General features: G+C 40.4%; 6 protein-coding genes and 2 long non-coding RNA genes across 13 annotated transcripts in view; 4 read left to right on the top strand and 4 right to left on the bottom strand.

Moving 5' to 3' along the window:
• The first annotated feature begins 35,183 nt into the window (after positions 1-35,183).
• Positions 35,184-36,285, top strand: LOC120552000. The gene is made up of 3 exons (XR_005637950.1): positions 35,184-35,445; positions 35,933-36,074; positions 36,157-36,285. It is a non-coding gene; the product is annotated as an uncharacterized LOC120552000 (long non-coding RNA).
• A 35,701-nt stretch (positions 36,286-71,986) lies between these two features.
• cntnap2a (contactin associated protein 2a) lies at positions 71,987-476,747 on the top strand. Of its 2 annotated transcripts, XM_039790455.1 has the most exons (27): positions 71,987-72,265; positions 251,163-251,273; positions 263,632-263,825; positions 287,081-287,228; positions 295,702-295,754; positions 296,050-296,200; positions 297,224-297,408; positions 305,333-305,476; positions 306,693-306,954; positions 329,806-329,955; positions 342,018-342,180; positions 347,271-347,377; positions 351,758-351,877; positions 352,841-352,956; positions 360,459-360,543; positions 414,043-414,199; positions 416,759-416,886; positions 429,098-429,268; positions 436,400-436,618; positions 438,815-438,844; positions 441,944-442,180; positions 447,651-447,884; positions 449,427-449,560; positions 459,723-459,816; positions 470,990-471,274; positions 473,277-473,348; positions 473,705-476,747. In XM_039790455.1, exons 1-27 carry the CDS (start codon positions 72,163-72,165, stop codon positions 473,902-473,904), a joined length of 4,053 nt encoding a protein of 1,350 aa, XP_039646389.1. In that variant the 5' UTR covers positions 71,987-72,162; the 3' UTR covers positions 473,905-476,747. The 2 variants fall into 2 exon arrangements, with proteins under 2 accessions (XP_039646389.1, XP_039646390.1); XM_039790456.1 differs by lacking the exon at positions 438,815-438,844.
• Positions 476,748-478,449: 1,702 nt separating this feature from the next.
• LOC120552384 (lipocalin-like) lies at positions 478,450-480,168 on the bottom strand. The gene is made up of 6 exons (XM_039790408.1): positions 480,008-480,168; positions 479,576-479,715; positions 479,389-479,468; positions 479,188-479,301; positions 478,964-479,065; positions 478,450-478,869 (listed from the first exon to the last, which is right to left on the bottom strand). Exons 1-6 carry the CDS (start codon positions 480,101-480,103, stop codon positions 478,850-478,852), a joined length of 552 nt encoding a protein of 183 aa, XP_039646342.1. The 5' UTR covers positions 480,104-480,168; the 3' UTR covers positions 478,450-478,849.
• A 1,239-nt stretch (positions 480,169-481,407) lies between these two features.
• Positions 481,408-486,609, bottom strand: c8g (complement component 8, gamma polypeptide). Its single transcript, XM_039790409.1, has 7 exons — positions 486,281-486,609; positions 484,128-484,273; positions 483,382-483,452; positions 483,183-483,290; positions 482,902-483,006; positions 482,650-482,685; positions 481,408-481,604 (listed from the first exon to the last, which is right to left on the bottom strand). Exons 1-7 carry the CDS (start codon positions 486,461-486,463, stop codon positions 481,585-481,587), a joined length of 669 nt encoding a protein of 222 aa, XP_039646343.1. The 5' UTR covers positions 486,464-486,609; the 3' UTR covers positions 481,408-481,584.
• Positions 486,610-488,789: 2,180 nt separating this feature from the next.
• Positions 488,790-492,200, bottom strand: msrb2 (methionine sulfoxide reductase B2). Of its 2 annotated transcripts, none has more exons than XM_039790410.1 (5): positions 492,006-492,200; positions 491,354-491,451; positions 490,704-490,780; positions 490,140-490,287; positions 488,790-489,285 (listed from the first exon to the last, which is right to left on the bottom strand). In XM_039790410.1, the coding sequence occupies exons 1-5, from the start codon at positions 492,127-492,129 to the stop codon at positions 489,154-489,156; spliced, it is 579 nt and encodes a 192-aa protein (XP_039646344.1). In that variant the 5' UTR covers positions 492,130-492,200; the 3' UTR covers positions 488,790-489,153. The 2 variants fall into 2 exon arrangements, with proteins under 2 accessions (XP_039646344.1, XP_039646345.1); XM_039790411.1 differs by having other exon boundaries at positions 492,015-492,196.
• A 1,085-nt stretch (positions 492,201-493,285) lies between these two features.
• On the bottom strand, positions 493,286-502,581 carry armc3 (armadillo repeat containing 3). The gene is given in 17 exon segments (XM_039789553.1): positions 493,286-493,634; positions 494,915-495,077; positions 495,377-495,544; positions 497,505-497,768; positions 498,040-498,176; positions 498,515-498,764; positions 499,366-499,474; positions 499,581-499,709; positions 499,850-500,033; positions 500,309-500,503; positions 500,613-500,788; positions 500,894-500,932; positions 500,935-500,961; positions 501,226-501,351; positions 501,859-501,982; positions 502,169-502,224; positions 502,457-502,581. Coding segments are annotated over 16 exon segments (2,346 nt in total). The 5' UTR covers positions 502,217-502,224; positions 502,457-502,581; the 3' UTR covers positions 493,286-493,427.
• LOC120551957 lies at positions 495,507-500,619 on the top strand. The gene is made up of 5 exons (XR_005637939.1): positions 495,507-495,627; positions 496,028-496,149; positions 499,588-499,767; positions 499,852-499,900; positions 500,361-500,619. It is a non-coding gene; the product is annotated as an uncharacterized LOC120551957 (long non-coding RNA).
• A 1,961-nt stretch (positions 502,582-504,542) lies between the features above and the next one.
• Positions 504,543-516,738, top strand: part of pip4k2aa (phosphatidylinositol-5-phosphate 4-kinase, type II, alpha a) — a 42,213-nt gene continuing 30,017 nt past the window's right edge. For 2 of the 4 annotated variants that reach the window (XM_039789991.1, XM_039789992.1), the window contains exon 1: positions 504,543-505,604. In XM_039789991.1, coding sequence (XP_039645925.1) covers positions 505,464-505,604 — 141 coding nt within the window. In that variant the 5' untranslated portion in view covers positions 504,543-505,463. Of the gene's footprint in view, positions 505,605-509,692; positions 509,699-514,433; positions 514,437-516,738 lie in introns of those variants that run through there. The other 2 variants (XM_039789994.1, XM_039789993.1) reach the window with 2 other exon arrangements.

The raw sequence follows: 516,738 nt of genomic DNA on the forward strand, positions 1-516,738 counted from the left end.
TGTGTGTGTGTGTGTGTGTGTGTGTGTGTGTGTGTGTGTGTGTGTGTGTGTGTGTGTGTGTGTGTGTGTGTGTGTGTGTGTTTGTGTGTGCGTGTTGTACTCTCTTGGGGCAGCTCTTTTATCCCTCAGCACAACATACCACACACAGTCTTCTCTCCATCCTTTTCCTTTTCTCTCTTGTATGCTTTCTATCTCACAAACACTCACACACTTACACCCACATCCACTCTGCCTCTTAAGTTCTCACGTTGCACTTTCTCACACAAACTATGCTGTTCTCTGTTTCCCTCGCACAGACACATTGCATTTGGCAGAATAAGACCTCAAGGGTCATGTATTATATTCAGATTTTTTATGTGTATTGCAGTCTTTGAATTTGTAGATTGGGAGAATAGTCACAGAGAATCTCATTTAACTTCCATCCAAAAATGTTCTCATAACGCAATTGAAGAAATCCGTGAAACCATTTAGATTAACCAAAAACATGCTTTTGAACTAGTATTGGGTCTTCAGCTATTTGGCTATTTTGCCAATAGACTTTTCAGGGTCATTTCTTCAACAGAGGATAGTGGGGAAGAAGTGCAACATGGCTCAGTATTCTAGTCTTTTAGAATCCAGAAATCTCCTTGCTGTTTATTTTGAAGAGGCCTATTTGATATATAAGTAAACATTTGATGAAAATACAAAAATGCACATGCAAATTAGAATATTAAAATACAATTAGCAGGTTTAGTACACAATACTTCATAGGAAAAGTTGAGATGAGAAGACTGATACCACCCTCATGTCTGTGAATATGAAGCTAGCAGCCGGTTGTCTTACAGTAGCTTAACACAAAGATCAGAAACACGGGGAAACAGCTAGCCTGGCTCTGTCCAGCAGTGACCAAACATGCCTACCATGACTAGGTTTTAGTTAAAGATGGACCCCAAAACAAAGGAATGGAACTGGTTGGTAAGTGTAAAAAGTTTATTAATAAAGAAGCAGTGGTGGCAGGGAGCTGGCTGGCTTGGAGGTGATCCACAGAGGAAGGGTGAAAAACCTGACGTTGAACCACAGGAGAGCAGTGTGGCACACAAGAAGACCTGTGCACACAAAAAACCACAGGTGAGTCTACAAAAAGCTGAAGCTGAAGGTCTGAAGCAGTAATACATACAATGGATTTCAGGAGCACGAGGGAACAGAAACACAGCACACTACCGAACGTGACAGAATTATTTGGTAGAGTAGTGGTGTGAGGACTGGGCTTTTATGGAGCGGGTTGATGAGGTGAGTGGAAGCAGGTGTGCCTTATCTGCAGCCCGGGCTACTTGGCTACTAGCAACTGCGTTTGTACTTTGAGGGACATGAGAAACTTGTTTATGTCTTTGCCTCCATTTTTCCTTCCACCTCCTGTTGCTAAAATCATATTCTGAGCTGTTCTCACCAATAAGACTTAAGTTTAAGTTTACTACATGTACATTACAGCTGTAAACCTAATAATGCCTGACGTATTGGGAAACTGTGATGCCGTGGGAATAATCTGGGTATTTTCAATTGAGAATCAATAAAAACGGAAACACTAAGCCGTACATAATAAGAATTGATGTCATTGTTGTTGACTTTACTTAAAATTTCACTTTCTGATGTTTTTTTAACATTAATATGAGTTCCCCCAGCCTGCCTATGATCCCCCAGTGGCTAGAAATGGTGATAGGTGTAAACCGAGCCCTGGGTATCCTGCTCTGCCTTTGAGAAAATGAAAGCTCAGATGGGCGATCTGGAATCTTCCCTTTATGAGGTCATAAGGAGCAAGGTTACCTCTCCTTTCTCTGCTTTGCCCGCCCAGAGACTTTGGCCCACCCATGAGAAAGAGAGAGACATCATGGCTTGCAAACAAGCGAAGCATGGCAGTTGGTCAAGGCCACACCCCAACCCTCCACCTTGCCCCCCCTCTCTCCTCCTCAATAGCTACAGACACAGAAATGGCACATCCTAAGGAAAGCTCATTGTGGGACTGGCTGGCTGTAATTCTGCACCAAGGCTAAATTTTGGGAAAGAGACTTCAGATACAGTATTAGGGGACCACTAAGGCATATATAAAAGCATCCAAAAAGCCGCATGTCATGGGACCTTTAACTATGTAGCTACCAATTTATTTTTCTCTCCACCCCCTAAAGTATAGTTTTTCATTCCTATCTCTCCACTTGGCTGGCTATCCCTGTGACTGAGGCGACAATGTCAAATCCTCTTTATTGTAGAAATCTAAGAAAACTTTGATTTATATACAAACGTTTAGGAGTTTTTAGCAGGATAGTTAAACCCTGTCAAAAGTGTTTTCCGGCTCTTACTTCCTGCTTGAAAGTGTAATGGAAAATATGTCAGGTCAGTAGTTAAATGTGCAGTATATGCTGAATTACAATTACTTCTTTCCATGTGTTCAATAACAGTTCAATGCTTGTTTCGTGATTCTGCCTTGAAGGTATTTAGAACAACATAATACACACAAACACACATTATAATCACTCAGCGTTTTCTCTCCGGTAGTACACCAGATGTTTTTGTTCATGTCTTTGATATATGATATTAATTAGGAAAACAATGATGCAAGGAAATGCTTGACTGACTGTTTGGTTTTTTAATTCATAATGTACTGTAGCTGACTGACTAGCTTGCAGGGGTGAAGCTTTGTTGGCTGTCTTGATTGACAGACTTGCCTGCATTGCTGACTGTCCAGCTGCTTAACGCACCAGCAGCTGAAGAATTACATAAATTATATAAATATTACATGATTTATTTCCAGGGTTACAAAATGCTAATATCAAAACTAAGGTGATCTGAACAAGTAGTATCTTTAAAAAATGAATGAAGTTGAACCTAAAAGAGTCTGACACAGCAAGGTGTCAGATATTCTGTTTAAGGATTTCCTTATACCAGGAAATCCACTAGCTGCGAGGCTCTTGTTGGTGTGTTTTTATCTGTCAGTGGGCTGCTGGACCGTCAGCTGTGATAAAGCTTTAAGACTATAGCTCATTGTTTAATTGATCTAGTGAATGAATTAATTTAGTTCCCAAATGGTTGGTCATGTAGCATACTCTGGAATGCAGATTCAAACCAATGCAGTGTTTTGGCGAATCAGCTCATTTTTTCAGGTCCATTCTCATCTTTCTGCATTGCCATACATTTGGAAATAAATAGCCAGAGTCTTGGATGAGATGGTATATAGAGGGTCAGATATAAATGCCAGTTTTTATGGAAGGTGAGCAATTATATTGTCTTCCATCACAGCTGCTGTTGCTTTTGGATGTAATGTCATGTTTGCCAGTCACCAATGGAATATTTTGACAGTGACCAGTGGAAAGTACAATGTTCATTGTACTTGTCAGCCTGTCCTGCACTGAACCTTCTCTACCGGCTCCATTTCTGACCTGGAGATGGATCATCAACACAGGTCACTGGACACGGGTCAACTCTTCGAAAAAGACAACTGACCTGATGCAGGTCAAGAGCTTGGTGTAAAAAACTCTAATAGAATGTTCTTATTGGACCTGCCGTTCCAGCTGGATGATTGGCTGGCTGGTTTGCAAGCTGACCAGCTGGCAGTTCAGGTACTTCATCAGTACAGGAAACATACTGTATTGATCAAAAGCAGAAGTCTGAAAATCATTTTCTTTCCCCACACCTGGATGTCAAGAGTCAGAAGCTTTACACAACTTCTCCCTCCCATGGAGGTTTCAATCAACAACAAAAAAATACATTTTTTTAAAATTATATATTTGTAGAAAAGGAGCATATTTGGCGGAATGACCATGCCAAATCATTGCTGTCTTGCTCTCATGTGGAAAGTAAAGATTATTGAATGCTCCTGGGGTGGAACAATTTGGCCTCATCATCCAGAATTCCTCAGCTGGTCCGCCAGTAAGTCTGCCTACCAGCTATTATTGATTCTTTCCAGTTTAGGAGCATGGCAGCAGCACAGGCTAATAATACGAGTAAGTGAATGAGAGTGAATGTTTATCTGTTTGTTTTAGTGTGCACACAAACCAGTGTAAAGAGGGGGGGGGGGAATTATACAAAAAAGAGACTTGGAGAGAGTTAGATTCCTTGGGTTCAATTCAAAAGAGCAATATCTCCGCATGTGAGGCTCCATCAATTTAGTCTCTCTGCAATTGTACAGTTCGCTCATTGCCGACTACTGAGATATTGACTCCCCACAGACTTACACACACAAAATTATCTTTTCTACGGTGCTGTATAATTTACTTAGGGTTTTTGCATCACTGCAAGGCTCTAAACTTGATATGCATCATCATCATTGCCCATACAGGAAAGAAGTGTGAGATCATTAGAATATTGGGAAGATGAAAGATAAAAACACAGAAGGATTGCTCTCTCGTGACTCCTGACATATGGAGAAAAAAGATGCAATATGCAAGTATTGGGGAAAGAAAATGCAATATGCAAGCATAGAGGTAGAATATGCAAGTATTATTTGTTCAAAGCATGAAGCATTGCCACTGCCAGTAAGTGCTATATTTATATCATGCTACAATTGGGTATATGCTGAGAAGAAGAAAATATAAAATAAATATATATCATATTGACATTGATGCCCTTCTCCCCACAGCTTCACAAGTTTGTTTCACACATAGTGAAAGATTTTGCTCACATATCCCAAAAATTGGGCCCATAACACATGCGTGGCATATTGAGAGCGCTCAGGCAATAACAGGTGCCAGATCTGCATTTATCAGATGCAAAAGAGAGAAGTGAAAGCCGGAAAGTAAAAGGTGGAAAGTAAGCAAGTGTAGGGGGAAAAAAATGAGATAAGTCTTGATGTGGTAATATTCAGCAGACCATGTGCATGTGATCCCAGGGATAATGGTATCGGCTCATGTGGGAAGTCTCCCTCAGAGTGCACCGTTCTTTCACCCTGGAAACAAATCATGTCACAGGAAACCTCTAATTCCAATCTTAATGAGATATCCTATCCTGGAGAATACCATGTATATGAACCAGTGCCCCTCACTGCAAAATAAAGAGTCAGAAGGATTTCTGTCTCAGCAGAAGAAATACTATTACTTTCTGCAAGTGTCACGAAAAATAATAGATAGATCGATGGATGGATGGATAGATAGATGCATGGATGGATCAATCGATGAAAGATATATAGACACATAGACAGATTATTTATAGATAGATATATATTACAGGGTGAAGGCTGTTCTAAAGAGATGGGTTTTGAGAAGTGATTTGAATGTGTCCAGGTCAGTACAGTCACGGATGTGTATGGGTAAAGAGTTCCTAAAGGGAGGGGGCGGCGATGGTGAAAGGTCTGTCACCCTAGGTACAGTGTGTTTGGTTCTTAGTGGTGGGGAGACAAGGTTTGTGTCGGAGGAGTGGAGGTTTCGAGGGGGGGGTGGAGCAGGTCTGTGAGGTAGGAAGGAGCCTGGTTATGGAGGGCTTTGAGAGTAAGGAGGAGGACTTTAAACTGGATTCTGGAGGACCGGTGTGATGTGGTCGCAGGAGCGGGTGTGAGTGAGGAGACCGGCAGCTGAGTTTTGGATATACTCAAGTTTATTTAAGGCTTTTGCAGATAAACCATAGAGGATGCTGTTTTACAGTAGTCGATTCTGGAAGTGATGAAAGCGTGAATCAAACAGACATATAGATAATAGATAGATAGATGGATTGATAGATAGATAGATAGATAGATAGATAGATAGATAGATAGATAGATAGATAGATAGATAGATAGATAGATAGATAGAGTCATGTATCTATCTAGAGATATACCTAGAGATTGGCATGGGGTACTTTCCATAAAATCATCTCTCAATGCAAATCAAACTAGCTATTAGGCTAACTGAAATAAAACCATGCCAATCTCTAGGTATGGTGAACGGTGTGTGATGATGTGGGGCTATTTTAATTCCAAAGGCCAAGGGAACTTTATCAGGATGCATAGTATCCTGGATCCATGAAATAACTGGCCTTTAAAAATAAAACTCTGCCTGCCTCTATGGGAATTTAACATAGGGGTGTACTTACTTATGCCCCATGTATTTTAAGGAAGAACATTTATTTATTTACGATACATTATTCATTCACAAAGAAAATTGGTGTCCTTAAAGATTGGATTTTTCCTCAATTTTTTAATTGCATTAAGATCAATTTCCAAAAGATTATTTTTTTATTCCTGTTTTTAGTCAACTTTAGCATGGGTGTTCTAATTTTTTCACATGACTGTAGATAGATAGATAGATAGATAGATAGATAGATAGATAGATAGATAGATAGATAGATAGATAGATAGATAGATAGATAGATAGATAGATAGATAGATAGATAGATAGATAGATAGATTAGATAGATCTTGAACTTTTTGTCCGCTGCCATACCCTATTTGTAGAGCAACATTCTTTTTCAGGTCTTTTAGGGCAATTATTGAGTTGGATGTTCAAGTAACTAACTGTAGACTGTCTGTTACTCATCTCTGTGAGTGTCTACCTCCTTTGAACTCTTCCATTAAGGAGCCATTTCTGACCAGTCCTGCTGTGTGCCACATGTCTTTTGGGAGGCGGACCAATCTAGATACACACAGGACAGTGCTGAGCTTAAAAAGCCCAGCAGTGTTGCAGTTCTTTACACACTCAAAACAAAGCCTGTGAATTTCTATCATACCCTGTTCAAAGGCACATGAATCTTATTTAGTTCATTCTCTCTTATTTTACAAAGTACATATAACTACCTATTTTCTCCCATTGAGTTAATATGCAGAATATTATGACAGAAATATCAACATATATTGCTGTAAATAAAAATGTGAAAAGAAAGGAGCTTTTAATAAATCTTTTTAAAGTGCGTGAATAAATCCAACCGCCCCATGTCAGATTTAAGTTTCACTTTCCATGATCCGTGACCGATAGAGGAGAATCTTGGCTGCAGGGATTTAAACCTTTAACTGAAAATGTCTGGGAAAAGAAAATCTTCAGTGTGTTTGCACTTTCAAATAGTAAAAGATGATCCAAAGCAAGATGCAAGTTGTGTGCCACCGGCCAATACAAGAGCACAGCCGTGATGCAGTGCGCAGCGGAGCCCACGTCATGATCCATCCGCCCCAATGATCACCAAATCCTGAACACAAGACCAGCAAGCTGCGGCAATATATATGCACCGAGGCAACGGTTGAGTTTGTGGCAGAAAAACAATATGACAAGAGGATTGTAAAAGAAGTATAGTATAGAGCTTCAACACTTCAACACTTGACATATTGTTTTATCATACAGCTGACATATACTGTACTTACAATAAAAAACAACATAAACAAAGTGATATGTAGTCAGACCGAAGCACATCACAGCCACAATCTATTGCTCATCTTTCACAAACAGTGACAATAGCAACCTACACACAACCCCATATGCATTATATCATGAAGCTATTGCACAACCCCTGCAGCCTCAAGCAACATTATTGAAAGTTTTAATTGAGGTAGGTCCGAATTAGGCCTATAGCTTAGAAATGTTAAGTTTACATTGGGGTACCCTATAGCTTCTGCCAGAGGACAAGAGCTCATACTTGGCATGGAGAATAAAGATAGCTCAGACCATATTCTCTGTGTTTGCCTGGAGAGACTGGTTTCTATTCCTCTCCACAACCTTCATGACAGTCCCTGACAAGCAAGCTTTAAATGAGATGTTTTTAGATATCGCCATGCTTTCTGACATATGAATATGCTCTGTAATGCAGCCTTGTATAACATAAACCCTCTGATTCACTGTGAGTGTCCGCTCTAAATGATAACACACACTTTCAACACGAGCCTTCCAGCCAAAGGTGTTGTCCATATGAACACCACGGTGCCTATAGGAGCAGAGCCGATTGATTGGTTCATCATTTATGACCTCTGACACCCTCTGACCCATGTCAAGACCCTTTCCTCAGTTTGTGAACTGGTTGAATGAGATTGTTGGCATGGCAACAGTGCACACAGGTCTCTATTTCAGCAGAAATGCAAAATGACTTGTGTCCGTGTGCAGTAGGCTGAGGTAGAAGTGTGCCAAAAATGCCAAAACACATGAGTATGTACACATACCCAAACAAAGCTATATACATCTTAATCTGTGAACAAAAACCTCGGCAACAATCTGCTTATCCTTTAAATTTCCTTAAATTTGGAGGGGCGAAATGTCTTCACGCACGTGTTCCTTTGACCCAAAATACAGCTCATTCCCTGCGCATAGGGGCCGCATAGGTTTAGACCAATAAACAAATCAGCAAATTTGTGCCTCATCTGCTTAAATTTTATTATGTGAAACAATCTAAATAAGGACGTTCATTATCTAATGCGCTTAAAGGCTACTTAATTCCATCCTCTTGTTTTAATTTAATCACAAGAGGATTGCCAGGTATGGTCTGTTTGGGGGGAATAGTTTAGCTCTCCCAGTCTTAAACTGTGTGAGCGTCCCCTAATGCTGCTGCTGCTGGACAGAGCCATATCGCCAAATTGAATTCGTAATTTATTCAATAAAATTTCCTAAAGCATTTTTATCGTCTGTGTTGTTCTTGACTTAATGGACCTGACAGAAATGCAATAAATAGTTTATTTATTATAAGTCAAAACAAATGCAAATTAGTCAAACAAGCCATTAGGCTGTATTTCTAAACACTCAACTGTAGTTTTTTTATATAGTGTGTATATAAGGCAAATCAAAGTGCTTAGCATAAAATTAAATTCTTTGTTTTTAATTATTGGTATTTTTATTGTGTAAATTCTCACGTATAACGTGCAACATTCTTTTCACTTCCGCTGATTTTTTTAAATGTTATTACGGTGCATAACTTACTGGAACAAAGTTGAGCATCGTGTTGTTGCAAAAACCAATCAATGCAGATCATAATACAACCTCTGTGATAGACGTTTGCCTTTAAACAGTTGTTTATTTGGGAAACAGAACAATGACGGCTTGTGACAGCAAATCAGATTAGTCAGCATTACATGTTAGATGATGTCATCAGTTCAGTCACATAACACATAGTCATATAATAGCTCTGACACAGAATCAGTTTCATTAAAGGAATAGATTTCAAATATGAAATATCCTCATTAGAATGCTGTTGAAACAACGGTTATGTATAATCTAAACCCCCTGATAAACTATCACTTTACAACATTTAGCCAGTTTTTGATGGTTTGGACCTTCAAATCACAAAATGAGGGCTTACTGGCAGGCATTCTTAATGAATGTGTTGCACAATTATTGTATTTCTAAACTAAATTGAACGTTCTTCACAACCAAGTAAAATCCTAGATGGAAAAGAAGGCACAGCAAAACTACTGCTACTGAATACATAAATCAATGCAGAGTCATACACTGTATACCAAAAACAATATAGAGTAAAATGAAATAAAAAAAATATAAACGTTACGTAAAAATATGAATTTATAATTTAACTGAATGAGTCTGAAAACTTGGGATCCCCGGACTTCACTTTGAGAATTTCCTGCAATGAAAGAGGGCATGTGGACAGAGACAAGCTACCATGTAGTCCTAAATAATCCCTTCTCTGCAGTCAACAGATGTAAGAAGAGGATGTTTGTGAGCTAGAGGCATGTCATAGACTCGGTTTGTTACAGCCTAATCCATATAGAGACTTCTGAGCTTTAAGCCTTCACTTCTCAGACACTACAAAAGCAAGCAAACCAATATGGCTGCTCTCAATATGGCCCCTGATGTGACCCAGCCAGCAAAAGTATGCTCAAATTGGGAGAGCATGTACACAAATCCAGAAGCGCACACATTTAACCAGAAACACCAAAGCCAGCAGAGTAACTATCAGACTGACAGTAAAAAGACGAGGGCCTACTATGAGAACGGCTTTGTCAAAATAACCCCCAGCTGCGCACACAGTATCCTCATACACACACAAACACAATCACAAAAAAATAAAATAAATCTTAAACATTATAGCACATGTTCTGCAGGTTAAACCAGTAATAACAGTGTTTCGCAGTAATGTTGCTACTTTGAACATTTTAAATCCCTTGTAATAGCAAAAACAATTTCTCTTTTCAACTTAAGCATATAAGTCAGTTAAATTGTTTTGCTTTGGTGCATTCAATGACAGTACAGCAACATGGCATCAATCACAAAGTGCTTCAAATCTTTTTTATGAACAGAACAAATGCATATTTAAGAATTTGCTAATACCTATAGTGATTAATAGATTTTGTTCATATTCGCTACATTTTTCAAATATGTCCTACATGGCTCATGATTCGTATTGATTTCCATTTTGCATTATGGATTAAACTCTCTTGGGAATTGTGGCCTTAAACTGCAACAATAGATTGATTCAAACACTGACGGCGACCACAGGCATTTCACAAACATTAAATTGCCAACAGAACGGGTGGTTTAAGTTGAAGCTCGCATACACCCACATACACATACATTGTGGATGGGCGGGTTAAACAGAATGAAATTAGAAAGAGGCTGGGTACTTTTAAAATCCCATCTGGGATTCAGTCAAGCAGTCATGACACCAAATTAGCATTTATGGCGAGGAGCAATTACCTAGAGAAAAGCTAACTGCGCTCAGCGTTCTGCAACTGTACCTGCCTTTAATACCTGGGACAGCGTCTCTTTCTGTCACACACAAAGACCCTTGCTCTCATTCTCTCTCTCTCTCTCACACACACACACACACACACACACACACACACACACACACACACACACACACTTGTTATATTTCTCTTTGACGCCTTCCTTATCAGATCAACACAATTCCTAATTTATCACCACTTTCGTTATATGCACACATGGACATACCCATGATCCTGCCATGACATCAATTTCATGAGCTCTTCAACCAAAAGCAAAGTGAACAAGAGCAAGATATGGAAGGAGGGCAGAGAGGCGGGGAGGTAGGAATTAGAGTGAATAAGTAGCAAACGAGTAGATATGTGAGAAATTCATTTTATGCATTACGCGCTAAGCCAAGGCTCCTCATCCACGGGTTTTCTTTTTGGTCCCTTATGCATTTGGAACAATATAAGGTCACCCTCCCATAGACACTAAGCCCCTGCTGCTTTTGTATGTCCGCTGCTGAGACAGCATGTAGCCCTCCACTAGGAAATGGCAGAGTATTAAAAAGTATTAAGAAAGAGTCAGAGTGGGAATGGGAAGCGATAAGAAATGAAAGTTTACATTCAGCACAGCTATCTTTGAGGTTTTCCATTGAGAAAGGGTTTAGTGAAAGAGTGGGTGGCACATGTATCAAAACTGAAAAGATAAAACTGACTTATACAGTCATACAGATTTATGATGATCTAAAATTAAGCTAATCATGCTTCATCAGGGTTTAGTTTGTGCAAATGAAATGTATGAAAGCGAGCAAGACTTGAAATTGGGCTCCAAAATGTTTTCCATCGAACTGTCACAGTTGTAAGAGCCTCTTATCATCTCAAAGCAGAAGAGACAGGAAGTGCAGCAGCCGACGAGGTCCATCATAAACTCACCATTACATGGAGTGTAGGATGCAGTCATATCTTATTGCCATATGTTCTTAAACAAACTCATATGCACATAGAGTATTCTCACATACATTTGTAGTCAAAAGGTCATTTTTGCAGCCGTCACAGCAATAATACATTCTAAGTGTTTCTAATCAGGGGCAGATAACATGACCAGAGCTATGATTAGCACATGCTCAGCTGTGAGTCGCCCCCTCCTTGCCTTCCAGCGCTGACCACAGACTCTCTCTATTAGCAATCACCTGTGTTTGCTGTGTTTACAAGGACAAAATCTGATGCATCTGGTCATTTACATGCTTTTCACACCTTTAACTTCTGCATATATATGAGTCCATTTCCTTGCCTCAGCCCTCAATGAGTGCTCTTAGGCAGAGTTATGACTCGCCTGAGTGAATGGCAATTGGCACGCCAAAAATCTAAATCAGGACTTGGCGTGGCGGAAGTGGAGCGCTGAAGAAGTTTTCTGGCAAACTTTAGATGGGAGGGATCAAGCTTGTTTGTCATTGTCAATGTTTCCAATGACAAAAAAAATAAAATGAAAAAATAAATTGCAAATTTCCTTAAGATCTGTTATTTTAGCCTTTATAAAATGAGATTTAAAGTTCATACAATAATAAGCTATTAAAATAATTGTTGACATGTTAATGTTAAACATGTATGTGGCACAGTGAATCCTTAAGCTTAACTGTATCTGTGGATGGCTACCTTGGTGGCTGACTTACCTATAGGCCAGTGCTTGAAGTGGGAAAAAAAAGGTGCCGGTACTCTCTTGCATTGGCAAATCATTATGACATTTGAGGTTTCTACAGTGAAAATGTATTGTTATTTATTAACAACAATGTATTGTTACTTATTAACAACATAAATGTATGTATTTATTTAAATAAGTTGTGTGTGTGTGTGTGTGTGTGTGTGTGTGTGTGTGTGTGTGTGTGTGTGTGTGTGTGTGTGTGTGTGTGTGTGTGTGTGTGTGTGTGTGTGTGTGTGTGTGATTCTCTTGACAGCTGTTGTAAAATAGTGCTGCGGCTCCTTTAAGAGAGCTCAGTGCATGTGCGTGTGTGTGTGTGTGTGTGTGTGTGTGTGTGTGTGTGTGTGTGTGTGTGTGTGTGTGTGTGTGTGTGTGTGTGTGTGGGTGGGGGGGGGTGTGTGTGTGTGTGTGTGGGGGGAAGGGGCAGAGGAGAAATCCAGAGAGGAAGCAGCTGCAAGACGTGTAGATGCGACCGCAGCAGAGTTGGTGGAATAAGTTTAAGTGTTGTACACAGTGTGTGCGATGTCCGAAACAAACGCGACACACTTCTTTTTAGTTTCTAGGTTTTCAACAGTGAAAAATCGGTCAGGCTGCAGGCATCAGACAGCTTTTCCGAACTAACGTCCGTGGCTAAGCGAACTTCTGATAGGGTGGGCAGACTGCTTGCCTTTACGTGATTTGTCAAGATCCAAGGTAAATCACGTAGTGCCATCTGGGTAGTGTAGTTTATGTAACGTTAGGGTCAATCTCTCTGACACTGACGCTTTCTCTGTCAGTGGTAGAGTATCGGCTACATGTGAGAAGTAGCGGTACGCAAGAAAAAGTGCAGGTACGCTTAAGTGTCAAATGTAGAAGTGCCGGTACTGCGTACCGGTGAGTAGGCTACCGGCCCACTTCGAGCACTGCTATAGGCCAGTAAGTCTATCATCAATGTTGAGTAATTTTTTTTATTCCACAAATAGGCTGATTTGTCTTTGTTAATAACATGTTGGATTCATGTCAATGTATATATTTCAGACATTTAAATTTTTGAAAGAAAAAAATACCTTCAGAAAAATTATCAAACAACATTTTTGTGGCCCCCCTGCAGTAACTCTGGGGGTCCCGGACATGGACAGTAAAATAAATGGACCAACAGATCCCGTTGCTCTGGACGGAGACCAGTGATATTAAAAGCACTTTTCCGGTGATAGCTGAGCGTTACTGCGCAGTCTCCAACTGAGCTCGAAGACATTGATGTGACGTGAGCAACCTGTCTGAAAGTTATAAGTCTTCTGGTAGCTGTGCCATCTTGCAGAGACGGAGAGCGTAGGTGTATATGTAAGGAGATAACATGGGCACAGGCTAATTATTGCTAACTAAAATGCTGGTTAACATTAGTACTTCTCCTGTACTATACGGTAATTCCTCTACTATGCGACAGTAGGTCGCGTGGTTATGACACAATCGTTAGCCTATTTTTACAAAAAGGTCTGCTACGGAGCCATAACATGAGGTACAAGGTAATGGAGCCTTTTATACATTGTCATGTTTCTTTAGAAATAAACAATGGACAGAGTCTTTATAAACGCTTCAAATGTAAAGTTATTCACTGTCAAAGTGACATCAAAATGAATGGCAGTCAATGGAATGCTAACGGCGGGTGATGGCTTGTTAGCATCAAAATGGCGCCATAGGAGGTATGTGTTGTGAAGAGAGGCTTACCCCCTTGGTCCCGGACCCCCTCTTGAAGATCTCTGTGTTAAAGCAACCTGCAGGTTAATACATGCCCAGTTTAGTGCCTCACGTGCATAATGCATACCTCAGGGAAGCTCTGATCTTCTTCTACTTCTTCTGTGCTGCTGCTGCTCGTTGCTGGTCGAGGTATGTTGGCTGAGTTGCAGTAGCTACGACGCTGTTTTGTTTGTTTATTCAGGTCACTAAAAGTTTTAAATACATGTCCTAACGACGTTCATCTCTGCTGGGTGAGCCGGCCCCGTGTTAATTGTTAAGTTAAGTATTATGTTTCCTGCAGGTTTAATCACTTTGTAACTTGCATAATGTTCCCTGGACATAGGTCACCAGGCTTACAGATTATTTAGCTTGCTTTACTCGCTCAATTATTACTGCTTTACTTGTATCCATTATACTTTGTTTACCTCGGTGTTTGTCCTTTTTGATTTGCTAGCATTTTAATTCTGTTTAACTTAAGATTACATTTTAGCTTTAAATATTTGTTCTTTTAAACTGCTTTTGTCCTGATAATTTTGTGTTTTTAATATAGGCTATAGGCTTATTTACTTATTTCTGACATCATTTTAGAACTACTATCTTAAAGGTGTTATTTGCTCAAACTGTAATTGTAGTAGTCACAGCTGTATTTTTTTGTGCCCTGATTTATAAATCATTGTGGAGCTGGGCGCACAGGCATGAGCCTCGTTTCCACTCCCGCAGGTAGCTGAATGATGTACATGAATGGATGTACAAACATCTGTTTGCATATCAATAGCCCCATCACTCATTAGATCCATCAATGAGAAGAACAGCAAAGCAAAAGTGCAATTCACCGACTGTGTCAAGGTTCTCCAACAGAGCAGCTGTCATTATGCACGGCTGTGGCTATTTGTAATGCCCATACCACCAATTCATCACGTTATCTCCAAAGCATCTTCACCGTAATGTGTCAAACATCATCATTATTATTAAACGTCGTAAGGATGATTCATTCATCGCGCTATTGTTGAAACAGACCTTGCGAAGTGCTTCACAATTGAGGATAAAATCAAATGCTCATTAAAAGGCAGATAATGACTCAAATGTCAACACAAATGATGATGACATTCATATAATTTAAACTGAAGTTTACAAATGTGCCTTTGATTTGTGGGAAAAGGTGAATGCATTGTTTATACATCTGGCCCCAGAAGTTTCAGTGTTTGTGTCCTCTTTGGTTTGTTGCACACACACCCACACACACACACACACACACACACACACACACACACACACACACACACACACACACACACACACACCAAGCAATGCCTTGATCCTGTAGACTAGAGGATGACAAAAACTCTAAAACATATTGGTCATTTCAAAAAAAGTTCAGTCTCTTTTAAACTTTCAGTCAGACCCAAATCTGGCAGAGACAGATGCATCATCTGCTTTGTTCAACAAACCGACGCTCGTCATTGAAAAAGTTTAAAAACATTTGCTGCATCCTAAATCCAGACATAAATTCACTCTTTCAGGGCTCAATGACTCCATCTCCTTCAAAGGTGCTGCTCTAGACATGTATTCATAGAGAATCCCAAATGGTCTATGTACTGTATAAAGGCAGGCTTTCTACACACCATGACTTTTTTACCCTTTAATGTAATGACACCTTACTCAATCAGCCAGTCTGCTGATTGTAATGTTTCCTTTGTGCTGTTAAGACTCTTTAAGACGAGCTTCTCTGCTCTACAGCTCAAGCACCTTCAAGTGCTTTTTTTTCTTTCTGCTGGAAATCCTAGCCACTGCAAGACCTTTACAACCTCAGTAATAACACTCCCCTGACCCCAGTCCCTCACTGCTGAGGATCCCAGTGTGACGACCAGCAACCTTTTAAACCTCACTTTGCCACGGAGCGATTCAGAAGATTTATAACATCTGTCAAATCCAGCCTTTTCTCCCCAGGGATTCAGGTCAAGTCCTTGCCCAAACCCCAGTCATTTCTTGACTAGACCCCCTGTTGGCTCAGCTCCCTGTGGACTTCTGTCTGTGCCGTGCAATTCACCCATTACACCACAGTCCACCTTTCTACATTCCTCCAAGTCACCTCAATGCTGACAGCAATATAAAGGATCCGGCAGTGTGTGTACCCCCTACCTCCAGGCAATGGTTCAACCTTATATTCCAGCTTTGCACTCTGTAGTTAATAGGTGCTCAGCATTCTCTTCCCTGTGGCGACCCGGCTATCACTGTGCTCTGTCTGGACAATTCACCCTCCTGGGTCCTCAGTGGTGAAATGATCCTGCTGTCAGTAGCAAGACAGCGGAATCACTCCTTATCTATTGTGTAATAAAAACTTACACCTCACCCCAGACTTTGTCCAGCCTTCCCTTTTCCTTTTTTTTCCTTTTCCAGCTAAAACTCAACTAAAATAAATCTTTAGCAATGTTTAACAGTGTTATTTTACCATGTTCCTGAACCACGGTCTTGTCAGTTTTGTTGCTCTTAGCCCTCTTGCCACTGCCAGACTACTTCTGGTCTTTCTAGTCAGTAGGCTACTGCCCATGATGTATTTGTTTTGCTGAGTTGCTGTTAGGGCTGGGCGATATATCGATATATTTTTAAATGTGATATGGAATTAGACCATATCGCATATATCGATATAGTTCAAATTTGCGCTGTGATCCTTGCTCCAAGCAAGCTGCTGACCCGGTGCTCTCTACACTGCTCCCCCGCCCCTCCTCTTTCTTGCACAGAGGGGGGAGGGCCAGGAACAGACACTCAGACACTCTTCAACAAACATGGAGGAAGCAACAACGTCTGCAGAGCGTGCGGAGGAGGAATTGGTTAGTAAAAGAAAAAGCAGTGGCTCAGTAATTTGGAGATGGTTCGGATTCAAAGTATCAGATGAGCAACAAAATCATGTTATATGTAAGCAGTGCCATAAACAAGTTACAGCCAGGGGTGGAAGCACTACAAATCTTTTTCACCACCTAAAACAGTGGCACAAACTGCAATGTCGAAGAAGTGTGTAAAACTGCGGCGCAGAAGCCCCAGTCGCAGCCATCGACAACCCGAAAAAGCTCCAGCCCCGAAACAAAGCTCACTGCAAACTTCATTTTCCCGCAGTGTGCCTTATGAAAAGAAAAGTGACAAGTGGTGTACTATAACTAAAGCGGTGTCCTATCACAAAGCTAAAGATATGGTCCCTGTTGCAACTGTGGAACAAGTCGGATTCAAAAAGCTACTGAAAACTATGGACCCGAGATATGAGCTTCCCAGTCGCAACTTTGCGTAAATATATACGCCACTTTCATAAAGCCAAATGGCGTGTTATTTTACGCCATTTTCAGCTATCCACGTGTATGATACACGCTGGAAACAGCTGATGTAAACAGACCCCCACCACCGCGCGCCTCACCGTAAAGACGTGAACGCAATGGCCGCTAGAGAAAACGTCAACACGCTGGCTAGCAAAAAAAAATGGTTGAGTTTAGGAAAAGAACACAGGGAAAGGCTTTAGTAACAAAACAGTGACAAAAACACGGAAAATAACGACTAAAACACGCTTACGACAACAACAAATGGTTGGGTTTAGGAAAGAAACATTGGGTAAGGCTTATTAAAAACAAAAAATTAAAAACGGCCAAAAAATCACCACACACAAGGCGCGAACCCAGCTCTCCCAGGTGAAAGTCCTGTGTTTTACCCATCCACCAACTCAACCTACCTCCTTGTTCCTTTATATCACTCGTTACGGCGGAAATGGACTCGCAATATAGGCCAATGGCGGCCGATTTGCGTTGATATACACGCTATCGCCAGTTTCTGCGTCTTCATAAAACACGGCGCGAATACAAATTGCGCGTCACGCCAATTCATGAGATTAGTTCGCGCAACTACTTTGCCGCGAAACAAAGTTCCACCGACATGTACAGTCGAAGTCAGGCAGGGCCTTGCTGACCGGTTCGCTACCAGTTATCCGGTTTTTGCGACCAGCGATATGTGGTCGAGCAGGACCTGTGAGCCTTACATGACAGTTCACTTCATTCAAGACTGGGAGATGAAAACAGCATGTCTCCAAACAAGTTATTTCCCCAGGATCACACCGGTGAGCATATAGCGCGGGCCCTGCAGGAGCGCAATTGCAAGCTGGAAACTCCAAGAAAAGCATCTGGTTGCTATAACAACCGGAGCGCAACATCGTCAAAGCGGTTGAGCTGAACGAGTGGCTGAGGATGCAGTGCTTCGGTCACAGACTACACTTGGCTATTGGTGAGTGCAGCGTTGTAAGGAGTATTCAGATATTTTACTTTAAACAAAAACATTAAAATGTTAGTTTTTCCATCTTTTCCTTTGTGTGTCTGTCTGAAATTTTGTGTTTTATGCTGCTGTCTTGACCAGGTCTCCGTTGAAAAATGGATTGTTAAATAGAGGTTAAATAGATTAATAAAACACAAAACGTAAAGTACTAAAAGTAAAATCACTTACAATACAGAATGGTAGATTTTAGAACCATATTTATTAGGTTATTGGATAAGAATTAGTGATGCATTAATGTGTTTACCACTTTAATGTTACAGCTGGTAAAGGTGAGGTAATTATGACTTTAAAATGTTGGTAAGCCTGTTGATATGATCAAGGTAACATATATTTAGCTATTAACTATAGACTATAGTTTTTTCTCTGGATTGAAAGAGCAAACTGCAAAGTAACTAGAAACTAATGTTGACACGTAGGCCTAAACGTTGTGGAGTTTTTAGTGGAGTAGAAATATAAAGTAGCATTAAAAAATAGCATAAATACTAAGAACAACAACAAGAACGAAACATGAGTAAATGGTGTTGATTAAAAAAATAAACTATGAAACGAGAAAATAATATCAATGTAGAATATTTCTAAAGCTTGATTTTGGAAAGCACTTAGTTGTATGAGTGTGTTAAAGTGAAACCAGAGTCAAATTTCTCGCATAAGCACATTTGTTTAATAGTTTTTTTTATGATTCTGACAGGACATGGCATGAATGACAAGCGCGTCACCCGGCCATTTCTCTGTGCAAGAGAATTGTAAGCTGTTTTTCGTACAGCTGGAAGAAAAGGAGACATCTTGCTGAAGTCCAGATTCAGCTGGGTCTGCCAAGTCACCAACTCATAACCGAGTCTGCCACACGCTGGGGATCAAGGCAGCAGATGATAGAGAGAGTCCTGGAGCAGGAAGGAGCACTGGCCAAAGTCCTGTCTAATGACAAAAAGACCAGGCACCTTGTCCCTACCTGGCAGGACTTAGAGGTCCTAGAAGCAGTCCAAAAGGTCCTGAAACCTCTCCAGGACTTTACCGATGCTTTGTCAGGTGAGGAGTGCGTCACTCTATCATATGTGAAACCTGTGCTGCACCTTTTTAACGAAAGTCTCCTGGCATGTGAAGAGGGTGATAGCGAGCTTTGCAAATCGATCAAGACCAGCATTGTTGAGTACCTCAACAGCAAGTATTCTGACCCAGCCGCTACTGACCTATTAGAGATGGCTTCATTTGTGGATCCGACGGTTCAGGGCCACCTACATCCGCGAAAAGTTTAAGGTTGTATTGAAGCACAGAGTTGTCTTGGAGGTGGAGACGCTACTGGCTGATCAGAGCAACTGTCAACCGCCTTACCTACATGTGCCCACTGTGCCTGAGCCTGCAGATGGAGAAGCAACAGTAGCACCAAAAGCTAAGACATTGGCAAGCTTCTTCAAGCAGCACACAGCCACCACCACTGCACCAACCAAGAGAGGGGCTATTGAAAATGAACTGTCAAGTTACTTGCAGTCAGCAAGTGTGGAGAGTGACACTGATCCCCTCAAGTGGTTGAAGGATCATGAAGTTACCTTTCCAGCTCTGAACCACCTGGCAAAAAAGTATCTCTTGGTACCAGCTACCAGTTCACCCTCCGAAAGGGTTTTCAGCTGCAGTGGCAATATCGTGACCTGCCACAGAGCATCTCTGAAGCCGGATTTCTCGCACAAAATCTTTAAACGAAGGAGGACACGCTTGTCTGTCTTCTAATGTCTACCTCAAGACAGCATTACTGTTTATCAAAGTAAAAAAAGAGGGGGAAAATGTTTATTGAGTTGATAGTCTGTTTCTTGTCCAACTGGTTGAGACTGTTCAGATAAGAAATTGAGTTAACAAAAAGGAAAAGGTTAATCTCAAGCTGATGTTTGAAAAACATTTTTTTTTTTAAACTGAGCACTTTATTTTGTTCTGTCTTTATATATAAATGCTACCCTCACTAGGGTTTGTCATATTTTATTCTTTTGTAATGTTCGTTATTTGCATCTGTGGATTTGTTAGAAAAAGAGAAGAAAATCTGTAATTTGATTTTAATAAGCCATTTATAGTTGATATTGTATTTTTGTCATAATTATTTCAGAAAAAGATTGGCCTATTTTATTTTATAGGCTATTTTTATTTAAGATATTTTTTTTTATTTAAATGTGCACCTTATGGAGCTTTGATTTAAAAAAAAGGTACTCCTGTCGTTATACAGTGTTTGTTTACATTTTATTGTTATTTGAACAGCTGAGCATTTAATCATGAACCAGGTGAAGAAACCTGTTTATTATTTATTCATTTGATTTTGCAACTGTTCACTGAAATAGCCGGTTTCAATAAAACTACTTGTGACATGTCATATCTGCCTTTGACTTTGACTGAACATTTGCTCTCACTTTGCGGAAAAAATATCGGGATATATATCGTATATCGATATTCAGCCTAAATATATCGGGATATGACTTTTGGTCCATATCGCCCAGCCCTAGTTGCTGTCAAGAAAGGGGCTGGCAATTAGCAATGTCACAATACCAAAAATCTAGTAGTCGGTACCGATACCACCAAAAGTACACGATACTCAATATCAAAGTCGATACCACTGTGAGTAAAAAAAAAATTAAATAATTGTTTGTTTAAAAGCGCTAAAGTTAGCTAATGTCAGCCGTCGGAGCTAACATTAGGCTGTGACGGACAACGACAGAGAGAAATAGAATTCACTTGCGGTTTGCGAGCTTCAGGTAGAGTGGGGAAAGCCGTTGCTAGATTTAATGTTGTAATGTACCTACGGTACTGCAGAAAAACGAGTACCGTCAAGTTTTCAGAATTTTGCTACCGAAGTACTGGGTCTCGTGACATCCCTACTGGCAATACGTTTTATATGTAATTGTATGTACAGTATGACATCATGTGGCCCCCTCCACTTCCCCACCAAACACACAACACAGACACACACCATGCTCCACCAGCTCTCTTTCTATCTCTGCATGGCGTTTGTGAATATGTAAGTGGCAGACAGACTGGCAGGCAGATTCACTGAAGAGTCACACAATGTGTCAGACAGAAGGGGCTCTCTTATCAGCCTGAGCATTTATTATTATTTTATGAGAGCTCCATATGCATTGAATATCTAGGTCTTTTATTTTATGCACGGTGAATGCGTCGTATCATGTAGTATGCATATATTATGTATATTTATGTACATGGTATCATGTCAGTCAAATCTCTGCATATGCAAGCACCAAGACTTACAGTAAGTGGAAGGTAAATCATGACAGTAATGTTTGAAAATCAAAAATGTAAAGTGTTGGACTGTTAGTTGATAAATATTTCTCTTCTTCACTTCATGCAATTGTTTTACACCGCAGTAAAGACTGCAGGAAAGCTTATTTCCCAAATGTTAGCCAGGATTAGGTTAAGAACTCCCTTGTCATCGTCAAGTCAAAAATATGTATTTGCTTAGTGTTGTGTGTGTGTGTGTGTGTGTGTGTGTGTGTGTGTGTGTGTGTGTGTGTGTGTGTGTGTGTGTGTGGTTACTCATGCCACAGGAGATTTAGGCAGAGTTAAATAAGAGAAGGCATTCACATCCATCCCAGTCCCTTCCCATCGCTGGAGATGACAGGCAAAATGCTGACATCGCCCTCCTCTCAAATTGAATTTGAGCTATAATATATTCCTGTTTTATTATGAGTGGTAAATCATGTGGGAATAACCGCACTCGATCACTTTTGTGCTCTCTCTCTGTTCTTCTGGATCAGTGTGGGGTGGATGGATGGATGAATGGAGAGGTTAAATGTGATTTGATACAAATCTTGCTTTCTTTTTTGTCACATGCAGACCAGCAAACATCAGTACACCGAGAGATACACAGTAAATTCTGTCCAAGCCCATCTCCTGCATACATTACAGCTTGTTTTGGCCCTGCCTGGCTTCATTTGTCTGAGCTCCACTACACTCCATTTAGACATTTAAAAAAAAACATTCTCTTAAAAGGTTGTTCTTCATCACATTGCAAAGACTAGCCAGCTGACTGCTGCACTTTCTTTGCAGAGGGTTGGACTACAGACGACGGAGGGCGCTGTCATGTCTTTAAGCTAAATAAGAAGCAACAGCCCAGGAGCACTTATCTGGCTAAGCGGAGACTACTACTGTTTGGTCCCTATCAAAAATAATCTAGCGCATTACCCCCTTAAAATAGCAGTTTAAACCAATTTGTTTTTGTACAAATTCAACAAACAATGCTCAATTAGTGAGTTTTAAAAGTGCTGGAAGTCAGATTTTGTTACCTTTGAACAATGTTAGGCTAGCTGTTTCCCCCTGTTGCCAGTCTTTGTGCTAAGTTAGCTGGCTGCTGGCAGTAGCTTCATATTAAGCATACAGACACAGGAGTAGTAACGCCTTCTCACCTAATTCTTGGCAAGAAACAAATATTTCCCAAAATGTAAAACCTTTCCTTTTAACTGTGTATGTGTGACAAAGTTAAGATTGGCTATGTAAAGCTTTGCATTTGTGTTGTTCAGTGATTAAGTTGACTGAACAACCAGTCAGACAGCTCCCTCATCAAGTGCCTTCGCCGCTTGTTCAACATGCTCAATTGGCATATAAGGTGCAAAATAAGATCCAACATCTGCTAACAGTGCCACTGCAAAAACATAGGTATTGGTTGGCCAATGACAATGGCCTAACAGCACCCAATGGCCAACTGTCAGCTTGGTGTGTGAGAGCCTGAACAGCTTAAAGGAACACGCCGACTTATTGGGAATTTAGCTTATTCACCGTAACCCCCAGAGTAAGACAAGTCGATACATACCCTTCTCATCTCCGTGCTTGCTGTAACGCTGTCTGACGGTTCCAAAAATGTTGCGTTTTTTTCACACAAGAGCAGCCATTTTCCCCTGTTGCCATGAGAATGTTATGAAGTGACGTAATTACGCGATCACAACATGTAAATAGGAACATGTTGGCGTTATTTTGTCACTTATTCGGAGCAGTAGGATTACTGGAACCATTCACCTGCGTGTTCTGTTATGGGCTGATGCCGCTGGAGCCGTCAGACAGCGTTACAGCACGCACGGAGATGAGAAGGGTATGTATCGCCTTGTCTAACTCTGGGGGTTACGGTGAATAATCTAAATTCCCAATAAGTCGGCGTGTTTCTTTAACAGCAAAACCAGGACAACAGCCCTGAGGTGACAATACCTTCTCTGCTGTGCCATCAGTCAAATTGACACCAAGAGTTTAGAGAGTTTAAAATGGTTTGACTTCCTTATTTGCTCAGAATTGGGCTATTTATCACAATTCACATAGGCCACAAAAAGCCATAAATAATTGAGAGTAAAATATAGAAAAGAAAACACAATAAAATGCATATCACAAATGAGGCATTTCCATTCAGCCTTTATGTACTTTTCATGTTCAACAGGGAAATCGGTGAACCTGAGGAGCTTAATAGCAGCATAATGCTTTAAAATTCTAAAATCAATTCATTTGACAGCACATATTAATATTCTCTACTCCCGAGTCACACTCAGGATGAATGAAAATGACCCCTTTCTGCAATGTGTCGGATTTTAATTCTTACCTCCTGGCAATTGTTTTCCTTTCCTTTTTATATTGGCACTGAATCTAGAGAGCTCAATCATGTACACAAACACTGTATGCGCGCGCACACACACACACACACACACACACACACACACAGAGTGCAGAGATGAATTTGAATAATCACACTTGTTCATACATAAAAGCCCCCCAGCTAATGCCCCATAAACACATTGGTGCTGAATTTCTTATGTGTGTTGTGATAATTACTGAAGGCAGACCGTGTAGTTTAGCAGCGAGGCAGAAATGTGATGTGGCCTGCAGTCTTACCTGCCATTCATTGCTCTCAATAGAGCTTATGGAGACATTAGGCAGAAGTCATTAACTACAGAATAGACAAGGGGAAATGGGGAGGGAATCCAACTCACTTACTGAGCTCAGTGCACAAAATAAAAAGGCACTGGTGCATGAGGTAGTGTCTGTGTTTTCTGTGTGCATGCAAGTGTGTGTTTTAATGTATCTGTGCATGCATATACAGTGGCCACTGTGTGTGCATTTCTGCATTAAAGAGGAACGGAGAATGACTTTACTGTATGCTTGCATCTGAAATTTGTATCCATGATTCAAACTATAAAACGCCATAAGCTATGTTTTTTTTATGCTCCGATGCCCTGCAGGACAGTGATGAGAACCACAGAGTGATGTGAGGTGTATCAATTTGCTCTATTCATCTGTGTGTAAAGCAACATTTATTCTCGCAGCCCCTACTGTAGGATGCATTTAAAGAAAAAAACCCTGCCTGCCCTTGTGCACGCTGACAGCGCTCTACACTTCAACATTCTTTATTCAGTCTCTTAAAATCCAAATAGAGATGGTAGTGTCTCTACACATGTCAACATATGCCAAAAACATTTGCATTTGCTTTCATATTCAAATCGGTCCTCCATGATATGCATTTAAAGGATAAAAACAGCTGCATAAACAACATGGTGCAGAATATAACAGAGATCTACAGTATGTCCCCGTGTTTACTGTAACCTCTGTTTTCATGGATGTATTTCATTACATTCAAATGTATTGTACTTATCAGTGAGTTGTAGTATTGCAACAATTTATAAGGGTAGAATAAAAACACCCAGTGGTGCAATTCAAAACCTTTCAGTTGCCATCGCTATTTTGCACACTTTTCCCATATGTTAAGCCTGACTTGGTTTTATTCTGAAATAGTTAGAGTATTGGTTAGTTAAATGGTTTTATTTTTCTGTGTGAGAGTGTGTGTGTCTGTGTGTGCATGTGTGTGTCTACCGGTCCAAAATGAGCAAGGCTTAAGAAGCATTTATCATGATTAGTCTTTCATCAGTGGACCAAAAGAGGCCTTTAATATCACTGACAGTCGTTCCCTGCTTTTTCCATCTTCATTTTTTACCACACCCGTCCCTGATTAACTCAAGCTCTGCCTTTCAGAGGCTGTTTTCATCAAAGAAGCTCAATAATCACCAACCGAAACCCCACCTTCTCCACCCATCACCTCGAGGCTATAGGAGCACTCATTAGCTTGACCTTGCTCGCTGTTTGGGCGTAGGGGTGAGGGGTTCTTATTCATAATCTCGCATCGCAGACTCATCTGAGCAAGCTTACATGATAGGAAGATCGAGCATTTCTCTCTTTTAAGCATCAAGCTGGGAATGTAAGACTGGAGTGAAGTCTGTGCAGAAGAGAGGATAACTGCCATGTTTTCTATAAATAACAGCAAACAGTATCAAACTAATGCAAGTTATGAAGATTGTACCTGAAATCACCTATGCTTTAAGACATAAAAATAAACAGAAAAATCTCGACACATTTATTTAATTATCATGAGATGCAGTAGACGAGGGCTGCATCTTTATTTCCATTATTGTATAGTGTTTAAACTAATTGTTTGTCAGAAAATAGTAAAAACAAAAAATGCCACAAATTCCCAGAGACCAAGATGATGTGTTGAAATAGATTGTTTTGACTGGCCACCAATCCAAAACCCAAAGAGAAAGATTTTCAGTTGATCAACTCAATTACTTACTTCTTTAGCATCAATAAATAAAGAAATTAAAGAGTTATTATCCTAAGACACAATATTGGGTTAAACAACGAAAAACATAACAAAAATCTATATATGAAATATAAATGGTTAAGATCTATAATTTCATCATTGTGATAATCAGATCAAAACAGTTTCGAGAGCAGACTTTTATTCACCAGATAAGACAAACTGTAAAATCCCACAATGACCTCCTCCAAGGCATTAAAGGAAGCCCACCTTCTATTTATCATCACATCACTAGTTGAGTGAAGTGGCAGGACGGAGCCCTATAAAGCATGGGTCCCTGTTCTCTCTCAATATTGAACAAGAACAGCAGTAGCTACTAGCACTGAGCCCTTTTATGTGTCTTTTAACTACACCGTATCTGTCTAGCTCACTTTTGATCTCCAGCGAGATAAAGGAGAGGCAGAGAAATGCTAGACAGTCATTTCTTACCTTTCTTGGGGGGCTGAGAAAATCAGGTGCGGTGTTAAATCTGATCCTGTCAGTGCAGTTGACGGTTAAAGGGTACTCTGTAAGAGGCTTTATTTCTGCTGTGGATCTGTTGTCTGTGGGATTTTTCTTTAAAAGCTAAGGGGAAGACAGAAAGTCTTTGAGAGCTCACAGTTTAAACAGAATTCATTTTTTTCTGTCTGGCAAAAAAATCTTGTTTGATTTTACTTTGTAGTGTTTTTACTTTGTAGTGTTTGGATTATGACAACAAAAGACACTGCATACACTTGCTGCATACGGTATGGGAACAACCTAAACACATGCATGCATCCAAAAAAACACACACAGATATGGTATGTTTTTTTTCTCCTTTTGGTTTTGTTTACTGTAAATGTGTCCTATCCTTACAAATATTAAGAATCAGAAAGAAAAAAAAAGGTATCAGCTCCACTTTAACATTTGATTAATACAAAACGTTAAGTGAGCATTCCAGCCATCATGCCTACTTATCTTGCTCCACTTTGCTCAGCAGCACGGTGGCTCAGTGGTTAGCACTTCTGCCTCACAGCAAAAAGATTCTGGGTTTGAACCCAGGTCGTCCCAGACCTTTCTGTGTGGAGTTTGCATGTTCTCCCTGTGCTTGTGTGGGTTTTCTCTGGGTGCTTTGGTTTCTTCCCACCATAAAGACATGCATGCAACTAGGACTACAGTTGAAAATTAGCTGACTGGCTAACACTGGTGCATTTACAGAAATGTTGATTAATGTGCATTGTCCTAATATAAATAAATAAATCTTCTTCTTCTAGTCTTAAAATTGCTACTAGTTATATCAGAAAATGTTTTACACCATTCTAGGGTTGTCCTGGGGAAGGAATTTTGATTTTTGGAAACAATTTCATTGTTACTCATGCTCATTGTGAATTTAATTAGCATTCAATACATGGCACTGAAGTGTAAAACAAGAAGGGCCTAGCCTCATGAAGAAAGAAAAAACATAAACAAAGGTTGTGGCGGTTGCTTTCCATCCTCTGTGGTTGGCCTGTCAACAGATCGTTATTGCAATATTGCAGTTCTCGACAGCCCTACACCTTTCTCTAAACTACTACTGCACCTTTTTCAAGCTTTCTTGAATCCTATCTTCAACCAAGAAGAGATAACATACTCGGCAGGATCACCTGGCTTTATATCTGCATTGCATCTGCTTAGGTCTGCCAAGCTGGCATGATGACCAACTTCATCTGGATTCCATGGCCCGCTCAGGTGTCCAACCACCATCATTGTATAACTGGTTCCAGCAGTCTGAACAATAGGCACAAATTTGCAACCCCTCTGGTATGAGAGTGTTCTTTAATCATGGAGGTAGGTGTTATGGCCACAGCAAACAAACACAATTTAAATACGACCGCCAACATCTAATAACACCAAACCCGAGGATAGTTAAAGTAAATTATGGTTTATTCACAAAATAACTGTTATTGATTAAACCAAAACTATGGGAGTCTGGAGGTCTGGCCAAAAAGAAGAAAAGTAGGGAAGAAGCCTGAGCCAACCCATCAAGGGCCGTCGGACTCAGAACTCCCCCCCCCCCCTAAACTAAATAGGAGACTAACTAATAGAAACAAAGCCACGGAAACTAGACTACCAGACCTCCATCCTCAAAGCAATGAAACACAAAAGAAGATAACAAAGAACAACGATGGTCAGTGCTGCTTCAGTCTCAGCCCCCAGATTTCTGTCTCCCAGCCTCTCTTATATCCAGGGGCGGGGCCACCCTCAATCAGATATCAGGAACACCTGAGATGAACAGAGGAAAAAGAGAGCAGGGCAGGAAGCACGTAACAGTAGGCTACCTTGACCTAGGACTCCCCTAAAAACTTGATATTTCGGCCAGGGGTGGTGTCTGGCATCCTGCATCACACATTGTTGAGTGCCAGATTCACAAACTCGCTTAGGGTTGTCTCGTCACTTTTTGGCTAAGCTACCAAAACCGTAACCCAAAAAGTTGTTAATTAAACTAATATTTGTCTTAACCCCAGGAAGACCTCACACCTAATTGTAACTTCTGACAGATATGATTTTTATTTTTTTTGTGATCATTGATTCACAAAGTTACACAGATTTTTGCTCCTTGCTGCTGGTACAGCTGCAACCGCGATAAGACTTCCCTGCAGATTTTCAACTGACTTTTACCTGACTGCTGATAACCTCTCAAATTGACCATCATACCGTTACTCTAGAAAACATGTAGGCTACAACTAAAGTGTGTGTATAGTGATAAAACATTTTGACATTTAGATGGACCAACATCACTAACATGTCCAACAATAATCTAATAAGATTGGGGGTTTTAATAGTCTACTAATATCAATGTAGTATCTTGCATCAATGGATGTCCAGCCCAAAATATGGGCTTTTAAGGCAGACTATCATACAGTAGGTGTGAGACAAATGATAGGAAAACATGAATGTTCTGTATGCCTTCATACTTGACATGCATCAAATAAACGGATCTCATATTTTATGAGGTTGCCCCAGGCCTTCTGTTTGGTGGAGGCTTGGTGGTCACATGTGTGCGTGCATCTCAAGCCTCACTAGGGGGGCCATTACAAGCCGGGTGACAGATTGTCCAGACAATTGCTTTTAACAAGCAGGAGGGAAAGTAGGGCAGAAATACTAATGTCTCGCCTCACCGATCCATTCCACCTCAATATATATTTTCTTTCGCTCTCTATAATTTATAAGTGGAGGCTTCTTCCTCACACATGTACATGCTAATGTAAACATACATAGACACGGCAAGAGCACAGAGGAGAGCGCGGCAGCTGACACAGAAGCAGCAGGTTGTGAGAAGATGGCTAATTTATCTTCTTTCTTTTGTCATTTCAAGATTTTGTTTTGGAAAAGTAAATACCAAGAGCAAAAGGGAGATGCGCCGTTAAACCTTGATTTAGAAAATATGTATTTGTGAATTCATGAGTATGTGTCTCTGACTGTCTGCTGTCTGTCTTTTTATTTGCATAATATTAAACCCCAGGCCATTGTGACCGTCTAAAGTCTTAGCAGAGTGTGGAAAATGCAGGATAAGATTAGCTAGTGTAGGACAACTAATCAATTAGAAACCAAATGGATTTAATGTCAGCTCCCAGCTGCATGAAATATGGTCAGAAAGGTATGTCAGTCAAATAATGTAATGTATGAGAATGGAGAAAACGAAATAGAAGAAGGAAACGGAGAAGGAAGAAATGCAGTTTCCTGTAACAAGTAGAGTGCCAGGAAGGCTGGGAAAGTATTTTCTCTTGTTTGTTCTACCTGGCAAAACAGGAAAATTAGATATTGACTGCAGGATAAGGTCTTTCATTTCAACGAAAACAGAGGCATGCTGGCAGTGAACATGCTGCTGCTGCCTTAAACCTTTACTAAACACACATTTACACACGTCGGGTGAATACAGTACATGTAAGAAAACATCTGCAAGGACATCAGGTTACCCTTTGGACTGAGGCAAATTGTGACATCTAGCCTACTTATTTAAGAATCCATAGTTGTCTCAATTAGTACTTCAAAGGTAAAAGGCATTAGAGCTACATGTATCCTAACGTGCTGCTGCTGCAATAAATGAAAATAAATAGTTTGCATACTTTTCCACTATGAGGCATAAAAAAATGTTTTGTTTGGTTCCGGTTTCCAACCGACCCTGTCAATTTATGTGCGACCCAAATTTATGTTATGAGAGTGGGGAAGAAATAATACAAATTAAATAAATACACAAATAAAAAGTTTGAGGCAAACTATAATTATTCATCAGTCGTGCATGAATACCTGCAGCAGTATTTAAAACTGAAAACACACAGCTCAGTTCAGCGTTTACTTGCAGCTCTGCTGCAGTAGCAGATAACCTTTAACGTTACCTGCCGGTCACATTGTCTCTAAATAGTCCACTCACAGTGAAGTCCTGCACGGATCAACAGAGGTTAGAGTCCGACGGCTGCTCGCTCTGTTTGTTATAAGACGCACACCGAGCAGATTAATGCGCTCACAGAGCCAATCTTTGCAGATGTTACCGCTCGGTGTTTGGCTAGCTAATAAGCCGTTAGCCTGTTAGCTTGAGCTTTGTCTGAAGGCGCCAAGCGGCCAGCCAGGCTCCGACACACACCGACACATTCCGCACATCCTCCGCTCAGTTTAACCACTAACCCCCCGGTACCGGTCAGAGAGGCGTGTTTACTTTGTGTCTTGGTCCTCTAGTGCGTCCCGCAACAGGCTCAGGTCAGTTTTTAATTAGCCTACATTAGTAACAGTTAATTTTGTGTGTGTGTGTGTTGTGTGTGTGTGTGTGTGTGTGTGTGTGTGTGTGTGTGTGTGTGTGTGTGTGTAACATGCTGGGACACACAAGGTGGTAGAGTACATGTAGTACAGGTAGGCTATGTTATGAAAAAATAGAGTATCATCGCTACTGTAAAGAAAAAAATAAAAATAAAAAATACTACCTATCCCTTGCTGCAACTGGGAAAAAATTAAGAATAAAATAAATTCCCTACCGACCCATGACCAACAGCACTTCTTTTTTTTTAGGCCTGATATAGCATTCCATACAATCAATACACTGCTCATTAGGTGCAGAATACACAATGGTGTGCTAAATAGCATTCAATCTAAAATCACATTAAATTGATAAAGTATTCTTCTCATTTCAATCATGTAGTCATTCATATATTTCTGAGCTTTTCATTGTCCAGCAGCCAATTAGTATTGTAAAGGCTGCTAATGAACACAATCACATAATCATAGCAGAACAATGGCTTCAGCAGTGTCATCAATGGAGTGTATTCAGACTAGCGAAAAAAAAAAAATTGAAGTAGCTTTTATTAGGGTGCCAATAAAATCTGAAACCCATGGTGGAGCTCATTTGGAGCATTATTGAAATGCATAATTTGACCTATAATTATGCTTATAATTCGTGCTCTTTGCAGAACTCTTGACAATCTGCTTGCAGAACTTGTTCACTGTGGAGCAATTATCAAGAAGTTATTCTTGGTACGAAGAAAGGGCCAAATTCAATCTGCTGTTGCTAGGAGATTTACGGTAAAAAAAGGTGCCGCAGTATAGCCGAATGCAAAATTCATTAATTTTAATACATGATTTATAGAAGGAGCAAGTGATGTTATCTTTGAACTGTCCAGCATGGGGTCATTTGTCAAAATCTCCAGAGTTTTGTTGTTGACTGTCAAAGTAATTCAAACTACACTTGTTACTTCGGGAAAAATAAACTGTGTAATTGTGGCTACATGCTCTAAGTGATGAATCTGTTTCTAAATGGGAAAAGAGAAGTATGAGTTACTGGTAACATCCAGCAACATGCACAAATGCTGCTGAGCTCTGGGCCAACGACAGCCCTCTCAGGCCAGTTAATGTAAAGAATATTTGTAAAATCTCACTAGTTTTACTATTTAAAAACAAAACAAAAACGTGTGACGAGCTATTATTATTTCACTCACAAATGTTGACTTCTTCCTTGCATTCACCAACTTAATTAACAAACGGTGGTCATACCGGTTATTCCGGTTAATTAACAATAAAGCAATTGCTTTATCTCACAATAAAAAAAAAAAAAGTTAAATGTAATCTAACTTTCTTTGAAAAAAAATTGCATTCCATCCAGTCCAGTCCTGCTCATGCAAAGTCTGTTGTGATACATTTGAATATGTATATATTTATAAATATTAATATTTGCTAACCTCGAAGTCCAGTCCTTATTTGTTGCTGTTATGCATCTGTCTCTGCTACCTTCCTCTTTCTCTCTGCCTCTCTCTCTGTCTCTGGTGTGCTGTTTTAGCTGAGGCAAAGTATCAATCCGTGCATAAATGATTAGAGAGTTTTGTAACAAAAGGATTATCATTTCTATCCCTCCTGCACAAGTGCCTTTGATCATGTCGTATACAACAACACACACACAGACGCATGGGTATACATTCACACTTTTGAGTTGCAGGTTGTGCACATGCAGTGATCTGTGGGACTCTGCTTGCCATTGGTGGTCAAAATGTGTGTGTGTGTGTGTGTGTGTGTGTGTGTGTGTGTGTGTGTGTGTGTGTGTGTGTGTGTGTGTGTGTGTGTGTGTGGGTGTGTGTGTGTGTGTGTGTGTGTGTGTCACAGGATCAAAGGTACTTGTGCAGAGGGGATAGAATAGATAATCCTTCGGTAACAAAACTCTCTAATCATTTATGCATGGATTAAAACTTTTCCTCCTCTAATGTTGCATCCCAGAGAAAGAGACAGAACTCTGACATTATTAATATATGGATTAATTTTAAGCACCACAGCTGCAAACGCTGCTGAGAAGATAACCAACTTCAAAGACTAAGATACTCCCAAATAGGAAGAGTATGGGTCCTTTTCAAAACTCAAACTTTGAGGTTGACAACTATATAGAACTCTAAGATTTGTAATAAAGCACATGCAATTCGGTGGGGGAATTTTAATTCAAAGTAGGGGAGAGCGGGGTAAGTTGTCACATGGGTAAGTTGTCACACTGCTCATAACTCCACCACTAGAGGCTCTATCTCAAAAATCAAATAGCCACTTTGTGTGACTTCTTCTTCTAAAGGCAACTTCCTGTTCACATGTGGTCAAGGTCGCTCTAATCTGAGGTTAGCACATTTTCTTATTTTTCTGCTTAAAAAGTAAAACAATTGCACTTTAAATTTTATGCAATACAACTTTGTTAGGTATGAATGTTAAAAATAATTATTTTGCACAAAATAGAGGAGACAATAACGTGTCTTTTGATACTTTAGCTGAATTGCTATGTTGAGTTTACCTTGAGATTAAGCCAACATTAGCGCACATGTCAGTTTGGGGAAAGTTGTTTCAATGACTTTGGGGCAAGTTGTCACATGTGACCAGCCAGCAAAGGATGAAAACAACGCAAATAAGCAATTCTTACTGACACGCCAGTGAAGCAGCAACTAGAAATAGAAAAGAATAAGGCTCAATCTTGCAAAAAGCTGTTTGAAAAGTAAGGGAAGCAAGGGTGGGGGGGGGGAGTCAAAATCTGGACCTACGAAGAACAAGGCAGCTAAAACAAGAAAAATTATACAAGAGTCATCATCAGATGATGAAGAGTGCTTCTGCCTCATCTGTGTGGAGCCATTTTCAAACAGTCGTCCAAAAGAGACCTGGGTAAAATGTGTAAAATGCAACAAATGGGCCCATAATGCTTTCACCTTAGGCCAGGCAATTTATGTGTGCCAGAATTGTGACTCTAAAGATGAGCCTGATTAGTCAAATACAGGGCATCTGTTTAGTTCAGGTTAAACATGTTAAGTTAAGCAAGTTATCTGCAGCTTTCCATTCAGTTATCATGAATCTGTGTGCAAGCCAGAGAACGTTAGAGTTTGAAGTTCAAAGTAAATGTGTTTTGATTGAAATGTGTATTGTTTTTCCAGATTCTCTAGGCATGATAGTTTATATTTCCAGTTCTGGAAATCAATATTCACAAATTAGTTGTGTTCTTATTTTTAGATAATCTAGTGTGACAATTTACCCGCCGATGGGGCAAATTGTCACAAGTGTACATTCTCTATTTAACAGTCTACAACTCCATAATGAGATAAGATATGAAAATGTTATGAATACAACATATGTTCCCAAGACTTCCTTCTTTCATTTGGTATGACATTTATACTATTGTGATGTATGGTGCTCAGTAAATGTTAGACAGTGTGAAAAGTGTGACAACATACCCCACTCTCCCCTACTTTATTGTAAGAGAATGGAAGTAGGCATGGTCAGTAAAGCAATTTGTTACTTTTTCACTTAAATAGTTAACAAAATGCTCTTATTGCCCTTTTAAACAACATTTGCATCGGCATTTTCAGACTTATTGCAAACAAATCTACTTATTACCACATTATCTCTGCTCAAACTCTTACCCTTACTGTTATTGGGCTTTATTGCAAATCAGCAGGCAACAGTCATTTCCTCAAACCTGATTTAATCTGCTCTATAATGGGAGAAAATATCAGTCCATGTGCACGACTTCCACCCGTGCAGAAGTCAAGGATCATTATTGTGTGTGAGAGTATGCAGTATGTCTATGCATGCTTATTCCACAAAAACGGAAAGATCTGTCTTTTGGCATTGCTTTGAACTGCTATATGTTGACAGTTTGAAATGCATAGTCACATCCCTGCTTGTAACCATCCATAAACATTTGTGTCAAATCTGGAGTACTCTCTAAGTACTAAGTAAGTTTCTTTTTTTTTATTTATCCAAGATGACAGGTTTACTACAATGAAGCCAGCTAATTTCATCCTTTTTCTTATTTTCCATTTGAGAGAAAATATATTTTAATAATTACACCAGGATCAATTTGAAAATAATTGTATTGCATTGTGACTAATAACAATGTACCCTCTTGTCCTCCGCAGCTATTAGCAATGTTTCATCACTATGTGTTAACATTTAGTTTTTTTTAAATACTACACTGCACACTTAACTGCACATTATTTAGAGCACAACAGTGTGCAGACCTCTATGGAGTTATATTACTATCTTTATTCAAGAGCGCATTATTTCAATTTGAGAGCATTTCTCACTGATATTACGTTCACATTTCTTGCTCTCACACTCAAATAGTCACTGCTCGCGCTCAAAACCTTGCTTTCACACTCAAATAGTCACTGCTCGTGCTTGATTTGCTCTGCTTGTGCTCAAACTTTCTGCCTGGACTCAGATATTTTGTTGTTTGGACAGATTTCCTGCTCTCAGCTTTGAACCTTCTCCTCACACTCAGGCTGATTCTGCTCGCTTACAAATCTTGCTCTGCTCTCGGATTTCTCCTGCGCGCTCGGATTTTTTGGTGTTATAACCCTATCAAAATTCAACAACCAATAGAATGCCAGCTGTAGTGTTGACCAATGAAATGATCCCTGCCCCGTTGAAGATGCGTTCAATTTACTGTTGAGGGCGGCTGCTCTGTAACCAAGTTTAGCTATGTAGCTACCCCCGCGCCGTCCATTGCTTTATTATAAGTATATGTCAACAATGTGCACAGAGTGGTCGATGCACTTTCACCTGCACCCATCAGGAAACTGGAGAAAGTCCACAACTACGAGGGTGAGTAACATAACTTAAGCACCTAGCTAGCTAGCTAACATGGCGCTAGCATATAGCCTAGCTTGATGTCCATAAACATAGATTTTCTGTATTGTTTAGCGACATGATTGTTTGAATGACATATGACGGACAGTATATGTGATGACCTCACTTTGTATTTTTCCTTGTTTGGTTAACCATGTTCCTGCTAATTTCATATTAGAGCCAGTAGTAAAAACTAAAGTGTAATATAACTGAAAGAACACAAGAAACTGGAATTTCTGCATCACTGTTGTGTTCATCAGAATTTAGTCTTCATTCCTTCATATAACATTAGTCTGAAAATTATGAATTCCTATCAATCTGTTAAGTACAATTTCACCACTATAATAAAACAGATCTAGAAATGATGTGCTTTATTTGCAACTTATATGTTTTTTTTAATTAATACAAAGCAAACTGAGCAGAAAAGAACAAGTATTTTGTTTGTTTGTTTCTCTTCTTTCAGGTGTGACTGAAGTATCCCTGTTGAGCTGCATCACAGCACACTGGTCTATGCACTATGTGCATGTATGTTTCTTGCTTAAATCCACACACAACCAGGCCTGGGAGAGAAAATTACTGATATCCACAAAACCAAATCAGACAAGGTAAGATAGTAATGATGTTATGTTAAAAGCTATGTATACCTAATATATTATGTGTTGATGTCTATGAATTTGTATTTAATAGGAGCATACTATATAAAGACAACAGTGGAGAGTTGCTGGATCTGTCTGTCCTCAAAGTGCCAGAGATCTACAAGGACTTCACACGTTTCTACACCATCAACTGCGTAATCAAAGTGATAAAAGAGAGAACAAACTATTTTTGTATCTGTTGACATGAATAGGTGCCTATAATGTCTGCCAATATATTCAATCAATTCAATAAATGTTGATAAGTATCACTGATATTTCTTAAATCATTGTAGTATTTCAGAGCAATAAGATTATTAAAACCATGTTCATATTTGCAACAAATTAAAACCCTGATCAAGGCAAATGGTTTTTCTTTTTCCATAACATTTATAAAAAAACAAACAGTACAATTAAATTGACCAGAGCTCACACTTGGTAAATGGCTTTAATTTACATTGTCAAAACAATGAGTAATTCATAACAAATTGCACAATATTTCACACAAAACCTTAAAAGTGTATGATTCATACTACGGTGAAGAAGTACAATTTGCCTGTAGGTTTTACTGTAGCAGGAACATATATTGGCAAACAGATGACCCAGGTACAGGTGAGTTTGTGAGCAGGGTTATGAATAAAGATAAGATAAGAATAATTCAATTAAAAGGAGGTATATACAACTAGTAGAAGATAAATTAACTATACAAGAGCAATTAAGGTAAAGTTATGAGGTAGTGGCAAGCTAAAGTGACGTATAATCAATAGCAGTGAGTTAAGTCAACCGTGTACACCAGAATAATATATACTGTGATTAAGTAATGATACTTACTGTTGTCTGTACTAATATAACAAAACAATAGTGTATGATGCAGTATGGAGAACAACCAAGTCCCATATGAACCCAAGAGACTTTTAGTGCAGCTGTTGATGTTAACTACAAACAAAACTTGCAGATGGTTGTAGTCTGTAGCCAGCCGTACAGTAGGTAGATCTGGAGCAGATGGTTGTAGTCTGTAGCCAGTCGTACAGTAGGTAGATCTGGAGCAGATGATTGTAGTCTGTAACCAGCCATACAGTAGGTAGATCTGGAGCAGATGGTTGTAGTCTGTAACCAGCCATACAGTAGGTAGATCTGGAGCAGATGGTTGTAGTCTGTAACCAGCCATACAGTAGGTAGATCTGGAGCAGATGGTTGTAGTCTGTAGCCAGCCGTACAGTAGGTAGATCTGGAGCAGCAGGGTGACTTCTAGCTTTCATGGGCTGGTGATATGACACACACAGATCAACAGGGGTCGAGGCCCTCAGCCCCACCTGGATGAAAAGAAAGTAAAACAAAATACTTTTTTTCACTTCAGTTTGCTTTGTATTAATTTAAAAAATAACTGATTTTAAGGAGCAAATAAGAAACCATATCATTTCTAGATCTGTTTTTATTATAGTGGTGAAATTGTACTTAATGTTACAACTTTTTAAACAGTGATATGAATTCATAATTTTCAGACTAATGTTAAATGAAGGAATGAAGACTAAATTCTGATGAACACAACAGTGATGCAGAAACAATGCAGTTTCTTGTGTTCTTTCAGTTATATTACACTTTTTACTACTGGCTCTAATATGAAATTAGCCAAATCCCAGGAACATGGTTAACCAAATGAGGAAAAATACAAAGTGGGGTCATCAAATATACACATACTGTCCGTCATATGTTGTTCAATCTAGCTAAACAATACAGAAAATCTATTTGTTTATGGACATCAAGCTAGGCTATATGCTAGCGCCATGTTAGCTAGCTAGCTAGGTGCTTAAGTTATGTTACTCACCCTCGTAGTTGTGGACTTTCTCCAGTTTCCTGATGGGTGCAAGTGAAAGTGCATCGACCACTCTGTGCACATTGTTGACATATACTTATAATAAAGCAATGGACGGCGCGGGGGTAGCTACATAGCTAAACTTGGTTACAGAGCAGCCGCCCTCAACAGTAAATTGAACGCATCTTCAACGGAGCAGGGATCATTTCATTGGTCAACACTACAGCTGGCATTCTATTGGTTGTTGAATTTTGATAGGGTTATAACACCAAAAAATCCGAGCGCGCAGGAGAAATCCGAGAGCAGAGCAAGATTTGTAAGCGAGCAGAATCAGCCTGAGTGTGAGGAGAAGGTTCAAAGCTGAGAGCAGGAAATCTGTCCAAACAACAAAATATCTGAGTCCAGGCAGAAAGTTTGAGCACAAGCAGAGCAAATCAAGCACGAGCAGTGACTATTTGAGTGTGAAAGCAAGGTTTTGAGCGCGAGCAGTGACTATTTGAGTGTGAGAGCAAGAAATGTGAACGTAATATCAGTGAGAAATGCTCTCAAATTGAAATAATGCGCTCTTGAATAAAGATAGTAATATAACTCCATAGACCTCCGTTTGTGCCCTGATCTTACTCTAGCTCCAAAGATCCACACAATATGGAACTGGTTGCTATATTAGCAGCTGGGAGTGTTTTCTGCATTAGATGACCATGTCAGTTTAGGTGACTTATCTAACTCTTATGTGTTTACTGCTTTTCTGCACCCAGAAACTCGAGTGTAGATATTTCTTCTGAAGAGTCCTTCATCTTTTTTAATCCTCCGTTTCCTCCCTGGATACAAGCAACTGAGTGGAGCAGGGGTGGGGCTAGTGCGCGATTACGGAAGGCTTGTGTCATGTGGATGTAACAACAGTGTTTTTGTCATTACTTCGAATTCGTCATGGGGGAGACAGAATCTACGCACTATAGCTTTAACATCCTCGTAGTCTGGCTCAATAGGTGTACAATGTATATTGCCAGGATAAAGCTTGACATCTGTTATGCGCTCCCCCCGTGTTCTCTTTCTCCTCTCTGCCCATGTAAGGTGCTCCTGATTGTCAGGGTGGCCCTACCCCTGTATATAAGGAAGGCTGGGAGATAGGGATCGCGCTCTGAGACCGAAGCAGCTTTGACCACTGTTTCTTCTTCTGTTGTTTTCTTTCTTTTGTGTTTATTGCACTTTGAGGATGGAGGTCTGGCAGTCTAGTTTTCACAGCTTGTTTCTTTGTTAGTTTAGTCACTATTCTATAGTTTAGAGGGGAAGTTCTGGGTCAGATGGGTTGGCCCAGGCTTCTTCCCTTCTTTTGTTCTTTATGGCCTGACCTCCAGACTCCCGGTAGTTGTGGTAACATCACTGATAGTTAAGTTGTGAATGAAATTTAATTTACTTTAACTAATCCTCGGGTCAAGTGTTCTTCAATATGTTGTAGGTCACAGTTAAGTTGCGTTTGTTTGTTGTGGCCGTAACAACATCTGATCCCTTCCCTCTTACTATCTCCACTATTGGGGCTTAGCGCAGCCTTGGGTGGTTGTGATTGGTTTAAAGCAGAGATCTTCAACAGGGGTTTCGGGACCCGTAGGGGGTCCTCAGAGTTACTGCAGTTACCAAATTATTGTTAGTTTTTTGAAAGTAAAAAAAAAAAAAAAAAACTAAAATGTCTTAACACGAATCCAACATATTATTAGCAAATGTAACTCAGCCTATTTGTGAAAAAAAACACCCATTGATGATAGGCTTACTGGCCTATAGGTATAGGTAGTCACTAAGGTAGCCATCCACAGATATATTTAATCCTAAGGATTCACTGTGCAACATGTTTAACATTAAAACATGACTTATAAATTCATGGCAACAATTATTTTAATAGCTTAGTATTCTATGCATTAAAAAGGTATTTGTATAGGCTTTAAACCCTACACGTTATTGTAGGCAAAGTTTAATATGCAACTTAATTTAATTCAATATGTGTAGTAGGGGGTCCCTGCTCCGTCTCTCTTTCATTTAAGGGGTCCTTGGCTTAAAAACGTTGAAAATCTGTGTTATAAAGAAATACAAACAAGCCTGAGTGCTTTTTTCCCCCTATCCCAGAATAGATAAGTGGTGCTAGACCTAACATGCTCACAATGACAATGCTAACATGCTGATGTTTAGCAGATTCATCTTAGTATGTTAGCATTCATGCGGAAATGTCAGGGGATCACCACAGTCACTAGGATCGCTTAGGAGCCATGCATATCTGTACAAAATATTTTGCCAATCCAACAAATATGTTGAGCTGTATTGACTGGCTAAGTGAAAAAGTTGACCTGGTGATCGTGCTAGAGGAAATGTCACGGGATCAACAAAGTTACTAGGATTTATCGTCTGGGAACCATGAATATCTGGACCAAATTTAATCACAATCTATCCAATAGTTGTCGAGATATATTTTCAGCATGGACCATAGTTGAGGACCAACCAGCCAACAATCACAGAGCCATGGCCGCTAGCATGTGTCCATGGCATGTACACTACTTTGTGAGTTCAATAGCCTTTAAGTTTTGAATTCTACTGTATGGTGTCTAGTTTTCTATGTTTCTTTATTAATCATGATGATGAAAGCTCTGTGAACGCTCCTGCACAGCAAGCTTGAATGATCATTAAATCAAGATGTTTCCCTTTTTTTCTTTGAGACACTGAAAACTTGAATCCACTGAGACTATGTCCCTTTGCTGTCAGTATCAGCAGATGAGAGGAAGGGAAGGGGAGCTTTAATATAGTAATACAGAAAACAAGGAGAGCTGCAGACTTGGAACAAGAGATTGAATTTGAATATTAGAGGGAAGAGTTCAGAGTGTAGGATGAGGTGCACAGGAGAACCGAGGTGTGTAAGGATGATAAAAGAGATGCAGGGTATAGAGGGTTGGAGGGAAGAGAGAGGGAAACCCTGAATAGAGGCCCAAAAATACTGAAGTGCTGACTTAGCACTTGACTTAACAGCCAAAAGCTATTCAGTCCCAAACTCAGCACACACAGTTGTTATGCTCCCTGTCCTTGTATGCTCAGATCCACTTACAGTCTGTAAGTGCACTAAAGAAAACTGAAATCTGTGATTTAGTTTTATTGGACCTAATTAATAAAGCAATGAAGATGAAATGCTTTTTCCTCCTTCAGCAGTAATATACTGTACATCTTTGTCGTATACTGTAATACTGTTCATGCAAAGGATTCTTAATATTCTGGCAGAAATTGATATGTTCTAACATGCACTTGAGATTTACACAATTATTTCTATGAGTGTAGAGATGGGATGAAGCCTGATGGGATATAGACACTTAATGTCAGAAGTTGGTTTTGTTATACTGTTTGTCTGGAACATGAGATAAGTGAAAGAATGGAGGTGTGGCAAATTGCAAACATGTTGCACTCCTGTTATAAGTGTTCACCAGCGCTGGCTAAGCCTACAATCCAACTGTGTTATTGAACCTTTATATTCACAGCACACACATACTATTTTTGGTACTCCCTTCCACTCAAGAACTAGCTGTATACTTCAATATGTCAATAAAGCGAAGCAATAAAGGTTCATACCTGTGGTTTATACATTTAAGCCTATGATCTACAAATTGTGTATACATTATGTTATAGCTGAGTATTATCCAAACCGTACCGAAAGTTTTTGGTTTTATTTCTGACCCTCCTCGCAGGTTTTTCCGAGGCTGGCAGCTGTCCTTTTAATAAACACGAGTGAGTCAATACTTTTTACCTGGCTGTCTCTGGTGGCATTTCTCCCATGGTATTGGCTACTCTTAGGGGGGCATTAGAAACTACCCTCTCTGCCTCTATGTGAAGGATATACTGTATAATAGGTTGTGTGCATTTGTATAGATCAGTGAGGAGGGCTTTTTGTATTCTCTGCACACCTCTCTTAACACAGATAACATGCTGTAGACATGGATCTATTCTTAATTTTAATTTGGCCATGTACTGTCCCGGTTGAGCCAATGATTAGTTTATAATGAACTATGAAAAGGCCATAACACCAGCATCAGCAAATTGGAGCAGGAAAGATTTCACTGTGGGCCTTCATGTTGGAATTTTAATCGCACCTTATCATTATTTGGGAAAACACAATTAAATGTGTCCCAGAGCATAAATAAAGTGAAAAGCTACGCCGGAACATAGTTAGTTTTTTCTCGATGGAATGCTTATTTGAGCTTTGACATGAAGCGATTTTTGTACAAGCTCCACATCAAATCTTTTCAGCCGCTGTGTTCGCAAAGTTGGTCTATGAGTCAGTGTTAATGGAGCAATTTCAGGTTTTAGTCCCTTGGCTTATTTGAGTTTACCCTAAAGGTACTGTAAACATGTTTTTTTATCAATCAGTGCTGAACTTACTGGATTGAAAGCATGACATTAAATGTGATTTTGGATCAGATTTAATGGCTTTAACAGTAAGGTTATGATCTTAAATATTGTATAATTCTAAATACCTGTAGGGGCTTATAGGTGTGCAAAAAGACAATTTCACATTTCAAATAACTTGACTACGACTTGATTTGAAGCTTAGATAAAAGTGAATGGTCTATGGACCTTCACAAGTAATTTCCTTGCATGTCAAACAGGTGCTTTTGTAATTTGGAAATTTGCACTGTTCTTCATATTCTAAATGTGACATCTGTGTATTGGTGTCAAAAATATTGGCCTTCTTGTGCGCGTGTATACACTCTGTTTGTGTGTGAGCAGATGTGCATGTGTCTTGAGAAGGGTTCCCTATGGCGGTGAGGTTTAAATGAAAAACAGATGTCTCCAGTTGGAGAGAGAATGAGGAAAGTACAGGCTGTCAAACACAATTAATAATAACAAGACAACACACACACACACACACACGCACACGTGCACACACACACACACACACACACACAATGTGAAAATGTGCTGTCTCTCTCTGTTTCATTGTAAGTAAAGTGTGAACGAGTTCACTTTGTAACATTTCCATGCTGACTTGAATGAGTGTATGTGGTTAAGCTATACAAATTCCCCAGAATCACTCCATCATTACTCTGTATGTAAAAAGCCACTGGAGAAAGTAATTTGCGGAACACCACAGGTAGAGGAAGTAGTTTCAAGGGTAAAGCAAGGAGAAAAGAGAGTCCCTCTCTGCGTCGCTCTCTCTCATGCTTTTCCTGTGTGACTTTTATGGCTGATGAATTTCACTGCCTCCATCTGCCCATCCATCCAATGATTGTGGTGCTGCCTTGCTAACAGCTAATTGTTATTTGAATAAATAATTACATCTATCCAATTATGCATTCAACAAAAAAATAAAAACAACAAAATAAACCAAACTAATACCATTAAAACGATGAGAGCAGTGTCTGCTTTCATGCTTACTAAATGAGCTTTTCATGGATTTGATGTAGTTGACCCACTGCGTTGCTTTGGATGTGTGTTGCACAGTTGAACGTAGATCTGGCTACTCTGTCAGTTTACTTATACTAATGAGTCAAGTGTTTGTTTCTGTTGGCATTGGTTATTCCTTTAAGTTTATCATTGAGCCATCAGCATTGAGTGGCAGCCCTGCTGGCTGCGGGTCATTAGCTAATTAGATCATTGGACTTAGCCACTGGCATCCAGCATTGGTAACCCAACAAACTGAGTTACTATGCTGCAATGAGGTTTCCCCATGGACTGTTAGTTTTTGTCAAATTCTGTTGACAATGCCAGCAGAGATAGTGTTATTGTGTGTAATGGAGGGACTTAATTCTCAAAGAAACAATCACTTCTGTTATAAACACATGGGCAGTTCTTTAAAAAGCCTATAATCAAAATGTTATTAACAATGGATTTAATGGACATGACTACTTATAAACAGTATATAAAACAGGGTTACTTGCAGTGACAAACTCTCAGAGAATTATCACACGACTCTGCAGTCCCCCTCATCTCCTTGGACCGTTTCAACAACCCTGTCAGCACGTACTTAACCTATATCACATGCTTGACTTGATTTACACATATAACTTAACGTAACAAATGCAGGCCTACTTATATTTGCTTTGAGTGAAAGATGGGTTACCGTCACAGGAGGCGAGCATAAACTGTTGGCTTCATTCAGCCCGTCTCAGCTCCATCCACGCTCTCTCTTTGCCCATATTTGGACTAGCCAATGTCAGTCACTACCAAGTTAGCGACTGCCAAATATCTGCGCTAGGTCTATTTTTGACAGAAATGCGTGACGTTGCACAGGCTGGACGTTAAGTGGAACGACTAGAACATCCAGTCACTTTTCAAAATAAACAACCTTTGCAGTCTCCGAATCATACGCAACATCGCTACACTATTTTAACAACCACAACACAGCAACAAATGTTTTTGATCCATGTCGTTCACAACTAGAGTAAATGGAAGAAAAAAAAACATTTAACTATGTAGACTACTTAACCTTTATGGTAAAAGCATAAATATCCAGGAAAAATGACCAAGTCAACTGAATCTGCAAACAAAATGCTCTGATTGTGAAACACTCCCAGTGTGGTGTGAGGATGAAACAAAACCACGGCACAGCCAGAATGTAGTGCATCTGCACCTGGTGGAATCTGCCGATAAAAACAGAGGGCAAGTGAATTTTGGAGTTACGTTTATCAGGTGGCCATAAAAAAGACTTAAAATGAATGCTAATGTTGCCTCGCGTCTGCTGGATGCGTAAATAGGCAAGTGTTTGCTAACAAGTTTGCATATAATTTTTATTAAGCCAATTGTTGTGTATAAAGGTTGTTTCTACTGCTTCCATGAGCAAACAATTCAGTTAATCTCTTAGTTACCTGTTATAGTTACGCTGTTATAGTCCTAGACTGCCGGGGGACTTCCTTCCTTTGACACACTGAGCTGCTCTCTCTTCTCCCTTTCTATTACTGTTTCTATTACTGTTACTATTACTATTACTATTTGTGTGCAGCCCGTCCCAGAAATGCTTGTTACTAATCCTAGCTTCTGGGGAGTTTACTCCCCGGAGTCCTTATGCTTTTTTTCCCCCAGCGTATTTCCTTGGAGAACGTTTGCACCAAGAGCTCAGCGATGCCCTGCAATGTCATGCTGCGTCCTGCTGAACCCTGCAGCTTCCCGCTACATCCAGTCACTGTTCCATTATTAATGTGACTACTATCGCCACTGTTCATCACACCCCCAACCGGCTCGTCAGACACCGCCTACCAAGAGCCTGGGTCTGTCCGAGGTTTCTTCCCAAGAGGGAGTTTTTCCTCGCCACTGTCGCACTGCTTGCTCTTGAGGGAATTACTGGAATTGTTGGAATTGTTGGGGCTTTGTAAAATATAGAGTGTGGTCTAGACCTACTCTATCTGTAAAGTGTCTCGAGATAACTTATGTTATGATTTGATACTATAAATAAAATTGAATTGAATTGAATTGAATTGAATTAATGCAGGTTTAAGTGTTTCTGTACTTTAACACAGTGTTTGTGCTGATCCACTGTTTGCGGCCTGGTTAACAAGCTAATATAGGCATGTTAGTTGTTTCTACTATCTTAACTACTGTTACGAATTAATGCTAAACTAACCTGGCTGGTTAAAACCATAAAGACCACCACCGTTACTAAAGGTTAGCCTAGCCAGTAACAAAAAAATCCCTCGGCCTCCTTTTCCCTACGTGTTGCGTTCAAAGTGAGTGTGAGACTTACCAGCCTGGGTGAGTGCAACACCTTTCCTACTTCTGGAGGGGTTGCGTTGGTGTCACTGACTCACCTCAGACTCTGCATAGTTTGTTAGTTAGACGACGGCTGCCCCGGGGACCGCTCCGGTTGCTTAATTGGCTCCGTTCCGTCGCCGTCATTGCCGGGTCGACCCCGCTCCTCCTTTATTGTAGCAGTTCAGATTTTAAAAGGTGTATATAAAAACGTTTGTAGTGGGGGAAACAAAAAGTATTTTGGTCCTTTGTCTTCCATAGTGTTCTTCATCTAGCGACCTGTGCTCTACAGCCGTTGACTTGAGGCCCAGTCTTTTCGACTCACCTCCAGCTGGAAGCAACCTTCTCCCCATGTCACGTCAGTCTGACCCTGCCCACTTCCTGAAGGACCCCGAGTAATTAAGTAAACACTACACAAAAAGTAGCCATTGTTTTGAGATTTTTTATTACTTAACTTTTCTGACTGAAATCAATAATATATTCAGCTGACATTTAAGATTAAAATAACAGACAATAACGATGGTACAGTAAATGTTTCTTTGCGTCTCTTTAAGCCTCTGCCACACAGCGCCCCAAATCCTGTGCCAGCAACTGAGGCAAATACTTTTCTGCTTAGCCAGAGCTGTTTTTTTTTTTTTTTAGCTAACACAACACATTTCACCCCGACACACTGTTGAGAAACTAGATCCGCCAACAGTACATAATCTCTCCCTCTTTATCTGTCTCTCTTTCTGTCCCTTCCTATTTTCTCTCATGTATTTCTACCTTTTCATTTTTCCCATTTCTTTTTGCGCTCTCCCTTTCCTTATTTAAATTTTCATCCTTAGCCTTTTTCTCTATTGCTCAATAGGCTGCTTTTAAGGTGTGTGTGTGTGTATGTGTGTGTGTGTGTGTGTGTGTGTGTGTGTGTGTGTGTGTGTGTGTGTGTGTACGCGCGCACCTCTGGGTAGTACTGTGTGTATGTGTCTTTGCTTGCTTGCAATGTGTGCTTTCTTCTGATAGGGGTTTCAGTCATCTGTAACGGCTGAAATTGTATTTGCTAATGGAGCCATTTTGGGACAAGCAGGCTCAGACAGAAACAGAGCTATCTGACCCAAGATAATACCTTTTGTTTGTCGCCATTTCTTCCCATTGCTGCACCTCATTCATCAGGCATTTGGACTGTGCTATTTATTCTCTATAAAACTCACATAGCATAGGAATACAGTTCAGTTACACTACATCTTGGTGTGTTTCTAAGATCAGTTGTATCAGTCATAACCTGAGATCCCTTGAGCAAGGCACTTAATGCTCCCATTCCTCCAGCAGTGCTGTTCACTCACTGACAATACAAAACAGATTTTCCCTAGGTTTTAATGTGTGACTGTGTGAATGTAAAACAGGGTGGTGTTGAGCAACAGCATGTTAAAAAAAAGCAAATTGCTACATTTTAGGTGAGTTCATCATATAATTGCAAATTACTAATGTCAATCTCAGTACACAGATAATAATATTTATTATCATGGGGGATAATGATGGATCATCGTTTCATCAGTTCAGTGCATTTGCCATAGAAAAACATTACCACCTGCCATTAAATTGCTTGCATGTGACATCTGCAGGCACATCTGGAAATGAAAAGCAGTTTGTTATCAGCACAGCACTGTATGTACGCTACTTCCAATTGGATAAATAAGAAAATCTGTTCTAAAATGAGAAGACAATGCCTTGCACAGAAATTGATGGTATGAAATTAAAACAAAATGGTGTTTTGTTGAAGAATACACTGCTGGACCCTAAAGTCCTTTTAAGACAGACAGATGTTAGAAATGTATGTGAAAGATACTGAATGATAATCTTTGGCTATTGACTTTTTTGAATGTCTTTACAAATGAAATTGTCAAACTTACAGATAAATAATTTTGGATGGAAAAGATGATATGTTTATTAATACTGAAAGCTTAGCAAAATATTACAAATATAACATAATATTACATTTCCCAATCATACAGGCCTAATATTGTATAGAGTCGAGACTTCTGCTGTAGTTTATCCAATCCCGCTAGTTTTACCCCTTAGGGGCAAAATGCCTGTGGCATTAATACAAATAATAGAACATGACTGTGGAATTATCTTGGTCTCCCAGCATCCTGATTATTATGGTGTTATTGCCAATCATATATATTTTTTATATATATATATATATATATATATATATATATATATATAGTGAAATGGGTCGTCCTCTCACCTCCAAAGTAATTGAAAAGGTCTCTATCTTTCTTCAGCCCTGGTCACTTTTCCATTAGCCCCACACTCTGCACTGAAATGAGTCGTCAGGCTTCCCAACTGGAATTACCTAGGACAAGACATTACCATCATTGGTGGAAATATTACATCGTCATACTTTTAATAATAAAATGGTGTGTGCGTAAGCTGCTGGTGATGAGAGGTGGTGATAATGATATTGAAAGGTATATTGAGGTGAGTTTGAGTTCATGGATGAAATAATGAGGGTGTTAGGTGAATTCATATTTTTGGGTCGGGGATGTGAATACATGAATGTAAAAGGTAGCTCTTATAAAGTCCTATCTACCAAATCTATGCATATTTTAAAACGTGAGATGGCTTGGTTAAATCTCAGAGGAAAATATTGCTGTAATATTGAGAAGACTCGCCCATTACCTTTTTTATGCTATTGAGTAATGTGCCCATTATTAAATTAAATGTTAAAATTGTGAAAGTTACACTCTCTCAAAGGGTTCAAGTTTAAGTTCAAGGGACCGAGTGTTATAATATTTTTGAAAAGGGACGATTATTACACTGCAACAATACACGGGCAGAATCGGATCATTTTGCTGTTTTGATTCAGGATCCTTAAAATGCAGTATTTTCCCATGAAAAAGAGCAGCCAGAAGTATTATTGACTTTTTTCTTATGAGCATATTTTCTTCGTTTTACACTCATTCTCAGTCAAGCAGGACACATCAATGAATAACATAACTCTTTTGTGTTCAAACCTGTATTTGTTGACCTCAAAACGTCAGTTAGAACAAAAAGATTATAAATTATTCAATTTTTCATCCATGTTGTTGTTGTAATTGTCGAGTAGGGTCAATACAATGTGAAAAATCGGAACAATACTGTAAGGAGTGCATGCATAATGTATTTAGTAGAAAGTTGTATTGGCTACACTGGAAAGATTTGGCAGAAGGATGCAAGAGGAGAGACGAGGTGTGTGTTTATGCGTGTGTGTGCTTGGAGGTGGGGGTTGTGGGATCCAGGAAGACCTGGGAGCAAGGCATGGGATTCTAGAATTGAAGACTGTAGCAGCACAAGGGCAAAAGGGCAGCTGTCCATATTTGGAAGTAGCCTGCAGACAGCCAATCATCACGGATTAGGAGGCATTAGGACCTTATAGTTTCCAACGAGAATTAAAATCTGGAAACAAATAGTGCATACACACACACACACACAGACATACACAGACTTCCTCGCTCAGAAACACATTAGTTGAGAGTAAGGACAAACTGGTAAAGAAAGCCTTGGATTTGCTACTATAAATCCATTTTATGGACGAATAGCCACCACAAACTGAGAAAATGCCTTCACAGCAAAATCACAAACGCTGAGGGCTAGAAAGAGCAGGAGAGTCTGTTTTGGACTGCGGGTGAGAGTGATAAAGACTGGAGCTGTGACAAAAGAGGGGAGGCATTTCAAGGAAGAAAATAAAGCATGTGGCACATGAGAGAGATCGGGATTTTCCTTCCTACCTTATTTTGAGTAGCCTAGTTTGAAATCATGCCATGGCCTCTCCACCTTATCCTCAAGTTGAGGGAAAACCATCCAGATATTTAAACAAGACTCTCCAGCCATACTAGTTTTGTAAAGCTGTACTTTAGGTACAACAGTGCTTTTAGCTAAATGCTAATGTTGGCATGCTAACGTACTTACAATAACAATGTTAACATATGTTTTAGCAGGTAAAATCTTTACCATGTTCACCATTGTTCAGCATGCTTACATTTGCTACAGTGCCTTGCGAAAGTATTCGGCCCCCTTGAACTTTTCGACCTTTTGCCACATTTCAGGCCTCAAACATAAAGATATAAAACTGTAATTTTTTGTGAAGAATCAACAACAAGTGGGACACAATCATGAAGTGGAACGAAATTTATTGGATATTTCAAACCTTTTAAACAAATAAAAAACTGAAATATTGGGTGCACATAAAATTATTCACCCCCTAAGTTAATACTTTGTAAGCGCACCTTTTGCTGCGATTACAGCTGTAAGTCGCTTGGGGTATGTCTCTATCAGTTTTGCACATCAAGAGACTGACATTTTGCCCGCCCATTCCTCCTTGCAAAACAGCTCGAGCTCAGTGAGGTTGGATGGAGAGCGTTTGTGAACAGCAGTTTTCAGTTCTTTCCACAGATTCTCAATTGGATTCAGGTCTGGACTTTGACTTGGCCATTCTAACACCATGTTTATTTGTGAACCATTCCATTGTAGATTTTGCTTTTATGTTTTGGATCATTGTCTTGTTGGAAGACAAATCTCCGTCCCAGTCTCAGGTCTTTTCGCAGACTCCATCAGGTTTTCTTCCAGAATGGTCCTGTATTTGGCTCCATCCATCTTCCCATCAATTTTAACCATCTTCCCTGTCCCTGCTGAAGAAAAGCAGGCCCAAACCATGATGCTGCCACCACCATGTTTGACAGTGGGGATGGTGTGTTCAGGGTGATGAGCTGTGTTGCTTTTGCGCCAAACATAACGCGTTTTGCATTGTTGCCAAAAGTTCGATTTTGGTTTCATCTGACCACAGCACCTTCTTCCACATGTTTGGTGTGTTGTCCCCCAGGTGGCTTTTGGCAAACTTTAAACGCAATACTTTTATGGATATCTTTAAGAAATGGCTTTCTTCTTGCCACTCTTCCATAAAGGCCAGATTTGTGCAGTATACGACTGATTGTTGTCCTATGGACAGAGTCTCCCACCTCAGCTTTAGATCTCTGCAGTTCATCCAGAGTGATCATGGGCCTCTTGGCTGCATCTCTGATCAGTCTTCTCATTGTATGAGCTGAAAGTTTAGAGGGACGGCCGGGTCTTCGTAGATTTGTAGTGGTCTGATACTCCTTCCATTTCAATATTATCGCTTGCACAGTGCTCCTTGGGATGTTTAAAGCTTGGGAAATCTTTTTGTATCAAAATCCGGCTTTAAACTTCTCCACAACAGTATCTCGGACCTGCCTGGTGTGTTCCTTGTTCTTCATGATGCTCTCTGCGCTTTACACGGACCTCTGAGACTATCACAGAGCAGGTGCATTTATAAAGGAGACTTGATTACACACAGCTGGATTCTATTTATCATCATTAGTCATTTAGGTCAACATTGGATCATTCAGAGATCCTCACTGAACTTCAGGAGAGTTTGCTGCACTGAAAGTAAAGGGGCTGAATAATTTTGCCGCAGCTCTTTTCAGTTTTTTATTTGTTAAAAAAGTTTGAAATAGCCAATGAATTTCGTTCCACTTCATAATTGGGACCCACTTGTTGTTGATTCTTCACAAAAAATTAGTTTTATATCTTTATGTTTGAGGCCTGAAATGTGGCAAAAGGTCGAAACGTTCAAGGGGGCCGAATACTTTCGCAAGGCACTGTAGTTAGCAATAAACACAAAGTACAGCCGAGGCTGATTGGATTTGCATGTATTTGCAAGTATTGGCAAATTTTGAATTCTGACCTGATAAAGCCACTACCTGGAAAGCTAAGGGATCACCAAAGTTATTACAGTTCATCCTGATGGGGACATGAATGTATATACCAGATTTTATTGTATTCCACCCAATAGTTTTAAGACATTTTTCTCAAAACCACAGATGTCAAAGTCATGGTGGTTCTAGAGGAAAAGTAAGGGATCACGTAAGTACGGTGGCCCTGAAGTGCAAATCACGACAGCAAATAGGAAAATGTCTTTTTAGAGCTTGTATACCTAACGAGTTATTAAAAGTTAGCATCTGAATATAATTCTTCAGTTAGAAGTTTCCTGTGTCCAGGTCATAATTTGATGTAAAAATAGACATTGAAAAACGGTTTATATTATATACACACACCCAAAAACTTAATGACACAGACAAACCAGTTCATTTAATGCATTTATTTTTAGAATGCCAATTTCTAATATAGCAAATAATCTATTCAACATCTCTTTGGCCTCTGTCTCCCTGCTTGTCTTTTGCTTTCCCTCTCCTCCTCATGTCTCCCTTCTGGTGATGCTAGGACAGCCTCCGTTTGTTTCTTAGTCCCCTGTTAAAAGACAGCAAACACAAGAAAAAGATATTTACCGTTATGAATGCTATAATGGAACGTTATACTTGTTACATGGGAAACTACACATACATTTTAGCTTTCATTTAACGTTGCTAGTGAAGTTTAAGGAAAATTCCGGCGCAAAACGAACCTAGGAGTTACTAACAGATGTGTACCCACTCTGTCGTTCTGTGGGACATGTTTTCATGCTAATCAAATGTGTTTGTAGCTTTGAAAGAAGCTAGCGCGGACCACTGATTAGCTTACAACGCTAGTATTCGGGGCACAGGGAAAGTAAAAACAAATCGCTATTTTGTACCATTAAAAATGCTCAAATATCATTAAACTTAAACAGTAGCATAATAAGGGTCCCTACATGTTAACAGAAGCATTTGTAAGTGTACAGACAGTTTATTGAACGAAGAGCTGCGGGAGCTCCATGAAAGGGCTACGAGAGGGAGTGAGCTACCAGTAGTAGCTAGTAGGTAAGTACAGCCCTGTTTATCAGAGGGGAAATCTTCAGACTGTACAAAACACTCTTGGGTGTTGCGACGCAACAGGTCCCACTCCATGCAACACAGAGCCTCTCCGGTGGCCCTAGCTTCACAATGTCCGCAGGTACACCACCAGTTCCCCAAAGTATGCGAGGCTGTGTTGCGGCATTGATACCTCTATCTTAGTCCTTTCACGCGAGCTCCTGCAGCTTTTTGTTCAATAAACTGTCTACACTTACAAAAGTTCTCAATGCTTCTGTTAACATGTAGGGACCCTCATTATGCTACCGTTGCGGTTGTGGTGATATTTTGAGCCTTTTACTGGTACAAAATAACGATTTATTTTTACTTTCCTGTGCCCCAAAACTAGCACCATCCTGCAACTACTACCGATAAACACACCAATTTCTAAATCTCTGCTAACGTTACGCATATACAGTAACGGCTTATAAAAACAGATGAAAATGCCACCGGACATTAAACTTTACGAACACAAATGGCTTAAAGACAGCAACCCAGCTAGCTAACAGCCTAAATGTTAGCTAGTTGATAGGTTCAGTTAGCTTAACGTTAGCTCGGGGTGTATCTACCTAATTATACAACACAGTCTCACTCCCTACTCGTCAAATGTATGACGCATGGTCAAGGACCCTGGCGTCAAGTTTCAACGAAATAGGGAATTTACCCCTGGACGTATTTTTCGACGGGGGTCCGTCAGATAGACATTCATGTTATTCCCTCACCGTCGGATATCGACGAAAGAAAAAAACACGCCCCCCGCCCCTTAACTCAAAATCTGTGACAGTTATTGGTATTTTTAGCCCAATAACCGCTGTTTTAATCAACATTATTCACGAGATATTATCATGGTTTATATGTATTTCTTTAATGTTATTATTTCGGTATATTTCGGCCAGGGAAGCTGGATTGCTTTTTTGTTGATTTATATTTTTTAAACTATAATGCTACATCTATCAACATTTATTTAGATGTTATCATGGTATTCATTTCTTTATTTTAATAATATTATTTCGGTCTTATTACCGGTGAAATATTACAGTATGCTGTAATACAGAACATTACGATATGATACGAGCAGGACGCATTCAAAGCCGATATCCCCCAATGCAATGCGGCCATTCATTTCAAAGAATCGGGCAGCGATCAGCGGGTCTTTAACTCCAGGATTGCTTCAATATACACATATACAGTCAGTGATTGTGTCACCAGCAACAACACGTTGCTCAGTTTTGTTCCAGTAAGTTATGAACCATAATAACGTTCAAAACGAAAAAACTCCGGAAGTGACGTAGCACGTCCTGCTCAGCGGATACGAAGATAAAAATATATAATATTCGTAATATTGAAGTTTTTTTCTAACGTTGTATTTGAGGAGTTAAACAATAAAGATAGTTATAATCATAAAATACAGTTTCATGTATTTGTCTCATGTATTGTGAGCTCGGCCGGCCAGCGGGCGGCCGCAATCTGAAATGGAATCAAGCCATTTCACGGCAGACAGCAGAAAGAGGAGCCGAACGAGTCCCCCCACCCACCCCGGAAGAACTACAAGTGCTCAAGCTTTCTAACAGCTTCTGTGGCGTTTCTTATGGGAGTTGTAGTTTTAAAGTATATTGGTATATTTCTCATAAGTAGAAGTTGGCAGTGTATAATTTTGGATACACCCTGGGGTTTTCTGGGATGGAGAACACACTGGTGTCATCAGATTTTAAAAATAGAATCGTTAAATAGGTGAAAATAGCTTATTACCATATTTGACAGTGCTTACAGTAGGTCATTTGGTGACCATATCTACATGACAGCTGAGGTCCAGAGCTTTCTATAACAGCTGGTTTTATGTGTGTAGAACCTTCTGTTGCTAAATGACAAGCCTTCATACATGTACTGGGTTCAAGGTTCAGAGGTCAATATTTCAAAGCAGGAGTAATGTATCCTCTTCAGACTGACATATGTTCCTCTCCAGGTTGAGACCTTTCCAACGATGTGTTTGCTATAGTCCTACAACAACGTTTTAATTTTTACACATCATGGAGACCACTTAGCAGGAGATAGGCCTACTTTATTGTCCCCAGAGGGATATTTGCCTTGAGTTCAAATGCTTCACAAATAACACTTGACATATTGTTTTATCATACAGCTGACATACTTACAATAAAAAAAAACATGAACAAAGTGATATAGGCTAGACTGAAGCACATCACACAGCAACAATCTATTGCTCATCTTTCACAAACCATGCTTCATATCATGAAGCTATTGCACACCCTCAATCTCAAGCAACATTATTTAAAGTTTTAATTGAGGTAGGTCCAAATTAGGCCTATATCATCATCAACGTTTTTATAGTTTAGAAATGTTAAGTTTACCCATATCTTCTGCCAGAGGATAAGAGCTCATACTTGGCATGGAGAATAAAGATAGAGCAGACCATATTCTGTGTGCTTGCCTGGAGAGACTGGTTTCTATTCCTCTACACAACCTTCACGACAGTCCTAATAAAATGCTCTGTAATGCAGCCTTGTATAACATAAACCATCTGATTCACCGTGGGTGTCTGCTCTAAATGATAACACACACTTTCAACACGGGCCTTCCAGCCAAAGGTGCATGTTGTCCATATGAACACCATTGGGCCTATAGGAGCAGAGCCAATGGATTGGTTCATCATTTATGACCTCTGATACCCTCTGACCCAGCTCTATCTGGAGAGTTACCTCAACTTCAGTTTCAAGGGGAGGGGGGGGGGGTTTTCTTAGACATGAGTAGGGGGGGCACCAAGGAAAAAGGTTGGGAACCACTGCTCTGACCCATGTCATGACCCTTTTCTCAGCTTGTGAAATGGTTGAATGAGATGTGTGAGTTTTGTCTTTGTGGAGTAGGGCTGAGGTAGAAGTGTGCCAAAAATGCCAAAACACATGTTGTATATGTACACATACCCAAACAAATCTATATGCATCTTAATCTGTGAACAAAAACCTCGGTAACAATCTGCTTGTCCCTTCTTAATTTTGAAAAGGTAGTCTCCATAAAGGCTACAAAGGTTATGATGGCTACAAGCTGTAACCACGGTGATTGATATGAGGATCATCTTCTGAATATAATAATTAATATGTTAGGCCTACCATAAATTGATATTTAAAAAAAGTAATTTATTTAAAACCACTAATAATGCAGTGTGATTTTAAATCAAACTAAGTCCCACACATAAATATACTCATGTTTTTCCCCTTTAGTCTTTGCTATTAATATTCATCAACTGCAAAATTAGAAAATTGCGTTTTTAAATAACTATGCATGGAAAATAAAATAAAAAATGCTTCTCTTTGTATATAGGCTAGTTTATTGTTTTTCACAACAGTACAATTCAAAACAAATGCAAATTAGTCAAACAAGCCATTAGGCTGTATTTCTAAACACTCAACTGTAGGTTTTTTATATAGTATATATAAGGCAAATCAAAGTGCTAAATATAAAACACAATTTTTTCATTATTAGTATTTTATTGTGTAAATTCTCACGTACAACGTGGAACATTCTTTCACAGACGACGTCACTTCCGCGGATTCGTTTAAACGTAGACAAATACATGGATCTGTATTTTATTATTATAACTATCTTTATTGTTTAACTCCTCAAATACAACGTTAGAAAAAAACATTGATATTACGAATATTATATATTTTTATCTTCGTATCCGCTGAGCGGGACATACTACGTCACTTCCGGAGTTTTCCGCGGATTCGTTTAAACGTTATTATGGTACATAACTTACTGGAACAAAACTGAGCAACGTGTTGTTGCTGGTGACACAATCACTGACTGTATATGTGTATATTGAAGCAATCCTGGAGTTAAAGACCCGCTGATCGCTGCCCGATTCTTTGAAATGAATGGCCGCATTGCATTGGGGGATATCGGCTTTGAATGCGTCCTGCTCGGATCATATCGTAATGTTCTGTATTACAGCATACTGTAATATTTCACCGGTAATAAGACCGAAATAATATTATTAAAATAAAAAAATGAATACCATGATAACATCTAAATAAATGTTGATAGATGTAGCATTATAGTTTAAAAAATATAAATCAACAAAAAAAGCAACCCAGCTTCCCTGGCCGAAACAGACCGAAATAATAACATTAAAGAAATACATATAAACCATGATAATATCTCGTGAATAATGTTGATTAAAACAGCGGTTATTGGGCTAAAAATACCAATAATAACTGTCACAGATTTTGAGTTAAGGGGCAGGGGGCGTGTTTTTTTCTTTCGTCGATATCCGACGGTGAGGGAATAACATGAATGTCTATCTGACGGACCGCTTCGTCGAAAAATAACGTCAAGGGTACCCCTATTTCGTTGAAACTTGACGCCAGTGTCCTTGACCATGCGTCATACATTTGACGAGTAGGGAGTGAGACTGTGTTGAATTATAACAGCAATTTGTACCAGCATTAAAGCGTTAAGCTTTACATTGATGTAACACATTAACTGTGATAACACATGTACTGCAAACACTAAATATACTTACATTTAAATGATACTTGTGCCATCAGCGATGCCGCTCCAACCATGGATGCCCCGCTTAGGTCCGCCATTGTTGTTTTTTTAACGAGCCGGCAAAGCCGCGCACATAGGATTGTGGGTGATTTGGGAGCGCGAAAGACAGACAGTCCGTCTGTCCAATCAGGAGGGTCCGTCCTCTCCTAGATAGGCCCTACCTTTTCCGGTAGAAGTTAATGTCATTGTGTTTTGGGATTTGTTAAAGTGTTTTCCTATTTGCTGTTGTGCTTTATGATTTGTTGAAGTGTTTTCATATTTGCCGTTTTGTTTTCCTATTTGCCGTTGTGTTTTGTGATTTGTTGAAGTGTTTTCATATTTGCCGTTGTGTTTTGTGATTTGTTGTCGTGTTTTCCTGTTTGCTGTCGTGATTTGCACTTCAGGGCCACTGTACGTAAGTCATTAGGAAACATCGTCTGGGAACAATGGATGTCTGTACAAAGTTTTACACCAATCCACAAAGAAGATGTTGAGATAATTCTCAGTATAAGTGAAAACCTTGACCTGTGGTTATCCTATAGTTGACCTAATGCCATGAATTTCCTTACTCTTCATTTGAATGAGGGACATCCTCATTCAGATCTGATGGTGATCAGCCCGCTAATTCCATTTTAAATAGCCATCTATTAGTGCCTTGGCCACACCTGCTTGGACACGCGCCACCGCTCCGCCCCCTCGTTAGGGGGAGAGCGTTCCATCATTAACGAGACGCCCAATAACCACAGTGACCTGGCAACACATTCCCAAAACATTCCATCAGTCAGTAGAGCATGTGCATAAGATCGTTAACAGAACACTCATTAATTACAAGGCGATGGGATTGGCTGGGTTTGGGGTCGCTGTGGCACTTGAGATGATAAAGGATATGGGTAATGTGATCAGTCATTAGCATTTAACAGTAGGCAACTAAGATGAAACATGTTTTATAATCATCTCATCGCAAGAGAGGGTGAAGTGAGTAGAACAAGGTAATGCAAATATGCAAACTTCTGTTGGTGGAAAGTATTTAAATGAGAAGGATGGGAGGTATGAAAGCAGTGAAGGAATGGAGGAAGGAGAGAAGGAAGGAGGGAAAGTTAATGAGCTCAAAAGCTTTTTATTATTCAAGCTCCATTGCAGACATTTATGTTCTTTACAGGTCTCTGGCTCAAGCAGTTGTCCTTCTTTTTATGACACACTGAAAATGCAATTAGTGTTTTCAATTTTCCTGGCCCTTCTTCTCCACTCAGTCATAAAGCGAGACCAGTTAATGTCCAAAAATGTTGCTTTATAAACATAATTGGATCCCTGCTTTCACATTTAAAAAATGTTACCTTAATTTAAAGCGTAACTCTCGCCAAAATGCAACCTAGGGTCTTTTGTGAATGTACCCAAATCAAACTTTCGTTTAAAAGCATATTTAGGACGGAATTGCCACTTTTAAGATTTACCGTATTTTCGTTTTTCGGTCAAATGGCCTTTTGAATGGCAGGCAAAACGAGTCGATATCCGAATGCGAATGAACAGACTCCATATAAGGCTCCTTTTTCAACAAAAAGGTCAATATTGTTTAATGACAAAACAAGAAATAATCCCTGCAGTTATATGGAATTATGCTTTAGGAGCTTTCCATCGTTACTCTCCTACCTGTTATGTTGCATTGGGAAATCAATTGTTTTTGACTGATAAAATGCCTGCGGCCGGAAACAACAAGAGATACCGGTGAGTTGTTCAAAACCTTTCTTTTTAGTAAACCCTGGGTTCACAAACAATGTTGTCAATGCTTTCGTTAAGGTGTAGAGCCCCTGGTGATACTTCGTGCAAAGTTTAATGTTGTGTCGAGCGATTTTGAGGTTAGCATAAAAGTGCCCCTATCACTCCCATTCAAAAGGCCATTTGACCGAAAAACGAAAATACAGTAAATATTAAAAGTGGCGATTCTGTCCTAAATATGTTTTTAAAAGAAAGTTTGACTCAGGTACATTCACAAAAAGACCCTAGGTTGCATTTTGGTGAGGGTTACGCTTTAACTGTAAGAGATAAAAATCTATTACTTTGAGCTGAGTTGACCTGACAAAATATCACAGTATGCTGGATGGACATAAGAGTGAGAACTTTGCACACACCTCCAGACCCGATAAACGTAGGCATTTAAGGAAGATTTAGTCACCAATACACAACCTACAGTTCAATCAGTGACTCCATTCTGCAATGAACATCTGAACATCCTCCTAAGTAGACGTCTCATTTTCCAAACACAACTATAGCGTTCTCCTGCTGTTATGTCTGCATAAGGTATTTGTTTGGTTGATTCAGTTGATTCAATATTACTGTATGCTCAATACAATCAGTCTGCCATTGTCAGTTCAGCATTTCAAAGGCAAAACGTACTGACATAAGATTGAAAGGGGGGGAATGTGGAAATGTTTTATGACATAGAGGAAATTAAAACATTGCCACATGCACATACAGTATATGGAGCCGGCCGGCTGGTCTAGCAGTGGGACAACCTTTAGGACATTCTTATCTGATGCTATTTCTGTCTTTTGTTGTCTGCTTCTCCCCCAAGGGTCTGTGGTTGGTCTCCTTGTAGCCTTCAGTGCTGACTGCACCTGTAAAGGACAATATCAAGCTCACTTACTAGCTGACTCTCACTCTTCCAGCATACCCATCTCATGGCCTTGTTCCTTCCTAAAAGATTGAGCATCTAGGCCGTTTTTGGCTTTGTTTTGTTCTTTTGCTTGCTGGATACACTCCTCATTGTGCACATGCCTGTCCAACCATGCAACTAACACCTACAAAATGGGAAGTTAAAAGCAGCTGCTGTGGTTAAAGAAAAGTCTGGCTCCTCAGTACATCACCCTGCAACCAGTGTGTAAAGACTGGCAGTGTCTTGCACATCCCCCATCACCCATGTTCTTCATGACAGTACCTGTGAGATTTTTATTGGTGCAAACTCAGTTCACTGCCAAGCAGAAAATGACTGCGAGCACACCACTGACCTGAGGCTATCGTCTTGAAATCACAGCATATCTGTTTCTTTGTAGGTCTTAAAGGAACAGTGTTCCCCTTGCCTACAAATTGCATCAGAAAACGCTGGTTTGGACAATCAATCTTATAGGGAGTAAAAATCTTTGTCTAGAGAGTCTTTGTATAGTTTTCCTTACTTCCAATGTCCTAACTCCCAAATGAGGGGCCAATGCGATCAGAGGTGTGACTCTTGGTTGGGTTTCTGTAAATTATAGAGTGCGGTCTAGACCTGTAAAGTGTCCTATATATAAAATAACTATAAATAAAATTGAATTGAATTGACTCCATCCAAAATATGTCTTTAGACTTGGCCCAAATGCTTGAGTTCAGACCCAAGTACTATATGTTATAACGGAGTTACAACGTTTAGACGTTAAACTGATTCATGATTTTTTTTACATGTATGTAAATACTGTAATGTCACACATTAAACCAATCTCTTTGTTTATAATCTTCAACCTCATAGATATTAAGGCTGCACAATTAATCGCAATTCTATCGAAATGGCAACATGGACTAGTGCAATATAAAAATATACACTCCAGTAGTCACTGACTTGAGCAGATGACCAATGTGACAACCGAGTCGTGATTAGGAAAAACTGTTGAAACCGTAGCGTTCAGAACAGTTGGGAATTTGAACGTTTTAGCTCACTGGGATTTCTCTGAAATACGTTTACCTCATTATTTGAAGTTTTGGCCCCGTTTAACATGAAAATCAGAAATTATAACATTATAGATATGACAAAAAACACCTTTAACAAAAACCCTTTATATACATCAGCACTATTCTATAAATGTACAAAAGCATCAACTAAAAAACATTTTCATTATCTGTGCTGTATAGAGTATAATCATGTAAAAGGATGCAGCCCACACGTCAACATAATCATTCCTGTAATGAGATAAAACATCAACTTGACTGGACCAAAATGCCATTTATTCTGCCAGCTCAGAGCCCAGTTTAATCCTGTTTTTCTTCTTTTCTTTAATGTATTTGCTTTGCACACATAATGTAGAAATACATATATATCCAGTACTAGTACCACCACATCCCACAAAGGGAGAATCAGTCAGTCAGTGAAGAAGAAGCTTAAAAAAAAAGAATCTTCCTTGCAACATTAAAACAGCCAAATTTCCTAGAACTTCCATTCATGTGCAACCGTTTTACTATGGTAATTATTTTCTCCGGGAAAGCCCCCAAATGTTCTCAGCAATCATTTTTGACTTGGTTACTCCTAAAACATTTGTGCATGGGAATTAAAGTATGGTTTAAGTAACCATGTGTTTATAATTCTTTGGTGATAGTTTCTTTAATATTTTTCCAATGTACAGAAGAGGATTAGGGCCAATGTGAACAATATATTTGAGTTCTGAGTTTAAAGTCAGAATTCTGACTTTATTTTCTCAGAAATCAAGTACATTTTTCATATGTGGCCCTAATGTTTGTTCGTGAAAAGAAAAAAGAGACCATCCCTGTGAAAATGGGTGCAGTTTAAGTGTTCCTTTCTATTATGTCTAAAATGTAATTACTAATGCAGAATAGTTTCACATAAACATACACCAACAGACCAGGTTGAATCGAAACTAAGGCAAACCAGCCATTGAGGTAGAAACTCTGGCCATCCATTTGAGACATGAAAAATGCCATAGTCTCCACTTGTTACATTGTAGCACTGAGCATTTACAGTGTTCAGTGCTACCACAAAAATCAGCCCATAGTCGGGTGCTAATTTTTACCCGGCGTGTGCTGGAGACAGCCTGTGAATGTAAAGTAGATTAATTTGAGTTGAGAGAAGGAAACCTTTTGTGTGGGTAAGAGGAGGACCAGGAATGAACAGCAGACTTAACTGAAGAGATAAGCTATCTGATCTCAATCGGTTGTTTTACTCCCTGCTCTGCCTCTCTCTTTTCCCTTCTTCCTCTCTTCCCCTGCCCCTCACTGATTCCTTTAGGCCCATTTAGTTAATTAAGGCCATGAAATGTTTCAGAAACCAATTATGCTGTGACATTATTAAAAGACCACCCTTCCTTGTAAGTGCAGATTGTGTCCGTCTCTTGTCTTCCAAAAGAAAGGAAACTTGGCTGACCTAAGCGGCCATTGAAACAGGGTTTGGATTTATACAGTGAAATGCAACATCAGCAACTTTCAGTTTCCTTTGTGTATTTTCTGTTTCACCTCACTTGTGGATCCACATTTTCTTTTATTACTATATTATTCGAGAAACTCTTACGTGGCAGTGACAGACCTCGACATTCTTTGCAGCTGGATTTTCAATTAGGGATAAGAAGGGCCTGACATCAGATTACAGTGCTTGGGCACTGATAGGATCTCTTGTTAATTTTTGCGGGATATGGCAGGTTGTAACCAGTAGCTGGAGATTTTTAATAAATCCTCTTAAGCACTGCCGAGACTGAAAGGGGAATCCATCTGACTCAAACCATTAAAACTGAGTTGTTTTTCCACACAACCTTTTGTTTTCTCATTTAAATGTTGCCTTTTGAGGGTGGTAATGCTGCCCCTTAACTACTACAGTGGTCAGTGCATCTATTATGGCAGAAGGCACTAAAATACCTATTGTTTAATTTAAGAGAATGACATCATACCTTATCCTACTGATATAATTGAACATGTACTGTGCTGTATGTGGGAAATGTTTGTGAAAAGACATAATCCATTGTTGACTAGGAGCTCCAAATTCCGTGAACACAGAGAAAGACAACAAATGTACCAAGACAGGGATGACTAAGGAATTTTCTCATGCTAATCAACATACTGCATAAGCTACAGTGATTTGTACAACATGCTTAGTGATTTGTATGATTTGTATTGCAGTGATATGATGTGTTTGAAGAGGGAGAAGCAAGGAGAGTTTTACATGAGTGCAGATGTTGATTTTCCTACTTCTAGTGCTATTTTGAGAATATGCAAATAATCCCTGGAATGATTGACACCAAAGGTCGTTAATTAACATAAGTCAGTTTCACTGTGCTTCTTTTGGAAGAGAAATGTAGTAGCATTCTACCTCTCTCCCAGTAGGCTACACGTACAATGCAAATGAAAGGCAGACACGTGCACTAGCTATATAGCAAGCACCAAGTGCAATAAGTTGAGAGCGATGAGTTTGACTTTATTTTCTAATTTTAGATCCCAAATACTATGCTACATAGTAGGCCTACATATGTAAGGTTGATTATAGTCCATCCACCCATTCATTTTCTCAACTGTTCATCATGTTTAGGGTCATGGGGGGCTGGAACCTTTCCCAGTGGTGTGAGAGGCGGAATAACTCTTGGACAGTTCACCTGTCTACCACAAATGTAAGTGTATAGAGACTTTTATGTTTTCTTTCGGGTTCATACTTAAGTGTGATAAATTCAAGCTTTGAGGCAATTGGTCTAAATGGCACATTTATTACAGGGCTTGCGACAATGATACAGATTGATGCAGAACAGAATGTTGCCCATATCATGTCTGGTTCTTTATTTTATTTTTCACGCTTCATCGTTTTAGAATGTGAAACACTTATACTGTTGAAATTATGTATTTAAGTATTATTTATCTAATAATAATAATAATAATAATAATAATAATAATAATACATGTGAGCATTGGGCAAAGTAGATAGTTTACTGTATTATATTATATTATATTTAGGTGAAAGGTGTGCGCTGGAACAGTCATTTTGCAATTCAGGAACTACTGATTCATTACTGTCCAGGCTGTCAGGTGTGCAATGGTGAACACAAAGATGAACTGGAAAATAACGATACGCAGGTACTGTCATAAGTCGACTCTGTTGTTTTTAAGTTAAAGAGAAGGTAATGCCACTCAGCTACCACATCTGCTAAGCTTTTATTAGCTGGAGCCTAGCTGGAGTGCTATCCTCTTCTAAGTTTAGTGCTAAAACATTTTTTTTTTCAGGCTTCATTAATAGCTTTGGACTCTCAGATAACAAGTAAGAGATTTCAGGTCATTTGGGGTTTACCGAGGAGTAGCCTATTTATGTTTTTTTTTTATAGCTTAACATTTTATCAGGGAGTTGAATAGCCCAAGAGCTAACGTAACACAACATTTTCATTAGTTAGCTAGCTTACACATGACATTGGTCAATTTTAGCAGGTCTAATATTACCGTTATTATTTCTCACTGCGGACACTTAGCTAAAGTTGTCAAACACAGGTGTAACAAATAGCCGCATTCAGGTGTGCCAGTTAAGGCTCTAGGAACGTTAGTGAGAATACTAGCTACTGGCATGGCTTATTAGCTTATGTAAATGGAAACAAGACAGCATTTATGGTATTAGCTAGTTACACATGTGCTTTTCCTGATATGGTGAGTCAAAACGTTTTTTTAGAGTTCAGCCAGATGTTAAAGCTGAAAGACGAAAAGTGGCAGGGAAAATCTTGCGTTGGTCGTAATATTATGATCTAGGCCTAACGTCACATAAACTGACGTTAGCTAGACTTGGCCTATATTTTCTGTCAATCCCGTCTGATATAAAAGCTTTTAGTGCTGCACTGTAGGCCTATTGGTAACAGTGAGATATGTCTGGTGCTGAATTTAATAAAGAGCTTTTACTAGCCTCTACCTTGCTCTGCCGAATTTCTGAATAGCAAATGTTCTTGACAGTCAAAACGTTTAATAAAGTTGAATAGACATGTGAGGGGCAAACTGACGAGGCTATGCAGTTTTATGGCAAGATGGAGCTAGCTCTCATATCACTGTAGTGTCAGGACTCAGGAGGTATCACTCCATGTGCAGGCTGTACATCTGGACATAATTACATTAGGTTTATGATTATTGGAGGTTATATTTGCCCTTTTATCATTTAGTAGTTGGTAATGTATCTCACAGTGATACTATGATTATTTATCAGACATTATGGCTTCTAATTGCTTTTACTTTGATATTTTGATCAGAGTGCAGGATGTGAAGTTTATCGAGGCACTTTAATGATCCAGAAATGCAGTGCCTACATTCCAGGGGAACTCCAGAGGATCTCTGTCCAGCCCTTCTCAGGGTGGTTGACATAATGAATTGTTTTTGCTTTCCATTAATTTGAGCCTTCTCCCTCTCCTGTCTTTATCACCATCACTTAGCCTCCTCTATCCTCTTCCGTTCTCCAGTCTATCTTCTCCCCTCTCTTACTCACCTTTCTTCTACACCTCCCCTCTTTTCTCTTCAATCTTCTTTTCTTTCTCCACCTACTGTCCTCTCTCATTCCTATACTTCTTTTTCAATCTCTGTCTTCTTTCCAATGTTTGTTCATGCTCAGCAATTTCACAGGCAACCGTTGTGAGGTGTTGATACTGTAACTGCATGGCTGTTTAGCCAGTTGCATTTACATGTGTGATATTTTACACCGCTACCTGTTTAACTGCAAATAAACTGACATCTGTTAAACTGCAAATGAAATGACGCAAAATTAACATGAACGCAAGTTGTGTTTTATATAGAGATGTCTTTGACGTGTTTGAAAAAAAATTGCATGTTATTTTATGTAAAAATAAAGTTAACATTACTTACTTTATGAGCTCTATGTTAAATGTTTTCAAAGTATGGACCTTGATTTGAGGACTTTTTGTGTAGTGTTAGGGGGAAATGGATGTAGTTTATAGTTTGAATGAACTCAATGACAATAAATGTCCAATCATGTTATAACATTATAGTGTTGTTTTTAATTATCTGTGTGGTGCCTCAGAACTTCTAAGCTCACCCAGAAAAGTGACAGTCTAACTGGGATATACCTGTGAAAATAAATAACTGCTGACTATGTTTGTATGGGCAGGTCAAGGAACAAGCTGGCATATCCACACACTACTACTGATCTAAAGTATGCAGACGTCCAATCAACAGCAACATTGTCTACGTACAACAAGACATCAACTCTGCATCCTGCTGTCTGGCTGACCTCGTTTAATAAGGTAAGGACATGGATAGCTAACAAAATGATGACTGCAATGACAGCATTGCTCCATCTTTTGTTATTGTTAATGCAGAAAATTACATATTGTGCATTTAAGATATCCCCATGTCTGATATAACATACAGTATGACAACTGGCAGTTGTATTGTTTGTGAGATATTGTTTGTGAGATATTGCAAGAAAAATCTGTTAAAACCCTGAACGACGATTTTAAAAATGACACATCTGCTTGCAATGGAGCCTTTGAGAGATTGCTTGACCTATTTAATCTTTTATGTGTCAGTTTATCTGACCCTAAAAGGCTTTTTTTTTTCTAGGAGTGCTATGTTTGCATCATTTGACTTCCCTATGGGCCATTCCCTGTGGTTTAAACCCAGTAGGATTTGGTGGTTGTTCGTGTCTGCCACCAAATGAACCAGAGATGGTCACTTAGACAAAACATTTGACTATCACACTTCCGAAAAGTAGAACCTCATATCATACATAAAGGAACTTCCCTTTTATTGTCAGTAAGATGGGTTCTATCTTTACGTCTAAAACAAATTAAGCTCGTACACCATGTTTAAACTGGAAGTTTTGTCCTACCCTGTGACTGTTTGCCACAATAAGTCAATAATAGGAGTTCCTGATGAAATTGTGGAGGATGGATGCTTGTGTTCCTTTTATTTTACTTTCCCCCACAGCAGTGAATCACTCTATAGACCACTCCTGAGTTCCTCCCTGGGGTAGCAATTTGGTCACATCATTCTCCAACCCTCCAATTGTATTGGGTATTTCAACAATGAATTCCCTTTCCACCTTAGACCACTTACAGTACATTGTTTATCCAATCCTTTCCTCTCCAGTATATTGAATACAGTACAGTGTTTTACCTTCATTGAGATTCTAATTTATTGTGCTGAGTCAGGATCTGTAATAATTTACGTTATCACCACAGTCATTTCTACTCTTAAAACAGACCACAGATTCTTATCTAAGTCTTGTTTTGGTCTCTCTAGAGAAACTCTACTTGGTGAACTGTTTAGCGCAACAGACATTTCCTCATATTGTTTGTACGAGATAAAGGCGGCACCTATTCTAATGATCCCACAAACATTATGTGACATCAGCTCAGAGCCTTATTTTCTCTATCCTATGGTGGGTAGATAATAGCAGCGAGTCAGCCAGGAAAGCCGCCTTCTGTGAAATCGCTCCTTTCCCACAAGCGTTTTACTTAACAAAACAGCCTTCCTCGTGAGATACATCACTGCTGTCATCAGCTTTTTTGTTCAAAATCTATGGGCCATCAGTCATCACTGTTTTTTATGAGATGAATGATGGCTGTAAATTACCATGTATGAAATATTGACAAACCCATTTGCAGTCCTTGTGGGGAAAGAGCAGTGTCATACAGCAAAGTGCATCGTGGAGGGGTGGATGGAGTAACCAACAAGCAGAGGAGGGAGACTTGGGGAAACTGACAGAAACAGACAACAAAAAAGAGAAGAAACTGGAGAAAAAGATGTAAGGAAGCACACTTGATGTTATGGCTCTATGGATGACAATTTTGCATTTTACCTTTGCATGCATTCAGCTTAAATACTATTGTATCACCAAACCACTAGCGTGGCTGTAAACTTTTATGCTGGCTTTATTCTTGACACATGGCATTGATGGGATTCCTGCCGTACGTATGGCGTAGGTTTTGATTTAAAGCTCAGCATTAGGTTTCACCACGACCGCAAGAGATCGATGTATCTTACGAGATCAGGCAGTATTGTGTTTTAACTAAACTTAGCACACAAAGTAAGGAAATTTGTGTTCGGTAGATTATTTCTCTGTGGTAACAATGCTTTTTGGCAATAAATCTTATACCGTTGGAAAGCTTGTTTAGTTCCCTTTCAAATACATTTGTGGGATGAGCAGCAGCGTTGAGTATGTGGGTTGCGCCCATGAAAAATTTGCCACATCTTCTCTGCCAATGCCAAACAGGCTATTCTGCCATTGACTTGGTGGATTGGATGATTGAAGTTTGAAGAAACATATGAAGACATATTGGCAATTTAAGGATTTATTCATTTCACAAACAGGAGCCTCAGTAGTGTGTGGAAGAACCATACACAGCCACAACAGCCTGGCACCTCCTCCTCATGCTGGTCACCAGCCTGGTCACACACTGCTGTGGGATGACATCCCACACAGTCCTGACCTCAATCCCATTGAACACTTGTGGGATCAGCTTGGGCGTGCTGTTCGTGCCAGAGTGACCAACACAACCATGTTGGCTGAGTTGCGACAAATGCTGGTGGCCGCTGCGTCGAGTAGTAAACCTCTATATACACTCACCTAAAGGATTATTAGGAACACCTGTTAAATTTCACGTTAATGAAATTATCTAATCAACCAATCACATGGCAGCTGCTTCGATGCATTTAGGGGTGTGGTCCAGGTCTAGACAATCTCCTGAACTCCAAACTGAATGTCAGAATGGGAAAGAAAGGTGATCTAAGCAACTTTGAGCGTGGCATGGTTGTTGGTGCCAGACGGGCTGGTCTGAGCATTTCACAATCTGCTCAGTTACTGGGATTTTCATGCACAACCATTTCCAGGGTTTACAAAGAATGGTCTGAAAAAGGAAAAACATCCAGTATGCTGCAGTCCTGGGGGGCGAAAATGCCTTGTTGATGCTAGAGGTCAGAGGAGAATGGGCCGACTGATTCCAGCTGATAGATCAACTCTGACTCAAATAACCACTTGTTACAACCGAGGAACGCAGCAAAGCATTTGTGAAGCCACAACACGCAAAACCTTGAGGCGGATGGGCTACACCAGCAGAAGACCCCACCGGGTACCACTCATCTCCACTAAAAATAGGAAAATGAGGCTACAATTTGCACGAGCTCACCAAAATTGTACAGTTGAAGACTGGAAAAATGTTGCCTGATCTGATGAGTCTCGATTTCTGTTGAGACATTCAGATGGTAGAGTCAGAATTTGGCGTAAACAGAATGAGAACATGGATCTGTCATGCCTTGTTACCACTGGGCAGGCTGGTGGTGGTGGTGTAATGGTGTGGGGGATGTTTTCTTGGCACACTTTAGGCCTCTTAGTACCAATTGAGCATCGTTTAAATGTCACAGCCTACCTGAGCATGGTTCTGACCATGTCCATCCCTTTATGACCACCATGTACCCATCCTCTGATGGTTACTTCCAGCAGGATAATGCACCATGTCACAAAGCTCGAATCATTTCAAATTGGTTTCCTGAACATGACAATGAGTTCACTGTACTAAAATGGCCCCCACAGTCACCAGATCTCAACCCAATAGAACATCTTTGGGATGTGCTGGAACGGGAGCTTCATGCCCTGGATGTGCATCCCACAAATCTCCATCAACTGCAAGATTCTAATCTATCAATATGGGCCAACATTGCTAAAGAATGCTTCCAGCACCTTGTTGAATCAATGCCACGAAAAATTAAGGCAGTAGTGAAGGTGAAAGGGGGTCAAATACGGTATTAGTAGGGTGTTCCTAATAATCCTTTAGGTGAGTGTATATGGGCGCCTGCTCTCTCTACCAGGTGAGCTACCCAGGCGCCCACTGTGATCAAGTTGTGGTAAGTAAAAGGTTTGCTTTGCTAGATGTCAGTTACTGAAATAGAGAAGATAATGGATAATTGTTTTTCTCACTTGTAGGAGAAAACACGAGCTGCCAATCACAGTTCTTGCAGTCCCCATGTGGTATCTTCGTAGACGCTTTAGCCCAGATGTTTATTTAAATTCTTTATGCTCACGTCAGCTAAGGCCTAGCCTACGGCATAGTTTTGGAGCCTATGCAAGTAGACTGCTTATATAGAATAACCCTTTTAAACCAAAGGTATAAATCCAGCTTTAGTCATGGTGTTTTACCTATAAAGCCATTGCTGTCTTTTTTAAATACCTTAAACAACAAGCATTTATTTGTACTTATGTAGTATGTAAAACTACATGCTTAAAGGGATCCCCGAACACCTAATCCACAACATTATGTGCCTGCATCTTTTTTCATTTCAGACGAATTGTATAAGAGTAAAATTACCTAGTAGTAAACACTGTTAACTATTAATCCCTGATGAAAGAGGTTACTATTTATGTTTGTACAGACTGATAATCTAATAAAATGTGTTGACCCATTGCCCAGCATCTGTAGTAATAGCATGCTGCTGTCATAATCAATCCTTCATTTGAAGAAACAGTGATACATTACCACTGATGGAGCTGTTTTCCATATTCTTTCACCATTTTGAAAAATGTTCCCTGCAGGAATGATAATCATGCATTATGTTTTGGACAGTCACTCAGGCATGACTGAGACATGATATTGACAAATGCAGAAAGCCTGATAGAGGGGGCAATTTGTTATTGTGTGTACTTTTACTAGCTTCCAAAGGGTATTTCCAAATGTTTTCCTTTTTCATAAAACAAAAACACCACCACCACAAATTAATCACCATCATTACAGTGGAAGGTCATGAACAAATGTGAACAGTACTTATAATAATTTTCAAAGTAACTGTCTCTACAGGTCAGAGGCAGAATTAGGCAGAGGCACTCATGGGACAAATAAAAAACATCATGGGAGCTCAGCTGTCTCAGTCAGTCATGATTGATACTAAACATTTGGACTAAAGTCTACTCAAGTCAGTCATCCATGCACACTGAGCAAAAGGACTAGACGACCAGCAGAGTTGCTATGAACCAATAGTCAGTCTGAGAGAACTTAGTTTGGCTGAAATTAATTGTTGCATGTCTCAATAGCGACCACCAAAGTTTAATGATTGCAGAAATGGAAGGAGTCAAAGTCGGTTCAATACTTAAAGATTTCCTTTCTTGCAAACAGAAGACTTATGTCACATTCAACAGCCATAGAGCTAAATAACAAGTGTAATGTATTTAGATCAGGAATATACAGTAAGTCCATCGACTGGCTGAGCCAAATCCAGCCCTGAACCCTTGAAAGTTTTAAGAATTAATTGAAAATACCTGTTGTACTGTAAGCTTCCCACAGTTAAACTGTGCAATCCGGAAGCTGTAAAACATAGATGTGCCAAGTTATTACAGATATACTCAAGTTTAGTAAAAGTGCATAATCACCAACAGATGTATCTTTACTGAGGATAGGCTTTTTCAATAAATGTGGAATCATTTCTGAAAACACTTTTTTTCTCCTTACAATTATGCATTAGGTGTATTTTTGTGTAGGTATTCCAACAACCCTAAATCATGTTCTCTGCAATTCTGTGACATGCCAGAACAAATTGAGATACATTTCTAAATGAACGGTGTAACACAAGTACTGTAACATTGTATTAACTTATTCATACCTTGTGTTTCATTTAGCACCATATATCTCTGATACATTGACAAACTACTTTGGGGCTAGCAACTGCATACCAGAAAGGTTTAGTTCTATTTGTTAATTATCATACTCACCCAAAAAGCAATCTGCAAACAAAGCAGGTAAATAAAAGAGATCAAGACCTAGAGAGTGACTGTAGGTCGTGTGTACATTTTGTTCGAGCTTTTGGTGTGAGGAAAGGAGACGAATGCATCGAGTCCAAGACTACCACCACCTAGAGAAGGAGGGGGGCACTGTCTGGCTACAAGAAACGGAAAGACATTTAGAGAGGCAGAAAGACTGAGATAAGTTCAGCACCACGGACAGCGCACCAGAGCGCTGGAGAGGAGAAATCAGTTCAGTGGATTTGAGCTGCGCACAGTCATGCCTCCTTGAACTACTGGAGCCTATACTGTACACTACAGTCGCACCCAGTCGTGCTCGTCCTGTGCAGGTGGAGACACGGTTTTTGTTGTTTTCTTTCTTTTCGGGAATCGCTAAATAAGGAGGCGAGATAGCTGCAAAAAGAAGTGCGTTGCGCTTACAAGCACAGGCCAGCCTGTTAGTCGGCGAGATCCTTACATCATCTCTTTATTAGAGAGAGAGAGAGGGAGAGAGAGAGGGAGAGGGAGAGACATAGACATACAGGCAGAGAGAGAGAGAGAGAGAGAGAGAGAGAGAGAGAGAGAGAGAGGAGAGGAGAGGAGGGGTGAGAGTGAGAGTGTGAGATAGAGTCCGTGCAGCCAGGCTCCTCTTCGCCAGTCCTCAACTGCTGAGCGAGTCTGACGGACCGACTGGCGTTACCACCCCGCTGTTTTTCTGAGTGTTTCCTCTCCCTCTCCCGTTCTGCTGCGTCCACACCGGCCGTGAAGATGTACCGGTACCGTCCTGCCCAGGGATTGACGTTGTTATTCCCGGTCGCTTTGTGGATTTTCAGCCATGCCAACTGTGTGCACGGAGCTTTACCAACAACCCGTAAGTTGTTATTCTTAATTTTTTGAATGTGTCTCCCATGCCGCGCTGAACGGGTGAGTCTTGATATGAGCAGACCGAGTCCGTCTCTGGAGCATAACAGTAGAGGCAGGGAGGTGCGCTTACTGGCGGGGCTGCAGGTGTCCCCACGGCGGTGCCGGCTGGGGCTATCGAGAGTTTAAGAGCCAGACTGCACCGGGAAAAGGGTAAGGAAGGAGGGGGGTCCTTCTGAGTTTAGACCTACACGTGTTAACTCCTCGGGATCTCTGGTCCATTGATTTTAGCGCCCGTGTGTCAGTTGAGTTTTGCTGTCTATTTCATTGGGCAGAGTGCATTTGAGAGACCAACAGTTTCACTAATTGCTAATTCTTTGTTTAGCCCTTTTCGGGATTATATGAAAAATAAATTAGGCTATATTAAATCATTCTGTTTGTTCTGAGACCATTGCACTGGATTTGCCAAAAGTAAATTCAATACAGATTTTTCGTTGAATCTCCAAATTTGTAGGAAGGAGTTATGGTATAATGGACTTTGTAGAAGCCGAGTCTAGTGAACCCAGAGGCACGTTAACAGATTTTGAGCCTAGGCTATTGCTTGTGCAGTCTAATTTAGGTTGTTCATTAAGTTCCAATGCCATTGGAATTTTGATTAGTCTCTCCTCTATTACGAGGTCTGGGCCTATTTTAACCAACCTTTATTTTTCAGCAAACGGTCACAGGAAAACTTGGAGACAACTTATACAGTTTAGATGGTAATACAAAGGAATGATCTATTTTGCCTGATTAAAGCACATTTAAGACTTGGAATACCCGAGGATGATCTTATTTAGCTTATCAATTAGTAACAACCTGTAATTTTAGTATCGATATTACCTGAAATAGCATAGCCTTATTTTGATATTCCAACTGAAGTCAAAGGGATTCACGGCATTTGTGTTGTGTACTGTAAGCTTATTTAGAATATTTATTGTATAGTATTTACCGTGGTAGGCCTATAATTTGAAACGTATCATCTCCCTAATATTTGTAAGCTTTAATGTGCTATTGTCGGTCCTGTTCATCTTAAAATGACCAGTTATGTTTGGTTCTGTATTTTCCTGGAATCATCCACACTTGGTTCGGTGTCATTCCGATGTTTCTGACGGTGACTGAGCCAGTGTGACTGTGTGACTGACTCCCCCCGGTGATCGCCAGGGCTTCTCGAGTCCCGGATGAATGTGTTCGGGAACGCGCCTCATTAATCATCCCGTCCGACAGACAACGGTGCGATGTCACCGCGAGCCGTTTGCGCGTGCGTGCACAGATGTGTATGTGTGTGCTGGTCAGCGAGCGTTACAGAGGAGAAAAGAGAGACGGAGAGTAATAGGAGATGGGCAGTGCGTTTTTCTTTCACAAAGCTGTTGCTCATAAGAGCGACCTCACAGCGAATATGTGTCATGGTGACAACACTTTATACAACTTTATTGATCCCTTTATGGAAATCGTCAGTCCTCTTGCTCCCGTCAATTGGCAGGTCTGACTGGGTCAGCATCCGTGTCCCCAGAGCAAGTGGAGATTCAGTGTCTTGTTAAAGAAAACTTCAGCAGCATGGGGGCTTTTACATGGTTGATTTAAAGACTTGTAATGAATAAAATATAAACCATTTAGACCTGTTGAATCTTTCAAAGTAGAACGGCTAGTGACTAATTACTAGTCTATGTAAATGATTTATAATATATAAATGTATGATATTTTAAATTTTAGGCTAGGACACAACATTTGCAAGCCCCATAAGTATTTTAAAGTGATAGTGCAAGAGGCAATAATAAGAAAGATAAAAGTCACTGTAAACTTAGGGTTATGTAATAAATAGTGAGGTAAAATGTATTTTTATATAAACATATACTACATACCATAAATGCATATTTAAAAAATCCAGCAACATGTATCAATCACTCTTGTCGATATATATTGCATTACAAAATATAAGACAACAATACGACACAACAGGAATATCAAAGTGTGGAGAAGGATCAGGGTAGGATTTGCAAGATGGAAGGCAAGGGAATGAGAGAGAGAGAGAGAGAGAGAGAGAGCACACACACACACACACGTACAAACAGCATGTTGAATTGGACCAGCAGTTCCACCCCTAAGCTTAAATCTGAGTGCTGACTTTATCCCTCCTCAGGGACTAGATGTGAAACACTTGGGGGAATAGACAATGTCATTGTGACCAATGGTCTGAGGCATGGACTGAAAAAGATTAACTTCTCCATCCTGCAAACATACTCACAGACCAAAAGGCAATGGGCTGGTTGACCCACTGACTGTGTGGAGTCTCCAAAGTGCACAATGAAAAGGCTTCTATGAAGTATTTATACCAATGAAAGAAAGAGACAGAGAGAGCAATAGAGACACAGTTATTGTGTTTTGCCCATTTGGGTATGGATTTATATGCATGTTAATTTATATGTTCATGCATGTATGGTTCCACAAATGATTGTATGTTAAACATAATCCAGGGATTTTTTTCCTACATAAGCTTGGCCTAAAGCATCGGTCAGTTTTATTTCAGTATCACTTAATTGGCTAGCACAGTGGTATCGGTGCTGATCATCTATTGCAGTCCGGCAAAATTAAATGAACACACACACACACACACACACGCTTACACAACTGAAGAAAAATTAGATTGCATTTGTCCTTGCTCTAATGAGTTGTCACTCTATAGTATGTAAATGTGTTGTTGTTGTAGTGTGTCTGAGGCAAGGTCTCTCACCGCCTACTATGATGTCTTATAATCATCGGGACATTCATTTTTCCATTTGCAATTCAAATCAACACATTTCTATGATGAAGATGATTCACGTGGCAACTATCTGACAGGATTATAACCTTGATGCGTATTTTGTATTAATGTGTGACATAATGTACTTCATACACATAATATATATATGTATATATATTTTCGAGACTCTTCGAGACTCTGATCATTAGTTTTGCTTTCAATAACTTTGGAAACAGTGGCAGTAAGCCAACAGCTACATGCAAAGTGTGTGGCACCAAGATAAATGATGCCGGATCAACAACGTCGGACTTCATCTTCATCAGGCATCTAAAAATGCACCCAGATAGGTCAGTCACTCACACACTAATGTGAAAGAGACTTTACATTTAGCATATATCGTCACAGGTAACAAGCTAACCATTGCAAAGTGTTGTGCTAATGCTGGGAACAGGCAAATTGTATCTTCATAGTTAGTAGTTGCTGAGGCTCAGACATCCATGGCGCACAGGAGGCGGGATGCACGGATCCATCTCCCCAGGAATAAACGCTGTGCCGGGTTGGCAAACTCGTGATGCATAATTGATCCCGTGGATGATTTGTAGGCTATTAAATGAACAAGGTGTACCCGTTCCACCAATTACTGGGCCGTCTTGACTGTCTTAATTCTGCACATATTTCTGTTACTGTAGTCCTATTTACTATTTCATTATTTCATCCATGCGTGGCGCAGCGGATCGGTGCGCACTATCACCTGCTGTGGAGACACTGGCCTCACTAACCTCTCCTCCTCTGAGTCGGGTCTCCCTCGAGCTGGACTCCGTTTCACTGAGCGTACTAACACTTAGAAAATAAATGGCATTACATCAGTGAGTTCAAACTGCTTATTGTGCGTAATTTGGACTGACACTGAGATGCATGTTGTTCTGTAACTGGTATGGCGCTGCCACTATTCTCTTGATTTCCATTTCGACATCTGACATTTTTTTGAGTGAAAGAGACGTTACATTTAGCATATATCATCACAGGTAACAAGCTAACCATCGCAAAGTGTTGTGTTAATGACTTAGGTTAATTTTTCACCATGTCCGAGGGCTAGATGGATGTGTTAAGTAGGCCCCATAAAGTTATCCCACAACTGATTCTGATACTGTACTGTATGGATGGTAGCTACAGGACATGCTTTGAATTCATAAGATTTAACAATACAGTGTTAGGGACAGATCAGATGGCCAGAGACTTGAGACTTGACTTGGACTTGTGGCAAAAGACTTGAGACTTGACTTGGACTCGAGCTCAAAGACTTGGGACTCGACTTGGACTTGCAAAAAATGACTTGTGAACATCTCTGATATGTATATGTATATACTGTGTATATATATGTATATATATATATATATATATATATATATATTCTTTTATTATTATTATATTTTATATGCACAGATATTTGGCCCAGTCGCACAGTATTCATGAATGTTAACAGTTTATTTGAACCTCATTGTTTCTTTCCTTTAATAAGCCTTGAACTCTCCTGCACTGCTCTATTGCTAGTCATTGCTCCCTGTGTAAAGGGCAGGGTTAACATTTTTAACATTCTCAGCACCAGTGTGTGAAAAGTAAAGGATGTGCCTTTAAGTCAGTGTGTTAGTGACACTGTGGGTGGCTAAATGGGATGCCCCTAGAGCCTGTCTGATTTAGAATCAGATTAGCCTTTTCTCATCTCATTAAGCATGCCAGGCCATTTGACATAGGCATCAGTTTGTGTTGCACCTCCAGGGCCACACAGGGCAAGACAGGGTTTCCTGTTCTAAAATATAATTCATTATATTATTATATTATTCACATTTGAAAAAACATGTGGCTGATCCAAAGCAGCCAAGACAATAATCTGCTATGTCCTCACAGTCCCACTTCATTAACATTGGTTAAAGCAGTATTTCTAATTTCTACTGTTAAACAAACGAGTCACTGTTATTATTATCATATCAGTCACTGTTGGGAAAATGTCAATGGAATATTGCTATAATTTTATAAAACCAACACATTAACCAACAAACAGGTACAGTAAACCTGATGCCTGTTGTAGCCCTGTATCTTGTCTGTGTATGTGTGTGATGGCTCCCAGTTGGAGGTGGTTATAATAGGATTAGAGTTGGAGGAAGCAGACTGGTTTGGCTCAGATCAGATCAGCTCAATGCTTGTTGTTTAGCGTTGTCTGCCCCCTGTGTAGTTTATGTGTGCACCTGCCTATGTTTTGGGTGGTTCAAGTGAGTCAGAGTTGGAAGACAAGGTGTAGTTGTAAATTGCCATTTTTCTCGTCTGCCCTGTCCTCCTCTGTCTAAATTGCCCTCTTCTTCCTGCTTTTTTGCACTAGGGATGTCACGAGAACTGGTACTGCGGTACCAAGTCTGTACCAAAATTCCCAAAAACGGGACGGTACTCGTTTTTCTACAGTACTGTAGGTACCGAGGGATGCAATTCTTCCGGACCTGACTGGGGCACTGTACACCTACAAGTGTTCTAGTCTGCTGCTAAATGCTAGTGAAGAAGAAGAAAGCCGACTGACACAGCAAAACAGAGCACCTCATCTCTGTTGCCAATGCACGACTGCTTGACCCGACCACAGTCAGCCTCTGGCTTTACTGTACATCTACAGCAACGGCTTTCCCAACTTCACCTGGAGCTTCCAAACAGAAAGTAAATCTGTTTCTCTCTGCCGTTGTCTGTCACAGCCTAAGGTTAGCTCCTGACATTAGCTAACTTTAGAGCTTGTTTTAGCGGACCTCTGTAATGTAATTTAAGTTCACTTTAACAAGCCTGGTTCTATGTGAAAAACAACAACAGCAGAGAGAAACAGATGTAACTAAACATGCTTGCTGTCTCGGAGGTCCAGGTGAACTCATGGAAGACGTTACCGTACGCTGGCTGTGTGGTGATGCCAGGCTTTAGAGCAGCGGGCTGTGGGTCCAGAAGACTAGCCTTTTCTCCAGATTACATGTAAATCACTTTCTCCTTGGCCCCTCCTCTCAAACCCCTCCACTCCACACTAAAACACCAACAGAAAGTTGACAGAGAAGAAAAACTCACCCTGAAAAAAGAGTGACATGACACTGTCCTCCCCCCCTCCCCAAGTGTTAGCCTTGTTATCCTAAAATATATGTGGGATTGTGTATTTTGGCATGCGATTAATTGTTTTGTTTTTGTTTATTTGTACCATGGTATCAAATTGGATATTGTGTACTTTTGGTGGTATCGGCGCCAACTACTAGATTTTTGGTATTGCGACATCCCTAATCTGCACTCTTTCTATTTCCAATAAACCTCCCCCATCTTTTTTCCAAAATTCTCCTTCCAGATCCCCTTGCATTTCTAGTCTTTATCCCTAACTACCACTGATGATTCTTCTTGCTCCCTCCTACTCCTCCCCCTTAATCTTCTGATTCCCCCGTCTTTCTCATTATTTAATTCAGTTTTATTCCCCTCTCGCCTACTATTTTTCTTCTTTTTACATCCACCCATTCTCTCTCCTCACAATCTGTCCCCTTCTTGTTCCACTCCTGATTACTAATATGTTTGATAAAAAACTCCCCTCTAGCCATTTTGTAAGGGAGTAATGTGATGTGTCTGCTTGTGCATGCAAACTCTAAAAGCAGCACCTACTCTGTGTTTCCAGTGCAACACCCAGACTGGCATGGATCGCAGCCACACAGACACACTGTGTTCTTCTCTTTTAGTCTCATACAGCTCTTAACATTTGCTTGCCCCATCAGGGTATGAACATTTTATCCCTCTAAAACATGGATTCATGACAGTGCTTTTGAGAAAAAAATGCTTGACCTATAATCCACTGCTTTTCACTTTATTTTCATAACACAAGGAATGAGAATTGCTTCACAGCAGCCCATATTAAATACAATGTATTTGACTTGAAAAGGATATCTTAACAACATGCATGGTAACACTTTATGATACGACACACAAGTCAACTGACAAGCTTTCACCCTTGCACGTTTCAAAATATATATTCAAACATGCACAAAGTTAAAAAGAAAACTGCTAAAACATTCACGTTTAATGTGTATTGAGGCATTTTGCTGATTTTCTTATTAATGGCATAGATCAAAGGCAAAAATCTACTGTAATAGTTAGAAACGAATTGTCAGAGCATCAAAACTGTTTTCTTCTTTTCTATTCCCCTGTCTATTTCCAGCTTTATACTTGGAGTGCTGGATAGGTCTCCTTGAAGAATTGAAATTTTTCTCTTGAAAGTGAATGCTACTGCGAGGCTATCTATGTTTCATCATGGGAGCTAGGCCACAGTGATATAAATGTGCCCTGACAAGTCATGCAGCCTAATTCCCTTAACGTAACACACACACACACACACACACACACACACACACACAACACACACACACACACACACGCATATATAGTATGTGCATGCATGCTTCTCTGTATAAGACTGTGTGTGTATGTGTGTGTGTGTGGAGATCTGAAAGTTATTCTAGTGGAATGTGTTCTCATTAGAACCCGTCAGAATCTGTCCACCTCGTTAGACAAGGGTCTCTGAGATCGAGAGAGGTCTCTGAGATCGAGAGAGGGCTGGCAGGATAGGGAGAGGAAGAGAGAAGAACAAGAGAAGAGGCGGCATTTATCAGAAAAGAGAGAAGGATGAGGAGAGACAGCTCGAGGAAAAATGTTCAGGAGGCGAGGATTTTCTCTGACACCTTGTCATTCAATATAACCATTGTTATTTTAATCTGTAGCTACATCAGCCTTGCATTAGTCAGAAAATGGATCGCGCTGTGTAACCTTACACTGCACTTCACTTTGGTGATACCCGTCTTTTTTACAACTTGATTGACCATATAATAGCCTCATAATTGCTTTTTCAGTTAATGTGAATATCCACTTAAAATCCGCTTATTGTACATCTTCGTCATCATCATTGTCGTCATAGTCATCGTCATCATCATCATCATTATTTAAAAATTTGTCTCTACTAGTGCAGTGCCTGTTCAAAACGTGCCTGTTTGGAATGGGCCAATTGCTTAGCGTGTGGTATTGCTGCTTGTAGCTTTTTCCAGAACCAGTGTACCCCAAAATAACTTAATATGCAACTTACCTACTAATTTACTGTATGTGTACTTCTACTTCCAAAGAAAAACGTTGCACTACTACATTTACCTGACAGAGAAATGTTACTGCATGGCGCACTGCCATGAGTCCATGAGGCAAATGTCTGTGATTACTCTACATTTTGATATTTTGTGATATAAAATCTGTATCTGCAACACCACCTATCCTTTCTATTATAAGAGCCAATTAGCAAAAAACTGCATTAATAAACCATCAGAACTGTTTGATATCTAGTGTCGTCAAAAATATTTTTTGTGAAGGGTAGACATGGAAGAGCCAGCGTTTTTTTCCCCTCGACCTTTATTGTGCGGTCGTTTAGTTTTATTCACAGTTTATTAGTATGCAATATCTAATGATGTCCAAACTGCTCCAAATTCTAAACTCCAAGTTCATTGGGTACCCAGGAAGCCAAGTGTGAAGTAGATCGGATGAACGGTTCTTGAGATATTTTAAAGACACACACACACACACACACACACACACACACACACACACACACACACACACACACACACACACACACACACACACACACACACAACATAGCCACACTCTCGATTTTTTTAGTTAGACAGGACCTACAGTATGAACACAAAGTGTCAGGGGAAACGCAATGAAAAAAAGATATTTGATAAAATAAAATTAAAACACATGAAATCTGAATAACCGTAAACAAATGTTAGAAATAAAAGCGCAGATAAGCTGCTAATCTAAAAATCTTGAAATCTCAGGAGCTCAAATTTGCTTCAAGATTTTAGATTAGAAATCCATCCAGAGTCATTTGAGTTGGCAGGTAAACCTGCCCCCTCAGCAGACTGTAAAGAGGTTTACATTATATTGTGACTTTCCAGCCTTTGAAACTTCTGAACCTTATCAACAATTATTGTAAATGTTGCAGGTGTACCATGAAGCACATTCTGCAACTGTGTTTATTTGCTTCAATTTATTTATAAACCAATTTTACTAGACACATTTGATTTGCCCTTTCCAAAGCGGTCACCATGCTTTCCTACAGAAACAGATTAGATTGGGTCATACGTGAAAACATTTATTGAGTTTTGAGTTTAAAGTCAGTATTCTGAGATTAAAGTCAGAATTCTGAGAAAAAGTCAGAATTTTGAGATTAAAGTCAGAATTCTGACTTTTTTTAAAATCTGAATTCTAAGAATGAAGTCAGAATTCTGACTTTATTCTCAGACTTCTGCAAAGTCAGTTCTGACTTAAATCTCAGAACTCAAATACATTTTTCACATGTGGCCCTAATCCTCTTCTGCACTTTGCCATGTTTGTCCATTTTTTAAATAATTTAGATATCAAGTAAGGACACGCAGGACTTCAAAATTGAACCTGTAGGAAACATCTGTATTTAGTTGTGAACTCCTTGTTTTTGTCCAGTTGATTTTGTTGTGAGTCTAAAATAGACTGAGAGGTTTTCCAAAACTGTACAGAACGGAGTTTAAATGTTGTTTGTTTTATCCTCTAATGTACCAGTTAAATCACTAAGAGGGAGCTAATAGATAGGGTAAAACATCCGGCCTCTTTGGGGAATGCCAGAATTGAGCTGCACCAGGGTACTGGAGGTGTTAGAAAGAGCATGTAGTAAGTAAACTAAGTAGTAAACCTGGCCCAAATCATCAGTGTCAAATCAACAGTCAAAAGCAGCACAAAGTAAAACTGGACAGTCACCTCTGTCAGTGGCAGGGAGAAAGTTTAGACATACTGACTAGAGCGTAGTATTGTACATGCTCTTGAAGTACCTCCAATGCTAGGGACCGAATCCGAGACACTGTCATGGTGGGCAAGCATTTCTAGTCAGGTGGCTTTGGTCTTCTGTTTTAAATGTCTCAGCTACACTCACCAATTGTTTACGCAACAGGTGACTGACATTGTATACTAATACTAGAGGCACTCTATTACTTGACAGAATAATAACATCAATGTATTATTGCTTGTTTGGTATTGACAAAAGTATAGCATTTATTGAAAAAACTGCTGCGTGTTCTAATTACAGTGGCATTTTATTGTTTCAGTACATATTGCTGTTTTAAAGCACAACCTCTCATTAGTCATTGATTTATTTTGTATTTGACCTAGTTTTGGTGACCAGCTGCAGTAGTTTGAGTTTCCTTGCCACATGGAGGCAGTAAACTCCTCAGTTTGTCTGTTCTTGGATTGCTCTTCAGACCTTTTTTTTTTTGTTAGCCTATATCTTTTTTGCTTTGTGATTGCTTGAAATCCAAGCTGATTGTTCCCCAGCTAACGTCCGACTGGTTTTTAATTTGTGCACTAGAATGAAGGAAATATAAGAATTGCTATAGTCATTATTTTGACCTTTGAGCTTATCTAGCATGACTGCTGTGTTCCTTGACTTGGAAAGCAAGAGTCGTCCATAGAAACAAGTATATGCACAAAAAGGAAAGTCAGTACCTCCATGGTTCTCTGCAAGAAAACGGTGGATTGCTCCCTCCAGGTTGAGAGTGAGTTACTGCTCCAAGCGATGCAGGTTAAGTATCTCCGGGTCTTGTGAAATGAATGAGGGTAGGTAAAATTAATGAGATGGACAGGCGGTTTTGTGTGGCGTCAGTAGTGATGCAGGCTTTGTGCCGTTGTGGTGAAGAGGGAGCTCTTGATTTACCAGGCCATCTACGAGCTTTGGGTAGTGACTGAAAGAATGAGATCACGGATACAAGCAGCCAGAATAAGTTTCCTCCGTAGGGAGGCTGAGCTCAGTCTTTGTGATGGAGTCAAGAGCTCAGACATCCAAAAGCAGCTTGAAGTAGAGCCGCCACTCCTTTGTGTCGAAAGAGGTGATTCGGGCATCTGATCAGGCTGACTTCTGGGCCTCTTGCGTTTGAGGTTTTCCGGGCAAGTCTAACTGGTAAGAGGCACCTGTGGTTAGACCTAGAACACTCAGAAATGATATATCTCATCTGACCTGGAAACGCCTGGGGCTTCCCCGGGTACAGCTGGAAAACATTATTGGGGAGAGGGACGTCTGGAATACTTTGCTTAGCCTGGACCCAGCCCTGGATAAGAAAGAAGATGAAAAGGGATGGATGGATGTTGATGGCATGGATAACACTGATTAGTCATACATACATTATTTAGTCATATATAGTACATTACATTGTGATTACAGTGATGTAATGAGACTTTGAGCTAAGTACATTATCTAATTAGTTATTGCTCATGTAAAAATAATCTGCATACATTACGAAGTCATTAGCCCAGAGTTTGCCGGTGATCTAGCAATAAAAAGTTGTAATCCTCCAATTATATAGAGTTGCATCGAATGTATTGTCAGTGGATAATTAAACTTTTGCTTTTGCTTGCTTCCCTCTTTGAGTTTAACCTATATTTTAGCAACATTAACCCTTTGATCTGACATGCCTGATGGTTGACATGATGAATCTGGGGATTACACATTAAAAACTGCAGCACATCTGTCCAGCTGTCTGCGCACACACACACACACACACACACACACACACACACACACACACACACACACACACACACACACACACACACACACACACACACACACACACACACCTCAGTGTTATTGAGTCTCACCATTTCTTTTCACTCTCCCATATTTTTGTCACGCCATACATACAGTAGGTAGCATAGTCAAAATGTGTGTATATGTATGTGAGAGAGCGAGTTTGTGTGTTTGTCAGACAGTGCATGTACGTACATGTGCGTATGCAAAAGTCCCTTTCTGTCATAATGGATGTTGGAAATCTAGCCACCAGCTCATGTGGAAGAGTGTGGTGGAAAAGGGCATTGTGCCGCAGCTAAGACAAATGTTGTTATTACTCTCAGCCTTTGCATTCAATTTGTTTTTTAAGCCGCTTGAATACCCCATTTACAGCCAAAGATTAAGTGAATTAATCTTTGGGCTACTTCCATTGAAGAAACAATCCTCCTTTTTCTCTTTAGACTCAGAGGAAAAGCACAGAGGCAGAATGGGAACATACTGTAGCCAGCCAGTCACTTGGAAAACATAACCTGTGTATTTCTGTGTGTGTGTATCTCTATTTCAGTATAGTAAAGCTACAATGTACGAATGTCCTGGCTGTGTGTGTGTGTGTTTGCGCGCATGACTTGGTCTGTGTGTGTGTGTGTGTGTGTGTGTGTGTGTGTGTGTGTGTCTCACTGTGGTGAATGTATGAGTGTTTGTGAAAATGAAGAAGAAAGATATAAAATTAGGAGGAGAAGAAATGTAACTCGAAAAGCAAACTGGAGTTCTCTGCCTTATTTAAAGCGTATGTGCGTGTGTGCCTGCATGCGTGCGTGTTTTTATGTACTTTATATTTTTCCCTGATCCCGATCCGAGTTCTTTAACATTCGTGTCTGCCAATAACAAGTCCAATCTGCTACTTATATTTACCTAAATATTGATTAAAGGGGTGATAGACTGATTATATAGGGTATTTCACACTGTTCCTTATGGTCTCCTAATGGGGTATGTAACATTGGTTGGGCTGAAATTGGCCTGGTTGATATTTTATTGGCCCTTATGCATCCCTGTGTTTTGTCCCTATTTGTAACAAGAGCTTTTCTTCCAAATATGGTATGCTCATGAATATTTAGATGAGCTGCGCGCTGATTGGTTGAGCGAATCACCATACACACACATTAGAGACACGTGCTGATTGGTTGAGCGAATCCCCAATACACACACATTGGAGACGTGACAGAATCTCTTATTCCAGACACTGCAATGTTTCGTTACCAAATTCACTTCTGAGACTTTTTTTATGCAAGAAATCAACTATATAAAGCTCAAATCGTTTTCTCGTTTTGAAAATTGATGGCTAATTGCAAATTTTGTAAGACGTGTCGGACTTCAGGAGCTCCACACAGTATGACGAGAAAGCGGCAGCCTTCTGGGTTCCATACCCAGGGCAAAGTCACCCTTTGTGGATTATTGCACTACGGTGCTCCGTGGCCGGCTGCCGGCATAACTATAATATATTTACGGTTTGAATTTCGTCACGGCACTTTTATCACAGCTACCCCAAGGTCTGACAAAGCTAACTTTGTGTCCAATTTGAATTTAAGGTATTTTTATGAACTCAGGGTCTTGCTAGGAGGAGCAGCTAGCTAGCTATATGTCCCATTCAATACAATGGGGAAATATTGCAGCTAGCTAGCTACACTTTCGGCATAACTATAGTATATTTACAGTTTGAATTTCGTCACGGCATGTATATTACAGGTTCCCCAAGGTCTTACAAAGCTCAGCTAACACTTGTCCGATTTCGGATTTCAATTGAATACATTTTTGTGAATGTCAGAGTTAGGAGGAGGCTACCTAGCTCTCATTGATGGACTCCAGCTCACCGCGGCTCTATCAATGAAACTCGCGGACAAGAGGCGTTTATTTCCCCGATTGTTTGTTTAAATAACTCAACACACATATCCATTATAAGATTAACTGGAACCTGCGGGTTGCGGTAAGAGATTGCGGGCGTAACAAGCTCGCTGACCGCGCTCTCAGTCACTCACCGGCTGGCTGGTAGCAGGAAGAGGGGAGGGAGAACAGCGAGCTGCAGGCGCTGGAGCTCTGTCAGGGCAGTGGCGTGTGGTAGTCCAGTCACCCAAAAAAGGTTAAGTTTGCGCAGGTATTGAGCCGGCCGAGCTCAATCGAGCTCACAGCAGGCTGGGGTCTGTGACGGAGGACAGGCAGGGCGGCGATGTAGCAACCCAGGCAGCACCGGCCGCTGAACTCCGACACGGTGGGACAAAATTTGCAATTTGCCATCCATTTTCGTAAAACGGCCCATATTTGAGCTTTAAATTGTTGATTTCTTGCATAAAAAAGTTTCAGAAGTGAATTTTGTAATGGAATAGCAGAGATCTGCGTGACCTAGATTCAGAAAACTACCTGATCTCAGGTCAGTTGTGTAGCCTATGTAAATGTTGGGGCGTGACCGTTCTCTTAATACACCCATGGGCGTGACAAAGGTACAGGTTTTGAGATGCTTACGTAAGCAACTGGCTTTGTTGAGAATCGCCTGTTTTCAGCGGCAGTTTCAAAATATGAGATTTTCATAGTAAAGGGGTGTCAATGGGATTTTGAGCTTATATGTATGTCCTATTTACCCACCGAACTGTCGTTATTCAACTATGACAGGGTAAAATCGGTTTTGCATTCTATCACCCCTTTAAATATGTATCTGACACATGGCAGATGTAGCCCTCTAAATTTTCCCCCCGCTTTTTTTTTTTACTAGCTAAATTGATCCAAATACTGAAGGTCCTGATTCAAATGTTGCTTAGATTAATAATTGATATTAAGGAAGGTTTCACTGAAAGAATGTGACTCCTGAAGCTAACATCATCTGCTGCACTAGAGAGAAACAAAAACAGTCTCAGTCTGCTCCCGATTTTACAGTGGTGTTAAAGAGTGATGCTTTTTTCAACTTATAAACAATCTTTGGCAGAATATAGACACCAGCTTGCAGAGAGCACACAAACCAACAACAGCCAAATTTAATTTTGGCCTGCCATCAAGTTACTTGCTGAATCAATGTTAATTAGCAACAACTGATATGACCTGCCGCGGCTACTGTCTGCCATTTCAATTGCCTAAAGCGATGGGCTGTACCATCTAATCATTAGGATCGGCTCTGATACCGATCCTTAGGATCGTCTCAGGACATCCCTAGTAATTGTGCATGTGTACCTCTGCTCATATGTACATGTACAGTAAGTTTGGACAATTCTTGATGAAATGAAAGCACAATTTATTTGGTAAAAATTGAGATCACAATTCTCTCATGAGTCTCTGGTAAAGTGTTTGCACTTCTACATTTCTTGTCTTCAAAAGTATCATAAAAAAACAAAGCAATCACATGGAGTTTTTATTAAATAACATTTGTTAAAATACCAACACGGTCAACAATGTTAACAAAACGTTAACAAAACAATTGCTATACCTATCTATCTACGCATCTACATCCCCATCAATCCACAGTAGTACAATTGGTTTCTGGGAGTTGGAGAATATAGTGTCTGTGATGGATCAGGGTCAGCATACCCAGCCAGAATATTATGTTGACTAGGGCTGAACAATTTTTGAAAATAATCTAATTGCGATTTGTTTCCCAAATATTGCGATTGTGATTTAATATGCGATTATTTTTTAAGCACTTTGTCTTCTGTATTATTCAACAAAGACAAACAATAAATCATTGTATAGTATGAACAACACATGATTAGATAGATTAAACAAACTGTTCTTTCCTGGAGGCCAGGCCTGTATGTGATGATGAAATTAGGTTATGCATGTATTTATATGAATGACATCTTTTATTTAACTACTTCAATCACAGTAGTATATTGAGCACTGACCAAGGTTGGTGTAAACATTCATATGAAAATCAGAAACAAATCACACAAACTAAAGTGCAGATTGCAGAAATATAAAAACAAATATGTTGTGATGGCTATGGACATTTCTGTCACCTGTTTGTTCATTTCTGTTGCCTGTATTATTGATTTATGTATGTTTCCTGTGTTTGTATATTCATTCTGTATATTTCTGTTCCCTGTTGTGTTGATGTATCCTGTTTTGTGTATTGTGGTCTGTGTGTATTTAGTGGTGTATTTTTCTGTCGTGCATTTCCCTGTTTATGTTCTGCTTCCTGTTTTATTTTGATAGTCTGTTTTCTGTCTTGTCTTGTCCAATTTACTTCCTGTGTTTTCCCTCCTTTGTTGATTGTCCTGCCCCGCCCTGATGTGTTTCACCTGTTGTCTCACCTGTTCCTGATTTACTCATCACCTCATGTATTTAGCCTCTGTGTTCCCTTTGTCTCTTGTTAGATTGTCTTGTGTTGCTTCCCTGTGCCTTGTGTTTCTTCCTGCGTGTGTCAGTTTGCTCCTGCCTGTGTTTTGCCTGTCGGTTTTTTGATTTTGTGAGTTTTCCAGTCTTGGTACTGCCGCCTTTTGTTATATTCAATCCCTGAGTTCAATCATCTCCTGCCTGCCTGCCTTCCTCTGCATTTGGGTCCTCTTTCTTCCTGCCACTCCACACAACATATGTGGCTTTACCAATACTTATTAGTATTTAGATTATTTATTTACTGTAATAAACATATGTAAACATGTGGATTGCACTTTTTAAACACTGTCTTTGAACTTTACTATACAGTTAAAGAAGTAAAAATAGTGTGTGTGTGTGTGTGTGTGTGTGTGTGTACACAATGGTGTATTTTTTTACAGTGCACAGAGAGGAGCTGCCTCCAGCTCTCCACCTCGTGAAGTTGCGTGCCGTGTGCGTGACATCGTCAACGTTGCACTTGCTCAGAGAGGCTATCGTTACGTTAGTTGCTGGTGTTCTCGCCGTGGGATTAACTGTACTAATAAAACCGTTGAAACACCGCGGCCACGCTGCCATGAAAGCTCCCCGAACGTCATTTATCAGAGTCTGGTTGTTAACCCTCTCGGTGGCAGCTCCTCCACTCCATATCTTTATAACGGAGCTAACCGCTTACCGGAGCTCATTGTTGCCAACCAAGCCTTCAGTTCTGCGTGCCTGTATCCATTACCTGCATGTATGGACTTGAGCCTGAACAAAACCCTTCATTTTATTAAAATGGCTGTAACAGTTTTAAACTACAACTCAGAGTTGTTTGAATGACAGAAATCAGCTCAAGGTATGGCGTAGTGTTACCGTGCTAAGTTGATGCTTTCTCTGCGGAGTGCAGACTGATTTGCTCTCGCGAGTCATGTGACCAAACCGTAGCCTTTGCGATTAGGAAATTGCGTTTTAACACATCGCGATATTATTGCAAATGCAATTAATCGTTCAGCCCTAATGTTAACTAAAATTTCGGTGATGGTCCAGTTTAGCTGTCAACTCTCACTCCATCTCACTTTAATAACGTAATAACATGGTGTAGCCTAGGCTATTTAGCTTACTGAGTGTGTCCCCACAAACATAGCCAGACTGTGTGAGATGAGTCGAGCCATTCTATGTCTAATAGTATCTCTGATAGAGAGAACATATATTTTCCAGTAACCTTAGATTGGACACACTTTGTGGCAACCCAGCTTGACGTCACGGATAGTTTTATGGCTAATTTTATTGGTTGAATGTTAGCCAAGTGGTAGGTACAGGAAGAGTCTGTCTTAAAGTGTATTTGTGTGTGCCACAGCAGTGACAAATTATGAGTACTCATTCTAAATTTGCAACTCTCCAAAGCAAATATGGCAGAATTGTTGTCCTTAAGAAATGAGATTGCGTACATGCCTGAATCGAGATTGCAATCTTATAACGATTATTCATGCAGCCCTAATTTATAGTACATGTGCAGAAAATCTATTTGTACATAGTCTGTACTGCAAACCACCTGCCTTGGCTTTAACACATCTTTGTGTACAGCATATGTGTCAATTTGTATGTTGATGTATAGCAGGGGCTACATGTGTGAGCAAGTGTGGACACTTGTGTGATAAAAAAATAGCTTTGCATGTATAAGATGAAGAAAAAGAGAGAATTGAGGCAAAATGTGGAAGTGGTCTATTAGCTCTGGTTCAAGGTGCTGTTACAGTGTAAGCTAAGATTAGTCAGACAGGGGTCACTGCTTCAGTCAGACCCTCTCTTTCACCTGCCTTCTCTCTGCTTTCCTCTATATTTTTTTTTCACTGCAGCTTTCTTTTTTTTTGTCTATAAATTATTTTTCCTCTCTTGGTGTCAATTTGTTGTTGTCTATGTGCTCTTCTCTCTCCTTCTGTCATTTTTCTCTTTCATACTTTAGACTGTTTTATTCACACAAGTTGCCTCTTACTCCTACCCACTTCATTTAGCTTTCTCTCTATTAAATGCCACGTTGTTCCCGTCTCTTTTTACATTGCTTCCCCATTCATATCTTCAGTAATCTGACTTTCCTTACCATTTTGTCTCTCCTTATCTTGCTGTCTGTACCCATCTCTTTCTGTACATTTCACCTCTCCCTTAAGCTGTCTAGATTATCAGGTCTAAACAACACTGACTTGTGTCAAAAGCAGCTAGCCTTGGTTTGGTGACCATGACACGGATACTGGGCCAACAGCTCCTCTCATGTCAGCTTTGCAGCATTAAGATAAAATAACAGACGCACCAGAAACTAAGGCCAGCTTTGTTCAGAATGGCCTCAGTCCTGCTTGGAGCGCTTTCACAGATATCTTGAGTTGTATTGTATGTAGTGGAATATTTTCTTAAAGGAATGAAATATCTTAGCAAGAAATCAACAACAGGTGATTTAACACATTAGCTAACAAAATGACACAGTTAGACAGCAGTCCTGCTGGGTGTCTACTCAGAGGAACCAGAAATATGTTTATATTAAATGTTAATATTTTCTTCTGTCAATACATGTCACTAATTATAACTGTTTTTCTGTATTTTGGTGTCAGGCCATTGGCCCATTACATAGACACTTTCAGAAACTATGTCCTCGATTCCTCTTGCTTGTTCCTTTTTTTTGCTCTTTATCAATCAACTAATATTTAGAATGAGCAGTCTCTAAAAACAATTATTCTTGTATAGTTTGCATTTGATTAGTTAGTGATTTTCATTACTGTCTCTTCCTCTGCATTTACTGGTTCAATGAAATGTATGTCAGCTGCTTGGACTCTTTTAGGGTACTGGAACTGTGGCCGAAGAATTAATACATGACCCACATTCTGAAAAATAGAGTAACGTTCCTTGGTTCTTGAAAGAGTTTCAGTTTCTGGGAAATTGCTTCTGTATTGGAATGTACATTTCTTTTTCTGCCACCACCCCTCCTCCCACATACCATACAATCTGTTAATATGCTCTTCAGCTATACTTCCAGTTAATCCTGGCCTTTGTGGAAAGAGGTCAAATTACCATGTGTTGATCAAGAATAAGTTCAATTTAGAGCTGCTGAAAGTGTCAAAGACAATGTTAAAGACAGAAGCAAAGCTGTAGATTGAGTTGGGTCGATCCTTTAGCAGCTCAGTTGATTCATTTGGAATTTCATTAATTCCCCATTAAACTGTTGGTTAATGAGTGCAACACATTTAAATTCACAGTGCACTTCACATTTCCAAATTGTGATTCCAAATGGAAATATTTGGGAATTAGTTTTAATGCCATTACTTAATAAATGCTCATCCTGTCTGCTGGCAAATCTATTAGTTGTCTAGAGATGAAATGATGGTGGCCATCATGGAGGGGATTACAGCATGGCTGATCACAGATCAGTTTCAGTTCTTTAATCTGTGTCTGGGACGAGCAGAGATGCTGACTGAGTACATGGCAGAGAGAAACACACACACACACACACACACACACACACACACACACACACACACACACACACACACACACACACACACACACACACACACACACAAATAGGCAGGGGGGTTGACAGGAAACATCAAATCAAATGATTCATAGATTTATCTACTCAGGCAGCAACCTACCATGATCCTGTATTACAGCAGCTTGGGCAATGGATAGAATATGTAAGCATTGTGATTCCTGTGTGCACATCTGAGTATGAATGGGTTAGGGAGTGTGTGCATGTGCTCGCAAGTTTGTCTGTGCAGGTTTCTCTATGTGTTGTTTAGGGAGTTCACAATTGCATGCAGCATCAACACACACACACACACACAGAGTGCAGCAGAAGTCTTCTCTGCTTTTTACTAAGGAGGCAGAAAAGTGTGCTATCGATTGACTGTGAGAGCAGAGAAGAGACAAATGCTCTTTGGCGTTCTTTGAAGGACACGGTGTAAAGTGCTGCCCTAAAAGCTCAGTGTGGGGTCTGATTCTTTGGCTGGATGTGAAGCTAGTGTAGTTTGTGCATCGAGGTGTGCAGTGCACAGTTTATCCCTGGCGGTCAATGGCATAGGCAGTCAGCTTTGCTAACAAATGGTGGTGGCCAGTAGAGCAAAATAATCTTTATTTTGTATTTGTATTGTTATTCATTGTTGTTGTTTTTAGAATAGTTCCCTTGCATTCATGATGCTTATCCTATCAGTTGTTTAATTTAATGATCGCATTATCTTTATCATTTTATTATATATTTACATGTACACAGTTCTACATTCATTCATCAACTCATCAGTTTTTCATTTTCCAACATAATTTAACTTTTTAAATTATTTGTTGCCATTATTTTTTTTTTACATCCAACACGCTAATTCATAATGATATAAAATAGTCTCTATAACTGAGTTTCTCAGTCCAGTTTATTGTGGGTCAGTAGCTTAATTGATCAAAAAGTCCTCTGCCCTGCTCTCCTTTTCTCTCTGTCTTCTGGTTTGCTCAAACACTCAATCAGGCCATCACAATTACACCTGTACTCTATATATGCAGACACACACACACACAGACACACACACACACACACACACACACACACACACACACACACACACACACACACACACACACACACACACACACACACACACACACACACACACACACACACACAGAAACACAAACTCATTGGGCTACTTTCATTTCCAAGATGAAGGGGGGAATGGGAGAGAGGAACAGAGGACAAGGGCACTGGAAGTGTTGTGTTTAGTCAGCAGAGTGTCAGCCAGCTAATGGACAGACTCTCCCTGAATTGGATCCAAAACCATTAGCAACTCGCACACTTCAAAGGGTGGTAATGGGTGATCCTGTGAAATCATCCTAGTGTTGTGCATGTGTGTGTCTTATTTACCTCTCTGCATTATTGTTGTACATCATGGGATGTCTGTGCTTGTGAGGTTCAGAGCGTTAATCCCATGACTCCCCATGAAGACCGGTTGATGTAGACATAAATTACTAAAAATACAACAACAGTGGGGTTTTCACCTGGAATCTTCAATGAGATTGTATCGAATAGCCCACTATGTGCTAAACATAGGATGTTAAACATGTTGTGTTTTTCTGTTTGTAGCTGCTGAGGTTGTATGTAAATTGATTAGAATTAAATGGAGTGTCATCTGTAGATGGATAATTGTAAATACATGAAAAAATGCCAGTGACCTACACTCAGTACGGTGCCTTAATGCATCCTGTCACACAGATGTGCTCACATTACGCCTCCCTTTGAATAAGCATTTTATGTAATGTGAAAAAGTACATTTTTTTAATCTCAGCCTATTGGATGTAGGCCTACAGTACCTATATGCACTATCAGCAAGGTGCTGACTCTTTTTAAATTCTATTGTTATGCTAAAGTTGGGTCCATGCAGCTGAAAAAATAAGTTGAACAGACTGAAACTGTGTTTAACAATACTGGTTCAGTGTTTAACTTGGTCTGTGTTGGCTTTTTGTAGTAATGTGATTTCTTAAATGTCATGTAACAGATGCAGCACAGAAGGTCACTGTCCACTGTGCCCTGTAAACTCCTTAGCTGGTATAAATTGCACTCTGATCTGATACCATGGAAAGTATTTGTTGGTGCATGTGAAAGGAGTAATTATGCTCAAGTGGGATTCCAATAACAAACAAATCTGCCTAGTACATGCCAATGTCTTGCCCTTGTCCTCTGTCTTCGATCTTTATTACCTCTCTTCCAGCCCCCCCTCCCCATCCCCCTTTTCCTTTCCCTGTGCCTCATGTTTCCTTTCCCATATCTTTGTCCTTTCAACTGTTCTGTTTGCTAATTGACACCCATGTGAAAGAGTGAAATCACTCATACTATCTGAAATCAATTTCTCATATATCCAGTTGTATAGTGTACGACTGATAGCAGCTTATCCGCAAGAAGTTCTCTAAGAGCATCAACAGGTACATACAGTACATTCACCATTTTAGACTCTCAGTCTGTTCACCCTAATTACAGAAAGATGATGTGATGACATGACAAGAAAATGCTACAATGGGCACAAGAATAGTTTTGAAGTGCGCTTCCCTTTTCCAGCGACAACTCTCAGTACTCTTGAGCAAGGCACTTAACCTCTAAGTCCTCCAGTAGATCCATTCAGTGGCCACTAGACCAACTGTACTGAGCAGCTGTCAAATGTGTGTGTGTGTGTGTGTGTTATACTCCATGCGCTGCACCTGCTGCTCCAAATTCTTACTGCAATTGTTTTTTTTGTTGTGAAACTTATGTTTGTAATGTAGCTAATGTCATTTAGAGCTAGAAGCCAAGCATATTTCAGATAGAAATGTTTACCAAATGTTAAGTCAACTATATTTATAAGTCACTTGAAATGTTTGGCTCATAAATGGTTGCCGTTACCATATAAAAAATATTGTATCTGCAAAATGTCAAACTTTTAAAAACACTATAACTAGTGTTAGAGAATTGTAGAGGAACCGTCTGACCATTCATCATGATGACTTCCATCATACATACACAAATACAGGCTGTTCTCATGAACCATTTTTACATAGCTGCGAAAGTTAATGCACTGTAATTCGTATGTATTCACGTATTCATTACTTACTGTATGCACCACATTGACTGCTGCTGTATAAGAGCGCAGAGATCTGCATAGGGAGGAGGTCGGGGTGGATGGTTGGGACATACAGGGCTTTTAAGATGAGGGGTGGAGTTTGTGTCCCGGAAGAAGTTAAATAGAAAACACAAGACTTTCACCCAGGAAACGTGTGTCTGTGTCTCAGGAGTACTACAATACTTAAGGAGAACAGTGTTTTAACTTAAACCACAATATTTATAATCTTAACTAGCTGTTTTGGTGCCTAAACTTAACTGTCGTCGCCGCAGGACATTCACCTTTTGTCAGCTAAATTCAACTGCAATGGCTGCTGAAACTGTGGCCTCTACACGGCTCACAGTAAACCTTTCTTGGCTAAATTTAACTCTAAAGACCGCTAAAGTTTTTTTGCAAACTCTTTTTTTATTGGTGTTTTTAGCAGATTGTGCAGAGTTCAAGATTGTGATTGTACAAGTATGTTCAGCATTTCTTTAGTTACAAAGGGTGACATTCAGATTAATTGAGGCACATTATGAAACTGCAGCTTCTCTATGTGATGAAAGAGGGGTTGCCATACTTTGAAAACTGTATTTGTGTATCAACGCAGTGTATGCTTAATCTTTTCGAGTTTACTAAAATGGAGGACATCTCTGACCCAAGCCTCCAAGGATGGGGGGGCAAGCTGACTTCCAATGAAGTAGTATGAGCCGTCTAGCTAATACTGTAGAATTAAGAAAGCCACACGGTCTGCTTTAATTTTAGGCAGGGCCACCATGGGTGGCAGAGTCCCAAAGAGAGCTGTTAATATTGCTGGAGCAAACGGCACCTGAAGAGCAGCAGATAATGTTCGGAATATATTGGACCAATAGTTGTCTATAGACAGGCAGGAACAAAACATGTGAATAAGCGAAGCAGGAGCTATTCTACACCTCTCGCAAACAGGATTAACATCCGGGTAAATCTGAGAGAGTCTGGTCCAGTGAATGCGGTGGAGGATTTTACATTGAATTAGACCATGTTTGGCGCATAGAAGAAGTGTGAACTGATCTCTGGGGATATATTTTACGAATTCTTGGACTCTTTTTTTTTTTTTTCCCAGATGAACCCTAAAATAACCCTGTCAAGTTTTTATAAAAAGTATTTAGGGATAAAGACAAAAACAAATTGAAAAAGGAAGGACAATTTGGGCAGGATATTCATTTTATCCAAATTGATACGACCAGCTAAAGATAGAGGGAGTGTGACCATCTCTCAAAGTCCTGCTGTATTCAGGTGAGGAGAGGGGTAAAGTTACATTTGAAGAGATTCTTAAATTGGTCTGTAACTTGAACCCCCAGATGTGTAAACTTGTCAAGAACAGTTCTAAAAGGTATTGTGTGAAGAGGGTATTTGCGAGCTGCAACGTTATAAGGGAATAATTGAAATTATTGAAATTCAGCCTTTAATTCAGTTTAAGCCAGAGATGAGACCAAATGAATCAAGAACAGAAAGCACAGTGGGTATAGATGTATCTAGCCTAGAGACATAGAGGAGCAAATCATCCGCATAGAGCGAAACCCTCTGCTCAATGCCGTGCCGTCCCTGTTCATACCAGTGATATTAGGATGAGATTGGAGCGCAATGGCGAGAGGCTATATGGCGACTGCAAAGAGCAGGAGGGATAATGGGCATCCCTGTCTCGTACCCCTAAAGAGAGGGAAATAGTCAGAGTGGTTGTTATTAGTTCTGACAGAGGCAAGTGGGTGGGTGTACAATAATTTCACCCAGGCTATGAACTTCTCACTAAAGCCGAAACTTTCTAACGAACAGAAAAGATAGCCCCACTCCACTCTATCGAAAGCCTTCTCGGTATTACGATTTCTGAGTTTTTCGAGCTGGAGGGGTTGTACAGAACATTAAATAAATGTCTAACATTAGAAAAAGCATATCTATTTTTAATAAAGCCTGTCTGGTCAGGGGAGATTACAGAAGGCAGGATCGTTTCCAAACGCATAGCCAGTAGCTTAGCTAAGATTTTATAATCAACATTGAGTAACGAAATGGGGCAGTAAGATCCGCAGGAAAGAGAGTCTCTTTAAGGCCTGAGATAAGGACTTAAAGACTGCTATACTTAAAATGTTGTCACGTGAGCGCCGGCGGCCACCGTAATTACGTAAGATATCATACAAATTGTTGTGCATATACTTTTGTACGTTCATACGAACCCGTTTATGAGAATGCGTTAATACATGAGCACATTTTACTGCCAATGCCTTCGAATTGAGTTTTATTTTTTGTTTTTCCATTGTGATATGTATACTTTTACTCCAAGGAAAGGAATTGAGTACCTCCTCCACCACTGATGCTAGTATACAACAGCAGTACTATAGGAAACAATCATTCTACTGACAAGTTGTTGCTTTGTCTGGGGCCACAGTGGGAATTGCTGCACTTGATTCAGCACCAAAACATGTTTTAAACATAAATTACGCTGCCAGATCACAGGCGCTAAATAATGCAACACAATTGCTTGTGGTTGTGATGTACTTGACAAATATGTATTTAGAGAATACTCGATGGGGGATATCTGAATATTTAATGTACATTAGTGATAAATGCAATACAATGCAGTAGCCAACAGTGTGCCAACACTACAGTGTATACAGTATATGGCGGAGGTGTAGGTGAAGGTACCTCCTTGTTTTCCTTCCTTCTTGTCATCCCGCATACTTTAAAAACAAGAAAGCAATTAATTGAGTGCAAAACTTCTCCAGAATCTGATTATTTAACCAACTTAACTATTACTTTCATAATCATTGGATTTATATAGTATCGTGAGGGTGGAGCTTGATGAAAGGTCATGGGATCAACAAAATATGTTTCTTCTTTCTGACAGTATTAATTAATCCATCCCTTAGTTCTTGAGTTAATGTTGGTTACAAACAAACAGTTGGAAAATCATATTATCTCACTATTGTATGTGGCTGTGGTAAAATACATACATACATACATACATACATACATACATACATACATACATACATACATACAAACAAACATAATTAAATACAATGAAGTAAATTAAAATGTATGCTGATTTAGCTACCACAAAATGCTTTCCTCACCCATTTTAGTTTTCTCCAAACTGGGGTCCTGGGCCTACATTGATTGCATTCTAGATGACACCATGAACATTTGTCTTTTGTTGTTTTTTAGTTTTTGTCATAGTGGGAATACAGCTTGTTTGAAACAACATTAGCATAAAAAGAATCCATACATGCTGCAGTATCTGAGGTCACTGTTGTTCTCAAGACTATTATTTTTTCTTCATCAGTGTATTTAGTTTCTGGGCCCCGTATTAACGAGGCTTAAGATGAACTGTATCTCCTTTTTTTGCCTAGTTGTATGTGCTGTGATCCAGTTGTCTGCCTTTCCTTGATAAATGCATAACATTATGTACCCTATATTGTGTACAGTCTGAAACAAGATATACTATTAGATTTTGGAGGTATATTTATATCCAATATCAATATAAATCTCCACAATTTTAGCAATTGAAAGAGAAAGTAAATCTATTTATGTCAAGACAAGTTTACACTGTGATAGCCCTTACTCCCTCTGTAGGCATGTAAGCAATGCTCTAATAAGAGTCTTAGCTGGCTACAATTCGACTTGCATCAGAGACGGGAAAAGAAGTAATAATTTTGCCACACTTAAGCTTAAACCAGTTACAGACTTGCTGTCAAACTCTGTCAAGCATTTGTAATATTCATCTCTGGAGAATCAGCCAGCATTATTATTGAAAACAGTCAAAACATTTGGCGAGACCGCACTCTGCAAGACTGCAGATTTAGAAGCATTTTGGGATAAAAGTCGGTCCTGGAATATAGAAATCCTACTATATGCACAATGTGGATATCTCTGATTATAGAATTCCAATTCGGATCCTTGCTTATTACATAGAAACTACGATGTGTGTTTCCAGGTAATGACTCTGGCGTTTGGTATTTAGTTTAAAGTAATATAATGTATAACTATGAAGGTAAGAAAAACCAGGTGGCTTTGCTATTGCATGGCTCTTCTCTCCTTAGTTACCACAGCATAAACACATTATTATCTTGTTATCAGAGAGCTGTAATATATATGTGAAGTGCAACCAAACCTGCTAAGAGGCAAATATGAATCATGCCAAATAGCTCCAGCACACGTGCATGCATTGTCTTTGTTCAAGGTGTTTGAATGACTACCCACCATTTTAAGCGCAGCTTAACAGCAGTAGGTCTCCCCCTCGACAAAAGAGGGCCCCTCTTGACAACCCTGAAAAAATGGCCTGCTAGACAAATCCACTAAAATCCAAGTGCCTCTGCAGTGTCAAAAATGACATGTGTGGGTAACAATGTATCAATTTAAAACACCAAAAACACACCCTCAAAATTTTACTCTAGTTTTATTTAAAATAAAAGATGGGCAGTCCACAGTACTGTTATTTCTTTATTTAGAAAGTAGTGCTGATGAGTAGAGGAGACACAGGAGAGGAAAATCAATCATTGGCCAGTGTGGTTCCAGAGGTAGGGCTCTTAACAATTACACAGTCTAATTTCTTTTTCTACTATCCAAAGTTATGTTTTGTCCAGGACCAAGTATGCCCAGGGCCTTCTCCACACCCCTGTGAGAGCTGTGAACGAAATTGTATATGGCTGTAAATATCGATGCCTTGAGAAAGGCACAGGATAGCAAAACAGCTGCAACCTGCTGTACTGTAGGATGATAATGTGAAGGAATGATCAAGGATGTTTGTCCTGCAGAGCTTTCACTGTGTGATGTAAGATGTTCTTTAGATGCAGAATGCAGTGTGTGGTTGTGTGAGAGTGCATCTTTGTGTGATGTGTTTTCAAGGTGTATAAACTAGTAGAAATACGTTCTTCCAGGCTCCCATTTATAGCAAGGTGGCCGCAGGTAGCACCTTTCCACTCAGGTTGTGTTTGTTAAATAATGTACGGAGTCGGCTAATTATAAATAATATATCACTCCACCTCGTTGTTCCCCTTACTTTTCTTCATCTTACAACGATTAAAATGCCCTCCGCCCATCAACTCTCATTTTACATCTTTCATCATCTTTTTTTTTCTAACACTCTGCCTCTTTTGCTGTCTGTCCTGGTTTCACTCTCTTTAGCACTGATTCATAACAGTTCCTTTACAGCTAAATCATCAGCAGTGTGCCCATAAGATACACCTGATACAGTGGCAAAACCTTTACGCTATGAAATAATTGATTCTATCAGTGCAATCATAATTTCATTATCTGGCCTTGTTACTGAGCTAAAACCTTTATATTAAAATCCTCTATATTATCATCTATATTATCATCTATATTAAATCCTCTTCAGACTTTTCTTTTGTGAAAGAAACCCACTCACTGCCGCTCAATGCAGCCTCTCTCCTCTACCCTCACCACATGCAGCTCTCTTCTCTTTTCTTAAATTTTTCCTGGATTCCTCTGCTATGTTCTTCTTCCTTTTACCACTTTTTTTTTCCTTTGTCACCTGACACAGTGAGACGAACAAAACGCATAAAACATTCACTTGTGATCTCTCAAATCCACATGCTCACACACAAACACCCTACGACACACAGACTGAACAGACACACAGACAGAGCAGCTACAGGTTCTACTAGAGTGTGTGGTGTCAAAGGACCACAGAAGAGGAGAGAAAAACTGGAGTGGAGAAAGTTATACACATATACAAACATGGACTTCAAATGGTCTAGTTTTTAATACCAAAACTTCATAACAAATATGACACTGTATAGATAAAGCGAGACAGAATAAGCTAATAACAATGTGGGTAAAGGTGGAAAAAGAGTGACACCGAGGGACAAATTGAGAGCAAAAAAAAGAGACAGTGACAAAAAACGAAAGGAGAAATGGTTGCAGAGACACGGAACAGATCCTTGCAGAAACAGTGAGGAAGATACAAGCCTAGACAGAGAAAGGGATAAACTATTTTAGTGGAGAACGTGACCACCTGGATCCCAAAATGAGTACATTATACAAGTCCCATTGCACTCCCAAACTTCCCTTCAAGGATCATAAATGGTTGAAGATATAGTTCACAAGACACATAGTTTTATTTTTTTTGTTTCACTGAAAAATTTTTTAGGTGGCAACATCAATTTAAAACAAATTTATTTAATGTCCCCTTGCTCCCAAAAGTTGTGCTTTCTGCTGCAAAAAGATGCTGACCACGATAAACATGTCCTCTCAGGTATAGAAAGTGAAGAGAAGATTTTGGAGTAAAAGCAAGAAGTGGTTACAGATATTATTTATTTTCAAATGACCTTTTTTATGTTACTGGTGTCTGATTTTTAAAAATATTTAAAGTAAACACTGATATGGGTTGTGTGCGTGTGACAAATAAATCTTTGAGTGCTTTGAATATAAAGCGTATTCCAGAAAGGACAGAAGATAGTGGGCTTGAAGGATAAGTTAGGGTAACTCACCTTCACATTTTTGTTTTTTATTTATGTTCACATACTTAAACCTACTAAACATAAATACAGTGCCTTGCGAAAGTATTCGGCCCCCTTGAACTTTTCGACCTTTTGCCACATTTCAGGCCTCAAACATAAAGATATAAAACTGTAATTTTTTGTGAAGAATCAACAACAAGTGGGACACAATCATGAAGTGGAACGAAATTTATTGGATATTTCAAACCTTTTAAACAAATAAAAAACTGAAATATTGGGCGTGCAAAATTATTCAGCCCCCTTAAGTTAATACTTTGTAGCGCCACCTTTTGCTGCGATTACAGCTGTAAGATCGCTTGGGGTATGTCTCTATCAGTTTTGCACATCGGAGACTGACATTTTTGCCCATTCCTCCTTGCAAAACAGCTCGAGCTCAGTGAGGTTGGATGGAGAGCGTTTGTGAACAGCAGTTTTCAGTTCTTTCCACAGATTCTCGATTGGATTCAGGTCTGGACTTTGACTTGGCCATTCTAACACCTGGATATGTTTATTTGTGAACCATTCCATTGTAGATTTTGCTTTATGTTTTGGATCATTGTCTTGTTGGAAGACAAATCTCCGTCCCAGTCTCAGGTCTTTTGCAGACTCCATCAGGTTTTCTTCCAGAATGGTCCTGTATTTGGCTCCATCCATCTTCCCATCAATTTTAACCATCTTCCCTGTCCCTGCTGAAGAAAAGCAGGCCCAAACCATGATGCTGCCACCACCATGTTTGACAGTGGGGATGGTGTGTTCAGGGTGATGAGCTGTGTTGCTTTTACGCCAAACATAACGTTTTGCATTGTTGCAAAAAGTTCGATTTTGGTTTCATCTGACCACAGCACCTTCTTCCACATGTTTGGTGTGTCTCCCAGGTGGCTTTTGGCAAACTTTAAACGACACTTTTTATGGATATCTTTAAGAAATGGCTTTCTACGCCACTCTTCCATAAAGGCCAGATTTGTGCAGTATACGACTGATTGTTGTCCTATGGACAGAGTCTCCCACCTCAGCTGTAGATCTCTGCAGTTCATCCAGAGTGATCATGGGCCTCTTGGCTGCATCTCTGATCAGTCTTCTGATTGTATGAGCTGAAAGTTTAGAGGGACGGCCGGGTCTTTGTAGATTTGTAGTGGTCTGATACTCCTTCCATTTCAATATTATCGCTTGCACAGTGCTCCTTGGGATGTTTAAAGCTTGGGAAATCTTTTTGTATCCAAATCCGGCTTTAAACTTCTCCACAACAGTATCTCCCGGACCTGCCTGGTGTGTTCCTTGTTCTTCATGATGCTCTCTCTGCGCTTTAAACGGACCTCTGAGACTATCACAGAGCAGGTGCATTTATACGGAGACTTGATTACACACAGCTGGATTCTATTTATCATCATTAGTCATTTAGGTCAACATTGGATCATTCAGAGATCCTCACTGAACTTCTGGAGAGAGTTTGCTGCCCTGAAAGTAAAGGGGCTGAATAATTTTGCACGCCCACTTTTTCAGTTTTTTATTTGTTAAAAAAGTTTGAAATAGCCAATGAATTTCGTTCCACTTCATAATTGGGACCCACTTGTTGTTGATTCTTCACAAAAAATTACAGTTTTATATCTTTATGTTTGAGGCCTGAAATGTGGCAAAAGATCGAAACGTTCAAGGGGGCCGAATACTTTCGCAAGGCACTGTAGATGGACAGCGACACACACACACACACACACACACGCACGCACGTGCGCGCACACACACACACACACACACACACACATATATGTCATGAATAAAGCATCCATATTTTCAACAATGCAGCATGTGCTGTGTCTTGAAGCCCAAAGCTATTAAACATTCCCTCTCCTTCTTTCTCTGCAGGCTGTCTAATGAGCTTGTGTTTGAATGTGCCTTTTTTCAGTGTGTGTGTGTGTGTGTGTGTGTGTGTGTGTGTGTGTGTGTGTGTTATTGAGCTTTCAGGGATTTCTGTGTTTATCTGCCCACATCTTTCCGCATCAGTGTTTCTCTTCTTTTCTGTCTGTGTGCGTGTGTATATGAGTGGTCTGTGTCATGCGATTGTGCGTTTATTTGCATTTAGGCATCCAGCGTTGGGGTTTGGGGTTGTATTCTTGTCTTATTGCTTGTTAGAACAAATTGAGGGTGTGACGCTTTCATGCGTGGACACAATTTTCAGCGGTGTAATCGAGAGTGGATCGATTTTATTTAAATAAAGCAAGAGGTTGCTGTGAGCCAAATTCACGCCTGAAGGGCTTGGAAATAATGAAGTAGAGAACATGAGAGTAGAGAGTTTGGTGTTTAGGAGACTCTTTGACTCTAGCTTCCTTAGGCCAAAGCATTGACGGGACAAACTATGTAGTGCGCCATACAGTGGAAGCTGTTTAGTTTGTAACCCTCCATAAAAAGGAGCCATTTCGTATGATCTTAGATGCCATACAGTAGATTCACTGCCATTTGATTACCTTTATAAAGGTATTAATGGGCATATGGTTGAATTGTAGTGCATAAAATGAAATCAGTTTTGTTTCAATTACCTAAAATACACTAAAGTTTATTTATTATTTAGTTACTTTGGAAATATATAGTATTTAGTATAATAGTATTTTTGGCTAATAACACATCTCCAGTAGTGCTGACATATTGTTTTGACACAAAGGTTACGAGCAGGTTATATTAGATATTGTGGCATTGTCTATGTCTCTACATGCAGGTTGATTTTAAAATATCCACAGTATTTCACTGAGTGTATTTTCTTTCATATTAAGTCATACGTATATGGTTTGTTCAAGCAAGCTTTAGCTTGTTCCAATTATTTTCCAATTGCATGTAAACCCCTCAAACTGACTCATTTTCTTTCCTGAAAATACCAATTATTAAGGCTGCACTTGTGTTTTATTTTATTTTTTTAATATTTTATTTATAGTTTTAATTTTTTTTTAACAAGACACAAAAACTAAAAGAAAACAACGAAATCAAACAACAACAAAAACCCTCTCTCCACAAGGCAAGATATTACATAATCATAAAAATAAATAATAAACAGTAATAAGCTTAGATTTGCATCTAGTCTGAGGACATGTCAAGTTGGGTCAGGATGTTCAAAAAAGGAGTCCAAATCAGTTCAAAGTCATCTAGTTTTCCTCGGATAGAATGAAGAATTTTTTCTGGTGTACAGTACGACAGGAGTTCGTTGGCCCAGTGTTTTTGGCTCGGGGGGAAGACACTCTTCCAATCCTTCAGGATACACTTCTTGGCAGCCGTAGCTGCTAGTAACACAAAATGCTTCTTATTTGAGTTCACCTTCAGTAAGGTTACGTCCCCCAGTAACCAAATCCTAGGGTCGGTGTCCAGAGCCTGTCCACAAACCCGAGAGGTTACTGCGATGATGTGAGACCAGTATGGCTTCAAACGGGTACAACTCCATAGCATGTGCACAAGAGTTCCAACAGAGATAGTGTATCTTTGACATTGATCAGAGATGTCATTTCCTAATTTACTTAACCTATATGGAGTAAAATATGTTCTATGGTAAATATTGAATTGAATTTGTCTGTGGTTAGAGGACACCAATTTTGTTTGTGCCAATTCCAATAATCTCTTCCAATTCTGCTCTGTGTAAGTACACCCAAGATCTGACTCCCACCTTGTTTTGTCTATATATCTGGCATAAGCCGGTAAGTTGTCAATTACGGTTTTATACACTGTAGATATTAAACCTTTAGTTCCATTACGTTTGGAGTTAAAAATAAATTTTTCAAGTAAAGATTCCTCGGGTCTGTGTGGAAAACTCTCTTTAGTTTGACTCTTGATCCAACTTCTAATTTGTAAGTATTTGAAAAAGTTACGTTTATCTATATCATAAATTTCTGACATTTGACTGAAACTTAAGAAGACATTATTAGTATAGAGGTCACTAACAAGTTGTACTCCTTTTCTCACCCAATTTTGTAAAATTCCATCCACTAAGGCTGCTGGGATGTTGGGATTGTTCGTGAGAGGTGAATTTACCAATAATTTGATGTTTCGTCCAACTGATACGTGTAATTACTGCCAGGCGTTAAATGTAGCAGAAATTATTGGGTTTTGAGTGATAGTTTTTAGCTTATTTTCAGATTCCAAAAATGGTACGATTGTTAAAAGGTTATCCTGTATTTCATGTCGTTCGATTGACATCCATTTTACCTCATCTGCTCTGTAGTGAAACCACATCCACAGAGCGCGAAGTTGTGCAGCCAAATAATACAATTTAAAATTTGGGAGATTCAAGCCACCTTTAGAATAAGGTGCCTGTAATGTGAGGAGTTTGACTCTCGGTGTTTTGTTGTGCCATAGGAAGGAAGTAAGTGTTTTATCTAATTCATTGAAAAAGGATATAGGAACCTTCAATGGTATACACTGGAATAAATAAATACATTTGGGTAATAGATTCATTTTTATCGTATTAATCCTGCCAATCAGTGATAAGGGGAGGTCCATCCATCTCAGTAACTCTTTTTTAGATTTAGCTAGCAAAGAGGTGTAATTTTCTTCATATATTTTGTCGTAAGTGCTACAGATAGTGATTCCCAGGTATTACTGGAAGCAGACTAATGTAATGGTCTGTCATGTTGATTGGAAAAGCTTCACTTTTGGAGTAATTAATTTTGTATCCCGATACAGCACTGTATTTTTTAAGATTAATCAATAGCGAGGGAAATGATGTGATAGGTTGAGATATAAATATTAATAAGTCGTCTGCATGGAGTGCGAGTTTATGCTCTTCTGTTCCAATTTTTATGCCGGTGATGGATATGTCTGATCGCAGGGCAATAGCCAATGGTTCTATTGCAATTGAGAAAAGCGCGGGAGAGGAAGGGCAGCCCTGACGACAGCCACGTGATAAGGAGAAGGCGTCCGACAGAACCCCATTTGTTAGGATCTGCGATCTGGGGGAATCGAATAGGGTCCTAATGAAACACAGAAAGTTTTCACCAAAATTCATGGCCCTCATGGTCTCGAGAAGAAAGCTTGGTTCTATCCTGTCGAACTCCTTCTCGGCATCCATAGAGACAATCATGGCAGGGTGGTCATGTTTTTTTGTGTGCTCTATAATATGAAGTAGTCGCCTAACATTATCTGCACCTTGTCTGTTCTTGATAAAACCCGTTTGGTCTGTATTAATAATTTTTGGAACTACTTTCTCTAAGCGTCTCTAATTTTCGATAAGATTTTATAATCAGAGTTAAAGGTGCAATATGTAATATTGTGTGTAATACTGGCAGCTAGCGGTTAAAATAGTTACTGCACTACCAATTCAAAATACTGGAGAGTCGTCTCCCCCGCCCCCTCCTGCCCAGACTCGAAGTTCACGGGGGTTGCCAGGCTGAGACCGCAGCATTCACAACAACGTTGCTAGACTCTTGTCTCACATAGCCAGACATTACTCCACAGCACAGCGGAGTAGCTAACGTTAGATGCTAGTCTCACATAGCCAGACATTACTCCACAGCACAGCGGAGTAGCTAACGTTAGATGCTGGCTATATTGACATTCATAAAAGCCCGTGCTCACGCGGAGCTCTGTAACCAACTGACAGACACACCTTTTCGGCTTAAAATTACAGTATGAACCGCTAAAAACACAACAACCTCACTGTCCTCTCCACACGCGAGTCAGGCACACTTCCTTGTCTTAGAATAATAACAATACGAACCGCTAAAAATACCACTACCTTGCCGACGGAACACACTTCATTGGCTTAGAATTACGGCAACAATCGCTAAACACACTGCACACTCACAGTCCTCTCTTTCCGATTTACAGCCCCCCTCTCGTGGCTTAAAATAACTCACCGTTGTCGGCTCCAGCCGCTGACGAGGCTACACGCTGTAAACAGCCATGGGCTGCATGCCTGGTCCTCCGGTAACGTTAGCAGGGTTAGCATGGCGGCGTTAGCCTGGACCAGTCGCGATCACTTTACTGGCTATGTTTCAATTGTTTTTGCGAGTAACCAACTCGGGTACTCTAGCTATATAATTCAATGTGAGTACACAAATGTTGAAATGACCAAAAATGCCCCTAGTAGCTGTGATAAATTAGCCTCAAGCTAATGCTTACCTGTTCAGGAGAAAATAAGCCAACTCTGCGTCCTTTTGGGCTCTAAGATGTCTCCATCTTTCAAATACATCTCCAATATTTACCAGGGGGTTGTTACGTCTCTGGTCACGCAACTGTTAGAAACATGCTGTTTTCTTTTTTTATGTCATGTAGAATCTATCTCCGTTGATCTTGTACCTTTGTTTGCTGCTTTCATGGCTGTACTACCGTTACAGCTGTAGCGCGCTGGGTTTACGTTTTTACAGGTATATCTGGCAACCCGGCCTGCCTGTCAAACTGGGCCGTTGATAACAACACACAGATCAAAACATAAACATAAATTCCGTCACGGAATGTAAATTTCAAAAAGAAAAAATACTGAAATTAGCATTGTTGTCAGAAAAGATAGTATTTCAGTTTAACATGTTTCCTTAATATCTGATGAGGCATTGGTGTCATTTTTGGATTTATTACAGTACAAATATTACATATTGGACCTTTAAGGAGGCTGAGGGGTCTATAATTGCCGCACTTTTGTGGATCCTTTCCATGTTTTGGAAGTAGCGTAATAGTTTTGCACTTGTGTTTTGATAACAACCTGTGTCAGCTAAATATGTTTTGTCTGACTGCTCTCTTTGTGTGTTGTATTTGGCAGCTTTTTTTCATTTGTACCTGCAGCTACACACCGTACCTCAACACTATTAAGTACAGTAGTGAGATAATCATGTTTGCGGTTAATATTACTTACTTTATTCCACTTGAAAGACATTCTTCTACAGTTACATGGTCCACTAAGACTGAATTCAGTATTTAATTGGATGGATGGGCAGTAGCAGGGGACACACATAGTGCCTTGAGTTGGCTCTTCAGTAAGTTTGTGGAGCCCCAGAGCCACTCTGTGCTAAACAAGCTGGATCAACCTGAACCTGTCTAATTCACAACATCACCCACTAATTTGCTTCTGGTCTCAATAGGAGAGAATCACACTTCAAACAGCATTATGATGCCAACATTTGCCCCATCCGAAGGGGAAGAGTGTTAGATTCCAAATCTCACTATGCTCACAGTTTATCATTTTCTCTGTAAAACTAAAATGTGTTGTTGTAACGGCTAACGTGTATGTGTTCTTTATTGTTCTTCACTCTTGTGGTTGCGGCCCTAGCTTTGCAGTGGTAAGCTTAATTTCACGCTCAGTTCAGAAGGGAAAGTAATTCACTAATTCTGACTACAAACAGATGGTGTTAATTATGTCAAAGCCAAAGTATGCGGTGTGAAGCTTTCACTGATGACTTTCAAAAATGCCTGCTTTATTCAAATTATAAAATGATGGAACATGTGTGCAGCTCTTTGTAGCCCATGTCTTTTTCTCTTTATCTTCTTTATTCTATAATCCATCTTTGATGTGATCTTGTTTCCTTGATTTCTGGTATCTCATCATGTCTGTGTGCATAACTTTAATCAAATTTCCATCTTTCTCCAGTCACTGTTGTCAGAGTTGTAAGCCCAAAATCTCTTCACAACTTCAAAGGGTGTCTGTGTCTGTGAACCCTTAAAGGCCTGTCTAAACCCAGGCTTTATCACTTTCTCTTCATGTCTGTCTACCCCTCTTACCTCGTTTCTCTCTTCCCTCATTTCTTCAGCACTGCTCATCCTGCGTGCTCTCACTTTCTTTAAACACTCTTTTTTTTTTTTTCTTTCCCCTGTCAGTTTGGCTTTTCAACGTGACCACCTTACCTGTCTGCCAACCAGTTATTTGCATTGCATTTATCTGTGTAATTCTCATAGTCTTTTATCAATTTAGGCATTTATTCACTTCCCATATCCTTATTTCTCTTTTCTCTTCTCTCCGAGTGCTCGATTTAAACCTATGTGAACCGTTGCCATGGCAGTCAGACTGTCAGGCCAAGGTTGATGGGAATAAAGATACTTGTACATGTGTGTCTGTGTGAGTGTTGCCTAGATGATTGGGTGAGAGCAGAGCAGGGTGAGTGCTGATTGAAGCTCAGAATAACATTAAGGCAAACCTTTCTTTTCTCGGTCTCTGTCTCCTTCGCTCTCCTTTTCATTCTGTCACTCATTGGCTGCCTCATCTGTCTCATCACTTAGACCCTGTCTCAGTATCTTTCTCTCTATTTGTCTGACTATCTTTTTTTTAAGCTGTCCTTAGCTGTCATTTTACTGTACTTTTGTCTTTCCTATATCTTAAAATCCATGTTTCTTTTCTAACCGACATTTTCAAAGAAATGTACACATAAGTAAGATAAAATGCACTGTCTATATGTGCACATGCACAGATGCAGATAGACACACAAATACTGTCAACATCCATCGTCAACCACTTTTGCATGTTACAAAGGCTACATTAGCAGCTGGGCAAAGGTTTTGAAGAGCGTCTGTGTGTGTTTATGTCTGAGTCCGCTTGGTTAACTCTATCAATGACTGCATATTTGTTTGGTTGTGTATTTGTGTTTAAGATGGGCCTCAATTATTTTCTTTTGCTTGTAACAAATTGAAAGCAAATGCAGAGTTATTGCCTGTAGCTTTGGTGTTTCTTGCCGCCTCTGAATGCTCACCCTTCTATTAGCAGAGCTGTCTCTGTTAGTCACTCTATTCCTTTTGGATGACTCTATAACTGAGGCAAATATTATTTCTTCATTCTTGTTTTTCATCATAATTATTTCTTTTTAGCTCTTTGCTGGAGATAGGACTACTGAAAACCGTGTATAGATACACACAGAGAAAAAAAAAGGGGAAAAAAAGCCTACAGTTCCACCCTCATAACCATTGGTGTTGACCAATACCTTTGTCATTTAACTGATGCAAAGATATGGTCTCACTATTCCTTGTGCTGTTAGCTACGTTGAGCATTTATGTAGAGGCCAAATTCACAAGTTTAACATGCAGGAAAACATGCATCTATGCAAATAAGTACAAAAAAAGGAAAGCATAATTCATCGATGACCTAGTCTATCTCACAGAGTACTGTGAATGTAGAGAAATGATGTGGGCACATCCCTTCAACAGAATTAGGCCAGCAACACTTCATGAAAGGCTCAATAGTATATTTCAACATCAACCTCAGCGCCAGCCAGTAGTTACTAAGAGATTAGTCTGGATCAACGGAAGTACAGGTGAAACTCGGAAAATTTGAATATCGTGAAAAAGTTAATTCATTTCAGTAATTCAACCTAAAAGGTGAAACTAATATATTATTATAGACTAATTACATGCAAAGCGAGATATTTCAAGCCTTTATTTGTTATAATTTTGATGATTATGGCTTACAGCTTATGAAAAACCCCAAATTTAAAATCTCAGAAAATTAGAATATTACATGAAATCAATAAAAAAAACATTTTTAAATTCAGAAATGTCGGCCATCTGAAAAGTATAATCATGCATGTGTACTCATTACTTGGTTTGGGCCCCTTTTGCATGAATTACTGCCTCAATGTGGCGTGGCGTGGATGCTGTCAGCCTGTGGCACTGCTGAGGTGTTACGGAAGACCAGGATGCTTCAGTAGCGGCCGATTCTCTATGGGGTTCAGGTCAGGCAAGTTTGCTGGCCAATCAAGCACAGTAATCCCATGGTCATTGAACCAGGTTTTGGTACTTTTGGCAGTGTGGGCAGGTGCCAAGTTCTGCTGGAAAATGAAGGCAGCATCTCCATAAAGCGTGTCTGCTGAAGGAAGCATGAAGTGCTCTAAAATGTCCTGGTAGACGGCCGCGTTGACTCTGGACTTAATAAAGCACAGTGGACCAACACCAGCAGATGACATGGCTCCCCAAATCAACAGCACTTTGAGAACATCCAACTTCTTTTGCAGTTACCTTTTTGAGGCTTTCCCTCCTTGTGGAGGCTGTCAATGATGGTTTACTGCATAACTGTCAGGTCAGCAGTCTTCCCGATGATTGTGAATTCTACTGAACCAGACTGAGAGACCATTGAAAGGCTCAGGAACCCTTTGCAGGGCTTTTGGATTAATTAGCTGATTATAGTGGGACACTTTGAGCCAACAATATTGAACCTTTTCACAATATTTTAATTTTCTGAGATTTTGAATTTGGGGTTTTCATAAGCTGTAAGCCATAATCATCACAATTATAACAAATAAAGGCTTGAAATATCTCGCTTTGCATGTAATGAGTCTATAATAATATCTTAGTATGACCTTTAAGTTGAATTACTGAAATAAATGAACCTTTGCACGATATTGTAATTTTCTGAGTTTCACCTGTACATTTGCAGGATAAACCCTGACATCTGGTGCAGTGTCCACTCTCTGTGTGTTGCCATACTCAATCTCCCTTTGGGGACACAAGGCGATTCACTGGTAAGGGCAAATGACGTTTAACCATCTATCCAGCTAATTTAAATGGCTCACATTACTGTATTGTATGATCAGTTAACTTTATTTCATATTTTATGTGGCGCTTTCTAATGTTACACCAAAACAAGTTCCAAGATGCCAAGGCACCGTCGCTGCGTCCAGAACTTAGCCACAGCACTGTGGAGTAAGGTCCGGCAATGCGAGGCGACTGAGAGATGAAAGTGTTAAATTCCAGCTTTGCCCACATGCATTTTATCAGGTATATAATATTTACAAATTTTGTGTACATTTCGAAATACATTTTTACCTTAAGCTTTTTGTACAAAATTGCACAATATCAGGCTCTTCTATTGATTAATGCTAAATCTGTAAAGTATCCCTTTAATCTTCCTTATGTAATGTGCTTATTACCTTACATCATGAAGGTTAGTATTTTAACCCAAACAATACAATCTTGTTGCCTAAACCTGACCAAATAATGTTTATTTTTTTTATTCACAATCGGACTCCCAGAGCGTTTAAAAAGTGACGCCAAGGGCTCCTGACCAAGCTAATGAATAGATTATAACAGCCTTCTGAACCTACTAGAAAGTGTATGAGGCGGATAACCACTGAAAACGCCCTTTCGATTGAGTAAATTACATTCTAAATTGGTGATTTTGTGTGCCTGTGTTTGTATATTTCTCTCTTTGTGTTTGTGTGTGTGTGTGTGCATGTGTCTGTGAGAGAGTGCGTGTGCGTGTTCTTCTCTGTACTGTATAAACATCCTTTTGTGACTAATGGAAAGGCTGGTACAGAGTCCAGTTCTGAACCTGTATGTAGTCACTCCATGCTAAATGGACTCTAGTGTTGTTGGGAGGCTCATGTAACAGGGGTCAGATGCAGAGCACACCACTTACTTTCTCGCTGTCTCCCTCTCTTTACGCTTTCTGTTTGTTTTTTCCAAATCTGCTTTTTCTCTGTTTCTCCCCCTTTTACTCTTTTTTTACTCTGTTCATCCTATGTTCTGTCTGACAAATTGCCAATTCAGAATTACAAAATATATTTTTAGTTTTCATGTGATTGTACATAAGTGAATTAAACCCGCCAGTTAAGGACAACACATAATTTTTTTAAATTGTGGCTGTATAAATGCATGGATAGATGGATATGTGTTCATGCATGTTTCGATGTTGTAGGATTGTGTGTCAGTATGATGTGGTCAGCTTTGAAACAGTAGCTATCCTCAGCATGACCTACTGAACGGCCGGATTAAGCCCATCATCTGCATTCGATTTGGATTTAAGTCCACACACACACACACACACACACACACACACACACACACACACACACACACACACACACACACACACACTCACACACACACTGCCAGCTGTCATCCCCTCCCCCACATATCATTTGTAGCCACAAAATCAAAATGGATAGACGGGTTAAGCTGTGTTAAAATCACCATTCATGAGTGGTCATTTGGTTTGTATTTTAGCATAATGCACATTTATGAATTTATATATTTTTGTGTCAAAAGGTTAATTGTGGCTAAGGCATCATCTCACAGAAATCATATTGATACTGGCTGAGTCTCACAACTTGTGTTAGACCTAGTTGTTATTACAGTTAAATCCGGGCACATTTACTGTAAGTATATTTAGTGCACATGATATACATGACATGCAAAGACAGTATAATGATCGGTATAATGGTAAAATAATAGTTTAAATCATTCATTTATCAAAATGGACTGGCCTGAAATACTTTTATCCTTGTTTTCATTGTACAGTATGAACTTATGAACACAGAGAAAGCGTAATGGCTTTCATATCCTGGGCAAAAGTGTTTGTTGCTCTTGAGAAAATTGTAGTTTGGCATCATGATACATTTTTCATTCACCACAGCACTGGCTTGAATTTGGCCCCAAGCATGAAATCTGTGCGTGAGAACCTTTTTTTAAATGAGGCTGACTGTCATCATTGGGAGCAGTAATTGGGGGTATGACACATGCAAAGTTCAAATTTGTGTGAGACATGTCAATCATAAGAAATCGCTTTAGGGAGCTCATTCTCATTCTCATGATGCATCGTATATCAACATGTACGTTGAGTATTCTGACCGTAATCGTGGAAGTATCCACTTTCACACACTTACTCTGTAGTCACACACGACTGATGTGTATATATGCCTGTGTTTGTGTAGCTTCGCTCATGTGTGTGTCTGGCACGGATGTTTGCATGTGTAACAGTCACATTAAGCAAAGCAGCAGGCATATGACAGTGGCCTTCCTTTGAATGCTGGTCAGACACTAGTGTGTTTGGCGGTGTGGTGAAACCGCTCCTGATGTTCCATATCAAAAAGAAGGCTGGCATGCATGCTGTTTCCTGTCACAAAATACTGCTAGTGTGGGAGTAGTGCCAACAGGAGGAAGGAGCTGGAAAAAAGAAGAAAAAGAAACTGTTTCATTTACTTGGAAAAAAGATTTCATGGCAACAAACAATTAAGTTGAAGGATGAGTCTGTCTTTATGCACACTGTCCGTATGTTAAAAAATGGGTCTGTGCATAGCCATAATAAAGTGTTTTTAATGTTTGCTGCTCCCCACCTCTTTCTCTACAATCAGAAGGAGATGTGGGCTGGAGGGACTTTTACACCCATCTCCACTGTGAGTTACTGTGAACCTGCTGGAGAGTGGGATTAGTGTTGCATGATTGCTTTCTCTGTACACGGACACACTCATGCATACACCTTAAATGAGTACACTTGCTCATTTCCATCCTAATCCTATTTGAAAGTCATGCAGTAATGAGGAAAAATGCCCAATATGCACAGTCCACGTTCTATATCTCAGAATTAGCAAAGTATGAATGGAAGAAAGCTAAGAAAAAAAGGGGATGAAAAGTCCAGTCTGCTGTCCTTGTCAGTAATAACTACACTTACTCTGTTCTATGTCAACGACGTTTCATTTAGGTGATTGTTCCGGTGGTTCTGCCGTGATTTGTGCCGGAGGTTCCACCGGATGTCTCTGATTTTCGGCTGGATGTCCCTCACCTTCTGCTTTCTTTGTGTTGGAATTCTAAACTCAGGTTGATTCGGGACACATCCTCCGAGCTAGAACCGACAATCAAATTATATTTATCTTATTTTTTTTTGTATTCTCATCGCACACTTGACGAGAGCTCGCCTCCCTATGTGCACATGTTCCACCAAAACATGTCTGTCCCGAGGCTATTTTGCAGAGGCACCGAACCTGCGTCCGGCGCTTAGCACCACCCAAGACGATTGTGATTGGTTTAAAGAAATGCCAATAATTGAGAAGTCAGTTTGGATGACGGGATGACCCATTGTTATCGATCACGGCCGCATGTTTTACCTACATCACCGTGACCACCTGAAAGGGGTATTACTCATTCTCACATCCTCTCTCCAGCTGTCCACCCTTCTATGCCCTCCATCTTTTGAGCCACCCACAGTCCCACTCTAATCCCCCAGCAGGCCCACTCTCCCTGGGACAGGATTAGAGACCTCTCGCCTACACTCATTGAAGCTTGGGGCTATTTCTCTGCGTTTGTGTGCACACGCGTGTCCTTGTGTCATTGTGTTTGCAGCAGTATGTGTCTAGAGGCACACAAGAAAGAAATGGACAATGGGCTAGATCTACAAGGAGGTAGAAGTGAATGGGACAGAAAGACACATAGGGGGAGAGAGAGAGAGAGAGGTAGAGGTGCAGAGGTATAAATCACTGGAGCCCAATGTGTCAGACGAAGGACAAAAACGTCTCCTGCAGCCCTCTGGGGTACAGACTGAAGGAGCCCTATGAGAGTGATGCAAGGCTGGGAGATACCATGAGACAGAAGAGCCAGGACGGTGTAGTGTAGTGTGACGTAAAATCAGTCGTAAATTGTCTGTTAAGATTAAAAGAGTTAAAAACCAACATCGGAAGGGTTAAAACTACGATTTAAAACTTGGACAAACTTGATTCATATTTTAGTTTTTAATGTAGTAATTCATTTGTTTGTATCTTTGCCCATTAAGCAGTCAGAATGTGACACACTAAACCTACTGTAGATTGACAAGAGTCAAGGTTTTTCTTTTGTAAATAATCCAAATAAAATGATATATATTTTCTGATATAAAAGTTTAACTGATGACATCTGACTCTGTAATTGTGTCAGCTCAGCCAGAAAGAATCACGACTTGTCAACCGAAATGTAAAGAAGTCTATTATTGGTTTGTGAAAAACAAATTATAGTTGGGTTGGAAAACAGTGAACCAAAAGTAAAGCAACAAAACTCTTATGTAAGCACAAGTTAGAGGTCTAGGGGTGTGTGAACTGAGTTTTGGCTGTCTGTGACTGGTGTTGTAGGCAAGACAGTATGAGAGAAAGGGTGCTGGAAAAACAGTTGATATGCGAGACAGTTTATCAGAATAGATTGACAGTGAAAATACTGGCTGTAATCCTAAATTTCTTAAACAAACTGTGCAAAACTTTTGTCATCTTCTAAGTTCGTAGTATATCTGACATTTGTCTCTCACCTCAGAATGCCCTGACACAACAAAGAGGTAGTTTGAGCAACAGCTTATCACTTTTCAGTCTTTGCAATGAGGTTCAAGGACTTGTTGTGCTGTTGAGGCTGTGAGACATTTATTGGTTGTATATCCAGTCTCTTAGCTAAAGTATCCAATACCATCCTTTGATCTTTGGAGAAGTGTACTTTAACACTACTGTTTCTGAAAAGGCAGGTGATGAACCATCTCTGGTGTTGCAGGCACAATGAAAACACCCAAAACATTGCTAGATGCTTACACCTGGCGGACGCATGGCGGTAGGGATCGACCGATTTTCAAGGCCGATACCGATTATTAGTGGTTAATTAAACTGATAATTGATATTTGGAATCAATATGCATATACAGTGAAAATGAAAACATTTAAGTCAAAATTAAGATATGTAGTTCTCAGTGAGTTTAAAGACTTCTGTGATCCCCTTCAGCCTTTATCTACAGTGCCTTGCGAAAGTATTCGGCCCCCTTGAACTTTTCGACCTTTTGCCACATTTCAGGCCTCAAACATAAAGATATAAAACTGTAATTTTTTGTGAAGAATCAACAACAAGTGGGTCCCAATTATGAAGTGGAACGAAATTCATTGGCTATTTCAAACTTTTTTAACAAATAAAAAACTGAAAAAGTGGGCGTGCAAAATTATTCAGCCCCTTTACTTTCAGTGTAGCAAACTCTCTCCAGAAGTTCAGTGAGGATCTCTGAATGATCCAATGTTGACCTAAATGACTAATGATGATAAATAGAATCCAGCTGTGTGTAATCAAGTCTCCGTATAAATGCACCTGCTCTGTGATAGTCTCAGAGGTCCGTGTAAAGCGAGAGAGCATCATGAAGAACAAGGAACGACACCAGGCAGGTCCGAGATACTGTTGTGGAGAAGTTTAAAGCCGGATTTGGATACAAAAAGATTTCCCAAGCTTTAAACATCCCAAGGAGCACTGTGCACGCGATAATATTGAAATGGAAGGAGTATCAGACCACTACAAATCTACGAAGACCCGGCCGTCCCTCTAAACTTTCAGCTCATACAATGAGAAGACTGATCAGAGATGCAGCCAAGAGGCCCATGATCACTCTGGATGAACTGCAGAGATCTACAGCTGAGCTGGGAGACTCTGTCCATAGGACAACAATCAGTCGTATACTGCACAAATCTGGCCTTTATGGAAGAGTGGCAAGAAGAAAGCCATTTCTTAAAGATATCCATAAAAAGTGTCGTTTAAAGTTTGCCAAAAGCCACCTGGGAGACACACCAAACATGTGGAAGAAGGTGCTGTGGTCAGATGAAACCAAAATCGAACTTTTTGGCAACAATGCAAAACGTTATGTTTGGCGTAAAAGCAACACAGCTCATCACCCTGAACACACCATCCCCACTGTCAAACATGGTGGTGGCAGCATCATGGTTTGGGCCTGCTTTTCTTCAGCAGGGACAGGGAAGATGGTTAAAATTGATGGGAAGATGGATGGAACCAAATACAGGACCATTCTGGAAGAAAACCTGATGGAGTCTGCAAAAGACCTGAGACTGGGACGGAGATTTGTCTTCCAACAAGACAATGATCCAAAACATAAAGCAAAATCTACAATGGAATGGTTCACAAATAAACATATCCAGGTGTTAGAATGGCCAAGTCAAAGTCCAGACCTGAATCCAATCGAGAATCTGTGGAAAGAACTGAAAACTGCTGTTCACAAACGCTCTCCATCCAACCTCACTGAGCTCGAGCTGTTTTGCAAGGAGGAATGGGCAAAAATGTCAGTCTCTCGATGTGCAAAACTGATAGAGACATACCCCAAGCGACTTACAGCTGTAATCGCGCGCCAAAGGTGGCGCTACAAAGTATTAACTTAAGGGGGCTGAATAATTTTGCACGCCCAATATTTCAGTTTTTTATTTGTTTAAAAGGTTTGAAATATCCAATAAATTTCGTTCCACTTCATGATTGTGTCCCACTTGTTGTTGATTCTTCACAAAAAATTACAGTTTTATATCTTTATGTTTGAGGCCTGAAATGTGGCAAAAGGTCGAAAAGTTCAAGGGGGCCGAATACTTTCGCAAGGCACTGTATATCCCGATGATTTCCCTCGAAATCAACGATGGCTTTCATAATGCAGCCAGCCAACAATTTGCAGAGCATGACGTTGCTAGCTATATGCAAACATTTTTACTTGTTTACCAAATACTTGGCTCCTATTGTTAATAAGCAGCTGCTAAATGTTTACACTATGGGAGGGAAAGGCTGGTGTTGTTTTTGTTCCATGGTGACATTGCCCCTGTTTACATTCTACCAACTGTCCCAAGACAGCGTTTTCCTCATGTCATGATGATGGAGGGCCCAGTCCTTTATTATGCCAGCAATGATTAGCATTGATCTTTTCCATTAGCAAATGAAGGGATGCCAGGAAATATCTCCCATCAGAGATGCCCTCACACAGGGATGTTAAAACTAAAATTGTATTAAACATTCTCTGTAGTTTTAAAAGCACTTTACAAACAGATGCACACTATGATGTACAGTACAGTACAGGGGTTCATTGTAGATCAAACAGCCTGTTTTGTTTTAAATATACAGTAACTTGGCACAAAAACATCACTGGAAATACCGGGGCTTTATCTGCATTTCATCTTAAGTGAGCAATGGTTTATCAAAAGACAAACATATTATATATGCAACAGTTAAAGTTGTGCTTAAAACAAGCACAAACAAGTAGTCACAGAGTGGAGGCTGCCTTTTCTTTTGTGTGTGTGCAGTTCATATCAGACTATGCGTACTGTATGTATACTGCACATATGTTTACGTGTTGGTCACTGTTAACGTGTGCTTGTCTAATGTTACGGAGTAAAACATTTTGAAACATGACAGACTTTGGAGTGCAGATTATATACTTCTGCTTGTGGCCAAATGCATACCACTATATATTCTCTGAATCCACTCATCCCTTGGTCTCTCTCCATCCTTTTACATTACTTATTACTGCACTACTTTCCTCCTTTCTCTTTCTTCCACTTTCTGTCTCAATCCCTCTCTTACTGTATGTGCAACCACATGACCTGAGTCAGCAGTCTTTGCTCCCTCTGAGTGGAACTCACTTGCTCTCACGCTGATGCATCTCATGCTGTGGGATCTGTTACAGGAAGTGAATCATGCTCGTTAAGCAGTCCTGAGTTATCATGTTTCAGATGATGTTGTACAGACTAACCCTGTCTCTCTGGTTTTATTTATTATTACGGTGTTCTGTCTGTGTTCTTTTTTTATCTTGCTGACCTGCTGGTAGTCACAAAAGTAGATTTCCTGGAAATAAACATACACTTTTGGATGAACATACACACACACTCATACACACACATATTCCCAGATTTCTGCATGCCCCATTGAGATCACAGGTGCTGCTTTTGCTGCCCAACTGTGTTGTAATTGGTAGCCTCCTGTTCCACTTTACTAGCCAGAATCCTGATCAAGTCATTTTAGACAGTGACACACATAACGGTAACTGTTTTGATCTGGAGCAGATTTATTATAAAGTATTACTCTCGCTGCCTTGAACATGAGTTTACCTAAAATAAAGTGTGCTGCTCAGCCTTCCTGGATACTTGTAGTTTATTTTTTTGTTTTTGTATTTTCACAATTGTACAACAGTATAAAACCAGAACATTTAAAATAAATCAGATGGGACAGGAGAGGTCAAGAAACGTCACAGGCTTACATGATAGGCCTCCCCTTAACTCAATTTAAAAAACAAATAAATGCAACATAATTTACAACATACAATGAAAAATGACAAATGAGCACGAGTTCACTAAATCCGCAGACAAATATAAAAGTAAAGACAAGAAAGAATTAGACATAATTAAAAAATAATTAGACACCATGAAGATTATTGTATTAGCCCAAACTATTTTACATTAAATCAGCCTTCTTATTTTAAAATGTTAGAACTTTATGCTTTATTGTCAAGAAAATAATATAATACCAGCACATAGTTTCATGTTTTTCATGCTTACCTTACTGCTGCTGTGCTGCCATATCATCCCCAAGAGAATCTATTTTGAATTATAGATGGTATTTTATGTGTAATTGGACATAGTGAAACTTTTACTGCAGTAAAAGAGAGAACTGAAATTCCACTGTCCATAGGGATGGAAAAAAGAAAATATACATGGCAAAAGATTTTTTAAATGTTGTAATGTATTGTAGAACCCTTTTTTTGTTTGTTCAGTTGCAGCGTCAAAGGAAGTGCAAGGCCATCCAATCCATTTTTTCTGTCATTGCTGCCTAAGATACCTAAGCCAGTCTCTTCAACAATTGGTAACCGTTTTATTTTTGTCCTGAATGGAGAGAGACATATGATAACAATCAAAACACAGACACAAAGTCCTAATGAAAGAAGGAATAACTGAAAGTACTGTTGCACAAACTTGAGTGTAATTCTGGCCTTTCTTCCTCTCTCTTTATCAGAGATGTCTGCAGAATATAATGATGCCTATCATATATTGTCCTTGCTTTGTACTTTCATCTTTCTGGTTTGCCTTTTGTCTCTCTTTGTGTGGGCAGACCTATACAGCTCAACCAGCCAGTCAGATCGATAGGAGATCTATGTATGTACCTCTAAGTAGGGTTGCAAAGGGGCGGAAATTTTCCGGAAACTTTCGGGAAACTTTCCATGGACAGTTAAGCTGGGGAATTTTGGAAACATTCCAATTTGGAAACTTTCATGGGAATTAATGGAAATTATAGAAATTAATGGGAATTTACGAGAAGTAACTGTTAAATGTTACTTCAGTTTAGCTAGCATATCGGATGTACTGGCTAGGTAGCTTTTTGGTAGCATTTATTATTTAGGTAGCATTTTGAATTAATATAATAATAATATTAATATAAAGTAGTAGCCCAAACCATTGACCTTTAGCTTAACATATGAAGGTAGCTAGCATGCTACCTTTGATTTACTATGGTTATGGTTATATGTGTGCTAAGCTAACAATCAGCGCTGTCTATTCTTTCCAGCCTATCAAGAACAAGTGGGCTATACAATTAATACACATAGGTTAATAGCAATGGGTGATGTAAAAAAGAAAAAAAAAACTCCCGTATTTTAAAAACTAAATGTTGGCAAGTTATGTAGTAGCCTATGCTGATTACTGTGTGCGTGCATGTCATTGACGAATACAGGGAGGACATTCAACTGAAGCTGCATTAAATCAGGTTGTTTTAATTCAATTCAATTTTATTAATAGTATCAAATCGTTATGATTTGATACTATTAATAAAATTGAATTGAATTAAGTTATCTTGAGACACTTTACAGATAGAGTAGGTCTAGACCACACTCTATAATTTACAAAGCCCCAACAATTACAGTAATTTCCTCAAGAGCAAGCAGTGCGACAGTGGCGAGGAAAAACTCCCTCTTGGGAAGAAACCTCGGACAGACCCAGGCTCTTGGTAGGCGGTGTCTGACGGTGCCGGTTGGGGATGTGATGAACAGTGGCAATAATAGTCACATTAATAATTAGACTTCAAATGGTAGTCATAGTAGTTCATGTCATATCATGGCGCTGCAGGGCGTTACAGGATGTAGCGTGGCCCAGCAGAGCATGGATGGACGTAGCAGGAAGCAGCAGGGTTCAGCAGGACGCAGCATGACACTGCAGGGCACCACAGAGCTTAGCAGGGAGTGCAGCAGAACCACGGCGACAGCTGCAACCAGGATCTTGGTGCCAACGTTCTCCAAGGAAATACGCTGGGTGAAAAAACATAAGGACTCCGGGGAGTAAACTCCCCAGAAGCTAGGATTAATAACAAGCATTTCTGGGACGGGATGCACACAAATAGTAATAGAAAGGGAGAGGAGAGCGCAGCTCAGTGTGTCAAAGGAAGGAATTCCCCCGGCAGTCTAGAACTATAACAGTGTAACTAAGAGAGACAGGTCAAAAGGAGAGGTAGCCTGTTCGGGCTTGGAACTCTCCCCTGCCGGATCGGGCTGTGCTGGCCTGCCTCCCTCTACTTTTGTTATATTACATCACCGCTGCAACTCCTCACTCCCTAACTATAAGCTTTATCAAATAGGAGAGTTTTAAGTTCATTCTTAAATGTGGTGACAGTTTCTGCCCCTGAACCCAGATTGGGAGCTGGTTCCATAGGAGAGGAGCCTGGTAACTGAAGGCTCTGGCTCCCATTCTGCTTTTAGAAACTCTAGGTACCACAAGTAACTCTGCATTCTGGGAGCGCAGTGCTCTAGTGGGACAATAAGGTATTAGGAGCTCTTCTAGATATGATGGTGCTAGACCATTTAGAGCTTTAACAAAGATTATGCTGCAAGACGGGTTTTTTTCAACTACATTTAAGTTACCTGTTATAGACTAACAGTATAACAAGCAGTATTAAAAATATCCAGTTTATTCCCATTAATTCTTGTTTATTCCTGTTAATTCCCATATATTCCCATTAATTCCCATGGAAAGTTTCGAACTTTGAAAATTCCCGGGCCTGACAGCATGCTTAAACTACCAGGGTAATGTATGATCGGGCATCTTCCTTTCACACCTGTGCACACACAAAATGCACATGCATGTATATGCACACACAGTCCACACGTGTGCAACACCTGCATGAGAAAAAGTTGTATGGTAAGAATGAGGAATGAGTCACCGTTATAATGAAAACTGGAGCAGACAATCTAATATACACTGTACAGAAAAGAGTGTGTGTGTGTGTGTGTGTGTGTGTGTGTGTGTGTGGTGTCGTGTCGAGCATATATCCCCTTTTGCACATAGCCATTAGTGTGCACTTTTGCATGTGCTATGAATTTTCAATACAAGTCTGCAGATTTTGTGTGTGGACAAAGCCCTATTATCTACCTACCAACAGAATGTTTAATTGGTCAAGGCCATTGTCAAAATGACCCATTTGACCCATCAGAGTTCAGATTTCAACTGTCTGGACTAAGAGCTTTGAACCTCAGAGGCTAGTGTGCACAAGGCCAAAAGGTTTTCCCCTCAGAAGGGCAAATGTGCTGGTTGGAAATGGGCTGAATGTAAAAGAGGGGATTCAAATTTGGAGAAATAAATGAGACAGGGAGGCAGAGAGGTAGCTGGGTTAGAGAAAAGACAAAAGTTACACTCAATAGAAGGTGAATGGACATGAGTGTGATGAGAGAAAGACAGATACAGACAGATCGAAAATACAAAGAAAACAAGGGGGAAATCGAGAACATTATTAACCTTTAATATTGTATATTTGGGTGGATTGGGGACACCATGATGACTGGCGATCACATCAGGAGGGCTTTTATAATACAGATGATAAAGTTCACTAATGTAAAGCATCTGCTGTGGGCAGCAGAAAAACACCTCCCATCATTAACACTAATCACTGAAAATTCATTAGAAACTCATCTGTACTTCTACGCCTACAAACAAACCAGCAAGGTCAAACCGGGAGCACAAGCCCAGTATCTGTATATTTTTTTAGAATAGCACTGTCAGCTCATTAGCTAGCCTTCTGGTTCTTAAGAGCTTGTGGTTCATTACGCATGCGCTCTTCTAATTCACATTTGACTAAAATTATTTTCTTAGTTCAATGGATGAGCACCAATTGAAACTAGCATATTGTAGTTCATACAGAATGCAAATAATTGTATCATCCGTCTTTCTCTTACTTTTTATGAGCAGGCCATTAAAGCAATGAAAGAACTGGATTAGTTAATGGTATCTGCAGGTTAGAGCCTATAGTAGTTACAAAGACAACCCACACACATTGTTATTTTTAGCCCCACCTTTTTAGTCTGTCAGTCCTAGCTGAACCGATTCTGCTGCTGTGAAATCTGTTTAAATGAACTCCGTTCAATTGTTGAATTGATTGTATCTTATATTATGTAATTCAAATTACATTCTATTTTTCATGGTAACATACACACACACGCAGGAATACAATGTAGCAGTCATTACAAAAGGTTGACCGTGTTTGCTCCCAACAGAATTGTTCTGAATATTTAAAATGTCAGTAGTTACACATTTGTTCCTGCATTTATTAATTCACCCACTTTGTTGGCTTGGTGTCTCTACCTCTGCTCTTTTTTGGAGCATACCTGGGAAGTGTTAGTGGGCTTATCATTAATGTAATGGGACCAAGGTTATTATAGTTTTGCATTTTTCATTAGTTTTTATTTTTATTTCGTTTTGACTTTTTGTTTTCAAATTCAGTTTAGTTTTAATTTTTTTTTTTCTCAAATATGTTTATTGAGCACCAACCATTAATTAGTTTTAAAGCGGGTTTGCTAGTTTAGTTTTTATTTTTAGTTTTAGTGTTAGTTTTAGTTTTTTTTTGTAATATGGGTTATTTGTCAGGGGCAAGATTCAAAAAGGTCAGGGGTCTCATTTATAAAACTGTGCGTAGGATCCTTACAATAAGTGTACGTACGGCCAAAAGCCCAAAATGGCGTACGCCGAGAAAAATTCAGATTTATAAAACCGTGTGTACGCACACCTGTAAGCAATGTTCCCTTTATAAATCACAGATTGTGTTCGTACGTGGATCAGCCTCTTATCCCGCCCTGTACACGCCCATTTTTAACCATAAATAGTCAATGCAAAGCACCTCGTGAATGCTGATCAGTATGTTAATGACCCTTGCAGTTGTTCTTTCGTTACACCGAATCATGCCGAGCCATGACGACTGGTGGAGAAAAAGCAAAAAAACTCTCAGACGCTTGGGAATTGCTGCCAATTGACTTATAATTTCGGCCTGTTGTCGCACAGTGTAGGGAACCCTGATCTATAGACTACCTTTTAGGGCTTTGACTTTTGCCCAAAAATCATATTCGAAGTTCGTTTTTATATTAATATTAATATTCGAATATATTCGAATATTAATTAATAATATTAATAATAATAATATTAATAATATTTTGACCATTAAATGTCTTCAGTCTAAAAAAAAAAATTAAGTCAGACCCTGGATTAAACACAAACAGTGTGCTGTCAACTTAGCGACTTTTTTTCACAAAAGCGACTAGCGACAAATCTGGCGACTTTCTGTAGAAAAGACAGCGACTTTCTGTAAAATAAAAAAAGAGTCGCCAGTATTGTCCAGCGAGCACGCCATGTATTTCTCTCCTGTAGCCCCAAAACAGTCCCCTCTCTCTTCTGTTGAGTGACTGAGGAGCAGCCCCCCCCTCCCCTCTGTGCTCTCTCCTCATGTGCAGCAGCACTGAGCAGGCAGGTAGAAAGGGGAGAAGGGACAGGGTGCGGCGCCGGTGTAGGTAGGAGAGACAGCGGAACCGACGGGAGAAAGACGCCGCTGAGCTGGCCTGGCCCTGGGCGAGCCAGCTTTCTTTGAGAATTAGGGGGGGAATGCAACGCTACCGACCCACGGCCGAGAGACGTGCGTCGCCGCGACGTGTAATTACATTTTGAAATGCGTGAAAAAGCCTGGGAATCTGAACTGAAAACGTTTACAAGCAAACGCATTTACAAAAAATAATGCCCATAACAGGTTCGAATATTAAGGGCTAGGTAATATTCGTTCGAATATCATTTTTTTTTTAAATATTCAAATTATATTCGAATAACGAAGTTCGGAGTCAAAGCCCTACTACCTTTATTAATAAAATCTTCCAAAACGGCAGGCCTTACGGCAATCGGGGGCAGCTTCGATATACCAGACGTATATAATAAGATTTAACAGAACTATATATTATATCCAAACAAGCCTTAGTGATAAAGTTGAAGATTATATATCATATTTATTTAAAAAAACACTTAGCTGTCTGCCATTTCCCTCTGGAAACAGCCGGTTTCCCCCAGAGTGGCGAGGACCTGTATTTGGACCGGGATATGCCACGGTTCTGGGGCATTGCCCTCTCTACTGGACCCAATTCAGTACATAGATCCTAGAGCGCAGCTATATTGCTATTACAGCTATATTAGGGAATTTAAATCATCGTCATGGTCCCTGAAGTCTCTTTCTCTCCTGATTCTTCCATTCCAGTCCTCCTGCAGGGCCAGCAGTGCCATCATGCAGCATTACGCACGGGTTCACCGCAGTATTTATATGTTTACAACAATTTGTGATTGTTAAAACCTTGCTAAAATCCCAGCATCAACTAGTGGTATCCCCCACAACGACATACAATTTGAAGATGAAATAAAGTGAAATAGGCAAACACACTTTTCTTCATGCAGGTTTTGTTATGAATGGTATTAAAGTTTGGACCGATAACGAGGACATTAAGTGTAACGATTGCGCGAGAGCCTAACGGCTGTATTTTCAGACTTTGACATTTGATGATATATGCACAGTTTTAAAGAAAGATATTTAGTTATTTACACTGTGTTCTGCAGTTATCTAATGCTAGGGTATTTGATGCTATCCTGTATTCCATGCAGTCGGGCCATCTCCTCCTCCTGCGCTCCGTAGCGGACAATGTGACGGCGAGACAGTGGCGATTAAACATTAAGAACGAGTTTTGATTTAAGATTTGAGTTGGAGGTGTTTATGGAACAATTATCACTCAGTACAAGCGCAAATAACACTGCTGGATTTAATCTTCATGATATGGTGTGAAGAAATGTGTGTGAGGCATTAATACTTAAACATATTAAGAGTAATTGTTATTCCCACATTTACTCTCTGCAGTCTGACTTCAGTTCACCACCTCACCATCTGTGTCGCCAATTCCTATTTTGTCTCCAAAATGTGCGTACGCACGTGTCAGAGTGTGATGAGCACAAATATGTAAACAGTCTCCACAAGATGCCGCAGTAAGTGCGAAATGTGTAAGTAAAGTGTGCCAGGAAAAAACCTAAATAGCCAATAGACTAAAGAAGACATACATCAACAGGTGTTTTGAATTTGGTCGAGTAAAGCGGCGATCTTTTTGAAGTCAGTCGACTCACACTGTTGTGTAGACATCCCAGTATCAATACACATATTAACCCACGCTTCCTCCCGCTTTTGGTGTGCCTGCGTATTTACTAACCAGCAGCTATCGGGTCACCGGTGAAAGCCCTCCTGTAGTGTACTCTGTCCTGCGGTTGTCTCTGTCATGCTGCCTGGTCCTGTACCCATACTGTACATCCACGCCCTGTACCGGGGTTAGCTTCTGTTTCGGGGAAAGGGGGCTTTCCTTTCTCCTTTACCTTGTTAAGGTAAGCTAGGTTAACCTTCTTGTGCGCGCTTCTCAAATGTACTTTCAAATTCGTGGGATTTTTGCCTTTTATAAATTGCCCACATATTTTACCACCTTCCACTGCAAGGCACTTGCTTTTATCTGCACAGTCATAATCGAATAGGTCTCTGCCGCTTTCTTCCGACATTTGGTACCGCCATGATGCCAGGCGAGGGGCATGGACTATGTTGTGTTCAATTTGCCATGGAATGTCGGAATTTCTGGGTTCCCAGTTGGAAACTGTATATGTCTATGGCATAGACTGTATAAAACAGGTCTATGGTCGGAAATGTGAACTCTGAAAGATATAAAGTTATTTGCTCTATGAAAGACATTGTTTTTTTTTATTTCAGTTTACGATGATGTTTTTTCCCACCTAGTTTTTGTTATTTCGTTTGTTTTTGTTAACGATTACATACTTACGAGACAAGAATACACAGAAAATGTGGAAAAAAAGGAAAGGATATGGAAAGGGGTAGTCTGGATCAATGGAGGTACATTTCCAGGATAATTACCTGACATCCGGTCCGTGAACCACGCGCCAGATGTTCCTCCCCTTCTGCTCTCTGTGTGTTGCCGTTCCTTGCCGATCCCCCCTTTAGATCTGCCCCTGTAGCACTGTGGAGAAAGGTCTGGCAATGTGAGACTAGAAAAAGGGGTAAAGAGGAAAAGCCTGAAGGCCATCTTAAAACATACTATACAAGCAACATTTTACAGGACATTTAATTGAACAATGACTTCAGTGCAAATACAGATTTGCAGCATACAACGAAATAGATGTGGAGGCAGAGTATGGAGTATGATGGACAACTACTGCAGTTGATAAATGTTGGAAATAAAATTACCTACTGATGAAAAGCTTGCTATATCTAATGTACTTATGACTAAAATACAGAACATACCAAAGGAAGTGACAATGAAGTAGAGGACATAGGTGAGAGACAGTTGGAGAAAAAGATCTGTGAGAAAAAATACCGCAGGGAGATGTGAAGAATCAACCAGTAGATAAGGCTTAGAAAATGAACTATGCATTCCCTCTGACCTAAGGGTTCAGATGGGAACCATGGACATCATTTTTGCAGCAGGCCTGTTAGCACGTAGCTTAAATCTGAAGCTGTCGACTCTCTGCCTCTGCTCCTTTTGGAACCGGGCTTCGGGAAAGCTGTGTGTCGACGACAAGCAGATCATCTCATTTGATTGCACTCTGCAATGACACTGACACAAAACAGAATGACAGGGATACATAGAAATAGAGGAAAGTAGATAGATGGTGTGTGTGTGTATGTGTGTGTGTGTGTGGAGAGAGACAACAGACAGACAGAAAGTGAGAAGAAAAACACAGCAGCAGAAAGATAACAAAGCAAAGGATTGAGGAGGAAAACTACATATGAAAGAAATACATCTTGAATAAATCCTCCTAACCTGGAGGTGTTTATGTGGGGATGATTTAGATCTTGGCTTAGGAGAATGGAGCTTTGTCAACAAGAACTATACAGTCCTCTCCGCTTGCTCTTCGTTCTGTATTCTCTCTTTCCTGTCTCCTTACACTGCTGTGCGTGTACCTGTATGACAAGGTATTTGTGTATGTATACCGAAAATGTGACTTCATGCAGTATGTTTGTATTGCATAAATGTTTGGTTTTCAAATGTGTATGTTCTTTCCTCTGAGACTGAGCGATTTCTGTGTGAATTAAACATTACATTCAAGCCATTGCCAAATGAGTTGATACTAAGCCTATCAGCTCCACAAAACTCGCTGTATTTCTCAGTATTTCTATGTTACAAAATGGTGAAGTCCGGTGACAGAAAGGACAACAGCAGCGTTCAGCTTTGGAGATAAAGAGAACATAAAAATTACAAGATAATTAACTCTTCTAAGGAGTCCATCTTTTTTTTTTTATTATTCTCCGTGTCCTCCTTACTTTTGACTGGTTAAATGCTACTAGCAACTTTGTGAAGGAGGGGTGGTGCGCCATCACCAAAGGCTTGTGTCATGCGGATGCACCGACAGTGTTGTTGTCTTTACTTAGAATTCCTCATGGGGGCGACAGAAGCTACGCACTATAGCTTTAAAACATCTTTGATTGGAATGAATGGGGCGTCATCATGGCACACAGAAACCAGCTCTCTCCCACGCCAAACACACTCTTTCATCTTTTACAACTGAGATAAGTTAAGCTATGTTATTGTTTCATTCTTTGTAATTGCTAGTTCAAGATAAACTGAACCAACTGTTTTCTTATCCTTTACAATAAATACTTGTTTTCTTTAATTTTCTACTTTATGTCACCGTTTCTACATTCAGCCTCTCTGCAGCAGCTGTTTTTCATCCCCCCACGATTACACAAAGTGGTTAAGTTCAAGATATGACAGTTGCGAGTGAACACTACCCACATTTTCAAAGATTTATTGTATCCACAGCCAAGATGAAACCTCTGAAAAGCTGTCAGACATTTTATCACAGACACTATTTCCTTCACTTTATTTGTCATTTAAGTATGGGGCTGAAAATGTCCTCCTTTACAACTGCTTGCATGCGGCCACAGCTGTTAAGTTCAATATGGTCCTCAATTTGAGGGATTCTCAAAAAATCGTGTTACTATTCTTTTTCTATTCCTCTGTGGGTCGCTCCCTCGCAGGGTTCTTTTGTGCTTGTAAACTCTTAGTATGACTCATAGCTTTATCTCCAACCCCTTACAAACACAAGCCTGTGACTGAGCATGCACAGACACACACACACACACACACACACACACACACTGGATTCTCATGGGGTTGGGGTGTTTCGCTGTAGCAGAAATCAGTAAGCCATTCAAATGGCGGGCCTTGCTGACTCAGTGTATACGTGGCGCACCATGTTTCGGGAAATTGGCAGATAATTGCGTGTGTGTGTGTGTGCGTGTGTGTGTGTGTTCTTTCTTTTTTCCGAAGATTGAAGCACAATGCGATTGTCACTTCAAGCGTCTTGTATTGTCAGTCAGAGCGATAAATATATTCCTGTTGCATTCGACTGCTTGGTATGGCAACCAAAACACTGATGCCTCAACGTTTCCAAAAATAATCCGCTTTTTCCAACACAAGTAGCAGCTGAAAAAGCAGCTGGAATGCCTCTTTGTTGTACTATCCCTCTCTAACCTCTACAAGACTTGCTTTCATATTTCAACATGTTTGTCTTTGTTGGCTACAGTTTCAGTCTCCTACTGTATTCCCCAGGCTCTACCCATTTCATCACCTCCTCCTCCCTTCCATGCACCCTCCAGTTTTTCTTTAGCTTTCTTTTGTTTTTACGGTTTATTTGCTCCTGCAGCCACATGCTAGTTCCATACTTTGTGCGTGTCCACACTTGTGTGAGTTAGCAGGTCTAACTATGTGAGTGTTCTTTGTATACGCCTGTGTGTGTGGTTGCGTGAGTGTTTGTTCAGTATCTGCTAAATGTCAGCCTCTGAAAGGGCAGCTTCTGAGTTAAATGCTAATTTGAGCAAATATTTGACATTGGCTTAATGACATAGGTACTGTATGTGTTGGCGTGCACTGTACTTTCACACATACAGTGTCAGATAGATAGAGCAGTCTAAACCTCTGTTGCCAGAATTGTAGCAGCAAGTTTGATTGTTAGCATTTATTATCCTGGTTGTTTTCACTCGTTTTAACTTGTGACTGAGTCAGTTTTGCCAGCTTTGCGGAGCCCTGAAGCCTGATACTTGAAGATGAGAAAGCAGAAGAGAGAGGAGAAGGAAACGGGAGAGCAAAGGAGAAAGAGATCAGTGAACACTCTTGGGCCCTAAATATGACAGAATCACCAGCTATTCAGGAGCTTAACAGTTTTCTCTTTTTCTACTCTGTGTTCCTCACTGTAAAGGTTGCAACAACTTATCACATTGCTTTCATTGTATAATCATGATTTCTGCCTCTAGTAGCTCCAAACACTGTACTGCTTAGGACTCTGACACTAATATTGTGTCTGTGTGTTTTAACGCCTCAGGTTTCTTTTGCAGTGCAATGAAGAATGATGAGAATCCTTTGGGAGGTGCCACTCCACTCAAATTACAGAGAATGCTTTGCTGTTGGCACGCTGCTGTCAGTCCTGTGCTGCTACAGATACAGTCAGAGCAGTGAAATACACAACTTAAAGCATCCCAGGCTATATTAACCTCATAGCCCAGAAGCATTTGATCTGGGGGCAGCAGCAGCAGCAGTAGTGGTGGTTACAGTACAGTACTAGTAGTTTTCGCATCAACCTTTACTTTGACAGAGAAACTGTGAGAACATGTTGACAGGACTCTTGTATGTATTCTGTGAGCCTGTAATTGACAGAAAGTAATGGGGTCCCATTTACACAATAGAAATACTAAGCATTAAAGAGACTGATCATCTAGCAAAAAAATTCTTTAACAACTTACAATGCAATTTTAATATCGGCTCATTCGCTATATTGAATTGACAGCAAGATGTGTTGCAGAGTCAGCTGCTTACCTATATAACGCCATCCTACTTTGTTGAGCAGGTAAAATGTTCTGTGATGTGTGTGCGGGCGTACACTAAATGTGTGTGTGATAGAGAGAGAGTTTGCTTAATGGTGTTTGGATGTGTTTTTTTCTTACGTGACTTTTCTAAACAAGAAATCTCAGCAGAAGTGTTGAACTGAAACATTGGTATCGATCAACATCCCTATCAGCTGAAAATATGTTAAGCTCATTTTGTGCCGCAGAGTAGTGAAACATTAAAACAGTCCTTTTTTGTATTAAAGATTTTATTGATTTGTAATGGTTGGCACTGGCAAATAGATATTTTTACATCATTTTTTACAGGAGTAAATAAAATAAATAGTAAATGAAAAACTGTATTTGTATTGCACCTTTCATGCGATTAAATGCAGCTCAAAATGCTTTACAGTATGGCATTAAAATAAAACACAATAGAGAAAAGACAACATGACATCATACATATGATAAACTAGACAAAAAACGCATTATGTAATACGTGCATTACGAGGAAGAATCACACACAAATCTTTTGACAATGGCGGTAAATGAAAAGAAAAACAAACACAGAGGAGAGAGTCTGTCACTTTAAAATAAAATGAACTAAATGTGAACAAAAGCCTTAATACTTGATGTTTTTAATTCCTATTTGTATATCTACACTTACGTAATAATGCATTTCAGTATTCTATAGACGATTGTTTGTAGTAGTACTGAAGTAGCAGTAGTAGCAGCAGGAGTCATGTTTAATGACATATTTGTGATTAGAGCAACAGAAGAGCCCTAATAACTTAAAAGGAGTAACATCTGTAAAAGGAGTGCCCCAGCATAAACACTCAGAAGTGCAGCAAAATTTGGTGAATAGCTTCCATCAGCAGTCCAATTTACGCTCTGATGGTGAAGTCAGCAGGGAAGGATCATATCAGTGTGAGCCTTGTGGGAAAGAGAGGGTGTGATATAAACACAGAGGGTTGATGCTTTGTTTACAGTGTACAATGAAAGATCAGTTTAAGGGCCAGACACACTGACCAGACGGCCGACCCTTGGCAAAAAAGGCAGTTGGACTGATCAGTCTCCCCGAGTTGGTCAAAAAAAGTGCCTCGGAACACACCAAAGCGACGAAACGTAATACGTCTCCATAACAGCAGGCGGCGCTAATCTGTATTGTCGTCCAAAAATGAAAACCGGCAGCTGATTGGATGAAAGTGTCACGTGGGTCTGGTTTCTCCGGAAATTCAAAGACTGTCCTGGCGGCTTTTTCAGAATACGAGCTCATACTGTACTAAAATAGTTCACCGGGTTAGAGCTCTACCAATCAGATGGGTCATTTGAGTCTGACTGCCGGCAGTGCCCGCCCCGCCGATTATACATGTCAAATCGGCCAAAATGAAGGCCGACAGCCCCTTGGACGGACGACAGCATGGAACACACCGAACAGACTCGAGTCACTGACCTCGCCAGACCGTCCAACGGCCGATTATTGGCTTGGTGTGTCACAGGCTTAAAGCGAGGGAATGTCAATGCAATGACGAACAGAGAAGAAAGCAAGAGACAGATTTGGAGAAAGAAAGGGCTGTGATGGGAGGCCATGCAGAAGTGGAGTAGGTGTTGGATGGTCAACAGTGAAAAGCAGGTGTGACCTGAACTTACAGGAGGACAATGGAGAGCTACTTTAAAGAGGGAGAGGGAGATGTAATGAGGCTCAATGAAAAGGGGCCATTGAAGTATGCTTTTTGAATTCAAATAGTGATTTTGCCTTTGGTCTACGATTCTCTTATGTGTGTGTATTTGGTGGTAAGGGGTCTTTTCATTGCTGCCACATAAGACTCATTCTTTGTCTCCTGATGCTTTGCTAAAGCCAAAGCGATGTAAACAATGTTTGTTACAAGTCACAATGTATTTTAAACCTCTGTGTTACACCGAGACAACTTCCATTTTCCTATGTTAGTGACTGTTTTAATTAGGAATACCACACCTGCCATGATTTGTTCTACAATGTAAAAAAAAAAATTGAAATTAGTGCAGTGCAATGCATGATTACTGCCACAAAAGGTAAGAAAAACAGTTGAAAAACATAACCTCCTTGGCAGAGGTAAATAATGTAATGTAATGCAATGGGGAAACATATATTGGCCCAAAATCACATTAAGTAAATCAAAAATCAAATGTAAGTTATTATTCAATGGTACAGATGACTAGTTTGTACAAGTAAAATATTCATATGCAGGAATTATCAAAACTCATACTTCTAAAACCTGCTTGGGTCCATAAAGAGGAGAGAGAACACCCATCAGGGAGACTAATGTTGTTTTGGCTGATAGGGGCTGACACACAGTTACATTTCTCCCTCATCCTACTTCCAAATGTTCATTAATTCCTGACTTAATTGAATTTTTGGCAAAACACTGAATTGGCAAGAACATACGCCCTAAAACACACATACAATGTGTCTGGCCTCGCTGAGTGATAATCAGCCTATCCCTAGGAACAATTTACACCATGGTGCTGATTTATGTAGCTGATCGATGTGTGTTTGTGTGTGTGTGTGTGTGTGTGTGTGTGTGTGTGTGTGTGTGTGTGTGTGTGTGTGTGTGAATTTGAATTTACTATGCCATATCCACAGTAGCTGAGATTATAAAACCTGTTGGCCTCAAACAGGTAATCCCAAGATTAAAATAAAATTAAAACACTAGTTTCAGTTACAGGTTATACATTTCTCAATGGTCACAGACTTAGAGTGGTAGTGGTGGAGAACCACAAACAGTAATTAACAATATTCAACTGAGGCAATTACTGAAGCTACAGTATATCTACTTTGCCATTTTGAACCAAAAATACGGTAGCAGTTTATTTTGTCAAAACGGGCTCATTGCCTTATGATTTCTTTATTTTCTCCCTCTGCTACTTTGTATATACTCTATATCTTAGTTTCCCTTTTGCCTCTTTCCTTTTACCATGATTTAACTTCACTCACACCATGGACCTCATGGGATTGGCAGCTTTTATCAGGAAGGCTAAAGGTGATTGGCAGCTTTTATCACTAGACCAAAGGCTATTAGCTGTTTGTGCTTTTCCTAATGTGGCTGTGTTATTTAGAGAAATAAACTCGTTGAACTTTTACACTTTGCCCTTCTTATCCAAGTTGGAATAAATTAAGGTTACAAGGGAGAAAATTTCCTCATTATTGCCAGAGTTTCCTGTTTGAATAACCACAGGTCAAAAAGGTCTTGGCTGCTGTCCCAGTAGTTTGAAAGAAATACAATATTTTATACCCTTTGGCTTTATTATTAGGTGTAATATACTTTATCTAATTCTAGTCATGTATCTTTATTTTCCAAAAGCCGTCCTTGGTTCTATTAAGAGGGCATGACTGTGACCTTTTATCTAATCAGATTTTCTATGTTGTGTCTTCATATGAAACAAAATCTGGAAAACATGTTTTATTACTCTGGATATCAAGCTATCACTTTTTATGAATGAGTTTTAAGATAATTCTGTTCAAGCAGTTTCAGCTCTTAATTAGCCACCAAAAAAAATATATGTTTCCTTTTTGTTAGTTTCAGCTATAAAATTGATAGTTAAATGCACAGCATTTGTTGATCGATTAAAATTAGTCAGTCCACTTATGGTCAATAGCCTGGCTAGATGTTGAGGGTCAGGAGCACAGGAAGAATGTGTGGCCAGACATTCCTTCTTTTTGTTTGTTGTTTATAGTTTACACTGACAAGATCTCATGACATTGTTTTGAATAAGCAGGCACATTGTAATGATTTCTTAAAAGCTGAAAGCAGTCTGTTTCACCATGATATCTCAAAGTGATGATTTGACTGAAGCCCTGCAGTACTCCATCTGCAATACTGTGGGGCTTCAGCAGTGTACAAGGGTATTACCAAAGTGAATTAGAGACAGATCCCTTTTCAAGGCTATCAAGTTTAATGTCTTGAAATTTAAAAATAGCCTTAGCCATATTCATTATGCAAACAAAACATATTTTCCATACTACACAGTGTCTTAAAGCCAAAAAAAAAACAGCTGCAAAAGTAAGACACAGAACTTGGTGGGATTTCTTAATAAGAATTCAAAAACAACCTGCAGAGTAAAAATAAAGCATCCTTTGCCAATTTGGCTCTGTGCAGCACCTTTCCTTTGTGCCACTGCCTACGGTGATCAAATTGCCATCCCAAATAGAGCTGTTGAGGAACGATAGAAAACAACTCCCTCGATTATGTCTCTGGGATTGTTTGTCTGTGTGTGTGTGTGTGTGTGTGTGTGTGTGTGTGTGTCGTGTGCGCGCGCACGCGTTGTTTTAGCTTAAGTACAGTAGATGTGTGTGTGTCAATCCACAGTTCCCCTTGCTGTTTTTCCATTAATTTATTCATTTCTTTAGCTCTCCTCTTTCTGTTTAACCTATTCACACCCACTCTTTTTCCATTCTCATTTATCCGCTCGGTAAAATATATTACTTTTATACCTTGTTTTACGTCTGCTTTGCTTTTTCTCCTTTTTATTTTATTATTCACGATACACAAACACTTTTTTGAATTCTCTGCTCATTCCCATTTTTAAATATACTAAAGCTTAAGGATGAGACTGAGCCAAGTATACAGTACATTCATGGTGTTTACTTGAGTCCACCCTCCCCTCTCGCTTCCTCCCTCCCACTACATCTCATCCATCCAATCACCATCTGAGTTCCTCTTTCCATTCATAAACTTGCCCTTTTCCTCATTCTCTCTGTTGCTCATCTTGTGTGCCAGCACCGGAGCTAGACCTGCCCTAGCGAGGAGTCTTGATGACTCATTGCCCCCCCACTGGGACATACTCAAGACACCCTCCTACAGAGCGCTAGGCGCTCCAGCCTTGGAGTGTGTGCCAAACTTCACTTAATAATGTTTTCTTTTTATCTTATTAATTGGTAGCAAAGTCTCTCCATACTGAGCTCTCTTTGGTCCTTCCTCCTCTACTTCCTCTTTCCGATTTGGCATGCACTCCCTCACATGGCCCTTATCTTTAACTATCTGACACGCAGGCAACACAAATCAATACAATTCCCATCTTGCCTAGATTGATTCATAGTTATGGGACTCTTATATGGCGAGCCTTATCTTGTGATCTGTGAAAGGTAATGATGTCTAGCAATGTGTGCAACGTGTTGCTACAGGCATGGCAAGCTCTCTTAACAATCAGTTATTTTCAAGGTGAGGGAGTGTGTGTGTGTGTGTGTGTGTGTGTGTGTGTGTGTCTAGTCTTGGTCAGAGTACTGCACGATTGCATTGTTAACCTGAATTTAAGTGATGTGTGGATATCAAAGAGACACTGTTGTAGCTCTGTTAACCAGACCAGTAATGCCAATCAAATAACAACAACACTTTGTAGTTGATCATATTAGTATTTCTCCCTATGTTCTTTTCTCTCACCTTCCACATTTTAAAGATGGTTTTCAAGTGTTAGCCTTTTGGAAAAAAAAACATGTCCTGAAGGTTTCAGATTTCAAGTGGATTAGCATTTGCAATTATGGCCTCATTTGATGCTGTAGACTGCTGTGATTATGGGCTTGATTCTATCTGGGGCAACATACAAAAACAAAGATGCCTACATGAGCCACAGAGATCTAGAACAAGATAAGCAGGTATGAAAAATGGTCATAGGGATGGATGGATGGATAGATGGCCTTCTGATAATGTCTCAACATTAGCATGAACCCTTGCTTTCACTCATTTAATCATTCACCCTCACACAGCATATTTACATACAAACACCCTTTTGGCATACAAAATATGATTGTGATCAATCAGTAATAATGAAAGACCTTTTCTTAAATGCCACAAATTAGATTCAGTTTCCACATAAAATGGGACAAATGTTGATGTTCAAAATGTCAGTGAAAACTTGAAATGGATTTGAAATTGCCTTAAGCACCCAAGCTATTTCCATTATTGACATCTACATTGTTAAGAGGCAAAGAGGTGAATGCATTCATATTTAGGAACAGGTTTGATAAGAACAAAAAGAGGAGTTTGCCATCCCCTTATTGACATACATTTTGTAAAATACATTAGTACATAGTTTAGAAGCAGTGAAAACTAAAAACAGACACTGACCTACATTTAGGGCTAATAACTCCAAGGACTGTAGGTGAACATTATTGTTTTTTATAATGACTCAGCCATTAATTGTTTTTCTGATAGTGTGTGTTTGCATTGCAGCCATGGTCCTGTAGATCTGTGCATTTCACCAGGCTGCAACACTATCAATGTCAGGGCATTGATTCTAGACCAATGATGATTATGTATACGCTTGTGCAGCTGTTCTATAAAGTGACAGCTAGCAGTTAGTAGCATCTCCCTAGTGGTGAAATGGCCTTTATCCACTACAACCTCCTTACTGACTCATGTCGGCAAAAGACCAGTAATATTACAGTATTCATGAGCTTGTTTTGATGTACGCCTCTTTGGATATGGTGTCTGTGTGCAATGTGCACCAACTTGACTGACATTAGACTGACTGACTCAGACATTATAACCTTGTTGTATGAATGTCAAAGTGAAGCTACCTCTGCCATGTACATGTGTCCAGGAGAGGGAGAGTGGGAGGCCCCACAGGAACTAACCAGTTCCATCTTAAACTACTGCCTCAGGCAACACACACACTGTAAAACACAGACTGCAGAAAAAAAACACACATGCAAACATATATAATGACCACATGGCCATGTGTGTTCACACATGCATGTGTTTTTAATGTGCATGCGTTTATTGTTTAGTATAAACACAGTATTGTTTGTATTGTAAGAATAGAGACAGCTTTTAAGCAGGATACTACTCTAGCCTAGACTGTAAATGTGAACAGATGGCTGTGAATTGTGTCCATTTTTTGTCATAGATAAAGAACAGTATACTGTGCAGCAAGTTTTAGTTTCTTGATTACTGGAAGAGGCATTGGAACACAGAGTTGGCCATCTGAAGTGTTATTGAGGGGTGTGTGTGTGTGTGTGTGTGTGTGTGTGTGTGTGTGTGTGTGTGTGTGTGTGTGTGTGTGTGTGTGTGTGTGTGTGTGTGTGTGTGTGTGTGTGTGTGTTCCTGTCCTGTCTCCTGCCTGTGAGGCTGTCAGCTTTGGACCACGGTGGCACATGACAGTATTACCCTGAGTGTTTGTCCTGCCTACACTATTAATTTGCTCAGCTTCACACTGGCACCATGTCATGCCAAGATCACAGATCACATCTCCACCCCTGCCCAACCAGCTCATGATTAATGGCTATAGACATGTTTAATTTTGTGAACTTTGCTTTATTATGTAGGGTATAGTATAGAGCTTCGAAAACCAGGTGAGAGAAAGCGTATGACATGTTGCAAAGGTTAGATTTTAAGTGGGAAATAGAGCTCTGTAGGTCATGTTTCAGAATGCCTTAGGCACCCTTGCAAATATATTTAGTTTAACAACTGTAAACCTTTGTCCATGATCGGATAGAACATATTTTCTACTGCTCAAACACAACGCACAGTTTTCAGCATTGCTAGTAATGATGAAAGAGGTTTAGAGGGTGCAATGCGAGTTGCATAATAGTGTTTGCTCGCACAAAGTGGAAAATAAATATAAAAATATACACAAGCAATTAGCAATTGCCTAGGTTTGCAAGTGAAGTAGTGAATGGTCTGCGTATTTGACTCCTGACACTGTGAAACATGTTCAGCTTGAAGCTTCCAGAGCACCACGACACGGAGGAGAATGTGCACCTGACGTGATCAAAATAACTTGTGGCATGTTAAAAAAGAACACATCTGGTCATGGCCATATTTATTTATATGCTTTGTGTGGAATACAGACCGATAACATAATCCAAGTTTTCTAAGTAGGTGATGCAATTTATGTTTAATAAACAATTTAACTAAACTTAACCACAAGTAAATTTAGAGCATTCTTGCTTAGCCCAGTAGTGTAGACTGTGGTCAGTCTCATGTGACTCAACTAACTTGTGTTAACTTTGTCTCACATGGCTCCTCTCCACACTTGGTTTCATCTGATTTAAGTGCTGTGCCAGCACAGGATAAAAGCTTGGCTGAAGCTGTTCCCCCGTATACAGGGACAGTGGCTAGGAAGGGGGAGGGTGTGGGGGTTTGAAAGCAGGTCTGCAGCACAATTATGGGGGAGAAAGTAGAAGAAACACAACAGTGGAGAAACATGGAAAAGGCATGTTAATTAATTGGTCAACCTTACATGAATGAAGATAAAGAAAAAAACAACTAAATCTACTATTTTCATGGTCAAAAATGAACTTTTATGATCACTGATCTCTGTATGCCTGAACTTAGTGCTATTTTATTTAATTCTAATCTTAATCCTAAAACCAAGTCTTAAAAAGTGCCTTTTTGAAATGGGCCAATTGTTAAGCCTCTGGTATTGCTGCTTGCAGCCTTTCCGAGAACTGTTCATCCAAACAACTTCACACTCGACAGTGCGCTTTTCTTGGGCCCTGAGCGTGACATAGTTGCTTCCCCTTGCAATGCCAGAGTATAGTGTTTAGAGTAGGGTGTTCATTCCAAAAGTTACATCGCTTGACATGTTTCAGTTTTGATACATTTAACATTTCTGGTCTCTTTGTCTTCATTGGTTCCTGAATGTACTGTAGCGAGCAACAGAGAACGAGCTGTACCCAGCATGCCGTTTAGTGGTGTAACAGTTAATAAATGGTCCCCTCTCAATACACTTCACAGTGTATATAATGCACCACTACTTGTAAATATGTCCCGTAGATCTCAAGAGCTCACACTCGACACTGCCCTTTCTTGGGTCCTCATCAATACACACGGCAAGTGTGAAGTCAATCGGATGAACGGTTGTCGAGACACAGACAGACACATCTTCCATTTTAGTTAGCCAAGAGCAGAACTAACGCAACCACTACCATAATACACAAATAGATTGGATTCATATAGTGAATTATTATACGCTTGTGTTTCATCTCAGCTCTGGCAATTTTAGACCTAATTCTCACCACAATTGATCAGGCAAAAATTCAGATTTATTATTTCTCCTGATCGTATCATTATAAATCCCATTTTTACAGCATTTCATTTAATGTTATGGGCTTTCGTGACTTTGACTCATTTGGCCATAAATTCAGCCCTCAAATTCTTTTATTTTTCACTACAGCGGTTTCTCTACAGACTTTCCTGTTTATTCCTTCCTTGCTATTCTCTGTGTCATGCACTCTCTCCCTCTCTGTCTCCTCATCAGCAGTGCAAGGTTTGTTTCCGTCTCTGTATGTGAGTGGTGAGTGTTCATCGAAATTGAAGTGTTAATGTGTGTATATCTGCTATGCATATTTGTAAAGAAAAAAAGTAACAAAAGTGTCCGTGAGCTCATAACACTTGCACAGATGCAGTTTTCAACAACTATATCTGAAAAGTGATACATGTAATTAACTGTCTTCGAGAGGGCTGAGGGACTGAGAGAGAAAGATGGTCAGAAAATGCAAGAACGAGAATGATTCTGAGCACGAGAAGGAGGGCGTCAAGTAGTTTCTCACCCAGCAGAAGCTCTCTTCACTCTAAAACAACTAGGTCCAGAGTGCAATACGCAACTGCTGCTGCTAATGCAACAAGTGCAATTACTGTCAAACCGTGTTGCCACATGTATGTTTTTTTATTTTCTACATTTTAGTATTTGTACTTTGTGTTTAGTGTTAATTAGGAAATGTTATCATACTAACACACAATGTTGATGTAAACATTATACTTGCTAAACATCAGCATGTTCGCATTGTTATTGTGAGCATGTTAGCTCACAGTGTAGCTGCGCCTAAACACAGACTCACAGAGCCACAAGCATGGCTGACTCAGTCTTGTTAGATGCACTCAGTTTTGTTGAAACTGTTTTAAAGAGGTATTGATTCAACTTTACCATTTGGGAGGTTGAAGTTTGTGGTGATGTCGAGCTGTATTCCATCATACTAAGAGGTGATTCTAATATTTAGTCTACCCTCATTGATACTTGATGAGGTGCCATATTACCATTTACTCTTATCTCATTGTTTACTGTATCTCTCTTAGCTTTTTACTTCAATCCTATCACTCACTCAACTTCACCTCCCTGTCATCTTTTTTTTTTGGGCCCTCTTTTTCTATATTTTTCATCACACACTTCCTTCTCTTTATACTTCTGTGCTCCTTTCCCTGTTTCCCCCCTCTTTTTCCTTTCACTTTCCTTCTCAGGACATCTGTTAAGCGATGTTTTCCAGGCTTAGTGACCTATATCCCTACTGTCCTAATGCCCTGTCCATTTATCTAGGATACATCTGGGCTAACAGAGCCATGTGCACACATAAAGAAAAATGCTCGGTGAGAGTAGAGCTGGACAGGGAGGAGTGATTCTACGTACTGTATCATACCATGATGTGTCAGTCTCCAGTCATTCCACTTCAAAAGGGCCATGCCAAAAGTTGCCCTAAGACAAACAGTGACTAAATTGAGAAAAAAAAAAGAATTAGGGGGTTTTATGCAAAGCACTCTTTTCTCCTGACAAATTAGAGTAGAAAATCCCTACTCCCATAAATGAATATGTTTAAAAATAAATAAAAAAACTGCTTTGGATGCTGAGTATATATGACTTTTCTTTTCACAGCTGCAGCCACTGTAGCAAAGCAACTCCCTCCCCAAGGTTCAGGGCAAACACATCTGGCTCAGCCAGAAATATTTTCTTTTACCAGAAAGGCAAACATTTAATCTTCCATGTTGGAGAGCAGCCTTCAATCTAATGTCTTTTCCAGACATGGTACATACATCTCCTCTTTCATTTCCATTGACTTAGTCATTTTCTATTTACCTTTTTTCACCAGAAACATATAATACCTCTCATTTTACACTTTCACACTTCTGCTATTTTCTCCATTCCCAAACACATTACCCCTGAAGTCAAATCTAATGATGGGGATTCAAAGCACGAATTATATCTATCATAAGTTGTGGCCTGGATCCTGTTTTGCATATGGTCAGAAAAACTGTCGGAAACCTGTGGAGCTATTATTGATGCAAATGAGATAATAGCATTATGCTAATAACTGTTCATTAGATTATCATGTTGTATGTGTTAAATTAGCTCTCAGATAAACCCCTAACCTGCCCTATTTGAAATCAGAGTCTTATTGGATGACATTCAATATTGGTTAATTGAATCTTGTTTATTTAGAGTGGGAGACCTGTATGAACTTTACCTGGAGGTCAAGAAGCACACACTCGCTTTTCTATCTCATGTCAAAACACATAGTGCAGGCAACATTCATAGCCTGGAGGAAAGTTTAATTAAAGTTCAGTGGTCTCACATGTAGGCAAGATAACTACGCTCACACCTGTATCTAAGTTTGCACATACTGTATACAAATGTGTATAGATCAGTGTGTATGAGCACGAGTCTGCATCACTCTGTGTGTGTGTGTGTGTGTGTGTGTGTGTGTGTGTGTGTGTGTGTGTGTGTGTGTGTGTGTGTGTGTGTGTGTGTGTGTGTGTGTGTGTGTGTGTGTGAATTGCCACTTCTGCTCATTAAAGGTGAACTAAAGCAGGGCCTGGCCGTTTGTTGGGTTGGTAATTGATGCACACAGCTCAGTGGGATACAAGGTTTAATTCCTCAGCATTAACAGACCTCACATACACTCACACACATACACACAAACTGCAAAGGAGGCATAAATCAAAGACTAAGGGCCTGCCACTGCCTGCCTTACTGCAATGACAATATCAAAACACCTCTCCATTTCTCTGTTTTTCTTATTCAATCTTTCTTTCAATCCCTGTTAATCCCTCTCCTTCGACTGCAGTGACACTGTGTCAGTGCACATATCTCCTCTCTCTTCCCCTCCGTTCAATTCTACTTTGACTGCAATTACAATATCACAACACTGCTCGCTCTCCCCCACTCTGTCTGACTCTCTCTCCCCCACTCAATCCCTTTCAAGCTCTCTCTGAACAACAGATGGTCACCTCATCCCACCCACAGATAGAGGGATAGAGAGTTACAGAGAAGGCTGATGGGGGAGGAAGGATAGAAAGTGGAGCAACCAACTAAGTGTGTGTGTGAGAGAAAATGAGAGAGAAAATGAGAGGTAGAGAGGGAGACACAGAGAGGGAAAAAAGAGAGGGGCAGAGAGAAATGCTGGTGTCTTGAGAGACCATGTACATAAACACAGAAAACCCACAACACAAACCATAGCCTTGCAGGGAATTTAAATTAGAACACACACACACACACACACACACACACACACCGGGCACGCAAATAGGCGTTCCAAAATCTGCATGCCCAGATTGCATCCTCATCCTACCTGATGGCACCAGGTCAGATAATTATTTTAAGCATGATTTACATATGAATCACTAATAAGAGAGTTGGGGTGGGGAAAGAGGCTGAGGGGGAGGAAAGAAGGGTGAGAAAGATGTAGAGAGAAAGAGAAGGGTGGAAGATGAGGAAGAGGCGAAGTGGTAGATTGAAGTGCAGCGCCATGTAGGATGAGATAGAGGGGACGCAAGGTGAATTACAGCGGCACTGAAGAGGGGAAACCAGGCCAAGCTTCTGTCGCTCTCGATTTTGCTGGCTAGTAGGAATTCTGACCCCCCCTCTTTCCCCTCTTTCACCCCTCAAATTGGTATTCATGGTCTATTGTGGTCACTACATAATTGAGCCGCTACCGGTGATACAGAATGATAAGAGAGGAGGAAAGAGGGAGAGCATGAGAGGGGGAAGAGTGGTAGCCCATCATTGCACTAAATCATGATATAGGAGAGGTGCTATATAATGGCATATTGTTGCTGAAAGTGCAGATTTGATCCCAGAGACAAAATTTAGTCTAATCAATGTGGTTTTGTTATGGTGGAATTGCTAGCAGAACAGTGCTCGATAATAAGATGATCATTAATTCTAAAAGGTTTGGAGATGTGCAAGAGGAAAGTGCAGCGGTTTTAATCAAGGCTGTCTCATTCAGAGCACCAGTAAAGTTAGGAGTGAAGTGTAACGCCCATGGGAGACAGCATTTGCCACCCTCTGTCAAGCTATCTCTTCCAACCATGTGCCTCATTATAAAAGAGATAACACACTGAATAAAAAGCAAGCACACTTCCGCCTCAGCAACAACTCTTTAACATTGGATTAGTGGTGGGAACCAACGCAAAGATGCAGCAGAACAAAAGAGAGTTATTTGCTTTTAAATGTTAATAAAATTTTATATTTACATTTAATGTACTGTAGCTACAGACGCGTAACTATCGGTAAGCAGGGTAAGCGTTGCTTACGGGCCCGGACAAATCAGGGGCCCGCGTGACTGGAAGATATTGATTGACAGCCGGGGCCCCCTATCGCATTTCAGTCCCACGTGCAGCCACTGAGCAAGCGGGAGTGAGAACAGGTCAAATTAATTTCCTTGTTTCAGAGACCGTTCTCTTAATAGATCCATGGACGATACACGTGTGTCTCCAACATCTCACATTTACCAACAAAACGTAGCTACAGCGAAAGACATTTCAGACCGTCCTGCCAACCTGTATACATTTTAACATCAATGTACGGCGTAACGATTTTTCACTCTAAAGTTGCTGAAAACTGCTGCGGTTTCAATCCTGTCTGCTCTGCAGCGGGCGGGGCTGCTGAGTTCCCCCCGCGACTGACGCGCACACACACACAAACACACACGGTGGATGCAGGAAAAACCAGAACTAAGACGTACATGTTGACCTAAATTGAGGACAGCTATGCTCGTTATTGTAAGTGCAATGATAAGTTAAAGTCCAATAAGAACTTTATTAATTAATGTGAAGGCCAGGCCAGGATAGGAAATTAACAATGTCAATTTTTTGTCTTAAATACACCAGCCATTTTCATATTATACCAAAATTTGTAGCATACTGAGCCTTTTTGGTAAGGAAATCTCAGCCCAGAGTAATTAATAATAGTAATAATTATTATTCTCCCCAAAACAAGTTTCCTTTTTATTTTTAAAGAACTATACAAAAAACTTTTTTTGCAACTTTCACTGTCTTCTGCAACTTCATTGCAACAAATTTTATCACAATTTTTTACAAAGGCATTTTGGGCCGCAACAATCTAAAAAAAAGGCCGTGAAATCCTGGAGGGACTGCCCTTGTGTGTTTTTTCATGTGTTATAGTGCACATTCACCAGTGTTTTTGTTGTTGTTGTGGTGAGCGTAGGCTACTCCATATCTCTTATATGCTGTGTCTCTATGATCCTATCCTGTCCTATTCATGGTAGCCTACTCGTGGACATGGGGGCCCACCTTGATAATACTGCATAAGGGCCTGGTGTTGGCTCGTAACGCCACTGTGTAGCTATAAAATAAAAGATCTAAACTCATCTGGTATGAATAATATCAAAGTGTTTAATTTCCTTTAATCTACACACCAGGGTATGCATGATTTAACATTGTTCTATAAACAGTAATTATGATAATTCTCTATAGCAGTACAATTGTCTCATCGTACTATTTCTTATTGATAACGAAATGGACCATTCGGTATCAGTTGTTACACTCAGTAATGTTCCAAAACAGTGAGACCTTTCTCATGTTCAGATCATCACACTCTTTTAGAATGAGGCAAACATCTCAAGAGAAAATCCTAGTGTATTTTTGGTAGGAGGGTAATTTATTTTTTACTATTATTATGATGAAGACTGCAAGATTAATTTGTACTGCCTGAAGCTAAGACATGATGATCGGTAGAGAAGACTCAGTATTCACAGGAGATCTTTTGCTGTCACCTTCTCATATCTACAGCAAGCCTTATTGACACAGAATGATGATACATACAAGATCCTGCAAAGTGGAAAGAAGAACAACCTAATATATTTCCTAGTACTGAAATGCAGCGCTGAATACAAATGGGGATAACATTATTAAACGAAGGACACTGCGATAAAAACCTAAATGGCAATGAAACAAAACTGCAGGTCCACTCTTAAAGGACAGTCCAATGTAATACAGCATGTAGTAAATGTCGGTCTTGTGTGGCTTGCTATGTTTTCACGGACGGGCATTTGAGAGTACAGAGGAGGCCATTTTAAACTTCACGGTTTTGTCCATTAACTCATTAAGTGTGCTGTTGAGTAAAGTAAAAAGCATAATGAGAGCCTGTGTTGTGACACCAGCTAAGTTAATGTAGACTTGTACTTCTTTAACTAGTGAAAACTCCTGAGTGACCTCTGGTCCCTGAGTATTTGAAGATTGTCTTTCTTTTCTGGTACTATGCCTGTCCCCTTCTTTGAAGCAGCTAAATATATTGTGAAGCCCTTTTGTATAATTTCCATTTGAAATTACAATCTATGAGTACATTATTGGTTTCATTTGCAGTACGGTACCCTCTATCAGCTTTGTTTACATGGTTTAAATACCTGATGTTTGTTAACATTCTTATGATTGTATAATGAATTATAACAGGTTATGGAACATCCAAACACCATCTATAAGTCAAACATGTATGTTAATCTACTCAAAATTGAAATAGTGTTGAAGGCATGGGCCGGTATGAGATTCTGACGGTATGATAACCTTCAGCAAAAATATCACGGTTTCACAGTAACAGCAACTTTTTTTCCATTTAACACAACGTATTTTATTTTATACAACATTTAGCGTAGTTGGTATATTCGTAAACGTGTAACATGTTAAGATAAAATAAATCAAATCATTTTTTGATGTGGATGCCTCTTTACTGCTGCCCTAAAAAGGATAAAAAGTAAAAACAGACATGTTAATTCAACCTGACTCTGTAATGACAGTTAACTCTGGTGCAAAAATGTGTGTGCTTTGGTAATATAGTATTAGATTTAACATTAATTTAAACAAAATATTACATGATCTAATTGCTTTTATGTAAAAACATATATCACCACAATTGCTTCTACTATGAATAATATAAATTATGCTACAATATGATTACATTTTTCTCAATGTTTATGCACACACATATGCAGAAAGGGAGTGTGTGTGTGTCTGTCTGTGTGTGTTTTTGCGTGTCGAGTCCTGTGTTGTTGTGACTTTGTGTACACACACACACACAAACACACATGCTCTCTCTGTACTGTTCAACACAGATAGTCGCAAAACCAGATGTGATACCAGCTCAATTTATTTTAACACTACACTAAAAGTACTCGGAAATGTGTACTCTGCTTTTCTCCACTCTATGAAGTTACGTTAAGGAGGAAACTAGCTGACGTTAGCCATCGGTAGCAGCCTGAAGTTTTTATTTTAATTCACGTTAACTCTCACATCTGGTTGCAAACGTTCATTTAAGGCAGCGTTACGTTACCTTGAAGTTGGCCAGGCCTTCTGTGCTTTTCAGGTATCTGAAAAATTCCCACATAGCCAACTTTGTCTTTTTAGACGGGGGGAAAGTTCGGGGGTTTTCATCATGCACAGACACCGACTGCTCGCACCAACAACCGGAGGGGAAAGGGTTGTGATACTCTATGCTGCACACTGGCAGGCAGAGGGATTCCTGACTGGCACTTTCTGTCCGTGACGACTCATAAAAAACTAGGAGGAACGGTACGACTAATGTTAGTGGTTTTGAAACTGTAACTTTTTCATACCTTGGTATACTTTGAAACCAGTAACCGGCCCATGCCTACAGTGTTTGTTGTTTCTTTAAGATCTGCAATGAACCCATCCAGCATGAAAAAATACTTTCCAAATCTATTGTTTTGCTGAGACACATTCTGGCAGACATTCAGCACTGAGGAAGAATAGTCTCTAAAGACAGCAACAGAAGTACTTCTAGAAACTTACCCTTGCACATTTCCCTCTTACGAATGCAACATTACATTGAATTCGTTTAGGAAATCTGCCAGAATTTCTATAGTGCTTACCCATCTTTAGAAAACTGCCACTGTCTACAGTGTTCACCAGCAGACGTTTGATCAGGAGAAATGACTTTATTGCTGATGTCAGTTTTTGAGTTATTGCTGCCTGATTGTGTTCAATAAAGAATCTATAGGGACTAATTACATGGGGCTGAGATTGGATATTGATGAAGCTCTGTGCCTAATGATGTGTGAGAAATTGTGATTATGTTTGTGTTTGAGAGGTGGGGGAGCAGGTTTTCTGCTTTCTAAAGTGTGTGACATCATGCAGGTGGGTGTGTCTGTTTCACTCCTGTTCTTTAAATAGTTGGGTTTTTCTAAATCCATCCTTCATGATGGACAGTTGGAAGTGAAAAAGGCCAGTTTTAATTTGCTGCATGGATACCCTCCTTGGCTCTCTCAGGGACTCTCTGCTTACCACCTCTCCTGTTAAAGCAACACACTCTCAGCAGCACACACACACACACACACACACACATGAACAAACTTACGGTATATCCCCACAGAAATCAGCTACACACTGACATACAGATGCATGCATACATTTTTTTTAAGATAAAAAACACACCAGCATGCAGATGTGTGTTTGTACACAAACCGAGGCAGAGGGATCTCAGGAGGTGCCCTATTTAGATTAAATGAGTCACAGAGATCTCATTACTACTGTCTAGACTCTTTATCACTTTTTAGTGGATATGCTCTGCTTGAGAGCAAGGATGAACAGAAGAAATGAGGAAGAAAGTAAAATCATGGACAGTCTGACAAAAACGGAGTAGAAAGTAAGAGGAGATGAAGTAGGGAGAGGAAAGACAGGTCAGAAAAACAGACAGAGAATGGAAGAAACATAATGAAACCCAAAGAACAGAGGAGGGGTAGAGAAGAGGAAGGGAAGCTGTGCCACATACAGTAGACAGTCCTGTGTCAACTTATCTGCTTTATAGCCTGTCTGCCTTCATTCATAGTAAATCTCTCTCCACATTTCTTTCATAATCACCTAGCGATAACATCACCATGACATTAATTTCTGGAGTTCTGATCTGAAAGCATTCTTATCATCCAACCAGGCATACTGTAGTGCGTAACATTTAGCAGTAGATGTTTTGTGGTCGTCCTGTTGATGAGTTGAAAACTAAAACCACTACTCAGCTGTGGGGCGGCTGTGGCTTAGTGGTAGAGAGGTTGCCTGCCAATTGGAAGGTTGGTGGTTCGATCCCTGGCGAAGTGTCCTTGGGCAAGACACTGAACCCCAAGTTGCCCCTGATGCTGTGCCATCGGAGTGTAAATGTGTGTGAATGTTTACCTGATGAGCAGGTGGCACCTTGTACGGCAGCCTTGGCCACAGTGTATGAATGTGTGTGAATGGTGAATGGTTCCTGTACTATGTTAAAGATCTCTGAGTAGTCGTTAAGTCTAGAAAAGCGCTATATAAAAACAGTCCATTTACTCACTGTATATAGCTTTAGGGGTGAAACCAAAGATCATTTTCACTATTGGCAGATCTACTGATTATTATCTCAATTAATTAACAATTTTGTCTATAAAATGTCAGGAAAATAGTTGCGGGAAAAAACCCTGTTATAATTTAATGTCCAGGGTGACAACTTCAATTTTAGTGTACATGACAAATAGTACTAAAGCTCAGACTTGAAAATCTGAAATTGAAAATTAACTAAAACAATGAATAGATAAAAAATAATTGCCATTTAACTTTTAATTATCGTTCCAGGGATACAACGTGTATTGGTATTATTACCACTGAAAATTCTTCTGCTACTGTTACCAATGCAGTCCATACTCCTGTTACAATACTACTAACAGTGACTACTTTTGTATCTATCACTGCTGCTACTGACTATACTAGTATTACTGTTTTATTGCTGTTATGTTACTGGTACAACTTCCAACATTTCCCATTCTACCAAAGATGCTACTACCAATCCTTTATTTTTGTTATCTGTGCAGCCACAACTGGTCCTGAGAACATATCAGGACCAAGGACAGTTCCGGTCCTGCTGAATGAGTCGTTTGTAGGTTCAGCACTTTGGAGAGCTCCTTGGTTGTTCACTGAAGGCTAATTCAGCCTCTCTCTTATCCCGCCTATTTCATACTTTGCTCTAATAATTACTTTCTCACACGTCTTCTCCATCTTCATTCATTTTATTTCGCTCTCTCCTTGACTTTTCGCATTTCCCCATTCTTCCCAAAGGGCCTTGGAGTGGTGGGGAAGCATTTCAAAGCAGCGCAACGTTGAAACAGAAGTAGATACATTGTGGCCTAATTAAAATGCAAAGCGCAGAAGCCTGGATGTGTGGCAAAGATCAACATCACAGACAATTTTTGGTATGCTGGTTTGTGCTGTGATATTTCTTGAGACAATCTGAGGTGTGTGATGCAGTACAATGCCAAAATAGCTGGAGTGATTTAAATTATTTAAACACCTGCAACACACCATAGAGAAGGTTACTATACCCTATCTGCACTTTTCTCTCTATAGGACCACTGAGGAAGAAGGTATTTGGAGCATTGTTAGAGCAGGAGCCATGTTCATCATGTATATCCAAAATGAAGTATAAGCTTGTAACATATTTGCTCATACCCCTGCATGTGTCTACCTTTGTGCAGATGGGTTTTTGGAGTGCAAAAACTATTCTGGAAGAAAATAAAATAATTTTACCCAAAGTGACACACACACACACACACACACACACACACACACACACACACACACACACACACACACACCCCTTTATGAGATCAGGAGATGCTAAGTGTAGGGGGTAATTGCAGACAGCATATAATTGGTTTTGGGAAGAGAACAGATGTGAGGATTGACACAAAGAGATGGAGAAAGACGCACCAAAAGATGAAAGGGAGAGACATTAAGATGTAGAAGTGGATAGAGATAAAGAGATAGAAATGGACAGATGGAGAGATTGAATAGGAGACGGAGAGAAATGCCTAGAGATTGAGAGATGATGAAGAGAAAGGTGGAAAGAGGGTTATGAGTTTAGAGGAAAGTCCTTTGATGGTAAACCTAGACAGGCTGTTGAAAGCAGGACTGTCTAACTTTTTTAACTCTCCAGTTTCCCTGCTTACTGTATGCACTTCCTTCTCTCTGTTTGTTTTGGACTCTGTCTTACCCAATCTTGCATTCCCTTCCCCACTGATCCCCGACGCACCCTACAACACACCTTCCCACACACACGTACATGTACACGCAGGCACACACACTGTTCCTCACAGCATTACCCCTTCTTCACTAGAAGCCACTTGGGATTCTTAGTATCCATTTGCAGGGGGCTTGCATCATGCCCTGCTTCCTGTAACCCAAGGTCTTTGCAGCTCCACATTCACAGCAGGGGGAAAGCCTTGATGAGCACCTGCTGGCCTTAAAGGTGCTTCCGCATGGGAAGGGAAGACCATGTCTAATTGGCACTGTTTAAGACTTTGAAACCTTGCTGGTAGATTATTCTGAAAATAGCATTTGCTTAGCTATTCAGTCTAAGTCCACTGCTTTGGATGGTTGTAATTGTGCAAGGTTATACATCCTGAGGGGGAGTTAAGTCCAGAACAATAGGTCACAGGTTAGGATTCTTACACTGGATGTGCAAATACTCTTCTGTCTCCTTCCCCTCAAAAACAAGTTACTAGGCTCGTTCGAGGTGAGCTGCGCCTTGAATGTAAAGTGGACAAGAGCAGGCGGCAGCAGCCGGGGGCGGTGTCAAAAATCCGCTGTCAAGTCGGACAGTTTCTGGCCATTTCCAGCAGCCTTCAGGCTGAACAGGAAGTCACAGATACACTCACACCCTGTTAGGTCCGATTCCGATTTAATAAAATGTTATCAGACCCATATCAGCTTGTACGCTAGTGTCCTGTTGTTTTTATTATGACAGAGTAGCTCTCAAAATGCTCTACATGCGATCTGTTGCTGTTTTAATTAACAACAGACTGTAGATGATCAGTAATCTGAACAGATTTACTCTCTCTGACTTCTAAATGTAACTATCAGCCACAAAACATGGGGTTTGTACAGAATACACCTTTAAATCAGACAAATAGCAGTTAAAATCCCTCCAATTCAAAATCAGTAAAAAGTTTAAAACATCATCATGTTGAGTCAATTCTGAACCAATCAGCTGAGAGGCCGGTGTTTCCCAGCATGCGCTGAGTCCACCTGGGTCTTGCAGTCGGTGAAAAGCAACTAGGCTGCCTGCGTCTCAAACCTGTGGCCGCCTTGATCTCGTGAGGTTATCGTTGCCCTCGTGTGCATGACGTCAGAGCAAGTCGGGATCAAGTCGGACACAAATCTAACCGGAATGCATTGGGCGGCGATCGCCGGTGATCGATTCTGCGCAGACCTGGCTCATCTCGAACGAGCCTAATATCTTGGTGCTAATTGCTCTGCGCTGTGTGTAGTTACATAAACGCCAGTGCTTCTGACAACTCTTAACCTGTCTTAGATGAAATAAAAAAAGAAGAAATACATCAGAAGTAACAGTTTGCAGGGTTTGTGCACTAATGCCACGCTGTTGCTCCACTTGCCAAATAGAACGCCCTACGGTATTTGGATATTTCATGATACTATTCATGATACTGAATGATGATGATACTACTGGTTCTGTTAAAAGTTGTCTTGTCTTTGTAACTTTCTATACAGAGGCCCGAGCACATGGTCAGCCATACAATACATCCCCCAGAATGGCTTGTCCAAGGACACCTCAGGAGAATGTTTCAGTTGCCCTCTACTTGAAAATCTCCTCTTATTATTTTGTCACCTTGCTGTCAAAAATCGCTGCACTTGCACATTTTGACTCTGCCTTCAAAATAAGGCTTAAGGCTTGTCACTGAGGCAGTGCACGATGAAGCTGAATACACTGGGAAGGGAAGAGTTCAAGAGAACATTATTTGATAAAAAGTGGCGTTTATACATTCATAAAACCCTCCAAACCTTTGGTGCCCTTTACAGGATGTTAAGGTCACGTTCTACATCCAGTGTATCAAGCAAATTCTGTCAGTATGTGTAGATTCTCCCAAGAGCAAAGAGGTCAAGATGAGAGAGGGTGGGGTTGGCACAGGGCTGAAATTAGGGTTGGAAAGTATATCTGGGATGTACAGCCTCCATCTAAAGAGAGTTCAGCACATCTAAGCAGAAAGGCCAAGGGAAAATCAGTCTTTTGAAGTGTGAATCGCAGCTGTAATTTTCCTGCAATTTAAAGCATTAGACTTTTTCCCTCTCATATAGGACTTGATAACCCAGCCCCTCTGAATCACAGCGTAATACTTTCATCCAAACTATCCCTGCTTTAACGTTGTTCTCCTACTAATGAAGGGTAACTTCAATCGAGACCTGGGCCATTACTCTGCCAAAGTGGGATTGACTCTAAGCCTGCGGGTGGAGGGCGGTACAAAGACAAAACACTCGCATACACACTTGTGTGTGTTCACGTATACGGTTATACGTTCCAACTCATCAGATGTTGTTCTCCAACAAATCTGGCCTCACACATCCTGTACAGTATGCACACACGCGTATTTAAAATTAGATACACAGTCACTCATATGAGCGGACGCGCATACAGACACCGCAGACTAATGTGAAGCCTGTAGTGTAAGCAAGGCTGATATTTGGATTGAATTATTTTGGAAAATAAGGAGATATTTAAACTCACATATATACTCCTAGTCCGAAGTTGGCTGCAGCTGTCAAACTTTGAAGAATAGTCTTCATAAAGTAGTTGTGCCCTCGTCACCCTGAGTCTGTCAGAGTCTTCCTCGCGACCCAAATACTATCGTGTTATTATCATTTCCACCAGACAGTTGGATTGAGGGCTTTCAACCCCGGCTTTTCATTCTGATTATGTCGGCACTGTTTCACTGCCAGCCTGTTCTTCTGAAGATTCAAAGATTGTGTGTGTGTGTGTGTGTGTGTGTGTGTGTGTGTGTTGGTTTTTATGTTCCATGTGTGTTTTATCTCTCCAGGCCAATGTAGAAAGAGAAACGGCATACCATATATAGTTGTAACCCTGTCTGTATTTCCTTTTATGACTACACTGGCTAGGTTAAGCATTTACATAAAGATTATAATTATTTTTTTGACAAAACAATTTCTGAAAATGAGTTATTCCACTTATTCTGATGAATACTTTTTTTTCAATATTTATTCCGGTTTGTACCTGTAATTTTTATATGAACTTCATTTCCAAAAATATAAAATATGTTGTTGAATCACAGGTTTTCTAGATCTTCTAGATTTTCTAGAACTCTCTGAATCTTGCAGTCAACCTTTGAGTGGAAGCCCACTCAGGGGTTATCAGTTAGTCAACATATTTGAGCGTAGAAAAAGACTGCATGTTGGTCAGAAGCTTGTTTTGTTGAAAGTTTCAGTTTTCTGAATCTTGATTCTTTTTTTAAACTACAACAACTACTGTTAAAAGTTTGCATGTGAGATTTATCAGTCCGTCCCTGCTGTTTCTGACAGTGTGTATGTGCACTTTCAAGTCTTCTTGTGATTTTTGGACACAATGGGATCTTGAGATCATCATTAAATCTAGCAATTGTAGTGTTAAAGGCCTAAAGTGAAAACTGCATTTCCCCAGTGTTTATCCTGTGTCTCTATATCAGTTGTTCATTTATCTCTTATATGCCAAATATTTGTTAAAACAAAAAACACATTTGGACATTTTTACATTATAATTACGGTCTGTTCTCTTCCTGTGAAACGGTTGATGACTCATCCTGCACTCGGGGGCGTTTACTAATTTATGTCCAATGAAGATGTTTTATCAAGTTTTTATGTCCCTCCCTCATGACTATAAATCCTTCCCGCTACAATGGGGACCGACAGCTAGCTAGCTAGCAACAGCAGTGGCACCTGAGTGGCAATGATTGTGACAGTGTTGAAACACACACACACACAGATACAGACAGACATGCTATACCAGCCACACGCTGTTGTGGCTGCTGACAATATAGCTGAGGTCTAATTCAATCAAGGGAAACTTTCCGATTTTACTGGCTTTGTGCCAATACAGCACAGGCATGCTACAAGCTACATGCAGATGAATAGAGCTGCTGCCTGATGACAGCGGCAGGGTGAACAGGCAGAATAGAGGGAGACAGAGACGCAGTTATTTTGCATGTAACTGCCGACGCTGCACTTACAGAGCAGTTTAAAAGTCAGCAAGGTTTCACATCTATCTTTCGTCCTAATCTAACAGAAACAACAGTTGTTGGAAGTTTGTGTCTAGCCCGGTAGAGCCATTGCCAACAGTCCGCCTCAGTACTGAGCTAAACTCTGCCCACTGTTTAGCAGTCCAATCAAATGCAAAGTGTTTGATACACCACTCAAATATTTTGTTTCACTAGGAAATGGGTCTCAGTACAGAAGCTAAAGGCACTCCAACGTCCGTTTGATGAGACCTTTAAGTGGCTGGTTGAGGTGAAATTAGTAAAAAACTGCTACCTCTTTGCCATGCTTCTCCAGCTGTAAACCAGGGACAGGCTCAGTTTCTGTTCACTGATTGGCTGCAGCTTTTAGAAACCGTTTGATGCAAGCAAGTGAGGAGGGGGGGGGGTCCTGAGATTGATCAGTGCTGTCAACCAATTATGGTTTCAGTCATTCAACACTCATATCAATATTAACACCTAATTAAACTAACACAACCACACTAACAGACTGAACATGCCACTGAGGCTAACTGAGAAATATGATTGCATACATTCCCCAAGAGAACACAATCCCTTGGAGAATATTTCATGCATTATTTGAAAAATAATACAATCCAATGTATACTTATGAAACATCAAAGAGTGATTTGAAATTATTACAATCTGACTGAAGTTGGACTACAAATAACTGTTGATTTAATTAATTTCTTTGAACCTATATGAAATTTAGATTTTAGCACACTTTTGTAACATTTCTTTACAGAAAACAACACTGTGATTGAGAAAATATGGGAGAGACAATTGTGTGGCACAGTTCAAAATTCTGACTCAAACTCAAATTGTCTGTCTCGGTCCCATAGATTGCTCCTGAAAGAAACACAATTAAGCTCTTTGATCACCTCACAGTTGTGCAACACAAAGATTGATAGCACTTTCAGCTCTGGGGAAACTACTGCAGATCTGTTTTGTTCTTTTTCTGAGGCGGATCAAAGAGCGTATTCGTCAGCGAGACAGTGTATTAATAAATCTGTCTGAACCACTAAGATACAGTATATCATATGAACTCTTCAATCAGAATGTAGTTGGATTTTCTTCCGGGCAAAAAATTACATCCTCCTGGAGTGGTAGTCCCTCGCGGTTCTAATGGCGCCTTATCTCATTCAAACTGGTTTTGGTCAGGATCTAATTTGCCGCCTCCCATATGAGTAGGCTATACATTTTGCAAGGCAGGTCAATCCAGGGGTACTCATCTTAAAGTGTGAGTGCAATCCCACTGGTGTATTCCCACGGCAGTAGTTATTGTACTTGATAAGAGGAGTTTGTTTCTATGTGTGAGTGGTATAGATTAGGCAGAGGAAAATGCAAAGAAGGTAAAAAGTAACGCAGCAGAAGAGAGAATTTTCCTCTCACGCTTACTAACTTTGGAGGAGCTATATGAGTGAACTGAATCCTGACTTGTCTTTCTCTTGTCTGACTTTTTCCACTCACCCTATCTCTATCCATCTGTTTCTTTTTTTGTCTATGTCTATGGCCTTTTGTCTCAGAGCAACTCTGTGGGTGTGCATACATTATACGTAATCCTGCTGGGCAACGAGAGCAATACAAGGTTCGAGAGAAAAAAAAGTGTTTTTCTTCCTCTTCCTCCGCCGATAAATTGCTATTCATTGTGTCCCTTTCTTCTTCTTTTTTGCTCTATCCTGTACTGTTGTGCTGCTTCACCCATAGCCATGGTGACCTGCATACAGAAAGGAGAGGAGGGGAGGAAAGAAAGTAAGAATATGACCAAATGAGGCTGAGAAAATCAGGTGACAGGCAAATTTGAGGCAGAGGAAAATTTGAGGGACAGTAGAAGAATACAAAGAAGATGATAGAGTGATGATAGAAACAAGAAAGGATGAGGACAGAGGAGTCTAAAGAATAGAGGAGAGCAGGGAGAAAATACAGAGGGAGTGAATGATGGCAGCATACGCTAAGCTTGTCATATCTGCTTTAGCCAGAGAGAATACACAACGTCATGATGGACACTGACAGTTGTTGATGAGTGTTGAATCTGTTGAATGTTGAACAGGCGCCCGATGTTTCCTGTTTTCCTTTGCTAATGTTTTTCTGCTCTGAGGTTACACTCGATTAGCACTCAATTACCTACTTGGATTGCAGAGGGAGGGGGAGTCTTACAGCAGGACAGTGGACCCATTCATCCACGTTATATGGGCAGGAAGCCATGCAAATACTCAGTGGTTTACTCAACCACTGAGCACCACAGACGTGCAGTGTTTATAGTGGTGCAGCGTTTAAATCTTTCAGGATGTAACAGATTTAGTGTTTAAGCCAAAGTTTATCTGCACTTCCAACACTTTACCGCCTGCCAGGTAGAAAGATTAAAGTTAATATTATAAAACACTTGTTACTGGCTTGTAAAATATTCATGAGCTCCTATTAGAAACTTAACATTTTATAGACCACTTATCAATGTTAAAAAGGGTGTTTAATGAGAGTAATCAGACTATTAGTTTTTATTAATGCCTTATAAGGACTAATAAACTCTTTATTATGCACTTATTAACCACTAACAATGCTCCTTTGCAGCTACTGAAGCTAAGGTGGGAAGCTTATTAACATTTCTATTAAATACATTTAGAAAAGTAGCTGCAAAAGAGCATTGCTATTGGTTAATAAGTGCATGATAGAGTTTATTCGCCTTTATAAGGCAATGATAAAAAAACCTCATAGTCTGATTACTGTCATTAAGCATCCTATTAACAATAATAAGTGTTTCATACTATCATTAAACGCCTTGAGTCTAATTAATGTTAATAAACATTTTTATTAAAGGTATATAAACCTTAAACAAGTTTATAATAAGAGCTTATAAGTGTCATAAGCAATAACAAATGCGTTCATTGTGCTTTAATTAACACGTGTATGGACTTATTTATGTTTATAAGCAGTGTATAAGGTCTTATAGGTGTCTTAATAACGTTAATTATTGCTTATTACAAAATAAAATAAAGTGTTGCCGTCATTTTGTGTGTCCTGATAACAGAACTGATGTTACCCTTACATTTGTAGCAGTGATTACATTCATTTTAGTGTAAGTTTTCCCTTTTATCCTCATGCAAATGTTAAAGCTGAGGTGTTTAAAAATAAAGGTTTTTTGCACCCGACCCCACGGGCCCCAGTGCAACTGCACTGCCTGCACTGTGTATATTTATGCCCCTGAACTCTCTGCAAAGCAAATAATAGGGGTGGGGGAAAAAATCGATACAGCAATATTTCGCGATATTTTCCGTGGCAATACTGTATCGATACACAGATGCCAAGTATCGATCTTTTATGATATATGTGTCAATCCAATTTTGCAGCAATAAAATTGAAGTGAGATGAACAAACAGAGAAATGTATCTTTTTAGATAAAACAGATGTTGACAAAATTGTCCTTTGGGGACATAATTTGAAATTGGGAAAAATTTGAAATTGGAAAAAAGGTAGTACATTGCAATATATCGCAGAATATTGCAATATGTTTAAAATCGCAATAATATCGTATCGTGACATAGGTATCGTGATGATATCGTATCGTGAGGCCTCTGGTGATTCCCACCCCTAGCAAATAAGCGCTTTTCCCAAAATACAGCCTTTAACTTTATGTAATTAAGTAATTCTGATATTTCTGAAGTAGTCTACAACACACATTAACTGTATGCAACATCAGGCTCTTATTTACAGAGTCGGATAAATATTGCATGTGGCCTAGGAAGGTTTCAAAGTTTGAAACAGAAATGTATTCCAGGCAGGAACATTTTTTGGAAGTTCAACTTGGAAGCTTTTTTTTATGTCCTGTGCCAGTTTTAAAAAAAATGATTTTTTTGTTGCTAGAGGTGATCATCACAACTACTTCACCCATTGTCCATTGATGAGAACCCTGAAAGCTGCCTCTCAGTTTCAGCATGAAAGCACGTCAATGTCAATTTAACACTTAAACAGTAAGATACACAGTCCTGCTGTGTGTATATAACATCAAAAAGACAAAGGAGGTGTGTAAATTAAATAATGTGGCCCATGTCCCATTGACTGAAACATAATATAAATGATAGAGCGGCCTCTTGACCTGCATTGATAAGAAGTAGATATGCACAGCTCAGGCAGAACAAGTCTCAATTTGTAATCAATACCTCTGTTAAGCATGCAATGGAGGATCAATGAGAGAGGAAATAGCCAGATTACTCTGATGTGCATAATCTGTGTGTGTGCTGACACCATGGTTATTACAGTTTTTCATTTTTCATTAGTTTTTATTTCATTTTTGACTTTTTGTTTTCAAATTCAGTTTAGTTTTAATTAGTTTTTAAAGCGGGTTTGCTAGTTTAGTTATTATTTTTTGAACATGCTTAGTTTTTTATTAGTTTTAGTGTTAGTTTTAGTCTTTTTTTGTAATATGGGTTATTTGTCAGGGCCAATAGACTAAAGAAGACATACATCAACACGTGTTTTGAACTTTGTTCGAGTGGCAAACTTTTTGAAGTCAGTCGACTCACACTGTTGTGTAGACATCCCAGTATCAATACACATATTAACCCACGCTTCCTCCTCCTTCTGGTGTGCCTGCGTATTTACTAACCAGCAGCTATCGGGTCACCGGTGAAAGCCCTCCTGTAGTGTTCTCTGTCCTGCGGTTGTCTCCGTCATGCTGCCTGGTCCTGTACCCATACTGTACATCCACGCCCTGTACCGGGGTTAGCTTCTGTTTCGGGGAAAGGGGGCTTTCCTTTCTCCTTTACCTTGTTAAGGTAAGCTAGGTTAGCCTTCTTGTGCGCACTTCTCATGTTTAGTTTCAAATTCGTGGGATTTTTCGCTTTAATAAATTGTCCACATATTTTACCACCTTCCACTGCGAGGCACATGCTTAATCGAATAGGTCTCTGCCGCTTTCTTCAGACTTTCGGTACCGCCATAATGCCAGGTGAGTGGCATGGATTATGTTGTGTTCAATTTGACATAGACTGTCAGAATTTCTGGGTTTCCAGTCGGAAACTATATATTGTATGTATATGGCATAGATTGTATAAAACAGGTTTAAGGTTGAAAATTTCAACTCTGAAAGATATAACGTTATTTGCTCTATGAAAGACATTTACAAAGACGGAAAAACTAAACATTTACTCCATAATTTTATTTTATTTTACTTAGTTTTGCAAACAGACATTAGAGTTTTAGTTAGTTATCGTTTTTTTGTAATGCCTCTTTTTTATTTTTATTTCAGTTAACGACAATGTTTTTTTCCCACCTAGTTTTCGTTATTTTGTTCGTTTTTGTTATTATAACCTTGGCTGACACTTTCCATTATGTTTTACACAACTTCTTTGTTAAACTAGTCTATATCCTTGACGCTCCACTTCAAGGATTGCTCTGTATCCGCTGGAAAATCCACCAGATTTCACTCATATAGGCCGGATATCCATTGCCTTGGGCTTCCTTTGTGTTGGCATTTTGAACTCTGATTGATTTATGAAGACTATGGTGAACTGCTCCTCAGATCTCTGCAGGGTAAATCCAGACAGCTAGCTAGACTATCTGTCCAATCTGAGTTTTCTGTTGCATGACTAAAACGACTTTTAAAGGAACACGCCGACTTATTGGGAATTTAGCTTATTCACCGTAACCCCCAGAGTAAGACAAGTCGATACATACCCTTCTCATCTCCGTGCGTGCTGTAACGCTGTCTTACGGCTCCAGCATTAGCTTAGCCTAGCACAGATCCTGCAGGTAACTGGTTCCAACTAGCCTACTGCTCCGAATTGTGACAAAAGTGACAAAATAACGCCAACATGTTCCTATTTACATGTTGTGATTTGTAGAGTCACAGTGTGTACAAAAAACAACGTAACATGAGACACAGCCATCTTCTATCCGTAAACAAACCGGGAACTATATTCTCAGACAGGCTTGCTGCGAATATAGTTCCCGGTTTGTTTACGGTTAGAAGATGGCTGTGTCTCATGTGACCTTGTTTTTTGTACACGCTGACGCTGTGACTCTACAAATCACAACATGTAAATAGGAACATGTTGGCATTATTTTGTCACTTATTCGGAGCAGTAGGATTACTGGAACCATTCACCTGCGTGTTCTGTTATGGGTTGATGCCGCTGGAGCTGTCAGACAGCGTTACAGCACGCACTGAGATGAGAAGGGTATGTATGGACTTGTCTAACTCTGGGGGTTACGGTGAATAAGCTAAATTCCCAATAAGTCGGCGTGTTCCATTAAACGTACACGTTCCACCAAAACAAGTTCCTTCCGAGCCTATTTTGCAGCGGCACCGCTGCTTTACTCTGGTGCTTAGCACCGCCCATGAGGATTGTGATTGGTTTAAAGAAATGGCAATAAACCAGAGCACGTTTTCCTCCCATCCCCGAATGCTATGTAGAGTAGCCAGACTCTCCTCCAGGGCGCTTTGGAGGAGGGTCTGGCAAAGCGAGACTATTGTTAAACTAATACAGGCCTCCTGTTTGTCTCTTTATTTCTGCCTCTCTTTACAACCATCTTTTACTCTTTCTGTCTTTGTCTTATGATCTTTTCCTGTCTTTCTGTGCACACTTCATACTTGAAAAATCTTTTTTGCTCCCCTTTTTCCCTCAATCTCTGTGACACTTACAGTATGAGAGCAGATCTTTGTCTGTTCTGTGGTTGGGGGAAGCAGCATAGGGGGGTGGGTTATGTAGCTGCCTGGTTTAACAACCCTTTCAGAATGTATTTTGGCGCTTCTAAATGCATAAATATGAAGAGCACGCAGAGTCAAAAGCCTTTTTTGTGAGTATGATTGTGCATGCGTTTTGCGTGAGGTGGTGAGAGGTGTTTGTGTTAAAGTAACAGGCAGATGGTAGAGAGAGCTTATTTCTGAAGTGTGGGAGACACAGAGTAAAGCCAAAAGAACTCCAAGTCTTCTCAGACTGCTGTTGAATAGAGCCATGTGGACAAATTCCAGTGTACTCACTGCAGCTTTAAATGTGTTAGTTGAATGAAGGAGTCAAGGTAGCTAGACAGCTTTTGTTGTTCCTCTTCCATCAAGTTCAAGGTCAATTTTAAAGGATAAAGGTCTTCCTGTGACGCCTTCACGCACGCACGCACGCACACACACACACACACACACACAGTGTCTGTGTTTATGAGTACTAGTGCAGTGCCCGTTGAAAATGTGCCTGTTTGGAACGGGCGATTACTTGGCCTGTGGTATTGCTGCTTGTAGAATTCATCAAAAGCAAATTGTACCCCAAAATGACTTACAGAAGGACCCCAAATGTATCTGCCCGGTTCAACTCTGAGATTTTCTCGCATGGCACAGCACGCTGAAGGAATAATCTCTGAGATTACGTTATGTTCTGCCAGCTCACAGCAACTTAATACAATAGCTGGAAAAGTGTTCTAAAGCGTTCTGCATGTGGCGTCTGCTGATGTGCAGGTTACCTTCCCCCCAAACACAGACACACATATAGAGATACGTCTCATTTTATAAAATAGATAGCCTGCCTATAAGTGGCATCACGCTGTTGCACTTATTGTCTGTGGTTGTGCTTTGGATATTTGGGATTCTGAAACGTCCTTAAATTCGGGAATTGTCATTTGTTTATTCAAAGTCAAAGACAGTCCAAAGTAGTGCAACTTTGCACATTTTTGTGGGTCTGAGGTGTATGCCACATTTTAGCTGCCAAAGCTCCGCTGCTCTCTGTCTCTGGTCCTCAGGGTGAGAGGCGGAGTGGCCAGCGGCTAGAGCGGCAAAAGCCAATGTGTGCTTCTTTTACCTATATATTTAACGAGATCTTTTGTATTTCTAATCCAAACAACGTCAATCTTGGCACTGCACTTACTCGTGCCCATAGCAAGACACCTGTCAAGTTTGAAATCCATCGGACTAACGGTTCGAGAGATATACGCATAACGCCCACACACACACACACACACACACACACACACACACACACTGACAGACAGACATTCCTGAAATGTATAGATAGATACAGCCTTGAAGAAAGACACTTTCTTCAAATGAATTCTAAGAAATATGTATATGCATATAGACACATGCAGACCTTAGCATACACACACACAAACGCGCGCATATGAAAATACTTACCTTACTGTTACATGCGTGAATTACCAAACTTCAACAAATTGCTTCTTTGGACAAACCATTTAAATTGCTTTGAGTGCTTTTTTCCAAAGCGCATCATAAGTTGATTTTGCAGATAGAGGCAAATACACAGCAGGCAATGAAAATGTCCTTGTTTTGGCACTCCAGGATGCACGTAATCTGAAGGCTTACATGCAGATGTGGGTCAAAGTGAGGAGAGAGCCAAGTACATTCACAGATTGTGTATGTATGCTAGTGTGTCAGTATGTGGTGTTCTTTGGACCAATGTGGTGTCGGTGAATTACACCGACACCACAGCAGGCCAAACCCCCTTTTATCTCCTCATAGAATATTCATCATTGCTGAATGAATGAAGAATGCATGGGTTTATGCATAATATATTAGAATGTGAGTAAATGTGCATGCATTTAGTGTGTATGTGCATTATTGTGTTTGTGCAAACAATGTGGAGAAAAGTGTGTGCACAATGCGTCTGTGTTATTGTTTTTGTTTTTTTTGTGTGTGGGCATATTTGTTTCTCAGTGGATCCCCAGCCTGCCGTGCTTGCACTGCTGCACTCACTTTTCCAGATGAAAGCCGCTGTGCTTGTCCTCTGGTGCAAACTCTTCCACACACCATGTTGAACTACCAGCGCCACACATTCACACTTGCCTCTCACTTTGCTTCCCTGCTATCTGCTGTCAGCTGAATCTGTACTGACTCTGAACACTGACTACAGACATCAGTGTTTGAGGAAAAAGTAGGAAGAGGAGGAAAGAGACATAGCACTTTATTGTAAAAACAAACCTCTAAATTTCTGTGTTTTTGTCAGTTTTCCTCAATCATAGCCCTGTAACCATCTTGAAATTGCTCCTCTTTTTACTGCAAATGCATATCCACATGTATTCAGAAAGAGCCATTTGCAAGCAATTTCCAAATAATTTACATTAAATAGATTAAATTAAATTATAATAATTTATACGTATTTTCCACAACATATCAATTTCTTGTAATCTTGTATTGGCTACAGCATCCATAATAATGATTTTAGTTACAAAGGAACATAGCAAATATTCTATTACCCACCTCCCCCTGAAATATTAATCCTGTATCCTGAATGGGGCTTTAGCAATACAACATGTCAGTGAGGTGTCTGATTAATTGTGATTTTTTCCAGCAACTGACAGATCAGAGCTCATTTTCTCTTTGTAATCAAAGCACTACTGTAACCTGTCATCACTTTCAGAGGTAACAGCAGCTAGTCAATTACAGAAACTGTAATTTTTTTTGTTGCCAAAAAGCGAGAACAGAGAGAAAAAGGCAGTCTCAAAGAAAAGAAATAGAGGAAAGATATTTGTGTAAAACTGCAGCTGTGAGTGGAAAAATAATCAAGTTGATAGTCTACTTTGTGTTTTTAGAGGGCAGGAAGTGAAAGAGGGGAACAGGGAGAGATAAAGCCTGAGATGCATGTGGTGGCAATACAAATGCGGTGGGAGACAAACAGAAATAAAAACAAATTATTGTTGAGAAAAGAGATGTCAAGGTGAACATTTCACCCCTGTGGATACTGCATGTAGACTGAAGATAAACATTGACTACAACTGCAAGGGAAGACAAAGGTGACATAGTAAAATGAATATCTGAAGAAAAAATAATTATTGATACAAACTCAGAATGGAGTACTTGTGAAGTAAATGTCACAGCTTTTCAGACTTAATATTTCAGGGTAGATTTAATCATTTGGCTTATCAAGATGGATACAATATTTTGAAATTGAATACTTGACATGCTACCTACCGGAATCTAAGAGGCAAAAAAAGACAGAAAGAGAAAGGAAGAAAAGAAGCACTGGCCTTGTGCAGAGTGCTACATCACTCCGCCAGTCATTTAACATTTGACTGTGGCAATTTTAGCCTCCATTTGCATTGATTGATTTTCTCCACTCAAGTTGGGAGCTGTCATGGGATTAAATTTAGCTGCCATTACATGGGGCCCCCAGTGTTATTTCTCTTCCATTATCCCATTGCTTTATTGCGCGTGCACAGGTGTGTGTGTGTGTGTGTGTGTGTGTGTGTGTGTGTGTGTGTGTGTGTGTATAGCCATGAAGAAAACCCATATACAGTATTTGGTAGTGGACCAAGTCTCAGACGATCAAAGTGCCTTTGATCAAATAATGCCCTCAGATCACCAACTTCAGCTCTCAAGTGTGCGCTGTAGGCCCAAATCACATACAAACACGCTCACACAGGCACGCAAACACACACTATGTTATGCATATAGTTGTGCATGCTATGCTGGGATTTCTTTCTATTGAACTATCTCTCCATCAGACATGTACACATGCACACACACTCATTTGTGCTCATAGCTATGCATACGTCCCTAGCTTCAAACACCAGTGATTTGACATTTCCTTCAGAGCTTCAATGTTTGTGACACAATCTCTTTCCCCATGTGGGCTTTGCAGCCTCAGAAGTGAGTACCAACTTTGCTTGCTTCACACACTCCAAACTTCTGTCCCTCTGCTCCCTCTCTCATTATCGGCTCCCCCCCTGGACTGCCTGAGGTCTTTTCTACTCTATATTAGTGTCTATGTACAGTATGTGAATGTGCAAGACTGTGAATTGTGTGGATTATGTGGACTGTGGGCAATCATCTTTTCATGCTGTCAGAAGAAAATCTTAATGAGAGCAAATTAAGCTCAGTTTTACTTAGTTACTTGCTAACTTGCTTGATAATGAAGACCTTGTACTGTAGGAATATCACTGGCTGATCTGTGTGCCCAAGTAAATTATTGTGCATCATGACTGTGCTTATGGTATGATGTGTTATGCTTATGATGTGTCCTATCTCTTGGAGTTTGGTTTTTTGTTAAATCTCATGGATTGTAGCTGGACACAGGAGACTTAAACTGCTACTTTGATTCATGGAACAGTACGAGTTTTGAAACTGATACGGTCAAAGTTTTATCGCAAACTGATCAAAGTCTCGAAATCCTTTTTGTTAACAGAACCCATGCAAAGTTTTGATGTTTCAAAGCTTTAGTTAGATACTCTAGACAGTAGACCGTAGTAGACAATTCTCTCAAAAGAATAGAATGACAGCTAACCTGCCAGAACACAGAAACATGTGTGCACTTCTGAAGAATGCCACGTTAAGGCTGATGATGAAAAAAGTAACAATAGCTTAGCATGTCTTGCCCCTGATGTGTTAATTGTCCGTTTGAACATTTTATTATAATGTCAACTCGCCTCTGGGGAGTGACAGAGTGACAAAACAGACGCTGACGATGACCTTTATAATTCCCATTCTTCCTCTCAAAACCTCCTCCACCTGCGTCTAATGAGCTGGCCAAAGAAAGGATGAAGATTGCAAACCACTGGTAAACTCCATCAGTACGCTGCCTCAACCTTTAAACGGATGTGAGCGTACTCCATATAAACTGAAAGCGAGTACACATTCTCTACGTTAGTGCCATGTTTGTGTTCCTTTGTCATCTCCAGATATCGAAATCTATAGTTTTTACATGTCACACCTGCACAGGGAATCCAGGATCAGCTACAGAACAGAGACTTAGGCCTTTAGGTTAAAAGACAGTGACCCCTAACCTGCTGTCATTATGGTGATCTTTCAGGCATGTGAGAATAAAAAAGAAATGTTTTTTATGTCTGTGAGTGCTGCTGGCGCTAGTGTGTCTTGTTAATGCAGGAGAGGTGTCCCTATTAATACTGAGACTCTATTGATCCTACTAGACCTTCTGGCTGGAGATGAATGGGGTTTACATATTATCACAGCTCCGAAATGGGCCCTCACATGTCTGTGACATTTCCACCACAGACGGCTATAATTTCCAGAATGACACACCCCGTCCCCCGCTCTTTTATTTTCAACCACTTATACTCTTTTTTTTTTTTTTTTTTTTTCTCACACTCACTCCGCTTCTGCCTCTTCCTACCCTTGCCCTTTACTGAGTTTCCGCTCTCGGCTACTTCATGTTATCAGTCCGTCCTGCCTCTTGCCGCCTGTCTTTTCATCTTTCCTCCGCCTTCTGCCATTTTGCTCTTTTATTGAGATTCATTCACTTTTTTTCAGCCCATCTTTTCTTACATTTACGTCTCACTTAATAGTTATCTCTCTATTTCTCTCTATTATAACTGTCTCTCTGTTTCTGCCCCCTTATCGACCACCTCAGCTCACTCTTTCTCATCTGTTAAACCTTTCCACCTACCTTTATCTGTGCTTGCTCTCAGCTCTAACCCCTGCCTCTCATTTGGGTCTATGCTATTTATCTCTTTCAGTTTCTCCATCCTCTGTTTTCTCATACTCTCTCTTTGTATTTTACTCAGCAGCTCTGCTTTGTTTGGCACCCAGCAGACAAGGCTGCTGACAAAGGTGAGCAGGAGCATATTTAAAATGTCACTGGCAAAGTGACAAAAGGTCATATGGAAAGTAAGAGACTCCCAGCACAGTTTGGACTGACTGCTAAACAGGCATTCTTGCCTGTTTTGTGTGTGTGTGTTGAGGGTTTACAGACACATATGCATATGCATGTGTATGTCTGCATCTGCCCGTAGGTGTGTGTCTTTTTGTGTTTCTATATGAGAGAGAAAATACAATAAAAGGTATACATGCCCCAGTGTTGTGTGTGTGTGTGTGTGTGTGTGTGTGTGTGTGTGTGTGTGTGTGTGTGTGTGTGTGTGTGTGTGTGTGTGTGTGTGTGTGTGTGTGTGTGTGTGTGTGTATGTTTGTGTGTGGTTACATGTTAAGCATATAGGATGCGTTGCCATATTTATGCTGCTGGCATTCCTAATACCTCAATGTTTCTCCCTGCCTGAGGTGAGGCCTTGAGCAGCTTACATTCTGATGAGTCTGCTTCTAAAAAAAAAAATTGCTCGCCAGATACATCGTTGCACCGAGAGTGACTGCACATTGACCTAAAGGTTGCTGGTTTAAATCCAGAGGTAGTGGTTCCAAATCTGTTAAGCCTGCCAGCAGGATGTCAGCAAGGTATTTGTCATGGATGGTAGGATCCCTGGAAAACTTTGCACACAAGTCAGAATACAGGAGGAGGAAGTTTAGCATTAGACCACAAAACATCTAAATATGGTGGAGCTTAATTGGATAAGCCACATTCATCAGTGTCATTGGAACTACTTTCTGAAGAAGTCACAGTCCCTATGAAACCTGTTGACAGCCTTTTCTGCGGATTACCAGAGTAACCGGGACATTGTGGTGTCCATAGTCTACTTTATGGGTATGTTTTTGGTGTTACCTATGTGATTAATGGCATGGGTTTTGTGCTATTCAAATATTTTATTGTACTCAAGCCACTGAGGAATTATGTTGTTGTATTCAGTGTGTCTGTATGTAAAAATAGTATTGCTAGGCTTAACATTTTGAATGAGCAAAGAGTCTGCAGTAATTTTTGTATCTTCGCTTCTGACTCAGCATGACATGGTTTCGTTAATAAATCAATTACAGCTAATATCATGATTTTATGCCCTGCTTTCATGGAAATGATTCAGGGATATGGACAACATTCAACTTTATATTTACACAGGTGTTACAGTAAATGTCAGCAGTAACCTCCAATTTCGAAATGTCTGTGAAACGTGCCATTTTCTGATATCAAATACAGTTATCGTGTGATAGTAATGAATTCCTTTGAGTGTTAAACAGCAACAAATGTATCTTCACTGTGTGTCTGTAATGTGTGTGAGCGGAAACGTACACCTTTGCACAACATTGTTATTTTCTAATGAATTGCATAATTTGTAATCTTATAGAGCTGTCTTGTTGCACCCGAGGAGCTAATTAAAAGCAACACATAGGTGTTCATTATATTAAGAACTGCTGAAAATCTGTGTGTATGTAAGGGGAGCGTGCTTTCAGATGGGATGAAAAAAAGAGGTCATGTCTGTTCTTTTACATTGATCGTGTTTGGGTAGCTTCCACTTCTGGCTGTGTTGAATTTTAAGTCAGCACTTTTGGTTTTGGAGACCTGGAGAGCAAAATGATGTAGATTTACATATATATAGACAGAGAGGCTTGATGACAGATGGATTGTTGCAAGCACAGGTAGGTATGCAGAAATGAATGGAGTGCTAAATGTGGAAAGAGCAGGTGGTGGGAAACCAACTAGCACAGCGATGTGGAGAAAAGCCGGGAGGCAGGTGTAAAGTTCAGCAGACAGACAGACAGACAGATGTTATAGATGACAAGGAAAAGTGAGATTTCTGTTTAAGTCAGGTCATATAGTTTCCATTTAAAGCAGAGTGCAATTTTTCTCTTCTTCTTTTCTTGCTTGTTTTACCCTGGAAGCAACTTTAATGCTTTCTAGCAGAGAGCTACTTTCTGGAGTGACTCATTTCACAATGCTCTTGTTTTTTTCCAAATCAATTTGATATAGCACTTAAAGTTGTCATTTGGAGTGTGTTTTCCCCCACCAGCACTTAATGTTCTGTATGGGTCTCATTTGCAGTTTGAGGCTCAGACTCTCCTCATTCTCTTGGTGCATATTCAGCCATCTGTCTACCTGCTACTCTGTCTGCCCTCATGCCTGTCTTGAACCTGCAGGCCTACCCACCTCTCTTTTTCTCGAAAGTATTTTTTTCCCATTGAACCTAGCTATGCACTCAATGTCACTGCCAGTTTGTGAAGATTCACCCCCCTTTCTCACTCCTCATTCATATTTTCTAACCTGAAATTCTATCTCATACCTGTTTTCTTTTATAACATGCCATTTTTGATAGATAGATAGATAGATAGATAGATAGATAGATAGATAGATAGATAGATAGATAGAGATTTTTGCTGACAGATAACGTCAGCTAGACAAATAGATGACATGGATGGATGGACATAGGAGACTATAGATACAGTATGTATGGGCAGAGATGGAAAAGAGAGGGATGTCAGCAGTGTGTCAGCGGTTTTGATGAGTTGATGGCAGAGCTGACACAGCATTGGGAATAAGAGGCGAGCCCTCTGCTTATCACTTCTATCCCTCTTTTCTTGCCCTCTTTCCATCCATCCAGCTACACTATCCATCTAACCCCTGTCAAACTGAGGTTCTCTTGCCAAGGGCAGAGAGGGAGGGATGGCATGGAAAAAGAGAGTTGGGAAAGTTTTCAAACTTCCACCATAACCCGAGACTCTGACTTTTTGTCCGTCTCTCTGTCTCCACACACACGCACACACACACACACGCACACATGCACATGCACACGCACACACATACACACTCTCTCCAAATTGCTGTCAAAATCATACAAGAAAAGGCTGCAGCTTTCTCCCTCAGCATGATACCGATTGATTAGTTTTCTGACTTGGGAGGTAACTTCAAACTACTTCTCCAGATGTGTTTTGAATGTAAAATGTAGCCTATGTATACACTTAGCTAATTTCTGTGATTTGAACTCACCAAAACTTCAGAGCTTCTTTATATGCAATACATCTTGTGTGGTGCAGTGACTGACAAGATGACAGGCTATTAGGCTAATATTTGCTTCACATGATAAGATTGTATTAAATGTATTTCACCAAAGACAGATACTGTTAACACATCACTGCTTGCTGAAGGGATTCAGTTTATGTTTGACTTCCACACATGTCTGGTGATTTCTCTACATTTTGCCTTTGCTTCATGGTGCCTTTGATTACTAGGGTATATGCAAACAGGAGCTGGATTCAGTTTAGACACTAACAGGTAGCTAAATTTAAAAGTTAATCACATTTATTCTCAAAGCTCTTAACCCCGGATGACACAACATGTTGGGGGGAAAACAGTGCAGAGGAAAGAAAGAAGGATGCACAGTAGTAGTAGTATTGGTTTGGTATGGAAGTAGGGCTGAAACGATTCCTCGAATAACTCGAAAAATTCGATTACAAAAAATCCTCCATGCAAAATGACTTGCCTCGGAGCTTCGTTAAATCAATGTTATCAACGTTGTATCGCTGACGGACGGTGTTTCCGCACGGAGCATTATTACTGTCGCATACCAGACGCGGCTCAGTCTACTGCTGGCGACGTATGCCAGAGCGTAAATAGCGAGGGGCAAGAGACAGGCTGGAGAAAACGACAGAAAGTGTCCAAAGTTTGTAATCAGTTCAAACGTAACTAAAACTCTGTACAGTGCGTCTACTGCAAAATCAAACTAGCTTACCACGGTAATAGCACGACGTCAGGGCTTTAGCATCTCAACAGAAAACATGGAGTCTAACTCATCCATTCCACGAAGCGGACCCGACAAAAGTAAATAACTGTCGTATGGACGATGAAACTACACCAAACACAACAACTACCAAAATCAAAGACAAGAAAATACGTAGTGGTGACCACGATCTGATCTAAAGAGCTGACACGTTGACTATCCCTTCGGATAAACAGCTGATTGTTGCGCATCTCTCTCTCTCTCTCTCTCTCTCTCTCTCTCTCTCTCTCTCTCTCTCTCTCTCTACGGAGAAACAGCTGATCAACAATCTAATAGCATAAGTGTAACAGAGCTGTGTGACATTATAATCAAATATATAAATGAAAATAGGTTGAGTATAACTAATATTTACATATAGGCCTACTGTATATACAGATCAGTCTCAGGTTGAAACTTGTAGTTCTGAAAGTTAAGTTGCACAACTTAATGTAATGTTTGTGTATGTTTAATGTATGCCTTAGTTTGAGGTTGATATCATTTGAAAAAAAACATTCTTTAAAAACAATGTAATATGGCACTTAAATGCACTTAATATGTTTAGTTTTTTGAGAGATGATATTGTAAGCAATGTAGGCAATACAAATGTTGATTTTTTCCGAAAATGTTGCTTTTTTCCGAAAATGTTGTTTTTTCCGAAAATGATGCTTTTTTCCATAGTTTTTGTTGTTTAAAAACGCAAAAAAAAAATAATCTGATTAATCAATCGATAAAGTGCTAGATTAATCGATTACAAAAAGAATCGATAGCTGCAGCCCTATATGGAAGTGCTCTTCTTTGAAAATGATGATGTCCTTTTATTTTGGTTCATAATTCATCTCTGCATTCAAATAATTTGCCACAGTTAATGCAGCATTTTGTACCCTATTCTCAAGGCAATTAACTTATTTTCTAGGGGTGCACGATTCAGAAAATGTTATGATTTGATATCGATTTTCAGGCTCAAGATTCGATTCAAAATCAATTTTCGATTCAAAAACAATTCTCGATTTAAAAAAAACGATTCACAGTATGTAAATGTAGTTACTTTTCCCAAGTGATTGCAGTAGACATCCATCCATCCATCCATCCATCCATCTTCGTCCGCTTATCCGGTGTCGGGTCGCGGGGGGAGCAGCTCCAGCAGGGGACCCCAAACTTCCCTTTCCCGAAGCAACATTAACCAGCTCCGACTGGGGGATCCCGAGGCGTTCCCAGGCCAGGTTGGAGATATAATCCCTCCACCTAGTCCTGGGTCTTCCCCGGAGGCCTCCTCCCAGCTGGACGTGCCTGGAACACCTCCCTAGGGGAGGCGCCCAGGGGCATCCTTACCAGATGCCGAACCACCCAACTGGCTCCTTTCGACGCCAAAGGAGCAGCGGCTCCCGAGCTCCTCACGGATGACTGAGCTTCTCACCCTATCTTCAAGGGAGACCGCCAGCCACCCTCCTGAGGAAACCCATTTCGGCCGCTTGTACCCTGGATCCCGTTCTTTCGGTCATGACCCAGCCTTCATGACCAGGTAGGTGAGGGTAGGAACGAAACGAAAGACCGGTAGATCGGAGCTTTGCCTTCTGGCTCAGCTCTCTTTTCGTACAACGGTGCGATAGATGGAATGTAATACCGCACCCGCTGCGCCAATTCTCCGACCAATCTCCCGCTCCATTGCCCCTCACTCGCGAACAAAACCCCAAGGTACTTGAACTCCTTCACTTGGGGTAAGGACTCATTCCCTACCTGGAGAAGGCATTCCATCGGTTTCCTGCTGAGAACCATGGCCTCCGATTTAGAGGTGCTGATCCTCATCCCAACCGCTTCACAACGGCTGGCGGGGCCAATCCAGTGAGTGCTGAAGGTCGCAGGCCGATGATGCCATCAGGACCACATCATCTGCAAAAGCAGCGATGAGATCCCCAGCCCACCCGCGCACAACCCTCCCCCACCCGACTACGCACCGATATCCTGTCCATAAACATTACAAACAGGATTGGGGACAAAGCGCAGCCCTGACGAAGGCCCAACCCTCACCTGAAACGAGTCCGACTTACTGCTGAGAACCCGGACACAGCTCTCACTTTGGTCGTACAGAGATTGGATGGCCCTGAGTAGAGACCCCTCACCCCATACTCCCACAGCACCTCCCACAGTATCTCCTGGGGGACCCGGTGTCCGCCTTCTCCAAATCCACAAAACACATGTAGACCGGTTGGGCATACTCCCAGGCCCCCTCCAGGATCCTTGCGAGAGTGAAGAGCTGGTCCGTTGTTCCACCGAACAGGAGGGAATCCGCATTGTTCCTCCTCAACCTGAGGTTCGACTATCGGCCCGACCCCTCCTTTCCAGCACCTTGGAGTAGACTTTACCAGGGAGGCTGAGAAGTGTGATACCCCTGTAATTGGCACACACCTTCTGGTCCCCTTTTTTTTAAAGGGGAACCACCACCCCAGTCTGCCACTCCTTTGGCACTGTTCCAGACTTCCACGCAATGTTGAAGAGACGTGTCAACCAGGACAGCCCCTCCACACCCAGAGCCTTGAGCATTTCTGGACGGATCTCATCAATCCCCCGGGGCTTTGCCACTGTGGAGTTGTTTGACTACATCAGTGACTTCCGCCCGGAAATCGACGACAATCCCCCTCCCTCCTCCAGCTCTGCCTCCTAACATAGAGGGGGTTTTAGTCGGATTCAGGAGTTCCTCAAAATGCTCCTTCCACCGCCCTATTACCTCCTCAGTTGAGGTCAACAGTGTCCCATCCTTACTGTACACAGCTTGGATGGTTTCCCCTTCCCCCTCCTGAGGTGGCGAACAGTTTTCCAGAAGCACTTTGGTGCCGACCGAAAGTCCTTCTCCATGTCTTCTCCAAACTTCTCCCACACCCGCTGCTTTGCCTCTTTCACGGCAGAGGCTGCAGCCCCCCCCGGGGCCGTTCTCCTGCAACTGCCTCCGGAGTCCTCTGGGATAACATATCCCGAAAGACTCCTTCTTCAGTCGGACAGCTTCCCTGACCACGGTGTCCACCACGGTGTTTGTGGGTTACCGCCCTTGAGGCACCTAAGACCCTAAGACCACAGCTCCTCGCGCAGCTTCAGCAATGGAAACTTTGAACATTGTCCACTCTGGTTCAATGCCCCCAGCCTCCACAGGGATGAACGCAAGCTCCGCCGGAGGTGCGAGTTGAAAGTCCGTTGGACAGGGGCCTCCTCCAGACGTTCCCAATTTACCCGCACTAAACGTTTGGGCTTACCAGGTCTGTCCAGAGTCTTCCCCCACCCCCTGACCCAACTCCCCACCAGATGGTGATCGGTTGACAGCTCTGCCCCTCTCTTCACCCAAGTGTCCAAAACATACGGCCTCAGATCAGATGAAACGATTATAAAATCGATCATTGACCTTCGGCCTAGGGTGTTCTGGTACCAGGTACACTTATGAGCATCCCTATGTTCGAACATGGTGTTCGTTATAGACAATCCATGACTAGCACAGAAGTCCAACAACAAACAACCACTCTGGTTTAGATCAGGGAGGCCGTTCCTCCCAATCCGCCTCTCAGGTGTCTCCATCATTGCCCACGTGTGCGTTGAAGTCCCCCAGCAGAACAATGGAGTCCCCACTGCGCCCCATGCAGGACTCCACTCAAGGTCTCCAGGAAGGCCGAACTCTCCGAACTCCTGTTTGGTGCATATGCACAAACAACAGTCAGAGTTTTTCCCCCACAACCCGCGGCGTAGGAAGGCGACCTCTCGTCCACCGGGTAAACTCCAACGTCGCGGCTAGCCGCGCGGGGCTTGTTAGTATCCCCACACCCGCCCGGGCCGCACACCCTGAGCAACTCCGGAGAAGAAAAAGTCCAACCCTATCCAGGAGTACGGTTCTGTACGATTCTGTGAATTATATATATATATATATATATATATATATATATATATATATATATATATATATATATATATAATATATATCAATTCACAGAATTCCAAAATCAATCTATATATATATATATATATATATATCAATCACAGAATTCCAAAAATTTATCTATATATATATATATATATATATATATATAAATATATTAATGATTTTTGAATTCAGTGAAGATCCAATTGAATTTTGCACACCCCTATTATTTTCTTTCTTGTAAATAGAATTTTCAGGAAAAAACTCAACTTTACACTTGTTACCTGTCCCAATATGATGAGGACTGTTTATTTTATTTTCATGAGCTTTTTGCTGGAATTGGTCTGAAAGGAAGAATGTATTAAAAATGCCTAGTGGGAAGGTGTTGTCTCCTTAATTGGTCCCTAAGAAGTGGAAGTTTGTCCTCCAGTTTGATTGGTTGACCCACTGGTTGTGAGTTTCAGTCTGGCAGCTCAGTGGCTGTAACAGGGTGGATTTCTTGCTCTTTTGATACTCTGGTACAGACCACTAGTGCTGTTGCATATGGAGATGCTGGCTTCAGCATTTTTCTGACTGGTAATACCAGGTCAGAGTGAAGATGACTTTGCTGCCCTTCTTACTCCCGGGTATGTTTCCCAGATGACACGGTCTTTGTCAGACTCCACAGAGCCTGAGGACGCATCATCAGTAAAAATAATAGGACTCATCCTGAGAGCAATCACCATCCTCAACCACAGTGGGCGAGCCCTGATTCTCCTTTTTGTTAACCCTGCTATTAACTTAACTTAATATTAACCTTAAAATGAGCACAAAGACAGAGAGATAAATAGAGTCTAATCGATGAGAGGCAGTGATCAGTGTAAGATCAGAGCTGATTGTGCACAAGATGCAATACTGCTAAAAGCTTGGTAAAGTATGTTGTCATGCCAGAATTGAAAGCAACATAAAGATAAACAAAGTGGTCAGTTTAATTAGAGTGGTCCATTCAGGTCTCCAATGTTTCAAATCGCATTGATCAGTTTTTTGACCTTTTTGACTTCAAAACAATGTCTTTATCAGATTTAAGATGGTGTTCATGGGCATGTGTGAAGTCTGTTTTAAAGTGTGCATTAATTTGCAGATATTTGTGTGTGTACTGGCTCTATGCGCTACATGTGTCATCATGTCTATCAGAAAACTCTGATTTGAAAGATAGTCTAGCTAGCTGTCTGGATTTATCCTGCAGAGATCTGAGGAGCAGTTAACCATAGTCCTCATAAATCGAGTTTAAAATGCCAACACAAAGAAAGCAGAAGGGGAGGGACATCTGGCCAAATGAGCGACATCCGGCAGAATTTCCGGCGGCACCTGAACAGGCTTGGATCAACAAAAGTGATATTGAGAAGAGTGTTCTGTAATTATCGATCAGCTGCATGTAATCACAGGTTCTGTGGGAACCAGGTTACTGCAGTGCACATAAACACCTTCTGTGATTTCCTGCCTTAAGCCGACTTTCTTGAGTGTGTGTACTGTGAGTGTGTTTTGTTCTGTGCGCAAGAGAAGGTTGTGTATCTCATTAATGGGTGAAGGTGCTAGATACGGCTGTGTGTTTGGCTAATCATACACTACACTCTAAGAGATTGCTAATGAGTCCATACTGCCCTGCATGCTACACACACACACACACACACACACACACACACACACACACACACACTCTTTTACAACGTGAGATGCGGGCGGAAGGAGACAAGTTGCCATGTGGCATCACAAATCTGTGTGTGTGTGTGTGTGTGTGTGTGTGTGTGTCATACTGTACTTCTGTCCCTGTGTGGGATCTTCGGCTGATGACCAGAAAGTAATTAAGCTTAGCAGCTGTTAATGAGCACATCACTATGGCAACTCACTACCTACATGGCTGTGCAGAAGGAGTCTTGACGAAATCCCAGCAGTCAGGGCAACCACATCAGAATTTGACCCTGACTACTGAAACTTAGGGCTAGATTTATCAAGCCGTTTGCGCCTGTTTCCAGGCGCTAATTGGTCGCAAAGACGGACGTAACCGATGCGGGCTATTTACAAACAGGGCGCACTTGGGTAAAATCGCAGATTGTCTGCCACATGATCGAGAAGAGACAAGTTGCGCTTTCAATATGCGTTCGTGGGAGGGTCGTGGGGAAAGTGGGAGTTCCACCCAAAAGGTGGGAGGATAAGCGCAAAGTGCACCTAATTATATATTCTGTGGTATTTACAAAGACTGTCAGTAAGAGCGCGCCTCTATTCTGCGGGGGAAATTCTCCGCCTCTTTAAAGCAGGTCTAAACCAGCCGCAATCGAGTTTCTTCGTAGACCTTTATGCCGCTGGTGAAATGGCAACAGTAATTTGAGCAAGACGAAGACAAAGGCGAAACTGAAAATATTTTTAACAGAAGAATCACACTTTGTCAGTGAACACAACATCATTTAGCGTTACAGATCAAGCAGCCATGCAATATTAGAGTTACTGGAAGAAATCAAAGATGAAATTGAATCTCCCACTCAGCATTCACATCCCATTCCAGCAGTTGTTAAACTCCTCGCTACATTACAAATATTGGCATCAGGATCATTTCAAACAGTCATAGCATCAGCAGTGGGAATATCGCAGTCTGCACTCAGCCATCATAGCACCAGTACCGCTTTGCTACAGCGCAATTTACGGTCTAGTGGGCGGAGAAAGACGCTGATTGCCTAATGGGTGTCAGGGTTGATAAATACTACGCAAAATGTGGAAGCATAGCGTGCGCTATTACCGAACTCGCATAAACAGACGCAGCGAAAACTGCGCTAGTGTTAGTAAATTAGGCCGTTAGTCTGTATTGTTTTTAAGAATACACCGTATGTGTCGAGCTTAGGGAGAAAAGTCACACCAGTTTTCTCCTAAAGCAGAGAATAGGTAAGACAAAGAAACAAAAACTTGAGAAAGTCAAGACAAGCCGAGATGCAAAACAGATTGGGTGCTAGAGACTGTGTGTAGTGTGAAATGTTTGAACGAATCAGCACATTAACTTTGTCACACTGTGTATCTTGCTTTGGCATACAAATATATTTATAAACTCCCTAATTTAAAGCTAGAATTAAATACATGTGCTCTATGAATGTATTTAATATGTATAAAGAAAAGAAACACTTATAAATGCACACTGCCCACACTGTCATTACTATGCAATTAGATTTACTCCAGTTGACATTATAATTTATTTAGATGTAATAACAGCCTGTACATTTTGTATCATTTGTTTCATCAGTGAGAACGTATCTGCCCAGATTTAAAAATACCTCCCCAGTGACTCGCCTGCTTTGAACAGGATGAACAAAAAAGTTGATTTGACAATAGAGATGCACCGATTACAACTTTCTAGGCCGATTCCGATTTTCATTGAGTTAGGCCAGCCGATACCGATTTTAGCCGATTCCGATTTAATTTTTTCTAACCACTTTACAGCACACACAAATATGTATTTTGTATTTTTTTTATTTTATACTGTTGTGTCCTGCCTTGGTTGCACCGGATTATTGTGGTCTGCAGAAGCGCAGAGAACTCTCCTTTTTACATGTATTTTCTATCTTTTCCTTAATGGAAAATTTTGCACAGAACATAGAACATTTTTGAACAGATAATGGATCACTATAAAATAGAACTATAACAATTACTCCTGGTGTGGGAAATTCACACTCTAAAGTGCAATGTTAGAACCATTTCCTTCTTTTCACATCTAATATCCAACTAAAAAAATGTGATTTTGGATTTTGGTGTTGTCCCTCCACGCCCTACTTTTTCCTTGTAGGTGTTGCATATTGCAAACTTGTTATCGTCTGCACACACGCTGAAGAATTTCCAAACAGCTGACATGTTGCAGGTTAATTCACGAGGTTCCCTAATGTGCGAGAATAGCGCAGACACGCGCTTCACACCGCGACCGTCCTTGAGAACTGTAACTGGTATAACTTATGTTGTCAGTTAATGTAGCATTGACCGGCATGAAATCGGCATATGTCAGACTGACCTGCCGGTCGCCGGTCATGGCCGAGCACGTGAAAACCGGCCAATTCCGGTCACCGTCCGGTCTATCGGTGCATCTCTATTTGACAACACTTAGTCGAGCAAGGGAGTCCGGACTGTGGAGTTTAAATACAATGCTTTGTTTGGAGTGATCATAACTTGGATAGCATACAGTATAGAGCTGAAGATTGCCTTTTAATGACAGGATTTAATGAGTGCTCAGTGTCTCAGGCAAGTGTCATGAGACATGTCTCTGTGCTAACCAACAGCTCTTAGTGAACATTTAATAGATTCTTACAGGGTTAAAAAGAGTTAAATCGGGTTGGTGTTTGAACCAGGACCACAGAATATAAAAGAAACCCTGTGAAACCTTGTGTCTGACACTTGGAAATCTTGTGTAACCCTTCAACCGCATTTAATGGAACATCTTGACATTGAAAATCAAATTGGTTGTTTTCTCCAGAAAACACCTTTCAGACTGAAATTGGAGGTTCAAATTTGCTGTTTTTAAATCATTGTACATTGTTCTAGTCCTTTGTACAATAAATCAAGTGAGGTACAAACTCAAGCACTTTGGGAAGTAACTAATGTGATGATGAACTACATGCCTGCAATTTATGTCAAAGCACTGGGATGTTTAGAAGATAAATGTGGACATAATACTCAAGACGTATGGAATTACAGTAATTAATAGACAGAATAATGAATTATGGTTGAATATCCTGATGTGTAATGTGTTTAGATTAATAGTCATAGTTTGTGTTTGTAATATTTTGCCCTAAAAATAAATCTTTTCTTTTTTTCTGCATGCTCCCTGGTGGCAAACCCTCCACTGACATCTACAGGTAAGTCTCTGTTGATTTGTAGTGTGAATGTTGGTGCATGTGTGTTCCCAGATCTTTTTTTATTTCTGTTTCTTGGTGTGCATTGTATTTTCTTAATGGTATCAAATGTGTTTTTATCAACAGACCAAACCCTAAACTGACTAAACGACTTTTGACACTGACAAACATTGTGTTTTTGCAATAGAGGCTTGATTAACCTTCAAAGAAAATTATAGTCAAAGTATTTTGCCTTTATGGTCTAAATAAACTGATTACATCAGTACGATTGCTTCTGACAAGCAGGAGTTAAATCCACATTGAATATGCTTTTGATGGCTTTAACTTGATTATCCTCTGATTTCGCCTCAAGCTACCACTTTTGTATCTGCTCAGTGGCACCCTGCCAATAATATCAAATCTCCACGAACATACATTCTGCTGCCTACGTTAAAATTGCTTCAGAAAAGAGATGAAATAACTTATTGCTCTTATATTGGAAGGCTAGGTGGCAGATTTTTTGTTCAGTGTTGTGTACTTTTTTTTTTCTGTGTAGACTTGTGGGGGTGTGTGGCAGATGGTTCATTTTGAACAAGCTCTTTCTCCCTCTTCTCTCAATTCTCCCTTTCTTTCATTTCATTTATTTCTCTGTTTTCCCCTCTCTTTGTTTTCTTACCTTCTTTTTATCATTCATTCCGGTTAGTTTGTCACACTGTTGCTGAGGTTGTATGTGTGGAACATTGCTTGTGCTTGATGTGGGCATTAAACAGCATAAAATGAATAGTCTTCTTTAGTAATTACGAGTTGTACATGCACAGTGGACAAATTGGTGTTAAATTGCTATTTCAGAATACAGATTGGCTTTGTGTGTCTGCATATTCCTATTGTCTGAGCTTTATTGTCTGTCTGAGGTGTTTCAAAGTGAATTTCAAGTTTCTTTGAAATTTGGCAGAAAGAGTAAAGCAGATGGCCTTAAATAGATGTTTTTTTGTAATGGCAGATGCGTGTGAGAGTGTTCATGCTTTTGTATGTGCTTGTCACATCTGTTCATGTGGAGATTGCATCATTTTGCACCCATCTCTGCGTACCTGTAAATGTGATTGGGCCAGCGTTGTCTGGCTGCACAGTTTGAGAGCTTTGTGTCAGTTTTATTTCTGCCCACATGCAACCCTTGGCTTTAACTCAACTTCCTTTAGTTATTAATCAGATTCATCGCCTTGTCTCAACTTATGTCCACCATGTACCGTGAAACACCTTGAGCTTGTCGCGATCAAGCACTTCTTAATGCCATTATACATTTATGACCACCTTGTAGGGACGTTCCGGGCATCGGCTTGTCAGCAACTCATTAGTGAAAACGCAGGCAAATGGAGCAGCTTGATGCCGGATCCTGTCACCCTCCCCACCCCTGTCCCACCCTCCACTTTAATGAGCCACATTTGCAAGGTGTGAGACGCAAGGTTCCTAGTCCGTCCACATCAACATGACAGCTATTAGGAGACACCAACAGCTGGTGGAAGGTGGAATTAGGGAAGAGGAGGTGAGGGAATGACAGACTGAAGGAATGAAGGAGGGGGTAGAGAAGTTGCTGGAGAGAATCGTACAGTAGGTGCAAAACAGCCACAGAAGGAGACAGTGAGACAGAGAGAGATGAGGAGTACAGCTGGTGATGGTCACCATGTTCCTTGGGCCATGCTCGTCCTTCATTAGACGCATCACCTTGCTGGAGTATGAAGGACGGAACAAAGGAGCAAGGAAAAGTAAGAGACAGTGAGTGGAACAAGGTGGGAAAAGGCTAAACATGCTCCAGAGGAGAAGACACAAGAGTGATGAGAAAGACCATTGGAGCACAAACATGAATACATAATGCATAATGCAAATACAACTGCACCAACACTGACACTTGCTATCGTTGCAGCAGTCCTCTCATTAGTTCTGTCATTGGGAAGTCTGCTCAAGGCTGTTGCTATCATTATCAAGTTAGAGAGTTTAAAGAGTACGAGAGACCAAGCACAGAGAGAGAGAGAGAGAGAAAGTCAGAGATATAATCAGAGTAGGAGATAAATATATCAGTTGGTAAGGAGAGAGAAATAGAAAATATAAATTAAAAGAGTTGACCCTAACATCATGTATTAGCAGGATATACTGTATTTATATGTACATTTCCAATACAACTCCATAATTGGATTATTTGAGTCTCACACAAGTTTTCACACCTTGAAACATTAACATGTCGCTTTTGATTATATGTTACTCAGGACTGCTTCAACAAGGGAAGCTGATTGCACCTGTCAGTATAGCTATAGTATTGTGTTGCTGTCTAAAATGTAACAGCCTGAATCAAATTAGTCATTTTGGGTAACAGGGAAGGAAAACAATATATTCTTCAGTCACATACATAAATAGATTTTCTTTTTTACAATTGCCTACAAAGCCACACAATTAGCTACAGGGAGAAGCTTGGCATTGGTTGGTTAGGATTTTACTGAGATTTGAAATTGGTGAACATTTTTAAAGGATTAACTTTTTTAACAAAAGGAACTGATCTATCCTCTAAATCACACCACCGAAATGACAAGCCACCAATGAGGAAGACATTATCAAAGTACCTTTACAACATCCGTGTACATAGGATGATGATCGATAATTAAGTATTGTAACTCCAGATTCTATGAGTATAGGTATAGCCCTCTAAGAGCTGTTGCTATTGGGTTTATCCCTCGCGCATGCGCAGTCGTGAAGATTTCTTTCGCGCTCTTGTGAGCTGCACGGGCCTCTCTTACATCTGCAGTTATTGTATATTACAGCTGCGAGACAAGAGATCTGCTCCCAACATCAGCATTTTTCTTCAGCCAATGTTGGTGAAGCAGGTGGCCTGAATTTTAGAGGGCTAAGCCTATACTCATGGAATCTGGAGTTACAATACGTAACTATCGTTCTATTTCGTATAGGCTTCGCCCTCCAAGAGCTGTTGCTATTGGGTTAAGAGCTGATGTAGTCAGTGCCACCTGTGACACCGAAAATCCACAAGCAGATAGCATAGACTAGCTCCTCTTCCATCTCACAGTGTATAGGTTTTTTATGTAACAAAATTATATTGTTTACTTAAAAACCTGATAGGCTATCTCCATGACCGGTCTGCTTAACCTTGTGAGTCCCTGCCGCATGGATTATGAAGGTGCTCCATTATAAGGATTAAAATCCTCATTAATTAATGCAAAAGCACATTCCTCACGGACACTCTGGTGCAGCAGGATGGAGGCATGGCATACCAGATCTAATAGGGCATCACATGCCGTTAAGTGTGGATAAGACCGAGTGAATCATGGAGATACATCGCCTAATGAAAGCGGATGAAAAAGGCACGGCGATGCCCAAGATGTCATTGTGCAGATGTCAGCCACTGTCATACCTTTGAGGAGGGCCGTGGGTGCTGATAACTCTCTCGTGGAGTATGCCTGGATGTCACTCCCTTTACACTAAAAGCATGGGTGATAACCTCACACAGCCGGTGAGACTGCCGCTGTTTTGAAAGAGGCGCGTGAGTGTTATATAGTGAACGAACAGCTGCTCTGCCGTGCGTAAAACGTATTGAGATAACACGCGTATTGGGCAGACTCAGTGAGACATGTACTCTGCTTCTCTGTTATGAGGCGGAAAGAAGAAACTCTCAAGGTAAGAAATTCTCGGCCGAAAATAGTAATAGTAGTAAAATGTGTCACCTTTTTCAGCCCTTCTGAGTTTGCAGGTATGGAGCTGACCTCTTGGTGCCGCTGTTGTGGCCAAGGCGCCACTCTCCAGCAGGTGTGTTTCCGCATCCCCTCCACTACCTACAGCTGGTGGCTGTCCAAGGTGCGGTCCAGACAACACACCAGGGGCAATGGGACCGCCCAAGAGCACACGTCTGCTATTGGCTGGGAGTTGTGATCTGTGCAGGCAGATGTTCCGCTGTGACATGTGTAGCCAGATGTAGATATAACTCCGGGGGACAGCCAAAGGCTTAGCGGTCATGGCGGAGACAGCAGAGCGATGTTGTTCTGCCCCGCGGTCACCTAGGCGGCACACAGGTACCTGCGGTCAGTGAAGCGAGCATGGACCTGGTTCCGGGGAGATGGCGGTGTGGGCTTCTGTTGTCCGAAAAAAGGGTCTTTGGAAGCAGGATGGAGGCCAAGCTCTGACGCAGTGGCAGGACTGGTAGGAACTCCATTTCCGTGTCACCTTGGACCCTGGTGAACGGTGTATATCGAGACATTGGATGTAGCCTGTCCATCAGACGGTACACAGGCGGACACCGCTGTTCTTTGAAGTCTTCAAACTGCTTGTCGCTGAAGAAAAATAGGGAGCAGATCTTTGGTCTTGCAGCTGTAATATACAGTACCTGCGGACGTAAGAGAGGCCCGTACAGGGCACAAGGGCGTGAAATAAATCTTCACGACTGCGCGTGTGTGAGGGATAAACCCAATAGCAACAGCTCTTAGAGGGCGAAGCCTATAGGAAATAGAACTAAGCTTGATGTGTGATGTGTATGGTTAAGATATAGAATAATAACAAAGCAGAAATACTGAGGAGAATCATATGGTGTTGTCAATGTGACTAGAGGGAATATGATTAAATGGGGAGAGGCTGCTGTAAGGTTATTCTTGAAAAAGATGAGATTTCAGCCTCTGTGGCAAAGTAGGGAGTGACTCTGCATTTATAACTGGACTGGGAAGGTCACATTCTTCTTTAGGGAGTCAAGAGGGGAGACGAGACAAGACCAGAGCGATAACCTGCCGGTGCATTGAACACCCAGACAATGTGTCAGCATCCCTACCCTGATGTGCTATCCATTCATATCTTTGTATGCTACAATGCAGAATTTCGTCTTGACATTGAGTAGTTTTATTATGTGTTATTAATATATTTACTTTTTTGTACTTGGGTACAGTATTACATCAGCCTGCTTGTCTGTAAATTAACATTGGCTGGGCAATCTATTGCCACGTCTCTACAGAGAATATTTACACAGAATTTAAACAGAGAATAATGGAGGTGGATCAGTGATGGCAGGCCCATAAAACTTCCAGCTAACTATAACTTCATATCCACCACAACAGCCTCTCGGGTCCAGAAGGCTCAGTAAACCTAAAACTTTTTGTTCATTATTGACTGTAGCTGTAAATAATGTATTCCATATCTTTTGTGGTTGGAAATGAAGACGTGCAACATTAAATTTAAATAGTACACTGTGCTATAGTTAATTTCCCACAAAACATACACTGGACATAGACGTGTGTGTGTGTGTGTGTGTGTGTGTGTGTGTGTGTGTGTGTGTGTGTGTGTGCGCGTGCGCGCGCGCATCAGCATTAAATCCATCAACGTGTATACAGTTAAAGTGCTATATTATTGGTATCAAGGCAGGTCATATGTGTTAGATTGTCTCAAATGGCGGGACATGTTGTAGTGTAATTTGGAAATCCCCATTCATTACATCTTGTGTTGTCTTTAACTGGGATTTACTTAGAATCTGATCAATGAAAGTACATGTGTTATGTTTTTAAGGTAAAGGTTATTCCTGCCTTTTGATTGTAAGCAGGGGTGCACAGCATTGATGTCTTCTTTGCCCTTTTATCAGTAATATACGCTGTATCTATTGAACCTTTCATATAAACATGTCCTCCTACAACATTGTACGTAATGCCATTGTAGCAGCGTGGCAGACAAACTGTTTTACAACAGAGTTCAAGAAGGCCAAGTTAATAGATCCTTTTCCCGGCAGGTATTTTGATTTGTCACAATACGGAAAGCACAGGTGTCACTAATTTCATTAATGGTGGCTCAGTTTCATATGAGTGTGCCACTAATAGCATTGTACGGCTGCATGCACAATAGCAGGGCTGTGGCATTAGAATACCTAAACGCAATGCATCCATCTAATCGAAAAATAATCGAAACCGAAATTCAGAGCCTATAACCGACGTAATTTTACCAAGTCGGTTATTTCGGTCTTTTAATCCTATTAATATTTCCGCGGCCGCCCACTGTGTGTTAATGTACTTTCCCCTTAAAACATATTACGGCCGCGTGTGTAGTCACGTGACTCCGCCCCGTCCAGTCTGCGACAATGAAGCAACATGGAGGAGAACTCAAACACAGAGTCAACTCAGCCACAGGAGCCGGAGCCCCTTGTACCAAAAAAACACACAGTGTCCGTCGTTTGGACACATTTTGGTTTCAATAAGGACGACACCGAACAAACTCAAGTCAAATGCAAACACTGCAGAAAAACTGTTATAGCGACCAAAGGTAATACCAGTCATCTATTTCAACACCTGGAGTGCAATCACATTACCGAATATGAACAGCGCATGGCTCAAAAAAAGAGAGAGGCTGACAATCGCCCAGCAACAAGTGCCTCCACAAGGCAGGTGTCGATAAAACACGCATTTACAAATGCTATACAATATGAAAAGGATTCAAGAAAATGGAGAGAAATAACTGACGCCATTAGTTACTACATCGCGAAGGACATGGCTCCCATAGCTACAGTGGAGCACAGTGGGTTTAAACAACTTGTTAAAACACTCGACAGAAGATACACTGTGCCATCGCAACACTATTTTTCCCAAACTGCGCTGCCCAACATGTATCAAACATGTCGTAAAAAAGTAGCTGCTGAACTTAAGTCTGTTAAGCACTTTGCAGCCACATCTGATCTGTGGTCAAGTAGGACGATGGACCCATATTTGAGCCTTACATTGCACTACATTGACGATGAATGGAAGTTGCGCAACAGGTGCCTTGAGACAGCATATTTTCCAGTCGATCACACATCAGAGATGATTGCACAGGGCCTGAGAGATATGCTTTCTGCGTGGGAACTAACAGAAGAGAACCTCGTGGCCATTACGACTAATTGACTAATGTTGTCAAAGCTGCACAGCTCAATGGATGGACATGGCACCAGTGTTTTGGACACAGGCTGCACCTGGCAATCGGTAAGTGCACCAATGCTATGATATTCAATCTAGTTGGGAATTTGTGGGTGGTGACGGGCTGTTATATGTCTAAATGTTTTTATATGACTTGTGATTTTTCTTTTCTGTGCTGAATCACTTTGTTACATGTGTTTAAAGGGGTGCTATATAAATATTAATTGTCCTTCAGCACACTAAATAAATTCTGACAATAAAACAATGTAAACATCACATTACAATGTAACAAAACGCTACATTAAGTCATCATTAGAGTAGAAATTAAAAAAGCTGTAGATGTGTTATTAAACTGCTTAAATAATATCAGATTAATAAGGCATTTCTCCTCTTGTATAAATTTTGTTAGAGCTACAGTTTGTAAATCTCTGAAACCATCAATAATTTAATATTCTTATATTCTTTTGTGTGTGTGTTTATTTCAGAAAATGCAATGAAAGATCAACGTGTGTTGCGAGCAATGAGGGTGTGCAAAAACATAGTCAGTGCCTTTTCCTATAGCTAGAGCATTAGGGAAGGCGCAACAAGAGCTTAACCTGCCTCAACACAAGCTAAAAACAGCCTGTGTCACCAGATGGGGATCGATGCAAATGATGACTGCAAGGGTCCTTGAGCAAAAGAAATCCATTACACAGGTCCTCGCTGATGATAAGAAATCAAGGCACCTTATTCCATGTTGGGCTGACCTGGATGTCTTGGAGGCTGTCAACAGAGCTCTTTCCCCATTGATGGAGTTCACAGATGCTCTGTCAGGAGAAGACTATGTGACCATTTCATTCGTGAAGCCTGTCCTACACATCCTCAATTCACGAGTGCTGGCTGAGGAGGAAGATGACGGAGACTCCAAAAAAAAAAAAAAAAAAAAAATTAAAAAAAAAAAAAAAATATATTTAAAATATTTACAATAATTTATTTTATTTACAATAATTTATTTTGTTTACAAGAGAGAAATTATATTTTACTTTTAAGATGGCATGGCAATATTTACCATAATTTTGTTTACAAAAAGAACTATTTTTAAAAGTTTTTTATTTTCTACATTTTTAGGAAACTTTTTTTTTTACCTTTAAACTTAAATTACTTTTTTATGAGATGTTTTTCATTGTAAAATCTACTGTTGTAGATTTCAGTTAAGTTGTTTGAAATATTTAATAACTAAGCATTAATTGCTATCTGTGTTATCTGTCTTATTTTAGAATCACAAAGATAGGATTATGCACTCTTTCATTAGAAAAAATAACCGTGAACATATTTACAGTATAAGAAAAGATTTTTTTTTTTAAATAATCGTTCAATAATCGTAATCGAGGTAACTTGTTCGATTAATCGTGATTATGATTTTAGCCAAAATTGCCCTAGTTAATCTTATTAATGCTTAAATCAAGAGCTCTTCCTTCATTTATGTCAACATTTCCGCTGTAAAAAAAGGTCTATTTTAACCCCAGCTTCTAAAAATCTTCAATCCTGAACAGCCTTTTGAGAGGTATGAAGGTTATTGAACATTCAAAGTTCTTTGCCCAGTATTCCATTCTAACAATGTTTTGCACTGCAAAGTAACTTGAAGTTCAACTTTCAGGTTGACATCAGAACAACTGTAGATTGCCATGTAGTTCTAAACCAAGCACAGGGAGGGCTATTTAGGTTTTTAAAAAAATGGTTTGCAGGCTTCTATTTCTTGGCCCCGTTAGCTCCGTTGTACATCTAGCCCATTCGAGTGCTCATCTCGACAGTCTACAGCCAGTATTGGTCGGCATGCAACTAATGGAGCTCTCCTGCTCTAGAGTTTGGTCGGACACCTGAGCCTCATAATTCATTTTGAAAACGAATAACACAGCAATAGTGCAATCAGTGCTGCACCCATTCTGAGCTTTAAGTGCTTACTTTGCCATCCCACCCTCCGTGAAGAAATGTCTGCCTGAGACTGAATCCAAGAAAAAAGAATGAAACACAACATCCCCTGGCGAGAAACAAAAGATGAGCACACCGGGATGTGATGTAAATTGTGCCATACACATCACATTCTAGTTGAAAAAACAGCATTTTTTACAAAGCCACAAACAATTTCAGTCATACTTTTTTAAAAACACAATGGGACATTGCCGTAATATTGTCTGCTGTCAGAAATGGAGTGCTGTAATCTTGAAAGTAATTTTGTGTTGTGATTTTTTTTTTTTGATTAACAAAGACATTCATAATAAAATTGATAACCTTACATCTGCTTCTAATTTAGTTTGAAATGTTGTTTTTGATGTCTGCAGTAGAAGGTATATTAAAGTTGTCCTTATGGACAGGTGGAAAGAGGGGATAAGAAGTAGAGAGGAACAATTTCAGAGACCAGTGATATCAAAACATGAGTGATTCAACAGGTGATAAAGACTTGAGCTGTGAGAGCCGGGGTGGTGACAGGCAACGGTGGAGGTTGCAGGGATGTGAGAGAAAGAAACTGTTGAAAATGAGAAATAAGTAACAGCGAGAGAAGGGCAGAAGATAAAACAAGAGAGCATGGAGACAGGTGATAGACACAGAGAGAGAAGGTGGGAAGTGAGAGATGGTGCATGTGAGAGAATATGAAGGGAGCTCAGACAGACCGGGAAAAAATAAAACGAGTGAGCCAGTGTGTGGTGTGAGAGATGGATAGTGGTTCTGTCTGTTGGTTTTCTAAGCCGGTATGAAGACCTCAGGGACACAACAGATAAAAGCAAGTTTTCTCTGTCAGAGAAAGCTGTTAGATGGAAGTAAATGCATGTGTTGCTTTGATGGACTGCCTTCAATTAGGCAGTCCATTGTGTATGCTGCGAGGTAAACCAAAAAGACGTCCCCATGCTTTACTTTTTGCAAAAATACTTTCATACCCACCGGGTGAGATTGAATTGAGCTCTGTCTTTTACTACCTCTGTGCTGTTCATTTTAAAAGCTGAGGTCAGGCCAAGGCAACATAATGCATTTGTCTATAAAGAAAAAAAAAAAGTCTTTTGTTTGAACAAAAGGAGCTGTCGCTGCCACCATTCTCTCGCAGCAGTATTGTTTTGTGATGCAGGTGTCAAAACATGCTTCTTACACATTAATTATGCTTCCAGTAGTCTCGCATTGTCAGACCTATCTTCACAGCACTGTGGAGTAATGTCTGGCTACACAACAGATGCATTCTAGGATTGGAGGAAAAAACTGGGTCGCTTTGGGTTTCTTTAAACCAATCACAGTCGTTTTGGGCGGGGCTAAGTTTCAGATGCAGCGACGGTGCCTCTGCGAAATAGATTCTGGTAATGTTAATTTTGTCACCTATTTTTAATTTAGTCTTAGTCTTACTGTTGTGCCAAATGTCCTTGTTAGTTTTAGTCATATTTAGTCATTCACATATCTTTTTTTGTTAGTCAAGTTTTAGTCGACTAAAAGTCTCATCATTTTAGTCTAGTTTTAGTCAAAAGAAAACTCAATATATCTTAGTCAAGTTTTAGCCAAAACATTTTAGCCTTTTTTTAAATAAATTATTTCTGAGACTCTTTCTGATAACCATTTCAGTCAAACACGCGGACCCCCCACCTGTCTACGGCCCTGAAACGCAAAGCCAGCATGAAACTGACGCACAATGCGTTCATATGTAAACAAAGCGAGAATGTGTAGCTCGCCTCTGTCACACATGCACCACTCACTATACAGTATCACACAAAGAATATTTGAGAGAGCACATCAACCAACAATGGCCCAATCAAACTCTCTCTGTCGAGCCGATCATTGAGAAACAACAAATCGATCCCGAATTAAAGACCATCAGCAGATCTGTCATCAGCTGGCCAACGATACGCAAATGAGCACAACAGCAGCAGTCAGACGCGCTGGTCATTACACACCATCAGCAGAAATCGGCGAGGCAAGGAAACAGAGACAGCGATCTGAGCTCAGAGATAGATAGAGTTTGGAGAGAAGTGTTTTCTGAGAAAAGACAGAGGCTGACAGCAACAGCACAAACTCATTCAGAATATTTTGAAGGCGTAACAGCTGAATATTCTATCTCATGATGAAAAAGTAGAGACGATTCTAGACGAAAATGAAGAGAGATTTTATCTTAGTTTTTATTTTACGCAAAACATTTTCGCAAACAGTCTCGTCTTTTTTCGTCAACAATAATGCATGTTAATTTAGTCTTAGTCAGCATTTTTGGACAGTGGTGCAGTCTCGTCATCGTCTCATCTTAGTCATGGAAAAAAGGTCAGTGACGAACATATTTAGTCTGGTCTCGTCTGACGAAATTAACACCAGAGTCTGGAAGGAAATTGTTTTGGTGGAACGTTTGCACTTCACAAAAGAAAACACCTGTTATACATAAAATATTTAAAGAAGTTAACTTTTCACACAATACAGTAATGTGAGCTATTTAAGTTAGCTGGAAACATGGTTAAACGTAATTTGCTCTTAACTCTGTATTGCCGTGCCCCACTGATAGTTAATGCCGTAAACATATTCTTTGTAAATCTTTACAGTCATTCACACAAAAAAACGTGCAGGCCTGCCTTATTGCATAATTCATATTTTTCACCAAAACGTGCCAATTTCCGCGTTTAACAAAACATTGTCTAGCCTTGTGTTATGCTTTCATTAGTGAATCAAAATTGCAATGGAAATCAATGCTGTAATACTGTAATAATAAGCCATTATGTTATCAGTTTCAGTGAATGGATACTCTCCGTAGCAAATACACATAATTGCATGATAAAACTACACATTAAAGATCCCAGTCTTTTGTTTTATATTGGTCATTCACGTTCATGGGCTCTATCACATTGCTATCACTGCAGATTTTCTTTTGGAATATGTTTATTTAAACCTTGTGGTCTAATTCCAGGCTTGCTATTTTAATAATATCTTGGCATGGTCAACAAACATAACAGCTTTAGGGTAAACAGACAGTCTGGATTTACTTTAAATTTCAGGAAAGGCTTATCTGTTACAACACACCTTTGTCGCTTGCTCTGTTTTTGTTCACGCACTGTATGTGGATCAGAAGTTTTGATAAATATTGTCATTTTTTTAAAGCAAGAGGTTGCAGTTGGCTTTCTGTTGCAGCAAAAAAGATTGGCACTGTATTTACACCTATCTGATTCTGGCTGAGATACAAATGCATTGTATCACAGAACTGATCACAATGTTTGCTGGCTGTGTTATTGCAGTATAAAATATTTTCTTTTGGCTACATGAGATACACAGATGCAGTTTCCTGAATGGTTTTGATTGATTGATTGATTGATTGATTGATTGATTTTTGAATCAAGACGATAAAACAGTAATCCAAAGGATAACGTGCTAAAGTAAAATACTTATTTCCAGCACGGTCCTTGGTGTTACACACATGAAACAATATACAAGAAGCAAACAAACCAGACTAAAAAGACATACAATATATACAATCTCTCATTCAGCATTTCTTTCATCAATCTTTATGAAAAAATGGGTTTTATTTTCATTATTATTGTTTTCCATATTAAAGTAGTATTGTAGTTTGCATCCACTACAGCAGTTGCTCTAACACATTGAAATCCATAGCCAGTTTAGTCAGTCCTCTCTGTCCTGCTATTGTTAAATGTCTGGACTTGCTTAGGTCTCACCTCTCCTGTGACGTTAAGTCCATATTTCCTGGAACAGTGGGCATTCATAATGCAAAATATCAACTACAGGTGCATGTGTGTGTGCACTTACATTTGTGTCTTTCCCATTGAGTGACTCTCGCATTAAATGTTCCACCTTGTTGAGAAAAAACCCAGGAGACTCAATTTTCTAAATTTCCCAAACTCCCTGATTCCAGGAAATGCATTTATCAGACAGTATATGTAAGCATTAATGACTGTGTTTGTATCCCCTTGAGAAGAAGGAGAGGAAGAGGAAGTCTGTCCCCTTCAGCTTATAGTTTTCTATTGTTATCAACACTGTCTTCTCTCCTGTCCCATGCTGCTGCAGCTTTTGCTCTCACTGGGGTTGGCAGTGCCAAGCAATCGCAGTGATAGATCACTGTTATTACCACATGTTCTCCATTACTGGAGAACAGCGGGAGGCCAGGAACAAACACACACACACACACACACACACCCCACAGAGCCAAGAAAAAGTAATGCATAATAGTACACAAGCACACACACGGAAGTATACATACTGCCTTGCGTATTCAGACTTTGCAGCTGTTGGTACATGTACATGCATATGTATGTGTATATATAGATACTAGATGCAGATACAGTTGTTATTATTATTATTATAAATGCACACATTAGTGCCAAGACAAACTTGTGCTTTGCTTTACTATAGGTAAAACACAAATGCAAACACACACTGACGGGACACAGACACACACTCATGTGAGTGCACATAAACACCACTGTAAAGTATAAACTCACAGGAGGTATGTGTTACACACATACGCAGCACATATCAGCCACCGTGAGAGTCGACTGCAGGCTGTATGAGTACTTTCCATAGAGACAGGATGAATGAGAGGCAACCAAAAAATGAGAGCATTGGCGAGAAAGGCAGAAACCTGTTGTCAATACTGTACCCCAGTGAAGTTTGATTGAGATGTGAGATTTGACTTCAGACTCCCTCTGGATTGATGTCTTATAATGACAAAGGGAGTTACCAGCTGTCCAGACAGAGCCTGTTAGCCTCCTGAGCCGTAGTGTCAGGTTGTTGTTTAAAGCCAAATTTGTCCTGTTCTTGTGTTTATGTGCGTGTGCATTCATTGGCGGGAAGTGATAAAGTAGACAAGTAGAAAAACTTTTCTGGCCCCAGTGCTTCCCTTCTTTTAATTCTGCATAACTCACTTAATAAACATAAAAACTGACGAAAGAAATTTAGCCTTTGCTCTCCTTGCACATGAGTCGAATTAAAAGCCATTTTCCTCGGGGTAATGCTATTAACATAATGCACAGCTAGGCCAAAGGGAAGTGGGGGAAAACACCATAACAATACATTAAGGTGCATATTATGGGGAAGACGTATGCCTGCTAAGGAAAAAATCAAATTGTATGTGCATAAGCACATTTTATCTTGTGCTCTATTGTGTGATCCCAGCTTAATTGTTCAGAGTAGTGTGAATGTGTACATCTACAAGTAGGTCTGAGTGCATCGAGAATGCCTGCAGGGTGAAGGAACGGGTTCATGAAACTGATTGAAGAGCAATACCTTAGAGGGAACCGATACCGCATGTACTGTACAGGAATTTTGAATTAAAGTGAATTTTAATGTTCATGAAGAACTTTAACCTGTAAAAGCAAAGAAAGGAATGTTTATTTTAATTTCAGTATTTATTATGTTCCTGTTTTCTTTTTTTGCCACTTCACTGTGCCTCCTTCTTTAAAAGAAAAAAGAAAAACAGTCTCCAGAGTGTGTGGAGTCACACATACTGTATGACTTCCTTCCTGTTCCTTATTTATCCTCCATAATAGGTCGAGTCTTGAATGCTACCATTTGAGCCATGTGTGTGTGCTACTCTTTGTCAAACATTCTTATGAAACCGTAAATGTGAAGGAAGTTGACACTGCACACCGTAACCATCAATATAAATAGTATATGTACAAAAAAGGTTATTATATTGTAGACATAGATGTACCAGTGTCTACAAGATAAGTGAGATTATACAGGTTACATTTACTTTAGTGGGTAGAGAAACAACGGGGGGTGGGGGCAAGATATCAGTTAAAGACTCAGGTGGAGAGAAGATGAGATGTGTATTGTCACAGGGGAAATAATAAAAGGAAAAAAAAAAACAGGCAGATGGACTACTAGACGGAGAATTTAGGCTCAGCATGAAAATGCACAAAAATAGAACTTAAGTGTGTCTCTTTTCGAAGTTGCTGCAGAACATGCCCGAGGGTTTGGCTTTAGTGAAGAGGATTGTGCTAAACCAGTTATGGCGCCGGGGGTGAGTGGCAGACATTGTTACAAAATAAACACGACTGAATGTACGGTCTACAACCCACATGCTGACACAATAGGTGTCCTTATCTGACTTCATATATTAACAATCAAAAACATCAATGTCCAAATTACAACATGAGTCACCTGTTTTGCTAGTGAGGAGAGATAAAAACACAAAAGGGATGAAGAGAGAGAGCTGAGTTTTGCTGTCAATAAAGAGTGGCAGATGGAAAGGCAGAGGATGTAGCTTGGCATGCAATATAAATAAAAATAAAGAGGCTAAGACCATAGCCATAGCCCGAGGGTAAGGTTTCTCTGAAAAGATACACGTGTTAACTGTTCAGCCAAAGGATAGATGCAGTCAAGAGGAGAAATTGTATAGGCGGTAGTTTAAATAAAGCAACCTGATTGGTTGAGGTCACATTTGAGGTGAGCTGATGATTCCCATTATGCATTGTTTTATAGCAGTGATTTAGATGGAATAACTAGCGATATAAGAAAGTTTTCAAAGAGACATCTGAGCCTGAAACCTGTACATTTTTCCGTTACAAATCTGCGGGGACCAATCACAAACTGGCTTATCCAATTGGCAGGTTTAACGCGATGACGATAGAGAAGCGACGGCAAGCAACTTTTTGTTTACATTCAACATGGCGGCCACCGAAGCGCAGCAACCCGTTGATGCCGCATTTCAAAGTACTTCATCCGGATCGTTGGTCTGATTGGTTGAAGGACTATCCAATTGCGTACAGTCATTTGAACTATGCCTGTTGATCACTTGTGCAGTAGAAAATATAGAGCAGACTCCCCACATTAATGTTCAATCTTAAAAGATTGAGCTTGGTCTGATGATAGCCAGACTAATCTGAGCCAAGACAATCTCAGTGATTTGTTACAATTGCATTCCATTATAACCATCTACATTTGGAGGCAATAGTTGACCCCATTATTAGGTATGACACCCACTTTTATACAGTCATTCGTTAATAAAGAAATAATGTCATGTAAAATGCTATAATAAGTATTGTTTTTTTGTAGGCTATAAAATGCTGATTTACTGATGCTGCCCACAATGAAAATTCCCTCTTATCACAATATTATTAAAACATAATACTAACAGATAGCTTTGAAAACAGCCACATGTATCTAATGATTTGTCCCAATGTTCCCAAGCTTGTGTATAATTAAGAGCTTGTAAAATAGCATCATACCAGTGTTTCCCACACACAGACTAATTTGTGGCGGTGCGCTACACAATCAACACCGGCCGCCACATATTGCTTTTGGTTTTTATTATTATTTTTTTTCTTTTTAAACACTATTTAAAACACGCAGGGTATTCGTCCAGCTGCATTTCTTTTCCCTGCTCTCCTCCGTCTCTATATCACTCATGCGTCTCTCTCACATAGGCTACACACACACACTCACACACACACACACACACATACACACCCAGCCCCTCCCTTGCGTTCACAAAGCGTCTGTCTCCATGAAAACGAGAGAAGACGGCTGGTGAAATTCACAAGTTCACGAAAAGGTTGGTATCTCGTGAACACCTTACCCTACACAATCACACATTAAGAAGTGCTATAAAAATATTTTATAATCTGAATACAATCTTGTCAGTGTGTTAATGTTGGAGTCCTGACCCGAGTCTTAGCAAACAAGCAATTGTGCCTGCTTTAGAAAGTTTAATAGTCGCAAGTTTGCGGTAAAATGCAGTTGGGTTGTCAAGGTCAAAACACTATATATAGCAGCTGTGAATCAAATAAACTCATTATAAATAATTTCTTTTTTTACTCTTACACTGAATGTTTGCTGCTTCAATCCAGATGAGTATTGAAAAGTATTTTCCGTGACTGAAAAAGGCACGTGTTGAGGATGAGGACCAGCCTGGAGGTATATTTGAGTGTGTACCCTAAACCCAACAAATACATGTACATGCAAATAAGTAATGGTACTTTTTGTGCCATGAATAAAATGAGCTGAAATAATATTCAATGCCAAATAACAAAAGAAGGATTTAAAAGTGCATCACAACTTTTAGAGAAGCGGCTGCAAATTTGCTGCAATGATCATAAACCTTATCAAGATCTTTGTGGAACTGAATACACAATTACCTGTGACTATGTACCAGTGTTGTAGTACTTAAGACTGGTCTTTGTCTTAAGACCGGTCTCAAGACCACATTTGCAAGTCTCGGTCTCGTCTCGGAATCAACCGCCTTTTTACTCGGTCTAGTCTCGGTCTCGGATAAAGAGGAATCTGGATTTTATTTCAAGACCGGTCAAGACCACAACTTCAGGGACATCACTAAGTTGCCTGTCTGATTTATGTGTTAACATCATTACTGTGATTGGATGCAAAATGTCCTGCTTCAAATGCAACCAATAACTTGATTCATTTCTAGATTGAAATGTGTTATTGTCAACCACCTCTCTTCTTCACTTCCAAGAAAGTGAATCTCGGATACAGAAGAAGGTCTGGCTGTCTGGCACTGGTCTGGTCTTGGTCTTGACCCGGTCTCGCCCTGCCTTGGTCTTGGCCTTGACTCGGTCGCAACCCCTCAAAGTCTTGGTCGTGTCTTGGTCTTGATAAACTCTGGTCTTGGTGATGACTTGGTCTCCGTTTAGGTGGTCTTGACTACAACACTGCTATGTACTGCATATTCTACAAAGCTGCCATTGGAAGTATAAACATCAAAAGGGACTAATTGTTCTTTGCTAAAGGAGTTACAATTTGATATTCTACAAACGGAGTCCTATAAAACAGATTTACCAAGGTTTCTTCTTAAGCCAGGCCAGTTTGACTAGTTAAAAACAGGTTTGACTAATAACAGACTAATAATAATAGTGGTTTTCCATTTAAGGTCTTCCAGTGTCAGTGCCTTGGTATTGTATGTGCTGGCTCAGTGGCATGGCTTACTGGAACGCTGAAATTGTACAGAGATGGTTACACCTGTGCATTTTAAATAAATGAGGTTTGACTAGTCAGATTTTTCAGTGCACTATAGTTCAGATCTCTTTAGGGGGAACAAAGTTGTGTAAGTCTGTAGATTCAGATATTCATGTTGTAATATCTGTTAAACCTCAGATCCAAAGATCATATGTTCCTTTGGACCACAGAGAACATGTGATTGGCAGTCATGGCCATACTATACAGTGGTTGCCCTTGCTATAAAACTTATCTGAAGAAGTAGGAACTTGTATTCCTCCCCTGTGCCCTTGCTTTACAGAATAGCTTGAGGTTCCATTTTACTCTGCTCCTATTCTACCTCCAAACCCCTTTTGATCTTTCTTCCAATTAATTTTGTCCTTTCAGTCCCAGATACAATCCAAACTTTTTCTTCCAAGCTTCCAAGCTTTTTTTTTTTTTTCTGGCTGTGGAATAGTTTACTCATGCCTTTTATATCCTCCTCTCCCATTTCTCAAATTCCTCTGCTCTTTTTACATTTTTTTTTTCAATCTGTTAAAGGTTATTGAGACTTCATGATAGTTCTTATTCTCTCTTCTCCTCTCTCTATCTTTCTTTGCGTGGCCATGGTATTCTACATGGCACATTGATTAATATTGTTTTAAAATGAAACCTATAAATAACTTGACTTGACTGTACAACTCTGAATTTGGTCTATTAAACTGTGAAACTTACATTGCTAGTATTGGTCTGACATTAATTATCAAATGTGTTATTCATAATATGAGTGTAGTGATTTGGGAGGAACAGGTTCAGTTACTAAAGTTCTGAATATATATATATATATATATATATAGAGAGAGAGAGATAGAGAGAGAGAGAGAGAGAGAGAGAGAGAGACTGGAATTTCAAACAAGAAAGTGGATGAGGTGTTTTCAGGCAGTTGAGAAAAAGTGCTGTCTGTGGGAGAAAAAGCTCCATTTGGAGTGAAATGTGTGTTTTTTTGTACTTTATTCATCTTTTAAATGCTTTAACTCTATACTATAACACACTAAAAGACGGGAAAAATCCAAAAAAGCATAGTAGGGGCTCTTAAAGAATCCACATGCTTAGGTTCCAACAAGAGTCATGTGCCTCTGCCAGTAGAATTGAAAACATGCTACTTTAGTTTATTGAACCTCATCTGCACATCAATGTCATTTAGTTTGTGTAACCTCTTGATGATACAATGACCATTGTACCACTGTTAACTATTACACTAACACGGCTGCAACCACAATCTTATACCTCTCAAATGCTTAATATAGAGCTCTGCCGATACAAGTCATCATGCAATGTAAAACTATGGGCTGTAAATACTCATCTACAGTATGTTAATTCCAACACAGATTGTGTTTACATATATTTATAGGATACAGAAGTATAATTAAAGCATTTCGAAAGTCAGAAGACAAGGCTTTGAATATTGATTGATTATGGTACATACACAGTTACAATAACAACCACTATCTCACTTTTACACTACCTAAAATAGCACAAACCTTTATGTAGTTTTGCATTTTTAAACAGTCAATATTTTGTCAGTTTGTCAGGTTATATATTCACTTTCTGAAATCAAAAACAATGTGGGGCAAAAGCAAATGATGCCAGCAATTGATTACAGGCATTTTTCCCTTTGTTCTTCCACAGTAAACTTGTCATGTGTTTGGTTGCTCCACATTTCATGCAAAGATCAAACAGTGAAAATAAATGAAAAAAAATAAATGTTCTTTTCTAGTAGCCAATCAACATCACCACACTGCTACTGTATATTGCCCAGATGGACTAAGCCTTTGCCAAAATTAGCCTCTGAAATAGATACTAGAGTTAGAATGGATTCTGCCATAGAGTGCATTGTAAAACATTCATTCATCACTTTAGGATTGATTCATGTCTAGGTTTAATGCGAGTACAGTATCTGCAAGTCAGACTGAGGTTAGGTATTTGTTGCCATTTATCTTTGAAGCCATTTTGAAGTATGCCAGAAAACAGCAGAGGAAGTCCTGGAAGCAAGGGCAAAACCTACATCTGTTCTCTTTAAACATTGAAGATGTAGAGCAAAACAAAGCGTTCATCATAACATCTCACGATTCTCAGGAATATTAGTCCATGTGTCAATCCATAGTGGTTTTTGCACCGTCAAAACCAAACAACATTTGAAATGTGACCTGATATTGGGTGTTTTTTTTTGTAGCTGATCATCTCAATTAAAACAATGTAGACTAACAGCCGTCTGAAAAATCATCTTACTCAAAACACAAATTGACTGATAAATATGAAGGCCATAGCTAACTGAGGCATAATAAGAAAAGTTTATATAAAACAAGAAATTTGCTGAGGTAGCAACGAGTTTTATCAGTATAGCGTATTTGGCAAAACCCAGCACCAGTCAACATATTTGCATAGTGGCAGAAAAAAAAAATCTTCCTCAACCATTTTTGGTATTATTCAGACATTTCTCATATCAGCCAATGTGGCCAAACAGCACGAAGAGATTTCACACATGAGTTTATCCTATTTACAGTAATTGTATATTAATATATTTGTGTGCACGTTTGTGTGCATGTCTGTGGAACACTGATATGTTGGAGAGCCTTTCTATACCCTACAGTTTATAAACACATCAAATGTATTTCTTATGTCCCAATGCCCATTTCTCAAATTTTTCTTTGAAGAATCAGTTTTGATCTTGATAATTAAAATTATATATATATATATATATATATATATATAATGTAATTTGGTAAAATACTACTGGTTGAAGACATGCTCAAATGAACACAGGTGAAAACTGGAGATAGAGCAGTGGATAACTAGAGCAGTTAAAAAAGACAGACAATAAAATAAATAAATTATTATATAAATTAAATTACAAGTTAGATCTACTTTTATAGGCCATTAATTAGCGTTAAAGTCATCACAAAGGCTTTACAACACCCACAATATGAACATTACCCCTGACCTTAGACTCTCACAGTGAAGAAAGAAAAGCTCCCACACAAATCTCATTAAGACAGCGCAGCATATTAGGCATAAAGTGTGTATATATATATAAATCAGAAAGTAAATCTTGTGCTTAGCTGGACCTTGTGTGTTATTTACTTGATTTCTCACCTGAAGCGCCAACCCTCCCAGCTATGCGTTGCCAAAGACTTTTTTAAACAATATTTACAATGCCAGGACTGTGGGTTTATAAAGGTTCAGGATTTTTTTTGCCGTCAATGATAAAATTCTCCACGTCTATTGTAACAGCTACTAGGCCACAGAAGAAGATGTGCTTTTACCGCAGGAGAGAATAACTCAAGGAACTGTATACAATATGTGCCAAGTGTGCAGCAAGACTGAAAACAATTTAACTTTTCTGGGAAATCAACTTTTTAAAATAGGACAGTGTCATGACAGTTTAAAAAACGTGTGTCCCCCTTTGCTCAAGTGTGCACCACCACAGTTTACTGTAGGTTTATACAGAAAGACAAGGCCATTAGGACCGTTCGAGATGAGCCAGGTCTGCGCAAAATCGATACACCGGCGATCGCTGCCCAATGCATGCTGTAGATTTGTGTCCGACTTACTCTGGCGTCATGCACACGTGGGCAACGATAACCTCATGAGATCACGGCGGCCGCAGGTTTGAGACGCAGGCAGCCCAGTTGCTTTTCACCGATGGGAAATGCCTGGCTCTCAGCTGATCTTACAGCTGATTGGTTCAGAATGTCAACATGATGACGTTTTATATAAACTTTTTATTGTTTTTGAATTGGAGGTATTTTAATTGCTATTTGTCTGATTTACAGGCTTATTCTGTTTATATTCTGTTTGTGGCTGATAGTGATGTTTAGAAGTCAGAGAGAGTAAATCTGTTCAGATTACGGATCATCTACAGTCTGTTGTTTATTAACATCAGCAACAGATTGCATGTAGAGCATTTTGACAGCTACTCTATTAAAAAAAACTGGAGACTGTGAACAAGCTGATTTTTAAATCGTAATCGAACCTAACAGGATGTGAGTGTTTCTGTGACTTCCTGTTCAGCCTGAAGGCTGCTGGAAACGGCCAGAAACTGTCCGACTTTATCGCAGCTTTTTGTCCCCGCCCCCGGCTGCTGCCGCCTGCTCTCTCCCACTTTACAGGCAAGGCACAGTTCATCTCGAACAAGCCTATTGTCTTGACATGCACAATGTTGCATCAATGTGTTTGGGACTACACAAAATAAACACAGAAAGAACTGTTGGCTAATACATCTGGTGTTTGGCATCAATGGCGGCTGAGTCAGCATTGCTTTATAACGTTGTGACTATACTGTAAGACAGCCAAAACTACCAAGCTACAGTCTGGAACAGATTGGAGACTTCCCTACTGTATACACACTGAGCAACTAATTTGCTCAACTCCCACTTTTGATAACACAGACAGCCCAACATAAATGCGCACAGGCCTGAAAAACAAAAACAAAAAAGCACACAAACAAAATGCCTCCAATCAGTTTCTAAGCCGGCATTGCCACTATACCCACGCTGTGGGGAGATCTTTACTCTTGCTTTTACACCCTGCACAAGCACTCTCTTTCACACACACAAATGCACAGTAATGCACACCTTACACTGGCACACACTCGCACAAGAGAAAGGGTCTTGCTTTCAGCCAGCACTCTCACTGTGCCCGTAAGCGCAAAGTCAACTGTTTTATCCACACTGCCGACGGGAACAGCCTTGCATCTTCTTCTGTCACACTGACACAACAAGAGAAGTGCAGCGAGAAATACAAAGCCAGAGAGATCGAGGGAAAAGAGGAGAGATACACAGACAGAGAGGGAAATGAAACCGAAACAAAAAGAGACACAGGGACAGAGAGAAGGGAACTGTATCTGTAGCTGAAGCTTTCTATTGCAGGGCTGTCTACACCTGACTTCCTTCACTTTCTACCATCGGTTTCTACTCTTTTTCTCTTCTTTTCTCCTGACTGAAAGAGATATTCTCTCAACACCTGACCTGTCATATTTCAGCTCCCCTGATGTGCAGTACAGGCAGATAAAGAGGCAAGGAATGATGGCCACAAGTAGTGTGTTGAGGGGAACAGAGGGGAGAAGGCACCGCAACAAAGTTTATTTATAGAGCGCTTTTCACAGATAAAAATCACAAAGTGCTTTACAAGGTACAACCACATTAAAATACATTGAATAAAATTAAAACATTTCAAAAGTCAAAGATAAATTAAACCCAGTCAACTAAAAGCTTGTTTAAATAACAGTGTCTTGAGTTGCCTTTTAAAAGAATCAACAGAATCAGCTACACGGAGGAGCAAGGGCAAGGCGTTCCAGAGTCTGGGGGCTACAGCCTCGAAAGACAGCTCTCCCCGGGTTTTATAGCGAGTCTTTGGGACCATTAAAAGACTTTGGCCTGCTGATCGAAGGGCACGGCCTGGGGAGTATGAGCGTAACAAGAGATGTACAAAAAAGTGATTGATAGGATGCCAGGTGGCCTTGCTGATGTACATACATACATAAGAAACAGATGAATTATTTGATTTTATCCGGGAGATTTTAATTATTAATAAGTACATCAGCCTAAGACATTTCCAGTGACCCTGTCTACATACCGTAATAAACAACCTATTGTAGGGTCCTGACCCCTAAGGTAGAGACTTGATTATGTAATATACTGTAATAATACCTAGCTTTTCTACAGTAGGAATAAGATGGATCATAGATACAAAAACTATCCTCACATTATAACTGTACGTCTTGTTCCCGTGATAAGCATTTTCTTTGATTTCAAAAGAAAAAAAATTGAGAAACGGCTAATGAGCTAACTTCTGATTGTGCACCAGAATTTCTCTTAAAAGTGCAACATGTAATACTGACAGCTATTGTTTAAAATAGTTACTGCAGTACAAATTCAAAATACTGGAGAGAGTTGTCTCTCATTCCCAGACTCCCCAGAGGTTGCCAGGCTGAGACCGCAGCATCCAAAACAATGTTGCTAGACGCTTGTCTCACATAGCCAGACATTACTTCACAGCACAGCGGAGTAGCTAACGTTATGTGCTGGCTATAAAAGCCTGTGCGGAGCTCTGTACCTAACTGACAGACACACTTCCTCGGGTTAGAATTACGGTAGGAACTGCTAAAAATAACACTACCTTGCCATCCTCTCCACCTGACTGAACACACTTTATTGGCTCAGAATTACGGCAACAATTGCTAAACACGCTGCAAAATCACGGTCCTCTCTTCCCAATTTACAGCCCCTCTCTCTTTGCTTAAAATAACTCACCGTTGTCGGCTACGGCCGAAATGACATAAAATGCCTGTCTCTTGTAACGTTAGCAGTTCAGGAGGAAATTAGCTAACTCAGTGTCCTTTTGGGCTCCAAGCTAGGGTGACCAGACTTCCTCGGTTTCCGGGGACAGTCCCAGCTTTTGGTGACCTTTCCCCGGCTGGAGCTGTCCCCGGAAATGTCCCTGGTTTTCACTGTGACTGACAGACCCGAAATTGGATGAAAGAGAGAAAACATTGACCAAACGTATAGTTGTGCATCCTACACAGGGCTGGCTCAAGACAGCCAGAGCAAGCGCAGCTCAGAGCTCAGAGATGTTTTAGAATGCCCATTTTATGATGCTAAAATTACTGTTTATTTACATGGAGTCTGGTGAGTTTAGCGAATGCAATTTCGCAGACTTTTTTATGTTTAAAAAAAGGATCTTACTCTTTAACAGAAAGATTGACCTCCTTAGAAATCCTTTCCATAATGTTGTCAGACACTTAGAATATTAATCTGAGCATGGCAGCGGCAAAAATGAGCACTTTTTTTATGAACGTGAATACAAGCTGGACAATTGTCCTATTAACTTACATTGTAGCTTGTTTCGCCATTGCCGACTGCATTGATCTTGTTTGATACTGGACCAATGTCAAAGGAAAATATTTCCTGAATAGTTTTAATTGTATCCAATACTCAGTGAGCTGTTGCAGAAACAAGCCCAGTGTGAAGCAATAAAGCAAAAGCTGTCAGATAAATGCAGTGCAGTAAACATTACAACATTTCCCTCTGAGGTGAAGTGGAGTAGGCTACAAGTATGAAGTAGCAGCAGGGGCGATTCTAGAATCAGACCTTTAGGGGCGCTCAGCCCCTAATGAGAATGTAACACGGATATAGCGCATGCAAAAGTGTTAATCCATGCCATGAAATTACCAACTTCTTCACAACCGCACTCCTGACAGATAGAGACTCAGCCAAAGGCGTTAGTCTGGCACAACCACCTCAACCAGAATCTAAGCTTTCCAATGATATTAGTGCCAGTTGCTGTGACAAATGGTTTGCGAGAAGATTTATATTGAACTGAAATGTTATCATATTTGCATTCTGTACAAATCTCTGCTCACCCATTACTCTCTGTGAAATATCTCACAAACTCTTCACTCAACACATGCATCAGTACAACAAGCGGTTCCTGGGTAATCCGGTTTTGAAATTGCAACAACATTTCTACATGGTCTCAAAATTATAATGTATTCTCATGTAAACTATTACTGCATGTTTATAATTCTGAAGTGCCAAAATAGTTCAGGCTACAGCACAAATATTTCCATCCATAGATAAGAATAATCAAGTCTAACCTCTGAATTTCTTTTCAAAGTGCACCAGATTGATGCATTTAAACGTTAATATATAGACAAACAGACATTCCATCAAGTAACGTAAATTTCAAAAGGAGAAAATACTGGCATTATCATTGTTGTCAGAAAAGATAGTATTACAAGTTAGCATGTTTCCTTAATATCTGATGACTCATTGGGGTCATTTTTGATTTATTACAGTAAATATATTACATATTGGACCTTTTTAAGTAATAATTAAATAAATGTCTGCTTTGCCAATGGAACTTTTCAAGCTGGGTGTTCACCCAGTGTTTGTGTTGTTGATAGATTTTGTGTAATCCCACGTAAACCCATTTTGAATTTGAACATTAAACAGTGATAGGTCCTAAAACTAAAATAATGAGTATGTATGAGTATTTATGTACTAATGGTTTATAGCACAGACTATGTGTAAAATTTGTTAAATTTGACATATTCCTGTTATGGTTTTATGTGACATCTGGCACTTTTACATTTTAGCATTTCCAACTCACCAAAACCATTAACCATATACTGTAACACTTGTGGCACATAAACACATGAATCTTTTCGAAGTCCCTCTCATTGCGCAACTCTGTGACAAACCATCACAGATTTCACATCCTTGCTACAAAACCTGGTTTTGATAGCAGTCAAAGAGCAGAATTTTAAAACTGCCCAATCCATTCCTCTCTGGGGCAGAACAGCCAGCGATGTAAAAAGAAGGATGTCCTTGATGGCTACATCAAAAAGAATGTGTGAAAGTGATAAGGTATTTGGGTTCTATCCTACAATATATGAACATATTAACTTGTGTGGGTGAAAATGTGTATGAACATTTGCTTTGATCTCTGAATTTTCTGTTATTATTTTGTATGTGTTGCCGTGTGTGAGTGTGTGCGTGCATGCATGCATGCTCACGCTGATGTGTGCTGCAGTAATAGAAGCTGTCCTGCAGCACACAGTCTGGTGTTTGCAGCCGGAAAGCTGTCATAAACAATCTGCTCTAGCGTCAGTTAAACAGCAAGCGTGGGAGAATTGGGTGCTCTATAGGCTACAACCAGCCCCATGCTCTCTAAATAGACCAACCCATCTGCCTAATGCACTGAAATCAAAATGAGCAATGGATATCCCATATGACATTGCAATAGTTATGCGACAACAGGTTGGCAAGCAGTGACACTAGTCTGTGGCTCTGGGAGGTCTTGAGTTTTGATACTGAGTGAAGTTGAAGTCAATCTTAACTACACTGTGAAAACTGTCAGACTGTGGATATGTTCCTGCAGGAAATGTGGCTTTTTCTGGTTCAAATGATTTCACACATACAAGTGATGAGGTTACTGTAATGTGTTAGAAATAGACTCCAGCCCGTAAGCCAAAATAGCCTTATACTACTCTAACAGGACACATGAAGTACTTTTAATCATTGTGGTAAACCAGAACAAATGGTTTTTGACATTGAACTGTCGGGCACCTGGATAGCTCAGTTGGTGGAGGTTGGAGTGAGAGTTTTACTCCTCGACGCAGCGGGCCGGGGTTCGACTCCGACCTGCGGCCCTTTGCTGCATGTCATTCCCCCTCTCTCTCCCCTTTCATTTAGACAGAAGGCCTATTAAATATAGCCAAAGAAAAAGGTCTGTCTGTCTGTCTGTCCGACACATCCAGACAAATGTTGACCGCAGACCATGTCTTTATAACATTTTAAATGTCAATTCATCTTTCCCACAGGCTAATTCCAAAATATTTTGGTCTCTTGACCCTTTTGTCAAGCATTACCATCAAGGCAAGATGTTCCTTGATCAACCTTTTAATCCATGGAAATGTATCTTACAGTAAAAACTAAGGTTGATTTCTATGAAGATGTAGATGTTCTGGTCCCCATTTGAATATCATATTTTCTGACCAAGTTTTCCCCTTGTACAAAAAAATAGTGAAATCTTATGAGCACTAGGGGTGGGAATCACCAGAGGCCTCACGATACGATATCAGCACGATACTTATGTCACGATACAATATTATTGCGATTTTAAAGATATTGCAATATTCTGCGATATATTGCAATTTATTACCTTTTTTCCAACTTCAAATTTTTCCCAATTTCAAATTATGTCCCCAAAAGGAAACTTTGTCAACATCTGTTTTATTTAAAATGTTTTATTTTGTCTGTTTTATTGTTCATCTCACTTCAGTTTTATTGCTGCAAAATTGGATTGTCAAGCAGACAAACTGACCAACACATATATAATAAAAGATCGATGCTTGGCATCTGTGTATCGATACAGTATTGCCATGGAAAATATTGTGATACTATGCTGTATCGATTTTTTCGCCCACCCCTAATGAGCATAGATCACAAGGTTTCAGATGGTCCAGATAGTAAATGTTGGTTTGCATCCTGTCTCTAAGCTAGACCTGACCGGCTTGAGTTATACAAACGTATTGTTTAGTGAGTTCACACTCTCTTTTTCTTTCTTGGGTCGGTTTCAAAATGAGCTTTAATAATGATAATGAGCTATAATATAACTGCAGATTTCATAGGTTTGTTGATCAATACCAGTGATTCAGAAATTGCTTCACTACCCACAGAGTTCTGGCTTTGAAAAACTCTTTTTCCAGCCTGCACAACATCGTGAATCAGTCATCCTCCCCACTCAGTTTAAGCTTTTCCATGATGGAGCATGCTGCTATGGGCAAGCAACACATTTTACGTTACCTCATGAACTATTTCTTATCACTTTAAAGTTTAAATTAGGCCTATGTAAATTATAGATCTCCAGTTGCTGTGCCAGAGACAATGTTGTAATTACTACCACCTACAACATACCTAAATAAGATTTATGGTCTAAGTTATATTTAGGGATATTATTATTAGTGAAAGAATGGAAAGCCTTGTTTTCTGGTATTATCCTGCTCATGTAATAGTGTAAAGGACCACTTTGGAGTTTTAATGTATGCTGCTGAGTTAATGACTAAAATGGGTCAAATATTTGTATGTGCTTTAATGTAATTTGTATGTGATTGCCCGGAAATTCTGTGCACCAGCAATGTCGAAATGTGTCCCTTTGGTGGCACCGTAGTTTTTGCACAATGGAGGATGAGCTTTAAAAAGGTAGCTGGCAGGTGTGAATGGCACGCAGCTGTGTTTGTGCCTACTGGATTTTATCTGAGATTTTGTGTTTCTTTTATGAACTTTGAGAACTTTCCGCCCGTTTCATGATGGGAGAAAGGACGATTGGATATTGTTTTGCATTCCTTGGTGAGCGCAGCGAGGTACGATGTGTTTTCATTCATAGTAATTTAGAAATTGTTTGCATGTATGTACGGTCTATTTTGCTGTGTAATCAATGTTTGTCATCCGAAATGTTTGTTCACGTAATGAAGTTTATATCCGTGAAAACGCGTGTGAAATGTTTGTTTTATTTATGTTTTCAATACAGTTTTCACGGTGCTAAGGTGACGATGGATTAACGAATGTTGAACGTCATGCTGGACTGGCAAACTAAATAACTAAATAAAAGACACCTTACGCATCAGTCGAGACTCTCTTTTTGGAGCCAATGGCTGCTACAAATAGTATTGATCCTTTTAATAGTTGTAGTTTTGAGACGCAAGCTTGCTCATTGCTTACATAAACACATTTTTGCATAATTCAGTGTGTTAAAAACAGACTTCAATATCAAAACCCTAGATAATCTGATGCCATTAAACATTTATCAATTACATATAGACTACCACCTTCCATCTACTATCCAAATAAGTTTAAATCTTTCAAATGTGTCTGCTATATAATCTTCGTATTAGACCTGAGGATGGACCATCTGCATTCCTCCTGACCTTTTTGGGTTCACACTGAATATTTATGGACTGTAGTGAATCTTTACTCTACCTATGTATTTACCACTATACAGATCTTCAAAGTTACGCTACTCCACACATGCGAAGAAATGTGTTTGCACATGTGCCAATATGCTTATCACTCACACAACAGACACATTCATGCAGAAACACAAACAAAGTTCATTAAGAAGGTGTGATGTATGGCATGTTTTTTTTTGTTGAGCTAAATTACTTGAAGGTCCCATAGCATTAAAATTTCACTTTATGAGGTTTTTTTAACATTAATATGCGTTCCCCCAGCCTGCCTATGGTCCCCCAGTGGCTAGAAATGGCGATAGGTGTAAACCGAGCTCTGGGTATCCTGCTCTGTCTTTGAGAAAATGAAAGCTCAGATGGGCCGATCTGGAATCTTGCTCCTTATGAGGTCATAAGGAGCAAGATTACCTCCCCTTTCTCTGCTTTGCCCGCCCAGAGAATTTGGCCCACCCATGAGAGAGAGACATCATGGCTTTCAAACGAGCAAAGTGGCAGTTGGTCAAGGCCACACCCCACCCTCCACCCTGCCCCCCCCCCCCTCTCCCCTCCTCAATAGCATTTAAATCTACAGACACAGAAATGGCACATCCCAAGGAAAGCTCATTGTGGGACTGGCTCTAGTGGCTGTAATTCTGCACCAAGGCTGAATTTCGGGAAAGAGACTTCAGATTCAGTATTAGGGGACCACTAAGGCCTATATAAAAGCATCCCAAAAGCACCATGTCATGGGACCTTTAATTTGTGTGAGAACAGGTCCAATGAGAAAAACAATGACATAAAAAATGTCAGATTGTTGTTTTTGTATTGTGCATTCCTTTTAGTTTTTTAATTCAACATGTGACTCTTGTCCCTGATGGGGAATATGATTTGAGGGTTCTGTGTAACATTCCCTCTATCAGAGGAGTTGTTTTCCAGCTGTACGACTCTCTCAAAGCTGCAGCTGTTGTCTCCTCTCTAACATCTCCCTGTTTCGGTGGCTCAAAGGGATGAATTCCAGAGCAATCGTTTGCACATTGCTTTAACACTGCCATCTGTCAAGTTGTAAAATTCCTCCCAGTGTCTAAATATTAGCAAGTGATAAAAAGACTTTCTAGATTGTATTGCTATATAATTCTAAAGATAGGGCACAAGCATAGTGAGGGTTGAACTATTCAGAAGTATGTTGCTGGTCCACCACTTTGGTTAAGACTGAAATATTCCAAAAGGTAATGGAATAGAATGCCATGAAATTGTGTACACACATCCACATTCCCCATAAGATGAAGCCTACTGAATTTGGTGATCTCCTGATTTTTCCTCCACCGCCACCAGCTGTTGAAAGTTTCTACTTATCCAGGGAATCAGTCAGGGATATTTTCTAACTGTTTAATCATTTATAGCAAATATTTATACAGTTTTAACTGTTTGAGTGAGCTCTCAATTAATCCAGGCAGTGATGAGGGTTATACATGAACATGAGTCTTAGTTATATCACAAATACCGTATCAAACACCACGTAGGGTTTACTCTTTGCCCTAGGTTGACTGTTAGCCTGGCAGATTATCGATCCATCCTACAGCACTTATTTAAAAAGAAAATATGTCACTTTTACAGCGGGTTCGACTCTTACTCCCATTATTTCCTTACAAGCAACGTAGCATTTAAAGGCTATTTTTTTAAACTGTCTGGCGCAGTGCTCACTCCACAATAAATGCTACTTTACATCACTTCCAGCAAACTTCACAGAGAACAATGAGGGGAAACAAAAACAGCCAGTTAGGCTTCCAACAACGTTTTATACCATGGTCTGGGTGAATACTCGATTCTGATTGGCTGCAGGGTGTCCATTAAAAAGTGATGTAGGACACCTAGTAAAGGAGTCCGATGAAACTGACTGTTTACTGTTCTAAATGAATGCGCTACATTAAATCAATAAGGAAATGTGGATTTATTTTTTCCAACTCGTCCTCTGAACACCACAGGATGGCGCTAAAACACACAGGCTGCAAGAAGTAAGTTCTACTGGCCCTCTGGACTGACTTTGTTTCACAGAGAATAACGCTATCTCACATATCTCAGCTCGCTGCTTCAGGCTGCGCCACTGCAGCCGACAGCAACGTTACACATCGCGGATCAAATTCTTCGTAAAAGTCGTTATATTGTTTTGGGGACAATGGCATGGCTGATAGCTAGCTTGTCTTGTTGTTCAACATACTGTCAAATTATTTTTACTGATTGCCAACTGTACACAATGTTATTGACTTTGGATCTTGCTAGCATAGCGTTAGCTTTCTGGCTCGTAGCTAAACTGAAGGGTTCTATCAGCTGAGCGGACTATATAAATATCTCCGGTTGCTAAGGGAGGCAAGTCGTATCTAAGGTTCTTCCTAATTCCTGGTGGAGAGAACAACATTTGCATTGCATAAGAACCTGATGGATGGGAATGATTGTTCCAGGTATTAGTCAAACCGTCAGGCGTAACCAGGGAAACTGAGTTATTGTTTGGATAAACTTTAGATTTCGATTGTAAAACTAATTAAAATATGAACTAATGTTTTAAAAATGTGTTATTTGGCAAGTGACCATGGTATAAGCGGGTTAATGCCCTTCGAGGTGTCCATTGTCAGGTATTAATGGACTTCGCTGCGCGTCGGACGGTTGACGCCTCGCCGTCGTCCATTAATACCTGACAATGGACACCTCGTCGGGCATTAACCCTTACATATTCACCGGTTCAAATGACTTTGGAAGTTTAGATAACCCACTCGACTGTCCTTCTCTTACAGACGTGAACTAACCACAGACTGTTGCCTTGTTAATGGACTTACAGCAGTGTGCGTCCACCATCTCCTTAGGAAAGATATCGGGGTCTATTTCGCTAGATCTTTGACTTCATTTACTTTGGCTCTCTATCTACCAAAGAAGAAAATGACAGAATACAACCTGTGTCTACAATCTAAATGCTATTTTTGGTTTTCCAGACACTTATCTTTCTTTACGTACTCCCATAGCAAGGTTGAATACAACTTTTTTTTTCTCCCTACAAAATAATCTCTTGTTAGGCTTTAACTTTAAATTACCATTGTATAATTATTTTTGTTTATCTCTGCCTGAGACATATCAGTGCCTCTCTATCTCCACTAATTAGGTCTCTTATTAAACTAACTCCATGAGGAGGAAAACTATTCAGCCAACACTGCCTTGGATCCGTGTTATCATGTTTAGTTGATTAAAAGTGAAAGGAGTTCTGATGTCACCTCTTAGATTGTCATTGATCATTTTTATCTCTTTCAAACAACAAGAGAACAAAATGCTGTTTTTACTTCACTCAGTGGACTATTCTTCTCTTTCATTGCACACCTGCTCTTCACAGCTGGGTGTCTGATAAATTGATTCAGATTCTGTGCTACCTTTTGTTATATCATGATACCGTGTAGGTTGAAAGTTCCTGGGTAACTTGATTAAAGAGCAGCTCAGTGAGTAATGCTTTTTTTTTAAAACCCATAGCTATTGCCATTGTCAATATTCACCAGAGCTGCTTCTGAATTAAAGTTTCAGATAAATGCTATGTCTTGTAGCCATATATTGTGCACCACATGCATGGCATGTAGAGTTTTTGCCTTCAAGCCGATTCCTATGTGAAACCAGTGCACGTTCAGAACGTCATCTATTTCCCTCCTCGGAGAATGACGGTCCTAAAACTCTCACCACCGGCTATATTCCCATGACGGATGTTTATGACAAGGATGTGAGCCACATATTTCTACACACACGTGCACACACACTACATACACTCAAGCAGTAATACAAATTGTACAGACACACCCACAGCGAACAAAGTGAACGACATTGCAAAGGAGATAATTCATTGTTATGGTTTTCCAAACCAGTTGACATGCCCATTTCCAGCATGCAGACCTGTCAGGATTTATAATAGGATGCTTATCATTATGCAGCAATGACAGGAAAGATGGGCAGATTTGGGAAATTAAATGAACACAAAAAGGACAACGAAAATCAACCAGCTGCCAAGTAAGCGTATTCTGGTTTAAATTTATGTAGGCGCAGGGTGCTTTTCTTTCCGATTTTTACGTCAATTGTTTTACACACATTTTGAAGTTTCCTTTTACTAAAATGCTCATGCACTGCCTGTTCAGTACCCAGTGTCCACTTCGATTAGACGATCGAAGGCGATAACATTTGCAACTCAGAAGCATGACACAATTTCAGGACTGCAAATAAAAGAAAAGTCAATGTTAAATCTTTACTCCAGCTGTCTTCCAGGGACTTAGAGTCTGTACATTGTGTCTAAGAACTGTGAGTTCCCAAAGGTTCCCCAGAGTCTACATACTGTACTGTACCTTTGTCGCTTCCCTCTTTTATTGCTTAAACATGCTCTGACTCTCCTTCCTCTTTCACTGTTACCGCTGCATCATGTTGTGAATGGTAAATCTTCAGTGGTTAAAGGAATATTTCACCATTGGAAATATTTGAATATATATTTAAATTGGGTCACTTATGTAGTAGAAATGTGATTATTTTTTTTTTTTTTTTAAATTGGTGGCTTCTTGGGCGAGAAAAGCCAGAAAATGTGTTTTTGGCTCATGTGGATGAAAGACACCAAATCCCAGAATGCACTTGCTTCGCTGCTTTAGGCGTACTACCCAAAGCCAGCCCCCCCTTTACAGACAGACAGTGAGGCGATCAACTCAACAAGTGTGTTTTATTGTCATTTCAACCATATACACGAAAAAACGTTTCACCGTGGCTCAAGTGGTGTTACACATGTAAAACATATACTTTTTTGCCACAGCTGATACATTATCCGGACTTCTTTCAGCGGATTGATTGATAGCTCCAGAGTGAACAGAACTGTATCCAACGCTCTGCTATGCATGGCAACGGTGTGTTATCCTTAGCAGCGGTCTGTTATCAAGAAATAACAGACCGCATTCTACATTAGAATTCAACCAAGCCATGAAAGAAGGCTAACACATAGCTACTAGCATTAGCTCTTGGTGGGCTGTGGTATAAACATTGAGTATAAACACAGCCGTAAATTTGCGTGGGATGTAGCTAGAATTGTCGGCATTTTACAGTCACAAACTCCACCAGCAGTTAGCTAGCAGTTAGTTGGATACAAATCACCCCATTTCTGCAACAGGCAGTCTGTGTTAACACAGCCCACCTCCACTAGTAGTCTTACCCGGTGACAGAGCAGCAGGCTGGATTGTCCACAGCAATATTTCCACAACAACAAAAACACAGCAGTCTCTGAACTCACGTTGGGAGTTTCGTTGAAGTTGGATGTAGTCCAGTTTGTTGTCTAATGAGCGGACACTTGCAAGAAGGATTGGTGGAACAGGTGGCCGGCTAGCGTTAGCTTTCCACCGGCACACTCGTTCAACGCTCCCCGCTGATGAGGTCTCTTTACCGGCCAGAGGCATCAAGCACCACCGCTGGTCTCCGTGCAGGCGAAGCTCGCGTAGTGTGTGGAGTATTGCGTCTGTAATAAAGTGTCCTGCATATTCTCCAATGTGTACCAATGTATCCCGGTGGTACACGTGTGCGGTAGTTTGAATGAACATAATTGTTGTTCTACAATTTCCGTCGGGATGTACAGTTTCTGCTCCTGCTGAGAAGCTAAGCGAGGATTCAAGATGGCTGACACTCGTTTTTTCCTCGGCAATCTCCGGAAAAAGCCGACAGTCCAACCCCCTATGGGCTATGCGGAAGTGGCTCCTAATAATGGCTGTAGTCTTTTGCCCCTGGGCAAAAAAGCCTCAGATGATGCAAAAATCGTTATTTTACGTCATCTGAGGCTTTTTTCCAGACCCACAATACAGAGATCTCCCCTCTCAGGGGGATATGAAGGAGGGAAGCACGGTCATTCAAAAATACTACCGGGTTTCTACTGATACAAAGCTTAATGCTAAATCGGTGAAGTGTCCCTTTAACATGGACCATCTGCATTCCTCCTGACCTTTTTAAAGCCATAGTGCGTAGTTTCTGTCGCCCCCATGAGTAATGACAACAACACTGTTGACGGGTCCACGTGATACAAGCCTTCTGTGATTGCGCACAGCCCCCACCCCTCCTCCACGCAGTTGCTAGTAGCTCAAGGAGGACACAGAGTATTAAAAAAATGATGGACTCTTCAGAAGAGGTAATTATCATCACTCGAGTTTCTGCACGCAAAAGTTGCCAGACGACGCAATCTTCTAAACATAGCCATACTGAGAAATACAGAGAGAGTTGTGTGGAGCTGATAGTCTTAATTAGCTTTGTAGCAACTCATTTGGCAATGGCTTGAATTTAACGGTCATTCGTTAATTTAAAAAAGTTACGCACTGAAGCTTTAAGGTTCACACTGAATATTTATGGACTCTACCTATATATTTGCCAGATATTTGTATAAAGACGGTCTTCAGAGTTTCGCTAAACTCCACACATGCAAGAAATGTGTTTGCACATATAGCAACATGCTTATCACTCACACAACAGGCACCTGCATACAGAAACATGGAGTCTGGGGTGGGGAACAAGAATATCATAAAGATGGATGTGAAAAAAAACTTCTAGGGTAGCAATGTAAATACTTTCCCTGACTTTAACTGCCTTATATTGGGCTAGTACACGCCTCTATGGAGGTGTGAACTGCAGTGATCAGCAAGATCATACATATTTCTTCCAAATAAGTATGTACTATGCACTAACAGCTTTCTGTCACCATATTTTTGGTTTATTCTCACCTTTTCAACCAGTTAAAGTTGATAAGCAAGTGAATCATTTGTTTACAAGGCAGAGTTAGAATAGCAAATAATGACGGGACGCTTGACAAATGCATAGCTGTTCACCCTGTCTTGTTTTCACCACCAAACACTTAAATCTTCTCGTGACTCGATTTGTGACGGGTGAAATTAATCACTTTCTGAGACCGAGTTTAGAAAAGGAGCTTTGGAAGTCTGAAGGGATTTAAAGGGAGCAAAAAGATCACAGGCCATCCTTGAAAGATGATGCGGGTCGAATCACATCAGTTGTATTTGTTTGTTTGCTTCCTGTGAAGCTGAGCTACCATTGCTGTTCTGCTATGTGCCTTATTTGATGCATCACCAAATTACCTGTGTACTTGTTACTTTTTTATGAGCTACAACAGATGTGTTATGGGACCTATCCATCTTGTTTTCAAGAGTTTTCACGTACATGTGGCTTCGCTAACTTCCTCCTAACCTCCTCTTCAGTCCTCTGTACTTCTCTGTCTTACCCTCTGCCTCATGTCCTCAATGCCCACCACTCAGCATTTACTGTTACTGTGATCAGCCTCTTTCTCACTCTCTGTCTCTCTCTGCAGTACCACTGCAGCTCCATAAATCACGCACATGCACACATGCGCGCACACACACTTACATACACACTGAGCAATTCAGAAATTGAGTGGAGACAAACATGGTGCTCTGTGATAGACACTCAATAAGAAGTGTGTATCAGTTACACATGCATGCATGAATATATACACATGCATGCACACACACACATACACACACTCACTCTCTCTCTCTCTACACTGTCAATTCATAAAGCGAAGAAAGATCCAGTAGGGAATTAATTATTTTCAAATGTATTAACATTATTTAAATCGAGAGTTATCTCTATAGATCTCTGAGCCTGCCTGGGATTTTCCAGTGCATGTGTCCATGTATCCAAACTCAGACACACAAGTTGCGTTTTTGTCTCAGTGTGTCTTACAATTCCTTGTGTACTGTAGATTGTGTGCAAGTGTGCGTTTCCATTTAAGGTCTTCTGTACACTTTTCACCCTTTAGTGCATGTCAGTGAGCACTTCTCTGTTGTTAAGACCCAGACAAGCAAGTTGGTGTGCTCATTCTCCAGGGAATATCTATTGATTGGTCTTAACTTTGATTGATGTCTTTTGGTCCAATGTGTTTTGAGAAAAGTGGGGAAATGTACCTCCTCCGCCTTTTTACGGAAGATCATAAGAGTTAACGGTATTCTGTAAAGGCGACCGGTGGTGTTGCGTACAGTGTGCATTCCAGGATTTAAACAGTTTCATCTGTTTAAGAATGGGAATTTTAAATGTTAAAACATTTCTTTGATGAAATTAATGTTAAACTTTAGTGATCCTGTATTAAAATAACACAGCTGTAACATTAATAATTGCATGCAGGATGACATGCAAACAGCGTCTGTGTTCACAGACTTGCTGCTGCACTCTGGCCTTGATGTTAAAAAAGCCCATTTCAAAGCATTTATTCAAAAAAAGGTAATATATTACTACTATATAACTTGTGATAACATGTTTAACCATTTCATACAGACTGCAGTACTGTAAGAAGCATAAATTAAGTTAAAATAATATATTTTTTTTACTGATCTAGTCGGGACTGGAGCTTCCCTCGTCCAGCTCTGGGGGCGCACTCGCACACTTATCACACAGAAACGAATGGCTTTGATGTCTAATGACAGAGGGGAAACTGAAGATGACACACATGTCAATTTTATTCTTGACCCAATAGTATTTGTTTAGTGATCAGCGTGAGGAGATGATGAGGAATAGTTTTTTAATAATAATAACTTTTTTAAGAGACTGAGATGGAACAACTAAGATCTTTTATTTTATGAAAAATCTGAGTAAGGGTCTGCAGACAAAAACGTAACTTTAGTGCGCAGTTACACAATATAATAAACTGTAGAGATTACTAAAACACACCCTCCTCTGGCTTACAGCTCCTGGAAATCATACCCTTTACAAAAACAGTTCTGGGGAAGAGTTAAGAGTGTAAAAAAACACTTGATTATTAGACTCACTGGAAACTTACTAATACTATAGTATTCATAATAATAATAGGTAACAATAGTTAACACAACGATGAGTGCTTACAGACATTCATGGTAAGGCATAGTCCTTACTATATCCTATGTGTTCTACCACATTCATTGGTACGGAACATAGTTAGTGCTCCTTATGTGGGGTAACACAGGGACTTGGGAAGAGGCCTCCTCAGACTCCTGATAAACAAACACACATACTGTATACAGCAAGACTACTGTAACACTCAATTGCATTGAACGTTGGACATTTCAAAATGCCTACACTTAAGAGCTATTGATATGTTTACTTTTTGTCTTTTGTAAATACTATTCTCGAGTCCGCTTGAGCAATGCCATCTCATTACAGGAATTTAAATAATATATGGAAAAACATATACTTAAAAAATTGAAATATTCTTCAGATTCCATACAGCGGGTATTCATATGTTAAAAAGCCATTAAGTAAATCCACAAAGAGACATTCATTACATTTGTGCATCCACAATGAAAATTGGTTCAGAGCATGGTTCGGTTAAAATAAATGACTTTCAGTAAGTGGATGTCGAGACCATTAACTCCAGATCCCTAATAGCATCACAGAGGCTTTCATTTCATGCCTTTTCCATGTGGAAAATGCTAGGGAGAAATTGCTGTTTCTTGCGTAGTGGTACTAATTTCACATGAAAGGCAAAATATCTCATGACAATATTGCCAGCTAATGATATGCCATGCTGCTAATTAAAAAAAAATTTCACCGCGTCTCAGCTAGAGAATGACACAGCAGCAACATGGTAGCAATTACACTAAACCATCAAAAATGTTTTTATTTCTTTACATAAGAAAGGAAAATATAATATTGCCTTTAATCTTTAAAAAAAACTTGGAGACTAACTGTAATTTTCTTCTTTTTAATAATTTAGTGACACTTTTCAATGCCTCAAACTCAAGCTCCTTGTTCCATTTTATGCTGTGTGTTTTGCATATTGCGCGGTTGCACTGCTAATGAGCAGTGCGACAAACTACTCTTCACATTTGTTCCCCCTCAGAGTGGTATTTCAGAATTAATCATCTTTAATTACCAAAAAGTTGGACCATAACAAGGTAATATTTCTCTAACAAAAATGAAAGTCTGCCTAGTTTTTAAAGATGAAAGGGTGACGTTCCTGCGTTGCGATTCTCTTTCATTGTCTTTGATGGACTTTCTTTGTCAGTCTTAGACATCATTTGTTCTCTCTACATTGCTCTGTAATGTCCAAGATACTCTAGTCATGGTCATTCTTTGACATCTAGGTGTGTGTTTCTGCGGGGTGTGACAAGTATGTGTTCATGTGATTGTATGCGTGTTTTCGTTCTTTTTCAGTATTATGTTTATTTGACTGTGCAAGTAGCCCCACATCACTAAGCTCTACATGTTGCCAACTCACCATATGTCCTTTTCCTTAGGGCTGGCATACATTGTAGCGACATCATGGCGTGCCTTGATGTGGTTGTGCATGCATGCATTCCCACTGTGACCTCACAGCAAAGGATAAATGCACCGACACTGACCCGAAATATTATGGTCCTGCCAGGGAACAAGGCCAATCTGTGACCCTGTCCACGCTCAGCAAAGCTGTGTGGTCACTGTAAACTGATTGGCTCAACAAGTATAGTGGGAAAAGGCCACTAAAAGATAGCATAATTTTTCCAAGGCTCATCATTGAGCAGTAAAAAGATTTGCTAGTTCTTGTGTAACATGGGACTTTAATCAAACAAATACCCAGCAAGCTTTCAGTTTCCTTATCCACTCTTTTGTTGCACAATTGGAATCATATTTAAGTAGGGCTGGGCAATATATCAATTTTATATCGACATTGATTATGAGGCTGGATATCGTCTTAAAGTTTGGATATCGTAATATCGTGATAGGACACAAGTGTTTTCTTTTCCTGGTTTTAAAGGCTGCCTTACAGTAAATTGATGTCATTTTCTGAACTTACCAGACTTACTAGCTGTTTTATTGTTTGCCTTTACCCACTTAAGTCATTGTATCTACATTATTGGTGATAATTTATCAAAACTCTCATTGCATTAATATTTTGTGAAAGCACCAATAGTCCACCCAACAATATCGCCACAATATCAACATCGATGTATTTGGTCAGAAATATCGTGATATTTGATTTTCTCCATATCGTCCAGCTCTATATTTAAGTCTACTGATACTACTGAAGCTACTTTTAATGCTATCCAAATAGTTCCAGCTGATGTTTGTCATTACTCTAAAAGCCTTCCACCTGCAACCCATTGGAAGGCTTTATTTTGTGAAGAAGCTACAGGAAAAGTTGATTTAGTTACTGAGATTAGTGACCAACTGTCAACTCGTTTGAAAACTCTGATCTAAATCTGGGACATTTTTTGGCACTTGGCAGATCCATTTTTAATTTTCTAAAAAAGGAATTGCAAAAGAATAAGCAGCCAGACAGTGAGCTGTCAACTGAGGAGGTGCAGGTGACAGGTGCTTACTGCAGTTTGGGCGAACATCAAATCGAACACATCATCAAGGTAAACAACACCTTTTAGTGCGTCCTCCTGTCATGTGGGAAATGACTCATGCAGTGTCTGCATCATGGTATGTAATCACAGTTGCTCTCAGTTTTCCAGCCGTGTGGAAATTCAGCTGTAGTCTCCTCTGTTGAAACTCTTATGATGAGAAAATGGACCTACAATAGACAAGTAGCTGGAGCTTTTTTGTGAAGGTTTGTCTCCGTTTGAGTGCATGAGTTATTCATTGTTAATTGTATCTGGAATCCACGTTGTAATTGGGTCATCCTCATTTTTCTCCCTTTTCATCTCCCTTTCCTATTTCTCTTACTTTCTGATAATACTTTCTTGTTACACTCCTCCTCTCCTTCTAATGCACTATTTCCTTGCTGTCTTACTACACATTTTCTTTTTCATTCATTGCTGTTGCCTTCCATCAATGGCAGTCCTCCTTTTTTCTGACACTCTCCATCCTTCACACTCTCCTTCTCCTTCTGAGCAATTATTCCTTTTCCTTCCTCTTCAGCAGTCTTCAGAACCAATCCATTGCCACCATATCCTGCTTCAGAAAAAAATTACCCTAAGATGGAAGAGAGAGAGAGAGAGAGAGAGAGAGAGAGAGAGAGAGAGAGAGAGAGAGAGAGAGAGAGAGAGACGGAGATAGAGAGCCATTGATGGCAGGCAGGATTACAGGTAAAAGAGGGAAGTATGAGAGAAACACATACATGGAGAAAGGATAGATATTGATAAGAGAACAGAATATACTGTATGGAAATGGAAGAGAAAATGTTCAAGAGAAAAAAGCAAAGAGGAGTGTGAGTGTGAAAACCTGCCGAGCCTTCCCATATCGCCTGAACTGTGCAATGTTTCAGGAACAAATTTAGCCTATTTTTAATCCTCTCCATTAGCAGCAAAGGTAATAATCTCATCTGAGAGCAGTGGATACTGTTAACATCCCTTGCTCCAGAAACATCAGTTAATACTTAAAAAGCAAACATAGTTAGCGCTTGATTGCCACAGCACAAACAAAGCTAACCACCATAAGCCTTGTTTTGTATTGCTTGGCCATGAGCAATGCTAATTCCTGTTAAGGCTGCCAGGTATTACTGACACAGAGAACAATGCTAAATCCACGTTAGCGAACCCCAGCCACTGCGGGGGCTTAGCACAGCCTGGGTTTCCATTAGCCTGGCAGTATAGATGTACACACACATGAACAGATGCATTGTCTCACATGCCTACACACACACACACACACACACACACACACACACTCAGCCACCTGATTCCCATTAACCTGTGGGAGGCCCTGTGTGGCTGGCAGAGAGAACCCTAATTTGTCAGCCTGCCGTGGGTCTTGGAGCTGAAGGTTTTTTAGCAAATTGGGTTCACCTCTAATTACTGCTGGACATCCCCTAGCATGAGTTTGTATATGTGTGCATGCATGCATATTATTTATGTAAGTGCATTAGTGTGAATGTACTATAAACACTAAAATATATGATTACGCTTTCATGTGTGTTTTTGACAGTGTGCTGATGCTGCTCCATTCATGTATATGCTGTTTATCAGCATAGAGGAGTATGCTCCCTGTTTATTGGACTCAGACTGAACTCAGATTATCCACACATTTTAATCAGTCCAAAGATTGAAGGCTTCATGTCCCATACTTTGATATTGCAAATATATTAATTTCTAACCCTGTTTTTTTATACTGTCAACATCTCCCCATCTTTGCCTTTCTGTTTCTCTGACTCTCTCCTCTACTGTGGTGTATTTCTCTCTTTAACTCTCTCTCCCCCCCCTCGCCCTCCCCCCATCTGGTAAAAAAAAAGGAATTATTGATTATAGGATTATACAAGCCATCCGTGAACCATCACCTTATCGTGGTGGAGAGGTTTGTGTGTCTCTGTGAACCTGAGGGCTGTGTTGTCTGGAGCTTTGTGCTCCTGGTAGGGTCTCCCAAGGCAAAGTGGTCTCAGGTGAGGGGCCAGACAAAGAATGGTTCAAAAACCCCAATGGAAAAACAAGGTAGAAATGGAGGGACCCTGCCCGAGGGGAAGCCCGGGGCCCCGTCTGGAGCCAGGCCCAGACGGGCGGGCTCGCCGGTGACGCCTGGTGGCCGGGTTTGCCACGGAGCCCGGCCGGGCGGGCCCGAACAAGCTACGTGGCTCCCATCTCTCCAGGCCATGGGCCCACCACCTGTGGGAGGAACTGCTGGGGTCGGTGCTGCCACATGGGTGGCAGTGAAGGTTAAGGGCCCCGACGGACCAGACCCGGGCAGCAGACGCTGGCTCTGGGGACGTGGAACGTCACCTTTCTGTGGGGAAGGAGCCGGAACTGGTGCGGGAGGTGGAGCGCTACCGGTTAGATCTGGTGGGGCTTTACCTCTACGCACAGTCTCGGTTCTGGAACTGTACTCCTGGATAGGGGTTGGACTCTTTTCTTCTCCGGAGTTGCTCAGGGGTGTGCGCGCGCGCGCGCGGGTGTGGGGATACTACAAGCCCCCGGCTGAGCGCCCGCTGCGTTTGGAGTTTACCCGGGGTGGACGAGGGGTCGCCTCCCTACGCCTCCCGGGTTGTGGGGGAAAACTCTGACTGTTGTTTGTGCATATGCACCAAACAGGAGTTCGAGTATTCGGCCTTCTTGGAGACCTTTGAGTGGAGTCCTGCATGGGGCGCCAGTGGGGAATCCATTGTTCTGCTGGGGGACTTCAACGCACACGTGGGCAATGATGGAGACACCTGGAGAGGCGTGATTGGGAGGAACGGCCTCCCTGATCTAAACCAGAGTGGTTGTTTGTTGTTGGACTTCTGTGCTAGTCATGGATTGTCTATAACGAACACCATGTTCGAACATAGGGATGCTCATAAGTGTACCTGGTACCAGAGCACCCTAGGCCGAAGGTCAATGATCGATTTTATAATCGTTTCATCTGATCTGAGGCCGTATGTTTTGGACACTCGGGTGAAGAGAGGGGCAGAGCTGTCAACCGATCACCATCTGGTGGTGAGTTGGGTCAGGGGGTTGGGGAAGACTCTGGACAGACCTGGTAAGCCCAAACGTTGTAGTGCGGGTAAATTGGGAACGTCTGGAGGAGGCCCCTGTCCAACGGACTCTTCAACTCGCACCTCCGGCGGAGCTTTTCTGCATCCCTGTGGAGGCTGGGGGCATTGAACCAGAGTGGACAATGTTCAAAGTTTCCATTGCTGAAGCTGGCGCGAGGAGCTGTGGTCTTAGGGTCTTAGGTGCCTCGCGGGCGGTAACCAACGAACACCGTGGTGGACACCGGTGGTCAGGGAAGCCGTCCGACTGAAGAAGGAGTCTTTCCGGGATATGTTATCCCAGAGGACTCCGGAGGCAGTTGCAGGGTACCGGGGGGCCCGAAGGGCTGCAGCCTCTGCCGTGAAAGAGGCAAAGCAGCGGGTGTGGGAGAAGTTTGGAGAAGACATGGAGAAGGACTTTCGGTCGGCACCAAAGTGCTTCTGGAAAACTGTTCGCCACCTCAGGAGGGGGAAGCGGGGAACCATCCAAGCTGTGTACAGTAAGGATGGGACACTGTTGACCTCAACTGAGGAGGTAATAGGGCGGTGGAAGGAGCATTTTGAGGAACTCCTGAATCCGACTAATACGCATATGTTAGAGGCAGAGCTGGAGGATGACGGGGATTGTCGTCGATTTCCGGGCGGAAGTCACTGATGTAGTCAAACAACTCCACAGTGGCAAAGCCCGGCGGGATTGATGAGATCCGTCCAGAAATGCTCGCGGCTCTGGGGGTGGAGGGGCTGTCCTGGTTGACACGTCTCTTCAACATTGCGTGGATGTCTGCGAACAGTGCCAAAGGAGTGGCAGACTCGGGTGGTGGTTCCCCCCTTTTTAAAAGGGGGACCAGAGGGTGTGTGCCAATTACAGGGGTATCACACTTCTCAGCCTCCTTGGTAAAGTCTACTCCAAGGTGCTGGAAAGGAGGGTTCGGGCCGATAGTCGAACCTCAGGTTGAGGAGGAACAATGCGGATTCCGTCCTGGTGGCGTGGAACAACGGACCAGCTCTTCACTCGCAAGGATCCTGAGGGGGGCCTGGGAGTATGCCCAACCGGTCTACATGTGTTTTGTGGATTTGGAAAAGGCGTATGACCGGGTCCCCCGGAGATACTGTGGGAGGTGCTGCGGAGTATGGAGTGAGGGGGCTCTACTCAGGGCCATCCAATCTCTGTAACCGACCAAAGTGAGAGCTGTGTCCGGGTTCTCGGCAGTAAGTCGGACTCGTTTCAGGTGAGGGTTGGCCTCCGCCAGGGCTGCGCTTTGTCACCAATCCTGTTTGTAATATTTATGGACAGGATATCGAGGCGTAGTCGGGGTGGGGAGGGTTGCGGTTCAGTGGGCTGGGGATCTCATCGCTGCTTTTTGCAGATGATGTGGTCCTGATGGCATCATCGGCCTGCGACCTTCAGCACTCACTGGATCGGTTCGCAGCCGAGTGTGAAGCGGTTGGGATGAGGATCAGCACCTCTAAATCGGAGGCCATGGTTCTCAGCAGGAAACCGATGGAATGCCTTCTCCAGGTAGGGAATGAGGCCTTACCCCAAGTGAAGGAGTTCAAGTACCTTGGGGTTTTGTTCGCGAAAGTGAGGGGACAATGGAGCCGGGAGATTGGTCGGAGAATCGGCGAGCGGGCGCGGTATTACATTCCATCTATCGCACCGTTGTGACGAAAAGAGAGCTGAGCCAGAAGGCAAAGCTCCCGATCTACCGGTCAGTTTTCGTTCCTTACCTCACCTATGGTCATGAAGGCTGGGTCATGACCGAAAGAACGAGATCCAGGGTGCAAGCGCCGAAATGGGTTTTCCTCAGGAGGGTGGCTGGCGTCTCCCTTAGAGATAAGGTGAGAAGCTCAGTCATCCGTGAGGAGCTCGAGTAGAGCCACTGCTCCTTTGGGCCGAAAGGAGCCAGTTGAGGTGTTTCGGGCATCTGGTGAGGATGCCCCTGGGCTTTCCCTAGGGAGGTGTTCCAGGCACGTCCAGCTGGGAGGAGGCCTCGGGGAAGACCCAGGACTACGTGGAGGGATTATATCTCCAACCTGGCCTGGGAACGCCTCGGGATCCCCCAGTCGGAGCTGGTTAATGTTGCTCGGGAAAGGGAAGTTTGGGGTCCCCTGCTGGAGCTGCTCCCCGCGACCCGACACCGGATAAGCGGACGAAGATGGATGGATGGATGGATGGATGGAGGATTATACAAGCTATCAAACTTGTACAGTCATCCATGCCCTCTTTGTTCTTTCTCCCAGCAGCCCTGAGTCCAAGAGAAAACAAAAACTCAATCCAACAGGGTACTTGTGGGGTCCAGCTGAATCACTAGCAGTGATTCTTAACACCTGTCAGCAATCCATAGTTATTCATTCTTAGAGGTTTAGTCTGATGATGTATGAGAGCGTCAGATATAAGTCAGTGGTCAGGGTCGGATATGGTGCAGCGCTGCCAAAGCCCTTGTGTTCAATATTCTGCTCAAGGAAACTTAAACAGGGCTGATGCTTGATGACGGAGAGACTTCAATTTGGATCCTCTGTTTGAAGGGCAGTGTGTCTCTGTCAGTGGGCCACCATGCTGTCAACTTTAAGAATTTATCTAATGTCCACCAGTTAAAGTGATGGTTCGGAGTAATTCACCCTAGGGTCCTTTGCACCATGACCTCGAGCCAAACACCCCCCCCCCAGAAGCTTTTTTCACCTGGGTCTAACATTGGGCGAGTTAGCGTAGAGTAGCGTTAGCCGCTGAATAGCTTAGCGCGGGGCTAATGGACCCACGTTTGTATCTCTTAAATGACCCCACTAATAATGCCCGAAATTATACCAAAGGTCTACACTAGTATATATAGGTTATGCACTCATAAAACGATGGATTGGAAAGTTTGTAAGTACACCAGACGTTTATGTAAATAAAACTTGCCTGCTGGCTTCTGCTCTTTGCTGTTGTTGTTGCTGCTGTGAGACGAGTGCTTAGGGACATCTACAAATTACAACACCGAAAAGAGATGCAACAAAAATATTTTTTAATTTAACTTATTTTTTAAAGTAAGTGCTGTAATATAACTAGCAGGAGACAAGTAATAATTGAGGTAAGTTTGGAGACATTACCTTATTTAATCATTAAATTAATACATATTTTTGTTGTATCTCTTTTCGGTGTAGTAATTTATAGACGGCCCTAAGCACTCGTCTAACTGCAGGTAGCAGCAGCAACAGCAACAGAGAGCTGAAGAGAGCAGGCAAGTGTTCATAAACTTCTGGTGTACTTACAAACTTTCCAATCCATCGTTTTATGAGAGCGTAACCTATATATACTAGTGTAGACCTTTGGTATCATTTCGGGCATTATTAGTGGGGTCATTTAAGAGATACAAACGTGGGTCCATTAGCCCCGCGCTAAGCTACTCAGCGGCTAACGCTACTCTACGCTACTCTACGCCTACTCTACGCTAACTCTCCCAGTGTTAGACCCAGGTGAAAAAAGCTTCTGGGGGGGTGTTTGGCTCGAGGTCATGGTGCAAAGGACCCTAGGGTAAATTACTCCGAACCATCACTTTAATGTATGGGAATCCACAAGTGGAGATAAATTGTGTACCAGGATTGGGTTTTGATAGCTGATGCTAATTTGTTTTTGTTTTTTTTATTTTGGCAAAATACAGGGATTTGCAAATCTTCAATGCTAACAAACCTTTATTATATATTTGTTCTTTCCTTTTTTTTTTTTTCTTCTTCTTTTTTAGCAAAGAAAAATATACAAAACATTCAACTAGCAGGATTCCCATTTTCACATTTGCTGGTTGAAATGATAAATTGTGCTAGCAGCAGATTATATCAGCTGAAGCTAATTAACAATAATTCCATAAGTAACTCGCCCAAAACAAATGTGCTCTTTTTAAGCTGGGGTCTTTGCTGGGCCAAATATTGTTCATCAGAGAAAGAAACACCACTTTCTAACACCACTCCCTGAGGTAGACTATGTGGTTTGCAGATCAACAGAGTTGTATGTTTTCTGTGGTGAAATGTTGTTGCTGATTGCATCACATCAGTTTCTTTATACTAAATCCCCTCAATTAAACTTTCATGAATATCCTATCAATAATTTAAGCCTATGAACATAGTAGTTCTGATTCAGGACTTCTAGTGCTTGGAACAAGTAATGTGAAAAATGTGGTATTCCAAAGTAAGTAGACTTTATCTGTTTCAGTGCGTCAGATACATAACCATCATTTTATGTTTTGTGCCGTTAATGTCAATTTCAGGTTGTAGCTACATATAGGTTGTAAATACTGTATTAATGAAACTACCTCTCAAAACTCTAGTTTTTCTGACTTCATGGCTAACAAAAAGTTATTACAATTCTAAATTCAATCTTTGCGAGTTTTTTTTATAACTTTTGTTACTTACAAATGTTAAAACCAGGATAGACCTTGATAGATTTCATATTGCAATATTAAAGGATTTAGGCTCAATAAGCAGATCTAATATGTCTTCCTGCCTGAGCCAACCTGTCTATATTTTTCCTGTCTTTGCCCCCCACCATCCTCTCCTCAGCACCCACTTACTGCAAGGCAAACAGGCCATATTGAACACCAGCATGGGACTATTTTGAAGGGAAGTTAATTGGGTAGGTGCATATGTACCTCTATGGAAACAAGTGCATGCATGTGTGATTTTAACACATGCATGCACTTGTTTGTGTGTCTCGCTACTTTATTTCACCCTTTCTCTCTCATCCCCTCTTCCTGTATTCGTCTTTTACAGCCAGTCAGAACATATTGTTTCTCAGCATGGCAGAGTTTAGGGCGGACAAAGGGATGGAGGGCAGTGGAGGGAGTGAGATTATGAGCTTCAGTTGCCAGATTGGCAGCAAATCATCTTTATGAGCACAGGGGGCAAGAGAGAGTCTCACAATTCCTCCCTGACTTCTATAGAGGGAATCCAGACCCCACCAACAGCCAGTGATTCACTGATTGCTCTTATATTGACCCTTGTGCAGGTATTCACAGTGGAGGAAATGGAAGCAAACTGTGCATTATTTATTATTTTTTTAGTATATTTAGTGGATTCTCTGTTTCCTTCCTGTGTTTCTGTTAAACACTGCGGTGTACTTGTGATGCATGGAAATCAGGTGCACATTCACATGCAACAAAATGGACAACCACACAGTTAAATATGGTTGTAGACTGAGAAATGATGAGGACATACTATACAAATATATATTTGGTCATTTATTGAATGTGCACATTCACACACAGACAAACATATTTGTGTTGTGTTAAAGTTGCTGTAGGTAGGATTGTGAAGATCCAGGACTTTGATTTTGAGCATCAACAACTTATCAGTCCCTCCCCCGTTTCAGGTAAAGCCCAAAACGGTCTCCTAAGCCCCTCCCCCCACAAGGGAGAATGAATGTGTGTTAGACACACACCCCTGGCCCTGATTGGTGCATCTGAACAGGGAGCGGTGGATTTTTGCAAATCGCACTACAGGCTGTAGGTGGTGCCAGAGGAGCCGGATTTTTTATTTTTATTACCTGCTTCATGTAGTTCTACTGGAACATAGGGTCAGTTTCAGCAAATATGAGAGAAAGTTAGTTTTATAAGTCTTAACTACTGCACCTTTAAATTTAATCGGTGTAGTTCTTTCTTCCCTATTTATGACGTACCAGAGACAATTTCACACATGGGTCGCATGCTACAATCTCCCATTGCGGTGATATGGGGAAGGATTTTTTTTGTGTGTGTGTGTGTGTGTGTGTGTGTGTGTGTGTGTGTGTGTGTGTGTGTGTGTGTGTGTGTGTGTGTGTGTGTGTGTGTGTGTGTGTGTGTGAGAGAGAGCGTGCGGGCGTGCGTGCGTGCGTACGTACGTGAAAGTTAGCACCTCGCATGGCTTGCATGCATGTGTGTGCAACTTGGTATTGGAGACTGGAAAAAGTTTGATTCATGGATGTAGGAAAATACTCCACTATTAATAAACAGTATACTGGAAAATCCCAGCTAATTAATTTAAATTTTTCAATCAGAACATTTAAATTAACATACGGTCACATTGATTATTAAAGGTATTATTCAAACCCTTTATATCGGTGTGTGGAACTACACATTTAGTAATCATGGTGCGTCTGTGCCCTAAATGAATTCACTTCAAGACCAGTTGTTAATTGGAATCCTGTAGTGTAATTGAGGGTATATGCAGGCATAGATTACCTATCCATTTTACTTTCTGCCCATGATGGACTATGCATATCAAAGTAATTACAATGGGCACAGAGTGGCAGCCAAATAACTCCTCCAACCTGCAGTATTCCTGGATGACTAGCCTTTGCAGCATGTTCATTTTCCAAATACTGTATTGGCATTAATGTAACACATATCTCACTCTCCAAATTATCTAATTACTAGTCTGTCTCTTCTGTAACAACCAGACGAAATTTATATCTACTTTTTTAGACAGAGCAAGGTGCACGTTTTCTAAATATTTGTAGACATTTGGTGTCAGAGTAAATGGATATAAAGTACTGACTGATACTAGTAAACTAAATATAATTCAGTGTCTAGTTTACACCTCTTTTTGTTTGGTCTAGCTCAGTGTTACTGACCTTTCTCATAATAGCACTTTTCTTGAAACAGACCATCCTTGCATTTATGTTTCTGTTTAAGCTCATTTGATACTAATATAGCCACTAACCAATAAGCCAAATCCCCAAATCTTGCTATGGTCTATGCGTGATGGTATTTTAATGGCCTCTGAAATGAGAACCATTCCCACCTGTGGAACTATGGGAAATAATTAATAATCCGCTGCTGTTATGAGCATTGTACAACAACCTTTCTTCACTGGAAGAAAATGCAATATGCCACCATAGTCTTCTTTCTGTTCTGCAATATTAGCATGAAAAAGCAATAATTACTTACCAAGATCTCTGAGGACAAGATTTGCTAAGCCTTCTTTGTAGACATATTGTGCACTTTAAAGTTGTGCATGTGATGTATCAAACAGGTGCAACAGCCTGGAAGCACAGTTTGACCATTATCTGACCAAAATTACGCATCATAAGGAAGTACTGCACAAACTAAGGGAGGAGAACAGTGTGACTGAGTGCATTCTGTTGGATTAACTAACATTTATGTAATATATGTATATATGTAGGCCAGTTTGCGCTGTCATTTCTCCATCTCTGAAAAAAAAAAAGATTGAATAATATTAGTAATAATACAAAATATGGTAAATGATAAGAAACTGAACAAACACATTTTCACAAAGAAATAGAGAACAGTAATGATACAAAACACACACGTGTGTTGTCGTTTTTGCTCACTAAAGATGAACTGCTAATGCACTTTGCCGATTGCAGTCTTTTTTTATAAGACACTTACTGTATAGTGTGCATTTACCTTGGTATTGTGGAATTATTGGCCATATCCACACCATCTACTCCCCAGCTGTTCAAATCTGTGATTTGCTGGATCCTTCTTTACTGCATTGCTCTACTAATGGATGCTCTGGCTTGTATTATTTTTTATAAGAGTGTCATTTACAGTCTCATTTCTTCCCTTTTTCATGTTTAAATTACTCCTACTGTATGTATTGGAATCTTTTGCTTCACTCATAAGTATTTCTATTTAAGAATCACTACATTAAGGAACACGCCGACTTATTGGGACTTTAGCTTATTCACCATATCCCCCAGAGTTAGATACCCTTCTCATCTCCGTGCGTGTCGTAACTCTGTCTGACGCACCCACCGCTAGCCTAGCTTAGCCCAGATCCTGGAGGTAACTGGCTCCATCTAGCCTACTGCTCCCTTGTTATTTGTACGCTGTGAGTATATCTGGGCTAAGCTAGGCTAGCGGTGGGTGCGTCAGACAGAGTTACAACACGCACGGAGATGAGAAGTGTATGTATGGACTTATCTAACTCTTGGGGATACGGTGAATAAGCTAAAGTCCCAATGAGTCGCCATGTTCCATTAAGGTTTCTTTCTTGAACATGCTGATCTTTAGAACTCTCCTTCATTTAAAGCATGCGACTGGAAGGCAGTCTCAGTTGTTGATTGCATAAGGACCTGTTAACTTAGTAAACCACGTGCTAATTGCATGCAGACTTTGAGTGCAAATTGAATAAAAGCCGTGGCACATATTTGCCCTGCACTTTCATGTATGGATTTAGCCCTTACCACACCCACCCATTTGTTATGGGAGCCACTTAAGCTTGCCACATTGTAGCTATTGTCTATGATTCGGGCAACACAAGATATATATAGCAACACACACATACATTTTATACACAACACCATTTCTCAGTTACTCCCTCATTATCATACTTTTTGTATTTCTGTCTGCTTTCCCATGTGCCATGCTCACACATACTTGTGTCAAAAGACTGTCACATTCTCTCTCTATCTCTCTCTCTCACACTTAGTAACTTTCATTTCAGGACTGGACAAGTTAGCTATTTGGAAAACTAGGAAAAACCATGTGAGGAGTCGGGGTTCTGATGCTGACTAGGCTGCTTGCAGCTCAGGGTGGAGTGGGGCAGAGTAAAAGACTAAAGTGTTTGTGAATATTTGTATTCCCTCAGAGATAGTCATGCTCAATGGATGTACATTGCTAGGATAAAGCCTGACATCCGGTACATCTCTCCCTTTTGCTATCTCCACTATCAGGACTGTTGTGGACTGTTGTGATTAGTTTAAAAAACAAGCCAGAGATTTTGTTTCCCCTACCCCAGAATAGATAGGTGGTGTAGCCAGACCATACTTCATCCATTCAGATTTTTTTTTTACCAATCTTTAGGCCAAGCTCGACATTTTTACCTGCCATTTCTTTGTGCTCACTCTCAAACACACACACACACACACACACACACACACACACACACACACACACACACACACACACACACACACACACACACACACACACACACACACCTGTGAACACATTCATACACACTCTTCTAAAGGTAGAGTGTATCAGTGAAAAACGCAGGGTTATGCTTGATGCAGCTCAGAGCAAATCGGTCCTGGCTGAGAGTTTATTGAATCAGGCAGGTACAACTGATCTGATCTGGCACCAAGTGGGCATGTCAAACTGCCACGCATATTGCCACAGGGTGACACAGAGAGACAAAAATGCAGAGTGATGAGGTGTTAAGGACGTTTTGATACAGAGTGTAAGAGAAGAGCATTTTAATGTTTTAAAATATTACACATGTGCACCATGTGGTCTTGAATAGTGGGGGTATGCAAGATTTTTATTTAAACTAAAAACTACATAAAGATTACACAGATTAACATACAAAGTTTCAACAAGAGATGTGGGACTGATTAGTGACACTGCTGCACTGTGGCGAAATGCTCTGCTTTGAATGCTCCCAGTGTGGTATGATGCATGGCGGTGTAGTTAGTTTAATCTAATCTTTTTCTCTCACTTTTTATTTTGCTCCTTTCCATTAACCTACACTGCTGTCTGTTTCTCTTCTCCCCCAACTAAAACTTAATTTATTCATCTGCCACTCTGCCCCACGTCCTTTTCCAAACTGCATCAAAAAACATCAGAGGAGTCCAACCAGGGTGACCACTCTGTCACCATAGACCTCCCATAAACCAACCCGAGGCTCCATGGATTACCAGTAACACAGAGAATCAGTCATCCTGAGTAGCCCTTTAATTACTGGGATAAATAATAGATGAACTTATGCAGCAGACCCAGAAGGGTTTATTGAGCTGGCCGGGCTAACTGAATGTTAGACCGAGGAGGGTCCATGGTTACCTTATTACACAGACTAAAGTGTTACGAACAACAAACTGACAAGGACTTGAATCGGAGAGTGAGAACTGCTGCTAGATGATTTGAGGATTTATTTGAAGGAGGACTGAGAGCTTGGTTTCCACTGAAGTATTTTATGTAAATTAAACTAATTCAACATGTCTCTTTTGCTGTTTTTTTGGCCCTAATGCTACCCTGTTAAATGGGACTGGACTGAAACAAGAACTTTTCTGCCTTATATGGTCTGCTCATGAATATTTAGATGAGCTGCACGCTGATCGATTGAGCTTAGCACACACACACACACACATACACACACGTTCCCCCACATTTTTGTAAATCCATATTTGAGCTTTCGGTTTTAGTTGATTTCTATCTCTCGCAAAAATAAGTCTCATAAGTGAATTTAGTAATGCAGTAAAGCAGACAAACAATGTATATGCATGTCTGAGATTTGCGCAACCTAGATTTAGAAGACTAACTGACCTCAGATCAGTTAGTGGCCTATGTAAATTTTGGGGCGTTACAAAGATAGAAGGTAGAGCCAAATGAGGAGGAGTTGAGGAGTTGAAGTCAACTATTAGCTTTGTTCAGATTCGCCTGTTTTCAGCAGCAGTTTCAAACTGTGAGATTTGCAGATGAAAGAGGTGTCAATGGGATTTTGAGGTTCTATGTATCTCCTGTTTACCCTCCAAACCGTCGTTTTTCAACTATGACAAGGTACAATCGGTTTTGCATTCTATCACCCCTTTAAGCAACTGTAGGAAGGCATTTGGAAATATCAACAGATGAGCGCATCAGCGCACACGGTACAACAAGCGCACGTTAACACAGGCGCGCACAAGAGGCCCAATGTAGCCACACTGTTGAAAAATGGCTTTTGACATTCTGAAATGTTTGTTGAGACCAAATGTTGGCTGTAAAATATCCTTCCAACACAACATCTCATAGAGCACTGATGGTTGTAAAAATTGGTGCATTTGAATGCTGCTAAATGTGTGTCTTAGTTTTTTTTGTCTTCAGACAGTGTGAAATTTGGACATTAGCCACAATATCAGCTTGTCCAGCATTGATCATTGTTCCTATTTCTATGGTTTTGTTGTGTGTTCTGATGAAGCTACAATCCTCATTTTGTAACTCTGAACTTGGAGTGATTGTTTTTGCAGCTTTTCAAAAGGTTACATTTCACTTGACATGTAAATGTAGAGGGAAGCAGGGATGAAAAGGTATCACAAAAAGGTCAATAAATCAGTCTATGAACTTGGAAATTTGCTCTGAACTATTAAGATGAATACATTCATATGGATATAAACAGAGTGAAGGGAAACATTTTTCTGTCAGAAACTTAACTTGTGTTGTAATTGATGAGCACATGGTTGTTTTTTGTTTTTGTAATATTTTTTTATATTTAAACTTTTCATGATGGTGTGTGTGTGGTTGGTTGTCTGTCTGTCTTTATGTGTAGTTGCTTCATCCAAAACATCTCATTATGCGCTTGGTCTGTGCACACATTGGCACAGGGCACCAGATCTGTTGACAAAAATTGTTTGGTGAGGGGTTCCAAGATATGAAAAATGAATCTGGACCAAAAAATTTAGATTAACAGCTCAAGCAAAGAGCTGGCAAGCCTGGGGGTGGTGGTGGGTAGTTGAAAGGTGATCAGGAAAAGGCAGGGGATGGGAAGGTTGAAAGAGAAATAAGCTAGGGAGAAAGTGTATAGAATGAATGAGCCGCACGAGAAGAGATTTATTTTTTTAAATAAAACATCTTTCAAGAAGGAGAGAGGAAAAAAGAGCTAATTATATTTGGAAATTCACCCATTCGCATAAAAAAACTCAGACAAACAAACATGGAAAAGGGAAGAAAAGTGTAAGGAGTGTGAGAGAAATGAATGAATAGAGAATATAATGATAACAAGGTACCCCACCCCAGCAGGCTAAGTGAGTCAGATTCCACATACATACCATACAGAGAGAGTTGGGGGAAGCAACTCCCCTTCTAGACTTCTAGAACAGTAGAGTTGAGATGATTTCAGCTGAAAGAGAGCATGAAAATACAATTTTCCTCAGTAAAAACCTACATTACCATCTTAGTTAGAATAAACATATTTCTGCTATGGAGAAACACCAACATTTTGTAATATCTATAACTGATAGGATTTCATTTCTTTAAAAATATGATAACCCCGACTTACCTCTGTTTTTTTTCACGGAACACATTTCACATTTACAAAAGTTGGCATCTTGTCATGGGGTAAATGGTCATTTTAATTCCCACTGGGGTATTGTGCGAATAGAAATTAAATGGGCTCCCACCCTGGGGTCTAGATGATTGTTATTCACTCCACTGCCATCCGCTATTTCACACTGCAAGGCTGTGGGAGCCCTGTGTGCAGAAAGGTACATAATGTAACTTTGTATGGAAATTACAGTAATACTAAGTGTGTAACTAGTAGAGTACGGATCGGGCCGCATTTTTCTGTCCGAGCCCGGCCCGCGTCCGACAGAGCAGTAACCGAACCCAGCCCGACCCGAGCCTGACACAGTTAAAATCTTGTTTTTTTTCTCATACTAATGACACGTGCATTTGTTTGTGTGGAAAGCCCACTTTTATTAAAGGGGTGATAGAATGGTTATATACAGTATTTCACACTGTTCCTTAAGGTCTCCTAATAGAGTATTTAACATTGGTTGGGCTGAAAATGTCTCTTTTGCTGTTTTTTTGGCCCTAATGCTACCCTGTTAAATGGGACTGGACTGAAACAAGAACTTTTCTGCCTTATATGGTCTGCTCATGAATATTTAGATGAGCTGCACGCTGATCGATTGAGCTTAGCACACACACATACACACACGTTCCCCCACATTTTTGTAAATCCATATTTGAGCTTTCGGTTTTAGTTGATTTCTATCTCTCGCAAAATAAGTCTCATAAGTAATTTAGTTGTAATGCAGTAAAGCAGACAAACAATGTATATGTATGTCTGAGATTTGCGCAACCTAGATTTAGAAGACTAACTGACCTCAGATCAGTTAGTGGCCTATGTAAATTTTGGGGCGTTACAAAGATAGAAGGTAGAGCCAAATGAGGAGGAGTTGAGGAGTTGAAGTCAACTATTAGCTTTGTTCAGATTCGCCTGTTTTCAGCAGCAGTTTCAAACTGTGAGATTTGCAGATGAAAGAGGTGTCAATGGGATTTTGAGGTTCTATGTATCTCCTGTTTACCCTCCAAACCGTCGTTTTTCAACTATGACAAGGTACAATCGGTTTTGCATTCTATCACCCCTTTAAGCAACTGTAGGAAGGCATTTGGAAATATCAACAGATGAGCGCATCAGCGCACACGGTACAACAAGCGCACGTTAACACAGGCGCGCACAAGAGGCCCAATGTAGCCAGTTGAAATTAAATTAACATAGGCCTACCAAAAATGGCCCAAGCTAACAGAACAAAATCCAAAAAATCACACAAGAGGTTCTGTGGACCTAGGCCTCTAAAGCGAAGTAAAATTAACGTAACACAAAAGCATCTAATTGAAATGAAAATAACTTGTTTTCCTCAAACTGTATAGGCTCCTAAACTGCAACATGGGATCGATTTACATAATCCATCCATCAAAGTTTAGGCTAATCCATGTTCTTATGCAGAAAAAGGATTGCATCAACGGTGGATGGCTTCAAGGCTGTCCACCTTTGCTCGATGGTCCTGCCAGCAGCGCTGAAGTTGCGCTCACTAGCCTAATATGCACGTGTTTCGTTGTCACAGCTACATAAACAAATTTCCGCACACAGGAAGACGGATGTTAGGGTAATATTTTTTCTGAACTATCGATACTCAGAAAAACACATTTTAACCAATATAAAATAATAGAATACATAATTGCACTCTGTGTCTGTTAGTCTGGTTGGTTCGCTAAGCACTTGCCTACAGAACAATGAAGTTTCACTCCGTCACTGTTGCATCTTTTATAAAAGTGTTTCTGTAATGTCCTTTATTCTTCCTTTGATTTGAGATGTGAGCTTCAGGCTCCTTTGTGATTGTGTATTGAACGGCACCTGCTCAACACAGCCTTTTGGATACAAGATCACTTTTTACATCACTTTTTCTTTTTACACAATGCAATACTGTCTGGCAGCTAACACTGAGGTAAAAGGTGTCCTGTGGAATTTTCTTGCAAACCAACAAAAGTTACATAACATTCAGTGTTACTCTCCGATGCGCATTGTGTGTATCCTTTGTAGGATACTCGTAGGGTACAGATTTGATCATCGGCAAATTATCAAAGATGTTTTATCAATATTAATAAAGTTATGAATATGGTTATTAATAACTTTATCAAATCGAAAAACAATCAAAACGGGGCACCACCCTGCAAGTCAGGGACCAATAATCAAACTGTGGAACAGTCTCATTTCTGTAGTCATCCTTTAAAAGGAAACAAAGGAAGGTGTGAATTCGAGCACGGACCTGTTCGACCAGCAATTATCACAATAAGTTCACAAATAATCACCAGCAACTGCTAATTAAGTATAATCGAATTTATTAACGTCACAATTATCAGTAGCCAATCAGTAATCCTTCAATAATAAACTTATATACCTTTTACACTATCACAACCAAACAAAGCAAAAACAAAGCAACATATGTCATGGACACGTCTGTGTCTGTGTGTGTGTGTGGGCGTGTGTGAGAGAGAGTGAGTGAGTGTGTGTGTGTGTGTGTGTGTGTAAGGGTGAGTGAAAGTAAAGGGGGCGGTGTCGAAATGTAGTTCTAACACAAAAACAACTCCCAAAATGGCTACTCCTGTGAGCCGCACAAAACTATTTAGCCTCAAGAGGGCAGTAGTGGTGCTGGGTGCACGAGGAGGGTTGAAAAAGGTCGAGGGGGTTGCTAGGCAATGCACACGCTTAACCAGAGAATGTCTAATAAGGGGAGAACTTCCACTCTCGGGAAAATTCCGGGTTGGTACAATGGGGCTAATAGGGAGTGAGATAGGGAGTGAACAGGCTCTCCATAGACAGGCTCTGGCTTAACCCAGCCCTGGTCATGTGTGTTAGCTCTGTACAAACGTAAGCCGACCCCACGTGGTTAAGCTAGCAGCGTTAGCTCAGGAGCTACGTGGCTAGCTTGTGTCCGTGTGTGTATGTTTGTGTGTGTGTTAGTAAAAGGAAAAAGAGTAAAAGGAGGAAAAACACTCTGATCTTAGTTATCGATAATGGCCAGCTCAGTGGCTAACAGCTGATTTCCGTGATGATCTCGCAGACAGTAACTAAACTCCGTGAAAGGAGTGATTTAGCAGGTAGCGCTTACGGTTTTACCCAGCTACTTAACACAACATAATCAACAGTATCGTGATCAATTATACATTCACAGAAACAGATTAATAACCAGATATGGGCCATTGGCCCATGTAATCATGTATTGGCCCAGGGCCAATACATGATTACAATCACAGATCACATTAATGACAACAAGTGGTAGCGAACCCTTTGCTCATTAATAAACAAACCAAACACACTAGTTCTAACGTCTGCCCAGAACTGTGTAAGCCTCTTACGGTACATGTGTTGTTTGTAGTTAATCTCTCGCCAGAGTTTAACGATCCGTTTCGTCCAGAGCAGTGGACGACACGCGATCCAGGTCGACGTAGCAAGAAGAGCGGAAAGTAGTCCTTTTCTTGAATCCAGGCTGATTAAACCCGCTGCAGATAGAGGAAATACTGGGCCAGTGTTCCTCGGATCCCCTTCGTATATCAGAAAGTAAACTGGGTTACCGTGGAAAAGCGAAGAGACACAAACGGCGACAGCTTTTATCCTTCCTCCACCTCCTAGTGGCGGGGTGGTGCATTCAAAGGCCCGACAGCCAATGGGAAAAGCACAACCTTGTCACAGGTGTGAAGCAGTTCTTTGTCTCACCACCAGTCTGCCTTGCCCTCCATGTGTTGAATGTAGAATCTCCATTTTGGCGACTCTGCTTCCTAGTGGCGGCTTGTAGGAGTTTGGTGAAACTGGCTTTGGGATTCACATGTAGGCCAAGATCCTTTGTCTTGCCTTCCCTGTATCCTTTGTCTCTGCAGTCAGCTCAATCTGAGCCATTTTTGGTTAAGATCAATGTTTAACCCCCTGCTTGGTCCCAACACCTTAAAGTCTACCAGTCATGTTGAGTGCATTTATTTCCTTGTAAAACTTTTGCAAAGCCAAAGTATTTTATATCAAGTATTGTTTACATCCATGTTTACCACCTTGCATTCTATTTCTTCCCTGCTTTTCCAATCCATCACAGCATATCTTGCTGTGTTATTGGCACTAGAGGATAAGGAAATAGTGTAAAACCATCTACAGGACTGTGTTCTGTGCCACAGACGCATCCTCATGTACATGCACGAGACAAAAAAACAAACAGTGACCCGCTCATAGAAAAGCAGCTCCAAAGTGCTTCTAGAGGTTACAAACTCCACAGGGAAGCCTTTTCAATTATTTATATTAATAACATTTTTTTAGATAAAAATGTACAGCATCCACCCTGCTTGGGTGTCTATGACTGGCACATGTCATACAATGAGTCATACTTGTGTTTACTTCACAATTTCTGTTTTGAAGTGAAGACACTGGCAAATTGTGGGAACAACCATCTGTAATGCCCATTACTGAGGCCTTTTCTATGCTGCGGAACATCTGTTAATTTGTGTACTATACCTCTTTGTGAAGCCCACTAGGGAGTTGCTGTCGTGCAATTCCAGGTGTACATGACAACACGCGTATGTGGCTGCCTGCTAATTAGCGAATGACCATTTGACCGGTTTTTAAACTCTTTCTCTTCGACCCCATAAAAAAGAGAAGCAACTTCAATCCATTTTTGAAAGCAATTTTGGAATCAGAGTTGCTTGAGTTTACTAGATTCAACAATTCTGCATAGAGTTTGACTTGGCTAAATGATATTAATACTGTATATTACAAGAGAGTTGAAGACAACAGGAATGGTCATGTAGTGCAGCAGAAAACATTTATTTTATGTTGTAAATGGTTTGTTGAAAACATTACTTTTGTAGGCGGAAAGGTTAAACGTTAGTCCTTTATTTCCAATAGTAATTACTTATTATAACACTGAGTACGTCCTAAATACATACTGCCTTCTGCCAGCAGAGTCAGGTCAACCAGTTCATCCTTCTTTGCCTCCTGCACATGAAAACCTCTTCTAGACTGATGGAGATCATCAGACAAAAATAACTGAGAAGGACTATATTGAGTTTATAAATATAACCGAAGATATTGATGTCAGTGCAGAAGGCTTCTACAGCAGCAAACACAATTCAGTTAAAGACCACCTTTCAATGTGCTCCAGATTAGTGTTAATTTTGTCACCTATTTTTTATTTAGTCTTAGTCTTGTGCCAAAAAATTTTGTTAGTCAAGTTTTAGTCGACTAAAAGTCTCGTCATTTTAGTCTAGTTTTAGTCAAAAGAGAACACAAGGTATCTTAGTCAAGTTTTAGTCGACTAAAAGTCTCGCCATTTTAGTCAAGTTTTAGTCAAAACATTTTAGTCTTTTTTTAAATAAATTATTTCTGATAACCATTTCAGTCAAATAGTTATTAAAATAAATAAATGATATAAAGTTATATAAATATTGAGCCTCTTCATTATATCACCAGTAAATTCCTGTTAAACGACAAAAACAACCACTGCAGGGGGAAAAGGATATTTTACAATAAAATAAATGCAGCACGAAACTGGCGAGGCGTATTTCAAGTGAACGCAACATATGTGTTGTTTTTCAGACAACGGCAGCTGCAGACTGTCGTACGTCTCGTGTTGGAATCCTACACAGTGACATAGAGACAAACTTTTACACCGTTTAGCTGTCAGCATTAAACTGCTAGCTAACGGTAGGCTAACGTTACCTGCTGCCAAGTGTAGTGTTAACTAGCGCCCCGTGCAGCGATGTTTCGGCTGACTCTAACGTCCGTTTAGGAGCATCAGAGAGAAGCGCAGGCATTTAAGTGGCACCAAAATCTGCGTTGCTATTAGGTCCGGTAGATAACGGTCGTTAAGGCGCCTAGGTCTCGGTAGTTGAATATTCTATCGCATGATGAAAAAGTAGAGGCGATTGTAGACGAAAATGAAGAGAGATTTTATCTTAGTTTTTATTTTATGCAAAACATTTTAGTCTCGTCTTTTTTTGTCAACAATAATGCATGTTAATTTAGTCTTAGTCAGCGTTTTTGGACATTGGCGCAGTCTCGTCATCGTCTCGTCTTAGTCATGGAAAAAAAGGTCGTTGACGAACATATTTAGTCTCGTCTCGTCTGACGAAATTAACACTATTCCAGATGGACTTTGTCTGTTGGTGAAAATGGAAATCACAAAGCAGAGGTCCGCGCTTCTCCCATCCACACCAGGGACGAAAGGCATGTGCAGCTAGACACTGACGCTCAACTGTCAGTTTGGAGAGTCAGACTGTATCTGCAGCTGTTGCCACTTTTGACAGCTTCCCCTGCGATCATGACTTTAGTTCAGAAAAAGCCCCTAGGTCCCCAAACTTCAGCATTCAGTGTTGTTGAGAAGACAGACCTGACAGCACCATACCAAAACTCCACACACAGTGGTTTCACCGTCATCAAATTAAGATAGCAGTTTTGTGTTTTGTTTTTTGTCAGCCTGCTCAGCAGTCTGACAAAGGACACTGAATGCTCTACACCAGCCATAATTGAATACTTCACTTGCACATACATACATTTATACTTCACTTGCGCATACATATGTACTTCATTTGCACACGCATGCATAACGTGTGAGTCTTTATGTAAGTATGCATAAGTATGTACATATGTGGTAGGAGGACGGTGGAGTGCAGAAGCACAGGATTTTTACTCAGGTCAGGGTTCAAGTCCAGTCCGAAACCATAGGTCAATTGGCTGATTTAGTGACATATTTATTACTTATTTAACTTTCGTAACAAACTTACTTATTATACTTATTTATCCCAACTTTATCCCAGCACTTTACATCTGGTAATTCTGATACTTGACTACTATTGTTTTCCACAGCAGTTGCAATGGATTGATCACAGAAGGAGTAATGAGTGAGCAAAGAGACAGCTTTACCTGAGCTGCATTATTGACTGCCATAATGCATTTTGCCTCTACCTGCCTCAGCCTCTTCATTTATGTTATTATCGGTTGGTGTGCCACCTTGTTGTAGCAACTTCAAGTTAACGTCACAAAGTTGGGATCAATAAGTGTGTTTGTTACGAAAGTTAAGTAAGTTAAGTAATCAATACATAAGTCACTAGGTCAGCAAATTGACCTATGGTTTAGGACTGGACTTGAACCCTGACCTGAGTGAAAGTCCTGTGTTTATGCACGCCACCATCCTCTGCAACCACCAACCCAACGCACATACTTACATACATACAATACATACTTATGCACACAAACATACATTCTCACATATGTTATGCATGTGTGTGCAAGTGAGGTATCCATGTATGTGAAAGTGAAGTATGCATGCATGTGCAAGTGTTTAGTACCAGTATACAGTATATGTATGTGCAAGTAAAGTATTCAATTCTGGCCTAGGCGGCTACTAACATGCATGCCAAAGGTGACACTTTAGCAGGCATGTCCATTCAAATTCCTTTTTTTCTAATGTGGTGATTTTTTAAATATGCATAAGGCCTTTGTGCTAAGTACTTGTAAACTGTCTCAGTCAGGGCTATTTGCCTGAATGGCCAATGTGGCAGGTACAGCAGTTCATTAAAGGAGTTTGAGCCTGCCAGTTTTTCGAGTTATTATGCCACATTCTGGATGCCAAAATGTAACTTTGTGGCTGCAATCTGTGATTGTATGCCAACTGATCTTTAGAATGTCATGAAGTTCATCCTGAATGTATTATGCTGTTTGTATCCAACTCCCTTTAGCTCCAGGAATGTGGCAGTGATGTAAAGCCCTTTGAACAAGCTGGCCAAACCCTGTCTATCCATGGCTCTGGTCCCAATTGGTGGCAGCCGGCTGACACATCTCCTGGTTGCTATTTTTCCACATCCTAGTTATTTACCTAGCTGGAAATGTCACAGAGAAAGCTTTGATAGACAGACATTTTCCTTTACTCTCACCTCCTGTCTTCTTTCTCTCTTCCTTTTTTACCCATCTTATCTATCTCTCTCCCACACTGCGCCTACCTGTTTCATACCATCATGTGTAAAACTATCCGTGTCTTGCTCTCCGGGGAATAGGCTGACATTTGCACTTGAACATTGTAGTAATTTGCTTGCCCTAAAGTACATGAACAGACAGAACCCTACTTTGCACTTTAGACATGGAAAAATATCAGCAACTATGACCTCACCCTTGAGTCATCAGCATATGGCCGTGTATTGGTCTGTGTTTATGTGTATGTATAGGTGCTGGAGAAAGCATCCACTACTTTAGATTTTCACTGTTTTGCACAGTGTATATTGCAGTCTTCATTACATTACTTAATTTATTTACTTTATAATCTATTTTCCTTTATATTACAGGAGTACAGTATGTGTGTTGCAGCAGGTGGCATTGTGATATATCAGTGAATTATTGATGGTTATGATCTGAGATCTCTTTCCCTCTTTCCTGTGTGGGAAACTCTGTGCTACTATTTAATCATCTTAAAGCAGTAAATCACTTAGGTGTATTACTGTTGTGGGTAAAGGTGCATTCCAAAAATGGGAAAACCGGCAATGACAGATATACTGCCAGTAATTTCAAGATTGCACCAACCCAAATTCCCTACTCAGCTCTAAAAGTCAAAACATTTAGTAAGTTACAGTACCAAGGTGTCCTGATACAGATGTTGTTTAAATTTCCTTGAGGTTTACATATACATATGTCGCTGTCAGGCATGAACCTTTTATCTCTATAATTTTCTATATTATTTTTCATTAATCAGTGCTATTGGTCAAGACTTGGCGATTTCGTCTGACTTCGTCTGAGGTAAATAATAAAATGTTTTCAAAATAGCCTTTTTTCATTTCCTGAAAAACAACGGTTTTGGACATACAAGGTTTTCACCCGACGGCGATGATATGTTGTTACGTTTTGAATGACCAAATCAGATGTATCAAGTTGAAGGCAGTCTTCCGCTGTTACTGTGGTTACTGTGCACTGTTTCTTGTCCTAAAATACACAGCAGAAAATAGTTCAATGAAACATATGTACAATGCGAAATATAGGCCTTAAGTCTGCAAATACACACAATTCAGATTAAACAAAAGAGTTGGTGGTTTTATTCAAACCACATGGCCATATTAAAGAAATGCAGCCTATAAACAGAGGTAGAGTACCAAAGCCACCAAAAGACTTCCTTGTTCTTCCCAGACATGTCGCAATATGTCGGCTTTACTACAACAGCAACCAACATTCTCCATTTCCTTTTTCTATAGTCATGTTTGCTTTTGTGTATATAACTGTAGCCACACACTGTACAAACGATTGTACACTGCAGACAATCTAGTGTTGTCAATCATCATTAAACTGTTTTCGGTTTGACAAAGAAACTTGAACACTGGTGAACAACTGCGATGATAAACTCTTCTCCAGTAGAATATAGACTTTGGTATTCACTTTCATCAACAACCTAAAATACTAGTGACACTGCTGGAACTGTCTGACATCACCAGACCAAATGGAAAATGTGAATTAGTCTGGGAAGTGGGAAAGAAATAAAGCCTGAGTTATGGAAAAATTTAAACAGACTACAACAGGCAGAGATGAGCTGGTAAATAAAACTTTTGCCATATCCTGTCACAAGCACGGCTAACGCATCTTTCTTGAGTTGATTGATCGAAAATATACCGTCCCGTTTGTTCAATACTGACGCAATAGCGGCTTAAACAGGAAGTTCCACATCAGCTTCAGCCATCTTGGCTGTTTTCGAAAATGCCTCAACGACGCCCCTCATTATGGACTTCGTCTCAAACATGCCCGATATTAAATTCACGGTTGTGATTGGCCCAGGACATCTCAGGCTGCTAGAAATCTGTCATGCACATTTGTCTGGTTCCCAGGCAAGGAAATGTATAGTTTCTATGAAGTCTCATAATCAAATTTATTGGTAAGTCATCAATAGCCTTATTCCTTAAAAGTAGTTGCCACTACATTTTAACTTTTTGAAGGTAAATAGCACAGTGCAATAGACTCTGTATGCACGCTACCTATACATTGTTCAACAGTAGGCTACAGCTCAGTATGAAAGTAATATAACGCAGAGCTTTTGAAGCAATTCTGTTTAATTTTGGGTTATTGAAGAAACAAGAACAGTAGACTGGGGAATCAGCACAACCAGTAACAACAGCATGTAGGAAAAATAAACTGCACAGACAGAGGTGCAACAGGATGAGGTGTTGGCAGCTAAACTCGCCTCATTAAACTGTCAAACATGTCAGCAGAGTTTATAAGATCAGCTGATCATAACGCAGAGTACTTAAGGCACATGTATTGTAGTGGTAAAATCAATGCAAGCTGCATGAGGGCAAAATATATTTAAATCTATGATCAATCAGTAACTTTATAAACAAAGCAGTAAAATGTAATATGGGAACACTGCCTCAGGAGTGGTTGCCATTATCACAATGATAGACTTTAGATTCAAGAGGTTTATGTAATAATGTCTGGGTATATTTGAGTTTCTGATTTCACAGGCAAAACAATTTTTTCACCAAAGCATGTTTTCACACATAATCCAGCCAGTGATGTGTTATACTGTATATATTTTTTTCCAATATAATTTGCATCGTGTACACCAGCGTTAGCCGGTTGATTACAGGTATCATTTTTTATCAGCCAATCACTAAAATCCCCCGATCAGAAAGTCAAGAAGAAATGACTTGAGGCGCTGAAGAAATGCACTATATTTTTCTCCACACTTCCAGACCTCCATTCCTTTAAAATGTCTGTCCATCTCTGCTCTCCAGTTCCATTCATTTCTTCCCTCCCAGCAGTTATTCGATGCAAAAGTCGTGTGTGTGTGTGTGTGTGTGTGTGTGTGTGTGTGTGCAGGAGATAGAGGGTCTTATTTTCATACATCAAGGAGAAAGAATAATTTCTGAGACACTTGAGCATGACCCAAAAAATTCTCCTAATTTCATGACCAGATGCTGCTGCATGAGAGGTGCAAATATGGCACAGCTTCAAAAGGAGATAAGCAGGAACACATCGCTAGGTGTGCTGGCAGGAGTCACATTCAATGACATCCTCTCATGTAAGGCTTTTTAAAAGCACTTCACTACCTTACGGTCCTGACCGCATCACTGTCAGTGATGTGCCAATAATGACATTAGAACAACCCTCTAGTCTTATATTGATTATATATACAGCTAAATAAAATATATAATCAAACTGTATTCATATTGTGAGGCAATTTGCTTACAAAAATAAAAAACAGAGGATTTCTACTCCCTGCTGAGTCAACCTCAGCCAGCCAATTTGAGCTAATGTTAGCTTTGTAGAGATCGTAAGTTTTCCCAAACTGAATAAATACCGCACATATAAACACTAAACTGCTTTGCTAGCTCAATCGTGTTCTAACTAATATATTGCTGAAAAAAGTATTTTTTCCATTGATAGATTTAGCTACAATACGTCCGCGAACTTCAAGCAACAGAGACGATTTCTGGTCCCTGTTTAGTCCACCAGCCAACTAGAGCTAACGTTAGCTTTGTAGATATCGTGGAATTTCTCAAATTGAATAAATACCACACATGTAAACACAAAGCTGCTTTGCTAGCTCAATTGTGTTGTAACTCAGTTATCTTTTCCATGGATAGATTGCTAGCTACTATGTCCCTGAACTTCACATGTAGGCTATTTCAAACATAGCGCTGTGTCACCGACTTACTGGCACAACTGCTGTGATCCAAACATTTATTTTCATAAATAACAATGTCTCAAAAGTTTTTGATTCAACTCTGGAATGTTGACATGGAAATGATGGAATTATATTTTAGTGATGAGCATTGTGTCCTTAAACAGCTCTGGATGTGCTATCATGCTGATTTGAGCACGTTCTAAATGTCAGGTTGACCAATCCGATTGCCTGGTCGGATCTACTTGGTGCATAACAGAGAAGAGAGCCAGGCCACCTTATCCCATAACAAGCAGATGTCTCTTTTTGCAAGGAGCACTTGCAAAGGTTTGAATATAACCCCTCATATGCCCAAATATACACACATGCTCTATGACACAGTCCAAGTGGATTCAAGTACAGTTGTTTTTTGCACGTGGCTGTGGTGGTGAGGCAGTTACCTAATGCTTGCTAGTACTGGCGTACTACTACGCCAGTGCAAGGTCAATGTGCCAGAGACCTCATTACTTTTTGTGTGTGTTTATAAAGGAGAACCTGTGTATAAGGCTGGGAATCTCTTGTCAAAACAGGCACAAAGTAATAAGTCCAACAAGCGAACAGCCCAAGAAGGAAACATGTCTTTGACTTTCACCCTGTGTACTGTATACACACACACACACACACACACACATTGTACACGCACATGCACACAAGCACAAACACTTCTCTTTCTTCTAGATCTGACTCTCCTTCACACACACACACACACACACACACACACACACACACACATACACACACTTACACGGTGGGACATGGCAGAGAGCTATTGACTGCCTCTGCCTGGCCTGACAGACCATTCACAATTTCTCTCTCTGTGAAACCTTATGTACTGGAAAAAGGTGAGTGTGTTTGTGCATGAGTGAGTGAAATGGGTGAATTGAGAGGGTGCAAGGAAATTACTTCATGACTCTGTGTGTGTGTGTGTGTGTGTGTTGTGTTTGATTTTTGCTGCTTTGGTGTGTCTAATACATATATACTGCTGTAGTCACTTTCTTGGATTTCTTTTGAGAGTGCCAGGAGTTGTATGCTGACTGTGAGATCAGCTTGGACTGAGCAGCACTACAGCGCTGGTCTTTCTACTTATTTTCATGGCTGCTCCAGGTCATTGGAACCACAGTTCATTCTGCTAGGTGCTATATCTAGACTCACGCTGGCATGTTTACATTACATTCAGCGTAATGTGCTGCAGAGATGGCCATTGTAAAGCTGCTGTATTTTCCATTAAAATGTTCAAACTCTTTTTAAAGTAATGAATGATATACACAAATGAGTATCTTAAACTTGCATTATACTGTACAACCAACATTTAACATTCTAGCATGAGATTGATGGAACCACCATCCATCCACCAGTACTACAGGAGTTGAAGAAGAAACAGGACAGCATGAGCAATCTTTACACAGAAAGAAGAAGTGCTTTGGTATCCTCATCTTAATAACAAAGTCACAGTTGTGCTCGTATCACATATGGCCATGATATATACCTCTAAGTGTCCCAAACATCAAAAGACAATTGAGGGCATTAGTGTTCACTATTTACCTGCTGTTAGTATACTATACTCACATTTTTCTTTTATAAAATCTGTCTGCACAAAAATATTTTTTTAAATTATCTTCATATTTATTCCTGATATCCCTTTTTCAAATAGAAGTTCACTTTTTCAGGAATTTAGACATGGGCAAGTAAATATCCCCTTTCAACAACAAAGTGTTTTGCATAAGACGTAGAGGCATAAAGACAAGACATGAATGCAGTGCAATTTAAAAAGATAATATAAAAAGACATTAGTGGAATTTATCTGGAATAAAACAAAATGAGTGTAAGATTGAAATAAGCTAAAATAGAATAAGACAAATCAAACAGTAGAATAAATAAATGCAACTACAGTGCAAGAAGAAGATAATTAACTTAATAAAAGGCCGTGGCAAACAGAAAAGTCTGAAGCCCTGATTTAAAAGAACTGAGAGTCTGAGCAGACTAAGTTTTTTCGGAGTTTGTTCCAGATATGTCCCGCAAAACAACTGAACTGTGCTTCTCCATGTTGTGTTTTGACTCTGGGGACAGTAAGCAGACCTGTCCCAGGCTCATAACGGAGAAGCAGATCAGAAATGTATTTTAGCCCTATACCATTAAGTGCTTTATAAAGCAACAATAGAATTTATAAGTCTATATTTGCCACACAGAAGACCAGTGTAAAGATCTGATAACGGGAGTGAGGTGATCCACTCCCCTTGTTTAAAGACTCATAGGGATTTTTTTAGAGGATCCTGTGAAGACTGCATTACAGTAGTCAAGCCTGCTGAAAATAAATGCATGTTTGTCTAAAGGCAATCATTTCAGTTTACCTTTGTTTAACTGAAGAATACGTTGGCACATCCAATCATTGATTCGTACTCATTGCTTGTAAGGGACCACAGTCACCTGGTGATATCGTTATATAAATCGGTGTCATCTGCATAATTATGGCAGCATAATTAAGGCAGAATAAGACAGATCAGAGCCGTGATTGTTAGGTCTGATTGTGCAGATTCTGATCTACTGGGAATAGAGCAATCCTGGGTGGAACTTATTTAACATATGTGTTTCTTTTTTTTTCCTCTTTTCTAAATCAATTATGCATCTGTATCTGGTTACAAGGCCAGATTGCATGTTGTAGTGGATATTTTGCAGTATGCTCTTGAGATCGCCAGTGAAGTCAACAATGTTTTGAATGCCCCTGTGGTTTAAGTCTGACTGACCTGACTTCCCTCAATGTCCAGCTGGACCCATGTTTCTACTCTTGTGAGCAAGTCTCTTTTTTTGGCAATGCACTGAGTGAAACCTGAGTACTCAAATTGAGTTATGAACATCTTATCCGAGAAATCATTTATTTCACATTTAAATAACAATGTTGTGATTTAGAACTACTTCAACCACTCCTTGGAGTTAGATTGATGCATGTTTAGCGTTGATGCATTAATGTGAAATATGCTCATGTTTTCTCTTTTTCTTCTCTCCTTCCTCTATCCATTTTCCCTCTCTCCTACTCTGTCTCTCCTATTTCTCTCTGCCTATGTCTTCATATTCTTTCTCTCTCCACAGAGAAGTGTGATGAGGCTCTAGCATCTCCTCTGCCTCACACAGCCTTCACCAGCTCATCTGTCTTCTCCAACGGATATGCACCCGGATATGCCAAGCTCAACAGGAGAGGAGGTAGACACACACATGCACAAACATAAACAGAAAAAAAAAGATGCTGATGTGCATGCACTCACACACACAAATGATTGCTGTGCATAGAGGGATGTACATACAGTACACACATGCCGTAGACTAAGTCAGGTACATGTACATACATTCTTATGAATGATTTTACAGATAACCATTGAGAGGTAAATGTCCAAGCCTTCATAGTGACACGCTTCATAGTGCTGCACAGCTGCTCTCGTCCCCCTTCCTTTTCTCTCTCTCTCTATTTCCTTTTACTTCTTCTCTATATGTCTCTCTTCCCTTTCTCAACTACAGTCATTATCTCAGTGACTCAGACTAGAGCTCATTTCCACATAAGTCCACAGCAGAGAGAGATATGGCCAGACAATTACACCCGTCTATGTTTATACAATTAATAATTCATACCTTTCCATCTAATGCAGTCACACTACAGCTGAGCCAACGGCTCAGAGCTGGCAAATAAACGCAAGGTAATCTGGTGTGTTTAAGCATACCAATATAATTATTGGTGGGAGAGGACAGCCCTGCTGCTCCTTTAACAATGCCACCCACCAACAAGAGAAAAAGAAGGCAGAGAAGATGAAAAGAAATAAAGACCGACCTGTGAATGACAGCCGTAATGGATGAGTGTATATGTACCGGTTGTGCATTCTCTCCCTACATGCTTTCATTTATTAAATCTCATTTAGGATGGAGATCCCTGGGGAGCATTTCATGTTTAAAGCATAGAAATCCTGTTCCTTAGGGATTGATGTTGTACAGAAAAGCTACAATAACCCATATATACAGTGTTAAATGGACTTGGTCTAAATAAGTCTTTTACTCTAGCATCTTATTTCCATTCTATGAATGCAATAAAGCTGTCACTCAAAATACTTATTTCTAAAACAGCTACATCCGTTTGGACCAGTTTCATGGTGTGAGCACTTCTGACAATCTGGGCTCACAGAATTCTGTAAATTATCACGAACTGTTAACACCACATTACGTGGTGGTGGCACGGAATGTGTGAAAATTTGGTGTGGCCACCACGGAAAACAATGCCAATGTAAAGTCAATGAGAAAATGACGTAGCATTAGGAGCGACTACGGTAGCGACTAGTATGAAAGCCCGAAAATCCACATAGGGAAGTTGGTTGGTGTAGTGGAGGGGTCAGACACAGGACTTTCACCCAGAAGACCGGGAATCATGTCCCGCGTGTAACATTTCCTAAACCCAACCGTTGCTTTCTTCTTTTACTAAACCCAACCATCCCATTGTTGTCCCGCCTTCCGTTCTTCTTTTCCTAAACCCAACCGTCCTGTTGTTGTCCCACGTGTCATGGAAACGTAAGTCCACTCACGATCTTTTCCTTAACTTAAGGGGCCGTGTTCATTTCACAGAATTCTTCCGTGGGCCCATCATGGAATTTTTGGCGATCTGTGTTCATTTCATGGAATTCTGTGAGCTCAGGTTGCTTCTGAATAAGGCAGATCGATTTGCTGGTGTGTAGATAAAAAAAGAGACATTTTCTGACCCCAAAACAGATTTGTCACTTTTCAGAAAGAATTACAAAATGAACTACCCAGACTAAGTGACTTGTTTAGGTGGCTAACCTCCAGGCAAAATCTAAAAAATACAATGATTGTATCCATTGACATTGTACTCTTTCTGTACTGTGAAGCAGTGAATAATCTTACTGCTAAAAAAATAAATATTCTCAGCTATCTCCCTCTTTCATTTCCTAACAATTTTGGCTTGTAATTAGGAGCCCAACATGTTCTAGTGAGATCTACTTCTCACACATCTGCAAATTTCAGAGATCCAATTGACAGAACATGACAGCCAGGACCATGTAATAAACTCTTTCAGATGTTGACATACGTGTCCCAAAATGGATACATACTGTACTGAGACAAGTGTCAAACTATCAGGGGGAATAAGGGAAAAGGATATAAAGTTTCATCTCATCCTCTATGTCTTGGTATCCTCTAGAGAATGACACTGTGTTTGGATGATGAGGTCATCACCTCGTTAGAATACAGCATATGACAAGGGTAGAATATATAATTAGAGAAGTTCTGCAGGAAGGGAAGATTTTATTTACTTCTGAAGAATTACTTCTCCTTAGAAATGTGTCATGAAATCCACTTTTGATTCTTTTCTTAAAACCAAATCTCATTATATTGGCTGTGAAGGAAGATGCTTCTCATAATTGAAATCAGCATTATTATTTCTTGTCACTTCAAAACAGAAAACACAAACAGTGTGGAGCAGAAATGCACACACAATCACATATGAATATAATATACAAAATCAAACAAACGTATCATTGGGACATTTGCAGACACACAAAACACTAAAGTAGAAATTAATAGCCAATCAAGCTTGCAAATGACACATGTACACAGAAACACTCTAAGGCATGAAAAAACACACATTAAATGGCCATACTTTCACAGAAACACAAGCATCTCAAAATATAAGCAGGTGTGCACCCTGCACTTACAGCGACATGGAACCACTCGCATTCAGATATATACATTTACAAAAACACTGGATCACAGACCCATGCCCATACAATCATACTATAAGGAGGGGTCCCTCCAAGCAGCTACATTTGGAAGCCGAATGTGCCGTCAGTGGCATGAGTGTGTGCTGATAAGCCAATCTACTCCAATCTCCCAGTGCTATGGAACAGGGGAGGCATAAAATCAATGGGACACACCACTCATATTAAGCTTGTTTTGTGAATGCTGACAGCTATTAGAGTTTTAGCCTATAGGCATATGTGTGTGTGTGTGTGTGTGTGTGTGTGTGTGTGTGTGTGTGTGTGTGTGTGTGTGTGTGTGTGTGTGTGTGTGTGTGTGTGTGTGTGTGTGTGTGTGTGTGAGAAAGAGTGAGCGAGAGAGGTAAAATGATGCCATAATGATTTTCCGGAAGGCAGCTGTCTGGTGTGTGCCAGCCAGTCACCAGGCCTCTAGTCCCTACCCTACTGACTGCTGTCACACACACACACACACACACACACACACACACACACACACACACACACACACACACACACACACACACACACACACACACGCTGGGCTTTCCATCCATGTATGTGTGTGTTTGATACTGTATGCGTAACAGTTTTTTAAGAGAGCAATATTATTATTATAGTAGTAGGATAAATCAAGCAGGGACAACTTCTACCTCTGGGCTTTAAAAAAAAAAAAAAAACTTTTTTTTTTTTTTTTTGTTTTTTTTTTTTTTTTTTTTTTTTTCTTTTTTTTTTTTTTTTTTTTTAAATTCTCACCATCCTTCTCGATCTCCCCTTTTCCCCCCTAACTTCGTCCTGGATTTCTTCTTTTTTTATCTCTCCCTCCATGCACCTGTTCCCTCTCTTTCTTTCTTTCTTTATCTCCCCTTTCCATCACTTCCATTCAATCCTTCCTGCATGCCACCATGACCCCTGCTCATCCTTTTCTCTCTTCCTTTCTCTTCCCTACCTCTCACCATCAGTCCTCTTCTTCTACTCTCCCTCAAATGTACATTCTCCCACCCCTCGCCTGGTCTCCTTGTGTAATAATGCTTGTATAACCTCAACCCTGTTATGCACATTCACGTTATTGACATCATTTTTCAGGACAACCTGGGCTATCAGGATGTATATGCTGCAGGGATGTCATATGAATGTATACATTGCTATAAGACTATAAAGACAAAAGAAAAGACTAAACCGAAATTTAATTTCACAGAAATATATTGAAATCACACAGATAACAATAATAATTAAGTCTTTTGGCTTTTGAAAACTGTTATCCCAAGTCTTGGCAATCAGGGGAAACAAAAATGTTTATATGTTCGGTATTTATTCAGTTTGGGGAAAGCTATGATCTCTGAAAAGATAACATTAGCTACAATTGGCTGGATGAGGTTGACTCAGAAGGGAGTAGAAATTTTTTGTTTTGTTTTTGTAAGCAAATTGCCTCACAATATGAATACAGTTTGATTATATATTTTATTTTGTTGGTAATAGCTGTATATATAATCAATATTAGACTAGAGGGTGTGATCTAATGTAATTATTGGCACATCACTGACAGTGATGCGGTCAGGACCGTAAGGTAGTGAAGTGCTTTTAAAAAGCCTTACATGAGAGGATGTCATTGAATGGGACTCCTGCCAGCACACCTAGCGATGTGTTCCTGCTTATCTCCTTTTGAAGCTGTGCCATATTTGCACCTTTCATGCAGCAGCATCTGGTCATGAAATTAGGAGAATTTTTTGGGTCATGCTCAAGTGTCTCAGAAATTATTCTTTCTCCTTGATGTATGAAAATAAGACCCTTTATCTCCTGTACACAGTACACACACATGCATACACATACACACAGTAAACAAGGTCCTCCTGTCTGGGATCTCTATTCGCTGAGCAAGCTCTTTCCTGATATGACTTAATGTGATTGGTCGACACAGCTGTCAGTCAAAGCATCACCAACCAAAATGGCACCCGGCTAATGTGAGTACATCGTTTTTCATACAAAAAGATGAGTAAATACAGAAAATAGCCAGTAAACCCACTGAAGTTTCAGGACTTATTACTAAGCTTCTGGAAGCACTTGTTGTAAAGGTCCAGCTGTTAGCTAAAAAGCTAAAAACACAGTGAAAGCCTTGGTCGCGGAGCAAAGCTGAGATTAGGTGAGTTGATTTTTGAATTAATATTTATTTATTTATTTATTTTACAAAGACACCACTGTAATTCCATGATGGATTAAAAAGTTTCTGGATGGCCTACAATTGTTAGAGGACCTTGTTGAAACAGGGCATTTCTCTGCTTCTAAACAAAAAAAGTAAGTCTTTGCACTGTGTTGATCTGGAGAAAGATTTTATACATGATATAACAGTAAAATTGTGTCTAAAACCGGAGCCAAGATTGTGAGGTCAGTAATTTCTTAGACTTGGCAAATCTCCTCCAGAGCCACAGAGGACATTATACAAGTGTTTTCATGGGCTGAGTAACACTTCCTGTGACTAGTAAATTGACTTTGACAGGTATAAATGGTGGAATGCCACTTCAACAACAGATTCTAAAATTATGCCACACTTAAATTGACATGAGACTTTTACAACTCTTGGACCATGGGCATTTTTTCACGTAAAAACAGAATCATGTGGTAGGAAAAGGTTTGAAAAACTCTGCATTAGCTTTTAATACAAGAGCGATGAGCTCCATATAGCTTTTCAATAGTGACATAGCAACCACATGAGCTGTGATCTGCATCCCACACAAGGCTGTGTTCATTGGTGCTAGCTGAAGACAGTTGCCCTGTGGATATAGGTTAAAATAGAAGAAGCATGGATAGGGTGAAAGGAGGCGTGAAGATGTACAGAGAGGAGGTGAGGGAGGATTGGAATACATGGGGAGGTGAAAGAAGGGTTCTCGGGAAAGAGTGAAAACAGACAGAATTGGACAAAAGGAACAATGTTAAAGCCATAAGTGTGTATGGAAGACAATTTGAACCAAGATAGTGTAAATACTGAAATTCTACATCAAATTCTGCAGAGGGATCTCAGATCTCAGAAGTCAAAAAAAATATTAATCAAATTGCCATGTGGGTGCATTGTATTATTTCTGCCACCATGGAAACTGCACCTAGTAATGGGTTATTTTGACATAGCCTTATTTTATAGAAAACATGTCATAAAGTGACGTGGGCTTTGGACAGAGCCAAGCACACAGGAGAACAATGAATACCTTTTGTGTGTGAAGAAAATAATAGAGAAATGGGTGGATTGGTTAGGGACTCTAATCACTAACACGTGGCCACTGATCTTTATATTCCATTTTCTTTTCTTCTCTTCTCTTTCTCTCTCTTTCTCTCTCTCTCTCTCTTTCTTATCCCTCTTAATGTGTTTCTCTCTTCTCTGTCTAGTTTCTTTCTGCCCTCCCATCAAATCATTGTCTTCCCTTTCTTCCTCTCCATCTCATTTTCCCTCCATACACTTTCTATTTTCTACAGTAACATTCTCAATCCCACACTCCATTTTCTCAGCCTGTCCCCTCTTTCTTTGCAGACCTCATTATCTTTTTTTTTCTTCACTCACATTCCCACCCTGAAATACATTTTCCAAAGTTTAGCCAAAGTTTTAAAAAGTTGCACTTTATCCCTCCTCAGTCAAACAAAGGATGTCACAGTACTGCAGTACAACTGTGCTCTGCCTTGCTGCACAATTAACCAGTTTCCACCCTCCCTTTCCACCCATTGCTTTTCACTCTCTGTCATCTGGCAAAGTTGTTTGATGTCTCTAGTCGTTGCAGTCATCCATCGATAATGGCGGTCCGCTCCTAATTAAATTACTCTGTCTTCATCCGCTCCCTTTGCTCCATGACAGAAAGATGAAGTACAAGCAGAGGGCTAACCAGCTGTTTTCTCTCTGCTCCCTTTTTCCGACAGCCTAGCATCTTAATTAATTAAGATATTTTACTTCCTGTTAATGTGGTTGTTATGAAAAGCAGCAACTTTGATAAACATACTCTTACATGTTCTCTCGGGTGCTGGAACACTAACATAATGAAAGTGTGTGCAGACACAGGATCACAGACCCATGTGTGCAGAACAAATTCTGTAATGTGTACCACGCGGCCACCCACACACTCTCCCACACTGACAGAAAGACAGAGGAGAGATGTTCTCTTGTTTGATGCTCTGCTTCGCCTTCACTTTTGTTTGTGTGTCATGTCTGTCACCAACTGCCTGTCACCTGTCCAGAATCACACTGTGTCTCCGTTACTCATGCTCAGAACTCTGGTCTTTCCTTCTGTGTTCTTAAAAATCTCCTTTTTGTACTCTCTCACACATTTTTCACTTGTTCACTTTCTCTTTTGTTCCTGCTGTTGTTCTATCTTGCTCACTTGCTCTTTCTGCTTTTCCCCTCCGTTCACTCTTTTCTCTCATTTTCTAACCTCAGTTCTGTAAAAGCCATTTACCCAGTCAGGCAGTAGAATTAAAGCTCCAATTTTTCCCAGCTGGGCCATAAAAGTTAAAAGTATGTTTTGTATCATTACACACACATACATGTACAGACGGTCACACTCCAGTTTACATTTTTTTCACATTTTTACTTTTTCTGGATTATACAGACTATACTGTATGTATGTGTTCACATTCACTCCCCATTGTGACTTGTCCAGTTAGGTGAGCTCTTATCATCTATATAAAAAAATAAAAAAAAAATACAGGATGGAGTCAACTTGACAGTCTAAGAAGAGATGAACAGAGGAGAAAAATGACTGCTGGTTGGTTCAAGTTCAAAGCAGCCAAAGGGAGCTTTCATACTTTCACTTGTATGTGTGGTCTGGTCTAATGTCTCATACCCGAGGGTTACTTGAACAGTGTGAACTGATGTGTGTGAGTTGTGATACAAGACAAATATACACACATTAGTTGATAGTTTCAAAAGGCAGCCATTTTTGGTAATGGCTCCCAGAGGGCACTTTCTGGTTTGATTTTCTTTCCATTATGTTCCCCTGCCTTTCCTTAGTCAGCACATTGCTGTACATCCATACATGCCCCCCATCAATTTACTTTTTAGTGGCTTTTACTAAATGTTCATTGTTATTGGTTTTGGTGAAAAATGGACAATAACTGTCTTTGTATGGTCACTTTGTTTGCAGCCTACAGAAACTGCTTTTATGCCAACAGTTGATACAATTGATACAAACTTTTGTTTTACGTGTGTGTGTGTGTGTGTGTGTGCATGTTAATACACAAATACATTTATATGCACTGTTATGCTTGTGTGTGAGAATATTTGTTATCCTAATCAGTACTGATATCAGTACGATTCCCCTAGAACACACACTCGAACTGTGCTACCACTGCAGGGTTATCTGTGTCATCACAGATAGTTCAAACCTTGTTTTGCAAGCTTGGAGAAACTCCAGCCATGTTTTTCGTCCTCGGTTGGCTCCTTTTATCTCAGAAGGATCCTCTCGGTGTGAATTCCATTTGGCCGGTGCTGCTGACCTGTGAAGGGCACCGCACAGGAACATTTTCACCGGGGTAGCTTTTAGGTAGCAGATTTATCTGATTTCTGACATGCTGCTTGTTCAAAATGTCAGTGTCTGTGTTGCCACAGGAACTGGTCCCAATATAAATGCATTATCAGGATATATTGTAGAGTAGCCATAGGGGATAGAGGTTTTTCTTACAGACAGATTTTAAGTCATTAGCCATTGCAGAATAGGCTGATAAATTGCCAAGGTATATCATCAATACCAGTGAATTTCCCTTGTGTGGAAAAATCGGATTGGATTTTCTGCCTTTTCTATGTTCATTAAAGGATGTTCGATCTGTCTGACAGATGATTTTATCAATTAATGTAATTTTGTATTCATCCATTATTTGTTTAAAACATAAAACAAATGGTGAAAAATACCCATGAAATCACAGAAGCCAAGGTGCTTTTTTCATATGAAAGCACAAAGTCCTCACATTAAGAAGCTAAAGCAGAGAATGTGTGCTACCTGTGGTTGATTACAGACGGAAACAATCAGTTATCAAAATTGTTGCAGACTAATCAATAAACCAGCACCATCTTATTCAATGATACATTTCTTATTTTTTTTATGTTAAAAAAACCACACACAGACATGCTCTATTATCCAGGAAGTAACCTGGTATCAGCAGCACTTTCAAGACTTTTATCAGCTTCAGTGGAGATAAATCCTCTAGTTTGAGCCTGTGTTGCTTTCAAAGCATTTTTCACTCTGGCTTCCTTTTGTAATGTACTAATTCTCCATCTTTTGTCCCGAGCTCTATCTCCCTATTTTTTTCTCAGTGGTACTTGTTTTCTCCTTTACCTCATCTCTTCCTCAAAGGTGGCTTCTTTGACCTTCTCTGTTCCCCCCCCCCCCCCATCCTGTTCCTCCTCTCCTCCCCGAACATCTGTGTGTGACAGGTGAGAGAACGGTGACAGTCCCCCGACACTCCACCCCTACCCTCCCCTTTCTCCTCCCATTTTCCCCCTCCTTTTTGCCTTTGCTGATGCTCCTGTTCGCTCTAACTCGCTCTCTTACCATCCATTCCCCCACCGCCAGCCTCCTCATTCTCCACACCCTCTTCTCTCTTCTCCCCCTTCTCCCTCCGGCTTTCGCCTTTCACTGCACCGCTGTGCTTTTTCTTATATATCGCTCTTCACCCCACTCCTAACCTCTGTCAAGCTGCCCCATCCTCCCCTCTCACCTTTTCTTCTTTTTCCAGCCCTCCCCCTTCCTCTCCAATCTATAACAGCATTTGCCCATCTCACGTCTCTGGCCCCTTCTTTTTTTTTTTTTTGCTCCCTCCCATCCTTTATTCGTGTCTCTTGTTCCTCCTCCGACCTCTGACATCGAGCTCTTTAGCGCACTCTTCTCTCATTGCTTTTTTTAGTCCATCTGTCCCAAATGCTTGCCATCACTTTCACGATCTTTTGAACCTTTACATCTCTCTGGACATTTCAATCTATCTGTCTCTTTCTCATTCCCATCTGTTGCTTCTGGTAACCCTGTAACCCTAACATGCCTTCCACTCCATCCGTCCTTTTAAACCCCTTTTCCCCAACCACTACCGTGTCCTTTCTTTCACCCCTTTAAGCCATGTTCAGACCGACGGGGGCACTTTTTCAAAAACACAGTCTCCTCATTCATTTCATTGAGACTTTGAAGTTGGGCTCTGTCAAAAGAAAGCCAGAGTTGTCCGTCAAAAAAGTTGAACCAGTAGAGTAGAGTGTTAGAAGATACAGAAATAGAGCCAAAGATCTTGGCTTTACTTTCAAATAAATTGAAACTGAAATATTTCAGCATATACCACTATTATTGAGGAATGTGCATTAATGGCCCCCTACATTTCACATATATTCTAACTGTTCCTCTCTCACTTTTTTCTATTGTCCTGAACTCTACCCAGAACTTTCCTAATCGTTGTTTCCTGTATCGTGTCATTTAAACCCACCTGCAGTCTAATTCTCCGTTGGTATCATCCCCATTCCAGTGTTGAACGAGTTCAGTTTATCTCTTTCTCCCAAGGGAAACTCATCCTTTTACCTCTGCTCTGTCGTCCTCCCCTGTTCACTTTTGGCCTCATCTATCACTATCACCTTCTTTACCATACAGTAACTACATTGCTTCCTTTCTGTCCTTTTTTCATCCCATCCACATTCTATCTCATCTCTGGCCTCCCCAGTACCAGAGCCATAACATCCCTCCCTCTTCTCCTCACATCAACCAATCTCTCTTGCTCGCCCTCTCTCCATTTTTCTGAAACTACCCTTCGCCTGTCACCTCCTCAACACATACCTTCTCTTTATACTTTCCGACACCCCATCCTCCGATCTCGTTCATATCCTCACACTGCCTTGGTCATTGTCCACTCAGCTTGCTTTCTTAATCTTTATTTTCTGTTTACTGTCTGTTTACTTATCACTATCACTCGCCACCGCCAAACCCAATGCCTTACCCTCCCCTCCTCCCTCTCCCACTTTTGATAGTGTTTTATCCCCCCAAGGGAATGGCTTTGCTGCAACGGGTTTTTGAGGTATTGACGTTTTCACTGATACGGGCCTGGTTATCTGTCATGGCCGAGCTGGAGTGTAATGGCTCTGTAATTGGATAAGATATAGGATTTTTGCCAGGGGGGGATACATCGCAAACTGCCTCACCCTCTATTTTATCATATGACTATCATCTTTCATGCCTCCGCCACTGCGCTTGGTGCTCCTCTCCCACTCTCTTGTACTTTTTTTGGTCTTACTATCTCCCTTTCTCTCACTTTGCCCATGGTTCTGTTCTCTCTCTCTCCCTGTCATTTTTAAATCAGTCATTCTCCTTTACTTGTGCTTTCAGCCAGTCACTTTATCTGTGTTTGTGTCCTTTAAAAAAAAAAAAAAAATCCATCACAGAGAATCAAAGAAGACGGCCGTGACATGGCCAGTTCGCTGTCCATCCACCTCCCACTCTTCCCGATAATCATTTCACAGTCACATTCTATCACAGGCTCAGCTGTTTGTTTGTTTGCTCTAGTCTCTACATCTGTTTTATGCACATGCATGCATTTTTTCTTGTATTTCTCACACTGGTTTGGCTGCTCTCACAGCCCACATACCATATTGGCATCACGCCTTTTCTTTTACTTTTGAATGGCAGATGGAATCAAGTCAGTGGGATCATGTCCATTTTTCTTTCTTTTCTGTCGAGGAGTTGCCTTGCTCTTTTGTTTCTGCAACATTTAACCTAAGGCTCATTTAACCTGCGAGGTTCAGGGGAGTTCAGCCTCCGCCTCAGGTACACACCTGGAGGTGTGAAGAGGGGCAACTTTTGGAGGACACATGAGTCTGGCAATGAAGGCAGAGCCCTGAGGTCTGAGGCTGGCAGAAGGACGCAGACTGTCACTGAGAGGATTATGATACAAACACAGCCATCTATTCCCACAGTCGACACTTTAGCCATGGGAAAATAGCATTGAATTGCTCTCCTTTCATTTTTTTCAGTAATAGTAATTTTCTTCAAAGAAAAAGTTTACCTTGGTAGAATGATTTCCAACTTCAGTGCACCTACCCTGTATAGGATATATTAAACATTCAACTTCAGAGCTGTTTTTTTTGTATATATGTGTGTGTGTATATATATATATATATATATATATATATATATATATATATATATATATATATAAATGACAATATTCTAAACTAAATGCAAAAAAAGTTGTTGTGGAAGTCACTTTTTTACTTATTTACATATTCAAGCAATGTCTCATTCCTATTTTACTCAGTGTAAGTACTTGATAATATAAATATAAATCATCAGTAACATAGTTGTAATGTTGTGCTCATTAATTGTAAATGTGGCTTTCATTATTGGCCAGTTGCATCTCTGAGCTGTAGCTAAACATATCTGTAGTTATGTGGGTGACAGTGGACTTCCAGCATTTAAAAAAAATCCCATATTACAGTATGTATTGCATACCAATATTAAAAAAGGAGTTTAACAGTGCCTGTCTTGGAGCAAATGTCTGGGCTGCTCTCTGCTGGACACTGACCATTAATAATAGGAAGGACTACAACTGTGTAACTCCACATTCTCTTTGTAAAACATCATTATGGTGGGACCATGCTGCTTTTCTGTCTGTCTTGAACACGAGAGCTGGTCTGCCCTGAACAGCAGCAACTCAGCCTGCATGAAAAAAAACATTTCCTGCTATTGGTTACTTTTAATTAGACCAAGTCCCAGCCATTTTACTCCACAGACAGAAAGATACAGTTAAAGGCATATAAGATATTTGAAGACAACCTTTGACTTTCCACTCATTATAAAATGTCACTACCTCTGCAGGTGCTGGTGGATGGTCACCTCTGGACAGTGACCATTACCAGTGGCTACAGGTGGATCTGGGTTCCAGAAAGCAGGTGAGCGCCATAGCAACGCAGGGCCGCTACAGCAGCTCAGATTGGACAACGCGGTATCGTCTCCTCTACAGTGACACAGGAAGGAACTGGAAACCATATCACCAAGACGGCAACATTTGGGTGAGTGAATAAGGTGTGTGTGTGTGTGTGTGTGTGTGTGTGTGTGTGTGTGAGTGCACATGTAAACCATGGCCACAGGCTATCAGATAGGTACTACAAACAGTAAGAGCATCAGAGACAAAGCTCTGTAGTTGGATTTTTTTATATTGTTGTGTGATAATTGTAGATAACAATATCCAAAGTTGTTAGCATAACATAGTTATAGTAAAAACACATTGTTCTGGAAAAATATGTGGTTCTGTAACTACACATATATGTTTTAAAGGATTGGTAAGAAGGCAGATATTTGTATTATGATAGAAGAGGAAATGAAATGACACTGGTTTTTTTTGTCATTATCAATAAAATGTGAAGCTCCCTTTTCACCCTCACATAACTCAGAGCAGAAAACCATGTGTGGGAGAGCAACAGCGTGTTTTACATAAATATTCATCAATTAATTAGCTCAGTTCTTACCAAATGTAATATGTCAACCACAGACTTTATTCAAGCAATGAGGAGTTCTAGATGGAAAATAAAGAATAACAGCATGTGGGAATGAGCTATTAGCACTTTATCCCTTGACATTGTATTGATGTGATCTCTCTGTGGCTTTATCGTTTACCATACATCTCTTTTTCCAAATCAACAGATCTCCGTCACTGCACTGTTAGCAAGCACTTAAATGGGCCATCTGACAATCTGTAATCATTAGCTAATTGGCTAATGGCCCACACGATTCACTGTTGCTGTATGGTGAAAGGTGACAGGTGATGACAGACAGGCTTTCAGTAAGAGGACAGGAGAAGAATAGGATAGCCCTGTCATGAATAATGTGCAAGCATAGCTAGTCAGCATAAATCTAAAACATGGAAGTAAAGTGGGGAGGCTGATTGCTTGTTTATCTGCACTATTGGAGACAGGATATGTATTTTTAGTTTCTAAGTCCATCTGATGCTCATCTGCTAGAAGAGCATTAGGTCTACTGTATAAACTCTACTTGGCATTACTTTATTGGTAATTGTCAACACACATTAATTAACATCAATATGATGTAAATGTATCAGATTTAACAAACAAGATATATAAATGCAGACAAAACAACATCAAGGACATACTGTATTGCTGCATGCAACATAAGCAGATAGAATGGACAGAAGTTGATCCTGTTGACCTGTTTCTGAAAAATCACTACATCCAGAATGTTAAGTGAAGTGAATCCAATAAGAACTTTATTTTCCAAGATGCAAAAAAAATTATAATAATCAAGGAGTTACATGTTTTAACAATGCATTATGTAAGGACAACGCATTATGTAATAAAATGTCAAAATGTAATACATTTTCACTTCATTATGTTATAACACCCGCATTATGTAAAAATCTGCCGCATTTTGTAATAAAAACACTGAACTCAATATGTTATAAATTTATCTGCATTTTATAATAAATTATTATATAATGCAGCGGTTCTTACAAAACACGGTTGTTGCATTTTTTTCACGAAAATGTAATTATATGGTGCATTATGTAATTACCAACCAACATTGATGTCTTCATTCGTTTTTTATAACATTGGCATGTTTATTTTATGAATTCTAGCATTAGTCAGGGTGACGCAACGATAGTAGCCTATGTTTATCAAAGAAATGTAGTATTTTTTTCATTTAGGTTCCCATGTTAACGGTTTAGACAATTCATACTGTCCATTCATAAAGCTTACATAAGCTCAGCTGCATATTAGGTGGGGCGCTGTGTCAGCAGCAGCCCAAAAGCCTGGTGTTTGAAGATGTTAAAGTAGGCTAATGACCAAACCTTTAAAGGAACACGCCGACTTATTGGGAATTTAGCTTATTCACCGTAACCCCCAGAGAAAGACAAGTCGATACATACCCTTCTCATCTCAGTGCGTGCTGTAACGCTGTCTTACGGCTCCAGCATTAGCATAGCCTAGCACAGATCCTGCAGGTAACTGGTTCCAACTAGCCTACTGCTCGGATTAGATAGCAAAATACGCTACATATTTTTTACATGTTGTGATTTGTAGAGTCACATACGAAAACAACGTAACATGACGGGACGCCGCTAACCGTAAACAAACCGGGAACTATATTCTCAGACAGGCTTGTGCCGCGAGCATATCACTCCGCCCAAGTACTATATTCTTCCCCCTGAGAATATAGTTCCGGTTTGTTTACGGTTAGAAGATGGCTGTGTCTCATGTGACCTTGTTTTTGTACACGCCTGACGCTGTGACTCTTACAAATCACAAGAGTAAATAGGAACATGTTTACATCTTTTTGTCACTTATTTGGAGCAGTAGGATTACTGGAACCATTCACCTGCCTGTTCTGTGATGGGCTGATGCCGCTGGAGCCGTCAGACAGCTTTACAGCACGCACTGAGATGAGAAGGGTATGTATCGCCTTGTCTAACTCTGGGGGTTACGGTGAATAAGCTAAATTCCCAATAAGTCGGCGTGTTCCTTTAAATTATCTGAGCCTAACTGATCAAATAAAGAACCTGTCAACAAAGGACTCACTATTTAGATGCACTCATAGTCACCTGACAGCCTCTTCTCAGAAGTGATCATTAGAAAGAAAAGATGGCAAACGAGTTGTTCCACAAAAAAATGCAACTGCTGCTTCATTGTGTATAGCATCTTAAATATAAGAATACAGATTGAAATACTTTACAAGAAAATGACATGCAGTGATTTAGTTTGTTTCCTTCGTTTGGAACATAGTTTGTATTGAGTTAGATTGTGATGTCTTCAAGTGTTGTTCAGTAAAAATTTGTCTTTGGCGAAGGTAACTTCATGGTGATTAGTTTGATGTAATCTTAACCTCGTAAAATGTAGTGTTATGTGAGAAACTAAAATAAAGTGGTTACAGTTGAAGTAGAAATAGGTATTACCCGATGGTAAAACCGTATAGCGGGGTATAATTTTGGGAAGGTTTGAAGATCAAAAATTAAAAAGCCTTCCACACAAAACTAGTTTAATGTTAAATGTTATTAATCTTCAAAGCCGGATTTAGATTTACAGAAATTGAAATATTTACACACCTACAGACATTCTCCCACACGCATCTCAAGCAACTCCTCCCACAAATTTTCCTTCAAGACGCGCTGTTTGTCTTCATCAGGATCAGGGAATTTGCATAGGCCTACTGCTTTTCATCACAACTTTTACTTTTTTCACTATACACATACATAGGGGTACGGTGAGCTTAATGGAGTGAAATATTCTGCCCCGAGTCAGGCCCTCACAGCACACACACACACACTCACAGGCATGCACACCAACCCAGTCTCACAGCAGTTCGTGAAATGGTCACGTAATTTAATCTATTTGATTTGTGTACACAAATACATTTATCTAGTTTTTTTCGTGATGGTCAGCACGTTTTTCAATGGGAAGCATCTTTTGTGATCACAGCACGATTCTCAATGAGAAGATGACGTAGCATTCAGAGCGACTACGGTAGCGAGGAGTATGAAAGACCGAAAATACGTATAGGGAGGTTGGTTGGGGTGGTGGAACACAGGATTTTCGCCCAGGAGACCGGGGATCATGTCCCGCGTGTCACGTTTCCTAAACCCAACCGTCGCTTTCTTCTTTTCCTAAACCCAACCGTCCCATTCTTTTCCTAAATCCAACTTTCCCGTTGTTGTCCCGCGTACCATTATTGTTTTCCTAAACCCAACCGTCCTGTTCTTCTCCTAAACCCAACCCGTTCCGCTGTATACAGCTATGCAATTGTTGGTATACGTGCTGACCATCACAATAAAAACAAGATAAACATGTTTGTGTAAACGAATCAAATAGATTAAATTACGTAACCATTTTACGAACTGCCGTGAGACTGTGTTGCGCACACACACCGTCATGAAAAGTTTAAATATAAAAAATATTACAAAAACTTAAACCTTTATGTTAACAGCCATGTGCTCATCAATTACAACACAAGTTGAGTTTCTGACAGAAACATGTTTTGCGTCACTCTGTTTATAACCATATGAATTTATTCATCTTAATAGTTCAGAGCAAATTTCCAAGTTCATAGACTGATTTATTGACCTTTTTGTGAGGTTTAAAGAAAATTTACAATACTTAAATTGACTAGTGTTCTCGACAGGTCTGCAAGTAACCATTATTGTGACCTGTACCCTTTGGGTCTTGTGTATGGGGTTGGAAAACAGCAATTAATGTCAGAGGATATCTACAATGTCATAGTTAAGAAATTAAAGAGTTTGATGTTTCCCGAGCGTTCAAGAACGCAACAAAATGCTGCAGTGAGACTGTGGAAGAAAAGGGATCTGTACTGTCTAAGCCATGATTGACAGACATTATTGTGTGCTGGGAGACCAGTCACTTTGAAGTCTAGAATTGTTGACATGGAGAAGAGAAATGTCTACCATGCCAACAATATCATATATATTATATAGCATGCCATTGACTCTAAATTAATTTTGAGTCACCATGATTCGTGCTAGAATTCATAAAATAAACATAACAATGTTATAAAAAAATATGAATAAAGAAATCCATTTCGGTTGGTTATTACATAATGCACCATATTATTACATTTTCATGAAAAAAAAGTCCAACCACCGCATTTTGTAAGAACAGTGCGGAGAAATTTATTACATATTGCGTTCAGGGTTTTTATTACAAAATGCGGCAGATTATTACATAATGCGGCAGATTATTACATAATAAAGTGAAAATGTATTACATTTTGACATTTTATTATATAATGAGTTGTTATTACATAATGCGTTGTTAAACACGTCTCCAGTGCAGGAGATGCACTTTTACTAATCTGGGTTTAGGATACACTGACAGGTAAATTGTCTTTCCTGCCAGTGTTATTAAATGGAGGTGGAGTCCAATCCTTGCCCTCTCAGCAGCCACACTGACACAACTGATGGTCTAGTCATGACATTAACATGCTAAAGCCTAATATTTTAAAGGGATACTTCACCGATTTAGCATTCAGCTTTGTATCAGTAGAAACCCGATAGGATTTCTGAATGACCGTGCCTCCCTCCCTCATGTCCCCCTGAGACGAGAGATCTCTGCATTTGGGGCCTGGAAAAAATCTTCCGATGACGTAAAATGAAGATTTTTGCGTCATTGGAAGATTTTTGGGCCAGAGGCAAGGACTACAGCCAGTAGTAGGATCTACTTGCATGTTTTCAACACGCCCACAGGGGTTGGACTGCCGAGTCTGGGCCGAGGTATTCGAATGAAACGACTGTCAGCCATCTTGAATCTTCGCTAAACAGGCTCTCGGTTTTCAGCAGAAAACATTTACAACAATTATCTGCATTCAAACTACCGGACGTGTGTACCACCGGGATACATCGGTACAGATCGGAGAATATGCAGGAAACGTTATTACAGACGCAATACCGGAACTCACGCTGAAGCTCGCCTCGCACGGAGACCAGCGGTGCTCGCCCGCTAGCCGGCTAGGGGACATCCTCATCGGCTAGGTGGAAAGCTAACGCTAGCTGTCCACCTGTCCCATCCATCCTGCTTGCAAGTGTTCGCTCATTAAACAACAAGCTGGACTACATCCTCCTTCAACGAAACTCCCAACGTGATTTCAGTGACTGCTGTGTTTTTGTTGTTGTGGAAACATGCCTGAACAACAGTGTACCGGAACCGGGACTATCCAGCTACCAGGCTGCCTCGCCGCCCGTGGAGGTGGGCTGTGTTAAACGAACTGGTGTAGAAATAAAATCCAACTAGCTACTGCTAACTGCTGGTGGAGCTTGCGACTGTTAAATGCCGACCATCTCGACATTCCGCGCTAATTCACGGCTGTGTTTATACTCTGTGTTTAGCTACACCAATGCTAGTAGCGCGTAGCTGAACTTTACGGATCCTGCTTGCAAGTGTCCACTCATTTAGACCACAAACTGGACTACATCCAACTTCAACGAAACTCCCAACGTGAGTTGAGAGACTGCTGTGTTTTTGTTGTTGTGGAAACATGCCTGAATAGTGTATTGGACTGTCCAGCTACCAGGCCTGCTAGCCCTCCGAAGCCAGAGATGCTCTGTCGCCAGGTAAAAGAGGTGGGCTGTGTTAACACCGAGTGGCGAAAATGTGGTGATTTGTATCCATTTAACTGCTAACTGCTGGTGGAGTTTGTGACTGTTAAATGCCGACCATTCTACATTGCACGCTAATTCACGGCTGTGTTTATGCTCGGTGTTTACAGCCCACCAAGCGCTAATGCTAGTATGTGTTAGCTGAACTTTACAGAGCCTATAAAGTGTGTGTACTAAATGTAGCCTGTTTCGTATGTCGTTTTTATATAATGTCGTTGAGTCACGATGAAACGTTGTTTCATGTATATGGTTGAAATAAAACACGCTTGAGTTGAGTTGAATGCCTCTGTCGGTCTGTCAAGCGGTAGGCGTGGCTTGGGAGTGGACTCAAAGCAACGAAGCAGGTGCATTCTGGGATTTGGTGTTTTTCATCCATATAAGACCAAAACACATTTTCTGGCTTTTCTCGGCCTAGAAGGCACCAATTTAAAAAAAAATTTCACATTTCTACTACATAAGTGACCCAATTTAAAGATATATTCAGCTTTCCAGCGGTGAAATATTCCTTTTAATATAAAAGTAAGCATTTTATTGGCACAGCTTGTTGATTGTTGAGGGTACACAAGTTTATCAAAGTGTTAACTGAGAGGCATAATTCCAGGCAGAGTATCTTTGAATTGACACTTACCTCATTTACATGGAAAGAAAACACTGGTCAACTAATGTGCGGGCAGTGGGCATGTCCTCTAAAAGGTATAGAGCCTCAATGAAGATTCATGTGCACCATCACACTTTCAGTATGAGAAGATCTAAAGAATATTGTTTACCAGCCACAGAATTAAAAGCTCTGGTTCGTGTGTGTTTTCATAAATGCGCACAGTGTGTTTCCTTATGGGTGCATTTTTGTTTGTTGCTATGATATTAATCTCTGCATTCAGCCCCGAATAGCGTCATCATCATTCTTTCTTTTAGTACTGTAAGCCTGGATGCAGTGACAAATATGGATCACTTACAGTTGAAAGTAAATTAAGCTGTTGTTTTTGTGTGCTGCATTAACCCTGATGTATTGCCTCCAATATTTCTGCAAAAACTGCAAAACACATTCATCTTGGATGTATTTGTAACTATTGCCAACTTTTTTTTTCTGTTTTGCCTCAATGTAGGACGTATATATTGCTTTTTTAATTTATCGTCAGTGTAATTCAAAAATATTGCTTAATATTGCTTATGTAAACAAATACAGGGCCAATAATTTTAAGCTGGGCATATACCATCAATAACCCCCACTGCAGTAAAAAACAAAACTGGAGCCATTTGTTTCTCTCTGTCTCTTGTCTTATTTCAAAGAGGCTTTGGGATTGCTACAATCTACATTAGTGCACAGACATATGCATGCACACATACTTCTACTCCTACTAAAGCTAAGAAATAGACCTTTTGTGTATGTGTTCGTGTGTGTGTGTGTATGTGGTGATAATATCGGAGCTATCAGTGCTATTGATCAAAGGGATGGTTTGGGATGGTAGGGCGCTAAAGCCAACTTAATGTTACACACAGACACACACACACACACGCACACAGCTACCATCAGGCCCTGTTTCAGCCCATTCAATCACATTCGGCTCAATCCCTTTCACCACTGGATGAGGTTCACACAGCGATCCCCAGAGAGAAAACCACCTGTCCTGCAGTCTTATGCATGACGATTTTATTCAGGAACATTTTGCCACCAATCACCACCTGCCGTTACTCCACACTGATGACTTCACTCTTTCACTGGCAAACTGAGAGGGCAACTTTCAGTCAAAGTGACCATGTCGATGCTAGCTTAACTGTTGTGACTGTGATTCACTGGGGAGGATATTGGTAAAAGCCTGGCAACTGCAGTATTGGTTTTGTGAAAAGTAATGTTTTTAATGCCTCACTAATGTATCACTGATGAGTCACAGGACATTGAAGAATCACTGCAATAATTAAAACTGGTCGATCAGAGGACAATGCCTAAAAGACTGTCAATACTTGCATACTTTAATTAATCAGTTAGACAATACTCATATGTACAGGGGAACACTCATTGACTGTAATGGAAGATGCAATGGATTTGTGCATGGATAATTTCATATTGAGTTCTCATTGAACTATTACAGTAAATGGAGAGTTGAGTTTTTAACTAGTTCTGTAGGTTAAACTTTACTTGAAGGTATCTACATAAGAGTGACACGACACGGTCATGAACATTATAAACACGTCATAAACGTTTATGACATAACGCTTCTTTTAGTAAGTGTCATTCGGTTTTTGTCATGACAAGTTATATATATATATATATATATATATATATATATATATATATGATTTGGTGTGTAACGCTAAAAAACTATATCCTATTTCTTTGTTTAACTTCAGTGGGTACTTTACCAATATTTATTTTTTGTTTGCTAAATTGCACTTTGACAACGATGGCAATAAATAAAACATAAAGATTTACAGATTTACATACTTAAGCATCCTCTGAAAACCATTACTCATAAAACAGTAGCAAAAGAAAAAATGACAGAAACTGTGTCTTAGAAAGGTCTTGGAAACCATTCAACTGATTATCTAAATGTCTTTTGTCAGTTTAAGTTTCAGACTTTGGTGACACAGTTACAGCATCATGATTTAATGTGTGTCTCAGTGGGAACATTAAAGCTATATGTGAAGTGTAGTCAATTCTGTGAAAACACAGGAAAAGAAAAACATTCTCAGTCTAACTGCACATTAAAACTCAATTAACTTAACAAACATTTAAAGTCACATTTTCCTTCTACACACTTGTTTACCATAACTCTTATTCAGATAATGCCAGCAGGCCCTGTCTCCCACTGTCAGATTAATGTTTATTAATGTGGATGAGAAGCTGAATGTACACCAGTTGACAGTAACGTATGTATCCAATAAACTAGCACAACCAGTGCCGCAAATCTTAAGCCGATACAGGATCAGACAGGGACATGTTAATGATGGTTTCTCACTGGACTAAAACAAAATAGCCCTATATGTGGTTTTTGGTTTTTGGACTACGGCATAAATTCCTGCCGCCCAAAACTGCCACAATGTGACTGGTTTCTTTTCCGTAATGTATTATTGTAAATGTCTCTTTATTTATGTTATGTTACGTGTGCCTCTACCTGATGTGGTGTGTAGACAGCACAGGGTTAGATTGCATCCAAATTCTGCATGTGTGTGACTTTGTTGCTGTCAGCGGCTAGATACAGTAGATATATTGCATAGAGAAAAGGGATATTTGAGATTAACAGTGGCATACGACCCAAATAATTTTTCGAGCCTCTGTGCTTGGAAACATATTACTGACCTTGTTATCTTGTCAGCTGGCCTGTGAGCCATTTTGGCCTATGCTTGAAAAAAACAGAGCATAAGGCAAGTGATTTCTAGTTGCCCAAAACTCTTGACAGGATTACTAATCTAACACATACTGTATCATACAGTGGTATCGCTACTTTGGATCTTCACATGTTGTGGGATTAACACTTCTGTTTTCTGGCGTTTTAGTAGCCTAGGAAGAGGAATTTCACAGCTGGTCACCTAGCCATCTAGGTCACCTGTGTAGTGGAAGTATTTTCAAAAAGCTGTAGATTTCCCTATAGCTCTAAATATCCTATAGCAACTAGAATGCCTTGTGCACAGTGCCTTCCAGACCGCTACTCCTTTTGTGGTTATTTCAACAAGGATTTCAATTGGTCAGTGGTGGAAGAAGTAGTCAGATCCTTTACTTAAGTAAAAGTACTAAGACCACACTGTAAAAATATTCTGTTACAAGTAAATGTCCTGAATTTAAAATGTTAATTAAGTGTCATCAGGAAAATGTACTTAAAGTATTAAAAGCGACAGTACTCAAAAATCCTCACATTTTAGAAACTGGAAACAAAACAGTTCTGTGTTTAATCATCTAATCATTTCAGCTGTTCTCGTAGGCCTATATCTTGTTGGGTAGTTTAATTTATAATAAAACATCGTATTTTATAAACGACATGTGTTTTGTGTGCAATATTCCTAATTTGTAAAGTAACTAGGGTTGGGTATCGTACAAAAGATTTTGTACAGGTACCGATACCAATACTGTGACTTTGATACTGGTTCTTAAGCAATACTTTTTTCAATACCAATTTTATAGAATCCATTTTAACAAAAAGAAATTACAACATTACGGCACAAATCTTTGTATTTATTCATTTACTGACTCTGATGAGATTCACTCCTTAGGTATTGAAAATGGGCATTTTTCAATACTATAGAGGCAATTTGGTCGGTGCCTAAAAAGTATTAAATTCGGTACCCAGCCTTAAAAGTAACTAGTAACTAAAGCTGTCAGATGAATGTAGTGGAGTAAAAAGTACAATATTTCTCTCTGAAATGTAGTGGAGTATAATAGAAAGTGGCATTAAAAGAAAAGACTCAAGTAAAGTACAAATACCTCAAATTTGTTCTTACTTCAGTACTTGAGTAAATGTACTTAGTTACATTCCACCACTGCTGCTGGTGGTGGTGTGTTTACAGAAGGCAGGCAGGGAATTTGTTTCTCAAACCAACTGACCAGTATTATATCTCTTTGCTTAGGCTTTTGTTCATTTACGACATATTTTTTTGTGTAAGGATCACAAAAACAAATGGCGCACTGGAATTAGTTATTTTGCAGATCTTTTTAAACTTACAGAGAGCTGTACACAAGCCAGAATACTGTGGACGTTCGGCGGCGGACGTAAACTGAACACAGTAAAGTTTGTTGTTGTCTCCATCAGTGTGCATCTGCCGCACAGACATCCTACCTGTCACCAGCCGCGGAGCAGGCCACCCCAGACACAGGACCTCTCTGTCAGCTCCGATTGAAACAAAGCTCTGGTGGTGGCCGCCTCCTCCTCCATATACTGTTGTGTCTCCACAGCTCTGTATTCCACCTCGTAAAACAGTACCACCAAATATCTGATTCCAGCATTATATCAAGCTACTAGATTCTTCCAAAAACACTGATATTGTGAGCTTTTTCCTATCGCTAGCGAAGAAACCGTAAGGTGAACAGATTGTTTTAGACCCTGAGTTTGGAGACTCCCATTTGACTGTCGTTGGAGACAGGCCTGCAAAAGCCTGCAAACGGCACTCATGCTGGAGTAAAGGTATTTAACTCCCTCCTCTAGCTTTCACTTTAAAAAAAAAAAATTACAATTACTTGATTTATTTATTTGTGATATTTCCCAGTCAGTACTGAGAAAGAAAAGCAACAGTAGGAATAAAAGTGCAGTGCTGTCTTTTTAAACTTGAGTGATTTTTACCAGTTAAATTGCCCTCCATGTTTTTGCATCTGATTAAATACAGACATCAAGTGCCTCGTCATTTCCATTTCCATTTAAGTATTTGGCTGACACTTTTATCTAGAGGGGCTTACATTAGGAGGGAATAAGGGTACATTAGTGCAAGGGACAAGAAAGACAACACCAAAGCATAGAAACATGAATAAAATTAGTTAGTGTAAAAACAGAGTGCTCAAAATATATTGCTTATTAAGATTTTATTATATTATATATATTATTTATTTTATATGTATAACTGTATAAGGGTAAAACATATATGTATAACAACAAACTAGTTTCAAGTGTTTCTGAGGGCCATTTGGTTACAAAGACACACTACCATCTTTCAGTAACTACTGGGCTACTGGAAGACCCAACAGCTGGTTTTTGTGCAATTTTAGCATGAATTACACACACTATATTGGAATGCACTTAGGCACATACCTCCAACATACCCGAATATCCTGGGGAGACCCCTGTGTTACGAAGGACCAAATGCCTCACTTGTAGACGTGAATCTGCATGGAATATTTTCCTTTCCTTGTGAAGCTTCTGACTAAAAATCATGTTTGTTTGAGTCGGAGATAGAATGAAGTGTTGGCTTCGCTGCGATAGTATCAGGAGTAGGAGAAGGGGAGATATTATGTAAACAGAAATATTTGACTAATTTCTTTGCTCTAATTATAGCTGCTCAATCTAGCAGCAACCATATCCAATGCCACTGCTGTTATGAAAAGCCTTTAATGTTTGGATAATGATAGCCTTTCAATAACTCATCTTAAAATCAATTCAACCAGCCCTATATTCCACTCAAACCTTCATACTCTTGCTATGGTTTGAAGTTGACCACATGCACAGCATTAGTGGTTCTATCTAAGTGGTGCTTCACATCAATGACACTGTGAGAAACAAACAGCCATTGTTGTTCAGTCAAAGTCTACTTGAATGCCTGTTTTCTCTGTTATTAAGCATTTAATACAAAATGTAACGTGTAGAGGCACAGTACATTCAAACATGCATTGTTGAACTCAATCCAGTGGCATCCAAGATGCTATGCAATGAGTCAAATCGCAGATGGAGACGATGCATAGCTACCACCCAAACAGCAACTGGTACCAGCTGATAAGAAGGATTGGAGAGGGGATCAAAGGAGATTATTTATGTCACAGGAAATGAGGTACACTCATTTTATATTAATGCAAGATCTTTAAGAGGTTTAGCATTCAGTTGGATGTGTGTTTAATAGATTAATAGATATTATCATCCTGTTTTGATCATGACTCACATTGACCCAGCACATACATTGCTAAAAGAGGCAACCGAGCACCCACATGCATTAAAACAAACACACACACACACACACACACACACACACACACACACACACACACACACACAGTATGACTGTCCTCGCCGTAGGGTTGTCTTCTAGTGTATCTTCAGATGGCTGTACAGGCCGATCCGTGAGCAACATATTTTGGTGCAGTGTGGGCAGGGAAAAGTGGAGGTGGTGAGTGGTAGAGGAGCCTTTTTCTCTTTTTCCCTTGCGGTGCTGTCGCTTTGTCTCTGCGACACGGTTGAGTTCCATTTCCTGGCGCACAGCTCCTTCCTGCACAGTTGTCTTCCAGCAGCGCCTGTCCAAAGCGATGTGCTCCACACACACACACATTCACTCAATGACTACTGCTGACCAATTGCCGTTGGCCATTGTAAATTAATGATTACATCCAGCATTAAAGTCCAAACTGTTTGAATTTAACTAATCAGACCACAGAGGAACACATTGCTCACAGTCATGGATATGACTTGTATGGCTTTTTTTTTTATCTACATTGATTTAAAAGTCTCTTCTAACTTTCGGCTCTATATCTTAATCCGCTGCAGTGACTTCACAGGACTTGAACGTCAGCCTCTTTAATGTCACTTCACACCATTCCAGATAAGAGTTGTATGGAAATTAAAAATTGATGAGTGTGAATAACGAAGATGATGAATTAAAATAGATAGTGAAGACACTTCCCAGTGAGTCACAGAAGTCTCTTGTGGTACAACATAAGTGGCTGCTATTAAATGTTAATAGCAATGTCATGGTCATTGTACTTGTGGTAGTGGACAAGACATGAAAAGTTGAGTCAAAAACACATTTCCCATGGTATGGACTGAACTGTCTCAGTGTTTTATGAGTGTTAACAAAAGGTTTATGGTACCCATTTTATTTTAACAGTGCACAGGTGGTGCCCTAATAAACAATTTAAAAAGAAGGTTTTATTTGGTCCACGAGACTGTTGTTGATGAGTGGCATCTGTCTGACTAATTTTGCCGAATAGAACCTGCATCTTTCCAAATGATTCTTGAGGAGTCAAACGTGAATAAGTGTGAAAATGCTGGCCCCCTCAAGCATCATGTAAAACACACACATACACTCAAAAATAATGAGTTGTTAGTTGTTAGTGCACACGTATGCACACACATAAACACGGCAACATAGATCCATGTGGTCTGTGAGGTTTTATAGCCGAGCCAGGGAGGCAGACTTCACTCCATCAATGTGTTGGTCCCTGGTGAGCAGAGGGCAGAGAAGGTGCCAAATGTTCACAGCCTGAGTAATGGGCTCTTAAAGCTCTATTCTTTCCCCCTGTGTGTGTGTGTGTGTGTGTGTGTGTAAAACATTGAATTCAGTGCAGAGGAATATTATATGAATATACCAATGACGATTTAGTGAAGTTAGACGGGGAAATACTGATGATGGTGTGATGCTTAAATGTTTCCTAATTTGTGCATAGGCCTTTCGTTCTTACGATTACTCCGCAGTTATTAATTCTCCAAAATGAAAATGTATAGAAAAGTATTTGCAGTAAGTGTTCCTCATTTTTCAGCTAATAATGTATGTGAAGCAAAGAAAAGGATTCCAGTTATCTTTGTCACCAGCTCTATGGGAGCTCCTTTTAGCAGGTGAGAGCAGTTAATGAGAGACTGCACAGAATGGTAACGCTGCGGCACATTTCTCTGACAGATACAAAGGGTTATAATAATGTACCAGCTTCAGAAAGAACATCGGACACAATGAGCTTGCACAAAAAATTTGAAATAAGCATCAAAGTATTTGATGCAGAGAAACAACAAACATGCACAGAGCAAAAGATGGACATAATACAGTAACTGGTTATTATGAAACATGCTAATGTGTTGAGCAGTTCAAGCTCCGTGTTCTTCCTCAAATGGAGGACTGTAGGAAAAGATGCAGCAAAACAGGAGTAGACAATAATATATCAATAATATCAAAAGCTACTGAATACAAATAAAACTGAGGAAGATAAACATTATACAATGAACATCTCTTACGTTAAAGAAATAACATATTTTTGGATTATATGTTTATTAAAAACAAGGAATTGTCAGGAAGAGGGAGAGCAGCCAATCAGAATTATACAAAAGAACAAAAACAAATGATAGTCGACATTGACAAACCGTTACAGGATACAGCACAGGTGAAGTTCCTCATTCAGCCCATCTGGAGCCGTAGACCCAGATAAAAAGCCCATTTAGCTTCTGCCTGCAGCAGAACTTGGTTGTGGTCTCCACTCCTAGTGGGAGGCTTGATTGACTGTGTAGCCCAGAATTTGTATTCTGTGAACAAGTGTCAAGAAGTGGTTAGCCAGAGGAGATGAAGAATCTCTCCCATTGAGACAGCTTTTTGTGTTCAATAAGGCCTGTTCCCATTTTGCTATATTTCACAGACATATTGTTTCAGGCAAGGGACATAAACAACAAAAAGCTGCCCATGGGAGCCACAGTCCCATATTTAAATTAGAACATTTTCCACTTTTGGGATTCATTCACTGCTTTAGTTTGTTGGAAAGAGGGCGGAGGAAGATGTCCACACAGAGGAGCTAACTTGTCTATTGGGACAAGTGCTGTGGCTCTATTTTGTAGTGGGAGACTTGATTTGATCACAGCAGTGTATGAGGTTGGTGTAACATGTAAGAGTTACATTAGGGTTCTCTCTGAAAACATCATGTAATTGGCCACACGTCCGTGTAGCTCTACTAACAGACTTTCTGTTTTTCTCAAATAAGCCTGTGTTGTAGGCATTCACACACAGTCGCAGTGATGTGTCCCTACACTTCTTAATAAAAACACAAGATTATTAAAACATTTAAAAGATTCATGACTTAAATTTAGCATTACTACAGTTCGTCCTGTCTTGGCACAGTAGAGGCACATACTCACGCAAACGCAACCACCCACAGGGCTTCACAGAAACACAAATTTCTCTATGGCCCTTCTGTTTTGTCCTGTTTACTTGTCGATAAAAACAAAAGACCAGACCAAGCTGGACTGATTTCCCCTGCCTCTGTTAGGAAGGAGCACACACACGTGCACACACAATGGCCCTTACTCTGGTCTGGTCTAACAAAGCGTCCAGCAGCAACAAGCAAACACCAGAAAATAGCTTTCACTTGTTGTTTCTCAGTATCTGGAGATCTGTTCCCTGGAAAGGCCTGTCTCTGGCTGTCAAAACAGAGACACACAAACACAGACACACACTCACACACATACAAATAGATATTCACTGACACACAGACAGAAATGACAGATGCACATTCAGTAAATGAAAAACATGCTGCCAAGGAGAAAGGGTAACTTACTGAGGGTTACTGAGGTGTAGGAAGGAGGGAGAGCAGCTGAGCAAGTAGATAATGACTGTATATGCTGTGTGTATGAATGCCTGGGTTTGTGTATGGGCACAAGCATGCCAACATGCATGTGAATCTTGTTTACATGGCAAGTGATCTGTGTCCGTGTGTGTGTGTGTGTGTGTGTGTGTGTGTGTGTGTGTGTGTGTGTGTGTGTGTGTGTGTGTGTGTGTGTGTGTGTGTGTGTGTGTGTGAGAGAGGGAGAAGACCACAGGGTGTATGTGTTGACCAGCTGTAATAAAATGATTGGTTTGTTGTTTTTGAATGACAGCGACCCCAAATGCCCAACAAGGACACTGGCTGGCTCTCAGCTTCCCTCATTATTTTTGTTTTCCAAGTTTCCTCTCATTGCTTTTCCTCCACTGATCTCGTGGGTTGCCTAAATTATATGACAGCTCTGTGCTGTTTTGATTATCATCCAAGGTTTTCTTTACTAACTTTGCTATTTATAACTTTTAAAGCACCATGTTCAGTTTTTAATATTTTGTAACTGCATGCATATCCTCACAGGAGTACAAAAAATAGGAGTAAATATGTTTCTCTTTGAATCTACTAAGGATTCCCAAATATTTTTCTTTTCTTCATGGAATACTAAAGTAAATTTTTAAAAGTAGTTTGACAGATAAAGTATAAGTATACATCAATTTTAGGCTTAAACTTGTGGAGAGAAACACACCTATCCATAAAAGCACACACACACACACACACACACACACACACACACACACACACACATACAGTGAGTAAAATCTCAAAGTTGCCTCAGGCACTTTATGGCCTTTGTTGATGTAAATTACCTCAGTTCTTGATTAAACAAAACGTCAAAGTGTCTAAGCTCTTAAGTTGCCTGACGCTTACACACCCATACACCGACATAAACAGTTACACATACACACAAAATGAAGTGACACACACACACACAAATTCCCAATTACTCATTGGTTTGCTGGTTAATGATTTGACTTTGGAGGAGAGGGAATTAAATGGTTGACTAAGCAGACTTTTGAGAGGTGTTCAGCATCCACAACTTTTCCTCGTCTTCATCCTCCTCCTCCTTTCTTCCCTATCCTACCTTCTACCTTCTACCATCCACTCTGCATAGTAATGACTTTGGATTGAGCTGTTCATTCAGCCAAGCACAGATAAGTGCAGAATAGCGGGATGAACACAATAGAGAAATAAAAGAAGGAAGCCGGAAAAACGGGGATGGAGCTTTTGGGTGGAGCCGAAAAATGGTTTTTTTCCCTCTCTTTGTAACCCTTTCTATCTCTTATACCTTGACGGGCAAGGAAAGGAGAGTATCGGCTGGACAAAAAGAAGTAAAGGCTTCTGCATGCAGTCAGCCAAATCCTCAGTAGATATGCATTTTGAGTTTAGAACTATGAAATGAGCTTATGGGGGATATTAGGTTTTAACGCTGCCGAAAGGTTTTAAAAGTCAAGATGGTGTGCGGGTGGTCGTGTGTATCTTCACTCCCTGTGTGCATGCATGCAGATTGATGCATTTGTGCTTTTTGTACTTCAAATCCTGAGCCAGGACCACAGGCATTTTCGAAACAGTATAGGGAAGGATGAATATGCAATAGAGAGCACAAGATATGAAGGAGGATTTAAGAGATTTGACAGGGAAAGAGAAAAGAGAGATGAGTTTTGGAGAGAATATCTGAGAAAAGTACCAACAGCTCCAACGTTTGGCGCTAGCTTCAGTGGTTAAAAGAAAATTTTAGTTTTGAGAACATTTTTTAACCACTTTTTCTTCTTTCAGATGCTTGTTTTATGTGTTAGCATGCAATTTGAAGGTATGTTAAACTGAACGTGTATTAGCTCAACTGCAGCTCTGAGGGCACTGCACCTTATAGCCTCGTCTTAAGTTTTGGTCAAAAGTGCACCGTAAACCGGAAATTAATTGAATATTAATAAAATGTATTTGTGTATAAATTGTTTTAGTGGAATTACACTAGTTGTCTCTCTACTGGAATGTTTTCCTGCACTTGAGTAGAGTTGCCATTTGATCTCACAAAGATCCATGGACTTAGGAAACCCTAACTCACCATTGGACATCTATCTTCTATCTGTCTATCTATCTATAATTCCAGGAACGTCTTTCTGTGTGTGTGTGTGTGTGTGTGTGTGTGTGTGTGTGTGTGTGTGTGTGTGTGTCTGTCTGTCTGTCTGTCTGTGTGGGTGTTAAGCGCATATCTCTCGAACCGTTAGTCCGAAACTTGACAGGTGTCTTGCTATGGGCACGAGTAAGTGCAGTGCCAAGTTTGGCGTTGTTTGGATAAGAAATGCAAAAGTTATCCTTAAATATACAGGTAAAAGAAGCACACATTAGCTTTTACCGCTCTAGCCGCTGGCCCCTCCCCCTCTGCTCAATGAGTGAGCAGTGAGCAGGAGCAAAGACAAGAGAGAGAGCAGCGGAGCTTTGGCAGCTAAAATGTGTGCAAAGTAGCACTACTTTGGCTTTTGAATAAACAAACGACAATTCACGAATTTAAGGCCGTTTCAGAATCCCACACATGCAAAGCACCGTGTATATATCTATGGCAAAGCACAACCAGCTACAACAAGTGCAGACAGAGCGTGATGTCACTTGTAGGCAGGCTATCTATCTTATAAAGCCAGACGTATCTGTACAGTGTGTGTGTGTGTGTGTGTGTGTGTTTTTTTCTCTCTCTCTCTCTCTTTTTTTTTTTTCTCTCTCTCTCTCTCTCTCTCTCTCTCCCTCTCTTTCTCTCTTTCTCTCTCTCTCTGCGCGCGCACACACACACACACACACACACACACACACACACACACACACACACACCGGTTCTGGTGGTTGATGAACGCACGGGCCGGGTGGGTAGCTGCTAAGTCCGTGACGCTAATGTCTGATTACTCCACATTTTAATTGTGATATTTTGTGATTACATTCTGATTCTGCAAAGTTCTCTGTCAGGTAAATATATAAGCACAATGTCTTATAGGTGCCGATTTATGTTTTCCTCCGTGGGTGCTCACGCGCTCATGCCCTTTAAAAAAAAAAAAAAAAGTAGTCAAAAAATGTTTGCATTTCAGAACATTAGCAAACAGACAGCAGCGGATACAAACACACTATTAAATCGATAATAAAGCCGTAAAGTTTCTACTCAGGACAGCGCCACTTCTCACAAATACAGATAGGATTGGAGATGAGAAGTTTAACTGACCACTAGAGCTTAGATCGGCCCAGAAAATCAAGCCCGACCCAGCCCGAGCCCGAGCACGTTGTGTCCGAGCCCGACACGACACGTTAACTGTAATTATGAGCCCGATTTAAACCGACACTTTTTTAACACGTGGGCCGTTATAACTGACGTTCTCAACTACAATTCCGAGTTGTCTGAACTACAGAAATCTGTTTAGAATAATGCAACAAGGGCGAAGCGTGTAAACTGCGCTGTTTGTTTATTCAGCCCAGCAGGCCCGGTGTGATGCGTGCAAGTAGAGGGGAAACTCCGCGCATGACGTGTTGCATTTTGTAACTGCAGCCTAACTTTTGTACACATTTGTTACTTTTATATAGCCTATATATATTTATAATATTTCTGATTATGGCATAGCTTTCTCCCCACCCAATTAGGCTTTAAAAAATAAAAAAATCTGGGGTAGCCTATCCACCGCGATCAGCTTCGTGGGAAATTAAGAACTCTCTGCACTGGTGGTGGATGTCGTCGATGCACTTGCATCATTAGCTTTGCTTTTTTAATAACAAATCGTGAGCTTAGAATTATAAGGTTCTATCTCCACTTTTGGCCGAAATTGAATTTTTGACATAATCTGATCCCTTAGGTGTTTATTAATGCCTGTGTGGTGTTATTTTTGTAAAAAAATATTTTCTTAGTTAGTTATTAATAAAATAAAAAGGTTCAATCTCACAAAATAGCTGGGATGTAAAAACTTTGATGCTCAATATCTCAGAACTACCCTAAACGTAGATAGAACCTTATAATTCTAAGATCACGAAATCTTGTCTGTTTAATTCTCACTCTGATTACCTAACGCACATGCACGCACTGTGGGAGGGGTGGAGGCGTTTTCATCTAAGAGATGCTGTGATTGGTGGATAGGATATGGAGCAGGGGACTGACAGCACATAACCAATCACATTATGACAGAAGCTCAACTTAGCACCAATTGCAATGTTTAATTTTAAATGAATGTAGCCTACTGGCAGTCTGGCACGTGGGTGCTCATTGGGGGCTGGTATTTTCGGTATCGGTGCCTATGTCTTCCTCTGATGTAGACATAGCCTACACTAAGTCAATAGATAGTAGGCTATACAGTGGAGTTGCATATTAAGTGGTTCAGGGTCCTTCTGTAAGTCATTTTGGGGTACACTTTGGTTTTGATAAATTCTACAAGCAGCAACACCACAGGACAAGCAATCAGCCCGTTTTCAACGGGCACAGCACTAGTATATTCAAACTGCATGCAGAGACATAAGAAATGCATTCATTAGTTTATCTGACTTTGGGTATGCAGGGAAATCCCACAAAACTAAGCTATCCCATATGCTCATGAACATGAATTTGATGATTCAAATCCTTTTGGAACCACTCAATTGTCTGTCGACATGACAAATTGTTTCCCTTCTCTGATTGTGACATGGCCAGCACGCACCCTGTATTAACTAGAAATGTAACTTTTGTAATGGCTGGTGACATATATGCAGTCACTCAACCCAGATCTTTAGGACCTGTGCACCTGCAGAGACTAGAAGCTGCAGTTAAAGTATACTGAAGTCTCCCCGATGAGTCATGTGGAGCTGTGTGAATTTGAAGCAGGGTGCTAATAAAAAAAAAAAGTCTGTGTGTTTGTGCGCTCAGTTAACCTTTCCTGGATAAATAAAGATTAAAAATGAAAGTGGGGGAAAGGCACAGAGGAGATAGAAGCACTGCTCACCTCATGTCCACTCCCCAGCCATAGTAGAAGTTCAGTGGTTCTGAGCTTAGTGTGAACTCTTGACCATCTCCTCCTTTTTAGATAGCATATCTTCAGGGGCACATGCCTGGGTCGCTGAGGAGTCAGCTCAAAGCAGACTGTCTAAACAGAGCTTTTTCTCCCCACACTCATCCACTGCCCTGCCCACTTCATGTCTTATCTAGAATAACACATGGCTGTGTAGTGTCTAGCTCTCGTCTAGTTACCTGCTAGGCTTTTAATGATGCTTCTCCCAAATGGTTCGTGCTAACTGTTTTGTGTATATGTGGGTATAAGAAAGCATGGGGAACAGAGTGGTGGTGGTGTGTATGTTTGTTTCAGAGGAGAAAGCACAGAGGTGAAAATAGTTCAGGGACTGTGGTGAGGTGGATTAGCGGGTGGTTAGAGGTTCTCCCCATCATGTGCCAGGTCAAGTGATCGAAGAGACACTGAGTGGGAGGAGGAAAGAGGAAAGAGAATGAGAAGAAAGGAGTTGAAAGAAGGGGTTGTGTTGAACAGTGCATTTTCTGTTTACAGTACTTTGTCGGTACTCGTAGTTCCTTTTTATTGAATTTTACAATGTACATAGAATTAAAACACACAAAAAACCCGACAAAAAACAACATTCCCAACCCCTGCTGTCACTCCATAAAATTAAGACTCTGGTTAATAGAGGAGTGTGCAACGTGATATGCAGAAACATTACAGTGTAAACAACGCAAAGACAGAATGCAAGGCACTTGGTATTGCACAGTGAAGTTGAGTTATGAAAAGTCGTTAAGGCACAATAAGCGGTGAAACAGAGGCAGCACGTCCAGTCCCGGAACGTCAAGAGTCACACCGAGGTGTGTACAAAGGGTCATGACATGATAATTGGAAAATGTATTCCTGTACTAGTGTGGAGGTTTTATCATAAAGGTCAAAAAAGATCTCCACACTTTTCAGAGCCCTGTAGCGAACATCAGATCAGATTTTTCAAGCTTCAGGTTAGACAACACATCCCTTATCCAGTGGAAGACTGAGGGCGGGGCAGCATTCTTCCACCTCAAAAGTATCAGGCAGCATGCAAGAAGGTTAGTAAAGGAAACTACTGTATGGCCCACAGTAGGCACCCGTATCCCCTCAGTAATAATTCCAAACAGTGACAGAAGAAGGTCTGGATCAATTTGGACTGCTAAAACTGTGGAGAGAGCCTAAAAAATGCCCCTCCAATACCCCTCTATGTTGGGGCAGAAGGTACTCTAGCTTTCTGCTAAGCTCTTATTTCTACTGTGTGAACAAAAATACATACATGCTACATTTATATATTCAGTTAGCCCTCTCTAACAAGATTTACCTATGCCATTGCTTTACCCAGTAGGTCAGTTTAATATTACAGCAATGCAGAAATTAAGAGAAAGTCATAATCACATCACAACAAGAATGAATCCCAGGGAGTTAAACTTTACCTTTGCTGAAGGCTTTAAGAGTGGCCCCCGTACTGTTAATGTTGTTCTTTTAGTGTTCCACTGCCATTACATTTCTGACAAAGAACTGACAAATTAGCAAATATACTGTAGCCTTGTGTCTTCAGATCCATACCACTTTTTTGTTGCTGCCTTTTTGTTGTTAGCTGACTATGAATTATTTGGTGAACTGCTGCTATGCTGTTGCTCCAGACAAAGCAGGAATTCTTAGAGTTAAACGTTGTTCTTTAAAGGTGCATGTAAGGAATTTTGATGTGATTTTACACAAAGCAAAAAAAAAAAAAATACAGTATAGTGTTTTCTTGAGACTGAGATTTCAGAAACTGCACTATCTGAATGTGTAGAACGCAGTGCCAATATGACAAGGAACTACAAACCTCATCAGTCACAAGCCCGAGAAATCAGCCTAAATAAGGGACGATGTGAACAGGATTTTCTTACATCCACTTCGAGGCTGAATACAATATGCAATTTCCTTTTCAAATCCCCTGCAGTTAGATTGTCTTATGGCGGGCATATTAGATATGTAGACTCATAATTATTGTGTATGTTTTGTGAGTTTGCACCTTTAGGGGAGGATGTGGTGAGTGGAACAAATAATCTTGCTCCTAGTCCCGAAGCTGCTTGTTAGACTGCAGGCTTGTGGCTTTGATGTATTTAATTTCATTGTGTGTGTGTGTGTGTGTGTGTGTGTGTGTGTGTGTGTGTGTGTGTGTGTGTGTGTGTGTGTGTGTGTGTGTGTGTGTGTGTGTGTTCACAGGCCTTCTCTGGGAACTCCAACTCGGAGAGCTCAGTTCGCCATGAGCTGCAGCAGGGAATCGTGGCACGTTTCCTGAGGCTTGTCCCACTGGACTGGAGCGAGGAGGGACGGATTGGTCTGCGCATAGAAGTCTATGGCTGCTCCTACTGTGAGTGGAGACAAACACACACACACAGACACTGAATATACTCACTCCTTTCATGTATATTTTATCCAATACTTTGTCTAGTATTTCCAACAAGTATTATTAACAATTATAATTATGGATCTATTGGGAGAACTTAATGATGGTTAGTCAGCTCCAATCATGTCACAATGGGTTTTTCTTCATTATGAGGTAATTCTGTTTAGGAATCAAAAACAAACCCAGTGTGAAAACCTGCCTGGACATGATTACACGCACCGCGACGCACGCACGCACGCACGCACGCCGCCACGCACGCACACACACAAATGTGCAGATACGGTATATGCAGAGCACAGCTACAGACTGACACATACAGATGCACACACACAATCACTGTCTTTCACTTTCTAACAAATGTATCACTCAGGGAACTGACTCTCTTGCAGCCTCTTTGCTCTCATCCTATTAAAGGCTGCCAAATTGATTTTGATAACAATTTTCAATTAGGGCTCTGCATAAATTACTGTTATAAGTGACACACGTACATCCTTCATTCCGGAGATGTGATTACACTGTGTGTGTGTGTGTGTGTGTGTGTGTGTGTGTGTGTGTGTGTGTGTGTGTGTGTGTGTGTGTGTGTGTGTGTGTGTGTGTGAATACAAGGGTATGTATTGCATTCCAGTCAGCCCTCAATACCCTTTGATTATATTTCCCATGTTTCATTTTCTTCCCATGTTCAAAGAAAAGCCAGTAATGATATGGATGACAAGATGTGGTACTACACACACACACACAGAGATGCACACGCGTATGCACAAATGCACAGAACAATAAAACACAGAAATCCAACCCACTCTAAGTTCATATCCATCACCTGTCCCCTCCAACATAAACATTCCTGCACTCACAAACAACTTTGACAGGGAAATAATTCACTTCTATGTGACTGCTTTTGTACTATAAAGTCAACTTGTAGCTCTTGTGGTTTTTTTAACCAGAATAGCTTCTACCCTTTAACATCATTGATCATAATTTGGACTATCAAAACTGAAAACAGAATTTGATTTGGGAACATCTGCCTTGTTATTTAATGTCACATATTTTTAGAGGCAAATTTTATTTTAGGCCACTTCCAACGTTAGGGAGTGTCTTGCAGGTTCACCATAATAATGCTGTTGTGCTTTGCAGTGACAATAAAGAAGGTAGAGAAGATATATTTGTTTCACAGATTTCAAACTTCAGTACAACAAGGTAAGCATGGTAGCCAGCAGTATAGGGCCTGCACAGATTATTTCATAATTTATCAGCATTATTTACTTACTTTTCCAAATACAGTATAAAACATGGTATTCAAGTAAGACACAATAAGATATATTTCTCAACTTTAGAGAAAGAAATGTAGGAACGGTCAATAGCTTACACAACAGTTTAGCTAGATGTCAATCACCAGCGGGTTTCTGTTTGAGTGAAATTCATTTTTTTGGCCGGACTGACTAACATACCTGAAACACAGTCTATTTATTTCACAAGTATTTTCAGAAATGGTTACCAGTTGACCTTAGACAACAGAGAACGTTGGAAAATTGAGTTCGATCCAAGTAGGCTTTTTAACTGACATTAGTTTGTCACTAGCTTGTGAAATGTAAAAGTAAGTACTTAGAATGAATCAAGACTAGATTTGATGTAGATTTGATTTATTTATTCTGCAGCTTCTCCACCGACTTGTCAGTAGTCTTCAAACAGTGTCAGATATTAATATGGTTTTACGAATGTTTCTGCTATGGATCTGTTTAAATGAAATATATACTGGCTGTAATTGCCATCTGAATGCATAGGAGTTTTGTGCATTCAAAGTGTTATCTCTTTTTGGGCTTTTCTGCCTTTAATTTGACAGGACAGCTAGGTGAGAAAGGGGAGAGAGAGTGGGAGGACATGCAGGAAATCATCACAGCTCAGATTTGAACAACGAGCCTCTGCATCGAGCCATAAACCTCTCAGTGTATGTGCGCCTGCTCTACCCACTTAGCTAACCTAACCCGGCCACTCAAAATGTTATCTCTTTAAGTCACGATTTCCTTAGCTGTCCAAGCACTGACGATGCAATAAAGGGTTTTATCACTTAAAATGCTATTGCATCTGCTGTCAAGGAACAAAGCAAGGTCAAAACTTGATTTTGTTTGCAGAATACAGGAAGGGTAGAATTAGACTGAGGTTTAGAATCTGAAAAGATAATGAGTTTCACTTTTTTCTGCCTCAACAACAACAACAACTACTGCTGACGTGACCTAAGCCAGCATCTGCCCCAGTGGAGCTGCTTGTGGTCCAGTAGGAGAACACTGTGATTATGGTTAACTCCCAGATGTATATGGATTTTAGCTGTGTGAAATAAATCATGATCAAATAGATCATGTGTGCGCTCACTAGCTTTCTTCTCATAGATCAAAAAAAGGCACTTGTATTTGGATACGTTTTTAGCCCTGCGGGTTGTTTCTCAGAAGCAGAATTTATAAATCCAGGATAACTGATAAAGCGAGGCTTGACCTAGTCTAATCTGTGCAGCCTGGCTTGGTGCGTTTCACGAAGGCCAAGCCAGGCTGAGGAGGAGCGACTAGGTCAAGCCAGGCTGAAGTATTTTGGATAGATGCGCGTTCACGGCTTTCCTTAACAGACCGCGAGGTCGATAACAGATTCACTGATGCTAAAATGGAGAATACCCATTGTTCATACTTTATACAGAGTGAGCAGCAGCTTCTTGTGGAAGTACAACGTGAAACACATTATTTGTAAAAAAAAAATAAAAAAGAAAAGAAACATGGCCGCTGTAATGAAACAGCAAGAGAAAGCGTGGCAGACGATCACGGACTGACTAACTGCTCTGAATTGAAACCATCATAATCATACCATTATAGGATTAAGCTGATGATGATATATTCATCAAACTTCTAACAACAATATGAACAGCAGTTTTCATACAGCAATATAACAGTAACAATGACAGAAAAAAAATAATGTGCACCACTTTAAATAATAACAGTACTTAAATGAACAGCAATATACACATGTTGTATTTTAATGCAGGCTGATAACAATATGGTAACACCACTGCTGAGTGAACAGAAAAGGCTCAAGGATTAATAAATCCTGGCTATTAGCTCCTGGTCAGGAGCAGGCTAGCTGTAAAGAATAAATCTCCATGGTAACTTAGGTGCCTCTGCTTTTGTGAAACCAAGTCAAGACTAAATTGAGCCACAATAACTGGGAAATCCTGGCTTAATCCGCTATCTAGGTTTTGTGAAATTTCCCCCAGGTGTCCTTTAATTGGTAGACAGTGTTTGACATAAACAACAATACTACTGAAAGAACATATCTGTTCCTAAACCAAATAAGCACAATGTTTCTGACAGATATGAATGTTGTCCGCCACAAGCTGACAGATGAAACACATATTAAATACACAACACATAATCAGTTGAACATATGCCTACAACCCAGATATGAGTGATAACAGAGAGAGAGAGAGAGAAAGTTACATACACACAGACACACCTACCATGAACACACACACTCCCCCTGGTCAGAGTTGTCTGTCAGCTGTGTTTTGAAGCTCAACGGTACTTCCTCATGATTACACTGTCACTGCTTCTTTCTTCAGCATTCAGTCAGGAAATGAGAACTCGTATATTTGTCTGTTCATCTATCCACCCTTCACTCCCCCAACTCTTCTGTTCTCTCACAATCAACTTCTCCTTAAATGTTTTCCTGCTTCCCGATCCAACAATAAAAGAGAGAAGGACAGTGTTCGGGCAACGAAAAAGAAAAGAGGATGAAAAAAGAAGGCACAAAAGAGAATTAGTAGGAGGAGAAGGAGGCAGATAAATATAGATGTTATGTTCCTAGCATAAAATGGTAATTCTGGGTTTCGAAAATGTATGATAATTAAATGCAATACCATGTTATGACTCATTTAGGACTGTGCAATGAAAGGCTGTGTGTGTATGTGTCTGTGCCAAAGGCTATAAAGCAGTCCTGAGCCACCATGCTTTGGAATTTACATGCTCATTTCCATTTTAATTAACATAGGATCAACAGAAAATCAATTATTTCATAGATGAGTCAGGGAATAGTAGAGCTGGTATGTGAGAGAAAGGGAAGTCAGACGGAAACTGTGTACAAATTTAATTTTCTATACAAAGCAATCACTGTCATGCAAGTAGAATTTCAAATAAATGCAAGCATATCATATCTGACTTCAACCTGCGGCCCATTTATGCCAACAATAATCTAAATCAGCTTTCAGGATAATGTATTACCATCATTATCTGTTGAGTTGAAGAAATGTACTTATGTAGATATGTTTATTGTTAGCATTTATTTCTGGAGCAGGACTGCGGCTAAACACAGAAACAGCTGAAAGAGCCTCAATGTAGCCTACCGGCTCTGAAGTGCAATAAGTACGGGGGAAAGGGGGGAGTACATACATTATTACAGTACAGGCCCGAGACCAACAGTTCTTTTCATTATGGATAAATCTATTGATTATTATTTTCATTCCTCCTTTAATAATGTTATCTATAGAATATCTTAGAGAAATTCCTGCACACTGACCATTACGCAAGCAATAATTTATTTAGAAAAATACGTTTCGGTCTCAGACCTTCATCAGGTAGGTAAATTTACCTGATGAAAGTCTGAGACTGAAACGTTGTATTTTTCTAAATACATTATTGCTTGCGTAATGGTCAGTGTAAATGGTCAGTGTGCAGGACTTTCTCTAAGCTTTTGATCTGCTACTTTTGATCATATCCTACGCACCTGCCCGACAAAAGAGGTGTGCAAAAAAGCTTTCCTACATTGCATCTATAGTATATCAAAAGCAGTGACAGAATTTATACCAGAGCTTAACCTCTCACATTTGATTATTGTGTCTTACCAACAGTCACAAAATGCAAATACACATCTTCCAATTATATGGAAAACAACCAAATCCTTTAGTTGATAAAGGTAGATCTCACTGTGAGTGACCTGCTTTTGTGCTCACAGCCACCTAATTTGCTGCTTGCCCATTGACACGTTGCCATGGATACAATTTAACATAATAAGCACTACATGCACCTTTAATTTGCCCTGACATGATGCAGGTGTCATCCCTGTGGTGTTGCTTTGCGTTGGCTGATTTCATGTCTTCTTGCTTTATTCTGGCAATTATCCAAAGTGACGCATTCAGGAGACAAAATGTGTAGAAATGATGTACAATAACATTATATTTTGCCATTTAAAGTGGAGAATGATTATGAATACATAGTCTAATCTGTATTAGATTTAATAGATTTCAATTGTAATACCACACTTAATAAACGTGGCATTTTTTTGGCGTTGACATACCATCAACATTCTCTAAACAGTTTCTCTTTGTGGCTCTACACACCACAAACAGCAACCATTGGTCAGGTAATATGACAGTGATGTACTGACATCAACTTCTATTTTTCAGATGCTGATTAATAATAGCAATTTATAATAATAATTTGAAGATTGCATTGGCTGTCACAAGCAGCTGTCTATATTAAACCTCTATCTCAGTCACCGTCTGTCACACTTTCTCTGGTGGAAAACCACCATCTGGGTCAGGATCCAAAATGGCATGGACTCCTGGGTCAGGGTCTAATAAACCTTGGCCATCTTATGTGCATGCCATCACAGCTGCCCTGGCTACAGACCAAGCAGTCGTCCCTTGTTACTCTGCGTCGCAGTGGGTCAACCTCTCTCCCTCTTTCGCTGCATCTCACAGTCATCTGCAGGTGGTGGAAAAGCCCTCCAGTCTCCATAAAGTTTCCCTCCTGACACCAAGCACTCAGCTGAGCTGGCAATCATTTTCTGAGCAGCACAACTAGATCTGCAATATCTCATAAAACAATTGGAAAACTGTCAACTACCACCACTGTTTGCACCATAAACGTGGCAGAAGAAGATGATGAGAGGGGCGGGGAGAGAGAGCCAGAGAGAGATAGAGAAAGAGCGATAAAGCAAATGAAGTGATGGAAGGAAGAGGGGAAATTAAAAAAGAGTGGAGCAGAGAGGGAGGAATGGAGAAAGATGAAAGTGGAAAGAGAGAGAAAGAACCAGCGAGGGAACAAGAGGAAAGTGTCAAGCAGCGAAGGAGATGGAAAGATGTATTCTACCCAGTGAGAGGCAGCATGGGATCATTTTGGGAGCACTGAAGTTAGAACAAAGGAAACAGATGTAATTTCCTTTCACCCCCCTCTCCAGGTGTTTATCATGAAAGGACAGGCTTGGCATAGTTTTGTGTGTGCGTGTTATATAAGTGAGAAAGCAAGAGAGAAAGTAAGATTAAGGGACGGCGTGACTGCGCATGAGTGTGTCTGTGTATAAGATGATCTGATCTTTCCCGAGCTCTGTTATCCTATCATAGCCTGTACACTCTTCTCTACCTTCACAACCAATCACACCACACGGACACGCACTCTCCACTAACCACTTGAACAGTTGGGGTTACGATTGTAAGATTGACGAGGGCGTCAAGTACTGCACTTTATTTCCTTCTCAAGATCTGAAAATCTCCACCCTATTGCCTGTCTCCTTCTGCCCTCTGTCCCTTTTTGGAGACTAAAACCTTCATTTTTACATACAAAATATCTCAATTGGATTTAATTTTACTTGGAAATGCACTGCTTCTTATTAATCCTTATTAAGATGTTTTGTAATTTCTGTAATCCTAAATGTAATTTCAGTGGCACTACAGATACAGTTCTGTTGTAAGTCCAGCACCTGTAAATTGGTAATAATAGACGTAGCATTTTATACCTTAAGACAAGTATGTTTAACAGGCCTGTGTGCACACAAACACAGGTGTTTTTAATCGTGGCTGATTAGACCTCTGCTCAGGTTGAAACTGGGCAGAGTTGTGGCTCCGCCCAGCAGCTAATCAGCCGCAATACAGTAATACCTGGTCGGTGTATCGTAGGTGTCTAGCTGTGATACCTTTTACAATGACCATGTTTTGTTGTTTGATACATTCTTAGTATTAGTAGAAAGTATTTTCTTTCACCCCAGTCAGAATTTTAAAAAGCTGCCATGTGTGAAGAAAATAAATCCCACAGAATTCAATTGGACCCTTTAACACAATGCAGTGAAATAGAAAATATGTATAGTGAACAAGTGTCACTGCTCACTAATGGTGTTTTACATGACAACACTCAACATCTTTTTTTTCTGCAGGCCTTTTTCACAGCAGACTTGTCATAATAGGAAAAGCACAGGTGTTACTTTACAGATGGCTCTGTTCTATTCATTTATCCCAGTGACCCATGACAGTAGCTATGTTTCCATCCACTTGTCAGTCGAATTTCGCTAAAAACATTCATGCGAATAAAGCCGGGGAAAGAGGGTTTCCATCCAACGGCTTTAAGGGGACTATAAACCTGTGCGTAATGACGTCACATGCTGTTTTGTGATCAAATTGGGATATCAAATAGATTTGAGACATTTTAAGGTGTATCCATTCATTTTCACACTGAATTGAACAACATTCAAGCTAACATTTGCAAACAAAGTTTGCTAGACAAAATGGGTTGCGCCGTCTACCTATAAATGATTAATATTGCACAAGTTGTAAGTGCTTCTGGTGTGCTTCATAGGGACATATCAAGCTATAATAAGACAACAACAATGCTATCAAAACATCGCTATGATGATGCAGATAGACGTACATGGCAGACGACAATGATTTTTGCTATCTAATATAGCCGTTATATTTCGCTCATAAATTAAATTTAAAAAGTCTTTCGTCTCCTCGTTCGTCCACTTATATCTGTCTTTGTTGACACCCGCCATGTCTGCACAGAAAGCGGAAATACGTGGTGGAAATGACCTAAAACTATAACAATACAAATAACCTACAACGTAATCGGCAAATAACGTTTCCATCTGCGTTTATCACATAAGCGGCTTACAGAGTAATCAAGAGAAAATCCGATGAGATCGAATGTACAACTTCATATTCATGAAATTCAGTCAAATTTTATTGTTTGCATAAGGCATTTTTCATTTGATATTACTTAATGTGGATGGAAGCATGGGTAGTGTGATGGTGGGCCAAATAGGCACAATATCAGGACCCTGAAACAAGCAGCACAATGGAATTCAGTCATCATTAATTAAATCATTTGCACCTGTGCTTTTCACACTGTGACATGTCAAAATGTACTCTGTGAAAAAGCCCTACTGGGTACAATATCATTAGAAACAACAGCTAGGAGATATCAAATTTCCACAGGCCCTTTGCCTGTTCATCTATTATTAGCTTACTGTATTAGCACAACTGACTAAGCTTCATTGCATTACTGCTGCTAATTTAGGTGTATTGTTGTATTATTCCAATTTTGCATTTTATCTCTGTACCTCACTGTCACTGTCTTCCTTTCTTTCTCTCGTGTTTCCCTCTTTATTCTATTTGTCCACTTTCTGTCTTTTTTAGGGGTGGGCGTGATCAACTTTGATGGACAGGGTGTAATCTCATATCGTTTTAAGGTACTGGATTAACTACCTTGATATTCTATGTTATCTTGACTAAACCTTCCCATAAAAAGTCATACTGTCAAGATTGTTTTAGAACATAAAGGTTAGATCCTAAAAATCAACAAATAGCAATAAAATATGATGGTAAATTCATTTGATGTAGATTCTGAGAAGATCGCTGGGAGACCTGGAAATGTGCAGGCATTCTTGTTTTGAAGTAAAGTAAAGACAGTTTCTACATTTCTTTAATTGAATCTGAGCCACGTGGTGTTTCACAACCATGTGCTGTTTGTTTACATGTGTGCAGGTGAAGAAGATGAAGATCATCAAAGATGTGATTGCACTAAGGTTCAAGACGTCAGAGAGCGAGGGTGTGATTCTCCATGGGGAGGGCCAACAGGGAGACTACATCACCCTGGAGCTTCGCAAGGCCAAGCTGCTGTTGCAGATAAACCTGGGTGGGCAACACATCTTTTTTTAGACAATGAAATGCAAAGCAAAGTTTCTCTTTATGCTGACCCTCCTGACACAATGTTTTGATGTAGCTGTCTTGGTATCAATTGATTTTAGACATGTTATACCTTCTGTTAATACTCAAACTTTGAAGGAGCTTATAGGTTTGTGAAACCATATCTTTCAAAGTAAAACTCAAGCAATCTTATTGAATATGAAATATCTAAGTGATATATAAGATAAGATAGACTTTGTTAATCCCACACTGGCGACAGTCCTTAATATAATTATTTTTAAGGCCAAGCTATACACAGTCAAGCTCAAAATCCTTGGATTTAATAGGTACTCAGTCCAATGCATGCAGCTACACTTTAGTACACTGGTTGTGTTTGCAGAAACTTGACAGGTCAAACGAATAATACCATCACTATAGACTTGCCAATAATGCTAAACTTTTGTAATCTAAATTAATGGCCTGTCTGTCAAGATACCATTATCTAGGAGCAAAGATAAAGTGTCCATGTACAGCGTTTTACCCTTTACACTGTAAACAACAGCCACAACAATCCATAAGCGTGTGGAGCATCACTCACTGTCAACCAGCTGTGTTGCTGACAGAACTGGTGTGACCTTTAATGATGCCTTACTGCAGCACAGAAGCAACAACTGCAGTGGTGCATTCTTGTACACAGTGTTACAACTAACGGCACCTTGAGCTGCTTAAGAAATGCCAGGTGTTTTTATTATTGGCAGGAAGCATATAGCCGGAACTGTGAAGCACTGAAATATTTGTTTTACTAGTTTGGCAAATCCCTGCCAGAGAACACAAATACATTTTGTGTTCTTTGGTCCTTGTTAAGCTGCCCAGAATATATAATAATAGCTTCAAGAATAAAATCTAATTCAACTGTTGTTCATACATATTTGACCATTTTTTACATGGTTTTAATTCACTTTTGGCTTGTGAAAACATGCTGCTTCATTTACAGTGTCCAATAGCTTATATTGTACCAACATGTTAATTACAGGCAGTAATCAGTATGGCTCTATCCTGGGTCATACCTCTGTGACCACCGGCAGCCTCTTAGATGACAATCACTGGCACTCGGTGGTGATCGAACGCTACCGTCGTAATGTCAACTTCACCTTGGACAGACACACCCAGCACTTCAGGACCAATGGAGAGTTTGACCACCTTGATTTGGACTATGAGGTGAGAAACAAAGTCTACTACAGAGACAGGGATATGAAGAACACAGACAGAGAATGGTAGTCTCCCCTTTGAAATACATAAAGTAATGAATCCAACATCAAAGTCTAATAACACATACAGTACATGTCCAAACACAGATACAGGAGATGGGGTCAGGGCCCTAAAGTATAATCCGTTTTTCGTTTTAAACCAAAAACGGAAAAACAAAACTATGAGCTCCGTTTTCTCGTTTTTCCAATGTCCATACAAATTAAAAATTAACTGGAAAACTGCTCGTTTTTCAACTGTTGTTTTTTTGTTATTCATTTTTCCGTTTTAACCCAAGAGCGAGAATATGGGCTCATTTTTATAATGTGCATAATCATTGAAAATCTGATGGAACACAGGTCTCGTTTATAATGTTATTTTGGTCTTACGTGTTAAGTCAAAAGTTGACTAAAACCCATGCGCTCTGGACAGGAAGTAACATTAACGTGTCAAAATAAAAGCATGAGAGCTGTAATAACTGCCAGAAGAACAAGGGTTTTTATGAATACATTGTTTGCCTGTAGCTTGTCAGATTAGGCTAAAGTTAGCTATTTAGGGTTATATAAAGTATTTAATTATTTAATAATAATTTTAAAATCACATGAAAACTACATTCATCTATTATTAGCCTGTGTGGCAGTTATTGACTAGTTACTCTAATCTTACACCAGCCAGTAAAAAGGCATCTAACACTTGTGTTGTCTTCATGTTAAATGTGTCATGTTTTCAAAGTTTCTTATAAGAAATATGGGTTTCTTTCAACCAAATTAACCAAAAATAACATGCATTGTTCCCTTCCATGCTCTTCGCAAGTAAATTAATATTCACAAATTTCATACAATTTGGGGTGTTTTATTCAATTTTATAGCAGTTATGGTCTTCCTGGGCAAATTTTGACCTGGTAGTGCAATATGGCACTATTGAGCTTTACAGAAGATAAACACATAGGACACATACATATTTACAAGTATGTGCATGCACACACACACACACACACACACACACACACACACACACACACACACACACACACACACACATACCAAGAGCCTGGGTCTGTCCAAGGTTTCTTCCTAAAAAGGGAGTTTTTCCTCACCACTGTCACTTTTACGCATTTATGCATGCTCTTGAGGGGAATCACTGGAATTGTTAGGTTATTATAAATTGTTGGGTTATTATAAATTATACATGTGGTCTAGACCTACTCTATATGTAAAATGTCCTGAGATAACTCCTGTTATGATTTGATTCTATAAATTAAATGGAATTGAATATACCAGTCTGTTATAATCCAAAACAACTAATCGTATATCCTCATTTTACTTAGAAATTAGGTATAATTCATGTAAATGAGGTCTGTTGACCATGAATGCAAAAAAATAAGTGTAAAATTAATGATTACTTCATGCTTTATGAAATGGTCAATTTTGTTTTGCCAATAACATTTATAATGACCCAATTTATAAGACAACACAAGGGCTAAACCACTTGACCACTTAAATGAAAAGGCTTCTTTTTATTGCAACTCTGCAGAATATTCATGTGACATGGTTGACCATCTAAACTGCCATTACAGTTTTTACAATCACTTTGGCACTAATTTCAGAACCTTGACGTCATTTTTCAAAACTCTGGACACAAAACTCACAACCAATGATCAAAATAGACATTTTTCAAAACACTAACACTTTTTTCAGTTGCTTGGATACAATACACATAAACCTAAGATCATTTGTTCATTTAACAAAGATCAGCTGTTCAATAAGACATAACTCAACATCAAAGTACTACTATTTCAAAAAGCAATTCACACATGACATTCCAGATGATTGTCTATTCATTTCATTCCAATCATCTAACTATCAATTCATACAACTGCTCAAAATGATAAGTAACTGTTGCATACTCTTAATGCACAGTGTATGGAAACAGACAAGATCATGAAAGTTTCAAGATAACGAGATTCACTGTCACCAGTTAGCTTGGAGCGTGAACCAATTAGACTACATGATCTGTGGATGTAATATTTCATCATCCTTCTTTACTGTAATGTACTATTGTTTACTGTATCAGACACTGTTTCTATGGTCTCACATAGGCTACCACTTTTTCAGACTATTTACAGTATTGACAGTACTGCACTGTATGGATGCAAGCCCTTGGAACTCGTTACTGATGATTGAGATATATACTTTATATATACTGTAAAGTGCTGTGTCTATATATATATATATATATATATATATATATATATATATATATATATATATACACTTGTACCACATTGTTTAGGTTTTTTCCAAAATGTATAATGAAAACATCCATTGTGATGTAGATGAGAACCTGCGGCCAAATCCACAAGACAGAGTTGATGAAGATGTAGAATACAGTAGCCTAATCACTCCTTTGTTTGTTTTTACAGTACAAGCAAGTTGAGGAACACTGCATTTGACGTTTACACTACAGTCTTTTCTTTCCTATTTCCTAGCTAATTACAGTTTTTTACAATCACTTTGCTACTAATTTCAGAACCATGATGTCATTTTTCAAAACTCTAGACACAAAACTCAAAACGATCATCACTTGTAACACAGGCTGTCCAATGTTCAAAACATTGCATTGTGCATTCATATCTTTAAAGACATCTTGCGCTTGCACAATCATTGGTTCAAAAAACTAATATATTGTGAAATACCATTGAAAGGTTACTTTCGATCACCCACACACAAGCTACCCATAGTTTCACTCGCTCTTTGTTCGTACAATCATTAAATATTGTACTACAAAATAGGTGATACATGTTTCATTATGGTACTACATATAAATACATCCCTGTAAAAGTACTGCAGTAGTAGAGAGAATACTACAGACCAATGTGGTACGAGTATATATATATATATATATATATACTGTATTTACCCTTATTTACAGTATCCAGGTAAGTTGATTCTCATTTTTTGATTCTCAAATTCTCATTTGCAACGACGACCTGATCACATTCACACAGTTCCACTTTCATACCTGGAAGCTGCCCAGTACAACCCCAGTCTAATCTGCTGGCCACTGAACAGTATATATAACAGTATATATATATATATATATACAGATAGAGTAGGTCTAGACCATGTATAATTTATAATAACCTAACAATTCCAGTGATTCCCCTCAAGAGCATGCATAAATGCGTAAAAGTGACAGGGGTGAGGAAAAACTCCCTTTTAGGAAGAAACCTTGGACAGACCCAGGCTCTTGGTAAGTGTGTGTGTGTGTGTGTGTGTGTATGTGTGTATGTGTGTGTGTGTGTGTGTGTGTGTGTGTGTGTGTGTGTGTGTGTGTGTGTGTGTGTGTGTGTGTGTGTGTGTGTGTGTGCGTGCATGCACATACTTGTAAATATGTATGTGTCCTATGTGTTTATCTTCTGTAAAGCTCAATAGTGCCCTATTGCACTACCAGGTTAAAATTCGCCCAGGAAGACCATAACTGCTATAAAATTGAATAAAACACCCCAAATTGTGTGACATTTCTGAATATTAATTTACTTGCAAAGAGCATGGAAGGGAACAATGCATTTTATTTTTTTGGTTAATTTGGTTGAAAGAAACCCATATTTCTTATAGGAAACTTTGAAAACATGACACATTTAAACGAAGACAACACAAGTGTTAGATGCCTTTTTACTGGCTGGTGTAAGATTAGAGTAACTAGTCAATAACTGCCACACAGGCTAATAATAGATGAATGTAGTTTTCATGTGATTTTAAAATTATTATTAAATAATGAAATACTTTATATAACCCTAAATAGCTAACTTTAGCCTAATCTGACAAGCTACAGGCAAACAATGTATTCATAAAGTGCCTCGTTCTTCTGGCAGTTATTACAGCTCTCATGCTTTTATTTTGACACGTTAATGTTACTTCCTGTCCAGAGCGCATGGGTTTAGTCAACTTTTGACTTAACACGTAAGACCAAAATAACATTATAAACGAGACCTGTGTTCCATCAGATTTTCAATGATTATGCAAATTATAAAAATGAGCCCATATTCTCGCTCTTGGGTTAAAACGGAAAAATGAATAACAAAAAAACAACAGTTGAAAAACGAGCAGTTTTCCAGTTCATTTTTTATTTGTATGGACATTGGAAAAACGAGAAAACGGAGCTCATAGTTTTGTTTTTCCATTTTTGTTTTGAAACCAAAAACGAAACATCGACCCGTTTTTTTTTTTTTTCGTTTTTGGTTTAAAACCAAAAACGGATTATACTTTAGGGCCCTGACCGAGATGACTGGGAAACATTCCATGTATTCAGCTGTATAAAGCATGTTTGCTACTTAAACATGCATTACATCTATTTCTTTAAAAGACATATCAGCTTGACATCATGTTAACAAAACCTTTGGATGCCAAATGATTCGAAAACTGTACATTGATAGGCAGTCATGGGTGAGTTCAATTATGTAAAAGGAACTGGCAGACCATGGAAAAAGTGAATAGCTAAAATGTCAGCTGATTTATTCAGCTATCTCAGCTTTGCCTAAGTGATGCTTGTATGTGTGTGTCAGTCCAGAGCATTTTAGATTAACAGAAGAATACTTACTTCTCAACCAACTTTAGTTGTTAATTGTAACAGCACAGCATATATTTAGTACCGTAGCATGCTAGTTTAGCAGGTAGTAGTCACAAAGTGGTTTATTTGCTCAACCCTATATTACATGCAGGGCCCAATCCTGCAGGTGCAAAGCCAGTGGTAGTGCAAACCCTTTTGCTCTTTTCCTCAGGCTATAGTCTATGTGGTAATTTCCTGGCTCCGAACAAACCTGCTTGAGCCAAGGTGGGATGGGTGGCGACAGGTGTAGCTGAGGCTGTGTTTACTTTGATTAGGTTGCGCAGTGTAATTTTCAGGCAACTTTTTGGCATGAAATTGCATTTGCGTTTTCACCTGTTCAGACCACCCATTATTGCAAACACAAGGCAATTATAGTGGCTTTAGTTGGCAAACGTGCATGCCCACAGACCTCTCTTTCCACCGGGATTTTGGGAGATGTGGTGTCCTTTCGCCAAGACTTGGCTGGATCCTGGCATGCCGGTGCCATTTACAGTTTTTTCCGATTGTTAGACGACAGTGGGCACAACTGGAGTCACATGTGCAAAACTCAAACTACAGTCTGCACTACCAACAGTCACCTGAGCTAAACAGTTCATATCACCTGCAAAACTCATTCAAAGCAACACAACTCTTCACACACGTCTCAAAACAGGCTCAGTGCAGCAAACACTATGCACAGGCCTCACTGAGGTAACACACACTGTCACTCAGAACACACTGAGGGTAAAAACACTAGCATCAAACACCAATACAGAAATGACAAACTTTTTCATCTTTACAGTTTGAACAATTTGAGTGACTTGACACTACTCAACAGTTTATTTAAGGAAAAAATATAGATTGTATAGCATACCAATTTTTACATAAGGTAAACAAGAAGGAATGAAAATCAGCAGTTTTCTTCAATAAAGTATTTTGTACAAAGGTACATACGTAACAGTACCAAAGAATAGTGTGACTAATAAAATTTTTTTTTATAGCTGTGTACATAACCTCAGACATCTTACCTGGACATATTGGTATCTTTGCTCTTTTACGTGTTTCTCTCAAACGGTACAGTATATAATTGTTTCATTCTTATTTGGTCTTTGTATACAAAAAAGGCTTTCTGAGCTTTCTCTGTATAAATACCGTATATCTTCACTAACTAGTCTAAAACAAGACACCTGCTTAGGCTTTCAGCTAAAATTCCAATCAGCAGTGTTTGATAGGTACCAGACTGAAATCTATTCTGTTTTGAATGTGTGGTTAACAGTTTTGACAGCAGTGTGTTAGCATTTGAACAAAGTGCTGTAAATCTACAGTGTTGTGCACGTTGTGGTTAAAGTCATGGGATAAGTGTGTAGAGTTTTGAAAACTGTGTTCAAGCAATGAAAAACGAACTAGAGTTTGGTCCACATGAACTGCTGCTGTGCAGACTGTAGTTAGCGTTTTGCACATGTGACTCCAGTTGTGCCCACTGTTGTTTAGCAATCGAAAAAAACTGTAATTGGCTGACTTTTTTTCTGTGTGCCACATTCTGCTTTATGATGAATCATGCACAACTTTAAGATACTGGGATTACATTTCACTGGAATTGTACCTTGTACGATTTTGATTGATTGATTGCAGCTTACTAGCGGTTCCAGGTCTGCCATGTTGAGTGTAGCGATGCACTTGGGTTCTCTGCCTGAACTAGCTCGCAGGCTGTATTTCATTAATGTTTGAGGCGTTGTGTATTTATTTTTTAGGACTTAATGATAATGGAGTTATTCTTCAGTTCTCTAGAAAACTGAGCGATTCTTGTTTAGAAGCCTTGGGCAGTACTGATGTTCAGCACAGAATACCAAATCTGTTAATGTGAGCAGTTCAGCTAAAATCTGAACCTTTCAAAAAGTGTCTCAACAGGGCTGTGTGGTCATTTCAAACCAATTATACAATATATTGTCTTTACTTAATAGTCTGTATTTGTGATTCTTTTTGTTATCTTGTTCTACATTACCTGATTTTATAACTACTTTTTAAACAACTACTCATCACTGGTGGAAGCTAGGCCTCCTCTGTGTGTACAGTGCATCAGTATCACACAGGAAACTAGATATTGGTTTTACACTGTGCTATAACACTAATCCATGAAACTCACATAATTAATGTCATTCAGTAATGGAATGCAAAGAGTTCAGCTAATAATACTTAAAAGAGGAAATTGATTTTGGAATGCATAATGGGTATGAAATGCGCTTGTGTATAATGAGTGTGTGCAGCTGTGTACAGTGAATACATGGGTGTATACATGTGTTTGTGTGTGTGCATTGATATGTTTGTGTGTGACCTTTAGCAGATATTGCTGACATGGCTGATCTGTTCCAGTGTTAAGTAGGATACTAAGAAATGGGGCAAGACAAACCACAGTCCAATTAAACCGAAGCTGTTGAATTAAGTGATCTTCAGGAAAATCTATACACCTGTGTGTGCGTGTGTGCGTGTGCGTGTGCGTGTGCGTGCGTGTGTGTGTGTGTGTGTGTGTGTGTGTGTGTGTGTGTGTGCGCGCGTGCCTGTGGTAAAGCCTGAATGGATCCTGGCAGTGTTATTGCCTGACTGAGTCTCTCTACAAACTATGTGACCAGCTTTTACTCAAAGTGTACCACTGTACTCTATCTAGTCCACACACTCCATCTTGTGTGTGTGTGTGTGTGTGTGTGTGTGTGTGTGTGTGTGTGTGTGTGTGTGTGTGTGTGTGTGTGTGTGTGTGTGTGTGTGTGTGTGTGTGTGTGTGTGTGTGTGTGTGTGTGTGTTTGTGCTTGCGTGTCTGTGTGTTTTCTGCTCGCATTTAACCCTGTGGACTAAATATCCGGCTGCATTTGTGTCTACCATTGGCAATAATTACTAAGACTACTGGAGCGTCACTACAGACACATACAAACACCCACGCGTGTGCGCGCGTGCGCACACACACACACACACACACACGCATACACACACACACACACACACACACACACACACACACAGATAGAAAGGCACATATTGACTGGAAATTGCAAACCACCCTCCATCATCTTGGTTTCCCTCAGAGCTATGTCTGAAAGGAAGAAAACAAACACATGTTCAACTGTAGAAATGACTGAACAATGATTTTCTGAATAAAAATGTTTAATTTCATGTTACATTTATGTTGCTTTTTGCAGTGTTTTAGCAGTAGAGGGAGAAACCACTCAAAGCTAAAGAAAGTCCTAAATTCTCCTAAATAATCTATATTTGTAACACTATCCATCTCTTTTTACCCCTTTTGCCCTCTGTTCTTCTCTAGTTAAGTTTTGGGGGGATGCCATACAGTGGGAAGCCAGTGGGAGGAGGGAGAAAGAACTTTAAAGGCTGCATGGAGAGCATCAACTACAATGGAGACAACATTACAGACCTGGCCCGCCGAAAGAAGCTAGACACCTCCAGCTTTGTAAGGGAAATGTGCACGCACACACACAGACAGACACTCTCATATACATACACATATTATATTTATATATATATATATATATATATATATATATAGAAACACAATGCACATGTAAATCTAAAGAGCTTGAAATAATATGCTTATAAAGGCAGCTGAATACTTAACATCCTCATTATTGTCACACTAACTCTGTACCTGACCTGAGTGAGGGGGCAAATAATTCACCGTACCAAAATAGTTTAACAGATTCATAATTAATCAGACACAGCTGACCCATTAGTGGCCCCTCCATGTGTTTGCCTCCTGTCTTTGTGCTCCCTCTTGATATCAAGGCTGCCATTTCGCAGCAACCAAAGGCAGAATTTCACTGCAACGACTGTGGAACAGTTTGTTTTTTAACAGAATTAGGAACATATTAAATGCCTTTCTTTCCCTCATCAAATGCACTCTGGATGACTGCTAGATGTAACTTCAGCACATTAAGTGTTTCGCCATCCTTAAAATTAGTTACTGGAGAGTCACAGAGCTCCCGTCTCTGCACTTCTCCTGCTCTTCCTCAACAGTGGACAGCCAGTGTATCTTCTTTGATCTCTGGTAAACTGATTGAACGAATGGAGACACTAATCAAGTTCGTTAGAGCCACACCTCTCTGATGACTCACACAGTCATTCATTTCTAATCTAAACAGATCTGCTCTCAAATTCCAGAAACACACACACACACACACACTCACACACACACACAGGCAGAGGCAATCAGGAATCATCTACAGTTGTTAAGGCAGCTCAATATTGTGCATTTTTTAATAATTTGATTAAGAGCACATGGTTGAAGAAGCTCAATGGTAATTAGTGACTAAAATCCACAATAGTGTTTGTTTTCCTTTAGCACGCAAACATCATCCAGGTTACAATACCTCTACCCTGGTTTCAAAGACAGTGTGAGCTGAAAAAAACAAATTTCTGTAATGTGTACAAGCAACAGTCTTTGAATCTAGCTTCAGTCAGAAGCATCTGAAGGTAAACGTGAATAAATTAAGAGAATAAATACATGATTTCCTAAAGTGTTGGGGCATTTAAAACATATAAACAACTTCACAAACAAGCCCACATTTAAAAGGGATTAGCTTTGTTTTTGACTTTTCTCTTTGAAGATCAATTGATAACTTCCTATTATCTCTCGTTGTCGGCGTCTCTTTCTCTCTCTAACTTGGCAGCGTAACCTGTCCTTCTCCTGTGTGGAGACCCACACCTTCCCGGTCTTTTTCAATGCCACCAGCTTCCTGCAGCTGCCGGGTCGAGCCAATCACAACACAATATCTGTGAGCTTCCAGTTTCGTACGTGGAATCCCGACGGGCTCCTCTTCTTCAGTAATCTTGACGATGGCACGCTAGAGATCTCCCTCGAGGACAGCAAGGTTGCAGTTCATATCAATGTGACGAAGGCGACCACGAACAACCGGGTAGACTTATCGTCAGGTGAGTTTGTCCACATGTGCACCCACATGAACACGCACCACACATTTAAGGATATCATTTGTAACATTTCCACATTCAAATGTCTATGAAACTAGACCCATGTTATTTATTTTGTAGAGTTGTGTACTTACATTATCCCAAATGTTTCCAACAATGTTCAAACCAAGAGAAATCTGTAATTTTGTAATGGTCTGTTACATTTAGTACATTTGATACATCTGTCAATGCTGTCATATGTCCCCTTAGCCCTCTCTAGTTGCTCTTACTTCCAGGGAAACATGGGAAGCACCAGATGATACCTCAGAGAGTGAGGAAGGAAGTAAACAATTGTTTACTATTGTTTGTATTGCTCACTTGTGATGGAGCATGATTATTTGCTATTTGCTGTGCCTTCTCACACCGAAGATGTCCTTGTAAAGCGTAAACGCATCGGTGAACCAAGCGACCCAAGGGTCATTATTTTGACCCAAGATTACAGCGCTGGGCTACCCTACGATTACATTTGCCACATAACATTAGCTACAGTAGCTTTATGGGTAGTGAACTCATCTAATAAGTTAGCAATTTAACGTTCATTAGCTACTTATACTTTCGGCTATTTCAGTAAAATAAAATGACATAACGTTAATAAGCGTAACAAAAATGTAAACTTTAACACATTACCCCGTCCGTAAACATTATTTCTGCCTGAGTCACATCAGATAGATTTTCATCAGCAAAGGTGGTTGTTGAACAATGAAGACAAAAACTCCCATGATCCCACGCTACTTCACAACGATATCAGAGTCCAATTTTTGTTATTGTTTTAATTGAGAGACCCCTAGTGGGATAAATTACAAACTGTGGGTTTAAACGAGAATCTGTTTTGTTGGAACTGCATTTATCTTCAATCACAACACAAATTAGCAATTATCACTGTTGTATCCTCTGTTGTATTCCAAATATGTCATTGTCACAAATCTACTACGGAAATATGAAGAATTATTTGCTTCCCGCTGACATTTATTGCATAGGGTTTAGTGTTGGGTAAAGAGCAAAGTATGGATGTTTGAACTACAGCTAAACTGACTTCTTGCATATCTGTATTTGGCTGGTTTGGTACAGGTAAAGACAATGCCCACATTTGGAAACTTGCTGAAAAAGTGATGCATACAGAAGGTGCTTTTACTGTTAAAGGTCTGACTTAGCTCATTTACATCCTGGCCTTAATTTTACCCTCTACTCATTACTGACAGACGCATACTGTCTTTACTTTTAAAGCATTAGCACACAACTACTTGTCCCATCAAAGCACTCATGTTTATAGTCTCAGTTGAGATATTCCTCTTGGTCTGGATTAGATCTCCCCTCTCCACAGACTCTGTCTTGACATGCTTTTGATTTATGTGGTCTTGAGCCCAACAACATTAATGAGCAGTCCAGTGATCCAGAGGAGGGTTTCCAACAAATAAAACATATGAAGAATGCTTTCAAGATGTGGCTACACAATCCAATGTTTCTGCTTTCTCTGTCATGAATGATAGTCTACAAAGTAAAGAAAACAACAACTCTTATTAAAGATGTTCATGACTACTGTTAAATTAAATCATGCTTATAGATGTGTAATTGAGTATAATGCTTCCCTATTGCAAGGACAGTGTTTTAGTATTTGAGTGAAATCTTTGAAAAGTCTTCTTCTGTTCCTCTTATCCTAGCACCTCTTTTACCGTTGCGTTACTCAGATTTCCTGGCTCTCTTTCTTTCATTCTCTTCCCCTCCCTCCCTCCCTCCCTTTCCTTAGACACACTCATTTATTCTGTCCACTGTTGCTTTAATAGGCCATTATGCCCAGGGGTAGGGATTATTACAGAGTTACCCTCTAGGCTAATTGGGCTTGAGCCTGCGATTACATCAGTATTACTAGAATACACAGACACACAAACAGAATTGTGCACACAAACACACGCTCCCTTCTTTGATTCTGTTATTAGTATCTCTGAGAAAGAAAGCCACACTGGCTCCAATGACACAGTGGGAGCTCAGTAGCGTTGTAATGAAATGCTTAGTCCCTCTTAATGGCAAATATACTGCGGAGAGACATGCAGATATGCACACGCTAGGAAGGAGAGAGTGAGCGAGAGAAAAGAGAGGTTCTTACTGAGAATACACGCTCCTGTTTTCTTTTGGGATAGATTGCTTATCAAGCTATTTAGCGCGAGCTTATTCATACATATAATCAGGCATCTGCTGGAAGGTAAAATTGCACAGACATACTCCACTGATTTGCAGCCCCTACAGCACCCTCCTTCTCATGCTAATGCATGAAGATTTTTTTCCGCACACTGGTGCACCAACCACTCAGTAGGCCTCACCAGGAGGCACACTTTGTGTCAATGATGTATTAGTCTTTGATTTTTGTCTGATCTGTTATCTGTGAAGGGAAGAGTCTTCAGAGAAACCACATGATTAGGTGAACTCTCATATCACATGCACCACCTGATATTTCACCACTATGTTAATGTGATGTGAAAATAAGTGAGCCACGTGTTTGAGAATTTTTTCACCTTTATATTAGTGCTGTCAAATGATTAAAATATTTAATCGCGATTGATCGCATTAATGTCATAGTCAACTCGCAATGAATTGCAATTAATCGCACATTTTTATCTATTGTAAATGTCCCTTGATTTATTAAAACAGTTAAAATGGGTTTCCGTTAACGCCGTTAATAACGCGTTTAACTGACAGCACTGCTTTATTCTATCTTGTCTTATCTTTTTTTTTTTACTCTCAGTAACTCGTCGTACTATTTAAAGCTTCATTAACCAATATTTTATTTTTCCTAAATTAACATTGAATCAAATGAATCAAAGGGAAGGAATTGCGAGCACTACATTTTTCACTAACAATGAGCACCCTTGTTTTCAGCTTTCATTTCATTTTTGATTCAATCTTTCTTACAATGTAGCAGAGAGATTGAATTTTTGCAAGTGTAATTCAGAGACAAACATCTAACAAGCCCATGAGACACAGATATTGGGTTTTCTCAGGAGTTCTCAATGCAAAAATTCACACAGGTGGTGAGTAATAGGACTCTCAACAGGACGCCTATGTTGCTATGTTTGCTCTGGATGTGTCAGTAATGCCAGACAGTTGTGTGCTAACACATTATCCAGTAAAATATATCCAGGCTCAGAGATGAGTTTGCTCTGGAGCCTTCTTGTGTTTGTGGTGGTGATTCATGTGTATATATTGTAAGAGGGGGGTATTCAGCACTGGACCAAAGGGATAATTCATCAATCTTCTTTATGCATGACTGTATTATGAGCATTACCCTCAAACTACCAGCTAGTAATTTCCAAAAAGGTTTCTGCAAAACCCAAGTGAATCAGCAGGTGCAGTATAAAAAGGGAAGGTAGATGAAGGATGGGATGTGGTGCATAAGTGCTGTATGTCTCTGATGGTGTAAAAATCACCTGAATATCTCTTCATAACCTCATTCTGTCCGCGGTGGGTCCCAGGCCATTGAAATAAATGTATCTCTCTAATTGGAGACAGAGTGACAGGTACAGTAGATCTTCTCTGCTACTAGGAACACACTCAAATTAACCTTCTTTTGCATATACACATATTCAAAATGCATGTGTGAGTCTACAGCTGTGTGGTTTTTGTGTGTGTGTGCTATTCTTTCATTTGTAATAACTTTGAACATTTCATCCACTTCCTCATCTCAAGCAGAAAGACAAGGATGAAACTAAAGGCAAGATGAGGCCTAGATTATGGGTGTCTCATTAACGGTGTGTGTGTGTGTGTGTGTGTGTGTGTGTGTGTGTGTGTGTGTGTGTGTGTGTGTGTGTGTGTGTGTGTGTGTGTGTGTGTGTGTGTGTGTGTGTTAGAGGATGGATACCGAACCGAGCCTACCTGATGGGCCGTGTTCGGACAGATATTTAGAAATGATGTTCGGTTTTGGGTCGGGCTCGGTCACATCAGCACGATCAGGCATTGAACATTTTAAATTTAAAATGCCTTCCTACAGTTGCTTAATAAAAGTGGGCTTTCCACACAAACAAATGTACATGTGTCATTAGTATGAGAAATAAAAACGAGATTTTAACTGTTGGGCTCAGTTCGGGCTCGGACATAAATATCTTAACGCCTGTTTGGCTCGGGTCGGGTTCGGTTACTGCTCTGTCGGACGCAGGCCGGGCTCGGACAGAAAAGGTGGCCCGATTCCTGCAGGGACTCTGATCTAATTTTCCCATCACTTTGCTTTTACTTACTTATTATCTCTCTTCTCTTTTGCTCTAAGGATTATACAACAGCTTGGTTCGAAATGATCCAGTGAACCAAAGCCAGTGAAAAATGCTGCTTCTGCACCTGATAGCTGCTGAGTGTTGGTATTTGTCTTTGAGCATGTGTTTTGAAGATGCTATCATCTGATCACTCTCTTGATTAATTATCAAATTATTGGGCACCAGGATTGTTTCCATGGAAACAATACTCCACTGTCTCCAGTGCTTTTGCAGAGACAATCTAATTTTATGCAACAAAGTGAGGAAATATGTTTTTGTACTCCTGGTTGGTTGTCAAAGAAGACAAAAGGTGTAAGTAATGAAAGTTAATCTTGATGAATTAAATGTTAGTAGAAAACATGAATTGAATGGGATTTAGCTCCCTGCATCTCCTTGTATGCTTTTAGACTGTGACAAGTAACCCAATAACAAGATAATCATAAATGCAACTAAGGATTGACACAAGGCAAATTCAGAAATGCTTGTTCCTAGAAGAAAACAAAATGTTTTTTTTCCCCACTCCTAGACATTGTTCATTCTTTCAATCGCATCAGACTTTAAAACTCTTTCATGCATCAATCTATCCTATTGTTAAACCAGCTACATTAAATCCAATCCAGGGCGATATTTATTCAGAGTTATACGTCTCCAAGACCTTGTCTGTGTGTATGTTCATGTCATGTTCTGTTGTTATACATGCTTTCTTTGTTTTCCTACTTGGAAGTTTGTGTCATTTGTGGTAATGTTTCATGTATGTCTTTTGGTGTTATTCATCTTAGGTACGTTTGTATGTATGTCTATGTCCTCTTTTTTTATATGAGCTACCCAGAGATGCACAAAGAATTTCAGCCCTGGCTGACAATAAAGTTGTATCGTATCTTATGGTAATGTGGTCATTAGTAGGGTCCAGGTCCACAAGCAAAATATTACCAATTTCATGATTTCATTTCCAACATTTCATGTTGTCATTGCTTTAATTTCCTTTCAATACTTTTACATATCTCTTCAACTTGACAGCATACCTCTTTCATAATATAATGATATACATATTATGAAAGAGGTATGCTGTCCTGTTTGATACCACCAGGGAAATATGGTCACAGGCAGCATACACTGTTGGATTAGGGCCACCTCTAAAGCAGAAAGTTTTAGCTATGTTAAAACTGTTTGTGTGTTCTTTCATGCATGTGTTCAACATCAGTTCCTTTGAGATGCAACATTTTGTGTGTTATCAGTCACACACGCACAAGCCATATAGGAAGCATTAGGCATTACAATAATAGAAAGGCCTGAGGCATAGATTTGAGGGGAAAAAAAACATACTATAGCCACCCATAGTTATAATGTTGTTTCATTCCCCCCGAGTGTGTGTGTGTCAGTGTGCTTGTGTGCATTTGTGTTTGTGTTTGTGTGTTTGTGTGTGTGTGTGTGTGTGTGTGTGTGTGTGTGTGTGTGTGTGTGTGTGTGTGTAGGCAAGGCTTAATGTGTTACAGTGCCTTGCGAAAGTATTCGGCCCCCTTGAACGTTTCGACCTTTTGCTACATTTCAGGCCTCAAACATAAAGATATAAAACTGTATTTTTTGTGAAGAATCAACAACAAGTGGGTCCCAATTATGAAGTGGAACGAAATTCATTGGCTATTTCAAACTTTTTTAACAAATAAAAACTGAAAAAGTGGGCGGCAAAATTATTCAGCCCCTTTACTTTCAGTGCAGCAAACTCTCTCCAGAAGTTCAGTGAGGATCTCTGAATGATCCAATGTTGACCTAAATGACTAATGATGATAAATAGAATCCAGCTGTGTGTAATAAAGTCTCCGGTATAAATGCACCTGCTCTGTGATAGTCTCAGAGGTCCGTGTAAAGCGCAGAGAGCATCATGAAGAACAAGGAACACACCAGGCAGGTCCGAGATATTACGGCGGAGAAGTTTAAAGCCGGATTTGGATACAAAAAGATTTCCCAAGCTTTAAACATCCCAAGGAGCACTGTGCAAGCGATAATATTGAAATGGAAGGAGTATCAGACCACTACAAATCTACGAAGACCCGGCCGTCCCTCTAAACTTTCAGCTCATACAATGAGAAGACTGATCAGAGATGCAGCCAAGAGGCCCATGATCACTCTGGATGAACTGCAGAGATCTACAGCTGAGGTGGGAGACTCTGTCCATAGGACAACAATCAGTCGTATACTGCACAAATCTGGCCTTTATGGAAGAGTGGCAAGAAGAAAGCCATTTCTTAAAGATATCCATAAAAGTGTCGTTTAAAAGTTTGCCAAAAGCCACCTGGGAGACACACCAAACATGTGGAAGAAGGTGCTGTGGTCAGATGAAACCAAAATCAAACTTTTTGGCAACAATGCAAAACGTTATGTTTGGCGGAAAAGCAACACAGCTCATCACCCTGAACACACCCCACTGTCAAACATGGTGGTGGCAGCATCATGGTTTGGGACTGCTTTTCTTCAGCAGTGACAGGGAAGATGGTTAAAATTGATGGGAAGATGGATGGAGCCAAATACAGGACCATTCTGGAAGAAGACCTGATGGAGTCTGCAAAAGACCTGAGACTGGGACGGAGATTTGTCTTCCAACAAGACAATGATCCAAAACATAAAGCAAAATCTACAATGGAATGGTTCACAAATAAACATATCCAGGTGTTAGAATGGCCAAGTCAAAGTCCAGACCTGAATCCAATCGAGAATCTGTGGAAAGAACTGAAAACTGCTGTTCACAAACGCTCTCCATCCAACCTCACTGAGCTCGAGCTGTTTTGCAAGGAGGAATGGGCAAAATGTCAGTCTCTCGATGTGCAAAACTGATAGAGACATACCCCAAGCGACTTACAGCTGTAATCGCAGCAAAAGGTGGCGCTACAAAGTATTAACTTAAGGGGGGGGCGGAATAATTTTGCACGCCCAATATTTCAGTTTTTTATTTGTTTAAAAGGTTTGAAATATCCAATAAATTTCGTTCCACTTCATGATTGTGTCCCACTTGTTGTTGATTCTTCACAAAAAATTACAGTTTTATATCTTTATGTTTGAGGCCTGAAATGTGGCAAAAGGTCGAAAAGTTCAAGGGGGCCGAATACTTTCGCAAGGCACTGTACATTCTCAGGCTTTGTGTGGTTGGCATATTGGCATCAGTGAAAATGTGCAAAGCTCTTCAAACCATCTTGAAGGACGGAATATTTAGGAGTGTAGGAGATAGGGGTGTAAATTCATGAATGCCAGAGGGCCTCATACATTAGTAGCAGGTAAAATCATTTATACTGTATATACAGGATCAACATGTAATTGAAACAGTGGGAGAGAAGAGGAGAGAAGAAAAATGATGGGAAAAGGAGAGAAAAGAGGTGCAGTAAGGATGAGAGAGGATGTGAAAAGAAAGAAAAGTAAGCAGAAAGAGGAGCAGAGTAATAATGTTGCAGAAATAATATCCACACTGGACAAGGATTTGTTGCACGGAGATATGTAATATCCCCAACATGCTCCGAGGGAGATAAAACAAAGAACAAAAACATTCAGGATAAGTCATGAATAAGGTTTCTTCACCATATGATAATGTTAAAATGGTTGCACATTACGTTTTGATATCTATGTAATCAGTTTCTACTTCCAAGAATTTGAATAGGATTCAATACCCCCCTGTTTTTTGCCATTTCATCAGGTGGGCTCATCAGTAACTGCACCCATTATATATTTTAGGACTTTATGAAGTAGTGACCAGATACTTTTCTGATCTTGTCATTCCTACATAATGCATCTCTGCAAGTCTTTGTGCCGTTTGCTATTTATATTTCAGAATTACTGCACAGTTCAGAATGAAGTTGAGTTATGTAATGAATTATGTATGGATGCATTTAGCTTTCTCTAGCTCTCCCTCATTCTTAAAATTGGATCAGTCTGATGCTACTGTCTGTGATCCATCATTGATCCCTCGTGGCAAATATAGCTGAAATCAATAGAAATGCAATACCTGCACACTTACTCATAGACAGATATATATACACACACACCAGCAGGATAGCACTTGGTCTTGGTTAGTTGTGAGCAAGACACTCTTGAATCTTCGGTGTTGGTTGGTCTTTCTGAGTTTGGGCTTTTTTTTTTACTTCATAATACCACTGTTTCTCTTTGGGCCCTAACACCATGTAGTATAGATGAATCTCAAGCAATGTGCTAAATGTCTGTGGCCTCTATTTAGAAACTATGGTTAACAAATAGCTATAAATGAATCGAAAATATTTTTAGATATTGTAATATATTTTTTTTTTACTCTAATAATGAGAACCGTGCCTTTTTTTATTTTTAATTTTTAATTTTTATTTATATATATATATATATGTATATATATATGTATATATATATATATATATATATATTATTTACTTACTTATTTATAGTCCTCCGAGACAATTGTTGGTTAAGGGACGGAGGGAGGGTATTTTGTGACTGTTACGGTTTGTTTATTGTGCATTGTTTATTAATTACGACTGAAAACTCAATAAATAAAGTTTGGAAAAAAAAATAATGAGAACCGTGATAAAAGACATCTACAAACATATTTACCAAAGGTTCACTGAGACACTAGAGCACAGCTCCTAAACCTGTCACTGTATGAATTGAGTCATTCAATGAAACATGTTAAATGCAAAGCACATCCACTCTTTTAAAGTGGAGAAAACATACACTGTGTAAAGCCAGCTCTATCATTAGCTCTTTCATTTTCTCTCTATCGTGTCCTCACTCTACACCTCAGCCACTTTGTCTCTCTGGCATTGATGCTGAGTCTTGGTGACCTCCACCCTAGCTTGGGGCTATCTTAAAATTACAGTAAATCATTTATGTCAGTATAACAAAACCTTTGGAGTAAAATTACTATTCTTTCATGACAGGAGCCAAAACAGATAATGCACACTAGTTTATTTAATGAGTGATTTTAGCTTACAAGTCAACTTCATTCTGCTTTGTATATAAATGACTTGGTCAAACTAAGATAACCAAGGCAATATTCACAAAGTATGAATGACATGTAGTGTAATACACAACTGGATAGTGGCACAATCCTAAAGGCCTTGGTGAAGTTAAAATTACAGCAGGAAACCACTAAAGGTGTTAAAGGTATCCGTATTATCATTAAGAGCACTGTTTGCAGGAAGACGCAAATAGACCACACCTCCCTTTAGCACCCGAAGAATTAATGCATTTGATATGGAAGTATGACCATTAGCTTGCTCAGAATTATGCAACATTCTCTCACTATTATGATATAAATTCACTGCCAACCACTCTCCGTTCTTGTTGTTGAAGGCAGTGAATCTGAAATAGTAATAGCCGCTGACTGGTGCTGTGAAGATACCTGCAACCAGAGAATCAGAGCCCCGCCGACATTTGTGAAAACTCTTTTGTAGACGAGTGTTGTTTCGGTATTGAATGGTCCAACCTTTCCTGAAGAGGTCAAACCAGCAGAAAAAGCCACCTTCAAATCTGTAAACACGGAATGGAAACATTTAAAAACAGAATTTTTTTTTTATATAGCAATAGCAGAGGATATAAACAAATTGTTAGTTTGAAGGGAAAGCCATAAAAGTCAGTTTTATATTTAGAAAGTTATAGGCTTAAACTATGCTGTCTCTTATCAAAATACCTGAAATTGTGCTTTCCATCTCATCCAATTTGTTCCGGCTGCGCTGTAGTTTAGTCTCATCCAGCTCTTCCCTGAGAGCTGTCACCTCTTTCTTCTGCTCCTGCCCTTCCCTCTCACTGGTTGTCTCTCTGGACACCAGTGCTGCCAGTTCTGCTGCTTGTACTAGAAGCAAGAAAGCCAATCATTTCTTAACTGCTCTTTCAAGATTTTTCTGCAATTACAAATTCTGTGATTTTGGTAATTACATACCAGAAATCAGTCTCTCTGCCTCCTCCACTTTTTTCTTCTGGAGCTGCTGTTCAGTCTTAGTTGCTTCCAGCTCCGCTGTAATCGCTGTCACCTTGTTTTCAGTGGCTGTCAGTCTGGAGTTCATCTCTAAAAGAGCACAGAGGCTGAGGATTAAGATCTTTTAGGTGACGCTGTCTGAACTAACATTGAAATTGCTGCAGTGCAGTTACAAGTGTGCATCCTAAGTGATTATATATCTGCAAATCATTTTCCGGATTTAAGTTGTGATGGACATTTTTCACATTTTTTCTGACATTTTACTGACCAAATGATTAGAGAAAATAATTTGCAGATTATTAGTCATTGTTTGTTTGTTTTCGTTATACTACGTGCGTTCTCTTTCTCGAGAACAGCCACTTTGTCTCTCTGGGTTTGCAGTTCAGCCTTGGTATTTGTCAGTTCGACCTTTTGCTCCTCCACCATGTATCTCAGAGCTCTCAGCTCATCCCAGATATCCCTCTCAGTCTGACCACTCGTCTGTAAGCCTGGGTCAGCTCCTTCGCTCTCTCCTTGAGCTGATGTCCCAGACAGACAGAACAGAAACACCAGCAGCAGAGAACCCCTCATTGTAAACCTCACCCCTCCAGAAATACCTCGAAGAAATGAAGTGGAATCAGATTTTTTCAGGGTACAGATACTCTAAAAATGTCTCCCACTGACGTGGTCGAAGAGAAGTCTCTCTTATTATTTATATTCTTCAGAGTTGGCACAAGAAGGCCGTCCTTGACCATATTTAGGAAAGTGAGCTGATGCAATGGTCACAGCTTTTCATACAAGAATGATTTCCCTTTGTCTTTTTTTTCAAAATTTTCCATATGCTGACACAGAAGAAAATTACTTAAATGAACCCACATATAATCATAAAACATGTAGTTGTATTTTGTTACATGGTGGCCCTTATATTGGACATAAGTAATGCTTTTCTCATAAACATCATCACTTGTCTTGTTTATGCAGATGTAATGTTAACTGCCATTATAGGAAGCACTGGTTTATTGCCCCCCTTTCAGAATTTTAGAGTTGATAAGGTCATTAAATACAATTTTAATTTCATTTGCTGACTCATGCTGACAAAATTGTGATAATAATAATAGTAATGATGCACACTACTTACCTAAATAATAGTTTTGTCTATTGCTTTATTTCACTCTAATAATGAGAACTGTGATGAAAGCCATCTATTTACCACACTTATACTTCATAGAGCACAGCTTAATGCAAAGGTCCGACTGTACCCAGCTAGTTAAACCTGTCACAGTATGAGTATGAGTTAAGTTATGTTAAATGTTAAATGCACAGCACATCCATTCAGTATGACATAGATGTAATTTAAAGTGGAGAAAACATACACTGTGTGAAGTATCATTAGCTCTATCATTTTCTTTCTATCGTGTTCTCACTCTACACCTCAGCCACTTTGTCTCACTGTCATTGATGCTGAGTCTTGCCGACAGTCATCTCCACCCTCTATTCTATTACCATGTTTCTCCACTCCCTTTAGCTTAGCCCAGATGTCAGGGATGGCGGTGCTGGTCTGCCCACTTTTATGCTTTACTAGACTTTTTTTGACACTTTGGACCTGAGCCCATTCCTCAGTCTGCCACAACGGCAACAGTGAAAGTAACAGTGTGAGTAACGGAAAACTTCAAGAAGGTCTCTCAAAGACCCGATCCGTAGAGTGGTGGAGCCCCAGCAGCTGCTGTTGGTGTCATCCAGTTTGCCTTCAGCTAAAGTTTAAAGGGGTGATAGAATGCAAAACAGATTTTACCCTGTCATAGTTGAATAATGACAGTTTAGTGGGTAAGTAGGACATGCATAGAACCTCTAAATCCCATTGACACCTCTTTTCTCTGCAAATCTCACTATTTGAAACTGCCTCTGAAAACGGGCGAATCTCAACAAGCCCCATAGTTGACGTCAACTATTGCGGCTCCTCCTCATTTGGCTCTAGTCTGTGTTTGTCACGCCCCAACATTTGCATAGGCTACACAACTGACCTGAGATCAGTTAGTCTTCTGAATCTAGGTCGTACAGATCTCAGAAATTGTATACATTGTTCATATGCTATTTTACCATTAAATTCACTTCTGAGACTTTTTTATGCAAGAAATCAACTATGTAGAGGTCAAATATGGGCCGTTTTACGAAAATTTATGTCTAATTGCAAATTTTGTCCGACTGTGTGTCGGACTTCAGAGGCCGGTGCTGCCTGTGTTGCTGCCTCGCCGCCCGGCCTGCCTCCCTTCACAGACCCCGGCCTGCTGTGAGCTTGATTGAGCTCCGTTACGTCTGGCAGCCCACGGCACTTCACCGTTTTTACGCCAGCATTCTCTTACCACAGGTTCCAGTTACTCTTTTAATGTGTGTAATTATAATGTGTTGAGTTATTTAACAATTGAGGAAATAAATGCCGCTTGTCCGTGAGTCTCATTGATAGAGCCTGCGGCTGGATGGAGCTCTATCAATGAGAGCTAGCTAGCTAGCCTCCTCTTAGAATTCCTCCGGAATTCACAAAAATTCATTAACTTGAAATCGTACACTGTTGTTAGCTTTATAAAACATTTAGTTAGATGTTGTATAAGTGGCGTGACGAAATTCAAACTGTAAATATACTCGTATTACGACCAAAAATGAAGCTAACTAGCCACAATCTGTACATATAGGACTGAAGGGACAGTCGCAGCTAACGAAACCCTTACAGCTCACAAATATTCATTAACTTGAAATCGTACACTGTTGTTAGCTTTATAAAACATTTAGTTAGATGTTGTATAAGTGGCGTGACGAAATTCAAACTGTAAATATACTTGAATTACGACCAAAAATGAAGCTAACTAGCCGCAATCTGTACACATAGGATCGAAGGGACAGTCGCAGCTAACGAAACCCTTACAGCTCACATATATTCATTAACTTGAAATCGGACACCGCGTTGTGCTAGCTTTATATTTAGTTATACTTACGTTATATGTTTGTGTGCGTGTATAGTAGCGTGGTAACATGTGGTAAGAGATTGCTGGTGTAACAAGCTCGCTGACCGCGCTCTCAAACACGGGCCATTTAGCTAGCAGGAAGAGAGGAGATGCAGGCCCTGGAGCTCTGTCAGGGCAGCGGCGTTTGGTAGCTAGTCCATTAGCCCAAACGGTGACTTTGCGTGGGTATGAGGTGCTGTGGGCTGCCGGAGCTCAATCGAGCTCACAGCAGGCCAGGGTCTGTGGAGGAAGGCAGGCCGGGCGGCGAGGCAGCAACACAGGCAGCTGAACTCCGTCACACAGTTTTACCAAATTTGCAATTAGCCATCCATTTTCATAAAACGGCCCATATTTGAGCTTTATATAGTTGATTTCTCGCATAAAAAAGTCTCAGAAGTGGATTTGGTAAGGAAACATTGCAGTGTCTGGAATATGAGATTGTCGCGTTTCTAATATGTGTGTATTGTGGATTCGCTCAACCAATCAGCACGCGACCTCTAATGCGTGTGTATGGCGATTCGCTCAACCAATCAGCGCGCGTCTCTACGTGTGTGTACGGGGCTAAGGCTCAACCAAGCAGCGCGCAGCTCATCTAAATATTCATGACCATACCATATTTGGAAGAAAAGCTCTTGTTACAAATAGGGCCAAAACACAGGGATGCATAAGGGCCAATAAAATATCAACCAGGCCATTTTCAGCCCAACTAATGTTACATACCCCATTAGGAGACCATAAGGAACCGTGTGAAATACCCTATATAATCAGTCTATCACCCCTTTAAGCATTTCATCTACAAGGTCGGGCACTTGGCTGGTTTTCGTCTGTTACTGTGATAAACTATCTTTAGATTTTACTGTTGGTACACTTGGGACATTACTGTGTGAAGAATGTCATGTGTTGAAGTCATATCTGCTGTCACCATGGTAGCAGGGGCAATGAACACCATGTGTCAACACTGAATGTGCATCTGTGTGTTTTTGAATGTGTACAGTACACACACATTTTAAGTGGCAGTTTTAAAAAAACAAAGCCCTAATTTTCAATGCAAAAACATCCAATTGATGTGCCAATGTGATATGTTGCAGTTCAATTTGCTGCTTTTGTCATTACAAACAATGTCATTAATTTAGGTTGATGAAGTGAGAAGGGTGTGTTCACTCAGTGTGTTCAAGGGCAGCAGCGTTGTCTGTTGTCGCTGTCCATTCACCTGCCATTTTTATTATATAACACTTTCAATATACCGAAACACTTCAACACAGGTGTTACATTTTGTTCGTAATAAATATTTATTTATTTAGTCTAGAAGACCACTTCGACCAAAAAGGACAAAGGGGCTGTGGCGTGAGCTACTCATAACCTCAACAACTTGATTAAAACGAAACAAACATTGACTTTACTTTTACTTTATATTTTCACCTCTATCTCTGATTCCTTTAGATTTAGAACACTTGGCCTGTTATTATATTCAATTGCTGTACCTGGTATATCGAAAATTACAAGAGATGCTTTTAAATAGAGAAAATCTCTATTATAATATCCTTGTATTGCGAGACTAGCATATCGTAATGTAGTGTAGCACACCTGATATTTTAGTTGTGAATAAATGGAGCAACAAAACCGTTGGAGCAAAATGATCATTCTTCCTTTCATGACAGGAGCCAGAACCGTATAGCTTGATGATGATCATGATCATTATTTTATTAAATGAGTTATTGTAGCTTATAAGTCAAATTATTTCTGCTTTGTATATACATCGGGTGCTGTGAAGATACCTGCAACCAGAGAGGTCAACTTCGTCTGTCCCTTAGACAATATCAAGATGCTTGCAGTAATACATACCTGTATTTGAGTTGTAAGCCCCACCGATATTTGGGAAGACTCTTTTGTAGACGAGTGTAGTTTCAGTATTGAATGGTCCAACTTTTCCTGAAGGGGTCAAACCAGCAGAGAAAGCTTGTCTCTTGGGGCGGAGTGTAGCTCACCCAGTAACATTGTGCGCCCCATGTAGGCTAAGTCCTTTGCAGAGGGCCTCTGTGTACCATCCCCTCTCTTTCTTTGCCCCCTTTTCTGTCCATCCACTATCAAATAACGGGAAAAGCCCCCAAATATAATCTTTAAAATAAAGTTGGCTGTCTCTTATCAAAATACCTGCAGTTGTGCTTTCCATCTCATCCAATTTGTTCCGGCTGAGCTGTAGTTTAGTCTCATCCAGCTCTTACCTGAGAGCTGTCACCTCTTTCTTCTGCTCCTGCCCTTCCCTCTTACTGGTTGTCTCTCTGGACACCAGTGCTGCCAGTTCTGCTGCTTATACTAGAAGCAAGAAAGTCAATCATTTCTTAACTGCTCTTTCCAGATTTTTCTGGAATTACCAATTCCGTGATTTTGGTAATTACATACCGGAAATCAGTTTCTCGGCCTCCTCCACTTTTAAGAAAATAATTTGCAGATTAAAAGTCAATGCATTCCCAGCCTAAACATCACTGGTGTTGTCGATATACTACCTGTGTTCTCTCTCGAGAACAGCCACTTTGTCTCTCTGGGTTTGCAGTTCAGCCTTGGTATTCGTCAGTTCCACTTTTTGCTCCTCCACCATGTATCTCAGAGCTCTCAGCTCATCCCAGATATCCCTCTCAGTCTGACCACTCGTCTGTAAGCCTGGGTCAGCTCCTTCGCTCTCTCCTTGAGCTGATGTCCCAAACAGACAGAACAGAAACACCAGCAGCAGAGAACCCCTCAAACCTCACCCCTCCAGAAATACCTCGAAGAAATGAAGTTGAATCAGATGTTTTTAGTGCACATACTCTAAACAAATGTCTTGCAATGAACACAGGTGTTTTGAGGAAGAGAAGTCTCTCTTATATTTATCTTGTCAGAGTTGGCACAAAAAAAGCCATCCCTGACCATATTTAGGAAGGTGAACTGATGCAATGACCACAACTGTTCATACAAGAATGATTCCCCTCCCCCGTTTTTTTAGTAATTCAGTAGAAAGTAACTAAAAAGAACCAACAAACAATCATTACAGTAAGTAAAAGTTGTATTTTGTTACATTGTGGCGCAAAAATATTTCATATAAACATCAATTGTTTATGCAGATGGTCAGTAGCCACACCATCGCCTTTAACGTGCTGACATAAATAATGAATGGTACTTTGTTAAATGACAAAAATAGCCTTGGATGGAATTTTGAACAAAACAGTTTTATGTGTCCTTAAAAGGCACAAAATGTCATGAGAATATCTGGGTCAAATGTTATTTTAAAATTCTAAAATTATATAATTACAGTGGGTCCACATTTAATTCTTTATTATGTGAAATCATTCTCAACCTTTCAGTTTTTTTAATGGGCTATTTTCAGTAGGAAAGACTTTTTCCCTTTCAAATGAGTATTCAAAGTGAGAATGTGAGATGACGCAAGTGAACCCACAGTTCAATTTTTTTTATTTTTTTTTATTCATTCAAAACAAAAACCGAGCAAAATGACCAGTCAGCCTTCTGCCTTATTATCAGGCCCCGTGCATATGACTGACAACTCCAAAAGAAGCCATGAAACAGTCTTATCTAGTCAAGTCAGAACAATTCTCTTCCTCATTCTCCAAGTCTCCTTCATTATCGAAAATCCATCTCCAACCGACGTGAGAGGACGCTGGCGCTGGTTATTCGCCGCTTCTCCGTCTGCTATTCATCTGCTATTCGTCTGCTATTCTCTTGTGTTTGTGTTCGCTGTACCCCCTACCTCTGGACAGCCTCTGTACCTCTGGACAGTCTCTCTGCTGGTTCCCGAAGCCGCCTGGGGCTCCTTGACCGGACTCTTGCCTCGTCGGTTAGCCGCTAGCTAGCTGCCCCCGTTCACCAAGCACGTGGCGGCAAATCCTAGCTGCTTCGGCGGCTAACCCGATTGCTGACCTCCTCCTCATAGGCAACCTCCACCAGATGCGAGGCCGCGACCAAGACTAGACATTTCCTCTCCCCGGTCATGCTGTGGATCATTTTGGCAATCACCTCATTCATCCATCTCCACCTCCACCTCTGTGCTCCTAGCCCACGGCTAACCACTATCACGGAGCTCTCCGTCCCTCCCCGGCATCATGATCAAATATTCAACTCTGCAACTGGTCCAATTCGTCAACTACTCCATTCCATCCTGCATCCCAGTCATCAAACAGCTCGGACTTCTACGTCGACGCCGTTACATCCACAGAAGCTCTCGCCGCCAAGTTTGTTTTCTTCCACCACGGACAATCCATTCCATCCATCTGGTCACCTGCCGCTCTGTTGCACCTGTCCCACGTCATCTGAATGCTTCACCCACTGGTTCACAAGGGCTGAACGCATCATCAGGCTACACAGAAAACCCGGACCGGACTACAGTGCTTTCCCCACTTCACATACACTCAATCATACTCTCCAATCATTTGCTAATCGGCTCACTGTCCCCCTCAACTGCAATACCCCCACACCCCGCAACCACACACGCACTGCTAACGGGACAACCTCAGATCTCTCCAGCCTGCCCCCATCCCACCACCCTCTCACCATGCCAACTTTGCCCTCCTCAACACCCGATCGCTCAACAATAAAGCCCCTGCCCTCCATGAACTAATCCTCGACAACACTCTTGACTTCCTTCTGCTCACCGAAACCTGGCAACAACCCAACGACTTCTTCTCCCTCAACCAAGCATCCCCCTGGCTACAACTACATCTGCAAACCCCCGCCCCTCCCACCGTGGAGGTGGCCTCGCCGGTCATTTTCAATCAGAACTTCCGGATCACAGAACTCACCCTCCCCTCAGTATCATCGTTTGAATATCTCGCCTTCAAAACTCTTTCCTCCATGACAGTCATCCTCATTTTACCGCCACCTAAACCAAATCCCTCCTTCCTCTCTGATTTTACTGAACTCCTCACACTAGCCTCATCTCTCTCTACGTCTGCTGCTACTGTCTGACTTAAACATCCACATGGACTCCCCCACATGCACGCTCTCATCAGAATTCAAAATTTTACTGGATAACTTCTCTCTCACCCAACATGTCACATTCCCCACCCATGAAAAGGTCACATCCTCGACCTGGTCTGCTCCACCAACCAACCAGTGCTCGACCTCCATCCATGCCTCTTTCCCCTCTCTGATCACAAACTGATACGGTTCACCATCCCTTCTCCAACCCCGCGCCCCCGCCTCCTCAGAGAAATCACCTTCCGCACCTCAAATCTATCAATCCCCACCATCTCTCTGACCTGCTCTCCACCACTCTCCACCTGGACTCAACCCTCACCTCACCCGATGACCTCACAGACCACCTCAACTCCACCTTGTCTACCTCCCTCAACACCCTGGCCCCCCTCAAAACAAAACTCGTCACTTTTAACACCTCTTCACCCTGGTACACACCTGCACTCCGAAAAATGAAACAAACTGGCCGCCAACTTGAACGTCTGACAAAGAAATCATCCCTCACAGTCCATCATGAAGCCTATAAATCCCATCTCATCGCCTACAAAGATGCCCTCATTGCTGCCAAATCTGCCTACCTCTCCACCATCCTCACCGACCCCTGCCAAAACCCCAGAACCCTCTTCTCCACATTGAACAACCTCATCAAGCCTCGGACCAACAGCCTCCTTACCTCTACTCCGGATCTCTGCAACTCATTCCTCCACTTTTTCACTGACAAAATCAATCTCATTTACAAATCCCTATCCCCTGTATCTGACCTTCCAGGATCTACTCCAGCACCTACCTTGGACCCTCCTCTCTCCATCCCTCCAGACCTCCCGACCCCTCCTCCTCTCCCAGTTTAACCCAGTCACTCCTCCTGAAATCTCCAAACTCATCAGCTCTTCCAAACCCACTACCTGCTCCCTTGACCCCCTCCCTACTCCACTTCTGAAGTCCTGCCTCCCGGTCCTATGCCCCTACCTCACTAACCTCTTCAACTCCTCACTGTCCCTTGGAACTGTCCCCTCTGCTTTCAAAACTGCCGCTGTCACCCCAATCCTTAAAAAACCTGGTCTGGATCCCTCCTCTCTCAACAACTACCACCCAATATCCAACCTCCCCTTTCTGTCTAAAACCCTGGAACGCATAGTCGCCTCACAACTACAAACCCATCTTCTTGCCAATAACCTATTCGAACCTCTCCAATCTGGTTTTGGCCCCCTACACAGCACAGAAACGCTCTCTCAAAGTCCTCAACGACCTCCTCACCTTTGCTGACACCGGTTCCCTCAACATCCTCATCCTCCTCGACCTGAGTGCAGCCTTCGATACTGTGAGCCATAACATCCTGCTCACCAGACTCTAAAGACCTCGGTATCGACGGTACTGCACTCAGCTGGCTCCACTCCTACCTTTCCAACAGATCCCATTTCATCTCTCTCCACAACCACACCTCTGCCACAGCCACAGTCACTCAAGGTGTTCCCCAAGGCTCCGTGACTTGGCCCCTCCTCTTCATCATCTACATCCTCCCTCTTGGTCAGATACTCCGCCACTTCAACCTGGACCTCCACTGCTATGCTGACGACACCCAGATCTACCTCAGCACCAAATCCCCCCACAATCCTCCCCTCTCCCACATCAACTCCTGTCTGTCAGCTATTAAAACCTGGATGCAACACAACTTCCTCAAACTCAACAGCTACAAAACAGAATTCCTTCTGATCGGCTCCAAATCCACACTCAGCAAAACCAATAACCCCACTCTCACCATCGACGGCACCATTGTCTCCCCATCTCCCCAGGCCCGCAACCTTGGCGTTATCTTTGATTCCACCCTCTCCCTTGACCCTCACATCCGTCAAGTCATTAAAACCTCCTTCTTTCACCCTCCGCAACATCGCCAAAATCAGACCCTCTCTCACACCCCCGGCTGCTGAAAGACTCATTCACACCTTCATCTCCTCCCGACGGACTACTGCAACTCACTTCCTCCTCCGGCATCAGCTCTACCAACATCAACCGACCCCAACTGGTCCAGAACTCAGCCGCCCCGCCTTATTACCTGCTCCAAATCCTGGCACCACATCACTCCAGTCCTAAAACAACTCCACTGGCTTCCCATTTCCCACCGGATCACCTACAAAATCCTGGTCCTCACCTATAAAGCCCTCCACCATCTGGCCCCCCTCATACCTCACTGACCTCCTCTTCCCTTACCAACCCTCACGGTCCCTCAGATCCACCTCCGCGGTCTCCTCTCCATCCAAAAGTCCAACCTGCGCGCGGTTTTGGGGACAGAGCCTTCTCCAGAGCAGCTCCCAGGCTCTGGAACTCCTCCCCCCCCAAGAGATCCGCACCTCTGAGTCCCTCACCATCTTCCAGTCCCGCCTCAAGACCCATCTCTTCACCTCAGCCTACCCATAGTCCACCTGCCCCCCTCCCTTTTTCATCTGTATCTTGTTTTGTTCTACTTGTTTTGTTTGCTCGTTTTGTTTTGTTATGTTTTTATAATCTACCCTGCCCTGTAAAGCGACTTTGAGTCCATGAAAAGCGCTATATAAATTCAATTTATTATTATTATTATTATCTGTGCTCTTTTTATCTGGGACAGACAGCCGTCATGTTTGTGTGATTTGAGCCTGTGTGTTTGGCGTGTGTCACACAAAGAGAGAGAGAGTGCACCACGTATTTCTGTAACTTTTTTGTGCGTCTGTGCAGCAGGGAGTGTGAAGATTCAATAACACTGCTATCACTGATAAGCACGTTATTCAAAGCTATTGCAGGCGATGTAAAACAGATGAGGGACACATGGTTACACAGTATCTATTTTCCATTACATTCAAGAGGTTATAGAGAGGGACGGGATGGAGCAGAGGGCTTGATAGTGATTACATCAAACCAATATACAGTTAGAAATGTGATTGCCAGTAAAGGAGCACATCAAGGTCTCTTTCTACCAGAGCTGGCTTTTTTTTATGTCTTTCAGACAAAGCAGAGGCCATCTTCCATAATTTTTTGCCTTTATTACTTTTCAGTTCATGACTTCTTAAGCACGACAACAGGGCAATGTTAAACTGTATCATTGTTTATTCCCTGACAGCCCTAGTAGAAATGTGTTTGTACTGTTGCATGTGTGGATTTGTGCATATTTAACCAGCCTTGGCCTGGACAAGACCGCAGCGGTCACACCCCTCAGCAGGTGGCCATCTTGGCTCTTAGGTCACTGTCATGATCACACACACACACACGCATTCACATAGTCACCCCGCTGATGCTGATTAATTAGTGTAGACTCCCCACTGACATGAAAGCAAGGGTCTCCATGTGCGTTTGGGAAGAAATAAACAATGTGAAAGTGTTCCTTTTAGACGGTGAAGACACAGATAAAGACTGCCACACACGAACCAAATGCACCAACAGAAGCTTGCGCCGTCTCTTACACACATGCTACATGCGTATTGACTTGCATGCAGATCCATTAAATGCACTCTGCTGAAATTGATTTGCACATGACCGTACCTTGAACTTCACTACAGTGTCCTAACTATCGATGTATTATAGTCAGTGAAGCAGTGACTGGATCTGTTTTGAAAAAGACAGACAATGCTGCAGTAGATGGCCACAAGAGGAGAGGAGAAAAAAAGACAGAAAGAAAAAGAGGGAAGAAGTGAAATGCAGAAATATAGGAAAGGAAATAAAGACAGAGCGACGGAAGACAGAATCAGGGACAGAGAGGGAGGCAGGGAGGGAAGGGTGAATAGAGATTGGTGTCAGTAAGAGGTGATGTATAGAGGAGAAGGTGATGAGAGTGAGCTGGCTTCTCTCTCGGCTCCAGTAGTAATGTCCCTTTCCAAAACATCACTCATATTTAATGGAGCACAGCTACAAGGGAAGAGAGAGAAAAAGAGAGCACAAAACCCACATGTGCGAACACACACACACACTACATTGAAATATGCAGACAAGGCAGCACATTACAGACTTGTACACACTTGCACAGAGTGCTCAAAGCTTGCGTGCACAGATAGAGAACACACGCACACATGCACTCTGGTACTCAGACGCAAACAGGGTTCGCTGAGAGTTAATGGAGTTGAGACACAGGGGCCTTGAGACTGGAAGCTGCACTCAGCTTGGAGAGGGGGAGAGAGAAAGACCGAGAGAGAGAACAAAAGAGGAGCGAGGAAGAATCGGGGAGCATTGGCATACATATGAGAACACGTGTAGAAGTGAGACAAAAATGTGGTAGAGGCATGAAGATGATTCTCCGCTGAGCATGTCTTAACTGTGTGTGAACCACACACTTGCCAGTCAGCTGAGACAGGGACAGAAGACAGAAGAAACACAGGGGTGCAAATTGCTGTATGACAAAGTAGAATGTAAACCGAGAGAGATAGCTACACATCACAGATGGAAATTGTATTTTAGTGTCACCACCCACGCAACTCTCACCCATGATGAGTCACCCAGTCATCTTTTCCATAAATCCCAGTCAGGTCCTTTATATTCTCCTATAACACAGTTAACTTTGTCCTAATAAAAGTAACCAGTCCTTAATGTGGACCCGTTTGCAAATGAATGAAAGAATGTGGTGATGCATTTTTTCTTATGTTAGACTTTGATCCAGGTTTTTTTTTACAAGTTACACTCGCACAAAGATACTTTTGCAGTGTGTGTTTTCTGAAGACGTTTTTATCTTTGCCCCCTCCAGGTTCAGGCCTTAACGACGGCCAATGGCACGCAATACGTTTGGTCGCCAAGGAGAACTTTGCCATGTTGACAGTAGATGGTGAGGAGGCGTCTGCTGTGCGCTCCACCTCACCTCTCACCATCACCACGGGAGGAACCTATCACTTGGGAGGTAAGGGTCACCCCAACACTATCGCCACAGATCTGACAAAAACATCACGCCCCTCACTTCGACCTGCATTTATAGTCATCATCATCACATTCCCCTTCAGAGCCCATCTAGGAGGCAAGGGAGGCACCAGAGTATAAGATGTTCACTACACTTACATCCAGGTTGTGTGTCAGTCGATCCTGAATACTTGTGTCTTAAATTCTACGGACTATTGTCATGTTCAGTTTGTGGTTGCTTTGTTGTCTTTAACAAATATTACGTTTTGTGTTTAATTACATAGTCTCCTATTGCTTGTTTAATTATAATGAGCCCAGGACACAGAAACCTATTCAAACGCACGTTGATTAATCTGCTTTTACTTTGGAGTATTTTATTTTGGTTAGTTTGTACATAATCATTTTTTAAAGAAATGTGTTGGTGGTGTGTTTGAAACTTATTATATGAACTGTACCAACAGAAGTCTTTGCAGGCTAAAAATGTCTATAAATCATTTATACCTAGAAATCTATATCCCAGTGGCCAGAGTTCAGGAAGTTGCTCACTTAGCAAGAGCACAGACACAACTAGACCACCACATACACAACCATACAGAGGGCAACGCACTCCAACTCACATACACATGGAGCAGCCACAATCTGTCTGAATTAGGAAGATGCCAGGTTAATGATGCCAGACACTGCTGTCTGTCTGTTGGAAGATGATCCGTATCTAAGTGTGCATGTGTGACTTTGTGCGTGTGTTGGCTGTGTGGACACCTGTATGAAATTACAGTAACTGAGAGAGATAGTCTGGGCTCTGATAGCTCTGTCAGACCTTTCTCCCTCTCTCTATCGGAGTACAATCTCCTCCATCAAGCACGACCATTTCCCCAGGCCAGTCAATAAGGATCAGAGCACCTCACACACAGATTCTTTTATTCTGTCCATCTTAATTTGCTCTTCACTGCTGTTGAGTGAATCCCCCTTGAGCCCACGATGACTCTGCACTTTATATTTGTGAATCTAAGCTTTTGTGGCCTTGATATGCTAATTGGATTCCACTCAGGAAGCATCAAATACCTGCTACAATTTTTTTTAACTCTTACTTTTTGAAAGTGCTTTTTTGGATTCTTTAATCCGGGTCATTTAATGTTACCACTTTATCTTTAAAGGAACACGCTGACTTTTTGGGAATTTAGCTTATTCACCGTAACCCCCAGAGTAAGACAAGTCGATACATACCCTTCTCATCTCCGTGCGTGCTGTAACGCTGTCTGACGGCTCCAGCATTAGCTTAGCCTAGCACAGATCCTGCAGGTAACTGGTTCCAACTAGCCTACTGCTCCGAATTGTGACAAAAGTGACAAAATAGCGCCAACATGTTCCTATTTACATGTTGTGATTTGTAGAGTCAGCGTGTATAAAAACAAAGGTTAACGAGGCCGCCACCATCTTCTATTCGCGTAAACAAACCGGGAACTATATTCTCAGACAGGCTTGCTGCGAGCATATCACTCCCCCAAGTACTATATTCTTCCGCCTGAGAATATAGTTCCCGGTTTGTTTACGGTTAGAAGATGGCTGTGTCTCATGTTACGTTGTTTTTGTACACGTTGTGATTCTCACAACATCGCAATATGTAAATAGGAACATGTTGGCGTTATTTTGTCACTTATTCGGAGCAGTAGGATTACTGGAACCATTCACCTGCCTGTTCTGTGATGGGCTGATGCCGCTGGAGCCGTCAGACAGCTTTACAGCACGCACTGAGATGAGAAGGGTATGTATCGCCTTGTCTAACTCTGGGGGTTACGGTGAATAAGCTAAATTCCCAATAAGTCGGCGTGTTCCTTTAATTATTGCTAGTCTCTCTTTCATGCCAACTTTCTCTCTATTTTCCATCTTTATGTCTGTCTTTTCTGGTTTCTCTCTCCTCTACTCTCTTCTTCCTTCTCACCCTCTAGTCTCTGTTTTGATCCAATTGGTGATTTATTGATTTTGGTAAGCTGAGTTGGGAATCAATAGTGGCTGAGAGGAGAGGATCTTTGTAATGTCTTTACCCCCTGAAGGTGGCAGAGGAGTAAGACGGAGAGAGTGAGAGAACGGAAGAGGGAAACTGAAGAGAAAGATAAGGAAGAAGAGAAAGTAGAGACAGGGGATGAGACGGAGAGAAGATTTTGGCAGACAAATGTAAAAGATAGTGAGTGAGTGCAAGTGAGTGAGTGTCCTAAAGAGCTGGGAGGCTGAGAGAGGGTGGCAATGAGATCTAAAATCCCAGAGGCAGTACCTCAACGTCATCAGAGGAAACACAGGGCTCCAAACACACCTTAATCATGTTTTCATATACACACAGGTAGACACAAACAATACACTGTACAGTGTGTGCTATATACTTCATTTTTGTGTCTGTCTATTACTGAGAAAAAAAATCTTGCACGTGGCCTTCACTTGTGTGTACACCAGAGGTGGGTAGTAACGAGTTACATTTACTCCGTTACATTTACTTGAGTAAGTTTTTGAAAAAATTATACTTCTAGGAGTAGTTTTAAATCACTATACTTTTTACTTTTACTTGAGTAGATTTGTGAAGAAGAAACTGTACTCTTACTCCGCTACATTAGGCTACAATGAGCTCGTTACTTTTCTTTTTACCTCTTTGGTATTCTACGGGTCATTGTTTTTATCCCCCCGCGTACGCCTCATTTTAATGTTTTATTTTGAAAGAGAGAGAGACTTCCGCTAAAGGCTCTACCACGTGACTGTGTTTCACCAATCAAACGTAGTTGTGCGTGCAGTCTCGTCACGTGATCATACTCAATCTCAGCGGCGGGACGGGTTAGCTTTACAGCCGCAGCAAAACAAAAATGTCAGAATCAGCCGTCGGCAATGCAGACACAGACAAGGAGGACCACCCCAGAGGCCAGATCAACATGGCCTGGATTTATTTCAGTTAGCCGGCTTCACCTAACCTAAACAACCGCGGTGTCACGACAGTCGTTAACAACTAGGTCAATCAACCCAGGGTTTCCCAATCTAGCGGCGCATGTTCACATAAAAGAGACGATGTTAGCCACATATTTTACATAAGAAGAGCAAATTATAATTCTACATAAATATGAAGAACACAGACACGGTTTTACAGGCAAAACACAATACAGTCGCTGCTTCCTAAAACAGGAGGAAAGCTGGCAAAAAGAAATAGGCGACGCTGTAGATGCGTAAATCACAACGCTTATCAATATCACTTCCCCATCAGTCAGGCACAAGATCTGACCAAAATTACACTTGTGCTTTCCATGAACTGCCGTTGCTTTAGCCTATTATTTCAGTTGCAACCCTGGCAGTGGAAGCGATCGTGAGAGCAAATAAAAAACATAATTCAAACCGCTGTGCACATTACACACGGCTCAAGAAGCCAAGGAATAGCCGATATGTAATATAATTATACCCATCAGGGAATGTTAACAGGGTTGTCGGTCTCTAAATGTTTTTTGTATGAGCGCATTTTTTTTTTCCACTCTTTTTTTTTTTTTTTTTTTTTTTTTTTTTTTTTTTTCTATCTCTCTCTCTCTCTCTCTCTCTCTCTCTCTCTCTCTCTCTCTCTGTGCACCAAGCTCCGCCTGATCTTCTAAGAACGGTGAGCGGTCAGTAGGCGGTGCTTTTACACCGGTTGATCTCTGATCTCCAACATAACCTGCTCCCGACCAGGTTAGGCGTCCAGCATAAGTTACCACGGCGATTGAACCCGGTAACAAGTGATCCACCTTCGTGATACAGAAAACCCTGGTGAACCTGAAGTTACCTCGTTAACCCCAAATCTTGCTTCGTAGTACAGGCCTCTGGCCTCATAATGAAAGCATGTTTACCCTTGTAAAAGTGCCAAACAGCAGCTCCATTACCTTGTTCTATTTCTGCCTGCAGAACCAGGAAAAAAAAAAAAAGTGGAAAATTTTTTTTTTTTTTTTTTTTTTTTTTTTTTTTTTTTTTTTTATTGATTTTATTTTTGAAGTACTTGAATTTACCTGGCTTATTTTAATTTAAGCTATTTTGTAATTAATTAATTAATTAATTTAAATTAATTTAATTGATTGGATGAACTATAATTTGCCTAAAGATGATTATTTTGTATTTTTGTCCATCTGACTGAATGCTTGTGTTAAAAAATAAATCAGTACTTTAGTAGTTTTTTCACCAAATACTTTTTTACTCTTACTCAAGTAATTATTTGGATGACTACTTTTTCTTTTACTTGAGTCATATTATTCTGAAGTAACAGTACTTTTACTTGAGTACAATTTTTGGCTACTCTACCCACCTCTGGTGTACATCAACTCACTCACATATGCGTGCATCACTACAGAGAAATACAACTATGAAGTTGTATTTTCCAGCATTAATGTGTGGGTTGAATTGGTAGCAACTGTGACCGGACTGGTTAGTTTTACAAAGTTTGAAGGCTGCAGAACTGCTGATCATTACTAAAGGAGTCAGGAAGAGTACAAAGAGATATTTAGGCCACCGCTTCACAGGCTAGTGGAAAAGTATTAGGAAGACATTTTTGGAAACAGTTCATTCTTACATCAGACTTGAGGTTTCTTTTTCATGTGCAAAGGTATGTGTACTGTTGCAGGTTGTTTTCAACTCCAGGAATTATTTTATTTCATATTAGTCTGATCAGTCCTCCAATTTCATGACCTGGTTTTATTTTATTTTACTGAATCCCTGGCCTCCTAATTATCTGACTTTTATGTTATCAAGCCATCTTTAAAGTAGGACATAAATTTGAGTATTATTTTTGTATTATTTAAAATGGTCTGTTTGATTTATCTTGTTTGACTGATTTAGATGTGGTAAAGACTGGGGATAGGACCTAATAAGCCTAGGGCTTCTACCTATCTCTTTTTTGTGTTTATACATTTTATATACATACAGTATATATATATATATACACACATCCTTTTCATAGTTCGAAATGAAGATTTCATTAATTTGTTAATTCATTCATTCTGAATATGTGTGTATGAGGGTTAGTGTGAGCGGGCATGTCTGTGAACTTGTTTGAACAGAGTGTGTGGGTGTTTTTGACCACATGCTCTGAATCTCCCAAGCGCACATGAATACAGAAACACACTTAACTTACAACTCAGGCAGAATATCTAGAACATTTATTCAGAACTCTCCACCTCATCACACTCAAGGACTAATTTCCATCCCAGCACAGAGGTAAGCGAATAATATAGGAAGTGTACAAAAGATAGTTTGGCCTTTGGCTTGCCCTCAATTACTCTCTCTGATCTTTCAGCTTGATGAGTCAGAGAGGCCAAGCGCATCAAGCTGTCCTAAAGCTCCCTAACAATATTCCATCAGCACTTTCTATGTAACTGTTCTGTCAGTGTGCATTAATTAGCAGACACCCCTCAGTATCATGAACAATCCGTGTTCTTTTATAAACAGGCTGCAGATCATTGCTGAGAGTCATTTGTGTATTCATCCAGGTAGCCATCTGCTTCAAATCTCATGGCTTTAAGGCATCAATCTGCTGTGCGTTCATTGGCAACAGTTGTTGATCAGTGACCACAGTTTCAACCAGACTCTGTAAACAAAGTATTACTGCTACTACCACTTACTGTTAGTGTATTAAAATGACTTTGTTCCGTCTTGTTTTAGGTTAACCTATATTTGTCTAATTGTGATTCATGTAGTTAACATATTATAGTGTTTGCTCTGCATGTAAAATACATTTTGGAAATGGGAACTGCTGGTAAGCTGGATCCAACGTAGCAGGCCCATACAGTATACAACTATGGAGTGAGTGCCACTGTAGAAGCCTTGCTTTGATGTCAGAGGAAAGAGGGTTTGACTATCTGTCTGTTTCTATTTTCTTCATTTTATATTTCTTCTCCACTGCGGCTTAATGTTTATTAAGCATGCCCAATTGCCACATTAAACCAAATTAGGACTTATTAGTGTTATATTGAAGAATGACTGGCACACATATGCAGGGATGTACATACATTATAGGCACACTAAAGTCTAAAGCACAGTGTTTTACTTGACATTAAAGTATAATATGATTAAAGTGAGACAGGATCAGTGCACCTGGGTAACGGCTAATTTTTGTTTTTGGCATTTAAACAAACACTGTGCGTATGCACGCACGCACACACACACACACACACACACACACAAAGGTTGTTGACAAGAAGGCATTATGTGAAATAATTACCAGTCTGTGTTTAATCAGATAGAAAGTGAGTGTGCATGTTGGCGATCTTACCTTTAAAAGTGGACAGAATATCACCAGATGATTACTTCTAGTGGCCTCCAGGCCTAAACGTTTGTCTCCATTAAAGGTGAAAGATGGAAAACTGTTAGCCAGAGGCTGATAAAGTTATCTCACTGCCTACAGTAGCTCAAAGAATAACATAAATAAATAAATAAGAACAAGCCATTCTGTTTGTTTGTCCTACCTGTGATGGTTATGTCTGAGTTGAGACATTTTTGCAACAGAAATATCATACAGTACTTAGACTACTGGTCCCCTCCATACAGCAGTTGAGCTTTACTTTAGTGCATAAATATTCTTTTTAATTAAGGAAAACTCATTTTTCAAACACAACAAAGATCCTTTATGCTTTTAGACAATATTAATATTAATACCACCGCAGTGTTATGCGAAGACAAGCATGCTGACATAAAAATAGTTGCTAATTAATGCTTTAATTAACTTAATAAATCACCTAATTTGCATAAGTGGTTATGTTTAATGTATTTTGATGACTTTGATGGGACATTACGCAGCTCAAGTACCATTCCCAAAGAGTTGAAAGGCTAAATTATTCAGCCCATACGTTTTCCTCTCTACTTTTCTTCCTTATTTCTGTCAACCTTTCGTTTTGTATGTGCAATGTTTATGTCAGTTAATATAATAATTGTATTGTAATTTCCGAAAACATGCTTTATTCAAAACAGATGCAGTATGACTTCACTCTGACACATGCAGTTGCACTTGTTTTTCAAACACTGACATTACATGTTCCATGAGAACAGTTTTTCTTAGAGTTCAGTGGTATTACAGTAACAGCCAAGAATGGTGCTTTAGATATAATTGCCTGCTTTTTCTGATTCTGTGGCACTAAAATTCACATGGCACTGCCTTAACCCAAGGTTACAGAGTTACAGGATATTATACTTGATGTCAGAGGAAGGAAAAGGCTTGGCTCTGAGCCTCTGTCATATCCTCAACTATGCCCTCTTCCTTAATTCTGTTCTTTTCCTTCTCTGTTTCTTTTTCTCCATTTTTCCTCGCTTTCTCATTTCTTTCGTTCTCTCCAATTTCTCAGTTTATCTTCTCTTCGTTTTTGGCCCTCATCCTCTCCTCTTTTCTCTCATCCCTCTTATCCTCTTTAACCGGGTCGGCCCCTTCCTTTGCCTCCCCACGTCTCCTCACATCTCCACCCCTCTATCCTTCGAGCGTCTGCTTTTAGAAGCAGCCTCCTGAACCCAAAGCCTATTTTACGGGGAGTAGTTTCTCACTCCTGACGCTGCGCTTAAAGAAATTAGTAAGTGACTGACACGAGACATCCAGAAATTGAATTTCTCAAGAGGGAAGACAGACGGACACAAACACACACATGCATATACGCAAGGGCCATAAAGTCATGCTCTTTTCTCTGCATGAACAGGGTCCAAATGGATATACTAATGAGAGAGTAGTCAATTATGGGGCGTTCCACCCTGAAGCATGCTGGTGTTTGATAACTGTGGGGGGAAAAGAGCGTTCTGTGTTCCCTTTATTAGTTTTGTAATCTTCACTTCCTAACCAATTTTATAACTCTGCTGAATTGTTCCAAACTGGGTCACAGCATCTTAGCTCATTGTATCCTTGTCACCATTTTGCAAATGTCATGTTTTCTCCCACATTTATTTTATTGGTATGAATAAATAACGTTGTCTTATCGTAGTTGACGGGCTTAAACTTTGCTTTTCCATTACAATCTGCAGTGTTGCAAAACCTTTTTGACCTTTTAAAAATAAGTGTTATGATGCTGCTTACACTCCAGGTGTATTATTTAGTCTCTCTGAAATGTTTCACTTAGCTGTAGAAAAAAATCTTTTTAACACTTGTACTGTGAGTTAATACTCACAGGATGTGTTTTAGAAGCTTGTACATACTGTCACCTCTTTATCTTAAAGCATGTGATGTATTAGACATATACCTCTTACCACTTTAATCAAAGAGCAGCCTGTGCTGTCTGTACCGTAGACTGTAAAAATAGTGGACGTAGCAACAGTGACAGCACCCGTTGGTTTGTGGACGGTTTGAAGCCTGGAGTTTGGCAATTTGGCCATCGCCATCTTGGTTTTTTGATACCGGACATGACGATTTTAGACGAGAGGGTGGAGCTGGGGAGGATGACGCGGCCAAGCCAGTGTTGCTTATGGTTGCAATGGCGCTGCGCAAAGCTGAACGCTTAACTCACTATAGACTTCTATAAAACTGACTTCTTTTTGCAACCAGTGGAGTCTCCCCTGCTGGAAATTAGATATAATGCAGGTGTAAGGCATTTCCACATTGGCTTCCTTTTTCAGACCCGGAAGCTTCGTCCATTATTTTTACAGTCTATGATATGGTCTGTACATGTACATCGTGCACTTTTGTATGAGAGGCCGTATAGGAGGTAATTCATATGAGAGGCCGTATACCTCCTATACGGCCTCTCATACTTTTGTGTACGTGCATAAAGTGCGTATCTACCATGGAGGGTACCATGTCCTTAACTTGTGAGCAGTAGTGTTTGACACACATGCATGTTATCTTTGAAGGTCCTCTACATGGGGCTCTAAGTATGTGTTGCAGTGTTTTACAGTTATGTTCCAGGAGAACTATATGAAGCAGGCTCCTCTGGCACCACCTACAACCTGTAGTGCGATTTGCAAAAATACACCGCTCCCTGTTCGGATGCACCAATCAGGGCCGGGGGGGGGGTCTTAACTGCGTGTCAATCACTGCTCATGCACATGCATTCATTCTCCCTTGTGGGGGCAGGGGCTTAGGAGACTGTTGGGGCTTTAGCAGAAAGGGGGGGAGGGACTGAGAAGTTGTCGATGTTAAAATTCTTTGGCTAAGTTGGATCTTCACAATCCTACCTACAGCACCTTTAAGGGAAATAGCTCAGGGAGAAATAGCAGCAGGTGTTTAATAGATAACCACAATTTCCTGGTGTGAATTTGGGAGAATCTACATATTGTTTTTTGCAACTGAATATGTTGTGGAGTTGCAGCCTCAGAATATTTATATATATATATATATATATATATAATTTTTTTATGTCTAAGCATTTTGGCCGATTTCCAGCCTTCCTTTTCTGAAAGCAGATAAATGTGTTAAATGTGTTGGAATGTGGAAACAAGTGTTCTGTGGCCTACGAGCCAGCCGTGCCAGTCAGATCAGTCAGGTGCAGGTCGCAGAGAGCTGGTTCTGGTCTTCCAGTGTGTATCATGAGAGAAGCTCTTTGGGCACAGCAGGGGGCTGTGATAGAGTGCCAGCAGGACTGCAGCGGATTATTGCTGCTGTTCCAGATCCTGAGGGGTTATGAGAGATATAGCTTTTGTTTATACTATAAATTAAAACCACACAGCATCGTTGCTTTCAGGGAAAAAATAAAATGTGGTCAGACATTGTTAGCTTGGATTTAGGCTATGGGTGTGTGTGATAGCTTTAGGATGTACAGATGTATGACCACATCTATGCTTTGTTTGCCAAGTTCTTGTCTCTGTTTGACTCCACCTCATTAATCTTGGTCTATGTCTTCCTCTGTTGTTCACCGCAGCTGCAACACAGCATTCTGAATGATACAATGATACATTGCTGGTCATGGCTTTAGAGCAACAATAAGGATAAACAGGGTGCTCTGGCCAAATTTAAAGCATGACTCCTGGCAGGATACATTTCCTCTTAGTCTTATTTAGCCAACTAATATTCATTTAATAAGCAAATTAGTATACTACAATGTCTAAATGAACATATATACAGTGTTAATCAAAGTGGCACACGGGAGCTGCCCAGTGCAGCTGCTAATTTTGGGGATACAGGAGGCTGAAGTGGTTACTTCAATCAATCAATCAATCAATCAATTAATTTATTACTTGAAATCATATAAAAGTTTCAGTGAAATGAAATATGACAGTTCATTTAATGTATGCATTAAAAATAGTAATAATAAACATTTATGTGTATGAATGGGGAGGGGGGGGGGGTGACGGGGGAAGTTCTAGGCAGTGTCCTCATTTAAAATCTGGTGGCCTGAGGGTAGAAGCTCCTCCTGAGCCTCTCAGCGCTGACCTGATGTATCCGGTACCTTCTTCTCGACCTCAACAGAGAGAAAAGGCTGTTACCCGCGTGGTTTGGATCTTTAATGATTCTCCTAGCCTTTTTTCTTGCAGAGCCCAGTGTAAATATCCTCTAGGCAGGCTAGGGCACCTCCTATTGTATGTTCAGCCGAACGAACCACTCTTCGCAGGGCCTTGCAATCTTGTTTGGTGTATTTGTTTAATACTTACAGTACATGTATTATTTTTTTAAAAGAAGGTTAATTGCAAGCAGAGGTGAGAGATAACGGAGTTGTTTGTTTTAGTAGAAATTTAGATGCAGACAAACATTTTCACTGTCAATGTATGTATCGTATAGTTAAACTGGTAAAACTACCCGTCCGAATAACAGAGCAACCACCCGGTTAGCTCTCACTGCCTAGCAACCATACTTCCATCCAGCCATCCATCGTTCCATGCATTGCTCCGTTGGTTCTGCCAAAATGTCAGAAAGGCTGCATTTCCTTTGCATTCATATGCTATCCACAGCACACAAAGTGCTGCCAGTCTGCCAGCTGCAGTCTGTTCCATTTCCCATCTTCTCTCCCCCTTGCCATCTCTCCCTCTCTCCGTTCACTGTCTGTCTGTCTGCCTTCCCCTCCTCTGGAAAGACAGCAGACAGGTGTGGCAGGAGAAGAGACAGATGGCAAGGATGACAGGAGAAACTTTTGGGGGAGGAAATGAAAATCAGAAGATGTAAAGAAAAGGATGAATCCAGCACAAGCATGCACGCACGCATGCACGCGCATGCACACACACACACACACACACACAGTGCATATAACCTTTATAATAAGCCTTTTTCAAGCTTTGGCCTTGAGGCTAATAGGCATGCTGGAGAGTGAGACAGCTTATAACATCACGATGATGGAGGTGTCATTGAGCGACAGTGTTTTATGAGTGACCTGTGTGCTTTTGGCATAGATTGAATTCAAGGCTCATCTCATCTCCTATATCTGACAGTGCATGTACACTGTTATAGTGCCTGTAGATGTACACACACGTACATACTATATACAGTACACACACATACAGTATACAGCATGAGGACAGATTTGTACATTTACTGCAGAATACACACACGCCTACCTTATATCCATGGACCTGCATTTGTGCAAATGATTTAGCATGCACACACTCACACACACCATATGCACTCAGTTTTGTCCTAACCTTGTCCTCGTTTCATTCAAGGCCCAGTGCTACCTCTGGACAGACCATTGACTCTTGTATCTCATAAAAGTACTGTATATAGTAAAACCTATATGTCCTCTAGTCTATTGCGGCCTTAGCACCAGTATTAAGGCTAATGGGCCTTGTGGATAAGCTCTAAAACATGAGGACTGATGAAGGTTCATGACTTTAAAAAGTGATAATAACCAGGCACTGGCCCGGTCTGTTGTTCCTCGTCAAGGATGATATCGTTGTTAAGTCTGATGTCTACTTCTACAGAAGGACATCTTTTCATTAAGCGTTTTAAATCGTGGATCAAAAGAATCCATCTTTTCTTGTTTATTGTCGTCTTCCCACACGCTTTCACCTCTTTCACTCCATTCTTAGAACACAAACTGCTGTGCATCTCTTTGTTTCTGTTCCCTCTCAAATTCTCTTCTGTAGTCACTTCATTCATCTCCAACTCTCTGCCATTTGTAATAGTAAAAGAATCCATAATAAAGTTTTATTTTGTGCTTTTGTTTCTTTTTCTGGATACAGGGTATTTCCTCCAGACACTGTTCCCGCCCTCCCAGCGTTCCTTCCAGGGCTGCATGCAAGCAATCTTGGTGGATGACCAGCCAGCTGATTTGCATGCTGTGGAAAAGGGCACTATGGGAGCTTTTGAGAATGTCAGCCTAGACATGTGTGCAATCATAGACAGGTAAGAGTTATAATTCCACACATTCATTTATAAATGAAAACACACATTCTGGAATTGTGCGAAGAACTAAAACAATGTGTCCTGAGTGTCATAAATCAAATGGTTATATTGGAAGAGTCATATAAACGGAGTTCTTACCAAGAGATGTATGACTCAGGGCACTGGGTATTGCGTGTGTAACTGCACAAGAAAATGTTTGTGTGGCTGTGTGCTTGTCATACTGATAAATGGATATAATTAATGTGGTGGGTTCACAGTGTAAGAGGATGTGTTTAAACAGTACATTTATTTCATTTTAAACTGAAAGAAAAGAATAGGTTGCATCCTTGGAAAACACTGTATGATCTTAATCAAACATCAGAAGTGAGCTATGCATTTCTCTATTTCATATAGTATAACAAAGCTGGAGATTCTGCACAGCACATCCCAATGTTTGCTCACTGGAAGCATTCATTACAACTTGTTGACATTCCAATTTATTTCCTTGTCATAGACTAGAGAAACACATCGGGTCGGATTTTCCACATATGGAATCTCCCATGGCTTGGGCTAAATTCTGATTCCTGTGTGCAAAACATTTAAACATTGTGGGCTGGTATAACCTTCAGGGATTAAACCGTGTCCTATTTTAAATAAGAGTTTTTCAGACATGCAATGGACATAAAGCATGGGTCGCACCGTTAAGGTAAATGTGACTAGGAAGCTAAATTTAGGAGTTGACCTTGCACTGACCTCTGCATTTTCACAGAACTGAGCGATTTGTTTACAGGTTAGGTTTGTCAATAACACTTACCTTCATCAATATCCCTGCCCACAGAAGTAGACACCAACTGCCACTGCTTGATTTGGATCAATTTTGCCCTCGCTTCAAGAGAAGTCTGGCTTGCAGGGATACTTACGTTTGGATCACAACTTAGACCATGTTCACGCTAATACACATTTAAAACTGCATATGTGCATTTCAGGTCATTTTCAAAAAGGTTCACAGTCCATACTGAAACACGAAAACAATTATGTTCAAGTTCAATTTTGCCATCTCTGTCTCCATTTGATCTCTTATTTAGTAATTTGTCTATATGGCTGGAGTCACAATAGAGATGTCTATTCGACAGGCTTTGTCATCAGATAACTTTCGAAGGTTATAAGTGCTACCTGATAACCAATTTGAACAGATACAGTAATGCAGCTGTTAATTTTAAGATCTGGATAACTGCATGAAGACCTTTTGGTCAAATTACTATTCTATGCACATTAAGTCATCTGACGTTGTATAGTACTGTAGATGAAAATGAAATTGAGTGACAACAAATAGCTGTGATATCCCAGTCCATACTACAGTGTGAAACTTTACTCTAGAGTTTTTCAAAAACTTTGGTTTTCACATGTGGAAAATTATGGAAACAATCTATGTTCTATTTTGGCCTACAGAATGTGCATACATTTTGATGAAGCCCTCACTTTTGGATAAGTTTTCATGCCTGTGCCTGTGGACTATGGACTTGCTCTCAGCCTTCTCTTATCATTTGTTTTGCCTTGCAGTGTGAGCTAATGTGGTATGAAATCATTATTATTATTATTGCAGATTGTGGTGCATTAGTGCTGCTGATAGTTTCCAGCAGCAGGATGACTGTGGTCAGATTTTTAGAACAAACTCTTGTGATGTCCTAAGATGTTCACAACAGTTTCCTACCCTTGCTTTTCCCCATCTCTATTACTTCAAATGTTGTGAATCAGCCCCACAGTACTTGAGGTGGGCCCTGTCCTGCCATGGAAGATAAATGGGTGCAGTGTTACCATCTAACTAATCAGAATGTCTTTGAAGGCAGTTCAATAGCTCTGTCTGACCTCCTTTTGATCAATGTCGTTCCGCTGTGGGATTCGGTGTAGGCTGAGATGGTAGAAGAAATAAAACGTGCACATATGTCTGCACAGACACAAACTAATGCTGACACACATGGGGGCCAGGCATGCAAATTCCCATATTGCATAATGCCACTGTCATTCTGTGAGGATACAGCAACAACACCCACATAAAAGAATAAACACACTCTAGAGGTGCTCAATTATCTTCGTAGATCTTGCTTTTTTCTCATACAAAGCCCAAAGCATATGTAGTCAGTGTACTTCATTGCTCACAGCTTGACGAGCATAATATCTTTTGTGATTGTCTGTGCTCCTTAATCGCAGCCCATTGTGAAGGCACAATGCCATTTTAACTGCACTTGTTAACTTGCTAAAGCTATATAACATGTGGCATATTTGGATCACCGCTATATGATCATTTTTCTGCGTCAGTCAACACAGCGCCAAGATGTATGATTATTTTCCAAATGTCATTATTCTATTATTCTATTTTCTGCAGCAGCTATGTATCTCCCTCATTCAATACATATAGACAATACTTAAGAAAACACCAGTCCTGTATTGCATTTCAAAGGCTTGTAACCTTTGTTGTACTTCCTTACTTTTTTAGAGAGTAAGAAAGTACAAGCGTAGGTTAATGTGGTTTGACAGCTTACAACACACTTTATTTACACGTGAAAAGTAAGTGCATATGAGTGCTAATATACAGAGATACTATTTACAATTAAGGTGTTTTCACACCACTGCACGGTAACTCACTGCCTCCAGTCATTTCAATTAGGGAAGGCGGCAGAGGGGAAGCAGTTTCCATTATGGCGGTAGGGGTATGAAGTGGTTTACTCCCACGTGAATGTGCACAGGTTACGCTCTGCTGCGCAGAGTCACCATGCTGAACTTCTGTCAGTATCTGCCTGGCTTTGGCCAGCTGCTTTTAAAAACGCTTTGCTTTTTTGGGGAACGCTCTTGCAGGTAGACAGTTTTCAGGGCGGTTGTGTGCAAGCAGCTTTCTAGACGCTCCACTGTCAGTGAACTCACAAGCCCACTGTTGTATGTCAGCTTCGTAGTTACTGGAGCTTTGGCAACGGTGATCGTCTTGTCCCTCCAGCTGCTTAACTGCCCGACTCCCTACATGACTAAAGAAGAACTCTGCATTTTAACGGACCCCCGCAGCTCATATGAGTCAGTGTTTGTTTTTCATCCAGCTGCTTACCTCTTAACATCCCTTTTCATAATCATCACTCATTCAAATAATCATACTCACATATTGTAATCACATAACTTGTGCAGAACTTTGATGTATTAAGGATTTGAGATTGTTGAAGAAAAAACAGTGATGTCTTAACGATATATGCTTAATGCTGTATGATGTTGATAACACTGACTACGTTTACATGCAGCCAATAACCCGTTCAAAACCGGAATATTAGCAATAACCCGGTCGCGCACGGCCATGTAAACACCGGCAAAAACCCGAATATGCTCATATTCCGGTTTTTAAAAACCCGAATATGCTACCTGGGTTACCCCTTTTCTAACCCGAAATTTTGGTCATGTAAACGCGTATTGGCATATCCCCATCAAAAGGAACATTGATTTGTGTTCTGCGCATGTTCTTTTCACAAGGAATCTTGGTCTTTTGAATAGAGGAACTTCTTGTATGTGCCAGAAAACATAGTTATAATAATAATTATATACTATAATAATATAGTTATATGTCAATGCAGAAAACCTGCGCGCAATATACCAGAAGTAAACAAGAAGTAGAGGTAAACATGGCAAGACGCAGCACAGCACCACACTTTTGGAGCGAGGAGGAAACCAATTTCTTTATTTGTGTGGTGAAAACCATGAATATAATGTCTTTTGTTGACGGCAGAAAGTACCGAGATAGTGAGATTTATAAGAAGGTGACCGAAAAGTTATTGCGTCTTAAGGTTGTCCGTAGGCTACGTCCAGACGCTAACCGTGCGTCGCCGTTTACGTCGGGATATTGCCAATTGATTAAAATTCCATGTAGGAGTAACTCTCTCTGCTCACGCATGTAAACGGGTTATTCCGAATGTTTCAGAAACCCGAATAGTGACCTTAACACGAAAATTGACAGCTTGTAAACATAGTCATTGTTTTACTTGCATTACACTCCTAATTCCATCCTTTTTTAAATCAGGATACTGAATTGTGGCAATACAATTCTTCCTCCTCTTTTGTTTAACAAACACAAACTTGTGCATTCCAACCATTATCTACATGGACAATTAGCAGGATGAACCCCAATTATGTCATCTTCTGCGTTCCATGATCACTTAAATTGTTTCAATATTGGCAGACAAGCAATTTATTTGTTTTCTTTGACATATTTTATGTGTTTCTGTTGTCACACAATATATTGAGTATAAAATTGTGATTTCTTGCAGCTCATAATTGCTTCCTGTTAACCAAAGTGACCAGTAATTCCTGCGCTGCACTGACACGTTCAATCAAAGGCTCTAATGATCAGTAAAAGTGTAGGCAGTCATTGACATTCAAAATGAGCAATCACATCTCATCCATGTGTCACATTTTTTCTCTTCCACCCTTTTTAACTCAACAGCGATGTTTCATATTTATCCACTCTGAAAACATTGTTTGATGTCGAAATTAAAAAAAGTCTTTCTTAACGCAAACAAAGGGCCAAAACAGAGAGAAAAATATATGCATTCACAGTGAGTAAGCAACCAGCTGGCTACTTATCCATGTCATAATAGCTGAAAGTGGCAGGGGAGTTATATTTAATCAATTGACATATTAACACTCATCATTGGGTATAATAAAAGCACTTCTCAATGTATAAGGTTAAATAAACATGTGTAATAATTCACACTGGTCATACTGTATCCTACAGTATCATTGTTTTAAACAAAATTCAGGAATATTAGGATACTCTGATCCATTCGGTGCCACAGAGGGAGACACAGGAGTATTCTGTAGGTTTCACCCAATACGATCCTCAATACCACATGCATGTTTTGCGTTAACCAGTCAATATACAGTATTTAACATACAGTAATTGACCCATTGACACACTGATGGTCAAAGGTATTTGACCATCAGGTATTTTTTCACTATAATTATCTAAATGTCTCACATATGTGACAAATGTTTAGCAGACATATAATAGTTTCCCTTCTTTAAAAGGCATTGCTTGTCATGCAAATGTTTAAAAGTACTCTTCCTCATTCTTTCTCCAGATGTATGCCTAATCACTGTGAACACGGCGGCCGGTGTAAACAGACGTGGGACAGTTTCAGCTGTACATGTGACGGAACAGGATACACTGGAGCCACCTGCCACACTTGTAAGTATGCGAGTGTGTGTGTGTGTGTGTGTGTTTGTGTATGCAGTTGTGTGTTATTGCCCATCTGTTTTTTCCCCTCTCACTTGAACGCCACTGTGTTCTGTTCCTTGTGTGTTTGTGTGATTTGGCCTTCCTCTGTTCGTTTGCCTTTGAGTGATTACGCTGTTTCTTCTTCCAAAGCCACAATCCTCAGCAGAGGGACAGATGAACTTTTGAAGTGTTCAGAGGCCAGGCTTTTCTGACTGCTTTATGTGTTTTGTTCTGGTCTGAGAAGAGGCAACTCGACCAAAAGCACCAGCGCACAAAGAGAACAGAGTCAGATAGAGAGAAAAGGCCAAAGAGTTTTTTTTTTTTTTTAAAAGGCTTACAAATCTGAGAATGCCATCCCACCTCCCATGTGCCTCAAATATTGTTCTCTTTTAAGAGAGGATGAGAGGGAAAAGGTTTGGCAATATTGTGTATGGTCAACATAAAACAACAGATTTAATATAAAGGAAGTGTAAGGAAATTAGAGTTAGAAAAGAGTGAAAATGACTTTGTTCAAGATATGGCTTCACAGAAGGACAGATCACTTTGAACATCAGAAATGAAATAAAGTATGGACAATAAAAACAAAAATATGGTTGTTTTTTTTAAACACAGGATGTCTAGTGAGAGATGTCTTAGTGTGACAACATATCTATCTGTCTATGTGTTTGATCAATATTTATGAAGGACTAATTCACTAATAAGAGATGGCTTAAGGGACAGCAGTAACCTGGAGATGGTGGGTCGAATCAGGGGACCAGCCAAGAAAATGTGGGTTAGGAGATTGGATAAATAATGTCTTCTGTTTAAAATATGTGTTGTGGGAGTTGCCCAGTATCCCTTTAAGCCCTTAACTATTAGTTTATTAATCAGTTAGCAGATTGACAGAAGATATGCAAGAATTTTGATAATTGATTAATCTTTCATGTCATTTGTTAAGCAAACGTCAAATATTTGCCTATTCTGAAATTTGAGGATTTAGCTGTTTCACTGCTTTAACTGCTTCATATCATTGCAAATGGGTTTAGACAGTGGTTTCGACAAAACAACTAATTTGAAGACATCACCTTTCACTCTGGGAAGTTGCGAATGCCAATTCTTTACTATTTGCAGACAGGTCCTTGCCTAAACGTTTAATGAATTAGTCAAAAAATAATCAACAGCTAATTATGTATGTGACAATGTGTATTAACTAGGTTAATACACATTGTCCACTGATGCTAACAGATCAAAATGTTGTGGCATCTTCAAAATGATGGGCTTTGGTTGGTTTCCCAGTTATAGGCTATGAGCTACTGATATCCTCCCTGATAGTACTTCAATTTTGGAATTAGGTTCATGTCCATCCGTTCTAGTGAAGGTTACAGTGAAGCGTATGTGTAATAAGGTGTTTTTATAAGGTGCACTGCTTTTATCTAGGTATTTTATGCAATAAATTGGCCAAACTTTTTTTTAATTTAATTACATTCTAATCACATTTCCTCTCGAGCAATGTTTCTTACTATCTTTGTTGGCCTTTGACTCTTTTTGAATCTCGTTTGTTGTGTCCCACTACTGTGAAACAAACCTGGGAGAAGTGCTGGTTATTCAGCTTCAACTATGTTACATCCTTTGACCAAAGGCTCTGAACCAGAAGTAGTGCCTCAACAACCGACCCGAGGAGCGCGCAAAAGTGGGACCCAAAGCGTAACGTGGGGAGGCAAACGTTGGTAAATATCGAGAGGTGTGAGCCGCAAGGTCTGTGGTACATTGCCGTTGCAAATATCCCATTAACATTAATAGAGTTAAAGGGCCAAAACTGGTCTACGTTGACTATAGCAACCCCCTAATGGCCGATCTTCTCCAAATTTGGTACAGAGCCTCAGAGCAGCATGCCAAACAAGCATTAAAAGTTGCATGTTGATAGCAATTACTACGGCAGAGGAATTGCAATCGCAAATGTCCCATTTGCATGCATTGAGTTATCGGCCAAAACACATAAACGTTGATTATAGTGCCCCCTAAAGGCTCCCTAAAGGCTGATTTTCAAGTACAGAGCTTCGGAGTAGGATGTCGAACAATAATACGCTGATTTTTGCGCTGATACTTATTAATTTGGCCAAGATATGCTAAAGTTTGTGTTTTGTGGCTAGCTACGAAAATTAGTTTGGTTGTAAATTGTGCATAGTTTAACATAGCAAAATTCTTTTAATAACTTTTGGCTAGGTCCATCTGGAGATGCTACGTATCAGGTTTCGTGCAGATCGGTCACACAGCCTAGGAGGAGGTCGTTTTGCACATTGCGTGATATTGTAATGTGGGAGTTATAGGCAAAAACACGTTTGACGTCATTATAGCGCCACTTAGTGGTCCATATCTGTAATTTTTGGTATGTGAGGTCCATGAACCATTGTACATCTACCATACCTGCAAACTAGTCGCTTTTTGGCGAAAATCGCCGTTTTGAATGGGAAAATGTCATCCACGAGACTCATGTAGATCCAAAGAGTTTTTATTTTGGGGGTGAGGAGGAGGGGGTCCGAGACCCGGTGCTAATACGGCACCGGTGCCTTAACGACTGTTATCTACCGGACCGAATAGTAACGCGGATTTCGGTGCCTTATTTAGGTGCCACTTAAATGCCTGCACTTCTCTCTGATGCTCCGAAAATGGACGTTAGAGGCACTGAAACATTGCCGCACAGGACGCTAGTTAACACTACACTTAGCAGCAGGTAACGTTAGCCTACCGTTAGCTAGCAGCTGGAGTGGGGGAATGTGTCACCTTTTTCAGCCCTTCTGAGTTTGCAGGTATGATCTACGCTGTAAATTTGAAGTTGCTCACATTAGTGTAAGTGGTGAATCCAAACCTGGGTCCCATAGGCCATGCCCACTTTGACAAATCAGTACCCCACTGTAGGTGTGGATATGTGTATTTTTAATTTGCGATGTACGGTTTGAGTTATGAGGCCAAACGCGTTTTTTTTCTGCTATAGCGCCACCTAGTGATGGAAGTGGCTGAATTTTTTTTTTATGAGGTCCGTGCAGGGATCCGGACCAGTCCTGAAAATGGCACCATGTACGGTTTAGGCTGTAGAATCAGTTTTAGGCGGAGAAGAATAATAATAAGAAACCTTAGGAAAACAATAGGGTTCCACAGCTCCTCTGGATCTCTGAACTGCGTTGCATTGCAAATGCGGTTCCCAGCCCCCTCGGGCTTGGACCCCTAAAAAGAGCAATAAGGAAGTAGCCAGAGTATGTAATGAGAAAAGAGAAAAGGACAAAAGAAAGGAGAGTAAATAATGGTAATAACGAGCTAGGACTAAGCAAACTAAGGGAGAGAAAATAGATAGAGATTTGTTTTTTGTTTTAAACTCAGTTTTAAGCCTGTGAACAATCAAGGAAGTTTCACTCTGAGTCGCACTTTCACATTTCTCTTTGAAGTGCAATTCTTCCTCCCTTCCTCCTCTGTCTGTTTGTCTGTGTGTAGATCAGTGCAAACACAACATCAATATGTTGTCAGATGGATTGCTAGAGTGTGTGGGACAAAACACCACTTCTTGACAGGCACTGAATAGAGACTGGCAACCACATGAAATTGCCTTCTGGAAGGAGGGAAAAAAGAAAACAACTATGGACATTGATGTGCTATTTCAGATCCATCCCAAAATTCTACAGTTTTTATGAAATATATATTAAGGTTTGGATTTGCAGGCTATCTTTGGGGAAGTGTATCATCTTTATTGTCAAACTGTGGGCAGCATATGGTAGTAGTTTATCATTAATTGCGCTAACCCTAACACTAACCCTAACCCAAGATTGCGGAAAATAGCTTTGAGTGGGTTACTGTATTGACCTCCACTCCAGTGTCCCCTCAGGACAGAAAATGAGACCTGCCATGCAAATTTCTCTTTAAAACACTTTTGTGTTTACCAGAGGATCAACCCCTCTGATTTTAGATTAAAACATGGCCTTACCACTGCCACAACCCTCAGGCCAACCTTTACTGTACATGTTTTACCCCCCAACATGGTTGAATAGCAAGTTGTCTCTTCAATTTTCATCCACCCAACAGCAGTGCTGTTTGAAATCATTCTAATAAAATGTGCATATTTTCCAAGATCAACATATATCTTAACAGGTCACAATATAAAATAAGCAAACTGAAAGTTATTTTTTAAATTTGTGCAGTTTGCTCAGAATCATCTGACCTTTAACCCTGTAAACAATATAATAAAAGCTGATTTATTATGTTTTGGTCTGATGTGTGTTATGCATAACAACCTCTGTGGCTATGAATTATTTAGTCTTGTTTCCTCCTCCTCTAACTGCTCATTTGTCCCCTTATTTCTCTTTGCCCCTGCCCCACCCGCAGCTATCTATGAGCCATCATGTGAAGCTTATAAGCATCTGGGCAGGTCCTCTGACACCTACTGGATCGACCCTGACGGCAGCGGACCCCTTGGTCCCCTCAAAGTCAATTGCAACATGACAGGTGTGTGTGCTTTCATCTGTGCTGAGTCTACTCTGTGTGTGTGTGTGTGTGTGTGTGTGTGTGTGTGTGTGTGTGTGTGTGTGTTTTTTTCCTGTCCTAGCCCCCAGTGACCTGTGAGGGAAGAAAACTCTCCATCCTTCGTCATTATTAACCTCAGACAGCAGCACTCTTAACCTGCTATACCTGGGGTTTCCATGGTGATGCAGTCACAGCTACTGACATTTAACTCTGAAAAGCAGCCACCACGACACGCACAGATACACGTACAGTACACACACACTACAAGCACATTTGAAACGGACCTGTTATGAAAACCGCAAACCTAAGAGTGCTTCAATGGTCTGAGTAACACTTCTGTCACTCACTCACACACACACGCACACACAAGCACACACACACATACACAGAGTGGAATAAGTAAATAGTCTGGAACAGCAGAGCACGCATGCAGAGCAAAGGCGAGACTTTTAATGAAATGTCACTGCACTCCGCTGGCTAGCCCCTTAGTCACGCTGAATAGCACACTCTCACATACCTCCGAAATGTTAAAAGTTTCTCTTTCTCCCACACATACACACACCTCAGAGACATGAAATACTCACACACATTCCCTGACTGACAGTGAATGAACAGCGAGATGTCAGAGTGACTGGCTCATGCTTTAACAGCACAGAAGTGCCTATTAGACCCTGCAGTCTCATAGCTGTAACTTAGATTACACAGAAAGAACTTCACTGCTATGACTGTGTGTGTGTGTGTGTGTGTGTGTGTGTGTGTGTGTGTGTGTGTGTGTGTGTGTGTGTGTGTGTGTGCGCGCGTCGCGTGTTACTATATCAGCATGTGGGTTTGTATACTGTTTGTATACATGTGTGTATACTTACTTAAACAAATACTTTACTACAACTAACTTATTCTTGCAGTTGAAGAATGGTTGTTAACACGCTAACATGTTTGTGTGTGTAGAGGACAAAGTTTGGACAACAGTAATGAACAACCTGCCACCCAAAACTGTCGTAACTGGCTCCAGTAGAGAGAGACGCACCGTCTTACAGGTTAACTACAGTGCCTCTATGGACCAGGTAACACACACACACACACACACACACACACACACACACACACACACACACACACACACTAGCATACATTATGTATGTTTTGTGTTGCAGCATTTGAGTTTAGATTTTCTAAAATCCAATACAAAAACTGGTAAAAATGTATGCCTGCCATCATACACTGATTTCCAGTGAAGGTGATGTGTTATTCTTATATGAAAATACAATGTAGAAAAAAGGGTATATTTTATAATGTGTACATTATTAGGTTAAAAAAAAGGTTTTTAGTAGGGCTGGGCAAGTTAACGCGTTATTATCGTGTTAACTCATTCATTAATTAACGCCAACAATTATTTTATCGCGCATTAACGCAGTTTTTATTATTAGGGCCCGAGCGCCGACAGCGGCGAAGGCCCTATTGAAACTGAAGGAATTATTAGGGCCCGAGCGCCGACAGCGGCGAAGGCCCTATTGAAACTGAAGGAATCATTCTTTCTTTCTTTCTTTCTTCTATTATTTTCCCGTCAAATGAATTGGCTTTTTGAGGGGCTTAATATATTCAAAAACTCACCAAATTTGGCGGTTGCATCAAGTCTGGTGAAAATTTACGTATTTTAAGGGTTTCGGGAATAGGCGCACAAAAATGGCTCGCTAGCGCCCCCTAGAAAGTTAAGAAAATTGAGCCCCTGCAGTCACACATGTCAAGATGTACAAAAAACGTCATTACAGCCATACCCTAAACCCAACAGGAAGTTCGCCATTTTGATCTCAAAGTTCGAAATTAGTGCGATTTTGGCCATTTCCACATGTCGTACTTTAACGAACTCCTCCTAGAGATTTCACTCGGTCTGTGCCATCTTAAGATGTTAAAGATGAAAAGTTGTTAAAAGAAAAACTTTTCGTCATAGGGTGGGGGCCGTGCGGGGCGGGCCATTTTTGCGTTCGCCGCCCGAAACAGGAAGTGGGTGTAAGTCGAGTGTACGTTGTCCGATTACCTCGAAACTTTTCAGGATTCATAAGAGTCCAACCCTGAGGACAAATAAAGGCCGATATTTACTTAAAGTCATACCGCCCCCTAGTGGCAACAGGAAGTAGGCCTAAAAGTCAAGGTGCTATACTTTAACGAACTCCTCCTAGAGATTTCATCCGATGGACTTCAAACTTGGTCTGTACCATCCCAACACCTTAACGATGAAAAGTTGTTAAAAGAAAAACTTTTCGTCAGACGGTGTGGGCGTGGCGTGGCGGCCATTTTGAGTGTTTAGCGATGAACAAAGAAGTTGTTGTAACTTCAGTGTACGTTGTCGTATCTGCCCGAAATTTCTCACGATGGACAAGGGTCCAGGCCTGAGGACACCTACAGGCCAAAATTGACTTTTGGTCATAGCGCCCCCCGCTGGCAACAGCAAATCTGCCTTATATGACAAACATCATCCGATTTGCATGAAACTCAGAATGTGTGGTCTACATGTGATACTGAGCCGCCCCCTATAATATGACCACGCCCACTTACTCAGGCCACGCCCCCTTTCATAACATTTCAACCGTTTAAGGTAGAGTATTGTGTGAGGTGTCATTGAACTCAGCAAAGACTGCCTTATTCATTGGTGATGGTTTGGCCCGCCCCCTAGGCTTAAGCCACGCCCCTTTCATAACGTTTCAACCGTTTAAGGTATACCCTGGTGTGAGGTATCATTGAACTCAGCAGAGACTTCCTTCTTCATTGGTGATGGTTTGGCCCACCCCCTATGTTTAAGCCACCCCCCCTTTTATACATGCTGACCCATTTAAGGTAGAGTCTTGTGTGAGGTATCATTCATCTCAGCAGAGGCTTCATTTTAATTGGTGATGGTTGGACCCGCCCCCTATGCTTTAGCCACGCCCCCTTTCACAGCTAATGAACCGTATGACGTAGAGTCTTGTGTGAGGTATCGTTGAACTCGGCGGGGAGTTCCCTTTTCATTTGTGACGGTTTGCGGCGTCCGAGTGCCGCGCAAATGCACGGTCGCAAGGAGCGGCGTCCACCGGTAACCCCGACGCGCGCAGAGGCGCGAGGGCCCGTCCATCGCTGCTCGCAGCTTTAATTCTTTCTTTCTTTCTTTCTTCTATTATTTTCCCGTCAAATGAATTGGTTTTTTGAGGGGCTTAATATATTCAAAAACTCACCAAATTTGGCGATCGCATCAAGTCTGGTGAAAATTTACGTATTTTAAGGGTTTCGGGAATAGGCGCACAAAAATGGCTCGCTAGCGCCCCCTACAAAGGTAAGAAAATTGAGCCCCTCCAGTGCGTTTAACGTAGACTCACGAAACTTGGTACACCTATGTAACATGTCAAGATGTACAAAAAACTTCATTAGAGCCATACCCTAAACCCAACAGGAAGTCCGCCATTTTGATTTCAAAGTTCGAAATTAGTGCGATTTTGGCCATTTCCATGTCGTACTTTAACGAACTCCTCCTAGAGATTTCATCCGATCAACTTCAAACTCGGTCTGTGCCATCTTAAGATGTTAAAGATGAAAAGTTGTTAAAAGAAAAACTTTTCGTCATAGGACGTGGCGTGGCGGGCGGCCATTTTGTGCATTCGCCGCCCGAAACAGGAAGTGTGTAACCTTCGAGTGTATGCGTTGTCCGATTACCTCGAAACTTTTCAGGATTCATAAGAGTCCAACCCTGAGGACAAATAAAGGCCGATATTTACTTAAAGTCATAGCGCCCCTAGTGGCAACAGGAAGTAGGCCTAAAAGTCAAGGTGCTATACTTTTGCGAACTCCTCCTAGAGATTTCATCCGATGGACTTCAAACTTGGTCTGTACCATACCAACACCTTAACGATGAAAAGTTATTAAAAGAAAAACTTTTCGTCAGACGGTGTGGGCGTGGCGTGGCGGCCATTTTGAGTGTTTAGCGATGACCAAAGAAGTTGTTGTAACTTGAGTGTACGTTGTCGTATCTGCCCGAAATTTGTCAGGATGGACAAGGGTCCAGGCCTGAGGACACCTACAGGCCAAAATTGACTTTTGGTCATAGCGCCCCCCTCTGGCCACAGGAAATCTGCCTTATATGACAAACATCATCCGATTTACGTAAAACTTATAATATGTGGTCTACATGTGATACTGAGCCAGCCCCTATAATATGATCACGCCAACGTGCTAAGGCCACGCCCCTTTCATAACATTTGAACCGTCTAAGGTAGAGTCTTGTGTGAGGTGTCATTGAACTCAGCAGAGACTTCATTTTTAATTGGTGATGGTTTGACCCGCCCCCTATTGTTAAGCCCCGCCCCCTTTCATACAATTTGAACCGTTTAAGGTATACCCTTGTGTGAGGTATCAATGAACTCAGCAGAGACTTCCTACTTCATTGGTGATGGTTTGGCCCGCCCCCTATGTTGAAGCCACGCCCTTTTTAATAAATGCTGACCCATCTAAGGTAGAGTCTTGTGTGAGGTATCATTGAACTCAGCAGAGACTTCCTTCTTCATTGGTGATGGTTTGACCTGCCCCCTATGCATTAGCCACGACCCTTTTCACAGCTAATCAACCGTATGACGTAGTCTTGTGTGAGGTATCGTCAAACTCGGCGGGGAGTTCCCTTTTCATTGGTGACAATTTGCGGCATTTGAGTGCCGCGCAAATGCACGGTCGCAAGGAGCGGCGTCCGCCGGTAACCACGACGCGCACAGAGGCGCGAGGGCCCGTCCATCGCTGCTCGCAGCTTTAATTGTTTCTATTATTATTTTTCCCGTCAAATGAATTGCCTTTTTGAGGGGCTTAACATATTCAAAAACTCACCAAATTTGGCGGCCGCATCAAGTCTGGTGAAAATTTACGTATTTTAAGGGTTTCGGGAATAGGCGCACAAAAATGGCTCGCTAGCGCCCCCTTTCATAACATTTGAACCGTTTAAGGTAGAGTCTTGTGTGAGGTGTCATTGAACTCAGCAGAGACTTCCTTTTTAATTGGTGATGGTCCTAGAGATTTCATCCGATGGACTTCAAACTTGGTCTGTACCATCCCAACACCTTAACGATGAAAAGTTATTAAAAGAAAAACTTTTCGTCAGATGGTGTGGGCGTGGTGTGGCGGACATTATGAGTGTTTAGCGATGAACAAAGAAGTTGTTGTAACTTGAGTGTACGTTGTCGTATCTGCCCGAAATTTCTCACGATTGACAAGGGTCCAGGCCTGAGGACACCTTCAGGCCAAAATTCTTTTGTCCCCCCCCCCTGGCACATTTTCTTTTACACACCCTTTACATGAAACTCAGAATGTGGGGCGATGTACATGTGATAATGAGATGCCCCTATAATATGACCACACCCACTTACTCAGGCCACGCTCCCTAACTTCAATTTGAACCGTTTAAGGTATACCCTTGTGTGAGGTGTCATTGAACTCAGCACAGACTACCTTCTTCATCGGTGATGGTTTGACCCCCCCCCTAAAGTTTTAAGCCACGCCCCCCCTTTCATAACATTTGAACCATTTAAGGTTGACCTTTGTGTGGGTATCAATGAACTCAGCAGAGAGTTCCTTCTTCATTGGTGATGGTTTGCCGCCGGCCTAGCATAACGCCTTTAGCACCCCCTTTATAACTAATGACCTGTTTGATGTAGACCCTTGTGTGAGATATCATTGGACTCAGCAGAGACTTCCTTATTCATTGGTGATGGTTTGGCCCGCCCCCTATGCTTTAGCCACGCCCCCTTTCACAGCTGATGAACTGTATGACGTAGAGTCTTGTGTGAGGTATCATGGTATCATTGAACTAGGCAAGGAGTTCCCTTTTCATTGGTGACGATTTGTGGTGTCTGACTGCCGAGCAAATGAACGGTTGCAAGGAGCGGCGTCCGCCAGTAACCCCGACGCGCGCAGAGGCGCGAGGGCCCGTCCATCGCTGCTCGCAGCTTTAATTTCTTTTATTATTGTAAAAGCCTGTTGCTCACAGGCTTTTATTTTGTAGAAGTCAGTGCTGACTGCTGCCGTGCTTACAGGAACCGGAAAAGAAAGTAATTGGCGCATCAACAAACCAACAAACATGGAGAAGGGTACAGAACTTTTGCATTTTCATTTTAAAGTTCTTCCAGACGGTGCAGTCAACAGAACCAAACAGCGGCGCAAGGCTTCGGCAGACTACGTTAGATGCAGCTTGTGGGAGAAGTATAGATAAACAAAGGCAAGACAAACTATCCACTTGCCATAGCGAAGTGGATAGCTACAGACTGCGGGCCGATCAGTGTTGTGGAGGACGTCAGTCTGAGAAACATTCTGAGAATCGCAACAAATGATGGCAGGTACTAGATTTTACAATCACAAGAAGAATACACAAGTTGTATGAAAAGGAGAGGACTGCAAAAGCGACACCTTTACAACGTGTTACTCTCTCTGGGGACTACTGGACATCACTGGGTAACCATGATTACCTCGGAGTTACAGTGCATTATATTGATGAACAGAGGGCGCTGAATTCACATGCTCTGACTGTAATGAAAACAGAGGAGAGACATATGCTGAAACGTTTGTGCTTCACCTCACTCTAACAGGGACATTTGGTACTGAACATAGACTGGTTATGCTACTCCCTGATAAAAGAAAAAAAAATTCTGCTATTATCTCAGAAATTGCCTGTTTTAATGTTATGATTGTGGCTCAGGATTTTGTGGGCACTTTTATTTTATATATAACAAACAGGTTAACATGAATGCCCTGGCAGTGGCACTAAGCTTTAATTTTGTATTTGCTTTGATTACATTGTTTAAGTTGAGATTTACACTAAATATGTTATTTAACTGCTACTGTATAAACAAAATGCTGATGTTAAGTGTTTGCAGAACAAATGTTATGGCACTTTCGTTCATATGGCAGAACATTTAAAATAAAATTGCGCTATACACTACTTTTGAATTCATTATTGGATTTTGTGTATAACAATGCGATTAATCAGGGAAATCATGCAATTAATCGCAATTAAAACTTTTAATCGTTGCCCAGCCCTAGTTTTTAGGTATTTCAAATTGTAGCCATCAGGCTCTTATTTTCATACGAAGAGACTCCATATCTACATCCACAAAATATCTTTTCCTATTGGATGGGAAACTCGCAATCAACACAGTGTGTGTGTGTGTGTGTGTGTGTATATATATATATATATATATATATATATATATATGATATCCCAGACTTGACAGGTCTAACATAGAGTATGTTCGTGTTCTCCACTGTCCTCAACAAGACCAGTTTTCAACACGGTTGTTGGTTGAATTGTGTAGCCATTTTCCCTGTCACTTCTCTCAAAACTCCTAAGTTTGGTCTGGGTTCTGTTCTGGGCTTCACCAAAACTTCACCATGTCTTAGCTCCATCTTTACTGTATCTTTTGTAAATGTGTGGTAATCAAACAAAATCAGTGTGTGTGTGTGTGTGTGTGTGGTGAATATGCCTTGTTAGTCACACATCATAACCTCAGTCTGTACTTCCCAAAAACTGCAGATAAAATAAACGGAGTACAAGAAGTAGATCGTAATTCCAAACTCCACTTATTAAGTCATCAGTGTTGGTTAGTTGAAGCTTTACAGCTAACAATTCAACATTTTTAGTCTGCAAATGTATTGGTAACAACTGAGCTCACAGAGTGCTCTTGAGAATCTAGTGGAACTCGATTGCCATTTTTTTATATTTTATAAATCATGTAAACTGAGACGGAGCAAGAGTGGGCAACTAGTTGGATTGAGGTTTTCTATTATATCATTAACCTGAGCAAGATAATCAAGTGTAGAAATCAGATGGATTTGCGATATATTCTGAAATTCTTGCTTGTTATTGTTAATATTAGTAATTACCCCTCTTTCTACAGTCTTGGGCAACGAGAGTTAAGTTATTCATTTCTCCCTATATCTTGTGACGGCCATAAATACACAGAATAAACTATGTAACCATGGTAACAATTATGCTGTCACTGTTTTGACAAACCAACACCATCAGCTGCATCATATTCAGTCCTACGTCATTCAAAAGCACAACGGTAATCTAACATAACGAGCACTTCACCTCATCTCTCTTCCAATTGTCTGCTGTTCTTTGCTACATACAACTCACACTCCCTGAATCTGCTCTCCCACACCATACCTTGTTCTTTCTTTCTGGTGAGTGGTTCTACAAGTCACATGAAGACACAAGCCAGCTTTTTCAAGTTATATTCCCTGACAGCCAGTTGTCACTCTCAGTCAGAGGCAAACTGTGAGTGAATTTTGCAGGTTTCAGTACTCCAATGAGGAGGGACAGCAGATTTTTCAACCTGCAGCGTGTACAAGACCAGTAGAATATCAATCTTGTATTTATGTTCCCTCTTAATTTGTATGGGTCACTTTTTTCAGCTTCTATAAATCACAGAAAGCTACAGTAAATTAAAACAACATTACAGTGCACTTTGTTTCATTTTGCTCAATAATTATTTTTTACATGGAATTGTCCTGTCTGGCTGAATGAGATCAAATGAAGACATATCCGTGCTTGTGTTTCCAGGTGACAGCCATCACCACCAGTGCAGAATACTGTGAGCAGCGAATCGCCTACAGCTGTCGCATGTCCAGACTGCTCAACACTCCAGGTAAGAGCTGAGGAAGGCATCTTTATTCACCACTGACTCACACACAAGTACACAGCACTGAGACAGGCAGGATGTTCTTTTTGTCACATAGTCAGAATTTGATGAGGAATTTTAACAACGACATGCTCTTCTGTGTGGGGGTACTACGGAGGGGAGGCGAATTAAAAGTATTTTGTACGGTTATGGAAAACCTTGAAAAGTCAGTGAATTTGAAATGAGCTATTTCCTGGCCTGGAAAAGTTTTGAGAAAATAATTAAACCCAAAACGTTTTGGAAAAGTCATGAAAATAATTTACACAAATAAGTTTATGTGGTTCAATTGAGATCGGTTGAGATAATCCCTATATTGTTTTAATTGGGTAATGTTTTAAGTTAAAGCAGAAACACTCACTTACTGACATTACACATGTTCTCTGCGTGAGGTAACGCCCTTTCTCCACAGACCTGAGTTGCAGCTTGAGAAATACATTTGCACTCAGGGAAGTACACGTTTAATAATGTTTGGCTTCTCATGGACAAGTGTACAGCATGGCTTGAAAGAGGATGTGTAAAATGTTGTCTGTGTAGAAAACAATTTGACAGTTTAAACATGAGTGAGGCAGCAGTAGCTAGCCATGCTAAAGGGCCGCAGCCCCAGGCTGCTGCACGCAATCAGCTCTCACTCTTACATTTTCACCCCGCCTACCAGCTTCTCTTTCATCTGCTACCAAACAAAGGGCCATTTTGGGTGCTTTAGCAAACACAAAGCCTTAACTGCAGATGTACTGTGGGCATTTGAGATGGCTAATTCACACTAGACGTGTGAAGAAACATGCCAGCTTTTTCCAGTCATCTTCCCCGACAGCCAGATAGCAGCCGGATTTGCATGCGGTGAACACAAGTTCATATATATGTACATTTGGATTGGCTCCTTACTTTAACAAACTGACTTTTTCCAAATATCAAAGCAAGGAGCGTACATCAATATTATTTGATGAAAGTCTAAACCACTACTTACAGGCTGAACACATAGAAATGCATGTCAGGCTATGGGGGCGACGCCAGGGTGAAGACTAAATACATTGACTCAGAGTTTATGGGCCATTCATCAGCTCTGGATATTACTGAGAAAATGAAGCTGCTCTTTGAAATCAGAATGATGAATGTGGTCCGAATCTCAATGGACAGGCTGAATGTAAATTGGAAAGTGTGATTTGTGATGATCCTCAGAGAGTTAAGGGAGTTTTTGCAACTCAGATTAACGTTAGGGAATTTGACCCCAAAAGAGGTCAAGTTTTTTCAGAATGTGGGATATAGTGAATATTCTACTTGTCGTGTCTCATTTTCAGGCCAGTTTTGAGAGAGCATTTTCCATCAACAAAGAATAGACTGTGGAGAATCAGAAGTTTCTGCCGAACTGAAAAAATAAATCTTTGCTGGAGATTAAAAAGCAGATTGTTGAGAAGCTTCCAGAAATGAACAAGTAAACTGTGTTGGGTTTGTTTTTGGCAAAGAAAAAACAGGAAAGGCTCTCTTCTATTCATGCTCCTTTAGGTAAATGGTAAAAAGGAGGGATAGTTGGTTTAAAATCCCCCAAGTTCCTATCTGACACTGCTGATATGTGTCAGTGTTACTGCATACTCATCTCTTTGTCACTTATTTTTCAATCATTATTGCCTACCACTCATTTATCTTATTCTAGGCTACACAATAGAGTTCCAGGGTTTCAACCCTTTGTTGGTTTTTCCCTTAATTTGTCACCCATCTGAATGTTTGACCTTTTGCTTTTATCCTGTCTTTACGTGCAATACAGATAATAGGATAGTACTAACATGGACCAATGGAAATGAATTGGGGCTTGGCTGGGCTCATTCTGACTAACCTACCTTGGATTACATTCATTTGCATTAGATTAGTTTGACTGCAATGTGCTGGAGCAAGGCCTTGCAGGATTTTCTGTCAGTTTGGTTTGAATTAGTTTGGCTGGCTAGTGAAATTGTTGAATTTTGTCAGTTTTGCCTTGGATTAGATATGTTTGATTTGTGTTATGGTTGGGTTTAGTGGACTTGTGTTTTGAATAGTTTTTATGCAGTAGAGAAGAGTAGAGAGGAGGGCTTGCAGCTATGTTTTACTCTTGTCTGTGTCAAAGCTTGATATTGAGTCTGTTTGTGTGTTTGTGTGTGTGCGCGCATGTGTGCCTGTGTGTCTGCGTGTGCATAGTTTTATTATTCACAGCGCTGTTTTTCACTATGAGAATAACAAGCTTGCTGTCATTTTCAAAACCGCTTTCTGCCTTTTTCCCACCTTAGGGATAGCTTCATAAAGATAGACACTCCTGGCCATTACAGTGAGTGAGAGGAGATAGAAAGAGGGTGAGGGAGAGATAGAGGATTTCAGGTTTGTGTATGTGTATGTGCATGTGTATGTGTTTGTGTATGCATGGTCCTTGATTGACTGAGTAGGAATGAAGCAAGAGGGGGTTAGTAATTGCTGGGTATAAGTGCAGCAGACCAAAACTTAGCCATTAACTTACCATGCACGGAGCGATGGTACCTACAGTATACCTACGGACTAGGGCTGGGCGATATGGAGAAAATCAGATATCACGATATTCTTGACCATATACCTCGATATTGCGGCGATATTCTAGGGTTGACAATTGGTGCTTTAACAAAATATCTTCACACTTAGATTTTAGATAAATAATCATCAGTAATGTGGATATAATGTCCAAGTGGAGACAAGGCAAATAATAGAACAGCTAGAACAGTCTAGTAAGTTCAGAAAAGTACATCACTTTATGGTAATGCAGCCTTTAAATCCAGGAAAAGACAACACTTACGTCATATCACGATATTACGATATCCAAGAGGATATCTAGGGCCCTATCTTACACTCAGCGCAATTGCCTTTGTACACCGACGCATGTATCGTACCTATTTTGCACCCGACGCACAGCAGACTTTTCCCTCCACAGACGCACGTCGGTAAATTAGGGATTGTATTTGCGCTCCCGGGGCGGGTCAGCGAAAAGAGGAGGCGTGTTCCGGTGCAAACGTTCTCTGGTGCTATTTTGCAGTTTCAGAAAACAATTCCGCCACTGACCAGGAAAAACCTGGTCTAAAGTCAGTGGCGCTAGTCTAAAGTCAGTAGCGCGTTATTCAGATGCTATTTTAGGGGTGCATGCTTGGCCATAACGTGTGCACAATGCGCATACACTTCTCTCATCTAAATGGACACAGCAGTTCCCATTTTTGCAAACCATACATAATTACAAAGAAAAATATTACTGAAAATGCGCATCAAGTGTTTGGATAGATCAGGAGGCACTTTACAGTACAGTCCTAAAAAAGTCGCAGCATTCTTTGTGGCGTGTTGTGTATTACACAACGTTTCCATGAATCATGGATGTGTTGATGACATAAATGAGGAAATATTAGAGGAATTAAGGAGACGTGATGTTGAACTATGGCGGGATTGGACACTCCAGCGGAATCTGATCAGGGAGTAATGCGCGATGCGCTCCTGGTGGAGCGGGTGGACGGAGATGGAGTGGGGGGAGGAGGAAGGGGCACAACAGGAGCAGGTGGTGCGTTTGGAGGCCCACGCTCCATGGCTGCAGCAATCCTCTCCAGACTTGAGGAGATGCACCCGAGAGGCCGCAGCAACATCGCCACCTGGTCAAGACGGGGATTTATTACTTTGCCGCATATCGGACAGCTCCCGCTGGCGTGCGCCAGGCAAATCCGCCGTCATAATAGCAATCCGCCATGGAACAAGCGCGCCTGCTCTTAAAGGGAATGTGAGATGACGCTCTAATTGGTTATTTTCACGTTACGCCCAAACCATACCTAGCTACTTCAGACCAACCCATTTAAGATTTGTGTCGGGCGCAAGAGTCATTTATCCCACCGTTATAATAGCAACAGCGCCCGAGATCCGCCCACAAAGCTACTTGCGTTTTGCGTTTCATACTTGCGTTTCAGATCGTTAAAATAGGGCCCCTAGTCTCATATCACGATATCAATATAATATCGATATACACACACACACACACACACACACACACAAAGACACCCCTCCCACAACCACACACACAGTCAGTCTTTCAGTCAGTCCTTCATTAACTAGTTTACTCCTAATTCACTACCTTGGAAGTTAGGGAAATCCAGTTACCTGTCTAGCATGACTGAGAAAGTAGGACTGGGAGAAATCATTTACCCAAAAATATGCTTTACAAATTAGCTGTCAGCTTTCATCCAATTACACCGTCAACAGCATTCTCTCTTTTAACCACAGAAGCACACACACACACACACACACACACACACAAACACACACACGCATGGCTATACACACAGACGCACTTACTAGTCTTCCACTTCCACTCTATTCTCTTCCAGATCTATTACACTAGGGCTGGCGTTTTAGAGCTAAACGAACCGTTAAATGGGAATTATATTCTGCCACCAGTGTCATCCCTAATTTGGAACTTGGGCAGTAATTGTCCTAATTGTATGACCTCTTCTTCACCTCTTTCACGTAGTCTGTCCCTTTACAGTTTTTTATTACCTCTCTTTCACTCAAACACATCCTGCACCTGCAAACACACACACATCTCTAACCAAAATTCACTCATTCGCATAATGGGTAGATAAAATAATGGGAGAGTGTGATGCTGATGCATGCAGCAATACACATACAAAGACACAACTAAAAGAGACGCATAAACTCAGGCAATATTTCTCATCTCTTCCTCTCTCCACAGCTCCCCATCATCTTCTGCATCCCCATTTACCAATATATATCCATCTATTCTCTCCTCTTACTCCCATTCTTCAGCTCCATCTTTGCCTACATTATTTTCTTCCTTTCTTTTAAAATCTCTGTCTTTTCCCCACCCCATCTCTCTGTCTCTGTCTTCTCACTCACCCTGTTGAACACTACTTCCATTAGTGTAGGAATAATGGCTTTTAGAGGAGAATGAGCTCCCTTCACTAATGATTTAGAATCATTCCTTTCTGCGTAAACAACCTGTAAACAACCAATGGCACAAACAAGCCCTTATGCAGATGCAGACGCGGATAAAAACACACAGCTATCCTTGTCTTACACATACTCACAATCACAGAGGAGTTTGGATGAAGCGTGTGTTAAAGCTTGTGAGTGCTGTACATCAGTAGCCTTGGGAGGTAACGGTTGTCCAATGTAAAAGACAAAGCAATTTTCTTCCTTCTTTCCGTTTCCTTGTCACTGTTGCACTTTCTTCTTTTTTGTAAATGTACACTATGTTTGTACCTGAAGTCATAGTCTCATCTGTCTGGCTGAGAATTGCAGAATCAGAGTTTTACACTTGACCTTAACCCACGTGTAAAAGTTGGTGATATCCTAGTAACCGCTTAAAATTACCCATTTCAACTCTCAACAATTCTTCCAACGTTTTTCTATTTCCTTGCTTTCTATAATATCCAGGGCCGGATTGGGACTCATTTTCAGCCCTGGATTTTCATGCCTTAGACCGGCCCACTTTACTTCACGAATGACTATATTAAAAAAATGTAATCAAAACCTTAGTATATAAGTTTGCAATAGCGCCCTGTTCTCTACATCCTTGTAATTCGGTGTATTTTGTAAAATATCACTATTTCCAAGTTGCTTCACAATGTAGATTTATTAGAAAAGTTAACATCTTAACAACAACCCAATGATGTTGAACAATATCAGAATCTGTTTATGTGCAAATAAGTAATCACAGATTAAATAAAGAACAAGATACATTGTATTGCACTTTCTAATGACATCTATTTTTTCCTTTGAATATTTCATACAACTTTCATAATGGGTCACAAGTAATATTTGGGCATAAAAAGTGATTATATTGTAGCTAATCTGATCATGTTTGCTTGTTCACACACTGTGATACAACAGCTTACAGTAGATGTGCCATCCACACTGACAGCAGCTATCCCTAATGCACACTACTGGCTCTGCTTCTGACACTAAATCACATTTTATAAATTGTCATAATTCTCAGCAAAAATCTCTCCTTTTTACAAAGCTTTCTGATCAAGTCAAGTCAGTGTCATTATGGTAATGCCGAATTATCTGGCATCATTAATTATCCCAGGGCATTTTTCATATAGAGCAGGTCAACACCACACTCTTATTAATTCTTATAATACTCAGTCAATGATCAACCCTACCTGCCCAAACTGGAGTTCTGGGCTCATATAGCTGCTGCTTGGTAACCTTACTTCATTGTCACTGTTAGCAGCAAACTGGACTAGTAGGCCTACTAGCTGCTGCTGCGGAGCTACAAGAACAAGTTTGATAGACGCTGGTTTGCAGGCACTTCTCCTAACTAACTCAGCTTACTCGTCTCAACGTCTTCATTTGGCGTTTTGCTAAAAATAGAAAAAGTTCATCTGGCCGCGTCACTTTCTAGAGCTCTCCTTTTTTAAATTGACGCCTTTTCAGTGCCGTTTTGCGCTTTCTACTACCCGTTTAAAACAGCAATCTGCGAGTGCGGCTGCATGAATGAAGAGAACGGTGGGCTGCAAGAAAAAATAAATACTGTAAATACAAAAAGTGGGCTGCGAGTGCAGGCAGCATAGGGACAGCATCCATAATATTCAACTATGATTTCAACCCAGTGCCATACCTGAACACCGGCCCTCCAACCAAACAACCAGACCGGCCCACCGGGAATTCTCCCGGTGCTCCCGATTAGCCAATCCGGACCTGATAATATCTGCTGTTTGTCCATGCCTTCTGGCCGTCACATATACGTGCTCCCTGATCAGATGCCACTAATGACAAGATGACATCATTAGTTATTAGTCATGAGTTGTCTTTAATAGTATTTGTAGATTTGTGTTGAGATGCCCCTACAGAACACATCATTGTGTCCTGTATTCCTCATTGAATAGCCTGTCACTTAACGCTAGGAGACAGTTTCACTGGTTCAAGATCATTTTCAAATGCATATATCTTAACTATCCACCCTACTTAAAACAATACTTAACACCTTACCAAAAAAAGTATTGCTTAAGACACACCGAATACCTATCCTTTAATGTGCCTCACATTTCCAAAGAAAGTGGCAGGCGTTCATTTAAATTTAAAGCCCCCTTGGATTGGAATAGCTTGGGGGAGCTTGTACGTGAGTGAATGTGTATGTTGTACTGCAATGTCTTCTGTACTGTCCAGTCCAACTGAGGACCCTCTCGAAAATGAGATGACACATCTCAAGAGGTATTCCTCGTACAATAAATAAATATCAAATTAGTCTGTTTCCATCACCGAACAAACCGGTGTTGCAACATCAAATTAGTTTTATGATCTGAAAACATTATGGTTAGGGTTTGGTTAGGTTTAGACCTAAAATCATCTTGGGTTAGTTTTGGCGAACACCTTTGTGTGGTTACAATTACTACCTTATTAAGATTAGGGGACCTTTGTCGTGATGGTTACAGTAATAACCACTTGGGTCAGGTTAGGGAACAACCACAGTCATGGTTTAAAGATGCAAAACGTTGATTAATGTGGAAATGGGAAACAAACAGAGGTCTCCGGTAATCTAATTCCTATCAATACAGGAATGAATTGAAGCAATGCTTCTGATGAATAGAAGTTCTGTTGAAATACTGACCTTATACTGTAGTACACAATTGCCTGTTTTGATCAGTGAAACTGCAATCGTCTTGCTCTCAGTAGAGCCACCAACAACCAATAAACATATGTAGCGTTTTTGCTTACTTAAAGTGCTCATATTATGCTCATTTCATTCATAATTGTATTTAGAGGTTGTACCAGAATAGGTTTATGTGGTTTATTTTTCAGAAAACACCATATATTTGTTGCACATTGCTGCAGCTCCTCTTTTCACCCTGTGTGTTGAGCTCTCTGTTTTAGCTACCGAGTGAGGCATCTCACTACGCGAGCGTCATAACAGTAAACGGTCGTAACGAAAGTAAAGGTTGGACTACAATAGAGCTGTTTGGAGCAGTTTGTGAACAGTGTTTTCTGTTGGAGATGGTAAGTACTTTGGGCTTTTTCACTTTGTAAACCTATAACATGCACAAAAAGATATATAACACAATAAAGGAAAGGGGGAAAGTCAAAAGCATAATATGAGCACTTTAACAAAACTCCTAAAACTCCACTTCCATTTTCTCTCTTTCTTCCTCATACACAGACACTGCCAAATGTATTTTCATATCTGCACACCCTCACTTTGACTCCCAGAGCTTTTGTTAGCTTGTGAAAACACATGTTGTTTATCGCTGTATTTGTCAGATTAGCTTGAAGCGATTGATAGAATCATTTATAGAATCCACACTAGAGAAGAGAGAAATGTTTCCATCAAATAAATGAGCTTATTAATACAGTGAATTGTTTAAGTGTCTAATATGTGCACAGTTTAGAGGCAACGCAGATTGAGACATTTTCAGTTTTTTTTTAAAAGCTTTGGCTGAATCACTGGCCAAGCAAACGTGGCCTTAATGACTACTAGACTTACGTTTTTCTTATTCACAATTTTGCAGTTGGTGGACAGTGGCTTGTAAAATCAGTCTGTTTAGCCAAATGTTTAGCTGTAATGTAAAAAACAAAACAATTCTCTAATAACAACATGATTAAAATAATGACCAATTCCTTAATAAGATACCTTGTCAATGATTAAGTTAGACATACAACTTTAACTTACTGACTGGGTGTAGCATTACTTACTCAAATTATTTTTGTCTATAATTGTGCCATCCAATCATGTAATCAAACAGTCAAAATCATTTAGTTAATAGTTTCAAGTACCAAGTAAAAATTCAGTTACAGCTAATGTTAATGTTTTGTGACAACCTGACCACCCTAAAATGAGATTGCTGATAGTGCTGCATATCCAGCCTTTTTCTCTCTGCTAAGGAAAGTTTTCACTTGCTGTCAGCAAAACGACAACCAATTAATCTGGACTGATGTCATAAAGTTACAATTGTCAATGCATTTTTTTGTCCACAGTCATCTCAATAGTTATTATAATACTGTTAAATGCTGTCATAATAAGGTTCTGTTATTTCATCACATTATAGAATTGTGTTATGTTAGCCTATTTATTGGCTATTAAAATGTTAAAGGCCACTAAAAAGGGAATACAAGTAAGTGATAAGGCAGCTATATACAGTAGACAAATAGTAAGGGAAAAAAGTTTACAGAGTGAGGAGAATAAAATGGAGAAAGCTGAAGAGAGAGAAAGTCAGACTTCATTCACAAGTCGTGCAAAAGGACTCCTCTGTGACCAACAATAGACCACTGATCTTGATATCAGGGTGTACAGTAGGGCACTCAGTGAAAACAAATGGACTTGGGACAAGTGACAAGTGATACTGGCTCACCGTAGAGATGAGGTCAACACTAAAAGCCAAATTTATTGGCTTTATTAAGTTTTCCTCAGCACTGTTTTAATTCATATGTACTGGTCACAGGGTGTGATGTGTTGTAAATGGTTTGACCCATCCATAACGACCGGGGGTTAGAACTTGGTCTTTGGTCTGAATGAGCGTATGCAAGCCAAAGGAGGGTGAGAGAGTGATAGACACAGCAGGAGAGGGAAGGAACAGGGGTGGCCAGAGATGTGAGATGAGTGTGGTTCCGGATAATGAGGCTGTGTGTATGCATGGCGTTGTTGCAGTCCATTCCTTGGGCACTTCTGGTCTCAATTATTGCCTCACAAGTCACAGCAAGCCAACCACTGTCATATTCCACACACGCACGGTCTTGCATTACACCCTAATGACCTACCTTATCCTGCAGCACTGGTTAACCACTTGTTTATTTTCTTCTTTTGTGTGTGGTTTTTGGTGTTCATCATTAACCTTTACAAAGACAGCAGCGACAGACAACGGCTTCTTTCTTCCTCTTCTCTCTGGCTTTTGCTTAAGTTATTGTGTCTCTCTGCAAAAATAACAGGTACCAACAATGGTACACTGCTTTGAGATGTGAACAAGGCCAGCTGACATCCAGCTGAACTGCAAAAGGCTGTCCCTAATTATGGTTCTTTTAAATACTAGTACAGTGCCCGGATTCATGGCGGTGTGCCATGCACCACCCAATGAGAGCCAGTCAGCAAAAATCTGCGTTAATCAACCACCAGACCCGGACCAAGTACAGCGATGGACTCACAAATACGGAGTCAGCTTGTTCCAAAATGTGAGTTTGTGTTGCTTGAAAGATAGAGAGATAGACAGAGGGGCGGAAGCAAAGGTGGAAGGCTTCATTGCCTTAAAGACAGTTTTTGTTTATATTTTAGTGTTGTCTTTTTTGTCAGCGATACATGTTGATATCTCCACAGTCAGCATTTAATGACGGCGGTGCTGTCTCGTCTCGTCATATATTGTATGTACACTTAAGCCGAGGTGTTAATTTCCAAACAGTTAATGACGGTTAATGTTACATTACATGTCATGTCATATTTTTTTATTATGGATTTGGTTCCGGGGGGTATTTTGCCGACGGTAATGTTATTAGTATTATAAGTTAGCAGCACACTTCAACAACTGGACCCAGGGTGAGTCTGAGTGAGAAGGAGGAAGACGGCTCCAAAATGACGTTATATTCTGCTGTGTGCTTAAAAAGTGGTGAATTTACAGCTCACAGCAACTTAATACGATATAGTGTCTGGCATTTGTTTGATATCTAGTGTCGGCAAAAATGCCTTTTTATTGAGTTTCCTCTTAGCGAAATGCTCTGAGTGAATTTAAGCTAGGCTTTTATTGTGAAGGGTAGAACTGCCATTTTATTGAGTTTCCTCTTAATCCTTTACTAATCTACAATGAGTAATGCTGTCCTCTGCTGTGTGGCTTTTAATATGTCAACTCACACCCGAGTTTTTTAAATTTTTTGCCGTTTTACTGCTGATTAAAAACAAATCAGATTAAGCCGAGGAGGGACATTGTCATTGGCTTTTAACTGTTTGGGAGTATGTCATTATTAATTTTAATATCCCTTTATATTTCATCAATTATCCCTTTTTATTAGTCTATTGTGCCCACACACTGCCCGATTTGTGCCACGTATTTCATTACCCGACTAATGTTCTGGTTACAGTGTCATTAATTTGTGAAGGCACTCGAGGCAATAAGAAAGGCTTGGGCTGAGAGAGAACGAGAGCTAATATATCGAAAGACAAGAAAAAGAACTATCACCACAGCCCTCGGGCGTCTCTCACACTCTCCCCATCACCCCAGTGTCCGCCTTTATTTTTCCCTTCCTTTTCTTTCCCCCTGTAGACAAGATACTAATTATCATTAAATTATCTTCTCTATCTTTCCCTGCTTTAAATGCACTGATGAGAATCACCCCACCCCCACCCATTAAGGGCAGGGGCAGAGGAGCTGAGGGCGTTCATTTAGTTGATAAGAGGCATTTAAGGCTGACGTGTAAAGTTAGGCTTTATATAGAACAGCAAATTATCGGATGGAATTAGCTTGAAACCTTACTACAGCCCTTTAGGTTATAACTGGAGACACTTGAAGACATTTGTGGGGCTGGAGGTTGAAGGTTTGTTAATAGCAGTGTGTGTGTGTGTGTGTGTGTGTGTGTGTGTGTGTGTGTGTGTGTGTGTGTGTGTGTGTGTGTGTGTGTGTGTGTGTGTGTGTGTGTGTGTGTGTAGTGAGGGAGACTGTACAAAAAATACAGCAACAAAGTGTGATCCGTCACAGGGAAGCACATATCATTTACATCCTATAAGTTGTGCTCTCTGATTGCCTCTGTAATGCGTCATTGCCCGATATAATGCTGTCATATGTTGTGTTGACAGAGTCGTGTGTCTTATCCCGCACCATGTCTGTCTACCTGAGTGCAACACTTACAGCTCATAGCCACACAGGTGCCAGTGTCAAAGGAAAAGAGTGTAACATGTTACAGTACATTAAGTTGGAGTAATAAGATGTTTGCAAGGGTAGCATCCCTCCCTTTTTTAACTATTTTATTTTCCTCGGTTAGGCTTTTTCTTCCTCTCTTTCTCATTGCGCTTGTCGTTTTCTCCCCCACAGTCTCTTAGTCACACAGACTCATGAGAGTCCCAAAGATGGTAACGTTACTGCCATGGAGTGTAACTGTCTGATGTCTGTTTGTGTGGATGGATGGTGTGTGTGGTGTATTTTTTGTAACACCAGCTGCTAGTGAAGCTTTTGGTGCGTGTGTATCTGTATAGTTTTCAAAGCCTCAATGTCTCTCTCACTCAGTACTTGTGTGTTTTTTGATTGTGTGTGTGTGTGTGTGTGTGTGTGTGTGTGTGTGTGTGTGTGTGTGTGTGTGTTGTGTGTGTGCGCGCACGTGTGTGTGCGCGCACGTGTGTGTGCTTATTGGCATTGCCAGTGAGTGAGCTGTCCATGCCTGCTGCCCACTGGCTGTAGCATTCATGCAGCATGTCAAATACTCTCTGCTCCCAGTCTGCCCAGTGCTGCACAAATTCTGTTTTAACACAAGCAGAGACAAGAAGTAGCCATCGTGGAATTTAACTGAGCAGAAGAACGTTTCATTGTTAAGATGTACATAAATATGTTTGAAACACCTGAATTGATTATTAAAACACTTATTTTAGTGCATGTTCGAAGAATTTATATGAGGCAAAACGCATGAAGCTTACTCATTCTAGTGCAGACTAAAAAAAATGTTACTCTCATTTCTACACTGATTTTGAATGCATTACTGCAGTGTTTACACACCTGGGACATGGACCTGGATGGATTAGTTTTCCAGGAATACAAGAATCTTACTAACCTAGAAATAATGTAAATTAGTCTAAGAAAGGTCTTGTGCTGTCCTTAAGTAGTTTACACATTTTCATGTTTTTCACGCAAGCGAAATCTGTCTGATGAACCTGCAGCTGCTGGAAGATCAAATTAGTGCTCTGTTTCAGGGCACAGCCAGAGATCAAATGGTATGGGGCTGTAGTTTTGCCCAGGGTAAATTGGTTCACAATCAAAGGTAAAATCAGTCTTTTGAAGTTGTCATGAACACAGAAGAATAACAAGCACACGTGTTTAGGCTCATGCCTTTTTCAGTGTGTTGACTCAATGATTGCCGCAGTCCAACGTCTTTTACTGTAGTTAAGTAGTGGCAGGTGCACATAATTAGAACTACGAATCAAACACTGTCAATAACTGTGTAGTTTTACGGATACAGAAAATCAGCATTGCATGTCAAAAGAATAACACATGCATCCCGAGTCTCATCATTGACATAGCAGGTTATTAAAAAAGTTGCAAAAAGCAGAGCTTCATTTAAAAAAAATTTTTTACTTTGAAACAATCTCATCAGTTTAGTAAATGCTACTCCACTTAACCACCTGCAACCTTTTTTAATGTGTTTGAATTCTCTCTGATCTAAGTCCTTAGTTGACTTTTACTTTGAAATCCATAATGAAAGGGCTAGGAACATAACAATGTGTCCTTATTTATTTATTTATTTCTCATCTCACCCTACAGAGACTAAACATCATCTTACATGTGTGTTTTTTTGTGTCATTGATGCTACACTTGTTGGAGCAATACAAGGCATCTACTTCTACATTGCATATATTTTATATACTGTATAAGAGATGCTCAAATAACAGGAGGGATTGACATAAGGATTGTTTAACCTCAATGTTGGACGTATAGGATTTTTAACAACAATTAAACATGCACGTGTTGTTTTCCTGCCTTAAAAATGAGGTATTGGGTTTTTGAATATGCTGCACATCACATATATTCTGATTCCAGGCTTTTGTTTCAGAGCAGCTTCAAACAGCTCACGTAGACTATGTTTTCTTGTCTTTGCTCTTTACAGACAAAATTAGACATCAGTCAATATAAAGAGCCTACAAGGGAGTCCATTATTCATACACAAAATGCAGCACTCAGCACATAGTATTGTTAACAATTTGCTAATGGTTTTGTTACTGCCATTGTGTGCATTACAGTTCAACATAAGACAATAAACTTGTTAATGATCCTCTGGGACTGAAGCAAAGACAGGTCACGTGAGTGTTAGCAAGGATGAGAGTGTGTTTTTCACTTCATATTTTAGTGAGAGACATTACGCTGCACAAAGCTGCAGCTATAAAAAGAGAAGACATTCACACAAAAAAATAAGGATCTTTCTAGGAAGAGCAACAAAGTGGATGTTGTGTGCTCATGCCCATTTTGTCTCTCAACTCACAGAAACCAACATATTATTTCGAAACACACATAGATAATACAGACATTTCATTAAAAAACATGTACATGAGAGACAGGCCGAGCAACACAAAGACCCAAAAGACCCAAGTTGAAAAAAGTGTAATCACACAATGCAGCATCCACACAACCATCCAAACAAAGCACTCCTTATCTTTATTTTTTATTATTTCTCTATTTATATATTTTTTGTTTTCTTTAGGCAGGTTCTATCATTTCTCTTTTCGCTGTTATCTATTTTCTCCCCCGTCTTCCATATATTTATTCTTCTTCTTCATGTCTTCTGCTCTCTGAAATGCTTAGAGCTGAAGGGTGGGCCTCAGGCACAACATATGCAAAGGCACCACACACAAATACAACACCTATACACACTAATGCAGAATTGTTTTCCAACAAATCTAAGTAACAGCATGTATTATTGCTCTGGCTTTATGTCTTTAAAAAAAGAATTGCCCATCCAATATTCATTAAACTGATGTGTGTGTTGATTATGGCGTGTGTATGAGGCTGAGTGTGTTTCATAAGGCACTCGCTTGGCTGATGGACCAAATATATATTTAGAATTTAATGTATGCATTCCATTCAATGCAGATACATCTGGGAGGCAATGTGTGCGTGTGTGTGTGTGTGTGTGTGTGTGTGTGTGTGTGTGTATTGTTTATTATCAGTGTGTTTGTCCCCTATGGATGTCCATGGTCCTGATATTACTTGATGGAGATTGTTGTCAGACAGCAACGTTGAACCAAATGCTCCTCAGAGGAAAAAGCTCTGCATGGTTAGCATTCAAGTGGGCGAGATTTCTGATGTAAGCATGCTAAGCGATGATAAAATAAATCTGATGGTTTACTGATCTCCTTTGGGAAATTCTCATTTTCATGGCTCTAGAGAGTGTGTTGCTAAAAAAAAACTCAAAAAATTGGAATATCAGGTTGTTGGTGCAGTTAAGTCATGTGTCTACCAGATCTTTCATTTTTTACTACACCCACGTACCTGACCTTTAAGATAAGATAAAGCTTTTAGAGATGGAATGTCATTATCTCATTGTGATAATGATCTCGCCAGGTTTGTCTATTTTTAAGTGAGTAAGTACGTATTTATGTGCTTTGCAGTGAAAGTAAAACCAGCAGGATGAATACTTTTAATGTGTTTTTTTTTTGTATTTCACCCATGTAAAGTTCATGTGATGATATCATTGATGATCACAAATATGTTCATTTTAATCAGTGGAAAATCTGATGAATCTGCATGTTATTGTCACCCTTAGTAGATCCCTACGCAGTATGGCTAATCCCGGGTCTACTTTATGTGTTTGCTTTTGCGTGTGTAAGTTTGTTCGGAAAGCTTTAAGAGGCTTGCACTGCCTTCCCTGATGTATATTGTTTTGCTGGACTAATCAACCTACCATAGACATTTGTCTGAATTCTCTTCATTTCCACAGCATCGGCAATGGAGTATGGCCTGCTACGCCGCCTGTCTATTCTGGGATATGGGAAAAAATGTTCTGGCTTGTTTGTATTTCTTTTAACCAATCACAGTCGTATTGTGTAGCGCTAAGCCCCGATAGCGGCGGCGATAGCGAGAGTGTAGGGACGATATCAGGCTTTATCCCAGCAATGTACATCTGTTGAGGCAGACTAGTAACCTGGTGCATCATTTAAGGTCATCTCACCAACACTTATGCTTGGCAGAACCTCCAGGAGACAAATTAATGTCAAACAGATTCAATTTATGAGCAGCCATCGATGAGTTTGGGTATCATGGGCCATTATGTATAATTGTGCACTTTTGAACCATCAACAGCACTTTCAACATTACCAACGGTCCAAAATGTCTTTCACCGACTTCATTTTCTTCTTAGATGCCTTAATTAAATTTCACCTCATTTGTTCAGTAAGTAATGTGCAACCAGGAACCCACATATATTTTGCCACTGTGGTGAAGTCCTGAAATGTTAGAATCAAGATAAAAACCTACATTTAATGTAATACTGCACCATTGATACAGACAGGCATAGTGCTCCTATGAGAAATTGTTCAACAGCTTTTGGAAGCATTTTGGTGTTTTTTTTAACTTACCAACTGAGAACAAAGCAAGCACCTGGAGTTAAGTTGACACGTATCATAATTGGTCTTAATCCATTGTTTACTTCTTTCAGAGACTGAGATGTGTTTGTGCATTTTATCTGTTTATTCGGCTGTGTTGTTTGGGATTTGATTTGTTGCTGCTGACGAGTACATGAGATAGTGTAGGACAGCTGATCCAGAAACAGCTTTTATTTTTCAAAGTTCAGAGATTGACAGCATAACAGAAACTTGTGTCCAACTCTGTAAATACACAGATATGTCTTATCAATTAGGACTTTCAGAAGAGAAGGACGGAAAGAAGGACGAAGGGAAATGTTGCATTTTGCGGTAGCATAGTGATAAGAAGGGAGAAGAAATAGAGAGAAGTGGGCGTGCAAGACAGAGATTGATGTGGAGTGACAGGGAGAGAAGAAAAAAAGTAAAAGGAGAAGAGAAGGAGGAAGAAAGGTGGAAGGAGAAGCAGATTAGTTTGTTTTCTGCCGCTTGCTCTGACATTGAAAGATATGTCGGTACTAATGTCCCAGAAAGCCTTGAATAACACAGCAAACCGATACATATCCTTCTTAATGGGATTTTCTGAGCTGTACTTGCTCCCTCTCACGTGCATGCACACACCAGTACACCCAAAACAAGGACATACACATAAACAATACACCATATGGCCACCGCCTGGCGGAAAGATAAAAGGCAAATGGAAAAATAGAAACCGCTTGCTTGAGGAGTAATTATAATATTGACTTCTCATTTGTGACGAGCTGAGGGGTTGATCTCAATTATGAAGCTTTCTAAGGCAATCCTCAGCTCTCCATTTGTCCTCGCCAAGGTTGCCGGGGACAACGGATGCACGACGAACTGTGGCGTATAACCACAAACTGATCATCCAACATTGCAGTTTCTGTGATGGATCACGCAAGCAAGAGGAGCCTGCTCCATTATGAAGACAGGCATTTGCATATGCAAACTAATGGTCTCACTGCCTTTTTTACCTGCGTCTCCCTCACTCACTCCACCAACACACACACACACACACACACACACACACACACACACACACACACACACACACACACACACACACTCCTATATATTATGAACCATGAAGTATTTCCACTGTCAGTAGTGTTTATGTATGCAGCAGAGTGTCTGCATCAGCAAGTGCATGGTTTATTGGCGTCTGTGAGTGTGTATGCGGCGATCACTGGAGGCACTTTTAACACAGCTCTCGGATTACAGCGGGATACTGGGGCACAGAGAGATTAGACCAATTGGAAAAACAACAGGAACAGAACAGAGGAAATATCACTCAGTGGCGCTAATGAAGCAACGCAGGGCAGGAAGTTGATTATCCGACTTGACCTTGAGGGGTTTTAAAACTAACCCAGGGAAAGTTAGAGACAAAGTTGGAAAAGATAGAGTTTTACACTGTGTGTGTGTGTGTGTGTGTGTGTGTGTGTGTGTGTGTGTGTGTGCGTGTGTGCGTGTGTGCGTGCGTCCGTGCGTGCGTGCGTGCGTGCATGCCCCAGGTTTTTAGCTTTCCGTGTGGATGTCCGTGTGCATGCTTCTGATTGTCATAAACTTAATTTCTGTATGTGGCAGTGTGTATCTCTGTGTGTGTGTGTGTGTGTGTGTGTGTGTGTGTGTGTGTGTGTTTGTTTGTTTGTTTGTTCCTTCCTGTGTCAGAGTGTGTTGTTTAGTGCCAATGACACATCTCTGTGGGGCAGGTTTTATCTTGTTTCTCACAAAGGCATCATAAACAAACTAATGAATATTCATGATGTTTGTCTTATCAAATGTTGATGTAGCATGCGACATTGTCTTGTAATTACTCAGCTCCAAATGTGTGTGTGTGTGTGTGTGTGTGTGTGTGTGTGTGTGTGTGTGTGTGTGTGTGTGTGTGTGTGTGTCAGTGTGTGCTTTTGTGCCCATATTGCCCATGTTTCATACTGCAGGCTTGTACACACAGCCTGTGATTCCTGAATGCTAGTGCAAATGACGTCATGGGTATCAACAAATGATAGCTTTGTCATCAACTTGTCATAGTCCTAATGTTTGACTCACGTGGGCCCTTTAATTAATCCCGTACTTTGAGAGAGGGAGCCAAATGGAACAATTTTCCAGTCCATGATCAGCTACCATGTAATAGGACTTCAGTCTTAAGATACAAAATGACTGTTTGCTGTCCTGGCTCCCAAATGATGGAATGAGCTCCCTATTGACATCAGGATGGCCGCAAGCCTACGCATATTCCGCCGAAGGCTAAAAACACATATATTCCGACTACGCCTCAGATAAACATAAAAAGGGGAATATATATATATATTAGTGCTGTCCGTTAAACGCGTTATTAACGGCGTTAAAGCAAACCCATTTTAACGGCGTCAATTTGTTTATCGCGAGATTAACGTTCTTTTTGGCCTAGCAAACTTTGTAGTTTTTTTCACATGCTGTGTGTACACCACACTGGATCTAGCTAGACTAGAAACAAAACAACAGGCACGCTGCACACACTTGTTTGGGCTTGCGAGCCAGCCAAAAAGTAGTACATACCTGCAAATTAGTTGCCGTTTTGAATGGGAAAATTTCATCCACGTGAATCGTGTAGATCCGAAGAGTTTTTATTTGGGGGGGGGGGTCCGAGACCCGGTGCTAATACGGCCTTAACGACCGTTATCTACCGGACCGAATAGTAACGCGGATTTCGGTGCCACTGAAATGCCTGCGCTTCTCTCTGATGTGCCGAAAACGGATGTTAGAGGGAACTGAAACATCGCCGCACTGGACGCTAGTTAACACCACACTTAGCAGCAGGTAACGTTAGCCTACCGTTAGCTAGCAGCTGGAGTAAACACGGTTAAAAGGCTGACAGCTAAACGGTGTAAAGTGTGACTGTATTTCACTGGAGAGGATTCTAACACCAGACTGTAGCTGCCGTTGTCTGAAAAACACAGACAGAGCCACGCCTCGCCAGCCTCGTGGTGCATTCAAAGTTATTGTAAAATAACCTTTTCCCATCAAGTGGTTGTTTTTCGCCGTTTTGTGCTCCTTTTTTTTTTTAGATCAACTTTTTATTGTATTAAGTGTACAGCTTGTATAACAGTGTAAATGTGCTGTCCCCTCAAAATAACTCAACACACAGCCATTAATGTCTAAACCGCTGGCAACAAAAGTGAGTTCACCCCATAGACTGTTAATATTAATAATATACAGTCTATGGTTCACCCCTATGTTAAATTCCCATAGAGGCAGGCAGATTTTTATTTTTAAAGGCCAGTTATTTCATGGATCCAGGATACTATGCATCCTGATAAAGTTCCCTTGGCCTTTGGAATTAAAATAGCCCCACATCATCACACACCGTTCACCATACCTAGAGATTGGCATGGTTCTATGTCGGTTAGCCTTAGTAGCTGGTTTTGTTTGCATTGAGAGATGATTTTATGGAAAGTACCCCATGCCAATCTCTACATTGTAGCAAAGTGTAATTTCTTCAGTGTTGTCCCATTAAAAGATATAATGAAATATTTACTAAAATGTGAGGGGTGTACTCCCTTTTGTGAGACACTGTAGCTTATTACCAGCCTAATCTGTTGACTATCACTTGGGTAAAAGTAACAATTTATTAAATACTATGATTAAACTTTTTAAAACCTGTATGATATGTAACGTGCGTAGCTGTCCAGTGCTCTCTGTTGTAAAGTTGTATATAGCAGAGTCCACATGTTCCTTTACTGTTGTAAAACAACGAGTCAAAACCATTTTATGGATACAGGGACTATATAATATAATATTGATATCATGTAGGTATATTATAATTATTTTTATTAATAGTATATGTGATATTTAACAAATAATATATACTTATTTAGTGTATATAGTGTAGTGTATTGTTTTTTTTGTTTTTTATGAAGAAAGTAGTCGATGCATATCCCCTCAGTTGGAAGACATTTAGGGATTTGGCTACGGCAGACAAAAAGCTGCCTCAACAGAAGCTCATCATAGAGTTACAAACACAGTAGAGTTCTGGGCTCGAGATGATAGAAAAGGAATTGGATCAAGAGTAAAGCAGTAGCCCAGTCGTGTAGGTGAACAGACAAGGTATTTGGTACCCATATGGTAAGACATGGAGGTCTTGGACTGAATGAAAAAGCTTAGCAGATCCCTTTTCAGGCAACAACCATGTGGTTATGTTTTTCAAAGGGAAATGTTGCACCCGGTCAATACAAACACATCCAATTTTGTATGAAAATGTAACTTGATCTTGGCCATTCTGGATAGGATGACCAGAGTAAGACACACTAAAACCCCTCCATTACAAGTCTATTCACTTTGAAAAAAGACTACTGTGTACATAAGTGAGGAGTTTCTGAGCTCGAGCTGTTTTCTACATAATATATAGCTCTATGAGGAGCACACAGAAAAAGACAAATGTGGTCATCAGTTGTTTTGTCTGTAAAGGTATTTATTATACTGTCACATGTAAAATTTTTCTTTAAAGTTAGGAAGCCAATTGACATAACTTTAAGATTTCTTTGTTCTTTGTTGCCAACAGATTTTTTTCCTGAAAGTCAGAAGATGCTGAATTATTTTATGTTGAAGAATTACCCCCCCAAAACGATACAGCTTACCTTTTTAAAATATAATGTATTATATTACCCAGTCCTTATGGTTTGCTACTTGTCTAATTGGCATGTATGATTGACATTTGAACTAGACCCTTGTATAAAGACCAGAGAGTCGGCCGCTCATTAAAGAGGCACTTGATCTGAAAGAAAGACATTTTTCTTCACTGAAGCTACAGTACGCAAGATCAGAATATGTTTGTGTTTAATGCATCCTGGGCATGTGTTTTGCTCAGAGGAATTCGGGTGCATGTTACAATCTTTAAAAAACAGTCTAACAGATGGATGTAGATTGCATTTGCTTGCGCATTTGACCTTTATGAAAACAGTCAAGTCAAAAATCTGTGATCCGTCCTCTTTCAATTTGCGTTCAACCCTTTGAGTTTGTTGATGTTCTTATTTGCTATTCATGTCATTTCCAAATGCTTGAAGTTAAAATAAACATAGAATATAAGCAAACCTCCTAAAAATATGTATTAAATGGTCCATATGTCAGCCTTTTAACACTAATTCAAAGTTAATGTTTTTTAGTTTTTAAGCTGTAACTTAATTCGACGCATCTTGTCAAAGCCGCCTGAGAAAAAAATCCAGCAAACAAAGTATCTCTTTAGTGTTTGCAACAGTCCCAAAGGGCAATTGATTTGGATTACGATCAAAGAACAAGAGTAATGTTACGCAATAATAACAGAACCTGGGCATTAGCTTTTTAGTTAATACCTTCACAGAATACAAACAGCAGTTGATATTTGGCATCAGATGTAAATGAAAGGATGGGAACAAAAATAGAGCGGGAGTTTAAACTTTTTTTGTGCTGTTTACTCGCTAAATAGTCGTGTGGTCGCGTGCCAACAGGCTGTGATATTCATTAAACCATTAGACGGAGCAACAGCTGGACACCCACCAACCATCTGCAGCGTGTTTCCTCTCTAAACAAGACTGTTTAACCTGATCTCTCATACAAACAAAAACTGCACAGACTCTTAATACTCTCACACACATACTGTACGCCGACCTGTCTGCACCGCTTTCTTTCCCACACAGACCACTCTATGAGTACCTCCCTCACTCTCTATCACACACATACATGCACACACACAGGCACGCTGAACCTTTTCGCCCCCACAAGTCCTTCATTTTCCAGCTTTGTAGGCAAGCAGCAGTGGGCAGTTTGTCCCCCTGACAAGGGTCACCGACCGAGGGGAGAGAGCTCTCTGTCTCTCCCCTGACTGCCTAGATGACTGGAGCGCAGGCAGCGAGATAAACACTTGAAGAGGGAAAGGGGAGGGAGAGGGGTGACAGGGAGTAAGGGAGATTTAGAGGGAGGGAGGTAGGGAGGAAATGGAGCGCAGATGGGTGGGATTGAGGCAGAGTGGCTGACAGAGCGGGAAAATGCGAGAGCGTGATGAGGATAGGAAGGTGAGAGGGAGGAGGAAGGGGAGGATGGAGCTGGGTCAGGAAGGTAACTTGAAGGGTGGAGGTGAGGATGAGAGCAGGGGATTGGGGTGTTTGTGGGAGGGTCCTGTGAACCACAGCGTGATGGATCACGATGTTAGCGGATGAGACGGGTGTTGAGAGGGGGCAGGCTCGGCTTGTCGAGAGAAGCTATTGTAAGAAGGCAGCATGCAGACACACGCATACAGTCGCACCAGGACCAAGGGAAGAGAAGGAGCAGGAGAGTTGATGGGCTGATGTATTTTTTTATTTTTTTGGTGTATCTGAGAAAAAAGGGTGAGTGGGAGAGAGACAGAAGAATGACAGGGAGAGAAAGGCCGCACTTGCATAGTCCTTTTTGATTTATGTAGCACTGTGAAAGGCAATTTATATGTCTAACACACTAAAAGGATTCCAAGAATTCAACCTGCCTTTCATGCAGATGCACTCCATTGCTCAAGAAAGTGCTCTACATGCAGTTTCACTTGGTTCTGTCATTCTATCTCTCTGTCTAACAGACACACACACACACACACACACACACACACACACACACACACACACACACACACACACACACACACAAAGATCATTGACCCAGCAAAGGTAGGAGCCATTTCCAATTTAGGTTTTCAATCTGTTCATCCCAGTGTAATGCATTGCAGTGGGTGCTCCTCACACACTTCTGCCTCAACCAGGACTTGGCTACCATAATAGTAAGCTTAGGTGGAAGACGATTACAAGATGACTTATGCTCAATGAAGTGCTATCACTTGAGCAATGGATGGGAAAAAACATTTTTATATCAGGTGTTGCAGAGTTCAATTTAGCACAGATAATGGATTTCACACCCCTGGGTTGGGTTATCACAGTAGAGAAATTGACTATTCTAAGTGTAAAGTGAATTCACATCGTTTGATTACAGCTTTGAAGATATTGTACTTTAAATGTACAAGGTAGAAGATTCATAATGGTCGTACATCGGCCTATGTCGTAGAAAATCACCCGAAGGATCCTGGCACACAGAGCTAACCTCAAAGACCTTGGGCCTACAAAGATTGACTGATCAAATGCTTTACATCTCCTTCAATCTGCAGAGACTACATCTGAAGGCCAGCTGACCTCTGGCATGCATGTACATTCTGCCTCTTCATCAGAAGGAATAATTACTCCGTAGCAGTGGTGGAAGAAGTATTCAGATCCTTTACTTAAGTAAAAGTACTAATACAACACTGTAAAAATACTCTGTTACAAGTAAAAGTCCTGCACTGAGAATGTTACTTAAGTAAAAGTATGTATGTGTCATCAGGAAAATGTACTTCAAGTATTAAAAGTAAAAGGACTCAATAAAAATTATATTTATATAAATAAATTACTCACTGAAAATATTTTTGGTAAAAAGTTCAACCGTTACCAACTGGTTGCTTGTGGAAGAAGAGAAATAGCAGCTAGAAAGACAAAAATAAGGATAAATGGCACTAAACGGTTGAACTAACTGATTCTCTTGGGTGAACGCTAGAAAGCTCCTCCGCCTAGCAAGCAATTACTCTCCATGTATCTGCCTTGTTTTATTAAACAGACACACTGACCACCACCTCCTGCTCCAAAATATTCAGTCTTTAATCACCAGATGCTGTTTCTTTCATGAAATCTACTCTCTAATCTAATCGTTTTCACTGGCGTATAAATGAACCTGGCCAATTCTGTCTGACAGTGGCATCAAGTTCATTTGTCTCTTGTTGATTACCTGGATTCAGTCTGACTAAATCCATCCCTTTTGTTATTCTCTGTTCAAACTCACTTGTTAGAAAACCCCTGCAGTTTTGAATTATGCAAATTGTGAATGTGGCTCAGCCATGTTTAGGGCTGCTTTTCTCAGCCCAGACTAATCCCATCCAATTACAGGAGCAAAGAGTTGGATGTCCTTTGTGAGCGCTCCTTTACTCACACAGGTCCGCGTCAACCCAGGCAAGCAGTTCAGTTCATAAATTGGGAGTCCAATCCGAGTGCTTAGCGCCTGATGTCCAAATTGCGTCCTTAGAGGATAAACCCAAGTCACACCACAGAGGTGCTGAACTCATAACCATAAATGTGTACAAGAAGCAAATAGAAGACAACACAAAATGAGCAATTAAGGGGGCTTAATCCAGGCAAATGTGTCCATGCTCACAAATTAAAAGGCCTCCTGCAATGACCTCATCTTTTTATGTAAGACACATCCAGTTGCTGTACAGTCCTCAGCCTCCCTCAGGCAGGCCTACAGCAGCAGCTGTTGCTGTTGCCGCAGTCCCTAAATAATCAGGAAATCACATCAATCAATATATCGTCACCAACAAATCCACTGACTTTGAAGCAACAGTTTGACATTTTTTGAAATACCCTTTTTGGCAGAGTGTTAGATGGGAAGATCAATACCTCTTATATATCTGCCAAGTTTGCAAATAATAAGATAGAGGTATTTTGTTGCACTTCATTGAATTGCAAAAGTTAAGTATCAGTATTCCAGTGACTATTTCACTGAAAAAGCTTGAGTTTTAGCGTTTGATGTTATTTTGTGGTTGTTAATTGGTGTCAGTGTTGAGAAAGCAATATGTTTGGACTGTTGCTATTTAATTGTAGAGTTGAGGTTATGTGTTCTCCTGAGTTGTTAGTCAACACACACTTTGATCAACATCTACAGTATATTAGGTCACCTGGCACTCATAAACATTGTGCTATCCAATTATGCCTAACCTAGAATTGTAAAACATGAATGAGAAAAATAAAATGACAACTGTTTGATTTTTCCAATAAGAGCTTATTCCTATTTTTTCATTTATTTCACCTCTTAATGTTTCCCTTTAGACACACTAAAATTCTTGCCTCTCCATTTGTGTCTCATCGCCTCATTGTCTCTGTCTCATAGCCTTACTATTGGCTTTCTTTCTTTGCACATACGCAGCTTTTCACAGCTGCAGAGGAAAATGGCACTGAGTTTATTTTCTTTATTTTCTTTCATTTTTTAGTTTTATTGTAATTTGAGTAGAGACCTTCAACTTTTCATTGAGAGTGTATTGTTTGGTACATGGACGGTTTGTGTGCCTTGTCAAGTGGAAAATAGGACACCATCACAACTCTCTGGGAGATATTACAGCTGGAGACTCTGAGATGCCATGTCGCTCTCCATCCGTTCTGCCTCAATGTGAAGCCATGGGTTTTTATTGTCCTTGTCAAATGGGCGCCACAACAGGACTGGATGTTTTCACAAAGCTTTCACCCATTTCAAAAGGTGCCGCGGCTGTGTGTGTATTATGGTTAGTCGATAATGTTAAAATTTTCCGACAGGCCAACGTCAGCCAACAACCGCCGATTAACGATACAATACAGTATTTATCTCCCCCCCCACCCGCTAACCCCTTAACCCTCATAGAACTTCACACATTCAAACTTGACAGAAACAGAAAATAAAACTCACCAAAAACATCTTGGTTAGTCTGCACTGTTCTAACAATCATCAACTCTAGTTTGGTGAAATAAACCCTTGGGTGTGAAAATATGCTCTACACAGCCCGCGGTCTCTCTCTGCTCTTGCCGTTGCCCACTGAGCAGTGGCTCTCACCCGTACTTTTGAAGCAGACCATTAAATAAAAAATAAAAAAATCAAACCGCCAATGTACTCAGCCAATCGCAGATAGCCGATATATTCTTACAATCGCCCAACCCTAGTGTGTATGCGTTTATGAAGACTGAAGCAGTGGAAAGATTAAAAACACTGAGCAGATGGTGAGAATGGAGGGCAGTAAGGAAGAATATACATTAAATAAAATGTAGAACAGAGAAACACAGAGGAGAGGAATATGAAAGGTTGGGCAGAGGTATGTTTTAGTGGATCTCTCCACTAATGCCTCCTGCTGTGCATCTCTGCAGGTTACAGGGAGGATACTGATGTTTCTACACAACTCCGCCCGACTGCTTCTACCAAGACAGTTATAAAATTATCATAATCCATTTTCAGGGTGCACTGGAAGACTCATGCCATGTGGTGGGCTGTAAACTGAGATTAGATTCACAGCACGACATCGAGGCACCTCTGTGCGTGCAAATGTAGCTGGGATGTTAACAGAGTCCCATTTTTAGGGGCCAGCTCTTTCAAAGGACATTCTGTTTCGATGGTGTGGGCTTCAGAGGACTCAAACTAGTAGGATGAACCAGCACCTCTTCACTAGATGCATATTCACCATAGCTATAGTGTGAGTATATCATAGAGACCACTAATGGTGCATTTGAACAGTCTTTGTCAACTTCTGGATTCAGAAACCAAGGCACAGAAAGGATACACTGGCTGTTGTCCTCCAAATTTGGTCGAAATAAGGGCCACGCATGGAGGAGCCTTATAATGTTGCAGCCGTTGCAGCCGTGTCAGCCCCCTTTTAACATGCATTTGTTCTTGAAATGCAGATATCAAAGGAAGCGACCTTGAAATGAAACACAACGTGTCTGAGTGTGTGTGTATAGAGACTGTATGCATGTATGCCTACTATATGAGTCCCTCAGAGTTTATCTGTTTGAGTATGCACTGGCAGTGTCTGTGTTACTGTATAAGGGTACTTGTCTGTGGCTCCCAGCTTGCCTTGGGCCATCCTGTGGTGTTTAAATCTGTGTATCATCTGTCATTTAGCCTTCTATCCCTGTGGCTCTAAGAAGCCTACTGCTTCTTCAGTGCTTGCGGCCCCACAATGCTTCCAGTACAATAACTCAGGCAAGCTAACAGGATCACATAACGTAGCATGACTATTGCGAACACCAACAGTGGAATTTGCTTTGTTGCTCAGCCTTCCTGTATCTGCGCCTCGAAATGTTCCGATTTCCACCCGCCCGTCTTTGTGATATTGTCTCTTTCCTCCCTTTTCTCTGCTCTCTATGTCTCTGTCTCTTTCTGTATGTATTTTCATCTTTGTGAAATAGCCCGATTGAGGAGCTAAAGCTATGCAAATTAAATCCTTACATCTAGATTTTCTTTTCTTTTAATTTGCTTAGCTCCTCTTAAGTTTTTATATGTGTCACACATCAGATGACCCTCATCCAGTAGAATCTCGGGTGATAGTTCAGACAACACTGATCTTTCAATATTAAAAAATAACACTGTGAGAGGGGCCATGGGTACAATGAAGTTAAAAGAATCAGTTTCTAACTGAAATTGCCACTGCAGTGGACCAATTTTGACAAAGCTGTAGAAGATGCATCTTGGCACTGTATTAGTGTGTTGAAAAAACAAACACTAATAGGCCTAATGGGGTCTTTTTTACTGAAAAAGGGTCGATTTTACTGATTATACTAATTACTAATACTAAATACTAATTGTGGAAAATGTATGCATTTAGTTCTGTGTTCCTCTTTGTACAAATTACATGATGGATAATGATGGACCTTGTTCCTGTCATGTGTAACTCACACGTACATACACTCACCTAAAGGATTATTAGGAACACCTTACTTATACCGTGTTTGACCCCCTTTCGCCTTCAGAACTGCCTTAATTCTTCGTGGCATTGATTCAACAAGGTGCTGGAAGCATTCTTTAGAAATGTTGGCACATATTGATAGGATAGAATCTTGCAGTTGATGGAGATGTGTGGGATGCACATCCAGGGCATGAAGCTCCCGTTCCACTACATCCCAAAGATGTTCTATTGGGTTGAGATCTGGTGACTGTGGGGCCCATTTTAGTACAATGAACTCATTGTCATGTTCAAGAAACCAATTTGAAATGATTCGAGCTTTGTGACATGGTGCATTATCCTGCTGGAAGTAGCCATCAGAGGATGGGTCCATGGTGGTCATAAAGGGATGGACATGGTCAGAAACAATGCTCAGGTAGGCTGTGGCATTTAAACGATGCCCAGTTGGTACTAAGGGGCCTAAAGTGTGCCAAGAAAACATCCCCCACACCATTACACCACCACCACCAGCCTGCCCAGTGGTAACAAGGTATGACGGATCCATGTTCTCATTCTGTTTACGCCAAATTCTGACTCTACCATCTGAATGTCTCAACAGAAATCGAGACTCATCAGACCAGGCAACATTTTTCCAGTCTTTAACTGTCCAATTTCACTGAGCTCGTGCAAATGGTAGCCTCATTTTCCTATTTTTAGTGGAGATGAGTGGTACCCGGTGGGGTCTTCTGCTGGTGTAGCCCATCAGCCTCAAGGTTGTTCGTGTTGTGGCTTCATAAATGCTTTGCTGCATACCTCGGTTGTAATGAGTGGTTATTTGAGTCAAAGGTGATCTTCAATCAGCTGGAATCAGTCGGGCCATTATTCTCTGACCTCAAGCATCAACGAGACATTTTCGCCCCCGAGGACTGCAGCATACTGGATGTTTTTCCTTTTTCAGACCATTCTTTGTAAACCCTAGAATAGGTTGTGCGTGAAAATCCCAGTAACTGAGCAGATTGTGAAATGCTCAGACCAGCCCGTCTGGCACCAACAACCATGCCACGCTCAAAGTTGCTTAGATCACCTTTCTTTCCCATTCTGACATTCAGTTTGAAGTTCAGGAGATTGTCTTGACCTGGACCACACCCCTAAATGCATCGAAGCAGTTGCCATGTGATTGGTTGATTAGATAATTGCACTAACGAGAACTCTTACAGGTGTTCCTAATAATCCTTTAGGTGAGTGTATGTGAATATGTGTTTATATATAAACACATTCACACATGCATTAGATCAGATGTGGATAACAGACAGCTGGCTAAGTGCCAAGTGCATTCATATGAGATTTTTCAGTGATCGTTAGGGTTAGGGTTAGACAGTCGAAATGTGTTCTGAGCAGGAAAGCATAGCATGTTATTAATACCATCAGATCTATTTTAAGCCATCCTGCAGGAATGATAGAAGTTGGGTTGACCAGCACCTTACTTTTTCAGACAGTTTGACTGAAAAACCCCTATTTTTCTTCCAGGGAGCGATAGCTTAACTGCACAGTTTGCCGTTAGAGGGTGGTGATGAATTGCAAGAGGCGGAGAATTGAAATACTGCTCTCTCTTTCTCTCTCCCTTGGTGGTTAGCTGTGGTCGCTGGTGGGGTTTAGTTTCTGTCGAGTTTCAGGGAAGAGGAGGCTGGCAGAGCAGGCAATCATGCCCACGTTGTCACCCCCAAGGCCCCATGCTTCATCTCAATAAGCCCCTGTCTTCCTGCAGCTCCAGAGCAGTTGGAAATAGCTTTTGGGATTTGTGCAGGTGTGTGTGTGTGCGTGCCCGTGCCTGCATGTGTATGTGTTCGCTTACAAAGACAACAAAGATTGCAGGGATATCAGCCAAAGTGAGAGGTCAAATTCCATACTGTCGGATGGACTGCAGAGAAAGAGAGAAGCAAATAGAGGTGGAAGAGAGGGAAATGAAAAAGAAAAATACAGCGCTGTAAAGAAAAAGACAAAGAGTAAGATATAAAACACATGTAATCAGATAAGGAGGTAAAGAAAGAAGAGAAGGAACGGCTGGAGACAGAGCAAGTCTATGAGGGAAAGAGAGAAGCGAAGTGGCGTTGGTGTTTTCCGTTGTGGTACATAATCCTTTCTCTCTAGTATTCTGCTCCCTAGCGAACAACAGGAGAGAGAAACAATGAGAAAAGAAAGATAGACTTTAAGAGGGAGAAGGAGAGGAACTTTGACTCTTTTACTTTTCTACCTCTGCTTTCTGAATTATTTCTCATGTACTGTCAGCTCAATACAGCTGAATTTATGAGGCCTTACTGGTGTGGAAGTTACATAAGAGAAGTTGCCATAGAGTGGAAATATAATGAGAATTCAATGGAAGAAGAAAAACAAGGAGCATCAGTTGTGTGTAGCCATGCCTTGTTAGTAACGAATGTGCCATATTCAGCTCCCAGATGCCTCTACTGTGATTCAATATAAGTATTTCTCTTTTCTTATCTCACCCTTCAGTCCAATTACTGTGTGCTCTCTTTCTCACTCTCTCCCTCACTCCCTGATATGATTTCTGTTTACTTTTTACTGCCAACAATCATTAAGGTCATGACAGTCCATCACCATTGCTTGGCACTGTTCTGCCTCCACAAAAAAATCTCATCTATCTGGTGTATGTAAATTAATATTTATATCATTCCACTGCACCGTGAGTGTGTTTAAGTGTGTGTTTTATTTATACTGCATAAGCACCATGACTTCTGTCATGGCAATAAACTTGTGGTAACATCCCAGTGCGCTCCTTTCTCTCAGGTGGTAACAAAATGTCCTGTTACCAAGTCACCAAGTTATTTTTCCATCACTTTACAGTAAGTGGCAGTTATGATGCCGTGTTATGAAAAGCTTGCTACAGCGTTCAAGTTTGACTAGTGCATCACAACTTGTGCCAGCCAATTAGTCCTTTGTTTGGAGCTAGAGAGAGAGAGAGAGAGAGAGAGAGAGAGAGGATGTGGAAGTTTGCAAAATATCATAAAATCATAAAAGCTGTGAGGATATTCTTCTATGCAAATCAAAAAGCCCATTATACATATGAGAAAATACTATGAACCCATGTATGTTTAGCTACAACAGAAAGTAGGTTACTATGTTATATTTTAAATGAATAAATACATTAGATAAAGTTATTAGGTACACATATAACAATGAGTGCAAACAATTAGGTATCATGAATTACTATTGGAATATTATATAACTATTACTGAAATCACTACCATACTTTCGTCCTTATAGGAATATAATACATATCTTGAAATTATACATTTAGTAAAGCAATACTTTTAAATACAATTATGTATACAATAGTTGTTATTGGCAGACTAAGTCAGTAGACAGTAAAGCTTATTCATGAAGTGAAGACGTTTGTTTCTGTAAAAAAGCTCTAATGTACTCTCTAATGTTCAGGTGGATGTAATGATGGGAATTCAGCTATAAGGCAACATCAAATGATGTTGAGTGAAGCTTTTCATGCAGCCCTCTATGATACAGTGCAGAAGATAATGGTCTGTTAAAAATGTCACACATAATTATTCCATGCTGGGGGACGTGTTAAAAAACACTATAGAAGGAAAATACTCTAAATGATTGAATGTGACGGTGTGGGAGGCATTTTCCTCAGATTAGGCTGTATACTGCAGGTAACCATGACTTGTTTTGTTCAGTAATAATGGATCTTAATGTTAAGCTGATTCATCATAACTAATCTTAAACAACATTTTGTTTACCTCTGATGAAGGTTCATGATATCAGTTACTCACTCTATAAGGCTGATTCATGGACAACCCACACAGCTAATTATATTTTCATTAACCCCACCTTTGTTCTCCATTACCACCAGCTTTTACAGACTCAGACACTCTGTCAATAATCTTTTAGAATGTCAATAGTGCTTAACTCTATCACTGTCAGCTATATTCCCCCAGTGTCCGTCTCATTACTGTATTAATTTGGCTGTGTCTCTGTACATGCATTCATGCACATACGCCTTGATTAAAATATGTCAGAGGGTGATATTGTACTGACGAGGTTGCTTCCATACTCAAAGAGACCCCTTACACACTCATCGGCCATGATCTTCCTGGGAATGAAATCCCTGGACTTACCTCCAGGAATTATGACAGGGGCTCTGGCATTTGGGAATGTCAGAGCTTTGGAACAACTTCCCCATAGCAGTCAGTGATCATGTTCCAACAAGCGATCATTCCTGACGCCTCGTCTTGTATTTCCCGCAAGCGCTCAGAGAATTACATTTTCATTTTGCTGCAAGCACCTTGATGCATTGCACCAAGTAGCTGAAGTACATCCCACCAAGGCTGTGCTAAACTGCTAATATCATAAAACCAAGATTGGAGAGTGAATGGGTATTGAGGTTCAGCATTATGGGCAAAGGGACAGCACTGTATGTCATACATGTCCTTCCATAATACCTATCAGCTGTAGACTGTGTTTACAGTAAACACTGTAATTATGTTAATATTATGGTATATTTTTATTAGAATACTGTATAATAACAGAAGATATGTCTAAGTAGCACACTAAAATATGACACTTTACATTTTTAAATCCACTTGGAGCTGTTTAAGCACTTTGTTGAAGCAAGCAAGTACATTGCATCATTTTTTATTTACAAAATATGTATATAGTAATATTGCTTTTTTATACAGTGTTACATCATGTTGACATACAAGGCCAGTTAATAAACTTGAAAGGGCAGATTTCTTTTTATTCAACACTCCTCAAATAAAGCAACATTCGGAACAAATTGTGTGCACATCTGCCTTAGAGAATTCAGACACTTGAGGGCTTTTGCTCCAATGTTTGTGTTTGGTGTTACATTTTTGATTATTATGTTATTTAGGATGAAGTTTGAGACATAGACCACCTTCTCCAAGACACTCCATCACACTCACAAAATGCACGAGATCACATAACAACAAGATAAGAAGCAGAAGGCTTTCTCACTAAGATGCGGTGTGTTAGGTAGTGTGTAATACTAATAAAAGAAACAGTGAGAGCTAAATTAATTAGACACGTACATTGGTTTGTAGGCTTACCGCTGAGCTGCGAGGCACTAAGTGCATATACTGCAGTCAAGACAGCCTTAGCTATGTCTAACTTCCACGAGGGATCATAAACTGACAGCTTTTTGACATGTTGTGATTTTCATTCGTACACACCTCTACCTATATGTAGATCCTTTCCATAACTTCTACGCTCAACATGTTATTCATGTAAATATAGCCCACTACCAAGTAACATTTAAGTTTTTCCTGTCAGTCATTACAGTGTTTGACTGACAGCTGTTTGTGGAGTTGTGACTCTACTCCCTGGAGTTGATATGTGTGACCCCGGGGTAGACACGATCCCCCTCCAGCTGTAAACTAAACACATATAGAAATAGACGATGACTTGAAACTCCCTCTTAACTCAGAGTCTGAACTAGTGTGAAAGTATTTGTGAGGTGTGGGCAAGTGGTTCATCTGTCCTTTTATCCACCCCTACTTAAAGAGGCAATTTAGTGCGGAGATAATGGGGGAGAGGGTTTGAAAGGATCATAGGATAATAATTATATTGTGGAATTAATGTTTGCAAATGCTGTCTCCTTGTTACACGTACTGTATGTTTACATTAATCAGCCGATTTGTATGGTCACACTACATCTGATGTACATGTGCGTTAGGGCATGTATAAGTGTGAGCTTGCATGTGTCTAAATGTCGTCCCCCAGGGAAGGTCAGGGACATTAGTAAGATCAGTAAAGCGGTCTTGTTCATTTTATTAACTGTCTTCCTGATTACATCTTGCCCTGGGGCATGCTGCCTCCATTAGCCGGGTCAAAGCATGATTACACCAGAATAGATTAGCGTTCTATTTTCCTCACTTAGAAACCGCTGCTGAGGATTTAGACCTTGGATGTAGATACTCTAAGGTGAACGCATAGACTAGAAAATAACTTCACTGGGGATTTCGGAAAATAAAACATCAAAAGAAAGTCAAAGGATAAGCCCTAGACCTAGTCACATTTTTTTTCCTTTTGATAAAGCTCAATTTTGGTCTGTGAAATTGGCAGCCTTGTCCTGCGGCAAAAGAATATAAAGGTTACTCGGCTCCAGATGCGGCGTCAGACGATTTTGCCGGGGCTTCAGCCCCGAATGTTTTTAGTGTAGCCCCGAATGTATTTTGAAAAATTAACTGACAAATATGAAACCGGACAATAGCCTATGTGAACCCCCAAAATCATAAGTTGCTTTATTTCATTGTGCCTCTGAAGCAGACCTGTGCGCATCGCTTTAGTGTCCACTCTCTCTGTAAAAATAGAGATGAGCGGCGCAGCTTCCGTGGTCTGTGCAGCTTCAGGTTTATAAAAGACGCGCTCTGCTGTTGGCATTCTGCGGCAGATGTGACGCGTTTGTGCTCCCTGTATTTCTGCCATAGTTTCGGTTTTCCACCTCCGATGTAAATCAGCGTACAGCCACTTCCCTAGCTAAACTTTGTGTCATTCAGAGACAGACCACAGTCTGTCTGTCAGAAGGTCTGAGATCTACCATATCAGCAGAGCAATCACGTAATGCACAGCAGACTATGGTGCAGGTAGATTATTTTCTGAAATATAGTGACTGTATTCTTGTAACTCCTCCAAATCACAGAGAACACATATATTTTGAATGTGCACAAAGTTTTGAACATGAGCAGAAATCTTGCTCAAACACATCTGAAATATTATAGTCCAGGGGTTTATTAATTCATTAAAATGAATTCATGTATCATTGAGGTGAATAATTTTCAAGTGCACATTTAAGGAGGTTTCTTCCCCAACAAAAGATGCAAAAGAGGAGGGAAGAGTAAATTATGCCTAGGCTACATGTGTGCTGACTCAGATATAATTAGAAAAGTCAATCTACAGGAGAATAAATAGTTGAAAGCAATACAGAATGCCTGAGAGCCTTACTGCAAAATATTCCATTATGTTTTTATTTTTTGAATTGTCCCCTATGTTTTCCTTTACATAAAGATATTTTCAGCATAAATTGATTCAGAAAAAGGTAGAAATGGGTGCATAAAAATTCACCAGAATGCAGGAAATTAAGTTTTTAATGCTAAATATCTTTCTGGGGGAGGACCCCAAGACACCCCGCAGCATAACTTGCCACACAGATCTGGAAACAAAACCTTGGCCTTTGGGTTGCCAGGCCAGTTATGATTAGGCCAAATGTTGGTGCCATTTAACTTACATCTACAAACTGGGTAGCTAAAATGAACATACACTTTTTATTAACAAGCTGGGCAAGCCAGTTGTTTTGTTTTGCATTACATTAAGTTTATTTAAATGGGTCCAGGCTAAGCCCAGAACCTCCTCAAGTCCTAGAAACGCCCTGCTCGGCTGGTGATTTAAAGGTTAAAGCATCTGTTTTTGTTTTCAAAAATTGCTATCAAAGAATAATTGCAGGGCCAGAAAAATGGTGCAGCAGCTTTACATAAAACACAAATGGGAGCATCTTCAGATAAAATGAGACCTCTGTCTGTTAACTTTTAAATCATATACACAGTAAGTAAAAACAGAAAAACACAAACGTTTCTTTCCAAAAATCATATAAACATAAGTACTGCCGGCAGCATATTCTCAAAAAGAAGCTGCCGAACATGCCCCTTGTTAAAATTGAACAAATCCGCTGCTGGCGATTGTCTCTATTGACTAAAATGTTGAGGTTTAGATTGATAAGTACTGTCAGGTCTCTCAACATGCTTTGTGCCTTTGGGGATTTCCCAGCTTGAAATGTAGATGGACGGATACATGTGACATTTCTAAACTCAATTTTCAATTATGGACGAGGCCTGCCTACAGTGAGCCCTGATAACTGTCTGACAGCTCCAACAAATGATGAAGGCCTGTCTTGAATTGATTGAAGTGTATTCATCAGTTGCCCTCCTCTGCAGAGAGACAGTACCTGCACACTTCCACTTGGACTCAGTCATTCTGGCCCTCATTAACTGGCATAGCACCAGACACACACACTTACTCTACACTCAAAGCACTTAATGCATTACATATCTGCTACAGTACTTTCCAGTGATTTAAAAAAATAATAATAAAAGCTCATAATAGGATTTACATTTACATGTAAATACAGACTCTGTTTATACTTAGAAAATCAGTCACCATGTATAACAATTAATACTGTACATATTTGTCTTCCCTCACATACAAAAATAACTAATGGTTGTTGGTGTGTTTCAGCTCTACCCAAACTTTATGCAGTGGTGTCTATCTTCATTGCAAATAAAGTCTCAAAAACACACACAGTTTGTGGATCTAATTAATTATCTGTTTTGTTTATAGTTGTCATATTTATGATCAATTAAAAGAAAAATACAATCTCATGATTAAATGAATTCCAATGCTTCTGGCACTCATCGATTTGCACAAGAGTATACGTAAAAAGTGCCTCCAAAGGTGTCTATAGTCTTTGAAACTTCAATGCAGATTACTTTTGCACTACAAAAAGTTCATCATCTAGCTTGAAAAGTTCCAAATGCTAATTAGAGCTCTGGACTTTGAAACTTTTTTGGCTCTTATTAAAAAGCACAAACACACCAATTTTAGCTGATGCGGGGCATTTACATAGTATATACTTCACACACAAACGCAGTTGCATCATTTGTAGAAGTTGGTCCCAGGCCAGTCAGCATAACACAAAAGAAAATAAAGCTTAGTAAAACAGGAAAATATACATGCTCATTATTACATTCAGACACAACTAAGTTTTCAAACTCACTCTTTCTCTTATCCTATTATTATACCGTATGTGTCCTCACGTAAACCCCTGCAGAAGCTTCTACCAGCACATTCAATGCGTGCTCCACAGATCTCTCAGACACTGTGTGTATTCGAGCTGTCAAACCAAACCAAAGCACTTGTGCTGCCCCCCAGCCAACATAGCAACCAAACAGACAGATTGGACAGAGAGCTGAAAAGTTTCCTAATTATTGAGGCCATTATTAGGATGCTGTAATGAGCATCCAGAAGCAAGGTGAAGCCTCGCCTGTCAGCCACGTCCTCATTACTAATATGGTCATCATGTGCCCTGGGACATCATGGATAGGTTATTAGAGAATGATGGGCAGGTGAGCAACACTGCTAAAGTGAAATCCTGCACTTGTGGAAATAAATTGGCAATTTGTTACAAAATGTTTCAGGTTTTTATCTAAATTCATCATGACCTATAAAGCACAGATATAATGCTGTATTATTTATGCAATATATTTGACAATATAGTGCCCTAATGTTTTGTGTGAAGCATTTTTGATAGAATGGTTGTTTTTCTTCAAGGTAAGTTTCAACTTGATATGCCTTTATTGTCCCATTACCTTACTCACCTCAAATAAACTTTATTTATAGAGCACCTTTTTGAACAATATTACAAAGTGCTTTACAAAAGAAAAGAAAACCTGACAAGGCAGAAAAAAAAATAGAGTAAGGCCAAAGGACATGAGCATAGAGGAAGTAAAGACAATAAAATGGATAAAAACAAATACATGAATACACAAATACAAACTAGGGATGCACAATATGTCGACAATCATATCGGTACCGGCAGATATTAGTCATTTTTTCGGCATCGATCCGATGAGCACAACTGGGCTGACCCAAGACAACCTCATCCACATTGTCAAAATCATTTAAATATTGAGCCACCACAGCACTGACAATCTTTTAGATAACAGGAGCCTATAATTTCTGTGGTTCAAACTTTTTCACAGAAGTTAGTTAAACTAGACTTTCATTAAGTTATCCACTTGAAATTAATTGAAATTAGCCTGAAATTACCACTGTTACTTCAGCTTTGCAGCTCAGAAAACATATGGAGCTTGGTTGTTACAGCTTTACTCAAATAAAATGTGGCACTGGCGTATAATTTATTCTCACACAGGTAAAATAATTAACTTATTTTTCAGGGGTGAATGTCTATGTCCACATTTGTAAAAATGTACATTTTTGGTAGAATCAAGTGTTTTTCTTGATTAATGTCTGTATCTACAACAAATGAGATGAAAAAGATGTGGATATATAGTTATCGGCATCGGCCAAAATGAATATAATATATCGGCCAAAATCCAATATCGTGCATCTCTAAAACAGTATAAATGACAACATATATCAAACATTTTCAAAAGTCTTCACAAAGAAGAAATAAGATTGATGATTAAATTGTAACACAGAAGTTGTCCTTTTAAGCATGAAGTAAACAGTATGGCTGTTGAGTAGTGCTAAGTTTCTCACTAAATGTGGGATTACTTTCTTCTGTGGTCATTTACCATGGAATGCGTGGCCTTGACACCGACTTATGCGAGCGACAATATTAGATTTACACAATCATTCTGGTGTTGTGCTTTCAGCTGTTTGAGTTACAGTAGGTGTTATTGCAGAACAATCTCGAAAGTGAGTTTGACACATCTGAAGTTTGTGAGGGTTTTATGTGGCATAAGAATATGAACTTACCTTTAAAACAAGAGGCACTTCTGCTGCCTAATGACCATGATGTATTAAAGATAATCATATTAACCTATTACTCATTCCATTCACTATGCCCATGAACTAATAAAATATGCATGGGCACCTTACTAGTCTGCACATCCACGGGTGGCATTAATATGAACTCTGTATCTTTAAGAATTACCTGTTACAGCCGTTTCAGCAGTATCAGTTGTTCCTCATTAATTTACAGATTTATGCAGAAAGGTCTTCCAAGATGTGTGGGGAAACCTCTGAAGTAAGTCTGTGCACATGAGTTACTGTGGTTATTAGAGTCCATGTTCATGCTCAGAGAGACATACAAGGTTAAAGGTAAATGTATATGAGGTCACATATGTGGCCCGTGTGGACGACTATCACAAATCACCATAATAAATCGTGCTGAGTGCCTTTACATCAGGGCACAGAGTATTCTAGATATAAAATATGATCCTAACCTGACGGAGGTTTAATAAGTTATTTATATCCATTGTCATGTTCCAGTCACATCTGTTTTCTTATACATGTATTATTTAGAAAACAAATTGTGATAGATTGTTGACAGATTTTACAAAAAAAAAAAAAAAATCTCTTTTTTTTACGGCTTTTTCTATGAAAAAAAAAAAAAAAAAAACCCTATTTCTCTTTTTTTTTTAACCTCCCCGGGCCCTTTCCCTTGCAGTCTCATCTCTTTAGATGCACTCAAGACACGTTTCTATATTTTATCGTAAAACCTGCCTTAAGGGACTGAACTTTTTTTTTTATTAAGTTGTAGCTAATTTACCAGATGCTTAAACGCACGCAATACTTGCTTTGTTTGTTTTGAACATTCATTTTGTTTTTATTTTTTATATGTTTAATTTATTTGCTGCTCTGGCAAGAACAATCTTTAAAGATAATGCAATGTTTTCTTCAGGGATTGTTCTCTTTTGGACGCATCCTCTCGAAGCAGACATTTCTGAGTAAATCTGGATTTATGTGTTATAGGATATTTCAGAAAGACGAACCGTATACTCTGTTCAGTGTTGCAAACTGACACGAATACACTCTGTCCAGGCCATGTCAAGGTAGAATTGGAGTGGGAGGACAACAAAAACATGTAGATGGAAGTCTCAAAGTTTTAGCCTTAAGTTTAGCCTACCAGAGAGAGACAGACAGTGGAAGAAATAGAGCAACTGAAAGAAACAGAAAGTGAATTTTAGTAAAAGAGAGTAGTAGACTCGGCGAAGGAGATGAGGGTGAAAGATAGAAAAGCAGAAGAGGAAAGAAGAGGGAGTTAGAGAGTAAGAGAAAAGAGAAAGGAAGGCGGCAGCAGCAGTCAACCTTTACAAAAATCAATAACTCAAGCTAAGATGGAGACAGCGGGGCAGTGAGGGAGAGGAGGGGAGAGGGAACAGAGAGAAGGGGAGACGGGAATACCAAAGGGGGAGAAAGCAGCAGAGTGAGCAGACCAAGCTGAAAACAGAGACTGGGTGTGTAAGAGAGGTAGAATAAGATAAAGAAGGTTGCCCGTCTTTGTGTGCTCAGGGAGAAGCCCAGAAGGTTAGTGTCTGGTCCGCTGAGGTCAACTTCTTCACCTGCAGATCAGCTGCAAACCAAGAGCAGGGAAAAGAATGTAGCAGTCTGGATGAGAGAAGAGTGTCAGAGGTTATTCTTTATTCTCCTTTGAACAATGTGGTGTATAACTCTGAAATGTTTTCTTTTTTTTGACATAGCTGTTGCTCTCATCCTCTTAGACTGTAATAAATGCTTGCACTGCATCCTCAAAGTTGATGCAGTGATTAAATCCTTGAATCCTAATATGCTTCACGAGAAATCTGCAAGACTATACTGTATACTTGAGACTTTCGAGGCCAGAATATTTTGAAAGTTGATGATTCTCATTCAGACATACAGAAACGGATCAACAATGTTAAGCAACCGCCAAGTATTTAAATCGGTATTGACAGGAATAAAGCAACACAGAGTGACACGAGCGCGTTTTGATGAATGTTGACTTCTCTTTCTCCATCGTTCTTCCCCGGTGTTCTTTCTTCACTTAAATGCATTTTACCCAGGATGCGACTTGATGGGTGTGGTGTTTGATCATGCCATGTGAGAATACGAAAAAAAGAAAAAAGAAAATGGCAACTGAGTAGCAGTTGTTTGGGTAGCAGCACAGCTGGACCATAATAGTGAAAAAAGAAGAAGTTAAGTAAGTCAGAACATAAGAAAAAAAGTCTTTAAGGATAAAAGCCTGAAATCCATCATTCTTCTGAAAACAAAGTGTTGCAATGACGAACATAGCACAGAGTTGTCAGCAGGATGCACATCCCCTTCATGAGTAGTACAAAGTCAAAATGCATCAAGAGCCTTTATGATAATTGATAGACACTATAGAGACTTGTTTCTGTTGTTATGTTTTGTTATGTGTATTTCAACTTTTGTTGTAGGCGTATATGTGCTGGCATATATGTTTTTTTTGTTGTTTGTTTCTTTAAATCTATATTATTCATGCAAAGGGCAGTACAACAGAGGTAGTGACACAGAATACATAGACAGAAACAGGAATATAAATGAAACGAGACAAAAAGAAATACAGTACATAGAAGTAGGGGAGAGGGTCAGACAGGAGAGAAAGTGGGGTAAGATAAGTGTGTGTGTGTGTGTGTGTGTGTGTGTGTGTGTGTGTGTGTGTGTGTGTGTGTGTGTGTGTGTGTGTGTGTGTGTGTGTGTGTGTGTGTGTGTGTGTGTGTGTGTGTGTGTGTGTGTGTGTGTAAGACCGGGATACAGTATCTTCCGTCGTTTGTTTCTCTGTGGAATTGATCGTTGATGGTTTTTTTTCATTTTCTTTTTTTTTTTTATTTATTTTTTGCAGTAAATTTTTTATGGTATATTAGGTCTGTTTTACTATACGGGGACAGAGTCAGTGTGTGCGTTGGAGAGTCATTTTATAACAAGGGTTTTAGGATTTTCTGGCTTGTATGTTTTGAGTGTGTGGGTGCATGAACACAGGTGCAGTTCAGTTTAAAGCTTATTTGCACCTCAGTGCTGATCTGTGAAACTGTGATGTGAGGTGTTTGTAATTATTAATTTACTCACTTTTTTGTAGTCATGTCTTTTATGAACTGACTACATGTGAGTTAAGTAATCTGTGGCCAAAAAGCTGAAAGGTATAGGCCTATGGAAGATTTGGAGACTGGAAAGGCAAGCAGACATTTTTTCATTCAGAGTATTTACTCTAATGGCGCTTTTCCATTACATGGTACCTGCTCGACTCGCCTCGACTCTACTCGCCTTTTTTGGTTTTCCATTACGAAAAAAAGTACCTGGTACCTGCTAACAGATACTTTTTTTAGTACCACCTCAGTCGAGGTTCCAAGCGAGCTGAGGCGAGCCGAAAAGGTGACGTTAAAACCTGCAGGCTGCTGACTGTTTGGAAAGAATCGTCACTGATCACTGCATTGCTAGCGAGAGACGGCATTTTTAAATAGTTTAGCCTGCGGTGTTTTTTTGCTGCCGGAGGCTCCACGCAGAGCTTTCTCCGTAGCATACAAGTGGCCTGATGTTTATACTTGTGCGCTGGTGTGTGCATGTGTGATGTGTGTGTGTGGGGAGCTGGTGAGCGAGGGAGAAGTGAGAGAGTGACGGCGATTATCTCCGCAGCGAGTAGCGACTCTAGAGTCATATATATGTGAGAGAAACAAAGTGTCTCCCCTGTTCTTTCTGACCACGGTGGGAAATCTGGAGCAGTAAACGTTAACTATCTCTTTGATATCATGTTGTTTACGGAGACGGAGAACCAGGAAATGAGTCGGGGAAAAGCCATTAAAGCAACGCTACTAAGCCACGCCCACGGCAGTCGCTATGACGACCAGCCACGCTGAGGCGGTACTAAACTCTGCAATGGAAAACAGACGCACAGCGCGTCGAGGCGAGTAGAGTTGAGGCGAGTCGAGCAGGTACCATGTAATGAAAAGCGAACTTTTAATTAATGCAAACTATTCAACAATGTATCTGCAGCAGGGGCAGCAGTAGCTCAGTTCGTAGGCAACCGGGCTTGGGAACCAGAATGTTGCCGGTTCAAGTCCCCGTACAGACCAAGTACGGTGTGGACTGGTAGCTGGAGAGGTGCCAGTTCACATCCTGCCACTGCTGAGGTGCCCCTGAGCAAGGCAACAAACCCCCAACTGCTCAGGTGTCTTTAATGGGCAGCCCCCTCACTCTGACATCTCTCTGTTTAGTGCATGTATAATTTCCTGTGTGCGCTTGTGTGTAATGTAACAACAGAGTGTAAAATAGTAATTTCCCCTTGGGAGATCATTAAAAGTATATCTTCTTCTACGTCTTCTTCAAACAGCACTACGGCTCCAACTAGTCAAAGAGTACCAGGTTTTTGTTCTCCTGGCAGTGTTACAAAATGCCTTTTTATTGTTGTGCTTTACTTAATCCTAATCCTCTCAAGTGTGTGTTTACCAAGCAGCAAACACCGCAGCTGAATGTTGAACATCTTGTTGTGTCCTTGATGAATATTTTGAAAAAATTATTATTCCTCGAGGAAAATATTAACACTCGAAGAGGGGATGCTTATGGCTGTGTCAGCTTGATATAATGTTAGCTTTGGCAGTTTGTTATAAACCAAAATCTGAGCTAAAACCATGTGTGACATAACAGATGCTATATCCTATGCTATATGTTTCTATACAGTCTATATGTCCTCTGCATATAGACTAAAAAACACTAAAAAAGGAGGATTTATGCTTGAAGGAACAAATGAGAAAATGTCCATTGCTGACATCATTGATGAAGTTGAGTAATTATTGAAGTCTTGACATACTGCTCAGGTAACTAGTTTTGCACTACTTGTTTAACTAATGCAGTGAAGTCAAAGATTGGTGGTGAAAGTTTACCTTTAACTACAACATCCACACTGAGATCCTGTAAAGGAGCTGCATTGTTTTCCCTCTCTCACCTATAATCCCTCTAAACATCTCTGACAAGACTGATCCTTCGCCTCTGCCTTCTTGCTTGGCATGTCCTCATCTTGTGAGTCCTTCCCTTTTTTGTCTTCTCTCTTTCTGACTGTCGTTTCCGTTTTCTAGCTGACTGTCTTTTTCTCTCCACTTGCCTCTCTCTCTCTCTCTCTCTCTCTCTCTCCCTCTCTCTCTCTGATTTACGTTTTTCATCTTCCCCTCTCTCTCTTGCTCTCTGCCCTCGCCTCTGTGGAATTGTTTATGCCCTGTTCATCCTCCTCTGTAATTATGAGTGTTGTTCACTGTATCCCCATCCATATGACAAGCCTGACAGATATGCAGGGCGATGGATGGTTTGAGTAAAATAGCAGAGTGAAAAACGAGTGTGTCTTGGCAGAAGCCATTTTCCTCATGACACATCTGTCCATCGGCCTTGACCTGAGGGGACACGGCACTAAATCTGACTTATAGTCATAAACACACAGACACACACCCTGATTGAGATTACCCTGCGGTAATCATGATTATGGTTGTTTATGGTCTTCAGCCTCCACTTCTGTCAGTTTTCAACGGCTGCCGGAGGTGTGTGTTTTTGTGTGCGCACATATTCTGCTTAGCTTGTGTACGCACATGCCAGCTCTAGTGCATACTTTAGAGTCAGGAAGGGGGGGGGTGATTGCAGCAGAGTTGGGTTATTGTGTCCTTTATCAAGCAGACAAGCCAATTAGGGGCACAACCATTGATATTAATTTCCTTCCTCTCCCTCTCTCCCCTTTCTGAGGTGTTTTTCATTTAATAGCCGAATACACTCTGTGATGACCCGTGAAGAGTTGTAGATGGGTGCAGAGGTATGCAGAGTGAATTTACTAGAGCATAACATTGTGCTGAACAGCGGGCGGGGGGGAGGAGGCTCGGCCTCAGAACTGTAAGAGAGGTGGGTGCTCTCAGGTAGAAATTGTAAAAAAAAAAAATTGTTATCTTTCCCCGGCCTTTCTGCTGTGTGTTCTGATGTAGACAGCGGAGATGTCTCGCCTGACATTGCGTGCACTGCAGGCAACAGTGAACTCATTTCTACTCTGTTCCTCTTTAACCTCCTCCTCCCACCACCAAAAAGAAGGGTTTAATAGAATGTCTCAGTGCTTTTGGCAGCAGATGGCACAAGACAAAACAAAAGGTGTTTTGAGAAATCTATCTTTTATCATTAATTATCATCACTCTAAAGAGAATGGCAGGCTTATCTATTGCTTAACTATAATTGTGAAATGAATACACCTCGTAGTGTCATGATGCATTCAGGAGCAAATAATACATGTTTTCAAAGTAATTGTTTAAACTGTAATGGTATTATTAAGTACTAACATCCAGGGTGCGATTTTGAGTTCACTTCGCGGCAAAAACTAAATACTTTCACCCAGGAAACACTTGTTCTTTCCTTGAGAGTGTTTAAATCCAAATCTTTGTTCAATAGGGTCCCAGATTTCTATAGAGCCTTCCAGGCGAAAACCTGGCTAAAACACACCGTAAACAGGCCTTAATATGTAGCGGAAAAAACACCCAATCTGGCAACACCAGCCACCAGTGTTGCACCCCCGCATGCGTCATTAAAACAAAAAGCAGTGTGGAGGAGACGAAGAAGCAAGGAGGCTTCGTATGATCATTTAAACGAGTTTTATGACAAAGTCGGTGAGGATGCGAAAAATCTTACATTTCTGTGCAAACTTTGCCCGCCGGCTTTCAAAAAGAAAATCGGACTGGCCATCTGGAATTTGGGCAAATGCCAGAAGGGCCGCCCCCTATGGACCTCTATGTTAATTTTGATAAGTTATTTTATGCACGCAACCACAGATATTCCAGATTGTACTCTGGCGAGGTGCGTGGAAAGATTAACTCGGAAGGCAGAGTTACTAATTTCCAAGCTAGGTTATTGACAAAAATAGGGCCGGTGTGTTGCAAATGCCAGGGCCATTTTTTTATCCCAGTCTGTCACTGTCCACAGCAAACCTGAAATGGCCCATTGAACTGATTGGATATGAAGATGAAATCTGACGCATAGTTTCAGTGTTAAAACTGATAAAATAATTGCTGTCTGTGGTTCTATATGGACTGTGGCAATAATTTTGAAAGATAATAGCTCGCGGCAACATATGGAAAAAAAGAACTAGGAACTTCATTTGTTCATGTTCATTTTTGGAACTGTGAACTTAGTTCAAAATTTTGAAGTATGAACTGAACTAGTTCATTTTAAAATTTGTGAACTGAACTTTGAACTAGTTCATGTAGAAATTGAACTTAACACTGTCCACAACCATGGTCCCTGAAAGGACCGTCATCTGGCGGTACCTGTACCCGGCACCCAGTCATCTGTTGGCGGCTAAACAACTGCCGCAGGTAGCCGGCGTCCCGGAGCTCTATAGCGGCTAAATACAACCAGCAACTGATGCTCGGATTTGATCGTTCTATGGCACTGTAGACTGTTCATGTTACAGCACTTTACTTAGTTTAAAAGACTTCTATTTTAGGTATATAATTAATATACGGTCTAGGCTATTGGTGAAGTAGATGATCACCTTGAGGGGGGGATACATGTTGTCCTCACCGGGGATAAAAATAATTGAGCAGAGGCAGGGCTATGTAGACCAGAAAGGGGGAAATCCCACACATCCCCCCCGGGCAACTCGCACCCTGCTCATAGCTGTACTTAGTATCGGCAAGTAGCCAAATGTAAGTACTTTTATTTGGTATCGGTGCATCCCTACCTTAGAATACTCAGACCGTCATTTCACCCACATTTACTCAACCAAGGGTAATGAATTACAAGGATTTACAGATCCCAGGCGTTTTGATATTTTGGTATGCATTGTAGCCCTTTCAGATCGAAACCGTAAGGGATAGATGGGTTAAGGGCGGGATGTGTTTCAAATACAGCTTCAGATCAGAATCAGGGCAAGGGGAGTTTGCAATTAGCATGGATTAAAGGGCAGATTATGGCGGGACTAATGACAACATAAAAAGATTAGATGCCAGGAAAGAGTCTTGGAGACATGGAGTAGATAGACAGATATGGAGCATGGAAACAGAGAGAGAGAGAGGCCACTGAGAACCACTGATATGAGAATGCAAGGAAAGGTGTGCAAGGCAGATATGAGGGAGCTAGGGGGGAAAAGTAGCCTGGTAGAGCAAGAGATCCAAGAGTGCAAAGAGAAGGTAGAAAGACATAATAGGAAGAGAGATAAAAAGAAAGAGGCCTCTGAGACCAAGAGATATGACAGAGCAAGGAGAAGGTGGGGAGCGTGAAGTAGAGAAAGGCCTAAATATGAGGGAGCCATAGAAATGGAGAAAATAGTGGTAGCGCCGGGAGGTAGGAGAGGTCCTCGAAGTAAATTGATGGATAGGTGGTCCGGGAGAGGAGAAAGATTGAGACAATAGAGAGAGACAGTGGAGCTAGGCAAAGAGTCAGAGGCAGATTAAAAGGAGCAGAGGGGAGAATAAACAGACACACATGCACTATTATAGATAAACAAAAGGACAGAGACAAAGAAAGAGGCACACAAATTCTCTCTTTTTCTCATATATACAGACACACTGCATTATCTGTAGCTCTTGGGAGAGATCCAGGGACATGGTTAATATGCCTCCCCACAGTCTCCCTACAAAAACAGAGATGTTAAGAGGATAGGAGGCTAACAAAGTCCAGTGGTTGCAGAGTGGAGACACCGGGCGCTCTGCACAACAAACAGAAATACAAACAAACAATGACAACAAAGAGCAGAAATCAACAGTGCCATGACAAAGACGATGATTTGATCCATGACTTTGTGCAAAAACTCTTGTCTGTGGGTGTGCACATTTTTTGTTGTCTCCTGATAGGTGTTTTTCAGCAAAGACAAGGGGTTGGCAGTGTGCATATGACTTATTCTTGCCCATTTTTTTCTTTTCTATATTATACAGTAGCTGCTCTTGTTAGAAGAAAGAAGTATTGATTCACCTCCACACTCCTTAGAGATCAGTCCAGAGAACAGATGAACTGTTTATATTCTCATCTGTGCGTGCAGGTTTCCGCTTACTGTACAGGTACCTGTCACTCAGCAGAGCCAGAGAGGGAATAATAATCACTCTTTTAGGGGTATTCACTATGGGAAAGGCAGTAATGTAGTCTATGTGATGCACAGGTATACGCCGTATACCCACCAAAAAAAAGCTATAGGATTTCTGTATACCTATGAAATACTAAAAATGGATACGTAACAACATAGTTTTGTGACGGAACTTTCACTTCAGCTATTTGTTTTTGCAAATATGGGGTCGAGAGATGTGACAGCAAACTGAACAAACGCTGCAGAACATGCAGAGAGACTTGTCATCTTTCCTCACATCATCATCATCATCATCACAATCTACCCACTACAATAAACTAGACTACATCACTTGGTAAAGGTGCAAACTAAAGGTGATGTCTGACAGGTTTATGAGAAAGCCAAATCTAATGGTTATGAATGACATTCTGTTATTTCAGCTCCAACTGACTGCCTTCCTTAAAAAGCCATCATTTCCCAGACTGGGGATATGAGCGACTGAGCATGTCGAGTGCCATTTGGACCCACTGACCTTTTAGTTTACGGTCTGACTGGCAGGAGTGTGATCTCATGATATGAACTTAGTGTGACCCATGCATTTATGTTGTGTTGGGTATGAGTACTTGTCACGGATAGTATGAGTTTTGTGGACATGTGTACTACGGGCCAATTTGATAGAAGCTTGAAGCAGCCAACCAACCTTCCCTCCCCTCTTTGACCAAAGAAGAGGCTGCTTCCAACAGTACCACATGCTCCTGAAGTGTCAGCCTTAACGCGGCACACACCCAACAGCTAATAACAGTTTTTGACTCAATAAAGACATGGTCTAATTTGCTGCTGTATCAGCCATCCATCATGTTTTAGTACCAGCTGTAACCAGCAAATAATTTCCTAATAATTTAAAGGTCCCATGGCATGAAAATGTCACTTTATGAGGTTTTTTAACATTAATATGAGTTCCCCCAGCCTGCCTATGGTCCCCAATTGGCTTGAAATGGTGATAGGTGTAAACCGAGCCCTGGGTATCCTACTCTGCCTTTGAGAAAATGAAAGCTCAGATGAGCCGTTCTGGAATCTTGCTTGTTATGAGGTCATAACAAGCAAGATTACCTCCCCTTTCTCTGCTTTGCCCGCCCAGAGAATTTGGCCAACCCATGGGAGAGAGACATCATGGCTTTCAAACGAGAAAAGTGGCAGTTGGTCAAGGCCACACCCCCACCCTCCACCCTGCCCCCCCCCCCTCTCTCCTCCTCAATAGCTAGAGACACAAAAATGGCACATCCTAAGGAAAGCTCATGGTGGGACTGGCTCTAGTGGCTGTAATTCTGCACCAAGGCTGAATTTCGGGAAAGAGTCTTCAGAGCACCATGTCATGGGACCTTTAAAACTTACACTTCACTTTGCTTTGACATAAAGAGCACAATAACATGAAGCTAATTCAGTAGTTTATAAAATATTTAGAACAGAATATGAATAACCTGATGATTTGGAGACTGTCAAATGTTCCCTATTACATCATTTATTGTCTATATTTTCCATTAACCAACTTTCAAAAACACAGTCATCAAGTCGCAACATACTGTTTTGACATCGTGTGTGTGTGTGTGTTTTAGTTGTTTTTTTTTCAAGTAGTATTATAGCATGGCCTACAGACAAATACCCTTCTCAGGCCTAATAAGAACAATTCTTCAGTAGCCCTCCTGCAAAGTGAAAGGCTATCATTGTTCTGACATTAATATGAGTGTTCTGGCTGCAATTTTGGATCTAATTACCTGGCTAAAGCGTTGATGGTTATGAAAGAAAGACAAAACTGTCAGGTCTCTTATTGCTATGAAGACAGCGATCACTCTCTTTCTCTCATTCTATCTTTTCTTTGTTGTCTTTCTTCTTTTTCGCTGTCATTCTTCTTATCTCACAGCCTCCCGATCTCTCTCCTGCTTCTCTCTCTCTCTCTCTCTCTCTCTCTCTCTCTCTCTTGTCTTCCCTTACACAGCTCTATCTGTCTTTGCTTGGGGAGAACAAGTCTCTGTACAAATTACAAATGTACAGATGTAGACATTAACCTCTCTGGATAAGCAGAGAGATAAATAGGTGAGTGCGTCTGTTGGTGTGATGTTGAAATAACAGACAGATAAAGGCATCACAATAAGTCGTGTTGTGTGGCTGTCCCTGAGGACAGAAGAGCAGCACAACCCCAGGCCTTATCATTCCATCATGTCTGTTTCCTCCTCTTCTGTGAACATTTACCATGTTTGTTGGGGGATTTTGCTGTGAGAGAGCAAGGAAGGGATAAGGATGGATGGTAAGAGTAAGATTATAAAGATGATATAGACAAGACATATAAGCTTGGATCATTTTATAGTATAGTAAAATCCCTTAAACCTCAAAGGATGAATAACCTTTAAAGGTTCAATGGATTTTACTATTGTTTCTATCCGTGATTATAACATTTTACTTATCAAAGTAATTGCTGAAACCTGGGAATAGAAAAACTGTAACATCTCTACAAGAAACCTGAGGATTCTGTGTGTGCCCACAACTATGGCAAGTAGTTATTTAACCCACTTTCCTCTATGGGGGTTGCATAGGTCATTGATGAACTTTCTTCAGCTGGTTGGGTGTTGGACGGTCGTCTCGGCTTCCGTCCAGGAAGAGGTTGTTAACTTTAGTTCTGCCTCCACAGACCTTTTCCAGCTGTTCCTGGGTCTTCCTGGATTTCTTTTCCTTGTGGGTTCCAGGTTAAGGCCTGTCTGGTCGTGCTACTTTGTATGATGGATATTTACACAACGGACAGTTTACACAATCATTTTACCATCCGACTTTCTTTTCTCTTCCAAATAATAAGGGCTATTGCAAGTTTAAAATCTGTTTGATCATCTTACTGGTTGGGTTTCTTGCCCTATCTGACTTCTTTTCAGCAATGTCGCTGTGTTCCCAGATCTCAGCAATTAACTTGACGGGTACAAGGTTATTATAACTTATACCAATGATGGTCAAAAGTACATAAACGGGCCAAAGTTGTAATTTACCCTAATTATCCTTTATTGTGGTAAATTGTGCAACAGAGCAGTGCTACATTTCCCAAGACAATGCATACATCTGTCTCTCTTACTGCTTTATAAAAATCTGTCTGATTTTTTACAAGTTACTTCCTTGTTCCTTGATTATTATTTTTTTTATTCTTTTGCCTCACCCAGAACCCTCCAGTATTTTATCAAATTCAAACCAGAAATGCTTGTTCCCTCTTCTTTCTGTCTGATGTAATGTTGCATTAAAATACACACATACAGCTACCACTCTTAAGACTAATCTTTCTCTCGTGGGGCTTCTGATAATTACCCAGGACTTAAGTACACCCAAACACGCACACACTCTGTCCTTTTTAAACATGCACTCACACATACAAACATGCTGCTGAGCCTGATCTTGGCAGTACCCTCTCTCTCTGCGGCTCTCCATATGAACTCTCTGCCAGTATGATTCCATCTCTCCTCCCTCATATCTCCATCCATCCATGCTGTCGTTCTCTCATCTCCCCCTCCACCGTCTTCTTTTCTCTCCACTCCTCAGTTGTTTGTTTTGGCAGAGCTTAAACCGAATCACACAGGAGACTTAAACTGGCACAATGCCTAGCTCCCATTCCACCTGATGCCCTGCTGTAACACTTCTCCTCTCCTCCCCCTATGTCTCCCCTCCTCTGTCTTCTTCTATTACTCATCCTGAAAAAAAAATAATGAAAAGGATCAAGTTGGAAATTTTCTATGAAAACAATCTTGTTCTACTTTCTCCCCACCTGTCTGAAAAGCTCAAATCAGGTGTGTTATGATATGGAAGGGTTAGTGAGAGGCCAAGCAGAAAGTGAGAGAATGAGACTTTGGGCTTCTGGGGCATTCAATCACTGTTGCACACTGCGTGTTTTTGTTCACTTGGGCCCTTTGGCTCACACACCAGACAGGGTGACTGTTGTCTTTTCAACCTGACTTGTGATCAGATGCACCACATCACAAGTCTGACCACAATAATGTAGCTACATTTAAAACTTGATTTTAATTACAGACAGTCCGTTATTTATCTATTTATGTATTTTTTTCAATTTTGTATCGTAGGGTTTGTGCCAACAGGAGGCCCACACATGAGCTTTAAGTTGCTTTTGTTATTTACAGCAGTGGTTCTCAAAGTAGGGTCCGGGGACCCCCAGGGGTCTTTGAAGGGGTTCCAGGGGGTTCCCAACAAAAAGGGGAATCATTTATTTTCACTATAACTTCATCCATAAGTAACACAATGATAGATTTTATGACATGGGATTTTATGCGCATGGGTTTCATTCACTTTCTGTAATAAAACATCTAAAAGCAAAAATTCTATCAGGTAAGGGACCCTGGGACAAAGTCTTATCAGATGGATGTCCGTGTTGTCCTAATTTGTGTTAGTTTAGGGGTCCTTGATGTGAAAAAGTTTGAGAACCACTGATTTACAGCATAGCATCTGTTGATGTTTGATGCTGGAACCTCTCACTAAACAGCTGGTATTGCTTTGCTTACGTAGCAATCGTTTTGTCCTAATGACTTGATTTACTCTGCGTTTCTGTCAGTTATATAACTTATAGAAGACCTAGAGGCAAACGTAACTGCATCCACTTGCCATTCACTTTGAAAAGTGGGCGCAGATCAGCTTCAAGGACGATGACATGACACTCACTAATTGGGTTGGGGGGCAAGATGCCCAGCGTTCCGGGTGGCTGGGGCTGAGCTTAGTTGGCTGTGGTTGGGGACCTCACTGACCAGATCTGTGAAGGTCTGAATTTCAAACTTGGTTCTTACTTGTATAAAAGTGTAACAACACAAACAAACAAACATATACACACACACACACACACACACACACACACACACACACACACACACACGCACACACACACACACACATACACGTGTCCAAACAAAGGAAGAGGATTGTGAAGTCTCTTGAGCAGGCAGTGTTAATCCTATTGACAAAGGCTTGTCTGAACAGTGGCCTGAAGAGAGATGAGGCTAATTCTCTTTATAAGGACAATAAACCCACAGGTCACCAAGGCCAAACGCAAGCACACACAAAGAATATATTTGATATAAACACCCACCGTAGCTTTCTTTTTAGAGATTAGCCCCAGTTCAGAAAATAAAAAAGTGCAATAATACAGTACAGTTTCTCATATCTCTCAATACAATTGTGCTGCATCAAAAGTCAGCTTCAATCCCCTCCTGTAAATAAATGTGGCTCAGGAGATTTCATTGTCTCTGATGGAATTTAACAAAGCGATATTGACAATGCAGCTTATTTTTCTGGAATAAAGAGGGAAATGTAATATTGTTTCATTCTCGCTTGCTTTTATTGTGATGTATTTCCAGGCACCACAAATGTAACCCATCTCTCTGCCATACTTGCTGTCTCATGCCAGAATACGTTATCCAAGGCGAAGAAACCAATATTACATTTATTATTAAAAAGCAGCGATCTTTCACCTTTTATCCACTCATTAAGACACACACCCACCACACACACACCACACACACACTCACATAAACACACACACACACACACACACACAAAGAGGTGTTTGGGTGTCAAGATGTGCTCAGAAGTACTTACATTCACACAGACATTTATAAAAAACAGATTCACACACATAACACAAAAGATAAATGCAAATGCAGCACTGAATCTGTGTTTAAGTAGATCTCTAAAATCACAGGTGTGATCTATGACTAAGTATGCCTGCCTGTCTCAGAGGCATTTACCATCCAGCTGTGTAAAACATGTTGAGCAAATGAATTACATTTGCCATGCAGCTGCTTGCTGTCAATATAAATCACGTTAATGTGACAAAAGCCTCAAACACTGAATGATTTAACAATCAATCACTTGCAGGGGGAAGGAGTTTGGACAGTTTAGTAACACAGCTCAACTGCCTTCACAAAAGTTAGTGTTTTGGTCTTTTCTGTGAGGGACACAGTGAACATTGTAGTATTCAGCCAGAAACCAGTAGGGACGTGACTGTTCTTTTTCTTGAAAGGAACTTACACATTGTTTTTTGTTTGTGTGTATGTGTGTGTGTGTGTGTGTGTGTGTGTGTGTGTGTGTGTGTGTGTGTGTGTGTGTGTGTGTGTGTGTGTGTGTGTGTGTGTGTTTGCTCACCAGATGGGACACCCTACACGTGGTGGGTGGGTCGGGGCAGCGAGAAGCACTTCTACTGGGGGGGCTCAGGCCCTGGCATCCAGAAATGTGCCTGTGGCATCGACAGGAACTGCACTGACCCCAAGTATGACTGCAACTGTGATGCCGACCACAAACAATGGTAAGTCAGAACTGCACGTAAATGTCCAGCAGGAGCACAAACAATCTGTATCAAAATTGATTAATTCCCCTACAGTTTCAGCTTTGCATTGACGTTAATTAAAGTCTGCAGAAACAGCTGCCAGTGAAATGTTTCCGGTCGCACCCACTGCAGTGGAGCATAGCGGGTCATACAGGGACATTCACACAGCTGAGTCAGCACATCTGTTATTTACATCATTCTGCCTAATGCTGCTTTGAGCACCCAGTTGTATCCATCCTACTTTAGTTGAACATATTTGCCCTATCACTTATATTATAGTACATATGGGTTATCAGAGGCTCTGTGGCACATATACTGTCATATAGTGTTAGGTTTGTCAAACACATTGGTTAGTATTCATCCTGAAAGCCTTTTCACTTGTACAGATAAAACATATTGTTTGAAATTGTCATATTAGTATGTTATTCTATAGTAGACAACGTGGCAGTGTTATGCTACAATGGAATAACAGTATGGTGTTTTTTCCTAATACTCTACCCTAATACCATGGTCTAATTAGCTCTAGCCTGCAATACAAGAAGCGTATTTATTTCCATGTCTTCTCAATGGATCATAAACTGGTGGGAAAGCAGACTTTTTGCCTGTGATATGTTGTTTTAGCCTTGGTCTTTCAGCAGAATGTCATGTATGTAGCGATCAACTGCATATTTACCAAGTCAGCCTGATACTGGGAGTTTTCAACCAGCTCAGGGAGTTCATGTTAATAAGCTTTTGCTAGCTAGAGCTAATTAAAGCTGCTAAAGAAAGTTGTCATTGTAGCAAAATGTACAGTCATCAACTAGATAAGAAGAAGCTGATAACTTTTACCTTTGTCAATCAAGGACCAAAAAAGTACTAATCTGTCACCGATATTGTAAACGTGTAATTGTGTAATCTAGCACACGTGCAATGCTAGAATAGAAAGCTTGACAGGCATAGTAACAGTAACTAAGTAATCAATAATCAATGGATGATTTAATTAAGACATTTGTGCTTTTTAACTACCTGGATACAGTGTATGAAGTAACGATTCCTACTGGGATTTGCTCAGTATTACTAGTCTTTTACTGTCAGCCACAAAGCAATTCCAATGGAACAGTTAGGGGTTAAATGCCTGGCTCAAAGGTTCTTCAGGGACAGAAGAGTGTTTGTCATTCAGTCCGCCCACAGATTTTCTCAGCTGGTCAGAGGAACTGGTTGAATTTGTATTTTATTTTAACAGTAGAAAAGGTTTTTCAAAACACTGCACTTCAGACCTGCAACTGTTTCTAAAATAATCTCTGTTTAAAATGAAATTGTAAAGATCAATGTATAGAACAATGAATAGAACATCTTGCCTGAAAGACTGCAGTTGATATAGCAACACCGATTGTATTGCTATATCAACTGAACTTAAAAGTGACATCTGCCATACCCGTTGGTATTTTGATGGGACAATTTCACTGTGCTGAAACTAAAATTGTCACTATCCTGCTAACGCTAATGTTTGCATTAGTCTGTCAGCTCAGTGTCTGCCTTAGCTGGACGGTCTGATGAGGTGTCTAACTTCAAAGTGACTGAATCATGAATGCCATCATCAATGATGCGTTTAGTCAAGAGGGATGTTTGCCTCCAAAACCAACAGTTTGTGTTTCGAAGCTGCTTTAGCCAGCTGATGGATATTCTTATTAAACCAATTGCATCGCTGTCTGTGGGTGTGTACATGTGTGTGCATACTGTTATGTTTGTTCGTGAGTAATTACTGAATGTTAGCAAGAGGGGGAAATTTCATTTACTTTCATGTCTTCCTCCTCATCTCTAAAACTGATGAGATTACAAATAAGTCTTACGCTGTCTGGCTCTCTCCATTAATAATGTATGCATTAATGTCTCATTGTTTGGCTGAGTGAGCTTATGAAATATTACCCATATAACTCTATTTCCACTCATTACCCATATTTTTGGCAGCACATAGAAACACACACACACATGTATGCACACACAGACACACAAACAGACAAACATCAATGAATAACAAACAATTAAAATCTAATAATTCTGTGAAGACTTTAGAACATTTCATACTCAAATTCATTCCAACTTTTAAGGCTGTGGTTGAAATTTGTAATGTTTGTCATATTGTTGTATTATCAGTGGACTAGTGATATCAAGAGACATTATACATGGAATGCTTTAAATATCTATGTACATTCAGCTATCAACTGCGCCGTAACACTAGTCCTAACATTTTTCAAATGCGACATTAGCCTTCCTTTCTTCATTTCAGAATCACTTCAGTTTGATAACTATAAAGGGTGCACATAAACACACTATTATTGAGTATTGCCTCAAAGCCAAGGACTTACTCTAAGAAAGCAGTGTTGGCATAGTTGAGTGAAAGTTTAGCCATATTGTCACAAATGTGCAAAATTGAAGAAGGTATTTAAACAGCAAAAGATGCAGAAATTGCAGATTGAGAAAACAATGTGAAAAGACTAAAGAGTGTTTAACCTGGTTTCTCCTCTTCCCTCTGCGTGTATCTTTCAACTCGTCTTGCAGGAGAGAAGATTCTGGTCTCTTGGTATATAAAGAACACCTGCCAGTCAGCCAGGTTGCCGTGGGTGACACCAACAGACCGGGCTCTGAGGCTAAGCTGACTGTTGGACCACTCCGTTGCCAAGGAGATGGTAAGTGTTGTGTGATATCTACTGTGGAGTTGTAGTTGTTGATGCAACATTGGGCAGCTTGGTAAATATGTAACCATTCCTGAATCCAGAATTATTTTTGGCTCGGACAAACAAGCTTAATTTTGAGGGTGAATATATCGAGATGAAAGACGAGGAATCCCTTGAACTACAAGGTGTTGTAAATGTAATGAATGAATGATTGAAGTAGGGCCTTTAGCCGAGACGCACAGGAGGGTTCCTGCCGGAAGATGCAAAGGTGCTCTGATTCAAAGAGAGTGGAAAGGTCAGTAATGTAGCCAGCAGCTAAATCCCACTGTGCTTTAAAATTATCAAAAAGGTCTTAAAAACTAACTTCAAACCTTACAGGTCGCCTGCACTGAAAAATGAAAACTGCTGTGAGCATGCTGGATTAGCTGCAGGTGTAAAAGGGACCTTTGAGTGAGGCAGGAGGGCTGCAGTTGCAATGGCGTAATTGAGAGGAAATATGTGCCTTAATGACTTTCTCCAAGTTGGCTGCTGAGTGGAGTGGTTTCATTTTCAAAAATAATTCTCAGCTGGTTGTAGAGACATGACTGCATAACCTTTGTGAACGGCTCATCAAAGGTTGAATCAAGAGAACACCTCCAGTCACTTCCCCTGTTGACATTGTGTAGCTTTTGGACCTTCAGGGTGACCAAAAGGACATTTTGTTACTGGATGTAAAGTCAAGAAAAAAAATCCTCGACAAAGTTAATGGTACTGGAGGAGACTTTTAAAAAAGGTGGGTTTATAACGTGTGATAATTTTACTCTGTGGAAGAATTTATAGAGAAAATGAGATGACGCTTACAACAAAGGTCACTTATCTGCACAGTATAGTAGAAGGTTGACTGCTCTATGATGAATGTTGAACCATGGCAGTGTTCTGTCTGAAATGCCAACACATTGCTAAACAGGTCAAGTAATACTGCATGGATAGTGGAAGACCTAAAATATATAAGATCACATTTCTCCCTTATCATTTGTCCAAAGGTCATCCATGACCCTCAGAATAGCCGTCTCATCTGCAGGGAAGTGGCCTAAAACCAGACCAAATGTCATTAAGACTGAATAAGTTAGCTGTGAGAACATTGCATTCTCAATAATCCCGATAAGTGTAGGCATGCCAGTCAGGAACATTGTTAGACTGAAACTTTTGACTTAAGACCTCATGTGCATAAGAGGTACTGGTACTCTTTATTGGTTCCAAAAGACACATCCTCATGTCTGAAAGTCAACGAGATAATGTAGGACCACATGTTCAGGGTGTCGGCCAATGCTCTGTGCCCTACAAAAAATAAATGACTCCTCACTCTTCCCGCACTCTGCTTGACTCAGTCTTTTTCAGTGCATTTTTCAGAGTAAAAATTACTCAAGCCAATGCTGGCTGTCTCTATCACTATTGATGTATTCAGTTATGCTAGAGTACTGCAGGAAACTGAAAGGATCCTGTAATACTGGTGGGCTAAGTGCTATACATGAATTTATGATAGCTGGTTACATTTATGCACTTGATATACCTGAATACTTGAATTATGACCTGAATAGGCTATTCCAAGTGACAGAAGCATGGTGTGCAATTCACTGTAGCTGCAAAGGGAGCTAATGATAGAAAGCTTTTATATTATCTACAGTATACATGTTAAAGGTTGACATTACCAGAGGATGTCTTTGTCATGACAACTTGACATTGTATTTCAATGTACAGTCAGTCAGGGACATCCAAGATGTTTTCTGGCTCATTCTGTGGAAGTTTTCAAATACTTTCCTCAAAATAAACTTCCATCCTGCTGTTAAGAGTGCCCCACTGGTTGCAGCATTCATAATATTATATCATAGATGTCAGTCAGCTTACACACATCCCGTCAGTGAGGTGATGGCAATAGTTACACTTTTTGAGAAGTTAATTACCAAAAAGCTAACAAAAAAAGTGTCACAGTGGTTAAGTCATGCAGTATAGGCGACTTTTTTCTACCTTAACAAATTAACAAAGCAGTAACTTAAACAACCAATAGAATTCAAAGGGAAAGAGTACTTTGATTATCTTCACTGTCCTCATGTTGAAGAATAGTTTGCCTCTTTCTTCATGCCTAATCCCAGTGGAAATGAAACATTGTTAGTATGTACTGTACAATACATTCAGACATTGTTATCCAAACTTTTGGAAAGTAATGATGATTAGAATTTCTTGCTGATGGTTTGAATATGCTCTTAATTAAAAACTATCGTGAGTGAGAACAAGAGAAAACTTTTCATACATACCTGAGTACGATTGGGCACATTGCTATTCTGGGGTTGCACTTGAGTGTGAAAATAACACATTGCTCATTATCACATTGTGCCAGTCATTCAAAGAAACAGTTGCTTTATCTTGTCTTGGCTTTCTGCTGTGAAAAATGACTACAGTATGTGTGTGGGTTTTTGTGCACTCCTGCATACGTGTGTTTTTGTGTCTTTAGGCACATGCATTTGTGTGTGTGTGTGTGTGTGTGTGTGTGTGTTTGTGTGTGTGTGTGTGTGTGTGTGTGTGTGTGTGTGTGTGTGTGTGTGTGGCCAGATAACGTATCAGAACTCTATCCAGAGACATTCCATCTAAACGCTCCTCTCATCCTTTTATTCTCTTCTATCTAGTCCTTGTAGTTTTGGTTATGTCTCAGGTAAACATCAGATATCAGATACTGCAGAAACACACACACAAACACACCCTGCAAGGCAGTTTAATCTTTGCTGTTTCTCTTCCTGTCTATTCTGTCTAATCAGTGCTGGCACACTGCTCTCTGTGGGACTCTGGGTCAACTGGAAGACACACACAGAGTCGGCCGCTCTATCATATTGATCACCTCTCTTTCCTCCGAACTCATGAGCCTGTGCTGTTTCCCTTTGTCCTGAACCTAGCCGTGATCTGTCAGTCTTGCAGTGTTTGTGTCAGGTCGTCGTGAATTATGCATTACGTTGCTTGCATCACATTCCTGATGCATGCTACAGTATACTTGGCGAAATTAAACATTTCTCATTCTGAATCTGAGTGGGCTTTCACACAAAGTCATAAAATTCAAATGGATAATGGAAACCTTATCCTAGTGATGTATTGCCACACAACCATAAGGAATAGCTCCTATTACAAGAAGATATTCAGTAGCTGCAGGGCTGGAAAAACACATACCATCTTGTGATGCACACCAAAACACCCAAAACTATTGTTTTCTATGTGAGCATGCACACCAGGAGTGTCAGCAAGCCAACTTGAAGATGAGTGGGCTGACGCAGCAATTTTATTACATTTGCACCCCCGGATCAGCAAATTCTTTGACTGCTTATTCTGTTTGGTGTGTCTGGTATATGCTATTGGCATCAATTGACGCACGTCAAATGAGGCAATGCGACATGGCCGGCATGTGTTGCACTTAAGCCTTTTCGCGGCCCAAGTACAATCTGTTAGGAGGCTCCCTGGGGGCCGCTAGGATTCTAAGAAGCTGATTTGTTTGCTTAATATGCATCAGGTGTCTTCAGGAGTCTTTTCTCTCATCCCTCCTGATTGTGACCTGAACACAAAACAGACTACAGCTACAGTAAAAAGGCAATGTATCGTGTTTTTCTTTAGCCTGGAACAAGTGAACCAAACTACAGCTGTGAAAGCAGCCTCAATCTGATTCTGATTTCCTGTATTTATTACCCGCTGAGAGCATTCGGATATGTATGAATTCCTCAATCAAGTGGTTTTGTCTTTTGAGATTTCCTCAGCCTTCCTCATCCTTTCTCATTATTTTTTTTTATTTTTTATCTCATAGGATGAAATAAATTAAGACAACATGGAGAGGAAGTAATGTTGGAATCTGCTGTGTGATGTAACCAAGTACCAGAGAGGTTTCGTGGAAAGTAATATCCTTTGGAGAGGAAACGCAAACATGGATTTAATCTTTAGTGCAGGGCAGCATGATCATTACGATAATAATGCTTCATATATTTTCTATTGACTGGTCATTTTTCATACTAAAGGGAATAATAGAATAGAGCTATGCGATCTCAGTGGTATGTGAGTGTAGATATGTGCATTCTGCATGTTTAACAGTTTAAAACTACAAAGGAATATACTGTAACTAAGAATACCATGGATATGGTTTACTCTCACACAGAGATTCTTTCACTCTCTATCAGTCCGTCCATCCATTCATCCGGGAGACAGGGAGTGACCTGGTTCTGTCGAGGGTGCAGAACATGACAGAACACCTGCCCTCACTCCTCGCCAGTGTCACACTCATTATGGTCCCTTCATCAACAATCTGGTGCCACTCTCACTAATGTCCCTTCATCACAGAGCTGTCAACATACAAACAAACCATGATTTAATGACCCATGACATCACATCTGTTTGTGTGGGTGGCTCTTTTATGTAGCAGTATGGCAGACACAATTACTAAAGATGGATCCTTCTGTCACTTGGAAGGAGTCATATTCTCTTTGTATTACTCTATTATCTACTGTGTGTGTTTGAGTGTGTTTCAGAGACAAAGAGAGAGTTATCCTCTTTATATTGAGTGACCAAATTAACAAACTTAATTTAAAATGAAGATGACTTTGAGGAATGTTTGCAATAGTGCTGGCCAAGACACCGAAACATGGAGCATACATTATATATTGGCCCATTAAGGCATATTAAACATATATTAAAAATTTCACACGTGAATAGGTACTCCGTGTATGATTGATGCTTCTCATACAGTGCATGGAGCTCTGTCTCAGTAAGAGCAATGATGATTTGCTGCCATATAATGGGTTTTCATAGGCAAATGACTAATGTATTGGGCAGTCAGGGAAAGTTTTAGTAAGGAGGTACTTATGTGTCTGTGTATGCGCATGTGCACGCCTGTGTGTGTGTGTGTGTGTGTGTGTGTGTGCGTGAGTGTGTGCGTGCGTGCGTGCGCGCGCATGTGCGTGCCTGCGTGCTCGGGCGTGTGTGTTCATGCTCCAGCATTAATGAAGCCCATTTCCATGGCTAGTTTAATGGCAGCCTATACAGTCACATGCAGACAGAGAGGAATTAGTCCAATTTATTGATGTTAAAAGGGTTTGGACATTTTAATAGATGGGAGTGAAAATAAATGACAGCAAATGAAGCAAAGCCGTATGTGTTCTATGTAATGCACCTGCTATGAGACATGCTTGGCCTCATGACTGACCACAAATGAAAACTTACAAGGGTCATCTATGATAGTTCAAAACTAATTAATTGGTTTGTGCACATGTATCACTGTATGTATCATTAGTAATTGATGTGATTCTAGCATGCTTTTTAAGACATTGAGGGTCTGGTGTGCATTACATTGGGCATTACATTACTTTTGTATTTAAAATTGTGACATTTTTAGGTGTAAACAGACATTCTGTATGTAAAAATGTGGGTTAAAGTCGGATTTTAATACCATTTGTAACACAAGTACTTTGTAATTTAACTATTTCAATCAGTAGAGACTTCATTAGAGTGAAAAATAAATGTATTACATGGTGCACAATAAAGTGAATTATAATATGATATGATATGATTAGTTCAGTAATAGCGGGAGAAATTTTAGCATAGCCTTACATTTATGAAAAAGACAGTTTACACATATTCCTTTTTTTAATGATTATTTATACACAAGAAATCATTTAAAGAAAGTAAATAATAGATGATAGTTATTTTTCTTTGTGTTTTATTTCTTGTAGTCTCTCCATGCATATGTTGACGATTAGATCTCTCAAGGTTTAGTGCTAAAAATGTATGACCAGCAACTTAATCACAAAGTGAGACTGATAAAGGCTTTGCAGATCTTAAATGACAAAGACAAACGTATAACCTGAAGTTTCAAATGCTATATATTCTGTAAACATACAGAACCTAGACCAATTACACACAGATCAGATGGCATACTGGTCTCAATGGAAATGTAGAAATGAGCATGGCAGATGTATATGCGTCTTGTGCCACAGATGAACACACCTCAGAACTATATATACTGTTCAAGTGTTATGTTTTGAACAATGATATCTGAGCCATGCCCTGAGGGATGACACTATTCTTAGTCCTTTGATGATAAAGCCCTCAACAACTTTTGCATCTGAAGTAGGTAGCAGAATAAGTAGCAAGTGGAAAAGTTAAATGAGATGGCATAGCATGTGATTGCTCTGAAAAAACTAAGTAGTAATTTGCGCTCTAGCAAGCCTGGGATCCTAAATGTCACGATCTACAGTATAGTCATAATGCACGCAGTAGCGGTTTTTGGCACGGGCGATGCGGGCAGCCGCCCGGGGCGCGATATTACCAATCCCACTATGGCCACGCAAAGACCCGACCTTCAATAGCATTTATTGGCCAGGCGTCCAGGCGTCCATGCTTACACGAGGTAACATAACCCCATTTGTACAGGTCCTATCCCCTGACCAATCGGCTATCCCAACCTTAACCACTCGAGGTCAAATGCCTAACCCCAACCAATCGAGCTGCTTCGTAGGGCGGGTCTTGGCGTGGCCATAGTTGGATTCGTAATTTTGCGCCCTGCACGAGCACTTAAAAAATACCCTCGAAGCAGTTTTCTACTGTATTATCTATCATTTCACAATGTGGGGAATTGGAAAATTGGCGCCCCTGCTTGCTGAGAAGGTACCGTGCACACTGCACAGAGAAGCTGTGGGGGAGGGGAGGGGGGAGCGGGGGACAGTTCACCTCTGGGTCGAACGGGTTGCTGCGCATAGGCGCCGATACCGTTGGTGCTCCACTAATACTGAGCACCCACGCAGCTTATCGCGGTTATGTGTCAGTTAAAATGTTCATCTCCAATCCTATCCTGAGTTGAAGGATCTATCGGAGAGCTATCCCAACTGCCCTTACTCTGCCAGTCACTGCAGAGGAGCTTTTCAAAACTAAAGTTGATCAAGTCATACCATCAGCCATTGTCAACCATGTCCCAGGAACGGCTCACTGGCATTTCCGTCAGTATCAATCATTCAATAGGGGAGCAGATTTCATCCAATAACATCATTGATGATTTTGCATCAAGGAAGGCCAGAAAGGTCAAGTTTTAGTTTGTTTGTGTTTTCTGTTCTTAGTGCAATAGTGATTCTCTTCAGTGCGTTTTCACATTTGTGTGATGAAGGATTTGTGCTATTTAGAATATTTATTCTATATTTTATTTTCATATTATTCTTAACATTTTATATTATTGTTGCTCTCTGCTCTTGTTACATTTTTTATATATCTGATTGTATTTTTGGCACATTTATATATATATTATTATAACGACATAAGTGAAAGAGAAAATTATATTTCTCAATTTCACAAATCCATTAGAACATTTGAACTATTGCAATTACAACAGGAAACACACTTTTTCAAAAGACAATGAACACAATTCTGCACAAAATATGACAGCATGAGTTATCAGAACTTAAAATAAATATATATACAGTACAGGCCAAAAGTTTGGACACACCTCATTAAATGCGTTTCCTTTTTATTTTCATGACTATTTACATTGTAGATTCTCACTGAAGGCATCAAAACTATGAATTAACACATATGGAATTATGTACTTAACAAAAAAGTGTGAAATAACTGAAAACATGTCTTATATTTTAGATTCTTCAAAGTAGCCACCCTTTGCTTTTTTATTAATAAGGGTAAAAAGTCCTCTAATTAACCCTGACAAGGCACACCTGTGAAGTGAAAACCATTTCAGGTGACTACCTCATGAAGCTCATTGAGAGAACACCAAGGGTTTGCAGAGTTATCAAAAAAAGCAAAGGGTGGCTACTTTGAAGAATCTAAAATATAAGAAATGTTTTCAGTTATTTCACACTTTTTTGTTAATTACATAATTCCATATGTGTTCATTCATAGTTTTGATGCCTTCAGTGAGAATCTACAATGTAAATAGTCATGAAAATAACACCTTGAATGAGAAGGTGTGTCCAAACTTTTGGCCTGTACTATATATATATATATAGTAATTCTGCAAAATTCTGCAATTGTGTTTTCGTTTTGTTTTTTGGGGAGGGAGGGGGGGCGCTCAAAGGGGGTCTCGCCCGGGGTCTAATTCAATGTAGGACCACCACTGAATGCACGTCACACTGTGTACATGCAGTTTGTGTGAAGACAAGGTTATTTATATTATTATTAATAAGCTCAATTGTGGTAGAAAGTGTTGTCTATTATACCTACAGCCAACAGTGTACATGGATTTATAATGTATATGACATGTGTGCATGTTTGTGTGGGTGCCTGAAAATGTCCTAATTAATGACCTGAGACAGTGCAGTCAGTCATGCATACCATCTGCTGTTACTGGCACATAACCCATCTGGTCAAGCATGGACGGATGAATCATCTAGTTGGCTTCCAGACCCAAACTTCACCTTGTAGCTCACATCATGTCAGCCTCTACAGTTCAGTGGGCTTGAGTTATTTTTTTTTTCTTTTTCAGTCCCTGTGGCCTAATCCAGAGGTCAGCAGCTGTTTTCAGTGTTTTACATTTCAATCAAATGATGGGTGTTGGTATGTTGATGGGTCCAAGAGATGTCCAAAACATGCTTGAAAAGACTTATTTAGTGCAAAAAATGATGATAATTGGTAAAGAGATTGGGGTAGCTACAGATGTGCTCCCTTCATGGGTGTTAAACTTGTGTTGTCTGGTTGGTAATGTTTTGCATGTTTAATGTTCCCCGTGGTCACTATCTTAGTTTTGCATTTTAGCATGCTAATATTAGGTAATTAGCTTTAAACACAAGTGCAGGTGAGAATCATGGGGATGTCGTTAGTTTGAAGGTATTTGGTCATAAACCTAAGTACTGGACAGACTGAAGGTTTTGACTTGACAATGGCGCTAGCTAAGAAATCAGTGGATTACTACAGTTATTATAAGTCCCTGGTATTTTACTTCCTGTCTTGTGTTTTCCCGCCTTTTTTGATTGCTCTGCCCAGCCTAATGTGTTTCACCTGTTTCCCAGCCCTTGTGTCACCTGTCTTGTGTGATCTCATTACCCTCTGTATTTAGTCTTGGTGTTCCCCTTGTCCAGTGTCAGATTATTTTGTGTGTCTTGTAGCCAGCTTTGTATCCCAGTGTGTCTTTTCTCCAGTTTGTGTTCCAGTTTTGTTTGTCTTCCCGGTTCGTGTTAGAGTGTCTGTTTTACTTGGACTTTATTTTTGGATTTGCGTTTTTGCCTGCTTGTTTCCTGGACTCTTTTGTTTTTTTGTGCATGTTTTTTAGTTAATTAAATCATCAAAACTATCCTCAGTTTCCGCCTCTGCGTTTTGGGTCCGCAATTCTCCAGCCATCCGTAACAGAGATACTCATGGGTTAGCCAAATTATCTACAGTAGTGCACCACACATTGAGAATAAGGGCATCGAAGAGAGGAAGTGACAACAGGATGTGAATTTCTGCATTGGCGTCACCTTGAGAACCAATTAGACAGAGAAAAATGGCTTCTGAAGAAAACCACTTTCATTTGAAAACCGCCTGTTGACATGACTCCTAAAAGGCTTTTTAGCTTTTTGTTTTTATATAGTGTAATTCTTCTACATATGAATACAACACGGAGAATGGCTTGATTGAACAATGGCGGTTATAGTAACACATGAATGAGCTCTCTGTCTCCCAAGGCTGTTTGGTTTTGCAAGCAGCTCAGTTCATATCAAACTCATTTTATAGAACTTTGGTCAATAAATCTTTGGCATAAACTTAATTTGCCTTGCCTTTAAATGTGTTACCAGTGTAATATTCGTGGTGTCTTAGCCAGACATTTATGTGCTGGATCAGTTTTTGAAACATTTGTTTGATAAACAACAACAATATGGGAGTGATAAATGTGCCACAGAGCTTAGCCAACCAGTTACATCTGTGGATCTGGCACAGGGGCAATCAGAGGTTTATGATTTGGCTTCCATGTTTATTCCTCTAACAGCGTTTTCTCTCCAACACTCAGTTGCTGTCAACCCCCTGATGTTTTGTCTCCTTTCCTTCTCACACCATAGATCCATGTACAGATTTTTCTCTCTAACCTCCTCCCACTTCCCTTTTTTCCTCTTGTTCTTTCTCCCTCCTTCTGAAGCATGACTCTCATCCAGGCTGTATTTCTATATCCTCGTGTCCTTCTTGCTTCTGTGTCTTTGTCAACCTTCTTTTTACTCTCTCACTCCCAGCTCTTAAGGTCTCATTCTGTGCATACAAATAGATATCACAGCACATGACTTTTTTATGTTGTTAGTGTATTCATGATGTCATATTTGTACTGTGAGGGCTGATTTAGTTTATGCAGTATGCACAAAAGAAAATGATTTGCATGTGTGCACATCAATATGCTTTTAAGCTCTACTCCTGTAACTTTTTGGTTATTTCTTGTGAAATAACATTATTATTACACCTTTGAATCCCTGCACTTCCTTTGTAATCAGTTAGTAATTGTGCATCTGACTTTTACCAAATATGTGGCCCTTCTTGCTATGACGGAACAACATTGTAGACATTATTATTTGTTTCTCTGGCCTCTGCAGACTTCCTCCTGTTTAGTCCTCAATTAACCCCGTTCAATAATTGGCTGCGCCTCCCGTAGAGAAATCAACAGTATTCCAAACTGCAAACACACTAATCACAAAGACAGCATCAGTAGGTGGTCGCATGGGCCTGTGTGTGTGTGTGTGTGTGTGTGTGTGTGTGTGTGTGTGTGTGTGTGTGTGTGTGTGTGTGTGTGTGTGTGTCCACATGTGTTTGTGTGTTGTGCTTGGCCGCTATCTGCCCTTGCCCCTGGTGACAGGATGTGAGGCAAGGAGGAGAGGGGAGAAGCTCAACCCTGTCATTGGGGAGCGCTTATCGCACAGAGCCAGGAGAAGCACACACAAACACACAGAGATACATGGACACGGGTGCATACCCACTGTACACTTACAGGCATGCACTTACACACGAAAAAAAACATACAATTTGTATGTATTTGAACGCATACGCAAACATAAATCGGTACAAACTCACACTTGAAAGGAAGCAAATGGGTGGTTGAAAATATTAGACAATTAACTGACATTTATTTGTCATTTATCCAGAATTTTTTTTTATATCTTTGGGTTTGAGATTGTTGATGTTGTCATCTTGGGCTCTGAGAATTAGTGATATCATCTTATAGATGCCAGTTACATTAATCATTAGTTGCAGTTGTAACACACACATATTTCTCCCCTCTGCTGAACTGCTCAGGTTCACCGTGCATCCAAGGTTATTCTGGAGGGTCTGAGGCCAATCCTCTGAGGCATCGACAAGATCTCACACAGCTTATACCACATTAGCCGTCACTTTTCCCCTCTTCCTCCTGCCCTTCATATGCCAGCTGTTCCTCCTCCTCCTCCTCTCCTGTCATCTACCCTCTGCATGACTTTTTTCTCCTCTTTTCCATCACCTCTTCAATATTCTATCCTCTCACCCGTGCCTGGCCTTCTGTCTTCTCTTCTCAGCTGTCCTCTTCACACTCACTTCTCCTCTGCTCCTCCTCCTCCCCTTCTTTTCCTCACTACTCTTCATCTTCCTTGAGTGATAGGAGCGAGACAGAGACATGGCAAGGAGAGAGGAGAGGGGACAGCAGAGAAGTCACTTCATCAACCACAGTCTGATAATTCATCAGCAGCTGTTTAGCATGCTGCTACTTTGTCTTCATTAGCAGCCGCTGGTTTCACTTCATAAAAGTCATTAGAAAAGTTGTTATCAAAAATCCCCCTGGACCGTATCAATGTACCATTGTCCCCTTCTCAGATCCTCCATTTAGAAGAAAATAAATGGTCTCTCTCTCTCTCTTATGATATTATCAACCTTATATTGAGTAGTATTGAAGTTGCAGGAAATTACAGGCCATTTTGAAACCTCCGCAAAGAAATAAAGTTTTAGGTGATGAAATCATTTCTGCTGAGGAGATATTAAATGATCCACATTAGACACTGGACGTGAGATAACATTGTTTTATCCCAAATAGATTGGCAGCTCTTTGGAATGAAATGAAAATGGATGCATAACCATTTGAAATATAACCATTTTTACAATGAATTTATTCTGCAGCTTACCAGTTTGGAATGGGTTTTGTGTGGGCTGTGTGTGCCACAGTGCTGATGGAGGGTACAGTACAGTAGGTGCATGCCGGATGGGCTGGTCCAGAGTTGTGATTCTATCTATTTTTCCACAGATAACTACTGGAACGCTGCATCGTTCACCACCCCGTCATCCTACCTGCACTTTGCCACTTTCCAGGGTGAGACCAGCGCCGACATCTCCTTCTATTTCAAGACCAGCGCACCCTACGGCGTCTTTCTGGAAAACCTGGGCAACACCGACTTCATCCGCTTGGAGCTCAAATGTAAGTTGCATCTGAGTGATTGTCTGTGTGCATGAGAGTCATTTCTCTCTCTGTTTGTCCCTCTTATTCTCTCTCTTAGTCTGACTCTTTATCTAACCCAGTGTGAGGTTTTATCCAGCGCTGGGTGCAATCTGTCACCACACACACAAACACACACACACACACACAGGATTGCATAAACACATGCGCACACACACACACACACACACACACACACACACACACACACACACACACACACACACACACACACACACACACACACACTGATGCACATACACTCATAAGCAGCAGTCAATTGCCTTCCTGATTATGGCACACTACTTTGTGTGATTGCAAAAGAGAGCAATCATTTATTTAACGTAATTGGTGTGTGCAATAATTATGTCCATTATAAACCTCTGCTTAACCAAATCACCCATTTTCAGGGTTGAAAAAACACAAGCTCTTGCGCTCTTGCTCTCTCTCTTACACACGCGCACGCATGCACACACACACACACACACACACACACACACACACACACAGGTACACTTATGTGTGCACACAGTCTTCCCACCCAGAAAACATGTTCAGTTTATGTTTTTACAATAAAAAAATACAGTAAATAGCTCAAATATTGAATTGATATCTGTTTTTTGTTTACTCAGAGGACAGAATCACTACAGTTTTCTTACTTGACGTTCTGTAGCTACAACCTGAAAATGAGATGAGCAACATAAGATGTGTTTAGATTTTTATTTGGCACATTAGAATAACAGGTGTGGCCTGCTTATTTTAGCAAACCTTATCTTTCACAAGCTTCTCATGCCAAAATACCAGAGGTCAAAACTACAGTCTGTTCCTCTAAGCCCTGACAGATTCACAGGATCTCACAGCGGAGAGAGAGAAAAGCGACACGTTTGAACACACTGTGATAACTATTTAATAAAGCTTACATCATCTGTGATAATGCTTCAAATATGAAGAGGGCCTTCACGGTCTGTGTTCCCTCTGTGGGCTCAGCTGAAAGTGAGGAAGAAGACCTGGAAGACCACAGCCTATGAGAAGAGGCAAGCTGACGTGGAATCCATTGAGAATAACTGATGAAAACATTGCCTGCAGTGTTTTGCACATCCATTACAGCTGTTTGTAATGGGCTGAAAGAAATAAACACACTGAACAGCCCAATGGCTAGGGTGAAAACATTTTGCTGTCCGCTTCACTCCACCTGTGGGTTGAAAGGAGCTTTTGGAGCAGAATATGTTACCAACCGCAGTAACCCCTCAGCAACATCAGTCAGATGGAGTTCAGCTTTACGGCTTGTGGAAGCCATCACTCATTTGGAAAATTACAGACGCAACAGTCTTCTCGAGGCCCAATGACATAAAGAGCTGTGTCTATCACCGAGAATATTTGGCCACCTGACAGGCTTGTAGACGTTTTGGAGCCTGATGTTGGAGACACAGTCTACATGCTGTCTGTTCTGCTGGACCCTTCCTTTTGCCTCCTCTGACTTGACCATGATGTTCTTGCATCAGATGATGTCATCTGCAGATGATTAGAGAGGAACTACTGGGTGAGTTTAATATGTTATCATCACTTATTAAAGAGTAATGCTGCAATAAAAATACTTTGTACACCCTACTCCACGTTTTTCTGCACAACTTCTGACACAAAATTATTTTTAAATGAGTTATTCACTTATGGATAGCTGTGGAGTCCAAGTCTGGATGTTTCTGAGAAAAATAAATATATATGCCAATCCATAGAAATGAAATGAAACTAACTCCATGTGGGCACATTTTACAGGAGGCTGTTCAATAAAGTTATAGTAGTATTAGTAACTTTGTCTTGAATATAACCATATGTGTATCATATATATTATAATCTGTTTTCTATCCATTCATATATAATCTATAATATTATCTGCTTTCAGATCTTGTAGCAGCAGAGATGGAAAGATTCCCGCGTTCTGATAGCAGCAGATGAGAAGAGAAGCAAGAGCCCAGCCCTAAGACATCACAGCTTTTCTTATAGACACAAAAGCAACCATTGCACCAGTTGAGAGGGTGTTCAGTCATGGGGGCCTTATCGTGCGAAGACACTTTCAGATGTGATATTCTCGAGATGCAACAGAACTGTTGTATACAAGTAGACACATACCAAAAGAATCTTGTTGAAATGATACCCACACCTTTGTAATGGGTCTCTAAATCTTACTTTTAATTTGTATTACTTGATTGCGATGTTTATTATTCCACTTTATTGGTTGTAGTCAATGTAAGAAAGAAAGTACAAAGTATTTGCAGTCTAAAGACATCAAAACACTTGTAAAGGTCGACTTGTATTTGCAGTAGTTTTTGTTAAATGCTATATTCCATTTTCATATTTCAATACATTTTCAATGAGGCAATATTGAGTTGATTATACAGTTTAAATGAAAAAATACAGTTTTTCTTTAAACATAATGTATGTCTTAACTGTTTTAAAGTGTTTTAAATCCCAAAATAAATGGGACAGCTTTGCACCAGCCCATTTCACATTCTCTAAGTCTTTTCTGAGACTTATGATTGACATGTCACACAGTAAGTTTCTGTGATCTTGCTCCGGCGCCTCAAATTAACATCCCAGCAGCCTTGCTGAAGCCGCAATGATCAAGAATGTTAAAATCTCAGGCTTCAATTTAATTGCAGAGTTGCATTGTGAAGGGGGTTCATGGCACAGCATGGCTGTCGATAGATGACTAATTGCATTTCATTGGGATTCAAAGGGATTGAATTTATTTTATTTTAACATTGGGTGTAAAAAAAAGCGCTCCCTTAACATTTCCTGCTGGAGCGCCTGGCCCACCATTTTATGTCAAAATGCCAACTAGTGAATAAACACAAAGTAATCAGATGATTTTTGAGCCAAGGTGCTTTTTAATGCCATTACACTGGGTCACAATATGTCAGCTGGTTTGTGGCCCTTTTCATTTTCTTTCCGAATTCTTTCCAACAGTTCATATACACACCACCAATGCATACGAAACACTTACTACTGCAGAAACAAAACTTGGTATTTGTCTTCCAAACATACACACAAAGATCCAGCAAGTATCTCGTCTGTCATGGCTGCCCAGCAGGCCAGGGGGAGTCTGTCTGTCTGTCTGTGTATGTGTGTGTGTGTGTGTGTGTGTGTGTGTGTGTGTGTGTGTGTGTGTGTGTGTGTGTGTGTGTGTGTGTGTGTCGAGGCTCTCAAAATGCCCCCACCTCGATTTTCACTCCCCTCTCCCTTGCTATCATCTTGCATTTTGCCCACAGCACACGGTAAGCCACACACTCGCAAAGAAACTTGCATGCACACACACACAAACACATAAACACACACATAATCTCTGCCCTCTCGCTGGTGCAAAAACTGTATCTGCTGCAATCCGGTCAAGGCATGAAATTACTAGCATTAGGCCAGCATAGCGTAGCTGTGCCATTGCAGGAGCTCAAAGTATATACACACACTTACAGATTACATACACACACACACACACACACACACACGACCTTGTACAAAACAGGAATTACTGTGACCTCAGCAGACTCAAAGCCATCAGGTGGACACTATTCCTCTTTGGATCTTGAGAAGTAGGCATAGACACATGAGAGGCAGCATTGAAGACATAATTCAGAACCATGTGAACTGGACTGGTAACAGCGTTGAGGACAGATTGAAAGGTCCCTAAATACAGAAATGCTTGACTTCTGGGGTGCTCAGTGGAAAGTATGTATGTGCCATGTTTTTAGTCTTTAAGAGGATGCAATTTCAGTGATGGTCTCGTCCAAAGGTTATAAACACTTTCAGTCAGGGATCCAGCTGAGAAATGCTCTTTCCCACCTCGGCTTATAAAATAGAATTATTGCCTTTATATGTGAAGGCCAGACGGACACAAAATTTACATCTGAAGTTTAGCAGTGGTCTATGCATCTCTAGCTTTCTGAAGTTGTGAAATGTCTCTCTGACTTGTAAAGCAATATGTAGTTATCTAGAGAAAAACAGCCACAATTAAGAATATATATTTTTCAGACTCTTCTTTAAAAACTGTCAAAAGTTCATCTTTATCTTACTATATTGTCTGTTCTATGTACACACTAAGAAACATAATTTGTATTGTGAACATGCATGGGGTTTTTTTAGCATAAAAAAATGCAATTTGAAGAGCCTTTTTGTCACAAAGAGATGCTTAAACTTGCTTAAAATCTTGTTTCAGCATCAACTGCAGCAGGTTTGCTGTGGCTTGCACTTAAATAGAGTTTCCCTCCATAAAAGGGCCGGACTGTTCCAGCCATCCCAGGGGTAGAAAACACAGAGCAAAAGGCTAACGAAGAAAATGAGACAAACAACAAAGAATTAGCAAGTATAACAGAAGAGAAATCAAAGAGATAATATACTGGCAGAAGAACTGCAAATAGAAACGCACATATATGCACAGCAACACAAGCAGTGATCTTTCACACACTTTCAGACATATACAATCTCTTTTACTATTTATCATGGTTTGGTTGTGCTGTGTTGACGCATAATTAAGAGCTTGGCTTATTCAGCCTCCATATTAAAAGATGAATAGAAAAACAAATAGTGAAAATAAAAAGCTCTGCTGGGTTCAAGGCCAACATGCAAGTGTATCTCGCACATACAAAATGACATTCACACACAGTAACACTCATAACATCAATCACAGCTATGCAAATAGTTGACGCAAGCTCGGGGCTCTGAGGGCACTTTAGTTTTCATCCTTGCCTGTGGACAGAGTATAAAAATGAAAGTTGTAGGGCATCCATCTTGCTTTGCAGTGCTGCTAAAACAACTCACTGACAATCAAACACTCGCATGCCGTTCAGCGTTGCTATAGCAGAATTGTATAGCTTTGTTTCTATTGGGGTATTCTGATATATGTTTGGCTTTCTTACAGCATTTAAAATAACTGATGCCGCAATCTCGGCCCTGCAGAGCTGCTCTGTGCATACAGACATCATTTATTCAGTGTACTAAAGCCTGTCAGAGGGCTTAGCTTTACTGTGTGTGTATGCACCTATTTGTCCGCACGCTCCTGTGTGTGTTGTGTTTTGTAGGTAGTTGAATATTTCAGCACTTTTCAGATTTATCTTATAGGTTAATGCACGCAGCACATCCAGACAGGCTTTTGCTGAGATGATTTCTGGTGTCTTTGCTTCTTATCTCAAGAGGAAATAATCATGTCTGCAAGAAAGGGATCAAGGAAGGAAGGGAGGATGGAAAGGAGGGAGGGAGAGCAAAGTGACTATGGTATCATAAGGGATGGGTAAGTGAATGCAAAAACATGCAAGCTGGAAAAAAAGAATGAAGGACATTATACACAGAGAAGGGAGGATAGAGTCAGGGGACTGTGGCGATGGATAAAAGGGGGGAAGGAATGAAAGAATAAGAAAACAAAAGAACAAAGAAAACAGCGGAACTATATATGTAACATAGAAGGGATGCTAGAGTTTGAATGGAATAAGTTGAGTAAAAAGTGATAATTAGATGAAAGCAATATGAAAAGGAGAGAAAGGCCAGACATATTGATTGGGCAAAGGGAAAAAAAAGAAATTACACTGCATAAAATGATCCACTCTAATATCTGAGCCTAATGAAGCCATAATGGAACAGTAACATATAGAGCTATGAAGTGGTTATTCATCATCTCTATGACTGCAGCACACTGGTGCCAATAATCACCAAATGGCACCACCCAGAATATATGGCTTTATTACGGCGGTCTCACAGTAGCACCAAACATTAAGGAAAGAGTCAAATTGGGTTTTAATGTGACAATTGCAAATCATCTTTCCAGCAGCAAAAATAATTCCCTCATTGTTTTCTCTTTGTTGTTTCATTACCTTCAAAGCTTCCTTTGACATTTTGCAGTGGCAAGCATTCATTGAACATCTCTCGTCGATGCATAATGCATAGGTTGTCAGAAACAATGACGTATAAGTCAATAACAATACAATTGTGAATCCAAACCAACAGTGTCTTGTAGTTGAAAATGATGAGAGAAATGCCACTCAGCTTAAATGTATTCATATAAAGCCGAATATGTGTCTGCTTAGTAGTGTCTCATAAATAACATTTCTTCTTGTGGAGATTATTTACCTGACTGTTTCAAGTTGAGATAGAGGTGGAAATAAGAACGAACACACACACATTCTCTGCCTCTATCTTCAACTCATTTTCTGTCATAACACACAAACACACACACACACAGTGTACAGATTGATCGCTGTTCCCTACAGAGAGGTTAAAAGCCATCAGACAGTGACCTCACCACTGCAGTAGCAAAACATCTGGAATGGACAGGTGGTAGGCTGAAACACACACACACACACACACACACTGTAATACAGAAATATTGATGAATATTTGACCTGCCATGGTCAAAAAAGGTATAACAGTGCCCTCTGTTGGTCTGTTGAAATATTAGGCTATTGAACCGCGGAGAAGCAATAAACTTTATGGCATTTCAACTTCCTTCATTTCCCATAGCACATCCCAAACACACACACACACACACACACACAAACACACACACGGCATCTTTTCAGATGATGACAATTTATCTTGCAGAAAAACAAGGCCATCTTGCCCTTATTTTTCATTCATTGCCCTTCTCTTTTCCTTCTCTTTGTTGATTGTAACACACTCTCTCTGTGAGTTATCTCTTATGAACTCTTTCTTCTCTCACTCGATGGCTTTCATCTCTCCAACAAATCACGCCTTTACACCTACAGTAGTTCTAGAACAGCAAAAACGCACCACATGAAAACTGCTGCAGTGCAACCTTAAGTCATGCAAAACCAACCAAGTTCCTGGCATCTATCGACTTTCTGTGAGATTAGTCCTGTCCAAAGCTGTGAGCAGTCGTGTATTGCAAAGCTGAAATCTATACAAGCCAAATGAATGGCCTTGAAACAAATGAGCCATTAGATTAGAAATGAAATGCATATTTACCTGCAGACTGGACTATGACAAAACAGCAAGTTATGGGTTTTTAGAAAGTTTTGATTTTTGCTTCATGTAGTTTAATAAATGACTTTTGTAACTACAGTAACATTCTAGGTGAATTGATTCTTTCTTTCTCTCACATTCTCTGTGCAGCTCCTAAACTCATTTCCTTCTCCTTTGACGTTGGAAACGGACCTGTGGAGTTGACGGTGCATTCGGCCACGCCCCTCAATGACGACCAATGGCATCGCGTGATGGCCGAGCGAAACGTCAAAGAGTCAGTCCTTCAGTTGGATCAGACATATCGGGCATCTCGGCTTGCTCCTGCACAGGGCCACACACGGCTAGAGCTGTTCAGCCAGCTCTACGTGGGTAAGACACACACACTCCCACGCAATCCAAACAATAAGCGACCGCTATGTGTAAGAATGACTCCTGTGCACACACATTTGATTGCAATTGGAACATTTAATATCAGCTTTGTGTAGGAGGGACACTCGCAGAGACAAACACACCATAATTACAAACTCTTATGTGTGGAAGGCAAATGCCTTTGTACACATCATCCATGTAATCGTAATTGGATTGAATTAAAAAAAACTTCTGTGCGTTCTTTATTTCCAGTAACATTGCCCTCAGATGCAGACATCCATTGTGAAGACGTCTGATTGTTTCAGAAGTCAAAGATGTGGCAGCCTCACTGGGTTCTCTCTAAAGCAGCTTCAGCCCATTTTAGCCACAGCCACTGCTAATTAAGTTCATGTTAATCCGGCACACACACAGCCATTTCTCGTTTTATGATATGCAGTCACGCACGTCCTCGGAAACTAATCCGTGTAAGTGATCAGAGTTTTAATAAAGTTAAAACTGAGCCTCTGTGCTGGCTTAATTCAGTTATAGAGGTCATTTATTTAATACTTTAATACTTTGACTCTGCAATTATATTCCTTTGGATTAAGAAACTATTATTGTAAAAGGACTCTATCAACCCTCTGACTTTCCGTATCCCACACGCACATTCTCTGGTTAGCTCCTTATGGCTTCGTCCTTCTCTCCACACAATGCCTCTCAAGCTCATCAGCCGTTTAAATGACAGAGGATCTGTCCAGCTTTCTCCCTATGCCTTTACTTCTCGGTCTCATTCTACCTTTTGTGCTGAGCTGTCAATACGCTATAAGCCAAACTCTGGGGCTAAAATAGTTTCAGGGATTTGAGGATAGAAGCAAAACTGCTGAGGCGGATCACAGAGTTCCTACTATCTCATGGAAAAAGTTCTGCCCAAAGGAGATTGTTCCAAATTCCAATCAGGCATCCCGATGTGATAGCCTGAACCCCGCTGATCCCCGTTTATAATATGATTTTACCGTCTCATCACTTTTGCTGATTTGAACGCTACCGAAGCATCCTCACCATATCATGTCCCAATTTGTATTACATGTCATTTTTTAGCTGATTTTCCACTCAGTGTATTTGTACTTTCATTTCGTGAAATGGGAAGGTTTCGTCGCTGTATGACTCACGGCTACTAAACTGGGAACGTAATGGCCTTCAGGTAGTGCCTCAGCCTCATTTGCATGTGTGTATTCTGCCTTTTCTGCTGAAAGGAAGACAGGAGAAGGTTCAGGCCTGCTGTGTGTGGCACACGTCTAAAACACAAGAGGTAGTGGAAGATAGAGAAAAAGCAGGAAAAGACTTTTGTACAGTAACATCAGCCACAGAGGTGTCAGCACCTTCTCATATCTGACCTCTAATCCCTGCTTAAACCTCATTTGAGGATTGCTTTGAGAAGTTACAGTGTGACACACACACACAGGAAAGGGGAAGTGGTTTAGATCTGGCCTCTGACATCAAGAAAAGATAGAGATCTTTTTTTATGTTTGATGGAGAGATTTGGAAAGAGTGGGGAGAGCCCCGCAGACTGAACTCGCCTGATTGTTCCTTCTAAGATCCCCCGCCTCTTCACACGTCATCTCCGATTGATATTGATGTGGCTGCTTCAAAGTAGTGAGGAAAAAAAACAATGCAATCCAGAAAGCTAAAAGAACTTAAAAAAAGATTAAAATGATCTGTTATGATTTCACATAATCACACAGTAGGTATGTACAACAGGGAGCTTTATTTCGCTCACCTTGTTCTCATATCTGCCGCTGTATCATCTCCTTCTCTCTTTTTCAATCAATATGCTCCTCATCAAGCATTTGATTGCTTTAGTGTTTACTGCACAGTGGCTCATTTGCTCTAATGGCCCTGAGAGTAAATGTTATACCATCAGCCTGCTGTCATTTACTTCACACTGTTAACTTTTAGCTCTCCTATTCACTTCATACATGCGCATAAGTATCAATCTTGCAACATTTTATTTATTTTAATGCCACCATCTGTTCTTTTGATTCCCCTCTTGATTAATGCTCACTATCTCACTTTTTTTTATGTTTTTGCATGTTTTTTGCTCAATTCTCTCATGGTTGGATTGTTTTGTCTTTCTTTTCTTACTTTGGTTTTTCTGTCGTCATGGATCGACATCTTGCTTGTTTCTACACACTGCATGTGTGCGACAACCTGTCACAGGGAAACCAGCCTCGCTCACCTGCCAAGACAGTAGGTATCATTCAATGAGTGCAATGAAATGCCTGTGTGACATTAATGCACACATAACGACTTCCGTTTTAACAGTACACACAAACACACACGGACCTCACCCACAGTTCAAGTAGAGTGTGTTTTGTTGCGGCTCCACATTAGTGGTGATTAAAGTTTACCCAGGATTCATCTTCTGAAATGTAACTGCTCATGTTCTTGTGCTGCTACTTATTTGATTCATGCTACACATTAGCACACAGGTGTGAGGAATGTCTGTAGACTCGGGCTTATTGCAATACACAAGTACATTTTCGGTGTAGTGATCCATCAGAAGCAAGCCCATTATGGACCTTTAAGAGAGATTGTTGGGGGGCTTTGCTGTAAACTAACAGATGTAAAGCACTGGGCTGGTAAAATGGGATTTCTATGATAATATCTCCCCCCTGGAAAGGCCAGTGGGTGTAGAAGGCATTTGAAATGGCATTTTGACTATATTAATCAAAAATACTCATCTAAAACCAATACAAATTGCACCCTTAAGTGCATCCCCATAAACATAGAGTGGGTAAACACTGTTTTGGGGATCTCCTCAGTGTTAAACAACAAACAGATTAACAGAAAGAAATAGGACATACCACTATTCTATTAAGCCACTTATACTATGATAATGGAAGAACAGCAGTGCAGCAGATGTGCTGCCTGTTGGTGTAAATGGGGAATTTATCTGTGTGGTTGGATCAGGCTTCAAAGAACAGTCCATATACATGTTTGTCCATTCCCTTAACTCTATAAAGTATTTGAGTGCATACTGCATGTTTATCATTAGTTCATCTTTTCTCAATAATGTAGAATCCACACCAACATAAACACACACACACACACACACACACAGTGAAGACCAAAAGGTCCCATTTTATGACTTCTCTTTTAATTGGTAATTTGGTTGTTGCGTGTATACAGTATGTGTTGTGCGTGTGTGTACTGTGTATATCCTAATGAATATAACATGTTTTCTCATTAGCACTTCATTACAGGGTACTGTGCCCTTGAGCCACACATCACACCAATAAATAAATAAGTGCAAACACATTATTACTACCTGTGTATGAAATTCTGTATCCATGTCAGTGTTTCTGTGTTGTCATGGGTGTGTGTGTGTGCGTGTGCGTGCGTAACTATGCATGCAATCTAAACCCTGACCAATACTCAATTTTTAAGGCTGATATTGATATTCAAGAAAAAGAAATGAAATGTCAGCGAATTAAGACAACGTTGTTGGTAGCAACAAAGTAAGAATATACAAAAGAAAAATTAGATAAAGAGACAGAACACAAAATATTTACCTGATAAAGATAAACGAAGGTACTCGACTAAAATGCAGTCTATAAAAATATTGTTGCAATCTACTGCACAGTATTACATTTTTACCAAAACATTTTATATCTGGCTGCCAATGTTGACTTCAGTCAGTATCAGTCAGGCTCCATTACATGCCATTTGTGAGCTGTACTATGTGCACCTGTGTGTGAGTACTGTATGTGTGTGTGCGTACCTGTGTATGGTCTCCGCAGGCCTCAGAGCCTGCTGTCCATTTAATCAGAGACTGATTTAGATCTGGGTAAACAGGTGGCAGAAACCTCCAGCCAATCAGAGGTACAAAATAGATTAATTAACAGGTCTACTAAAAGTCAAACCCTTTGTGGGAATGAAAAGTGGAAGAGCGTGTGAAAGCCCAGCTGCATCCTGATATGTGAATAATTTACCGGCTGGAGATAACCAAAGTACATGTATTAGGAATCATATTGTGTTGTACCTGTGTGGCTTAACTAGCAGATTCAATTTTCAATTTATTTTTATTTATAGTGTCTAATCATACCAGTAGTGACCTCAGGATACTTTACAGATAGATTAAGTCTAGACCACACTCTATAATTTACAGAAACCCAACATTTCTTTCTTTCTTTATTTTGGATAGCCCCTTGAGATGTACCATCTCATTTTCAAGGGGGTCCATTTCCCACCAAGTGTGTGTGTGTGCGTGTGTGTCTGTCTGTGTCTGTGTGTGTGTGTGTGTGTGCGTCTCCTTCCAGGCAGCGCTGCCAGGAAGGCACTAGGATTAGGCAATGGTTATGGTTAAGGTTAGGGTTAGGGTTAGGTGCCTTGAAGTAACTGGTCGCAGTGCTGCCTGGAAGGAGATGTTGGGGGCTTAAAACACCATTGAGAGTGTGTGTGTGTGTGTGTGTGTGTGTGTGTGTGTGTGTGTGTGTGTGTGTGTGTGTGTGTGTGTGTGTGTGTGTGTGTGTGTGTGTGTGTGTGTGTGTGTGTGTGTGTTCAAGTCTCCTTAACATGTCTTCTTGAATGGACACTTCTCTGTAATCCAAAGGATGCTGTTGAGAGGTTTTAATAACTAAAATGCCCCTCAGCTATTGTTAATTATACTGTGTGTGAGTGTGCGCCCATCCATGTGTGTTTATCAATACATTCTAACTGTCCTCTGTGGGTGTGCTTGTGTACGTTTGACTCTATACCCGTGGGTGCCTGTTTATGAGTGTGTTTATTGCTATAGTCATTTGGGTGCACATTCATCTATTTAACACCCCTACTCTGTCCACGTTAATGGGTAGTTAGACTGTAATGGTGCAAGGCCAGAATGACAATGGAGGCACTTTAGAGGAATGGCTATCGACACCCCAAGGCTAAGCATTAATGCTTATATTGACTCGTTCAAATCAGGTGCGCTGTGTGCGGTGTTTTGAATGTGTGTGTGTTTGCCTGTAGTATGTAGTTTACACACATTCGTGCATTCATTTGCGTGTGTGTATGCTTGTGAGATGATCATTAAGACACAGTGTTAATTAGGCTGTTTTAATTAGTGAAGAAATCAAATGAGTTGAAGGTTGTTTCAAGTTCGGCGTCACAGTTGGAACTATTAACGTGACATTACTGGCTTCCTCCAGGCGTTAGGATATTAACATTTCTAAAAAAGAGATTTAAACAGCCTCTTATATTCAAAATGACTTCTGTGATCCTGACTTCCATTTGTCCTTTTTATTTGTTATGTCCCACTGCTACACATCCTTTTCTACACTGATACCACCTCTCTCCCTCGCTCCTCAGGTGCTGCAGGGGGGCAGAGGGGGTTCCTGGGCTGTATCCGAGCCCTGCGGATGAACGGCATCACCCTCGACCTGGAAGAGAGGGCCAAGGTGACGCCCGGGGTCAAGCCCGGTTGCCAAGGCCACTGTACCAGTTTTGGGATGTACTGCCGGAACGGAGGGAAGTGTGTGGAGAGGTACAACGGCTACCTATGTGACTGCACCGCCACTGCCTATGACGGCCCGTTCTGCACCAGAGGTGAGAGGCATTTTTGGAAATACAATTTCAGTCCCTAATTGAAGGTAGGTCATGGGACTATAAACACCACAAATGCATCGCGCTGATTTTCATCTTCAAAACTTCAATTGCAAGATAAATCAATCTCTCTTTGTGTGGGCTTTCAGGTACTATTTTATCTCTAATTTTATTTCCACTTTGCCAGCACTGCAGGGGTTTTTTTGTGCAATTTTTATTTCCTTTATTCTCTTCTTAAAACCTCACAAACTACCTTTTACGCTCAGAGTTTTAGGATTACACACTGAGTCATAATCTCTCAGCTAACACTTTTCCAACAGGGTTTATGGGCGTCTTTGTAAAGCCACGTTATCATTGGCATTGTCTCTTTTTAGTTTACAAAGCCAGAGGCAAATAGTGCAATGATTACTGCTGGAGTAGTTTCAATGCGCATCATTGCCTGACAACCAACTGTGATTTTTGCTGTGCTCTGTGATTGTGCTCTCTTCCTATTCAGTTTGGAGCCGTCGGTGTTGAAGGTGTTTGGTCTTATGATAAAAGGCATCGATTGAGAGTGATAGTGTGCTTACCCACCAATTCTCCCTGACTGTAGAGTGCACTGACTGAATGTTAAAACTGTGCAAATACAGAGCTGAGAGATCATACTAAAAAAACTAAAAGCAAGTCACTTTACTAAGCCGTGGGTAGCTCTAGGTTATTGAAGTTCAGAGATGAGAAATGTCACACTGTGACTCTGCATCTGCACTGTTGCATATTGCTACTACAGTACATTATGTTTGTTTCACAGGGATTCATTAGATACAGCATTAAAGTTGTACTTCCCAAAACAAGTTTTCATAAAATGCTCTGGGGAGAAGAGCAGCAGTGTTGTCAGAGGCTTTCTGCAAGCTCCCAGTCAGAGTTGATCCCCGACACGTGAATTAATTTGTTTCCTAAAGCCTAATAGTGTTTTTTCCCTGTGCTCTTGGCAGGGGGGTGACAAGATGACAGAAACGCAAAGTGTGTGTGCTTGTGTGTGCTTGTGTGTGCCTGTGTGTGAGTGTGTGTGTGTGTGTCTGTGTGTGTGTGTGTGTGTGTGTGTGTGTGTGTGTGTGTGTGTGTGTGTGTGTGTGTGTGTGTGTGTGTTTGTGCCAAGGAAGAAGGGAAGAGGGTGATAGGCTAGTGTAAGACATGAGAAGACCTCCTCTGAATCCTGTCATAACCAATCAGGCATTTCGGGATTTAGAGAATAGAGATTACTGTCTGTGTGAGGGTGTGTGTGTTTATGTATTAGTCTATCTGTGTCAGAAAAAAGAGAAAGTGAAAGAAAGGGAGAGAGCACACCCTTGTGTCTGTTCGTTTCTTTGCATGATATATGTGTATCCCCTCTTTCTCTTCTGTCTCATTCTTTCCTTCTTTTCTTCTTTTCTCTCCCTCCAGTCCTCATCTGTTTTCCTTTCTTCACACATGTTCCCTCTTTTTTATTCTCATCTCTTTTCTATCTCCTGTCCCTTTTATACGTTTCACTGCTTCCTCTTCTTGCTCCGCTTTGTGCTACTCTCCTCCCTATCTAAAATATTTTCCTTTTCTTCTCCCCTCCATTTCCCCCTTCATCTCATTCAGTCTCATTTACTCTTGTCACTCTCTATCCTCTTCCTTTTTCTCATTTCCTTCTTTTTCTTTCTCTTCCTTTCTTTTCTTTTGGTTTCTACTTTCTTCTCCCCCTCCTCTCCTTCTTTTCTCTGCTCCCTTTTTTTCCCATTTACACCCACCTGCTCTGCCTCTCTTCTCCCTCTTTCCTGCTATTTTACTGTTTCCCCTCTACATTTTCATTTATTTCTCACCTCTTCCCTCTCTTCATTTCTACTCAGACTTTTCTCCTCTCCCAGTTGCCCCTCTCCTTTTTTCCCTTTTCTTTTTCCCCCTCTCTCCCAGCGAGTGAAAAATGCATGAAGCCAGCCATAATTGCACAGTGCATTTCCATTGTATCCATATTTACACACTGCTCAGGGGACCCCGCAGTATTATTATTATATACTCTCATTCTTCTGCTTTTCTAGCCTTGAGGGTCACATGGAGCCGATGTGCACATGTACATATACACACATATATAGACACACGCACGCATTTGCAGAGACCTGGTTAGGTTTGCATGCTTGCACAAATTCCCTTTCCAATACTTCTTCATGTTCTAACATAAATCACGCACGAACACACACACACACACACACACACACACACACACACACACACACACACACACACACACACACACACACACACCTAAAGATTCCCTCTTATGCTTCTAGACAGTTGTGTGTGTTGCTGCTGAGACTCTGGGCAGCAACTCTGAGTCTCTTTACTCTTTTTCTCAGCAGGGCAGAAAAGACCGAGACAGGTTATTCAAAGGATCCACTTAATCTACAGTTTGTATGAATAAAGATAAAATGTAAGAATAGCTTTTAAAGTTAAGCGGAAGGCAAGATTTGGGCCGTTTGCACAAGCTCTTCGTACAGTTCAGACTAAGTTATAATGCAAGTGTTGGCAAACACTAAATGAAAACAGGTTAGGTAGTTACATAGAAATGACTTGTTAATAGTAATTTATTACCGCAAACTGCCAGGTGTAACTGTTGTGCAGCTAACTTAACCCTCCTGTTTTCCTCGGGTCAAATTTGACCCGTTTTCAAAGTTTCTATATCAGAAATTTGGGGTTTCTTTCAACCAAATTGTGAAAAAAAATAACGTGGATGGTTCCATACACAACTCTTCACTGGTAAAATAAATGATTAGTTCACTACTTGAATTTGGGTATTTTATTATATTTGACAGTATTAAAAAAAAAAAAAAAGCTTAAAAAATGTGGGGACAAACAAAGTCCACAAAAAAACGTAGAAAAAAGTGACAAAAACGTCTGGAAAAGCGACAAGTGTCGAAAAAGACTACCAAGACGTTAAAAAAGGTTTTAATTTAAAATTTTGACCCAGATAAACAAAAGGTTTCATGGTCAACAGGAAGACAACACAAGGGTTAATTAACTGACAAAGCTAACATTAGCTTACTAATGTGACACGTTTAGAATGAAGAGTACGGTGAAAGAAGAAATATGGAATTTGATTAAAATACTAAGAAAAATGATAAAATGTTCTTTAATTATCAAATAAAGAGATTTTTAAATTACTTTTCAAAAGAATAACACAACAATGACTTAATAAAGTTAGCCAGGTTAGCGTTATCGGATATTTCTTCAGGATTGTATCTATGTTTCCAGGGTGCTATGTTCCCCAGCTCAGTATCCTCTTTGTATGTCACATTATGTAAACCTTTGAAAGGGTTTTATGTTCTCTACAATGTTTTTGACCTAGGTACCTGTATGATTCCCTAGCTCAATATGTTGAAATCACAGCTTATAGCCCACTGATGTTATACTCTTTGAAACCTACGCCCTCAAATGTGCAGGCAAGACCGTTTTCTTGATGAATACTACTAACTCTGAAACGCACGCATTTCTCTATGTATACATTTATAAATAAAACAAAGTTTTACTTTCATTTTTAGAGGATTGACAGTCAACCGGCCTCCGAAAACATACATTTTTGGAAGCTGGTTAACTGAACAAACTGACAATACTAAAGTTATCTTGCTAATATGACACATTTAGAATGAACTGTAAAAGAGGGGTGGCTAATATGCAGTATCTGACCTGACACATGATAACATTCGGTTTAATGTATGATGTGAATGTAGTTGTGAGGTAAAAGAAAAGGCATGTGACCATTGTGACCATGTGACCAATCTATGGACCATTTGTCCATGGATTGTGAAGGTTGTTATGTTGATTTGTTTTTCCATATGTTGTTTGTAACTGATTCAAGGCATTCATTCAAGCATGCTGCTCTGTCAGAAATACTGCATTTTGTCTGATTGAAGTCTGATTCAGTCATTCCCAGAGGCATGGATCACTGCAGACAGTGAACAATCCAGCTGCATCAAAAAACCCAAGTGAGGAGCAGGCTATTTGAAAACTTCACAAGCTCTTTGCCTGGTTAACGCAGAACAATTGGTAAAATGGGTCTCTCCAGACCAAAGCCTGAAACTATATCAGTGCACCGCAGAATAGAGGATACAATTGTGGTGTAACTGAATGGAAGTGAGGTTTTGCCTGTACGCCAATACCAGTCAGAGAGCTTGCCCATTTTCTAGTCATAAGCTTATATTAAATTCAAGTAATGTAGCCTGAAGTATTAATTGTACAGTGTCCGAAAAGGAGACAATGGGTAAAGTGAAGCTTTAAGATAAGATGCAGAAATGTGTTCACTTAGTATTCTTCACTCATAAGGGGTGTAGTTATACATTTCCACTGCTGCCACGGAGGGAAGGCAAACATGTCAGGCAGTGTTAACCTAGGAAGGTTAAGGAAACAAGCTTGGGACCGGGAGGTCGCCGGTTCAATCCACAGACCGGCAGGATAAAATCTGGGTGGGGAAAGTCAAAGAGCAGCGCTTGTCCCTCCCTCATTACCACCACTGAGGTGCCCTTGAGCAAGGCCCTCCCTTAACCCAACTGCTCCAGTGCAGCTGCTCAGTGGCCAGCAGATCAGACTGTGGTTGTACTGGGCAGCTTCCAGGTATGAATGTGGAACTGTGTGAATGTGACAGGTCGTCGTTGCAAATGAGAAAATTATTCTCAACCGACTTACCTGGATAAATAAAGGTTAAAAAAAAATTATATATATATATATATATATATATATATAATATATATATATATATATATATATATATATATATATTCCATGGCTTTTACAACACACACACACACACACACACACAACACACAACAGAGACACAAAGCGAGGCTTGCTGCTTTCTCTGTAACCATTCGCTTTAATTTCATGCACATTGTGCCTTTTTCTCTGCTTTCTAACTGACACACGGGGACGGACACACACACACATTAACACAAACGAGAGGCATAACAGGAGTATTGAAAAATAAGGTCCGTTCTTCTCAACACTTGATAACGAGAATCAATAAGCCTCCTGGAATGGCTGGAATATGCCATTAGGTCTGTTAATGTACTGTTAAACAATGTATTGTTTGGTTTCAGATGCTGGAGCACAGCAATTTAACACCCACTTTACTTCACCTCCTGAACACAGCCATATTTATGTGTGTGCTTATTTCTCTCTGGCCGTTTAATATGTCTACCCTATTGTGTCTTGGTATGTGTGAGTTTTATGAGCGCTTCCCTGTGGCTTCTTTTTGATGGAAGGTGTTTTTCTTTTCTTTCTGTTTGTGTGTCTTTCTGTCTTTTCTATCTTTTATCCTTGCTGTTGTTGTTGCTGTATGTTTGGTTTTGCATATTATTCAAAATATGATTGTTTGTGATTTAAACACATTGCCAGGCAGTTTTTATTGTATTTGTGTGTGTTCACCTGCTTACATCTTATTTTCGTTATCATTTATTCTAATATCTTTTTTCATCTCATCCAGATGTTGGGGGTTTCTTTGAGGCAGGAACACTCGTCAAGTACAACTTCATGCCCGAAGCAGTTGCGGGAGCCAGTAGGGACACAAAGATCCTGACGCACCAGCTGATGCCACATGAAGTGAATCTAACAAAGGAGGAAGTGGCTTTCAGTTTCAGCACATCCAACGCTCCAGCTATTCTGATGTATGTCAGCTCCAAGACGCAGGATTATCTGGCTGTGGTTCTAAGGCAGAACGGTAATGGTCCACACACTCACGCAATTTGTGGTTGCTCACCACTGAGAAGTCTGCTTGCAGTAATGCTTGTTAGTTCTGTAAAGTACATGCTTAAAGGCTATCCTTGCAGCACAGTTTGGAAAGTTTTATAATCTCCGAAAATCCTCCCCAGTCAGCGGCCTCCCACTGAGCCGCTGACAGGCCGCAAAGTACTTTGATGAAATAGAAGTAATACAAATTTGACAGTGCCATCTAGCATTTCAGCAAACAATGTGCAGTTCCACTGAAATTAAGCTACAAATTCTAACACACAGAGCTTCTATTTTTGACGGATACTGGAGAGCTCCGCAGCAATTCAGCACAGGGCAGATTGTGCGGGACAGGAAGTCGAGCACAGAAACAAAATAAAACATCCAGTTAATTTTCAAAATAAAATACACCGTGCTCACGGCAGATCATATTTTGCACCTTGAAAACGTCATAATGGGCGGAGACAGGCCTGAAGTCAAACTGTTGTTGGTTTTGTGGTTCTGTTTATAGAAACTACATCCTGTTATATTGCGCGATCATACGTTAATTCATGAGATCTCGTGGGTCCTCGTGACTTCAGCTGTCACTCATGGCCACAGCCGTTCTGCAACAAAACCAAAACACGCAGCGGAGCCGATCCGATTAAGGGTCAGGGCCCTGAGACAGTAAATATCTATAATCCCCTGTCAAGCTGTGGGCCGTCTGAATCTTTCGGGGTTTCACCCTGTATTCCTCACCCCTGCTTGCCCCATCACTTCGAAAAGAAAACAAACTACATTTTGGCCTTAAGTGCTCAGGTCAACCGCAATACTTCTGTGGCAAGTCTTACCGGCAATGTCCACTGGATGCGGAACGTCTCCGGAACGTCGACAGAGTCATTAGGTTTCCATTAAAGTCAATGTGTGTATTTCCACAGACTGCAGAACGTCTGCGTCCCGACTCCGTCCCAGTTCCGTCAGTCCGCAGCCCTCCGGAGCAGATACGCAGAGCTTCTATTTTTGACGGATGACGGAGAGCTCCGCAGCAATTCAGCACACGGCAGATAGTGCAGGACAGGAAGTCGAGCACAGAAACAAAATAAATATCCGGTTAATTTTCAAAATAAAATACACCGTGCTCACGGCGGATCATATTTCCCTGCACTACACCTTGACAACACAGCACAGAGCTGTTTCCCCTCTACTCCTCTGGATGGAATTCGTGAGAACTTGTGGGTCCTCGTGACTACAGCTGTCAGTCATGGCCGCAGCCATTCCGCAACAAATCTGGACCTGGTGGGTATTGACGGACGGCGGAGCACGCAGCAGACACGCAGCGGAGCTGGTCCGCAGCCGTTACGCATGCATTAATACACTAACTACTTATGGACTCGTCAGCAATCATGTTTTTACAGCCAGTGCTTGACAAATTCATTGTATTTATACAGATATTTATTGATGAGAGCTTATGCTTTAGAGAAGTAGAAGAAAAGCAGAGATGTGAGGTTGCATATAACCAGACCAGGTTTCAAACCATTGGCCTGTACGTCTTCAGGTTCACTACAGGTGCGGTATAACCTGGGAGGACTGAGGGAGCCATTTTCTATAGATGTAGACCAGCGTAACCTGGCCAACGGACAGCCACATAGCATCAACATGTCCCGTGTCGACAGAAGCATCACCATCCAGGTACAGACCTCGCACACATACTCTCACACACACACGCATACGCACATTTCTGATCACTCTCAAACACATATGTTAGGCTTTTAGTTGATGCTCAGAACACGAAAGATGTATGTTTCATTTATAAAGACGTACTTATAAGCGAGTGTATGTGAGGGAGTGTATGTGATTGCCATCCCGCACACACAAACAGCCAGCGTTAAGTCAGAGGGGAGAGCAGTGTCCTGTTCTGTCTTCTGCTGTGATGAAAGTGCTTGTCCTCTGCCACTGTTAATCCACTTCCAGTAGACAGCCTAAGTATAGCAACAGAGAGAATGCATCAATCTGTGTGTGTTTGTATGACTGCATGCTGTTGTGTGATTGTGCGGGCATATCTTTGTGTGTCTGCTGTGTATGGCTGCGTGTGTTTTAAGAAGAAGAGATACTTTTATTAATATAAAAGAGACAGAGCAAGAAAGACTGAGCATGTTTGTGCTTGTGAATGACAATGCATTTGCGTATGTATGTTTGTGTCAATCTGTGGGTCTGTTTGTGTGCTCTTGAGTTTTGTGCATCTAAACAGCTTAGCGCAGATCAATACAGCCAAGCCTCAGTCAGTAGCTGTCAAGGATGGAGTGAGAATTCAGCTAAACTATTACAGACTTTGTTCTGGGCTAAAATGCTCCGATTTGGCTCCAGGCTGCAATTTAAGGAGGACTCTAAATGCATGACTGCCGCCTGTAAAAACCTAGTTATTGATTGCATCCAGAACCAAATAATATATTCATATTTCTTAGCTGCCTTGCCTAAATATCCAGAGATGAGCGCACTCGCATACTCACATGTGGAGAGCCCAACTACCTCATAGTGGCCAGAGAGAGACATTGCAATAACCAGAGCCCTTGACTCACCTCCTCTCTGTGGAATTGCTGAACCGTATGGAGAGCATCATGTCAATAGTTTTGTGTAACCTTGCTCTTACTAATATTCCAGCTTTTGCTTACACGCTACACTGTTTATTCTCTATGGATTTAATGCTCATGCTGACAGAATCAAATTTCTCTGCAAGCATCAATGGAGTTTGATCTCATCTGATGTATCATCTTATTCATGCTACCCTCATGGATTACTTTCCATCAGGGGCGGATCTACAGGAGGGCAAGGGGGGGCAAGTGCCCCCCCTACTCTAGAGCCTTGCCCCCCCAGCTGCCCCCCTAACTTTGGTGATCCAAAAACTGTACTTGTAAAAATAACCCGCCACTATATCCACAAGCAACATGAACTAAACAATAAATTTACCAAAAGTGAAAAATTTCCTTTTTTATTTTAAATGTTATCTTAGCCCCCTGCCCCTCAAATACTTAGCTGCGTCCCTGATTCAAACGTGCAGAGCGGCGTTCGCTCAGTCTGGCTCACACACAGCGAGTCTGCTGCGGTGCGATGGCCCTGCAACCCGGCTGGAGAGACTGAGCTGCCCCCGAGCCTCTGAAGGTGAAGTCAGTTTCCCCAGTTGAAGTTTAAACACACGTTTACCTTAAAGTTACATTTATAATGAATGTAATGTATGCTAAAGACGATTCAGCATCAACAAAAACAGCGCATCTATTACATTAGCCAAAATCGCTCCCTCGTGAATTGTAAGAGCACTGCAAGAGTAAAGACAAGAACAGCTTAATATAAAATATAAAATCTTGTTTGTATCCATAACGTTTAATGATGGTCGCCGCTTCACCGACGTTACGTTACACACAATACAGTGCCAGTTGGGAGATCGGTCATTTTTATTTGATTAGCTAAGCAGTCCTATAAAATCCACTTAGGCTACTCTCACATATTCACAGCAATAAGGCTGCACAAATTAACCCAGGTTAAAACTGGGGAAATAACAAATACAATAGGATTAAGTAGCCTAGTCTAAACATAGGCCTAACTGTTGTGTGCATGTGATAAATCTTTTCTGATTTTATATTTGTTATAGGCTACTGCTACAGGGCCCTACAGTGTAATGCAATGCTAGAATAATCAGAGCTTTTCACATTTCGACTTTTGCAGGCCAGAGTACTGAAGAAATTAGATGGAGCCTAAACATAAAAAGGAAGGCTAAAGATGGGGATATTGCCAGCTTTTTTGCTAAGAAAATTCAAAGAAGTACACAGGATGATAAGAATGAGGGAAATGAAGGAGACTGCAGTAAACTGGAGAGACCAAGAGGGTCAGAGCAGGAGAAGACCACAGAAGGAGATGAGGAAATAAGTGACGGAGAAGAGGAAATAAGTGAAGGAGATGAGGAAATAAGTGAAGGAGATGAGGAAAAAGAAGAATCAGTTAGGCATGAAGAGGAGGCCCCCAATTCAGAGAGAGGGACAGAGGCAGGGAGTGATCAGGAGGAGGAAGATGAGAGAGAGGAAGGGTGCAATTCCCCCTGGACCATGTTTTTATTCTTCTTCCATATAAATTGCTGTACAGTAGGATATGTAATGTCACTTATATGCATTGGCTATGTCCATGTACTGTAAAATTGCATTAGACAATTATATTTGCCACAATTGAAACATGCAATGGTTGCAACATTTCTACCATTGTCAAATCAAAAAGAACCAAACACACATCTCGGAGACTACATGATACTCTTGTAACATAGTCTTGAAAAGCAAACACATGTTGACAGCAAAGATGCCTTTAGAATAGGTATATTCATTCCCATCATAGACTCAGTGATCAATTAGGTGGACAGGTGCTTTTCAAACTCTAGCAGCAGGATAATGAGGGGTGTACAAGCTTTAAACCTGTCAAACAATGACTTCTCAAAGGAAGAATTGGTTTTGTTAGTGGCTGAGGAATATGGCTCTGACTTTCTGACTTACAAGACTTGAAAAACAGAGCAAATGGCAAAGTAAACTCGTCCAGTCTGACTAAGTTTGTGACGTTCTTGGTGCCTTTTAAGGAGGTTTTCTTTGAGCTTTTTTGCCTGTATAGAGCACTATCGTTTTGCCAGTGAGTACTGCAAAAGCTTTTCAACTTTGAAGCTTGTAAAAAAATCACCTGCACTCAACCATGGTAGATGACCGTCTGAGAAATCTGGCTGTTCTCAGTATTGAGAAACAGCATGCAAAAGCACTAGATTTAGATACGTTTGTGAAACGTTTTGCTGCAAAGTAGGCTACAACAACCGTCGCCTTAAGCTTTCCTAAAAAAGATGGGTGATTATGGGTTATTTGTGGTCTGTAATTATACGTTTTTAATTATAATATGTGCTTGAGTATTGTCTGCTGTTTTATACTTTTAGTCCACTGCATCTTGGACACAATTTTTGTACTTTTTATTTTATATTTTCATTTTGCTTTTTATACTTTTACTTTTTAAAAGACACACAGTTTTGTATTGTTTGAACACTGGGCTTATTCCTGTTGTAAATTCAAAACACTTGTAGTGTGTAAGGGCATGATTAAACAATAACTACCGTAGTTTAAAAGTATTTTTGTGTTAGTTTGGTTAAAGCCATTCACGTATAGGGATTCCCACGTACCGTCTACCCATGCCACCCTGCCAAGACATATTGCCCCCCCTTTGCCACCCCATGTAAAATTTTCTAGATCCTCCACTGCTTTCCATCCATGAAATACTTGACCTAGGTTTGTACCACCTCTATTTAGGGAATATTGTAGAGAAAACGGTGTACTTTAACACCATATTCACTGTGGAAATAAAAACTAGGACTAAACTAGGCCATAGATGTAATTTGATTTGATTTAATTGGAAACAGTGATAATTTTAAAATGAGGAAAAGAATCCTGCAAATGTGGAGGGGTTGTACAAATAATGCAACCACTGTATTAACACGTTAGAACAAATGAAGTATGAATGGGAAAATGGATTTGCAGGATGTTTAAATTAATACATTTAGAACGTACTGACACTAAGAAATGTATGAAATACATTAGATATGAATACATTAAACATAATAAAGACAATCTCAATTAGGACTTTAATTTCAAAGGACGTGTTTCTTCACTTGCATTAGTCATTGGATACAAGATATTATATCTTGTATCCAATGACTAAACAGGGGTCACCAACACCGTGCCCGCGGGCAGCAGGTAGCCCCCAAGGACCACAAGAGTAGCCCTCAGTCCATGTAATGTGTGGATATATAACAGTGAATATATAATTAGTTGTGTTCTTTCTAATTCTGGCTACCGTGCCAAGATGTCACCCTCTCTTGTGATAAATACATGTCCAAATGAAGCCCCCTTCACTGTTGTTTTCATTAATGTGGTATAAAGTGTTGGCCAGAATGAATCACAGTACATTTGCAAACCAATAATCATTCCACCTCCTTTTCTACATAAGTCCTTGGCCTATCTGTCTCTCATTGCATGCACATAGAGCAGTCTCCATCCATACTGGAATCTCATCAGCTACATTCAAACACTACAGTGAAAAACTGTGACAGTAAGAAAATTGAAATCTGAAACATCCAATGGAAATCAACCACATTCTCTGAGTAAATCACATCCTGCAGCTGCTGATCACCCCAGTGGGAGCACTTCAATGTAACACATCCCCTTTTTACTGGCAAAAAGAGTGATTGGAGCGCACTTCTTTGCTCATCACACACACACACACACACACACACACACATGCATGCATGCACACATAGTGTCTTCCACTGGTTGCTTGTTGCTTGGTTGTGTCTAGATATCGATGTTAATCCCAGTGTTCAGTGTGTGACTGAAATATTAACTATCAAGTGCATATTCTCCATTTACCACTCCCCATGTGCCCAATCTGTACTCTAAATAACAATCCATTGACTCTTCTTTTCCTCAAATTATAGGTTCATAACTCATCAAAAAATGATACAAAAATCCAGAGGAACACTGGTGGGCATGATGTCATTTGGATTTAAGCAATAAAATCCACAAGGGAACTGTGGGGGAGGGATGGAGAGAGAACATAGATTAATGTTATAGATAGTGCATGAAGGAGCCAGAAGGTGTGCTAACGGTGTGCTAACGAAGAAAACTTTGATGAGTAACACTTTTTCATGTTGTCTTACTGCCTCCAAGCTCTTTTCAAGGTACAAACATGCACTTAGCATAAACGGGTAAACAGATATGGACATGCATGCCAACAGACATGCATGCACAATGAGATCTTGTCAGGTCAAATCACTACAAAGGCTTCACACTGCTACACTACAAAATCACCATCATTCAGTCTAATTCATCTGTCCACTGCACTTCTCTCATTCTATCTCTCCATTCCTCCCACCTTCTACCTTCTCACATGCTTCAGGGCTTTTTGTTATGTTAAGGAAAAACTCAAGAGCACCACAACTCATTTCACATACGTGAAGAAGGTTCGGGAGATTTTGATGACTAACACAGAAGCATTTCATGAACACTCAATTGAGGAGACAAGTAAGCAGGCAGTACAGTAGAATGTGTTATTGTGCAGTGCTGACCCAAATCTCTGAAGTTCCTGTCCTCCTGAAGGTGTATTTAAACTCATGCTGGAGGCATTACATTTAGCTGAACCTTGAAGGTAAACAAAGACATTGCATGCGCCTAAACACAGATGCTAAAGCCAGGTCAGCATATCTCTCTCTCTCTGGGAAGTATGCTGAAGTGTGGCAGGGCCACCAACCTCCAAAAGGAGACAGTCCTGAAACAAAACATTCCCTCATCATACAGCTGTCTACACTCCTTGAAACTGTAGAGAGACAAACATAATTATACATGAACAGGTTTGGTTATTAGAGACTGGCCGAATATTCTCGTCCCCTGACCTGTGACCTATGAATGACCTGATGTTGTCTCCCTTAGTCTCATCATACCACAACATGGTGTTTCTGGACATTCCACCACAAGTTATAGTTAATTGACTTTTTAGCCAGGAACTATGACTGTGGCTCACACACAGCAACAAGAGAAACACTGAGCAAGACTGGGGAGTAGGTAGCTAGTAGTCTGCTGACTTAATTCTCAAGTACAGAGTACACAGAAAAGATGTTAAGCAGATGCCATGATACACTAATGATAATGTTTTGCATTTAACTAAACCATGTTAAAGGGGGAACAACTATAAACTGCCCATCATTAAACGCAGAGAGACAAAATTAGCAGCTAGGTAGTGGACAAAGTGAAGCATTTAGCAGCTAAAGAGACTGTTGATTCCCTCAGGACTTGGTGGTGACTAAAAACTGAGCTAAAAGAAGAGGGAATATTAACAATAATTTTAATATACATTAATCAGGTGACCAGAAACATGACTCAAAATGAATGCTAATGTTTCTCGGTATCTGTTAGACATGTAAATAGGCAGCAGTTTGCTAGCTTTTTTTCTATATCAACTGAAAAGGTGATTATCTGTCAGTGCTGTGTACACACCTTGTTTCCTATGCCCCCAAGTGGCTCCAAAATAGTTAGTGCAGATTGAAATAGAATAGAATAGAATAAATCTTTAATGTCCACCAAGTTGGACATTTTTCTTTGGCTCACCAGACATACAAGACAGATAAACATACATACAACATCTCAGACATAGTAAGTGGAGTATAAAAAGATGAAATGAAAGAAAAGAAAATATCAGGAGAAAAGAATAAATATGCTTAAATACATTAAAATAGCAGCTCAGTTTGATGTTGTCACTTGGTCTGGTTGAGGATATTGATGACATTTGGAATAAAGGATTTTTTAAATACACTTTTGCCAGAGACACTCTGAAGCGCCTCCCAGACTTCAGGATCTGGAAAGAGGGTGAAAATAGTGATTGCAAAAAATCTACACGGTTCACCAGACCTATTCTATAATGTAATCATTAGTTTTAGCTCCAGTCATACAGCAAGTTTTTGTTAAATACCATCCATTAACAGCATTTACAGTCAGACAAAATGTACAGAACCTGTCCTACATGCTGAAATGTTAGCTGCTTTTGAATGTTCAAATTGAATAACCGTAATGTACACTTGCTAATTACTGACTTTGAAATTGGATGACAAATTATTGCATTATGCAATGAAGCCTAAAATGCCAATTTTGGTAAAGCATGCCACCTCCAGCATTTGAAATTTTACCAACTCATTACTATTTTGCTTACATGCCCATCAGAGGCCTTGTTGCAGCTGCTTTGATCTGAGATATGACAGCGTGAGTGAGAGGCAGAGATATGAGTCAGATACAATAAAAGTCAGTTATGCTGGTCGGACCGCCAGTGGATCAAATTCAATTTCCAGGGTAAAAGAGCGAGTTGAGTGTTTTCCTTAGGCTGCGGAGGTCTCACTTCTCTGCTATCAGTGCTGTGATATGAATTGCATGTGCTAAAAGTCATTTAGACAAGCAACTGTTTAGTTTAAAGACACAGCAGAAAACGAGTGGGAAGACAAGTAGGAGTTTGGTAATTGGAATCTGAGAGAAAAGAGAGCAGAAGAGAAATGGAGAGCAAAAGAAAAAGAAGGAATAGAGAGTCAGAGAGAGCGGGAGAAGGGAGTTGAGAAGAGAAAGATCATGTATTTAAATAAAGAAAGTAGACCCACAAAATAAAATAACAAAGATCAGACTTATTTCAAGGGAGAGGATTTGCATGTGCACACAAATACCTGCTGAAATGTACAAACAGGCGGACAAGCAAGCAAGCGTTTGGATTTTTAAACAGTTTGTGAGGTCTCTTCAGGTTAGCTTGCTACCAAAGGCATATCATAGCAAGATCAAAATAAGTTCCCATCTCTCCAACTCTGGCTTTTGCTTCCTCTCAAACTCTCACACACTGAGGGCTTAGGGATGAAAGTGAGGAGTCCCTTCAGGCACCACACATCTCATCTCTGTTTCCTCCTCCTCTCCTCTCCTCTCCTCTCCTGGTATTGGTGGTGTGAACAGCTGGCTGTAGCTGTGAAGGGAAAAGGCAATAATTCAGTTGTTCACTTGATAATGAGGTCAAACTATTTATTCAAGTAAAAAAAAAGGTTCATATTAGCATTTATTTGCGCTTAGCTTCTCTAATGATTATTCTGGAATGGGAGTTTTTTTGTCCCTTAGATATCATTAAGGAAACAGAGCTGCCACGAGTCAAAAGTTCTCAGTGTACTGTAAATTAGTTAGAATATTTACAGCACATTGGCTAAATTAGATTCCTTTTGAGCACATAGTTAGGGAAATAGATTTCACCCATTGTTAATTTTCTCTTTGTCTAATGCCTGATTACTTTGCTTATGTAAGCTTTATGTATCCTAAGAGGCGCCAACAGCGCTTAAAGGGGGAAATTGTGTTGTCTAAACGGCGCAGAGTAAAAAGGATAGGATCCCAATAATTGTGGTTGTAATTGACAAAGTTTGGTCAAATGAGCTTTCTTCCCTGGCTGTCTTCCTCTGTGGACCTGTATGTGGGGTTTTGAGACTCAGACCGCCCTCCCTGACTGTGCAGCCAATTTGTTTTTTCAGTTAAAAGTAAATAGGCTGAGCACAATTTAATTGTGCCCCATTATCCCACCCTCCAGTCACCGTGGAAAACAAAACCCACACAATGGTCCGCTGAGACCAGGCTTTTGGAAAGAATCAAATTAGGATATGCTATGTTTGTGTTTGTGTGTGTGCAGAGAGGGAAAGAGGGAGAAAATAGTCTGGAGAGGTAGGGAGTTTAGAGAATTTTCTGTATGGGAGGACTCTACTGATTCAAACCTGTAAACTGGAGCAACTCCACACACACACACACACAAATATCAACCCTTTAGTTACAGTCCAGCTCCGTCACTGCGAACAGATCACGACAGCTATTCAGTACATCAATAGAACGAAAACACACGGTAACAAAAGTCATTGTTCTCAATCACCCTCCCCTCTCCTGGCTGGTGCTGTTGGTATGCATTCTGCAGACTGGTGTATGCTGAGATACAGTTCTCCTGTGAACAGAGAGAAGGGGGGAAGGAGGATCTTTATTTCTGGAACACACACAGAAACCAATTTGTGGGGTTGAAATGATTCTCGTCAATAGCACCGGCTGCAGCCTTCAAGCTAATTAGAAACTTTAGTGAAACAGCAATAACAAGTTAATTATGTTGCAGGGATATTAAAGTCGTGTATTCCCTCCCTCCATCACCCTCTCTGCTCTCACATCTCCACTGACGCTCTTCTGTGTAAACACGCTGCTTCTTCTCTCTCTGTTTAAAGTTCTCGGGGATAGGCTTTGAACCCACGGCAGACTTTAGAAATTGCATATTGTTAATTAATGTGCAATCATTTGTCTTGAGTCTTGGTGAAGAGCTGTTTGTTTGCAGGATCATTATGGAAGATTGCTTTTAAGTTTGCGTTCAGCCATGACGAGCTTAAATAAACAAAGAAAATAAACCAAATTAACACATATTAACACTTTCCAACCAGGAGGTTTTCTTTAATCATTTGGTCTGGTGTGACTTTTGTGAGCAAACAAAATAGTACAAATTGAGATATTGACACCACTCAATATGAGGATTGTAATGCATTTTTCTTCTAGTTTACAGAGAATGATCAAAGAATGATGATGAAATATGTAACTCTATTTGAGGATAATGATGCATTTTCTTGATCAGAGAAGATGTTTTTAAAAACTAAAATCTTCTATGTATTGTAAACTATTGCCATTCAACCATGTGGATGCATCTCATGTCAAACTTTCTTTTAGTAAAAAGTATCCAAGAACATACATAGTATCACTCACATGCCAAAGTATGGCTTTGCCAGGCAGCATAACCTGCCTTGAAAACAACAGTATACGGCTTGCCTGCGACATGTAGCCATAAGCCTTGAAGTAAATGGAGTAGGAGACAGACTTGGATTCATATTTGTTATATTTGTTAAAAGTTATTTCACGTTTCAGTCCTAGTTTCTGGTTGTGCTATGGAGTCGGTTGTTTAGTGTCTGGATTTGTTACGTAACTGGGTCATGGGAATACTAGGTTAAAGGTTTTCCTTTAACACAACAAATTGGACCACAAGAGGGACCCATTGAGCTTTTGATTGTACTGTGTTGCAGCTTTACAGTGCCTGACAGCAATGAATTAGCATCTCTCCTTCATCATCTTGTTTAATGTGCTGATGCAGGTCTTAGGCTGGGTGTCTTTTTAAAAGGCTGTGATCAGTAGTTTTAGAGCCAGACTCTCTTTAAAATGCAGATACTAATATATTATCTCTCCCTCCCTCTCTCCTGCTGTTTCAGTTGGATCATTACCCTCCAGTGAGCTACACCCTCCCAGATGCCTCAGACACACAGTTCAACCTGGTCAAGACGCTGTTCTTAGGCAAAGTCTTTGGTGAGTATGTCAGCTCATCGAAACCCTTTTTTACCAATTTTACACTGCGCAAACTTTTACCACACTTATTATAATCATATTTGTTTTCTTAACTCAAATCATACCACTCTATCCACACTCCATCATGGTTTAAACTACTTGTTAAGGTGCTTTTTGGAGCGTTAATGGGATAGTTCTTTTGAAATGGGTCTGTATAAGGTACATGGATGGGGCCACACAGCAAAATGTGTAAAAAATTTTTAGGTGGGCCTTAAAAACAGGACCACCTAAAAAATCAATATCAGTGTACGCTATATTAAAAATATTTCCCTTGCTTTACCTTGACGTCAAACAGCCCTTTACAACGGGGAACTGAAGCTGTTATATTGCTCTCTTTAAAGCCACCAGACTCCTTTGACAGAAACAGTAATTTTACCTTGCGGAACACGGAAGTTGCTGCTTTACCGCTGCCTCGATCGGTTAGTTTGTTTGTTAATTTTGTCGGTTCCTTACCCTTTTAAAACACCAAAGTCACACAATAACACACACAGGAGTTTGGTGGCTTTGAAGACAGCATAGATGTATAACAGCTTCAGTTCCTTGTCGGAAAGGGCTGTCTGACGACAAGGTAAAGCGGTGATAATATTTCAAATATAGCGCACACTTAAACAAATATAGATTTTTTTTAGGGTGACTAAAATTTGTTTTGTTGTGTAGCCCAGTCAACAGCCGTACATTGCTTAGCTTCCTTGTCGGTACTCCGGCCTGCTTCTCCAAACTGGGGGCGTGCCGACCGCCATCTACTGTAGGCAATACACTGACTATGTATACATCACTAATTCAAAAGATCGGAACTATCCCTTTAAGGAGCTCACGTTTCTAATCTTCCTGAATTATTTTCGTTGTGGATTAGTGAAGAGATTGATTGTTGCTATTGAGGATGCAGCAAAATTATATTTTCAGGAAAATAAATCCATGCAGTTATTAAAATGTAATTAATGTATGTGGGTTGACCTTGCTGTAATCCCCAACTGGAGGTTATCCACTTGGGTTAAACCAGATAAAAACAATCACAGTTGTCTGCTATGAGGCAAAAAGTCAATTGACATCTCTCCTGTCCAAAACTAAAAGCCTAGACTTAGAGGCACACGGAATGTGAACACAGTTTTTTTTTTCAGCTGTTGTCATATTTAGGTTCTTCATGTATATTTAGTTCATGCTGTATGTATATAACAGTTATACTCTAACTCTATTCTATTCTATTTCTGTAATTTGATGTAATGTTAAACCCCTTAGATAAGCCATCTAATTTACAAATTGGTCCTTAAAACACATATACATAAATAAACATTAATAAACAATTAGTGCAAAATGAGACTATAGGATGAATTAATAAAACAAATCCAAATACACACAAACAGAATCTCTCCATGTGCCTCACTATTCTGTCTGACTCTCAAAAAAGACTATAGTTACTCATGATGTCCACTAGAGGATGCCAGAGGATTGAAATAAAGATGTTGGTGCAGCACAGTATCACAGCTGCAACTCTCTCTGCCTATATGTGTGGCTGATCTGGTTAATACTGTTAGGATGAAAACTTAACATATTTAACTTCTCATTGAAATTACCTTGATATTTAGTTTCCTAGCATTAGACTGTCCAGGATTCTGCTCAGTGCTTGAGCAGCTTATATAACTGTCAGAACATAATAATCCAACCTTTACTTTAGGTCATTTTCCCTTTGATGTTGCTATTTATGTTGTTCAGTCACTGCTACTTTGACACTTGTGAAACACTGACACTGCAGTGCTAAAGCTAATTTAAATGTGATTCATGATCTTTTGCATCAATTTTTTTTTTTTTCCCACTAAATTAACTAAGAGCATAGGTCTTAACAAAACACTAAATCATCTGCCCAAACACCTCAGACTTTGATTACCCTAATTATCAACAGCCAGTTACCTAGGTTCTCCTGTGGTTCATGGCTTGATTTTGGTCGGTTTTATTAGCTTCTTTAATTACTCATAATGTACCTCCGATGGTAGATTGTATCTCATTATTGGCATCCTGCTGCAGCTTGCTCTGTTCTCCTCGTCTCTTTTGTCCTCTACCTCAAGTGCCGAGAAAGTCAGGGAGGTTGAAGTAATGGCTGACTTCAGTTACCAGCCAGAACTATCGACTGCTGCACACACTATCAGAACCCCTGGGAATACAATGCCACACACAACACACACACACACACACACACACACACACAAACAAACACAAACACGTGAACAGGCACATTCACACACAGAACACAGCGATCCATCTTCAGCCAACCAACACAGCACAGATGCTTGTAGGACACACAGGACAAAGTCACTGCACATGCCAAAACAGACCCAACTCCTCAAATGCAGCCTTACACTTTACACATCAATAGACTCAACAGTGCGATATAACTATAGGTGTCTTGTAAACATAACAGAATAATAAATGTAGACAGAGCAAGGAAATAAGAAGGTAATTGGATCGGAAAAAAAAGGAGGAAAACAGAAGGATGACTGGAATATTGTAATGAGAAAGACAAAGAAAAATTTAATGAAAAAGGAAATAGAAAAAAAGCAGGCGTTTGATTTTGCACATCTTATCAGATCTGTTCCACTTCTGTGTTAGGACCACAGAGACAAGAGAGGCTGTCAGACAGTTGAGCCATCAGATTCTCTATTTCTGGGAGACAGAGACTCTGTGTTGTAAGAACACACACACACACACATACACACACACACACACACACAAACACACACTGATCACAGCGACGTCTCCCCTATCACCTCACAGTCTACTGATTGTGGGATGGGATAAGCTGCCTAGAATAAAGATGGTAGAAATAAAGAGAGGTAGACATTAAAGACATGTGCACAGATAGCCAGACACTGTTTCTATAATCATAATTAATAAACAGTAAATGTGTATTTTACTAACTCCTTAGATAACAACTCTGTACTACAAATTCACATTAGCATGGTGCATGTCTATATATTTTCAAATGTGATAATTTTTTGCTTTCTTCTGTTTTTATATTTTTGTAACCATAATATATTTGGGTTTTGGACTGTTTGTCATACAAAACAACCTTGTGCTCTTAAAATTGAGACTGACATTTGTCATTGTTTTCTTTTTATTTACATTTTATACAAGAAATAGTTGATTGAGCTTAATTGAGAAAATAACTGTTGAAAATCTAAATAATTGTTAGTTGCAGCCTTAGCTAATATACCTGCCCAGCACTTTTAATGCAGATTCAAGTAAAGTACTGCCACAACGCTTGAACAAGCAGAAAAGCCAAAGCTGTCGTAGCCTCACCTTTTATTCCTGTATAAACTGACAAACACCTAGAAGGGCATGTTTTGAATGTTACCATACGATTACAATGCTGTGGTCAGCAAAATGTCAATCTGGTTTGTGAGAACAAAACCAATGTCTACTTACGATGAATTGAGTTTGTTTGTTGTAGCTGTCGGTGTGAATAACTCAGCTCCAGGGTCATGGGATCTACTGTGTTTGCTGCCAAAGTACTTAAGCGGTATTGATCATGCAGCACAGGGATGATTCAGCACATGCTACATACAGTACTGTATATGCTACTGAAACTGCTGCAGCCTGATGCTTAATGTATGCATGCAGTGTGTGAAGGTAACTGTATACACGCATCAGTGCTTTACTGCATATTTATTATTTAATTTAATATTTATTTATGGCATATTTATACATGTAGAGTTGGGATGTTGTGTGTGTGTGTGTGTGTGTGTGTGTGTGTTTTGGTGGGTGGGTTGATGTATTGCGTATGGGTCTTTCCTCCCTGGGAGGGCATGAGTCATACATTAGCCAGAGCAGCAGGCAGGGTCCCAACCCAGTCTTCAGTGCCACAAATCTGACTGTGTGTGTGTACGTATGTGTGTGTGTGTGTGTGGACTGTAGGTGAGTGTGTCTGTCTAAGTGAATTAATTCAGAGCCAAAGGCAGAGAGAGAGAGCAGGAAAAATAGTGACACTGTGAAAGTGCTATTAGAGACAGATGATTGTAGCCCTGAGGGTTGCTTGCAAAGGACATGTACATCGGTGAAATTCTGATTTCTCTTGTCTTATTTTTTATTTTTTATCCCCCTAGCCTCTCTTGTTCTATTAACTCTGCCCACACACATTTAACACGTTGCTCCCTCTGGGTGCTGTCAATTATTTTACACAGGCTTTAAGTAATGCTGCCATTTCCAGGTGTAATGCCATTATTCTGAGAAACTTTAAGCCATAATGGCTATTATATGCGTTCAGAAGTCTTTTTCATGTGCTTTTATTTTTAATCTGGACTTTTCTTTCATTTAAAACGTACTTTTACCCTCAAGATGTACCAGGGAGCCATTTTTAGCAGGACATGATCTGAACCAACTGCCTTTTTTGTTAAGTACTTTGTACATTTAAAGAAAAGTGCTCTATAGATAAAGCTTATTAGCGGTATTAACTGCAAGTGCCCGGCTGTTTTACCCTGTTTTAAGAGCCATAACTCTCAACTATCTGCCTGTACAAGTGACATTTTGCCAGCACCACTTATGGTGAATAAATACCATCGCTGTGTATTTGGATCTGTCCACTTAATAATATGTCCGTCGCTGCTAATCTATCTTTGCCATCTTGCAGATCAAGATAAGGTCAACTTTGTCAGGCTCAAGATTTCTGTTTTAAGATCAGCTATTATAAATATATATGATTATTGTTTGTTTTTTTCATTCTTACAATATTGGCATGTTTAACTTGGGTGCAGAAAAGTAAGCAGACTGGGCCTTTATAAAGATATATGAATGATTTGAAAACCAGTATATAATATAATAATGAGTATATACTGATGGAGCTCAAGATTGTTTTCATAAAAGGTGAAAATATTCCCTCTAATCCCTCAAATAAACTAATTTGTCTGAATATGTTAATTTGATATGATTTTATAAACACCTTGCTGATGATGGTTTTTAGGTGTTTCTGTTTTTGAGGATTAAGCACACAGCTACTGTATACATAATAGAGCTGAGTCTGTGGATTCTTTATAACTAACTAATTAAGTACAAATCACATGTGCTTCACTCACTGCTGAGTGCTGCCTCATGATAAAAGTACAATCAATGTCCTCCCTGCCTGGCAGCCACTGGTTCAATGCCTGACTGTCTTTTGTGTTGCGACCTTTGGACAGAGCCACCAGCTACCCCGACTCGACTCGAATTAAAGCACTGATGAACTTCTGATGTTAGATAAGGCTGATAACACACACACCAATCCCCTATCCCCAGGCTATCTCTATAATCTCAGTGTGCCTTTAAATCGAGATGGACAGATCTGTACGTGGTCACCGCTTTGCGTGTGTGTGTGTGTCTCTGTGTGTGTAAGGATGACATCATGCCATCCTCCCTAGCTATCACCACTAGTTGTACTTTTTACTGGTGAGTCCTGATCCAAGGCAGGGTGAGTCCGGGATCCAGGTTTTCTCCAGCTGCTGTGTCAGAGTGGGGGTGGTTCTGCACTGCAGTGAGAGAGAGACAGAAAAAGAGAGAGAGAGAAGAGAGAGAGAGAGAGAGAGAGAGAGAGAGAGAGAGAGAGAGAGACGCTTGCAAATTTGGTACCGTGTCAAGAGATCCACATAGCACATAGAGGAAGAACGAATGACAGAAGAGGAAAGGAAGCTGGTTTGCCTCATAAACTGTATATCGGACACTGACGCAAACTCCACATAGGTAACGACAGTATGCGTGTGTGTGTGTATTAAATACCTGTGTGTCTTCATTTGTATGTCTTCTTGCATATGCATGCGTGTGCCAAGGTCTGAGTAATTCATCGCCTCTGTTACTCTAAATGTGAATTAAATTTGCTGCTAAATACAATTTCCCCATCAATTGACATTAAGCCAAATTTGTAATGCTTTTGAATTTTAAAGGCAATCTACCCCCTGGAGTAATTGGATTGCACGCAAATTACACAAAACCCTGGTGTGTGTTTGTGTGTGTCTGAGTCAGAAGGAATTAGTCGTTTGTTAATTATTTTTACTGCTCTGTTTGGTGCTGCGTCTGTTGTGTCTGTGTTTCTTGGCTTGTTGTCTGTATAAACTGACATCGCGGTGGAGGAGGAAGAGGCAGCATTGATGAATACACCTGTGTGTTTGTGTGTGTGTGTGTGTGTGTGTGTGTGTGTGTGTGTGTGTGTTCAGTATGGTGTTGCAACCACAGGTGTATTCCCCATGCCTAAAACTAACAGTCATACATCTACTTCAGCTCTTATCTCCCTTGTCATTCATCTGTTTCTCTTCCTTATTCTTCACACTGTGTTTCTCCACACCTCCTCTCTCTATTCACTGCCAATCATATCAGTTTGGTTCCTCACCATGATGTTTCTATGACATTCGTACCAACAGTTTTGTATAAACCGCACTTACAACCAAGCAACAAAAAAAAAAGGAAAAAAAAAAAAAAAAAAAAAAAAAAAAAAACCCTCTCTTTTTTTTTTTCTTTTTTTTCTTATCAAACTTTGCATAGGATTTAAGTATAGAAGATATTAACACCAAGAAAAAGCATGAAGAGACAAAATACCAGTTAGATTTAAAGAGAATATAGGAGTCTTTTTTTCTCTCCTTCACATCTAGGTCACTATTTCTCTTTTTTTTTTCCTCTTTCTAACCCTTTATTTTGGAATCTCTTTCATTTTTGTTTCCCATCAATTCATTTTTACAGCTTTACCTAATTTTTTTATTTCTATCTGCCTCCCTCTGTTCCTCTCTGTGATACATCAGCCGTGGTGTGTGTGTGTGTGTGTGTGTGTGTGTGTGTGTGTGTGTGTGTGTGTGTGTGTGTGTGTGTGTGTGTGTGTGTGTGTGTGTGTGTGTGTGTGTGTGTGTGTGTGCGCGCGCGCAATACTACATGTTACATATTATTTTTTGTTTTACAAAGGGTGTGGTGGTTGGATTCACATTAATATTCTTTTGATACGTCTCAAACGCATCATACTTTCATTAACCCTACCCCCCTTCTTTTTCTGTCTCTCATCCCTACATCAGCTTCCATTTGTTGCCATGGCAACTGTTTGATCTCCTCTACCCTGCCCCTCCATTTGAGCCCCCTTCTTGTCACCCCATTTCTTTCCCACTCCTCTTTTTTTTTTAACCCAGACAGACACACACACACACACACACACACACACACACACACACACACACACACAAACATACCAGAGACACTCTGGTCTTTTCTCCCCCTCCTCCCCCTTCTCCTCCTCCTCTCATGTCTCTCACCTTTTCCTTCACCACCAGTCCTTTATGGAGACACAGCCACACCCACCCTCATAGTTCTGCAGTTCTCTCCATCCTCCCTTCTTTCTTCATCCTATTTCTTTTTTTCCCCTTCATACAATTCAACCCCCCTTAACCCACCCCAACCCATTGTCCTCACTCCAGCCCTGTCGTCACAGCTTTATGTGCTGCCTCACCTTTTGAATTATTCATGCCGTGTCTCTGGCCACCCTGGTGACACACCATCACAAGGTGCAACCCTCTGATCAACATGATGACCTTGTTGCTGTGTGTGTGTGTGTGTGTGTGTGTGTGTGTGTGTGTGTGTGTGTGTGTGTGTGTGTGTGTGTGTGTGTGTGTGTGTGTGTGTGTTGAGAGAGATGTGTGAGGGGTCACATATGGTACGTGGTAAGACACATTTGTAGGTCCTAGTTGTAATCATATGTGTGACGGTACATTTCATTAGTGCAATCTGAAGCCAAATGGATTAGTATGTGCTATTTTCTAATCATGATTAGTGTGTGGCGAGCTGTTGGCTTGAGTGTGTACTTGCAAATGGTTTATTGATCAGTTTGTAAAGCCCCTTTAGAAGCCACCAAGGCAATCAAAGTAAGGGATTACAAGCCTTTTGATCAGTGTGTGGTGACTGGCTCTCAAAAGCCGATGTTACTTGTTATTGTTCATGAATTACTTAGGATGGTGCTAAGCACTGGAGACAAAATATTCCTAAAAGTTGTAAAGATATATAGCTCTGTTGGCAAGAACTTATCACTGAAGGCTTATAATGGTTATACTTCTATGTTTATTATATAGGCTACTATTAGTGGTTTGGTTATATTTGATTGTATACGCCAATCACATTACTTCCTTTATTCCTGTATGCATATAATATTTCATAGAGCTAAACCAACACCTCAACTGAACATTCATAACTAGAGTTTTTGCTGGGCTAATATAGTGGATTGCATTAGGTGTGTAATTGTGCCCAACTCTTGTTCCTTGGTTAGTACTAAATGGATGTGATGCCATTAAAAACATTGAGGCCTCTTAACAGTGACAACCCAGCCCTCAGTTCATAATAAATGTGTGATGTTTATGGGTATCATTATGTTATTTGAATTGAAAACATGCTGCTTTCTAAGGAACACCCCTGAATCACTGGCCACAAAAAAAATCCGAAACAAGGGAAGCTTGTCGGCCATTTACTCACCAGCATTGTATGCTAAGCAGCCTGTTATACTCCCAACAGAGAGCCTATTAGTATTCACACACAGGCTTCTGCAGTGATCAACACATGTTCAGGCATACAGAAGAGAGTGGACTTGTATTCATATTCATAAGTTATCAGTATTCTGCTCACTGTGCTATACTGTAAGGCACTTCTTTCCATGTGTGTCTGTCGCCACCTTTTCTGCACACCCCCACGCATATGCAGATTCATACCCACTCTCGCGTAGACAGCATCCACACCGTTTTCAAGGTGTGAAGTTGATTGATACCAGATACGTTCTTCTATGTTCCTGCAAAAAAGGGCTGACTGGTGCCTCAGCAGATATGTGAAGCTAAGTCACAGTTTAGAGCAGAGCCTGTATCACATGATTGTTTTCAACACACTCAGATACAGAATACAGTGTATACACACAATGCAAGTTTTTGAAGGAGATCTGGTCATACGGTGAATATGTAGAAGACTCATAGTGCTGAGCTCTATTCCTGGCAGCACAATCAATAGGGTACAAACACACACACACACGTACACACACATATACACACACACACACACTTGTATTGGATCCATCAAAATGGAATAAAGAGGGAAAATTACATTATAACCCATGTCCAGATACTCAGAACCCCATCATCTAACATAACACGATTCACTAAATAAACACACTCATACACACACACACACACACACACACACACACACACACACACACACACACACACACACACACACACGCACACACACACACTGAGCAGTACTCTAGTTAGTCATCCCTCATATTTTGCTGCAGGATTGTCCAAACAGCAGTTCCTTCTGGGTGTGGCTCAGCCGTGTAGCAGCAGAGCAGCCATGCATGTAACATTAAAACCTAGCTCCGTCTGCACATGGACTGAATATACAGAGGTCTGCACACACAGCCAGAGTTCTTGTGAAGGAAAAAGATATTTTGCAGCTCTGCAGTGTTAAAGACAGTTTGGCTGTCTTTCCAGGTTTCTGCTGGAGTGGAGCATGTCTGAGGATGTTTGTTTTATTCAGCGTTAAAGTCTTTACTGAACTGTAGGTGTTGGAGGGATTTTTTTTATAATTTTCTTTGCTGCCTGCAGTTTCTTCTCTCTCTTATCTTTTCTGCAGGTGTGCGTGTGTGCGTGCGTGCGTGCAAGCAGCCAATGAGAATCATCTTTTGTATTCAATTTAACACTTAGATTGTTTTTAATGGACGCCCCTGAGCCAAATTAAATTCTGAGAGAACACACAACAGTCCACACTTTTCAGTCCAAATTTCGATCAGTAAAAAAACCCAATATTTGTCAACACTGGAAAATACGCCTAAGCCTATATAATCCACAGATTGAACAGGGAAATAGCACTGGCTGGACAGAGCTCATTGGGTCAGCAGCAGGTCAGACATTGGTTTATGTGTGTGTGTGTGTGTGTGTGTGTGTGTGTGTGTGTGTGTGTGTGTGTGTGTGTGTGTGTGTGTGTGTGTGTGTGTGTGTGTGTGTGTGGTGTGTGTATGTGCGTGTGTTGGTGTGTGTGTGTGTGTGTGTGTGTGTTGAATTAATTATCTTTAAAAGTCAAAAGAGAGGGAGAAACGGACTGTGACGCAGAGATAAGAGTGCCCAAATTGCTGCAAGTAATTCTCCAAATGATGGTAATTGTCACAGGTAGAGAGTTATTTGTGAACTGTTAGCATGGTGGACAACAAGACATGTCATTGGAGAGAAAGAAGAGAGTAATAAGTAGGGTTTTTTCATAGGGTTATTATGAACACAGCTTGAAAGAGTAGCACGAGCAACATGATGATATCAAAGGTTAAGCAAAACTACAACAAGTACCGTATATGAAAAATAACATTGTAGAAGCCTAATGTTTTCCTCTCTGTTTGCCATAGACACTGAAACTCACATGGCTGCTTTCTGTTTTAGAAACATGAAAATCCACATTCTATGACTCTAAGACATCCTGTGAATAGGAGATTGAATATAGAGAGAGACACAGAGAGGCTGTAAGAGCAGACGGGGAGTTAATTCATTCTCCATCCTTTAAATTTGACATTAGAGGTCAATGTCAGTGTATGTTCCTCTGCTTTCTCCCTCCTCCTCCAGCCTCCTCCTCATCTCTCTTCACTCTCTTCCCTCCTCATTTATGTGGATATTTGTGTATATATGTATATGTATATTTATGTAATATTCTGTAGATATATATTTGAGTGTGTGCATCAGAACAATTTGTGTCTACTAGAGTTTGAGTATAAGCTCAGTTTTTGAGTGTGTGTGTGTGTGTGTGTGTCCACTAAGAGTGTACATAGGATCTTGAGCTTTCAGAGAAAGTGTGTTGTGTGTGTGTGTGTGTGTGTGTGTGTGTGTGTGTGTGTGTGTGTGTGTGTGTGTGTGTGTGTGTGTGTGTGTGTTCATCTTTTTGTGTGTCTTTTGGCTAATCAGTTCTGATGCTTTCTCTTTAAAAGCTATTGTGGTCGATGCTTGAGATCGCTGGTTTATCTTTGCTCTCTCTCTCTCTCTCTCTCTCTCTCTCTGTCTCCCCACCTTCTCTCAATATCAGTCAAGTTCACGGCCATGGTTCCACATGAGTTAACATCACGGCCATGGTTCCATATGAGTTAACATCACAGACAATAACAAGATGTTATTGTGTGTCTGTACAGAAACTGGACACATAGACCCAGTCCTCATCGAGCGTTACAACACCCCAGGCTTCGTTGGGTGTCTTTCGCGGGTACAGTTTAACGGAGTCGTCCCCCTCAAGTCTGCACTGAGGACCGTCGCACAGGCCCAGGCCACACCGACAGCTGGTCAGCCAGACAGACAACCTGCAGCCGCCTCGCCGGTGTCTTACCAGGGCAAACTGGTGGAGTCCAACTGTGGGTCGTCACCTCTCACCATCCCACCAATGTCTGCAGCAACAGATCCCTGGCGTCTGGACAACACAGGTGAGCATTACTCCAAAAATCCTGGAGCTGCTGCTGTCGGTCCATGAGAATAGCACACATAATTTAACTATGAGCAGAGGTGGAAAGTAACTAATTACATTACTCACGTTACTGTAATTGAGTAGTTTTTTGTGTACTTTTACTTTTTATAGTCGTTTTTAAAATCTGTAATTTTACTTTTACGCATGTTACGTGTGTTTCGTTTGAAGTATTGTACTTTGCTACATTTTAAATCACATCTGTTACTGAGTGTGAAATAAAAGTTTTTGTTTCTTTTGTTAAAGGTTTTTGCCGTTTCAAATTTTAATTTCTTTTTCTTTTTTTAAGGTTTTTGTCACTTTTTTTGAGTTTTTTGGCTTTGTGCCCTTAACAAAAGACTGCGATTTTTAAATTAAATAAGTATAATAAGTCAAATAAACTATATAACTTTTACTCTGAGTAAATTTTAAATGGGCTACTTTTTACTTTTACTTGAGTAGATTTTTAATAAATTTTACTTGTACTTAAGTAAAAGTTCATCAAAGTAATAGTACTTTTACATAAGTAGAATATTTTTGTACTTGTTCCACCTCTGACTATGAGTAACAACTTCCTACAGGAAAACAGATTGTGCTATATTAATGTGTTTCTGTTTTGAATTGACTTAAGATGGCACGTTAAGTGAAGTAAAAACGCACATGCACATACAAGCTCGGTAAATGATCCCTTCCCTACTTGCGTACTCTAACTCTAACTCTAGCTTGAACATGTAAACATATCCATGTACACACACACACACAAACACACAGACACACAGACCTAAGCACTCCTGTGTCTAAGGTTGCATTCCACATCAGTGTTTAGTATTTCAGAGCGTCATTATTCTGGATGCAGCTGTATTCCTCAGGCTTGGTGCCAACTGTGCCTTTGAGAGCATTGAGCTATCTGAGATTGATCCAGTCCATTGATCTGGACTCCAGGTACAAACTCACAGTCTGCAGCTCTCCACCATCTTTCCACAGAAAGGATTGCTATTTTTTTTTTTGCTTTACATTTCCTCTAGATGGACCTAATCTATAATTCATCCAAACCTCCTTCATTCCGCCATGATCTTTGTCTCTCTTCTTATTGATTGTTTTTATTCCTTTTTTTTTTTTTTCCATTTCTATCTAACTTCCATTTACTTTATTGGTCCTCGCCTCGGCGCTCTGCTCTCTGCCCCTGTCTCTCATCTTTCTCATCCAGGCAGCTGACAGATATAATAAGTCTGACTGCTCTCCTCCCTTCTGTTGCTTCACCCCTTTTTCCCACCTCAGCCTCCTCTTCTCCGTCTTACTCATGCTCTTTCCTTCCCTCGAGAACTACGCAGTCAGCAGCAGAAATAGCTGACAGCTCATTGCAGGGTGATGCAGTTTTGTGTGAGTCTGTGCGTTTATGCAGGTTGTTGTGTGCAGTAAGGCTTGATTATACATGTCTGCAGCTCTTTCCATGCATTTACGCATGTGTTTGTGTGCGTTCCTAAATAGGAATTACGGACAAAAATCTGCTGCTGTTATTAACCTCTTAACCTGTCATGGATGTTTAATGAAATACATAAAACAACAATACATTAAATAGGATGCTTGGCACTGGTGTATCCATCTAGTTGACGGTCTGATATACAGCATGTATGCGGTGGAACTGAGCACTGTGTCTTTTTGCTTCAGTGTTGAATAGCAGAACTTTGTAGTTATAATTCAGCACAATATACACATTGAATTTTTCCTTGTGAATTTTTGCTGCTGAAAAAAAGACTAATGGTATTCTTTTTGTATGAGCAGGACTGTGACATGTTGTCATTTTCCTGACCTTATAATGCACTCTTGCCATCTGTTTGGTAGTTTCATGTGCACAACTTGGTCTAGTGAAGCCATTCAAGTTAGTTATATTGCAAGAATGAACATTAACCATCTTAGACATTCATTTTGTCCCTCTATGTGTGAAAGTACGGTTTAATTTTTTTTCTTCTTCTTTCTTTGCTCAGATGCAGAGTTCCCTTTCAATGAGGAGAGAGTGATTCCTGATGGAGTCAACAGAGACTCAGCCATCATTGGAGGTAAAGAATGTCAATTCTGAAAGCAGTTGCCATATCACATTTAAATCAAGGTTTTTGTCCCACCAACAATCTAACCCCCAAAAATATTCAGTTTACTATCATATATGACCAAAGAAAAAGCAACCGATCCTCACATTTCAGAAGCTGGGACCAAGAAATGTTTGGGTTTTTTTGGTTATAACTTGACTCAAACAGTTTATCTGATGTATTTTCTGTCAACCGACAAATTAATTAATCAACTAATTGTTTCAGCATTGTTTTGAAAGTTGGTCAGTTGGTCAACAAAGCAAAGCACTAGCATTGAAAATACACAATAACGCCTGTTTTTGTGCACATGATGTCTGTGTCCTCTGCAGGTGTCATTGCGGTGGTGATCTTCACCATCTTATGTACTCTGGTGTTCCTGATCCGCTACATGTTCCGTCACAAAGGCACCTACCACACCAACGAGGCCAAGGGCAGCGGGGAGTCCGCCGGAGAATCGGCAGACACAGCCATCATCGGCACCGACAACCCAGAAACCATCGACGAATCAAAGAAGGAGTGGTTCATCTAACGGCCAGTGGCGGGACTTTGAGCGTGGAAGTGATGCGTAAGACCACCAGGTGCCACAGAGATGGAGGAGGTTTAATTCAATGACCAATCCCGGGAGAGATGGAAGGAAAGGCCATTCAATAGGACAATAATCTCCCAGAGAGGGCGGGGATGTGGGAAGGAAAATCTTTGTTTTTTTCTTTGTTTATGTTTTTTATATATCCAGAGTATTAGAAAGAGAAGAGGGACAGTTATGCAGCGGAGCACGGCTGTAAGAGACTGTACATGTACATACTAACCGGTTTGTCCTTATTTGTATCGTGCTTGGGAGTTTTCAGGAGTTCTTTGAATACTGTATATGACAAATAATTATACTTACTGGGTCGTATGATAGCACAGATTTATTGCCAGTCTCTCTGTTGCATTTTGATTTTATTTTTTAACAAAAATCTTTTATCAAAAATGATCAAATCAACATGCCAAACCCTTCTTCTTCTTTTTTTAATCAGACTGTAGTTGCCCCAGTCTGTCAACGCTCATATCCGTCAGATGACATGCCACTTATACTGTGGTAATATAGAGTCCAATATGGATGCCAAAACTCACTTTGTAAATACAATATTTTTTCTTTTTCTCCAAAAGATTTATTCAGAGTCCAGTACATAAACACTAATGAGAAATGTCAGATCTATATTACAACAATATCATATGTCTGTCCATTACATTATATATATATATATATATATATATATATATATATATATATATATATATATATATGTATTAAATATAGAGTTTTATGTTAAAATCTTATGACATTCGATTGTATGGGACATTCCTTTCTGAGGAAGAGCAGAGAGGGGTTTCTCAGAGCATGATGGGAAATCATGACACTCCATGGTTGGTTTAGCTCAGCAGCATGGCAGCTTTCTTTTCATTTGGAATGGGTGAAACCATGAGCCTTTACTCATTCAGACTTTAGCAATCTGTTTGTTTCTTTGCCAAACACTTGAGTCTTATGTCATGTACCGATTGGCTCAGATTTTTGCGTTAAATGTTTTGACTTTGAGTTGAGGATTTTTTACATCTTAAACTGATATTAGCTGTGGGTTTGCAGTGTGTACATGCATCTGTGTGTATATGTGTAGGTCAGATGAATATTACTTGTTATTTTGAACAAAAGGAGTGCCAGAAAGGACAGTTAAGACAGTCACACGGATGAGATCGAACAACTTGTCTGACACTTAATGAGTTCTAATGATGCACTAAACACCATACACTAAGTGGTTGAAGCAGCATAAAACACAAAAAATCATTGAACCCTAATATTTGTACAAAATCTGGGAAAGGTTAAGATGAGGATTGGCTTTTTAGTCTGTTGTGTGCCTTCAAGGTGTTGAGCTATTGCGCCTTGCCCCAGACCAATTAACACAAACTTATTATAATAACTTGCTGCTGCTGCTGCTGCATGAATTCTTAGTAATCACAGTTTTCAAATGTCTTTATATTCCTGATTTGAGTGCTGCTGTGTTCAATTAACCATGAATCTCAGTCAAAGCTTGGTTTTGAATTCCGAATGCTTGGATGAGTTTCTCTCAAATCAAGTCTGACATTTCCAGGCATAGCTGTGTAGGTTCTTATGCAGCAGCAGAACAAAGGTACATTGGCATGTAGGAGAGCTGCACGCTATACAATACACGAGAGGTTTACGCCTACCCTCTGTGACGCACATACACACGCAAACATGCATGTTCGATAGAGCACGAGTCAAGGTTCTTCATTCATTTACAAGATTTCAGAATGAGGAGGCTGCTGCTTTGTCAACAATGAATTGAGCTTTACTCTAACAGTGCCACTGTTGTCCAACATACAAGATGTACAATGTATATTTTTTCTAATCATGTTGTTTTTCCTGTCATTGTTGCGTGTGTTTACCTTACTGTAGCATTTACAGAACATTGTGTTCCAGTTAAAACCAGCTGCCAACTTTGTTATTTAGTTGTGAATTTGCTTTCTGTGTGTCTGTTTAGTCAAATTGCTGTCAGGACACCCTGTTACATGAATGATTTTGTACATCATTGTCACCTCATGGTTGAGTGCTAACTGTAGATCACTTCATCAGAGACATTAGGAAAGCTGGTGAACTCAGCCTGCCTTCTACCGCATCCGCGGCCTCAAGGAAGACTTTCTCTGTACACAAACATCACACCCATTAGGGAAACCCGGTGACTTGTCCTTTTTTTTATATAATTATATTACTCAGAATATACATAAAAACGCACACATGCCCTTGATATGTGGTTTGAACGTAACGATGATAATGGATTATCAGCTCCAACAGACATAACCCATATGTTTTGCTTTCAGTTCTATTAAGTTAAATAAAGAGTGTTTGATCTTTAATATCTAATAGTCTTTTTCTATGCAATGCTTTCATGTCGACATGTAGATATCTTCAGATTAGCATTATGGATTACAGCATTATGGAGCACATGTCACATGAGGGGTAAAAGCCATTCATGGGACATCTTGGACTCTATAGGCCTACCATGAAATGATTATGACATCAGGCCTTTAAATCTGACTCGTGACCTACAGCTACATGTCACCACTCACCATCCCACTTGCTCCATTTCACCCCTGAACAGTATACTGGCCCCTTCACTAAGTGCTGTGAAATATAAAGATAATTAAGAATCTTAGAGATGCAGTAAATAATTAATTTTGAAGGATGACTCTAAGACAATTCCCATAGCTCCCAACCTGTCGCTAATGTGAAAAATATGGCACAATTGTGATTCGTGTAGATCTGAAGAGTTTTTTTTCAGTTTCTAATAAAAAGTCTTCAGATGCTGCAGATTGAAATGAGTTAACGAGCGTGAAGTGAAAAAAAAAGAATGACACTGAGTCAGAGGGAATTTAACACCATGACGCATCATTTGTAATAGGTCACTTAATAAAGCATTTTTAGCTAAACTGCCAGAACTTAATATCAGTACTTGCTCCATATATCACATGTTGAGAGAAATTACAATATCTATGTCTTGCCCTCTTAAACCCATTGGAAGCATACATTTTTAAATTTGTATTTTATGGACTGCTCACTTTTTCAGGCTCATACCTTTAGCTTTATTGACATGATGCTATTGTCATTGGTTTAAAATGATCATTCCAATATAATGTAAAGGTCTGTCTGAGACAGGTGATTGGCTGCCCCCTTGTGGTCAGATAGTGCAGCTTCTTTCACACATGCGAGAATAACAGCATTCAGTGTAATTTAATGCAACTTTTTTTTATCCCTGTAAGGCTAATTACTTGCAGCAGATCACAGCCAGATGAACAGATACCAACACAATAGATAAGATAAGAAAGAAAGAAATAAAAGTGTTAATCACAAAACTAAGAAACAAGCAAAGGTACGTTTTAAGAATATTGGAATTGGTATGAATAAATTAATGAGGCTGTGCAGTACAAGGCATTCAAAAGAGGGCATAAAGCACATAAAGTAACGATTAGTTTTACAGCCAGGTAGAGCATAACGTTTTAGCAACGTCCTGAAGGCAACAATGAGAATTCAACTGCTGTGATGTGCTCTGGTAGGTTGTGCTATTTGATTTCTTTGGATTTGTCACTCACACAAATGAGACTCCAGTAATCTTTACACAGAGCGTGAAACAGGCCTATCTACACACTGTTCATCAGCTGCTGTTTTAGCCTTGCACGCAATGTCAGACTCATGACGATGACAGTCTTCTCGTCTTCTTCCTTGCCAATACCTATGGCCAAAACCTGGCGCCTACATTACCCACAATGCAACTCCCGGTCGGCGATTCAGGTGTGTTATGTAGTAGCGGCTAATGTAGCTAGCTAGATCAACTAGAGATGAGGAGCGTAGGCCTTCTACACATGTCTGGTAAGTTTACTCCTTTCTAACTCCACACACCCAGATTTTTGTCATGTTCAAACTTGTAGTCTTCAGCCCTAACCGACGTGATTTTGCAAGCTCTATCAGGAGCCACACAATTAGGCTATTATTATTATTATTATTGTTGTTGTTGTTGTTGTTGTTGTTGTTGTGAGAGGGTCTACAGTCCATCTGCACAGGAAGTGTAAAGGCTTAGGCTATCATCCAGTTCTAGTACTATAATATCAACCCTATAATCAGTTTGTACGTTTAAAAAGCTGCCCAGTCTAACTTCTGTGGATCTAGTTTGATGCCTGTTATTCATCCAAAAGGGGGCAGTGAGACATAATGCCTAATTTACAGTACTGATACCTGATACTGACATTCAGAAGTTCACAGCATTTATTTTTTTAAAGATTTTTTGGGCATTTTTAAGCCTTTATTTGTATAGGACAGCTTAGACGTGAAAGGGGAGAGAGAGGGGGGAATGATATGCAGCAAAGGGCCACAAGTCGGAGTCAAACCTGCGACCGCTGCGTCGAGGAATAAACCTTTATGTATGGGTGCCTGCTCTACCAGGTGAGCTAACCAGGGTCCCCCCAGTTCACAGCATTTCTAATGCTGTTTTTCTACTATAAAGGAATCATTCTGAACACTGAAACATTTGTTTAGTTTTGACTGGCTTTGAGTTTATTTTGAACAAAAGATATAAAAAGAGCATTACAGCAGAAAATCAGCAGTTACAAAAGAAGCGCTTGTCCAAAAGGTAAACTAGCAGCTTTCACAGTTTAATATATTCCATCCCTTTGTTTCACCATCAGCCCTTTGTTGTTCCACTCTGAAGTTACAGTTAATTCGCGAGTTGGGGGGAATGAGGCCTGAACTAGGATCAGGATTGGTCTTTGGTAGGCAGCAGGGATTATGCTTAAATTTCATTCATCTCAGGTTTAGCTTTGTGATGATGCAGACATCACAATGAGGGGGGAAAGGAAGACTCTTGTGAGATGAAAGCCTGGCACTTCACAGAGCGAGAGATGAAGGATGGAAGGAAGCAGGGGACGCTTCAGACCTCGGGACACTCAGCTGTAACAACACACATAGGGCGGCCAGTGAGAGTTCAGAAACCGTTCAAATGCATTTATATTAAAGTCTTCAGTTTTCTGTATAAATGACATACCATTTTGAGGCAGGATGGCGATGTTGTCAGCGAGAATGCCAGTATCCAGGGAGAACTGTGTGAACTTCTGCTGCAGGGCAGCACTGGCCTCAGTAGTGCGACCTGCAAACACAGAATGAGATACTTTATCCTTCACCAAATCCTGAATCCACCAATTCAACATACAATGGCTTTCCCCCAGGGACACAGCACCGGCTGCTGTGGTGTGACTGATCCAGACTTACTGTAAAGCTTGTTGAGGACCTCAGACACTCCGTCCTTTGTCTTGATAGTGTGGACCAAAGCGTACTCATTGTACAGAACATCAACAATGCGCATGTCGTTGTCATTGTTCCAAACTGTTAAAAACCAAAAATAGATAGGTCAGACTGTTGAACCTTTGTGTTTGTGTCTCTCGTACGTGAGTTAGTGTGCTCTCTACTCACCCTGGCTGTGGAAGGTGAAGCGTCCAGGAGTGTCGGTTTTCTTAGCCAGGTGAGTCATTCTCCAGCAGGTACCATCAGCACTAAAAGAAAGACAAAAGAAGTCAGTTTATTTGTAATTTTTTTTTGTCTACAGTAGAATTATCTGGATGTTTTGATTTGAAGGAATAATCACATAGCAAACACTTACTTCAGGTTGGCATAAGAGAGGTCCAGGTCTCCTCCAGCAGTTGGCACTATAACGGCAGTGCCCATCTTCATCCCTGCCTTGTGGTTCACAAACCACGGAGCGTTAGTGGCAAAGCCAACCACGTACCACTTGCCTGCCATCTAAAAAGACAGACACAAGGGGAAATAAAGGGTGATAAATGTTTTTCTCACAGAATCAATCAAAACAAAAACACTTTAGGTCATGTAAACTGCAGCACATGTATCACACAACTCCTATCTTCCATAAAAAAAACTATTCTTAAAAGTTAGTTTTGCTCAATTAAGCGATTGCATTAAACATGTCAACCAACCACAGATACTGATAACTCTCCCTTTCTCTTTTCCCTGTTGATTTTTGGAATATCAGCAGTCAATATGTCTTGCAGTAGTAATACTTCTGCCTCTCTCTTACCTTCTGCAGGTCGAAGTCTTGCACAGGCGGGATGTCGGCGCAGGCAGCCAGTACACACATCAGGGCGGCCAGCATCCTCAGCAGTGTGTTCCTCATGGCTTCTCCTTTGTGTTCTGGTCTTCTTCAGCAGTGAGTGAAGTATCAGGAAGAGTTAAAGAAAAAGGCAAGTGGAGGCTCCTTATATCCTGCAGAGTCCTGCTCCCCATCACCTCCCCCTTCTTTTGTCCCCTCCCCCTTCCCACTGCTATCTTTTGCATTACAAAAGCTTTTTGGCTTTCACTCACTGGCATGCAAATCGCTGTGGTTACACAACTGGCACGTGTGGATGCAAGAGGGGGAGGTGATGAGGGAAGAATGAGGAAAGAAAGAAAAGAAAAAGGGAGAGTGGGTACATAATAGGGTTCTTTCAACACCCTTCCCTTTCTCCCTCCTCCATCACAAATGCTCAGGCATGCCTGGACTATCAAAACAGCTGTTTTGTAAGAGTGCAAATTTCTTAGCCATATGGCACCTGAAAGCTTCAAATAAACAAACCACGTACACAACTAGTTGATGAGCTAACACAATCCTTAGTATCTAGATATAATAATAAACTAAATGTAGTAAATATACATCATCTTGCAGCAAATTGCATTGCCAGATATATTGAGACTGTGATATTTAAGCCGTCACTGAGAACCTTTTTTTTTACTATTTTTCATAAAAAGCTCTGCCAGTGTTGCTCACAATGATTTGATTGTTCTTTGCAGTTCATTTAATAGTTTCATAAACCTTTGAAACATTAATGAATTAAGGGAGATGCCTTTTTAAGTTTTGTAACAAAGACAGTGAGTACCGTAGAAGAGTTGGAAAAACTGTCCTTTTGTTAGACATTAAATGTTGCATCTGCTTTATGTGGTAAATACTGGTAAGATCCCCTAAATCCATCACTGTTTTTTGTATTATCTACATTGTGTAATATGTAATGTGCTGATCAGCTGTAAATTCTATGCAAAAATGTTTTGATGGCCTTATCAGAGTTCCATAAGAGATGAGACAATCGGCTGGTTATGTAACACAGACATGCAGACACAGAGGTGCCGGCAGGAGCTCGGGGCAGTGTTAAACATGTTTGGTAACCTAGTTTTGTAACCAAACTCTTTCAACCCTTTTGGGCTCCACATCTGGGCTACATTAACTCACACCCCCCACTCTTTTGTGTCCTCAGCCCCCCTCTCTCAACCCCCCATACATACAGACACACACTCTGAAAGTTAATTCTCAGTATAAAACAATGGCATGAAATTAACATGATAATAACTTGTGCATGAGAATGGTGTCTCGGGCACAGAATCAGCTGGTGGAAGATAAGGGCCAGTGTGGAATTGTTTTCCGACTGAAAGCATTTGACAAAAACTTGATTGTGCTCCATTTTGTTTTATTTAGCTCTAACTGGCAACATTGAAACTTGACAGTTTTACAATTTTAAGAACTCGGTGCAGTCTTTCAACAACCTAAATTATGCAATATTCAGTTATTCGTGTGAGAACTGCCGAACACTGCAAGGCTTGATCTGTCCGTTGCACAGCTCTGCCTCCTCAGCATGTGGGGACACAGTCTGTATAACAAAACATGAGAGATTAAATTACATAGAATCTGTGCTACTGTTTTAATTGGGGAGTGGAGTTTGGATAACATGTTGTTGACAAAGTTTTAATAACTGAACCTAAACACGTGCACAGCCAGCAGGAGAAAACATCAGGTCATTTATTTCCTTAAAGCTCTTCTTAACCAGCAGCTTATTGAAATAATTTTGTCACATCTGCAACATTTTGACATTTTGTTGAGGTACTATGAATTATACCATTGCATGCCAGGAAAGGGGATCCATGTTGGCTGTGTGTTTACAAAAATACAAGTTCTTGCAGGGATTTTCCATTAATTCTTTACCCCAAATCACACTCATATAAACTGGCAGTAAATGCACTGGTTATACATTTGAATGACACGTTTACATTTAAAATTGTAAGAAAATATCTACCTCTGAATAGCTTGTACAAAATCAATAATAAAGCAAGTCAATTCACAATATACCTCATCAACAGCAGCACAATTTTATCAATGCCATTAACGGATCAGATTCAAATCACTTAATTCAGATACAATTACTGTACTGTAATCTCTCTCGTTGGCATTGCTGCAGAAACATGTCTACAGCTTAGACACATAATAATAACAGAGCAATACACACATATTACAAAGGAGCAGAGCAAGAAAATGCATATTTTGTCATTCGGCACACAGCAGAACTGCAGCTGTGAAGGTGAAAGGATGATTTAGATGTAATGCACTGAGCCCGTGAACCATCAGTTACACTGAATAGGATGAAATAAGTCTGGAGCACTTCAGAGCATGGACACCATTCTGAATGTACTGCAGTGTGCAATGACCTGTAAAAATACTCAATATACTGTACCTTAAGCCTGCGAGTTACACTGACCGCTAAAGAACTGACAATCATTTGATTTTTCCAAAAATCCTTTCTTGTTTGAAAGTGCCATTTTAAACGTGTCGGCAGGTCATTGTGACTAAATAAAAAGCTGTATTTGCAAAATTTGTCAGCAGAATTCTGGCTATCTCTTATGTTTACACATTTAACTTACTGATTACATGGTCCTTGTCCACATTACCACAGTGACCTAGAAAGAAAAAGTACAAATAGTTATTTAAAAGCAGCTGAGGAGGCAGGTGTCTGACTATATCTTACATCATTAATGCAATATGTTTAAAAAATACTGTAGATCGGTTCAAACCCGATTCTCAGCTCTTGTTGCTTATTATACCACCTTACATTTCTCATTGCAGTTGCCAACATAGTTTATTTGATTTTATTTTTCAGGTGGACGTGGACGTACTGTAGTTGGGGAAGGGGAAGAGGTAGGCCAGTCCCAAACCCTGTTTTTCAGCAAGCTGCTCAAACTTGGTCAACATCGGCTCTGACAGATTGTCTACGGACCTGACTGCATACAGAGCACAAAAACAAACATGACATTACAAATGCACTTTAAAAAACAAACAAACAAAAAAAAAAACATACAGTCCAGTCTTAATTTACCAGAGTAAAATAAGATCAGAACTACCACCTGGCTTTTAGATCTGAAATACCAAACCAAGGCGTCATGGCTGAGGAACCCACCATAGAGTTTCATGGTGATCTTGCCCATTTTCTGGTAGTACATGATAGCATAGGAGTTGTAGTCCGTCTCCCCGATCGCTATCTCAGTGTTCAGCTCAGGTCGAGTTCCTGGTGGAAACAACAGAGAGCATGGTAGGATAAGGGATGCTGCAATACAATATAGTTTATATCAATTATGATTAGTAAAGAAGGAGCTGACCTTTAAGTGTTAGCTTGCCAGTGGTCGGTGTTAGATCATATACCTGTAATATCTCCCAACAATGGTGATCACTGGTGAGAGAAGAGTTTGTGTTTGGTGAGACGTTTGATGAAACATTCGGTAAAAATGGGAATCATGGTTAACCACCATTTCTTTAAAACCTTTGAAAACCCTTATAGACTTTCATATTATATACTGTATATTTTATATAGCCTACGTTGTTTGATAATGTGACCACAGGTCTCAGATTGAATTACCTATCTAACGTTACATGAGAAAAGGACACGAACAAAAACTGTTTTCCTCTGCGTGGGCCAAAAAGGATTTATAAAGCTCAAATCAAGCCCTACAAAAACTAGACACACTTGTTCCATTTCATTGTGTATTGTACTCTCTTTCTGCAAACGCCTGGTCAGGATGAGCTAAAAGTATATATATATATATTTTACAGGTCTATGATCTAACACCGATATATATATATATATATATATATATATATATATATATATTTTTTTTTTTTTAAGGGATCAGGCAAAGCTGATGGATTTGACTGTTTTGCCTCCTTCCTGTTTTTGAGGAAACACATATAATCAAACACATGTGGTTGAGACATGAAGTGCAGAATGAGAAAGGAGAAAGATTTGTTGTATTTTTGCCCCCTCTGCCGATCAGTCAAGTTACTGAGGAGTAACAGTGATGTAGATCAGATGTAAGCACAGTGTGCTTATGTAGGTGGTGCTACTTACTGTCGTGTTTTAGTGCTGACATACAGTGTTTGGTCAGAGGCAGAGGAAAGTGTGAGGTTCATGAGTGTAGGCTCCACCTTGGTTCCATGAGTCATCAGGTAAGAGCATTTGGAGGCAGTGTTTATCAGGTACCATATCCCTGCCATCTGCAACACATGCAAGCAATACCACGCAACAGAGACACAGGAAAAATAAGCAAGTTTTTTTTTTTTTTTTTTACGATATCTCCTAAGTTGTTTTTTACATTTCTTGTTATCAAATGATCATGTAAACTTTTTTTTGTTGCCCTATTTTCACCAGGGTCAGATGAACTCAAATTAAATATTTAGGGTAACATAAATTTTCTCTGTTGTATTAATGGAAATTACACATCTGCTCTGAATCAAATGTCCTGTTTTATTATCTGTTGTTATGCTTAAATTCTACTTCACTGAAAACCCCCCTTATTGCTTAAAACACCATATTGACACAATTACACAAGCATGTCCACATTGGCAGCCCCCACACTAATCCATAAACAGGCAGACCTTCATGTTTGAGGCTCTGAAAAAAACACATCATTTTTTTTCTTTTTAGCATGGGTACTTAGATGGACGTTTGAGGTTGTGGTCAACCTCCAGAAGTAGCATTTACATCTCATCTGTTTTAGTATAATTTTACATTTAACAATATAAGATTTGGACAAAAACCTGCTACATTAGTCAATAGGTGGCAAGTGTTCAAAATGGTCCTTGCGTCACAATGTTTGGTTCCCCGATGTTCTCCTCAAAGCAATAACAGCTCTTTTGGTTATTTTGTTGTGGTAATTAGTCATGATTTCCACTGATTAGTTTTTCCATCCTATTCATTTATGTTATTGAGCAATTATGGTACAAACAAGTGAGAAACAGAGTCACAATGTCTGTGTGCAAGGTCAGGTAACAGCACAGTGAACTTTTGACTATTTTGCTCTCAGACTGCGGGTATGACATATTACATACCCGAGGGCCAATTTGGGGACGTCTTTGAATCATTTATAATCCTGTAATTGTCTCCACCTGTTGAAAGCCCAACCGAGTATAACTCGCATTATCGTTGTCTTTCACTTTCCTTTTCCCTATTATCTTTTAGTTTTTCTTTGTTTAATTTCCTTATTTTTTAGTGATGGTCCTGCCCCAGTATCAGCCATAACTAAAACGGATAACTTCTAAAATAACATCATAAATAAATGTCTATATAAACCCATCTCCTGCTTCCTTTTACCTGGCTCCGCTGGCATACGCTAACACTGGCTATACCGGTGTTAAAAAGAAATCTGTGACCCATCAGAATGTGTTACTGTAGCACCGCTAAATACCTGCCACAAATTATTCTGTGACTTTGCGGGGAAAATCTGACCCGGGCAGAGGCCTTTCTAAAAACTATATAAAAATGGCGTTCTTTTCACTGTTAGTCTTGTTTGCTGTTACAGGTCATTTAAGACCATTGTATGAAAATGACAGAGCTTTAGAAACATTAAAAAGTTACATATAGTCACTTTAAAGTATCAAAAGTAAAAGTACTTGTTCTACAGGAAAATGGCCCTTGACTGACATATTACTATACAGAATACTACATAAAAAGTAATGTAAGAGATCAGGAGCCAAAAAGCTTGGAAACCACTGGTTTAATCTTAAACAATATATTGTATTTTATAAGCCTATCATGTGTTTTATATAAAATGTTAAGTAACTAAAGTTATCTAATAAATAGAGTGGAGTAAAGTACAATATTTCCCTCTGAATTATAGTAGAGTAGATGTATAAAGTAGCAGCAAATGGAAAATACACAAGTAAAGTACAAGTACCTCAAAATGATAACATATTTAAATGAGTAAATGTACATAGTTACTTTCCACCACTGATAATAACAACTTCTCTCTATTCATTGCAGCCTGTTCATGAATCCTTTTCCAGCCTTGTCACAGTTCAACTTTAAATGGAAGTTAATAATGGTCACTTTATGCCCAAACTGTATGCCGGACTCTCTACCTATCTAGTTCTGTAGCTTGATTTAGAGGCTCCAATCACAAACATCGGATAACAACAAAACTCTTTAACTTAGAAATTATTTCAAAAAACGTCACTTAATGCACAAACATACATTCAGTAGTGTATATACCGTACTGTTTTTACCTGTTGTATGTCTATGTTCTGTGCAGCTGGAGTCAAGTCAATAGGGTCGACCTTTGGCTTCTTGGGAGGTCGTTTTTGGGGTCTCGGTCGACTCTTGGCCCCCCCTACAGCCTCAGTGGAACCCCACAGACACACACACATCAACACCGCCACTGCCAACATGCAATGCCATACTCCAGCCATCCTACCACTTGCAATAATACACACAAGAATCAGTCCTCCTCTTTTATAGGGTTGCTCAGGTTCTTGTATTCAGTTTTTTCCCCCTTCCTTTAGTATTGGATTTTCTGTCCCCTCTGTCTGCTGTCTACTCTTCCCAATCTGCTTTACTTAAACACAGAAAAAAATGCATAAACAGACAGAGAGCAGGGGGCAAACAATGTTTAAAGGAATGGCTTTTTAGTTAAATATTAACTTGATTTACTGGCAGAGATGAGGCCATACTGCAGTGGGGGTATTGGAAGGGGGCAGCAATACATTCTCATTAAATACTGACTTTAAAATCTTAATAAAATCTGCTGTTAGGAAGGCATAAACAAAGATTCACACAAAATTTAAACATGTAAATATCTGTCAAAGTATACACTCTATATACTGTCACGTTCACCTACCTCAGATTTATAAGCAACCGGTTATATTAAAAATTCTTAATTCTTTCAAGCACCATTTGCACTTTTGCATTGCCCTATTGTATTCCTGTCTACAATCCCCATAGAGCTGTTTGTTTACGTGTGTGTGTATGTATATATGTGTATGCATGTATGTATAAGTACACTTTTTTATGCATACTTAAATCTCTACATAGTAGTCAAATGTTTGTTTACTTCATTGTCCTTGTTTTTAGCCCCTATTTCTGTGCATGTACTTTGAGAGCAACAATAGGCCAGGGTCAAATTCCCTGTATGTGTTCATATTTGATTGGCCATTAAAGCTGATTCAGATACAGTAACAAACCAAATGTGCATTTATTGAAAAATGATCATTTAACTTTGCATGTTTCCTAACACAGACAAAACATTTTCATCTGTAAATGTGGCCCTAGACTGAAAAACACACGAAGCAGCAATGTCGTAACTTTGTGTGTTTTTGCAATCTCTACAGAAAAAGAAGTCTTCTTAATTCAGGCCCAGTGTATTTTGACATTTTCAGACATGAAGACATTCATAGGCTACATTCAGTTTGAAAACAAAATTATCAACTCAACAAAAATTTGTGAATATTAAAACACAATTAATACAGTGACCTGTTTTGTGGAAGTATGTTTTTCACTGAAGGTGCTGGGGTCTCATTTATAAATGTGGCGTACGCACAAAATGCGGCTGAAAATGTGCGTACGGCATGCAAAGGTTGTGATTTAATAAAAAACAAACTTGACACGAGAAGAAACTTCTTCTTAATGTTTAATCGCCACTGTCTCACCGTCACATTGTCCGCTACGGAGCGCAGGAGGAGGAGATGGCCCAACTGCATGGAATACAGGATAGCATCAAATACCCTAGCATTAGATAACTGCAGAACACAGTGTAAATAACTAAATATATTTCTTTAAAATTGTGCATATATCATCAAATGTCAAAGTCTGGAAATACAGCCGTTAAGCTCTCGCGCAATCGTTACACTTAATGTCCTCGTTATCGGTCCAAACTTTAATATCATTCATAACAAAACCTGCATGAAGAAAAGTGTGTTTGCCTATTAGACTTAAGTCTTTAAATTGTACCTTGGGGTGAGGGATACCACTAGTTAATGCTGTGATTTTGGCAAGGTGTTAACAATCACAAATTGTAAACATATAAAATACTGCGGTGACCCTCGTGCGCAATGCGGCATGATGGCACTGCTGGCCCTGCAGGAGGACTACGCCAATGGAAGAAACGGGAGGAGACTTCAGGGATCATGACGATGACTGGCAAATATGCCGATTTAAATTCCCTAAAGCTGCGCTCTTGGATCTATGTACTGAATTGGGTCCAGTAGAGAGTGCAACGCGCCGGAACCGTGCCATTCCGGTCCATCCCGGTCCATCCCGGTCCATCCCGGTCCAAAAACAGGTCCTCACCACTCTGGGAGCCACGGCTGTTTCCAGAGGGAAATGGCAGACAGCTAAGGGTTTTATATAAATATTATATATGTATAATCTTCAACTTTATCGCTAAGGCTTGTTTGTATATAATATAAAGTTCTGTTAAATCTTATCATATAGGTCTGGTATATCGAAGCTGTCCCCGAGTTCCGTTTTGGAAGGTATTATCAATATACTGTAGGTAGTCTAGTAGAACAGGCCGGAATTATAATTCAATTTGCAGCAATTCCCAAGCGTCTGAGAAGCTTTTTTGCTTTTTCCCTGCCAGTCGTCATGGCTCGGCGTAAAGAACAACTGCCAGGCCATTGACAAACTGATCAGCATTCATGACTATTTATGGTTAAAAATGGGCATGTACAGGGCGGGATAAGAGGCTGATTCACGTACGTACACTTGTGGGTAATCTGTGATTCATAAAGGGAACATTGCTTACAATTTTTTTTCTCATACGCCATTTTGGGCTTTTGGACGTACGTACACTTTTAGTAAGTAACCTACGCACAGTTTTATAAATGAGACCCCTGATGGTTTGAGTTTGTGTGAATCATGTACGGTATGTTCTTTTATGTAGACTTCCCTCCAGTCCATATATCCGCTGTTTCAAGAGACTGAGCTTAGTTCTTTTCTACTTAAACTGCAGGATGTCCTCTTCCTTCAGAATTCAGTTATTAAGACAAATGGTCAAAACCATGAAATGAATGCTCTGACATTTAGGTGGTTCTTCAATTTGCCTCGTAAATCAACAAGTGTGAAATAAAACATAACTGTGTTTTCAAGTCCTAGTAGTTTATCAGTTCTGCTCATCCTTGTCAGCTTCGCTGTTTCTTCTGGGTTTAAACGTGAGGGCCACGCTGTTGATACAGAACCGCTGACCTGTCGGGTCTGGTCCATCATCAAACACATGACCCAGGTGGGAATCACACTGCATCAAACACATGAAAGTCCTAAACCATTTAAAGATGCATAAACGATGGCTGTATTTGAAGAAAATTATACATGAAATTCTGAATGCAAAGTGTGGATAAAAACAATTCCAACATAACTACTTTATAAAACAAATGCACACAGAGCTACATTGAAGTTGTTAGGCAGTATATTTTTGGTGTTGTTGGGCAAAAGTTCCATAATAATTTTTCAGCATATAATTCAAGTGGTCTGAGAGAAAACAAGTATTCTGCACCTCCGCTGACTGTCTTCAGGCTTTAGAAAATGTAGCCGTGACAGGAGACTTTGGCTAATCACAGGTCATTTCAGAGAGAGGGAGTGTTCCTATTGGCTGTTTTACTAGAGCTGGGCAATATATCGATATTGTGATATGAGACTAGATATCGTCTTAGATTTTGGATATCGTAATATGGCATAAGTGTTGTCTTTTCCTGGTTTTAAAGGCTGCATTACAAGTTGTCATTTTCTGAACTTACCAGGCTGGTGTAATTGTTCTATTATTTGCCTTTAACCACTTAGTTATTATATCCACATTACTGATAAAATAAATATTTTGTGAAAGCACCAAGAGTCAACACTACAATATCGTTGCAATATCGATATTGAGGTATTTGGTCAAAAATTTAGTGCTATTTGATTTTCTCTATATCGCCCAGCCCTATGTTCTACACATGCAGACAGAGAGAGGAGAAGGAGAGCTGCAGGAAGAGGTCTCACTCTACTTGACATTCTGGTATTTTTTTTTTTGCTTTCTTCCCACTGCAGGTTTAACTAGAACAACAATACTAAGCAAACTGAACTTTGGCTTCATAGCTCAGAAAAACAACTCACATTTTTACAAAGGACCTCAGTCCCAGCACTTCCCAGGCTGTTGTCAGGGCGACGAATGATGGAGGTGTGGCTTTCGTCACGCTCCCATGTCCCATGGGCCTCTTTAAATGCTGGCCAGCCTGTCCCCGAGTCATACTTAGCCTCTGAACTATCAAGAGAGGAAGGAACATTTCCTAAAACATTTCTGTATAAACATTAGGGCTGGGACGATGCTTTTGCCCCGATTCCATTCTTTCACGATACATGGATGCCGATTCGATTTGTATTGCGTTTTTCATTTATGCGATTTCAGAAAACAAAAGTTGAATAATACACTTCTAGAGACAATGTATCATGAGACATTTCTAAAAACTATTTTTTTCCTAAAAAATAATGCACATCACATGTCAGTCAGTCAGTCTGACATTTAATTCATTTCTAAATAAGTACATAACATGTATTTTCTGCATTTTCTGCTTTCGCTCTGTTTTGCTGGAAACGGATATGATGTCGTCACCGCTGGCGGTACCGTATACAGAAAATATTTAGGTGAATCATTGGTAAAAAAAGACTGCAAACGGATACCTGAAAAGTGGAACTTCACAGCAGACACAGTGGTACATCCCCACTTCAGAATGGTTAAGGTAGATCCCACTAAAGGGCTGAGAACACACACACACACACACACACACACACACACACACACACACACACACACACACACACACACACACACACACACACACACACAGTTTTAGGATCAGGAACACAAGACTAACAGCTTGACACAGTGATGAGTTTAGTCCACCTGTGCTGATGTTTATTAGAAAACATAAAATGTCAGTCTGGTAGACTAAGATAATGTTGGTTTGTTACGTATGACAAAAGTGCAAGCTCTCCCGGAACCCATAGAGAATGTATTGAAAGCTCTAATATTTGAAAAAAAATTGATTTTACATGAGAGTCTATGAGAGACTTATCTTGCGATTTTCAACCTGACTGAAAAAGGGGCCATGAAGCACGACTTTAGCCTGATTGGACATTTAGTGGCAGCTGTTTAGATTAGAACAGTGATAACGACTGTTGCCGTGATAGAATTGGTTAGAAAAAAAAATCCCTTCCTTTTCCCGTTTGGCAGTGTGTCGCACATATCGCCCTAATGAACACACCGCCCCTGGGTTTGACACAAATCACTGCACGGTGCATACTGTAGTAGGCTGCAGTAGGCTACTCACCATCTCCGTCCCTTTCTCTCTGGTGACTACATACTCTTCTGGGGTCAGTTTCTTTTGCCAGTCTGTACTCTCATCGTAACGAGTGAGAGACTGCAGGCCTGCAGATAGCAGAGGTAACAATGAAGACGACACAGAGAAGTTTTTAATTTGCACACTGAACATGATCGAAGGACAGTTAATCCACTCCTGATCAATCAAGTACATATAACAGCAACCAACCGAGAAACGATTAAAAGCATTAGCTATGGCAGGATTTCCTAAACTTTTTCTTTTGAAAATAGAAGCCACAAAATTAGACCATGGGCACTTAACATCGGCAAATTGAGGAAAATGTTTAAAATTAACTGTAGGCCTAGGCTATTGCTCAAGGCAGGAAGGGTAACATTTATAAGAAAAACAGTCATAGATAACCTTAAATCCTAAAGTAAAAATCCCAGGAAACCCACTCCTGTTGTTAACCACAGCCCTTTTTGCACGAGCATTAACCTGTAGCTGCATATGTCATGTTATTTAGGCTACTTATTAATTCTTAGTGAGCAAACTGCAGCTTGGTGCACCTGCAGGACTCTGCAGTCTTTGAGAGATAGCATGTAGATGAAAAAGTAAATCCCTGAAAAAAAACCCGAAGTGACAGTTAAGAAATCAAACTTACTCCCAGTACCTTGAGATGTGGATACAGGACGGGTGAATACCTGGATCCTCCTCGGTAACACCGCGGATCTGGCCTTCGCGTGCTGAGAAACTACAACGAAGAGACGGGCGACTAAACGAGACATGTCTGCTGCTGCTGCTGTGTCGAGTCTGTCTCTGTCTAAAGTTAAGAGCTCTCGCTGGTCCTCCCTCTGCTGTTAGCTGGGTGACCCGGTCAAAAATCACACCTTCAAGCAGCTATATAGGCTAAAGTGGACAGGGTTCACTGTTTTTTTTTTATTTATTTTTTATTGCTGGACAATGTGCAAAGAGCACCATAATGGTGTACCAGCTTTATGGCTTGTTTAAAAAAAAAGAAAAGAAAAGCTGAATGGGCAAACAATCTGGTTGGTGGTGGTGGTCAAGTCTATTTTATAGCCCAACATTACAAATGGGTCTCAAGGGGCTTTGACCCACATTTAGTTTAGGCTACAATAGGAAGTATGCCACACATATTAAAGGAATGGTGCTGAGTAGCCTAATGCTATAGCTAATGATGGAATGTATAGGCCTAAGTACTGTACTGAAGTTGAAATTTTAGGTACTTGTACTGTGTCTTTTCTTTTCATGCCACTTTCTACTTCTACTCCACTACATTTCAGAGAGGAATATTGTGCTTTTTAACCCACTACATTAATCCGACAGCTTAAGTTACTTTGCAAATAAAATGTAAGATTTGTGCACACAAAAGTTTATAGTTTATAAAATATTATGTTTTATTATAAATTAAACTACCCAACGATATATTGGCCTACATCTACAGCTGAAATGATTAGCCATTAAACACTTAGTTAATTGACAGAACTGTTTTGTTCGTTTCTAGTTTCTAAAATGTGAAGCTGTTTCTGCATTGAGTACTTTTACTTTTAATACTGTAAGTAGGCTACATTTTCCTGATACTGCTACTTTACTTAAGTATCATTGCAGGACTTTTACTTACCAAGAGAGTATTTTTACAGTGTGGTATTAGTACTTTTACTTAAGTTGAGGATCTAAATACTTATGCCACTGCCTATAGCATGTAGTATGCCTGACCTCACTTGAGGCACAAACAGCAGATAAAGATCACCTGATAACCAACTCCAACTTGCAGAGTTAAACTAGGTGCACCGGGGCACTGTTTTCTGTTTGCCGCAGTAACTACATTGTGAATCTTCTGTGGCAAAGAACCAGGTTAAACCAGTGTGTTTAAAACAGCATTTTACCTTTTGGCTTGTGCGTGCACCAAAATAATCAACTGACTATTTGAATAATACTTTATTGTATGGATTAAAGGTCTGCCATACAGCAAATACACAATATAAATCAATATCTATAATGCATCTAAGTAAAATGTCCAGTCACAGCATTATGTACTGCAGTATTTCTACACTACAGTGTTGGTCTAGATAGTCTGGTATTGCACAGCAGCAGGGGTATTGGCTGTCAGCAGGCTTCCAGGCTGGTGCATGAGGTCTACTATGTAGCGGCAGGGCTGTGAAGAGCGCTCATTCATGGAGGGATTCCCATTGAAGAGGAGTACCTTGTTCCAAGCCCGGCTGTACTCACCCCTATCGAGTGTGCAGCTCATTCCGATGCAATCAGCCAGACACTGAAAAGTGAAGACAGGTCAGGCTATTATGATTTGGAAACAAGAGATGGATGGAATGGAGAGGGTTATTATAATAAACTTAGCACAAAAAGTAAGGAAATTTGTGTTTGGTAGATTATTTCTCTGTGGTAACAATGCTTTTTGGCAATAAATCTTATACCGTTGGAAAGCCTGTTTAGTTCCCTTTTAAATGGTGCCCCATTTGTAAGGAACATGCATTTGTGGGATGAGCAGCAGCGCTGAGTATGTGGGTTGCGCCCATGAAAAATTTGCCAAATCTTCTCTGCCAATGCCAAACAGCTTATTCTGCCATTGACTCGTTTGGTGTTTGTGGATTGGATGATTGAAGTTTGAAGAAACAAGACATATTGGAAATTTAACAATTTATTCATTTCACAAACAGGAGCCTCAGTATCGTGTGGAAGAACCATACACAGCCACAACAGCCTGGCACCTCCTCCTCATGCTGGTCACCAGCCTGGTCACACACTGCTGTGGGATGGCATCCCATTCTTCAACCCGCATTTATCGCAAGTCAGCTAACGTGGTTGTGTTGGTCACTCTGGCACGAACAGCACGCACCTAAGCACCTAAGTGCTGACAGGGTGAGGAAATGGTCTTCTTGGGGTGTCGTCGTCTTGGGACGCCCACTTCGCAGCCTGTCTTTGACATCCCCCATTATATGGAACTTGGCCTTCAGTTTGGAGATGGTACTAGGGCTCACTCCAAATAATGCCGCAACTTGGTTTTGCAGAACACCAGCTTGAAGTTGCCCTATCGCAAGGGCCCTATCCAGAGCAGTCAAACGCGGCATGCCGATTCTTGGAGCAGACACTTACTGACTGTAGCTGTACTTACAGTAGTAGGGCCCATGCTCACAGTGCCTGATTGGCAGCACTTAGGGGGTACCAGAAGCTCAAAACAAAGTAAAAACAACAGCAAAATAACCTGTTTGGGAATGGCAAAGAAGATTAGGCAAATTTTTCATGGGCGCAACCCACATACTGAGCCCTTACAAATGGGGCAAACTAAACGGGCTTTCCAACAGTATAAGATTTATTTCCAAAAAGCATTGCTACCACAGAGAAATAATCTACCAAACACAAATTTCCTTACTTTTTGTGCTAAGTTTATTATAATAATAATTTAAGTGGAGGATGGGGATAACTTATATAGAAGAGTCATGAAATAGGATGTTAAAAGATGTGCGTGAAAGGAAAATATTGGTACAGAGGGGGTAAACAGCTGATGAAGCTGTGTGGTAGCTAGGTCAGTGGTACCTTGAAGAGAAGTGCCCTGTGGCAATAGATTCCCCTGCTGATCAAACCAATGGGAACAACATTAGACTGAAGCTGAAACTTGAGCTCACTGAGGTGCAGCACCCATGGGAATTCATGCAACTTTTCCATTTCTACTGCTCCGCCCATGGCTTCACTCACCAGCCTGGCATCCAAAAACATGGACACAAAACCATTAGAATGCAGGACCCTTCACAATTAGTTTTGCATCCTTTTGCACAGAGTGGTGTGTTCTATAATGCTGTTACATGCCACTGGTGTCATTTTTAGTGAACCCTTACTAGCACTCTATGAGCTGGTGTGCAAATACAGTTTCCAGGGTGTCTTGTTTCAATTTGTTAAAATGATTGTGGAAAATTAAAAACAATGGCTGATGATTTTGTTTTCTATTTGTAGCAACATCCCTGCATGTTGGTTATGTGCTGGCTGCATTAATATGTTTACCTGGCCAAGGCAGCACACTGCTCTCGTTCATCACTCAGTGGGAGGATGGATTTTTTGGCCTCGTTAACTAGAAGCTGCAATGAGACGTCATCCATCATCTTCCACGGTTTCTCTGTAGGAGACTCAGGCTGGGTCTCATTTTTCTGTTTGTCATCCTTTTTGTTTTTTCTGTACAGGGAGACCGTGAATTAAAAAGAAATCTGAGACTTGTTTTCAACTATGGACATTTCTCTGAGTGAAATGACAAACAGGTGAGTTTACAGACACAATTAGCATGTGTAATTTGGGCTCGCTGTAACGTTACCTCTGTGTGATGATCAATATTGTCACTTATTAATAGGAACTGCTAAGCTGCGTCAAGATAACGGATGTACGTTCTGTAATCCTGTTTATAGATTTCATACTGTGTACTAGTTAACTGCACTCTCGAAAGAACACGGTGTTACTTCCTATTGAAACGTGGCCCAGCTACACAGTCAGTGGGTATTTAATGTTGGTAGTAGTTGATACTGATATGAGTGTTAGCATGCCTATTTATAGTAGTATGCATGATTATTTTTGCTTTTAGTGTTTACATTATCAGAAACGCCTAGTTAAATTGTTGGTAGTTGTGGCTAACCTGATGTGTGTATATTTTCTTTCTACTTTCAGACGATACACCTACCTTTGATATATGTCCTAATTAGGTCTACTGTATCGCTGTGCTGTATTGAGAAAGATCACTCACTAAACGGTTCAAGCTCCATCCTGTTGGTTCTGACCAACACTACAGGGTGTGTGCTATCCTAAATATTCCTCCACCAGAACCCCCTATCTTTTATATTTTCAGTTGCCATGTGTGTATAATATTTAGTTGTTACGGGTGCCTCTTAAACACTTGTAATGCACAGTATGTACATTGGCATATGTATGCACATGTGTCAGAGAGATCCTATTGTTCTTGTCTTTGAAATAGTTTGCCGGTATCCAAGAAAAGAGTATATGCATGCTACATGTGTAGAAAACACATATATTCACATATACACTGATAATAATATACCAATATGTTATCTTTCATTTCTGCACATATTCTTACGTAGATTTCATAAGAAAATTAGAAGATACCTAGTGAGCAAATGTCTGCCAACCCCATTTTTCAACACATTATTACAAACGCTTACACTGCAGTTTTTTTTCCTCTGCTATTTTAAATTATGGCCAAAAAGAAATGAATTGTATGATTGCAAAGTTTCTGGAGCTGCTTCACCATAAAGTATTAGCAGTCTAACACATTCTAATGTTTTTGAGCTATTTTGCAGACAACGAGCAAAAGCTGAACCTCCCAGGTCAAAGTAATTATAATATAAGTTACACAATGCTCATTAGAGGAAGAAAATAAATGTTTAATTAATTCTAGTAAGAGGCATTTTGCTTTATATAGTTAAACGTGAAACTTTGGTCATACTAAGCCATGGATAGATTATATAACACACTGCTTAAGAATGCCTAAGATGTTGTGTGTGTATGCATTCTCCAGTGTAGACATGGTGGAAATGGGTTGGATCAGAGGTACCCTGAGGGGGTACTGCTCTCTTTGGCAACGTTAATTCATCAAAATGCTGGAAGCTTGTGGAAGTGTGTGTGTGTGTGTGTGTGTGTGTGTGTGTGTGTGTGTGTGTGTGTGTGTGTGTGTGTGTGTGAGTGAGAGAGTCAGCGAGCGTGTGCAGGAATCTTTATGCATGCATGTGCACTTGTGCATGGTTGTGCGTGTAAGTCCATTAGTCTCTTTTAATGTGAGTGTGTTGCCATCTTAAAAAATGGGAATGTTTACCCTGAGAGGCCACGCTAAAGAGGCGCACTGGAGGCAACAGGGAGAGGGGGAGAAAAAAGAAGCAAAAGGAAAAAAAGTGGAGCACTGGATTGGAGCAGACAAGGGGAGGGTGATAGTAACTTGCAGCCACAATACATTATACTGACAAACTTGGTGTGGCTGGTAGTGTAGGAAACTTGCCAAGTCTCAGCCAATGCTCTACACCCATCTTTTTGGTCTTTCTTGTTAGTTTCCCACTCTGTAGTACTTGTAGTGTAATGATGCATACAAATAATAAACAATGTTTAGTTGTAGTAGAACATTCAAAAGAAAACCTACTCTGTGGATGTGTTGACAACAATGATTTGCCGGTGCTCGCTGACAGGCTGCTTGGACAGTTCCTCTAATTTTCAATAGCACATACACACACACACCTTTCCAACATCATAGATGCCATCACTAATAATGTCAGTGGAGGCCAAGTGACTTGTCAGGCTATATTTGACAGACAAGTTAAAGTTAAGCAGGCTGATCATGGCCAACTCGCTGAAACGGCTCCTTCGATTCACTGATAGGTTGATTTCCTGAAGCATTTCCAGGGCTCTGAGACACACATTTAAAGATATTCAGACATTGATGATAAATGTTTTTTAAAATATGAACACATATGGACAAAATTACCCATTCTTTTGGAGCTACACACAATACTGTCCTATACTGCCATCTACTGGCTATTTAAGAAATTACTCTGAATTGGTTCCAACACTACATTTTTACTCCGCTTTTACATTACACTACTCAACAGCACTCCTTCAGTTCTACATTTCATGATTCATCAGTCATGTTCTAATGTCATTGTTAACTGTCATCTTACCCAAATTGGCACATCTCCACAGCGGCATTCACATCACTGGCGCAGACATTGATAGCCAAGCATGCCTGGTGCAACACCTCCTTGTGATAGGAACGCAGCAAACTGACCAGTGGGTGAAGGCCTGCAGCACTTTGTAGCTATGTAGGACAGGGCGTTAATGTCAAAGAAAGTATATAAAATATTGTTTGAAAATGTATAAGGAACTTGTTTTGGTGGAACATGTGTACGTTCAAAGGTTGTTTTAGTTGTGCAACAGAAAACTCAGATTAGACCGATAGTCTAGCTAGCTGTCTGGATTTATTCTGCAGAGATCTGAGGAGCAGTTAACCGTAGTCCTCATAAATCCACCGGAGTTTAACATTCCAACACAAAGAAAGCTGAATGTACTGCCAGACGGAATTTACGACAGCAACAGAGCATCCAGGAAGTGAAACGTTGTGTATACAGTATAGACTAGCCACACACAAACACCAACCTCTGCCCTAGCTTCTGTATCACAGGCCAGCAATGTCAGGCACAGCGTGGTGTTGATCAGAACCTGTGTATCTGTGGACTGCAAGGGCTCCACCAGAGCCTGTATAGCTCCATGTGACAAGATACTGCAGCGGATGACCTCCTGTCCTGCCATGTTGGCAAGTGTGGCAGCAGAATTTGCCACAGTCCTGTGACAGCTTCCATACAGCTGCTGGACAAGAATCTCATCGCCTCCTGCCTCGTACACTGCGCTGTAGATAGCACAGAAATGGATGGGAGATTTACTGCATCATACAGAGCTGGCAATAAATGAAGTCTCATAACATATCATACAACACAGAATGTATGCAATATGTATGATATGTGGGATTTGCACAAATAGTACAAGGGGAAACAAACATTAAGAGGATAAGGATAGTGAGGGAATGATGCAGGGAAGGTGGAGTTAAATGTCCCGAGAGCTGAAGGATACACAGTAATGCGGATATATGGAGTCAGACAGTGAGAGGCGATGGCTACGGGTAAGATATGTCAGGGGAATAAAAATGTGGAAGATAAAATGGAGAAAGGGAGAGAAAAGAGGTAAAGAGATATTCAGTGAGGGAGAACCATGACAAGACAGATGAAGCATTGAATCATTTGTGAAATAGCCGAGAGGAAGGCACACTGCTCAACTTCAAAATTCCACCTCCTTCCAAGCCTCAGTTTTAGAGACTGCAAACTTATCACTTGATGTTTTACACTTGTGTCAATACGTTACACATATCATTAATATTTTGTGGCATACACACCAATTTCGGGTCTCTTATATGGGTGACATTTACATTATCTAATAGGTTGTCTGTTACTCACAATGCATTTAGCTGGTTGCTATGTGTGAGGATGGAGAGGGCCTGGGTTGCTGCCTCTTTTAGCTCCAAACTCTCATTGTTCAGCAACTGTACAACTGCTGGGATACCATCTGAAAACATAAATCCAACTCATTCACACTTTATCATGACGAGTGTGTTGATGCTAAGGTGGCTGTGTGAATGTGTATGTGTCCAGGTCTCTGAAGCTGTCTTTACTGGTTAGGTGGAAGCTCATGACGGACACAGCCTGGCAGGTAGCTGTTTTCACGCTGATGTCCGCCACAGACAGAAGCTCTACCAGAACCTTCTCCACATTCTGCCCATGGAGCAGTTTACGATTCTCAGCTGCACCCATGTACACGCACAGACAACAAAACAAACACAGAAAACACACACAGATAAGGTATGTATACCATTTCGATTTCCAAACCTGTTGTTGGAAAATTAGGAGAAAATTATTATCTCTTGTCCCCTTCTCTGCTTACAGCTCTGAGCAACCCTGGCGATGCATTTAACAGCGTTGGACTGGATTTCAGGTAAATTGGGGGTGAGAACAGACTCCATCAGCCTCGTGAGTCCTCCACCCTTGTGGATTAGCTGTAAACTCTTGCTGTCACTTAAACAGTTAGCCACTACCTGTAAGGCCTCAGCATGAAGGTCACGGAAGTCCTGGAAGAAATAAAAGCATAGATTAGGGGCAGAGGATGTAGCAGACACAGACCTTGAATGGGATAGAAAAGGCATTAGGAGGTGAGAACAAGTGTTAATTCAAAGATAACCATTTCCTGCTAATGGTGCAAGCATAAACTGCATATATAAGCAGTTATTATCCTCTCCATATTTTGTCTTCTCATTTTTATTAATGGCACGATAAAGACATACATTAGCATCTTACCACAAAAGCATGTGTGTTCTCTCTCTCTCACACACACCTACCTACCTACCATGTTACTGAGGATATCCATGAGCTTCTCAAATCCTTGCTCTTCCCTGAAGGTGTTGCATGTATCTGTATCAGTGGTGACATTCTGCAGCGTTTTTAAAGCCAAATGCTGAATGACCGGGAAGTCGGACTTCAACAGTTCCAGAAGTGGAGGGATCCCTCCCAACTCATGTAATGCCAGACGACTTTGGTGGTCCTTCATACATACAGCACAACACAGAATACAAGAAGACAACAAGAACTTTGGAACAATACATTTCACCCATGCCCTTTTAACCTTCTCTAAACTGACAGCTTTGAGTCACCTGAACCAGGTTAAAGAGGATCTCTAGGGAGTTCTTCTTGACATCGGGGTCTGGACTGGATAAGACCTGGATTAGAGGTGGCAGGCCCTTGTTGTCAGAGATCTTGACCTTACAGACAAAACCCACTGACAGAGAGGCCAGGCACAGTGTTGCAAACTCATGGACAACTATACCTTCTTGAATAGGAGAAAAAAATGGCGTTGTTTCTTTGTTTTATTGCAGCTCATATACAGTAAATATCTACATCTGAGTCTATTCATTGTGTGATCAAAGTGACTCACCTTCAAGTGACAGTTTGTCAATGATTGATGGAATGTCATTATTTTTTTCAGAGCACTCTTTATATCACCTTCCAATAGAAACATGAGACAAGGTTAATAACTGAGTGGCAGTTATTCATGGAGCACATCAATCAGTCACTCAGTCTGTAAATAAACAAAACTGAATTCTGCAACTAGTCAACAAATCTCTTAACAGTCAGTCGCCTGACAAGCAGATAGATGGTCAGGAAGTTGGTCTGTAAGTTAACCGGCAAGTCACATCAATTGCATAGTAAGCCACCAAATGACTCAGAATGTGAGTCTGCATTGATTTTGTATGTTGTCTGACACACCGTTGGTGGCCATTATGCCCAAGGCCATGAAAGCATTGCGTCTGATCAGCTTGTTGTTGTGAGTGATGAGCTGACAGAGAGGCTCCAATGCCCCGAGTCCCAGCAGAGAAACCTTGTTCTCATCTCCTAACAACAGGGGGAGACAGTGAACAGGGAAGTTACTGTAAGCATGGTGCCAAACAGACCTGAGTGCCTGTGGGCATTTATTATTATGCGTCAGTAAAGTAGTGAAGATAAACACTGCAATGTGATTGAATATAAAAGACAATGGCAGATAACATGCTAAAGTGTTGCGTTCGACATAGTAATATACATAATGTTATAATGTGTTGATAATTTTATGTCAGCTCTTGATAAACAAAAGTATTAAGATTAAGACATACTTTATTGATCCTGCAAGTGGAAATTACAGTTTTCACTCTGTTGTTAGTTATTACACACATACACAGCATATACATGTCAAGTGCTTGAGCATAGAATGGAAACAAATTAGATGATAGTGTAGATTTCATAGTAAACCTCAGGAAATAACGACAGTGGTCAGCCACAATTACATTTTGTGCTTTTCAGCTGCAGGGTTGCCCAATAAAAAAACTAATATGTGTAGGGGTTAGCGTGGGTAGTCTAATGTACCTTTCTCTGCAAATGTGTGGATTGCTTCACAAGCTTTGACTAGGATGTCCTCCTCTGGGCAGCTCAGCAGCAGCACTATTGTTGCTGGAGTTTTGCCCTCAACAGGTAGTGGCTCAAACTGTAACTGTGAGGAGAGAGGGATGCAAATGCTTCATAACTGATCTTATGTCTGTCTTCGGAATGTACAGTTTGTTTTTTAGGCTATTGGCATGTGTTTCAATGGACACGAAATATAAAAAAGACCTTTCAGAAACATGTTAGCTAGCTAGGCTTTTTAAAAGGTAAAGATGAGAAGGCTTTCATTACTCACCGTTTCCTTGCATGGAGTTTCGCTCTCCTTCTTAACTTTCTTTCCCATTCTGTGACCTAGCGTTAGAGAGAAACTGTTCAACAATATTGTTCTAAACAGCGTTTATTGATCACAGATAGTCGTTCAATACCTGCAGTCATGAATATAGCTAGCTAGCTATGCTTTCTAAACTACAAAGATAGCTAACCTGACAGCCGGCTGCTACTAGCTAGTGTTCACGAATGACGCTTCTAAAACAAAGTTGCAGTCATCACTTTAAAAACAATATATATATTCACTATGACTTACCTGTTTGTTTTTATTTTTCAAACTAAAGGACAAGTTCAAGATTCATAATTGGCATGACAGCCGACCAGAAAAACAAGACCGTAGCTAGCTAGCTAATAGTTTAGCTAGTGTTGTGGAAAAAGGTTGACACCCCGTTGCTAGGCAACGCGTGCCACGTTGGGCTAAAGTAAACCATAAACTAGTTGGAACATTTCTTGCCAACTTGTTGGCTATGGTTTGGCAAGCCAATTTAATCTTAACATATATCAGACGTTACTGACATTAATTTGTGGAATTGTCAAATTTTCACATCTTTATTTGCATAACCTCACAAACATGTGAAACAAACAGGTAGAACAGTTCGGCATCGTACATATATTTTTAATAATAATAATAATGTAGTAATAGTAATTTTCCTTTCAATGAACCTAATGATGACTTAACATAGCTAGTCTAAGGAAATTTAAGTAGAAAGGTACGTACTTAAATAAGTGTATTAATGACGTCAACAGTGCTGCCATCCATTTTTTGTAAAGCTGAAGGTAGGCCTACTTTATTGTCACGTCAAGGGAGCAGTGGGCAGCCATTCACAGCGCCCGGGGACCACCAACTCCAGAGCTGAGCCTTGATCAAGGGTACTGACTGGAGAACCTACATGTTTTTTGATGGTGGGGGAAACCGGAGCACCCGGAGGAAACCCACGCAAACATGGGGAGAACATTAGCCTCACGTGGTCCTACTCAGATTCTAGTCTTCGAATTTTGTGGGCGGGGCTAAATTCGGCTGGCATCCAGGCTAGGAGAACATACAAACTCCACACAGAAAGGCCCGGAACGACCTGGATTCGAAAGAACCTTTTTGCTGTGAGGCCACAGTGGGCCATCATAGATAATAAAGTCAGGAAATGGAACAAATCTAAGTTTATTAAATGATTTTTAATTCACATATGCAGTATGTAGGCTACAGTGACATGTTGAATTACAAGAAAAAGAGGTTGCAAAAAGACAACAAAACAAAATGTGAATCCTTAAAATATGTAAGACATAATAATAATAATAATAATAATAATAATAATAATAATAACTTATTTATTTATGCAGTGCGCCCTGGCGGCAGAGTTTTGGACATACTGGAGCCTGTCTAGGGTTTTGCTGGGGATGGCACCAGGGTCTTTTTGAGTTTGTCTGCTGATAGACCAATAATCATATAACTCGATCACTTTTGCGGCCACCTGCATAAACATGAATAATTAATGGTGGGAAATGTTGAAAAATCATGAATCAAGAAATTTGAGGTAGGGGTGTGTGTGTGTGTGTGTGTGTGTGTGTGTGTGTGTGTGTGTGTGTGTGTGTGTGTGTGTGTGTGTGTGTGTGTGTGTGTCATTGGAATGGTACTGAGGTAAATGTGCTGCTGTGAAGAGTGAGTCATAAAGCAAATGAGCTATACAGCGTGAAGCCTCCTGAGAGGCACTAATCCAGCAATGTGCCAGTGGAAACAGCACAGTATGCACCAGAAAACCAAATGACCTCTATGGTGTGGGACATCACCCTTCGGCCTGAAATGAGATTAATCTAAACAAAAGCAAGCCAAGGATGGGGGATGGTTGGGATGATGTAGCCTAAACGTTTTTTCTACTAATGCAGTATTATTACACGCGCGCCAACGCACGCGCGTTCACATTCATATGGCCCCCTGAAAATGCGATTCGTCCAGTGAATGGTGTGTCCACTGTGGTGGGCCTGATCACAGACAGCAATGAAAAGGCCTACCTGAAAGAAGCAGAGGACCTGACTGCTGGTGTCAAGACAACAATAATCATGAATGTCAGCTTTGGGGAAAAACAGGGAAGGAATACGGTGGAGAGGGTCTGATTGATTTGTGCGCTGTATACTGTGGTGAGGAAGGCTAGATTCACCTCAGACGCCTGAGGAAATTCCGGGTATCCCCTCAAATACTACTCTGCTACTCCTTTGATTGAGTCATTACTTTTCAATTGTCAATTTGAAATCTACATGCAAATTTAGACTGATATTGAAAAGCACAGAAAAGTGGCATAGGACCGGTGGAGGGAGGGGTTGCAGCGAATCAGCGTAGCAGACACTGCAGAGCGCAGGCTGTCACCTCCCCTCCGTCGAGCTGTCAGTTGACAGCAGCACACATGAACCTCAGTGCTGCAGACGGAGTTGACACCCGTTGATTTTACGACTAAATAACTGCTCCTCGGCGTTTTAATTCAGACGGAGCAAAAACATGACAGGAAACACCCCTGTCATCTCTACGGACTGATCACAAGCGCGTAGGAGGAGGGCTGAGCCGCTTGCTAGTTGTGAGCTGCTATCTAATGTTAATAGTTAGCTTGCATGCTAATGGTAGCTAGCTGGTGAACGGAGTCCGGTTCTGCTTTGTGCCGTCACGTTAGGTAGCTGGCTCACTAGCGAAGGTCGGAGGGACTAACGTTAGCTAGCTGGTAGTCAAGAGCGTTTATTAGTTATCCAGCATCCTTAATGTGTCATTTATAATTTGTTTTAAGGCTGCATAATACGTTGTGTGTTATTTGTGACGGAGCTTGACATTACTGTTTTATACGTTTATTAATTTTACTGAATTTATCGTTGATGTTTGCTAGCTAGCGAGCTACTCGGCTATGCTAACGCCAGCTCAGTGAGACCTCACATCGCAGGGCTGCGGAGAGCTCCAGACTAGTCAAGGAAGGAAGAGAGGTGACTTATGATGTGGGCTGAGGGAAGCGGCGGACTGTTAGGCGAAGGAGAGCAGCAGTATTAGCTTTACACATCGCATTGTCTCATATCATTCCTTGTCGAGGTAACGTTAGGAACATAGCGTCAGCCAAGCTGTGTGGGACAGTTGGATGAAGAAAATAATTTGGACACTTTGATTTGCGAGCTGGCTAAATGAGTAGTATTAGTATTACTGAGTCGTGAGCTAGTGGCCACTGTGCCAGCTTTAAGGGAAGACACCCTGTCAAGATTATCGCACAGACTGCAATAACCAGCCAGTTTGCTTAAAGATGGCTTCGGCGAGCAGCATTGCCGCAGCTATTGCGAGCAAAACGAAGACCAAGAAAAAACACTTCGTTGCTCAGAAAGTGAAGCTCTTCCGTGCCAGCGACCCTCTGCTCAGCGTGCTTATGTGGGGAGTCAACCATTCGGTGAGTCAGACCACTTAATGTCCATATGATGATCCACAGTTATGTCTCCCTAGACCTTTGATGTGCCACATTAAGCCTTACTTGCTGTCAACTTTGTCTTTGTGTTATTGTAGTTGATTGACACATACGAGTTGACAGCTGTCCAGCGGTTAGCTGTAGTACTGTCAATGTAAATGTGTAACTAGCTTCAAGTGTGCTGTACTTGTACAGCAAATCATCAGTTATGTTGCCTTGTACAAGTTACAAGCATGATATTAGTTTAGCATAATTTTGATGTATGCACTTCAAAATGTGTGTGTGTGTGTGTGTGTGTGTGTGTGTGTGTGTGTGTGTGTGTGTGTGTGTTTGAGCAGCGAACTCCCTTTCACTTCCTGTTGTGCATATGTAGGATAAGCTGCTAGGGGTCTATGTCATGAGAGAGCAGATCTTCCAATGCAAGACAGCTTATCTCTGCTCTCTTTCGCTTCCTTTGCTGAATATTTTCACTGGGCCAATACTCATATGTTGGAGAGAGAGCAAACTTGGCAAGCAGAGGACATTGAAATATTTCTGGCACCAAATCCCAAGTATTAAACCTTTTACCAATGTTTTACACACATTAGTATAATGCTCAAGGAAATTGCTCAATCAACAGACTAAGACATATAATCTGTGGTTCTTTTAGGTCCTAAACTTTTGCAACCAAACAAAAGTTATTAATACTGTATATAGCCTCTCCTTCATCCTTTACTCAAATTGTTCCCAAAAATTACAACATGGTTATTACAGTAAAGCCAGCCTGTTTACCGAACGTTTTATCTGGTGTTTTGGTTGAGGAGAACTGCTTTCCAAAATGTAAACAAAAGGGCTGAGCAGTAAGTGAGCAGCATCACTTATTTATTCATTCAGTATATAAATGTCTATTCATAAGGCATTGTTCCCATGGGGTAACTAATGGTAAAATATGACAATAGTATAGTTTATATAAAATACAAAATAATGTTGGCCATTTGATGAAGAGTGCTGCTCTGCTTTCTTGCTATTTTTCATATCGGTCTGTGGTTGCCCTGCTTGTTTTTGCTGTGTGTGGCAGTGGTAAACAGACAGTATGAAACAGTAGAGCCAGCAGTGGCTGTTTTTGCAAATTAATTCGTAATTCCTCATCTCAGTAGGAATATAAATACATATAAAGTTCCATAACAGATGTCAGCACATTAATATTGATTTTTGTATTAAGGTAATCGGTCAGAGGAATATTATTTGGACCTCTGTCTGTAAAAGCCTTATTATAGGTAAATTGACATTGCATAAATGCTTTGTGAAACTATGTAACTAAATGGCCACTGTAAACATCACTATAAAAGTGGGTTATGTCAAGGCTGCAAGCCAATTTGTCCTAATTGAACAATATGGCATACATTCTCTTTGCTGATGCAATTTGACATGATGTCAGAGATTGTTCCCTTTGACATATTAAATGATATTGCAGTTTTTGGCAAATGCACCAGCAATTTGTGCACAGAGGATTTTGCCTCTTTTGAGTTTATTGTTTCATGTTTCTTTGAAAACCTACACTTACTTATAACTACGTACTAATAACCACACCTCTATTTAACATTAAAACAGTGTTACCTATGATTTGATTTTTTTAAGACTTAGGCCTAGTCCACACATACAGAGTATTTTTAAAAACTGTGTTTTCCTTTGTTCGCTCTCAAATAAAATCCCATCCAGACATGCACTGTTTAGAAAAATCTCTGTCCACATGAAAACTTAATAACACAATTGGAGCTCAAGAGCATGCCAAGCCAACAGGCGGCGATATAACCCTAGTCATGTAAAGAAGAAGAAGAAGATGAGGATGATGATGATGATGATGATGCCTGAAGAAAAGCTGTTACCGGAAGACTACCCACCAACTAGAAGCCCAACTATCTTGTCCAAGACCGGCAACTTTGGCAATGGGGTCTGTGTCGTGGCAGTGTTGGATTATGCACTGTAGCTGACCTTCGTAGCGCATTCTGACGCCTCCATTCCGGAATACAATGGTAGAGTAAAGTCCTGCTAGCAAGCCTGTAACCAGTACTATTTTGGCCACGTCTGCCATTGCAAAGAATGTCGCCTCATTTGTGAAACCTAACAAAGAAGATAACAGCGCACACTCTGACGTTACAAGCCGAAAATGTTAAAAGTCTTCAACCTGGCCAGAGATTTCCAAAAGCTCAGTTTACAGTGACCTAAAATGCTGTTTGTGTATGGACGAAAGGCCAAAACGCATGGAAAAGCTATGTTTAAAAAAATAATACCAGTGTACGTGTGGAATATGCCTTAATCTATTTGTCAGAGGAATTCTGGGTGGGGCTGAACGATATGGGAACATAATCTAATTGCGATTTTCTTTAACCAATAACCAATAAATATGAATCTTACTGATCTCCTGTAAGTAACATTATTGTAACAAATCACACAAACTAAAGTGAACACTAACTATGACTCAAAGCCTTTTTCATGCCTAAACCTAACCAACCAATCAGAGGTGGGACAGGCCTTCACCTGTCGCTCCGGACCATCCATTCTAGCATCAACCTTTACTTAACCCAGCAGTTGAAAAGCAAGATTCAGGAATTTTACTTGGTCTTGATGAGCTGCAGTATTAAGTCATGGAGAAACTCCTTTACTAATCTTGACAACTTTACCGCTAATTTGTTTTCTGCTCCGATCACCAACATCTGTCTGTTCTGAGCGAATTTACTGTCTCTCTCTATCTCTCTCGCTCAACCTCACACTCGCTACACACACATTACGCTACACAATACCAATTTAATATGTAAACGTGGATTGCACTTAAAATTGGCCTTGGGCATTTTTTACACAGTAGCACTGCAATCATCAAAGCATGTGCATGGTGTCAAATTTTACAAGTTGTTTTCTTCATCTAATCTCATTTGCATATGTCACATTGAGCATAGGGCAGCATTGGTCCACGTAGAGCATGCTTGATGGTGTTTCAAGCCCCCAATGTCAACTTCATGGAAGCGCTGCAAACGTAGACTTCAAGGCACCTAACCTTAACCCTAACCATTGCCTAATCCTAGTGCCTTCCAGGCAGTGCTGCCTAGAAGATGACGTTGGGGGCTTAAAACACCAAACACCCACATTAGTGTGACAGATGCATAATACTGATGGCACATCAATGATTGGGTCAATCGACAGTACCATTTGATTTTTGGCCTAGTGTTAAGGGTGGCAGTTTAGTGTGGATTACGCAGCCTCTAGATAGCCTGGTGTATCTGAGGCCAAGACAGCTAAAAATCCAAAGCTGTTATTTTGTATCTAAGCTGTAGTCTGTAGATAGATCACAGTCACCTGGCTGGGGTGTTAAGCCTGAGGGTTTACCTCCATGTAGCTATGCAGTACTGAATAATCCTTCACTTTTTGAACGTCACTTGACATGCCTGAGAAAGATGAACATCGATGCATTGTCAGATATGACATCAGCTATATGTGAGAAACACACCAATTCCTTCCCTTTAATGGTATACTGCAGTGTCTGTCAAGACTGATAATGTTTTATTGTAGGATTAAAATCTTATTCAAAGTTAAATTGATTGGCATTCAGATCATCTATCTGTTTGTCAATGCATGTCAAGTAGAGTGAGTAATCCAGGCTCATATCATGAACTTCCTCTGGTCAGATTCAGGTGTCTGTGGAAATGGGCCACTGCCTCTTAACCATAAAAACCTACACAAGTTTGGAGAATCTACAATGTTAAACTGTTCTCTTTGATTGCATAACACAGAGCAGGATTGCCATCAGCATATTTCCTTCTTATGCCTTAGGCTACCTCCCCTGCTGTTTTTCTCTCCACTTGATAAGGCACTCTGTTTGTCATACCATTGGCAACATAAAAATTACATTCATTACATACTTTTATGGCACCGAAAAAAATACCCGGATCCTATGAGTATCGAAAAGTTATTTATCTTTCGGTGCAAAATTTCAGTTCCAAAAGCGTCCGAGCACGTAAGCGCAAGCTTATCTGTCCTCTCTGCATATTGACACAGAGCGGAGCTCCGACCGACGCACACGCAGAGGTGCGGACGGAGTAAACCATGTCGGCTCTGCAGTTTTGTTGAAGTCACAGTGAGTCACGTCAATGCCGATAAAGCGGTTACAGTTTTTCAAAACATGCACACAGCGTTTGTTTGATATTAATAGCGAGCCGAAAGCGGTCGCATGCTGTTGTTTTACACTTCCTATGAGACAAGCAGGCACAACAGTGGTTTCTGTGCCCTGATGACTGACTGACAGGCTGAGGTTGTAAGGAAAGGCAACTTCTACAGCACCTTTCAGCAACAAGGCAATTCAATTACATTCCTTTGCACTTAAGTCAGTTCTTCATTAGTTCAATGTTGAGTTTGTTTTGCACTAAAAAGTCTTTGTTCTTTACATTCCTTTGCATTTTAGTTAGTTCAATATTAGCCTGTACACAATGTCATTTGTTTATTTATTCATTTATTTATTTATAATATGTTCATGTTGTGGCAAAAAGGGTTCTCTTTTTTTGTTAATTTTTAAAGTTCGGATTGATACCAATCCTGAGTATCTGACTGGCGCACCCCTATCAAAAAGCACGACCAGTTTTATTAATGTTACTTTGAGTGAGCAGTGTTACCAGAATTTTTTAATTTTGATAATTGTTTTGATTTACAATTAAGGTAGAAAATAAAAGTTTTATGTTTAATGTATGATTTAGTGCTCTCAGTTAAACGCGTTAACGCAAACCCATTTTAACTGGGTCAATTTTTTTATTGCAAGATTAACGTTAACTTTTTAGCCTAGCAAACTTTGTAGTTTATTTCACATGCTGTTGCAACAACTAGTAACGTTAGAAAAACTACAACACCACACTGGATCTAGCTAAACCAGAAACAAAACAGGCACGCCGCACACACTTGTTTGGGCTTGCGAGTCGGCCAAAGAGTAGTAGGCTAACGTTACGTTTTGAGTGGATGGCGAGTGCGAGACTCCAAAATGGATGCCAATAAGATTCTGAATGGAAAGTTTACTTTTAAAAAGTTGCCAAATGGTTCCATTGACAAGACCAAAGTGATCTGTGTGTCTTGTCGTTGTGAACGGAGATATCATCGCAGCACGTCCAGTCTGAAATACCACCTGATGGCCAAGCACACAGCTGATGCAAATTCTCTGCCTCCTCGTCAAAGCCGGGCAACAAAAGCACAAAGCAAGCCGATCCACTTTACCATTTTGATAAGAGCATTAAAATGAGAAAACATAATGGGACAAAAAGAAATCAAGGGACATTTAGAATAGATAAAAATGTGCGATTGATTGCGTGTTAACTATGACATTAATGCAATTAATCATGATTAAATATTTTAATCGTTTGACAGCACTAGTGTTTTTGTTGATGTTGAAATGAATTTTAAAACATATGATATTGGAAAAAAATATCGAAACTGAGGTAGGGCTGGGCGATAAAACAATAACGATATGTATCGCGATAGACACGTAATCAATATCAATAGAAAATGCGTTCGATAAAACGTTCGATAACTTGTTTTTCTTCTGAAGAAACCAGAAGTTTGGAAGCAAGTTTGGTTGCATGAACAAAGGCACTCACTCTCTGGTAACCTAGCAACGTAGGGAGTGACACTCTAACAGCCAATCATGTAACAGTATCAAGTTTGGTTGCGCCACATCGCTCTCGCGTGTTGGATTCTACCATTCTACAATAACAGAACCGGCGGCGTGTAGCGATAAGTGGAAAGTGAGTGCCGCAGCGAGCGAGGAAATTGTTGATAAAACAGGAAAAGTCAGTATGGCAGTTTTGGGGATTTTATAAGTCTGACCGTCGTCCCCACCAACACTACCGCAAACTTGTTTCACCACCTTAGCCGCGCTCACACTTTGGAGCAAAGCCGTATTCGCAAGCAACGTCCAACAACATCTGCAGCTGCTACACCGCACAAGCAGCAGACCGCCATGGAGAGGTACTCTGCATCAGCGCCTTACTAAATGCTACAAGCAGCAGACCGCCATGGAGAGGTACTCTGCATCAGCGCCTTACTAAACACTACAAGCAGCAGACCGCCATGGAGAGGTACTCTGCATCAGCGCCTTACTAAACGCTACAAAGAAATAACGGAGGCAGACGTGCTGAGCACTGTCCAGAAGCCAGGTTACCAACCTAGCACTAAACCTGCAGAAAATAGTTCTTCTCAGGTTTCAGGTTTCTCTATGTTTATATTTAACACTTTGCACCATTTTATTACACCTTATTAAGCAATTCGTACTTATTCTTTCTTCACTGTGATTTTAGACTTATGTTTACATTTTAATTTTGATTTCCATGGTTGTGTTGACATTTCTGCTTTTATAACTGAGGGGATTATAATCAGAGGAAGGTTAAGTTTAAAATAAAAATGTTTAAATTTAATATATTTTTCTCCTGGTCCTTATTTTAAATAGGTCATAAAAAATATCAATAATTATCGATATCGACCGATATGAAACACTTATATCGTGATACAGTTTTCAGCCATATCGCCCAGCCCTAAACTGAGGTATCAAAATTGGCACCGGATCAAAAGATTTTGAACGATGCCCAGCCCTAGGTATGTGAAAATGCAGTTTTGGAAGTGTTGATGTGCGGTTACTTTATTATTCAAATAATATTTGAATATTTAATGATCATATGCAGCCTGTTATTAATATGTACTACACTACTCAGGCATATGCCTTGTCAATGCCATTATAAGCATGTGATTGTTGTTACACGTTCTGTCCACTAGAGGGACTTCCAACATTAGCCTGGCCTTGAAGGGGACCTATGTCATGGCGCATTGCATTTCTGGCACGCTGCTCTCTGTTTACATTATTTTCCACCACGCACACAGCGACAAACACAAATCAACAGAGAACTCTGTAATGAAACATTATCTAACAAGTGTATTGAAGCAGCTCTGTTGTAAAGGCTAACGTTGCTCGGTTAGCACAATGACATCATGTTAGAAAGCACAGCCGAAACGATTTGTCATAAACTAAGTAACAATAGTGTTACCAAGATGCTAACAGCATTGATAACTAGCTAAGCCAAACAGTGCTGTCACTACTATTTTAGTGATTTCAAAGCAACCAGTTTCTTGCAGATTGTCTCGTTACTGAGAATACAGCTGTAAGAAAGTAATATATGAAGTCGAAGCTAACGCTGACAGCTGTAGGGCAGCTAACGATAGTTACGTATTGTAACTCCAGATTCTATGAGTATAGGTATAGCCCTCTAAGAGCTATTGCTATTGGGTTAATCCCTTCGCATGTGCAGTCATGAAGATTTATTTCGCACCCTGTGCCCCACACAGGCTTCTCTTATGTCCGCAGATACTGTATATTACTGCTGCGCAACCAGAGATCTGCTCCCGACGTCAGCATTTTTATTCAGCCAATGTTGGTGAAGCAGATGGCCTGAATCTTAAGCCCTATTTGCACGGTATAATACCATATTTCGCCGAAAACTGAGGTCCTGTGATAATATTAGTCCCGTGCGAATCGGCATCTCTGATTTGTCCAGGATTTGGCAGGGCTTTTTTTTCTTCTTCAAGGTACCTATTTCCTTCTTTTGCGTCTTTTTTTATCCATCTTTTATCCCACCTTTCTTTACACTTGGTCCAATCTCCAAACTCCTGTATAGACGGGCACCGGAGGACGAGGTCTTTGTAAATATTTTCCTAAACGGTGTGGTTGTGCACCATTTGTTCGAATTGCCTTTATTAACGTGGTTCACCCCAAACATCGATTAAAAAGAGTGTCTCCTCACGCGTCCAATGTCGACTTTTCTTCTTCGCACTAGCAGCCATGTTGAGAAGCGTAAACAAGGAAGTAGATGTACGCAAAGTCTTGACATCACATCCGGGTTCCGGCTTCCGGGAGATATGTCAGTAAATTTGAGTAAAATCACAGGCTTCGCTTATCCCGTTCGAATGCGCCAGATGAAAATCAGACGTGGGTGGGTAATTTATTAATCACACGAGGTCCCTAGATAATACTTATCCGGTGCGAATAGGGCTTTAGAGGGCTATGCCTATACTCATGAAATCTGGAGTTACAATACGTAACTATCATTCTATTTCGTATAGGCTTTGCCTTCTAACAGCTATTGCTATTGGGTTAAGGGCAAAACTGATGTAGTCAATGTCACCTGACAAGGTCCACAAGCAGAACATAGATTAATAATAATAATTTGTCTTCCTATTCACACTGAACAAGGTTTAATGAATCAAAACACACATTTTGATGAGAAAAAAACCCTGTCATCATGAGTAGGCCTACTACTGATTGTAAGGCCCATGTCATGTGGATTGTGATAATGTTTTATAATGACAAAAAATTATTATCACAATAACTGCAAAAAAAAACTGCATTCCTCATAGCCACTCAAGTACAGGAGGATGGAGACAGCAGCAAAACCAAACCTGACAGCTCATCATCTGCCATCAAGTGCGGGTAAAACTGCGTGAGTCATGGAGGACCACGCAGATAAAAAAACAAATTAACGGGCACGGGGATGCCCAGGAAGCTGCTGTGCAAACATCGGCCACCGTCATGCCTCTGAGGAGGCCGCGGACGCTGACGGCGCGAATGTCCCGAGGGGGGTTCCACTCCCTCCGTGCTATAGGCCTGGGTGATAGCTTCACACAGTCAATAAGACAGACGCTGCTCCGAAAGAGCCGCACCCTGTGAGTGTTCTCTGTAGTGAACGAACAGCTGCTGTGTTCGTCAGATGTCTGCCATGCGTAAAACATACTGGAATAACGCGCGCACCGGGCAAGTCGGTGAGACGCCTCCTCCGCGTCGTTATGAGGCTGAGGGAAAACTCCTTTGCCCGAAAGGGTTGTTAAAATGTTCAGTGTTATGATTGATTTGGCTGTAAAGTGGCCATGCTCCCGTCCCCTCTAATGGAGAGGCAGGACGGTGAAACCGACAGCGCGCATAAATCACTCACCCTCGTAGCCAACGTCAAGGCGAGGAGGAGCGCTGTTTTCAGTGACCGCATCCTGAGAGAGGCTTGTGCCAGAGGCTCGAAAGGAGGATTCCCCAGAGCTCGGAGCACCAGGGCTAAACCCCCATTGAGGTGTGAGAGAGCGCACAGCAGGTTTCTGTTGTCTGACCCTTCAAAAAACGTTTCACCAGGGGGTGCGCAAAAACTGACCTCTCTCCATAGCCCTTGCTTTATTGTAGACGGAGCCAAATCATTATCAACCAATGTTTGGATTTAAGTTAACACGAGGGGCAGAGGACACGATGTGGGCTCTGCACCTTTCTCCACACACCAGCGCTGGAGCGTGTTACGCGGTAGTGGAGGGGGCTCTCGCGCCCTAGATAGTGTGCACAACAGCAGGGGGCAATCCTCTCCAAGCGCTCTCGCTCAGCAGCCAGGCCCATAGCTGCTGGCTTATCACCGGGGTTGTGGAATATCGCACCGTTCAGCTGCAACAGTGCGTCTCCTTGCCACGGCAGTTGCCATGGGGACCCCGCCAGTAGTTGAACCGGGGTCGGGAACCAGGATGCGCTCGTGCGTTCCAGTGCCACCAGAATGACCAATAGGCTCTCCTCCCGGATGCGTGCCAGGAGGCAAGGAATCAGAGGGACCGGGGGAAAGCGTATAATGACGCCCTGGGCCACGGTCGGTGAGAACAGGCATCGACCCCGAGAGGTGGGCTGTCCCGTGTGTTCATAGAAAACCACAGTGTGCACTGTGTATTTTCTCGTGAAGCGAACAGATCCACTTTCGCTCTCCCGAACCTGCTCCTTAGCATCTGCACGAGAGCGGGATTCAATTTCCATTCGACCCCCACCCCCCCACCCCCCTTGACATTAGGTCTGCTGCGCGGATCAAAACCCCTGGGATGTACACGGCTCTGAGTGACAGCAGGTGTCTGTGTTCCTAAAGTAGTAGGCTCCGTATGGTCAACAGATGCCTCTTGGTCAGTGAAGCGAGCATTGACCTGGTTTTTGGCAGAGAGCGGTGGCTGTCGAAAGCGGGATGGAGGCCAAGCTCTGCCACCTTGGCGGGACCGCCATCCATCTCCCGGTTAGGGGAACGCTACTCAGCATTCACACAGGTTGAGAACAAAAACCTTAGCGGTGGGCAGGGAGCCCGCTCGCTGCGTAGGAGAAAAAAGAGGAGAAAGCCGCTAGTGTGGTGCTCCCTTCCTGGAACGTAGACAGTCGCTGTAGCGGGACTCCGTAATCCTCCGCCGTTACGAGCTCCAGTCCCATTGTCTGCCGCTTCAGTTCCTCCGGTGGTAAGCGGCCGCAGAACTGCCGAATGCCGGCGGGGTGCCAGCCCGGCGAACCGGGTCGAGGCACACTTCGCAGCTCGGGTGGAGGGCCGGTGGCAGGATATAGCCGGTCTATATGAAATAGAACATTAACTTTAGCTGTCTCCATGAAGCTCCCAGCTAAGCTCATATAAGTCTTGACGCAGTTAAGAAACCAGAACGAGCTAACTAATGATAACTAAAGCATTTTTGCTCGGTGGATGTCTATTTTAAAGTCATGAATCCCAGCCTACTTCCGATTTCCAGTCCTGTCACTCCCCCCTGTACTAACGTTACTCGGTAGGTAACGTTAGCTCATAATGCCATGTGTTTCTCACTCCCATAACTTTTTGTTCATCAAATGTGACATGAGAAGAGGGAGATTAGCTAACATTAGCCAACCTATTTATAAAAAAAAAATCACATTTGGAATAGTAATTTCAGCATTCGAATAGTATTGAATTATATTCAACTTTATATTTCAACTTATATTCGCTCCAACAGCCCTAGTAGACACTAAGCCCAAAAGGCTTTGTAATACATCAATACATGTTTGGGCCTGCATGAAAATCCTCCTAAAAAGGCCAAAGCATCCCAGAGATGAATGAATAGCCCATTTAGTTTCTAAAAGAAAAAAGAGATCTTGGTAAAACATCTGCAGTGGTTGAATATTGCAAAATCCCTGCAGGAGCACTTCACAGACTGCAGTTCTAACCCTTTTATTGGAAGTGGTGTTAAATTGTTTGACCAGACAAGGGACAACACAGATTATTGCTGTATTTATTGGCATGGATGTAGGCCCTAACAGTGAAAC

The sequence above is a fragment of the Perca fluviatilis genome, chromosome 22 (assembly GCF_010015445.1).
Source record: "Perca fluviatilis chromosome 22, GENO_Pfluv_1.0, whole genome shotgun sequence".
In the NCBI taxonomy this organism is placed as follows: Eukaryota; Metazoa; Chordata; class Actinopteri; order Perciformes; family Percidae; genus Perca; species Perca fluviatilis.

Coding starts and splice junctions, on each gene's coding strand:
- LOC120552384 (XM_039790408.1), bottom strand. CDS start 480,103: ATGAGGAACACACTGCTGAGGATGCTGGCCGCCCTGATGTGTGTACTG. Junction 479,302..479,388: donor CTTCACCTTCCACAGCCAGG/GTGAGTAGAGAG, acceptor GGTTTTTAACAG/TTTGGAACAATGACAACGAC. Junction 478,870..478,963: donor CGCCATCCTGCCTCAAAATG/GTATGTCATTTA, acceptor GTGTTGTTACAG/CTGAGTGTCCCGAGGTCTGA.
- msrb2 (XM_039790410.1), bottom strand. CDS start 492,129: ATGTCTCGTTTAGTCGCCCGTCTCTTCGTTGTAGTTTCTCAGCACGCG. Junction 491,452..492,005: donor CACATCTCAAGGTACTGGGA/GTAAGTTTGATT, acceptor TGCTATCTGCAG/GCCTGCAGTCTCTCACTCGT. Junction 489,286..490,139: donor CTGAGGTCCTTTGTAAAAAT/GTGAGTTGTTTT, acceptor TGTTTGATGCAG/TGTGATTCCCACCTGGGTCA.
- c8g (XM_039790409.1), bottom strand. CDS start 486,463: ATGGCTGGAGTATGGCATTGCATGTTGGCAGTGGCGGTGTTGATGTGT. Junction 484,274..486,280: donor AGAACATAGACATACAACAG/GTAAAAACAGTA, acceptor CATGTGTTGCAG/ATGGCAGGGATATGGTACCT. Junction 481,605..482,649: donor GGACAAGGACCATGTAATCA/GTAAGTTAAATG, acceptor TTTGTTATACAG/ACTGTGTCCCCACATGCTGA.
- cntnap2a (XM_039790455.1), top strand. CDS start 72,163: ATGTACCGGTACCGTCCTGCCCAGGGATTGACGTTGTTATTCCCGGTC. Junction 263,826..287,080: donor ACCAAGACGGCAACATTTGG/GTGAGTGAATAA, acceptor GTGTGTTCACAG/GCCTTCTCTGGGAACTCCAA. Junction 329,956..342,017: donor AGGAACCTATCACTTGGGAG/GTAAGGGTCACC, acceptor TTCTGGATACAG/GGTATTTCCTCCAGACACTG.